Here is a 536,366-nt window from a genome sequence, read left to right on the forward strand (position 1 = left end):
ATGTCCGGGATGCTGGGAAGGTGGGGCTCACAAAACACATTGTTCAACTCAGAATCAGACACCATTGCCCTCAGCCCATATGGCCCAGGTACATACCCATGCACCATGCTCAATGCACAGGGACTGGCAAAGTACTGACAAGGTAGCTGACACTTGGCCCTGCTGTAGGCAGCACAAGGCCCTCCTGTGACCACTGTAAACTCAAACACCAACACCAAAAGCTCAGATATCTAGGACAGGAACTCACACTCACTGTCATGGCAGCATGCTCCATGAGGGGACAGATACATCACCTGGGAGACCCACTGCCAAATCACACTACACCCACCAGCAGGCCCTGTCACACACACCCCTTACACAAGCACACACCCCCGGGGCAGGCAATGGATTTACCCACTCTCACAATGGACATGTGACACAACAAGATCAATCCATAGCCAAAGAAGCATCCAAGCCAAAAATCTACATGTCAAACACTCAGGAGAACATATCAATCTGTCCCCCGCAAAATACCCATCCACAAGTGAACATTGAGGGGAATGCTAGTCACATACAACTACCTGGAGGAACTGTGCCAACTTGAATATGTATGAAACATGGATATCGCATGAAACAGCATTAACATTGTCTCTCTCTCACACACAGGGCAACGTCATGGATCTCCCCCCAACAATGGGGGGGAAGAATCACAGTCCCAGGCTCGGGAGGAACCTGAACCCACCGGCAGCGACGCCTCCCGACACTCCGCGGATGACCCCAACCCACCTGGACCCTCTGGTGTCCAAGCCCCTGCAGCACCTGCTTCAGGTACATCTGTGCCAACCACCACCCCCATTCCTGCCACATCCCAGGAGACACCCAGGAGCCCTGCCCGCACTGAACAACTGTGCCAGTCTGACCTGGAGGGACAAGGTTCGCCGGGCACCCAGGAGGAGGCAGACAACCCCACAACTGCCATCCCTCAGGGGTCCCGTAGACCCGATGTGCCCACAACGGCAGGCCAGGCTCGTGTGGGCAGCGGTGGTGGGAGTGGAGGCAGGCGGAGGCAAGAACCTGACCAGCCAGCTGAAGGGACCGGTATGTCACACATACGCAACATCATGGACGCATACCGGCGTGACACCAGGGCCATCAGCCAGGTAGTGGAGACCCTCACAGAGATTAAGAACCAGCAGGCCGAGCAACACGCCAGTCAACAAGAACACCAAGGACGGATGAAGGCAAGACTGGCTGAGCTCCTGGCGGTGCAAACGGACATAAGCCGTTCACTCCCTCGGATCGCCGACACCATGGCCAACCCTCCCTGTGCCACCAGGCGAAGACCACCACCAGCCACAGGGAGGGAGGAGGAGGAGGATTTGTCCGATGGAGCGTCCCAAACATCGTCAAGGCCTGCATCTGAGGGTCCCGCGAGGAAGGTGGGTCATCCACGGAAAAGACCGTGAGAGGCAGCGGATCATCCACATCTCCCAGGTCACCTGGCCTGGCACCTGGCTTTCATGCGCAACAGCCTCATCTCATTCACTGACATTCTCTGCCACATGGACTTGCTGGTCACAGTCTGACCAATGATGACAAACACTGTGGTCTGGACTCTGATGACTTCAAATGCCAAGGATCCCATCTCCTCCTGTGAACTTTGGATTCTAGGCACACTGTATAGCACATATTTTTTTCCACAAAACACGCCCGCCACCGAGAATAAAACTAAATTTCTTTAATTAGATGTTGCAGTCATTTTGCATGAGTACACAACATACGTGTGGGGAAATGTCAAACTATGCCTGAGTGTTGAACTAACTCCAGCCATCCATACCCTGGGATCTGAATCCGGTACAGGACACACATGGGTCACAATGTATCATCCAATACAGACATGGAGCACAATACTCACCCGTGATGGCCTCAAGCTGCTGAGGGGGGGCTTGCAATACTGTGCGGACAGACCAATTTGGAAGAGTATCATTAAGGCGTAGAGGTCATGGCTCATGTGGAGGTTCCCGGGGAGGGAGTCCCAGTTATGTTTGGCCAGGTGGGAGAACTATCTCCTGCATGCTGGAGTTCAGTGGATGTGAAGAATGTTGGATGTGAAGAATGTTGGCCAGGGCAAGGTTGGATGCATGGAGTTGGCCCAACGGGGTCTTGGATGACAGACGTCCAAGGTTGGTTTGGGGTCTGGGGTTGTGGACTGCCTCCTGAGTGTGGGTGAGGAGTGTGAAGGTCATCCTGCAGCAGACAGTGATCCATTGCAGCTATCTCAGGTGGACGGTGATGTGGCTGGGGCGCGGGATGTTGAAGCTGAGGTGTGCAGATGCACCCTGGATGTGGACAAGTTTTCCGGGAGTTTGGCTGTACTTGCTCCGTAGAGGGCGGGGCTGTAGTTGACACGGCTGCTGTCGTGGACCTGGGGGACGGTCTGTCTTGCCTTGGAGTGGATCTATCTGTGGATCATGTGCATCAAGCGGAGGGTGTTGCAGCATGATGTACAGATGCTGGTGAGTTGCATGGCAATTGTGAGCGTTGAGTCCATGATGCACACCATCTTGTGTGCGTGGCCACTGGGGGCTGGTGCAGTGCCCTGGCGGGTGGGACACAAGGAGTTGACCCAGCTGTAAGGGGACAATCCTCAGATGATTACCTCAATCCTGTACAAGTCCAGCCTCAGGTGGCTGATGTTCAGCCATTCATCAACGGACCTCATGCCTTCTTGAAGGATGGAACTGGCAATGGCTGTGTCTTTGGTGAGGGTGAGGAGCAGCTGGCTGTCAATGGCATACGAGATGATGATGAGGTTGTGTGTGCATGTGATGGTGGAGAGGGGGGTCTTGGACACATTGAAGATTGACACGCTGAGAGATGAGCCCTGGGCCATGTGCCAGATGATGCCACTGTACTACATGCTGAAGGCTTGAGTCCCACTCCCATGGCGTTGCTGGTGAGCTACTTGGTGATTTCATCCTGGTCCATCCCCTGGATACCAGTGGTGGAGATGTGTGAGCTGACAGTGTGTGAGCACATCGTGCATAATGCTGTGGAGAGGTCAAGGGGGGTGGCCTCCCCATTGTTGAGCAGGGCAAAGTTGTCGGTGTTGGTGGCAATGATGATGGTTGCAGTGGGGTGATTACTGTGGAAGACGGTCTTGTGCAGGTTGCCTGGAGCTCTTTGATTGGAGGAAGTTTGTCATTTGCTGGCTAGGGAAGCACATTCATGTTCCTTGAGTGCCAGCGTTCCTGCCGTCCATTGTCTAAGAAGGGCCTGGGTCACTGCATGCCTCTATCTACCATGGAATGTGGCTAACTCCAATGATACATACATGACGTGCTGGACGTGGGCTACAAGGATGGGGAATGATGTGGTTGAGATGCTGTGTGGGAAGGGGCCTGATGGAGATCCCCAGGGGATGTTGCACATGAGCCGGGTGTTGTATCTGCTGATGATGGAAGTCCAAAACCTGAGGGTGGTTGGTCCCGCGTATAATACTGCGTTCTGCCTCTGTGTGCCAAGGCTTGCGTGTATGTCCATGAGCTTGCAGTGGTAGAAAGTTGCAAGGGATTGGGTCAGCCTTGCAAGGGTGTCTTTTGGCTGGAGAGCTGATGTCAGTGCACTCACGATGCTGATGAGCTCCTTGATGTCGTGCTGTTTTTTTGCCTCGTCGCCATCTGAAGGATCTCTAATTGTCCTTGCTGATGATATGGTGATGGCTGTGTGTGCCGTTTTCCAGGGTTGTAAGGCCCCTGATGGTTATTTGTGTTGCAAGCTGTGCACAAGAGTCCTGCTAGACGTGTATGAGTCCAGTAGGTCTGCCTTGTCCCAGGTGGCTTAATTGTTGATGTGCGTCACAGGAAAGTCCGTCAACGTGGCTAGAGTGTTGGATCAGTTGCTGATCCAGTGTGTGAGGTTGCAGGGTGTGGCGGTGGTGTTGGTTCCAGTTTCCCACACAGCATGTCTGTGTTGACTTACATCAAACATCTTTGGGGGATTGGTAGCGGGGTGTGTGGCAGTGTGTTGCTCGTCGGAGACGTGGATGCTAATGTGGATGGACCAATGATGGATGCTGATGTGGTTCTCATCCAGCCAGAAGTTCCTGGCCCACAGCCACATGTATCCTGTGGATGTGAGGGCGTGCGTGACGATGGACGTGTTGATGGCTTTGCGGAATTGTGGATGTAGGCCTGGAGATCTGTAGATGAGTGTTACTCTGAGGGTTTGCAGGGGGTTTGTGCTAAACCGGATTTGTGACCCTGAGTGCATACTTGGGAATAGATATCAATTCATCCTCCGGGATTGTTAGTGCCGTCCCTGCGGGTGCTCTTGTATCCGTCTGAGATGGCAATGAAGAAGTTGTGTGCTGAGGATGCTTTCATCCAGGTCACTGTCATGAAGGTGATGTGTGGGCCTGTTGTGTTGAGGAGGTGACAGAGTCCAATGGCGAGCTGGTGGACGGAGCCGGTGTGGAGTAGGAGGGACATGACCTGGTTGGTGTGACAGGGCCCGGAAGGCGGGACAGCGCTGTGTAGGCAGTTGGAGTTGCACACTCAGCATACGAAGGTGTCGTGTGTGCGCTTAGGGTATGCCTAAGAGCATGCGGTTGATTTTCGGTTGGAAATTGCTTGGAGGGTGGCTGCAACATGAGACTGTTGTGTGATGTGGGTCATGCAAGGACATGAGGGTTGTGCAATGTGCACGTTGCATGCGCTGACGGTCCTGCCTTTGGCACCGCGTGGCCGCAACAGTGGCACAGACAAGCTGATGACAGCCTAATGAATGGGTGGAGGGAGGAAGGGAGGAGCATCTTGGAGGCGTGTGGGTTGCAGAATCCGGAAACTTGGTGGGCCCCTGCTGCAGGGGCCGCAGCAGCAGGCGGCATGTACTGGAAACTAGGCCGAAAGTAGCACACAAAGACAAGGATGTCAGAAAGGACAACTGCAACAGGCGTATGTAAAGGAAGGAGTGTCAGGTTACTCATGGCTCACCCAGAGAAAATGGATGAACAATCACCAAAGATGACTGACACAGGATCAGGAAACAGAAGGCCGAGCTGCGAACAGGAGACACACCCTCAGCAGGCGTTGACGGCCCGTTGGGGGGAGCAACCTGACCATATACATACACAACCATGGACTTCATGCACAATAGAGATTATAAGCCATGAAGAACTGCATGCATGTTGCCAAACTACACATAGACTCATATGCACAATCTTTGACAACTATGCCAGAGATGACGCATGCAAAGTGGCAAGAGACCTGCATTGACAGAGATGAGGCACTTTGGAGGGTGAGGAACACCTTTATTACTCAGGCTCACACTAAGGGAAATGCATCAATATGAACAGACACACAGGTCATTTGACTGAACATGTGGGACCTACGCTGGACACCCCCTTCACAACACGGATGTTGTAAATCCAAATGAACTGGCACACAAGTTAAGGGGATGAGCCAAACACTTCCTGCTGCACACGGAGAGGCTGCAATTCCCCATTGAGCCTGTTATGGGGATGTCCCACACTATGTCCACCCGTAACATCCCGTATGTTTCAGAGGGAAGTTTTTTTTTTTTTTAAAAACACTTTATTAACACATACAAAAACATAAATGCACCTTGCCTCAATACATCATATTCCAACGCAGTATCACCATTAACATAGTGTCCTTTCCAGACAATCCATAAAAATCAGTATCCCTGCACCTCCCACCTGTGATAGCCACCCCCGTCTCCCCCCGCCCTCCCATCCATCCCACATCCCGCCCCTCCTCAGGCCGCGAGAATGGTACGACTTCAGTCTCAGTCACTCAGCTCGGACTCTGAGTCCGCCACCGGGGGTTCACAGATATTGCCTCTAAACGTGTTCCATTTTCCCCAAATTCGTTGCCAGCGCCTGGGACAGCCCACACCACCCTTTCCGCTGTCATAGCACTATCTATGTCGCGGGCCCATCTCCCGTGTGAGGGGGTTGCCTGCGCCCCCCAATATTGTGCTATGGACCTCGTCGCCATCGCTAGCCCTATAGTCACCCAGGTTTGATCCGCCTGGTTAAGGTCAGTAGCATCCCACACATTCAACAAACACATTCGGGGTTCCAGTGCGACCACGTGACTGGTAACCTGCGAGATCGTCCCCATGACCTCCCCCCAGTATGCAGCTATGTTCGGGCATTCCCACAGAGTGTGGTAGAAGGTGCCCAGTAGGCCACACCCCCGTAGACATAGCGGGCTGCCAGCCCTCCCTATTTTGTGGAGTGTAGTTCTGGTGTAGTATATCCGGTGCAGTATTTTCAGCTGCACCAGCTTTAGTTTGGATGGGATGGCCACCTCCCGGGGAGACTCTAGCGCTTCGAACCATTCTAGTTTGTCCATGGGCCCCACTGCCGCCTCCCAGTTTCGCTTGAGGAGCTCCGTGGGATCTTTTTGATGATTCACCAGTTTACGGTAGGTCAATGAGATAGCTTTCTTGGTGAGGTGGTCTGCAAGCAGCCGGTCCTCTAGCGGGGAGGACTCTGGTGGTGTGGTCCCCCTGGGTATAGCTTTCTGTAGTGCATGCCTGATTTGTAGGTATTTAAAGTGCTCAGTCTGTCTCATCTGGTATTCTGTTTGCAAAGTCTCAAACGGTACCACCCCACCCCTCCTCCAGAGATCCCCGACCTTGGAGATGCCTATGCGATCCCACCCCTCGAATTCTTTACGCAGATGACCTACTCCTATCTTAGGGGAGATCCATAGCGGTGTTTGTCTCGTGATCACCCCCTCCCATCCCAGCCGTCGCTGTGCCGCGCGCCAATCCTGCACTGTGTGCGCCGTAGGGCCTTGCAGCCTGCTCGCCTCCGACCTAACATAGAGGGCTGGGAGGACTCCGTGGAGGCCTAGCTGTGCCCTGTCCATTCTCAAAGCGGGTTCATCTTGCGCTGCATGCATCCAGTGATTGACTATGATAAGTTGGGACGCCCAATAATATAGACGGATGTTGGGCAGCGCGATCCCCCCATCGTACCAACTCCGCATGAGCTTGCATAGCGCTATTCTAGGAGGTTTACCCTCCCACAGCAGATAACCCACCTCTGCGTTGATAGATCGAAAGTAGGAGTCTGGGACTAATACGGGCGCATTTTGTAGCGCGTAGAGGAAGCGAGGGAGAGCCATCATTTTAAATAACGCCGCTCTCCCCAGCAATGTCAGCGGAAGGGAGTGCCAATATTTGACATCGCTTTTCAATCGTTTGAGGGGCGGCAGCAAGTTGCGTTCCAGGAACAGCGCTGGGTCCGACGTTATGTGAATACCTAGATATTTGAAACCATCCTCCGCTCGTGGTATTACTACTCCATCTGGGAGTTGCGGTGGAGGCCCTTGTAAGACGTAGAGCACAGACTTTGCCCAGTTAATCGAGTAGCCCGAGAAGCGACCATAGGAATCACAGACATCTAGCAGTGCAGCTATGGACCACTTAGGGTGTGTCAGGTAGACCAAGATATCGTCTGCATAGAGGGAGATACGATCATCCCAGCTCTCTGTCCAGCGAAGCCCGGAGATAACCGGATCTTAGCGGATCCAGGCCACCAAGGGCTCCAGAACCAGAGCAAAGAGTAGTGGGGAGAGAGGACACCCCTGCCTAGTGCCTCGTCCCAGCGCGAAGTCTCTCGACAGTCGGCCATTCACCGTCACCTGTGCTAGAGGGCCTGTGTAGAGGAGCCGCACCCACGCACAGAACCTGGGCCCAAAACCAAAACGCATCAGCACCGCAAACAGGAAGGGCCACTCCACTCGGTCGAAAGCCATAACTGCGTCCAGTGAGAGTATAACTGCATCCTCCTGGATGTGCGGGCCACCGGCCAATATGCCCTGCAACCTTCTGATGTTCATTGCCGTGTTGCGCGCCGGCATAAAGCCGGACTGATCGGGATGGATCAGTGTGTGCAGATGCGACTGGATACGGGTCGCCAATAGCTTCGCCAGTATCTTGGCTTCTACATTCAGGAGTGAGATAGGCCTATAGGAGGTGCACTCGGTGGGGGGCTTACCAGGTTTCAGTATTGCGACCAGCGTCGCCACCCTGACATCTCGCGGAAGCATCTCCTCCGCCAGGCTGGCCTCATACATCCGCAGCAAGTGCGGCACTATCGTGGTTGCCTCCCGTTTGAACAGCTCCACTGGGATCCCATTCGGTCCCATCGCCTTTCCCGACTGCAGGCCGCGAATAGCGAGGGTGATCTCCTCCGCCGAAAGACTCTCTTCCAACGTAAGCGCGTCCTCCGGGGCTAGTGACGGAAGTCGGATGTCTGCAAGGAATTTTAGATTATCCTCTACAGTGGTCGTCACTGCGGAGGTATAGACCTGCTCATAGTGGGCCGCGAAGGCCGTCGCTATGTCGTCCGGGTTTGTCACCTCCTCCCCTGAAGGTAGGCGCAGCCGCGCCACCCAGCGGTTGGCCCTCTCCTTTTTGTCAAGCCACGCGAGCAGGCGACCCACCTTGTCCCCCAGCTCGTATATTGTGTGCTGTGTTTTTGCCAGGTGCAAACTGGCCGCCTCCCACTGATGGTCTCTATACGCTTGTTTCGCTAGATTGAGTGTGTGAGCGTTCGCCTCAGTGGGGTCTTTGGCGTGTTCATCTTCCGCCACCCCCACTGCTACCTCCAGGGCAGCCACCTGCCGCGACGCCTCCCGCTTATGAGCTGTGATTACTGCAATGGCCTGCCCACGCAGCACAGTTTTGTAGGCCTCCCAGAGGACAATCGGCGAGGCGACCGAGTGCAAGTTTTCGGGAAAGTACTGTTTCGTAGTTTTATGCAGTGTCTTTCGGATGCCAGAGACCTTAAGATAGCCAGGCTGTATCGGGAAGGTGCGTCTCCTACCCGAGAGGCCCGAGGAATAAGTTAGCAGCAGTGGGGAATGGTCGGAGATGCCCCTGGGGAGGGGTTTAACCTCCTGTAGGCGGGTGTCTCACATAGGAGAGGTGAGGAGGTAGTCAATACGCGAGAGACTGTTATGCGCGCTAGCATGATGTGTGAATTGACGGTCAGTGGGATGTCGCATGCGCCAACAATCAATCAGCCCCATGGCGTCCAGAAAACCTCGCATGGGTGTAGGGGTCGCGCCAGGCCCTCTTGGGGGGTGCTTATCCCAGTCCGGATCCACTATGGCGTTAAAGTCGCCCCCCACTATTAGTTCGCCCTGGGGTAGGCCCAGTAGGAACCTACCAAGGGCTGGAAAGGCTAGCGAGTGAAGCGCAGGTGGTATGTAAACCGTGACATAATTAAAATTGCAGCCCTCCCATTGGCCCGACAGCGCTGCAAAGCGTCCCTGGTCATCAGCCCAAGTCCCAGTCACTATCAAGGGACAGCTTTTGCGGAGGTGGATCCCCACCCCTCTGGAACCGGAGGTGAATTCGGAGTGTGCTGCCATTTTGAGCCCCCATCGATCCAGTGCCTTCACGGCCGTGCCAGCCAAATGAGTCTCCTGTAGGAGAGCCACCAATGGCGTGTGTCTCTTAATATGCTGTAAGACCAGCCCCCTCTTAATCTTATTACCCAGGCCATTTACATTCCAGGACATCACTGTCAGCGGGGCGCCCGGACCTTGACGATCACTCACTGATATATTCGCCATTATTTCGCTGCGGTGCGCGCCGTGGGTGTGTGCAAATATGTGGCAGGAGTAAAGTCTGTGGTGGACTCTGGAACATCAATACAATGGTAGTACGCAATCGGTCTGCAAGGGGGTGTACCCTCTCCCCAAACCCCAGGTGCATAAGCAAAAACATCAGAGCAGGGAACAATACAACAGCCCCGCAAACCAACAAACCAAACCCCCCCCCCAATCACCACCCCCCTCCCTTCTCCCCTGCTAGACGTAACCCCTTCTACCCGCCTCTCCAGCCGTGCATAGTGTCATCTGTAAAACTGAACCCTGAACGAAAAACACCAACATCTTGCTTCCCTCTTCCCCACCCATCTCCCCAGCTCCCCACTCCTCCAAACCAAACTTTCACCGATATGTAGTTGTCCCTCTGGTGTGGTGCATAGCATAGCCAACAGTAAGTGCAACAAGGACCCCAACCATTGCAACTGTAATTGCATATTCATCATAACGCGGCTACCCCAGAAAAACCAGAGCAAACCTTACACAACCAAACAAGAAAAACATCCCCCCTCATCCACCCCCCTCCCTGCGTCCCTGCCAGACGGACCCCCAACTATCCGCCACCCCAATTTAGCAGAGTGCTTTACTCCCATGAACAGTTCTTGCGTGCGGGGGAAAAAGAAGTCCGTGGAGCACCGCCGCTCATCCCCTCCTCAAACAAAGATTGACAACAAGAGCATGCCACAGCCCCTCCGTCTGTCTCAACGTTGTAGTTGTGTATCCGCCACCGTCAAGTGGGAGGATCATGCTGCCGACAACGGGGCCCTTGTAACGTTTACCTCCTCCATCTTTATGAAGCCATACAACGTCCTTGCGGAGGTGTGACTCAGATAGGCCAGAAGACCTGGGTTTAGTCCTTGGTCATAGTCTGTAGTGAATGGCCGACCCCCGGCTCTCCTACTTGTTCCTGAGTGTCCCCCTCTTCCCTGCGTTGCTGCTGCCTCCGCTCCGTGCCTCCAGGACCTGGCACACGCCGCCACCCCTCGAGCCAATCCTGGGCCTCCTCTGGGCTCTCAAAAAACCAGGTTTTTCCATCCGCCACCACACGCAGTTTTGTCGGGAATAACATAGAATAGGACAGTTCCCTGCGTCTGAGTTCCCTCTTGACGTCAAGAAAGTTCCTGCGACGCTTGGTTACCGCTGCCGTGTAGTCCGGGAAGAAGGGCACCACTGAGTTCTGGATCCGCAGCTGCGGGGCCTCCCTCGCTGTCTGCAGTATAGCATCCCGATCCCGGAAGTTAAAAATGCGAGCTAGGACTGGTCTAGGGGGAGCCCCTGGCTTGGGTCTGCCCCCCAGGACTCTATGCGCCCTCTCCACAGAGAAGAAAGCCGAAAGTCCTCTGGGTTGGAGTTTGCGTTTTATGAGATCTTCAATGTACAAATCCATAGCTGGACTCCCTTCACTTTCGGGAATGCCTATGATACGGACGTTATTGCGCCGAAAGCGCCCTTCCTAGTCGTCCAGTTTTTCCATCATAAGCTTATTGTCTGCTTCCAACTGACCCACCCTTCGAAGCAGTGCGGAGGTGTCCTGCGATAGCGTTTTTGTCACCTCTTCAACCTCCGTTACCCTGGCCGTCATCGTCTGAAAATCTGCCCTCAGGAAAGAGACATCAGTTGAGATGGACCCCACCGTGGATTGCACTTTATCCAGAGCCGCCATATTATCTTCTAGCGTCACTTTCGACGCTCCCTCTTTCTCCGAACTTGTGGCAGGTACGTCTTTGCGCTCGGGTGGAGCGGGAAGGTCTTTATTATAGGCGTATTTATCCAATTTGCCCTGCGAATGCGTCCGAGGACCTCTGCCCCCCATGGTCGCCCACTTGCACCCTGCGCTAGCCGGTAGTCGCCGCCGCCTGCCGCGGGGGTGTAGTCCACGCGTGGCCTGTCGGGTTTCCCGGCACGCTGGCAGCTGTACCTAGGCAGGGCCGCAGACCCTCGACGTGTCTTCAGTAACTGCGGCCAAACACCGCTTCGCGAATCGCAACGGCCAATCAGCCAGTGCTGCTGGTCCCTTAATCGAGGAGCTCGGGTCCACGGACAAAGTTCATCGGCTCACTGACCGCCTGTCCCCTGCATGGGCTGCCAGGGTTCCAGTGCGCGCTCCACACCAGCAATCCAACAGGTATAATGCACACCGTTACCTGCACGAGGCCCGCCTCTAGAAGTCCCCTGCAGCTCGCGAATCAGCCCCTGTGCGTCTCTTACTGGCCAGATACCGGAGCGCTTTTTAGTGCCTGGATCCCGGTCCTCGCCATGTCCATTTCTGCGCGCCCCTCAGCACGGGTCTCGCCTCACCCCGCGTGTGCGGCCATTCGTCTTCCACATTGATGCCACACACATCCGCCACACGGGCAGCAAAGGCGCCGGGTTAGAGGGCGGGGGCCAACAGCCAGCGCCCCCCCGCAGCCTGGATCCTGTGAAGGTTTTTTTGTTTTTTTTTCCTTACGTCTCCACTGGGGCAGCAACGGCCGCCTCCGCCACCGGCCAGCGCCTCCTCCCGAGCGCCCACCACCTCGAAGGTCTTCCTTCCCGCCTCGCGGGCCGAGGCAGGGCCGCACACGCCCCGGGGGGGACAGAGATGACTTCTCAAAGCGGCCGTTACTTGCACTCAGGCACCAGAGCCAGTCACCTCCTCCGAACGGAGCGCCACTCGCACTCCGCGCCGTCTCACCGCACAGCGTCCGCTCCCAAGGGGGTCCACAGCGTACTCCAGTCCCCGGCTGCCGGCATGCACGCAGGCCACAATCTTCGGTGCGCTCCCGCCTGGGCTCCGTCCGTCCGTTCCTTCCGGAGAGCAGCGCTATCGGCGTCCGGCACCTCCGGTTACTGAGTAATGACGTTTGAGGTAAGATTAGTGTGCGGATTTATGCTCGGATTGATCGGGGAGTCGGTGTCACCGCCGGAGCTCCTCTAAGTTGCGGCCATGTTGGTCGGCTGCAGGCCACGCCCCCCCAGAGGGAAGTTTTACACACATTGATGCCTTCATCAGAATCCAAAAACCATTACAGATTACTGTCACGAAGGGTGACTATCAATTCATGGGAGTCATGCTACATGTTATGTGCCCCATGGTGAGTCGACATGTATGCATGGTAACACAACATGTACAGAAGCAGTCCCCACACATTCCAAACACGTACCACACCCAAAATGCTTTGCTGCAATCCTTACCCAAAATGACATTTCCCCATGTCCGTGCATGGAACGCTGATTCAGCAGACGTTGCAATACTCATGAGGAATAGAAGGAGGACAATGATGACACGAGCAGACAACATGCGCAAGTACCTGGGAATGACAGACACACAAGAAGTCAGCTAAAATATTTTTCTCCGCATACATGGTCATTTACTAAACAGGAACAATGTTGTCCCCATGCTAATTTAAAAGAAAGTGTCTCTGCTAAAATGTGTGGAATGACATCATCACTCAAGTGACACATCAGAACACACATCTAAGTCACTTAGCATACATTCAGCTGGACACACACATTGCAACACATGCCACCCAAGGCTCCAAGCGTACACACTCAGACCCAGTGACTCACCATTATGAGAAGAAGTTGCGTATGAGCTGACTTCGGATATCCTCCTCCTCCTCCTCACTTGCCTCGTGACCAAGCCCTTCATCCTCCACGGGTGGATGTTCCTGCTCATCCTGCTCCAGGATGAGTGGCACTGCCTTCTCCACTGCCATGTTGTGCAGCATGCAGCACACGAGGAAGATTTTGCAGACCTTCGCTAGTGCATATGGGAGGGACCCGCCTGTCTTGTGAAGGCACCGGAATCGGCTCTTCAGGAGGCCAAACGTCCTCTCAATCACTCGCCTGGTCTGCCCGTGTGCATTGTTGTACCGGTGATCTGCAGCTAATCTTGGGTTGCGGATAGGCGTCATCAGCCATGGCATGTTGGGATAGCCAGAGTCCCCTACATGGAAACATCATGTAAATAAGTGGGTCAGGAGATGCCGTAAGAGCCAAAGATACCGCAACACACAGGACAAACAGAGTATAGCCACCAACAAGACATGCTCATTCGTTGTGCAGGCGAAGCATCATTTGTGGCACCCTGCTACGCCTCATGATGTAGGCATCGTGTGCTGACCCTGGAAAACTTGCACAGACATGGGAAATCAGCATGTTAGCAAGACACACCACAAGGGCATTTATAGAGTGGTAATGTTTACGGTTGCGATAGGCTACCTCCTGTGCCTGTGGTGGTACCAAAGCCACGTGTCCCATCAATGGACCCAATGACATGGGGCATCCCTCCCAGGGCATAGAAATCACCCTTGACACCTGTCAACTCCTCAGGAGTCGGAAAATGGATGAATTCATCAAGGTGCTCCAACATGGCTGCCAAAACATCACGCAGGACACGGCTGAACATTGTCTGTAACATGCCACCAACATCAGCTATGGTGAATTGAAACGTACCTGTGGCAAAAAAATGTAGGGCTGCCATAACCTTCATCTTGGGGGTCAGCGCACTAGGATACATGTGTCGCGGTTGGAGGTGTGGTGCCAGCTTGGCGGTCAAGTCCTCAATCAACTGTTGAGTGAATCGGTAACGTCGGATGCAGGCGCGTTCCCTCATGGCACCCAAGCCTGGCATTGGTCAGGGGACAGGCGGTGCCCTGCAGAAAATTGTAATGAATAACGAGGATTGAGAGCATAACAACATCAATGTCAATGAACAGAGCACATGCTCAACTGTTGCTACACATCTGCTAAATACAGAGTCTGGTCTGTGCAATACATCCAGGACACGTATGCCAGCTTGGTGATACTCTTACGAAAAGCCAGATACACCCGTTGATTGGCAAGTCTACATGACATGCCCTGAAACGAGCTGGGGACCAGTCTGAGTGAACAGCCAGAGACATCACAGGAGTGACATACATCCACATAGCTGCATTTAAAGGATGTCATCTCATACAGACAGCTGACGGCAAGCTAGACGCACAGGTCACATGGAATGTCAAATGTACAGATCACACACATTGCGATGAAGGGGTACACGTGAAAACAGAAAACACAGACATTGAGACGACGCAGATATGTCCTCATGTCAAAATATCATGTTCGATGCATACAGACCCTGCTTACGTGGGAATCCACATGTGGCATGGTGTGCGTAGATGTGTGCCATGCCCATCTTCACACAGACACATGTTGGATGTAGCAACAGCAGATGTAGTTGACGGAACACTAACAGCAAGCTCATGGGAACACGTGACACACACATGACATAGTCCCATCGGGGCACGCTGATCGTGAAATGTCAGTTGTTTGTGTCCCTGTGCCTGGCATCAGGGGACAGTTGCGGGTGGTGGTGACTGTGCCATACCAGTGATGCTGTGATTGACACGTTTGTACTACAGGCACACATGTGCAAAGTGTGAAGGGGAAGTGTGCCACATAGTGCCCCATCACACATGACATCTGTTCACAGGTCATCACACATCAATTGTGCAACTACATGAGGAGACATGTGCAAGATCACTGCCTGACACACCTAGGCCCTGCACATGAAAGTCTGCAATGACAATGACTTGATGTACAGCCTTATGCGAGTCGTAGACCTCCATTCCTTTTGTGGGCACCTCCTATCACCAGTGTAAGTGTGTGAAACGCACCGTACACACGCTCTGAGAGCGTGTGTACGGTCCGTATCACTATAGTAGTGGTGCCGTAGGAGTACGTGTGTTACGGACCGTACACACGTCGTGTGTACGGTCCGTATCACTATAGTAGTGGTGCGGTGCCGTAGGAGTACGCGTGGTACGGACCGTACACACATCGTGTGTATGGTCCGTATCACTATAGTAGTGGTGCCGTAGGAGTACGCGTGGTACGGACCGTACACACACGCGTACTCCTACGGCACCACTACTATAGTGATACGGACCGTACACACGCTCTGAGGGCGTGTGTACGGTCCGTACCACGCGTACCCCTAAGGCACCACTACAATGGTGATACGGACCGTACACACGCTCTGAGGGCGTGTGTACGGTCCCTACCACGCGTACCCCTACGGCACCACTACAATGGTGATACGGACCGTACACACGCTCTGAGGGCGTGTGTACGGTCCGTACCACTCGTACCCCCACGGCACCACTAATATAGTGCTACGGACCGTACCCACGCTATGGATGTGTGAGTACGGTGCGTATCACTATTGTAGTGTTGCTGTAGGGGTACGCATACACTTCCTTTGTTGCGTGACGCAGGGATTGGTGGACACGACCCCCGGAGTGACCAGACCCTGGAGGTAATGTATGTCCTCAATATTGTAGGTTTTAATTTGGGTAGGGGGTATGTTTCCTGCCCCTCACCCCCCCTTGGCCCCTGGGTGTTGTTCTCACCTTCTGCGGCGTGTGCGTTGGGTTCGGTGCACCAGGTCGTAGGCTAAGAGGGCCGGGATGACACGTAGGATGGGGTCCATGGCTGTCCGTCGCGTACCGGGGTTCCGTTTTCGCGTCGGACTCAGTTTTCCGGCTGTTTTTGGCTGCCGTAAAAAAATTGCAGTGCGGAGGGACGTAGAGACAAATCGTACTTGCTGGTCCGTAATACGCTGCCTGACTCTGTACGGACGTCGCGTATGCGCTGTCCAGGATCAGACTCGTAGGTATTTTTTAGCTGTACGGTGTTTTGTACGAATTGTACGGAAATGCTATTTCTGTACGAATCGTACTTGCTGGATTGTATGATGGATTTCCTGGGTACGAGTCGTATGGAGCATACGCTCCGTACGACGAATCGTACCCGGGTTTTACAGGATTGGAATCGGCACCCAAATGTTGCAATTATACATGAACTTTATTTATTAATATATTGTGGCAGGAGAATTGCACTCCGAGCGGCCAACTAAAGTCTAATATATGTTTAATGGAAAAGTCAAGCAAGTAGCAAACATTTTAATTAGCAATACAACATATCAGTGCTTTGCCATTTGAGGGCACAAATCTAAATTCACTTTGATTTGAACGTTCTATTATATACCTTCTATAATGCCGAAAGAGGAGGGTCGAACAGATGATGCTATACAAAAGTCTAGAAAACAGCTAGCGATTGGGTGCCTAGTCCTTCTCGCAGGAAGAAAGTGAGGAGTCCTTGAAGTTTTGATACAGTGGGGGACGGAAGAAAGCTAACTTATCTCAAATCTGCAGTTTTCGCTTATCTGTGCTAACCTTCAAATCGAGGCTGTCTTACTTGAATACAAGATGGAAGTACATGTAAAATATGTGTTTATGTGAACAATGCAAAGGCTATGATAAAACTTCAAACATGCATTAAAATGGCTTCACAAAATCAATTGATTTGTCTTAACCAGAAATGTATAAAGGTACTGGTCAGCTGCTGAATTTAATCCTAATGTGTAATTCCATGATGAGTTATTATTGAGACTCTAAAGTGTGAGGTGCTCTTAGGGCCGTTTGTAGCACAGCAAACTGAATGTTTCCTGTAGTTGCAAACTGTGTAATGTGCAGTCTGTGCTTGGTGTGCTTTCTTGTCCACAAGGCCATCTTTACTGAAGTATAATGGCATGGCCCACACTCTGATTAGGATTTCACAAAGATTTCCTTTACTCGAATTCTAAAACGTTGCTGTAGAGGCTTGAAGTGAGGTGAGTTGAACATTGTTCAATGGCGTTCTGTTTGTTAAGAACGGACTGGAATGTTTCTCCCACAAAAAACACATTTGTCAGATTTCACAATGGTAGAGAAGTTGAAACTCTTAGAATCTTCCATGAAATACATCACAACTTTTAAAATAAATACAGGAATATATTAAGTAACGAGCAGAGAAGTTAAAATTATGAGTTTTACCAGATCAGGGAGCCAGAGGTAAAAGGTTGTATTGTAATGTCATTGAATTTATGTAGCACTTACTACTCCTGATAAGGCGTTGAAGCACTTTATAGTACATAGCATGCTCCTCCATAATGCAGAGGTGGTGGTTAACCTAGTGGTCATTTGTTATTGGTGTAAATGTGTTGGTTATTGGACTAGTCGTTTTCTCTGAGGAACAGACACATTTCCTCCAGTTTCTAGTAGCGGGGTAAGTTAATAGGAGTTAGGTGTAATCATAAGGGTGAGTTCACACTACTGGAAACAAAAACTGGAAAAGTAAATAGGGCGAAGGTGGTTAGAAATTGCAAGGAGTGGTTACACAGGAGGAGAAATAGCGATTTATGGGAGTGAGGTGAGTAGATAGGTTTGAAAGGGGTTTGGTATTGAAGGAATGGTTCATCCGAAGGAGCCTTTATGATTTGTAAGGAGGGGTATGGTTAGTTTACTGAAGCAGCAGCAGGCATGTTATCGAGCAGGCAGCAGGGGATGGAGTGTAAGGAGAGTAGAGTTAGAGTAGAGGTATGCAGGCAGCAGGGGATGGAGTGTAAGGAGAGTAGAGGTATGCAGGCAGCAGGGGGTGGAGTGTAAGGAGAGTAGAGGTATGCAGGCAGCAGGGGATGGAGTGTAAGGAGAGTAGAGGTATGCAGGCAGCAGGGGATGAGTGTAAGGAGAGTAGAGGTATGCAGGCAGCAGGGGATCGAGTGTAAGGAGAGTAGAGGTATGCAGGCAGTAGGGGATGGAGTGTAAGGAGAGTAGAGGTATGCAGGCAGCAGGGGATGGAGTGTAAGGAGAGTAGAGGTATGCAGGCAGCAGGGGATGGAGTGTAATTAGAGTAGAGGTATGCAGGCAGCAGGGGATGGAGTGTAAGGAGAGTAGAGGTATGCAGGCAGCAGGGGATGGAGTGTAAGGAGAGTAGAGGTATGCAGGCAGCAGGGGAAGGAGTGTAAGGAGAGTAGAGGGAGAGTAGAGGTATGCAGGCAGCAGGGGATGGAGTGTAAGGAGAGTAGAGGTATGCAGGCAGCAGGGGATGGAGTGTAAGGAGAGTAGAGGTATGCAGGCAGCAGGGGGTGGAGTGTAAGGAGAGTAGAGGTATGCAGGCAGCAGGGGATGGAGTGTAAGGAGAGTAGAGGTATGCAGGCAGCAGGGGATGAGTGTAAGGAGAGTAGAGGTATGCAGGCAGCAGGGGATCGAGTGTAAGGAGAGTAGAGGTATGCAGGCAGCAGGGGATGGAGTGTAAGGAGAGTAGAGGTATGCAGGCAGCAGGGGATGGAGTGTAAGGAGAGTAGAGGTATGCAGGCAGCAGGGGATGGAGTGTAATTAGAGTAGAGGTATGCAGGCAGCAGGGGATGGAGTGTAAGGAGAGTAGAGGTATGCAGGCAGCAGGGGATGGAGTGTAAGGAGAGTAGAGGTATGCAGGCAGCAGGGGAAGGAGTGTAAGGAGAGTAGAGGTATGCAGGCAGCAGGGGATGAGTGTAAGGAGAGTAGAGGTATGCAGGCAGCAGGGGATGGAGTGTAAGGAGAGTAGAGGTATGCAGGCAGGAGGGGATGGAGTGTAAGGAGAGTAGAGGTATGCAGGCAGAGAGGATGGAGTGTAAGGAGAGTAGAGGTATGCAGGCAGCAGGGGATGGAGTGTAAGGTGAGTAGAGGTATGCAGGCAGCAGGGGATGGAGTGTAAGGAGAGTAGAGGTATGCAGGCAGCAGGGGATGGAGTGTAAGGTGAGTAGAGGTATGCAGGCAGCAGGGGATGGAGTGTAAGGAGAGTAGAGGTATGCAGGCAGCAGGGGATGGAGTGTAAGGATGGAGTGTAAGGAGAGTAGAGGTATGCAGGCAGCAGGGGATGGAGTGTAAGGAGAGTAGAGGTATGCAGGCAGCAGGGGATGGAGTGTAAGGAGAGCAGAGGTATGCAGGCAGCAGGGGAAGGAGTGTAAGGAGAGTATCATTCAAATAGAAAGGAGGGGAATAACCCCTAGTTGTAAATCAGGTTCATTGCCATGCAGGTTTTTTTCACATTGGGATAGGGTGCAATCTGGGGAAGTAGGACGAGTAGTAAGAAAGGGTGGCATTTGTTTACATGTGGGCAGACGATACAAGTAGTTCCACTTTGGGTTGTTCTGTTTGGCTGTTCACAGAGTGAATTTTAAATTGTGCGACAATTACGAACATGCTGCAGAACTAATAACAGAGCAGTATGATAATTGACAGTATAATCAATATATGGCTGGATTCCTATATGACATAAACTTTCCTTTGGAGCAAAGTTGACGCAGGACACCCAGCAGTCGGAGTGGGAAAATAGTGGGTGTTCAACGGTCTCTCCTGGACATATTTCAAGGATGGCGGCCAAGCCGTTAGCGGTCGCACACAGAAGGGCAAAGCGGATAAGGAGTGGTAGTATTAAAGAAAGTATGACACACTGCTGAATGAAGGCGCAAGGATTCCACTCCCAGGCATCTTTGAGCCACTTTATAATGGTTGCGACCAGTGTTTGAGTGTTTGGATCACAGCACAAGTATTGTCAACACAGATTTTATTCAATTTCAAGCATGTCATTTTCATCAAGTGGTTTCTGGCACACTTTTTCAAACATTAGTGTTGTTGTTTAGATTTGCTAATAAAAAAAAACTAGATTTGTTGTAGAGACTGTTTGGTTACATCTATTTCGTTGACGCACTCAGCATAATTGCTAATTCCTAACGCGTGCCCTGTGTGTAAAAGATATAAACTAAGACGATATCACTGACGCGTCCTTGGATGTTTGGGAGATGGAGGAGATGCTGCAACTAGGATCTGTGGGCACCTGTGTGACAGGAAGATTCTCCAGGGTAAGCAAAGATCCACTGGAATGAGCATCATGGGCTGATCAAGTGCTCATTAAAGTGGCTGGTCAACAAATCCTGTTTGCTCTGTTTTTTATTGGTTTATTGTAAATACATAAAAAGAAAACACACAATTAGTAATGCTAAACCAAGCTCCTAAAAGGAGTAAAAACCTTGTTTGTATAAGAACATACCAGGACTTTGGATGGAATTGTAAAAGAGGTAGTAGCAGTCATATCCTAATCAGCCTGTGCTGCTGCACAGCAGCTTACGCAAGAGGCTGTAGAAATGTTTGGAATTCACAACTCAAATTCAAAGTGCTCCTGCACTTGAACACTACTTAACCAATAGTTGTGATTGCTGAAAATTCACACATCTTTCTTAGGTCCAGACCGTGCACCAACAACTTTCATATTTTACGTACTCAGATTTAAAAACCATGTAATAATAATAATAAAGTCATTTATAAAGCGCGCAGTTACTTCCACCGAAGTGTCCCAGCACTACGGTCTCGCTCCCAGAGGCCAAACCCAGACAGTATACTAGTGAGACAGCACGATTCAGGTCGACCTGAACAGCCAGGTTTTTAGATTTTTGCAGCAGGATAGTTCTGTTTTTTCCTGTCTAATTTGAAGAAGAAGGGAGTTCCACGGCTTCGGTGCTAGGAAACTGAAAGAGCAACCCCCAATGCACACTCTTTTTACAGTGGGGATGCATGCCAACAAGGCCCCAGCGGATCTTAAGTTCCTTGTAGGAGAGTAGGGCTTGAAAAAAGGGTGCAAGTAATGAGAGCCCTTATCCTTGAGGACCCCATAACAGTAGCACATGGCTTTGAAAGCGAGCCTTTTCTTCAGGGGTAGCCAGTGCAGTTTTGAGAGTGCATAACCAAGACCTCTGAAACAAAAGGGGCAACCCAGTAACCCAGGGACCTGGTCCGGATAATTTTTAACCAAAAGGTGGTCCCTATGGGGGAAGTGTAGCCCTTGACTTCCACGGCGAAGAGTCAAGAAGAGGATTCAAACCCCTCTAACACAAATACATTAGCATTACATATTTATATTTTTATTTTATTTTAGCAACTTTTTCTTTGGTTGTTGACAGTGAGAAGTAAAACTTATACTTGCTCTATCGTACACAAGGTGCTGCAATAAAAGGGGGTGATGGTGCAGTGAAAGTGACTGTAAGTGCATAAAGTGTATACGTGCTATATACAGAAATATCTACATGTGGCTGATAGGGATAATAGAGTGTTATAGATCAAACCCCGCTAAGCGAGTGTTAATAGCCACCATCAGTTTCTTGAAAAACAATCTACATGAAATGTTTGTCAATGTTTTGACCCCTGGACTTAGATTATTTATAACGGGGTCATCATCAGGACGCAGAAATATATAGGAGACACCAACTGTTTGGGCAAATTAGTCCACCAATCAAGAGAATCTTTAAACGTCAGTCTTCAAACAGTTTTCAAAACAGGTATTCATACATGCTGTTTTGGATAGAAGGTATATGGGCACTGTGAAATCATGTGTACATCACTGTGTCAGTGCAAAATGGGCCTCAGGGAGGTTGCTCAAGTCAACAAATTCCCTGCAGAAAAGTGCACCATTGTATTGTATGTGACCGGAGTTGCTGAAGTTTGGAAAGGAGGCCTTTCATCATCAATATTAGATCTGTTTTCAAGTGCGCTTTAGTCTTGCACTGCAATTTCTGTTTCCTAACTCTCCAAACTCAGGCATCTCCTTTCTTTGACCCCTCATCAGGCAACCTGGTTTACACATGATGTCGACACTGGGGACAGTCAAGCTGCCAAAAATAAAATCTACAGGCAGTCTGATCAAGTTCAAGAAAGCATCAGAGATTACGTCAGCAAGATGCTGGAGATAGGGGTGATTGAGCACCCTGTAAATCCTTGAGCCAGCCCAGTGCTCTCAGTCCCCAAACCTCATTCCAAGGCTCTTAAGCCCGAGCTGAGGTTTTGTGTGAATTATAGAAGTCTCATTGTTGTCACTAAGACAGATTCACACCCTATCCCAAGAGCTGATGAGCTAATTGACAGGTTAGGTGTTGCCAAGTTACTGATTACCTTTGATCTCACATTAGGGTACCGGAAGATAGGCCTGACTCCAGGAGAAAATTAAAGATCTGCATCTTCAACCTCAGACGGGCTTTATCAGTTCACTGTGATGCCCTTTAGTTTGAAAAATGCACCTGACTCCTTCCAGAGGTTGGTGAATAAAGCCCATGCTGGATTGGAATCCTTCAGTGCAGCTTCTCTGGGCGATATTGCTGTCAATAGTTCCACGTGGCAGGATCACCTGATCCACACAGGGAAGGTCCTGAAGGCACTGCAAGCTGCAGGCCTCACTCTCCAGGTAAGCAGGTGCCAGATGGGGCAATGCTCTGTTCCATACTTGGGTCACCTTAAAGCTGGAGGCCAAGTTCAACCCTTACAGCCCAAGAACCAAACCATTTTGACTGGGTCCTACAGGAGGTTTGGGAAAGGGTATGGCACCATTGTGGCTCCCCTCACTGAACGTACCCTCAAGAAGATGCTAAAGAAGATACACTGGACAGTGAGTTGTCAAAAGACTTTTGAAACTCTGAAGGAAACAATGTTTTCAGCACCCATTCTTAAAGCTCCAGATTATGCCAAGCAGTTCATAGTGCAGACTGATGCCTCTGAGCTAGGGATAGGAGCGGTCCTATCCCAGACCAATGATGAAGGCCAAGACCAACCTGTTGCTTTTATAAGCAGGAGATTACTCCCCAGAGAGCAGCGTTGGAGTTCCATTGAGAGGAGGCCTTTGCTGTGGTTTGGTCCCGAAAAAGCTCAGACCATACCTGTTTGGCTCTCACTTCCTTGTTAAAACTGACCACAGGCCTCTCAGATGGCTAACACAAGTAAAAGGTGAAAACCCCAAACTGTTGAGGTGGTCCATTTCCCTACAAGATATGGACTTTACAATGGAACGCAGACCTGGGACTGACCATGCCAATGCAGATGTCCTTTCCAGTTTCTTCAACTTAGATGATGAAGACTCTCTTGGGAAAGGTTAATCTCATCCTCTTTCGTTTGGGGAGGGGTACAGTAGAGTGGTCCTTTTTGACATGATCACCCCAGCGTTTGCATGGTATTGGATGCAATTTTGATGGAAGTACACTGGGTTCCTGCTATCCAGGTCCCTAGAGCCAGATCTCTTTCCCTAAAACTGTACAATTGTTCCCCCAGTTGGAAATATCTTAAGCACCCAATGTAAGTCCCAAGCAAATGGTACCCATGGGACTAGGGCAAGGATGCTAAAACGGTCCCTAAGGGCTATAGCAGGTATTGTGCCTACCTAAGGGACCCCTCAGCACACTCATGCAGACTGCCATTGCAGGCTGCGTGACATGGTGCAGAGGGAAGTAAAGACACAACATGGCACTTCCTCCAGTGTGTCATGCCAGTAGACATTGAATGTGATATAAGTAAGGCACCCCTACAGCAGGCCTTACAGCCTAAGGCAGGGTGCATTATATTTAGGACTCCTGGTTTTATGGTATTTCTTTTTTTAACATTTCCATCTGCATTTATCCATATATATATATTTGGGCCATCTTATTGTTATTGATCCATATTTATTTTGTGTTTTGAGACTAAACAGAGTAGTAACATGATATATTTCCACATTTATTTAACTGATAAACATGCAATCATACTTTGATGCCTGTCGCGTTTTAGCAAATTAAGCAGCCAAATATAACAAAACACTACACCCACATATAAATACAGCATCATATACAAATATGTGTTAGCTAATGCCTGCACTTAAAGAAATCCTGTTTATTAACTCCCCATGCTTTCTATCCGCTGTTGGCATGGAGTTAATGAAGGACAGCGCGGAGAGTCACTCACAAGAAGCATCATTTTCTATATTTGTCTGCTTTTAAAAATAAATACAGACAGCAAAACATTGCTTTCTGTCTGTATTTATCTGTGAAAATCAGTAAAAACTGGGAGCCTTAATTATATTACATGTGGGGAAATGTGCATGTCGATTCTGGGACATTGCCAGTGAACAGGGAAGCCATCTTTATATGCACTGGGCACTGGTGATTATGAGTTCCCCAGCTTCCTGATGGCTTCACAGAAACAAATGATGTTTGGTATCAAACATATCGTATTACTAAGCTCACACTGATTCCAGAGATGGATATAATAATCCATGCACCCAGAGGGCACCTTAGAGGTGCCCCCCGAAAACCTACCGACTACTAGTGCGCTGGCTGACCGGTGTAGCCCAGGCTGCCACCACAGACAGGTTTATGACCCCCTGCAGGTGAGATCCCACGCTCTCTGAGGGCGGAAACCTGCTCCGCTGGAGGTGTTGTCACCTCCTCCAAGCAGGATGGAATCAGTATATCAAGGCAGGAGGCTTGATATGCCACTCTCTGCCCCTGGCCCATTTGGCACCATGACAGGAGGGAAACTTAGCTATTCAGGAGGCGTGTTTCCCATCAGGGTAGTTCCACCCCTAAGGTGGACCATCTGATATTAACACGAAAACTAGAATTCCACCATCTTGGTTTTTGGTGGAATTAGGCTCACTGAGTCAGGGTTATGCCCACTTCCCACAGGAAGTGGTCATAGGGAGTGTAATCACCCTAAAGGTAAGTAGCCCATTGGCTACTACCTATTACTGCTTTTAACACCCATAAATTGAGTATTTATGAGTCGTCCCTGAAGCCAGGAACTCAGATTCGATGGATCCAGAAGAAGAGGAAAAAGAAGAGACTTGGGACAATGAGAACTGAAGACTGCTGTGGATGTTTGGTGGCAAACGCTGCCTGCTTGCACCAGCCACAACAATCATGCCCAACTGACTCGTCCTACAGCTGTTCTACAGCTGAGCAACTACAAAGAATCCCCGTAGACTGCCAGCTCTTCGCAAATTGCCAGCAAGTTGCCAGCAATCTCCCTTGGAGTAAGAGGAGCTACTACCCGGCAGTCTGCAGACACCAAAGAAGCAGAGCCCAGTTTACCCTGCTGCCGCACCCCAGAAGAGGTACCTGTGCTCTTGAAGGTCAGATCTGTCTCCCCATCAAGTGAGAGGACACCAGGATTGACTGGAGCCACACAACACCAGTACCCGGGGTACTGGACCCTTGCAGTAACCAAGGCATGTTCAAAATCCAGTTGGGACGCTAACAGCACTGAGACAGAGCTGCTGTCAAAGGACGTCAGCACCACAGAGACCCACTTTGAGTAGCTCAGCTGTTCTGATCTCTGCACCCTCAACCAGCGAGACCGACAACAGTGAGGACCTAGGACACACAGACCCCAGCCAACCTATCCCCTCTCTACCTGACAACCCTAGCCAGACTGCTGGCATACTGGCTATGTGTAATGAAGTATCGATCCGCTTGAAGGTAGTAAAATTATGGTTTAATAACAGGTACAGCAGGATCAGTGAAACAGCACCAACCGTTCAGCCGTCGTTTCTCTCTCCCTGGAATGAGCAATACATCACACGATGCATCACTCAATTCCATGACATGGAGAGAATCCCAACAGTGTAAATGAATTCCAACAGTGTAAATCATAACACATCCCCTTCTCAATAAAAGAAAACAAAACAAAAGACATTGACACTAAAACTCATTCCCATAAAAGCATAAAAACAACCTCACAATGAGACAACCTGTAAGGAAAACACAGCATCAAATAACATAGCGAAATAAATATAAACACTAGTGCAACACATAGTCTTTCATTTTAACAGGCACCTTCCTACACCTAGGAGGATAATGATTGGGTTCCCTTCTGTCAAGAATACCCTTTTCATTCGAATGATTTTCATCAGGCAAGGAAGGTCCAGGAACCCCCACATTCTGAAAACCACAAGTGTGTTTGACTAGTCTAGACATACTCCACCAGCAGTCTGTGTTAACCTTAACCACATTCTTCCTGATGGCCACAATGGTAAAGGGACCCAGAAAACCAGATCTACCTTTAAAAGTATGTCTAGGATTCTTCACTAGCACTTGGTCACTAACACACCATTTCTTGTATTTAATATTCATTCTGGAATCATATCTTGACTTGTACTTGTCCTGATAACTAGAAATTCTGGTTCGTCTTGTGACGGCAGACATACCACTTCCAACACTTGGAGGCAGCCAACTAGGGTTCAACTTGGAAGAAGCTTTCCTCCCTCTTAAAACTTCAAAAGGAGACCTTAGAGTAACAGCATTCCGTGTAGTGCGATGAGCCCACCAAGTATCCCTCAAAACAGTGCTGAAGGGTATCTTCAATTCGAGAGCTCGCTGAGCACATCCTTTAACCACACTATTCATCCTTTCGGCTAGCCCATTGGCCTGAGGCGAGTATAAAGCTGTCTTCTGATGAACAATGTTAAAATCCTTAAGAAAATTGCACATTTCATAAGAAACAAACTGGACCCCATTATCAGTGACTAAAAACATAGGAACTCCCTCCGAAACAAAGACATCCTTAAGAAAGTCTATCACTGTTTTTGTGTTAGCCACTGACACACACTTGGTGATCACCCACTTGGAAGTATAATCCACAAGCACCAGAACAAACCTTTCAAAAGAGGGTAACAGTTCAAATGGACCAACTATGTCCAAACCCCACTTCGACCACACTCTATCAGGGACTTCGACAGGGGACAAGGGAGCATTGTTGGGAGTGTGAGATTTGTCATTGGAAGCACAAGATAAACAATCCTTAACTACACACTCAATCATGCGATCCATACCAGGCCACCAGTACCTTTCCCTCACCCGGGCTTTTGTTAGACTCCTGCCCAAATGTCCCTCATGAGCAAGGTTAATTATTCTGTCCCTGAACACACTGGGAGGAATCACTCTATCACCTCTCATGAGATTATCACAGCAAAATGATAATTCCTCCCTCACAGCCCAATAAGGTCTCATGTTTTGATCCAAGTCCTTATAATCAGGCCAACCAAGACTTATCCACTCTTTAAGAAGGACAAAATCCTTGTCACTGCCTACACCCTCCAACCACTCCTCAGGTGAAAAGGCAGACTCAGCAACCCAAAGTACACACTCAACTTCACTGCAGTCTGGGGTATGACCAACCGGCAAGCGAGAAAGGCAATCTGCGGATTTATTACTCAAACCAGGTATATACCGAACAACAAAATTAAACTCTTGGAGACCTTCACTCCAACGTTTGAGCCTGGGTGTAGTGTGCTCATTATGCCGGCACGAGAAAACCTGCACCAAGGGACGATGGTCTGTCCGGACCAAAAAAGGAATTCCCCAGAGATAGAATTTAAAATGTTGTACAGCCCAGAACACACTCAAAGCCTCTCTCTCAATACATGAGTAATTAGCTTCCACATCCTTAAGAGCTCTAGAGGCAAAAGCAATTGCCCTGTCCTCACCATCCACAACCTGAGAGAGCACAGCCCCAAGACCTTTAAGACTAGCATCTATCGTTAGAATAGTCTTGCGATTAACATCAAAATGTCCTAATGTGGGCATCTTACCAATTCCAGCCTTTATGCAATCAAAAGCTTTTTGACACTCATCAGACCAGGCAAACTGTGTTCCTTTTTTAAGCAGAGCCCTGATAGGTTCAGCTACACTCGCAAAACCTTGTATAAATTTAGAATAGAACTCAGCGAGTCCCAAAAACGACCTCACCTGGTCCTTGTCTTGAGGAATGGGAGCTTTCACTACACTCTCAGCTAGTTCCAACTTGGGTTGTATGCCTTCCCCAGAGATCATGTGGCCTAAATATGTTACAGAACTCAACCCCACACGGCATTTTTGTCTCTTCACTGTGAGTCCTGCATCCTTCAACTTCCCTAACACCGTATATAGAGTTGTACAATGTTCTCTTTCGCTTTTCTCATATATCAAGATATCGTTTTGAAAAAACATGACATTAGGTACTTTCCCTAACACCATTTTCATGACCCTCTGGAAACACGCCGCCGCAGACGCCAACCCAAAGGGATCCGCAAGAAGCGGTAAGCCCCCAAAGGTGTCACGAAAGACGTAAGGTGTCTTGAGTCCTTGTGCAACATAACTTGGTGGTAGGCCGAAGATAAATCCAACACACTGAAAATCTTAGCTCCTTTGAGAATGCTGAGAGACTCAGATATATTGGGTAAGGGTTGACGATCTACCCAAATCCACTCATTCAGTCCCCTCAAGTCCACACACATCCTAACACTTGCCCCCCCATCCTTAGGGGCAAGAACAGTGGGGGCAAGCCACTCTGAAGCTTCAATCTCGTCAATAACCCCCAAATCAAGAAATCTCTGCAACTCAGCTTTGAGTGGTTCAACCATCATATTGGGTACTCTCCTCACTTTGTGTACACAAGGAATGGCTCTTTCTTTAAGGACAATGCGATGCTCAAACCCCTTAAGGCAGCCCAAGGCATCCGAAAAGACCTCTGGAAACTTATCAAAGCACTCACCACTCGAATCCAAAGAGTCCACCAACATAACTTGATCTTTGGGATCCTTAGCACAGGGGTTAAGCATGATACCAAGGTCACGTTGATGTCTCCATCCAAGCAAATTGTCCCCTCTTTCAGCCACATAAACTTTACCCATTGTGTGTCTGTCCTTAAATTTTATAGAAGCTTGAACATAACCAAGGACGTTGATCTTAGAACCACCATAGCTAACAGGATTGATATCTGGTGTCGACAAGGCCACATTATCAAGACCCACACACTCATCCCACTGCTTATTACCAATCATGGTAAAAGGCGAACCAGAGTCAGCCAGAACAGAGAAATCATACCCATCAACTGTGATTTTACATTCAGGCATTACTATTTTGTCAGCATCTATTTTCCCATCATCAGCCCTAACACTCAAAAGAATAGTGCGTACTATTTCAATATTTTTTTGTGGATTACGGGCTTTGTCGGAAGCTTTGCAGACTCTAGCATAATGCCCCTTGATACCACACTTGTTACACACCGCCTCTCTAGCAAAACGGTGCGGGTAATCCCATCCTCGTCGCCAGTGTAATGAAGTATCGATCCGCTTGAAGGTAGTAAAATGATGGTTTAATAACAGGTACAGCAGGATCAGTGAAACAGCACCAACCGTTCAGCCGTCGTTTCTCTCTCCCTGGAATGAGCGATACCTCACACGATGTATCACTCAATTCCATGACATGGAGAGAATTCCAACAGTGTAAATGAATTCCAACAGTGTAAATCATAACACAGGTTTTTCCACCTTTTCCAGGAAAGAATTGGATCACCTTCCTCTGATAAAAAGGGTGGTGGTTGTGACATGCTAGAGGACGAAGCTAACGCCATTTTCTGTTGGAGTCAAAATTTGAAAAGAAGCACTTGAAACTTTAATAAAGCCAGTATAAACTGCTATTGAATCTGTCCCAAATGTATTGTCCCAGAAAAATGCACACAGTGTCAGTTGTAAGCACTTCCCACTTTCTGTTAAACATTTGCTCTTAAAATCTGCAAAAATTCATTTGTGTGTTGAGACCGTAGACATTTCAGCACAAAGTTATGTTTAAAAGAAAAAACACATTTCCTTTGTTCCCCCTGTGTTTTCTATCGTTGTCAGGGTAACGCTACGAGATGGCCGCTTAGATGACGAGGCGCGTAGGAACGTGCGTTCCAATACATGCGTTCCAACCCATCCGGACGTAAACAATGAGGCAGACCAGCAGCTCGCGGAGACCAACAGCTCGCGTATCAGCTCGTGAGGCTCATGAGACTAACGGTACGATTAAGTAGCTCGTTAATACCTCAAAAAAAAAAAAATATGTTCCAACTCACAATCAGTGTTGAGCGATCGTCGATTCTCCCGCAAGATTTTAAGGAAATCTCTTAGAAGTCCAAAATCTTAGAAGTCCAAAATCATCATCGTAGGGGAATTGGTGCTTAGCCGTGTTTCCCGTCCCCAATCAGGCAAGGTCTACTCGTCGCCAGTGTAATGAAGTATCGATCCGCTTGAAGGTAGTAAAATGATGGTTTAATAACAGGTACAGCCTCCCTGGAATGAGCGATACATCACACGATGCATCACTCAATTCCATGACATGGAGAGAATTCCAACAGTGTAAATGAATTCCAACAGTGTAAATCATAACACTATGCCCCCTTGGTTCCATGACCCTTGTGACCCGAGCTCCCTTCTGGGCGCTCCCGGACTTATCCCCAAGTCCCCCTGTTTCTAGGTGCCCCCCTTCCTTCCACCGGCATAGCACGCAAAGCGACCAACCTGACCAGCACCTCTGCACCAGGACGGCCCAGGGCAGGAAAGCCTTGCTATGTAATGATGCATTTAAGTGAACTGTTTACTTAACTGTGAAATTCAATATTTAAGTACTTGATAACCAACTTTTTGGTATCAAACTTAATTTAAAAATACAACTTATTTTTCTGAATTAGCCTCGGATTTATTCCTTGAGTTTGTGTCTCATTTATTGCATCTGTGAGTACATCAAATGCTTAGCACTGCCTTCTGATTAGCCTAAACCGCTCGCCCATACTACTACAAAAGAGAGCATTTGGTGTTATCATTTTTGCCTCTCTAAACCAATACGGGTTGCCTGGATTCTTTAGACAGTGTACCTCCCACTATACAAAGAGCTAGCTTACTACAAATTAGATTTTTCTTATGAGACGCTGTCAGCACTCTTTATGATTTTGACTCTCTGGGTTTTGTCTAGACTTAACTAATTTGGAGCTAAGTTTTATAACTTTGTATTTCTGTATTTGGGCCTTCATGGTAATTCATACAATTTTCTCTGTACGGCTTTTAATAATAATTAAGTAATACATTAATTTTTGCTTTATTTTTTAATCTAGAGCTCAGTTTTTGATGCTTCCGTATTTATTTTGTTTTATTCTACTTAAGTATGTATTTTCCTGATAAGGAGTGTAGTGCAGTGGCGGCTGGTGATATTTGAAAGTGGCGATGCATAAACATTGGGAATGACTTTTATATAGCGAGCAACGTGAACAGGTTTAATGGACAAACCTGGGTTCCAGGGTGGGTCCCTCTCCCAAGAAAGAAATGAAAAAAAGAGTACCCTTACCAAATGCTACATTTCAAAGCAAATGAATGTAGCAATAAACCAAGGTTTATAAAGCAGTGGGAAAGTATAGTCTTGAAATATTAAATACATTAAAAACTGCAGTTAATGTAATATGTAAATTGTACAGCGTGACAACTTTTGCACTTTAAAATGTATGCTTTCCCACTGTTTTGCAATTCCTGCAGCATTAACTTTGGAAAAACATGCTCTAACCACCAGGCTTCGGGAAGCACCCACAGCTGCTGGCTGCAACCAGTCATATAGAAATATGTGCAGACAGGTCTTTAAGTGGGATGAAAAAAAGAGGGGCTTCTATAAAGGAACATGTCAAATACATTTCTGCGATTCCCATAGTGTGCCAACCGACCAGTGTTTTGGTTTACTGGTTTCACTCTGAGATGTAATTGTATCCAGATAAATGACGTAACAATTGATCTACACCTAAAACCTTTCATTATGATTGGCTTTGTCCATTGGTGTTAGTTGTTTAAAATACATGAGTAACAACAATGATTTGTTATAAATAACATTAGAAATGTTTCAATTCTGAAATAGTGAGTCTGTGAATTAAATTTCATTGAGGCATGTGGAAAGAGTTTTGACCTTAAGTTATGTGTGCTTTATGCTAGATATGTATCCTATTTTTCTCTGCATATCTTGTGCATCTGCACACTTTCAACACCCTCCCTTTCCTCTTCAACTTCCTCTTTTCACTCTTCCCTGAATGCACTTCTTTGCATCTCTGTCACTTCACTGCCCCCAAGCATACACTGCACTTCCCCAAATGTAAGCACTTTATTTTCTCTGACTTTTGCCTTGCAAATATTTATCTGTGTACCCCCTTTACACACACACATCCACAGAATTTCAGTTACAAATGGAATACACAAACATTGTTCTGTGTGCTCTGCAGAGAGGCCAACCCACTGACACACACTTTGTTTGGCTTCAGCCTTAGTGCCTGTGTGCTCAATCAAAGCCCCTCATAAACACCTGGCATGGCTCAAGCTTCAAAGTATGCACAGAAAAAAATACAGATAAAGAACAACATTTTAAATAGCTAACTCTTGGGGAATGCAAGATTAAGTAAAGTACGAGAAATAAAAGATGAACTAAAGCACTGAAATGTATTGCCTCAATGTTTTTAACATTTGTTGTTTGCAAGTCAATCCATGTTTTTGGCATCAGTGTTAACTTAGGGGCATGAAGCCACGGGCAGTTTTAATGTCACACATCAGAGGGGTGCTTGATGTTGTGCTATTCATGGATTAATGCCAGCTCAGCTCCCAGGTGCTGATCCGGGGATCCAGAAACAAAGCCAACAGCTTCCCAGGAGGTCCCGGGGTTAGCACCTGGGAGCTGTGCTGGTACTAATCCAAGAAAAGCACAGCAGCAAGACCTGCCCCTCAAGGAGGATTAAGCACTGGGCTGCGCTTGACCATGCAAGCAACAGCGTTCTACGGGAAGTAAAACATAGTTTGTGACTACAGCTACCAGCATGCATCGGGGAAGGAAGGGACTGTCTTGCCAGACCAACGTAAAACCCCCCTTTTGTAAATAAATTCAACAGTAATGGAATATATTGAATTTGCATAAATGTGTTCTGTGTTTATGTGAGCATTAATGATGGAAAAATGCTTAATTAAAAATGTTTCATTTTTTTCTCGAAGGTTTAGAGACCGCAGAACAAATGTATCAAGGTTTAAGGAAATCCACAGGTTACACATCTGACCAGTGAAGGTCTGAAGAATTCAAACCTACCGCATGGTGCATATGTTGATGAACAGAAATGGCACTTTGGGCACAGCTGAAGACTACATATTTCCTGGGCAGACTTCACTCATTAATTACGTACAGGCCAGGCTTGACGCACGAGGACTGTGAAGGAACAGGAGTCAATAACTCCTTCCAAGGGCAGAATAATGATGATGAGTCTTAGAGGGAGAACCTCCATGACGCCCATAACTACGACCTATGAAAGCACACTGGATCACTTGAAAACTCTTGGTGATTGGCTGTATTTGAACGTGTGCAACAGTCACTACAGCACCAATGTAGTTATAGACACTGCAAAGTGCTAAAGTGTATGTTTGACAAGCAGATGTCTCGATTTCAGTTTCCCACTGTCCACTGTAAGCACATATTTCTCGCCTTGCTTGACTCAGATATTTGGATCAACTTCACAAGGGAACAAGAACGAACCCTGCTCCTTATATGGATCCGTTTCACGGTGGACCAAATACTGCAGCTCCACTTGTAACGGGGCCAGTAATGTGCAGTCAGGGCCTGGGGTGTCACAATAGGGAAGGTTAGCGTGATGAGGGGTCTCAGCACAATATACATTACACAACTTTAGCTTGCAAAAACTTACCATTACCGAGAACAAGGCATCGGCTCAGACATGCTTGCATCCAGTCTCACGTATGACAAAAGGGTGGGATCCACACCTGGATGAAGTCTCCCATGCCTCAAACCATGATGCCAATTGCATCACTGGCCTACAGAGTGCATGCAACCATAGACCCAATGGCAATGAAGGGCTTTAAAACAGAAAGCCCTGTGTCCTGTATCAGAGTTCTAAAAGTTGATTTACTGCCTGGCTTCCTTCTCATGTTTTAGAGGGAGGAGGGTCGGGCAGCCTGAAACACCCAGCTCAGACTTAAATAGATCGATTTACTTAGAGATACGATTGTATCTCTAAATAAATAGGTCTATTTAAAATGTTGTTATGTAGATGTATAGGAATTCCATTGGGGTGCAGCCCCACGGCCCTAATGGAAAAACCGCCCATGGTGTAGTGTCTAATCAGTAGATCTATTGGAGATTTTGGAGCTGAACTGATTTAGTAATAATTAGGTTATGAGTATATTGAGGTTCTGGTGATTATTGGGGTTCGACTCCCACAAGGGCTTTAAATTACAATTCTTTAGACACCAAACTAGACATTGCTACTTGCTCCCAATTGAAAACTATCAATTGTAATAAAGTAACCCAATGTTATCCTAAAGGAGAGCTAGGCCTTACAATAGTGAAAAAAGAATGTAAGAGTTTTTCACGATCAAGACATGTAAAAGTTAAGAGTCCATGTCCAACGTTTTAAATACACTGCACTCTGCCCTGTGGGCAGTTTAGGGTCTACCCAGGGGTGCCTTATATGTATTAAAAAGGAAGGTTTAGGCCTGGCAAAAAGTTTATTTTGTCAGGTTGAAAAGGCTGTATAAAAGTGCACACACAGGCTGCAAAGGCAGGCCTGAGATATGTTGAAAAGGCTACTTAAAGTGGGTGGCAGAACGAGTGCCGCAGGCCCACTTGTAGTATTTTACAGGTCCTGAGTACATGTAGTACCACCTTACCGGGGACTTACATGTAAATTAAATGTGTCATTTGGGTAAAAGCCAATGTAACCATGTTTAAAGGAGCGAGCACAAGCACTTTAGCACAGGTTAGCCATGATAAAGTGTACATAGTCCTAAAAGCCAAAAAAGAATGGGTTCAGAAAACAGGAGGGGGAAGGCAAAACGTTTGCTGATCACCCTGCAGAGAGGGCCTAGTCCAATAACTTGAGAAGCTTGCTTTGTTGATGTTAGAGCTCTTTTTGATGAGCTCCGCTGGTGCCTTTTTCTTGGTTCCTCTTAGCTGCTCGTGGTATTCTATGAGTGTGGTTTTGAAGGGGGTTCTAACGGAGTCTTCGCATCTGGTTCTCCATTTTCTTTCTCGTTGTTTGCAGTGTCTTTTGGTGTCACAGAGGTCCTTGGTGAACCAACTGACTTGTTTGTTGACTCTTTTCTGTTTGTTTAGTTTAACTGTTGTGAGGGAGTCTGGGCAGTTCTTGATCCAGTTGTTAAGGTTGTCGATGTCCGGGTTGACATTGTCTGTAGGGTTGGGTGGTTCCGCATGGAAGTCGCTGAGCCATTCTGTTCCTGGGATTTTTGTCCAGCTGTGGCTGGGTAGGCTGATGTTGGTGGTTGGGTAGGGCTGTAATGTGTTGAGATAGAAGCAAATTAGGGAGTGGTCAGTCCACGTGAGGGGTGAGGTGGAGTTGAACGTAATATTGTTGACGGTAGTGAAGATGGAGTCCACTGTCTGTCCGGCGAGGTGCGTGGGTTCTGTGACGGTCTGGGTTAGTCCGATGTTGTTTAGGTTTTCTAGGAGTTCTGTGGAGTACGGGTTGGTTGAGTCCTCCAGGTGGAAGATGATGTCTCCGAGGAGTACGAAGGCTTTGGAGTTGATGGTGGGGAAGGTGATGAATTTTGTGATGAGGTTGGCGAAGATGGCTTGTGGTCCCAGAGGTCAGTAGGCGAGGGTTCTATTAAGAGTGAAGCTTCTGGAGAGATTGAAGAGGAGGACAACGAAAGAGCAAAAGGAGCGAGAGCAGAAAAGCGCAAAACGGGCAGAAATCAGGGAAAATAGCAAAAAGCACAAAATGGAGTGAAAGATTTGTGATGAAAAGTAGCTGGAAAGCTTGAGCAAACTAGATGTTTTTAAAAATGTAAAATACTTCATGAATAATATTAACAGCTAGAATTACTATAGCCAATAGTCATTCAATTAATTAAAAAACAATATTTAATGCAACTATATTCAAGTAAACTATATAATATACAATAATGTTTAAACATTCTTGTAGACATTAAAATGGTATTCTCACCTTCCATATTTTGTCACTTGGAATTTTTATAGAGACAATATATATATATTTTTTTTTATTGAGCAGGGCATTAGGTTTAAGAATTACATGGTATACCAAAAAACATTTTCATTAAAACCAGTTTCTACAGACAAAAAACAAATCAAAGTGACAGCCAGACAATACATAAAGAAAATGACAAAGAACTCTAACTAAAGCAGCTAATTATATGCTCATTCATAAAGCACAATGCAAATTTATCTTAGAACACAGCAGCAAAAAGGAAAATTCCTAATACATCTAAAGTGCAATGCCAATAAAGTGCTAGTGCCATCTTATCGCCTAAAGCCAACATAAATACAACAAGGATTTGTGGCTATAGCAGTTCCTCACATCATTAACCAAAATGCAAAAATGCATTCTATAAAGTGCTAAAACTGCTAAAGTGCTAGTGCTGATAAAGTGCAATACGAAAAAGTGCTAATGCATTTTAGTAAAAAGCTGCTACATTCGTTTACCCACCCTAGTACTATAATCTCTCTTTAAATTTTTCTAGTTCATTAAAAAACTTCCAATTTAAAAAAAATAATTTTATAGCTCCAACCCTCCTGGCGTAGGCTTCCTCAAATTTTCGGGTTCTTTTCATTTTGTTGAACCATTTCAGATGAGAAGGTGCTTCCCTGGATTTCCAATTCTGCAAAATTAGGGAGCGAGCCACCATACACGAAATAAATACAAAGGTTTTTTTGGGTTCGGATAGTATCTTTTCATCTTTACTGATACCAAAACAAGGCAGCTTCGGACTCGAGCATAATATTCTTACCGATTGCTTGCCCAATATCCGAGAAAACTGCCTCCCAAAAAAGCCAAAGTCCTGAACATGCAAAAAAAGTATGATGCCACCCGCCCTCCCCATCTATTTGGCAGCGAAAGCACCTATTTTCTGCGCCTGGAAATCTTTTTTTTTTTTTAAATAGAGACAATATTTTTGACATGATATTCATGTCTCACGATATTTTGGAATCAATATTTTTGTCATTCACCTCTATGTTTGTTACTGTTTAAACTTTGTGACAAACTGCTGAGCCAGTCAGCTGTAACTTTATTCAGCAAACTTCTCCATCAAAGATCATAAAAAACAGATGCAAGCACTAGTAAAAAACCAAGAATTAAAAATAACAGACATAAAAACATACTCACACAGTAGTATTTACATTCAAATATTTAGGAATGCATAAGGCTAAAAAGTGTAATCAACACAGTAGCTGCCAGCTGCGGTGCGTTACGGCGTTATTTTAAAGTGATCTTTGCCTGCTACTCCTTATGGCCATCAGTAACCGCGAGACCCCACAAACTACTAATTGCCTGGTGTCAGACTTTATAATTCTCAGAGTTACTCTAAATTCACTGACCCCAAAGTTTCTACATAGTGGTGCAACCTATTTCTTTCTTATTCTATGATAGGTAGGATAAAATAATAGAGCATGCTCAATTGTTTCAATCCATGGGGTGCAGAATGGACAGTGGCCGTTTCTTGGGTTGGCCGATTGTCCCCAGCACCTGTGAAGGTGGCAAGAGGGAGAGTCCCACATCTAAATATAGAGCTTTCTGGCGTTACTGGGCTCATTTCATCCAGGAACTGCTCTGTTTCAAAATCATCTTTTAACATAGGAAAAGCCTGGGTCAAAGGGCCCAAATTGGGCCGACTTTCGAATGAGCCCATTTTGTGAAAATAATAGGCCCCAGAGAAGGCTCCTCCTTAATGGCGAAGGAGCGTCGCCCCACTGGTCAGTCAGTCAGTGGTCAATCGAAAAATGATATGACATCTGACTGACAACCAATGCCAGCAGTGTAGGGAGGGGCAGGGCCGGGCATAGCAGGGAGGGGTGGTAAGTGCACTGTAAGTGTGCATGTCTGTTTGCCCAGATGCCTTTGGCCGGTTAAACAGAAATGCACACTTAGGTTTCTCCAACCCAGCTGCGTTGCACTGCCAAGTTGGAGAAACATCACAGGCTCCTAGGCACTGGCATAGGTCCGGAAATGGAGCAAAATGTTAGCCAATCCTGACCTTAATAATGTAGCTCTAGACCTTAGACCCAATCTAACTGGAGACCCTGCTAGGGACTCACAACATTTTACCGCTTGGATGTCCCTACTCTGTAATACTCTAGCCCCCCCCCCCCCCCCAACCATCTTAAAAAGGAAAAACCCGACCATTAAGACCTTCTCCCCTTGGTTCACACAAAAATTGATAGATCTACAGCTCCGATGTAGGCAGCTCGAGTGCAGGTGGCGAAGAAACTACAAATCAGAAGATCTTTCCCAGTTCAAACAAGCCTTAAAAGCCTGTCATCATATAATTAGACTAGAAAAGAAAGGATATAACTCCAAAGTACTTGCCTCAGCTGACGCCGACCAAAAAACAGTTTTTAAGATAGTGAAATCTTTCACGCACCCTACAGCACTCGAACGAGAAATTCCTCCCTCGCAGTCTCTCTGTAATCAAATAGCCAACTTTTTTTAACAGAAAATTCAAAACATTCACGACGATTTTAAGGGGATATCTTCCCCCGTCACCAAACCAGCCTGCAAAGCCCGGAATAAGGCGCACTATCTACACATGATTTGATGATCAATTATCACATTTATAAGGGAGCAAAACAATGTGGCACAAATTCAGTTGACAGTTATGTTCTACGCGCGTTTCTGCACTGGAGAGCGCCTTCGTCACGTTAACGAACGAGACTCCTCCATGCTAACTAGTTACGCGACCACCAGCCTTTTCCTGATGAAGGCACTGCCCTGTGCCGAAACGCACGTAGAACATAACAGTGGATTGAATTTGTGCCACATTGTTTTGCTCCCTTAATGTGATAATTGATCATCAAATCATTGTTGTTATCAGTGTTATCACAAGGTTTTTAATTGAGTCCATTTTTGGGTGAAGTATGATTGCTGATATGATTGAGATAGTATGAATAGGTTATTTTATTTCTATTGATATCATCAATAAAATCACATTTTGAACTTCTTTGATAAAAACAATATCTGTTGGTTCTTTCTTTAATTTCAATGTCTCTTCTTTTTTTATCTAAATGATATTGTAATGTGATTGCATTATTCGTGTTGCCTTAAGTCTTTACATTGATTTAATGAGCCCTGCCTTAATGAACTCTTACCCTACCAGCAGGGGGCCTCTCTCTTTACACTATATTTGGCCTGGCTCAAATCATTCTTGACAGGCCAGCAGCAAGACACCACGCTTGGGCACTACCAGTCAACCATGAAACCACTGCATATAGGTGTCCTGCGAGGATCTATATTATGCCCAGGACTGTTTAACATCTGCAGGACCCAACTTATAGAACTGATATCTTCATTCAACATCGAAACTACCTCCTATGCAGACGATACCCAGCTGATTCTAACATTAGATAAACATTCAGTCAATGCTGAAGAAAATGTCCGACACTGTCTCACAGCGGTTCTTCACTGGATGAAGCAGAATCACTAGAGGTGTAATTTAGAAAAAACTGAAATCATGCTCCTCGGCAAAGCCAACATCTTCGCCCCTAGTCGCTGGTGGCCGCTAAACACCCCCGCCACCCATCGCGGTGGAGGCAGTAAACAATCTTGGGGTAATATTTGACTCTACCCTATCCTTCTGTAAGCAAGCAGAATCAGTGGCTGGAAAGTGTTTTCAGCTGATCAAATCCCTGATTTTTGTTTACCTTCTCCCAGCCACAGCAGGGAGAACTGTTACAGCAGCCCTAATATCCTCTAGCTTTGAGCACTGCGATAGCCTCTACCCAGGTGCCAACAAAGCAATCACAAAAAAAACTTCGGACCGTTCAACACTCAGCAGCTCACCTGGTACTTAAGCTGCCACGTCGCTCCTCAGCATCCGCGGCTTTAAAGGTGTTGCATTGGCTACCCATTCACACAAAAAAGTGCTATTTAAGATACTCGTCGTCACTTTTAGAGTTTTCAGGGCCTCGGGATCCGTGTATCTAAGGTCTAGATTCACGCCCTATGTCACCACACGCCCTCTTAGATCCTCCTCAGCTAACCTTTTAAAACCCACACCCTTCAAATGTGAAACTAAAGGAGGTAGATCAGTAGCTGTCCTCGGGGCAAAAGCGTGAAATATACTCCCCAGCCATCTTCGTCTCATCCAATCTTAGGCCTGTTTCAGGAAATCTCTAAAGACCTGGATCTTTGGAGCTCCGGACTCTCTATGCTTCTCTATTATTCAATCCTTCATTACTCTCCAAGACATTTCAGACCACCCCATACCTCCCATCGATGTCTGCAATAGTGCCAAGATACTCCCGCGGAGTGAGAGTTGCGCTTCAGAAATAACAGATACAATACAATACAATGCTGTCTGAGCGGCGAACCATGCCGCTCAGGCCAATCCTGGTGCTGCCTTCATGCCAGGTATGGTATGAGAGCAGCGCCAGGATTGGGTGGGGGGCCAATGCCCCACAGGCTGTTGGAAGTTGAGTCGTGCCACCCCAAAGATGTTTTAAATTGTTACGCCCCCCAGTGGTCTGCCTCTCCACAATGAAAAGACCTCCTTACTGAATGACATAAACCCTCAGCCATGCATAAGGCTAGTCAACCAAGTTTCTTGAAATAAACATATGTCATATGCATCGATAAAGGCGCACCACTCGGGGCAAGACAGCTTGGACGGTAGCCCAGCTACATTCCAGATACCAATTCGATGGTTGAGGTGGGATGAGCCCTATCTACACGCGCACTCCCACCATCAATGGTATTAGATAGATCGCGCCCATCCACACACACATTCACCTTATCAACTTCATGATATGGAACAATCCCTGAACACCCCCCCGCCACCCCCGCCTGGGGGCACTTTTGTTATCAGCATCATGGGGCGGGACAAGCTGGGTCCCATCCAGACATCCACTCACATGATTGGCTGTTTGAGATGGGCTAGGCCCCACCCTTTATGTCAATCGATGTCGACCAAGACATCAAAGTGGTTATAGGTCGAAATCCCGCTCTGTAAAACATTATCCCATTGTTGGGCCTTATAATGCACCCAACTGCTATCCTCAATAGCACTTGAACCAGGCTTGTGCCCAAAAAGCAACTGCAGGACCAAATAAGGCAATGTAAAGTTGATAATAATACACTTCCCTTGCCTATCCTTGGGTGCCACACCAAGGCAGCCCACCCTCCTTGTCATCAGTATGTTGCTTCCCATTTCAGTGGCCTGTTGAACAAAGCAGCCTGGGACTCTCTTTGATCCACTCTCAATGGGGGTACACCAGAAAGAAGTTCCATGTAAGGGCACGAAGCTGTGGTAGATTATTGACTGGCTGCATTGTCACTTGTACTGGGCCACTCCAGCCATCACCATCCAAATCCTGGGCTTGGTTGGTAACGTCATCCTTTGCTTGTGAATATCTACTGGGCTTGGAGGTGCAGCAGCCCCTGTTTTGCTTGGAGTTCATAGTATGAGAGACCAGCTTTAGCGAATCAGATGGAACTCCAGGCACTGGGGTCACCGTTGGGCCGGGTTTGTGCCTTGCAGGGTTACTTTGGTGTGCTACCTGACCCTCACCTGTACCTGGGTGGAGGGTTCCCATGTATGTTTCAAGTTCATCAGCGCGGACTCAATGGCATCCAGCCGAAGCAATATAGGAGATCATTCCGCCCGCAACATGGCCATTACTTTACCCAAACAACCCTCAATCGTTCTCCAAGGAAGCAGACGGTGGTGGATTGGGCGAGGCTGCTGTTTCCACTGGCCGTGTCTTGATAAGTCAAGCGCTTTGCCGCTACAGGTTGGAGCGGGCTATCAGGTGGACAAGACGTTGCAATGAGGGAGGGTGGTCATGGGTCACTTGTGGCTAAAAGCAATGAATTACAAACTTGGGCCGTATTACAGAGAGTGCACTGGGAGCTCAACGGGCGTTTATACCCACTTTGCACCCCCCCCTCCCCCTGGGGCATTTTGATATTACAAAGGGGCCGCAGATGCTTCTGTGGCCCTTTCTGTAATACCGATAGCGCTGGCGCACTTAAATGAGGAAACACCTTTGCCTATGCGCCTGCGCCACATTACAAACACAGGCGCCGGGGCAAAGAAGCTGTGAGCTGGCGCACTGACAGTGTGCCCCTGGTGGAAGCCCTCTGGCAGGGAAAAGGGGTCCTTATGGACCCCCCAGACATCCCCTTGCAAGCGTGTGTAGTCATTGACGGCCTGGACAGTGAGAACACGGAGCTGCTTCAAAGCAGCCGCTTCCTTTTTCACAGAAATGCGCTGCCCCCAGGGCAGAGCGAGTTCACGGCTGCCCTGGGGGCAGCACTTTCCATGTAATAGACCACACTTTCCCTGCTTGCACCTGGCGCAAATTCTATTGAGGTGGCTTTGGCTGGTGGCGTAGTAGTGACCGGACCACCTACCAGTTTTGTCTTCTCAATTTTAGTTGTGGTGTCATGAGTTTGGCATCAATTAGCTTGTAAGAGCGGCCGTGCATGGGTAGATCTGTGGCTGTAATCCCTTGAAGCTGCTGGCCTGAAAGGCGGCGTCCCTAGTGGCGGAAGAGAGCACAGCACTTTATAGCGCTCCTACCCTTGCAATTGGCGCCTCTGGCGCGGGTAGATCGGGGGCTGGAAGTTCCTTGAAGCTGCTAGCCCCAAAGACGGCGATATTCATGGCAGACGATATTTTGGTATCAATATTTTGCAATTCACCTCTATATATGTTACTTTTTGGACTTTGTGAGAAGCTGCTGAGCAATAAAGGGAAAATGATGTGCATAATTCTCACTTCCTCTCCTGACATACTATTGGAATGAAGGTATGCCTATGCAGGTATAGATACTAGATGTAGATAGCTGTAGGGAGCTTGAGTTTACTGCATACGAAGGAGTTATTTGTCTCATCCGGAGAGAAGTCACCGTCAGTGAGTAGAATACATGGACCATCCCCACCAATACGATCAAGAGTTGATTGCATGGCCCTGATGCATAGACTAGAGTAAATGTGTGGCCTCTCACAACATGTTTGTGCCACTACAAGAGTCGCCAATAAGCCCGCATCTCTCGTGCAGCCAGCCTTCGTCTGCCCTGACTGTTATATTATGCAGACTTGTAGAGCGCGCTATCACCCGGGAGGGTATCCTGCTGCTCAGCAGTTGTGAGTTTAGGAGTGATGTAGAAGAAGGCTCGACCACCGGATCTGGTTTTCTGTATGTGTGGGATTTGTGCAAGTAGTAACCTTGGGACAAATAAACACGACACATCCTTCACCAGTAGAAGTATAGGAAGCCCCAGGGGCAGGTAGAGCAATCAGGATCATTCAAGCCAGCAGTACTAGAAGAGCCGCAGGAGAAGCCAGCAGTACAAGTAGAGCCACAGGAGAAGCCAGCAGTACTACTAGAGCCGCAGGAGAAGCCAGCAGTACTAGAAGAGCCGCAGGAGAAGCCAGCAGTACTAGACAAGCCACAGGAGAAGCCAGCTGTACTAGAAGAGCCACAGGAGAAGCCAGCAGTACTACTAGAGCCGCAGGAGAAGCCAGCAGTACTAGACGAGCCACAGGAGAAGCCAGCAGTACTACTAGAGCCGCAGGAGAAGCCAGCAGTACTAGAAGAGCCGCAGGAGAAGCCAGCAGTACTAGCAGAGCCGCAGGAGAAGCCAGCAGTACTAGAAGAGACGCAGGAGAAGCCAGCAGTACTAGTAGAGCCACAGGAGAAGCCAGCAGTAGTAGAAGAGCCACAGGAAAAGCCAGCAGTAGTAGAAGAGCCGCAGGAGAAGCCAGCAGTACTAGAAGACCCGCAGGAGAAGCCAGCAGTAGTAGAAGAGCCACATAAGAAGCCAGCAGTACTAGAAGAGCCGCAGGAGAAGCCAGCAGTACTAGTAGAGCCACAGGAGAAGCCAGCAGTACTAGTAGAGCTGCAGGAGAAGCCAGCAGTACTAGAAGAGCCGCAGGAGAAGCCAGCAGTAGTAGAAGAGCCGCAGGAGAAGCCAGCAGTAGTAGAAGAGCCGCAGGAGAAGCCAGCAGTAGTAGAAAAGCCGCAGGAGAAGCGAGCAGTAGTAGAAGAGCCGCAGGAGAAGCCAGCAGTACTAGTAGAGCCGCAGGAGAAGCCAGCAGTTTTAGAAGAGCCGCGGGAGAAGCCAGCAGTACTAGAAGAGCCGCAGGAGAAGCCAGCAGTAGTAGAAGAGCCGCAGGAGAAGCCAGCAGTACTAGAAGAGCCGCAGGAGAAGCCAGCAGTACCAGAAGAGCCGCAGGAGAAGCCAGCAGCACTAGAAGAGCCGCAGGAGAAGCCAGCAGCACTAGAAGAGCCGCAGGAGAAGCCAGCAGTACTAAAAGAGCCGTAGGAGAAGCCAGCAGTACTAGAAGAGCCGCATGAGAAGCCAGCAGTACTAGAAGAGCCGCAGGAGAAGCCAGCAGTACTAGTAGAGCCACAGGAGAAGCCAGCAGTACTAGTAGAGCTGCAGGAGAAGCCAGCAGTACTAGAAGAGCCGCAGGAGAAGCCAGCAGTAGTAGAAGAGCCGCAGGAGAAGCCAGCAGTAGTAGAAGAGCCGCAGGAGAAGCCAGCAGTAGTAGAAAAGCCGCAGGAGAAGCGAGCAGTAGTAGAAGAGCCGCAGGAGAAGCCAGCAGTACTAGTAGAGCCACAGGAGAAGCCAGCAGTAGTAAAAGAGCCACAGGAGAAGCCAGCAGTAGTAGAAGAGCCGCAGGAGAAGCCAGCAGTACTAGTAGAGCCACAGGAGAAGCCAGCAGTACTAGTAGAGCTGCAGGAGAAGCCAGCAGTACTAGAAGAGCCGCAGGAGAAGCCAGCAGTAGTAGAAGAGCCGCAGGGGAATCCAGCAGTAGTAGAAAAGCCGCAGGAGAAGCGATCAGTAGTAGAAGAGCCGCAGGAGAAGCCAGCAGTACTAGTAGAGTCACAGGAGAAGCCAGCAGTAGTAAAAGAGCCACAGGAGAAGCCAGCAGTAGTAGAAGAGCCGCAGGAGAAGCCAGCAGTAGTAGAAGAGCCGCAGGAGAAGCCAGCAGTACTAGTAGAACCGCAGGAGAAACCAGCAGTACCAGAACAGCCGCAGGAGAAGCCAGCAGCACTAGTAGAGCCACAGGAGAAACCAGCAGTACCAGAAGAGCCGCAGGAGAAGCCAGCAGCACTAGAAGAGCCGCAGGAGAAGCCAGCAGTAGTAGAAGAGCCGCATGAGAAGCCAGCAGTACTAGAAGAGCCACAGGAGAAGCCAGCAGTACTAGTAGAGCCACAGGAGAAGCCAGCAGTAGTAGAAGAGCCACAGGAGAAGCCAGCAGTACTAGTAGAGCTGCAGGAGAAGCCAGCAGTACTAGAAGAGCTGCAGGAGAAGCCAGCAGTAGTAGAAGAGCCGCAGGAGAAGCCAGCTGTAGTAGAAGAGCCGCAGGAGAAGCCAGCAGTACTAGTAGAACCGCAGGAGAAACCAGCAGTACGAGAAGAGCCGCAGGAAAAGCTAGCAGCACTAGTAGAGCCACAGGAGAAGCCAGCAGTAGTAGAAGAGCCACAGGAGAAGCCAGCAGTAGTAGAAGAGCCGCAGGAGAAGCCAGCAGTACTAGTAGAGCCGCAGGAGAAGCCAGCAGTACTAGAAGAGCCGCAGGAGAAGCCAGCGGTACTAGAAGAGCCGCAGGAGAAGCCAGCAGTGCTAGAAGACCCACAGGAGAAGCCAGCAGTGCTAGAAGAGCCGCAGGAGAAGCCAGCAGTACTAGAAGAGCCGCAGGAGAAGCCAGCAGTACTAGAAGAGCCGCAGGAGAATCCAGCAATACTAGAAGAGCCGCAGGAGAAGACAGCAGTACTAGTAGACCCGCAGGAGAAGCCAGCAGTACCAGAAGAGCCGCAGGAGGAGCCAGCAGCACTAGAAGAGCCGCAGGAGAAGCCAGCAGCAGTAGAAGAGCCGCAGGAGTAGCCAGCAGTACTAGAAGAGCCGCAGGAGAAGCCAGCAGTACTAGAAGAGCCGCAGGAGAAGCCAGCAGTACTAGAAGAGCCGCAGGAGAAGCCAGCAGTAGTAGAAGAGCCGCAGGAGAAGCCAGCAGTAGTAGTAAAGCCGCAGGAGAAGCGAGCAGTAGTAGAAGAGCCGCAGGAGAAGCCAGCAGTACTAGAAGAGCCACAGGAGAAGCCAGCAGTTTTAGAAGAGCCGCAGGAGAAGCCAGCAGTACTAGAAGAGCCGCAGGAGAAGCCAGCAGTAGTAGAAGAGCCGCAGGAGAAGCCAGCAGTACCAGAAGAGCCGCAGGAGAAGCCAGCAGCACTAGAAGAGCCGCAGGAGAAGCCAGCAGCACTAGAAGAGCCGCAGGAGAAGCCAGCAGTACTAAAAGAGCCGTAGGAGAAGCCAGCAGTACTAGAAGAGCCGCATGAGAAGCCAGCAGTACTAGAAGAGCCGCATGAGAAGCCAGCAGTACTAGAAGAGCCGCAGGAGAAGCCAGCAGTACTAGTAGAGCCACAGGAGAAGCCAGCAGTACTAGTAGAGCTGCAGGAGAAGCCAGCAGTACTAGAAGAGCCGCAGGAGAAGCCAGCAGTAGTAGAAGAGCCGCAGGAGAAGCCAGCAGTAGTAGAAGAGCCGCAGGAGAAGCCAGCAGTAGTAGAAAAGCCGCAGGAGAAGCGAGCAGTAGTAGAAGAGCCGCAGGAGAAGCCAGCAGTACTAGTAGAGCCACAGGAGAAGCCAACAGTAGTAAAAGAGCCACAGGAGAAGCCAGCAGTAGTAGAAGAGCCGCAGGAGAAGCCAGCAGTACTAGTAGAGCCACAGGAGAAGCCAGCAGTACTAGTAGAGCTGCAGGAGAAGCCAGCAGTACTAGAAGAGCCGCAGGAGAAGCCAGCAGTAGTAGAAGAGCCGCAGGGGAAGCCAGCAGTAGTAGAAAAGCCGCAGGAGAAGCGATCAGTAGTAGAAGAGCCGCAGGAGAAGCCAGCAGTACTAGTAGAGTCACAGGAGAAGCCAGCAGTAGTAAAAGAGCCACAGGAGAAGCCAGCAGTAGTAGAAGAGCCGCAGGAGAAGCCAGCAGTAGTAGAAGAGCCGCAGGAGAAGCCAGCAGTACTAGTAGAGCCGCAGGAGAAGCCAGCAGTACTAGAAGAGCCGCAGGAGAAGCCAGCGGTACTAGAAGAGCCGCAGGAGAAGCCAGCAGTGCTAGAAGACCCACAGGAGAAGCCAGCAGTGCTAGAAGAGCCGCAGGAGAAGCCAGCAGTACTAGAAGAGCCGCAGGAGAAGCCAGCAGTACTAGAAGAGCCGCAGGAGAATCCAGCAATACTAGAAGAGCCGCAGGAGAAGCCAGCAGTACTAGTAGACCCGCAGGAGAAGCCAGCAGTACCAGAAGAGCCGCAGGAGGAGCCAGCAGCACTAGAAGAGCCGCAGGAGAAGCCAGCAGCAGTAGAAGAGCCGCAGGAGTAGCCAGCAGTACTAGAAGAGCCGCAGGAGAAGCCAGCAGTACTAGAAGAGCCGCAGGAGAAGCCAGCAGTACTAGAAGAGCCGCAGGAGAAGCCAGCAGTAGTAGAAGAGCCGCAGGAGAAGCCAGCAGTAGTAGTAAAGCCGCAGGAGAAGCGAGCAGTAGTAGAAGAGCCGCAGGAGAAGCCAGCAGTACTAGAAGAGCCACAGGAGAAGCCAGCAGTTTTAGAAGAGCCGCAGGAGAAGCCAGCAGTACTAGAAGAGCCGCAGGAGAAGCCAGCAGTAGTAGAAGAGCCGCAGGAGAAGCCAGCAGTACCAGAAGAGCCGCAGGAGAAGCCAGCAGCACTAGAAGAGCCGCAGGAGAAGCCAGCAGCACTAGAAGAGCCGCAGGAGAAGCCAGCAGTACTAAAAGAGCCGTAGGAGAAGCCAGCAGTACTAGAAGAGCCGCATGAGAAGCCAGCAGTACTAGAAGAGCCGCAGGAGAAGCCAGCAGTACTAGTAGAGCCACAGGAGAAGCCAGCAGTACTAGTAGAGCTGCAGGAGAAGCCAGCAGTACTAGAAGAGCCGCAGGAGAAGCCAGCAGTAGTAGAAGAGCCGCAGGAGAAGCCAGCAGTAGTAGAAGAGCCGCAGGAGAAGCCAGCAGTAGTAGAAAAGCCGCAGGAGAAGCGAGCAGTAGTAGAAGAGCCGCAGGAGAAGCCAGCAGTACTAGTAGAGCCACAGGAGAAGCCAGCAGTAGTAAAAGAGCCACAGGAGAAGCCAGCAGTAGTAGAAGAGCCGCAGGAGAAGCCAGCAGTACTAGTAGAGCCACAGGAGAAGCCAGCAGTACTAGTAGAGCTGCAGGAGAAGCCAGCAGTACTAGAAGAGCCGCAGGAGAAGCCAGCAGTAGTAGAAGAGCCGCAGGGGAAGCCAGCAGTAGTAGAAAAGCCGCAGGAGAAGCGATCAGTAGTAGAAGAGCCGCAGGAGAAGCCAGCAGTACTAGTAGAGTCACAGGAGAAGCCAGCAGTAGTAAAAGAGCCACAGGAGAAGCCAGCAGTAGTAGAAGAGCCGCAGGAGAAGCCAGCAGTAGTAGAAGAGCCGCAGGAGAAGCCAGCAGTACTAGTAGAACCGCAGGAGAAACCAGCAGTACCAGAACAGCCGCAGGAGAAGCCAGCAGCACTAGTAGAGCCACAGGAGAAACCAGCAGTACCAGAAGAGCCGCAGGAGAAGCCAGCAGCACTAGAAGAGCCGCAGGAGAAGCCAGCAGTAGTAGAAGAGCCGCATGAGAAGCCAGCAGTACTAGAAGAGCCACAGGAGAAGCCAGCAGTACTAGTAGAGCCACAGGAGAAGCCAGCAGTAGTAGAAGAGCCACAGGAGAAGCCAGCAGTACTAGTAGAGCTGCAGGAGAAGCCAGCAGTACTAGAAGAGCTGCAGGAGAAGCCAGCAGTAGTAGAAGAGCCGCAGGAGAAGCCAGCTGTAGTAGAAGAGCCGCAGGAGAAGCCAGCAGTACTAGTAGAACCGCAGGAGAAACCAGCAGTACGAGAAGAGCTGCAGGAAAAGCTAGCAGCACTAGTAGAGCCACAGGAGAAGCCAGCAGTAGTAGAAGAGCCACAGGAGAAGCCAGCAGTAGTAGAAGAGCCGCAGGAGAAGCCAGCAGTACTAGTAGAGCCGCAGGAGAAGCCAGCAGTACTAGAAGAGCCGCAGGAGAAGCCAGCGGTACTAGAAGAGCCGCAGGAGAAGCCAGCAGTGCTAGAAGACCCACAGGAGAAGCCAGCAGTGCTAGAAGAGCCGCAGGAGAAGCCAGCAGTACTAGAAGAGCCGCAGGAGAAGCCAGCAGTACTAGAAGAGCCGCAGGAGAATCCAGCAATACTAGAAGAGCCGCAGGAGAAGCCAGCAGTACTAGTAGACCCGCAGGAGAAGCCAGCAGTACCAGAAGAGCCGCAGGAGGAGCCAGCAGCACTAGAAGAGCCGCAGGAGAAGCCAGCAGCAGTAGAAGAGCCGCAGGAGTAGCCAGCAGTACTAGAAGAGCCGCAGGAGAAGCCAGCAGTACTAGAAGAGCCGCAGGAGAAGCCAGCAGTACTAGAAGAGCCGCAGGAGAAGCCAGCAGTAGTAGTAGAACCGCAGGAGAAGCCAGCAGTACCAGAAGAGCCGCAGGAGAAGCCAGCAGTACTAGAAGACCCGCAGGAGAAGCCAGCAGTACTAGTAGAGCCACAGGAGAAGCCAGCAGTACTAGTAGAGCTGCAGGAGAAGCCAGCAGTACTAGAAGAGCCGCAGGAGAAGCCAGCAGTAGTAGAAGAGCCGCAGGAGAAGCCAGCAGTAGTAGTAAAGCCGCAGGAGAAGCGAGCAGTAGTAGAAGAGCCGCAGGAGAAGCCAGCAGTACTAGAAGAGCCACAGGAGAAGCCAGCAGTAGTAAAAGAGCCACAGGAGAAGCCAGCAGTAGTAGAGGAGCCGCAGGAGAAGCCAGCAGTAGTAGAAGAGCCTCAGGAGAAGCCAGCAGTACCAGAAGAGCCGCAGGAGAAGCTAGCAGTAGTAGAAGACCCACAGGAGAAGCCAGCAGTACTAGAAGAGCCGCAGGAGAAGCCAGCAGTAGTAGTAGAGCCGCAGGAGAAGCCAGCAGTAGTAGAAGAGCCGCAGGAGAAGCCAGCAGTACTAGAAGACCCGCAGGAGAAGCCAGCAGTACTAGTAGAGCCACAGGAGAAGCCAGCAGTAGTAGAATAGTAGAAGAGCTGCAGGAGAAACCAGCAGTACTAGTAGGACCGCAGGAGAAACCAGCAGTACCAGAAGAGCCGCAGGAGAAGCCAGCAGCACTAGTAGAGCCACAGGAGAAGCCAGCAGCCTAGAAGAGCTGCAGGAGAAGCCAGCAGTAGTAGAAGAGCCGCAGGAGAAACCAGCAGTACTAGTAGAACCGCAGGAGCAACCAGCAGTACCAGAAGAGCCACAGGAGAAGCCAGCAGTACTAGTAGAACCACAGGAGAAGCCAGCAGCTCTAGAAGAGCCACAGGAGAAGCCAGCAGTAGTAGAAGAGCCGCAGGAGATGCCAGCAGTACTAGTAGGGCCACAGGAGAAGCCAGCAGTATTAGAAGAGCCGCAGGAGAAGCCAGCAGTAGTAGAAGAGCCGCAGGAGAAGCCAGCAGTACTAGAAGAGCCGCAGGGGAAGCCAGCAATACTAGAAGAGCCGCAGGAGAAGCCAGCAGTACTAGTAGAACCGCAGGAGAAGCCAGCAGTACTAGTAGAACCGCAGGAGAAGCCAGCAGTACTAGAAGAGACGCAGGAGAAGCCAGCAGTACTAGTAGAGCCACAGGAGAAGCCAGCAGTACTAGTAGAGCAGCAGGAGAAGCCAGCAGTAGTAGAAGAGCCGCAGGAGAAGCCAGCAGTACTAGTAGAACCGCAGGAGAAGCCAGCAGTACCAGAAGAGCCGCAGGAGAAGCCAGCAGTAGTAGAAGAGCCACAGGAGAAGCCAGCAGTAGTAGAAGTGCCGCAGGAGAAGCCAGCAGTAGTAGAAGAGCCGCAGGAGAAGCCAGCAGTACTAGAAGAGCCGCAGGAGAAGCCAGCAGTACTAGTAGAACTGCAGGAGAAGCCAGCAGTACCAGAAGAGCCGCAGGAGAAGCCAGCAGTACAAGAGCCACAGGAGAAGCCAGCAGTACTAGTAGAGCCGCAGGAGAAGCCAGCAGTACTAGTAGAGCCGCAGGAGAAGCCAGCAGTACTAGTAGAGATGCAGGAGAAGCCAGCAGTAGTAGAAGAGCCGCAGGAGAAGCCAGCAGCAGTAGAAGAGCCGCAGGAGAAGCCAGCAGTAGTAGAAGAGCCGCAGGAGAAGCCAGCAGTACTAGAAGAGCCGCAGAAGAAGCCAGCAGTACTAGTAGAGCCGCAGGAGAAGCCAGCAGTATTAGAAGAGCCGCAGGAGAAGCCAGCAGTAGTAGAAGAGCCGCAGGAGAAGCCAGCAGTAGTAGAAAAGCCGCAGGAGAAGCCAGCAGTACTAGAAGAGCCACAGGAGAAGCCAGCAGTACTAGTAGAGCCACAGGAGAATCCAGCAGTAGTAGAAGAGCCACAGGAGAAGCCAGCAGTAGTAGAAGAGCTGCAGGAGAAGCCAGCAGTAGTAGAAGAGCCACAGGAGAAGCCAGCAGTAGTGGAAGAGCCGCAGGAGAAACCAGCAGTACTAGTAGAACCGCAGGAGAAACCAGCTGTACCAGAAGAGCCGCAGGAGAAGCCAGCAGCACTAGTAGAGCCACAGGAGAAGCCAGCAGCACTAGAGGAGCTGCAGGAGAAGCCAGCAGTAGTAAAAGAACTGCAGGAGAAACCAGCAGTACTAGTAGAACCGCAGGAGAAACCAGCAGTACGAGAAGAGCCGCAGGAAAAGCCAGCAGCACTAGTAGAGCCACAGGAGAAGCCAGCAGTAGTAGAAGAGCCACAGGAGAAGCCAGCAGTACTAGAAGAGCCGCAGGAGAAGCCAGCAGTACTAGAAGAGCCGCAGGAGAAGCCAGCAGTGCTAGAAGGGCCACAGGAGAAGCCCGCAGTGCTAGAAGAGCCACAGGAGAAGCCAGCAGCACTAGAAGAGCCGCAGGAGAAGCCAGCAATACTAGAAGAGCCGCAGGAGAAGCCAGCAGTACTAGTAGAACCGCAGGAGAAGCCAGCAGTACCAGAAGAGCCGCAGGAGAAGCCAGCAGCACTAGAAGAGCCGCAGGAGAAGCCAGCAGCAGTAGAAGAGCTGCAGGAGAAGCCAGCAGTACTAGAAGAGCCGCAGGAGAAGCCAGCAGTACTAGAAGAGCCGCAGGAGAAGCCAGCAGTACTGGAAGAGCCGCAGGAGAAGCCAGCAGTAGTAGTAGAGCCGCAGGAGAAGCCAGCAGTAGTAGAAGAGCCGCAGGAGAAGCCAGCAGTACTAGAAGACCCGCAGGAGAAGCCAGAAGTACAAGAAGACCCGCAGGAGAAGCCAGCAGTAGTAGAAGAGCCGCAGGAGAAACCAGCAGTACTAGTAGAACCGCAGGAGAAACCAGCAGTACCAGAAAAGCCGCAGGAGAAGCCAGCAGCACTAGTAGAGCCACAGGAGAAGGCAGCAGCACTAGAAGAGCTGCAGGAGAAGCCAGCAGTAGTAGAAGAGCCGCAGGAGAAACCAGCAGTACTAGTAGAACCGCAGGAGAAACCAGCAGTACCAGAGGAGCCGCAGGAGAAGCCAGCAGTACTCGTAGAACCACAGGAGAAGCCAGCAGCACTAGAAGAGCCACAGGAGAAGCCAGCAGTAGTATAAGAGCCGCAGGAGAAGCCAGCAGTACTAGTAGGGCCACAGGAGAAGCCAGCAGTATTAGAAGAGCCGCAGGAGAAGCCAGCAGTAGTAGAAGAGCCGCAGGAGAAGCCAGCAGTACTAGAAGAGCCGCAGGGGAAGCCAGCAGTACTAGAAGAGCCGCAGGAGAAGCCAGCAGTACTAGTAGAACCGTAGGAGAAGCCAGCAGTACCAGAAGAGCCGCAGGAGAAGCTAGCAGTAGTAGAAGAGCCACAGGAGAAGCCAGCAGTAGTAGAAGAGCCGCAGGAGAAGCCAGCAGTAGTAGAAGACCCGCAGGAGAAGCCAGCAGCAGTAGAAGAGCCGCAGGAGAAGCCAGCAGTACTAGAAGAGCCACAGGAGAAGCCAGCAGCAGTAGAAGAGCCACGGGAGAAGCCAGCAGCAGTAGAAGAGCCGCAGGAGAAGCCAGCAGTACTAGAAGAGCCGCAGGAGAAGCCAGCAGTACTAGTAGAACCGCAGGAGAAGCCAGCAGTACCAGAAGAGCCACAGGAGAAGCCAGCAGTACCAGAAGAGCCGCAGGAGAAGCCAGCAGTACTAGAAGAGCCACAGGAGAAGCCAGCAGTACTAGTAGAGCCACAGGAGAAGCCAGCAGTACTAGAAGAGCCACAGGAGAAGGGAGGGGTAGAAATGATGTAGCTGCTCAGCGGATCTTATCAGTGGCACGTTGGTTCCACCTTCCCGTTTACGTTTTTTGCCATCACCTGAGTTGTGTTATGCATCCTTTTGATAATTGGCTTCTGATGTTAAAGGGTCATCACCATAATATTAATATGTGTGTTCATTTCCATACATTTATATTAGCTGTAATTCAACTGAAAAGGAGTTTTCAAGTCTGGCCTTCCACAGAGGGCTGCTTTTGGCAACCAGACTTGATGTGGATGAAAAGTAGCTGATGTGCGGCTGAGGTCTTCGGTCACTGCGTTCTAAAGATTTGTTTGATTGTCATACCCAGTCTGCTTGGGTAATTCCACTTCGAGCAAATCATAACCCAGTGACTGTCGGTGGCCCATGTGAAGCAGCACAAAATACAACCACGCTCTGGTTGTTTCAATCTTTGACATCATGGGAATTGACAAATGATATGTAGCCCAGATCACCTGTGTGGACAGCCCTCGGGCACAGGAGTGGGTGCAGTATGTGCGCCGTGTTCTGTTAACAGCCACTATACGTTTAATCAATGGGATACCTACATTTGTATGAATTGCCTGTGGGTCTCACCTTTCCAGGTATTCTGAATACGCACATGGGTTTTACTGATGAGACAATGCTTCCCATCACTTTGAGATGTTTTTAGCTGCACAGACCCCTTTCTGAACCCTTTTCTACTGTGTATGGTTCCCAGTTACCTGCCTGGTGTCCTCGGGATCCATGGTTCTCACCTGGTCTCCTCCACCTCCACGCATATTTAGTTGCGGAATGAAACATGATTTCCAGCCACTTTTTTCTTAAAGGGAGTTTTGAAACCACTAACTGGTATTGAAAGGGTAGCTGAAGCATTACTGGGTTTGTTCCAAGAAATGATGTCTCCCTGATGTTTTTCTTCCAAGGTTCTGATTAGAAATGCTGAATAACACATGTAGGCCCATATGCACAAAGCTAATTAGCATTTCTTAATGGAAGACTCGCTATTTTGGGCCATTAAGAAATGCTAACGAGCCTTACCATATATACAAAAGGAGAAAGGGGCTTGCAAAATGTGATTTCTACCAAGTGCAAATCACATTTTGCGGTTCCCAAAATAGGAAATCACAAATAGGGATTTCCTATTTGTCATTTCCTAACCCCATGTACATAGCATTTCTGGAATGCGAAATAGGTATTTAGGAAATACTATTACCATTGAATTCAATCCGATGGCAAACAGGTGCAATTTGTAAAAATGCACCTCAAATGAAAAGAAATTCCAGTGCCATTGATCGCCCTCCTGCCCGAGGGCATTTGAGCACTCTACGCGAGCACCATATTTTCCCCTTTGATTTAAGGGGGTCCTTAGACTCATAGGTAAGAATGCTATTCTAGTTCCACATTTGCGATATACTATTAGGAATTCGCAAATTTGGGAATGCAAAACCATGCCAAGGCCTAAGGCCCATAGGTACAAATGGTTTTGCATTTCCTACTTTGCGATTTCCAAATAGCTATTGCTACTCCATAGGAATCACTATTAGGAATTCACAAATTTGGCACATTCCAATTTGCATTTCCTAAATAGCGATTTCTTAGGATCCTACTTAGGAAATTCAAAAAGGGAATTTCATAGATATGGCCCCTAGTGTTTAAGTTTGTTGTTCTGTTTCCTCCCGTGACATTGACTGCGGCTTCCATCGCTTCAGACGCACACTGCCCGAGGAATCATCTGGCTTTTTTATTATCCCCTTATGAGTCACTTGATGTGGTCACATCCTCAAGCAAGTGAAGCTTGATTGGACGATGAGTGGTAATTCACTGCCCACTTCCTGAGAGCTGCAACAATCAAGGATGCTGGCCAATGTCCCAGTCTCAACACAAACCACATGGACCCCCAATAATGGTGGCAGTTCAGTTCATGTTGTTGCAGAAACCCTGGGATAAAAACCCCTTTGTAATGAACTCTATCATACCCTATACATGCTCTGAGGAAGGTGGTATTAAAAGTAGGAACTCCACCAGAATGTGCGTCAGCGTGTTTCTGATTGGATGAATGGGCTAAGGCCGTGTGCGTAGATCATGTGACATTTTAAATCCTGGGTTAGACCACGGATCAGGTTTTTGCATGACTGCGAGTGTGTTTGAGTGTTTTCAGGATATGTTTTTTCTCCTTTTTGATCTACATAATGCACTGTATTTTTAGGTCTCGCCTGACCCAGCGCATGCGCTGGTCTGGCGAGACTTATTGCGAGGGCTCCAAAAAGTGCTACCAGGACAGCCTAGAGCTACAGTGCATGTGCGCGGGCGCGATTTACCGCGATTACTTTCACTTTCGCGGCCGCACGGCCGCTTTGATGTTTGATCGTGATCACTTTCACTTTCGGGGCCGCTCGGCCGCTTTGCATAGCCAATAGGTCTCGCTTTTGGGACCTATAAGTATTTAGTTATGCAACTGTTGCATGGCTAAACACTTATAAGGTCCCAAAGGCGAGACCTATTGGCTATGCCAATGCTTGTTATGTATTATATATAATATTTGAATTATGGTCTAAGCATTTTTGCGTATCAAATGATTTTTATAAGTAATCCCCCCAATATTTCTTTACTTGTATCCTGTGGAAAAAGCAACCTTGTTGTGCTATGTTTTTTGCACCTTTAAAAATGATGGCCCATTCTTAGAATCTCTAAACTCTCTGGCAAAATGCAAGCTCAGCCAATTGACCAGCTGGAGCCAGGGAATCCGGTGTATTTGAACCCTTGCAGCACGCGGACCGCCCACGTATTACACGAGGATGACGGTCTCTGGGCAGCGGGCGGTCCTGCGAGGTTACAGGTTTATTTGTTGTATCAGCGAATTCCGAAACTCCTGTCACCACAGAAAGACACACGCAAGAAATCCACACTATAGTTTAAAAACTTTATTAAAATGAAGCTCCTAATCTAGGACAGATAATATAAAATAATAAAAAATAAAAATAAAAAATAATAAAAAATAATAATAATAAACAATAACAACAACAACAATAATAATAATAATAAAAAAATAAAAGATGTCCTAATCAAGGACAGATATAGATGCAACTACACAAATAAACACAACAGTTGCAATAAAAGCAAAATGTTAAGAAAAATTCCTACAAATTCCAGCACTGTGAGGTCATTTCAATCATTCATTGCATGGAGTATGCAGTCCATCTTTGGAAACCCGCCCTCTCTTCTCGGCTAGTCTTTCTTAGCCCCAAAAGGGCCTTTCTGAGTTCCTAAAGGCGCCGTCCGACCCACAAACCTCAGCAGAACAGGCTTCTGATTGGTTCGTTTTTGCCCTGAAGGAAGCCGCTCCCTGTCTCAGTTATGGTGCGCCCAAGCGGATAAGGACCCAGGGTCCGCGGAGCCGGTGGCCCTCCCTATGGATATTCGCAGCGCGCACAAATCTCCTAGAAAAACCCAGGATTCCCCTGTCCCCAATACATGTCTATACCAGACTTAAACACACTCTCTGGATTATATTGAAAAGAATAGACCTCGTGATGCAAAATGCAAGAATTAGAATATAAATTCCGTTGCTTATCACTAAATTCGTATCACACATTATATATCACATTAATGCATTTATATGAATAATTGAAGAACCTTCAAGCTATGATAAAGCAAATGTTATATGTTGTATATTTGCAATTACTACTAAAGGAAGCACATGTGTATACATGAAAAGTAAACACTCAGGTACATGAATTTAGAAATATATGAAATACAATGGGGGACATAAGCAGAGTTGCAAAGATCACGTCATCCCCGGAATGAAAGAGCAACAGTTCTTGCATATCCATATGAATATGCACATTGATAAATGAATAAGCCAGGCAGAATGCCATATATCTAATTCAACTATGCGACATGGTACAAAATAACAAAAAAGTTTTTTTTATGGATTAAAAAGCAAAAAACAAAAAAGCTGTCTTTTTATTGTCTTCCTCTTGTTTTACAGAGTTCATTTAATTCTGAAAGAGATGGAAACTTTCAAATCAGCGGCACTGAAGAGAGAATCTGTAGATGGAGACGATGGTGTTCCACAAGTCTGACTTGCAATTGGAGATGCTGGAAATGATGGCAGTGATACTGGTCCAAGTCCTGGAACGAGCTCCCCCTTCACCTCTGGACGTCATCCTCTCTCCCGGAATCCAGAGAGGGACTCAAGAGCTGGTGTTTCGACTGATTGCAGCAAGAACCTAGCGCATGGATACCCCCACGGTTGGTTAGCCGTGCTCTACAGCTCTGAGTTGATCGATTGACTGGTAGTCGCCAACTGTGGGTGATGGTGATGCCAGGACGCGATTGAAAATTGAAGCTTTGGAGGTTGCGCCTGAATCCGGCCGCGAAGGCAAAGTTGACGGTGTTGCAGCAGCAGTCGGATCACTTTGTTTGGGGTCACTGAATGCATCTGGAAACAGTGAGTGTCCCACCCACTGTAGTAGTGCAGGTCCAGGGTCGCAGTTACCGCAGTGCGAGTAAAGGACACTACGCAGGTTGTACTTTGCTGGGCTACACCGTAGAGACCACGTGCGGTCTCACCCACCTTTATTTATCCCCTCGGGCGAGCCCGCCCCAGGGGTGTGTGGATGCGTGTGCGATGTCGATACAAAGTAGTGGAGAGCCCGAGTGGCTCTCTACATCCCTCCTTTGTTTTAGCTATACAGCCCACACACGATCCATGCTTTGGGAACAAGTCTATACATAGTCTCTTAGTCTCTGGCTAGGCGCCGGATAGGGGCGCAGCCCGTACCTCGGGCATCTGGAGTAAGACTCGGGTGACCTGTCCTGCAAAAGAGTCCCGGACTCACCCGTCCCACTGTCCTGACTCCCGGACCCCTGGTCAAACTCCTCACCTGACTCGGACGATCGTCCACCGGCCACAGGGGAAGCTGTTTGGGTGAGAGACGTTGGATCTCCGGCCAGGGCTCCGCCCTGAGCCAGATCAGGATCTTCGACCTCGCGGCCCGTCTCCGGCACCACCTTGAAGCTGGACACATTTCTCGTGATGGCCTGCTGGCCACGACGGGCCGTGATCATGGTCCCTTGCACCCCCGTCACTGTCCATTTCTCGGGTTCATAGGGTGTTCGGAACTTCCAACCCGGGTGCCGGTCCTTGATGACCACGCTGTCTCCGACCTTGAGCCCGGTGTCCTGGGCTCGGCGTGCTTCACTCGCCTTTTGGTTGGTCACCTCTCTCCTGGCCTGAATGGCGACATCATCTTGCTCTGCGGGGGTCCAGGCGGGATCCGTCGGGATGCTGTCTCTCGGGGCTCTCCTGAACAAGAGATGCGCAGGTGCACATTTGGTGGTGCTATGGGGGGTCTGACGGTATACTCCCAGGAACTGACTTAGGGCTGCCTCCGGATCATCCCCGGCTTCCACGGCAATCCGCAGTGCCCGGTTGAGTGTCCTCATCAGCCGTTCCACCTCTCCCTTGGCTTGTGGCCACAGGGGTGTGATTTTCCGGTGCCGGATGGCTTGACTCGCCAGGTATTCATGAAACTCCCGCCCCTGGAACGGGGGCCCGTTGTCCGACTTGATCTCCTCGGGCAGTCCCAGGGTTGCGAATACGCGATCCAGGGCCCTCTTGACGTGGGGAAACGCGGTGGACGCAATTTCTTCCACTATTGGGAACTTGGAGAAAGAGTCGACCAGAACCATCATATGCCGGCCATCCGGAAAACTTCCAAAGTCTATGCTGAGATGCGTCCATGGCGACGCGCTCACTTCCTCAGTGATCACCGGGGCGGGTGCTGGATCCCCTCCGGTGATGGTGCAGGCATGGCACTGACTGACCATTTCATCGACTTTGGTGTCCATCGCTGGTAACCATACCTTGTCTTGGAGTCGTGCTTTGGTCTTGGCCGTGCCTTGGTGGCCCACGTGCGCAAGGGCTAGAACCTTCTGCTGGAGGCTCTCTGGGACCACTATCAGCCGCCCCCTCAGGATGACATCTTTGTCCCCCACGCTGAGCTCACTCCGGATATGCCACAGCTGCTGACGAGCATGACTGACCTCCGGCCGCAGGGCCCGAATCCCGTCGAGGAAGTGAGTCCAACCTTCGCGATCTAGCGCCTTGCGGACTCTGGTCAGAGTGGAGTCCTCCCGTGTGGCAAGGCCGATTTCATCCAGGGTCATGGCTTTCGGACAGGCGGCTTGGGACACCATCTTCACGAACGCCTCCGTGTTACCGGTGTCTTCCTGCTCTCCAGCCTCGAGACTCGGCTTCGGGTGTCTGGACAGGTTGTCCGCGGGGTTGTGGGCCCCTGGCCGGTACATCACCTTGAACTGGTACCCTTGCAGCTGGACAGCCCACCTTTCGATTCGGGGCGGGGCGAGCCTCGTCGATCCCGTGAACAGGGCGATGAGAGGCTTGTGATCGGTGACCACGGTGAAGTCCTGTCCGCAGAGATACAAATGAAAGTGCTGGCACGCCCATTTGATTGCCAGTGCCTCTCGCTCGATCTGGGCGTACCTCGTCTCCGTGTCCGTCAGCGCCTTGCTGGCATATGCCACCGGCTTCCACACTTCTGCGCTGTGCTCCTGCAGGAGGACAGCCCCCAGGCCCACCGGGCTGGCGTCCACCACCAGTTCCGTTTTCCGTCGCGGGTGGAAGTATGCCATGATGGTCTTATCGAGGAGCCCTTCCTTGATTTCCTGGAACGCTTTGTGAGCTTCCGGGGTCCACTCCCACGGGCGGTCTTGGCGCGTGAGGGCGCGCAGCGGTTCCGACAGCGCGGCCAGTCGGGGAATGAACCGTCCGCAGTACGTCGCCATTCCCAGGAAGCTTCGAACCTCTGTCGGGCTCCGCGGTGTGGGCGCTGCTCGGATGGCTTCCGCTTTCTTCGGATCTACCAGCAGTCCGTCACGCGTGAAGGTGTACCCGAAGAAGTCCACCCGGTCTTGGTAGAACAAGCATTTTGCTTTGTGCAGGGTCAACCCGCACTCCTCCAGCCGTCGAAGCGTGGCCCTCAGGTGAGCATGGTGCTCCTCCAGGGTGGTGGAGTAGACCAGGATGTCGTCACTGAGGTTGATCACCCCTTGCAATCATGACAATGACTCTCGAATGGCGTTCTGGAACACTTCTGCCGCAGAGGAGACGCCAAAACTTAGCCTCTTGTATCTGCGGAGACCAACGTGGGTGGAAAAGGTCGTTATGTAACGGCTGCCAGGGTCCAGTTCCAGCTGGTGGTATCCCGCATTGAGATCCAGCTTCGAGAACCACTTGGCCCCGTTGAGATCAGCCACTATATCGTCCATTGTGGGGGTAATGTGCCTTTCCCTCTTCACCGCGGTGTTGGGCAACCGCATGTCGACACACAGCCGAATGGCTCCGGGCTGCTTTGGCTTGGGTGCCACGACCAGCGGGGACACCCAGGGCGTGGGGCCAGACACCTTCTCGATCACGTCCAGTTCCTCGAGTTTCCTCAGCTCCTCTTCCACCTGCGGGCGCAGGCTGAACGGTACCCTCCGGTGCCTCAACGCTACTGGCCTCACGTTGGAGTCTATATGCAGTTTGAACCTTTTGCCCTTCAGTTTGCCCAGGCCGGTGAAGAGAGCCGGGAACTCTTGAAGGATGTCCTCTGCGTGGGAGTCATGAACTTGATTTGCAAAGAAGACCAGGCCCAGGTCCTCGGCGGTGTGGCAGCTGAGCAGCGTCCCTTTCTTGCCCTCCGTGACATAGAACTGCGTCTGCGTGGAGTATCCTCCGCTGGCGACAGTGGTGGTCATAACGCCACGGAGCGGAAGTGGATCCGTCCCGCCGTATGTGTATATTCTTGCTTTCGACGACGCCAGCGGGGGCTTTGGAGATAGTCGGTCATACTGGTCCGAGTCCATGACGTTCACGGACGCACCGGTGTCGATGAGGGCCTGGATCTCTGCACGGCCCACGGAGACTGAGCACATGGGCGGCGGCCGCCGCCGGGAGCTTATCCTGCCGATGAACGATACCACGAATACCTCGTCGTCTTCGTCCTCATACACCGGGTCGTGCACCTGGCGGTAGGATCGGTCGGTTGGCGGAGGATCCTCGTGTTCGATCTGGCGCACCTGTTGTTGTCTAGACTTCGGCCTCGCAGACTGCTGCCGGAAGCGTCCGCCTCGGCACACCCGGGCGTAGTGGTTCATCCTCCCACAGCGAGAGCACGTCTTGCCTTTTGCTCCGCAGATCGCCGTCGCCGGGTGGTCCTCCCCACAGTAGCCACACAGGCCCGACGTTGCGGGTTTGGGCGTCGCGCGGGGCGCGGGAGGCCTCCGTAGTATCGCTTCAACCCTTTCCTCCTTGATAGGCACGCTTTTGAGCCCTGGTCCCGCCGCCACGGGCGTGTGGAGGGCGGCTTCCATTTCTTCTGCCCGGGCATCGGATAGTTCGTGAGACCGGGCCAGAATGAGGATGTCATCTAGCGAGATTCCTGGTTGCCGGAGGATCAGCTTCCGGAGTAGCTTGGAGCGACAACCTAGAATGATTTGATCCCTTATCTCCGCCCTTTGATCGGCGAACGGGCACGTGCTGGCCAGCCGGCGCAGCCGCGCGTAGAACATGTCCACAGACTCTGCGTCCGTTTGACACGCCCTCCTGAACTTGAATTTTTCGAAGTCCGGGTTCAGTTGGGGATCGAAGTGCTTGTTCAGCGCCGCAACAGCGGCGTCGTATTCGTCATCCTCCCCGGTGTTCGGAAGCGTGTCAAATAGCTCATAGATTTCCGCCCCTCCGTAGTAAATGAGGAGCGATTTCTTCACTACTCCGTCCGTCTCACGGGTCCCTCGGAAGTAGTGGTTCAAACGACCCACCCATGCCTTCCAGCGCGGGGCGGCGGTAGCAGGGTCCGATGCTTCGCTGAAGAGGGGTAACGGCGCTACAGCCGTGTGGTTGACCGCCACCGCGGCGGGTCCGCTCCCCTGCGATGTGCCAGCGCCGGTAGCCGGCGGTGTGGACATGGTGGGGCGTGGGGCAGCCTGAGGAACGCTAGTGCCGGAGCGCAAATCCTGCTGGGGTGTGAGTATTCCTCTCTCTTGGCCCTCAGGAGCAGTAGGCCTGGTTTTGCCACTGCCAATGCTTGTTGGAATGTTGGCCTCCCAGTCCTGGAGATGCAGCAGCCAATGGTAGTGTGCTGGAGCCTGGGCGTCTTCCCTTCGCGCTCACGATCGTCTTCCTCTCCCCTGGGAGACACCACACAGCAGCGAGTCACAAGACGAGCAAATTGCAGGCAGGCAGTACGAAGGGCAGCCTGCCAAGGCCCCCCTGCTGAAAGCAGTCCTCCGGGAAGCTCCGGGAAGCGCGCGATGCCTGCCACTCACCCGGCATCACCGACGAGCACACCAGCGGCTCCAGGCAAGCGGGAATCAGCAAGCGGGTGGGCTCCGCCGACGGCAGGCCTCAGACAGACGCGGGCACCGCAGGCAGCGAGACAGAGGAGGAGGGAGCACGAACAGCGCTGAAGGGCTCCGCTCGCTCCGCAGGCATCAGCAGCAGCGTCGCACGCACAGGTACGACCCTCGTCGCCAGTGTAGTAGTGCAGGCCCAGGGTCGCAGATACCGCAGCGCGAGTAAAGGACACTACGCAGGTTGTACTTTGCTGGGCTACACCGTAGAGACCACGTGTGGTCTCGCCCACCTTTATTTATCCCCTCGGGCGAGCCCGCCCCAGGGGTGTGTGGATGCGTGTGCGATGTCGATACAAAGTAGTGGAGAGCCCGAGTGGCTCTCTACACCCACGTCGGCACGTATGACCCCGACAGAAGACTCAAAGGAAGCAGCCATGATGACGGTCAAAAGCCCGATGCTCTCTGATCGATCGAGTCAGTCCTCACCAATGAACAGACAGGACTGCCTGTTGTTCCACTGAACTATTCAAGATGGCTGTTTGAAAACAGTTCAAGCATTGGAACATGGGTGGTGCACAAGGAAGTGGACCTTGGTGAAAACAGAGTCCAGAGTGCACTTAGCTTAGCAAGCAGGTCTCCTCCGAGACAGACTGCAATACCTTTGCGGCATCGAAATTCAGTTACATTGGGGGAGTTGCTGCTCCTGTCGATCTTGATTGCTCAAACATAACAAAAATTAAAAATGTGCAACTCACAATGAGTATGGTTAATGATATTCCACTAAAGGCTTTAACACCGTGTAATAACCGTCCACCATAAAGGCCTATTGGCTTTAACACAGGCTTTTGACAATAAATAAGTCAGGCTTGCTCCTTTAGTCAAAGCTGTTTGCAGTAAACAGATCACACCTGTGGCCTCTGATCTAACTTTTCCCAATGAACCAATGAGGCCTTTGTTAGTTAACACTGGCTTGTCTCATTAACCCACTCAGGTCTACAGCGTTGAGCACAAGCTTTCCCCCAAGGAAACTATCAGTAAACAGTCGTAAAATGCACAAGTGTGTCCAAACGTGCTCTGGCAAAACAATACACAACCCCCTTCTAACAATGTAGACGGAGGATTCCCAAAGCACCAATCTACCGCCAGGGTTTGTCGCAGCGGTGAACCCAAACAGAAGCATGCTGGGGCGATCTCGGACATTCCATGAAACAAACTGGCTATGGTCTTTAACTCACTGCAATGACAATCCACCCTTAATGGCCTATTGGCTTTAACATACGCTTAGCACAATAAATATGTCAAGCACACTTTAGTATGAGTTTTGAAATAAATATATCAGTCCTCTTCCATCTGACATAACTTTCAAAGGAACCTGTAAACTTTATCGTTGGCTTCTCCCATCACCAGCCCGGGCCTATTATCAACCAAGTTTCCTCCCCAATTATCCCAAGCAAACAGTTGGCAAAATTACAAATATGTAGATAATTACAGTTGGCAAAACAATATAGAACAATGTGTCTGAAGGTTTATCCGAGGAGGTATCCAAAACAAAACCCTTCTTTGCTGTATTAATCTGTGTCATCGCGCTGGTAACATCCACCCCTGGCGGCCCCTTGCCTATAACATCAGAACACCTTTTGGGCTTCTATCTACTATCCTGGCTGCACCTTTTCATGATAAACAGATCAGACCTATGGCATTTGACATAAAGTTTCCCATTGAGCCAATTAAGTTCAACGCCTTCATCACTGGCCTTGTCTCCGTGCAAAGCAATGCCCACAGCGCTGGGCATGAGCAGGTAGCCGTCGCGCATACAGCCCTAAATATGTACAAAGTACAGTCTGCAAATCAATGTACAATCCAAGTGAAAAGGGCCTAAGAAGGATTATCACATTGCAAAGCTTCAAGTGCTTGTCAGAGAGGCAGCAGCGCTAACCCTTGCTGTGGTAATAGGAGAGATTCCATGCATCAGAATACCTGAATTCCGCCTTTAACACGCGGCATTACAATTCTGCTTACGCTTTACCACAAGGCAACCCTTATTCATAAAGACAGAAAATTACAAATATACACAAAAATAAAGATGGTAAAGAATATTCAACCCTCCTAAGAAGGTTCACAAGATTCATCAAAGTGGAAATCTTCTACCCCCCAGTGGTGGCTGGCTTTGTATGGCGGTGGTAGGGCAGGGAGGGGGAGATGAGGAGACATGACATTTTTTTTTTTTAAAAACCTTCCGTCTCTGCCACTGGAAGCACCCAAGCTCTCCCAGCCAATCACGACGCAGCAGGAGCAGCGTCGTGATTGGTCTGAGTGGCCGTTTGGCTGCTAAGGCAGTACCTGAGAGGCTGGGCATGTTGTCCAATGGGCCCAGTGACGAACGTGCCAAGTGCGCATGGCTGTTAGGCCAGCCCCAGAGGACCGCCCAAGCCAACATGCTTATTTAGGGAGGGAGTGCAAACCACTCCTGCTCCCTCTGACGGCGGGGAGCCCCGCCCGACCCGGCTGGAGTCCCGCAAAGAAAAATGAAATGAAAGGAACTTCTTGTTATTCTCATTTTCCTTTGGGGGGGGGGGGGGGGGGGGAAATCCGACAGGAAGCCAACACCAAAACCCCTTCCTACCTCTGTAATCTGAGAGAATCCACGTGACATAATATTAATACCTCTCTCCAGGCTCGGACGCAGTCTAACAGTCACCCCCTAAAGGCCTAACATATGCTTTTCACAATACATTTGTCAGGCCTACTACCTTTGTCCTAACATTTCTTAATGAAACAATTAGATCTGCGGCTGTTGACATAACTTTTTTCAGTGAATCAAAAAAGCCTACCGGGTCCGCCAATGGCTTCTCAGCCGACGGTTTTTGTATAAACTTTCCTATAAGGCAACTACAAAATTATGAAATGTATGTGTAGAACGTCACAGCGGGCAAATAAATATATAACCATTCCTAAAATTACGTAACACGGATACCCAGAGGGCACATATTCCACCCCTAGGGCTAGGCAGCTTTGAAACCCTTCTCTACTGTGGGACCTGTGGGTTTCATGTAACAAAGCGCCTGTTTAGGAGCTATAACAAAGTGTAATGACAATCCACCTATGACAATCCACCTTGGGAGGCTTATCGCCTTTAAAGCTTTTCACAATAACTATTTCAGGCCTACTGCCTTTGTCGTAATTTTTCGTAATAAGCAGATCAGGCCTATAACCTTCATGCCAATATGATCAGTTCAGACCTGGATATTAAGCATGTGGGCGGAGCTAAAGCCCCCGGCCTCTCTCAGTTGGACTCGCTCTGTAGATCACATACAGAAGGACACCTCTGTTAATGTCAAGCCACACCTAATGCGTTTACACGGAAGGCAGACTTCTGTCTGCAGAATAGTGAAACTCTAGCGCCATCAAGTGGTACAATCTCATATAACATGGGTTTGTCGTTTTAACACGGAGTACTTCAGAATAACTACTGACGATGTTAATACATTGACTAGAATAGTGCAGGCAAACAACAGGGAGAGTCACATTCACTTGCATCATAGACAGAGGCGCAACTAGAGCCAAATTTCGGGGGGGGCTGAGCAAAAATTTCGGGGGGGGCTGAACTTTAAGCAATAGGCAGAGTAGAGCTGCAGGGGCTCTTAGAAGGGGTGAAACACCAGCGAGGCCCCATTAACATGCAAATGGTCTTTTAAAGACCTGTGAAGTGCTCGGGTGCGGTTGCTTTTTTGCCCGGGAAGGTGTCTCATCCCGGGCTGCCACACACGACGGGGGGGGCTGAAGCCCTGTGAGTCCAGTGGGTGTTGCGCGCCTGATCATAGACACATGTAACTATGCACAGCAACACACCCAGAGGTATGCATGCACACACAGCAGCATACGTGCATGCACCCATAACACTTCCGGGCACACAGGCACTCACACCATCAGTCACTGACTGGCATGTTACTTTAAGAGAGCGCTGTGCTGCTCTAACGCTGCGTCAAGGCGCTGGAGCTGAAAGAGAGGGTAAGAGTAAGAACAAACGAAGAAACTAGGGGCCGGAGAGGGAAGGATGGAGCAGGAGATGGAAGGAGGGAGTCGAGGAGTAATCATTCTAGACTGTTGCACTAATGACAGACATGCCATGACCAACCTGGTACCTTGGATACAAACAAATACACAGTCTAACAAACACAGAACACACTTACTGACACACACAGTTCCCCACAACACAGCTGGAGGCAGACACACACAAGCAGGCTCTCTTAGAGGGACGGCGATGGGTGGACATGTCAATGGTGGTCGAAATCATGCCGGCTTCGTGTCCTCTTAGAGTCTTAGCCACTCATTTTGCGCGGAGCTGGTGAGAGATTAGCACACCCTGGATGGTCACGCGCAGCGAGGGTTGAAAACTAAGTACATCATGGCAAAAGATGAAATTCACTGAAAAAAATACAGTTAAAAACTGCTCAAATGCTTAAAATCACTGAAACTGGCTAGTTACAGTTTGGAACGCACACAACACATGATATAACGCCCGCCATGCACACAACACCTATTTGCCAAAGGCACAGACGTACAAAAACAGTAAACAGGAGAAAATCATGGCAGAACCTGTGCGTTATGTTGTGTACTGTGTGTGCGTTCCTAACCATAACTGGCCAGTTCCTTTGGGTTTACATATTTGAGCAGACCATAACTGTTTTTATTCATAGGAAATCTCAAAATTCTATTTTGAATAACTTTGGCGCCGGTTGACAAATCCTCGCGAAATTTTCAAAACGAATGGGGTGCTCCGTTCGGCTCCTATCCTGAAAGTCTCGGGGTGATTCGTCAAGCGGGGGCCGAGAAAAAAGGGGGGTCCCAAAACGCGTTTTCCCCATGCATTTTTCCATAGGACCTTTAGACACAGCTACAGCCAGAACGGCTGAACAGAATTACTTGAAATTTGGCAAAGAGGTAGTCCTCAGGTCAGGCATGTGCCTTTTGCATATATGGTGTAAATCCGTTCAGTAGTTCCTGAGAAAATCAAAAGTAAAATCATATACATATCTGGGCGGAGCCTAACCACACATCTCATTGTGAGATCTGATTGGCTGTCAGCACTTCATCCAAGAAGTGTTGGCAGCCATCTTGGGACCAATATACATGATAGCACCTCATTAAAAAGCATTGCAGTTAATAGAAGGTTTTAAGACTTTAGTTACATTATAAATCATTTGTTGATGGTACCATACTCAGTTTAGGAATTGTAGTATGCCCTAAGGTGATTTTACCATGTGAAAAAGCCTTCTGCTGGGATATCATGAATCATGTTTTCAATAGAAGTAAACACTTTGTTATCCACTCCTTCTCATTAAGAGCCCCACTTATGTCCACCAGGCGCGCAACACCCATTGGACTCACAGGGCTTCGCCCCCCCCCCCCCGACCCCCCCCGTGTGTGGCAGCCCGGGATGAGACAGCTTCCCAGGCAAACACACAGCCGCACCCGAGCACTTCACGGGTCTTTAAAAGACCATTCGCATGTTAATGGGGCCTCGCTGGTGTTTCACCCCTTCTAAGAGCCCCTACAGCTCCACTCTGCCTATTGCTTAAAGATTCAGCCCCCCGCGAAATCAGCTCCACTCTCCCTTTTGCTTAAAGATTCAGCCCCCCCCCCGAATTTTTTTCTTAGCCGTCCCCCCCCCCGAAATTTGGCTTTAGTTGCGCCTCTGATGTCCACCTCACAGACTTCCTTGAGACTGGTCGGGGCGACCCCTGCATGACACTGTATGGCCTTCCTAAGTTAAGTTATATGGATGAATGAATGAATGAGGGTATTTGTAAAGCGCAACATTCACTCCAAGGAGCATCTTGGCGCTAGCGAGGCAGAGATCTGATCCTCTGTAATAAGGGAGAACCAAGTTAAAATGCTGGAATCAAGGCATTAAATGAGAGATAAAACAATGTCATCTGGTAAAGTAAAAATCCAGGTCTTTAAAAGCTTCTTAAAAATGGGTTCAATGTGTGTGTGTCTAAGCTGGGTGGGCAGGGAATTCCATGCTTTTGTTCCTAACACCGCCATTGTCTCCCCCCCCCCCCTCGTTTTCAATTTAAAAGATTGTCCCCATCATATATAATTCTGTACTAATGCATGTGTTTGAGGTTCTGTTATTCCCCAATAGGTGTGAAAGTCCCTGCCTCAAGTCAGAAACATCCTATATTTCAATCTGAATGGACACAGGGTTCCATCCTGGAAGAGGTCACCCACCGTCCAGAGACCCACGCCGACCCAAAGTACCGATGAGGGACTAAATCGAGGAATACTTTGTTACTGGAATACATGGGCATCTGGAGTTTGGCGACCATTGAATTGAAGACACCTGTTGTATTAACACATAGCTATGTGTAGCAAACAAGGGAGATTTTTTGGAAAAGAGGCTGTGGGAAGGAACAGGCTTTGCACTTTCACTTCGCTGAGGATGCCGACACAAGTCCCACTTCCATCCGCCAACCAACAGCAAGCCCATTGTAGCTGCACCGCTAAATAGTAGTGTTCAAAATCAGGCGCTCTCAGGCCTCCCTGGTTCGTTTGCAGCTGCAGCGTTGCTAACGACACCCTTATGTCTGCTGACATTCTAAATGAAGTCTCTCAACATCCTGTCACAAGAAGGAAAGACTTTCCTGCAAAGGCAGGTTTGAGAAGTAATATAAGAACTGGGGAGGCATGGTCATTGTGGCCTTGACAATTCTGCCAGTTGTGGACACAGGTAAAGAAGATTCCTAGAAGCAGTTTGTGTTGTAAGTGATGTGATAGTTTTCGTTAGATTACCATCTAGTAAATCTTGGTTGGGATGATAGATGTTAATTCCCAGATAGCGGAATATTTTGGGTTCCCATTTCATTGTTTCCTCTTGCTGTTGAAAGTGTTTCTATTTCTGGGAGAATATGTGACGTTACAACGCAATCAAAATGATTGCGGACCGTTACATCGCAGTTTTTACAACGCAAGTCGTTACAATGACTTGCGTTGGAGGGCGCTGGACTTAGTATGATTTACTATGCCAACACCAGTCTACTTACAGTAGGGAAGGCGTTGGAATAGTAAATCATACTATTCCTAAGGTTAGAGCGTCATCCAGCGCAAGTCGTTGTAACAACTTGCGTTGTATTACCCGCAATGTAAAGGCCTTGCGATGCAATACCCAAGTGGTCACGGATGTTTCCCTTTCCAGGAGGGGCTGAAAAACTGATTGAGGTTCATAATGGACTTGTCACTCTGTGAAACAGTTTTAGGGTTTTTCGAATCGCCGTATTGGGAACCCCTGGACCGCTTCCCCTTCTTCCAGTCTTTTACATTTTCACACTGTCACTTCACATTTAAGCACACATTTTTGCATGAAACTGATTTTTCATATTATCTGCCACAATGTTTATTTATTTACTGCTGACCTATGCTGTCACGAATGCCTTGTAGAAAATACTTTTTTGCTTGAGTCCAACACTCAATGAACAGGAATGGGCAACTCTGTGGGCCTCGGCCATGCGTAATAAGATCTCACCAGTTCTAGCACAAACTAAATTCTGACTGCTACACAAGGCATTCTGGACCCTAGCCCGACTACACACACTAGGACTCAGAGAGGACTCCCTCTGCTGGAACTGTAACAAAGAGAGGGGGGGCCTAGCACACCTTATCTTCCAAAGCCTAACACTCAAGGTATTCTGGAGGAAGATCTTTGATTTCATCAATAATGTGTTTGACTGCAAACTAGCGATGGAATTCCACTCCCTCACCACGGCATTTATACGCACGAATTTGAGCTCTGAGCGAGATAAGGACCTAATAGACCTCTTACTGACAGCAGCTGTTAAATTGGTACTAACCAACTGGAAAGACACAAGCAAAACTAGCTGCAACAGTACTTATGATTGTATACTGTATATAAAAATAATAAAAATAGAAACCTCAAAAGAAAAAATGTAAATGAGATTAAAACATATTCTGTAGCACTTAAAGAAAGCAAACTTTCTGTATAGAATTTGGTGTCTCAAGATGTTTAATATTGCATTCAGACCTCTCTCCATGATTACTGTTTTTTAAGAGAAAAAATGTTTTTAAAGCCTAGGAAAGAACTTTGTAATATCCTTCGTGTATAGCATCCATCTCATCTATGAACATACGTTCTGAGAATATTTATTCACTAATATATTTATCTTAAGCCATGTCTTATGTTGAGGGTGTTTGATGTTGTTTAAATATCCTTGTGAATCACTAACCCTCAAGACTTTGTAAATATCTGATAATTGCACATAAAGATGAAATATTTGCTGACCAAAAAATGATTTAAAAAAAGAAATAATTTAGTACTATACAGTTTTGGAACACAGTGTACAAATGTCTGTAAAAAGTGAAAATACAGTTTTATCAAAGTAAAAAAAAAAAATACTTTCAGGAAATTAGATAAAATGCAGCTCTTGCCGACCAATTTGTGCTGGAATTCCTTTAGGATGAGCGCGGTTTCTTCATACATGTATAATTTTGTGGTGTTATTATTGCAAGAGCCGTTCTAATGCTATGATTACTTACCGGTAATCCCCATTACTCTTAGTCCTACTCGTCCTCGACCCAGTCATCACTAATGAGGTATTCCACAAGACAGGAAACAAAACAGGAAACGCTTTTGTAGGCTCCACCCACCCTCCCGTCAGGGGCTATAAGAAACCAGCCAACCAAAAGCACATCCTGACATACCAAGCAACAAAGGCCTGGATAGGGAGGGCGGGCGGGAAGTATGACTGGGTCGAGGACGAGTAGGACTAAGAGTAATGGGGATTACCGGTAAGTAATCATAGCATTACCTCTACGTCCCTCGTCCTCGACCCAGTCATCACTAATGAGGCATACCAAAGCACCCCTAACAACAGGCCTTTGGCAAACCACACAGAAAACAGAGACCGAACACAAAGAGGCGTGCAGCAAAAATAGTTTAATGAAAAAAACACAGAATCAGGGAGGCGGAACAACCTCCACAGCACGCAACACACCACTACCGAAATTGGGTCGGTCAGACAGAGCACAATTCAAGCGATAGTGCCGCACAAAAGTAGACTCAGAGGCCCACGTCCCAGCCCGACAGATTTCATCAAGGGAAACCCCATGAAAAGCAGCCCAGGAAGCAGAAACACCCCTAGTGGAACGGGCCTGAACACCAGAAGGACAAGGCAAACCAGATCCCTGATAAGCCAAAGAAATAACAGACTTAATCCAGCGACCAAGAGTAAGCCGAGACGCAGCTTTACCCTGACCAGCCAAACCAAAAGTCACAAAAAGGGAGTCCGAGGAACGGAACCCCGCAGACCGTGCAACATAAAGGGACAAAGCACGCCGCACATCCAAAGAGTGAAGCAACAACTCAGCAGGGGAAGAAGGAGAAGGACAGAAAGAAGGAAGAATCAACTCCTGAGAGCAATGAAACTTAGAACGAATCTTGGGAACAAAACCAGGATCCAAAGAAAGGACCACCGCGTCATCCAAGAAACGCAAAAAGGGAGGAGAACAACGCAAAGCAGTGAGTTCACCCAACCGTCTGGCAGAAGTCACAGCAACCAAAAATGCCACTTTAAAAGAGAGAAACTTAAGGTCCACCGACTCCAATGGCTCAAAAGGAGCAGACTGCAGAGCACCCAAGACCAAAGAGAGATCCCAAGGAGGAACCGGAGAGCGAGAAGAAGGAGATGACAGAGAGAAACTCCGGAACAAACGGGAAACCAACAAACCATCCGCAGGAGGAAGAGAAGCCGGATCCCGGAAAGCCCGAAGAGCAGCCCACTGGCCCCTCAGAGTAGACAAGGCATATTTCTTCCGAAACCCATCCAAGAAAAACTGCAGAATGGAAGCGATAGGGCAAGAGACAGGAGAGAGACCAAGCCCCGCACACCAAGAGGAGAAAGAAGCCCAATGTTTAGAGTAGGAGGACAAAGTGGAACCCCTACGAGACCCTTGCATCACAGTGATGAGGTGATCAGGCAAACCCCGGACTCCAAGCGACAGCCGTTCAACCTCCAAACCGCCAAGGTGAGAGGGACCAGGAGAGAAGGGGAGGGGGACCTCAGGGGAGACGGATAACGTGGCAGAATCCAAGGAGGGCCCACCGCCAGGCCCAACAACAAAGGGAACCAGGACCTCCGCGGCCAGTGTGGTAAGACCGCCACCACCTGGGCACCCAACCACTGGACCTTCAGCAAAAAGGCAGGAATCAGGGGGAAGGGGGGGAAGGCGTACAGCAACCAAGGGGGCCACTGAAGAGACAACGCCTCCACCCCCCAAGCACCCAACTCCGGGGTCCGAGAACAAAACAGGGGGAGTTGAGCATTCGCCCGGGATGCAAACAAGTCCAGCAGGGGAGTCCCGAACCTCCGACAGATCAACCGGAACACCCTGGGGGAGAGACACAGGGAGAGGGAAGATGGAAACCTGCGACTCAAGGCGTCCGCCACCACATTGTCCACCCCCCGGATATGCTGAGCCGAGAGAGCCAGAAGATGACGCTCCGCCCAACCTGCAATCGCACAAGCCACCAAATTCAAGGAAGGGCTGCGAGTACTGCCCTGGTGGTTGATGTAAGCCACAGTCACGGTGTTGTCCGACCTCACCAGGACATTGCACCCCAGCAGACGGGAGTGGAAGAAACGAAGAGCCCTGGCCACAGCCGACAGTTCCCTCCAATTGGACGAGCGACGGGATTCCATCCGGAGCCAGCGAGCCTGAACAGACCACTGACCCAACGTGGCCCCCCAACCGGCCGCACTGGCATCCGTCGTCAACACCAAAGGGGGCGGCAGGTGAATCCACATCCCCTTCGAGAGATTCGTGGAATCCAGCCACCACTGGAGATCCGACACCACCCCCAAGGACACAGGCACAGACAGAGCATAGTCCCGAACTGGAAACGGCACCCAACGCTGAACATGCCACAGCAGAGGCCGCAGATGAACCCTGGCCCAGGGCACCGTGAAGACAGTAGCGGCCATATGACCCTGAACCTCGAGCCACTGAAGAAGGGGGGCCGCAGCCTGGGACAACAAGATCCGCAACAGGGACTGAAGACGCTGAATCCGAGAATCCGGTAGGAACACCTTGCCCAGGACGGAGTCGAAGATGGCCCCAATGAAAGTCCGTCGAGTGGCAGGAAGAAGCTGGCATTTTGGAAAGTTCACCAGAAAACCATGACTTTCTAGCGTAAGGATGGTCAATGAAAGGTGCTGAGACATGACCTCTGGGGAGGGAGCCTGGAGCAGCCAATCGTCCAGGTAGGGGAACACAGACACCCCCTGGAGGTGAAGCAGGGCCACCAAAGGAGCAACCACCTTGGTGAACACTCGGGGAGCGGACCGGAGACCAAACGGAAGGACACAGAACTGCCAATGATGACCCTCCAGGCAGAAACGCAGGAACATCTGATCCTCCCGGGCCACCGGCACATGAAGGTAGGCGTCCTGGAGATCCAGAGTAGTAAACACCCATCCGGCCTGAATCAGCGGGACCACTCGTTGCAAGGTCTCCATCTTGAACGGGATCTTCTTCACAAACAGGTTCAGACTCCGGAGATTGATGACAAGCCGGAATCCCCCCGTGACTTTCGGCACCAGGAAAACAATCGAATAGGTCCCCAGACCCCACTCCAATCTGGGAACGGGAACAATAGCGTACTTGAAAAACAGGGCCTGAACACCGTCCCTCAAGGATTGGCGACGGAAGCGGCACAATGGAGTCGGAGTCTGCACTACACCCGAGGGAGGCGGAGGGGACAGGAACTCGATCCGATACCCCCGGTCCAGGACATCCAGCACCCACTGATCCGAGGTCGACAGACGCCAGGCTGGAAGGAACAACCTCAATCTCCCACCAACCACGGGCGTCACTCCAGTGGGATCCACGAACGGAGGGGCATAGTCAGGAACGCTGCGGTCCAGGACCAGCATCTCGAGGAGGCTTCTTCTGGAACTTCCGAGGGAAACCACGACCGGCTCCACGAGAACCCTTAAAGGAGGATTGCTGAAACCGGGAAGGTTGACGAAAAGACTTGGCCTGCGAAGAGGAAAAGTCTTTACGGGAAGGTTGCCTCCTGAAGGAAAGGGAATGTTTACGTTCTTTAAACACTTTATGCAGTTTGTCTTCCAAGGCATCCCCAAAGAGACGAGGGCCAGTAAAAGGTAAACGTAAGGCCATGGACCTCTGGGCGGCATCAGTATTCCAACCCTTCAACAGAAGATTCCTACGGGCAGCGATAGAGGAACCACAAGACAGAGCAGAAGCACGCACAGAATCAAAAGCAATATCCGAAAGGAATTCAGTCTGACGCTCCATAGATTCCAGCAAATCAGGACAGCAGCCACCCTCCTGCATAGTTGAAAACAAAGTCTTAAAGTCAGTCAGGAGTGATTGAGCCACATAAGCACCGTAGATACCGGAACGTATGGCAAGCAACAGTAAGACCAACACGGAGCAGTGAAGACCGAGAAGGAAAAGCAGCCCAGCAGACTACCAACCTCCTTTTCAAGAAAAGGAACCGAGAAAAACCCCGCCCCCAACAACCCGGCAGAGATCTGAAACCGAGGCAAAAGGGGGCGTGGCCAAAAACGGAACCAGAAAACAAGGCAGCGCGCGGCCGCCGAAGGCTGAAAACCCACGAACTGCAACAGCGCAACCGGAGCCCACCCGGGTGTTGCAAAGCCAGGAAAGGAAACAGCGAACCGGAGCCCACCCGGGCGCTGACCACACCGTCTGAAAATGAAGGAGCACTCGGCCCCCAACCCGAGCGCTCCGCTGCTGGAGACGAGCAGCGCAACCGGAGCCCACCCGGGCGCCGTCGACAGTGACTGAAAACTAAGGAGCACTCGGTTCCCCAACCCGAGTGCTCCCAGGACCAGGATGAGCAGCGCCACCGGAGCCTACCCGGGCGCAGCCAGCACCGCAACAGAAAATCGGAGCACTCTGCACCCCAACCCGAGTGCTCCAGAAATGCAGCGGAGAATGGAGCGCCCGGACCCCACCCCGGGCGCCCCACACAGAAGGCAGGGAAGGAAAGCAGATGGAGCGCCCGGTCCCACAAACCCGGGAGCTCCAAACCAACCGCCATGACTGACACAACAGAGGATAGAGCACTCAGGCGAACCGCAAGGGCAAGGAGAAACTCACGTGACCAGCGGAACAGGCACCCAGGAAGCCAGCACAGCCCAGCAGGACCAGCAACCAGGAACCTGCAGAATCCAGGAAGCCCCGCATCCCGACTCAACGAAGTCCCACGGAGGTCCAGCAGCGCCCCCAAAGCCCAGCAGAGGAGGACACCACAGGACAACAGCAACTAGAAGCAGGTAAGTGCCCGGCACCTACCCCAGCGTCCCCGTCAGGTCCACTGACAGGAAACAAAACAGGATGTGCTTTTGGTTGGCTGGTTTCTTATAGCCCCTGACGGGAAGGTGGGTGGAGCCTACAAAAGCGTTTCCTGTTTTGTTTCCTGTCTTGTGGAATACCTCATTAGTGATGACTGGGTCGAGGACGAGGGACGTAGAGGTAATGACCTGTTTCTGCAGCCAAGCTGCTGAAGGAGCTCCCACGTTCCTGCCTTCAGACCTCATTAAAGGTGGATTATAAACAATCTCCTCTCATAGGTTTCATTCCTTAATGCCAAGTTTGGCTTTGGTCAAAGTGCCATGGAGAAGGTCCCAGTGGGGGTGCTCTTCAGAATGAGTATTTATTAGTAGGATTTGGATATGACTTCAGCCAGCCACAGATGCCAGTGAACCTCCTACAATATACAGATTGAATAGAAATTAGAGTTATGCTTAAAAGGTTTCCTGGATGCTATTTTTGCATCATTTGAGAGTTGCATCTTTGGACTACATTCGGGCTGATACTGATCTGCGATTGGCTGAATTTAGGCTTCTACTTGGACGGCTTGTAGGGCTTGGGGCGGATCTTAAAATCTGGCAATGCTAAGCACTGATTCCCTAACTTTATTCTGTTATCTCTCAGCTTCCGCAGTCCTGGAAAGTGTCACTCATCAGAGGTTAGACTAACGCATACAATGTGGTTTTAACTTATTCGTGCATAATCTAATTGTCAAACAAAGTAAACTGCTTTTTTTCTGGCTCAGTTTGATCTCTCAAGATGCTTGTGAGCCGACGCAAGCCCGTCAATGGTTGAATGAATGCTGAGGCTCAGACCGCTAGCATTTACATGCTGCAAGGTACAGGTGAAGTGGTTTTCATGGCTACCATCAGGGGCTCTGACTCATTTCTCAAAACTGAAAACTGGAGGGGCTGGGTGGTGATGTCCCACATGCAGAATACCTCTGTGGCCTTGGGGCTGGGGGGGGGGGGGGTAGTGCCCCACATGCAGAATACCTCTGTAGCCATGGGGCTTGGGGGGTAGTGTCCCACATGCAGAATACCTCTGTAGCAATGGGGCTGGGGGGGGTAGTGTCCCACATGCAGAATACCTCTGTAGCCATGGGGCTGGGGGAGTAGTGTCCCACATGCAGAATACCTCTGTAGCCATGGGGCTGGGGGGGTAGTGTCCCACATGCAGAATACCTCTGTAGCCATGGAGCTGGGGGGGTAGTGTCCCACATGCAGAATAACTCTGTAGCCATGGGGCTGGGGGGGTAGTGTCCCACATGCAGAATACCTCTGTAGCCATGGGGCTGGGGGGGTAGTGTCCCACATGCAGAATACCTCTGTAGCCATGGAGCTGGGGGGGTAGTGTCCCACATGCAGAATACCTCTGTAGCCATGGGGCTGGGGGGGGGGGTAGTGTCCCACATGCAGAATACCTCTGTAGCCATGGGGCTGGGGGGGTAGTGTCCCACATGCAGAATACCTCTGTAGCCATGGAGCTGGGGGGGTAGTGTCCCACATGCAGAATACCTCTGTGGCCATGGGGCTGGGGGGGGGTAGTGCCCCACATGCAGAATACCTCTGTAGCCATGGGGATTGGGGGGTAGTGTCCCACATGCAGAATACCTCTGTAGCAATGGGGCTGGGGGGGGTAGTGTCCCACATGCAGAATACCTCTGTAGCCATGGGGCTGGGGGAGTAGTGTCCCACATGCAGAATACCTCTGTAGCCATGGGGCTGGGGGGTAGTGTCCCACATGCAGAATACCTCTGTAGCCATGGAGCTGGGGGGGTAGTGTCCCACATGCAGAAGAACTCTGTATCCATGGGGCTGGGGGGGTAGTGTCCCACATGCAGAATACCCCTGTAGCCATGGGGCTGGGGGAGTAGTGTCCCACATGCAGAATACCTCTGTAGCCATGGGGCTGGGGGGGTAGTGCCCCACATGCAGAATACCTCTGTGGCCATGGGGCTGGGGGGGTAGTGCCCCACATGCAGAAAACCTCTGTGGCCATGGGGCTGGGGGAGTAGTGTCCCACATGCAGAATACCTCTGTAGCCATGGGGCTGGGGGGTAGTGTCCCACATGCAGAATACCTCTGTAGCCATGCGGATGGGGGGTAGTGTCCCACATGCAGAATACCTCTGTAGCCATGCGGATGGGGGGTAGTGTCCCACATGCAGAATACCTCTGTAGCCAAAGGGCTGGGGGTAGTGTCCCACATGCAGAATAACTGATGCCATGGGCCTTCTGAGACAGTGAGCTTGATTGGGTTGGTGGCTGGCAGCAATGCCTGCACTGCAGACTCCAGACCCTGAACCCAGCAATCAGTGAAGCTATGCTGGTAACCTGCAGGATAACTTGTTGACTCCCAGTGTAACTAGTTCTGCTCTGATAGGTGGCATCTGTGGGCTGCAGAGCACTGGCAAACCCCTGTCCCCCGCACGTCTTTCCTGTGCCAAGCGAGACCACGTAGATGTTGAACAGGCTGGGGCGGGTGCAGTATGTGCCATGCTAGGGGTGGGAACATTTACCTGAGCTTTGGGTCTCTGGCTGGCTTCCCCAATCTGGGAGAAGGGCACATGAATCCTAAGGTCTTATGCATCCGCCCTTTGGCACCCAGCGCCTGTGATCCTGGACAGCTGCAGCACAAGCTGTCGCAGGGAGCCGGACAGATGGCTCTCTTACTCACTGCTCCTGGACTGACACCTGTCATTACATCACCGGTCATTACATGTGCTCCATGCTCCTCCAAGCCCTCACTCATCGCGTTGGTTAGTTGAAGGCTTATATTACAAGAAGAGTGTTGTAATTGAAAGATACCCTCTTGGTAAGCAGGGGTCAGGTAGCCAGCTCATGTAGAATAGCAGATTGTACGTTTATTGAAGAGGATACAGGTTACAAAGTAAAGTACCCCACCAGGAGCAGCTTCCTCTCTGCTCAGCCCACTCTCTCTACCTGACAACCAACCTCCTGTACACACCAACATTCCATGACATCACACACTGCTGAGCGGAGCAGGGAACAATGGAGGTGTGCACAGAATGCATCCCATGCATAGCAGATTATAACAAAGAGCTAAGCCGATCATCACTGTCATCGGTGACATCACACACTGCCTGAGCAGAGAAGGGAACAATGGAGGCGTGCACAGAATGCATCCCAAGCATAGCAGATTATAACAAAGAGATAACTCGAGGATTACACACAGCATCCACACACATGCCATTTGGCTTCCTTGTGCCCATCCATAGGACCCTTCGCTCCTTCTTTGACCTGAGGGCATCTCCTTCCCTTTCGCCTCTAACACACCTCCTCAAACAAGAGGACCTGAATGGCTGCAGTCGCCAGACTCTGAAACACAGAGAGCAGAGAGCCCTGGCTGGATTGATGTCTAGCGCCTGTAATCCCAGGTGTGGCGCTCTTCCATTCGCTACTGTCAAACTTTCAAATCTCCAAAATGATTATTGATGTTATTAGCAGCACTTGGACCCTCTTCCTTGCCTGAGTCAATAATGCACACAAAACAGACCCTGCGTCCATTAGATGGCTCTGTTGTCCTTACGATACATTTCCTTCTGAGGTCGATAAGGTGAGTGCCATGGAGTTGGGTAACAGCAGGCATCTGTCTTCAGTGCCACAAGGCCCGTGGGTGAAGGTGCTGTTTACAGGTACACCTGTTGAGTTATTCTTATACTGCTGCTCAGCCCGGGTCATGAGGGGGCTGCTGGGGTCAGCTCTGCAGGACAGCTCTCCCGCCTGGTCATGCTGCTACACCAGCTACAGTTTCAGCTCCTTGCCACTTACGTAAACTGTAGGTCAAGACCTGAGGTTGGATCATGCTTAGAATTAAAAACTATTTTAATCGGAGGTATGTTATACTCTGCTGTTTGCAGGTAATCCTTTTATTAAAACATTGATTTCAAGTCGCTAGGGTGGTGGCCTGCTGGGCTAGGGCTGCTCCGCTGCCCTTCCTTCACAGAAGCATCACTCAAGGCGAACATGTGTCCAAAGTTGCATTGTGCATTACAGCTTCTCCGCCGCAGCTGGCCCCACTGGCCTTCCTTTAAACGACCATGGCCACTCACAGCATACAGGCCAACATCTTACAGCAAGCAGTGGGTGATTTCATACAAATAGTCGGGAGAATGTATTTTCCCCGCTGACTTGTTTTGAAGCAGAGACAAGCTGTGTGAGTCAGGTCACTTGGTATGTATGGTGAGAGACAATCAGCATTTCACTTTTGGCAGTTTAAAAACTTAGCGCAAACAGAAACAGAGTTCTATGTGGAGGCTTGTCACATGCTCTAATGTCCCCTCCAAGAATTCAGAACACAGTGTCAAAGCATGAACTTCTGATGTTCGAGGCTATCCTTGGAGGGGAGATAGCAGCGCTCGTGACAGGCGTCAGCACTTTAATTCTGGCACTTTCACAAAACTCAGGATCGGGTTTCTGCATGGAGGAATCAGGACGTGGGAGTCTAGCCTTGAAGTCGGTAGCCTCCCAGCTGAATTGGGAGGGTTGGCATGTGTGTCACAGGCACTTCTGTACTTTCTGGACTGTCCCGTGGACTCCAGGCTTTCCCCATCAAACGGTTAAGAATGAGCTGCAAACTTCCAGAATGTATGAGAGGCAGCGTTTTTAGTCCCTAAGTTAGTGACGTTGTAGATGTATGTCGGGGCGTTGTTGTGACATTTATTTGTAGATGATGACGCAGATGAAGTGGTAATAGCTGAAATGGACCCTTTTCATGGATGAGACTGTTGTTCTGCCTCCTGGTTTCACAGTGTGTCACACACAACTGGAATGTCAGACATAAGCACAATGAGAATATGAAAATGCTACACCTAAGCAGACTAACACAAAAGGTTACACATATGCAAAGTAAATACTTATGGGTCTACTGGTTCTCTGGCAGGGCTGGCTCAGCCTTTCATCTTTTTATACTACTGTCTTGTGGGACCCAGACCAGCAGCATCTTATCCGTAGGTAAAACATTCCCTTCTGTAACCCTGGCATACATGCCAACATTTTAGAAGCAGTAAGTGGGAGATTTTGAAAAATAATCAGGGTAATGCATTTCCCCCATTGACTTCTACTGGAAGAAGAGGCAATTTAAGGCAGACGACAACCAAAATAAAGTCATTTTTTGCTTGAAAAATAGGGGGCCTCCCACCTAAATCGGGTCTATTGACGTGCATGCCCTCGCCTTTAAAAGAGAATTTTGTTCCTCCATATATAAACTCGCACAGCAGTACTCACAAAACATTGATGAGGGCCAAAACGTTTGGTTGGTGGTGTGAGCGAGGGCTACACTGATGCCAGTAAAGCGGGGGTCATGTGCGAGTGGTCAAGAGGGTGCAGGGAAAGCAAAGCATGAACATCAAGTAGGTGAATTGATTTGCACAAGGAGGAACCAGAAAACGTGGAATCAATTCCAGCTTCCCTTCTTGACCAAATTGTGTGATCCTAAGCAATTGTTTAATTTCACGTGCCCTCCTTTGTCTTCATTTCCACATATAGGAGGACCTCAAAATACATGACTTCAAGATGTGTGCTGTACACAAGCTTCCTCCTCCTGTGTGTAATTGAATAGACTATAATGTTGTTATAATAGTAACTGAGGCCAATCAAAGGGTGCTCATAACAACTGACTTGCCCCTTAGCTCATTAATGTTGTCAGGGCGGGGGTGGAGTGGAAGCATGAATTTTTGAAAACTATCACTTTAAAAAAAAAACCATTTCCATACATTGGTATAATCCAATTTATTACGGTGAAACGGTCTGCAGGTTAATGAAATGCACTGTTTGGCTCAGGTCAAACTTGGCCAAAATAACGGCTTGACAGACAAAATTTGAATAAAGAGAGGCTTGAAGAAAGGCTGCATCCTGGTGCCAATTCTTTTTAATCTCTTCTTGGTGGATCTAAGTACATACTTAGACGCAGTCAAATCCCATCCTCCAAGCCGGGGTTCTTGAAAAGTGACCTCACTACAATAGGCCAATGACTTAGTCCTGGTGATTACACATCAGTCGAGGCACACATAAACAAAAGTTTAGCCGAGTAAAGATGGTTTCCACTGTGCGTTGATATATATTCAAAGTCCACAAAAAGCTTCACAATTTTCTTTTGGTTTTATTCTTTATTGTTCCTTCTTGTCATGCCCATATGTATGTACAAAAACAGCCGACACGTGTTTCATCCATAAGGACTTTTTCAAGGCTGTAGACAAATATATACAAATAAACAGTCACAATCTTAAAAACAAACACATTTACATGATTTAATAATTAAAAAAACATTGTTTTCGTAACGACCATCAACATATGCTGGTGTCAAGGCATTAAAACTGTATGGCTATTTCTAAGAACAAAGATCAGGCCAAAGGGGCTTGTGTCCAATGATTGTTAAAAAGAAAAATACCTCAGACAGAAGTACCTTATTATTGACCAGTAATAAACTGATCTAGAACCACCACAAAAAAACCACAGTGTCTAGGAAAAAGTGAATCCTATATTGTCACCAACCGAATATCATGTGCAAGAAGTGACACAAACAAATCAAGTGATCTCTAGTTATAAAAATCCGATTGGCCGCACTCTGCTAGTCCTACCAGCGTGTTACCCCAAAGAATTGTGGTCCATGAAGTAGCGTCGGCGGGTACGTGAAGTAATGAGGCAGACCAGGTATGATTGAAAGGCGATGTTTATTGGGATAAACAGAGAGCCGTCCCAAGCACCGTCAAGACACTCAGAGCAACTGTCACCCAACAGATTCCACACTGGTCAGAGATCACATTCTAAGTGACCTCACATAACACGAACATTCCAGAGGCTAGAACACATCACCACACCTCCCCCTTTTTAACAAAATAAGAGAAACATGAGAAGAGAAAAGAAGAAGAACGAAAGAAAGAAGAAAGAGCATAGAATTCAATATAAGCACAAGTTGAATAAACTTTAAACATAATCTTGCAACCTTCGTGGTTTTGCACAAATCCTAGAACTTTTCCTAACACCATCTTTTCCCACATTATCCAGGTTGAATTTGATAACCTCGCTAGGGATACAAGGATCTTTCGCAACACGTGAAGTGCTCCACCAATTCCCATTAGACAATTTAACTGCATTTCTACGTATATCAACAATTTGTGATGAATCCAGATATTTAGAATAACCTTTTCTCACTGGGACTGGATTTTTGATTCTAACCCAGTCTCCTATATTGAGCCTAAGAAAACTTTTAGTGGAGGGTAACTTACAAAACTTTGAAGAAACTTCATCCGAAGTTTTCTTTGCAGAACTCCACATACACCCCATGTCACAACCAAGATGAAATGACTTTACCATCCAAAAAGGATAAACTTGAGAAGAAGCCTTTCTACCTCTCATCATTTCAAAGGGTGAGAAATTAGTAGCCACATGAGGTGAAGTGCGGTAAGACCATACCAAGTCCTTAACAGCTTGAAAAACACATGACTTGGCTCTAAAAGCTGCTTGTACACATTCTACTACCACCCTGTTGAACCTTTCAGTCTTCCCATTGCTTTGCGGATGGTAAAGTGGAGTCCTTGTGTGTTTGATGTTACACGCATCCAGAAATGAAGTCATTTCGTGAGAAACAAATTGGACACCATTATCTGTTAAAATTTCTTCAGGATAACCTTCCCTACGAAAAATAGTATCCAGACAATTGATAACACTTTTAGAGTCCGGAACTGAGATAGGTTCAACCTCTACCCACCTAGACAAGTGGTCAATGAGAACCAAAAAATATTTTGAACTGGTAGGAAGAACGTGAAAAGGTCCAAGAAAATCCATGCCCAGTTTTTGCCAGGCCCTGCTAGGAGAAGATACAGGAGAGTCAACTGTACCTTCAAGCACTAAAACTTTGTCACTGGAGCTGCATCGGGAACATTGCTTCACAATTTCATCAATTTGTGTGTCCATTCTGGGCCACCAAAAATCATTCCTAATTTTCCTTTTAGTAATAGTTGCACCAAGATGACCTGAGTGTGCAGCTAGAATGATTTTTCCTCGGTAGCAGGAAGGAGGAATGAGTCTATCACCTCTGACAATTTTTCCGTCCTCCACTGAGAGTTCATCATGAACCTTCCAGAACATCTGAAGATCGTAAGAGAGACACTTCTCCTTTGGCCAACCCTTCTCAATCAAAGAGATAACTTCCTTGAGAATAGGGTCTTTGCTAATCTGTGCAATCCAGTCAACTTCAGCAAAAGATAAATTGTCCTGATTAATTACAGCAATGAAGCACTCTTCTACTTCAGTTTCCCATTCTTGCTCATCAGTGTCCTGAACCGGAAGTCTCGACAGACAATCCGCTCTGCAGTTCTTTCCTCCAGGAATATATTCTACAGTGAAACTAAACTCTAACAGCTTTGTAGATAGGCGTGCCAGACGAGCTGTAGTGCGTTTTATTTTCTTCCCTGAAAGAATGTCAACCAAAGGACGATGATCCGTTCTGAGAATAAAGGATCTACCCCACACATATTGCTTGAACTTTTCAATACTCCATACACAAGCCAGAAGTTCCTTTTCGATTACCGAATATTTTCTCTCAACAGGACGGAGCGTCCTGGATGCAAATCCAACGGTATCCTCTCTTCCATTAGAACGTTGGGAAAGTACAGCCCCCAAACCATACTCAGAAGCATCCACCGTGACAACCGTTGGTTTTCCTTCAACAAAGGCTTGTAAAGCAGGAGCTTGCACAATGTGATTCTTGATGGTTTGGAAACCTTTTTCACATTCATCAGACCACACAAAAGTTGATCCTTTCTTTAGCAACACCCTAAAACACTCTGTAGTCTTTGCAAAATCCTTCATAAATTTAGAGTAAAACTCACATAGCCCCAGAAAGGACATGAGTTGTTCTTTATTTTGAGGAGGTGGTGCATCGATTATACTTTTTATGAGACCGGGTCTGGGTTTAATGCCATGCTCAGAAATGATATGACCAAGATACTCAATTTCTTTAACTTTTAAAGTACATTTGTTTTTTTGTAAAGTAACTCCTCTATTCTCTAGAACACTGAATACTCGGTCAAGGGCAGAGTCATGCTCAGCCTCGTTTTTGCTGAAAATTAAAATGTCGTCCTGAAACACCACAACATTAGGATTATTTTGGAACATTTCAGTCATCAACCTTTGGAATATAGCAGCAGCTGAAGCAAGTCCAAAAGGAAGCCGACAAAATTGAAAAACCCCGTCTGGAGTAACAAAAGCTGTGAAGTGTCGGGACTGAGGATGTAGTTCGACTTGATGGTAGGCCGCCTTAAGATCAAGTTTGGAGTACCAAGAGGAAGAACCCACTTTACAGATAAGATCTTCAATGCGTGGTAGGGGAAACCCATCAACCCAAATGGCTTCATTAAGGCTCCTCAAGTCCACACACATCCTCAAATCTCCAGACCTCTTCTTAGCTAAAACAATAGGCGAAAGCCAAAGAGTAGACTCGACTTTTTCAATTATGCCTTGGTCGCACAGTGATTCTAGATGTTTTGAAAGATCCCCTCTAATCGACAAAGGGACATTCCTGAGTTTATGTTTGATGGGAGTAACATTCTCTTTTATTTTGATAAAGTGCTGAAAATTTGTGATTTTCCCTAAACGATCTTCAAAAATGTTACTATATTTTTGTTCCCAGTAAGTAACAGATCGTGAGACAGATAGAGAACTTACACCCTTATCAGAATCAGACTGATTAGAATGAACCTGAGGATCAATGAAAACCGGATTAGCCAAACCTGGTTTAATGGTGAGACCAAACTCAGCTTGGTGAATAAGACCAAGAACATTTATCCCACGTTTGGCTACATATACCTTTCCATTAATTGTTTTTCCAAAAACACTTATATCAGCCCAAAAGTACCCAATTAGATCGATTTTGCTACCTTCAAAGGCTACCGTGAGAATGTCAGGGGGAAGTAGACTCTTAGTAGACTTAAATTTCGAGTACTTTTCCTGAGAAATGATTGTAATACGTGCTCCGGTGTCCACCAGAAGTTGTATGTGGTTGCTATCAATTGTTACATCAACATCCGGATCAGGGATGTGTTGCGTAGTACTTTTCTCTGAACAACTTCTGACAACAACCACATATTCTTGGTTAGTGACTTCATCAGAACATTCTTCTACTATTTGTTCACTATAATCATCAAGAACACAACCTACACCTCTTCTGTTTCTACTCATGCAAACTTTTGCGTAATGGCCCATTTTACCACATTGACTACACTGTTGATTCAAGGCAGGACAGTTTCTAAAGGATGAAACATGCATGTTGGACCCACACCTATAGCAATTTACACTGTAGTTGTATTGCCTATTAGGCATAAAAGTTCTCCCCCCTCTAAACGGTCTAAAATTCCTCCCCCCCCTAGACATGACAACCCCTCTTGAAGAATTAGAAGAAAAAGAGGTAGAAGGAGAAGGAGAAGGAGAAGGAGAGGGTTTAGCAGCAGACACAGCACCAGAAACAGAAACATTAGATAAAGCAGACTCAAGTTGTTTAGCATCGTCCATTGATCTTTCGATGCTCTTCGCGATATCAACAGCTTCATCTAAGGTGGGGTCTTTGCAGGTAAGTAATCTTTGTTGTATCTTTTTGCAATGACATCGTGCAACCAGTTGATCACGGACAAGTTGAGATGTGAAATTTTCAAATTCACACTTAGCAGCTAGAACTCTTAGCGCAGTGATGAAAGTGTTTATACTCTCATTGGGTTTTTGTGTTCTAGTAAAGAAATTATATCTGTGTACAACAATGTTTTTGGTTTTAGTGAAATACTTGTCTAACTGTAGAACTGCTGTTTCAAATTCGTCTGGATCTTGACCTTCAGGTGGTTCCAAAGGAGGAAGATGATCAAAAACATTCTGTCCTTCAACACCCAAATGATAGTACATCAAATTCTTTTTCCTTTCTGGTCTGTATCTTTGCGCATCAATGGCACCTAAATATGCTTTAAATGACCTAATCCACAACTTCCATTCGAGTAATGGTTCTCCAGGATCTTGCAAAAAAGGAGCTGGCGGTGTTACACTTTGCATACCTGCGACTAAAGAAGGATCTCGTTGAAAAGAAGAATGAAGCAAAAACAAAAAAAATATGCAGGAAGGTGCAGCACATAAAAGACCAGAATAAATTAAACCACTAGATGGCAGCGTTGGTTTGATTTCCTTCAATCTCATGAAAGTACCAACAAAAAGAAAAAAAAAAACCAAACTTCTTGTAACATATTTTGAGGACTTGCAAGAATAATACTTAAATTGTTCCCTTTAAAACTTTCCTCCTATTTACGAATCCTTAATATTCCTTTTTTTTAAAAATGTTGATTGACACCCAACAGCTGTGCGTGTCAGCGCAAGACGACTTTCTAAACTTTCTAAACTGAACACGTAGCGCTTCTTCTTCGTTGTCATGGAAACTGTAAACACGCCGTCAGCGTAGGACGTGCGAAAGCTGTGCGCGTCAGCGTCATGAACATCGCGCATGCGTTTCAGCCAGATCCAGAAGATGGATTCCACTCGAGCCTCGAGAACAGGTAAGAAGTTCCCTCGCGCTACGTCGCGCGCTTCAAAAGCTGTTGGATTAGTGCTGGTTACTCCCAAGTCCGTCCGTTTTACGTTTTCTAAGAAGATTAGGTCTTTTTCTTTTTTTTTAAGATACCGGACTCGGGGAAAGATTAATTAATTAACAATGGGTACGGCTCTCTGTATGTTTGTTCCCTGTACGTTTCGTAAGCTGTATTGAATCGCCGAAAGTAGGGTATTCCAAAGATGAGGAAAGGAAAAAAAAATTACTCACAGTAGGCTGAAGATAACGGAACAGGAAACCTTAACTCACGAAGCATAGCAGGATGTAAAACGATCTCACAAGTTCACAGTTTCATTAGAGGTTCAGCTTCGTGGTTAACTCCAGGTATACTCGTATCCCATCTTCTGTCGCCAGTGAAGTAATGAGGCAGACCAGGTATGATTGAAAGGCGATGTTTATTGGGATAAACAGAGAGCCGTCCCAAGCACCGTCAAGACACTCAGAGCAACTGTCACCCAACAGATTCCACACTGGTCAGAGATCACATTCTAAGTGACCTCACATAACACGAACATTCCAGAGGCTAGAACACATCACCACAGTACGCCTATGCCAAAAGATTAAAATGAAAATAAGTGTCGCGTTAGCCATCCCTGGACACGTGTTTCGAGGTAGTTGCCTCTCGTCAGCAGGGAGTAGGTATGTGTGTAGGGTTGCTGCATAGGCTGCCAAAAAATATTCTCAGGTAAAGTACCACTCAAGGCGCGCAGGTGCGTAGCCATGGGCTCGTCAGCCCCACCGGCTCAAGGGAGCCTGAATGTAAACAAAAATCCGATTGGCCGCACTCTGCTAGTCCTACCAGCGTGTTACCCCAAAGAATTGTGGTCCATGAAGTAGCGTCGGCGGGTACGCCTATGCCAAAGTTTAAAGTGAAAGTGAGTGTCGCGTTAGCCATCCCTGGACACGTGTTTCGAGGTAGTGAATGATATATTCTCAGACAAAATCACACAAGAACTGTATAAATTAGAGGATGAATATCAGAACAAATTAAAACCTGTTAAACACAACATCAGTAGAGAAGAGAGGGAGGCTCTGTATCGAATTGCTCAAAATCAGAACCTAGTGATAAAAGAAGCTGACAAGGGAGGAAATATAATCCTCATGAACAGGAAGGACTACATTTCAGAAATTGACAGACAATTGTTGGATTGTGCATCATATGAGCAGGTTAATTATAATCCTATGACCATTGTAACCAATCTTATGGATAGGAAATTGGATTTTTGGAAAACGCAAGGTCAACTTTCAGATGCTGAACAAAAATATCTTTTTAACCCTTTGCCAACTGCAGCTTGCATCTACATTTTACCCAAAGTGCATAAAGGTGGGGTGTTTCCCCCTGGCAGGCCTATCATTGCCGGGATTGGGTCCCCCACAGAAAAATTGTCAGAGTACAGTGATCTTTTTTTGCAACCTTTAGTACAGAATCTACCTGCATTTCTTAAAGATACAAAAGATCTACTGTGTAAAGTGGAAGATTTTGAATGGACATATGGTCATTTTTTGGTCACGTTAGATGTAAGTTCCTTATACACTTGCATCCCGAGAGAAAAGGGACTAGAAGCAATCCAACATTTTCTAGACACAAGAAGTGCCAATGCACATGAGCATAACATTATGCTTATGGACCTAATAACCTTTGTCTTGGATAATAATTTTTTCCTACATGAAGGCAAATGGATTAGACAAAAGAGGGGGGTTGCAATGGGCGCAAAATTTTCGCCTTCTTTTGCAAACCTTTATATGGGTCTATACGAAATGGTACATATCTGTAGACATTGTCCAGTCATCTATAGCGAGAACATCATTCTATGGACCAGATATATAGATGATGTTCTTCTATTTTGGTCTGGAACTGAAAAATGTCTACTAGATTTCATCAGTTATCTGAATGACAATACTTTTAATATACACTTAACGTATCAATTTGATACTAAGAGTATTAACTATTTAGATACTACACTGTATGTAGCGGGACAGGTGATTAGATCTAAGATGTTCCGCAAGGAAACAGCGTGCAATTCGGTTCTTCATGCGACCAGTGCCCATCCTCCAACACAGATTAAATCAATCCCCTACAGGGAAATGATTAGAACGAGACGGAACTGCAGTACAGATCAGGATTTTTTCTGCGAACTTGAAAATTTGGAAAGAAGATTCAAAAACAGAGGCTACTCAGGACAAATCTTGGCCTCGGCAAAAGAAAAAATTGTCCGGGTGAAAAGATCAAACTTACTGTATAATGCCCAACATAAACAAAAAATGAAAAAGGAAGATCGGTGTAAGAAACCAGCACTAGTAGTTCCATATAGTGCAGCCACTCCAGACCTATTTTGAATCCTAAATAAGCATTGGTATATTCTGAAGATGGACACCACAATTAAGAGGTCTATTTCTAACAGGGCGAATATCATACACAGTAGGGGGAAGACATTAAAACAAACACTATGTCATAGCTACCTCAAACCAGTGCCTACTAATACTTGGATGCCAGCGCCACCCAGCGGTTTCCATAGATGTGGACAGTGTAGCATTTGTCATCTAGCTAAGAACAAATTAGTGTCCTTCAAATACAATACGTACAAAAACTACAAAATCTATGATTTCATGACCTGTAATTCGAAGTATGTGGTTTATTGTATTGAATGCTGCTGTGGTAAAATATACGTAGGCAGCGCTATACGTCCTTTAAAAGAATGCATTCAGGAACACGTTCGTGCAATTAGGAATAGGAACCAGGATTATCCTTTGGCAGTTAACTATAACGAACAACATATGGTGGAAGGAAAAATTAATATCACGTTCCATGGAATTGAAAGCCTCAAAATATCCAATCGGGGTGGCAATCATACCCTGAGCTTGAGACAGTTGGAAAGCAAGTGGTTGATCAGATTGAGAGCAGTGGATCTGGGTTTAAATGTTGATAGAGAACTGTACACGTTTCTGTAGACAAGTTTATCACATGAAAAAACTATAAAATGTCTGTTTGATAACAACAAGTTTTTTTTTTTTAAATGTGCGAAAGGATAAAAGACTGCTTCTGCTAGCTTTGTTGTTACTTTAGGGGCCAATAACAATCTTAACTACTTTGACTTACTTTCGCCTTTCTCCCTTATACATCTTGACTCCTAAGAGGAGTATTCCTTTAAGGATGCACTGTTGTAAATGAAGGTTTGTCTTTTAATTTTATAGACATGTTCCTTTGGTTTGCTTAAATACTAATGCGGATTTGGTGTCGCATTCCTTTGACATTAAAATGAATTAACACGGTGATATGTGTTTGTATGATTCTGATTCAAATACCGTGGTGGGTTATGGTTACACACGGAGGATCCGCAGCCACTAGCCTAGATAATTGATCAAAGAGTTAAGTTATGGTAAAAATAACCACTCAAGATAAAATCATACATCGACTAGCATACAACACGATACTTATGGTTCTCAAAACTGTGAACTTCACATTTTTTAACGCATTGTCTTTTTCTTTGGAATATCTTATAACCATTCCAAAATAGCATGAAAAGTTTCGGGTATTATAACCCAGTCCGCTCTCTATGTTCACTTTCGCGGTCGCGTGGTTATAATTAGAGACGTTAGAAGCTGTAGATATGTCATTTCTTGGCTCAGGAGTCGAGGCGCCAACACCGGCTTTTTGTACAGGTATGTTAATGAAATCCAGCCACCCTTCGCTATTTTAGTAGGTGGCATGACTGTAGTATTGGGTGTGTTATCTACACTCGGGATAACGTGTGTAGAGGATATAATGATAATATGGGTGGTAATGTGCCGCAATTATAATATAGAAACGTTGTAGTCCCGAATTAGTTTTTCACGGTTTTTGCATAGCCAAAGTTGTTTGATATCAAGGGAAGGGGTAATTATAGCGATTCCACTTTTGTACTAACGTAAAGCTGCCCCTCCGTGTACATAACAATGGGGTAAACACGTTGTTTAGATTGGCATATTATGTTTCTATAGTCAAACTTTTTTAAAGTTAAAATTTTCATATTGCCTATAGGTATATCACGACCTGATGGCCACTCTAAATATGGATAGGATTTAAATTGAGAGTTGCGATTACTTGTCCCATAAAGTAAGGATCAATACAGACTTTCAAAGGACTTAGCTGTCTATATATGGGCAATCGACGAAGGATGTTCATAACTTCCAACTGAATACGTAGTAGGTGAGGAAGTACAACTTGAGCTTTTTTGTTTTCGTTTTGGTGTGTTATTCACACACGGGGAAACGTGTTTTGAGATAATAATGATAATATTGATGGTAATGCGCCTTACTTTTAATATAAAGATGTCGGAGTTTCTAATTAACTCCTTTTGGGTTTTAAATATGTATCTGCGTAACTGAACGTACTTCCTATCAGGGGATGGTATTAATATAGCGATTCCCTTTTCTATTAACATCAAATTGCCCCCTCGTGTATATAAGAATGGGGCTAACACATTGTTTAGACCATTATACCAAAAAAATGTTTTTAAAAATTCAAATCTTTCTATTGCTGATAGGTGTACTATGACCTGATGGCGTCTGTTAATATGGATAAATATTAAACTGGGAAATGCGATTACTTGTTCCATAAAGAAAGGATCGATACAGATTTTCAAAAGAACTAAGTTTTCAATAACTGATTAATCGACTAAGGAGTTTCTTAACTTCCGTCCGAATACGTAGTAGGTGAGAAACTATAACTAGAGATCACTTGATTTGTTTGTGTTACTTCTTGCACATGATATTTGGTCTGTGACAATATAGGATTCACTTTTTCCTAGACACTGTGGTTTTTTTGTGGTGGTTCTAGATCAGTTTATTACTGGTCAATAATAAGGTACTTCTGTCTGAGGTATTTTTCTTTTTAACAATCATTGGACACAAGCCCCTTTGGCCTGATCTTTGTTCTTAGAAATAGCCATACAGTTTTAATGCCTTGACACCAGCATATGTTGATGGTCGTTACGAAAACAATGTTTTTTTAATTATTAAATCATGTAAATGTGTTTGTTTTTAAGATTGTGACTGTTTATTTGTATATATTTGTCTACAGCCTTGAAAAAGTCCTTATGGACGAAACACGTGTCGGCTGTTTTTGTACATAAATGTGGGCATGACAAGAAGGAACAATAAAGAATAAAACCAAAAGAAAATTGTGAAGCTTTTTGTGGACTTTGAATATATATCAACGCACAGTGGAAACCATCTTTACTCGGCTAAACTTTTGTTTATGTGTGCCTCGACTGATGTGTAATTAGTGTTTGGACTCTCTTAGGGCATCCTTTTGGTTTCCCTGCGGGTCTGTTGTATCTTCCAAAGGCAGAGGAAGGTTTCTTGTCTGAGAGCACCTTATATTTAAAAAACAAAAAGAGTTTTTGCTTCAAATAGGAAGGTACCTTTATGATACAATGGATGTGCATGTAAATTTCTTACAAGCTTCTGCTTAGTTTCGTGTGTGCAATGACTTAGTCCTGGTGAACCTGCCTGGGCTCCAAAGGCCACCATACTATCTTAATCTCTACTGCGTCAAAAGTGAAATGACCATAAACCTTACAAAAACTCAGGAAATGGTTTTGGCAGGAAAATCAACAAGAAGGGGAGTTGGTCTTTGGGTGGGCAATCAGTTCTTCGAGGTTAGTCATATAAATATCTTGGCATCTGGTTACAAGATCGGCAATCGCACCAACTCCATTTTAACTCATTGAAACCAAGAATTGCTCCCTTGATCTCAGCAAGGCAATCGATACATCGAAAACTACAAAGTGCAACCTTCTTGCCACTACTCACAGCAATAAAAGTCAAGTTTATACCAACACTTTGCTATGGGACAGAAGCTTTTCTAGGAAAGTTCGGGTCTTTCCTTGATTCTGCACAAAATAAGGTTTTCCGTCTCTTCTTTCATCTTCCGCAGAATGTGTCACCGTCTCAGATTCGACTTGAATTTATCCTGAATATCCAAGATTTAACACAAAAAGGCTCATTACTCAAAGTATGTCGCTTTTATGGTCTTCAGGTGAAGCCACATGACGCGCCCTGATATGGAAAGAAATCCAAACTGGGGCTCAGACAAATTCAAATAACTGGGCCCAGACCCTCGACGAGGCACAGATGGACCTGAAAGCAAAAGAGCTATGGGATCTGTCATTGCCCCACAACTCTTTAAGAACACAATAAATAAGCAAATAAGAAGGTTGTCATGGCACAGAGACAAGGCGGAATTATGCAAAAGAAGCCAAGCATGGGCAGTCATTGACACCAATGAGAAGTTTCGTCCTCAGCCATATTTAACAACATTACTTAGATCTTTCTACAAAAATAAGCTACTTTATCCGCATTTTGTCAAACACTAGAATATACCCCAAAATGGCAGCCCAAACTACAGAATACTAAGTGTAGACTATGACATTTATATGAAGATAGCTAGTCCCACATTTTATCGATCCGTCCCATTCTATTACCCAAGCATAAGACAATACTGCATTTTTTTAAAGTCAGCATAATATTAGAACACGTGGGCATGCCTTACTTTTTTTGTTTTAGATTTCTTTTATTGAGTTTCAAGACATAGAATTCATCAAACAAATCCATATGCTCCGTAGTCCTCGGAATGCAATCCGGCCATGGCAGTATTGCAGTTAGCAAGAAATAAGATAACAACAATACAAAAGGAAACCCTCTCCCTCCCCCCTCCTCCCCCCAGGCGTAAGATTGTCGCTATGAGCTGGGAATGTCGAGTGTAGATGAGTGCACTAGATAGCAGAAGTGTTGGGCCCGTTTGTTTAAGAGGGTCTGTGAGTCGTAATGTAGTGTAGTTCCTATATCCCTGAAAGGCTCTGCGCATTGGAATAACATACACTATAGATTTGACATAGGACTAAGGTCAGTATGTCTCTATCGAGTACATTAAACTTAATTGCTTGTGTGTGTCAGCTAACTCAGAGGTCACTAGAAACTTCTCGAATATACAAGAAGGGATTAGTCTCTGAGAACCTCATAAACATGACCACTTTGTTTCCTTTTAGAATCAGAACAGTCTCAGAATCGTGGAAACAATAGATAACAGTTTCACTCAGTCAATCGTGCATGCTTCGTTTCTACAGAGTTGCACAGAAATAGAGAGACGGGCGTTTTCAATAAAAAGGTTTGTTGAACAGTTTTATTTCTCATGCAAGAGATATGAATTGCTACAATCGTAAGACAGACTGTGAAGTACAATATGTATGAGGTTAGCACTAAGATAAAATAATACTGCAATAGCATAGTTTGTAGCTATGACATATATTAATCAAAATACATACATAAATAGCATAAGCTAAAATGTGATACTCATCTGATGCTTCTAAATTGTTCTACCCCGGTGTACCTAACCTAAGTGCAGTACGAGGTTTGAAGTAGGTGCCATTTCTAAAGTATAGCTAGCTATATTTTAGTTTAGCCAAGAGTTGCCAAAAGTTTCTCTAAGTTCTAGGCAGCTCCATACCTTAGAATGAGAGAGGCTGGAATCTCTTTTTTGGACTCGATAGTCTAAGCCCCCACAAGGGAAGTCAGAGAGCACTGGAGCTGGATTCTCTGCGAGGAGGATGGCAGCGTCAGGTCAGTGCATCAGGCTGGAACTCGATCTCCTTCCGAATTTGCCGTGGCGAACCGCATAGTCTGGGTTGGATTGAATCCTCCGGGAACTGCTATTTGCCAGAGCAAGTGCTGGTATATTTATACTTTGAAGGTGTCTAGGAATGCCAGTATTGACATAAAAGTCGGGCAGAGGAACGTCAGGAATGAACCCCTAAGGAATAGATGTTCATGCATACTTAATGAGTTCTTGGAGAAATCAATATTCACGCTGGGGGAAATTCCTAAAGGCTTAAGGGTCTGGTTTTCCAAGAATTCATTGTGACATGGATGGACGGATGTAGGTGGCCATGCCTGTATTTGGTTTGTATGGACAATGTCTAAATAAGGGCCGGATTTCTATGTCCAAATAAGGGCAATGTGAATTGTACCTATATAACGGCATAAATCTGAAAACCTATATACAGAATCTAAATCTGCACACAACACCCACTCCAGTTTCGTATGAACGACGTTACTAAATCCTAAACGTTCTAAACATATTTTAAAACAGAGTATCGCATGGGTTTGCTAAAATAAGCTAAAAACATATCTAAAACATATGTTCTAAAAATAGATTACAAAACCATTGCTATGCATAAAGTGTTGTACATATTAAAGGCAGTGTTCCATTCTAAGCATAGTGTCACACTGGAATGCTAAATGAATGAACCAAAATATATACATGTGCTGAAATGGCTCGTAAAAACAGAAGAAAAAGGGGACGAAACCATTTCATATCAGGTTACGACAAGTCAAATTGTTATTCATGACAAGGTGGTATACTGTCCCTGGAAGTGTTATCAAAGAATTCCGTTCTCTATGAAAAGTTCTACTATAAGCAGATTACTGTGCCAAAAAATGAAAAATACAATTTTGGGACGGGGAAGAAAAAAATATATATAATCATAGAGAAAGTTCCAAAGTCAGTATTATGTTTGAAAAAGAATGAAGGCCAAATTCAGAGTCTCTCCGGAACACTGTGTGCTTGAATCAAAAGTCAGTGTGTGGGGATGGAGAAAACATAACATTTTCTAATCCTGTAGACAACAAGTCATCTACCATTGTAGGTGAGAGTTGGAATACCTCATGTAGAAGATCAACAGCACATAGATGCGAACTATCGCCTTCAGCATGGGAAGCATCAGCAATGTCCGGATTGGATGTTACCTGTGCGCCTAGTGTTTCCTCTCGTACCTCAGCAGTAGCATGGTGCGTCTGTAAGATCTCAATGAATGCCGCCATCAAGATTGGTAGCCGCTGGGGACAACACATAGCATGGGCCGTTATCGGGTCCAGCAGAGAATCGTTATCCGTAGGCATGACTAATGGGAGTGTCAGACAAATGTCCAGCACGCATTCTTCACTGCATAGCAGGCAGCGTAGAACAGGTAAGATGCAATCTTGCCAAATTGGTGTGAATGACAGAAACCAAGTGGTGTTTAATTCTCGTAGACGAGGTAAACCCAGAATTTGGACGATGCGCTCACGACACTTCATCTCCAATAGAGTTCTTTCCATGGTGAACTGGGTGTCGCTGGTGATTTGGCTTGCCATATCGTAGCAGTAGGAGCAAAAATAGTATCCCTGCAACGAGTGCTAAAAGGAGCGGCAGTCCGCCAAACACAGAGTGCATGAAGCTTGAAAAAATTCCGAGGACTGCTTGAAAAGGTGCTAACAGTCCTGCACACACGTTCTTAAATACATGTGCAATACCGCTCGTATCAGACATGTTTAAGATAGGACCTAACATTTCTGAGAAATGCACAGGGCAGTTTGTATACAAAAGGATATGTATCTCCGCAGAAGTCCTTGCGACTGGAGATCATAGGTTTCTTTGGCAGAGGTCAAAGGCACAGTTTTTTGCAAGAGAATGGCTTTTATTTTGCTTAGAGTATCAACTTGTATAGAAGAGATATTCAGTGAAGGCCATAAAGGCGACTCCCTGACTATGTCTATTTGGGGAAACGAGACTTGCATACAGCAAGTGACCCTGGATGTAACCATTACTAGATATGGGATACCTGGCAGTATGCCACAGCAGCTGTGATCATTCAACATAATGTAACTCCCATTTGAAAGTTGACCAAAGATTGGATTAATCACTGCCGCTGGTGAACCGTGCAGGTTACAGGATAAGTTTGTAGTGGAACCATCACAGGCCCCATGTAAGTTAATACCCTGACAAAGGAGAGAACCGCTTAGTGCGTGTTCACAGTTTTTATCGCTAAGAAACACTTCACGTCCCCCATCTATGTGTGTAAGGTCAATGCCAGGATGTCTTGATGTATTCTTTACCCAACCTTTCATATTTGCCTGCTGGTATAGTTTTTAGGCAATACTGAAAATGGAAAGTGATGACAGGTAGAGTAATCTTACCATGTATGATCCAGTCAGTAGCTGTTTTTTCTGTCACTGTGAATGGTAATTTCTTCAGTTTTTCAATGCTCAGCACTGTATAGTCTGCTCCCTTTTGTGTCAGTTTGATCTGTCTATCAGTGAGATTGAATTCTGCAAACAGTGACGAAGTATTGATTAAACGCCAAAGCACACAGCCAGAATGCAGGTTTTGAAGCGTCCAGCCTAATAGCATGATAGAACGTAGCTGTGACTGACCATGTTGCAACATGACCAAGTCTTGTTCCATGATGTCTATGACAGAGGATACAATGCTGTCCAAAGAATATATCCTGGACGACAGAGTCGTTAACCCATTATCTACTACAGAGAGAGATTTCTCTAGATTAATACTTATCAATTTCTCGTATTTGTTCTGCAGTCTCTGCTTGGGTGACCTTCCATGCTTCATTATAAGCAGCGTAGATACCGGCATATATGAAACGTTTTTAACGCGGTTTTCTCGGTCCTAGCTAGAATTCCCTAAGGTCTACACCTTCTTGAAGTAAAGTTAAGTGTTGTTTTACATCCTATAGTGTAGCTTTCTGTAGCCAATCAAGGCAAAGTTTCCCTACACTGTAAGTTGTTACTAACCCTGGATCCTGTCTTTGGACATAACGTGGGTCTGGCCTATGAAAGGTAAAACCTTGCGTTTTGTTCAGGAATCTTTCTTTTTTTTTTTTTTTTTTTTTTTTTTTTGAAACCGTTTATTGCAGTTTATAGAAGTTACAACCACACGGCCGGCCGCTAGAGCATCAAAAGCATATTACATACATACAGCAAAAAACTTTCTCAGCGGTGCACAGTAGGAAGACAGGAGTGATCAATGGTGCAGGCCTCACAGCTCCATGCCCACAGTACGGTTCCATTTTCTTAAAGCAAAACAACGTAAACAAACCACAACCGCAAGGCAACCCGCGATCCAAAGTGACAACACGTGCTCCATAAGTGGGGGATCCAAACCAGCAGCAAAATTCTGAAGAGGGGGACGGGAGTAGATCAGGGACTGGGGGACCGCACGCCCGCGGCCAAGGGAGGGGCGCCATCTAGGGAGACGGAGCCGGCGAGGCCGCCGGTAGCAGCGGCGGCTCACAAATACCCCCGCGGTAGGCGTTCCAGGGGCCCCAGAGTTTCATCCACGCCCCAGGCTTACCCCTCGCCACATACACCACCTTTTCACGAAACATACACCAATCCATATGCTCTTTCCAGGCCGACACCGCAGGGGGCCTCTGGGATCCCCACAATTGGGCAATATCACGCTTGGCTATCATGTATCCCAAAGTCACCCACCGCGCCTGCGGGACCGAGTAGTCATTTGGTTCCCAGACATTCAGCAAGCATCTCCTCGCTTCAGGCAGCAGCGCGACACGCGTAACCATTCGTAGAACCTCATGCACACCACGCCAGAATCGCTCCACCTTCGGGCACTCCCACAGTATATGCATGAAAGTCGCCAACGCACCACAGCCACGCTTACACATTCCATCACCGGCAAAACCCATACGTAAAAGCCTTGGCCCCGTCACGTAGACCCGGTGAAGGATCTTGAGCTGGACGAAACGAAGGCGAGCCGGGATGGCCACCTCTTTCGGAGAGGCCACCGCGGAGATCCAATCCTCGTCGTCCAGCTCCAGCCCGTCGGCAACCCAAGCCTCGCGGAGACTAGTCAGCAGACACGATCTATCGTTAATCAATTTTTTGTATATGAGGGAGATCGTGCTGTCCGGGACATGGCCATCTAGCACTCTGTCCTCCAGGGGGGAAGACTCCGGAATGGATGCAACATCCGGGAAGACGGAGCCCAGCGCGTGGCGGACCTGTAGGTACCGAAAGTACTCACTGCCCTGCAGCTGAAACTCCGCCTGCAGCGTCTCAAAAGTTTTGAATCCCCCCCTCGTCCAGAGATCTCCCACCGTGCTGATTCCGATCGTGTCCCACTTCTCGAAGCCCTTCGACGTCCACAGGGAGCCCAACCTCTCAGATGCATACAGCGGAGACGCTCGGGTCAAACGGTCCTTCCACCCCATAGCTGCATTAGCCGCGTGCCAGACACGCACCATGACACGCGTCGGTCCCGACAAACGGGAGTCGGGCGCGCCAGAGTAGAGCGCTCGATTATAATCGCCACCGGGCAGAAGCGTCCTGTCCATCTCAAATGCCGGGTTCAAGGCGGGCCCGTAAAGGCCATGATTAATTGCAGCTAGTTGGGAGGCCCAGTAATACCGTTTGATGTCCGGGAGGGCGACCCCTCCATCGTACCACGGGAGCGTCAATTTAGCCAGAGCAATACGCGGCCTCCCGTCCCAGAACAGGCGCCGCTGGAGGCCCTCCACCTCGCGAAAGTAGCGTGCCGGGACCAGGTCCATGGTATTCTGGAGGGCGTAGAGGAAGCGTGGCAGGGACATCATTTTAAATAAGGCCGCTCGGCCGAGCGGCGAGAGCGGCAGACGCCGCCAGCGCACCACGTCCTCCCTCAGACGCTGGAGGGGGGGCAGCAAGTTCCGCTCATAGCGGGCCTCCGGGTCAAGAGTGATATATATACCCAGGTACCGGAAACCCTGGGAGGCAATCTGGATCGGACAGTCCCGTGGCAAGACCGGGGCCTCCCCGGAGAGCACATAGACACAGGATTTCGCCCAGTTGATGACCAGGCCTGAGTTGCGACCGAAGGAGCGCAAAACATCAACCAGGACGATCAGGGACTTGCGCGGGGAGGCGAGATACAAAAGGATATCGTCAGCATAGAGGGACACGCGGTCCTCATGCTCGGGGGTCCAGCGGAGACCACGGATAGAAGGGTGCCACCGCAACCACTCCGCCAGGGGCTCCATGGCCAGGGCGAACAGGAGAGGCGACAGGGGACAACCCTGTCGCGTGCCCCGCCCCAGCGCGAATGGGGCAGATACTCGCCCATTCACCACCACCTGCGCCAACGGGCCCGAATATAGCAATTTGACCCAGCTGACGAAACCCGGGCCGAACCCAAACCTCGCCAGCATCGCCCAAATATATGGCCATTCGAGCGTATCAAACGCCATGGTGGCGTCCAAGGACGCCAAGATGGCCGGCTCCCGCACAAATGGGACACGCGCGAGCACCCCGTGTAAGCGCCGCAGATTAAGTGCCGTGTTGCGGTGTGGTATAAAGCCCGATTGGTCTTGGTGGACCAAATCGCCCACCACGCCAACCAACCGGTTGGCCAACACCTTGGCGAGGATTTTGGGCTCCGCGTTCAGAAGCGAAATCGGCCTATAGGATGTGACCCGCTCACGGGGCTTCCCCTCCTTATGGATCACCACAATTGTAGCCAGACGCTGGTCCGGCGGGAGGGAGCCCTGCGAGTGGGCCGCAAGGAACATCGCGCGCAGGTGGGGCGCCAACACATCCGGGCGTAGCTTGTATAGCTCAATGGGAATACCATTGGGGCCCATGGCCTTGCCGGATGCAACCGAGCGAATAGCCGAGGCAATTTCGTCCGAGGTGGGCGGGGCATCCAGCGAATCCCTGTCCTCCGCCGTAAGGGAGGGCAGTGCGATGTCCCGAAGCAAGGCATGGGAATCTTCCTCCGAGCAGGGAGAAACCGGGGAGTAGACTTCGCGGAAATAATCCGCGAAGCAGGAGACAATGGCTTCCGGCTCAGTGACGCACACACCATCCACGCTCTCAATCAAAGGCACCACGCGGCTCGCTCTTTCCCTCTTGTCCAACCACGCAATCAATTTGCCAGCCTTGTCACCCACATCATACAATCGCCCCTGCTGCTCTCTGCTGAGGCCCCTGGCCGCCTCCGTGACGAGGGCCCGATAGGCCGCCTGCTTTAAGTGCAAAACATGCAACTTGGCGTCTGTTACCCCGCTCCCCAGGTCACCCTCCAGTTCTGCAATCTCGGCCTCAACCCGGGTCACCTCCTCCCGCTCGCGCCGCCGGGCATTGGAAATAAAGGAGAGGGCCTCCCCTCTAAGAACCACCTTGAAAGCCTCCCACAGGGAGATGGCAGACGGGACCGACCCCACATTCTCATCGAAATAGCGCTGTAAGGAGTTGATCAAGTCGGCACGAATGGTGGGGTCGCGCAAATACCATGCATTGATCGGGGCCACTCTGCCATCCCCCCTCGGGAAGACATCGAAATGCAACAACAATGGGGAGTGGTCTGAGATACCCCGTGCCAAATGGCGCACCTCCCCCACCCTCCCTGCCTGGGCCGCCGGGACAAGGATGTAATCAAGCCGCGAGAGGCTACCATGGGCCCCCGAGTGGAAGGTGTACTGTTGCAATACGGGATGCTTTAAGCGCCAGCAATCCACCAGGCCCAGCGTGTCTAAAAGGCCGGGCAGCCACGCCTGTGCCCGGGGGAGGTCCCTAGGGGGATGGCGATCCATAGACCCAGAGGCAACCGCGTTAAAGTCCCCTCCAACCACCAACAGGCCACCCGGAAGGTCCAGAAGGAGGCGCCCCAGGTCCGCAAATGTAGTGGCTTGTAACCCAGGCGGGACGTACACTGATATAAAGATAAACACTCTACCCTCCATTCGTCCCACTAGAACAGTGTAACGTCCCCTCTCATCATGGCGCACCTCGTCGATCTCCAACGGGAGCGAGTTCTTGACCATAATACCCACCCCCCGCGAGCCCGAAGTGAAGCCGGAGTGGGCCACCAAACGATATCCCCGCCGATTCATTGCATGAAAGGTGTTACCTATAAGGTGTGTCTCCTGCAGGAAGACAACATCTGGAGAAATACGTTTTAAATACTGCAGGACCACACCACGCTTAATCCTATCCCCCAGGCCGTTAACATTCCATGACAACACAATCAAATCCCTACCCCCCATCATAAGTCAAAACAATCGGTCGCCCCCCACCGAGCATCTTAAAAACAACAAAACAGTTGCGGGTTTGCCTTGCGGTGCGAACAAACAACACACCCCCCCCACCCCCCGGTCCCAACAGAACTCCCCCCTCCCTGCACCCCTGCATGAGCCCAGACAGCCCCCCCAAAGTGCAGTGTGCCTGTCGCCCCATAGCTAAGTACTAACTAGTCCCCCCGAGGAGGAGGGAAGCCCCCAGCAGACCCCACCCGACCTCCATGGGAGGGGAACATACGAAAGCAATATATGGTAAAGGAACAATATCCAGAGCAAGGCCAATACAGTCACCCCTCAATTCTGATCCGGCGGGCCCTCCCCGCCAGCCGCGCCCCCCCCACCCCGATCTCCAGGCAAAGTATCTAACCAGTCCCCAGCCACCTCGGGCCGGTCGAAGAAGTGCGTACGGCCATCCACCTCCACCCTCAGCTTAGCCGGAAAGAGCATTGAGTACTTGAGGTTTAGGTCCCTTAGGCGACGTTTAATACCAAAAAAGCTCTGTCGCTGCTTCTGGACCGCCGGAGTAAAGTCTGGGTAGAAGTGTACATCCATGTTGTCCAGCCTGACCGGTCCCTGTTGCCTGGAGGTCTGGAGGATGGCGTCTCTGTCCCGGAAATTAAAAATCCGGGCAATAATAGGCCGCGGCGGGGCACCGGTCTTAGGGCGGCCCCCAGGGACCCGGTGGGCACGCTCCACCGCAAAAAGCTTACTCAGCCCCCGGGGCTGGAGATGGGTCAGGATCAGTTCTTCCACGAAGAGATCTGCCGCCTCCGCCTCTCGGCCCTCCGGCACACCAATGATGCGAACATTGTTCCTCCGGGCCCGACCCTCGGAGTCCTCCAGTCGCCGGTCCATCAGGGCGCTCGCCTGGCCAAGCCGGCGCACCTCCTTCTGGAGGGCCACCACGTCCGTAGTGAGGCTCGTTGTGGTGTGGGCCAGGGAGTCAACTCGGTCGTTCGTTTTTGACAAGTCTGCCCTCACAAGGCCCACATCCACCAGGACTGAGTCAATTTTTTGCGCCAAGGTATCGAAACGCTGGTCCACTGAGGCCTTCATCTCTGCGATGGCGCCCATGACGTCCCGGAGGGTCAGATCCACCGGTTGGGCAGGCGCCTCCGTCGGGCCCACCAGGGATGACCGCGATGTCTCCGGAGAACCCTTCTGGAGCGTATAGCGATCCATACTATTGGCCTGGTGCGCCGTGCCACGGCGGGTTGTCTTCATCTTCGCCCGGTCGCCATCTTGTTTGGTGGACATGCTGGCCCTTCCACCGTCGTGCCAAGATCTCCAAACGGGCCGCCACACCAAATCACGGGTGTCAGGGGGGGGGGCGGGGGTGACCACCGGGCCGCGGGTCAACCCACCGCCGGCGGTCAGCCGGGCACCTGGACAAGGCAACACCACCGCACCCCGCTCCGCAGCCCAACCCCGCCTGAGGCAAGGAGGGCGCAAAAGCGAAAGTGAAAGTGCGGGGTACGCGAGTCGCCCAGCCCCACTCGCCGCTGTTATTCACTTCGTCCCCGGATCGCCCCACTACTCCAATCCGGGGGGCCGGCGAGGAGAAGGCCGCAACCTTCAATCGATGCTCCCTCCGGTGTTCGGGGTCCGATTCGAGCCCAAAAAACGGGTGGCGCCTCTGCTCGGGTTCACCGACACAGTCCCCTCAACAAGGACAGGATATCGCCAGGATTAATTCAGGAGGTCGCGGAGGTCCTCGGGAGCCTCGCACCTACGCGGCCATCTTGGTTGCGCGCTAGGCTCCTCAGGAATCTTTCTTGACAGGTGTTTGTGTCTAAGGGCCAGAGCAACCATTTTTTGCATTCATGATCTGATCTGTTAGTTTTTAAAACAGTATGTACGTCGACCTCCCCATGTGTAGTGCTTTCACTTGTAGGTGCAGGTATAGACGGAGTGTTCATGTCTTTTATCTTGGCTATTCCAAGGCATGATGTCTTGGCGCTAGGGACAACAGTAAGCATGCTCAGCGCCTAGTACTGAAACAGCCAGGTCTTTAATTTTCTCCTAAAGCCCGTTAAGGAGCTAGCATTCCTAAGTTCCATTGGAAGAGAGTTCCAAATTTTAGAGGTGCCGTAGTGAAAGCTGCAGCCACCCCAGTGCGCAGTGCGGATTCTGGGCACTAAAAGTAGTCTTGCCCCTGCCGACCGTAGACGTCTGGTCGGTTGGTACCATACAAAAAGGTTCTGGAGAAAAGAGGGGCCTGTGTGATTCAAGGCCTTATAGGCGAGACACAATGCCTTGAATTTAATGCGCTGAGGTACAGGGAGCCAGTGCAGATTGCGGATTTCATTAGATACCGCTTTGTACCTGGGGATATTGAACAATAAACGTGCCGCAGAGTTTTGGACCATCTGAGGCTTCTTTAGACACTGCTTTTGAACATTCAGATATAGCCCATTACAGTAGTCTAATTTGGACTGGATAAGAGCTGTAACTTCCGTTTTTCTGGTATCCGCCGGGATGTACGGAAGTATCTTCCTTATTATCTTTATAAGAAAATATGAAGCAGAGACAATAGTATTAGTCTGTTGACAGTGTTAATCTATTGTCAGTCCATACACCCATTGTTTGTTGGACAGTGTCGTTCAAAAACACAATTTGCTCAGGGATGATACAGGCTCTAAATAAAGCTTCTATTCCCTGTACTTGCCAATCTTTAGCACCCCAGACAGTTTTCGTCTCAATGTTGTCTTTCCAAAAGTCGTAACCCTGTCTAGACAGTAGGTCAATAAAGGCTGTAGAATAAATCTGTTTTGTATTCGTTAACATATTTTCATTCCTGTATTATTGACATTCTTAAAGTAAAATGTATCTGCATTCGAGATATTAAACCCTGAAAAATATGGAAATTTCATTGCAAATGTTTTTGAGCTACCCTTTGGTGGCGTAGGACAATGTTCCCATTGGTTATACATTAATACACTTCTAGGTGTTGCAGATTTATGCAAGAAATGATGACCATAATGGTTATAACAGTATAGTTGTTCATAGTCTGATGAATCTTGTAAATATTCATTATTAGTGAATGCAGTTGACATCTCTAGATCAGATATCATATTATTAACAGTCTCGAAGTCCCAATCATCAGAAAAGGTACTGGAGGTAATAAAGTTACTTAATGAAATTTTAAATAAATATGGAATCTTCAAAAGCTCCGACGGGCCAAAAATGTCATATTCGGTTTTGTCCCAAACTATACCATCTGGTATAGGAATCGTTGTGATGTTCACTGCTGACAAGTCTCTTGCTTCACAATGAGATCATTTGTGTGGCTGGAGAAGTAAGTTCACTCTTTTACTTGCTGTGTTCATTTGAATATATCTTTAATTAATCAGCATACCCAGAGTTATTACCAGAGCTAACCAAAGTAGAAAGAAGAATATTCCCAAAACAATCCATACTTCAATCCATGGTGAAACCAGATACCTTTTTTCCAGTAGATGACAAAAGTCTGTTGCTTGTTCTTTGAAAATTCTTTGTACTGGCGTCGTTTCAGGCTCGCTGGGATCCTCAGAAAACATATCAAAGTTCATGAAACAGCCAGAGGCAATATTGTCAATGGTTGGAATTGCATCAGGATTTGATGAAATTGCTGGAACCAGTTGATCACTTGTTACTTCGTTGTAGACAGGTATATCAGGATGAACTGTTATTTGGGTCTCAAGAGGTACAAGGTCCATAGCATTGTTGCTTAGTCCTCTATTTCTTACTGTTGAATCTTCAAAGGTGATGAGTCTCTCAGTTTGAACCTTTTGGATTGTAGCTAGAGGAGTCGTTTGCTACATTGGCGGAGTCCACTTGGCCTACTGTTCAGTATCGGCCACATAGTGTGGTTTGATCAGGTCGATGGACACAAATCTTTTCTCAATTTAACCAGCAAGGGGCGGCAAAAGTACTGTTCTTGATCCGTGGATTGCTAGGACAGGTACTGGTAGTCTGTAAGAAGGCCCAAATTCATTCTTGTCCGTGATCTTTTCTCTGACTAGATCCCCAAGCTTTGGGATCCAGACAGGCCTTGCTGAGACGGCCGGATTTTTCTCAGTGGTGGTTGGCTTCAGGATCACGTTGCATTATTACGTTCTAAGTTCATTTAAGTCCTATAAAACAACCAAACGATCTTTGATATCAAATTGTTTGTTTTCCACCACTGTGCCTTTCATATCTAAGTCCGGAACCAACATTCTAGTCCCAAACAGGACCTCATATGGAGTTACTCCCCCTAGAGAACTTCTTGGCAAGTTGTTTTTTGCACTCTGGACCTCATATAAATGTTTTACCCACCCATCACCCAAACCTAATACCCTAGCTGTTATAGACTGCTTTATGTCCCGGTTTTTTCTTTCCACAACAGAATTTCCCTCAGGATGGAATGGAGAAGAATACCGCAATGCTACTCCCAGACTGGCCATGGCTTCTTTGTAAGCCCTAGAGCTAAACTCAGGACCCTGGTCAGAATGTAGTGAGCCGATTGCGTATGTGCTGAAAAAGACTCGCAAATCTTTTATAACAGTTTGAGCGTCAGCCGAGCGCTGAGGCCACATCCATAGGAACCTAGAGCACGAATCCACTGTGACCACGATATATTTATAGTTCCCTTCCCTTTGTAAGGGACCGCAGTGGTTCAGGTAAACACAAGGTAATGGTTTATCTGAAATTAACAGGGGCGTCTGCGCAGGACGTTTCACAGTAGAGACTTTCATCTTTTGGCATATTTCACAGTCCAAAACATAATTTCTAGTCTGTTTCCTAATGCCGGGCCACCAGTACCTTTGTTTTAATAATGCTACTGTGGCAGAAACACCTGCATGGGCAGAGGCGAGCTCTTCATGTGCTGCTAGGATTAGCCCTAGTCTATGTTCCATGTTTGGAATTACTCTATCCCCCACTCCAGGGATTCTAGCAAACAGAACATTGTTCGCATCAATTATATATGAGTATTTGAGTGGAAATTTTTTAGGTAATGCCGCACCGCTGCCTTTGCTTAATGCATTGACAGCCAGCATTATTTCGCTGTCTATTTTAGTTTTTGAACGAGTGATTGCAGCTACAGAAGCCGTTTGCACAGCCCCTGTCGCGGCTTCATCAGCCAATGAATTCCCTTCAACGTGAACGCCATCACGTTGGTGACTCAGCGTGTGTATCACGTGAGTGCTCTGTAGTACGTTTCGCAACTGAACTACTTGTTCCCAAAGCAATTTGTGCTTGATTGTGCCACCTTTTGCATCTTTGAACCCATTTTGAATCCAATTCTGTAAATATTCATTGTAAGATTGAACACAGTAAAAAGAATCGCACACTATCAGTGTGGGGAATACGCGATCTGTATTTTCAAGTGCCATCTTAAATGTTTGTAGTTCAGCTCGCTGAGCTGTACAATCTCCTAGAGATTGCATTTTTGTGACCATTAGTCTGAATTTGCCGTCTTGCATGCAAACTTTAACGATAGAACACGCTGCACTGTAAGCTTGTTTACTCCCCGTAGCGGGCTGTGCAGATCTGTCAGTATAAATTATAAATTCGTACTGGTCAAGAGGGAGAATTTCAGTAGGCAGAGGACATTCATGTTCATATTGCAGTGTTGCAGGGATTCTGCTCATGCACAGAACTATGCGCAGGAAACCAGGACCTCAGGGAATTGTGGTGTACAAAAAACTCACCTCCGTACCCAGAACCCCAATCCGACTAGCATCAGTGTCCCATTCGTTATCCGTATCTTCTCGGAGATCCCAATGTATAGACAACCCAGAACAAGCGACTTAGAGTACTCTCAAGAATGGTGGGAATCAGAAATACCTGTTCGTTATTATTCTCATATCAGTCCACAACAAGAGTAATCAGAGACACTGTAAAGTTTAAAAAGTTTATTTTTATAAACTACGTGTCCTCAAATGCAGTACTTTGGCTAACATAAGCAGACAAATGATTAAAATTAAAACTATCAGCATTGTTACAATACCATAGAAAATGAAGGGAGAAATCATATTATAAATGACAGTGGAATACAGCCACCTTCCCTTCACTAATAAGCTAGTATTATTAGACTAATAGAAGGGCTCTAGGTTTGAATGGGGAACCCCATACCGTAAAGATCAGCTTAGGTGAATCACATCACAGGATCAGCTTTGCTCTGCGCCTGGAAAAGTTCTTCTCCAGAATGTGTTTCTAATGCATGCAAACTGCAATATTAAAGGCTCTCGACTTTTAGGTATCTGCAGCTGTGTGCGTGTTATGGCTAGAGAGTGGGCCGATCAACCTGAACTCAAAAACATGCATTGTCTGGCGGCTCAGACTGTTTCTGCACACAATGTTCAGACCAAGGTCGTTGTGCACATCTAGGGATGTGAACAACAGACAGTTCTCATGTGAAGAAAAGGCAAGCAAGCAGTTTTCAAATAATAACATGTATCTGCAGTGTCGTGTGCAAAAGCAGCAAATTTGGCAAGATGGCTTCTCTAACATCTAACGCGCTTATGCTAACATAGCAATGCATGTATCTAAATCGCTGCCTTCACTACACCCCCCCTTGATCGGACCACGAGCAAATATTGATACACATAAGGAACGCAGAGTTCAAGTTCGACAGAACGGAACTAGGTGTACGAATTGGGAATCCATATAAAGGGTAGTGAAAGTTCGAAGAGAAAAAAAAAAACGAGAAAAGAAAAAATCTTCGAAGGGAAATAATAATTGGAAAGCGTAACATCCTGCAAAGGTTCTGCGAGCCCAAAAGTCGAATCAAAAAAATAATAAAAAATAATTTGAGTGTGACGGACAAGGAAAGTTGGACGACATCCAAGTTAATCCATCAACGTATAGGCACAATAAGTAGCAACAGCTTCCAAGAGGAAGTCATTGGAGTGTTCTGTAAAAGTGTCCGCCATCCAGTCTAGCAAGGTAAATGAACATACATGTTCTTTGACAACCGGGGCCTCTAGCACAATCAGAGAACAACTGGTGTATTCTTCAAGATAACTTCCCGCCAGGAAGTCATATGCAGCCGTACCGATGTCCCAATTCCCTAGGACTCCATGTGCCGCTCTACAGGCCATAATCCTGACACCAGAACAGTCCAACTCATGAGCCACTAAGGGACACATTAGTCGATCATAATCCGGGGCAGGAGACACCGAGTTAGATAAGCACAAATCCAGAGCCCATTTGAATGGACAATCTAGGCAATGAAAAACAGGTTGCACGCAAGTAAAGTAGGAAAACCGGAAGGACGATCCATAGGCTATGCTCAGGGTTGCCAGTGGTAATGTTCCATAGTATTCGAGCATCCGGTTACGTAAATGGAGCAGCCGGGACAGGCTGTCACGTGACACAAATTGCGCAGCCATTGCGCAGTAAGCAGAGCAACAACAGCACACCAGCCGCGAGGGCGAGAATCAACGGGAGCCCACCAAAAATAGTTTGGAAGGAGGTCACGAGGCCGGAGAACACAATTTTGAAAAAATGCGCCAAGCCAGTTGTTGATGAGGCATTAAATATAGTCTGAATCAGGGCACCGAAATGCAGTGGGAGATCAGTATTTAAAAGCTCATGCACCTCTGTGCGGGTGTTCGCTACGTGAAGGACAAACGTTTCACGGGACGAAGTCAGAGCGACTTCTTTTTGAAGCAATAGAGCCCTTATTCTGCTCATCTTGTTGAACTCTGCTTTCAAGATCGGAATGGAAGGCCAGATGGATACATCCAGCCGCCCATGCGGAGGTGGGAAAAGGACATTTTTACAGCAGACTACTCTCTGCGATACAGTCACAATGTAGGGAATTCCCACTAGCATTCCGCAGCAAGCCTCGTTATTTAAAAGCAAATAACTACCGTTAGCTAGCAACGTGAAGGAGGGTGTAATTGCCGGCACTGGAATCCCTTTCAGGACGCTTGCTAAATTAGGAGCTAGCACATTGCACGCGCCATGCAATTGGATGTGCCTACAGACTACAGAGTGATCAGGTGTGGAAGTGCATTCCTCACCTTTCAAATAAACTTCTTTACCGTCTCTCATGCACCTGTATGTAAATGGGAGTGACGAAACTTCATGCAGGAAAGCAGTACCCAATTGTTCATATCTGCCTAGGGCATAATGTTTCATGCACGAACTGAACTTAAACAAAGGAAATGGTAATGTTATTAACCTGTAGATAAGCCACACAGCGGAGTTCAATTCGGCCACAGAGAAAGGCAAAGGTTCTAACTTTTCAATGTGCAGTAATGAGTAAGTAGCATCTTTCATGGACATGAATTGTTGTTTTGCACTTAGATTAAAGGGAAGGAATAAAGATGATGCATTCATGTAGTCCCAGGGAACTTTCCCAGCCTTTACCGTTTGCAACGTCCATGGAAACTGCATTATAGAACGCAATTGATTTTGACCATGATACAAAACAGACGTGTCATCATGCACGATTTCAACAACAGATGAAACAATATTATCTAACGTGTAAATTCTGGAAGAAAGGGTGTTAATGCTATTATCGATAACAGCTAGTACTTTTTCCAAATTTGCTTGATCAATAGTTCTCAATCTGGAAGCTGCTTCAATTTGTGATAACATCCAAACCTCGTTATAAATAGCATACACCCATCTTTTGGACCTGCCACCCACAGAACCCTTAACAAAATCATTCAAATCTATTTTGTAATGTAATTTAGATAAATGAAGTTTAACAGATGCCAAGGTGGAATGTTGCAGCCAAGACTGGCATAACTTCCCTACAGAGTAGGTAGTAACAGAATGAGAAGCTTCAAAGCGGGGGTCTACGCGAACCTGCGTATACCCAGGTTTCAGACACAGAAAACGATGTTGACAGGAATCTGAGCTCGTCTGCCATGTTAACCATCCTTCCGGATCTAATTGTGAAATATTGAATGATGTATTAGAGATATATAACTGCAACGCACCAAGGGACAGATCTGTATGATTATCCCAATTTGGATAAGCACCCAGATCTGGAGTAGAGGGGGATTTCCGTTTTTTAGAAGTAGCCAATTCAAAACAGGTGGTCTGAAAAATAGTAGAATTCAAAAATAATATGTGGTTCGGGATGAGACAGGCACAATGCACAGCTTCTGTTCCTTGTACCTGCCACGGTTTCGAACCCCAAACTGACTTCAGATCAATAGTATCTTTCCACAGATCATAACCCTTGATGGCCAAATCGTCCAGAAAGGATATGGAATACGACAATTTGGTGTGTGTCAGCCTAACCTTCGAGGCAGACTCTGCTGCCACTTTAAAATAAAAGGCGGCAGGTTTTGAAACACTGAAATCAGAAAAATACGTGTATTTGTTCACTAATGTGCTGGAGCTGCCCAGCATTGGCGTTGGACAATGTTCCCATTGCGTATAATTTACAAAATTTCGATACGTATTGGCTTTATGTAGGAAATGATGGCCATAATGTTGATAGCAAAACAGCTCCCCGTAATTAGCAGGGTCTAAATACAAATCTTCAGCATCAAAGGCGTCATAATATTTTAAATCAGAAAACAATGCCTCTATGGCCTGAACGTCCCAATCATCAGAGCGGATGTTTTGTTTAACAACATCACCCATAGAAACACGAAATACATTCGGAAGATTGATAATCTCAGTGGGTCCATGAATTTGAAATTTAACAGCATCCCACGCAATCCCATCTAACACAGGCCAGGCAGTAATATTCACAAAAGTCTGGTCTCTCTTCATGATGTGTGATGAGGAGTGGGGGGCCAAAGTTCCATCAATTAGTCTAATTGGCGATCTTTCTTTTAGGTAGTGTCCATTCACAAGACGAAAAAATACCACCACAAATCCGATGGACATAAACAAAAAAATACATATGAGCATAATCCAAATGTAAGTCCAAGGGGGAATCAAAAAATGTCTTTTAAACCAAACAGCAAAAATAGAAACTTTTGATGTGGCACTGGAAGTCATAGAGTTAGTATCAAAGGAGAAACGTGACTGGGTAACTGCGGTTGATTGTAAAACAGGCAATGTTACATCTGCAGGATAAGCATACTCAGTATCTTCAGGTAGACCACCAGCCGGTGGTAGCAACAAAGGATCAGTAACTGTATGCATCTCGATGGCAACGTCAGGCATGGTGGTAGAAGCCGGAGCCAAAACAGAATTTCTCAGCATCGCAGGGCAAGAGACCGCTGGAGTCATACTAAGAAGAATCGTCCACTCGCTGTAGTTTGACATTGTCAATGGAGATGTACCTGTTATCCTTGCGACCAGGAAATGGAGGTAAAATCACTGTTCTTGTACCCTGCACGCCAAGCACTGGAACCAGGGCACGATAAGTCCTTCTTGTTCTCCACCTTCTCACAGACCAGATCTCCAACTCGAGGTAGCCAGCCGACTACCGGAATCTGAAGCGCAGCATCTGATGTGGAGGGCAAGTGTTCCTTCGCGTGACTGTCTCTGGTCTCTTGTAGACTCTGTAACACAGCACAGTGATCATCTACGTCAAAGGGTGTGGCAGACGCCGCCATATCTAGACCATCAAGGTCCGGGACAAACATTTTTATGGCAAAGAGCATCATGTATGGGGTCCGCCCACCCAGAGTCCTTCTAGGGAGATTATTAAGTGCACGTTGAACGTTATACAGATGGGCTAACCAGTTCCGGCCAGTGCCTAAAACCCTGGCTGTCAAGGATTGCTTTAAGTCACGGCTCATTCGCTCCACTACACTATTACCCTCAGGTCGGTATGGAGACGAAAATTTGACCAAGGATCTCATGGCTTCTTTGTACGCCTTAGAGGCGAACGCAGGGCCCTCATCAGAATGAAAGGTACCACTCGCAAAAATTCCCACAAAGACACTCAAATCCCTGGTGACAGTACGGGCATCAGTACTCCTTTGTGGCCATACCCACAGAAAATGTGTGCACGAATCCACTGCAACTAAGATATACTTGTACGCAGTATCAGAGGAGAAATGACCGCAGTGATCTAAATAAACACACCCAAGTGGTTTATTAGATATGTACAACTGAGTTTGTGGTGGGCGCGAAGCAGTTGAAGGTTTAATCTGCTGGCAAATGTCACAATCAAGAACATAAGTGCGAGCCTGTTTATATAACCCGCGCCACCAGTAACGTTGTTGTAACAGAGTAACAGTTGCTGCACCGCCGGCATGGGCAGAGGCCATACCCTCGTGAGCCGCTGTTATCAAGGCTAGTCTGCAGTCCGCGTTGGGAATCAATCTGTCACCAACGTCGTTAATTCTCACTAATGGGACGTTATCAGGACTTAAGTGATAATGGTACCGAGAAGGGAAACCTCTCGGGTAATTACTTCCCTTCTCCGTAGCAGCAATAGCTGCCAAGATGTCATCGTCAATCTTACTTTTGGATCTTGTAACTGCTGATACTAGATATGTCACCACTGCTGTTTTCGCTGCCTCGTCAGCTAAGCTGTTGCCGACAGCGTGGACGCCAACTCGCTGGTGTCCACGAGTGTGAATTACATTCACGAGAGGCAGATGCTGTTTAAGTTCTGCCACTCGAACCCAAAGCATTTTATGCTTGATTGTGCTACCCTTGGAATCACGATATTCATTTTGAGACCAAAAGAAGAGATTGTCGTTAAAGGACTGAACACAGTAAAACGAGTCACTCACTATAAGAGTAGTAACCCGAGGATCAGCAAACTCCAGTGCAAGCACAAGAGCACGGAGCTCTGCCAACTGTGCGGTACAATCACCCAATGACTGCCTATGCACGACATCAGACTGGAATTCACCATTCACAAAAGTACCTGCCACAATTGCGCAGGCTACTGAATAGGCATGCTTCGATCCCGTCGCCGGTTGCGCTGAACCGTCAGTGTAAATGACACAATGGTAATCTTCGAGCGGGCGCAAAGACAGAGGAGCCAGATGAACAAATTCATACTGCAAAAACTCCTGAGTCTGCAATGAGGCATCAAAGATATAGGTGACATCTGGCGATGTCAAAGAAGTGGCCCATTGTATCCAACGCGGATGCAAAGCTTTAGAATTAGGTACACTGGCTTTCGTCACTGCCTCTAGAGAAGGATATGGTGTAACCACCAACATGCGCTTTCCTTGCGACAGCGCCTGTTCTTTAAGAATCACCATCTGCACCGCAGTCAAAACTTTTTCGACTGTGGAAAAGCGCAGTTCAGCCGAAGTGTACACGTGTGATTTGTAGGCTATGGGGATGGTGTCGCCCTCATTGAACGTTAAGTACGTGAAACCCACTGCGCCCGGCACAATTCTTATTACCAGGTTAGTGTGGTTATCACGTGTAAGTAAGTATTTTGAAGCAAGAAGATCAGCCTGCAAAGATTGAAAAATAGCTGAATGCTCTGGCAGCCAGCTTGATTTGGAAAAAGTAGGTTGTACCAAGGCATAAAGCGGCTTGATACGCTGGGCATAATCGGGAATGTACGTACGACCAAAATTCAGAAAGCCCAGCAAAAATTGCTATTTTTTCAGTGTTGTTAGAGCACGCAAGCATGCACACTTCTCCAGAAAGTGAGGAGCCAACCCTCGACTCTCATTGTTCGTAGCCCAAAAACAACACTGTATACTCTGCAATGTGAGACTTCGCAAAGTTGAATTTGTAACCGAAGTCTGCAAACATGACAATGATGCGATCAACGTGACACAGATGCGGCCACAACTCGTCGTCCGTGAGATAGATATCATCAACATACGAGAACGCATCAGGGTCAATGCTCTCTAACAGAGAGACAACACGTGCGGCAAAGACGCCAGGGCTGTTTTTATAGCCCATGGCTAATCTCTTAAACTGCTTTTGTTTGCCGCCAGAAGTAAACGCTGTCTACTGACTACTAATAGAGGACAGGTTATGGCTGTAAAAGCCACTGGATATGTCAAGTGTGGTCTTAAACCTTTTTCTCACGAGACTATCAACGAGGGCAGAACTGTGGGTATTCTGTACCGCACACGTCCGGCAATGGGAGTTCAAATGCCGGTAATCCAAAACTAGGCGGTACGACCCATCAGGTTTCGTTACAGTGAATAAAGGATTATTCATTGGTGACACACACGTTTCAATAACACCCTGATATTCCAATTGCTCAAGGATTTCCGCGACGTGAGATCTAGCTTCGCGGCGCATGGGATATTGGGGCTGTGGTTGAGGCATAGACCGCAAGGGAATTTCATGGCTTGGAGACAATTTATCCCATCCAACTTGAGTACGGTACAATGCCGGAGCAAGCACCTGAGCCCACTCCTCGGCAAAACTTTCAGCATGCTCCTTTGGCACTGGGTGCGCAAAGGACGGGAGGATTACCTCCTCCCCTCTAGGAGCATCTAAAATGAAAGCCGGGGGCCAGTCCGCATCTGCCAAGAGAATGTCATAGGAAGAGGTCAGATTATCCCAAAAAATCCCTTGTATTGTACGTTGTATGTCACCTTCAATTAAGAGGACTATATCATATAGTCTGTCGGGGGAGCCCCTCTAGTGTCAGCAGTTTCTACAGTAATGAACGTGTCAGTTGCTGTCACCTCCAGATATGGACGCAGTGCTTGCCGCACTACTGTAACCTCCGCTGCGTTGTCGAGCAGCTTTAGTGCCCATGTCAGGTTCCGAAGCTGCGTTCTCACTATCTGTAGCTTTCCTCGCTGTTAGTGCAGCAACCTTCTTCTTCTGAAACGGGGACGGTCACGTGCAAACTCGTCCTGCTTGCCTTTACCGGCTGACGGGGTTGCTCACAACCTTGTTGGGCACCCCGACCTTTGCCACGTTCTCCGCCACCGGACTGCGAGGCCGATGTTTTCTGTGAAGAACGAGGAGAACTTTGTTCAGTAACCTGAAATCTATCAGGTGACCTAATACCAGTGCGATCGCGCAAATCATATGTGCGTTCACCAGTCGCCTGAACAGGAGACGCAGGACAAGACCCCTGTTTCTGTTGCTGCTTTCCCTGTTTCTTTGTTCGCCAATTTTGTTTAGGAAAAGTTGGACGATCGTCTTTACCAGACGAGCTCACATTAGTTTGCTGTATCAAGTCAGGAATGACTATAGTTGGCTTAATCCCTAAGCTACTGCGGCCAATCGTTCTATAAGCTTCCGCAATCATTTTAGGTAACTCTCGGGGCTTATCGAGCTCATCGACACGGGCTAAACCATTAGCCACTTAGAACTGTACCGCATCTCCCTTGAGATTACCAAGGACGAGAGAGGCAACTACGTCGAACACACCGACAAGCCGCATTCCCAACTCGACGGCCGCCTCCGGACCATGGTTATCTTGAACACGTTTAATGATGGAGGGAAGTACAGCCATAGACAGGGTGCCAAAGCACTTCGAGTAGACCGTGGCAAAAACCTTACCCCAGTTGTCACAATCGGACACCTCTGGGACTAAGTCTTTCTGCAAACTAATGGTGAGGATCCTGTGTTTCTCCACAGGAGTAGAGTGTGGAAAAACTGCTTCCAGCTGGTCAAATTTCTCAGCAAGCCAATAAGGCAAATCGTCCTTATTCTGGGGGCGCTTGCCCATTACCGAATTAACTATGACGGGAGGAAAAAACAACCGCAGGTTGACCAGCTGGTTGTCCCGCAACAGCAGGTGCCCCCATCTGCACGTTGCGCAAAACGTATTGCACTAAAGCCCTATATACCGAAATGAGGGCTGTATGTAGTCAGGCAACAGTCAGGTAGCGGGGATGAGGCATAAATCCAGCCAGCACCGGCCAAGTGGCCCCTGGAATTGACAAAGGGCCCATTCTAACCGGTGTAACCGCATGGGGAAGGGCACCATTAAACCAAATGTGATGCTGCCAAGCAGAAATAGGAATTTCTTGCGTCCTATATGGCGTATAGTTTGCCGGGAGCCGCGTGGGAGTATAGGAGTGAAACGTATCATCATCCGCATTTACTTCCGGTATCGTCACCCAAGAGTAAAACAACTCGTAGGGGTAGGACGCATCGGCACTCACCACAAAAATAACAGCCATCCCATCATCCGGCACCCCAAACTGCGTCAAATGACGCTGCAGAGGTGTACGGCTATGCGCTGCAATTTCGACTGCCATAAGGACACAGAGAAGAACAACAATGGATATTACAGTAGCACAGGGGTTCAGAAATATAAAAAAAACCTTTTTAACAAGCTTGAGAGAACCTATCGTACCAATAGGTAGGTTAAATCCGTCACTCCCGCTATCTGGAAACAAGAGTGAGGGTGTCGTGGACTAATATAAGCACTACTAAGGCGTTCCAAATCAAAAGACCAAACGTTAGGTGCGCCATGTTGCAGGGATTCTGCTCATGCACAGAACTATGCGCAGGAAACCAGGACCTCAGTGAATTGTGGTGTACCAAAAACTCACCTCCGTACCCAGAACCCCAATCCGACTAGCATCAGTGTCCCATTCGTTATCCGTATCTTCTCGGAGATCCCAATGTATAGACAACCCAGAACAAGCGACTTAGAGTACTCTCAAGAATGGTGGGAATCAGAAATACCTGTTCGTTATTATTCTCATATCAGTCCACAACAAGAGTAATCAGAGACACTGTAAAGTTTAAAATGTTTATTTTATAAACTACGTGTCCTCAAATGCAGTACTTTGGCTAACATAAGCAGACAAATGATTAAAATTAAAACCATCAGCATTGTTACAATGCCATAGAAAATGAAGGGAGAAATCATATTATAAATGACAGTGGAATACAGCCACCTTCCCTTCACTAATAAGCTAGTATTATTAGACTAATAGAAGGTCTCTAGGATAGAATGGGGAACCCCATACCGTAAAGATCAGCTTAGGTGAATCACATCACAGGATCAGCTTTGCTCTGCGCCTGGAAAAGTTTTTCTCCAGAATGTGTTTCTAATGCATGAAAACTGCAATATTAAAGGCTCTCGACTTTCAGGAATCTGCAGCTGTGTGCGTGTTATGGCTAGAGAGTGGGCCGATCAATCTGAACTCTAAAACATGCATTGTCAGGCGGCTCAGACTGTTTCTGCACACAATGTTCAGACCAAGGTCATCGTGCACGTCTAGGGATGTGAACAACAGACAGTTCTCATGTGAAGAAAAGGCAAGCAAGCAGTTTTCAAATAATAACATGTATCTGCATTGTCGTGTGCAAAAGCAGCAAATTTGGCAAGATGGCTTCTCTAACATCTAACGCTCTTATGCTAACATAGCAATGCATGTATCTAAATCGCTGCCTTCACTACAGTGCCATCTTAAATGCTTGTAGTTCAGCTCGCTGAGCTGTACAATCTCCTAGAGATTGGGTTTTTGTGACCATTGGTCTGAATTTGCCATCTCGCATGAGACCTTTAACAATAGCACACGCTGCACTGTAAGCTTGTTTACTCCCCGTAGCGGGCTGTGCAGATCCATCAGTATAAATTATAAATTCGCACTGGTCAAGAGGGAGAATTTCATTGGGCAGAGGACATTCATGTTCATATTGCAGGAATGCTTGTGTTTTTAAATATGGATCAAAAACGTATTCAACATCAGTTGCAGCAAGAGAATTAACCCATTGTATCCATCTCAGATGTAAAGCTTTTGCATTTGGAATGCTAGCCTTTGTAACTGCCTCTAGGGCTGGTACAGGAGTCACAACCATAATGTGTTTCCCCTGTGCTAGGGCTCTTTCTTTTGCTACAGCGGTTTGAACTGCTGTCAGAATTTTTTCTGTAGAAGTGAATTTCATTTCTGCTTGTGTATACAAGTGGAATTTGTATGCAATTGGTACTTTTTCACCTTCGTTAAAAGTTAAGTAGGTGAATCCGCATTGACTGAGAATTATTCGGATCACTAAGTTGCATACGTTTACGCGTGTTTGCAAGTATTTCGTTGCTAACATGTCTGTTTGGCGTGAACGCAAACTTTCTGTGTGTTTTTGTGTCCAATGTGTGATTTTAAAATCAGGTTTGATTAATTCGTAGAGAGGTTTAACCCTTTCTGAGTAATTTAAAATGTAAGTTCATCCAAAATTTAGGAAACCTAGAATCAACTGTACATTTTTCAGCGTTTTTGGTGGTTGCAGCAGCGCACACTTTTCTAAAAAGTTGGCTGCCAGACTTTTGCCTTCACTTGATAGTTCATATCCTAGGAACAGGACATTGAGGTGGGCAATTCATGACTTTTTAAAGTTGAATTTGTAACCCTCTGAGGCGAAGCCCAATATTATGGTGCTCACCCTGTTCAAATGCCTATCCAAGTCATCGTCTGTCAGATATATCTCATCGACATACGACAATGCCTCATCATCATAAGTTTGTAGTAACTCTGTTATCCTTGCTGAGAATAACCCAGGGCTGTTTTTGAATCCCTGGGGCAGTCGACAAAATGGACGCTGAGCCCCCATTATTAAGAAAGCGGTCAAATATCTGCTTTCTGGTACAATCTTTTGACGAAAGAAACCATTTGAAATGTCTAATGTGGTTTTATATTTTTTACGCACAATGTTATTCATTAATGCTGTATCATGTGCATTTTGCACTGCTAATGTTTTGCAACAAGAATTTAAGTGTCTGTAATCCAAAACTAGATGATATGTATTGTCTGGTTTGGAGACAGGAGACAAAGGATTGTTCATTGATGAGGTGCATATTTCAATCACCCCCTGATATTCAAGTTGATCTAAAATCTCCCTAACCTGTTTTTTAGCTTCTTGCTTAACTGGATACTGCCTTTGTGCAGTCTGTTGATTTTTTAACTGGATTTTATGGTGAGGTGAGTCCTCATCCCATCCTACATGATTTTTGAACAGGGCTGGGGCTTGGGCTACTGCCCATTTCCTGGCTAATGAATATTTTAAATGAACTGGAACATGGTTGGAGAAGCCAGGCATAATGATGGCCTCACCATGTGGGCACTCCCTGAAAAATTCTGGTGGCCAGTCCGGTTCTGCTAGAAGTATATCATAACTAGGCTTTCCTGTTTTCAGTTTCTATTTTTGGTAAATTCTGGTGGTGTTTTTTCAGTGTTTTCCAGTGATTTCAATACCTCAAAAAAACAGTGCTTTTCAGTGGTTACTCATTTTCGCGCCATAAAAAACAACTGAGACAGTGTTTTACCGGTGTTTATGGAACGCTTTGCTGTTATTATTGCTTGCTTTCTTCGTCAGGCCCCAGCCATGGTAAGGACCACACTGTATGACATTTAAAGTGGATAAGAGGGCGATCAGGATGTGTGCTGAAGAGAAGAATGCCAGAATATCACCATCTGACCAGACCAAGCAGTGTATATAGGGATATAGGTGCAAACTACGCTATTTGGTACTTCATTTGGTGTCTTTCAAACTAATGGCTCACAGCGCATATATTGCATTTTCTGCGTTGTTTACGCGTGGGTACCATTGGCCATCTGTCCCTTTGGCTGGCTGTCTTGTGACGGCCACTCAGACATGCACAATTTGAAACCGCTAAGTCAGCAGTCTTAAGACAGCTGGGTTAGAGTGCAGGGTGCAGGGGAACACTGAGTGAGGCCACTCACCCCAGTCATGGCTCTGCAATCACAGCAGGAGACCGGGGCCAGGACTGGTGCCCTCATTGCAGTATCCAGTTCCTCAGAAGAGATCTGGAACTGAGGTCGTCGGTTCAGGTAAGTTTTATTTTTAATATTAATATTTGCACACGCACACCTGCCTGCCTGCCTCATCCGCTCCATAAATGACGGCCACCACTGCCTTCACCCGCGAGAGGATTCCAACTGCCACAGTCCCCAGAAATAAGTCAAGGTGCTCACCAGTACAAATTATCCACCGCCTAAAGAGCATACACAACAGAGTGTATTTATCAAAACTTTATGTTGGTTCACAACGAGTACACATTTTCTCTTCCTGATAAAATGGTTTTATTTATATCCAAAACAAGCACTATTTGGCTGCATCAACCTTCTTGAAAATAATTGGTTACCGACTCGCAAATTAGGGGTTGTACATACCACAACCCTTTTTAACAGACGCAAACAGCCCAATTTTTCATTTGTGACTGCAAAAAAGGGTCATACATCTGGCCGGATATTCTTTACAATTGATCCTAGAATCCTTTTCCAAATTGGCACTCTAAAAGAAAAGTGTGCCTGCATCCAGGGATTGTCTAAAGCTTCCATGTGATGCAGTGTAATTTAGTGCTTCACGCATGTTTTCCCTTTGAATGATAACCATATTAATCTTCATGCACCATATTAATCAAAGGATAGTTTATGGCTATATTTACTTTAGTGAGAGCCACATATAAATATAACGGCATTATAATCAATGTATTCACTCATGCTAACTGTACTCATGTAGTCGCCATCTTTTTACCCTCTTAACATTGACTTGACCTGTACTTAGACCTCAGCCACTCAATCTATTTCTTAAATACATGCAATGCAAGTTTCAAGTTCTCTCTTCTCTACAGGTGCAGTCTACAAGAAGCTCTCGTTAGTTGTATAAAAAAGCTTTGTTTATTGTTGGGAAATGTTAGATTAGCTAGCATAATTGAAAGTTGGTGGAGGATGTGCAGTGCATGGGGATGGGAAAGAGCCTCCTGTACCAGGCTGACCGGTCTGTTGCTAACTTCAAGGCAATGCAACTGTGTACCACTTTGTTCGACTCTGGGGATCTGGGGAGTCTACTTGTCCCAAAAGAACATTGTCTCCTGATTGGCCATCTAAAGGGAGTTGTTGGGAAGAAGTTTACAGAACCTTTTACTGTGTATTAATATTGTATTCCTAAAAATAGTTTAGTGAATCCTGTCCTGACTTCGTTGAGAGAAAGCCTTTCTCAACTTTGCTGATTTCTCTTGCCCCAGGTGTTGACGTCATGCTTCAATTCCCATTTGATTCCCTTACAACCTTCATTTTATTCTTCTGGCACTTATTTAGAATATGGAAATTCCTTTGTGTGACAAATTTGCATAATAGTTTGTGCTCTTCACCTTGTTATTTTTAGCATATTATTCTTTTTAATATACAAATTGACATAGCCATTCATATTTTTTCGCACCAGCCAAATGGTGCCACCGTGTGTCACACGATTTCAGCTCCCTTCACATGGTCACATGGCGAGGAACCTTACCCACAGAATGGCAGAAAGGACAGCTGGAAAGCACTGCAAAAGGCGGCTTGCCAGCTCTATTTTGGAGGCTGTAGCCAGCTGATGCCCATTAAGGGGTGTAAAAACACCCTAGGACGTCATAGACAGCCTCGGCGACGCTTTGTGTTTTTTGGGTGGGGAAAGGGGGAGTGGGCGGTTTGTGGCGTGCCTATCTCCTCTCGGGTAGTTCTAGGCACGAGGCCCCGTCGATCAGTTTTTGGGATTAAATTATTTGCTAATTAATCAATTTCTAACTTTTACTAAAGTTCCTTATTGTGCAGCTATTGGCTTCACTGTTATTGAAATGCGTTGCTAATGCCAGCTTCGTTCATACGATTTCAGTCAACACCAAAGGTCCATAAGACCATTGCAGGCTCCAGGCGCGCAACACCCATCAGCCCCCCCCCCCCCGTCGTGTGTGGCAGCCCGGGATGAGACACCTTCCTGGGCAAAAAAGCAGCCGCACCCGAGCACTTCACAGGTCTTTAAAAGACCATTTGCATGTTAATGAAGTCTTGCGGTTGTTTCACCCCTTCTAAGAGCCCCTGCAGCGCCACTCTGCCTATTGCTTAAAGTTCAGCCCACCCCGAAATTTTTGCTCAGCCCCCCCCGAAATTTGGCTCTAGTTGCGCCTCTGATGCACTGTCTATGCAAATTCCTTCAAAGGGTAATTTATGCATGCAACTTTTATGTCGAAAGAGGCCGTTAAAAAGTTTAATTGTATTCATCTGAAAAATATAAATGCTAATTTTGAACAATGTCCCCGGTGCCGTGGGTACATCGGGTAACCTTACACTAAGGCGAGGCCCTGTCAGCCACGTGCTGTGAACACTGTGTGCGCTAGGACCGAGGAGATTGTAAGCGACCGGAAAAAATAAAGTGAGAAGCTGTTTCCATAGTTGCAAAAGCGAGGAAGAAGAAAGCACCTGCCATAGTATGTATACAGCAGAAACCCACAAGAAGCCGAAGGTGTGCTGCTTGCACTGAAGCCGCAGCTGGGGGCACTTACTTCTCCCTGCTGAATCCGCTGCCAGGAACGCAGCTCACAAGACACTAGTGTGGGCTCTGGAGGGACGTCCCGGCGCCGAGAAGTCACCCCCGTCCCGTTCATCGCCTGGCTCGTTTACTCCTACCTGGCCGTCGTTGGCTTCGGGATATGCATACCTCTGCTGTCATTCAAAACCTTCACTGCTCGGATGCTGGATTGTACTGCTTTGGCTCCCTCAAGTGGCCAAAAGGTGTAAATGGCCAAGTGGTGAATCACATTGGAAAAATTCAGCGATACTCGGTTTAAACCGGGTCAGCTGATTTGCAATCGGTAGGGTAATCTCGGGGAGAGTCGGTTAAAACCGAAATCCGGACAGCCTAATCATAACCCTTTGGAAGATGCTCCCAAAAGAGTGCTTTCACTTTTCTTGGTATGTCTCCCTCCATCCGGAGTGTTATTTCATATAACATATGTGGAGAACTAACCCTGGTGTCTACAGTCTCAACTTGTATGTCTTCATTCAAGTCCACTGTCTCCAAAAGTCCCTTCAGGTTCTGGCGAGCTATTGTAACTTCTGCTGCACTGTCCAGCATGGTTTGGGCCCGTTCTCCGTTCCTGAGTTGGGTTTGCAGTATTCTCTACATGTCTGATCTTCAGACCTGCTACCTTTTTATTGGAGAATTGAGGTTTTGCTTTATTTTTCTGAACGTGTTGATCGTCTTTGGACTTCACGCGTTCTTTCTTGTTTTCTGACCGTCCTCTTCTTTCGGATGTCTATGATGATATCTGAACATACGAGAGGGACGTGTATCATTATCTTGATAGCTGTTAGGTTTTCTCAAATTATCCCTATTCCTGAGATTGTACCTCCTTTCAGAGGGCTCCTTCTGTGGAGGAGACCTGCCTCGGAAATGAGAACGCTTCTCTTTGGAATTCTGTTTGCTATTTTCCCTCTTCTTTTTAGAAGAGGTAGGAGTGTTTTTAGAAAAGACCTTATCAGGACTTTCAGACAGATGTGGTTTAACTGGTTTCCCTCCCAAACTGTCTCTGCTTAATTCCTCATAGGATTTTTCAGTTATTTTGGCTAGTTCTTGAGGTTGTTCTATTACATCAAATTCCCTTAGTTTCTGGCGGATCGCCACCGATGCTGCTTCTCCTTTAATATTAGATAATATTATTGCTGACACCTGATCGAAATTTTTAAGTAACTTCATACCGAAATTCAGAGCAGGCTCTGCCCCGTATTTGTTTTGAATCTGTTTCAGGACATCAGGTATTACCGCCATTGACGGAACACCATGTGTTTTTGTGTAGATAGCAGCAAAGACTGTGCCACAAGAGGTGCAGTCTTCCAGATGTGGTGTGATCCCCATTGATAAACAAATTGTTAAAATTCTGTGTTTTTGACAAAAGGGGTAGTATTAGGAAATACTGCTTCGATTTGAGTAATTTTTTGTGCTAACCAGAATGGAATTTGTTCGCGTTTTGTGGGTAATTTACACATGACTGAGTGTAAAGTCTGTGGAGTGATTTTATATGTATTCCCCTGATGAGGGGCTGGATTTTGAATGGTTAATAGTGGTCGGACTGGGAAAGTCCTCATGACATATTAAACCAATTGTCTATAAATGTTGAATAGCTCCTTTAGTTGAGCAAGAAATTCAACATCTGACATTTCTTCAATATCAGGATGATGTGTGTAGCCGGCTAAAATGGGCCATGTTGCTCCTGGTCTACCCAGTGGACCGAGTCTGGTAATGTGATTGTAATGTTTTAGGGCACCTCTAAACCAGAGCTCATGCTCCTGGTATGTGAGTGGAATTTTAATATCCTCGAAAGGAATATATTCCTCAGGTGGTTCATCTTCTTTGTAGAAGTGAAACAAATGTGTTACTGGATTTGATTCTGGGAATACTATCCATGAATAGAATACCTCTGTCTGGTGAGATTCATGTGCCTCTATCACAAAAACTGCTCTACCACCTCTTGGTGTCAGACCATGTTTTATAAGTTTTAGAGTGATTGCTCTCCTTAAATTTGGTGGGATGTGTATAACACCAGCTTCGTTTTCATTAAAACCTGTAACGTCAGCCACAGCTGTACTGTTTTCAAAGACAACATCACCGTGGTCGAACATTGTTTAATGAAAAATGCAGAGCAAGTTTCAAGGGAACAAAGATAAGGTGCACAATATTTTGGAACACTGTATCCTTCAACGTTGAACAAAACCAAACAGCTAATACATAGGACTTTCGTCCTACTCAGCTATGGCGGATATTATCCCTACGCAATCCAGATGTCTTATGGAGTTTTATGAGTAGGGGTCTCTGAGAAAAGCACGACTGAGTTACTTCAGTATCTAGCGTTAAATTAGTTCCTTACCAAACCGTTGGGAGCCATGTAGTGTAGTTCCTATATCCCTGATAGGCTCTGCGCATTGGAATAACATTCACTATAGATTTGACATAGGACTAAGGTCAGTATGTCTCTATCGAGTACATTAAACTTAATTGCTTGTGTGTGCCAGCTAACTCAGAGGTCACTAGAAACTTCTTGAATATACAAGAAGGGATTCGTCTCTGACAACCGCATAAACATGACAACTTTGTTTCCTTTTAGAATCGGATTAGTCTCAGAATCGTGGAAACAATAGATAACAGTTTCACTCAGTCAATCGTGCATGCTTCATTTCTACAGAGTTTCACAGAAATAGAGAGACGGGCGTTTCAATAAAAGGGTTTATTGAACAGTCTTATTTCTCATGCAAGAGATATGAATTGCTATAATCGTAAGACAGACTGCGAAGTACAATATGTACGAGGTTAGCAGTAAGATAAAATAATATTGCAATAGCATGGTTTGTAGCTATGACATATATTAATCAAAATACATACATAAATAACACAAGCTAAAATGTGATACTCATCTGATGTTTCCAAATTGTTCTACCCCAGTGTACCTAACCTAAGTGAAGTACGAGGTTTGAAGTAGGTGCCATTTCTAAAGTATAGCTAGCTATATTTTAGCTTAGCCAAGAGTTGCCAAAAGTTTCTCTAAGTTCTAGTCAGCTCCATACCTTAGAATGAGAGAGGTTGGAATCTCTTTTTTGGACTCAATAGTCTAACCCCCCGCAAGGGAAGTCAGAGAGCACTGGAGCTGGATTCTCTGCGAGGAGGATGACAGCATCTGGTCAGTGCATCAGGCTGGAACTCGATCTCCTTCAGAACTTGCCGTGGCGAACCGCGTAGTCTGGGTTGGATCGAATCCTCCGGAAACCGTAATTTGCCAGGGCAAGTGCGGGTATATTTATACCTTGAAGGTGTCTAGGAATGCCAGTATTGACGTAAAAGTCGGGCAGAGGAACGTCATGAATGAACCCCTAAGGAATAGATGTTCATGCATACTTAATGAGTTCTTGGAGAAATCAATATTCAAGCTGGGGGAAATTCCTAAAGGCTGACGGGTCTGGATTTCCAAGAATTCGTTGTGACATGGATGGACGGATGTAGGTGGCCATGCCTGTATTTGGTTTATACGGACAATGTCTAAATAAGGGCTGGATTTCTATGTCCAAATAAGGGCAATGTGAATTGTACCTATATAAGGGCATAAATCTGGAAACCTATATACGGAATCTAAATCTGCACACAACACCCACTCCAGTTTCATATGAACAACGTTACTAAATCCTAAACGTTCTGAACATATCTTAAAACAGAGTATCGCATGGGTTTGCTAAAATAAGCTAAAAACATATCTAAAACATATGTTCTAAAAATACATTACCAAACCATTGCAATGCTTATTAAAGGCAATGTTCCATTCTAAGCATAGGATCACGCTGGAATGCTAAATGAATGAACCAAAATATATACATGTGATGAAATGGCTCGTAAATACAGAAGAAAAAGGGGACGAAACCATTTCATATCAGGTTACACAAGTCAAATTGTTATTCATGACAAGGTGGCATACTGTCCCTGGAAGTGTTATCAAAGAATTCTGTTCTCTATGAATAGTTCTACTATAGGCAGATTACTGTGCCAAAAAATGACAAATACAATTTTGGGACGAGGAAGAAAAAAGGTGTCTAGGAATGCCAGTATTGACGTAAAAGTCGGGCAGAGGAACGTCATGAATGAACCCCTAAGGAATAGATGTTCATGCATACCTAATGAGTTCTTGGAGAAATCAATATTTAAGCTGGGGGAAATTCCTAAAGGCTTAAGGGTCTGGTTTTCCAAGAATTCGTTGTGACGTGGATGGATGTATGTAGTAGGCCATGCCTGTATTTGGTTTGTATGGACAATGTCTAAATAAGGGCAATGTGAATTGTACCGATATAAGGGCATAAATCTGGAAACCTATATATGGAATCTAAATCTGCACACAACAGTAAGAGCTGCAGGTACTTTGGACAGGTAAGCTCTGTGAACTCTGACATCAGTAGGGTGAGGAAAGTCTCCTACAGGTCGTGGAAAGAGGCCCCGGGATGTGTCAATGATATCTTCTCCATCCCCAATATGCCCCACAGTCAATGGAGCCACCCCAGGCGAGTTGGGACAGTCTTAGTACCCAAGTGGGCTAGTATGTTTTGTACTGCCCCCAGGGCTAACGCCATCTGTTTGCACATGCAAGATTTAAGGGGGAACGTAATAGCGTTGGGAAGGCCCAGGAGAACATATGCTGGAAAACGGGGAATTTGGGTGTCAAAGTGAGAGCCCACGTCGTCTAGGATCTGCTGCTACTATGTCCCTAGAGAGGGGTAGTCCCATAGCAAATGAGTGAGGGTACCCGGCGAGCCGCAGGCTCTCCAACATTGTGGACTGCGAGAAGGGTTGCCCCTATGGAGGCGAACAGGGGTCAGGTACCAATAGGTGGCCACCTTTGTGGTTGTCTCAGTGGAGGTCACATTGCGAGCTGTGTGTCGAGCCTTGTAGTATATATCATGCCATTATTTTTGTGTCATGGTCCTGCCTAACTCCCCTTTCCATCGTAGCTGGCCCGGAGTATTCACAGGGTCCGGAGTAAGTTTGACAAAGTTATATAAATCCGAAGTTAAATGGGCGTTTGAGCAACCACTTCTCGAACAAAGTGAGGTGTCTTTATGCGCCCCCCTGTACGTCCCTACCCAGCATCCAGTGCTGGACCTGAAGATAGTGATAACGCTCCGCTTCCGGTATGCTCAGTTCTCTGCGAAGATCGGTAAAAGATCGAGGTCCCGAGAGATCGAAGAGGTGACCGACAGACCGGCAACCCTCCTTAGTCCAGTGGGAGAACTCTGCGGCATCTAGGCCCGGTGTGAATTCAGGATTATGGACTTTGGGAGTGATCAGGGACGGGAAAGTCGTGAGTCTTCTAGAGGTAGCGACCCTGTCCCAGGCCAGTAAAGTAGGGTGCGTCACCTTGGAGAGATATTGATTCTGAGGCCTGTTTGCACGTGCAAGAAGGGGAACCCCCCACAGAGATCGGCCAGCAAGAGAGCTATCCATAAATAACCAATGCTTCTCGGATTCTGGGCGGGACCACTCCACCAGTGCTCTCAGCCGGGCTGCTTGCCAGGAAGCCTGTAGGTCAGGGGCCCCCAGGCCCTCGCAGGATCCCTGTAAGTGAGCTCCCTACGGAGCCGAGCCCGCTGGTCTCTCAAGATGAAACGTTCTATGTCCCTTTGTAGTGAACTTATGGTTCCTTTCGGGGGTACTAGTGGGAGTGAGTGGAACAGATAAAGGAGCTGGGGAAGAATCACCATTTTCACCGCTGCGATGTGGCCCAGCCAAGATAGCGAGTGTGGTCTCCACCTCCGGAGGGAGTCCCGGACTTGCCGCAGTATTGCCGCATAGTTCAGCTCATTGATGGCCTGTATTGTGGCTGAGACTTGCAGACCAAAGTAAGGGATCAAGGCCCGAGCCTACTGGACTGGGTAGGATCGCTGTAGGAGCCCCAAAGTTTCAGGCACCAGGGAGAGATCTAAGGCCTGTGACTTGTGTACATTAGTTTTAAAGCCCAAAATGCCAGTGCAAATCTGTCCAGTTCAGCCAGAAGTGCGGGCAGAGATTCCCGGGGATGTGCTAGCATGGCCACCACGTCGTCCGCATATAGGCAGAGTTTGTGCTCCGTCCCCCCAAAGCACGCCCCCTGATGCTAGGATCATCCCGAACCCTTTGGACCATGGGCTCTATATACAGGGTGAACAGAAGCGGTGACAGGGGGCAGCCCTGCCTCGTCCCCCTGCATATAGGAAAAGCCGACGAAGCGATCCCGTTCACCCGCACCGTGGCTGTGGGATTCGCATAGCTGCCAAAGACCCAGTTAATGAAATGGCTAGGAAGACCGAAGTGAAGCAGAGTCGACTTTAGGTACGGCCAATGGACCCTCTTGAACCCCTTCTCGGCGTCGACCAAGAAGATCATACGCTCTGCCAGGAAGCGCTCAGATCTGTCCACCAGGTGCTGGAGCCGCTTAGTGTTATCAAAGCATTGACGTCCAGGAACAAACCCAGACTGATCCCGATCGATTAGGCCAGGGAGGTGACGGGAAAGTCTCCGCGCCAATATTCCGGTAAAGATCTTCAAATCTACATTAAGAAGGGATATAGGGCGGAAGGAACCACACAGACGCTTGCCCTTACCCAGCTTAGGGATCACCGAAATCAACGCCTCCAGCATAGAGGAGGAGAGGGAAGCGTCAGGGGTGGCCCCAATCAAGTTGTAAATCCTCACTAGTAGTGGGGTCAGGACCGCACAGAACTTCTTATAGAAAATGGAGGAGAATCCATCTGGACCCGGAGATTTACTGGGTTTTAAGCGAGAGATGGCAGAGATAACCTCATCTAGCCGAATAGGAGCTTCTAGCTACCTCGCCTGGTTTGGGGAAAGTTTAGCCGTAGGGACTCCCTGCAGGTATTGTGCCGGGCTGTCAGCGGGTAGCGCTTGAGCCGCTTAGAGGGTCTCATAGAATTGCCAGAACGTATCCACAATCTCGTGGGCCGTGTCATGTTCTCACCCCTGCTGGTCCAGGATCCTAGTGCTACGGGACGCCTGGCGCTGTGCCCATAGCCTATTAGCAAGGAGCTTCCCGCATCTATCCCCCCCACATAGAATGCATGTTCGAGGCGAATGGCAGAGTATTCAGCCCGATCTATATCCAGTCCCGCTAATTGTGCCCTGGCCGCTTTTAGTTGCTTCCAGACTCTGGGTATCCCCATCCGTTGGTGAATGCATTCCAGCTCAACAACTTCCCCAGATAGTCGCTCCCTTTTCTTCCTCCTCTCCTTATTATCGGCTGCCGCAATGCCCAGAAACTCCCCCCTGACTACCGCCTTTAGGGCCTCTCACAGAGTCATTGTAGGAATGGTGGGGGAATCGTTAAGGTCCAGATAGTTGGTAATGCATTTATGAATTTGTTGTACCACCGAGGGCCGCTGCAGCATCGTTTCACGGAGGTGCCAGAACCTACGGGAAGGCCGGTGGTGAATCAGGGACAGTGAGATCCATACCGCTGAATGGTCAGATAAGGAACAGGGGAGGATCTCCACCTCAAGCGTCTGCTGTGCCAGCGGGTCAGAGGCGGGCAGGTAGTCTATCCTGGCGTATGTCTTACGAGGGTGTGACTAAAAGGTTTATTCCCGGGACCCCGGATGTTGCAGTCGCCAGATGTCAGTGAGCCCAGCTTCCGCTAGCAGTCGCCTCCCATCCCCAGAAAGGGCCCCGTCTGCCCCCATTACTGTCCCGATCGGTCCACTGTGCCATCGAAGGCCAAGTTAAAGTCCCTCCCCCGCAAGCAGTAAGGCCCTGTCTGGAAGGCCAATCAGCTCATGCACCACATCTCAGATTAATCCCTCTTGGCCCTCGTTGGGAACATATACTATGGCTACTGTAAGTGTATGTGTGCCAGAAGTCTTCCCTTGATCTCGGCCCATTTGCTGGCCACCTGCCTTGGAAATTTATCAGTATCGCTTCTCCCGCTGTTTTCGGTGGTGTGAGCTGAGCCGGAACGGATGGCCCCAGGAGTAGGAGATGTCTTTGGAGCGCAGGAATGCCGTGACGGGCCTGAACTCCCGACGTTTCTGCAAAGTGGAGGCTGCCAGGAGCGGAAGTCTATGGGGTGCTTGGCCTGCGCCTCCCTCAAAATGAGTTTCTTGAATTGAAAATCGTGCACGCACGTCAGGAGGAGGGGCAGTCGCCGGCCTTTTAGGACCCACCCCGTGCGTCCGGTCCATTTTGATCCGCTGCTCTGGGGAGTCTCCCAAGATGTGATGAAACAATTCCGCGACAAAGGCCTTGATGTCTTGCCCCTCTGACCCCTGTGGCACCGCCCGAATCCGGATATTATTTCGGTGGGAATGATTCTCCAGGTCCTCCGCGTGGGCCTAAAGGTCCAATTGCTGGTCCTGGAGACATAGAATCTCCTGCTGAAGCTGTGCCATTTCCTCTTCTCTCGCTGCTGTTTGCATCTCCATGTCATCTACCCTCTCACCCACTGAGTCAATGTCTCTGCGTATCTCCTGTATCTCAGCGGTCAGATCTTTTTTCATGGTATGAAACTCCTTCGTAAGGGTGACAAAAAGAGATTCCAGGATGCTACGGGTGACTGGCCTATCCGGATCGACCTGCCCATGTTTCGTTGAGGGACCCTCCTGTGGTGGCAATGCTTCGCCCCTCCAGCTCCAGGCTTAAGGAGAAGGTCCTTTACAGAGTGGTCGATCCTGGATTTATTGGTGGCCATCTTAAGCGGTGGGCCCCCCTCCCGGCAATGTGCAATCAGCGCTATGGTGAGGAAGAAAGGGCAGAGTGTTCGGAACCAGGTGTGCCCCCTCTAGGCTACTCAGGCTGACATCGCCTCCGGGCGAGTTCCCAATGGACTGTAAGTGATGGTGCGCTATGTAGGTATCCACGCGTGGGTTCCTGGCTTAGCCCTTCCCCAAAGCCACTCCACAGCGTCGCTGCAGCTCTCCACCTCTAGCCGCGCACTGAGGCCCCAATGCACACTTCCCTAAAGTCCTCTTCTTGCCCCAGGTCCGTAGCCTGAGCAACGTCGCAGTGGGACCCGGTAGTGCCGCTTCCTGGCCAGAGCAGCCGCTCTGCTGGTGCTCACCTCCGAGGGGGGGCCGCGCACATTCCCCTATAGTGCTACTCAGGGGGGCTCTGCAGGATGATCGACAAAGGCACCCCTATCAACGGGGGAGAGGAGGCCTCCAAGGTGTCAGGTGCGTAATCGAGTCTCTGTGGCCTCCAGCCTATTGCAGTGTGTGCCCGAGCCCGGGCCCAAGTCCATCCAGCTCCCACCCCTCCCGAAGGTTGGAGGGCGAGAGAGGAGAGGCGAGAAATGTAGCTGTCGGGCACCCTCCGTAGCCCCCAGCCGCTCAGGCGGGCTCACCTTCGCTGGCCCCACAGGCGCGTCCACTGGCCCCAGGCAGAGGGCCACGCCGCCTACGCCATCTGCCGTCAGCTTCTGCGCAGGGAAACACCTGCACCCTCGGCAGTCAGTGGGGTCCCCACGCCTCTCCGTCGCCCCAACAGCGCCACTAAGGTCCACACGGCAAGGGGGGGATTACCGCCAGGCGCTATCTCCAGCACGGCCATCCATGCATTCCTCCCACCGTGGCCTTCTGGCGCGGGCTGCGTGGCTCTGTCCTGGGTGCCGTTCGTCGGCATGTGGCAACGGGACCGCTCCACTCCCGGGGGTCAGGCTCAGCACAGCTGTAGCTTGCGTGGGCAGGGACCAAGACGCTATGTGGAGATCTGCTTTAGGCTGCTTTGGGGCTAGGGCCCAGGCCAGGGGTCGGAGCGACGGGTAGGCACATCCTACACGGTCGCCATCTTGGCCACGCCCCATGCCTTACTTTTTTATATGGAAGGAGAAACTCCACAAATAATAGCAGCCTTTATAAAAGGATTTCCCAAAGCGTACAAGCTACTGTCTGCAAAAGGCCTGATGACTGCCGCGTAATTTTTCAACTAAATAATCTGAATTGATATGCCTGCATTTCCGGTCGTACCTTGGGAATGGAACAGCACAGTGACATTTTAATACATTTGTAACATTATTGATTACATCTGGCCGCGGGATAACAAGATTATAACACATCGACGCTAAGGCATTCATTTCCTAAATCAATCTAATTGGAATATTCACTGGACAAGTTTTAGGCTATAAGCCTATAACCCTTATGCACATTAGGCAAATTTGCACGAACATGCCTGCACTTTAATCTGGAAACAAGGCGGAAAAGGATGGGCAGAGTGTCACTTTAAACAAACCTACAACTCTGTTGACTTTAGGCGATTTTGCACTGACACGCCAGCATTTAACCTGGAAACAAGGCAGAAATGGATGGGCACAGCGTCACTTTAAATGAGCCTATAACTCCGAAGACTTTGTTTGCTATACTGTTTTCTTTGCTCGTGAGACTTGCTGAGGAGCACTAAACAAAAGCTAATGTGAGCTCGATGATCTTAGATTACATTTTAATTCTTACTGTATTCTTCTATGAATTCTGTATGCAATTCTTTTGTGGAGCCATCCGTATATTAATATACATTTTTCAATTTAAAGAAATAAGAGAATGCTAGCGCTCAAGCTGTTATTAGTATTTATATATAAATGTTTGTTTTCTAAATAGAAATTTGCTCAAAATTATACCATTTATTATCAGTTTGAAAGAAGTCTTTTAGGTCTCGCCTAGAGCTGCAGTGCGCATGCGCTGCACGCTTTGCGAGGCATATGGTATATGCTATAGCGGGCAACCTTCGCGTAAGCTCCACCCATTTTTTTGTTTGGCTTCCATCCTAAATGCTGCCTTCGGATTGGTTTTTACCTTCTTAGTCCCTGCTCCTAACGTCCATGGCGTAATTTGTACAAATCCGAGGCTATTGGCCTCTTTACTCAACACTATTTTTTTCCCTGTGTCCCCTCCGCCCCCTTGCGCAGTCCGTGATTTTTTGCCAACCCCTCACTCCCCCACTCCCGTTCATGCCTTCTTTCACCCCTGCACTCCCATTTTTAATGCAATACATCTTGCGTAAATGCGAGTCGTATTGCATTGCAAATGCTTGTTTTAAAGTAGTTCGGGCAGGGCTGACAAAGCCGGAAGTGACATCCCTGGGGTGCACCGGAAAAGAACCCCTGTTGTATGTGTGTGCTTTGGATCATGAGGGCTCTGATCTGGAAGTCACCGATGCTGTCCTGGCAGAGACAGCACCTGTTCTGCTTTTCGGGCCATCCCGAGGCTCCGACAGCCCAGGAAGCCGCAAAGGAAGAGTTTGGCGTCATTCCGTAGTGGCTGGAGTATTTAGTGTTGTACCAAAATCGCACAGCAAAAATACCGTTTTGGGATATAGACTCGGCCACAGCATTGGCTGTGCGTCTCGGAGACAGTGTTGGTGACCTCAGATACGTCCAGAGGAATTGCCTTTGGATTGTTTTCCTTCTTTGAAGTGCAGCACATTCTTGATGCCGCGGCATAGAGGCAAGGTGTGCTGTGTTGAGGGAGTGTTTTTGAGGGTCGTAGTCTTAGTTTTAGTCTTGTGTGGGACGGATTGTCCCGACCTTGTCACGATGGAATGTGAAGGACTGCCGCTGTGTCTGCTTTGTGGCCATCATGGGATGAGCATTTGGGTGAATGGGAGACAACGTGTGGAGACTTTGTTGTTATTTAGAAATATGGTTGCAGCTTGTGGCTGCGTCAGGTGCCGGACAATGCATGGTCCAGACAGTGGAGTTCTGCACACGCGGGCTGTGGAGACTGTTGTGTTGTGAGAATTTGGAGTGTGGTGCCCTGGATTGGCAACATATGTTCTGGAGGGTCCGGGTTCCGCTGTTTATTTTCAGTGGTTCGGTTGCACAGGACTAGCCTGCCCTGAAGGACGGAGGGTATTGAGTCTCAAGGATGAGGACTTGAGTGGTTGAGAGCTGTGTTTGAAAAGTAGGCGAATACATCGGACTGTTTGTTGTTTTGAAATTCAACTCACAGGATGAATTTTGTTGAGTGTGGCTCATTTGCATCTCCCTTGCTTTGGTGTGTACATCCAACATTCCATTGTGGACCGTGTGGGGTAGCAGGAGTCCACGCTGTTGTCTCTTGTTCTCGAGCCTGGGGGGATACGAAAAGGGCTCACGCTGCTGTAGGAAGGGGAGAGAAGGCAGGTTATAGTCGTGCAGGAAGAAGCAGGGAGGAAGGGGAGCGAAGGTGCAGGAACAAGGGGTGGCCTGGGGGTTAGGGCGGACGATCTCCAAAATGGGATCCGGGGAATTGGGTTGAGTTACAGCGGTAACGGTTAACACCTAGTGATTCTGGGCAAATCTCTTAATACCCCACTCTATATATATATTTAATAAATAAATGTGGCTGTTAGTAACGCAATTCGTGCTCATGTAAAGCACGCTGATACTTGGGGCAAAAATTTGTGTTAAATGGTACACCAGTAATAAACGGTGTTGCACACACGACGATTTCCCTTCAGTGACGGTGGGGCGAAAACGCCCCAATAGCGTGGATACAGGTTGTCAAACATATAGCACAAGCATGCCAGGGCTGTGAGTGAGCTGGAAAAGCTGGGGGGGGTCTCTCAAAGGGGCGTGGCTAGTATAATGAAGGGCATGGTGTAAATCACGTAAGCTAAAAAATCGGTGCTTAGTATAGTGTGCCACCGACTGGTATTTTACTGTTTCTGTCAATGGATGCAGATATATAATACAACAAGTAACATCATACTTGCAACAGGTCAGGTCTATTGGCTTTGTCAAGGGTTGTTGGTTGCGTAAGATGAATGGGCAGCAACTGTTGCTTGTATAGGAGGTGCTGCAGAGGGTTCGGCGAGCGAGGTTAGCGGGTGGGGTTTAGGGAGTTTGGGCGCGAATTCATTCGTGACAAGAATTTTCAATTCTATTAAGGACACGGAGGCGAGGATTATGCTTCTCATTTCTTTACTGAAAATTGTCAGCAGCCAATCAGAAAAGTAAAAACAAAAATACACACTACAATACCCATAAACCCTAGTGGGTATCACATGACAACCATAGAGTAGACCCCTATATAAGGAGCATAAGAGAATACTACATCCTCTTTCTTTGTGTGAAATAACAGTTAAGTCCAAAAATAAACACAGTCTGATATCTGGGAACAACTGGAAAGAAGAATCCATTCTTCAGAAGGAAATCCACAGGCCAACGGGCAGCAACGAAACAAATGTGAAGCCAGCATGCACGAAACAGCATTCCTGGGAGATGACGTACATCCTCCTCAAAGGTGAAAGTCAGAAAACTTTACTTGAGATCAGAACCTGAAATAGAAAGATAAAGCCATAATACCACACTCCCAGGAAGAGATATAGCAGTAGGGAAGGGTGAAACAGCATAAATATACATTGCAGTATAAAACAATTCAAATCAGACATTACAGTACTGAATTATGGGTGGGATAATCCTCGCCTCCGTGTCCTTAATAGAATTGAAAATTCTTGTCACGAATGTTCGCAAATTTTGAATTCAATGTCAGGACTGGAGGCTCCGATTATGCTTGTTCAAAGCTGCGCCACCACCACAGATGCAACATTCACAATAGGCTTATAATAAAATGTTTTAAATGTAGAGTCAGAAGACCAATCAGCTGCATTCATAATGTCTAATAAACTGACTCCCACAGAAAAGGCCTTGGATGCCATAGCACCACGAGCAGAGTGAGCACCAAATTTGGAGACATCAATACCAGCTTCGCTCATGAGCCAACGCACCCATTGTGCCAGTGTAGCTGGGGTCACGGGACGAAAAGGTTTCTGTAGAGCAATCAACAATTGACCCGCCATATCTTGACGAAAACCTGCAGTACTCACCTCATAATCCCGGGTACATTGTACCACACACAATTTTGGATTGTCAGGAAATGCAGGATAAGTGACAGCAGTGGTGTTACTTTTTTGGTCACCAGACGCACTAAATGTAACACCCTCTGGAGAGAATCTGCGACCTGCTAGATCGAGGGCGCGAATATCAGAAACACGTTTGCAGGAGACTAGACAAAGTAGCATAGCTAGTTTGACAGAAAGCTGTTTACGAGACAAACACTGATTTACAGGCCAGGAGTCCAAGAAACGTAAAACAATGGAGACATCCCAAAGCTCCGAATTATTAGAACATGGTGGCTTCACCAACCGGATACCTCTGAGTAATTTACAAACTAATGGATGGTCACCATGTGGTTTGCCTTCAATGACCACGTGACCTGCCGAGATGGCTGACCGGAAATTGTTGACAGCGCGATAAGCAAGGCCTGAAGCGGCTAAGAACGCAAGAAAATTCACTACCAAGGAGACATCTGCCGCAGCGGGATCCACCACCCGTTGAGAGCACCAATCACACCATTGTTTGCATGCTGTAGCATAACGTTTGTGTGTGTTGGGCGACCAAGCCTCACTGATAAATCTGGTAGCATCTCTCGAAAGGCCTGGGACTTTCCAACGATCCCCGAAATTCACCAAGCGACCAGCAGGAGTTGACCTGATGTTATCAACAGATGTGGAGATTGGAGAGGGTCTAACAACAGATTCCACCGCCGAGGAAGAAGAACCGGAACCGCACATAACATTTCCAGAAGAACTGAGAACCACGCTTGAGCCCTCCACAGAGGAGTGATCAGAATCATTTCCGAGCGATAACATTTGGTTCGGGCCAGGACCCTTGGAATCATTACAAACGGAGGGAACGCATAACAAAGCGCTGGAGGCCACACTTGCAGAAAAGCATCCGTGGCTAGAGCCTCCGGATCCGGACGCCAGCTGAAGAACTCCGGAATCTGTTTGTTGAGTCTGGAGGCAAACAGATCGATCCGACAGGGGCCCCACATTTTGTTCAACAATCGGAACACTCGAGGGTGAAGCCTCCAATCGCTGAAATCCCGAAGATGCCGGGAATTCCATTCGGCAACTTGGTTGCTGCACCCTGGAAGGTACTCCGCCACTACAAAAAGTTTGTTCTGAAGGCAAAAGTGCCTGGCAATCTCCGCTAGAAGACGGGACCGGGTCCCGCCCAACTTGTTGACATAACGAACCGCCGACACGTTGCCCATGCGGAGAAGGATGCAACAATTTGTCTGACTGGGCAAGAGGCATCGAATTGCAAAGGAGCCCGCCAGAAGTTCCAGGCAATTGATGTGGAGATTCAATTCCTCCGGAGACCAACGGCCGCCAGTGGACACTTGACTGCACCGGGCTCCCCAACCTCATCGACTAGCATCGGACTCGATCAACACCTCCGGGGTGTTGTCGAATAGGGCTCAACCGTTCTACGACTCCATATGTTCTAGCCACCACAACATCTCCCACCTCGCCTCCTCAGAGAGAGGAATCTGATCGGAATATTTTAGGCCTTTCCGGAGATGACGTATCTTGAGCCGTTGAAGTGCTCGGTAATGAAGGGGACCCGGGAAGATCGCTTGGTTAGAAGAAGCTAACAACCCGACGACCCAGGCTACAGACCTCAAGGACACAGTCTGCTTGTTCAAAATCAACCTCAACTCTCTCTTGATCGATCTGATCTTCTGATGTGGCAAGAGGAGCTGACAAGTGATGGAGTTGACTAGAAAACCCAGGAACTCGATAGACTGAGATGGCATCAACACAGATTTCTGAGGGTTGACCAAGAAACCCAGATTCTGTAACAGATCTATGGTCCAGGCAAGATGCTGCATTACTAGGCGAGGACACTGGCCCATGATGAGGATGTCGTCCAGGTAAATTATGAGCCGAACGCCCTGGGCTCGAAGAACTTCGACTACAGGCCTCAGAAGTTTAGTGAAGCACCAAGGTGCTGCTGAGAGGCCGAAAGGAAGGACTTTGTGCTCGTACCAGATTCCCTGCCATTGGAACTGCAGAAAACGTCGATGTGATTTGTAAAGGGGCACCGACAGATAGGCATCTTTCAGATCGAGGCGGACCATCCAGTCCCCTTCCTGAAGAAGATCGCGAAGCAGATGGATCCCCTCCATCTTGAAGTGACGATATACAACCCATCCAATGAACTCCTTGAGATTTAAAACAAGCCTGGATCCACCCCCTTCTTCTGAACTAGGAAGATGTTGCTGACAAAACCCTGAGGGTGACGAGACGTCTGCACTATGGCTCCTTTCTGAAGCAGAGACTCAATCTCGCTGGAAATGAACAGCCGATCTTGAAGGGAAAAAAGCATGGTACGAGGAGGGAGAGTTTGAGAGGGGGAATGAAAAAACTCTATCTTGTAACCCTGCACCGAATCCAGGATCCCCGCATCTTGCGAGATCCCTTGCCAATTGGCGAGAAAAAACTGGATGCGGCCCCCCAACTGAACCTCTGAAAAAGGAATCAGGCTCACCTGAAGGTGCGCCATCACGGTGACCTCCCTGGTTGCCTCCATAGCGTCCATTCCTGTTGTTAATGCGGGACCCACGGGTGGGATAGAAGGAGGAGGAGGAGTTGGAGTCCTGATATTTTCCACGATTGGAGTTATAACCCCACTGGGAGCCTTGCTGGTAACCGCGGCCGAACGACCGCCCCCGATGTCGTCCGGCCCAGCCAAAAACCAGGCGGAAAGCCCGTTTCAGGGAACCTTGTGCCATGTCAAGGCCACTGAAAGTAGCAACAAATTTTGGCAGCTCCTTCAGAAAAGGCTGCCCAAAGAGAAGACCTTGCGCTAAGGGGCCTGACTCCGAGGTAGATAACTCCGCCAACTTAGGGTCAAGTGTCAAAAGAATAGAGCAGCGACGCTCGCAGGACATGGCACAATTAGCATTGCCTAATTGACAGATGGCACGCTGAGCCCATCCGATCAGATCATCAGGATCAATGATTTGCCTCGAGGCTTTAGATTTGAAACCTAAGTCCAACATTTTTGTAAGGGGACCAGTTAAATCCAGGAGCTTATCCTGACAGGAACTCCATGCACGATCTTTTCCTTTTTTAAGATCCTTCGTGTATTTCTTTAAATAACTAAGCATGGATGGATCCACCTCTGGGGTGTCCGCCACTTTGTCTGCCAAATCTGGTCTGGGACATTCTGAGCGCAACCGTGCTCTGACATCTTTATCAAAGGCTTGACGCAGATGTGATTGCACATACTCTGCAACCTCGGTAGAGGGAAGCCAGGAGGAGCAGTTAGGGTGGACAATGGCAGTGGGTTCAAAATTAAGTAAATTGGAATGGGAAGGTGCATCAACAAAACGTTCCTTGCGTTGCTTCTTAGCTGGGGGAGGAGAAACCTCCGGCTCAGACGCCGTATCAGAGGAGGTATTACCATCATCCCTGTGAGGCAAGCTAGAACAAGTATCGCTGGTGGAAGATCCATAAGAATGGTCCGCAGCGAATGTCTTGGCCAATTTTGCAAAATCTGAAAAATTTGGGTTTTTGGAACCTTTCCCTCCAGATGGAGAACAGGAGGAAGACCCAGGAAACCAGCCCTGCTGCCGGGCATAATTACACAGATGACGTTTTAAGGGTTCAATAGCCCTGACCATGGCCTTATTTTCAGAGTGCTGGACTCCCACATCAAGAGCCTCAACCAGCTCATGCTGCAAAGACCCAGAGGGGTCCTCCTCAAAGTAGTCCTCTTCATCGTAGTATTCAGACATAATGTCACGTATACGTGACTGATAAACCCAACAGAGGAAAAAAGTTGGAGCAAAATATGCACTGCCTGCACAGAAAAAGACACTGTAAACTGTGTGTACTGACAGTGATATAATAAGGGGGAGTGGCGAAACCCCAGGCAAGCCACAGCAACACAAGGATGCAAGACCCACTGTGTGCAGTTATATTTAAATGTGGAGGGAGGGGTTGCCTAATAACACCACTCTAGGCAAAGCCTATGCAGTAGTATACAGCCCAAGTTCTTAAATTGTGAACCTGAGCGTCATGAGAGGGAGGCATACACTGGTGGGTAAAGAGCAAAAGTCAGCGCTGCCCCTGCGCTCTTTGAATCCCGAAAAACTGCAGAAATCGGGAATAAACAAACAAAATGGCCACCGCGCATGCGTGGAACGGCCAGGTAGTGATGCCAGAAAGAGGACTACGCGTCGGAACGACGCATGTCCTCACCCTCGTCTCCCGCTCCACTGGTAAATGAAACGGGCACTCAGAGCCCGGGCAGGGAGGCGAAGAGCGCTCCCAACGAGATCACAAGTCACCAAAACGAAAATAAAGAAACAAACGCCGCAGTAGCGGAACACGCAGGCGAGCGCACAAAAGCGCTAGGGGCACAAAGGAAATGAAGCAGCAGAGCGGAATAAAGCCGCAAACTAAAGCAAGCACCCCTGCTAAGAGGGACAGCTGCGTGACGGGGAAGACCATACAAACGCGCGAACAGCCCCTGCACCTGCCTTCCCCTGGTCCCACCAGGAACTGCTCACCCCTCTGATACTGATCTTCTTTGGGAGCCAGTGAGCAGGACCTCATAAACCCGGCTCCCGTCCCTTCTTTGTTTATAATCTACTCTATGGTTGTCATGTGATACCCACTAGGGTTTATGGGTATTGTAGTGTGTATTTTTGTTTTTACTTTTCTGATTGGCTGCTGAGAATTTTCAGTAAAGAAATGAGAAGCATAATCGGAGTCTCCGGTCCTGACATAGAATTTGGATGGGTGGGTAATGTGTGGGGAGTCACGTGCTGCAGATCAGGGCATACAAATTCTCCCTACTTCCACGGATAGAGTAATTTCACAGATACACGCACATGCACTCATCATACGCTTGGGCCCATTTCACTCGCATACGCTCAATTACTCTATCAGCACTAAACATGGAGAGAGAAAACTCCAGAAACACCCTCTATCTACAGTAAGGCCAATGCGACCAGTTTGTTACTGTCCTGAGTCATGATTTATACACCAATAATCACATTAGAATACCCAATAATCGACAAGAAATAACCACCAACACTGTAATTCATAAATTATATTTTATCTAAAATGAGTTCGAATGAAAGTCAAACATTAGCAAAAATCATTATTCTCATAGTTACCTATTCTAGCTAAATGTCATAAATGGGTCAGGACAGGTCTCTCAGTAAAGTCTCCCGAGTCGCCGTCCTCACAGCATCGATCCTCACCAACGCGGGTTTGGGAAGAAGTGGCCTTAGACCCTCCCTAGTCTAACAATATTTATAATAAAAATTGCAAAATAAAGTAACATAAAAAATTCTAAATGTTCATTGAATCACCAAGCGAAACGAGCAGGAAAGGATGTTGCATCACAACATTTGTAAGAACCTCCGCTCAGAAAAATCACAAAAATAAAAAGACGGAAGAAGGAAACTCGAGTTTTGCAAAAGTTACTTTCGTGAACGCATTTCCTCGGAACCATAGCGAAGCCACCGCTGTAATCACAAAGTTCATTGTGGCTTTCTTTTCCTCCAAGGACATTTGGATGCCTGCCTGGAGTCGCTGTCATCACGGAAACTTTCAAAACCCAGGCAAAGGCTGTGGTCAGGTGACTCTCGACCATGTTCAGCAAGGCCCTCTCATCAAAATTCGATCACTCGAGTGCAGGCTGTAAAAGGCAGCCATCTTTTCTAGGCCAAAACGGACCATCTTAATTAAAAGAGACAAAAACAACGTTACCACAGCATAATGATAAAACAGTGTTAACCCCACTAATACCCTTATGTGTATGTAATTATCTAGCCTTTTGCAACACAATAAAGCATTAGTACACGTTATTTCAAAAGCGTTTTGTGCTTTAAAACAAACAGCACTTAGCAACATTCATTTAATTAAACCTGCACATTATTATTAAGCAACATATATGCATTCCCACGTGTAGTTTCTCTAGTTAGTCATGTTAGTTAGTCAAAGTTTTCGCACAAAACCAATAATTATCGATTATAGATTAATAATTTTAGTCTCGACTTATAGACAAAACTGGAGCTTAAAACCCGATAAATTTTCAACAGAAAACCCTGCTCCAGCAATCCCCCCTTTGGTGATATAATCACCAAATAAACAACCCAAAAAAAAAAAATTTAGTCCCATTTTAGGAGAAATTGGAAATGTCTTTTTTCTACTCCACAACACTACACACCAGACTCCCTTTCATCATCCCTCTTCGTCTCCAAGTACACACTCTCCCTCAATTCTTCTAATTCTATCTCTTGTGGATCTCTCCTTGACCTCTTTTGTTTCTTTTCAGCATTACTTCTAATTATTCTCTTTTTCCCTCCCCTGTTTTTACAACACAAACACACCAATCTTAGTATCAATAAAGCAACAATTACACAGGTCAAAGGAAACAATATCTTACCTATAATAGTACTACCTATCTTAGCAATAAAACTCTTAACAGCTATCACTTTATTAGCTAATTTAGTCCAGATACTTTCAGCTTCCAGTGGTACTAATTCTTCATGCAAATCAGTAATATTTTTGATATAGACCTTCAGGTCTTTGCTTTCGTCAGGAATGTAAGTGCAACAATGTTGAACTTTCAGCATTCCACAGACCCCACCCTCCTTGGCCAATAGAATATCAAGGGCAAGTCGATTTTGCATAGACATGGCACGTACGGCAATCATCTCCGTATTCACCAAAAGAAACCCTCCAGTGGTACTTGTCGATAAGCGATCCACCACTGTTGACAGTTTCCGAATTCCATATGCATTTAAAGATATTCCCACTGCTGGAATTAAAGCTCCAAAAATATCACCTACAATTTCTGACCAAGTTTCTCTCTTAAAACGTGTTAGTAAATTAATATGTTCTACATCTTCTATCCTATCTATATGAAAGATCTTTGGAAAGACCAGGCCCACATAACACGTGCCATACCAATGGTCAGGCAACTTGTAGTAAGCCTTGTTCCCACAAACATAATACACTCCTGGGAAAACTGGATCCTCTCCTCCCTTGAAACCCCATCCTGTCGCAATGAAGTATGTATCATGACACTCACTAGTCCCAACAAAATATGTATCATATTGGGATTTCCTTCTTGTAATGCACAGTTTACCCTTCTGTGGTGCATCTAGAGCTAAAGTTGGACTAGCCCCATTCTTCAACTCTTTTCCCATCTCAATGTCCCAAATTGTCTCACTCACTTTATATTTCCCTGCCTTTTCATGCATGCTCATTCTCCTTTCCTCCACCATATTTAGGAAAGCCTTCTCTTCTTCTTTCAAACTGCAAGTTAAATTATTCTTAAAAATGTAATCTAATGTTAATTCTCCTTTCTCAATAAAAATTTCACCAAAAATGTTAGCTTCTTTAGCTGGATTCAGCCTTTTGTTCATAGGCAATTGCCCAAAAATGTTATCTTTGTTAGACATCTCCTAATCTATTTTCCCTAGCAAATAAAAAACATTACTCAGCACACTACAAGAAATTCCATACGTAGCTGGTAAATGGTGATAAGTAACACCCTCTGAAACGGATGCAGGTAATTGCATACATACGTAGCAATCCCTAACTTCCATCGTCTTCACATATTCGTACAACAACTTTGAAAAAACATTGCTAGAAAAATCATTAATTGACCTATCTTTATGTACGTAAGTGTTACTAATTCTAGTTGGAACTACTTTATGCAAACTCTTCTCTGCATTAGTCACATTCTCAGTATGTATTTCAAATGTACCTATTGTAACTCTAAAAGTAACTAATAAAGCTAGCACACCCCACAATAACATTAATAATCCAGTACAGCAGCAGCACATTCTACACCATCTTTTTAAGAAGGCACATCTACATTGATTATTCTCTATGTTAGCCATTTTACTACTTTGACCGTGTCTTTTGACTTAGCCTCTATTATTTCACTACTGGCACTTCTAGAACTTTGGATTACTTCAAAACAGCTTAATTTCAGACTTTTCTTTCTTCACTTTTCTCCAAGTGACTCCTTTAGTTCACTCAATTTGGATATTCATCACTCTTCACTTCAACTTCTTCGACATCAAATTGTATTAGATCATCAACAACATCCTCAGTATCTGACTTTTCTTCAATGTCAGTCAAGATAACTTTCAGGATTTCACCTGTATCTTCCTCAACCACTTCTCGTACGGTCTCCTCTGGATTTCCTCGACTATCTGCCTCTTCACCTTCAGACAGTGCCACGTACGTCCATTCCGGCGACCTATACTTCTGGTTAGGTTTTCTGATTCTCTTGATCTCCTCTGGTTCTTTTGAAACCTTTTATTTTTCACCTTTTGCTTGATTCTGACTCGACACCTCGTTCACTTGTTCAGCTTTTGATGTATTTGCTCGTGTCAGTCTGTATCTCAGCCTCTTTATCCTGTTGTTAGGCCAAAGATCTCCTCTCACAACCTTTTTCGGTCTAACTTCTTTATTATTTCTCTCTCCAATCCAAGTCCTTTTTCTCAGAACTCGACCCTCTGATTTCTCATTCTCACTTTCATCTGATTCTGTCTCAATTGCCTCTTGTTCTTCAGCAGTTTTCTCTAGCACCACAGTTTTTCCCACCACCGATTGAGATTTCCCTAACTCTTTCCCTCCTCGGGTCTCCGACACGCAATCTTCTTGCTGTCTACTTGTCCCTTCACCTAACTTATCAGGAATGTTCCCTACACCTCCTCGGGGGTCTTCCGCAATCTGTCCCTCTCTAACTTCTACTGACCCTGCTTCTTCAGGTGTAATCTCAAGTGGATTCTCGACTTCTTCATCTGATTCAGGAGTAGTCACTGTGGAGTTGTTCTTTTCTCTTCTGTTTTCTCCACTGCTCGTTGGAACTTCAGGCACTCTTACAGAATCTGATCTCTCTTCTGAGACTTCCAATGGTTCTCTTGAAGCCTCCCCTGACTCTCTTCCAGAATTCCGATTCCTTCTCACTGACTCAGTTTCTTCATCATCACTGGAATCTGACTCTTCAAAATACTCCTTACCAGTCCCATCCTTTGGATTTGGAACTCTCAGAGTATGACTTGCATGCACCCAGTTTTTCACACCGGCACACTTTACTGCAGTTGTCGTAGTTAGAATAACTTGTCTTGGCCTTCCCCACCTTGGAACCAAGCAATTTCTTCTTCTGTGCACTTTAATCATCACCCAGTCCCCTGGACTCAGATCATGAGCTTGCTTCTTCTCAAGTGTTGTAGCGTCTTCTCCAACCTGGTGAAACACAGAATGAACTGCGTCAGCCAGGCCTTTACAGTAATCCAAAATCATGTCATCAGTTATTGTCATCAACTTATTGACAGGCACAAATGCATGTCGCATTGCGCGTCCCATCAAAATCTCATGTGGACTCAAACCAGTAGTTCTATCTGGAGTAGATCTGATAGTCATTAGCACTAGAGGCAAGACATCAGGCCATTTCATTCCAGTGGCTAAACACATCTTACCAATCCGGTTTTTGATTGTGCCATTCATCTGCTCCACCACGCCAGAAGCCTCTGGTCTGTAAGCACAATGTAACTTCTGCTGTATGCTCAATGCTTCACAAATTAAACTCATGAGCTCATTATAGAAGTGTCCACCTCTATCAGACTCAATCGTTACTGGAAACCCGTACCTAGGAATCAACTCTCTTAACAGTAACTTTGCAACTGTTATTCCATCATTTCTCCTAGTCGGATAGGCCTCCACCCATCTCGAGAACAAACAGACTACCACTAGAACATACCTCAATCTGTTCACTTGGGGCATTTCAATGAAATCAATCTGCATTCTCGTAAAAGGACCACCTTCTCTGGCTATCGTTCCCAGACTCACCACTGTCTTTTTCCCAGTGTTAAATTGCTGGCAAATCAAACATCTTTGGCAGGTGCTTTCTGCAATCATCCTGAACTTTGCATTATACCAAGTCTGCTTAAAAGACCTGCTCATCGCATCCCTTCCCAAATGTCCCTGGCCATGATACATTCTTGCCATTGTCGACAGCATAGAGTTGGGCATGACTGGTCTACCATCTCTATAGATCCAGACATGATCTGTTTCTCTTGGGGCACAACCTGCCTTGATCCAATCTTTCTTTTCTTCTTTTCCTGCCTCATCCTGCAACTGTTTCACTTCATCCCACGTTTCTAGGACATTAGTAAACATCACAGAACACAAAGACATTTCCTTTTCTCGTTCCCTGTTAATCGAGTGATTATTTTTAGCACAATACTGTGCAATGTCGTTTGCAAAGCGATTTCCTACGGTAACAAAATCATCTCCTTGTCCATGTGCAGCACATTTTACAACTGCTTATTCTTTAGGCAGCTGTATCGCCTCAAGTAATTTCCCAATCACTTCAGCATTCTTTATTGGAGTCCCACTCGACGTCAAGAAACCTCTCTCTAGCCAAAGCTGGCCAAAATCATGCACGACTCCAAATCCGTACTGACTATCAGTCATTACAGTCACTCTCAGATTCTTTCCAATCTTGCAAGCTTTCGTCAATGCCACCAATTCAGCAACTTGAGCAGACTTCATTCCTTTCAATGGTGATGCTTCCATAACCTCTGAAACTTTGCACACTGCATATGCTGCACACAGTACACCATCATCATTCCTCAGACATGATCCATCCACAAACAGCACATGGTCACTTTCAGGCAATGGAAGATCTCTTATGTCTGGTCTCGGCTTTGTACAGAAATCAAGCACATCCAAACAATTATGATCATCTTCGTTCTTTACACCCACATTTTCAGTATCTGGCAATAATGTTGCTGGATTCACATTCACACATCTCTCAAGAGTCACATTTGATGCTCCCAGAATGACTTTCTCATATTTAGTCAGCCGACTATGTGACATATATTGAGTTCTGCTTCTCGTCAAAAGAATTGCCACATTGTGAGGTACGAATACCCTTACAGGATATCCCATTATTATACCCTCACTCTGTTCCAAGCTTCTACATGTAGCAGCTACTGATTTCAGACAACCTGGCAAACCCACAGCTACAGGGTCAAGTGTCGATGAGAAGTACGCAATAGGCCTTCTCAGTTGTCCATGCTTCTGGATTAACACTGAAAGTGCACATCCATTTCTCTCACTACAGTACAACTCAAACTCTTTTTCATAGTCTGGCATTCCCAAAGCAGGGCTTCACACATTCTGCTCTTCAACTCCTCAAATGCTGCCCTTTGTTCTCCATCCAGTTCTAATGGATCTTTCACCTCATTTTTTGTCAACTTAATCAGTGGCTTTGCTATCAGGGAGAAGTTACTAATCCACTGACGACAATAACCCACCATCCCCAGAAACATCCTCACTTCTCTCTGAGTCCTTGGGGCTCTCATTCCCCTGATAATTTTGATCCTGTCATCAGTCACCTTTCTCAGACCCTTCTCAATATTGTGTCCAAGATAATGCACCTCTTTCTTGCAAAATTGCAGTTTGGCTGGAGACACTTTTAATCCTCCATCTGCCAGATGATTCAGTAAAGCTATGGTATCTACTTCACAAGCTTCACGTGTATTTGATGCCACAAGCAAGTCATCAATATATTGCACTAGCACTGAGCTCTCAGGCATGATCAAACTCTCCAAGGACTTTTTCAACAACTGATTGAATATCGAAGGACTCTCTGTATACCCCTGTGGGATACGACACCATGCTAAAATACGCTGGCCAAACCGGAATGCAAAAATCGGCTGGCTGTCATGATGCAATGGAATTGAAAAGAAAGCATGACACAAATCAATCACTGTGTACCACTCAGCATCATGTGGAATCTGATACAAAATCACTGACGGATTTGGCACAATAGGACAACATGCCACCACAATTTTGTTAATCTTTCTCAAATCTTGTACAATCCTGAACTTCCCATTCGGCTTCTTTAGCCCCATTATCGGTGAGTTACACGGGCTACTCAGTAGTTCTCTCAAAACTCCTTGCTGAATCATTTTCTCAATAATAGGAGTTATTCCTTCAATTATTTCTGGTGTCATTTTGTACTGAGGGATATTAGGATAAGTAATTCCCTCTTTCACTGTAATTTTCACAGGATCTACATTATTCATCAATCCCACATCCTCTCCAGTAAAATCCCAAACTGTCGTTTTCACTGTGTCTCTGAGCTCTTGAGGCAAGTCCTCTGGATTAAACACAGCATATGTACCAACTATCTCACTCTCTCTATTATCCAGAGTCATCCGGTACAAAACATCCTCATCTGGTGTTTCAAAAGCTATTCCATCCGGTGTACAGAAAATTGTACAATTCATCTTGCACAACAGGTCCCTACCTAACAAGTTCACTGGACTAGTGTCACAGACCACAAATCTGTGCATGTCTGAAAATTTCCCTATTCTTACCCTCACTGGTTCAGTAAGTCGTGTCTTGATTTGTGTATTTGCTACACCAACTACTTGGATTGCTTCATCCGAGAGAGGAAGATTTCTAATATCTGCTGACCTGACAGTTGATCTCGTCGCTCCTGTGTCTACTAAAAAAGTAACACCTTCTTCATTTATTTTCCCATCTACAAATGGTCCTGCCTGGTCTATTTCTAGAGTTGCACCAAGTATGCACTCTTCCTCCTCTCTTCGGCACCGTCAATAATCACCTTCAGACTCACTCCCTTCATTCTTTAACAAATACTGTTGTATCGGGTTAGAACGCCTTGGTTTGTTTACCTGCTCATCATTGTAGAATCTCGAATCCTGATTGTAATTTTGGGACCCTCTATTCTGCGGCAAGGGCGGTCTTGGCTCTTGACTCTGCTGTTTAATAACCTTCTGCTGTTGCTGCTGTTGATTACACCCCTCAGTCTGCACCTGTTGATTTAAGGGTTTACTTTCATTATTCACTAATGATGGATTGGTACACTCGGATCTCCAATGTCCCAGTTGACCACAGTTGTGGCAAGGGAACTTTTTCTTTCCTCTTCTAAATTTCCCTTTCCTTTCCACACATATCTGGGCCTATTCCCTGGATTATTTGCCTGTTCCACCAACTGTGCTTCTTGTCTTTCCGCAACTTTCACCTGTGCCCACATTGCCTTTTCTTTCAGCTTTCTCTGTTTTGCTTCAATTTCATCACTGAAGTATTTCGCATGTCTCAGGATCTCATCTATTTTCTTACTCTGCCAGTCCACTGTATGCTCACGAATTCTCTCACTAATCTCAGGTCTCAGGCCATATACAAATCTGTATACAAAATGACTCAAATCCTTGTCACCCAGGTGTTCATCCCCACTGAATTGTTTGAAAGCCAGTATCAGCCTCTCATAAAAAGCATGAACTGATTCTTTTGCTTCCTGATGTGTTCGGTCTATCTTAACCCAGTCTGTCTCTTTTGGAGGTACTTTATTTTTCAGGAATACAATTACCTGATCGTATTTTTTCATTACTTCTGGATCTGGTGCTCCTGTTTTCTGATCTCTTGGATATTCCTCAGTAGGCCAACTTACAACTATTTTACACTCAGCCCACAAGTCTGCTGGAACAATTATATCAAACAGACTATTCAGATCAATCCACAGCACCTTCGACAATTTCACAAATCTGTCTACCTGCCTATACCACTCGACAGGCTTTTCTCTCAGTCGAGGGAAATCATTCGTAAATGATAAAATATCCTGTCTGGTCCATGGAACATGTACATATCCTCCTCCAGGTATTTCTCTCATAGGATAAGCATCCACTGTTTTCTCTTTTTCTCTCACAGGAAACGCTGAATAAGTCCTGTCCACTGATTCTTCCCTTTTCTTGTACCACCTATCCTTCCATCTTTCTACATCACCCCATTTTCGCAATAAGGCAATCATCTCTTTAATCTGTCCTGTTCTTCCAGCACCATTCAGATTTTCAATATCCTTATCCGTGAAATCCACCCTGTAAGGCTTCTGCAAAACTTTCACCTTATCCCTGTCAACTCCCTGTTCACTCGCTATTGTTCTTAACCTTTCATGTGTATTCTTAACCCTCCAAGTGATGCTTTTGCACATGAATAACAATTCTCCATCATGATGGTTTTTGAGTATGTCTGTAGAAATTGTCCCTGCAACAAGCTCCTCCAATTCAATGCGTAACCTGGCTACATCAATTGCCTGGGAATCTTTATCCTTCTTTTGAAGGGCTTTCAACCAATCATTCAAATCCTCAGCTGTTATTTCTGTAGACTTTTTCACTGCACCCACTTTCTCTGGCTTTCTTTGTGGTTCCAAAATCGGCATCCCTAAACTACTAGTATCACTAGTATCCAATCTCGAATTAGACTGCACCTCTAATCCTCCACTACATGTGTCACGTCTTGATTGTCTCAAATCATTACTTTCTGTCCTTGTTCCTGACTCTCCTGAAGGACCAGCCAAACTTGTTAATTTACTTCCAACATATGGAACCATCAAACCACTCTCACCCGTCCTCTGCTTATCAAAAATAGGCATAACCGGACCTATGGTTACAGGCACCGTAACAGCTTCCAAATTCTTCGTCAGCTCTCTAATCTTTTCAGTCAGTTCAGATGTAGTTCTGGCTAATTCTCTCGTATTCTCGTCACCACATCGATTCTCTCTCTCTTTTTCTCTGAAAGAGCTACCACTTTTCAATTCAGCTGTCACAACTTCTGTCTCAATGATACGCAAAGTATCTCTTATTGGAGTAGCAACTGGTGTGCTCTCTTCTGGTTCTGGTCTATATGGAGGTGGTCTCTTGTAAATCATGTCATCCAAGACCTCATCCTCATAATCATTAACTCTATACCTTTTCACTTCTGCTTCAGGTACCCCTCTTGTTTCCTTTCTTTCTTCCTTCTCTTCAATCGCCCTCATAGGATATAATCCTTCTGTCATGCTAGCATCTCGCCATCTCCTCATTCGATCATGATGAGTTTCACGATCATATTTCCTCCCAAACATATACCTATAGTTGCCTCCAGACCTCTGTTTTTCTCGCTCATGTACTTCATCCTCCCATTCCACCAGCGCCTCAAACTGTGTCGTAAATTTCTCAACACGGCCATATTAAATGAACCATGTTCCGGGAAAGCCAAAACACCATCCTCTCTAGTGTACCTAACCCAATTGTCTAACCATACACAGGTATGATACCCATATTTCGCAACCATGAAGGATGCAGGCGTTTTCGCTGGAGGTAACAATTCACCTTCTCTTGTTTTAATGTCCTTATCCTTGTCGAACCATCTTTTTAATTTACCGAACAAGGATTTCTTTTTTTTCTCTTCTTGGTAATACATTTTAACTTTTACCAAAATCTTCTAATTCCTTCCGTAACGCAACTGTATGGTACAATCTTTTCGTCCAATAACAGCGCGACTCACACCAACGCACCAATCCTGGAGCGTCTACGTCACCCTGTACTCCTTCCAATCCCTGTGCGGCTCACACCAACGCACCAATCCCAGCGCGAACACTGTTCTGATTCACTACCCAATCAGAGCGCGGTCTCTTTGACGTCACCAGTCGCTGACTGCAGCTTCTGCTCTGTCTCCTGTCACTCGTCTACCCCTCCTTTACAAAATCTCCTCAGTAGACTTCGTTTTAAATTTTTACAAAATCTATTAGTTACAACATATAAACATCTCCATTGTCTGCTTCGCTAACCACAGAATAGTAAAGAAAATCTTTTTCACAAGAATCCCGTCTTTCCCTGAAACAGCACTCACTTCTGCTCCACTACGGAATTAATACTCTCGTTGACACAGTAGCACATCCCTCTACTCTGCCCTTCTAACATGCATTCATTAACTGTTTCCTCTAGGACTGCTCCAAAGAGTCTTACAATCAATTAAATGCTCATACATTCACGCACTTTCATACAAGGAAAAATGTAGTACATACACACAGAATCCTGCTTTTTCCGAGAACAGCAAACAGTCTGCCCTACTACAGAATTACAATCATACGTTAACCAAGCAGTGTTTACCTCTGCCTAGTCCTTCAAACAAGCTCAGAGAATACCTATTACTTCTCCAGCGGTAAGCTTTAACGGCAAACCTTACGGATCCCTGGGACTTAAGACCAGAGTTTCACAGATAACCTTCGCTACCATACGCACTCCTTTTATACCGGAAATATGTCCCTAATAGTAACACACGACGATGTCACTGATTCCGAACCCAGACAATGTGACGCGCAACTTCAATTGTCACACGTTTCTCCTGCATACGTACAGGACCAACAATCCCGTCTTTCCCGAGAGCAGCATATACTTCCCACTGCCCTACTACGGAACTGCCATCAGCTCCCTAGTTCCAGAAGCACTACATAGAACTCAACACGACGACTTCAACATATAGTATTAGTACATATACCAACATCAATCAATAAATCAATGAATAAAAAAGCCAATATACAAGCAATCTAATCAGATCAAGACAATAATCAAAACCATTACTCTGCTACCAGGAAATTGCTGCAGATCAGGGCATACAAATTCTCCCTACTTCCACGGATAGAGTAATTTCACAGATACACGCACATGCACTCATCATACGCTTGGGCCCATTTCACTCGCATACGCTCGATTACTCTATCAGCACTAAACATGGAGAGAGAAAACTCCCGAAACACCCTCTATCTACAGTAAGGCCAATGCGACCAGTTTGTTACTGTCCTGAGTCATGATTTATACAACAATAATCACATTAGAATACCCAATAATCGACAAGAAATAACCACCAACACTGTAATTCATAAATGATATTTTATCTAAAATTAGTTCAAATGAAAGTCAAACATTAGCAAAAATCATTATTCTCATAGTTACCTATTCTAGCTAAATGTCATAAATGGGTCAGGACAGGTCTCTCAGTAAAGTCTCCCGAGTCGCCGTCCTCACAGCATCGATCCTCACCAACGCGGGTTTGGGAAGAAGTGGCCTTAGACCCTCCCTAGTCTAACAATATTTATAATAAAAATTGCAAAATAAAGTAACATAAAAAATTCTAAATGGTTATTGAATCACCAAGCGAAACGAGCAGGAAAGGATGTTGCATCGCAACATTTGTAAGAACCTCCGCTCAGAAAAATCACAAAAATAAAAAGACGGAAGAAGGAAACTCGAGTTTTGCAAAAGTTACTTTCGTGAACGCATTTCCTCGGAACCATAGCGAAGCCACCGCTGTAATCACAAAGTTCATTGTGGCTTTCTTTTCCTCCAAGGACATTTGGATGCCTGCCTGGAGTCGCTGTCATCACGGAAACTTTCAAAACCCAGGCAAAGGCTGTGGTCAGGTGACTCTCGACCATGTTCAGCAAGGCCCTCTCATCAAAATTCGATCACTCGAGTGCAGGCTGTAAAAGGCAGCCATCTTTTCTAGGCCAAAACGGACCATCTTAATTAAAAGAGACAAAAACAACGTTACCACAGCATAATGATAAAACAGTGCTAACCCCACTAATACCCTTATGTGTATGTAATTATGTAGCCTTTTGCAACACAATAAAGCATTAGTACACGTTATTTCAAAAGCGTTTTGTGCTTTAAAACAAACAGCACTTAGCAACATTCATTTAATTAAACCTGCACATTATTATTAAGCAACATATATGCATTCCCACGTGTAGTTTCTCTAGTTAGTCATGTTAGTTAGTCAAAGTTTTCGCACAAAACCAATAATTATCGATTATAGATTAATAATTTTAGTCTCGACTTATAGACAAAACTGGAGCTTAAAACCCGATAAATTTTCAACAGAAAACCCTGCTCCAGCACACGCAGCCCAGAGGAGATGTGGGGGGGGGGTGGGTGCAGGGGTGGCGCTTGTAGGGTGAGACTGGGGAATTGCTGCTAGCAGGGCAGAAAAGATGTCTGGGAGGTATGTTGCTCATCTGCCCGTGATCACCGCATTCCTACTGGCACGGTCAATGTTTAGCTCGTTCTGTGTGGCACGTGGGGATGGACTGCTGGTGGCGATCCAGGTTTTGGAGGAGAGCAGCAGACGCCTCTGGCCAATAAAAGACATGATTCATCTGGAGTGGGCACGAAGGTGCATGAACATTCCAAAGACTGCTTTACATCCAATGCTTGATGTCCGTCCTTGTGCACTTCGAGATTGGGAAAGCCTTGAATAATGCGCGGGTGACATTCTATTTTCCTTTTATATTATAGGTGCCTTGATAAGTACGGAACATGAACATTTGTCATACTGGTTAATGCTCTGACCTCATCCATCCCCTCCCCATCCCCCTCTAACGCTTTTAGGAAGTGCCTGGTTAACCTAAGCAGATGCGTTAGCCAATAGCTCTGGCTAAACACCTCTAAGGTTCCAAAGGCGAGACCAATAGGCATTGCCAATGCTTGTTTAGTATCTACTTACATTGCGATTTTAACATTTTATCTGTCTCTCTAAATAACATTATGATTTTTATTAACTGAAATAAATTTACTGACACTTTTTGAATTTAGAAGAGACTTTATAATATTTTTACACGTTTTCTGCAAAATGTTTTTTATAATTGAAGGTGTCCCTAAAGTTAAGTAGTGAAGGCCACCGTATTTACTTTTAACTGCAGACAATCTGTAAATAAATATATAAATGTTTGCCTGTTTACATTGTAATGGTAGTGTTGAGTCAATAAACAGCAGCCCAGTGCTGTTGACTGGGGGCCATGCTTTGAACATTACTGGTAGCACTACCAGCCCAACATGGCCGCTACGTAGGTCAAAGTTCCCAGCTAGCCCTTTCTCTCTTTCTATCGCAATGACATTTTTCCGCCAATGACGCGCGACGCAGGGAGTCCTTCGTTGTTGCCTAGCAACGGAATGCTAAACGCTCCACCGCCAGCCTGCTGCACTGCAGAGACAAGCCGAGCTCGCGCCAGTGTTGGAACCCTCGGGGAAAAATACTGCAGCCATGAGCGGCCCGCAACCCCGTGCCAGGCCGCAGCGCGAGGACACCTCGGCCGGCGATCCATCCATCGATTCCGAGGACCAGCAGGAAAGGCTGAGGGCCAGGCGCATGCGCATCGCGGCTCGGGTGGAAACTAAAAGACGGTGAGCGCATGCAGTCAGAACATGGGGAGCGGGCGACCAATCACAACGCACAGGTGCGTCCGTGGCAGCCAATGGGCGATGGCGGAGAGGGATCCTCTCTCATTCCTAAAATAGGATGTCGTATACATATGTATTCAAATAAAGGCAGTAGATCGGGCATTTAATAAATATGCGGAGCAGGACCATGTGTGGTGTCATTAGTGTTTGAGGAATTCGTACTTGTAGAGGCATGTGGAAGTCTCAGCAGAGACCGCACCGCATATTATTATTTACTGATTTGTGCAGCGCATAGCTGCCCCAGTGACGGGGCGTCCCAGCGCTACCCAAAAGAACAAGTGCAAAGACTACTCCAACTAACACAAACCAGAATTACTCCGGGAAAAGCCAGGTCTGCAAGGCCTTGCGAAATATCAGATGATTCTAGCTGCCAAGTTTTCAGTTTGCCTATGTGTGACGTTCCCATGTGTGTGGTGTGTTTACGTGTGACATCTAAAGCCTTTTAAGCAACACTATTGGGAGTGAAATTGGACCGTTGCATCCATGTCAAGGGATCACTTTGAGAGATAGCGCCCTTTTCTCGTATGTGACGCTCCTTATGCATGAATTGATCAATAGCGCTTCACGTGTTATGTTACGATAACTTGGATGTAGCACAACGACGACCTCGGAGGGGCATTTCGGCGCTTGGATAGCAAGTCAGGTAGGAATTAGCCATTAATAGAGCCAGGCCTTAAGATGTCTTTGAAAGCCTGAAAACTCAGTGCATGCCCGATATATAGGGGGAACTTATTCCAATGATGGGGAGCAAGATACGAAAAAGATCGACCGCCATACTTTGGAGTTCGAATATATCGTATGTGGAGGAGAAACTGGTTACTTGATCTGAGGTCTTTTCTTTACGGGTAGCCAATGAAGGTTCCTGAGCAGGGGACTGACGATGAGCCTGGTGGCTGGTTATTAACCCGTCAGGCAGCAGTATTTTGCACCACCTGTAATTTCGATAGAAGGGATTCGTTGGATGCTACGAGTAGCACATTTCCATAGTCCAGACGACTGATTATCAGCACCTGGACACCAGAAGCCACAGGAATACCTTCTTAAGGAAGCGCGTTACCCCAAAGCATGCGCCACAAGCAGCTATCACCTGCTCTTTCATAGATAGTTTGTTGTCTATCAAAATGCCTAGATTTCTTGCTGTATTTTCAGGAAAGAGAGCAGGGCCGAGCTCGGTGGGCCACCAATCAGTTGTCTAAAGGGAATGTGCCTTTCCAAACAGTAAAATCTCAGATTTGTCCCCGTTCAACTGAAGGCAGTTTAGGGACATCCACGTAGCAATGATTCTCATGCATGTAGTGACATGTATTGTGGCATTCTCTAGCTCTGGTCCAAGGGCGATGACCAGCTGTGTGTCTTCCGCATATGAAAGTATTTCAAAGCCGAAGGACTTAATCAGCTGAGGATAAGGGAAGACGTTAACATTAAAGAGTGTGGGACTCGGGCCGTGCCTGAGGCACTCCCCTTCCTAGGACAGAGCCTTGGATTGGAAGGGACCAAGCATAATTCTTTGAGTCCTGTCCTTGAGAAAGTCAGTTAGCCAATTCAGTGCCGTGCCATGAATTCTCAGCTTATGCAGACGCTGAATCAGGATGGGATGCGACACGGTATCGAATGCCGCTGACAAGTCGAGAAGAACCAGCATCGCAGGTGTGCCTGCATCCAAGGAAAGGCTGAGCGAGTCAACTACAGCTACAAGAGTGGTTTCTGTGCTATGAGTGGGATGAAAGTCCGATTGAGAGGAATCCAGCAAGTGATGGGTCTCTAAATATGAGGAAAATTGTCTGCTGACATGAGATTCCATGCAACTTGCTAATCGAGGGCAAAAAGGGAAATTGGATGGAAGCTTGCCACGTCCATGGAATTGGCCAATGTTTTTTTTAAATAAGTGGAAAAAAGGCGGCTTTCCATTCCTTGGGCACCGTCGCTGATGACAAAGATAGGTTGCATAAAGATGCAACCATTGGTTCAAGAGAATTTGATAGCATAGCTGTGATATGGGGGGGGGCAAAGGTCTGATGGAGAGACAGATTTTGTTTTAACTAAGAGATCCCATACTTGGGTATATGTGATCAATTCAAATCTTTCTAATATAGCATGGGAGTTATTACCTGAAGAATTATCGAGTTCTGCGTATATTGTCGCCAACAATTTATTATGAAAATCACGATAAATATTATCTATTTTTGTTTCAAAGTGCGAAGCCAAGGAGTCACAGAGTGTTTGGGAAGCTATTGTAGCTGAACTGCAGGCAAGGTGGTTAGAGTGCTCGTTTAAGACTTTAAAAATCTCATTTGCAGAATCTCCTTCTAGTTCAATTCTGCATATAGTATAGAGTCTTCTGGCTGATTTGATTTTTGCGTAATAAGCCCCTTGCGCTTTTTTGTATTGGTGTCTGTGGCGGGTGTCTTTCGAAGACCTCCGTTATGTTCTAATTTTTTACTGTTTAATTTGTCCATTTTTAATTCTGCTGTGTACCAAAGGGCATTGGGTCTGGACAATTTAGTCATTTGGGTTTTGTAGGAGGCGACTATGTCAAGAGCCCTGGAAAAGCACTCTGAGAACTTATCCCAGGCAGCATTGATTTTTTTCGGTGTATTTTCTAAGTCTAATGTTCCAAACACAGCTTGAAAGCTGGCTACAGATAGCTGCTTCCAGGATCTTGTTCTAAACTTTTTTCCTGTTTTAGATTTTGTAGGGGAATATTTTAAAGAGATTTTAAATTTGAATAAAAAGTGATCCGTCCAAGTGAGAGCTCCTGATTTGTTGATATGTATGCACAGGGAGTTGGAGAATAGGAGGTCTAAAGTGTGGCTAGCAGAGTGCATGGGGCCTGTTTTTTTCAAATGGAGATCGAGCATTTTAAGGTTAGACAGTAAGTTAGAAACGTCTGGATCGGATGCTAGCTCAGCATGATGATTAAAATCTCCAATTAGGAGGAAATCAAGCAAAGATAACACATAGGGACCCAGGGCTTTAAGTGGGCCGGGTCTCACCGGGTCTGAGCACCGGCAGTTTTTTAAGGGGGGACCTCGAAGCGGTCTCAATTGAGCTCTGTTTTGTGCCCTGGCATAGGCACCCTGTTTTTTTTCCGGACTGCAATGACTGCACTACTCACTAGTGTAGAAGTTATGACATGACGTCATGCCAGGTGAGCGTTGTAGGGGAAGGGAAATCCTCCAAAGGGAGTCATATTCTCTCTGGATTTGACTTCTCTTTTTTAAACCCTGGAGCTTTACCATTGTCGGGGTGTCACCAGGGCTTTAAGTGGAAGCTTTTTCAATTATATTAAAGTCATAGTTGCTGCTTATGTATCTTATGCAATTAACAACCATTGACAAAGCCAATAGTCCTGACTTGTTGTAGGTATGATGTTACTAGTTGTATCATATATCTAGATGCAATGACAGAAACAGCAAAATACCGGTCCCGCGGCACACTGTGCTAAACACAGATTTTTAGCTTACGTGTTTTTAAGCCACACCCTTAATTACATTGGCCATACCCCTTTGCAAGACCCCCAGTTTTTTTTTATCCCACTTAAAGTCCTGTAGGGAACCATTAATTCTGTTAACTTAAGACTGAAGTCTTTCTTAGGACCCTGGGGACGATATACCATGGCACCTTTCCACATTCAACTTTGAATATTGCTATTTCTACCCACTCCGAGAGTACTGTGTCAATTAGAAGTTGTTTATGAGTATCTTGGAAAATGTTGGCTACTCCACCACTAGGTCTTACTTCCCTGTCCAAACTGACCAGTTTGTAGTTGTCAGGAAGTGTGATGGGGACACAAGAGAGGGCTGAAGTGTGAAGCCAGGTTTCTGTAATGAAACATATATCTAGGTGCTGATTAGTAAGTCCCATATCTCTATGGTTATGTTTTGGGATAGACTTGGGATTAAAATAGAGACAGTTTAGCATAGAGACGTTTGCAGGTGGTGTCCTAAAAGAGTGATCACTGTCTATAGGGGGACTATTTGAAGGCTTAGACTGTATCATGGGGGAATTACAATTACCATTTTTTAAAAATAGAAGTAGAAGTTAGATTGGGGGTACCTACAAATTCACATTTGGGCAGGAGAGTGGTCCCTTTAAGTGATGGGGAGGCTGGGAAAGAAAAACCTGCTCGGAGGGCCTGAGGTGTTTTAAATCATTATCTGTTTAATAAATCCTATGAGGAATGGTTAATTCTGGGTCAAGAGATGCAGGGTCCTGGCGACGTTCCGGCATGAATGGGTGTAGATAGGCTTGCCTTTGGTGCGTCCACTGCGCGTCGGCGCCATAGTCTGCTTAAATATACAGGAGGGAAAAAAAAACGAGACCACTGCCCATCAAGATAGCTGCCGCGAGGGGGGAAATAGGACTCTATGCTCCCTCCGCTCAAACAGCAATTAAAATGCTGTAGCGGACTGGGGAGCAAGGGATGAGCCACACAGAGTGAGCGATACACGTAGAAAAGCTGATATTGCTAGAGTAAGTGCCCAAATCAAGAAAATGTGTGCTTTAAAAAATATTAAAATGGAAGCTAAAATATCTCACAATGATTATAAATCAGAACCTGCTGCTCGTGATGGCTGTGCCCATCGATTATGCCTCAGATACATCTTTATTTAGCAGGAGTAAGTTAGAGGGTTTGCTCAGAATCACAGTATGTTGAGCCAAGGCTGGGATCCAAGCCCTCTTCTACGGTTTTAAGACAGACAGCTCTAGTCGCTAGGCCACGTCTTGTCCCGCCTTCTCCTTCTTTTCCCTGTACCGTACTCCAATTAGTCCCCTCTTTTGCTGCAGTTTAGACTGGCCCAGTTTTTGGAATATATTTAGAAGTTTCGTTGTGCAGCTAGACAACACAACTGTCTGATACTATAGTTTGTACAGGGGGTGCCTTTTTATATTAAATATGCAGGTGTGTAGCTTTGCGTTTCGGTCTTCAAATGTTTGTAGTTTGCTTGGCTTGGATAGGAGTTTCTATGAAAGTGGGATATTTCCATGTAGTAGATGTCGAGAAGCCTATACCTCCCGTTGTACACTAGTGCCATCTTGTGGCCTTTGAAAAACAATACTCAGAGCTAAGCTTTTATGCGTTCCAGCAAAGTGAGAAACTGGAAGTACATGGTTTTATCACGCTTCAGGACACGGTTCGTTTGCGTGACAATCTCAGGCATTTTGATAATGCGGGAAAATGACAGAAAATGCAATATTCTAACGCGAGATGCGTGGCACTTGGCAGGGTTGAGAGAGGCTAGGGATTCTGAATGGGCCTACACAATGTCCACAATATGAACCGGCCCCTTAAAGTGAGGGTGACCTGCAGCCCATTTTTAGTTTTCAGCTTACTGCATTGAGCTTAAGTTTTGTTTTCTCTATATGCTTGTAAATAATACAGGCGTGTAGTAGTATGAAAATCCATCTGAAGGTGTTACATATTCAATTCTTATCTTATTTCATGCTTTCACTTGAGATATCCTTCAATGTATCAGAGCAGTATAGGGGAGACTGACCCGTTGGGTTCTATTGGAGAGGAAGGACACAATCAGTCTGAGTACAGGGCCTTTGATTCCGGAGTCGGGAAGTCTTGAAACGAGGGTGGCATGAAATACGGTTTTGAATGCTGTTGAGGGGTTGAGGAGGAAGGTGGTGGGTGGTGGTCTCTCTTGTGTTCATGATGGTCCTGATGATGTCAGTAGCTGCTATTATAGTGGTTTCTGTGCTGTGTTTGCTATAAAAACCAGAGTGAGTGATGTCTAGGAGGTGGTTCTCTTTGAGGTGGGTGGAGAGTTGTGTGTTGATCTCCATGACTTTAGATGGGAAAGGCAGGAGAAAGTTGGGTCTGTAGTTGCGGAGTTCAGCTAGAGGTTTCTTCAGGACTCTGACTTCGGCATGTTCCCAGTTGTCGGGGAAGGGGCTACTGTGGATAGATGTATTGGTGATGGAGGTGAGGAAGTTGTTGATTGGGGCTCTTCCCAGGTTGTAGAGGTGGTGTGGGCAAGAGTCGGTGGGTGCTCCAGAGTGGATGGTTTTCATGATTTTGTCAGTGTCTTCCATCTTGAGGGGGTTCCATTCCATGAGTAGGTGTGTTGTAATGGTGGTGAATGGTTGCTGTTTGAAGTAGTCTTGTGTGGAGAGTTGGAGTTTGCTGTTGATCCTGAGTATTTTGTTGTGGAAGAAATTGGAGAGGTTGTCGCAGAGGTTCTGTGATGGGGTGATGATGTTGGTGACAGCGGTGGGGGGAAAAATACTCTCATGATGTTGAAGAGTTCTCTGGCAGTGTTGGAGCAGGATTTCTGTCTCTGAGCAGGGCCTGCTTTCCTGGCTTTTTAAGCTGGGCTTAGTATTGCCTGAGAGCTGCCTTGTAGGTGTCCCTCGTGGTGTTGTCACAGCTGGTTTCCATCTTCTCTCAAGCTGTTTGCAGTTACGTCTGGAGTTTCTCAGGTCGTCCGTGTACCAGCGAGCTTGAGCATTTGTTCTTACTTGTCTTACAATCCTGGGGAAAGCAAGTGTGTTGGCACAGTAAGGTATCCAGTTGTTGAAGGCTCTTATATTGGTGTGTAGGTGGCCGGTGGGATTGGGCTGGTAGGATCTGAGCGGGAGGGTCTAGTCTTCTTTCGCTGTCTTGTTCCACTAACGTCTGAGGTTGTCAGTGTATTTGGGTGTTCTGGGGTGGCGTGCTTTGATGTGGAAGTGTTCGATTGAGTGGTCAGTCCAGCTGATCGGAGTGAGGTGGCCAAAAGTGACTTTGCCACTGGCAGTGAAAATGGCATCAAGAGTGTCCTACATTGTGAGTAGGATATTTGACAATTTGGTTTAGTCTGATGTTGGCAAGACTTTCTAGGTGGGCTGTCGAGATACGGTCAGTTGAGTTGTCAAGATGAAAGTTGAGGTCGCCGAGCAGAAGGAAGTTGTTGGATTTGACGGCCATACGGGCTATAAAGTCACAAAGGAGGTTGCTGAAGGTGGTGCGTGGTCTCAGTGTTCAACTTCAAAGATACTTTATTCGGCAATTCAATGCGACAAAAGTAAACATGTTAAAAAAGAAAAATACATTTCATCGACAAACTTTAAAACCTTAAAAAAGATTAAAATGGGAACATTCTTAACATCAATCAAGAGACAGCGTTCGAATTAAAAGGTGAGGCGAAGGGCATCCTATAAAGTGCAATGTGCTAGAATCAAGTACAAAGACAGTGCATCATAAAAATACCAATATTATCGAAAAATGGGCCCTTAAATCAAAGCAGGTAAAAACTAATGACTGCTAAAATGACAACTTTTTCCTGTACCTAATGGCTCCTGTTAGAAAACTTTCAACCCCAAAACAGACCATAGGGGAAGATAGCATTTGGAGATACAACAAAGCAGGCCTGACTTGAGTAAAATGACAATATCTGAGCAATGGAAGTATTTTACGCAATAAAACATAAAAATCACAACAGAAGATAAAATGTAAGGTATCTTGCTCAGAGAAATTTTCGCAAGGACAAGGTTTTAGGGTGCCAGGTTTTGTAAAACCTTGAGGATCAGCCAAAAAAAGCCAGGGAACCAAATGTAATTGGGATCTGGTGAGCACAAAGCGATTAAAGGCGTTATCAACGACGAGTAGATATGCTTGGACTTGATTGCACAGAGATAATGCAACATATCCTCTCACCGCTGGTTTTGCTAGCTCCTTTTCTTCCCTAAGCCCCTGGCACTTGTCTAGGAACTGTTGTTTAATGGTTCTAATTTTGGATTTGCCCAAAGGTTTATGGCTGCAGTATAGATCTGGGCAACTGAGCCATTTTGTCACATCCATTAAATAGTTTAGCCAAGGGATGTGCACAGCTCTATCCAGCGCAACACAATCAATAATTATTAGTTGATTTAAATTAATAGTGGGACTGGCCCAAACTCTCAGCCAGCACAGCAAGGGGGCTACCGCTATCAGATCCGATATATAACCCACCCCTACTTCTTTGTGTAATATAAATGCTGGGGTGGTAGGCGAGACTGCCAAAAGCTTACGTAAAAACTTATCTTCAGCTCCCTGAATATCCTTCCCTTCCTTGTAGCCCCAAATATCACAGCTGTAGGTTGACATGGGGATGCACTTTTCTTTGTATATCTTCTTCGGGGCAGGGAAAGGTTTAGACCCTAGTCCTAGTCTTTTATCAAAATTTAGTGTAGCCCCCGTCACTCCGGTTACAGTGTTCTTTTTTTTGCATAATTTGTGCACGCCAAGACCTGCGCTCATCAAAAAGTACCCCCAAATAGGGGAATGTTGGGACTTTGGTTAATTCGACTTCTTTACAATAAAATTTGGTCTTTAGGGGCTTTCGCGGGCCAATAGACATTTTATGTGATTTCGTAAAATTTGTGGACCTGTCTAAAGAGTCCATAAAAACTATAAAAACCATCTAGAAGTAATTGGAGGCCCACTCTTGACCTTGTTTGCTCCTCCCTGCCGCTGATGAAAATCCTAGAAGTCAGCCCTTGCGTCTGGTCAGATCATTATCTGATCAAATGTTGGGTTCCGGGAGATCTCTTATTAGCGGCCCCTCCACAAACAAGGAGGAAGGTCCGCCCTTGGAAAAAGATTGAGGCTGATTCCTTAGTCTCAACTCTACTCTCCTCCCCCCCTCCTAAGATGAAGCAGGGAAATTTGGATGTATATACCACGACCATGATGACCTGGATTCGCTCTGCTTTAGATAAGCTTGTCCCAGAACAATTAGAGCTTACTCGAAAAAAAGGGAAAGGTGCTCCCTGGTTTGACGCATCCCTTAGGAAAAAGAAGCAAGCTCTCCGGAAGGCGGAGCGTAGGTGGAGACTGGATTATGGGATTGCAGAGTCATTAACGTATAAATCTCTTTTAGCCAGCTATAAACTTACTATCTTGGCTAGGAAATCCGCCTTTTATGAGTGTCGAATCAGGGAGGCCACGAATAAACAAAGGGAAACCTTTGTTATTTTAAGGGAACTCATGTAGCTGAATGATAAAAGTTGCGGGCTGGGTCAGCCTGATTGTGACACCTTTCAAGGATTCTTCCTCCAGAAGGTACAGGATATCCTGAGGGATATCACCACACTGTCAGATAGTTTGCCACCGCAACCTTGTTTAGACAACTTGCAGCCTGCCGGGGGTTTGTATAGCTTCCCTGATATTGATGGTAAGCACCTGACAGAACTGGTTAGTCACATAAATCGGGATCCTCTATAGATCCCTGCCCCCCGAAAATCTTCAAACTGGCTCTGCCAGGTATTCAACCCCAGCTACTGCATCTATTGAATGCCTCTCTGGAAGCGGGTTACCTCCCAGCATCTCTGAAGGAAGCCAGAGTCTCCCCACTCCTGAAGAAAGCGGGTACTGACCTTAAGGCATTGAAAAATTACAGGCCTATTTCACAACTGCCTTTTCTAAGTAAGATCTTGGAAAAACATGTCCTGAACGCCTTAGCCAGCTATCTGGAAGAACACCATCTACTGCATGCCAGGCAGGCAGGCTTCAGGCCACAGCACAGTACAGAACTGGTCATGGCCATGGTCACCGATGAGTTAAGAATCAGAGCAGACAATAAACAACCATGCGCTCTGATTCTGCTCGACCTGTCGGCAGCCTTCGATACGGTCAGCCATAACATCTTGCTGGACCGCATCGCGAAGCTGGGGACGCGAAGCTGGGGATCGCTGGCCAGGCGTTCAAGTGGTTAGAGTCCTTCTTATCAGGCCGCACTCAGAGGGTTCAGATGGGGGACCAGTTATCCGGGATTAAGGATGTGACATGGGGGGTGCCTCAAGGGTCCGCACTTTCTCCCTTATTGTTTAAGATCTATCTGCAACCCCTGATGGAAGAACTCACGTGTAGGAACTGTGAGATCTTTAACTACGCGGATAACACGCAGTTACTGGTGCGGCTGGGAGAAACATCAGAAGCCCATGAATCAGTTAGGAATCTTCTTAGATTCACGGTTAACTGGATGACCAACAACTTCCTCAAGGTAAATGCCGAGAAAACGGAGGTGTTGGTACTCACCAACAAGGCCAACCCCTGGGATGATTTGTACTGGCCCCCAGAACTCGGCAAAACCCCCATCCCCTCCACAGTAGTGAAGAGTCTAGGCCTGAAGATCGATGCGGATCTTACCATAGCCCCTCAAGTGTCGGTTGTGGTGGGTTCTTGCACGGCCGTGATGCGGCAGTTACGTAAGCTTACCACCATTCTTTCAGCCTCTACGCTGCAAACCATCGTCTCAGCGACTGTTATCTCGAGGCTTGATTATGGTAATGCTTTGTACCTGGGCTTATCACAGAAGCTGATGAGGAAACTGCAGGTCGTGCAGAATGACGCAGTCAGACTGATCTTCTCTCTTCCTAGAAGCTCGCAAGCAACTATACTCCTTCGTAAACTGCATTGCCTGCCTGGGAAGCTGAGGGTTCATTTTAAATGCCTCTGCATGGCCCACAAGGCGCTCTTTGGCAATGCCCAGAGTATGTCAAACAGCGCCTGAGGAAGTATGTTCCCGGTAGACCCTTACGCTCTGGGTCCGCCTCCAATCTGGCTCAACCCAGATTTAATCTAAAAACCAAAGGAGGCTGTGCCTTCTCAGTACTCATTCCCCAACTCTGGAATGACCTTCCGTCCAGTCTGAAGGAAGACTCTCACTTACTCTCCTTCAGGAAAAAACTGAAGACACATCTGTTCGGAAAAGCAACACCTTCAGCCTAATTGGAGCAGGCAGATGGCTCTGAGGCGTCATTATGTTTGTGGTCTTGTGTTTAGCGCTTAGAGACCGGTGGTGATAGGCTCTATATAAGAACCTTATAACATTAACATTAACACTGCGGTTCTGGCTAACAAGAACGCATTGTCTGCATATAAGAGTGCAGGGATCATCCTGTCACCAACCCTAGGGATTGTTTTGGGCTGTGTTTGCTAAATGTATACCCGGGCTTATTTTATCCTCTCACCTTAGTCAGTCATTTTCATCCAAGCTCTGAAGACTGGCTAGGGGTTGGAATCGATTGGTAGAATTTTGTCTATGTTGGTTATGTTGTCAGGCCTACCTGGGTTTGAAGGTAGCTGCCATTGAATAGGCCGTGTGCACTGACTGGGGGGTAGAAATGTTGTAACGGGGCTACTCTAATTGTAGAACTCAAGCTACTCTTATAAGCACAGCCTTTTAGCTACGTAGCTTTCGCAACGTTCTTAAAATTGACTACTATACAATCCCCCACACCAACCTTTTTTGTTCGATGGCCTATCCACCCCATCTCTTCTGGCCATAATGATATCGGGGGATATGTTCAGGCTATTACAACATTTTTACTACACCGGTGAGTAACTTTATGTATTAGGTCCAGGAAGGTTTCTCTAGATTCTTGAGGGAGAGAAGGGACCCCTAGTAAAACTGCTACTAGTGGGGCAGATGAGGGGGACAGATCGAGAAAACATTTATTTTCATCTTTGGGCGGAGCAAGTTGGAGTGGGGTACATATAGGAGGCAGGCCTTTCTCAGAATTTGGAGGCCTACTCGTCTGGGCTAACTGGGCGCTCTGGGCTGCACATTCAGTTCCTCGGTCGGGTTAGACTGTCTAATGCCGCTATGCGTTCCCTCAGTCGCTGGGGCATGTAGGCTTTGACCAGGTAAGGTTAGAGTCAGGTTCAAAGACATTAGACACGGAGCCTCCACTACCCCCGCGCTAGCTTTTGCTCTGCTATCATAATACATTCATTACATGTAACACAAGAGTCCTGCATCAGTTTCTCAACCTCTTCCACCTTCGATATTATTGGGGCTCGAAGGGTTTTCGTCTCTGACTCCAGTCTTAAGAATAGAGCATCCAATAACTGTTCAAGATTCAAGCCAACCGGTGATGAGGTTTGTGTACGTGGAGACTTCCTCGTGATCTTATTACCAACTGTTCGTTTTCTCTTGGGCGGAGGGAAGTCTGAATACCAAATCATCTCCTTCTGTTAGTGTAGCTGTTAGAGTATTAGAGGACATTGCAGAATCACCGGGGGGCGTCGGGGATATGAGCACAGGTTCAATGGTGCTTAATAAACCCTCTGAGGATCCCACAGTCTCCACTGATGTTACTTGTGCCTCCCCTCTGTCCGTGGCACACTCCTGGGCACGCTTTACTGCCTCCAATGATAACCTTCTCTCTGTCAGGGCTATCTCCTGCGTAATCACGTGTGCAGCTTTAGTTAAAAAAGATAATTGTACCCGCCATACAGCCCCCCGGGGGGCCCCCTGAGAAGCGGGCGTTTTCCTTTTGCCCATGTTGCAGATGTTGAGGTAAATGCCCTTTTGTACCCTTAGTAATTTAAAATCAGTAATTTTAGTCATAACATATAGACAAAACTGGAGCTTAAAACTCGATAAATTTTCAACAGAAAACTCTGCTCCAGCAATCCCCCCTTTGGTGATATCTTATCACCACAAAAACCACCCAAAAAGAAAAATTTTGTCCCAATTTTTAGGAGAAATTGAAAATGTCTTTTATGACACAACATTAAACACCAGACTCTCTCACATCATCCCTCCTTGATTCCAAGTACACACTCTCCCTCAATTCTTCTAATTCTATTTCTTGTGGGTCTCTCCTTGACCTCTTTTGTTTCTTTTCAGCATTCCCTCTGATTATTCTCTTTTTCCCTCCCCTGTTTTTACAACACAAATACCCCAATCTTAGTATCAATAAAGCAACAATTATGCATGTCAAAGGAAACAATATTTTACCAATAATGGTACTACCTATCTTAGCAATAAAACTCTTAACAGCAACTATCTTATTAGCTATTTTAGTCCAGACACTTTCAGCTTCTAGTGGTACTAATTCTTCATGTAAATCAGTAATATTTTTGATATAGATCTTTAGATCTCTGCTTTCATCAGGAATGTAAGTGCAACAATGTTGAACTTTCAGCATTCCACAAACCCCACCCTCTTTAGCCAATAGAATATCAAGGGCAAGTCGATTTTGCATAGACATGGCTCGTACGGCAATCATCTCCGTATTTACCAAAAGAAACCCTCCAGCGGTACTTGTCGATAAGCGATCCACCACTGTTGACAGCTTCCGAATTCCATATGCATTTAATGAAATTCCCACTGCTGGAATCAACGCTCCAAAAATATCTCCTACAATTTCTGACCAAGTTTCTCTCTTAAAGCGTGTTAGTAAATTAATTTGTTCTACATCTTCTATCTTATCTATATGAAAAATCTTTGGAAAGACCAGGCCAACATAACACGTGCCATACCAATGGTCAGGCAACCTGTAATAAGCCTTATTCCCACAAATATAATACACTCCCGGGAAAACTGGATCCTCTCCTCCCTTAAATCCCCATCCTGTTGCAATAAAGTATGTATCATGACACTCACTAGTCCCAACGAAATAATTATCATATTAGGATTTCCTTCTGGTAATGCATAGTTTACCCTTCTGTGGTGCATCTAAAGCCAAAGTTGGACTGGCCCCATTCTTCAACTCCTTTCCCATCTCAATGTCCCACACTGTCTTACTCATCTTATATTCTCCTGCCTTTTCATGCATGCTCACTCTCCTTTTCTCTACCATATCCAGGAAAGCTTTTTCTTCTTCTTTCAAACTGCAAGTTAAATTGTTTTTAAAAATATAATCTAATGTTAATTCCTCTGTTTCAATAAAAATCTCACCAAAAATGTTAGCTTCTTTTGCAGGATTTAGTTTCTTATCCATAGGCAATTGCCCAAAAATGTTATCTTTGTTAGACATCTCATAATCTATTTTCCCTAGTAAATAAAAAACACTACTTAGCACACTACATGAAATCCCATACGTAGCTGGAAGATGATGATAAGTAACTCCCTCTGAAACGGATGCAGGCAATTGCATACAAACGTAGCAATCCCTTACTTCCATTGTCTTTACGTATTCGTACAACAACTTTGAAAAAACATTTCTAGAAAAATCATTAATCGATCTATCTTTATGAATGTAAATGTTACTAATTCTAGTTAGCACTATTTTCTGTGAACTCTTCCCTATGTCAGTCATATTCTCAGTATGTATTCCAAAAGTGTCTATTGTAACCATAAAAGTAACTAGTAAAGCAAGTACACTCCATAGCAGCATTAATAATCCTGTACAGCAGCAGCACATTCTACACCATCTTTTCAAGAAGGTACATCTACTTTGATTATTTTCTGTGTTAGCCATTTTACTACTTTGGCTGTGTCTTTTGACTTAGTCTCTTCTACTCCACTACTGAATCTCTAGAACACTGGATTATTTCAAACAGCTAAATTTAGATTTCTTCTTTTCACTCTTCTCCAAGTGACTCCTTCAATTCACTCAATTTGGATTTTCATCACTTTTTACTTCTTCTTCAGCAACATCAAATTGTATCAGATCTTCAATATCCTGAGCATCTGACTCTTCTCCAATATCAGTCAAGATAACTTTCAGGACTCCGACAGTTTTCTCCTCCTCAACCACTTCACGTAAGGTCCCCTCTGGATTTCCTTGACTCTCTACCTCTTCTTCTTCAGACAGTGCCACATACGTCCATTCCGGTGACCTATACTTCTGGTTAGGCTTTCTGATTCTCTTGATCTCCTCTGGCTCTTTGAATTCTTTTTGTTTCTCACCCTTTGCTTGATTCTGACTCGACACCTCGTTCACCTGTTCAGCTTTCGATGAACTTGAACTTGCTCGTGTCAGTCTGTACCTCAGCCTCTTTATCTTGTTAGGCCAAAGATCTCCTTTTACACTCCTTTTCGGTCTCACTTCTTTATTATTCCTTTCTCCGATCCAAGTTCTCTTTCTCAGAACTCGACCCTCAGATTTTCCATTCTCACGCTCATCCGATTCTGTCTCATTTGCCTCTTGTTCATCAACAATTTTCTTTTGCTCCACAGACTTCTTCTCCACCAATTGAGATTTCCCTACTACTGTCCCTCCTCGGGTCTCCGACACGCAATCTTCTTGCTGTCTACTTGTCCCTTCACCTAGCTTATCAGGAATGTTCCCTACACCTCCTCGGGGGTCTTCCGCAATCTGTCCCTCTCTATCTCCTTCTGACCCTACTTCTTCAGAAATAATCTCAGGTGGATCTTCAACCTCTTCATCTGACTCAGGTATAGTCTCTGTGGAACTGCTCTTTTCTTTCCTTTTTCCTCCTTTATTTTCGACACTGCTTGTTGGAACAACTTCAGGCACTCTTACAGAATCTGAACTCTCCTCTGAAGCTCTCAATGTTTCTCTTGAAGCATCTCTTGGTAAGAAAAAAGAATCACCTGACTCTCTTTCCAACTCTTCCCCCCTTTCAGGATTCTTTTTTCTTCTCACTGTTTCAGTGTATGCATCATCACTGGAATCCGACTCTTCAAAATACTCTTTCCCAGTCCCATCCTTTGGATTTGGAACTCTCAGAGTATGACTCGCATCAACCCAGTTCTTCACACCAGCACACTTCACAGCAGTCGTAGTAGTCAGAATGACTTGTCTTGGCCTTCCCCACCTTGGAACCAAGCAATTACTTCTTCTGTGCACCTTTATTCTCACCCAGTCCCCTGGACTCAGATCATGGGCTTGCTTCTTTTCAAGTGTGGTGGCGTCTCCTCCAACCTGGTGAAACACAGAATGAACGGCGTCAGCCAGGCCTTTACAGTAATCCAAAATCATGTCATCAGTTATTGTCATCAATTTGTTGACAGGCACGAATGCATGTCTCATTGCTCGTCCCATTAATATTTCATGTGGACTCAACCCTGTAGTTCTATCTGGAGTAGATCTAATAGTCATTAGCACTAGAGGCAAGACATCAGGCCATTTCATTCCAGTGGCTAAACACATCTTACCAATTCGGTTCTTTATTGTGCCATTCATCTGTTCAACAACACCAGAAGCCTCTGGCCTGTATGCACAATGTAACTTCTGCTGTATGCTCAATGCTTCACAAATCAAACCCATGAGCTCATTGTAGAAGTGTCCCCCTCTGTCTGACTCAATTGTCACAGGGAACCCGTACCTAGGAATCAACTCTCTTAGCAGCAACTTTGCCACTATTATTCCATCATTTCTCCTAGTCGGATAGGCTTCTACCCATCTTGAGAACAAACAGACTACCACTAGAACATACCTCAATCTATTGACCTGAGGCATTTCAATGAAATCTATTTGCATTCTGGTAAAAGGACCTCCTTCTCTGCCTATTGTTCCTAGGCTCACCACTGTTTTCTTTCCAGTATTGAACTGCTGACAAATCAAACATCTCTGACAGATGCTCTCTGCAATCAACCTGAACTTTGCATTGTACCAGGTTTGTTTAAAGGACCTAATCATAGCGTCCCTCCCCAGATGTCCCTGGCCATGATACATTCTTGCCATTGTGGACAGCATCGAGTTAGGCATAACTGGTCTTCCATCTCTATAGATCCAAACATGATCTTTCTCTCTTGGAGCACAACCTGCCTTAATCCAATCCCTCATTTCCTCATCTCCTGCTTCATCCTGTAACTGTTTCACCACATCCCATGTTTCCAGGACATTAGTAAACATCACAGAACAAAAAGACATTTCCCTTTCTCGTCCCTTGTTAATTGAATGATCGTTCTTTGCACAATACTGTGCTATGTCATTTGCAAAACGATTACCAAGAGTAACAAAATCATCTCCTTGTCCATGAGCAGCACATTTCACAGCTGCTAGTTCTTTAGGCAGCTGTATCGCCTCAAGCAACTTTCCAATCACCTCAGCATTCTTTATTGGAGTCCCACTCGACGTCAAGAAACCTCTCTGTAGCCAAAGTTGGCCAAAATCATGAACCACTCCAAATCCATACTGACTATCAGTCATCACAGTCACTCTCAAATTCTTCCCAATCTTGCAAGCTTTTGTCAATGCCACCAATTCAGCCACTTGAGCAGATCTCACTCCTTTCAAAGACGAGGCTTCCATAACCTCTGAAACCTTGCACACTGCATATGCTGCACTCAGCACACCATCATCAGTTCTCAGACATGATCCATCCACAAACAACACATGATCACTCTCAGGTAGTGGCAAGTCTCTTATGTCTGGTCTGGGTTTTGTGCAGTAATCAAGCACATCCAAACAATCATGATCAACATCATTTCTCACACTCACATTTTCAGCATCTGGCAAGAGTGTTGCTGGATTCACATTCACACATCTCTCAAGAGTCACATTTGATGCTCCCAGAATGATTTTCTCATATTTAGTCAGCCGACTATGTGACATATATTGAGTCCTGATTCTTGTCAAAAGAATTGCCACATCATGAGGTACGAACACCCTTACAGGATATCCCATTATTATACCCTCACTCTGTTCTAAGCTTCTGCATGTAGCAGCTACTGCTTTCAGGCAACCTGGCAAACCCGCAGCCACAGGGTCAAGTGTCGATGAGAAGTACGCAATCGGCCTTCTCAGTCGTCCATGTTTCTGGATTAACACTGAAAGTGCACATCCATTTCTCTCACTACAGTACAACTCAAACTCCTTCTTCTCATAATCTGGCATTCCCAAAGCAGGAGCTTCACACATTCTGCTCTTCAATTCTTCAAATGCTGCCATTTGTTCTGCATTCAGTTCCAATGGGTCTTTCACTTCACTTTTGGTCAATTTAATCAGTGGCTTTGCTATCAGGGAGAAATTACTTATCCACTGACGACAATAACCCACCATTCCCAGAAACATCCTCACTTCTCTCTGGGTCATTGGGGCTCTCATTCCTCTGATAATTTTGATTCTGTCATTGGTCACTTTTCTCAGACCCTTCTCAATATTGTGTCCAAGATAATGTACTTCTTTCTTGCAAAACTGCAATTTGGCTGGAGATACCTTTAACCCTCCATCTGCCAGATGATTCAGTAAAGCTATGGTATCGGAGGAGGAGCCTAGCGCGCAACCAAGATGGCCGCGTAGGCTTGTGGCTCCCGAGGGCCTCCGCAACCTCCCACGTCTATCTTGTCATAATCCTGATTTTCTCGACGGGCTTTTGTCTATGATCTTGCGCTAAGGAGCAACTCGTTTTCCGAATCGAAATTGGACTCCGGGAACCGGTTTTTTGGCGATCTGAAGTTTGCGGCCTTCTCCGGCCTTGGTCCCGGACTCGGGTTGGTGAGGTGCCCGGCTGCGAAGTGAACAACAGCGGCATGCCAGGCTGGGCCTGCCCCGGACCCCGCACTTTCACTTTCGGTTTCGAGTTGGTCTACTGACACTGATGAGGAGACATTGGGAGAGCTGCGCCGAGTACGGAGTGCAAAGCCTAGTCTTGACCTGTAAACGGGCCTACTTCAGCTAGCGGCCCGGATCTCCTAGCCTTCCTCCGGGTGCTGGAGGGTGCTGACCTTACTGATCGCTGACGATGACGACAAGAGTGGATGGTGACAAACTGAAACCCAAATTTACCCGGAGGGGAGCCTATTCCCAGGCCAACAATATGGACCGCTATGCGCAGCCAAAGGGATCCCCTAGTGGATCACGTAAATCGCCTGAGCCGCCCAAGGAGGCCTCGGGCGCATCACCCGAATTGACTCTGCTGGATGTCATGGGGGCCATTGAGGAGATGAAGGTGACTGTGAACCAACAACTGGATACTCTGGCCAACAAATTGGACTCGGTGCTGATTGATGTCACCTTGGTCAGAGCGGACCTGTCGAAAACCAATGACCGGGTCGACTCGTTGGCCCAAGCGTCGTCGAGCCTAACGGTAGATGTGGCCGCTTTGCAGACGACGGTGCGGAGGCTACAGCTCACTAGTGACCTGACTGAGCGTCGGCTCGAGGACTCTGAAGGCAGGGCCAGGCGGAACAACGTCCGCATTATCGGCGTGCCCGAACGATCGGAGGAGTCTGCTGTGGATCTCTTTGTGGAGGATCTAGTGGTGACTCATCTAGCACCCAAAGGGCTGAGCAAGTTCTTCGCTGTTGAACGGGCCCACAGGGTTCCAGGGGGTGCGCCTAAGGTGGGGGCCCCCCCCGCGGCCGATCATTGCCCGACTTTTTAATTTTCGGGATAGAGACGCTATCCTGCAGGCGTCGAGGGTGGCTGGGCCATTACGATTTGAGAACTCTAATGTTAGCTTTTACCCAGACTTTACGCAAGCGGTTCAAAAGCAACGGATGGGTTTCTCGGCCATCAAACGGCGCTTGAGAGACATGGACTTCAAGTATGCGATGCTATTCCCGGCTAGGCTGCGGGTCGAGCTAGATGGTCGCTCACACTTCTTCGACCGGCCGGAGGCGGTGGGAGAGTGGCTGGATGCCCTGCCCAAGAGTCGGGAGCCGGAGGGTCGGATGACGGAGAGCGGAGAGGGTCTGACGGAGTAGGAATGGAACAGTGATTTTGGCGCTGGACTGCACTGGTAACGTTTTGCACCTGTGGCTGCACTGGACTCCAGTTTGTGACACTTTGCCCCGTGGTGTTTGGAGGTTGCGTGGGGCTTGCTGGGGCCCTTTCCTCCTTCTGGGGGTTCTTTTTTTGTCCTTTCTGTAGTGAATTTTATATTGGGGCGACAGGCACACTGCAGGTTGGGGGGGCTGTTCGGGCTCACGCAGGGGTGCAGGGAGGGGGGAGTTTTGTTGGGGTTGATGGGGTGGGGTTGGGGGTTGTTTGTTTGTTTCACAAGGCAGGGTAATATTTCATGTTGTGCTACTATGATTGTGCTCCCCGGGAGAGGGATGTTTTGTGTTGGGAGGGATGGGGGGTAGGGGCCTGAAACTTCTTTCCTGGAATGTGAATGGGCTGGGGGACAGGATAAAGCGGGGGGTAGTCCTGCAGTTCTTGAAACGTATTTCGCCTGACATTGTGTTCCTGCAGGAAACGCACCTCATAGGGAACTCTTTCCATGCCATGAACAGACGAGGGTATCGCCTTCTGGCCCATTCTGGTTTCACCTCTGGCTCGAGGGGAGTGGGCATTTTAGTCAGGACCTCTCTCCCGTTGGTGGTGGATGAGGTGCTCCACGACGACAGAGGGCGCTACACTGCGCTGGTGGGGAGGTGGGAGGGTAGGTTGATTACGCTGGTCACGGTCTATGTGCCGCCGGGCCTGCAGACGGCCACCTATGCCGATTTGGGACGCCTGCTGCTTGGGCTTCCAGGGGGGGTGTTGGTCCTGGGGGGGGGACTTTAACGCTGTGGTTTCCGGAGTTGAGGATCGATACCCCCCTAGGGACCTCCCTCGGGCCCAGAACTGGCTGGGGGGCTTTCTGGATACCCTGGGACTGATAGATTGCTGGCGGTTGAAACACCCTGGACAGGCGCAGTATACCTTCCATTCGGGGGCCCATGGTAGTCTTTCGAGGCTTGACTATATGCTAGTGCCTGCGGCCCAAGCTGGGATGATCGGGGAGATGCGACATTTGGCACGCGGTATATCAGATCACTCCCCCCTCTTGTTACACCTGGATATCGCCCTGGGGGCGGAGGGGAGGGTGGCGCCGATCAACCCCTGGTACCTACGAAACCCCATGATTCGTGCAGACCTGGTTAAGTCTCTGGAACACTACTTTAATGACAACGTGGGGTCGGTGTCTTCCGCCATCTCCCTTTGGGAGGCCTTTAAGACGGTGCTCCGGGGCCAGGCCCTATCTCTCATTTCCTACACCAAAAAATGCGCTGCGCAGGAGGTTGTTCGGCTAGAAGATGGGATCACTGAGTTGGAGAGTGAGTTGGAGCAAGGTGTTACGGATGATAGATTGCATGTGTTGGAGCTTAAGCAGGCCGACTATAAGGCACTGGTTACTGAATCTGCTAGGAGTATGAGTAGGGAGCAACAGGGGCGTTTGTATGATATGGGTGATAAGGCCGGGAAGTTGATTTCTTGGTTGGATAAGAAGGAGAGAGCGAGTCGAGTGGTACCGGAGGTTGAGAGGGTGGACGGTGTGTGTGTGAGACGGACCCCGGTGATATAGTTGATTGCTTCGCGGAGTATTTTCACTGGGGTCTACTCTCCGGTCTCAGAGCGCTCGGAGGAAGACTCTCGACTGCTGCTTCGAGACATTACTCTGCCTTCCCTATCTGATGAGGATAAAGTATTGATGGATGCGGCCCTGTCGGCAGATGAGATTGCTTTGGCCATTCGCTCTATTGCCTCGGGTAAGGCCATGGGTCCTAACGGACTTCCCATCGAATTATACAAGTTGCGCCCAGATGTGATTGCGCCTTATCTCCGAGACATGTTCCTTGAGGCTAGGGCGGCGGGCTCCCTCCCCCCTGACCAACGTCTTGCTACTATTGTGGTTATCCATAAGGAGGGGAAGCCGCGGGATCGGTGTGCTTCTTACAGGCCCATCTCCTTGTTAAACGCGGAGCCCAAAATCCTCGCCAAGGTACTGGCCAATCGTCTGATCCGGGTTGTGGGCGACCTGATTCATCAGGATCAATCCGGCTTTATACCCCATCGCAATACCGCTTTGAATCTGCGGCGATTGCATGGCGTCCTTGCTCGCGCTCCATTCATTCGTGAGCCGGCCATTTTGGCGTCCTTGGACGCTACCATGGCGTTTGATACCTTGGAATGGCCGTACATCTGGGCAGCATTGGCGAAGTTTGGTTTTGGCCCGGGTTTTATCGGTTGGGTGAAATTGCTTTATGACAATCCACTGGCACAGGTGGTGGTCAACGGACGTGTCTCGGCACCCTTTGCTTTGGGTAGGGGCACCCGACAGGGATGTCCACTGTCGCCTCTTCTTTTTGCGCTTTGTCTGGAGCCCCTTGCGGAGTGGTTGCGGTGGGAACCCTCGATGCGTGGCCTTAGATGGACGTCGGAATACGAGGATCGGGTCTCCCTATACGCGGACGATATCCTTTTGTATCTTGCATCACCGCGCAAATCGCTCATTGTGTTGGTGGATGTTTTGAGCTCCTTTGGTCGCAATTCCGGATTGGTCATCAACTGGGCTAAGTCCTGTGTATACGTTCTTTCCGGGGAGGCCCCCCCCCTTCCGCGGGGGTGCCCTATCCAGATTGCGCCATCGGGATTTACGTATCTGGGAATTTTTATAACACTGGACCCGGTGGCCCGCTACGAACGGAATCTCCTCCCCCCCCTTCAGTGCCTAAGGGCGGATGTGGCGGGTTGGCGGCGGTTGCCGCTCTCGCCGCTTGGCCGGGCAGCACTGTTCAAAATGATGTCGCTGCCACGCTTTTTGTACGCCCTGCAGAACACCATGGACGTAGTGCCGGCCCGTTATTTTCGTGAGGTGGAGTGTCTCCAGCGTCGATTGTTTTGGGATGGGCGGCCGCGGATTGCTCTTGCCAAACTAACTCTACCGTGGTATGATGGGGGGGTCGCCCTCCCTGACATTAAGCGATACTACTGGGCCTCCCAGTTGGCTGCCGTCAATCACGGTATGTATGGCCCTGCTTTGAACCCGGCCTTTGAGATGGACAAATTGCTATTGCTGGGCGGAGACTATAATCGAGCGCTATACTCGGGGTCCCTTGATGCGCGGTTGACGGGCCCGACGTGGGTCGCGGTACAGGTGTGGCATGCAGCAAATGCGGCGATGGGGTGGAGGGATCGTTTGACTCGGGCTACGCCATTGTATGCGTCCCAGCGTTTGGGTTATCTGTATACAACAAAAGGCTTTGATAAGTGGGATACGATTGGTATCAGCACGGTAGGGGATCTCTGGACGAAAGGGAAATTTAAGACGTTCGACATGCTGAAAACTGAATACCAGTTGAATGATAGGGAATACTATCGGTATGCTCAGGTCCATCATGCCTTGTGTTCCGTGTTTTCGGACGTGGCGGCTATTCCGGAGCATTCCCCGTTGGAGGACAGGATATTGGACGGCTATGTGCCGGATAGCACCATTTCGCTGATTTATAAGAAGCTTATTAATGATCGGATGGGTTTGCTGACTTCATTGCGGGAGACATGGATTGCCGACGGTTTAGAACTGGACGACGAGGATTGGGTGTCGGCGGTGTCCTCTCCGAAAGAGGTGGCTATCCCGGCCCGGTTGCGGTTCGTCCAGCTTAAAATACTCCATAGAGTGTACGTCACGGGGCCTGCTCTGATGCGTATGGGGTATTCGGTGGATGGTTTGTGTAAGCGAGGCTGTGGACTCCTGGGGAGTTTCCTCCATATCCTGTGGGAGTGTCCGGAGGTGACTCGGTTTTGGTGCAGAGTGCATGCAGTGTTAGAAGAAGTCACGCATGTTGCCTTGTTGTCGGAGGCACGAAGATGTTTGCTGAATGTCTGGGAGCCGACTGATTACAATGTGACGCAGACGCAATGGGTGACTCTGGGCTATATGGTAGTGAAGCGTGACATTGCACAATTGTGGGGCTCCCAGAGGCCACCCACGGTCTCCGAGTGGAAAGAACACATGGACTGGTGTATGTTCAGAGAGAAAACGGTGTATGTGGCGAGAGGCAAGCCTGGGAAGTGGATTAAGGTGTGGGGTCCCTGGAACTCCTATCGTGGAGGTATATGCGCCCCGCCTCAGCTGTGTGAGATAGATGCCGCTCTGTCTCCCTAGCCCGCGCATTCCTGTATGCTCCTGCGACGTGCGAATTTGGTTTCTTCGGCCTTGCCCCCCCCCCCCCTCTGTCTACCCGGGTTGGATTACTCCCTCGATACGAGGGGCACATGCTACTGCTATTAATTTCCTCTGCCTTGTGTGTTTGCTGTTTTTCGTTTCCTAAAAATATGAAACCTTTCTTGTTTGTTTATGGTCTGCGGTTGCGGCCGACTGCGATGATTACCTCTCCAGTGACCCCTTTTTTGTTGCTTCATCGATGTGAATGTTCAGCTGTGCCTAGGGTTACACTGCATTTTAGCGGCCGGCCTGTTGGTTGTAGGCCCATACTTGTATTTCTCTGAAATTGTAATAAAGGTTTTAAAAAAAAAAAAAAAAAATGAAAAGCTATGGTATCTACTTCACAAGCCTCACGTGTCTTCGATGCCACAAGTAGGTCATCGATATACTGTACTAGTATTGAACTCTCAGGCATGATCAAACTTTCCAAAGACTTCTTTAACAACTGATTGAATATTGATGGACTCTCTGTATACCCCTGTGGGATACGGCACCATGCCAAAATACGCTGTCCAAACCGAAATGCAAAAATCGGCTGGCTGTCATGATGCAATGGAATTGAAAAGAAAGCATGACACAAATCAATCACTGTGTACCACTCAGCATCATGTGGAATCTGATACAAAATCACTGACGGATTTGGCACAATAGGACAACATGCCACCACAATTTGGTTAACTTTTCTCAAATCCTGTACAATCCTGAACTTCCCATTAGGTTTCTTCAGCCCCATTATCGGTGAATTACATGGGCTACTCAGTAACTCTCTCAAAACACCCTGTTGAATCATCTTGTCAATTATAGGGGTTATTCCCTCAATTATCTCTGGTGTCAATCTGTACTGTGGGATATTAGGATAAGTAATTCCCTCTTTCACTGAAATCTTGACTGGATCTACATTATTCATCAATCCCACATCTTCTCCAGTAAAATCCCAAACTGCTGCTTTTACTGTATTCCTCAACTCTTGTGGCAAGTCATCTGGATTAAATACAGCATATGTCCAAACAATCTCACTTTCTCTATTATCTAGAGTCATCCTGTACAAGACATCCTCATCTGGTGTCTCAAAAGCTATTCCATCCGGAGTACAAAAAATTGTGCAATTCATTTTACACAATAAGTCCCTACCTAACAAGTTCACTGGACTAGTGTCACAGACTACAAATCTGTGCATATCTGAAAATTTCCCTATTCTTACCCTTACTGGTTCAGTAAAACGAGACTTAATCTGTGTATTAGTTACACCAACCACTTGGATTGCTTCGCCCGAGAGAGGAAGATTTCTTATATCTGCTGACCTGACAGTTGATCTCGTCGCTCCTGTGTCTACTAAAAAAGTAACACTTTCCCCATTTATTTTCCCATCTACAAATGGTCCTGCCTGGTCTATTTCTAGAGTTGCACCAAGTATGCACTCTTCCTCCTCTCTTCGGCACCGTCAGTAGTCCCCTTCAGACTCACTCCCCTCATTCTTTAACCAGTACTGCTGTACCGGGTTAGTACGTCTCGGTTTGTTTACCTGCTCATCATTGTAGAATCCTGAGTCCTGGTTATATTTCTGGGACCCTCTATTCTGCGGCAAGGGCGGTTTTGGCTCTTGACTCTGCTGTCTGACAACCTTCTGCTGTTGCTGCTGATGATTACACCCCTCGTTCTGCACCTGTTGATTCAATGATTTATTCTCATTACTCACTAATGGTGGATTGGTACACTCGGATCTTCAATGCCCCAATTGTCCACAGTTGTGACATGGGAACTTCTTTTTGGCCTCTTCTAAATTCCCCTTTCCTTTTCCTGCACCATATCTGGGCCTATTTCCTGGATTATTTGCTTGTTCCACCATCTGTGCTTCTTGTCTTTCAGCAACTTTCACCTGTGCCCACATTGCTTTCTCTTTCAGCTTTCTTTGTTTTGCCTCAATCTCATCACTGAAGTACTTTGCATTTCTCAAGATTTCATCAATCTTTTTACTCTGCCAATCAACTGTGTGCTCTCGAATCCTTTCACTGATTTCAGGTCTCAAGCCATATACAAATCTGTATACAAAATGACTCAAATCCTTATCACCCAGGTGTTCATCCCCACTAAACTGTTTAAAAGCCAGTATCAGCCTTTCATAAAAAGCATGAACTGGTTCTTTTGCTTCCTGATGTGTCCGATCTATCTTAACCCAGTCTGTTTCTTTAGGTGGTACCTTATTCTTCAGAAACACTATAACCTGCTCGTACTTCTTCATGACCTCCGGGTCTGGTGCTCCTGTTTTCTGATCTCTTGGATACTCCTTAGCAGGCCAATCTACAACTATTTTGCACTCTGCCCACAAGTCTGCTGGAACAATTATATCAAACAGACTATTCAGGTCAATCCACAGTATTTTTGACAATTTCACAAACCTGTCTACCTGCCTATACCACTCGACGGGCTTCTCTCTCAATCGAGGAAAATCATTCGTAAATGACAAAATATCCTGTCTAGTTCATGGGACATGTACATATCCTCCTCCATGAATCTCTCTCATAGGATAAGCATCCACTGTTTTTTCCTTTTCTCTCATGGGAAATGCTGAGTAAGTCCTGTCCACTGAATCTTCCCTTTTCTTGTACCACCTATCTTTCCATTTTTCCACATCACCCCATTTTCGCAATAAGGAAATCATCTCCTTAATCTGCCCTGTTCTGCCAATATCATTTAGATTCTCAATGTCTTTGTCGGAGAAATCCACCCTGTAAGGCTTCTGCAAAGCTTTCACCTTATCCATATCAACTCCCATTTCACTCGCTATTCCTCTTAACCTGTCATGTGTACTCTTAGCCCTCCAGGTGATACTCTTGCACATAAATAACAACTCTCCATCATGATGATTTTTCAACATCTCTGTAGGAATTGTCCCTGCTATGAGTTCCTCCAGTTCTATGCGCAACCTGGCTACATCCACTGCCTGTGAATCTTTATCTTTCTTTTGGAGAACTTTCAACCAATCATTCAAATCCTCAGCTGTTATTTCTGTAGATCTTTTCACTGTAGTCACTCGTTCTGCCATCCTCTGTGGTTCCAAAATTGATCTTTCCAAACAACCAGTATTCAATCCTGAATTAGGCTGTACATCTGACCCTCCACCACATGTGTCATGTCTCAGCTGTCTCAAATTCAATTCAATTCAATTCAAAACAGCTTTATTCGATTTTAAAAGCAAAACCATAAAAGCATACATATATAATAGTTCATTTTTAAAAAGAAACAGTACAAATTTATACCAATTAAAAAATATCCTAATTCATGGAGATCCTAAATCTTATGATGGTTTTGAGAAACGTTGAAACAGAAAAAATGAGAAATTCATCATCCAACATTTGCAGTTTGACCAACGCCACTCTACATTGCCTCAACCCTAGTTTATTTAAAACGGGTCGGAGCAACCTTTTCCTTGGTTCTGAGTAATATTTGCACAAAAGGATACAATGCAAAGACGATTGAACAGAAACCTCGTCACAAGGGCAGGGAATAAGGTCCTTTGACCAGCAATTCATCACAGGAAAAGTCACTAGTCTAAAAAAGGCATCAACCCTAAATCGGGTTAAAAGCATTCGGGAATAGCAGCTAGGGACAAGATTCAAGTATGGCTGTATGCCTTGATTTTGAATAAGTAAATGGTTAGCCATAACAGAGCTCTTACATTTCTCCAGCAACCAGCGTTTCTCTGACAGAAAGTCCAGACAGAGTTTCTTGAGTTTTTTTCTTGACAGATCTGCCATGGTGTCTGGAGAATCAAAGAATTCCGAGTGGCCCATCTCAGCAAAAAAGCATTTAAGATATTTAAACCAGGAAATTTTTGGGGACCCATCTAAGCCGAGACAGTCCCTGATTATGTCCCTATTCAAACCTGTCTCAATTCCCGACCATACTTTATGCCACAGCAAAATGGGCTCTAAGTTGATGAGGTCTGAGATATAAGGTACGCCCAGCTCTTGATGGCAGACATAAGAGGAGGTGGACCCAGGGACTGCCAATAGGAGACGAAGGAAAACATTTTGACAGATCTGGATACTCGAGGCGTTTCCTGTACCCCAAATTCCTGCACCGTACAGTGCGGTAGATACACATTTAGCTCTATAAATGTCTAACAGCACTGATACAGGGCGGCCCCCTACCTTGTTAGAGAAATGTTTGACGGCCCCTATAGCTCGTGAAAAAGCTAGTTTTCTTGATTCCCTTGCTGCTGACCAAGTGCCCTTTTTGTCAAAATTAATACCCAGAAAGGAAAAAGTATTAACAGTCGTAAGTTTTGTGTCGGATAAAAAGGAATTGTAGTGAAGGTTCTTCTTTTTTGTGCAGCACATATTAAAAGTTTTGCTGATATTGATCTTTAGACCCCTATTGCCCATGTACTCTGAGAATTTGCTAATCGATCTTTGAAGACCGATTTGAGTCCGGGCCATAATTACAGCATCGTCTGCATATAAGAGGATGGGGATGTGGGAGTTGCCAATTTTTGGATAATCCTGCTTATCTTCCAGGAGGTGAGATGCAACTGAATTAATATATAAGTTAAACAAAAAAGGAGCTAAAATACAGCCTTGTCTCACACCCTTTCCTATAGGGAATTTGGAAGTGCACTCCCCCTTATCTCCAAAACGCACCCTAGCACCCGCATCTCGATATAGTTCTCTGATAAAAATTAGAAGGTTTGGGTCCACTCCCATGTCCTGCATTGTTAGCCAAAGTTTGTTGTGATTAATGCAGTTAAAAGCCGAGCTTAAATCCACAAAGGTGAGGAATAAGTTCTCGTTTTTTGCCTCGACATATTTGGCTACTAACAGAGCTAGGTTCAATCCTTGCTCAATAGTTCCCAAACCTTCCCTAAAACCATATTGGAACTGGGAGAGAATACCTCTTTCGTCGGCCCATGTTTGCAGTTTGTTGAGTATAACTCTCCCCGCGATCTTCATGAGTGAGTCAAGTAAGGAGATCGGTCTATAGCACTTCGGTGTATTACGATCTCCTTTCTTGAAAATGGGCACCACGATGGCTTCCTGCCAAGTCCGCGGAAAACCCACTTTAGTGAAGCTGTTAAGAACGTTAGTTAAAAGAGGAGCCCATAACTTATTGTTAGCCTTGTAAATATCCACGGGTATTCCGTCCGGGCCCGGAGCCTTTCCCGCTGGGCTCTTGTCAATGGCTGTCAAGACTTCTTCGATGGAAAAGGCAACGTTAATTGGGTAATGCAATCTGTCCTGTGAACTTAAATTTTGCCCCCCTTCTATAGCTACCTGAGGGTCTTCTTGATAAAGCTCCCGAAAATAAGTCACCCAGGACTCTTCAGTGATGGCTATTTCGATAAAATCTGATTCATTATTAGTAAAAAAAGGAGCATTCACTGCTTTCCAAAAAGCAGTATTATTTTTAGATAGGCAGGCTTCTCAAAGGTTAAGCCAGGCATCCTGTTTAATTTGATTCTTTCTTTTTTTGACTGCCTGTTGATAGGCGGATCTGGCCGATCTTACTTCCACCATTTCTCTGGGATCTCGCTTTAGTTGGGTCATTAGGTGGGCGTGAGTCCTGCTACACTCTCTATCAAACCACCTCTGACTTTTCTTAGCCCCAAGATGCAGAGGTTTTGTAAGTAAATTCCCAATTTGCTCAGTAATACTAAGGAAAGCATCGGTCACTTTTAAGGAATCGACGCTCTCAGTTAGACAGGTATTAAATTCCACTTCCCTGGAGCGGATTAAAGTGCCAAGGAAGGCCACTGGTTCTACTTTGTCCCATTTTAAGGTGTAACCATTCTTCCTGGCAAGCCGTAATCTATAGTTGTATAGATTCTGAACCGTGGAATCAATGTTACTTTTGCCCTTCGGAACGGCGAGGGACAAACTAAGGGGTAGATGATCACTCATTGCTACCTCGCATAATTCAAACGAGCAAATATAGTGGGAATAGCGTTTGGATATAAGCAGGAAGTCAATGACGGATTTACAGCCTCTACCTATAAAAGTGGGGCTAAATGGGACTAGTGGGGAGCAGAGTTCATTAGCAAAGCCCAGGTCCAGAGAGAAGAGTATGTCATTTAAATATTTTCCCAAAGGAGTATGAGAAAAATGTGCAGAGGGAGCGCCCTCCCTCTCCCCAAAGTCACACATGTTTTGCTCACTAAATGAACATAAAGTGTGATTGAAATCGCCAATCCAAATGACACAAGTGTCAGAAGAATCCTTATCGTCCATATTTTTTAAGGATTCAATTAGTTCCTTAAGTGTTGGGGCCCATAAATCTTTCGGTATATTATTGTAAAAATTTATCAGATCTATATGTAATTTTCCCCCAAGCGGTAAATTCAAAATTTGGTAAAAAGCAGAAACTGGTGAAAAGGAGATATTTATGTCTTTTAGACAGTTGGAAACATAGGTGCATAAACCCCCTTTGTTTCTCCCTCTAGTGGTGTATATTGCAGGAGTATGATAGGTACGGTAACCCGTTATGTGAATAGGATCAACTGTCCAGCATTCCTGGAGGCAGATAAACGAAAACGTTTTCAAAAAAGTAATACAATTCGTTTCTCCTAATCTGGAGGACAGACCTGCAATGTTCCAAGACAAAAAGGTGAGGGCAGAACATGTGTCAGCCTCTTGCAGAGAAGGAGGAATAGTAGTTTCACGGGAAACAACGTTGTCAAGTGGACCTCTGTTTAGACTTAAGGGATAGTTTGGGGTCTCTACCATCGTGAAGTTAATGAAAGTAGTTTCAGGGTTGTCCCAAGGGGAGGCTATCAATTGTGCTGGCTGTTGATCGAACAATATTGACGCGTCCTCATTTACAACCTTCCCTGCAGGTTCTGAGGCGGGAGGATTTTTTGGGGGTAGTCAATCAACCGCATCTAGGCAACTGTACCTATTTGCACATGAAAAAGACTCCAGCCAACCCTGGTCAGTTGTAACCATCCCACCTCTTACAGAATTACTGTTAGTTTTACCTCGCCCTACCTGAACCCACAAGTTATTATTAGCTTGGGAAGGGTAGAAATAAGCAAGTGGTAGTGGAGTAATGCTAGTGAAATGTAAAGAGGGTCGTGTCTGTTGGACGTATTTTACAGCCTGGGTGTTACTGAAATTGATCACGATACAGTCCCCTGGTATATCTTTGTTTCTTCTACCCACCCAACTAACTCTCCGCACAAACAAGATCTTGGCGTGGGTACCAGGAGGGAGTGGTCGGTTGTTATTGAGCCAGTGCATTGTTTTGTTCTTTAGCTCATAATATGACTCAGTAATGTTTGCTCCAATACAAGGTACACCCGTCAATACAATAGCATATGGTGCGGATTCTGGTGGAAGATCTAGAGTAGGTAAATTATGTGCATTTTCGTTGGGCAAGGCCCTACTATTAACTTTCGCATTTGTATTCTGTGCCGTGTCATTTGTTACTATTATATTGACATCTGGGGATTTCTGCTGAGGCATTTCTCCTATAAATGGGTCTTTGGTGGCACTAATGCTAGTAGAGTTTTCAATGCAAGCAGCGTCCTCACCATTTCTCCGAGATGTACCTAATGGCCGGGCCAAGTGAGGGTTAGTCAAGAGAGGAGAAGTTTTCTCTTTAGGATTACTTGCAATATTAGCTGGTACGAGAGGTTTACAATGCTCTCTGAGTAGATCTATCTTCATTAGTTGATTAAGTTCAAGATTTGTTAGAGCGGTTTGTTCTAATTTTTTAAGGCGCTCTTCTATCTTGGTAAGCCTATCTAGAAGCGGTCTGGTTGAATGTTCCAAAACTTCCCTTATTTTTAGGAGAAAACCCTCATCTATTTGCGTGGATTTATTTGGGGTTGCTTCAAGCAAAGATTGTTCATCAGTCCCCAGAGTTTGATTGGATGGGAGTTTATCAGTTTTGGATTTGTTCGATGTTGATTTATTCCCCTTTTTACCACGCAGGGCAGCCTTTTGTTTTGGTTTGTCCCCTGGAGTTAAGGCAGAAAAGGGGGAAATGACATCGGAACTGACATGTGATTGAGCTCGGGTAGAAACACCATCAGATTGGGTAGTCACAGCATCGGACGGGATGATGTCAGATCTGTTGGTGTTTCTAACAAAGTTAGCCCTTTTCCTTTCCAAACTTGAAGCCATAGTTAAATCAATACTGCCCCCCTCACTAATCGTACCATTATTTGTAATAAGATTTGTATTAATAGGCGCAGGTGAGACAGCTGAAGCAATGGTCCCCAAGGAAGAACGTTTAGCAGTAAGCGGGTCCAACGAGAGACGACGCTCTGTTAAGTCAATTTCACGTTCTAAAAGGTTGGCTGCTCTTACGATAAAATTGTCCAGAGTTCCAGCCAGGGTGGTATTAACAGCGGTGCCCTTGGCCCTGGGCATTCTTTCTTTCTGCAATTTCAAATATAATTATCTCTCTCAATGATAAGGTCGAATTTCAAGGGGGGGTGGCCCAGCCCAGTGTCTCCAGTCTCGAACGGCCTCAAACGGCCCGCTCTTTGCCCGGTCTTAGCCCCGTGCTGAGACCCGCGCGCGTCCCGCTAGCGCGTGAGGGCAAGGAAATGTTTATAAGGGAAAGGGAAACGGTGTTGGGGGAGGAGTCGGGAAGAGGACCAGGTGCGGCTGTTCAGCTTCACGCGCAGCACCCTGGTCCTCGCAGTCCCGATTACGCCGGGCGCTCACCGCAAAACGAGCATCCAGCGACGTCCCCTCACCAGAGTAAAGCACAACGCAGCGGGGCCAACAGCGTGGAGTCAGGGCACCAACAATGTTCCAGGCAGTAAACAACGGAGTCCCGGTCCCTCGAGCGGCCCCCGCGCAGCGGGGGCCGCGAGTCGCGGTAGAAAATCAAGAAGCTGAGGTAGGAGTTCAGGCAATCCCGGCAGTGACAAACAGCAGAGACCAGTGTCTCAAATTATTTTCTTCCATCCTTATTCCTGACTCTCCCGAAGAATTAACCAAACCATTTCCTAGATATGGAACTGTCAAACCATTTTCACCCATTCTTTGTTTATCAAAAATAGGCATAACCGGACCTATGGTTACAGGCACTGTAACAGCTTCTAGATTCTTTGTTAATTCCCTGATCTTTTCTGTCAACTCAGATGTTGTTCTTGCTAACTCTCTTGTTTTCTCATCCCCAATTGCACTCTCTCTCTCTCGCTCTCTCTCTCTCTCTCTTTCCGTGAAAGAGCTATCACTTTTCAAATCAGGTGTCACAACTTCTGTTTTAATGATCTGCAAAGTATCTCTTATTGGAGTAGCAACTGGTGTTCTCACTTCTGGTTCTGGTCTATATGGAGGTGGTCTCTTGTAAATCATGTCATCCAAGACTTCATCCTCATAATCATTAGCCCCATACCTCCTCAATTCTGTATTAGGTACCTTTTCTGCACCTTTCCTCCCTTCTGCTTCTTCAACAGTTCTCATAGGATATAATCCCTCTGACATACTAGCATCTCGCCATCTTCTCATTCGATCATGATGAGTTTCACGATCATATTTCCTCCCAAAAATATAACTATAATTGCCTCCGCTCCTCTGCTTTTCTCGCTCATGCACCTCATCTTCCCATTCCACCAATGCCTCAAACTGTGTCGGCCTTGGTCTAGGCTCTAGACACATCATCTTTTCCCGTAACTTTCTCAACACGGCCAGATTAAATGAACCATGTTCCGGGAACGCTAAAACACCATCCTCTTTAGTGTACTTAGCCCAATTGTCTAACCAAATACAGGTATGATACCCATATTTCGCAACCATGAAGGATGCAGGAGTTCTTGTCGGAGGTAGCAATTCGCCCTCTCTAGTTATTATGTCCTTATCCTTGTCGAACCACCTTTTAATTTTACCGAACAAGGATTTCTTTTTCTTTTCCTCCGTTTGATAATACATTTTCGCGTTTACTACAACCCTCTAGTCCTTTCCGCAACTGTATGATCTTTTGTCCAATAACAGCGCGACTCACACCAATGCACCAATCCTGAAGCGTCTACGTCACCCTGTACTCCTTCCAATCCCTGCGCGGCTCACACCAACGCACCAATAACAGCGCGAGCACTGTTCCAATCCACTGCCCAATCACAGCGCGGTCTGTCTGACGTCAGTAGTCGCTGCAGTCGCTTCTACTCTGTCTTCTGTCACTCGTCTACCCCTCCTTTACAAAGTCTTCTCAGTAGACTCTGTTTCAGATTCCACAAAATCTATTAGTTACAACATATAAACATCTCCATTGTCTGCTTCGCTAACCACAGAATAGTAAAGAAAATTCTTCCTCACAAGAATCCCGCTTCTCTCTAGAACAGCGCTTACCTCTGCTCCACCACGGAATTATTACTCTCGTTGACACAGTAGCACATCCCTCTACTCTGCCCTTCTAACATGCATCCAATAACTGTTTCCTCCAGGAATGCTCCAAAGAGTCTCACAATTGACTAAATGCTCATACATTCACGCACTTTCACACCAGAAAATGTAGCACATCCACACAGAATCCTGCCTTTCCCGAGAACAGCGAACAGTCTGTCCCACTACAGAATTATAACACACGTTAACCAAGCAGCGCTTGCCTCTGCCCAGTCCTTCAAACAAGCTCAGAGAATACCTATTACTTCTCCAGCGATAAGCTTTAACGGCAAACCTTACGGATCCCTGGGACTTAAGACCAGAGTCTCACAGATAACCCTCGCTACCATACACACTCCTCTTATACAGAAAATATGTCTCTAGTAGTAACACACGACGATGTCACTGATTCCGAACCCAGACAATGCGACGCGCAACTTCAATTGTCACACGCTTTTCCCTGCATACATACAGGGCCAACAATCCCGTCTTTCCCGAGAGCAGCACTCACTTCCCTCTGCCCTACTACGGAACCGTCACCAGCTCCCCACGTTCCAGAAGCCGTACACACTACATAGAACTCAATACGACGACTTCAACATATAATATTAGTACATGAATCAACATCAATCAATAAATCAATAAATCCAAAAGCCTATGTACAAGCAATCTATCAGATCAAGACAATAATCAAAACCATCATACTGCTACCAGGAAACTGCTGCAGATCGGAGCTTATAAATTCTCCCTACTTCCACGGACAGAGTAATTCCACAGTCACACGCACATACACTCATCATACGCTAGGGCCCATCACACTAATATTCATTCTATTACTCTATCCACACTGGATATACGAGAGAACTCCTAAATCAATCTGCATCTAAACTGAGGTCAATGCGACCTAACTGTTATGTCTTGAGTCATGATTTAAACAATAAGAACATATTCGAAAATTCAATAAATGACAAAGAAATAACCACCCGACACTGTGATTCAAACAAAAGGTTATTTTATCTAAATTAGTTCAAATGAAAGTCAATCAATAGCAAAATCATTTTCTCATAGTTACCTATTCTAGCTAAATGTCATTTAGGTCAGGACAGGTCTCTCAGTAAAGTCTCCCGAGTCGCCGTCCTCTCAATCAGCGTCGATCCTCTCGAGCATAGGTTCGGGAAGAAGTGGCCTAAGACCCTCTCTAGTCTAACAATATTTATAGGAAAACTAACATATTAAAAGTTACAAACAAACTCTAAACATCCGTTGAGCCGTTGAGCAGAGCGAGCAGGAAAGGATGTTGACTCGCAACATTAGGAAAACCTCCGCTCTCGAAAATCTCAAAAATAAAAACACGGAAGAAGGAAGCTCAAACTAAAAAATGTAACATCCATGAATACTCTTCCTCGGAATCATAGTGAAGCCATCGCAAGTTTATCAAAGTTCATTGTGGCCTTTTACTCTTCCAAGGATATCTGGTGACAACTGGCAACAAGCCCGGAGCTGCTGTCCTCACGGAAACTTTTAATACAGACAGAGGCCGAAGTCAGGATTTCATCCATATTCAGCGAGGCCTCTCTTCGTATTTCAGCTACTCAAATGCAGGCTGTAAATATCGGCCATCTTTGACTAGGCCAGAATGGACAATCTTAATTAAAAGAAACACAAAACAACGTTACTACATCGTAATGATTATACAGTGTTAATTCCCACTAATACCCTTATGTGTATGTAATTATCTAGCCATCTGCGATATAAAGAAGCATTAAAGCACGTTATTTTAAAGCGCAAACACGAAACAAATAGCACTTTAGCAACACTTATTTTATTAATTTGCTCACCAACTTAGTTCACATATTAATTAAGCAACACAAATGCATCCCCACGTGTAATTCTTTCATTAGTAAGGTTGATTAGTCAGAACCTTCAACAAAATTAATATCCAGTAATTATTTATTAGTAATTTTAATTATGACATATGCTGATGTTCGGGTTTTGACAGAAAACCCTGCCCCAGCAGTAGCAGGTCGGAGGAGTGTAGCAGTGGAGTTCAGACGGACCAGGGTCCGCGACGAAGGGCGCGGTTCGGTTCGGGCGCATGCAGCCTTGCCTTTGGTGCCGCAGGGAGGCGCCTGCTGTGCGGTTCATCCGTGTGTCTTGTTTTCATCTGTCAGATTCCATCTGACAGTGGTGAGTTTTTGGATACCGAGGCGATAGCCTCATTACTACACATTCACTTTTTTTAGTCGCTGTTTGGGTTGTCTTATTGATGTGTGACGCTTTGTCACAGTTGAGGTTGGATCACAAGGTCAGCGCTGTGTGCGGTTGCGCAGCCGCTTCTATTAAATAGGTCCTGGGAAGGGAGGAGCTTGGGGGGCTGGGCTTGGGAGGGGCAGGAAGCGGAGGGTGGGAGAATCATTAGTAAGATGCGGGTGAAACAGGTAAGGAGCGGGGGGAGGAGGGTAGAAAAAGCACAGAAAAGGCAGAGATGCAGAAAGTCGCAATAAGGAGGCAGAAAAAGTGGCAGAGGCACAAAATGGCAATAAAAAAGCCGGAGAAAACGAGGCAAAGGCACAAACAGACAACACGGCAACGTTAAAAGAGGCTCACATGGCAGAAGAGAGAGGGGAAAAGCAAAAAAGGCTGTGAGACAAAAAGGCAAACAGAGAGGCAGAAAAACGATAAGAAAAGGCAGAAAGAGAAGGTAAAAGCGTAATGGCGAGAGAGGCAGAGAGAGAGGCTGGGAGCCTGAAGAAGAGGCATGAGAGGGTGAGAGAGAGCTAGAGGAAGAGGGATGAGGAGGAAGAGCGCGAGGACGTGGGGCATTCGGAGCAAGGCCAGGTCCAGGAGGGCCTTAGACTGGTCGCAGGACCGGTCCAGGTGAGTGGGAGCCGTGGCCTAGGCATACACCTGTCGGGCTGGCTTCGAGGTGAAGGCGTGGCCATAGATACCTAACCCAAAAATCTATTTGATGTATATTTCTATTTTCTAGTGCAGGCCTGCTACTGAGCAGCGACTATCACCTCCCTAAACATATTAGCTAGCCTCTAATGCTCCAAGTGTGTGTAAGCGATTACAATGGTGATAGACCTTCTGGGATTTGAGGGTCCCCTGCAGAAAGGGCACCACTGATTTGCATACGATGTGACACCGCAGGAAATGCCATCAGTTGACTATCAATCCTCTGACATTGCTGAAACCACTTTGCAAGAAGCAGCTGTCCTGGTGTGCTTATCAGTAAAACAATAAAAGCATGAATAATAAATAAATAATAACCCTAATAAAATGAGTACATATATTGTAAAGCTCTATTAAGTGTATATATATTATATTAGTCTCACTCCGTGTGAAAGGTTGCTCCATGTTTTTCCAAACGTTATGTACTTCCTCTAATGTTAAGGGTTTTTCCAGACTAGCATGTTATGTGGTATTTATATGGAGCATCAAGGCCTGGCCAAAGGCGACTCACGGCTATGACTCATGATCTGGTGCTGTGGGACCGAGAGGACCCCCCTCCCCCTTTCTGGCTCCCACAGCTATGAACCAACTCTGTGGGGCCTAGTGCCAGCCTTGGGCCTCCTAGCCATGACCCAGCTTTGCAAGGCTCAATGGAAGGGGTGCTGCTCCCCTGTGACTTGCAGCTCTGACCCAGTGCTCTGAGGCCAGAGCCAACTCTGGGAGGCACAGGGGAAGGGTGCTTCCTACCCTGGGCCTCACAGCCATGATCTACGCTGTAAAGCCCAGGGGAAGGAACCCTCCACCACCCTGAGCCTCGCAGCCATGATCTACGCTGTAAAGCCCAGGGGAAGGAACCCTCCACCACCCTGAGCCTCACAGCTATGATCTACGCTGTAAAGCCCAGGGGAAGGAACCCTCCACCACCCTGGGCCTCACAGCCATGATCTACGCTGTAAAGCCCAGGTGAAGGAACCCTCCACCACCCTGAGCCTCACAGCTATGGGCTAATGCTGTGTGGCCCAGGGGAAGGAACCCTCCACCACCCTGGGCCTCACAGCTATGATCTACGCTGTAAAGCCCAGGGGAAGGAACCCTCCACCACCCTGAGCCTTGCAGCCATGATCTATGCTGTAAAGCCCAGGGGAAGGAACCCTCCACCACCCTGAGCCTCACAGCTATGGGCTAATGCTGTGTGGCCCATGGGAAGGGACTCTCCACCACCCTGAGCCTCGCAGCCATGATCTACGCTGTAAAGCCCAGGGGAAGGAACCCTCCACCACCCTGAGCCTCGCAGCCATGATCTACGCTGTAAAGCCCAGGGGAAGGAACCCTCCACCACCCTGAGCCTCACAGCCATGATCTACGCTGTAAAGCCCAGGGGAAGGAACCCTCCACCACCCTGAGCCTCACAGCTATGATCTACGCTGTAAAGCCCAGTGGAAGGAACCCTCCACCACCCTGAGCCTCACAGCCATGATCTATGGTGTAAAGCCCAGTGGAAGGAACCCTCCACCACCCTGAGTCTCACAGCTATGATCTACGCTGTAAAGCCCAGTGGAAGGAACCCTCCACCACCCTGAGCCTCACAGCTATGATCTACGCTGTAAAGCCCAGGGGAAGGAACCCTCCACCACCCTGAGCATCACAGCCATGATCTACGCTGTAAAGCCCAGGGAAAGGGTGCTTCCTACCCTGGGCCTCACAGGTATGATCTACGCTGTAAAGCCCAGGGGAAGGAACCCTCTACCACCCTGAGCCTCACAGCCATGATCTACGCTGTAAAGCCCAGGGAAAGGGTGCTTCCTACCCTGGGCTTCACAGGTATGATCTACGCTGTAAAGCCCAGGGGAAGGAACCCTCCACCACCCTGAGCCTCACAGCTATGGGCTAATGCTGTGTGGCCCAGGGGAAGGAACCCTCCACCACCCTGGGCCTCACAGCCATGATCTACGCTGTAAAGCCCAGGGGAAGGAACCCTCCACCACCCTGAGCCTCGCAGCCATGATCTACGCTGTAAAGCCCAGGGGAAGGAACCCTCCACCACCCTGAGCCTCGCAGCCATGATCTACGCTGTAAAGCCCAGGGGAAGAACCCTCCACCACCCTGAGCCTCGCAGCCATGATCTACGCTGTAAAGCCCAGGGGAAGGAACCCTCCACCACCCTGAGCCTCGCAGCCATGATCTATGCTGTAAAGCCCAGGGGAAGGAACCCTCAACCACCCTGAGCCTCGCAGCCATGATCTACGCTGTAAAGCCCAGGGGAAGGAACCCTCCACCACCCTGAGCCTCGCAGCCATGATCTACGCTGTAAAGCCCAGGGGAAGGAACCCTCCACCACCCTGAGCCTCGCAGCCATGTTCTACGCTGTAAAGCCAAGGGGAAGGAACCCTCCACCACCCTGAGCCTCGCAGCCATGATCTACGCTGTAAAGCCCAGGGGAAGGAACCCTCCACCACCCTGAGCCTCGCAGCCATGATCTATGCTGTAAAGCCCAGGGGAAGGAACCCTCCACCACCCTGAGCCTCGCAGCCATGATCTACGCTGTAAAGCCCAGGGGAAGGAACCCTCCACCACCCTGAGCCTCACAGCTATGATCTACGCTGTAAAGCCCAGTGGAAGGAACCCTCCACCACCCTGAGCCTCACAGCCATGATCTACGCTGTAAAGCCCAGTGGAAGGAACCCTCCACCACCCTCAGCCTCGCAGCCATGATCTACGCTGTAAAGCCCAGGGGAAGGAACCCTCCACCACCCTGAGCCTCGCAGCCATGATCTACGTCGTAAAGCCCAGGGGAAGGAACCCTCCACCACCCTGAGCCTCACAGCCATGATCTACGTTGTAAAGCCCAGTGGAAGGAACCCTCCACCACCCTGATCCTCACAGCCTTGATCTACGCTGTAAAGCCCAGGGTAAGGAACCCTCCACCACCCTGAGCCTTGCAGCCATGATCTACGTCGTAAAGCCCAGGGGAAGGAACCCTCCACCACCCTGAGCCTCGCAGCCATGATCTACGCTGTAAAGCCCAGGGGAAGGAACCCTCCACCACCCTGAGCCTCACAGCTATGATCTACGCTGTAAAGCCCAGGGGAAGGAACCCTCCACCACCCTGAGCCTCACAGCTATGATCTACGCTGTAAAGCCCAGTGGAAGGAACCCTCCACCACCCTGATCCTCACAGCCTTGATCTACGCTGTAAAGCCCAGGGGAAGGAACCCTCCACCACCCTGAGCCTCACAGCTATGGGCTAATGCTGTGTGGCCCAGGGGAAGAGAGCCCCTTTCCCAGGGCATCACAGCTATAGGCAAGTGCTGTCAGGCTTAGCGGGAGGGGCGGCCCCAGCCATGGCTCAGCACTTGAAGGCTCAGAGGAGGGGACCATATCCCCCTGGCCTTGTTGCCACAACTTAATGCTGCGAGGTCCATGGAGGAGGGGCATTTTCACTCAGTTGGGCCTCACAATGTTTGGTCATAGCTCCGAGGCCTAGGGAAGTGATAGGTCACAGTTGAGAGGACAGGGGGATGGGGTTTCTCTCCTCTGGGCCTTGCAGCTGTGAGGCCTGGGAGAGAGCCACCCTTCCTTTGGGCCTGGCAGCCAGGACCCAGCTTTGTGAGACCCAGGGGAGGGTGCCTTTGTCTTTCTTTCTCTGCTGGGCCTCGCAGCGCTGGTTCATAGGGGCCATCCCCAGGAGAGGGGGGCTCCCCTGCACTATGACCCAGTGCTGCACATTTCCATTTTAACTCTAAGATAATAAAAAGTAAAGGCATTCCACCACCATGCACTCCGAGAATCTGTTTAGAGTTCATGGGAACTATTCTGATTTACAAAGGAAGTGCTCAATGGAGTGTTCTCCAGAGGAGCATGTTGGCTTTACTTTCCCTGCGAGAGAAGTCATTCCGTTTATGGAATCTGTACTTTAAGAGAACCCTAAGCTGTGGGGTTAATTCCACCTCCCAACCTTGTAACTTTTCCATTCTTTTTTTTTTTTTAATTAGTTTTTATTAATCTTACAGAGAAGTGAGCCAGTCATCGTAATGCAGTATATAAAGACATATAACACATAACATAATATGACATTGTGACAACCAGTGTAGGATAATATACTTTAACAATGTCAGACATCCATAATCGTCCTCGAATGGCAACATACAATGAGCCGGTATCATTATAAAGTCACTAACAGTATATCAAAGCAGGTCATTCTCAGTATTTCCGTGTACACCAAAAGTGTGGCGAAACGGATGGCAAGTTGTTAAATCTATCTGGATGTAATATAGGTGAAAACATGTAACTTTTCCATTCTCACCCAACTTTGAATCCAACTGTAGTTGTTTTTCTACTAAATTTCTTAAGGTGGAAAACGCAAACCTTGTGCATGAGCTCACAGAACGAATGCAGAAAGAGGTCTGATTAATGATGGTTGAATTTCTCTTTTACCATTAATGCCTCCTAGTTGTATAAAGTCTGGAGCGCCACCCTAGTCTCTCAAATTGAACGCATGTCTTGGATGAGGCTAAAGATGATGGCCGGTTTTCGCAAGCTTGATGTTCATCAATGCTCAGACTTACGATTCGTCTTGTCGCACTTAGCTAACAGTAAGGAGACACTAACTGTATTTAATGCTCTTAAGATGGCAGGTGTACTTCAAAGACTAAGGAACAACACAGTGGTAAGGCATTGTGAAACAGTGAGGTGAAATATATGGGTTTTTAGAAATAATTGAATACAGATGTTTGTGGTGGCCTTCACAAGAAGCTTTATATTTCAAAGGATGAAAAGCAGATTTGCTCTGCATACAGAATCGCTGCACGCCTTTTCCACTTGTGTAGGAATAAATGTTGAATCTGTAGTAATGATTGTGTGATAAGAAACTATATCTATCACCCTTCCCTCCCAACCCCCAGGATAGCGCTTGGAGAAGATCCGAATGCAAGGAAAGATGAGAAGGAAGACCTCACGCGGACTCATCAGCAGATAGAGGACAGCAGACTGGTGAGGACAAGGCTGTATGACTAGTTCATCGCGGGCATGTGTAGTTCATCGTAGGAGAGCCTCCACAGGTTTATGAAAGCTGTAGGAATGTCCAAGTGGTCAGGTACAATCTGTAAATCTCTCATCAAATGTGAAGCTTGCTTACATTTTACTGACAATTTAAGATGAAAAATGTTGTGTGAGGCGTTCCTACAGCTTGTTTGCATTTGGAACACGCCTCTTTGAGTGATCACAAAACAGTTTCTCATAAATGCTGAACGTTTCAATAATTTTCACACACAAACTCATTTGCCTGCAATTTGACAGTGTAATTAGACCGCATTGATCATGCGATATCTAAAGAATGGACATTGACGTCATGGATGAAAGTGAATATTTGTCAATGTAAGGTAATGAAATGTCGCAGGGCAGTTTCAAAGTTATTGTTTCAACACTTGGTCGGATTTGCTAAGGGCCCTGAGCCAGAGGTACTGTATGTGGGGTCCCAGCTCAGTTATGAGATGTCGAAACGTATTGTTGCCCTGACATATCACCTTGTGGATGCATGCATGTGTATAATATGCCTGTTTTGGGCAGTTACGTACATGTAAACCCGTTAAAACCTCTCCTATTGTTAGTTCATGTAGGTCGGCTTCCTCATTTCATTAGTAACCAGTATTAAATGTGTCCCGTGCCGCTATTGATTGAACCCAGACAAATCTGAAGCAACTCCTCAGCTGGTTTTTATCACCATTTCTCCCCGAGGAACTGTGTGTGGTGCGGTTTTTGTGTTCATCTTTCTGCAGTTGACTCTCTTGTCTTGTATTTCCGAGAACGAGGCGGCCAGTGAAGGTGTCACTTCTCTCTTCCCTAATCTTTCATTGGAGAGTTTCAGAGTTTATGTTGCACCTGTCTTTGAATCACTCCCCTTCCCTTTCTCTTGTAGTGCCTCTCTGAATTGTTTGGCACCCCCAACCTTCATCCTTCTACCTCCAGCCATAGTGGAATTCCCCAAAGGAGAGGACACCACTCTTAAAAAATGTAAACGCCTCCCTGAACCGAGGAACCTTTCAGGCACCCTCACCTCAGGGCAGATATTCCCCTTGGTGAAGAAATCTTCTCTGGAATCTGACGAGCTCACTACACTTTTGTGTGTGAGGTGTGGTTGTCAGAGGAGAAGCAGGCTTGATGTCGATGTGTTGAGGGATCGTCTGTATTTTGTCGTTGAAGAAGTTGCTGATAGCACTGTAGTTGTCCTTGGAGCGTGGGATCGGAGGGTGAGTCAGGGAGCTGATGCGCTGCTTGACTGTCTTCAAAAGCCTTCTGCTCTGTTGGAAAATTCCTTGATGGTTCTGACATAGTCATTGGCTTTGGTGTCGTGTTGAGGTCTCTGCATGTTATGCGGGGGGCTCCAGTAGCATTTGGTCACCATACGTTCTGCTTATCTTTCATTTTGTTTGTGATTCAGAGTGTTTGGTCTTGGCATAACAGGGCGCAGAAGGGCTTGGCTTGCACTTGCTTGTTTTAGTTGAAGCATTGGCATTCACATAATTTTCCAGAAATATATTGAAACCTTTTAGATTTTAACATCAGACGTGGAGATGGAAAGGCGAGAGATGAGTTCGATCTTTAGGGTGTCGATGGAGAAGCCTTTCAAGATCTAAATGTTTGTTGTTCTCTTTTGAGTTGGCCTTGATGAGTTGGTTAGATGCTGAGAATAGTAATATGGTTGGTCCATTTGAGGGGTGTAAGTGGTTTGCATTGGATGGATGGTGATGTCGGGAAGACAAGGTCAAGGATGTGCCCTTTGCAGTGTGTTGAATGAGTGACATGCTAAGTGTGGTGATAAAGTTGCGGTGGATGACTCTTCTTTAAATGCTTTAGTTTGGGAGCTTGACGTTGGTGAGGATGGTGGAGTGGTGTGCTGAATGGTGAGGTGATAAGGATGTCCAAGAGTTTTTCTATGAAGTCTTTGATCTGTCCAGGAGTCTGTAGATGAGGTGGAAGGACTTTTACTGAGTTGCCGAGAGTGTGACGTGTCAAGTGAGGAGCTTTATAGAATTACTCATTGCTTGTTTGCCTACAGGATGACAGTGAGGCTTCGTTCTGAAAGCTTGTGGGAACATGGATGTCTAGGATTTGTGGGGTTGAGCCATGTTTCTGTGATTCAGATATTTCGGTAGGTGATGAGGAATGCGATGTCTGGATCATGGAGTACTGCAGAGCATGCAATGATGCGCATTGGATGGATGGTGCACATATTTGGTAGTATGAAGGTATGTGGAGGTCAGTGGGGTGTGTATGAGGTTGGGTCTGTGGTTGTGAGGAGGCTTTGTGGTCTGAATGTACATGTGGGGGTGTAGCATTGGGTGCTGGATGAGGCACAGGATGAGATCTTGCCTTGAAGGCTGCAGGGGAGCAGGCTTTTGAACCAGATACTTCCTGGCTCTAACAGGTTCAAATAAGTAATGCCTTTGTGAGTGCCTGACCTTTGCAGGTATGCCCTGTGGAGTTGTTATGAAATAGTGGGGAAGCAGGAAGTGATCCCTTCCAGTCAACATGGATACTGAAAAATCATTGATGTCACTTCCTCTGGAGATGGACGTTGGTGAATGAGGTCTATGTGTCTGACTTCTTGTTAAGATACGCTTTGGCAGGAATCCAGTGCAGTCACTTACTGTAGAGAAAGCTGATGGGCAATGTATAGATATCATTTGTTGTGGAGATGGATGTCACAGACCAATCTGCTTGTGCTGAAAGTTACTTAACTCTGCTCTCCTTGGCTTTGGGGCACTAATGTAGACCAAGACATGGTTTTGTTAGACTGTATGTGATGAGCCGCCGCTAGAAGCATCATTTGGAAGAGCGTTGTACATCCAACTAAAAGCCTTAGTGGAAGTGCAGTCTGGAGTGGGGAGAGTGCTCACTAGTGAAGTTGTTGCCTTTGAGAACGTTTGGCCAGGATTTGTTGTGAATTTCAATCAAGACAACCTCACGATTTTCACACCTTGGTAACAGAGTAGACATAGGAATGCAGGACACTCCACGCATAGTTCTTCTCCAAACTCCTGGTTTTCTATTGGTTTCCAAGGGTGAGGTGGAGATCTACCAGTTACTGTCTGTCCTCCGGGCAATACATTGTGGCAGTGGCCAAGAACAAATCGGATTACCTTGGCACAGCTGGCACAAAGAGCTGCACAAGACTCTTCCCAGATGGTACGGTGTTGGTGAAACGACCTGTTTCAGCTGCTGGTCCTTAAATGGTTGGTTACTTGAGGATACGAATGGCAAAGAGGACTTGCAGTCAAAAGGAAGGCTCTCAGTCGGGGTCTGAGCTTCTTAGCGTTTTGAATCATGCACGTTTCCATCCCGTAAATGCTAGAAAGATGGTTCAAACTATTCCAGAATGAGGGTGGCTTGGGACAAATAAATAGAACACACCCCAAGACCTTGGGTAAAGAGGAAAAGCTTGTGTGTTTTTCTGAGGCTGGGGGTGGGTAGATGTGTGTCCCTGGGGTACTGTGGAAGTTGGGGTTGATACAGTCTCGCCAGAGATATTGTCCTGAACTCCTCCACCACTGGCAATGCTTGTTTAATTGGGACTCTGGCTGCTGGGCTGCAAAGATCCTCTGCCTCCTTGGTAACTAAGTGCCTCAATGCAGAGCTTTGGTCCTCTATACTCCTCTTAGTCAGGAGGCTTACTCCTCTCCTCACTCGCAAGTACAGCTTCTTCCTTGTCTTGTAGAGGTCACATGAGCAAGGTTTCTCATGATTCTAAATGAAGAGTGTGCACACGCTTGGCTGATAGGACCTTTACTTTAGAGTCCTGGAGGTATCCACTCATGCCCTCTCATTCCAGGTTTTTTAATCTGTCTGACTTCCTATTTTTGTCTCCTCCCCCCCCTCTTCTCTTTCTCTTTCTCTCCCTCTCTCCCTTTCCATCTTCCTCCTCACTCTCTCTCTGTATATCATTCTCCTGAAGTGAACGGTGTGAAGCTGAGATGAAGCTCTAAAGATATTTATGTATGCATTGCTGTACATTAGGCTCTTTCCCGTTTACGTCAGAACGATTATTACATCAGGGCTCAGACCTATGAATCCATCTGGGATGTTAAATTTTCTTTTGTTATCTCTTGATATTCTGACCCTAGAGATTGAGAAAACTGGTCAGTGATGGCGTCCAGTTAGTGACCAACATCCAGGTAGCTGCAGATGGGAGGGAGGACCATCGGAGAGCGGAAGAAGAGGAGCTGAAGCGGCAGCGGTAAGATGTGCATTAGGACTCAGCATCTCGAGGGCTTTCTGAAGACCAGCTCTTCCTTTACACTTACAGGGAAAGTCAGGGCTCTTCAACCAACGAGCCCTAGACCTCAGGTCAGCGGCTCATATTCCCCACTCTATAAGAGGTGGCTGATCGCTACACCTTCTGCTCATGATGCTAGGGACAGTGACCAGACTGCCCGAGGAAGACTTCCTGAGCTTTCAATGGCTGTAGACATCTGAAGGCACTCATGACTGACAGGAGATCCTCTCCCGCTCTCCATCTGCTCTGAGTGTTCTCCAGTCCTGCACCCAGCACTCCACAGACTTGTCTATTGACTCAGACCTGCCTCACTGCCTGCACCCAACCTGCAAAGGAATTCCATCAGTGGAATTCTGGCTAGTCCGAGGCTGATATAGCAAGTATTTTAAAGCATGCACATCTGGGAAAGATCTAATACAGGAGAAGAAAATGTTGCTTGCCCAAGTGCTTGAACTATCCAAAATGTCCTGACGACATGGTGCTCACTGCCCATCCATTCAATGGCTCCTGTAAACAAAATGTAAAAAGGTGTGAAAGGACTGAATGTTACGGTAAAGTGCACCAAAAATGATAACTTATGATAGGAAATAGTCAAATGCATGTGTGTCTACCAGGACGGGGGAACGGTGTTTGCACGTAACGAACGGCTCTGGCTTCACGCGGATTATCATTTGATTTTAGACTCGATAAACTGGAACATGAGGCCAAGGTGAGTTTGGAGACATTTGAGGACATCACCAACAAATGGGTTTCTGCCAAGAACAGAGAGATCCCTCAAGATATTTGGGAAGTACTCAACATGCAACAGCAGCAATGTGCCCGGCTTATCGAGGAGAAAAACAAGCTTATTGGTGAACTGCAGCAGGTAAGGTGCAAAACCCTGGTGTTCTGGTGACGGGAGCAGCCCTTGATGCTGCTACAAGATAGTATGGATCCCTCAGAGCCTGCTCTATTCATTACATACCCAGCGGAGCGCAATCTAGTGCACTTGTAAGTCTGTTTAGCATACATTAGAAATAAGCAATGCTTACCTCATACCTGTGCCCATAGGTCTAGAGAAGGAAGTCTTTGGGTCATGTCCTCAACCAGCATGTGACATTCTATGTGATAGGGGGTGCACTTTTGTATGTTCTAGGCATGTAAATTCCTTTCTCAGCAACTTTTTGGACAACTGTGCGGACTCCAGACTTCCAGGTAGCCATTGTCAAAGCGTTTTACATGATGAATACATTTGAAATAGCAATGTTTGTACTAATGTGTGTGAAACAATTATGTCAAAATACGATAACATGTGTGGAAGGTGACTATATGTATCATAAGTGAACAACTTTTCCAAAACGTTTCTGAAATCAGTTTGTGGATTGGAGACAAGAAGCCTTTCGTGAACCTCTGTGCTGTCACGTAACGCGAATCCCGCCATTTCTTCCTTCAAAGGAGCTGAAGAGCAAGGACGACCAGTACGTGAAGGACCTGAAGAAGCAAGCAGAAGACATCGACCTGCTGATAGAGCGCATGGAAGAACAGATACGGAACCTGACCAAGACCTACCGGGAGGAGCTTCTGCAGACCGAGGTACTCTTGGTGCAGGAAGGATTTAGAGTTTTCACGCATTACTTCTAATATATTACTTTTCTCAATATACAAATTCTAAAGTTTTCCTTCTGAAGTACTAAGTTGAAATGCTTAAAATGTCAACTATAGAGGAAGTTAAAAATTGGGGTGGCTATTGACCTAACATATCAGGAAAGTATTTAAACCGTGGTGTGACTTCTGCTACAGAAACTCACACTGAGAGTCAACAGACCGTTACTTTACGTGGCCAAACTTCTTGGAAAATTGACCATGCATTAGCCATTAGCTTCAGAAATTTTCAGAATCTAACATAATGGATGGCCAACAAGTGTGTTTCTGTTCCGGTCAAGCTCATATCGCTGTTGGCACGCAATGATGCCAACAGATGAAGGAGAAACTGGCGTGCTAGTCCTCTTGGACTTGCAGACTGCATTTGATACCGTTGACCACAACAACCTGCTTAAGCCCCCAGCAGTAGTGGGTATCACCAAAATGGCCGTCAAGGGGCCAAAATCTTTCATTTCAGGGAAGTCACAAATAATCACTCTTCCGCTGTACTCTTTAGGGGTATCTGACATTGACTTTGAGGTCGCACAAGTGTCAAACCTTTCTCTGTCACGCATATACCCGTAGTCCCTTGCCCAATTTCTCCTCCAAGCAGGGCTACATTTTTACATGTATGCTAATCATACTTTGCTTATCTTTTTTTTTCTTTTAATTTGTTTATTTTTCAATTTCACATTCATTGACATAGAAAGTGTTATACTGTATAAACTTTACAAACATGATATAAACTTTATAGCCATTCCACCCTTTTCCAACTTTGCTTATCTTTAGTGTGCAAGAGTCTCTCAAAAGTCTACACCGTTAACGAAGCCCCTCGCTGTGATCGAGGAATGAATGGATGGCCATCAAGAACCCATGGAAAAACCCTACCAAAACTAAGATCCTAATTTCATCTGCTTTATCAGCCATGGAATGAGACATGACCATATGGGCAAATATATAGGGCAGCGCCCCAGATCCTACGACTGAGGTGCAGAATTTAGGAGTTCCATTGAACAGATTCCTGGAAGTCCAATGCATTAAATGTGACCCACACCTTTTTCACCCATCTTCATCTTCTAAAAAAGACCCTCCCCTTTCTCGATCCCTGTTTGCAGACACAAATAGTCAACGCTATTATTCAGTCTCATCGTGATGACACTCATTCAATCTAGCTTGAATCTCCAGGTAATATCGTATGTCGACTGCAACTTGCTCAGAAGGCTATGGCGTGAATGCTTACAAAAACTATCCCATCATTGCATATGTGGCCAGTACTGCACTCTCTACTTGGCTATGCATTCGATCTTGGGTAGTCCTTTATGTTATGTTATGTTACGTTACGTGAATTTGTAGAGCATGGCTAATCTCGCATGAAGGTATCCAGGTGCTGAGTAGGGCATGTCTGAAGGGGGAGTAGGAGAAAATGACCTAACAGTTGTTGCTAAAGCCCTACACCTCATTTTTCCGTCAATACATCTTCTCTCTATTAACCATCATGCTCCCTTTTATGGGCGAACTGATTCTTGTTTGCACCTCTAGGGCCACAGTAGTCACTCTTAGAGGCTTTTCTATTGCAGCGGACAAACTGCAGACACCTTTCCCTTTGAGTTTTGGGACCAAAACAAATCTTCTGTGTTTTAGATGTCCGCTGAAAACCTGGCTTTTTAATAAATAAGCGTTTACCTTATGACCTTGTCCCCATCACTGCTAGGTTTTAAAGTTCTGTCTTCCTAAAACATCAAGCATCTGGTACAAGCCTGTAGGTCTGGCTTGCATCTTCAATATACATCAAAAAATCCTGCTGCATTCAAAAAACAAAATAAAACAATTGCTCTCTGTACCTATGAGATAAAGAATTTAGGGCTAGATGTAAAAAACTTTTTTGAGGTCCAAAAACGTCCGTTTGCGACCTCAAAAAGGCATTTCCAAATGTACAAATCCCAAATTGTGATTCGGTAACCTGTTACCGAATCACAATTTGGGTTGCAAATTAGTATTTGGAAGGAAAATATTTAGGGCGTCCAAATACCGATTTGCATTGGTATGTACAAATGTTTTGCGAACGAAATTCGGTTGCAAAACATTCACAATTTACCGCCAATTCAAAGTTAGTGGTAACCCATTCGCACATGGGAAGGGGTCTCCCCTTTGAGAATGGTTGAAAACATATATTTTGTAAGAGCAGGCAGTGGTCCAAGGAACCACTGCCTATTCTTAAAAAATGAAACATAAAATGTAATCTTTTTCCTTTTTAAACGCATCCCATTTTCCTTTAAGGAAAACAGGCTGCGTTTACAAAACAGAATGTATCTTTATTTAAAAGCAATCACAGACATGGTGGTCGACTGACACCAGCAGGCCACCGTCCCTTTGGCAGCGAATCGCAGTGGGCCACAAATGACAACCTACCTCATTATTATTCATGAGGTAGGTCTGTTCGCTACCCACTACTAATCGCTAAATGAAACTTGATGAGTTTCATACGTTAGGAATAGCGATTTCCTAACTGTGATTTGCAAAAAATCTCAATTCCTTAAATTCGTACATCTAGCCCTAAATGTGTAATGATTCTGCATACTTTGAAATGTGAAATAGTTCTTCGTGCATTGTAATGCAAGAAAGATTCTTGCTGTGGAAGAAGTAAAGTACTCCACCGTCCTGAGGGCGTACCTGCCCAGCGCACCTCTCTTGCATTTACACACCATGGCAGTTCCTGTAAAGGCTTTAGAAATTTGACATTAATAACGGAAACTGTATGTCAAACTTTCAATAGTTTTTCTGCTTTCAAAAAGAAAGTCCCAAAGCAGGATTTTGTCTTGGAAAATAAAATAATCAATGACCCCTCTCGCGTTAGGAGTTTTCTTTCATGGCGTGGGGGTCATTTTCCAGTTTTCACTGTCCCTTACCGCCAGGTTTTACCTGGCATTGATGGACAGTGAAAGCCTGCCATTTATCTGCCCATTCTAAATGTATCCATCCACTCTAAATAGAGCGGGCAGACAAATGGCAGCATCTCTGACGGCCATTATGCGTTTGGGCCGTTGGAGGTGTATGAGGGCAGCAGAGACGGGGTAGTCTCCACTGTTGACATACTAGATGTCCACTCAACTCTAAATGAGGCAGGCGGACCTTCAGTTTGGCAGAGAACATGCTGTTGCAATGAAGTACCCCAGCTGGCAAACTCTTAAAGCGGGCCCTAAGAGGCAAACAGAAATACAAAATGCAGCAAAAAAGCGAAACAATTGGGAGTAATTTGAAGTAAGAAGGTACATTCAGCATTTGCATAATTATAGAATCTACTTCTTCTCCTCCCTCGAACGTGCCGCCTCGCCATCCACCATCTTGTCGTGTATCTCAGAATGGTTGATTCCGCGTCATTCCCTGAGAAATACCCTGTTCTGTCTAAACCTGCATCCATAGACTGGTTGCAAGGGTTAGGGGAAAGTACGAATGTGGCCTCCAACATATTGAAGACAACCTTGGGGTAATATTTAGCGGTCAGTGGGTCCGGACGGTCTGTAACCGTGAAAGTGCTTCAACACTTAAAGCAAGTTACTGCTTCACAAGTGTTTCATGAGCCAAGGCATGGACTAGAGGAAGTAAAGGCAAGTGGAGTTACTGTGTTTTTTCTCAGTAAGTTCATAGGGAGTAAGCAGTTTTGAAAGCATGCCTTTGTTTTATGTAAATGAATATACTTATATATTTTCAGGTGGAAATGTTGCAGCTGTAAAGGGTATCCTGGAAGCCTTCAGTGGCTTCCATTGTAGGTTTGAGAAGCTCTTCCTGTGGGACCTGTTGAGCACTTAGACTCCATAAGTGCAGCCTACATCGGCACATCAGGCCCAATTCACAAACAACAGAAGTCTGTACATTGTACATCTCTGCCGACATTGGGCAAGTTTCTTCTTCTTTCTAGATTTACAGATTCAAATATCCAGGCACATCCTAATGCACAGCGCTTCGAAGAGCATTCCTTATTAGTAAGACTCATTCATTTGCATTTGCACAGTTGAATTTTTTTTACCTCAAGGGCTTTCTTTTTCCCCATGAAAAGCTTCTCCTAATTGAACCCTCTGAAAATATGAGCATGTTTGGGGCATTTGCAGACCCAAGCTGCAGCGGTGAGATCTGTCGTCCTTTCACTGCACGGTCTGGCTCTAAAGCCTGCAGCACCAGAGCCACTGAGTCACGTCCACGCACATCTGCGATAGGAGGAAGCACTAGGCTTAGGCGGCAGGTTTAGGTGATGGGGGTAGCCCTAATGACTTTAGTGCAGGGGTGTCCAGCGTAGATCTACAAAGCCCAGCTTTCCGCCTTGCAACTGAGGGTGCAAATGATTCCTGTTTAGGTTCATTGTATATGCATGTATTTTATGTGACTGTCCTGAAACCCTGGCATGCATGGATCCAGCCCTCCAGGACCCACGCTGGGCACCTCTGCCTTGGTGGCACTGCTGCATGCATGACTAGTGGTTTGAAGCACAGATAAGGGCGAGGAGCCAGGACTGCTTGCATGCTCTCAAACATAAATAACTTGGATATTATTTTCTTTCCGGCAGAAATCTTTTGAATTGGAGCGGCGAGAACTCCTGGCTGAGAATAGAAATAACTGGGAGAAAGGAATGCAGACTCGTAGGAGCCAAGAGGTATTGTAACTGCAGTGATTTTCTGCGTCCGTGCTTTTGTAGAGCGTGTGGTGTGTGCTGTATAAGCTTCAGCTCAAGCACTGCTCTGGTTGGAACTTACATGGTCATTAATACATGCCTATCTGGGATCCCCAGCCAGTGATGGTTCCATCCACAAGGTCTCCAATCAGAACAAATGCTCAGCCTTCCACCTGGTACCTGGATCCACCTTTTACTCATTCCAGCCAGCCTTCTCAATGAGCGGGAATTATATCTTGCTTCTCACATCAGTGTGTGTTTGTGATCTGCAGGGCATTAGTACTAATACTTTCAAAGCCAACCCAGCCCTTTATCCTTCCAAGTCCTATATGCATTAAGCAACATTAAATTGGGTTACAATAACAACTACTTGTTAAAGTGAAATAAATTGATGATTCTGCAGCGTTGGGCACTACATACAAAAACAAGGCATTATGTTTACTACTAATTGTGATCCATGCCCCATTTATTCTAGCCCAATTTCAGTTACACGGGGTACTGGCGCGGAGGTTGTAACCAGCGCTGGCAGGCCGGTTGTGTAGTCATTCACTATATAAACCTATGTGAATAGAATAGGCAATGCCTTGGTCACCTTCAAAACAGACCGAAGAAACTGCATTGTAATTCATGTACCTGCTTCCAATCCGGTTGTACTCAAGACTGTGCTCTGTGCGTGCAGCAACTTGGCTGATTTTTGACACCACAAAATTCAACCACCTCGTTTGTTACAGTGCTTGTGCCTTCCATTGCCCATGCCTTGATACCAAAATAAAACTCAAAATCCAGTACCCAACATACAAGGCTTTACAACCTAACATTCATAAGAATGCTGCCAAAGATGCAATACAAGGCTCAGATCACAGATGCCCATGTAGGTGGTTGGAGGGTGTTTGTTAGAAATGGCCCTCTCTGGGGGGGTCAACCTCAGCCTTTTTGCCTTCACTCCTCCAGTTTTGCTGGATACGTTTCTGCTAGCCTTAGGGCCCTGCACACTGTTGCCAATGCTAATGTGCTTGTGCTCTCTCCTCCAAACATGGTTGTTGGAAGGTGGTTTATTAGTAGGTGCAGGTAGGTACCTACAACTAGTAGTAACACCACAATCACAAATAAGGTCCAGTCAAGTTCTCAATAAATTAATCCTTGGCCAACCCTTGGCCTCGTGGCTGCAAGCAAACAGGCTTAACTTAGGAGACAGGTGTGTAAAGCATTTAGAAACACCAATAAATTAAATAAGTGTGACAATAAAAATCCCACACCAATTTATAAAAATGGGAAATGGAAATGTTATGATTAAAATGATACCAAAATAGCAAAATTCAAATTTAGAGAACTGGAGACAAGAATTTTTGAAGATGAAATATTTTCTAGTGCTTAAAAGCCAAAAGTTCAAACTTGGGACATCTGGTCACACTTGACCGGGACAAAGTTACACTTTCAGGCCGACCGTGATGGAGCGCTGGTCGTGCGGTAGGACCCGGTCAAGTTTTTACCTTCTGACTTAATCACTTCTTTGGAGTTTTTTCTCTCGAAGTTGTGTAGGTATCCTTGTCAGGCTGACTTGCAGTTCGACGACGGTGGCCTGGCTCAGCGCAATGCCTCGCTCAACTCCTGGAAGACTCGTCGACGACGAAAAGCTTCGGAGCTCCAGAGGGGCAAACCTGGATCTCAGGCAGAGTTGTGGTTTGACGTCGTCGGCTTGACTCTCGACGACGGGTCGGTCAACTTATGGAGCTTTTTGACAAAAATTCTCTAAATGATTCCAAACTTCTGGGTCTTCTTTTGGAAGATCGAAAATAAGATCCACAAGTTTTTCTAAGGTCCCTGAAGTGTCCACAACACCAATCCAAGGTGCCAGAATCTTTGAGTTGCTCCTTGGAAATGAGGGACTACAAGGCCCATAATGCACCTGGCCAAATCCTTAAAAGTCCACTGAGCACTGCCCAGCTGGGTTGTTCTTGGTGGAGATGATGCAGGTGGGTCTCCTTTAACCTGTTGCTTTAAGGGAGTCCACTGCTCAAACATTTAGAGTCAGGCAAAGTCCTTCTTTTGCTGAAGCCAAAAGTGTGCAGCAGGTGCAGTCCTTATAAGTGCAGCCCTCTTGATGCAGGCCAGGGGTTCAGTAGGACAGTCCTTCTTCTTCTTTCTTCCAGGGCGGGATCTGAGTTGCTGGGCAACTCTCTCAGATTTATCCAGGCTTCTGGGCTGGCTAGCCGGAGGGTACCTCTGACCAACGGGTGCAACCCTAAATGATAAATCCTTAATTGTCACAAAATATTGTCCCAGAATGCACTGTTACATAAAATCGAAATGGAGAAAATTTCTCCTGGCGCTTAAGGTCCAGCCAACCCACCCCACAGGTGTGGCTAACTTTCCTTAACACTCCCTTTCTAGCCCTTTGATGAGATTTAATTCTACATCTAACCATTGGGGTTTGTAATCAAGTTTATCCATAAATCATGTTGTCCCTTGTTTGCAAAGGTATGCTATTTGGAAGTTCATGAAATTTGGCAAGCCCACCCCTCCATTATTTTTGGCGAGTCTAAGCTTACTTAGAGAAATCCTCACTTTTTTCCCTTTGCCATAGAAATTTACTGATAGTTTCTTAAATAAGGTAGATAATGCTATCAAAGAGCATCATAGGGAGCCTACTAACAAGGTAGTTTATGAGAGGCGAAATCGTCATCTTAACTGTTTCTACTCTCCCCCACCATGATAAGAATTTGGGTGACCATCCTTCCAAAAGGTCCTTTTTTTTTTATAAGTAATAGTTTCATTTTCCTCTAGTGTGGAGATAAGGTTGTTCGAGAATACGAGACCTAGGTACTTAATTGTGCCTGACTGCCACGTCAGTCCTGACTCTCCGAGGATCTCCTTGGAACTGCATAAATTCAGTAATTTAACCTCAGTCTTATCTTTATTGAGTGTATAGCCCGAAACTTCTGCATAGTCATGATTTGATTTCATAAGGGCCGGGATAGCTAGGGCCGCTTCTTTGGATACCACCAGTATATCGTCTGCATACACTGCGACTTTGAATGAGTTTTCGCCTAAGTCTATGCCATGCATATCCTGATTTGCCCATAGATGCTGGAGGAATGGTTCAATGGCTAAGAGAAATAGAGATCGGGATAGTGGGCAACCTTGCCTGATACCTTGTTGTAACGAAAAGAAACCCCGCTCTCACTCTAGCCCTCGGACTATGATATAGTGCCATGATCATCTGAATCAAATTCTCTCCTAGGTTTTATTTCCTGAGTGACGAGCTTAGGAATGACCAATCAACTTGATCAAATGCTTTCTCTGCGTAAAGCGTTATTGCAACTGTAGGGGAGTTAAGTAATTTTGCTTTTTCGATTGCGTGACAAAAAATCCTGGTATTACCACTGGACAAACTATGTTTTAGGAATCCTGTTTGCGACGTATGTATGAGTTTAGCAATGTGTTTTTGAATTCGATTGGATAAAATCATGGCATATATTTTGCAGTCCAGGTTTATGAGTGAAATTGGTCTATAATTCTTTGTCAGTGAAGCCTCTTTTCCCTCTTTTGGGATAACGGTAATTATAGCTTCCGCAGGGGTGCCCGTTATTTGTCCAGAGGAAGCGAACTGATGATACAGGAGTAGTAGTGGGTCACATAGATGTTCTTCAAATGATTTATATTAAAAGATGCATTATACCCGTCAGGACCCATAGCTTTACCTGTTTTGAGTTTCCTAATAGCCACTTTAAGTTCTTCCATCATAATTATCCCATTGATAGTTTCCTGTTTCATCCTTGATCGCATTGATTGCGTATCTCGGCATTTGAACTTTAAATAAGAAGCCAGTGATTTGCCGGCTTTATTCGCTTCACACAGTTGAAGACTTTTTTGTTTATTTATCCAGATACCCGCTCTTGTGCTAATTATTTTATTGTATTCGGATTTCTTATTTAGGATTTCCGTCAGAGTCCCTGGGTCATTATTGTCTAATTTCTGTAATTGTCAGTTCGCCTCTTTATTCATTTTGGCCTTGATTTTTTATAATTACTCCTCTCACTGTGGACTTTAAGGCCTCCCATCTTGTGAGGTGAATGTCATTCTCTTTGTTATCAATTAGGTAGTTTTTGATTGTGTCTTCAATTGCTTTTTTATTTTCAGGGGTGGCTACAACGTCATCATTGAATCTCCAGAGAGGTTCCTTGCTCCGTATGGTTGTGTCTGTGAGAGTCAGCGTGATACTGGAGCGGTCGGAAGCCACTCTTGTGTCAATCGTTGATTGGTCAACCCTACTTATGTCTTTCCCTGAAACCAAAAAGTAATCTATACGTGAGTAAGAGTTATGGGGAAAAGAGTAAAAGGTGTAATCCCTTTCAGTTGGATTCTGCAGCTTCCAAGCATCCAGCCTATTAAATCTGTTACAGAGGTGTGTAAGTGCTTTGTGTGATTTGTTCACTTGGAATTTGCAGGACGAATTCCTGTCTAAACATGGGTCCAGTGGTAGGTTGGAGTCACCTGCGATTATAGAGGGGGCAGGGTCTGGAATGTTGTGAATGTTTTCTTCTAGATCATCCGTAGGAGCTTAAATGTTAGTTACAAAAAGGACCGAGTTCTCTTTCTGTAGTTTAGAGATAATCCATCTCTCTTGTTTACCTGTTGAGTGTGAAATTAAGTCTAATCTGGATCTCTTTGAGATCATGGTTATTACCCCATTCTTTTTTCCTACGGCACGAGAGCATAGAACCTCTGTGTATTGGCCGCTTCTCAGCGAATCTGCTAGTTTATTGTCCAGTGTTGTCTCCTGCAGGAGAATTATGTCCGCCTTCTGCTAATAAGTATAATCCATAATTTTCTTTCTTTTGACAGGGTGGTTCAGGCCCTTAACATTTAGAGAGACAATTTTAATATGTCTCAGTCAAGAATTCATTATTGTGTCTATAAAGTTTTGTTGCCTAACTCATGAGATTCCAAAACAGGGTACAGAGTGACATGATTGAGTCTCGATTCACGTCACAGGCTAATTGTAATTCTCAAGTTATGGGATACAAGAGTAACCACCGAGAGTTCTGAGATATTCCAAACCTTCGGAGAGCTATGGTTAAAAAAGGAGTGAGGCCCCTTTGGTGTGGTTTAGCTTTGAGGGTAGATAGGAACCTTAGGACCCTTTAACCACCGAGCAGAGAAAGAAAGAAGGAAATAAAGAAGAAAAATGGAAGAGCAAAGGAAAATGAGGAAGAAAGAAAAATATCTTACAAAAGAGCAGAAGTTAGCAGAAACAGATATAAACATCATCAAACCATCCCCCCCCGCTCCCTTCCCCTCCCAACCCTCCCACCCCTCCCCCAAAAAGAACAGCAAAAGACGTGGCGATTGCAAGAAAATGTCAACTCCATCACAGAACAGCTATAACCTTATACTGAATATCAAACCCTTTTACATTGTGTAAGATGTAACATGTGTGTTTATGCGAAACACAGGACCGGGATGTAGGTGGGAGCGACATAGTGTCTAGGCAAACTGACTCCAAACAGTTGAACCAGGTAGGTGGGTGAGATCTGTAGAACCTTGATAAGGTATGTCCCCCTGTCATAATGGACTCCATAGCTCCTCGACTTGTATGATTGAATGGTCATGGTTATTTCATTCAATATCTGGAGATAGGTGTGATCAAGAATATACGTCTCACCGGTGGGTATAGTATTGTGAATTGTGTGTCCAATATCATAGAGACTATAAAAAGGAAAAACCATCATATTGGACCACCTATCTGTAGGGTCGTAGTGGTGAGACGGATATCAGAAGTGCAGGGTGAGTGATTGGTAGAAGTTTGGTGAACCATAGGCTTGTGTACTGTTTGAACAGCAGAAACTGGTACGTGTTCTAAGGCTGTGTGTGTAGCATGGAGAACGTTGGAGGAGAATAAAACCATCTTAAAAATCTTTATAACCTTGCGAATTAGCTCCCACACTTTACTCTAGTTGAGGTGTGGTGCAGCGGCCAGCGCAGCTGACTTCAGAGCACAGGGTTCACGGTTCGATCCCCGGCTCTGGCGGCATGTCAGCTCAGCACCATGTGACTCTGGGCAATAGCTCACTTAATTTCCATGACGGCCCCTAGCGCCTTGAGACCCGTAAGGGTGAGTAGTTTGCGCTTTACAAATGCAGATTTTTTATTATTATTATTACTCAACTATAAAACAACAGAGTATATAGAACATGTATGTATACGACCGTAGTTCAAGCCTCAACGTTAATTCCTCGTCTCAGGCTCCGGAATTTTAGATGTGTCCATTGAGAGTTCATCGAAACTGTCCAAAAACGTTTTGAGAGTTGCACCGTCATTGAAAAGGTGAGAGGAGCCATGAGCCACTAACCAATATCTTGCTGGGCCAGCAAAGGAATATTGGAAGCCCATCTCTTTCATTCTGGGTCGGCGAGCTAGGAAACATTTCCTTGTATCAACTGTGACCTTGGAGTAGTCTTGTGAGATGAGAATTTTTTTCGTGTTCCAAAGCAAATAATTTTGTTTCCTCATGAATGCCAATATTAGCTTTGCGTGTTGGAATTGTAATGGTTTGCAAACAATGGGTCTGGGCTGAGAATGGTTTGGTTTTTTCCTTTTTAATAAATAAAAGTCACCCCTAGAGTAGGCCCTGGACATCTCCAAGGGCGCAAGGTGCAGTGTATTTAAAAAGTTGGACATGTACCTTTATGTTTTCCATTTCCCAGTAGGGAAAAACTCTTAAATTTGTTTTTCACTACTGTAAGACCTTTCTCTCCCACAGGATATCATTGGAGTTCCCTTATTATATTTTAGAAGTGTAATTTCCAAATGGGAATAGAGTTTATGTTTAGTGTCTATTTTAAAATCCTAACATATGGTAAAGTTGCAATTCTGAAAATGTCTCTTTTAGAAAGTTTATGTTACAAAATGGGCAGCCCGGGTGCCCAGTGGTCAGTGTGCAGTGAAAGGCGCGTCTGGGGAGAACATGGCGGCCAGCTAGGAAGCCGGTCGCGAGCCGTTCTCCACTAACCTTCTGACATGGACTCCCACTCATGCTCTGATGTGACTCCGTTGACACTCTCTGGGCTGTGGTTGACAGCTCTTTCTTGTCTGCTTTCTCCTTTTCGTCGCGGCCGTGTTCCTGCAGTGTACTCTGCTTTTGTGGATCTTGGCGGCTTTCAGGACCCTCCGACCGCCGACTCCCTTCTATGTTTGAGCTTCGTCGCCGCCGTAATCCAGAGGCAATCCTGAGGCAGGGAAGCGGAGTGCGCCGTGAGCTCCTCTCGTAGCCGTAAGCCCAGGACATTCATTTTGGCCGAGAGAACAGTGAGTAGCTGGAGAGAGGGCGAGGCGCGGGGGGAAGCTGCCATTGTGGTGCAAGGGGAAGCTGCACCATTGGTGAGCTTGCACTTTACGGAGGGGTCAGTCAATGCCACATTCAAGAATCAATACAGATTTCTATAGTGAAAGATCACAAGGAACAGTAGACAAAATTAAAGCTGCCAGTACAGCTTCGAAGTCCCTGAAAACAAAGCAGAGGTTTGGCTTAACTAGCAGCACACAAATATTTATTGAAGTGACTCGCAGCAGAATATAGTGCACAATTCAGTAGATCTGCCCAGAGCACTCCCGACAGAGAAGCTCCAGCTTGCACTCCTGTTGCACTCCTGTTGGGATTGGCAGGGGCTTTGATCCTGGATGTGTGGTGGATCGGTCTTTGCGTTCCTGAGGTCAGCCGGAGCGCTTGGTGAGTCTCGCCGCACCCGGTGTCGTTCCTTTGAGCTGTCCCTTGCCATTGGGTCGGCTCTGGCAGAGCCAGCACCCGTTACATACGTTGCTCCTTAGTGAGAGCTCAGAGTGCTTGTTGGTCCCAATTGGAGGTGTGTTATCCACCCTTGGGTACCGGTGGAAGAGGGCTTCTTAACAGTCTGCCTTGTTAAGGATTTAGGCCAGATAAAAAGGGATAAGGCAAGGCATGATACGGACTCTAAGTTCATGGAGTTAGCTCTTCAGCAAGGTGGGGCAAAAACATTTTTCTAAGGGGGGGGGTCTCCCGACACTACACAAATCACTATCTGCCTCCCCTACCAGCCTTATTCCGGATAGCGAGGCATTATTAGGCAAAAGGTAAAAAAACTAAGATCCAGCACATTCCTCAGGAGAGATCCTCCTCAACAAGATACGCAGCTCAGCCAATCTCCAGGGGCCCTACTGAATATACATAAATATAGGAAGCTGGCAGTTAAACCAGGGAAAGTCACCCCTGCAAAGGAGAGAAAGAAAAAAACTATTCTAGCGCCTGCAAAGGTGACTCTTTCATGCAGATCCTATTTTAAACTTAACACGCAGGGTGGTATGGAAAACACTAAGCAGGGTGTATCTGTACCAGGGGACTCTCTGCCATAAAATCCAGCCATCACTTTGTGAAAAAAGATTCTCTCCTTTAAGTGAGTCAGTTGCTACATCGGGGGTGGCATTCAGAAGGAAGGTGACCGGATAGGAGGTGCGTCCCCAGAGCTGGCCCCTGTGGTAGCACAGGGCTCGGATCCAATACAAGGGATGTTGAGCCAATTAACTGTGGAGATCAAAGAGCGCTTTTCTACCTCAGAAATAAATCAAAAGAAGATCCAAGACACTTGCACCAGCTTAGAGGAAAACCTGTCTGTGCTAGCACATCGTATGGAGGATCTAGAAAACAAGGTGGGGGAGTTGAGGCTGGAGGTGAAGGATAACACTCAGGAAGTCGTCAGTTTCAAGGAAAGGGAAAAGGATCTATCGGAAAGACTGGAGAGACTTGAAAACAATTCCAGAAGGAATAATATCAGGATTCTGGACTTGAGAGAATAACTGGAAGGAGACAGTATTAAAACTTTTGTCATAAAGATTTTGACTAAAGCTTTTCCACAGGTTGCCTCAGCGTCTGTCTGGGAAACTGAGATCCAACAAGTTCATAGGAATCCCTTTAAATTGAACCCTGGACGGAAGAACCCTAGGAAAATCTTGGTATATATTCAATCATACCTTCTTAAGGAACAACTACTTGGAGCTGCTCTTAAACTTAAGAGTACACCGGTTCAAGACGAATCTTTTAGAGTAAGGTCAGACATCTCTCATATCACAGAGGATAAAAGGTGGGAGCTGGATAAGCGGATGGACACGCTGAGAGAGCTTGGATCTCAAGTACAGTTAAGGTTCCCTGCCTTCCTGAAAGTAATGTGGGCCAATAAGATGTACAATTTTAGATCTCTTGAGGACGTGGATAGTTTTCTGGCACATAATAAACCTTAGCTAGCTGAGGTTTTATTTAAACGTTTGAAGGAAGTCCAGTTTTTACGATGATGATACAGTGGTTTTTTTCTTAGAGGTTAATGGGTTTCGGCTCAAAGTGGCAATTGTGAATTGCCAATGAGTGGTCAGGGAGGGTCCCCATGGGAGGGCTGGGAGGGTAGGGGGGGTGCTGCACGTGTGTTGGTGGGGAGCATTGGGAAAAAATAACGATGGGGGATAGTTCTAGCCCTGGGGAGGTGGACGCCTTGAAGTTTTATGTTGGAATGTGAATGGACTAAGAGTTAGGAGAAGACAGCGCCTGGTCTTGCAATATCTCAAAGACAGTCCAGACAGGATCCTCCTGCTCCAAGAGACACTCCTGTTACAATCGGGGTGCAAGGCATTGTTTGATAAGCAAAGATGGGATGCTAGGATGACCAACAATGCTGTTCAAAGGGGTGGCCATAATTCTTAAAGTAAATTCAGGAGTTGAGCTTATTAAGACGCAGGTGGATGATAGAGGACGTTGGGTAATAGCTGAGGTTAGGTGTCAGGGTGCCAAATACTCTTTAGCCAGCTATTATGGCCCCAACGAGGATGATATTACTCCTCTAAATAATCTTTGTCTTGCTCTGGCAGATTTTGAGGCCCCCCTGATATTAGGTGGAGACTTCAATTTTCTTTTAAACAATACGTTAGATAGATCCTCCCCTAGAACCCAGATAGTAGCTCCACAGGTTAAAGCCCATCTCTCTGCAATATTAAAAAATCTTACTCTTTGTGACGTTTGGCGGAAAAAAATGGGAGATGCTAGGGAGTACTCTTTCTACAGTAATAAAAATGGCCATTACTCCAGAATTGATTACATATTCATAGAACTCCCAGAATTAGGTAAAGTAAGCCTAATTGAATATCTTTCTATCCACCTCTCCGATCACAGGGCTATAACCCTAAATCTGGAACTCCCTCTAGAGCTCACTCTAAAGAGATGGATGCTGAATAGGAAACTTGTCCTACAACCAATTATCCCAGGCTTGATAAAGAGGGAAAGAGCCATCTTTTTTCAGCATAATCTGGGGTCCGCCCCCTTATATATAGTGTGGATGCCTATAGGGCCTGGTTGAGAGGGACTCTAAAGGGTGCAGCCGTGGGTTGGGCTAGATCTGAAAAAGAAGAATTGGCTAATTTGGAGGTGCAGCTAGCAGAGGCCGAGGCAGCTTTAAAGGCAGGGCAGGCCTCGGGCGCAGAGAAAGAAAGCCTACTAGGGAGGGTTGAAGATCTCCAGCTGAAGTTTAGACTCAAAACTGAAGAGATAATGCTTCAGAAGTGGGAGGTAAGGTTGAGAATTGTGGCAAACTTCTCGCCATGAAGAGCAGAGCAGATAGATCATGCAATTATATTAGCAAGATTAAAGTGGGTAGCCAAGTTATGGAGGACAAAGGGGATATTGAGCAGGCTTTTATGGAAAAAAAATTCAAGGTCTATATTGTGAGGATGTATCAGTGGAGAAAGAGGCTATAGATCGTTGACTTACTGGGAAACAGCTCCCAAAGCTGAATCAGGATAGCCAAAAAACTCTTACCCAAGATATACCCGGGAGTGAGATATTGGCTGTCCTAAACAAAGCTAAGAAAGGGAAAGCAGTAGGACCCGATGTGATCCCAATTGAGGTCTATCTCTTAATGATCGAAGAAGTTATCCCGGTTTGGCTGAAACTGTTTAATGAAATTCTAAGAGGCGTTTCCCTCTACCTGACTCGTGGAATGAGGCTGTCATCACACGGATTCTGAAGCCCGGGAAGGATCCAACTCAGTGCCAGTCTTACCGGCCAATATCTCTACTAAGTTGAGACTACAAGATCTTTGCAGGGATTTTGAATGCCCGGCTCTGTAAGATCGTGGGGCCGATAATCCAAGAAGATAAAAAGAGATTCACTTGAGTCTCCAAGGAGGTGGATGTCTTATTAAAAAGGTGGCAGAATATCCTGTTATCCCATTATGGGTGGGTTAATCTAATTAAAATGTGTGTTCTCCCTAAATATGCCTATCTTTTTAATAACGTCCCCCTGGAGTTTGGTAAAGGTGATCTGCTTAAAATACAGGGCAAGATTTCTTCTTTCATCTGGGCAGGTAAAGGAATCCGGTTGTCCTGGAAGAAATTAAGATGTAAACTCTCACACGGTGGTATGAGCTGACCGGATCTCCAGTTGTACTGTTGATTGTATCAATTAAAAAATTGTAGGATGCTACTTCTCAGGCCAGACAGCTCGCTGATTGACAGCATGTTTAAAGCCATGCTGTTGGATGTAGAGGAGGTAGGATATATATATAAATTTGGCGCTCCTAAATTCTTTAAAAAGGTCCGGCTGAAGACGTATGCGGCGGCCAAACTTTGGACGGACTATCGGGCCTGTTTGGGATTGTCCTATTATAGTGAATGGGCCCCAGTGTGGGACTCCCCAGGGACACCGGAGTGTCTTCTGGACGCTTTAGTTCAGCCACTAAAAGACGCAGGTGTCACACACTGGAAGGACATTGTGGTTGGCAACAAATGTTTCCCCTGGGACTTCTGGAGGAATTTTACCAGCGGAGTTCTCTCCAGATTTAAGTATTTCCAAATTTCATCATGGAGTAAGAGCCAATCCTAGCCATCCTTAGATGACAATTCCATGGAGGATGAGTTACAAGACCCGACTTCAAAAAAGAAGGAGGTAGCCCAGTGGTACAATCATCTCCTTGCTGCTGCGGATAGGAAGCTAGATCATCCATACTTGGTCTGGAAGATGTGCTTGCTGAGTAAGGAGCTGAAAAATCTTTGGCCAGTATCTGTAGACACACTTTATCCAGTGATTAAATCTGCCTCACTAAGGAGAAACCACCGTTTTTACGCTCCACAGGATATATTGGTCCCCACTCAAACCATCCAAAGTAAAGGGCAGTGGAGAAGCTAGATGCATGAGATGTGGTGCTCAGAAGGCAGACGATATCCATGTGTTTGCTTCCTGCCCCATGAATGTGAATGAATGATGATGTGTTTGCTACCTGCCCCATGATTCAAGAATTCTGGGGTAACGAGGGTAAGACTCTGTCCGATGCCTTGGACATTGAGGGTGAGGTAAGCCCTTCACTTATCTTGTTTGTATTGGTGCCTAAAGGGGTGTTGGGCCTTACAGGGATACAGAATAAATTGGTGTTTTATTTGATCCTTTTGGCAAGGAGGGAGATCTGTAAGTTATGGCGTCAGGCGGCACCCCCAACATGGAGAGCCTGGTGAAACTCCGTAAGATACTATAGTGATTTAAACCAGAAGGTAAATGTATATAGAGAAAGATCGGAACTTGGGTTATTTTGGAATTTGCTATAGCTACGGAGGTCATATGAGGACTGAAAGAAAAAAAATGGGCAGCCCAATAAACCCTTGTGGGCTTGGGTACATAAGCATCGGGTAATGTTGCCAACAGGTGATATATATATATTTGGTATTCTCTAGGCGTCCCTAAATGTTATCCACAATAAATGAGAGGTACAGTAGTTAATTGCGTTCAAAAATAAAGAATAAATCAACAAAAACCGGGTGTATTGTTAAAATCAATTACATTGTATTTAGAACACAATGATTACAAAAAGGGTTTCCAAAAGAAAAAAGGTACTTCAAAGACACTGCCGAGAAGCTTCTCCCACCTTCCAGAACCAGGGCACCTGTGTATAAAAGAAGGACCTCAGACACCACCACTGCAGTGCACTTCTGGACCTGTGGATACTCTGCCAGGAAGAAGGACTGCTGTGCCTCTGAAAGGACTGCCACTCTGCTGGACTGTTACTCTCAGGGAGCTGCTGCCTTGTTGTGCCGAACTGCTGCCCTTTTGCCTATGCTGGGCCTGCAGCCCATTTTGAAGCCAGGAACCCAGAGTGACTCAAAGGGCACTGGAACTGCGCCGCTCGCAAGAAAAATCCGCACGAGCCACCGCAAGTCCATCTCTTAACCCTACAAGCATCAATGGCCTGTGGAGGACCGCCAACGCGAAGTACTAAACTGCCCATCTGCGAAGGGTGGCCTTCACCTCTGCCAGACCGAACACTGCCACCGACGCTATCCTTGGTCCCGGTGTCTTTCTTTCATGTGAACAGGACTCTTGGCACAAAACTTGAGAAGGTAAACCTTCAGCGGAACTAATCTGGGACTGTATCCGGCCTGCGCTGCATCGCGGTTGGCAGGAACTTTTGACTTCTGCGACCAGATATCCCTGGTTGGCGCTTTATGCTTTTAGATTCTAATTTACAGTTTATTCTTTAAAAAACCATAACATCAGTTATACTGATTGGATTTTTGTTGTTTTGGTTTTGTTTTATTATATTTTGCTCTATGTTTCTAGCCTGGCGTGGGACTTTTGTGTGTGGTGTTTTCACTGTTTTTCTGTTTGAAATGTTGCACAAATACTTTACACATTCCCTCTAAGTTAAGCCTGACTGCTATGCCAAGCTACCAGGGGGCTGACCACAGGTTAATTTTGGGGTTTGCTTGTGGCTTAATCTGACTAGGATTGTGGTTGCTGCTTGACCAGGGCTCACACCCCAGTCAACAAGTAAACCAATTTCTAACTGTGTTTATATAATATTAAAATGAGCAGTACATCTATAATCAACAATGTATTAAAGTATAATTTCAAACCTACCCAGAAATGTTGGTCCACAAGGTTTCAACCTTTTCATTCCCAAGGCCTTCATCATGACGTATCACACAGCGAGCATGTATTTCCACTATTGCAAGTGTTTAGTGGTGTAAACATTTTATGGACTGCATAAGTTTGCAGCTTGAGACCCTACACTTTGAGTCAGACATAAAGACCATTCTGTCGCTTAGAGGTGAGGTACCTTTTGGAATGGGGTTATTTGTCCTAGAATCACAACTCTGTTCTTTCTTAGGCATCTCAACAGTGTTGTAGTTATGGTAGCCAGTGTAGGCAGTAAGGATTTTTAAAGAACGGGTTCATATTGTTTAGGTACAAAAGCTCGAAATGTGAAGGCCACAAAACAGCGTAGTAGCGCCAGTAGTTGTAAACTCCAAAAGTTGGCGCTAGAATGGATGGTTGAGCGAATAGTAGAATGCCTAAGACGATGGATAACATGAAGCAGCCACATCCTGGATGCCATGAAAGCTGCCTGTACACTCTGAGAATAGAGCACATGTATCTTGCCTACTGTGATGGGTGGGTCTGTTCAACTCCTGGTAGCATGCACATCGCCAGTGACTTCTTGTGTAGTCAGGGTCTGCCTCAGGATCTCAAGGAAATGTGACATAGAGGCAGAACTTGGAGCATCCCTTGAAGCTTCAGCTCCTCCTTTTATTCCGGGGTATAATCATTGGATGAAGACCCACACTGATGCTGCTTTGTTGGTAAACAACCCCATGAAAAAAATGTTTTCTACTGCAAGGTGGCACACACACAGCAAGACACCAAAGATATTTTAAACAACAAAAAAACTGTAATCCATTTTCACTTGTTTAATGATTTGTAATGCATGAACAACAAAGAGCAAATTCTATTAATCTTTTAACTGGTTTGGAGAAGGGCTCTGGGTTAGACTGATGTGTGATCTTGGACACATGTCCGTCCATGGTGATAATAGCAGTGATGCTTGTAAGGGATCCGCTTGTGATTATTGTCGTCCTGTCTTCTCAGCTGGAGTACCTACTGAGCCGCCTGAGGAAATTGGAGGAGTACGAAGAGCAGCTCAGGCACATGCATGTGCAGGACGCCGAAGAGTACAACATCATCAAGATCAAGCTGGAGACCGATGTGCAGGTCTGTGAGAAGGGTCTTGTCATGGGCCGGTGCAAGCTGTGCAGGTCTGTGAGAAGGGTCTTGTCATGGGCCGGTGCAAGCTGTGCAGGTCTGTGAGAAGGGTCTTGTCATGTGCCGGTGCACACTGTGCAGGTCTGTGAGCAGGGTCGTGTCATGGGCTGGTGCACACTGTGCAGGTCTGTGAGAAGGGTCGTGTCATGTGCCGGTGCAAGCTGTGCAGGTCTGTGAGAAGGGTCTTGTCATGTGCCGGTGCAAGCTGTGCAGGTCTGTGAGAAGGGTCTTGTCATGTGCCGGTGCACACTGTGCAGGTCTGTGAGCAGGGTCGTGTCATGGGCTGGTGCACACTGTGCAGGTCTGTGAGAAGGGTCTTGTCATGTGCCGGTGCAAGCTGTGCAGGTCTGTGAGAAGGGTCTTGTCATGTGCCGGTGCACACTGTGCAGGTCTGTGAGAAGGGTCGTGTCATGGGCCGGTGCAAGCTGTGCAGGTCTGTGAGAAGGGTCTTGTCATGTGCCGGTGCACACTGTGCAGGTCTGTGAGCAGGGTCTTGTCATGGGCTGGTGCACGCTGTGCAGGTCTGTGAGAAGGGTCGTGTCATGGGCCGGTGCAAGCTGTGCAGGTCTGTGAGAAGGGTCTTGTCATGTGCCGGTGCATGCTGTGCAGGTCTGTGAGCAGGGTCGTGTCATGGGCTAGTGCACACTGTGCAGGTCTGTGAGTAGGGTCGTGTCATGGGCCGGTGCAAGCTGTGCAAGTCTGTGAGCAGGGTCGTGTCATGGGCCGGTGCATGCTGTGCAGGTCTGTGTGCAGGCTCGTGTCATGGGCTGATGAAAGCTCTGCAGGTCTGTGGGTAGGGTCATGTCATGGGCTGGTGCAAGCTGTGCAGGTCTGTGAGCAGGGGCATGTCATGGGCCAATGAAAGCTCTGCAGGTCTGTGAGCAGGGTCATGTCATGGGCTGGTTCAAGCTGTGCAGGTCTGTGAGCAGGGGCATGTCATGGGCCAATGAAAGCTCTGCATGTCTGTGAGCAGGGTCATGTTATGGGCTGGTGCACACTGTGCAGGTCTGTGAGAAGGGTCGTGTCATGGGCCGGTGCAAGCTGTGCAGGTCTGTGAGAAGGGTCTTGTCATGTGCCGGTGCATGCTGTGCAGGTCTGTGAGCAGGGTCGTGTCATGGGCTGGTGCACACTGTGCAGGTCTGTGAGTAGGGTCGTGTCATGGGCCGGTGCAAGCTGTGCAAGTCTGTGAGCAGGGTCGTGTCATGGGCCGGTGCATGCTGTGCAGGTCTGTGTGCAGGGTCGTGTCATGGGCAGATGAAAGTTCTGCAGGTCTGTGAGCAGGGTCATGTCATGGTCTGGTGCAAGCTCTGCAGGTCTGGGAGCAGGGGCATGTCATGGGCCAATGAAAGCTCTGCAGGTCTGTGAGCAGGGTCATGTCATGGGCTGGTGCACACTGTGCAGGTCTGTGAGAAGGGTCGTGTCATGGGCCGGTGCAAGCTGTGCAGGTCTGTGAGAAGGGTCTTGTCATGTGCCGGTGCATGCTGTGCAGGTCTGTGAGCAGGGTCGTGTCATGGGCTGGTGCACACTGTGCAGGTCTGTGAGTAGGGTCGTGTCATGGGCCGGTGCAAGCTGTGCAAGTCTGTGAGCAGGGTCGTGTCATGGGCCGGTGCATGCTGTGCAGGTCTGTGTGCAGGGTCGTGTCATGGGCCGATGAAAGCTCTGCAGGTCTGTGAGCAGGGTTATGTCATGGGCTGGTGCAAGCTCTGCAGGTCTGTGAGCAGGGGCATGTCATGGGCCAATGAAAGCTCTGCAGGTCTGTGAGTAGGGTCATGTCATGGGCTGGTTCAAGCTGTGCAGGTCTGTGAGCTGGGTCATGTAACGGGCCGATGCAAGTTGTGCAGGTCTGTGAACAGGGTTGTGTCATGGGCCGATGCAAGCTGTGCAGGTCTGTGAGCAGGGTCGTGTCATGGGCCGGTGCAAGCTGTGTAGGTCTGTGAGCAGGGTTGTGTCATGGGCCGGTGCATGCTGTGCAGGGTCGTGTCATGGGCCGATGAAAGCTCTGCAGGTCTGTGAGCAGGGTCATGTCATGGGCCGGTGCAAGCTGTGCAAGTCTGTGAGCAGGGTCGTGTCATGGGCCGGTGCAAGCTCTGCAGGTCTGTGAGCAGGGGCATGTCATGGGCCAATGAAAGCTCTGCAGGTCTGTGAGCAGGGTCATGTCATGGGCTGGTTCAAGCTGTGCAGGTCTGTGAGCTGGGTCATGTAACGGGCCGATGCAAGTTGTGCAGGTCTGTGAACAGGGTTGTGTCATGGGCCGATGCAAGCTCTGCAGGTCTGTGAGCAAGGTCGTGTCATGGGCCGGTGCATGCTGTGCGGGTCTGTGAGCAGGATTATGTGACGTGATATGGTGCAGTCCTCGCATGGCTAGGTTGACATCTGTGTTGCAGGTCTGAGAGTGGGGTCGTGCATGCACTGGTGCAAGCTGTGAACTGTGAGTTTGACATAGATGTGCAGGACTGTGAACAGGATCATGTCATGGGTCGGTGGAAGCTGTGATGGACTTTATTGACATCAATGTGCAGGTCTGTGATTGGGGTCAAACACTGGCCGGTGCAAGATGTGCTGGTCTGTGAGCAGAGTCATGTCATGGGCTGGTGCAAGCTGTGTGGGTCTGTGAGCAGGGTCATGTCTTGGGCAGGTGCAGGCATTGCAGGGTTAGGGCGACATCGATGCGCTGGTTTGTGTGCGAGGTCATGCATGGGATGATGCAAGCTGTTCTTGGCTAGGGTAACATTGACAGGCAGGTCTGTGAGCATGGTCACGTCATGGGCCAGTCCAAGCTCTGCAGGTCTGTGAGCATGGTCACGTCATGGGCCGGTGCAAGCTCTGCAGGTCTGTGAGCATGGTCACGTCATGGGCCAGTGCAAGCTCTGCAGGCCTGTGAGCAGAGTCATGTCATATGCCGGTGCAAGGTCTGCAGGTCTGAGAGCAGGGTCGTGCCATGTGCCGGTGCAAGCTCTGCAGGTCTGAGAGCATGATTGTGTCATGAGACGGTGCAGTGGCTAGGTTGACATCAGTGTTGCAGGTCTGAGAGTGATGTCGTGTATGCACTGGTGCAAGCTGTGAACTGTGAGTTTGACATTGATGTGCAGGACTGTGAACAGGATTATGCCATGGGTCGGTGGAAGATGTGATGGACTTTGTTGACATTGATGTGCAGGTCTGTGGAGAGGATGGTGTAATGGGCCAGTGAGGTTTCTTTGGGCTGGATAGTTTATAATAATATAATAAATGCTGTTCCTAAGCACAGTAGATAACCGTTGTTACTATTACCTAGTTATGGTACTCAATATCCCACCTTCGGGAGTATGGAAGGCTGATTCGGCTTTGCTGGGATTTGAACGTGTGACATGCTGCTCACCCCACTGTTGAGCTATGCCTCCTGGGTAAAAACAATGTTGCGGTGTAGAACAGTGAAGTTCCACGTCCTGATGCAGGCTTCTGTTGGTGGAGTCCTTTGTGAGTGGGGTGTTTTCATTGGCTAGTGCAGGTTGTTCTTGGCTGTGGGGGTTTGGTTGAGAACAGTGTGCATGCCTGTAGACAGAGCAGTGTCATGGACTGGGGCATGCTGCTCCAGGAGGTTATGGGGTGGGGGGATTGGAGGTTGGGTGAAGCTGATGTGCATGTTTGGTAAAAGCAGTGGTCGTCCAGGTTACTCTGGGCTGGGTAGTCTGGTTGAACGTGAGGTGCAGGTCTGTGAGGGGAGGAGATGGGCCAGTGCAGGCCTCTCCAGCAAGTAGTAGGCAGGTCTCCGCTATCCAGATAGGCGGGTTGACACGGATGTGGAGGTTTGTGAGTTGGGTGGTGTGAAGGACTGGTGCAGACTGTCCCAGGAGTTATTGTTTATGGGTTGGGAGGTTGAGGAGGGACTGATATGCAGAGTTTTGCATGATAGGACAGTAGAGGCTGCTACAAGGGGTCTTTTTGCAGGTCTGTGAGTGGTGTGTTTTGATGAGCTGCTGCAGGAGGCATCGTAAGTGGGTTGGGTTGAGGCTGCAGGGCTATGAGGAGGGTAGTGATATAGGCTGGGGCATGCATCCTTAGACAGTATTGTTAGTAGGCCGGGTGGTTGGTTGACTGATCTGCAGGCCTGTGACTAGAGAAGTGTTATGGGTGGCTGTTATTTGCCCCAGAGGTCCTTGTGAGTGGGGTGGGTGGTTGGGTTCACACAGATGTGCAGGCCTGAAAGACGTGTGGCACTATAGGCTTTGGTCTGACTGCCCCAAGAGTTACTGTATGTGGTTTGGATAGTGGAGGTCTGTGAACAGGTTAGAGCTATGAACTGGTGCAGGCTGCCCCAGGTGGTATTGTATGTAGTGCTGGTGTGTCAAGTTGCCTCCGGAGGTACTGTGAGTGGGACTTGTCGTTTGGTGGACACGGATGTGAATGTCTGTGAAGAGTAGTGGTGATACAGACTACTGCAAGTATTCCTGGAGGTCTTTAGAGTGGGTTGGGTGACTGGGTTGGAACTAATGTGCAGGTCTGTGAAGAGGGCGGTGCCATAAACTGGTGCAGGCTGCCACACAATGTATTGTTCTGGGTTGCGTGGTGTATGCCTGTGAGCGGGGGTGCTCTGTACTGGTGCAGACTGCACCAGGATGCATCATGAGTGGGCCAGGTGGTTGGGTTGTCATACTGTTGTCTAGTCATTCATGACTGCTCACAGAAGCACGTTTGTTATACTCCTCGTGCAGGCACAAGTTGCAGCGCAGGCCCATGGTCAGAATGTTAGGCTTGTTCGGAGAGTCAAGGGTTAGAATGCATGCCTTGTTCTTCTCCTCCGCCAAGTTATGCGGTGAAGGCTGCAGGAACTGACTGCAATAAATACAGTGCTTTAGGCTGCATACTGTTGCCTCTGGTGGTGATTTAACTGGAATAACATTCCAATGGTGCTGGGACAAATTTCAGAGTGGGGGTGCTGCCAACAATGTTACATCACTGAACTCATTGGGATTGTAAACAGTCCAAGAATCACACCAAGGAAAAGGTGAGCAAATGACCACGCCTATACAGAGTGGTGTGAGTGTGGTTTGTAGCTGGTGGTGCATTTTGGAACACACTGTTGCAAATATATTACTAAAGCATGATGGTGTGGTAGTGTGCTGTCATTTTCAAACTACACGTTTTCCATTGAAATGGTCACAAAATATGCACTGTAATGCAAACAGTACATAGTTCACAAGCGATAATGGGTTGGAATCAGGTTTCCTTAAATACTCATCGTTTCATATCACTGAGTAAAGTGTCTTAGTTTGTTGTGAGCCCTTTTAAAATCTTTAATTTGTGCTTTCCTAACTGATATATTTTGAAATTGTTGTACAGTTAATTTACAGATATTTAAATGTGTGTTAGAAAAAACCGACCTCCTACAGTCTTACATCTTACACCCCCTGTACCCCAGGAAGATTGTCAGATAGTTCAGTTTACAAAGTCCCCCGCCTTTGTAGTCCGAGAAAGAAAAGTAAACACCAATCTCCATGTTTAACCCCTTGAGTGCCCCGCCCTTTCCACGCCCTGTGCCGGGCTTTTCATTAGCGGGCGGGGCTCATGACGAGATAGTCTCGTCATGGGCACAGCGCAACCGCGGCCCATGACGAGACCATCTCGTCATGGGCACTCAAGGGGTTTGAAGAATAAGCAGCCATGTGTCAGAAGACAGTTCACCTCTGTTTTTGAACACACAGCAAATGGGACAAGATAAAAACAAAATGTAAAGTCGTCTTTATTGCTCATTCTCCTTCTGAACTCCAGCATGGTTATTTTGGGGTGCTGCAGCTCCAGCGCCTATGGAACATTCTAAGTTCCTGAGTTTAGGATCATTGCGTATGAGGGGAGCTCCGAGGTTAAGTGTCAGGGTTCAAACGCTAGCACCCAGTGTTGGCAAAACGCATCAAGGGGTGAAAGAGGCACTACAATACTGACATGTTTCACATGGATACTAACACAACTCGCTGAATTTCATCTTCGAATCACAGATCATGGAGCAGCAGCTGCAGCAAATGAAGGCGACGTACCAGCTGAACCAGGAGAAACTGGAGTACAACTTCCAGGTGCTGAAGAAACGCGATGAGGAGAACACGGTCACCAAATCCCAGCAGAAGAGGAAGATCACTCGGTAAGACCAGTGTCTTCTTCCCTTTCCATCAGCTTCCTTCATGCATGTCAACGGAGGCCTGAGATACTTTTAGGGAACCTGAGCTCAATTGAAGGGACCCTGAGATCTTTTAAAGGGACCTTGAGCTCATTTAAAGGGACCCTGAAATCTCTTAAAGGAACCCTGAGATCTTTTAAATGGACCCTGAGAACTTTTAAAGGGACCCTGAGATCTTTTTTTGTGTAAATCTGTTTTTATTTTCTATAGAAAGAACAACTGAAGGGTCTAAGTGTACACAGCATCAGGCCCACAACCCTACACAGGGCCGGCCACGTAGTTCTAGAGAGCCTCGAGGGGATTCGGGGAGGGTTAATGGAACATTAAAGACACAGCATGTCACCTACAACCCTTATTGGGCCGGCCGCGTGACACATGTAGCATAGCAGTGGGATACGATCATGGGTAAATTCAAGACCCTTAAAAAACAAACATAGTACCATAGCAGAGAGGGGAGCAGAGAGTGTAGGCAAGAAGCCTACAGAAAGATTGTAGTGATGAGGTGACATAGAAATATCTAGAAAGAGAGGTGGAGGAAGGGGGAAGGAGAGCCCCTGCGTCAGAGAGGCTATGCAGCAGCAACAATGCTGGGGGACGTGCGGACGAACAGGGGGGGGGGGTGGTAGCCAGAAGAATCAATGCTATATGGTAGCTAGTCCAGGAGTCTGAGTATGTATTATGTGGGATTGTGGGCAAGGTTAGTGTGATTCTGTAAGTAATTTGTTCGGATCAGCCAGGATCAACGCATCTTCAAATAGGCGTAAGGCCCTGAGTTTCGTGGGGAGGTAGCGTGCGTGTTCTACTTTACAAAGATATGTGACAAGTGGCTTCCAGATTGTGGTGAAGCGAGTGTCTCGAGACTGCAGTCGTGCTGTGAAAAGTTCCCTAGTCACTACATACCGTAAGCGCACAAACCAGGCAGCAATTGGGGGAGTTTCAGCTTTCTTCCACTATAACGCCATGAGTTGCTTAGCAGCGCCAAGCATGTGAAGGGCTACGTTCCAATCGCTACGGGTAAGTGCTTTTAAGTTGTCGGGCTTAAGACCCAAAAGGACCGTGGCTGTGGATTCAGACAGAGGGAAGCCTAGCACCTCCTTTATGTGGCTAAGAACTTCCTTCCAGAGCAGGGTCAGAAGAGGACATGCCCACCAAATGTGAATGAAGTCTCCAGGCGCATTGGAACATCTCCAGCACAATGGAGAGGTTGCAGGGAACATTTTATGCAATCGAGAGGGCGTGTAGTACCACTGGGTCATGATCTTGTATGCAGTTTCTCTTTGCAATATACTGTGATAAACCTTTGGGATGTCTCGCCACAGGCTATTCCACTGCACAGGCGTGATTTCAGTGGGGGACGTCAACTGCCATTGACGCTGATACGAATGAGTGGTTACTAGCGGTGGGTGCTGCAAAATCTGGTATGTCCGGGAAATAAGGCCCTTTGATTCATCAAAGGAACAAACCAATCGTTCAGAGGGGGTGAATGGACGAGTGGCCGCCTGCTGCATCTCTATTGAGGATAACCAGTGTCGCAGCTGTGCATATTGGAACCCTGCTTCTGCCGGAAGTTGGAACTCCTCTCTGCAATGAGTAAACGTTTTGAACGTGCCCCCCTTGTAGAGATTACTGATCGTTCTGCACCCACCTTCCAGCCATTTTGAAAATGCCTAGGAGTTAAAGGCTGGGGGAAGAGCGGGTTGCCCGCAATAGGAGTGTGGGGGGAGGGGAAGGTCGTGAGTCCCTTGTGCATGTCCACTTTGTCCCATATATCCAGCACCGTCTTTGTGGGCACTGCAATATAGGCGCTGCGAGAGCGCGCAGCCCGGTGCAGCCAAGCAAGATCCCAAATGGTTCGCCCTGTTACCGTCCTATTCATATGGAACCAGATCTTTTCACTCGCTGTCCACTCCGAGACAACACGGAGATGGGCGGCCCAATAGTACTCCAGAAGGTTGGGGCATTCCAATCCTCCTCTGTCCCGCGGGAGCATGAGGATTTTATGGGAGAAGCGTGGTCTACGTCCGCCCCATATGAAGCTTGTGAGATCCCGTTGAAGGCTCTGAATCTGATGCTGCGGAATAGGGTTGGGAAAACATTGAAACAAATACAGTACCTTTGGAAGTATCAACATTTTTATAGCATGGAGGCGAACCAGCCAGGAAAGAGTCAGAGATTTCCATCCCCTCAGATCCTCCAAGACTGTCTTTCTTCACTCCCGCCAATTTATTTGGGTCCATGTGTCAAGGGAGGGAGTCAGCTGAAGTCCTAGATATCGAATATGATTAGCGGCCCACTGATAGGGAGCGAGTGTTTTAAGAACTGGTATCTCTTCTTCGGAAATTGTAAGATTCAAAGCCCAAGACTTTCCGTGATTAATTTTGAGGCCTGACGCCCGCTCAAAGGACTGCAATAGGGAGTGGAGCACTGGGAGAAATACATGTGGTAGTGACAGTGTAAGGATGAGGTAATCCGCAAAAAAGTGCCACCTTATTCTGCCGCCCCAGAGGGAAAGACCATGTATGTCCGCTGCTTGCCTAATCAACACTGCTAGAGGCTCTACCACGAGGGCAAACAGCAGAGGGGACAGGGGGCAGCCCAGCCGTGTACCTCTGTAAATGAGGAAAGGGTCCGTAAGCTGTCCATTGACCCGTACCCTGGCCTGCAGAGAGAGATAGGGGGCCATGATCATAGCTATCATGTGCCAGCCCAGTCCGATTTTCTGCAGCACTGCCTGGAGGAATGACCAATCCACCCAGTCGAACGCCTTCTCCGCGTCGAGCGATAGAAGGCACGCTGGTATCTTCGAGTGCTGTGCCTTCCCCACAAGGTGTGCAATTCTACGTACGTTGTCCGCTCCTTGCCAGCCTCGAATGAAGCCGACCTGGTCAGACTCTACAAGGCCAGGCATGTGGGGGTCCAGGTGTTTGGCCAGCATTTTAGTGTAAATTTTTAGGTCCGCATTTAACAGAGCTATAGGGCGATAGGATACGCACAACATTGGGTCTTTTCCCGGCTTGGGGATAAGGGCTATTTCGGCCATGCCCATGGAGGGTGTTGGTCCTTCCGTGTCGGAAAAAGAGTTGTACAACCACAGGAGGTGAGGTTGAAGCTGCACCAGAAACAGGTGATAAAAGACCAGTGGAAGGCCGTCCGGTCCCAGCGATTTCCCAAGGGGAAGGTCCTTCAGCGCTGCTGCCAGCTCCTCCGTAGTGAGTTGTTTGGCGTGATAGGTGTGTAGTGGAGTCCAGGGGCATTGACTCAGAATATCACTGATTTGGTCATGGGACGGCTCATCTGCCGTGTAGAGGGCTGAATAATAGGCCCGGAAAGCCTCACCCTTGGCCGTTTCTGTGGTGGCCCTGTGGGCTTTTGCAGTGCGCGCTCGAAGGTGTTTTGCCAACAGTCTGTCCACCTTGCTTCCCCCCCCCCCTCGAAATGCTGTTGTTTGAGCGCTAACAAGGTTCTCTCTGCCTTATTGGTGCGGAGGGAGTGGAGTTGTCCTCTAAGATTCGCGATACGTCACTTACATACGAGCGTGGGACGTTCCTGATCCTGCCTTTCCAAGTTTTTAATATCGTTGATGAGATTATCCTTCAAAATACGAGCCTCAAGCGCCCGTGCAATCAACAGAGATGTGATGTGTCCGCGGATTGTAGCCTTAAAGGCATCCCACACTACAGGGAAGGGTGTTTCAGGGGTATCGTTACTTGCGAAGTAAGAGTCTATGGCAGTCCGTATGCTCTCCACATCTACTGGATCCCGCAGGACGTGCGGCGGCAGACGCCACCGCGTAGTGTGGGTGGGGCAAGTGGCTGAATCCTGAAGGAGAAGTTCAACATGGGCATGGCCGGAGAGCGATATGGTGGACATAGATACCGCCAACGTATCCTTTATCAGGGCGTGAGAGATAAAAATGTAGTCAATGGGCAAGTACGAACGATGGACGTGTGAATAATACGAATAATCCCGCACCTCAGGGGAATGGTAGCGCCAGGAGTCCAGCAGACCGAGGTTTGCTATTTGTCTCTGGAGTGCAGAGGACATAGCCCCCGTTCTGTGCGAGGAGACTTCACTACGGTCCTTCTTAGGGTCCCACGCCAAGTTAAAGTCCCCCCCCACCCCAGATCAGCGAAGACCCATCCTGTGGCACATGTTCCCACAACGTCGTCTGGAGGTAGGAGTCCTGCATCTGGTTAGGTGCATACACATTACACAGTGTGAAGAAGTGTTGTCCAATCCGTACCCCTGCCCTGATGAAGCAGCCATCCGAGCTACGGAATACCCTGGATTCCCCCTGCCTGATACCAGCTCTGCAAAGGAAGAGCCATTCCGGTCGGTTTAGTGGGTGTTGTAGCCCAGAATTGGAGAGGATATTTAGGGTGCGCCATGCGAGGAGTATCTGATTTTAAAAGGTGGGTTTCTTGAAGGAGAATAATGTCAGGGTTGTGTTGTAAGAGATAACGCCATGTTTGTTGTCGTTTGTTGGGAGAATTAAGCCCCTTAACATTAAGGGATATAATCTTTAAGGGGCCGGGAACAGCCATATTTGTATCCAGACCCATATTAGTCCATCATGCCACCATAGAGAGCAAGCTGAGGTAAGGGGAAGGAGGCACAGGAGCTTGCCGCTCCCGTCTAAGGAAGGGCACTGTCGAGTAGGGGTTCCCCGTCCACCGCAGTCAGAGGAAGAAAACAAGTGGGAAAAGAAGGACAGATAAGAAAAGAGATGTATAGGCAAAGAACAAGTAATCAACATTGGCCAACCGGGCCACAGTGTTCTGTTCTAATCACGGGTCAGTCTACACCTCAGTGCCCGGGTGATCCCAGAGATGTTACTTTCTCAAGATCAGACTGGGGGTCGGTTGTCAGCTGCTCCCGAAGTCGTCCGGATGGGAGATCCAACTCGAGCAACACTGCATGTAGGGAGCTGGGGTGCAAAGGAAACCTTGGGGTGATCACCGGCCCCGACAGGCCAGGGACACATTCCGAGAACAGCACTTGCAGTCAGTTGCATATGGGTGGGTCAAGCCATCAAGGAGTTGGAGATCATGAGCTTGCTGCCAACTGTTCCCCTTCCAAGGACCTGATGTGTTGTATGAGTGATCATCGAGAGGCGGTGAATGTCCGTGACGGAGCACAGTAGACCAGGATGGCTTGGTAGGCGCCCTTGTGGGAGGCAGGAGCCATGCGGGGCTGACAGGCGGCGTCAAGGAGAGGCGAAGTAGTTGCGCTGCTTCTTTAAAGGACCGTATCACCCGACGCTTGGAGTCCCACTGAAAGATGAGGGCGATTAGGTGACCCCACTGACAGGAGATGTCCATGCTTCGCAATTTGTCTGTCACAGGTTTAAAATCTCTGCGTCTTCGTAAGGTTCTGGGTGCGAGATCTTGAAAAATCTGTATCTTTATGCTGCCGTAGACGAGATCTGGCTTGGCGCGCGCCGCCCTGATTATAGCCTCCTTTTCCGTAAAGAAATGGACCCTTGTTAAATGTCCTGGAGGACTCCCGGCTTGCCTGCGGGGTCAGAGACCCGGTAAGCCCTGTCCAGGGCCGGTGGAGATGCATCATTGTCCCCCCAGACCTCATGCAGAAGCTGTGCCACGTAGATCATAATGTTCTTCCCCTCCGCCCCGAGAGGAACCCCCCGGATGCGGAGGTTATTCCGGCGGCTCCGATTTTCCAGGTCCTCCTGCTTCAGTTGCAACTCTATGTGCTGCTCTTCCAGGGTGGCCAGGCGCTGCCAGAGTTTTTCCTGGTCCTCAGTTCGAGCATCTACAGTCTTTTCCAACCCGTCTACACGTTCTCCAAGGTCTGTGACCTCTTTCTTAAGCTCCTGGACACAGGAGTGGACCTCAGTGCGTAGAGAGCCTATCTCAGTTTTGACCTCTGACATGAATGTGGCCATAAAAGCTTGCTTGATAGGTGGCGAGGACCCTCCCATCTGCGAAGCCACCTCCGTAGGGGCCGATGCGCCCGCCTTGCCCAACATAGCGGCTACAGGGTTGTCCTTGGGGGCCGTCGGCAAGTCTTTTCCTACTCTGGTGCGTGTCATCCTCTAATGAGGTATGTCCTTCAACAGTGCCTGGGTGCCAAGTGTACTTGCCTTGCGGCAGTGGTGGGGCAGCAGGGCGAGCCGCCTCAGGGTCAGCAGCAACACTGCGGTGTCTGTCCAACGAGATGAGTCAGAACACTTCTCGCTTGTGTAGCCTCGTCAGCGCTCCTCACCCTTTCGAGAGGTGCACTGTCACGCAGGTCGGTGGAGACCAAGAAGGTCAGAGCCGAGATTAGTGTGGAGTCGTATGCAACTGTTCCAATGCTTAGGCGGGAGGCGATAGTCTCAGGGGACAGGGCCCACATGCATCAGCCCGTTCCCACCCAAGGCTGACAGCTCACAGTTGCCCCCTCTAGCCCGTTGCATGTCCCCGTACAGTGCGCTGTGCGCTGTCAAGATGCTGTCTGGTCAGGGCATCCAGAGACCACAATGGCCAAATAGATGGGGTGGCACAGCGGGGATTGTCCAGCAAGGGCCCTAGGGCGTGTGTATCCCGTGTCCTCGCTCCCAGGGCAAGATTAGGCGTGCATTGCAGCTTCCCCCCCGCAGCCCACGAGCAGATGAATACGCAAATGTCTCAGGGGAGATCACAGGTTGCCAGCCCCACCAAGGCCCCCTGGGAAAACACCAGCGGCAGGACCGCCAGTCGTCGGGTCCCCCAATGTCTGCTCACTCGTACCTTCAATACATCAGCCCAGGGCCGCGGCAGGTGCAGAGCGTATGTGCTGTATGGTGCAGCAGGATGCGGAATCCAAGAGTGGAGGTGCACATGGGCAAGCCAGCAGCAAGAGCCCCCGCCCTCCACACTCCCCCTGTGTTGTATTTCCGCGTTACAGGCGCACAGCTGCAGGTCAGTCAGGGAAGATGCCACTTCAAAGCCCCTGTGTTGCCAGTGCCTTCACACTCCCCACCCGCCCCCCACCAGTTCCATAGAGGCCAGCAGGGCCCAAGGCGATGGTCCCAATCACGCAGGGGGCGAAGCGCTATACCGGACAGTGGGGGTGCTTGCTGCCAGGAACCCCCACAGGGCCCACAGCGTCTCCAAAGGGCCGCGCGCCACACCCCACGTCAGCTACTAACAGGGTCCTCCTGATCATCCCAGGCAAAACTGACGGCCACTACCACGGCAGGGCCCGGAGAGACGTGTCCCGCACTCACTGATGAATTCCTCAACACTGTCTCCTGCCGGCATCCGAGCGCCTCCGTCGCCTGCTAGTTCCGATGAGAGCCCCGCCGGTCCAGGGGAGACAGCCTGTGTTATCCTGGCCCGGGAGTCGTCGCCGGCGCAATATGTATAAAATGGCGCCTCAGAGTCAGCTACTAGGCCAGGCGCCTTCCCTGGGCCAGTCGCGTGTGGTCCACTCTTCCGGGGCAGATGCCCCCACCGCTCCGCCGTCTGCTCTGCTGCCGTCCATGACCGGAGATTCCCTGAACGCACAGGGAAAGCTCTTACTGCAGGACAGGAGACCCCCGGTCTGATTACCGGGAGACAACGGGCGCTCCCACCGGCAGGCCAATGCACTGCGGCGCCCTCACCTCCGCCACTGCCTCTCAACGGACCCCGCTCTGCAGGGGTGCCATCTGCTGACCACCACTTCCTCGTCGTCCCCCTCCTGGATCCGAGCGCCGCTGGCTCCTGATAACTTCAAAGAGATGCCCCCCAGGCCGATGGAGGCAGCCTGAGGTGTCTCGGTCCGGGAGGCGTCTCCAGTGCGGCTTAGAAAATGGCGGGTCGGGACTTACTGCAGGGCCATTTGCCCGCCCTGGGCAGATTGCACGTGCCCCTCTCTCTGGGGCAGAAGCCCCCGCTGTTCCGCCGCCTACTCAGGAGCAGTATATGTCCAGGGGGTCCCCGAAAGGGCAGGAGCAGCCCCCACCGCACACCGGGAGACCCCTGATTCAGGCACCGTAAAATGGCAGGCGCTCCTACTGGCAAGCCGATGTGCGGCGGCGTTTTCACCTCTGCATGGGATCTTTTACAGGGACCCTGAGATCTTTTAAAGGGACTCTGAGATCATTTCTTTGGAACAAAGCGGGAGTAATAGAGTAAGCGGGACACACACTGCCGGCAAGTCAGCACCAGCTCTCCAGTTGCATTACAGCAGCTCCAGTTTTTTTGTTTTTTTTAATTACTTGCAAATAGAAAGTGTGGATGCATCCAGTGCTTGCATGTCTGGACACACGTTGTTGGGTTATTGCCCATTTTTAGAAGAAAGTAGCAAATAGGTTCCGGGGTGCTCGGGTGCCGCTTGTAGTAACAGCCAAAATACCACTCCAAAGTACGCAGGTGAATCTCATGGTTCATCATCTTCCATAAGGGAGAGGTGTGGCGCAGCGGCCAGAGCGACTGACTCCAGAGCGCGGAGCTCAAGGTTCAATCCCCGGCGCGGGCGGCAGTTCAGCTCAGCAGCCTGTGATTTTGGGCAATAGCTCATTTAATCTTCCCAACGGCTCCCAGCGCCTTGAGAGCTTAAGAGGTGAAATGTTCGCGCTTTACAAATATAGATTATTATATGTCAGTGGGAGAGCTGGTGCTGATGTTCTGGCAGTATTACCCCCCCCCCCTCTTAATTGTTGGGGTCCTTCGGGAGTCATTTGGTAAACACCTGGGGCCATATGTAGGTAGCATCACATTTACCGACTCATAAATACCGAATTTTACCGATTCGGTATTTATGAATCGGTAAATGCGATGTAGGTAATAATTCGGTAAAATTTAGCGATTCGGAAAAAATCGGTAATTTAGAATCGGTATTTACCGATTCGGTAATGTGGCATACCTTCCCATTGATTGAATCAATGGGATGGTATGCCTCATTACCGATTCGGTAAATACCGATTCGGTAATGGGGGGAGCATATACAAGGGTGGCAGGGTGTCACATTGACACCCTGTTGCACCCCTGAATCTTGCATGTGTGCACATGTGGCGCACATACATGCCCTAAGGGCATGTATGTCTGCCACATGGCACTTGTACATCTGCTTAATATCACGTTTTGCAATGTATTCGGTATTTTCCACCAACCTATATTTGGTGGTAAATACCGAATTCTTATTCCTAAACATCACTCCTTAGAGTGCGCCCTACATATGGATTAAGGATTTGATATTTACCGAATCGGTATTTCTACCGATTCAGTAAATACCGAATCCTGACATATGCCTCCTACATCTCAAATAGCTAAATACCGGTCCGTAACGGGATATTTACCGAATTTCGGCCGTTACCGACCGGTATTTAGCTACCTACATGAGGCCCCAAATGCTCGATAACATAACATGATACTGCGTTTTAATGAATACTAATTGCAGAGCAGGCCTTGCAGCAGCACCAGTTACCTTGCGGCCTGATACTACAGCAGCACCAATTTTAATTAGGGAAAAAACAATATTTGTGTCGCAGGGAGGGGGGGTAGGGGCGGGTCGCCCAAGAAACAAAAAGACTGCTGGTAGAGGTTTCACTTTGGCTCTCCACCCTTCACCTCTGCAACAGTTCCTAATCGTTTACCCTTGATTGTTGGGTATTGAATTTATTTTCATTTTTCAATTCTTCTCTTATTAGAAGATTTTCTGTTTGTGATGAAAAGCCCGTCAGCATAGTGTTTTGGGAAATATCACTCTAATGGGCCTCTGTAGGTTTTCTCACATAGACATATTTTTTTATTAAGGTTTCAAAGTACATAGAAAATAAAAGAAAAGTAGGATTACGGGACACAATTTGGTGTTATAGAAATAGGATGAACTATAATCGGGTCAATTCAACAAGAGGAGTGTTTTCTCAACAGGGTAAGAATGATAAATGCATTTATAAGTGAAATATAGTGAGGGACATATATGATAGAGACTTCGAACTGCACATCCCACACCTTAGAATATTCCTCAGGTGTCAGACTGGATCCAGAAAATCTTGAACAGTACTTCTGCATGCTGGTAGGTGGCATTAACGGCTCCGCTTCGACATCAACCAAGTCAGAAGTGGTGTGCAGTGCCTATATAGACCCCACCCTTCCTTTCTTTGCAGGCCAACAGTGCAGATCCGGAGAGCTACCTTGGTTACTTTTTGACCAGCTGTTTTGACCTTTTTGTCAACCTCCTGTCGATACCGTGTGCAGGCCTGCCCTCTTGATCTGCCTTCGGCCTTGACACTGAGCCCTGGTGCCACCTGATGATGCCCAGCACATTGTCCTTTGTGACTCCGTGATGGCACAGCCACATTGCCTTACAACATCGACTAGATCTCAGCCTTTAGGTTCAGACCTGCTGCCTCTGTCCTTTGACAGAACCAGGGCGGGCTTGAACTCTGGGGTAATGATGACAACGGCTATGGATCCCCTGACCCAACTGATGGTCTGGGCCAGTCCTACTAAGAGGATAACTGGTATGAGGAGGTGGGAGATGCCAAGAGACGGAACACGTGTCCAGATTCTGGCCTGGTCTCGCCTTTGGGACCTGTTATGGAGAAAGGCACATCTTTCGCATGGTGGTGAGGAGGGCGGTGGAGGTCACGACCAATGTCTTGACAGAGGTGCTCCAACGGGCCTATCATCTGTGGAGCCCCTGCTGCCCTTAATGAAGCCCTCATGGCCATCCTCCTGGGGGTCTCCACCCACACATGGACAACCAGCTTTCCTCACCCGGCACAACACCCCTGAGAGCCTGGTTGTGCAGACCTCAGCCACCAAAGTCAACTATAGCTCTTTTCCTACCACTTCACCAGACAGGGAATCCAACAGGCTGCCACCTCCGGAAAGATACTTTTCTCTTCTACCAGCCTAGCATTGCTGTCGGCGAACACCTCATACCTCTTGGGCTGGTACTCCCACATCTTGTGGGACTTGTTAAGCAAGTGCTCCCTACAGTCTCAGATGAGGCCTGGGCCATCCTGAGCCAGTCCATACTTGATGGAAGGGATGCAGCAGAGTGACCATCCTGTTGTGGATTTGACACCATTGTCTTGCTTGGCAGGACCATCGCCTTGAGATCAACTGGCTTCTCAGGGAAAGTCTTGCCGGCACTGATAGACATGTGCCTTGATGGCTCCCGCCTGTTCAGCGACAAGATCGATATATTGTAATGGAAGTTGTTTGATACCTTGACATGCCAACTTTGGTAGTCCCATTCAGATGTTTGCACAGCTGAGGCGCCAGTGTGTAACTAGGGAATCGGCAATAGGGCTACCAGTCTCTCTCCCAGTAAAAACAACAATTGTGGGTTCTTGCTGCTAGAACATGTTAAACACATGTTCTACCTTAGTAATATGTTGTACCCTGCCTTAGGACTCAGTAGGTCTGCTGCTGGGGTGTCTTACACACATTAGACAGGGAGTTTTGCGCTTTGTAGAAAAACCAGCAGCATCAGGCCAAGACATTGGCAGTGACCTTACAAAAAGAGGCATCTCCTTACAAATAAGACCTCCCTCATAGTGGGATATACTTTTTTAAAGATTGTGGGTATGGAAATTAATCAGAAATTTGTGTTACTTGCCCATAACAGGTTCTTCTTCATCTTTGAAAGTGGAATTAGCAGTTAAAAATGTATTATAAAAGGTGTTTTACTTTTAGTGCATACATATTTACTGAGTGAACTAGTTCTCCTTAATTTGCTCCTCTTTAATTATACTTTGTGTCCTCAGAACCCAAGATGTCCTTAACAAACTAAGAATAAAATTTGACAAGCAAGTGAAGCAATATCGTGAGGAGAATCAGAGCTTAACCGACGACTACAGAAGAATAGTCGACCAGTACAACCAGCTGCAGAAGAAAATGAGGTAGGCTGAGTGTTCCAGCTCAACCTTTGGCAAGTGTGCAACTCTTGTAAACTATCCTTTGTTACGTCTGCTACTTGTTACAAAAATGAAACAAAAAAACCAGAGATGCATGTTGTGCTGTACGCTGCCATCCTAATTCAGATCTTTCTGACTAACATGAAAGAAAGTCCATGATCTCTCGGAGACAGTGGTGAGTATTATGCAATTCGTAATTCTTTACTAGAAACTCTAGAAGCAAAGAACAATTTATAAAAACACATTTTCTTAGAAATTCTGCAAAATAAGAGTCAACAGAAGTGCAAGCCTCCCACCAATGAGGTTGTTTTTGGGACTCCAAGAGGGTTGCTCTTTGGCTGGTGTGTGCTGAGATCGAGTGGATGGTTGATTGCATCCCTCTGCCCCTCACATTATTCTCATTTCCATCAGAGTCCTTGAGACACTGGCTGTTCTCGCTGCCGGTAAAGGAATGTTTAGCAGCATTTGTGTTCCACAAGTATGCAGCGGTGTCCTCCCCACCCCTCCCCCCCGCTAGCACTTTAGCAAAATCTAAAAATAAAACGGGTTTAAAACTCTTTTTATTATCGTTTTATTTTTCTTGGGGCGGGGCCAGGGTTATGATAGGCAGGAGGGAGAGTGGTGGGCTCCACCTACACTGCGCATGTGTTTTTTGGCCCGCGGTCTCATGCGCAGTGACCCCTTTCCAAACCCCGCTGCTTTGCTGGGGCTGCAGAGAGCAGGCAGAGACTCCCAGTCTGTCCTGGGGCACGCATCATCCGCCCTCAGGCCAGTCCTGAAGCTGCTCTCATTTGAGAACAGCTTCCGGATTGGCCGCAGGGCAAGCTGGGAGCCTGTGTCTACTGCAGCATCAGAGAGGAGCGGACGAGCGAGACGCGATGCTGGAGGGCAGCAGGTAAGTTTAATTTTGTATTCCTTGTTACCCGTTCCCCTCCTTTGTAAAAAATGTTTTCATCTCCGTGTGTCCTCCGCTCCCACACTCACCTCTTTTCCCCAATGCGAGCCGCTCCTGCAAGTATGCCCCCTTGTACTTAAGAAACCTCAGTCCCACAGCTCAAAGTGGCCTTTGCTAAGCAAAGAGTGCTGTAGACTGACTCCTCATTGTAGGTTTGCAATATCTAGGCGCTGCTGTTGTGTCACCAAACATATAGGACTTGATTATGATCTTGGCGGATGGGTTACTCCGTCACAACGGTGACAGATATCCCATCCACTGAAATATAAATCCCATTATATCCTACGAAATTTAGATTTCGACAGACGGGATATCTGTCACCGTTGTGAAGGAGTAACCTGTCCGCCAAGATCATAATTATGCTCTTAATCGGAACTGCACTCTTTTGGGATCTAAATAATTGTTATCAAGTAACAATAGAGACATCCTGGGACAAACCATGCACTCCAGGCCATTGTCTTCTGCAATCTCCCTCAACACTTCTCCTGCTTCAGCTGCGTTCTCTTCCCAGTGTAGAAAGGTAGGATAAGGGGGAGAAAAAGGATGAAAAGGGGTCAGTACAACTCTAAATCATTCGCTTTGTTGGTTGCTCAGTTATTTGTTGACCCTCCCGCCCTGGTAACCAAGGGCTCCCTCAGACCAGTGCTGGCTGGTCACACCCAAGCTCACTTTTCATTTTTTTTACCTCTGTGATGTTCTTGAACTCAATGTGCCTTCTTGCTGGGGCACACGTCCTTCGCTGACCATGTGGCTTCTCTCAGTGCCATTCACAAGCATCACCACAGAAAGAATGCGCCTTTTTATTTCCAGACTCTTTTCAGCGCGTTACTGGGTCCAGCTTGTTTTGTTTGTGAAAGGCTGATCAGCAGTCAAACTAGAACTGGGAATGCATATTGGAGTATTCCTCACGCAAAGTGTGTTAGACCTGAATAAAAACCATGGGGTTGTTCAAAGAGATAACATACACTATCCATTTAAGAACACAGACATGACTACATAGTTCACCACACGCAGACACCACACCCCTCCTATATTTTAAATCCAAATTCTCCTTCAGGGGAGCTCCATTGAAAGTCAAGCATTGAATAGCTATCCCCAGAGACTGGATCCTGGAGTAATTTTCTCTAGCAAAGACTTTTTTGAGACAGAAAACATATTTTTGGTAGCCTTTCTGAAGGCTGCCCAGTTCTTGTTTTATTTATTTTTCTGAAAGAAGCCAAATCATAATTTTAAAATGTCAGTAAATAATACAAACTTTTTGTTAAAAACAAATGCTCACACCAGTTGCATAGGATGTGTTGCCACCCACAAGAATATTTTCAAAGGAGTAAACTCTGGTCGCAGGAGCTAGAAGCGTTGAAAGGCACGGTCAGCTGGACAATGAGGTCTGGTGTCTGCTAACAGCCAATGACCCTGTCCCCGCCTTACTCTAGACTGAAGAAGCATGGAAGGTTCTTGAACTTTCAAAGAGCGTGTTGGGTGGAGTGGATCTTTGTTTTGGACATTTGCTTTGACATTTTAAAGGAATTTTTTATTGAGGATCTTTTAGAGTTTTTGTTTTTATGAATTGATTTATTCTAGCGGCACATTCATTCAGAGCTGCGTGATTTCACGTTGTTCTACATAGACGGAGCATTAACGTCAGATTTTGGTGATGTAGGTCTGCAGAATATTGTTTCCATTGCAGGAAGGCCAGCCTATATAGGTTCATTTTTTCTTTTAACATTAGCATCAAAGATACATTATACACAATGGAAAAGGAAGTGTTGTACTCAGTAATCCTAGTGTTCGTTCTACCGTTCAGAAACAAATATGTATTGGTATTTCCCATCAATTGCACCTCAGTCATGACCCACCCGCTTTCATTTGTCAGCAGAGTTCTTTAAAGGTAGAGCGCTCCAATGTTGTTGACCAGTAATCGAAGGATATTAACTTTTAAGGTACCTTCTACCCCAGTGGCGTGGTGGTGGGCTTGTTGGTGAGACCCAATGCCGCTGCTACAGGGTCTCCACTGAACACATTATATTGGTGTTTGGGGGACCAGTGATACTAACCTCACCCCTTGCCTCCTTCTCTCCTGTTGATGTGTTGCACCTCCAGAAGTAGGAAAGCTCTGTAAACTTTAAGCAAGCGGATCAGACAATCACTGATTTACAAGCAGAGGGTCAAGTTTCAAAACCTGTCATCTACGTTGGCTAACTTAAGTCTGTATAGTTCTCAACTTTGTTCACCTTTGCTTTCGCAAGAAGATATTTACACAAAATATTTTTGGAGAGAATTTTCTCACAAACATGTTTTTGCTCCTATGTTTTCCCTCAAAGTGGAGTTTTGATGTTTTTGTCCCACAGTCATGCTTAGTAGTAATTTTTCTTGATTTTGTTTAACTTCACTAACATGTCAAAGACTATGAAGTGCGAAAACAAGTTGTGGAAAAACAGCATTGTGTGTATTCAGCTTTTAAGTTCCCAGGTTTGTTGTAACAGCACAACAAACTGTATACAATATTTTACATTACTGTAGGACTAACTGTGACTCTGTATGGTGACATTAAAGGAAACAAGTGACTGTTCAAGGAGCAATGATTTGTAATCCTAACACTACAAATAATATTTCTTTCTCCAGTGATTGTGTGACCCTGAGCACATGCAGTAGTTGCCCGGATTCTGTTTTTGTGTGCACTAAAATCTGCATCATATGTGCAATAAGTGTGCAGCCATCATTGGTTGCCCATTGTTTGATGCCAACTGCACCTGGCTTTGCCCTTTCCGTCGTTGCCATGCTTCAGTGATGCTGATCTGATCAATTGAAGCAATGTTTATGTAAAGAATGCTGTTTCAAATCCTTTTTCAAGTTCATGTTTATCTCAGGACAAAGCTCATTATACAGAAGAGACATAAGAATCAGCAATGCACTATGCAAATTAAAAAGTTAAATATTAAAGAGTACAACATTACCTGATTTTCAATACTTAAAAAAACCTCATGCATATGATCCAGCGTGGGAAAAAGGGGGGTAAAATTTACAGATCCTCCCTGTGTCACAGACCCGATGTCACGCTAACTCATTCACACATGCATTCATTGGTGGGGCCCATGACACCAACTCTCATACGTTTCTCTCACAGGTCTGCACACAGGAGGAATGATGCGCTGGACATGTGGGGGGGGGGGTACCTTATTACCTATAGGGAAGAAAAGTTATATTACAGAATATACATATTTGCATCACCACCTATAGGATCCTAACCTTAACATCAAGGCAGTCCACCACTTGGTCGACGGACCAATTAGTTGGACTGGTTGATGGTGATTTAGAACCAGCTAAAACACATTTAAGCTTCAGAATCCTCTAATCCCTTAATGGAAAACCACAAACTCATAATTTCTGTTAATCAAATTATTGTTTATCTAAATCTTGTTTGCAATTATATGATTAGCATTTTGGTCAATCAAATTTTAAAATGTTGTCAATACAACACAAATCGCATGACATTTTATATTTACCTATTCTTGCTATCGGGTCTTTTCTAATTCAATTGGCTCTGCATACACCGAATGTTCTGCTCAATTGTCCCAATAAAAGCAGGCCAAGACTCAAAGTCCGGAAAAGCTCTTTGCTCAGCACGTCACAGTCCAAAAGATCTCCAAATGACCAGGAATCGTGCAATCATTTAGCTCATCTGTCATCGCCTGTGGGGTCGGTAGGGGTGTGTGGTCATCGATCTAACTCCTCCCTATTCTACTACCCTTTTTATAATAAATTTCTGGGTAACATGAAACATTTCTTTGGCAATACTATATTCTGATTGGTCCATTTGAAGAAAATTTTAACATCGTCCAACTTTCCCAGAGACTTTCGTTCCCAAAGTAGTGCTGGGTCACTTCCTCGGTTTGTGTCATCACCATGCAACATTGTTGTTCCCTGGTTGTGGAAGTTTATTGTTTCATGCAATGGTTTTCTTTTACTGACGTTTGGCAGTCCTCCATGTTCCTGTCCTTGACCAGGAGCACTGTGCTCTAACTTGAGGGTGCCTGAAGATCTACGGAGCCATCCGAGTCTGCGCAGTAGACATCGCACTGACGAGACGGTGGCCACATCTGAACCCCATTTTGAATGTTATGGTTTAGTAGGCCCAAATGCCAACTTAAGCAAAACAAACACAAAAGAATAATTAATACACCAAAATGAAGATTCTAATGTTAAACCCTTACTAATCCCTTTATATATTAGTATTTTTCTAGCTTATAGCGACATTTAAAACTCACCATTCGGTCCTAACAGGAACGCAAACGTCACCAAAGCAACATAAATCATGCAATATTCTATCACAACACGTACTACTGTTAATAGGCATACCACAATTAGTTATTAGAGTTATTCTGCCAAGCAAATAGCAATGAGTCCCGCGTGTAATTGGTGTTTACCAAATGCAAATGGTTGGTTAGTATAACACTGCAAACAGTTAATTCAAATTATAATATAAGTCGATTACGTAATTAGTATTTTCATGCAAAATAGAGAAGGTATACAAAACTTTGCTTTACCTGCTCCATCAATCCCCTCTTTTGTGATTTTTAATATCACCACAAATTCCCTTAAATTTTATAAATTTTGTAATAGAAATGAATTCAGTTCTATTAAGTTTTGTTAGATCACGATTGTTTCCCCTGTTTCTTCTTCTCTTGTCTTTTTATACACATTCTCTTTCCATTCTTCTAATTCTATATCTTCCATTTCCCTTTCCTTTCTTTCTTTCTCTCTTTTCTTGGTAGCTTCTCTTTTCATATGATTTTGTAAATTTCTCCTTTTTCTACATAAACATCTTAGTCTCAGAATTAATACTAAAAATATCACACATGTTACTGGAATTAAAATCTTACCAATAAATGTACTACCTAATTTTAGTAAAAAGTTGTTAATAGTAGAAAACCCTTTTCCAATCTTTTCCCAAACACTTTCAACCTCCAGTGGAACAATCTCCTCAGGCAAATCAGTTATATTCTTTATGTACGTCTTCAAATCTTGACTTTCGTCAGGAATATAAGTACAACAATGTTGAACCTTCAGCATTCCGCAGACTCCACCCTCTTTGGTCAATATAATATCAAGGGCAAGTCGATTTTGCATCACCATGGCTTGCATGGCAACCATCTCTGTATTTACTAATAAAAATCCTCCAGCAGTGCTTGTTGATAAAAGATCCACTACTGTAGACAATTTTCTAATTTTGTGTGCATTCAGAGATATTCCAACGGCTGGTTTCAGTGCTCCAAAAATATCCCCTACAATTTCTGCCCAACTCTCTCTCCTTCTATGTTAGGTGTCTACCTATCTCATGTGCACCCTCTTTTCCCCTTCCCACATGGAATATCTTTGGGAAAACCAGGTCTAGGTAACATGTGCCATATCAATGGTCAGGTAATCGATAATAAGCTTTGTTCCCGCAGATAAAATATAATCCAGGGAATACCGGATCATTTCCTCCTTCAAATCCCCATCCACCCATGATTCTATAAGTATCATGGCAATCACTCGCATAAAGTAATTATCATACACAGTTTGATTTCTTCTAATACACAATTTCCCTTTCTGAGGCCAATCTAAAGCCATAGCTGGACTAGTTTCTCCTTTGAAATGTTTTTCTCTTTCAACATCCCAGACTTCTTTTCTCTCAGGTATCTTCTTTTTCTTATTTATTCTCCTTTCTTCTACCATATCTAGAAAAGTCTTTTCTTCCTTTTTCAAACTACAAGTGAGATTATTTCTAAATACTGATTCTAAAGGGGACACCTTGACAAACCTGCCTTGCTGTTTGGATTGCCCGTGGATTCCTTGCATTTGCACCAACGCCTCGCGGAACCCGCTGCGCGGGTCCCGCTTCGCAGAGGGGCGCTCTCCTTCGTGGGCTGTTAGCTGCTGCTGGGGTAAGACAGGGGCTGAGGGCTGCGAGCAAGAGGGCTGGGAACTACATTTCCCAGGAGTCCCAGTAACCCCGCCCGTTCCACCTGGGCTGCTCTCCCTCCCCGCCCCGCCCCCAACGACCGGGTGATCAAATACCGGCTTGCCCTGCACTTCGTGGGACACCTTGACAAACCTGCCTTGCTGTTTGGATTGCCCGTGGATTCCTTGCATCTGCACCAACGCCTCGCGGAACCCGCTGCGCGGGTCCCGCTTCGCAGAGGGGCGCTCTCCTTCGTGGGCTGTTAGCTGCTGCTGGGGTAAGACAGGGGCTGAGGGCTGCGAGCAAGAGGGCTGGGAACTACATTTCCCAGGAGTCCCAGTAACCCCGCCCGTTCCACCTGGGCTGCTCTCCCTCCCCGCCCCGCCCCCAACGACCGGGTGATCAAATACCGGCTTGCCCTGCACTTCGTGGGACACCTTGACAAACCTGCCTTGCTGTTTGGATTGCCCGTGGATTCCTTGCATCTGCACCAACGCCTCGCGGAACCCGCTGCGCGGGTCCCGCTTCGCAGAGGGGCGCTCTCCTTCGTGGGCTGTTAGCTGCTGCTGGGGTAAGACAGGGGCTGAGGGCTGCGAGCAAGAGGGCTGGGAACTACATTTCCCAGGAGTCCCAGTAACCCCGCCCGTTCCACCTGGGCTGCTCTCCCTCCCCGCCCCGCCCCCAACGACCGGGTGATCAAATACCGGCTTGCCCTGCACTTCGTGGGACACCTTGACAAACCTGCCTTGCTGTTTGGATTGCCCGTGGATTCCTTGCATCTGCACCAACGCCTCGCGGAACCCGCTGCGCGGGTCCCGCTTCGCAGAGGGGCGCTCTCCTTCGTGGGCTGTTAGCTGCTGCTGGGGTAAGACAGGGGCTGAGGGCTGCGAGCAAGAGGGCTGGGAACTCAATTTCCCAGGAGTCCCAGTAACCCCGCCCGTTCCACCTGGGCTGCTCTCCCTCCCCGCCCCGCCCCCAACGACCGGGTGATCAAATACCGGCTTGCCCTGCACTTCGTGGGACACCTTGACAAACCTGCCTTGCTGTTTGGATTGCCCGTGGATTCCTTGCATCTGCACCAACGCCTCGCGGAACCCGCTGCGCGGGTCCCGCTTCGCAGAGGGGCGCTCTCCTTCGTGGGCTGTTAGCTGCTGCTGGGGTAAGACAGGGGCTGAGGGCTGCGAGCAAGAGGGCTGGGAACTACATTTCCCAGGAGTCCCAGTAACCCCGCCCGTTCCACCTGGGCTGCTCTCCCTCCCCGCCCCGCCCCCAACGACCGGGTGATCACCGTAAGAGCCATATATTAACGTGTGAATACCGCTGCGCGGGAGCTCGCCGGGAGAAGGCCGGGACAAGGGCGGGACCGTCTGTGGCCGTCAGAGGCCGTGTGAGGCCGGGCCGGGCCACCTTCCTAACATTTACCACTCAATATTTATAACATCTCATGGTATCACCTAACAGACGTTTTAAATGTTTATTTTGTAAACATTGCATCTGACCATAACCAGGCTTGTGTCCTCATTGTTAGTATAACCGCTTTGACCTAACTTTGCCCATTATTGTACATAATTTGAGGTCTGAGGTTGGTGTTAATTTGGTTATTTGTATATCTAAAGATGACCCTAAGATCTGGCAAAGAGAGGCAAGTCCAGGTCTCCACCTCTAATGGCACTTTTACGGGTACAATTGACCAGTTTTTTAAACGCTCTACTGCCATACTGGAGAAAGAAATCGCTCTAGTTGAAAAACGTCTTTCACTAGATATAATTACAGGCAAGCGATCCTCTCTTGGGAAAATTAATGAGGCAGTCTCCCCCATTCCGCTTTCCCTTTTAGACACTGAAAGCAATGATGTTAATACAGATTTAGTGCTTGTAACTGTTCCTGAGACCCAAACTGTGGAGTTAGCGGGGATGGGTCAAGATAGCTCATATACCACTGCACATGATAATATGCTAAATGGAGGGACTACTATTTTTTTAGACCAGCCTGGAGAGAAATCAGGTCTCTCGGACTCACCTAATCTTAATATCAGTAAGGAGCAAGTGACTTCCCCTCCCCTTTCACAACTTCTACCCTCACAGAACCCTGGGAAACGTAAAAGGTTAGACTCTCCCGACTTAGTTGAACATATTGAGGGGGCGGGAAGTACTATTGATTCACCTATACAGTTGCCTAATACTAATGTGGTGGTTCAACTTGAAGACCATAATACCACAGTTAGTATTGCAGAAGGCATACTTCTGGCTAAGATAGAGTTACTAATGAAATCCCTGCTCTTACCACTATTCGAAAGGACAAGACTATTGAATACAAAAATGGATTCCTTGGATAGGTTGGTTAAAGATAATATAGCATCTACAAACAGAACTCTTGCCAGATTAGCCCCCAAAGGCTTGCCCCCCACTGCCCTGTCATCATCGAAGTCTACTCTGGTGAATAACAAAGCAGGGGCCTCAAGTTCAAAAGTGGGACCCACTACTTTAAAAGCCCCGCAGCCAACAACTGTATCGGCCCCCAAGAAAACAGTTAGCTCTGAGGGCGCACCTAGACAGAAGGCCGCAAAGCAACCCCAGGCCAAGAAAACTCTTAGTAGTCACGACCAAAACATCCGGCCCTATATCAAACCTATCCCGAGGAAACAATGTGTTAATCTCCCCCCAGAGTCACAGCCTTACACCATCATCTTAACTGGCGTGGCTCCTTTAGTAGATGGTAAAAGAGAAACACACAAGGACCTCTACAATAAAGTAACATTCTGGCTTAATAAAAATCGCCCGCTCCCACCCAACATGAATCCTGAAATACTTAATGTAAGAAGGGTGGATTGGATAGGTTATGGTAAGAAAGATCTTGAGGGGGACTGTGTGGTGATAAGTTTCAGAGAGCCATGGGTGGCTGAATTTATCAGCAGGGAACCTAGATTCGGAAGAGTTGGGGATGTGCAAACATTATTGTTGAATTATTTCTATCCTGCTTTATATACAAGTAGACCCCAAACCCCATTTCAACATTCTAGAAGAGACAGGCCAAGAGGGAGATTTCACTTTGATACCCCAGTCTACCCTTTGTTTCACCCGCACCTCACAAACCGGTTCGCTCCGCTATCCGGCTTGGAAGGTGTGGATTGACTTGACAATCTACTACCGATTCCCGGGCCGAGTGAAGTTGTACTGAGTTCCCCTAACCCTACTCCATCTCCCAGGGCTGAGATTGTAACAGGGCTGAGTGGTAATTCCCAAGGGGAGGTAGAAAGGGTAAAACTTCCAAATCCCACATATAGACCCCTGGTCCCTGAGGAGACTGTGAATCCATTTAACAACTTGCCGAAAGAAACAAGTAATACCCTCACAGTTTTGTCTTGGAATATAGCGGGATTAAAAGGGAAAATGTCTGAGGATGACTGGGGCTCTTATGTGGACTCTTTTGATGTTATCATATTACAGGAAAGCTGGTCAACTGATGCTATCTTTCGGGTTGGCTATCTTAACTACTATAAACCAGCCTGTAAAGGACCTAAAGGTCGTCCTTCAGGTGGTCTGGTTATTTGGATCAGACAATCCCTAGCCTTTAAAATTATAGACATTCCTACCTTAAGTAGTGATATTCTTGCCTTGAAATTGTCTGGTAAAAATAACGAGGACTTTTTTCTGATTAACATATATGCAAGAGGGCAACCTGGTGGGAAGCCTGCGAGAGCAGCTAGCGATTTAGATTCCCTATTAAACAATATTACTAGCGACAAATGTATAATGGTGGCAGGTGATTTTAATTGTTCTTTTGAACCTTTTCCTAGTCTTGACAAAGAAGGATATGGGGAAATCGATCAAATTTGGAATATTCCACCATTATCCATCCCTCCAATTAAAAAAGTTACCGAGGCCGCAATGCAGTGGTTAGGCCTCTGCCTTGAATGGGATCTGCGCGCAGCTAACGGTAGAACTAAATCAGATTCGATGGGAAAGGTCACTTTTGACAATTCCCAGCATTCGAGCCGTATTGACTACTTCTTAATAAAGATAGAGTTTTGGAAAATCCTAGAGGATATGGAAGTAGTCCAAAGACCTGAAAGTGACCATAATCCCCTGGCAATTAAATTACTACTGAATGAGGGTCTCAGATTGGATTCTGCATCCACTACCGTTACAGCCGAGGCTGTTCTCACGAATGACTGTAGAAGGGTACGCTGGACTAGGCTTATAGACAACCCTACCGTATTAGAAAGGGTTGCGGTGGAGGTCTCAGCAGCCACCAATTCGATGGTACCCATAGTTAATGAAGGCACTTCCCTGGAAGAAATAGGGTCGATCCATGAGTCTCTGTTTAATAAGATTAAAAATTTTTTTAATGAACCCACAAAAGGAAGGAATAATGGTCCAGTACCAACTAGGACCAAATGGTATGATAAATCTTGTCGTCTTGCCCATAGCACCCTAATAGCTGCTATTAAATCCAAGTCAGCCAATGATATTAGGCTAGCTAGGGTTAATTACAAGAAAGTACTTAAAGAGGCAAAAACCAACTGGGACGAACAGCGCTGGTTAGATTTATACCAAGCAAGCACCTCATCTAACCAACAAAAATTCTGGGAGGTTGTGAGGTGGGGTGGGACTGGGGACTCGAAAGTCCCTGTTACCCATGTGCCTGCAGAACAATGGGTCAAGCACTACGCGACGCAGTTTAGTAACACGGTACGGATCTCCCACACTTGGGAAGATGCCAGTGTACAGACTGCGGTGCCCATAGTTGACCACATTGTCTTCACAGAAACAGAAACTGTAGTTGCTCTTAAACGAGTCCAGAACGGTAAGGCCCCCGGTATGGACTGTGTCCCAGCGGACCTTTTTAAGTATGACCAGGTGCATTGGGTTCCGTACATAACTACCCTAGCAAATGCGATAGCTAGAGGGACCAGGATCCCAAATTCATGGAAAGGGGCAGAGATCCTGCCCGTGTATAAAAAAGGGGACAAAACTGATGCAGGAAACTACCGACCCATCAGTCTTATTGATGCCCTACAAAAGGTAGTGGCTAGAATGCTTTTAGGAAAAATCGACACCTGGATGACCGAAGCTGACATTCTCTCTCCATTACAAGCTGGCTTTAGGGCTCACATTAGTACTGTAGATCAGATCTTAAGATTTGTTATGATCTACTGGAAAACTGTGTTTTTGAGAGGTGGCACGATATACGCTGCATTTGTGGACCTCAAATCAGCGTTTGATTTGGTCCCCAGAGGAAAGATGTGGGCTGCATTAAGAAAGATGGGAGTTCCTTCTGCGCTCCTAGAATTTACCATCAGGATGCATGAGGGAAATTTTGCTAGAGTTAGGTGGGGCCGCCAGGGCCAGGTCACAGAACCCTTCCCTGTGACTCGTGGAGTGAGACAGGGCTGCGTGCTGGCCCCTACCCTTTTCATACTTTTTATTAATCAAGTGGTTAAGTTTCTCTCAGAAACCCCTACCGATGCCCCATCACTGGGTGGGACTAAATTCCCCCTTTTAATTTTTGCTGATGACACGCTCATATTGGCTAAAACACAGAAGGGTCTGCAGGTAGCTATAGACAAATTTGTGGATTTCTGCAATGAGAACGATTTAGAAATTAACATCAACAAAACCAAATTTATGGTCTTCACAAAGAAAAAACCACAGAGGGGCAATGTTACGATGAACGGGTCTAGTCTGGAACAGGTTGAAGTTATGACCTATCTTGGTGTGACAATGGACTATAGATTACGCTGGAAAGAGCAAATAGCGGCGCTTAGCTTGAAATTTACGCGTCTGTCCGGTTGTCTGGTGAAGGAGCAGCGGAGTTCTCTGACCAAAAGGGTATTGCCCGCTCTTAAAATATATAGTGCAAAAATCAGCTCTGCCATATTATACGGAGCTGATATATGGGGTTGTGTGGACCTGGCTGTCCTTGATAGGATACAGAACACATTTTTCCGAAACCTAGTCAGTCTTCCTCCATCAACACCCGCTCTACCACTATTGATGGATATGGGGTTCCATTCAATTAAACATCAAGCCCAGTACAGGATGGTGGCGTTATGGAGACGAATATGGTCCACACCGGAACTTGCCATGTTTGCCCAAGAGCTTCAGGATGTTAGATCACAACAGGGGGCAGGTGAAATTCCATGGTTTAAGTCAATTAGAAACACTCTTATCGGAATGGGCCTCCCCCAGTTGTGGTTTGAGCCGGGCTCTCACATCTTTCCCTCTAAGAAAGATTTTAAATCTCTCTTCTGGTCTATGGTTAAAGATGAACACGTTGCTCTTTCAGAGAAACCGAACCTGACCGGTCTGTTCCTGCTACATAAAATAGTCCCTCATACCGAGTGCTTTTGGGATGTAATTGTCAAAACCTTAGATAGGAAACTTTACTTTCAGTTCCGTCTAGGTACATTGCCATTACGGGCCTTCACCAGTGGTTGGCAGAAGCCGGCGACTTCACTTTGTCCATGTTGTACTGACCATAAAGAAACAATAGGTCATTTCTTGTTTGTTTGTAATGCTTACCGTGAACCACGCCACAAGTGGCTAAAGCCTATATGCTATAGATTAAAGACCCGGTCGAGCAGTGAAGCCTTGCTCATGCTAAGAACTAACACCTCTGAATGTCTTTCCATTGGATTGGCCAAATTCCTTGGATGGGCTTGGTTATTAAGGTCTAAGACAGTTTGTAACATACCGTCATGAAAAACCCATATAGTACGTTACTTTACTAGATTGTGTCTCCGACCAGTATTGATGTTGTGTCTTTTAATATGCATTTGTTCAATAATAATCTTCTCTTGTCGTCTTTATGCACATATTTAATTTAATTGAGGTTTTAATCAATTCTTAATTCTTTTTGTTCTATTGTTCTTTATGCTTAATTTTCATATAATATCATTGATTATGTAATATTGTTATTATTTATATGTATGTAAATATTTTGTCTTTTATGAAGAATATTCGAAATAAAGACGTTAAAAACTGAAACTGAAAACTGATTCTAAAGTTAATTCTCTAGTTTCTAGAAAAAAATCACCTAAAACTTTACCAGGTTTTACTCTATTTAATTCAGGAACTACGGGTACTTGTGATTTTTTTTTATCTACATCAGAAAAATATTATTCTAGTTTCCCTGTTTTATAAAACAAACTTGCTAATAAGCTACATGTTATTCCGTATGTTACTGGAAGGTGATGGTACGTCACTCCCTCAGACACTGATGCAGGCAACTGCATGCATACATAGCAGTCTCTCACATCCATAGTTTTTACATATTCATACAATAACTTTGAGAAAACATTGTTAGAAAAATCAGTTATGGACCTATCTTCATGTAAGTAATTTCTATCTATTTCTTTAATCGAATGAATATCATGAATCTTTTCTGCATCAGTCTTATTCTCACTATGACCTTCTATTATTTCAAACGTTACTTTAAATGAAACTACTAAAGCTAACGCACTCCACAGAAGCAGTAGTAATCCTGTACAACAGCAACACACCTTGCACCATCTCCGAAGGAACACACATGTAGATTTTCTACTTTCTGTGTTTGCCATTTCAGAAAATGATCAGAATCTTTTGACTTAGCCTCGTCTACACACAACTAGTTCTGTCTAAACCCAAGGCTCTAGGCGCCTACTTGGTTCTTTTCAGATATGTCTCTTGCTCGGTATTTTCAAAATTTCTCTTCTGGAACACCTTTGTTTCCTCAATTTGGCATTTGATTGTCTTTCGCTTTGCTCTCACAATCTTGATTCAGAATTTCCTGAACATCCGTGTCAGGAATCCCCTCCCGCACATGGATTCCCTCCCACGATGCCACTTCCGTGAACCTGGTGCGCTTGGAGGAGAGCGGACTACAACTCCCAGAATTCCCTCCGGCAACAATTGCCTTTTGCTACTCAAGAGTTCTGGTTACATAACACCAAGGGAAACGCCTAGTTTTCATGTTATGCAACTCAAGAGTTCTGGTTGCATAACACCAAGGGGAACGCCTAGTTTTCATGTTATGCAACTCAAGAGTTCTGGTTACATAACACCAAGGGTAACGCCTAGTTTTCCTGTTATGCAACTCAAAAGTCATGGTTATGCAACGCCGAGAGTACTACTTAAGGAGAAGATCACTGGGACTCGGCGTCGGATATTCTGATCTTTGCCGGAGTACCTGGTTGAGGTACACGGACCCGTTGGTGAGTTGAGCGGCGGAAGGAACATTCTAAGGAGCGGAGGAGAGGTGCTGGCGTGTGCTTCCTGCCCGTGTCCTGTCCCGTTCTGAGAGCCGTATTCAACGTCATTGGGCACAAGTCCCGTTGGTAGAGCCGAAGCTCCCAACGGCCTGACAATTTGGAGAAAACGAGGTTGGTGCGAGCCGAAGCTCCCAACCCTCGTTCCTTGGGTAAACACACGCTTAGAGCTAAGACGCTATCCAGGAGGTGTTTCCGCGTCTTAGCCATCGACACTCGTAGGAGAACTGGGATAGGTAGAGCGGCTGCTCCCATCCATTCTCTGCGCCACCTTGGGTATCATCACTTAAACCCGGATACAAGAGACGCACACTAGGAGGTGTTCCCAGCGTCTTTGTGTTGTGGCAGCACTCTGGGGGATACTGGTAGAGCGGCTGTTCCCAGGTGGTAGAGAGCCCGGCCGGGTGACTCCCACGTGCCCCCCGTAGATTCCACAACCTTGGAACTACCCTTCACAGCGGTCGAGTGGCATTGTCGGCCACTGCTTAGCACTGTGCCCTCCGTTGGAGCATACCGGGTCCGGTGTGCATGCGGAGGACGGTTAGACGAGCTGTGAATGGGTATCGTACTTTAACTGGTGATTCCAGTACCGGTATTCTTTGTTGTCTGTAGTTGTTTATCTGTTTATTAAATCATCCTTAAACCTCCATTTCTCTGGTCCGTCGTCTGTTTGTCCCAACCCCGAGAAAGCCAGGACGTTACATAATATCCGACCTCTTCCATAACTATCTCCTGGTTGGGCGAACGACATGGCCACGATTGAGGATGTGTTGGCCGTCTTAGCCGCGATGCAAATCGAGCTCACCGCTTCCAGACAGGAAACAGCAGACGTTAAGGCTAGAATGGACGCTCGGCAGAACGATCCGCTACAGGCAGGTGCCTCTCACACGGCCACGGCTCCTGCGGTTGTGGTAGAGATGCCCGTAGCCATTCCTTTGGCGACACCAGAGAGGTACAGCGGAGACCCCAACACAGTGCAGGTATTCCTCACTCAAGTAGCACTGCATCTGTCCTGCAAACCAAAGGCCTTTCCTACCAGCCAAGCCAGAGTGGCCTTTCTGATCTCGTATCTTGCTGGGAACGCGGCGCAATGGGCAGTCCCACTGGTGAGCAGGGACGACCCTATCCTATGTGATTGGGGAGCCTTCCGCGAGGAATTCTTGAAGGTGTTTGATCGAAGGGCGGACTCGTATACTGCCGATCGAGAGATGTTGGAGCTGAGGCAAGGCAACAATGATCTGGTGCAGTACCTTAATGCTTTTCGAAGGTTAGTGGCCGAAACCAAGTGGCCCATAGCCAAACAAACCGCGCTGTTTCACCAGGGCTTGAGCGAAGAGCTCAAAGATGTGGTAGCACAAATCGACCCCCAACCCAAGACATGTGAAGGCTTGATCAACCTGGTGCTACGGCTGGACCATAGATTGAACGAAAGAAAGGGCGATCACAAGAGGAAAGGGAAAGCGCTGCCATCGTATTTTTCGATGGGTGGCCCTGAGACCAACTCCTCCACCAGGACGGAACCCATGGACATAGGAGCTATAAGGGCGAGCCTTACAGCCACTGAAAAAGAATCACGCCGCAAGCAAGGCCTTTGCCTTTACTGCGGGAAAAAGGGGCACTATGTACGCGAGTGTCCAGCCAAGCCAAAAACCTCACGATACCGAGCGAACAAAACGGTGACAGCAGTGGTGGACGCACCGGCGGAAAACTGAGGGACTCCGGGTCTAGGGAAGGGGCATCTTGGAGTCACACCCACATCCCTTCCATGTTGAGCCCGAATCAAAAAGGGCGAAGACATTTGTTTATTACCTTACACGTAGGAGTGCAGGACCAGTGGATACCTGTGGTAGCCATGATTGATTCAGGAGCCACGGGCATGTTCATGGACTACAATGAAGCACGGAGACTGGGTCTCACTCTCCTTCCCAAACAGATACCAGAGGAGGTGTATGCAGTGGATGGGAGAAGTCTGGTGACCGGACCTATCGGACAGCACACAGGAGAAATACCGGTGAGGTTCGGAAAACTGCATAACGAACGTATCGATTTTAGCATAATTAGAGCCCCGCAGTACGGGGTCATATTGGGTCTACCCTGGCTCCAAGAACATAACCCAACGGTGGATTGGCCTACGCATCACATTGAGATGACTTCCCCGTTTTGTGAACAATGGTGCGGCATGCAGCAGGACCCCCACGAAGGTGAGGTAGGCGAAGGTCACACGGTCGCCACGGCAGCAGAAAAGGACGTAAAGCTGCCCAGAGTGTATCACAGTTTCGGGGACGTCTTCGATGAAATCCGAGCGGAGGTGCTCCCTCCACATAGACCGTTCGACTGCCAAATCGACCTGGTTCCGGGGGCTAGCGTTCCCAGCGGCAGACTGTATGCGCTCACAGAACCCGAAAACGTACATCTACGGGGATATTTGGATAAGTTACTAGGGCTGGGGCTCATCAGGCCGTCGAAATCCCCTGCCGCATCGCCTCTCTTTTTCATTCCGAAAGCGAATGGCGAATTGAGGGCCTGCGTGGACTTTAGGGCCTTGAACGCGATAACCATAAAAAACCGGTACCCCCTGCCTCTCATAAGCGTTCTCCTGGAACAGGTAAAAAAGGCCCAAATATACACAAAGCTTGATCTCAAGGGGGCATACCATCTTGTGCGCATGAGGGACGGCGACGAATGGAAAACCGCCTTTAAGACCAGGTTCGGGCTCTTTGAGTACCTCGTCATGCCGTTCGGACTATGCAATGCCCCTGCCGCCTTCCAATACTTCCTCAATGAGGTGTTCCGGGAGGTATTGGATATCTACGTGGTCGTTTACATAGACGACATACTCATCTACTCCAACTCAGAGGAAGAACACGTACAGCACGTATCCGCGGTTCTCAAAAAACTGAGGGAAAACATGCTATACTGCAAACTCAGCAAATGTGACTTCCACGTCACAACAGTGGAATTCCTTGGGGTGATGCTGAGCCCCAACGGACAGGAGATGGCGGAACGCAAGATCAGAGCGGTGGAGGAGTGGCCGGTGCCCCGAGGAGTAAAGGAAGTCCAGAGCTTCATAGGCTTCGCCAACTTTTATAGGCGTTTTATTGAGGGGTTTTCTGGCTTGGTTGCCCCGATCACGCAACTACTAAGGAAGTCTCAGGAGTTCGTGTGGGGACCGGAAGCCCAAAAAGCATTTGTGGCCCTCAAGAAGGCCTTCAGCACCGCCCCGGTGCTAGCTCACTCGAATCCGGAATTACCCTATGTGGTAGAAGCGGACGCCTCTGATGTGGCGCTGGGTGCCATTCTATCTCAGAGGAATGAGGTGTCGGGTTTGCTCCATCCTGTGGCGTATATGTCTCGTAAATTGAACGACGCGGAATGCAATTACCATATTGCGGAGAAGGAACTACTCGCAATAAAGGACACATTTGCTGAGTGGAGGCATTTGTTAATGGGGGCCAGACAAGTAGTTACAGTGTATACGGACCACAGAAACCTCCAGTTTCTGACGGCGGCGCGGCATTTGTTTCCTCGTCAAATGAGGTAGATGATCTTTTTCTCCGGTTTCAATTTCCACATCACATACCGACCCGGTACGGAGAACAGGAAAGCAGACGCGCTTTCGAGGCAATCGAATGGCAGGGATCCGCAGCCGGTTGCCGAACATTCCATCATCCCTCCAGGAGTTGTGATAGGGGTGATTCAACCACAGACGTTCCTCAGGGGGGTCCAGAAGGGGACCCATACCTTCATGTGGCGGAGGTGGCTTCGCAGTCACAAGGAGTGGCAGATGAAGGACGGGATTCCGGTGAAAGGACGATGTATGTTGTTACCCACGCCTAGGCTTCGAAAACAGGCCTTCACCTGGTGCCACGTGTCTCCCTGTGCCGGCCATCTGGGTGTCGAAAAGACGGTAGCGAGCCTAGGACGGCAGTTCTGGTGGCCTGCCATGAGAACAGACGTCCGGAATTGGTGTTCATCATGTACCGTTTGCGCATCCATGAAATCGGACCACAGAAGATCGCAAGGACTCCTCCAACCCCTTCCTACACCTACCAAACCCTGGGAAAACATATCCTTAGACTTCATTGTCGGGCTACCAAAGGATCAAGGAAAGACGGCCATACTGGTGGTGGTGGACTATCTCACGAAGATGGGGCACTTCCTCGCTTGCAAACAGGTACCTTCGGCAGGAGAGCTGGCGTCGTTGTTATTGAAGAATGTAGTGAGACTACATGGCCTACCCAACGTGATCGTGTCGGACAGGGGGTCTCAGTTCACGTCGCACTTCTGGAAAACTTGGTGTTCGGCGTTACACGTCAAGTCTGCCATGTCCACGAGTTATCACCCGCAGACGGACGGCCAGACGGAGCGCCTGAACCAGTCGCTCAAACAATATCTACGTTGTTTTGTAGAGCAAGGGAAGGATGAGTGGGTGGACCTACTTTGGATCGCGGAAATCGCGTACAACAACGCCACACATTGTTCCACCAAGGCTTCCCCTTTTTATAGTAACTATGGCCATCATCCCCGGTTCTTGCCGTTTCTGCACCCGGTCAGGGAAGACAGATTGCCGACAACAGCCAAGAGGGTGACCCGCATCAAGGAGGCCTTGATGAGTTCTCGAGTTGCCCTGGAGGGGGCTAAGGCCACATATAAAGCCTTTTCTGATAGGAGGAGAAGGCCTGGACCGGTCTACAAACCTGGAGATTACGTCTGGGTCTCTACACGGCACATGAGATTCAAGAAAAGTAGCGTGTTCCATCCCCGCTTCATGGGCCCATATAGGATCCTTCGATGCATCAGCTCGGTGAATGTGAAAGTGTGCCTGCCCCAGTCCCTGCGGATCCATCCCGTGTTCCACGTTTCCCTCTTGAAACCCGCGAACGCGGTGAGGCCTCGTACGCCGGTGTCGGTGACTGTGGATTCGGAGGTGGAGTACGAGGTGGCTGGTATCTTGGATTCCAAGTGGCGCAGGGGCAAACTATGGTATCTGGTGGCATGGAAGGGGTACGGACCCGAGGAGCAGTCATGGGAACCTGCGGCGGGGGTTCACGCTCCTCGTCTGGTATCGTCGTTCCATCGTCGATATCCTTCCTGTGCTGGTCCTGATGGGGGGCGCTGATGGGAGGGGGATGTACTGTCAGGAATCCCCTCCCGCACATGGATTCCCTCCCACGATGCCACTTCCGTGAACCTGGTGCGCTTGGAGGAGAGCGGACTACATCTCCCAGAATTCCCTCCGGCAACAATTGCCTTTTGCCACTCAAGAGTTCTGGTTACATAACACCAAGGGAAACGCCTAGTTTTCATGTTATGCAACTCAAGAGTTCTGGTTGCATAACACCAAGGGGAACGCCTAGTTTTCATGTTATGCAACTCAAGAGTTCTGGTTACATAACACCAAGGGTAACGCCTAGTTTTCCTGTTATGCAACTCAAAAGTCATGGTTATACAACGCCGAGAGTACTACTTAAGGAGAAGATCACTGGGACTCGGCGTCGGATATTCTGATCTTTGCCGGAGTACCTGGTTGAGGTACACGGACCCGTTGGTGAGTTGAGCGGCGGAAGGAACATTCTAAGGAGCGGAGGAGAGGTGCTGGCGTGTGCTTCCTGCCCGTGTCCTGTCCCGTTCTGAGAGCCGTATTCAACGTCATTGGGCACAAGTCCCGTTGGTAGAGCCGAAGCTCCCAACGGCCTGACAATTTGGAGAAAACGAGGTTGGTGCGAGCCGAAGCTCCCAACCCTCGTTCCTTGGGTAAACACACGCTTAGAGCTAAGACGCTATCCAGGAGGTGTTTCCGCGTCTTAGCCATCGACACTCGTAGGAGAACTGGGATAGGTAGAGCGGCTGCTCCCATCCATTCTCTGCGCCACCTTGGGTATCATCACTTAAACCCGGATACAAGAGACGCACACTAGGAGGTGTTCCCAGCGTCTTTGTGTTGTGGCAGCACTCTGGGGGATACTGGTAGAGCGGCTGTTCCCAGGTGGTAGAGAGCCCGGCCGGGTGACTCCCACGTGCCCCCCGTAGATTCCACAACCTTGGAACTACCCTTCACAGCGGTCGAGTGGCATTGTCGGCCACTGCTTAGCACTGTGCCCTCCGTTGGAGCATACCGGGTCCGGTGTGCATGCGGAGGACGGTTAGACGAGCTGTGAATGGGTATCGTACTTTAACTGGTGATTCCAGTACCGGTATTCTTTGTTGTCTGTAGTTGTTTATCTGTTTATTAAATCATCCTTAAACCTCCATTTCTCTGGTCCGTCGTCTGTTTGTCCCAACCCCAAGAAAGCCAGGACGTTACAATCCGTCTCTTCTCCGATGTCGGATAAGATGACTTTCAGGATTTCCGATTCTTCATCTTCCTCAACCACTTCTGGTATAGTCACCCCTAGATTTCCTTGTCTGTCTGATTCCTCTTGTTCTTTAGGAAGTGCCACGTATGACCATTTTGGTGACTTATACTTCTGGTTAGGCTTTCTAGTCCGTTTTCTTTCCTCTGACGGTGTCTGTTCAGCGTCATTTGATTTCTCTTGGCTAGACACCTCATTCACTTGTTCAGGTCTGGACGTCTTTACCCGTGTCAATCGGTATCTCAATCTCTTTATCTTGTTTGGCCAAACTTCTTCCTTTGCTGGTCTTTTCAACTTATTTCCTTTTTCACTTCTCTCAGTTCTCCATGCTCTTTTTCTCAGAACTCGACCTTCCTGTACTTCGTCGTCACTGTCCTCAGATTCAGTTCCACCTTGACTCTTAATTTCAGTAGTCTTTCTTTCCACCACTTCCTTTTTCTTATCTACTTCTGTCCCTCCTCGTGTTTCTTCCACACAATCTTCCTGCTGACTAACTGTCCCTTCTTCTACCTGGATGTATGGTTTCCCTACACCTCCTCGGGGGTCTTCCCTTCTTCTACCTGGATGTATGGTTTCCCTACACCTCCTCGGGGGTCTTCCGCAACAATTTTTCAAGAATTTCTTTGACAGTCTCTTCACTATTTTCGTTTACTTTTTCATGTACTTGTATTGGTTCAGTATCTGACTCTGAGCTAGTGTCAGAAATTTGCAATCTCCTTCTTAATGGTAGATTCTCTGGTGCTATAACTGGACTTGTTTCTAACTCCCCCCTTTCAGGAGTTAGTCTTGTTCTTGTTTCTTCTGAATCTGACTCGAAACTGGTATCGGATTCTTCAAAGTATTCTTCTTCACTGTTATCCACTGGATTTGGAATTCGCAAGGTATGACTAGCATGAATCCAATTCTTCACTCCTGCACATTTCACAGCTGTCGTCGTGGTCAGGATTACTTGACATGGTTTACCCCACCGTGGGACCAGACAATTTTTTCTTCTATGCACTTTTATTCTCACCCAGTCACCTCGGCTTAGATCTTGAGCTGGCTTCTTTTCAAGAGTGGTTGCATCCGATCCAACCTGATGAAACACATAATGAATGGAATCAGACAATCCCTTGCAATAATCCAACACCAAGTCATCAGATATAGGCAATAGCTTGTTGACAGGAATGAAAACATGTCTCATTGCCCTCCTCCTAAAAGTCATGAGTACTAGAGGCAAGACATCAGGCCATTTCAAACCTGTGGCTAAACACATTTTTCCCAATCTGTTTTTAATGGTGCCATTTACTTGCTCCACCACACCAGAAGTCTCTGGGCGATAAGCACAATGTAGTTTCTGTTGTACATTCAATGCTTCACAAATCAGTTTCATGATTTCATTATGAAAATGTTTTCCTCAATCTGATTCAATGGTGACTGGAAAACCAAATCTGGGAATGAACTCTCTCAATAGTAGCTTTGCTACTGTAATTCCATCACTTCTTCTAGTTGGGTATGCTTCCACCCATCGATAAAACAGGCAAACTACCACTAGAACATACCTCAGTCTATTGCAGGGGGGCATTTCAATGAAGTCAATTTGCATTCTTGTGAAAGGCCCTCCTTCTCGTCCTATTGTTCGTAGACTTACCACTGTTTTTCTTCCAGGATTGTATTGCTGACGTATAAGGCATCTCTGACATAGGCTTTCAGCTACAAGTCTAAACTTGGCATTATACCATGTCTGCTTGAAAAGTCTGATCATAGCATCTCTTCCTACATGTGCTTGTCCATGATACATCCGTGCCATGGTAGAAACCATGCTCTCAGGCATGACTGGTCTTCCATCCCGATAAACCCACACATGATCTGTCTCTCGTGGTGCACATCCTGCTTTTATCCACTGTTTCCTTTCCTCATCTCCTGCTTCTTCTTGTAACTGTCTTACTTCTCCCATGTGTTTCCAGTGTTAGTCAAACGTAAGGGACATGAATTCATTTCCTTTTCCCTACCACGATTTACAGAATTCTGATTTTGTGCACAATATTGTGCCATGTCATTAGCAAACTCATTCCCCGCTGATATATAATCAGCAGACTTCGAGTGTGCAGCACATTGTACTACTGCCAATTGCTTAGGCAGCTGTTTCGCCTCAAGCAACTTTCCAACCACTTCAGCGTTCCTTATAGGAGTTCCACTCGATGTCAAAAATCCTCTTTGGGACCAAATTTGCCCAAAGTCATGCACCACACCAAAGCCATACTGACTATCGGTAATCACAGTCACTCTCAGATTCTTTCCCAACTTGCATGCTCTTGTTAATGGAAATAGTTCAGCAACCTGGGCCGATTTCACTCCTTTCAGACAAGATGCTTCCAGTACCGCTGCTACAGTACACACCGCGTATGCTGCACTCAAAATTCCCTCGTCTGTTCTCAAGCATACCCATCCACAAACATCACATAGTCACTTTCTGTCAAAGGTACATCTTTTATATCAGGGCATGGCTTGGTACAAAAATCAAGCACTTCCAAACCGTCATGATCCACATCATCCCTGACTTCCACATTCTCAGCATCAGGTAACAGTGTTTAGGGGTTCACATTCAGACACCTCACAAGGCTCACATTTGTTGCACCTAATATGACTTTCTCATATTTAAGACTATGTGTCATAAACTGAGTGCGGCTCCTAGTTAAAAGGATCGCCACATCATGAGGCACAAACACTCTCACAGGATATCCCATCACAATTCCTTCACTCTGTTCCAGACGCTTACAAGTAGCTGCTACAGCTTTCAAACAACCAGGCAATTCCACAGCTACAGGATCTAGCATAGCTGAAAAATATGCAATTGGTCTTCTCAATTTTCCATGTTTCTATACTAGTACGGAAAGTGCACATCCATTTCTTTCGCTGCAATAGAGTTCAAATTCTTTCTCATAGTCAGGCATGCCAAGAGCTGGGGCTTCACACAAACCATCTCTCAATTGTTTAAAAGCCTTCAACTCCTCTTTGTTTAATTCAATGGGGTCTTTTACATCACTTTTTGTCAAGCGTACTAGAGGTTTTGCAATCCATGAAAAATTACTAATCCACTGACAGCAATATCCAACCATTCCAAGAAACATTCTCACCTCTCTCTGAGTCATTGGGGCTCTCATTCCTCTTATTATCCTGATTCTATCTGCAGTCACTTTTCTTAGCCCTTTTTCAATTTTATAGCCTAAATACTGTACTTCTTTTTGACAGAGTTGTAATTTTGATGGGGATACTGTAAGTCCTCCATCTGCTAAATGATTTAGCAATGCAACAGTATCCACTACACAAGCTTCTCGAGTCCTCGATGCCACCAATAGGTCATCGATATATTGGACTAGTACCGAACTTTCGGGCATTTCTAAATCTTCTAGGGATTTCTTAAAAATCTGATTAAATATCGATGGACTTTCTGTATATCCCTGTGGGATTTGGCACCATGCCAAAGTACGTTCACCAAACCGAAATGCAAAAATCTGTTGGCTGCCAGGGTGCAATGGAATGGAGAAGAAAGCATGACACAAGTCAATCACTGTGTACCATTCTGCATCATGAGGAATCTGATATAGAATCACAGAAGGATTTGGTACAATGGGACAACATGATACAATAATTCCGTTAGGGTTTTTCAGACCCATAATTGGCAAATTACATGGACTACTCATTATTTCTCTCAAAATACCTTGTTCAATCATTCTGTCTATTATAGGAGCAACTCCTGCAAGTATCTCGGGTGTCAATTTGTACTGTGGAATATTTGGATAACTTACTCCTTCCTTTACAGTAATTTTTATGGGATCTCCATTTTTCATTAATCCCACATCTTCTCCCGTGAAATCCCATACTTCCATTTTCACTGTTTTCTTCAATTCTTGAGGCACTTCCTCAGGGTCAAATACAGCAAATGCCTCAGTAATTTCAGGGTCCATATTAGCTATAGTCATTTTGTACAGTACATCCTCATCAGGAGTCTCAAAAGCTATTCCATCAGGAGTACAGAAAATTGTGCAGTTCATCTTGCACAGCAAGTTCCTTCCTAACAAATTTACAGGGCTGGTATCGCACACGACAAAACAGTGCATTTCGGAAAATGTCCCTATTTTGACCTTAATTGGTTCAGTAAGATATGTTTTTATCTGTCTGTTGGATACTCCAACTACTTGGATTGTTTCATCCGAGAGAGGAAGATTTTTAACATCAGCTGATCTAACAGTTGAACGAGTAGCATCAGTATCTACTAGGAAAGTAATGTTTTCGTCATTTATCTTTCCATCCACAAAAGTGCCTGTCTGGTCTACTTCCAGAGTTGTGCCAAGTACGCACTGTTCTTCCGCTCCTCGGCACCGTCAATAACTCTCTTCTGACTCACTCTCATCGCGTTGTAGCCAATACTGCGAAACAGCACTAGCGCGCGGCAGGTTAGTTACCTGTTCTTCGTTGTAGAATCCTGTCACATTACTGTATCTCTGAGGATTTACGCTCTGTGGAAAAGGCGGTTTTGGCACCTGACACTGTTGGGCAACAACCTGCTGCTGTCGCTGCGGTTGACAACTCAGCTCATTCTGCACCTGTGGATTCAATTATGCATTATCGCCATTAGCACTTGGGGGAAATTTACACTCGGTTTTCCAATGCCCTATCTTTCCGCAGTTAGGACATGGCCACTTCTTTTTGGCTTCTTCTATACTAATCTGTCCTTTTCCTTTCCCAATATTGGGTTTTTGTTTCATGCTCATGCCATTTGCTTGTTCAATCAGTTGGGCTTCCTGTCTTTCTGCCACTTTTACTTGAGCCCACATGGCTTTTTCTTTTAACTTACGTTGTTTGGCTTCAATCTCATCGCTAAAAAATTTTGCATGCCTCAATACTTCATCTATCTTTTTATTTTGCCAATCCACTGTATGCTGTTTAATCATTTCACTTACTTCAGGACGTAACCCATACACAAATCGATATACAAAATGACTCAAATCTTTCTCACTCAAATTTTCATCACCACTATATTGTTTAAAAGCCAATAATAATCTTTCATAATAGGCATGTACAGATTATTTTACTTCTTGGTGAGTTCTATCAATCTTTACCCAATCAGTTTCTTTTGGAGGCACTTTATTTTTCAGGAAGGTAACTACCTGTTCGTATTTTCTCATTACTTCCGGATCAGGGGCACCTGTTTTTGGATCCCTAGTGTATTCTTGAGTAGGCCAACCTATTGTAATTTTACATTCTGCCCATAGATCTGCTGGCACAATTATGTCAAATAAACTATTCAAATCGATCCACAGTACTTTTGATAATTTGACAAACCTGTCTACCTGCCTGTACCACTCAACTGGCTTCTTGCGCAAGCGAGTTAAATCATTTGTAAATGATAAAATGTCCTGTCTAGTCCAGGGGACATGCACATATCCTCCTCCTGGAATCTCCCATATGGGACACTCAGTTACCACCTTTTCTTTTTCTCTTACTGGGAAAGCTGCAAATATTTTGTCTGTTGCATCATCCCTTTTTTGAAACCATCTACTTTTCCATTTATCTACATTGCCCCATTATCTCAGTAAAACAATTAACTCTTTAATTTGAGTTATTCTTCCTGCAGTATTCAGATTCTCAATGTCTTTTTCAGCAAAGTCTACTCTGTATGGTTTCTGTAATGACTTTATTTTTTCAAAATCAATATCCATTTCACTTGCTACTTCTTCCAATTTTTCATGTAAATTTCTCGCTCTCCGTGTTATACTTTTACATAGAAACATTAGTTCTTCATCCCGATATGCTTTTAATTTTTCTGTGGGAATAGTTCCTACTATTAATTCTTCTAAAACTATTTTTAATTTGGCCACATCTAAAGGTCGAGGTTCAGCATCTTTTTGCTGTAAGCTCCTTAACCATTCGCTTAGTTCATTATAAGTAGGACCTACAGGATTTGGTTAATTTCGTGTTTGTTCTAAACTATTTGGTGTCCCTGGTACTGATTCTGTCGTCATAATTGCTTTATTCGCTAGGCTCTGGTTCACTGTCAAATTTTTAGGAGTGCTTAATCCAGAAGTTCCTACCACTTGTCCCCATGGATTTTCTCTTGAATCTCTTTTTTCCATTTCGGTTTGTTTATTACTGTTGTAAGGGATCGTTAGACAATGTTCACTATCCTTTTGCTTATCAAAAATAGGCATCACTGGTCTTATTGTTACAGGAACAGTTCCAGCTTCCATATTTTTAGTCAATTCCCTAATCTTTTCAGTTAACTCTAAAGTAGTTTGGGCTAATTCAGCTGAATTTTCATTTGTCATTTTACCAGTTTGTGTATTTTCTCATTCTCTAAAGGGATTATTTCTCCCTACCTCAGGTGGTATTGACTCAAATTTTATATTTTGTGGAGTCTCTTTTACTGGGGCATTTGGTGTCAACAACGTGGAATTTGGTTGATACAGGGGAGGATTTTTATAAAACATGTCCTCAAGTACATCATCCTCCGACTCATGCACACCATACTTATAACCTTCTGACCCTGTATTGTTTTTCTTCTCTGTACATTTTCTACCACCAGTCTCTTCAGTATTTCTCATAGGGAACATCCTATCAGCCATATTTGCACTTCGCCATCTCCTCATCCTGTCATCATGATTCTCTTGTCCACACGGTCTACCAAACATGTATTTATACCTTCCGCCACTCCGCTGTTGCTCTCTTTCATACATCTCATCTTCCCATTCTGTCAATGCTTCAAACTGAGTAGGTCTAGGTCTCGGTTCTAATCTCATCATTCTTTCTCCTAAATTCCTTTATACCACTAAATTAAATGAACCATGTTCTGAAAATACTAAAACTCCATCATCTTTTGTATACTTTGCCCAATTATCTAGCCAAATACACGTATGATACCCATATTTTGCAACCATAAAGGATGCTGGCGATTTCGGTGGAGGAAGCAGCTGTCCCTCTCTAGTCACAATCGGTTTATCCTTTTTGAATAAGTTCTTAATCTTTCCAAATCAGGACTTTTTCTCCTTTTCTGGTGGGTCGTAATACATCATTTTCTCTTCTCAGTATCGCTAAATTTCTTCTACGACTATTCTGTTGTCTTATCCAATCGTAGCGCGACTCACACTAACGCACCAATCAGGGGCGTCTATGTCACCTTTGCAATTCTCCAATCCCAGCGCGGCTCACACTAATGCACCAATCCGGAGCGTCTACGTCACCCTGTAATTCTCCACTCCTAGCGTGGTGTTCACTAACTCACCAATCCGGAGCATCTACGTCTCTTAATGGCTGACCAATCCCAGCGCGGTCTTTCCTGACGTCAGCTTTTCTCACTACTCTTGCTTCTGCTGACCCCTCCTTTACAAAATTTATCGGCAAAATTTCTCTTACGTTCTCTTCAATCAAACATCTGTTAGTAACGACATAAAAACATCACCATTGTCCGCTTCGCTAAATCAAAGAGATAGTTTTGACCTTTTACACAAGAATTCCGTATTTCTCGAGAACAGCGCTTACCTCTGCCCTACCACGGAATTATTTAATTCGCCGATAAAGTAGCACTTCCCTCTACCTTACCCTTCTAACAAGAATTAGCTAACCGTTTCTCTGGAGATAAAACACCTGTTGGAGACTACACTGCTCCTGAGAATTAAGACCAGAGTTTCACAATTAAGCCGAATGCTATTTCACTTATACACATTCATACGGAAAATGTAGTTCATTTACACAGAATCCTGTATTTCTGGAGAGCAGCGCTTACCTCTGACCTTCCACAGAATTATTTCATTCATTGATAAAGTAGCACTTCCCTCTACTTTACCCTTCTAACAAGCATAGGGGAGACCTATTATCTTTCCAGTGACAAGCGTAATCAGAGCTCACAATTGACTCCTGTTACTTAAGACCGAAATTTCACAGGTGGCCTTCGCTATCCATACACCTCTTTCACACAGAAATATCCCTAACGATAACACACGACGATGTTACCAATTCGAACCCAGACAATGCGTTGTGCGACTCCAATCGTCACGCGTTTTCTCCGTGTACCTACAGGGCAACAAACAATACACCATGTGACTTCACTTGCCACACGTTTTCCCCGTGTACCTACAGGGCATCCGACTTCCTACATCTCAGAAGTCTTCAAAAACAACATAGAACGCGACGCGACTCAACATAGAATGTTAGTACATAAATCAATACTCATCCAGACATCCGCAATCAATAATCAAAAATCAATAAGCAATAATCACCAAACCAATGCAATAAAACCATCAATCTGCTACCAGAAAAACTGATCCAGCATGGGAAAAGGGGGGGGGGGGAGGGAAACATTTTTTGTTAAAAAGAAATGCCCACACCAGTTGCATAGGATGTGTTGCCACCCACAAGAATATTTTCAAAGGAGTAAACTCTGGTCGCAGGAGCTAGAAGCGTTGAAAGGCGCGGTCAGCTGGACAATGAGGTTGGGTGTCTGCTAACAGCCAATGACCCTGTCCCCGCTTTACTCTAGACTGAAGAAGCATGGAAGGTTCATGAACCTTCAAAGAGCGTGTTGGGTGGAGTGGATCTTTGTTTTGGACATTTGGTTTGACATTTTAAAGGAATTTTTTATTGAGGATCTTTTAGAGTTTTTGTTTTTATGAATTGATTTATTCTAGTGGCACATTCATTCAGAGCTGCGTGATTTCACGTTGTTCTACATAGACGGAGCAATAACGTCAGATTTTGGTGAAGTAGGTCTGCAGAATATAGTTTCCATTGCAGGAAGCCCAGCGTATAGAGGTTAATTTTTTCTTTTAACATTAGCATCAAAGATAAACACATTATACACAATGGAACAGGAAGTGTTGTACTCAGTAATCCTAGTGTTCGTTCTACCGTTCAGAAACAAATATGTATTGGTATTTCCCATCAATTGCACCTCAGTCATGACCCACCCGCTTTCATTTGTCAGCCGAGTTCTTTAAAGGTAGAGCGCTCCAATGTTGTTGACCAGTAATCGAAGGATATTATCTTTTAAGGTACCTTCTAGCCTAGTGGCGTGGTGGTGGGCTTGTGGGTGAGACCCAATGCCGCTGCTACAGGGTCTCCACTGAACACATTATATTGGTGTTTGGGGGACCAGTGGTACTAACCTCACCCCATGCCTCCTTCTCTCCTGTTGATGTGTTGCACCTCCAGAAGTAGGAAAGCTCTGTAAACTTTAAGCAAGCGGATCAGACAATCACTGATTTACAAGCAGAGGGTCAAGTTTCAAAACCTGTCCTCTACGTTGGCTAACCTAAGTCTGCATAGTTCTCAACTTTGCTCACCTTTGCTTTCCCAAGAAGTTATTTACACAAAAATATTTTTGGAGAGAATTTTCTCACAAACATGTTTTTGCTCCTATGTTTTCCCTCAAAGTGGAGTTTTGATGTTTTTGTCCCACAGTCATGCTTAGTAGTAATTTTTCTTGATTTTTTTAAACTTCACTAACATGTCAAAGACTATGAAGTGCGAAAACAATTACAAGTTGTGGAAAAACAGCATTGTGTGTATTCAGCTTTTAAGTTCCCAGGTTTGTTGTAACAGCACAACAAACTGTATACAATATTTTACATTACTGTAGGACTAACTGTGGCTCTGTATGGTGACATTAAAGGAAACAAGTGACTGTTCAAGGAGCAACGATTTATAATCCTAACACTACAAATAATATTTATTTCTCCAGTGATTGTGTGACCCTGAGCACATGCAGTAGTTGCCCGGATTCTGTTTTTGTGTGCACTAAAATCTGCATCATATGTGCAATAAGTGTGCAGCCATCATTGGTTGAAAAAACCAAAGGAAATGATGGACGGGGTGTTGAACATTGCAAGCACTCACCCCCAGTCAACTGATCTGGGTTTAATCCATCACCGTTCTTTAGCCCACTCTGCCACCCCAGTTCAGACATGGCCATATGCAAATCAGTCTGACCCTGTGCCTCATGGGAACAGTCCAGCCCAAACTGCCAAGCCATGTCTTCCCTGGACCGGAAACAAGCTTCCCAGGACCGGTTTCTGGCATTTCAGCCGTCTTCAGCCAGGCTTGCTTGAATCCAGTGGCAAAGTGAGCAAGGGACTCACGTCTGAGCATACACTGCCAACTTATGGCGAACAAAGCAAAAACCAAAGGAAATGATGGACGGAGTGTTGAACATTACAAGCACTCACCCCCAGTCAACTGATCTGGGTTTAATCCATCACCGTTCTTTAGCCCACTCTGCCACCCCAGTTCAGACATGGCCATATGCAAATCAGTCTAACCCTGTGCCTCATGGGAACAGTCCAGCCCAAACTGCCAAGCCATGTCTTCCCTGGACCGGAAACAAGCTTCCCAGGACCGGTTTCTGGCTTTTCAGCCGTCTTCAGCCAGGCTTGCTTGAATCCAGTGGCAAAGTGAGCAAGGGACTCACGTCTGAGCATACCCTGCCAACTTATGGCGAACAAAGCAAAAACCAAAGGAAATGATGGACGGAGTGTTGAACATTGCAAGCACTCACCCCCAGTCAACTGATCTGGGTTTAATCCATCACCGTTCTTTAGCCCACTCTGCCACCCCAGTTCAGACATGGCCATATGCAAATCAGTCTGACCCTGTGCCTCATGGGAACAGTCCAGCCCGAACTGCCAAGCCATGTCTTCCCTGGACCGGAAACAAGCTTCCCAGGACTGGTTTCTGGCATTTCAGCCGTCTTCAGCCAGGCTTGCTTGAATCCAGTGGCAAAGTGAGCAAGGGACTCACGTCTGAGCATACCCTGCCAACTTATGGCGAACAAAGCAAAAACCAAAGGAAATGATGGACGGAGTGTTGAACATTGCAAGCACTCACCCCCAGTCAACTGATCTGGGTTTAATCCATCACCGTTCTTTAGCCCACTCTGCCACCCCAGTTCAGACATGGCCATATGCAAATCAGTCTGACCCTGTGCCTCATGGGAACAGTCCAGCCCGAACTGCCAAGCCATGTCTTCCCTGGACCGGAAACAAGCTTCCCAGGACCGGTTTCTGGCATTTCAGCCGTCTTCAGCCAGGCTTGCTTGAATCCAGTGGCAAAGTGAGCAAGGGACTCACGTCTGAGCATACCCTGCCAACTTATGGCGAACAAAGCAAAAACCAAAGGAAATGATGGACGGAGTGTTGAACATTGCAAGCACTCACCCCCAGTCAACTGATCTGGGTTTAATCCATCACCGTTCTTTAGCCCACTCTGCCACCCCAGTTCAGACATGGCCATATGCAAATCAGTCTGACCCTGTGCCTCATGGGAACAGTCTAGCCCGAACTGCCAAGCCATGTCTTCCCTGGACCGGAAACAAGCTTCCCAGGACTGGTTTCTGGCATTTCAGCCGTCTTCAGCCAGGCTTGCTTGAATCCAGTGGCAACGTGAGCAAGGGACTCACGTCTGAGCATATCCTGCCAACTTATGGCGAACAAAGCAAAAACCAAAGGAAATGATGGACGGAGTGTTGAACATTGCAAGCACTCACCCCCAGTCAACTGATCTGGGTTTAATCCATCACCGTTCTTTAGCCCACTCTGCCACCCCAGTTCAGACATGGCCATATGCAAATCAGTCTGACCCTGTGCCTCATGGGAACAGTCCAGCCCGAACTGCCAAGCCATGTCTTCCCTGGACCGGAAACAAGCTTCCCAGGACCGGTTTCTGGCATTTCAGCCGTCTTCAGCCAGGCTTGCTTGAGTCCAGTGGCAAAGTGAGCAAGGGACTCACGTCTGAGCATACCCTGCCAACTTATGGCGAACAAAGCAAAAACCAAAGGAAATGATGGACGGAGTGTTGAACATTGCAAGCACTCACCCCCAATCAACTGATCTGGGTTTAATCCATCACCGTTCTTTAGCCCACTCTGCCACCCCAGTTCAGACATGGCCATATGCAAATCAGTCTGACCCTGTGCCTCATGGGAACAGTCCAGCCCGAACTGCCAAGCCATGTCTTCTCTGGACCGGAAACAAGCTTCCCAGTACCGGTTTCTGGCATTTCAGCCGTCTTCAGCCAGGCTTGCTTGAATCCAGTGGCAAAGTGAGCAAGGGACTCACGTCTGAGCATACCCTGCCAACTTATGGCGAACAAAGCAAAAACCAAAGGAAATGATGGACGGAGTGTTGAACATTGCAAGCACTCACCCCCAGTCAACTGATCTGGGTTTAATCCATCACCGTTCTTTAGCCCACTCTGCCACCCCAGTTCAGACATGGCCATATGCAAATCAGTCTGACCCTGCGCCTCATGGGAACAGTCCAGCCCGAACTGCCAAGCCATGTCTTCCCTGGACCGGAAACAAGCTTCCCAGGACCGGTTTCTGGCATTTCAGCTGTCTTCAGCCAGGCTTGCTTGAATCCAGTGGCAAAGTGAGCAAGGGACTCACGTCTGAGCATACCCTGCCAACTTATGGCGAACAAAGCAAAAACCAAAGGAAATTATGGACGGAGTGTTGAACATTGCAAGCACTCACCCCCAGTCAACTGATCTGGGTTTAATCCATCACCGTTCTTTAGCCCACTCTGCCACCCCCAGTTCAGACATGGCCATATGCAAATCAGTCTGACCCTGTGCCTCATGGGAACAGTCCAGCCCGAACTGCCAAGCCAGGGGAACAACCTTTACAACACAACTTTTACAACGCACTACACTTACAACGCATTTTTTACAACGCAAAATCCATTACAACGCATTCCATTACAACGCATGACACTACAACGCATTTTTAAAAACTACCTTTACAACGCATTCCATTACAGCGCATACTACCTTTACAGCGCATACCATTACAACGCATAATATTACACTACACTATCCAACACTTACCCTACTGTTGCACCCCCTGGAGTTAGAATAGTAATTTTTACCCCTATACTATCCAACACTTACCCTACTGTTGCACCCCCTGGAGTTAGAATAGTAATTTTTACCCCTATACTATCCAACACTTACCCTACTGTTGCACCCCCTGGAGTTAGAATAGCAATTTACCCCTATACTATCCAACACTTACCCTACTGTGTCACCCCCTGGAGTTAGAATAGTAATTTTTACCCCTATACTATCCAACACTTACCCTACTGTTGCACCCCCTGGAGTTAGAATAGTAATTTTTACCCCTATACTATCCAACACTTACCCTACTGTTGCACCCCCTGGAGTTAGAATAGTAATTTTTACCCCTATACTATCCAACACTTACCCTACTGTTGCACCCCCTGGAGTTAGAATAGCAATTTTTACCCCTATACTATCCAACACTTACCCTACTGTTGCACCCCCTGGAGGTAGAATAGTAATTTTTACCCCTATACTATCCAACACTTACCCTACTGTTGCACCCTCTGGAGTTAGAATAGTAATTTTTACCCCTATACTATCCAACACTTACCCTACTGTTGCACCCCCTGGAGTTAGAATAGTAATTTTTACCCCTATACTCTCCAACACTTACCCTACTGTTGCACCCCCTGGAGTTAGAATAGCAATTTTTACCCCTATACTATCCAACACTTACCCTACTGTGTCACCCCTGGAGTTAGAATAGTAATTTTTACCCCTATACTATCCAACACTTACCCTACTGTTGCACCCCCTGGAGTTAGAATAGTAATTTTCACCCCTATACTATCCAACACTTACCCTACTGTTGCACCCCCTGGAGTTAGAATAGTAATTTTTACCCCTATACTATCCAACACTTACCCTACTGTTGCACCCCCTGGAGTTAGAATAGCAATTTTTACCCCTATACTATCCAACACTTACCCTACTGTTGCACCCCCCTGGAGTTAGAATAGTAATTTTTACCCCTATACTATCCAACACTTACCCTACTGTTGCACCCCCTGGAGTTAGAATAGTAATTTTTACCCCTATACTATCCAACACTTACCCTACTGTTGCACCCCCTGGAGTTAGAATAGTAATTTTTACCCCTATACTATCCAACACTTACCCTACTGTTACACCCCCTGGAGTTAGAATAGTAATTTTTACCCCTATACTATCCAACACTTACCCTACTGTTGCACCCCCTGGAGTTAGAATAGTAATTTTTACCCCTATACTACCCAACACTTACCCTACTGTTGCACCCCCTGGAGTTAGAATAGTAATTTTTACCCCTATACTATCCAACACTTACCCTACTGTTGCACCCCCTGGAGTTAGAATAGCAATTTTTACCCCTATACTATCCAACACTTACCCTACTGTTGCACCCCCTGGAGTTAGAATAGTAATTTTTACCCCTATGCTATCCAACACTTACCCTACTGTTGCACCCCCTGGAGTTAGAATAGTAATTTTTACCCCTATACTATCCAACACTTACCCTACTGTTGCACCCCCTGGAGTTAGAATAGTAATTTTTACCCCTATACTATCCAACACTTACCCTACTGTTGCACCCCCTGGAGTTAGAAAAGTAATTTTTACCCCTATACTATCTAATACTTACCTTAAATGCAATTTAATATTATGCGTTGTAATGGTATGCGTTGTAAAGGTAGTATGCGTTGTAATGGAATGCGTTGTAAAGGTAGTTTTTAAAAATGCGTTGTAGTGTCATGCGTTGTAATGCAATGCGTTGTAATGGATTTTGCGTTGTAAAAAATGCGTTGTAAGTGCATGCCTTGTAAAAGTGTGCGTTGTAACGACATACATCCGCCAAGCCATGTCTTCCCTGGACCGGAAACAAGCTTCCCAGGACCGGTTTCTGGCATTTCAGCCGTCTTCAGCCAGGCTGGTTGAATCCAGTGGCAAAGTGAGCAATGGACTCACGTCTGAGCATACCCTGCCAACTTATGGCGAACAAAGCAAAAACCAAAGGAAATGATGGACGGAGTGTTGAACATTGCAAGCACTCACCCCCAGTCAACTGATCTGGGTTTAATCCATCACCGTTCTTTAGCCCACTCTTCCACCCCAGTTCAGACATGGCCATATGCAAATCAGTCTGACCCTGTGCCTCATGGGAACAGTCCAGCCCGAACTGCCAAGCCATGTCTTCCCTGGACCGGAAACATGCTTCCCAGGACCGGTTTCTGGCATTTCAGCCGTCTTCAGCCAGGCTTGCTTGAATCCAGTGGCAAAGTGAGCAAGGGACTCACGTCTGAGCATACCCTGCCAACTTATGGCGAACAAAGCAAAAACCAAAGGAAATGATGGACGGAGTGTTGAACATTGCAAGCACTCACCCCCAGTCAACTGATCTGGGTTTAATCCATCACCGTTCTTTAGCCCACTCTGCCACCCCAGTTCAGACATGGCCATATGCAAATCAGTCTGACCCTGTGCCTCATGGGAACAGTCCAGCCCGAACTGCCAAGCCATGTCTTCCCTCGACCGGAAACAAGCTACCCAGGACCGGTTTCTGGCATTTCAGCCGTCTTCAGCCAGGCTGGTTGAATCCTGTGGCAAAGTGAGCAATGGACTCACGTGTGAGCATACCCTGCCAACTTATGGCGAACAAAGCAAAAACCAAAGGAAATGATGGACGGAGTGTTGAACATTGCAAGCACTCACCCCCAGTCAACTGATCTGGGTTTAATCCATCACCGGTCTTTAGCCCACTCTGCCACCCCAGTTCAGACATGGCCATATGCAAATCAGTCTGACGCTGTGCCTCATGGGAACAGTCCATCCCGAACTGTTCCCAAGCCATGTCTTCCCTGGACCGGAAACAAGCTTCCCAGGACCGGTTTCTGGCATTTCAGCTGTCTTCAGCCAGGCTTGCTTGAATCCAGTGGCAAAGTGAGCAAGGGACTCACGTCTGAGCATACCCTGCCAACTTATGGCGAACAAAGCAAAAACCAAAGGAAATGATGGACGGAGTGTTGAACATTGCAAGCACTCACCCCCAGTCAACTGATCTGGGTTTAATCCATCACCGTGCTTTAGCCCACTCTGCCACCCCAGTTCAGACATGGCCATATGCAAATCAGTCTGACCCTGTGCCTCATGGGAACAGCCCAGCCCAAACTGCCAAGCCATGTCTTCCCTGGACCGGAAACAAGCTTCCCAGGACTGGTTTCTGGCATTTCAGCCGTCTTCAGCCAGGCTTGCTTGAATCCAGTGGCACAGTGAGCAAGGGACTCACGTCTGAGCATACCCTGCCAACTTATGGCGAACAAAGCAAAAACCAAAGGAAATGATGGACGGAGTGTTGAACATTGCAAGCACTCACCCCCAGTCAACTGATCTGGGTTTAATCCATCACCGTTCTTTAGCCCACTCTGCCACCCCAGTTCAGACATAGCCATATGCAAATCAGTCTGACCCTGTGCCTCATGGGAACAGTCCAGCCCGAACTGCCAAGCCATGTCTTCCCTGGACCGGAAACAAGCTTCCCAGGACCGGTTTCTGGCATTTCAGCCGTCTTCAGCCAGGCTTGCTTGAATCCAGTGGCAAAGTGAGCAAGGGACTCACATCTGAGCATACCCTGCCAACTTATGGCGAACAAAGCAAAAACCAAAGGAAATGATGGACGGAGTGTTGAACATTGCAAGCACTCACCCCCAGTCAACTGATCTGGGTTTAATCCATCACCGTTCTTTAGCCCACTCTGCCACCCCAGTTCAGACATGGCCATATGCAAATCAGTCTGACCCTGTGCCTCATGGGAACAGTCCAGCCCGAACTGCCAAGCCATGTCTTCCCTGGACCGGAAACAAGCTTCCCAGGACCGGTTTCTGGCATTTCAGCCGTCTTCAGCCAGGCTTGCTTGAATCCAGTGGCAAAGTGAGCAAGGGACTCACGTCTGAGCATACCCTGCCAACTTATGGCGAACAAAGCAAAAACCAAAGGAAATGATGGACGGAGTGTTGAACATTGCAAGCACTCACCCCCATTCAACTGATCTGGGTTTAATCCATTACCGTTCTTTAGCCCATTCTGCCACCCCAGTTCAGACATGGCCATATGCAAATCAGTCTGACCCTGTGCCTCATGGGAACAGTCCAGCCCGAACTGCCAAGCCATGTCTTCCCTGGACCGGAAACAAGCTTCCCAGGACCGGTTTCTGGCATTTCAGCCAGGCTTGCTTGAATCCAGTGACAAAGTGAGCAAGGGACTCACGTCTGAGCATACCCTGCCAACTTATGGCGAACAAAGCAAAAACCAAAGGAAATGATGGACGGAGTGTTGAACATTGCAAGCACTCACCCCCAGTCAACTGATCTGGGTTTAATCCATCACCGTTCTTTAGCCCACTCTGCCACCCCAGTTCAGACATGGCCATATGCAAATCAGTCTGACCCTGTGCCTCATGGGAACAGTCCAGCCCGAACTGCAAAGCCATGTCTTCCCTGGACCGGAAACAAGCTTCCCAGGACCAGTTTCTGGCATTTCAGTCGTCTTCAGCCAGGCTGGTTGAATCCAGTGGCAAAGTGAGCAAGGGACTCACGTCTGAGCATACCCTGCCAACTTATGGCGAACAAAGCAAAAACCAAAGGAAATGATGGACGGAGTGTTGAACATTGCAAGCACTCACCCCCAGTCAACTGATCTGGGTTTAATCCATCACCGTTCTTTAGCCCACTCTGCCACCCCAGTTCAGACATGGCCATATGCAAATCAGTCTGACCCTGTGCCTCATGGGAACAGTCCAGCCCGAACTGCCAAGCCATGTCTTCCCTGGACCGGAAACAAGCTTCCCAGGACCGGTTTCTGGCATTTCAGCCGTCTTCAGCCAGGCTTGCTTGAATCCAGTGGCAAAGTGAGCAAGGGACTCACGTCTGAGCATACCCTGCCAACTAATGGCGAACAAAGCAAAAACCAAAGGAAATGATGGACGGAGTGTTGAACATTGCAAGCACTCACCCCCAGTCAACTGATCTGGGTTTAATCCATCACCGTTCTTTAGCCCACTCTGCCACCCCAGTTCAGACATGGCCATATGCAAATCAGTCTGACCCTGTGCCTCATGGGAACAGTCCAGCCCGAACTGCCAAGCCATGTCTTCCCTGGGCCGGAAACAAGCTTCCCAGTACCGGTTTCTGGAATTTCAGCCGTCTTCAGCCAGGCTTGCTTGAATCCAGTGGCAAAGTGAGCAAGGGACTCACGTCTGAGCATACCCTGCCAACTTATGGCGAACAAAGCAAAAACCAAAGGAAATGATGGACGGAGTGTTGAACATTGCAAGCACTCACCCCCAGTCAACTGATCTGGGTTTAATCCATCACCGTTCTTTAGCCCACTCTGCCACCCCAGTTCAGACATGGCCATATGCAAATCAGTCTGACCCTGTGCCTCATGGGAACAGTCCAGCCCGAACTGCCAAGCCATGTCTTCCCTGGACCGGAAACAAGCTTCCCAGGACCGGTTTCTGGCATTTCAGCCGTCTTCAGCCAGGCTTGCTTGAATCCAGTGGCAAAGTGAGCAAGGGACTCACGTCTGAGCATACCCTGCCAACTTATGGCGAACAAAGCAAAAACCAAAGGAAATGATGGACGGAGTGTTGAACATTGCAAGCACTCACCCCCAGTCAACTGATCTGGGTTTAATCCATCACCGTTCTATAGCCCACTCTGCCACCCCAGTTCAGACATGGCCATATGCAAATCAGTCTGACCCTGTGCCTCATGGGAACAGTCCAGCCCGAACTGCCAAGCCATGTCTTCCCTGGACCGGAAACAAGCTTCCCAGGACCGGTTTCTGGCATTTCAGCCGTCTTCAGCCAGGCTGGTTGAATCCAGTGGCAAAGTGAGCAATGGACTCACGTGTGAGCATACCCTGCCAACTTATGGCGAACAAAGCAAAAACCAAAGGAAATGATGGACGGAGTGTTGAACATTGCAAGCACTCACCCCCAGTCAAATGATCTGGGTTTAATCCATCACCGTTCTTTAGCCCACTCTTCCACCCTAGTTCAGACATGGCCATATGCAAATCAGTCTGACCCTGTGCCTCATGGGAACAGTCCAGCCCGAACTGCCAAGCCATGTCTTCCCTGGACCGGAAACAAGCTTCCCAGGACCGGTTTCTGGCATTTCAGCCGTCTTCAGCCAGGCTTGCTTGAATCCAGTGGCAAAGTGAGCAAGGGACTCACGTCTGAGCATACCCTGCCAACTTATGGCGAACAAAGCAAAAACCAAAGGAAATGATGGACGGAGTGTTGAACATTGCAAGCACTCACCCCCAGTCAACTGATCTGGGTTTAATCCATCACCGTTCTTTAGCCCACTCTGCCACCCCAGTTCAGACATGGCCATATGCAAATTAGTCTGACCCTGTGCCTATTGGGAACAGTCCAGCCCGAACTGCCAAGCCATGTCTTCCCTGGACCGGAAACAAGCTTCCCAGGAACGGTTTCTGGCATTTCAGCCAGGCTTGCTTGAATCCAGTGACAAAGTGAGCAAGGGACTCACGTCTGAGCATACCCTGCCAACTTATGGCGAACAAAGCAAAAACCAAAGGAAATGATGGACGGAGTGTTGAACATTGCAAGCACTCACCCCCAGTCAACTGATCTGGGTTTAATCCATCACCGTTCTTTAGCCCACTCTGCCACCCCAGTTCAGACATGGCCATATGCAAATCAGTCTGACCCTGTGCCTAATGGGAACAGTCCAGCCCAAACTGCCAAGCCATGTCTTCCCTGGACCGGAAACAAGCTTCCCAGGACCAGTTTCTGGCATTTCAGCCGTCTTCAGCCAGGCTGGTTGAATCCAGTGGCAAAGTGAGCAAGGGACTCACGTCTGAGCATACCCTGCCAACTTATGGCGAACAAAGCAAAAACCAAAGGAAATGATGGACGGAGTGTTGAACATTGCAAGCACTCACCCCCAGTCAACTGATCTGGGTTTAATCCATCACCGTTCTTTAGCCCACTCTGCCACCCCAGTTCAGACATGGCCATATGCAAATCAGTCTGACCCTGTGCCTCATGGGAACAGTCCAGCCCGAACTGCCAAGCCATGTCTTCCCTGGACCGGAAACAAGCTTCCCAGGACCGGTTTCTGGCATTTCAGCCGTCTTCAGCCAGGCTTGCTTGAATCCAGTGGCAAAGTGAGCAAGGGACTCACGTCTGAGCATACCCTGCCAACTAATGGCGAACAAAGCAAAAACCAAAGGAAATGATGGACGGAGTGTTGAACATTGCAAGCACTCACCCCCAGTCAACTGATCTGGGTTTAATCCATCACCGTTCTTTAGCCCACTCTGCCACCCCAGTTCAGACATGGCCATATGCAAATCAGTCTGACCCTGTGCCTCATGGGAACAGTCCAGCCCGAACTGCCAAGCCATGTCTTCCCTGGGCCGGAAACAAGCTTCCCAGTACCGGTTTCTGGAATTTCAGCCGTCTTCAGCCAGGCTTGCTTGAATCCAGTGGCAAAGTGAGCAAGGGACTCACGTCTGAGCATACCCTGCCAACTTATGGCGAACAAAGCAAAAACCAAAGGAAATGATGGACGGAGTGTTGAACATTGCAAACACTCACCCCCAGTCAACTGATCTGGGTTTAATCCATCACCGTTCTTTAGCCCACTCTGCCACCCCAGTTCAGACATGGCCATATGCAAATCAGTCTGACCCTGTGCCTCATGGGAACAGTCCAGCCCGAACTGCCAAGCCATGTCTTCCCTGGACCGGAAACAAGCTTCCCAGGACCGGTTTCTGGCATTTCAGCCGTCTTCAGCCAGGCTTGCTTGAATCCAGTGGCAAAGTGAGCAAGGGACTCACCTCTGAGCATACCCTGCCAACTTATGGCGAACAAAGCAAAAACCAAAGGAAATGATGGACGGAGTGTTGAACATTGCAAGCACTCACCCCCAGTCAACTGATCTGGGTTTAATCCATCACCGTTCTTTAGCCCACTCTGCCACCCCAGTTCAGACATGGCCATTTGCAAATCAGTCTGACCCTGTGCCTCATGGGAACAGTCCAGCCCGAACTGCCAAGCCATGTCTTCCCTGGACCGGAAACAAGCTTCCCAGGACCGGTTTCTGGCATTTCAGCCGTCTTCAGCCAGGCTGGTTGAATCCAGTGGCAAAGTGAGCAATGGACTCACGTGTGAGCATACCCTGCCAACTTATGGCGAACAAAGCAAAAACCAAAGGAAATGATGGACGGAGTGTTGAACATTGCAAACACTCACCCCCAGTCAACTGATCTGGGTTTAATCCATCACCGTTCTTTAGCCCACTCTTCCACCCTAGTTCAGACATGGCCATATGCAAATCAGTCTGACCCTGTGCCTCATGGGAACAGTCCAGCCCGAACTGCCAAGCCATGTCTTCCCTGGACCGGAAACAAGCTTCCCAGGACCGGTTTCTGGCATTTCAGCCGTCTTCAGCCAGGCTTGCTTGAATCCAGTGGCAAAGTGAGCAAGGGACTCACGTCTGAGCATACCCTGCCAACTTATGGCGAACAAAGCAAAAACCAAAGGAAATGATGGACGGAGTGTTGAACATTGCAAGCACTCACCCCCAGTCAACTGATCTGGGTTTAATCCATCACCGTTCTTTAGCCCACTCTGCCACCCCAGTTCAGACATGGCCATATGCAAATTAGTCTGACCCTGTGCCTATTGGGAACAGTCCAGCCCGAACTGCCAAGCCATGTCTTCCCTGGACCGGAAACAAGCTTCCCAGGACCGGTTTCTGGCATTTCAGCCGTCTTCAGCCAGGCTTGCTTGAATCCAGTGGCAAAGTGAGCAAGGGACTCACGTCTGAGCATACCCTGCCAACTTATGGCGAACAAAGCAAAAACCAAAGGAAATGATGGACCGAGTGTTGAACATTGCAAGCACTCACTCCCAGTCAACTGATCTGGGTTTAATCCATCACCGTTCTTTAGCCCACTCTGCGACCCCAGTTCAGACATGGCCATATGCAAATCAGTCTGACCCTGTGCCTCATGGGAACAGTCCAGTCCGAACTGCCAAGCCATGTCTTCCCTGGACCGGAAAAAAGCTTCCCAGGACCGGTTTCTGGCATTTCAGCCGTCTTCAGCCAGGCCTGCTTGAATCCAGTGGCAAAGTGAGCAAGGGACTCGCGTCTGAGCATACCCTGCCAACTTATGGCGAACAAAGCAAAAACCAAAGGAAATGATGGACGGAGTGTTGAACATTGCAAGCACTCACCCCCAGTCAACTGATCTGGGTTTAATCCATCACCGTTCTATAGCCCACTCTGCCACCCCAGTTCAGACATGGCCATATGCAAATCAGTCTGACCCTGTGCCTCATGGGAACAGTCCAGCCCGAACTGCCAAGCCATGTCTTCCCTGGACCGGAAACATGCTTCCCAGGACCGGTTTCTGGCATTTCAGCCGTCTTCAGCCAGGCTTGCTTGAATCCAGTGGCAAAGTGAGCAAGGGACTCACGTCTGAGCATACCCTGCCAACTTATGGCGAACAAAGCAAAAACCAAAGGAAATGATGGACGGAGTGTTGAACATTGCAAGCACTCACCCCCAGTCAACTGATCTGGGTTTAATCCATCACCGTTCTTTAGCCCACTCTGCCACCCCAGTTCAGACATGGCCATATGCAAATCAGTCTGACCCTGTGCCTCATGGGAACAGTCCAGCCCGAACTGCCAAGCCATGTCTTCCCTGGACCGGAAACAAGCTTCCCAGGACTGGTTTCTGGCATTTCAGCCGTCTTCAGCCAGGCTTGCTTGAATCCAGTGGCAACGTGAGCAAGGGACTCACGTCTGAGCATATCCTGCCAACTTATGGCGAACAAAGCAAAAACCAAAGGAAATGATGGACGGAGTGTTGAACATTGCAAGCACTCACCCCCAGTCAACTGATCTGGGTTTAATCCATCACCGTTCTTTAGCCCACTCTGCCACCCCAGTTCAGACATGGCCATATGCAAATCAGTCTGACCCTGTGCCTCATGGGAACAGTCCAGCCCGAACTGCCAAGCCATGTCTTCCCTGGACCGGAAACAAGCTTCCCAGGACCGGTTTCTGGGATTTCAGCCGTCTTCAGCCAGGCTTGCTTGAGTCCAGTGGCAAAGTGAGCAAGGGACTCACGTCTGAGCATACCCTGCCAACTTATGGCGAACAAAGCAAAAACCAAAGGAAATGATGGACGGAGTGTTGAACATTGCAAGCACTCACCCCCAATCAACTGATCTGGGTTTAATCCATCACCGTTCTTTAGCCCACTCTGCCACCCCAGTTCAGACATGGCCATATGCAAATCAGTCTGACCCTGTGCCTCATGGGAACAGTCCAGCCCGAACTGCCAAGCCATGTCTTCTCTGGACCGGAAACAAGCTTCCCAGTACCGGTTTCTGGCATTTCAGCCGTCTTCAGCCAGGCTTGCTTGAATCCAGTGGCAAAGTGAGCAAGGGACTCACGTCTGAGCATACCCTGCCAACTTATGGCGAACAAAGCAAAAACCAAAGGAAATGATGGACGGAGTGTTGAACATTGCAAGCACTCACCCCCAGTCAACTGATCTGGGTTTAATCCATCAACGTTCTTTAGCCCACTCTGCCACCCCAGTTCAGACATGGCCATATGCAAATCAGTCTGACCCTGCGCCTCATGGGAACAGTCCAGCCCGAACTGCCAAGCCATGTCTTCCCTGGACCGGAAACAAGCTTCCCAGGACCGGTTTCTGGCATTTCAGCTGTCTTCAGCCAGGCTTGCTTGAATCCAGTGGCAAAGTGAGCAAGGGACTCACGTCTGAGCATACCCTGCCAACTTATGGCGAACAAAGCAAAAACCAAAGGAAATGATGGACGGAGTGTTGAACATTGCAAGCACTCACCCCCAGTCAACTGATCTGGGTTTAATCCATCACCGTTCTTTAGCCCACTCTGCCACCCCAGTTCAGACATGGCCATATGCAAATCAGTCTGACCCTGTGCCTCATGGGAACAGTCCAGCCCGAACTGCAAATCCATGTCTTCCCTGGACCGGAAACAAGCTTCCCAGGACCAGTTTCTGGCATTTCAGCCGTCTTCAGCCAGGCTGGTTGAATCCAGTGGCAAAGTGAGCAAGGGACTCACGTCTGAGCATACCCTGCCAACTTATGGCGAACAAAGCAAAAACCAAAGGAAATGATGGACGGAGTGTTGAACATTGCAAGCACTCACCCCCAGTCAACTGATCTGGGTTTAATCCATCACCGTTCTTTAGCCCACTCTGCCACCCCAGTTCAGACATGGCCATATGCAAATCAGTCTGACCCTGTGCCTCATGGGAACAGTCCAGCCCGAACTGCCAAGCCATGTCTTCCCTGGACCGGAAACAAGCTTCCCAGGACCGGTTTCTGGCATTTCAGCCGTCTTCAGCCAGGCTTGCTTGAATCCAGTGGCAAAGTGAGCAAGGGACTCACGTCTGAGCATACCCTGCCAACTAATGGCGAACAAAGCAAAAACCAAAGGAAATGATGGACGGAGTGTTGAACATTGCAAGCACTCACCCCCAGTCAACTGATCTGGGTTTAATCCATCACCGTTCTTTAGCCCACTCTGCCACCCCAGTTCAGACATGGCCATATGCAAATCAGTCTGACCCTGTGCCTCATGGGAACAGTCCAGCCCGAACTGCCAAGCCATGTCTTCCCTGGGCCGGAAACAAGCTTCCCAGTACCGGTTTCTGGAATTTCAGCCGTCTTCAGCCAGGCTTGCTTGAATCCAGTGGCAAAGTGAGCAAGGGACTCACGTCTGAGCATACCCTGCCAACTTATGGCGAACAAAGCAAAAACCAAAGGAAATGATGGACGGAGTGTTGAACATTGCAAGCACTCACCCCCAGTCAACTGATCTGGGTTTAATCCATCACCGTTCTTTAGCCCACTCTGCCACCCCAGTTCAGACATGGCCATATGCAAATCCGTCTGACCCTGTGCCTCATGGGAACAGTCCAGCCCGAACTGCCAAGCCATGTCTTCCCTGGACCGGAAACAAGCTTCCCAGGACCGGTTTCTGGCATTTCAGCCGTCTTCAGCCAGGCTTGCTTGAATCCAGTGGCAAAGTGAGCAAGGGACTCACGTCTGAGCATACCCTGCCAATTTATGGCGAACAAAGCAAAAACCAAAGGAAATGATGGACGGAGTGTTGAACATTGCAAGCACTCACCCCCAGTCAACTGATCTGGGTTTAATCCATCACCGTTCTTTAGCCCACTCTGCCACCCCAGTTCAGACATGGCCATATGCAAATCAGTCTGACCCTGTGCCTAATGGGAACAGTCCAGCCCAAACTGCCAAGCCATGTCTTCCCTGGACCGGAAACAAGCTTCCCAGGACCGGTTTCTGGCATTTCAGCCGTCTTTAGCCAGGCTTGCTTGAATCCAGTGGCAAAGTGAGCAAGGGACTCACGTCTGAGCATACCCTGCCAACTTATGGCGAACAAAGCAAAAACCAAAGGAAATGATGGACTGAGTGTTGAACATTGCAAGCACTCACCCCCAGTCAACTGATCTGGGTTTAATCCATCACCGTTCTTTAGCCCACTCTGCCACCCCAGTTCAGACATGGCCATATGCAAATCAGTCTGACCCTGTGCCTCATGGGAACAGTCCAGCCCGAACTGCAAAGCCATGTCTTCCCTGGACCGGAAACAAGCTTCCCAGGACCAGTTTCTGGCATTTCAGCCGTCTTCAGCCAGGCTGGTTGAATCCAGTGGCAAAGTGAGCAAGGGACTCACGTCTGAGCATACCCTGCCAACTTATGGCGAACAAAGCAAAAACCAAAGGAAATGATGGACGGAGTGTTGAACATTGCAAGCACTCACCCCCAGTCAACTGATCTGGGTTTAATCCATCACCGTTCTTTAGCCCACTCTGCCACCCCAGTTCAGACATGGCCATATGCAAATCAGTCTGACCCTGTGCCTCATGGGAACAGTCCAGCCCGAACTGCCAAGCCATGTCTTCCCTGGACCGGAAACAAGCTTCCCAGGACCGGTTTCTGGCATTTCAGCCGTCTTCAGCCAGGCTTGCTTGAATCCAGTGGCAAAGTGAGCAAGGGACTCACGTCTGAGCATACCCTGCCAACTAATGGCGAACAAAGCAAAAACCAAAGGAAATGATGGACGGAGTGTTGAACATTGCAAGCACTCACCCCCAGTCAACTGATCTGGGTTTAATCCATCACCGTTCTTTAGCCCACTCTGCCACCCCAGTTCAGACATGGCCATATGCAAATCAGTCTGACCCTGTGCCTCATGGGAACAGTCCAGCCCGAACTGCCAAGCCATGTCTTCCCTGGGCCGGAAACAAGCTTCCCAGTACCGGTTTCTGGAATTTCAGCCATCTTCAGCCAGGCTTGCTTGAATCCAGTGGCAAAGTGAGCAAGGGACTCACGTCTGAGCATACCCTGCCAACTTATGGCGAACAAAGCAAAAAACCAAAGGAAATGATGGACGGAGTGTTGAACATTGCAAGCACTCACCCCCAGTCAACTGATCTGGGTTTAATCCATCACCGTTCTTTAGCCCACTCTGCCACCCCAGTTCAGACATGGCCATATGCAAATCCGTCTGACCCTGTGCCTCATGGGAACAGTCCAGCCCGAACTGCCAAGCCATGTCTTCCCTGGACCGGAAACAAGCTTCCCAGGACCGGTTTCTGGCATTTCAGCCGTCTTCAGCCAGGCTTGCTTGAATCCAGTGGCAAAGTGAGCAAGGGACTCACGTCTGAGCGTACCCTGCCAACTTATGGCGAACAAAGCAAAAACCAAAGGAAATGATGGACGGAGTGTTGAACATTGCAAGCACTCACCCCCAGTCAACTGATCTGGGTTTAATCCATCACCGTTCTTTAGCCCACTCTGCCACCCCAGTTCAGACATGGCCATATGCAAATCAGTCTGACCCTGTGCCTCATGGGAACAGTCCAGCCCGAACTGCCAAGCCATGTCTTCCCTGGACCGGAAACAAGCTTCCCAGGACCGGTTTCTGGCATTTCAGCCGTCTTCAGCCAGGCTGGTTGAATCCAGTGGCAAAGTGAGCAATGGACTCACGTGTGAGCATACCCTGCCAACTTATGGCGAACAAAGCAAAAACCAAAGGAAATGATGGACGGAGTGTTGAACATTGCAAGCACTCACCCCCAGTCAACTGATCTGGGTTTAATCCATCACCGTTCTTTAGCCCACTCTTCCACCCTAGTTCAGACATGGCCATATGCAAATCAGTCTGACCCTGTGCCTCATGGGAACAGTCCAGCCCGAACTGCCAAGCCATGTCTTCCCTGGACCGGAAACAAGCTTCCCAGGACCGGTTTCTGGCATTTCAGCCGTCTTCAGCCAGGCTTGCTTGAATCCAGTGGCAAAGTGAGCAAGGGACTCACGTCTGAGCATACCCTGCCAACTTATGGCGAACAAAGCAAAAACCAAAGGAAATGATGGACGGAGTGTTGAACATTGCAAGCACTCACCCCCAGTCAACTGATCTGGGTTTAATCCATCACCGTTCTTTAGCCCACTCTTCCACCCTAGTTCAGACATGGCCATATGCAAATCAGTCTGACCCTGTGCCTCATGGGAACAGTCCAGCCCGAACTGCCAAGCCATGTCTTCCCTGGACCGGAAACAAGCTTCCCAGGACCGGTTTCTGGCATTTCAGCCGTCTTCAGCCAGGCTTGCTTGAATCCAGTGGCAAAGTGAGCAATGGACTCACGTGTGAGCATACCCTGCCAACTTATGGCGAACAAAGCAAAAACCAAAGGAAATGATGGACGGAGTGTTGAACATTGCAAGCACTCACCCCCAGTCAACTGATCTGGGTTTAATCCATCACCGTTCTTTAGCCCACTCTGCCACCCCAGTTCAGACATGGCCATATGCAAATTAGTCTGACCCTGTGCCTATTGGGAACAGTCCAGCCCGAACTGCCAAGCCATGTCTTCCCTGGACCGGAAACAAGCTTCCCAGGACCGGTTTCTGGCATTTCAGCCGTCTTCAGCCAGGCTTGCTTGAATCCAGTGGCAAAGTGAGCAAGGGACTCACGTCTGAGCATACCCTGCCAACTTATGGCGAACAAAGCAAAAACCAAAGGAAATGATGGACCGAGTGTTGAACATTGCAAGCACTCACCCCCAGTCAACTGATCTGGGTTTAATCCATCACCGTTCTTTAGCCCACTCTGCGACCCCAGTTCAGACATGGCCATATGCAAATCAGTCTGACCCTGTGCCTCATGGGAACAGTCCAGTCCGAACTGCCAAGCCATGTCTTCCCTGGACCGGAAAAAAGCTTCCCAGGACCGGTTTCTGGCATTTCAGCCGTCTTCAGCCAGGCCTGCTTGAATCCAGTGGCAAAGTGAGCAAGGGACTCGCGTCTGAGCATACCCTGCCAACTTATGGCGAACAAAGCAAAAACCAAAGGAAATGATGGACGGAGTGTTGAACATTGCAAGCACTCACCCCCAGTCAACTGATCTGGGTTTAATCCATCACCGTTCTTTAGCCCACTCTGCCACCCCAGTTCAGACATGGCCATATGCAAATCAGTCTGACCCTGTGCCTCATGGGAACAGTCCAGCCCGAACTGCCAAGCCATGTCTTCCCTGGACCGGAAACATGCTTCCCAGGACCGGTTTCTGGCATTTCAGCCGTCTTCAGCCAGGCTTGCTTGAATCCAGTGGCAAAGTGAGCAAGGGACTCACGTCTGAGCATACCCTGCCAACTTATGGCGAACAAAGCAAAAACCAAAGGAAATGATGGACGGAGTGTTGAACATTGCAAGCACTCACCCCCAGTCAACTGATCTGGGTTTAATCCATCACCGTTCTTTAGCCCACTCTGCCACCCCAGTTCAGACATGGCCATATGCAAATCAGTCTGACCCTGTGCCTCATGGGAACAGTCCAGCCCGAACTGCCAAGCCATGTCTTCCCTGGACCGGAAATAAGCTTCCCAGGACCGGTTTCTGGCATTTCAGCCGTCTTCAGCCAGGCTTGCTTGAATCCAGTGGCAAAGTGAGGAAGGGACTCACGTCTGAGCATACCCTGCCAACTTATGGCGAACAAAGCAAAAACCAAAGGAAATGATGGACGGAGTGTTGAACATTGCAAGCACTCACCCCCAGTCAACTGATCTGGGTTTAATCCATCACCGTTCTTTAGCCCACTCTGCCACCCCAGTTCAGACATGGCCATATGCAAATCAGTCTGACCCTGTGCCTCATGGGAACAGTCCAGCCCGAACTGCCAAGCCATGTCTTCCCTGGACCGGAAACAAGCTTCCCAGGACCAGTTTCTGGCATTTCAGCCGTCTTCAGCCAGGCTGGTTGAATCCAGTGGCAAAGTGAGCAAGGGACTCACGTCTGAGCATACCCTGCCAACTTATGGCGAACAAAGCAAAAACCAAAGGAAATGATGGACGGAGTGTTGAACATTGCAAGCACTCACCCCCAGTCAACTGATCTGGGTTTAATCCATCACCGTTCTTTAGCCCACTCTGCCACCCCAGTTCAGACATGGCCATATGCAAATCAGTCTGACGCTGTGCCTCATGGGAACAGTCCAGCTCGAACTGCCAAGCCATGTCTTCCCTGGACCGGAAACATGCTTCCCAGGACCGGTTTCTGGCATTTCAGCCGTCTTCAGCCAGGCTTGCTTGAATCCAGTGGCAAAGTGAGGAAGGGACTCACGTCTGAGCATACCCTGCCAACTTATGGCAAACAAAGCAAAAACCAAAGGAAATGATGGACGGAGTGTTGAACATTGCAAGCACTCACCCCCAGTCAACTGATCTGGGTTTAATCCATCACCGTTCTTTAGCCCACTCTGCCACCCCAGTTCAGACATGGCCATATGCAAATCAGTCTGACCCTGTGCCTCATGGGAACAGTCCAGCCCGAACTGCCAAGCCATGTCTTCCCTGGACCAGAAACAAGCTTCCCAGGACTGGTTTCTGGCATTTCAGCCGTCTTCAGCCAGGTTTGCTTGAATCCAGTGGCAAAGTGAGCAAGGGACTCACGTCTGAGCATACCCTGCCAACTTATGGCGAACAAAGCAAAAACCAAAGGAAATGATGGACGGAGTGTTGAACATTGCAAGCACTCACCCACAGTCAACTGATCTGGGTTTAATCCATCACCGTTCTTTAGCCCACTCTGCCACCCCAGTTCAGACATAGCCATATGCAAATCAGTCTGACCCTGTGCCTCATGGGAACAGTCCAACCCAACTGCCAAGCCATGTCTTCCCAGGACCGGTTTCTGGCATTTCAGCCGTCTTCAGCCATGCTTGCTTGAATCCAGTGGCAAAGTGAGTAAGGGACTCACGTCTGAGCATACCCTGCCAACTTATGGCGAACAAAGCAAAAACCAAAGGAAATGATGGACGGAGTGTTGAACATTGCAAGCACTCACCCCCAGTCAACTGATCTGGGTTTAATCCATCACCGTTCTTTAGCCCACTCTGCCACCCCAGTTCAGACATGGCCATATGCAAATCAGTCTGACCCTGTGCCTCATGGGAACAGTCCAGCCCGAACTGCCAAGCCATGTCTTCCCTGGACCGGAAACAAGCTTCCCAGGACTGGTTTCTGGCATTTCAGCCGTCTTCAGCCAGGCTTGCTTGAATCCAGTGGCAAAGTGAGCAAGGGACTCACATCTGAGCATACCCTGCCAACTTATGGCGAACAAAGCAAAAACCAAAGGAAATGATGGACGGAGTGTTGAACATTGCAAGCACTCACCCCCAGTCAACTGATCTGGGTTTAATCCATCACCATTCTTTAGCCCACTCTGCCACCCCAGTTCAGACATAGCCATATGCAAATCAGTCTGACCCTGTGCCTCATGGGAACAGTCCAGCCCGAACTGCCAAGCCATGTCTTCCCTGGACCGGAAACAAGCTTCCCAGGACCGGTTTCGGGCATTTCAGCCGTCTTCAGCCAGGCTTGCTTGAATCCAGTGGCAAAGTGAGCAAGGGACTCACATCTGAGCATACCCTGCCAACTTATGGCGAACAAAGCAAAAACCAAAGGAAATGATGGACGGAGTGTTGAACATTGCAAGCACTCACCCCCAGTCAACTGATCTGGGTTTAATCCATCACCGTTCTTTAGCCCACTCTGCCACCCCAGTTCAGACATGGCCATATGCAAATCAGTCTGACCCTGTGCCTCATGGGAACAGTCCAGCCCGAACTGCCAAGCCATGTCTTCCCTGGACCGGAAACAAGCTTCCCAGGACCGGTTTCTGGCATTTCAGCCGTCTTCAGCCAGGCTTGCTTGAATCCAGTGGCAAAGTGAGGAAGGGACTCACGTCTGAGCATACCCTGCCAGCTTATGGCGAACAAAGCAAAAACCAAAGGAAATGATGGACGGAGTGTTGAACATTGCAAGCACTCACCCCCAGTCAACTGATCTGGGTTTAATCCATTACCGTTCTTTAGCCCACTCTGCCACCCCAGTTCAGACAAGGCCATATGCAAATCAGTCTGACCCTGTGCCTCATGGGAACAGTCCAGCCCGAACTGCCAAGCCATGTCTTCTCTGGACCGGAAACAAGCTTCCCAGGACCGGTTTCTGGCATTTCAGCCAGGCTTGCTTGAATCCAGTGACAAAGTGAGCAAGGGACTCACGTCTGAGCATACCCTGCCAACTTATTGCGAACAAAGCAAAAACCAAAGGAAATGATGGACGGAGTGTTGAACATTGCAAGCACTCACCCCCAGTCAACTGATCTGGGTTTAATCCATCACCGTTCTTTAGCCCACTCTGCCACCCCAGTTCAGACATGGCCATATGCAAATCAGTCTGACCCTGTGCCTCATGGGAACAGTCCAGCCCGAACTGCCAAGCCATGTCTTCCCTGGACCGGAAACAAGCTTCCCAGGACCGGTTTCTGGCATTTCAGCTGTCTTTAGCCAGGCTTGCTTGAATCCAGTGGCAAAGTGAGCAAGGGACTCACGTCTGAGCATACCCTGCCAACTTATGGCGAACAAAGCAAAAACCAAAGGAAATGATGGACGGAGTGTTGAACATTGCAAGCACTCACCCCCAGTCAACTGATCTGGGTTTAATCCATCACCGTTCTTTAGCCCACTCTGCCACCCCAGTTCAGACATGGCCATATGCAAATCAGTCTGACGCTGTGCCTCATGGGAACAGTCCAGCCCGAACTGCCAAGCCATTTCTTCCCTGGACCGGAAACATGCTTCCCAGGACCGGTTTCTGGCATTTCAGCCGTCTTCAGCCAGGCTTGCTTGAATCCAGTGGCAAAGTGAGGAAGGGACTCACGTCTGAGCATACCCTGACAACTTATGGCGAACAAAGGAAAAACCAAAGGAAATGATGGACGGAGTGTTGAACATTGCAAGCACTCACCCCCAGTCAACTGATCTGGGTTTAATCCATCACCGTTCTTTAGCCCACTCTGCCACCCCAGTTCAGACATGGCCATATGCAAATCAGTCTGACCCTGTGCCTCATGGGAACAGTCCAGCCCGAACTGCCAAGCCATGTCTTCTCTGGACCGGAAACAAGCTTCCCAGGACCGGTTTCTGGCATTTCAGCCAGGCTTGCTTGAATCCAGTGACAAAGTGAGCAAGGGACTCACGTCTGAGCATACCCTGCCAACTTATTGCGAACAAAGCAAAAACCAAAGGAAATGATGGACGGAGTGTTGAACATTGCAAGCACTCACCCCCAGTCAACTGATCTGGGTTTAATCCATTACCGTTCTTTAGCCCACTCTGCCACCCCAGTTCAGACATGGCCATATGCAAATCAGTCTGACCCTGTGCCTCATGGGAACAGTCCAGCCCGAACTGCCAAGCCATGTCTTCCCTGGACCGGAAACAAGCTTCCCAGGACCGGTTTCTGGCATTTCAGCCGTCTTTAGCCAGGCTTGCTTGAATCCAGTGGCAAAGTGAGCAAGGGACTCACGTCTGAGCATACCCTGCCAACTTATGGCGAACAAAGCAAAAACAAAATGAAATGATGGACGGAGTGTTGAACATTGCAAGCACTCACCCCCAGTCAACTGATCTAGGTTTAATCCATCACCGTTCTTTAGCCCACTCTGCCACCCCAGTTCAGACATGGCCATATGCAAATCAGTCTGACCCTGTGCCTCATGGGAACAGTCCAGCCCGAACTGCCAAGCCATGTCTTCCCTGGACCGGAAACACGCTTCCCAGGACCGGTTTCTGGCATTTCAGCCGTCTTCAGCCAGGCTTGCTTGAATCCAGTGGCAAAGTGAGCAAGGGACTCACGTCTGAGCATACCCTGCCAACTTATGGCGAACAAAGCAAAAACCAAAGGAAATGATGGACGGAGTGTTGAACATTGCAAGCACTCACCCCCAGTCAACTGATCTGGGTTTAATCCATCACCGTTCTTTAGCCCACTCTGCCACCCCAGTTCAGACATGGCCATATGCAAATCAGTCTGACCCTGTGCCTCATGGGAACAGTCCAGCCCGAACTGCCAAGCCATGTCTTCCCTGGACCGGAAACAAGCTTCCCAGGACCGGTTTCTGGCATTTCAGCCGTCTTCAGCCAGGCTTGCTTGAATCCAGTGGCAAAGTGAGCAAGGGACTCACGTCTGAGCATACCCTGCCAACTTATGGCGAACAAAGCAAAAACCAAAGGAAATGATGGACGGAGTGTTGAACATTGCAAGCACTCACCCCCAGTCAACTGATCTGGGTTTAATCCATCACCGTTCTTTAGCCCACTCTGCCACCCCAGTTCAGACATGGCCATATGCAAATCAGTCTGACCCTGTGCCTCATGGGAACAGTCCAGCCCGAACTGCCAAGCCATGTCTTCCCTGGACCGGAAACAAGCTTCCCAGGACCGGTTTCTGGCATTTCAGCCGTCTTCAGCCAGGCTTGCTTGAATCCAGTGGCAAAGTGAGCAAGGGACTCACGTCTGAGCATACCCTGCCAACTTATGGCAGACAAAGCAAAAACCAAAGGAAATGATGGACGCAGTGTTGAACATTGCAAGCACTCACCCCCAGTCAACTGATCTGGGTTTAATCCATCACCGTTCTTTACCCCACTCTGCCACCCCAGTTCAGAGATGGCCATATGCAAATCAGTCTGACCCTGTGCCTCATGGGAACAGTCCAGCCCGAACTGCCAAGCCATGTCTTCCCTGGACCATTGTTTGATGCCAACTGCACCTGGCTTTGCCCTTTCCGTCGTTGCCATGCTTCAGTGATGCTGATCTGATCAATTGAAGCAATGTTTATGTAAAGAATGCTGTTTCAAATCCTTTTTCAAGTTCATGTTTATCTCAGGACAAAGCTCATTATACAGAAGAGACATAAGAATCAGCAATGCACTATGCAAATTAAAAAGTTAAATATTAAAGAGTACAACATTACCTGATTTTCAATACTTAAAAAAACCTCATGCATATGATCCAGCGTGGGAAAAAGGGGGGTAAAATTTACAGATCCTCCCTGCGTCACAGACCCGACGTCACGCTAACTCATTCACACATGCATTCATTGGTTGGGCCCATGACACCAACTCTCATACGTTTCTCTCACAGGTCTGCACACAGGAGGAATGATGCGCTGGACATGTGGGGGGGGGGGGTACCTTATTACCTATAGGGAAGAAAAGTTATATTGCAGAATATACATATTTGCATCACCACCTATAGGATCCAAACATTAACATCAAGGCACTCCACCACTTGGTCGACGGACCAATTAGTTGGACTGGTTGATGGTGATTTAGAACCAGCTAAAACACATTTAAGCTTCAGAATCCTCTAATCCCTTAATGGAAAACCACAAACTCATAATTTCTGTTAATCAAATTATTGTTTATCTAAATCCTGTTTGCAATCATATGATTAGCATTTTGGTCAATCAAATTTTAAAATGTTGTCAATACAACACAAATCGCATGACATTTTATATTTACCTATTCTTGCTATCGGGTCTTTTCTAATTCAATTGGCTCTGCATACACCGATTGTCCTGCTCAATTGTCCCAATAAAAGCAGGCCAAGACTCAAAGTCCGGAAAAGCTCTTTGCTCAGCACGTCACAGTCCAAAAGATCTCCAAAGGACCAGGAATCGTGCAAGCATCTAGCTCATCTGTGGGGTCGGTAGGGGTGTGCGGTCATCGATCTAACTCCTCCCTATTCTACTTCCCTTTTTATAATACATTTCTGGGTAACATGAAACATTTCTTTGGCAATACTATATTCTGATTGGTCCATTTGAAGAAAAATTTAACATCGTCCAATTTTCCCCAGAGACTTTGGTTCCCAAAGTAGTGCTGGGTCACTTCCTCGGTTCGTGTCATCACCATGCAACATTGTTGTTCCCTGGTTGTGGAAGTTCATTGTTTCCTGCGTTGATTTTCACTAACTGAAGTTTGGTAGTCCTCCATGTTCCTATCCTTGACCAGGAACACTGTGCTCTGACGTGAGGGTGTTTGGAGATCTGCGAAGCCATCCGCGTCTGCGCAGTCGACATCGCGCTCACGAGACGGTGGCCACTTCCGAACTCCATTTTGAATGTTATGGTTTAGTAGGCCCAAATGCCAACTTAAGCAAAACAAACACAAAAGAATAATGAATACACTGAAATGAAGATTCTAATGTTAAACCCTCACTAATCCCTTTATGTATTAGTATTTTCCTAGCTTATAGTGACATTTAAAGCGATAAAAACTCACCATTCGGTCCTAACAGGAACGCAAACGTCACCAAAGCAACATAAATCATGCAATATTCTATCACCACACGTACTACTGTTAATAGGCGTACCACAATTGTTATTAGAGTTATTCTGCCAAGCAAATAGCAATAAGTCCCGCGTGTAATTGGTGTTTACCAAATGCAAATGGTTGGTTAGTATAACACTGCAAACAGTTAATTCAAATTATAATATAAGTCGATTACGTAATTAGTATTTTCATGCAAAATAGAGAAGGTATACACAATTTTGCTTTACCTACTCCATCACATACACTACAATTTAAAGAACGTGTTCATTCCAGAATAAAACATTGCCTGACTCTCCAGGCAGCCAGTAGAAACCATGAAGTGGAAAACACAATTGGTCTTGAATGATCAGACTTTATCAGGTCTGTCAGGGCCCCTACCCTCCGTATCGCCAAATTTCTCCACGGCTTGTTTAGCCTTCTTGTCCTCACAGTGGCATACTTAGGGGAGAAATGTTAACCCTAAGCTCGAGGTATAGAACTCTGGCCAGCACTGGTTCCACTTCAGCCAGGTCTGGCCCAGGTTGGGTGTACACGTATGGATTACGTCAGGCTCCTTTGGTTGGTAGCTAAAGATATCATCCCCAGAAGCCATGTTCTATATACAGGTTTGGCCTGCTATGCTGTCCTATGGTAAGGACCCCAGCTGAGATCAGAGCCTGGCAGACCTACCTGCCCCAACACACAACAGACATTTCCAAGCCAACCAAGTCGTTGGTGTGGACGGATGGATGGAGGGCGGAGGGATCCCTCTAGACGTGGAACTCCTTGGCTGCCTCGCATTTGAACAGCTATTGTTGCACTTCGTTGGTTTGACTCTGATGTCCGCACTGACAGTATCTGATTACCCATTTGTTTTTATTTGCTCCCCCCTCCTCTGCCGCACTATGTAAGCTGTGATAGTATTCTCATTGTCGTGTCCTCTGATTCCTGATGTCTGTCTGCACAAATTTTGAAAATAAAAATTTTAAAAAAAAATTAAAAAAAAAAAACCAAGTGCTTGGCTACTGAGGAGGGATAAGGCATTGAATAAGGCCGCCCTGGAGTCTAATCCAGTCCAGAGTGGTGTTAGCTTTGCAAGTGAAGAGATGTCCATCATCCCAAGGTCCACAAGCAGGGGTACTGTCGGGGTGCTTGAAGGTAAACTTCCTATGGTCTTAGGTGCAACTCCTTTCTTTGCTGTTTCTAGCTCTTTTTACTTTTTCTAGTGTCTTAGGTTCAAAGCTTTTCTTTGTGCTACTTTGAGATGAGTGTGACTTACCTGCCATCTCCTTTGGCCCACTGCTTCCAGGCACTTTGAGGCGGTGGATTCCAAGAAGTTCCATGACATCTGGCTGATGAACGAGGAGGAGATAAAAGAATTGGTGAAACGAGCACTGGAAGCTGACCGCGCTCTCCATGAGCAGCAGCTGGGTGTTCCGTGGGCTCCACCAGACCTGTGGTTTATGCAAAGCGTTGGACCATTGTCGCGGCAGCAGCAGAAGAAGAAGTCTGCCGGTCAGCTGGCAGAAGAGGTGATGCGATCAGGAGGTAATGACTGGCGCGATCATTGGTCTTACCAATGTTTTTTTATATAAAGGCCATCCCTCCCCTCATCGCTTTCCTGACCTCAGCAATTACACAGAAGCCTCTACTAGGAGACATAGTTGACAGATTTGCACAATGCTATTGATGCATATATTTTCTCAGTTTACAAGAAGGCTGCAATAATACATGTATGTTCCAGTTTCATCAATGCCAGGGTAATGCAAAATGTTCCCCTCTTCCACCGTAAGCACACCTTTATATTTTATACTTAAGCACAGCCTCAGATAGGAGTGTGTACCACAACACATCACACTCTCTCTCTCTCTCTTTTTATCTCCCTCTCTCTCTTTCTGTCTCTCCCTTCCTCTCTCTCCCTCTCTCTCTCAGTTCCGTCCTCATCACAGACCCCCAGGCTTGCTGAGCTGTGTTGTGTGGGTTCCTGGCTCCTGCTTAGTCTCTTTGCTCGCTTAAGTCTCTCTATGACGGCACTGGCATGTCCAGGCCAGGCGTGAGACAGGCCACAGAGGTCTAGTACAGGCAATCAGCAGCGCAGTAGGAGTAACTTCATCCTTGAGTGCATGCAGCTGGCAGCCACGTATGTGCACTGTAGGCTGGGTCAGGCTTTTTGCGGTGTTTGTGAGTGTGTCTCTGCATGGTCCTCCTCCTCTGCAGACTCTGCTAGCAGCCTGCATGCCCCTCCAGTTACTACCGTCTGCTGCTGCCTCCAGTATGGACCATGATGCTAGCTGAGGCATACACACTCTTCTGTTCTGCTAAAAGCTTTGGGGGTTGCCAGTTGCCCAAGAGGTCACTTGAAAGCAGCTACTGAAGCTGCATTCTCACTGTGTTACTGCTTATAAGATGTTATTAGAGTTCACTGGGGTAAAATAAACACCTATAAATACATGTTTGTGCACTTGCACACCTTTTCACGCTTCACTTTTCTGTTGTGCTCTCTTTAAAAGGCACAGATGCTTCTGATGATGACAACAGATGGGGCTCAACCAGAGGTGGCCAGCATCAGTTTTCAGCGCAGACTGTGAAACGGATTCTGGAGCTCCTCAGTGATGAATCGGTGAGTGACTGTGGCCTCCACACTTTGCTGCCACTTTTTGATGTAAGTAAATGTATGTTAAGCTCCCTGGCCATCTGCTGCTACAGGCTGCCTAGAAGTGATGGAAGGTCAGTGGAGACAACAGACCCATGGAGCAGTGTGGAGTAAATCTTAGTACTTCAGTCACCTCCTTATAGTCTATCTCCTTGTACTTCAGTCACCTCCTTATGGTCTATCTCCTTGTACTTCAGTCACCTCCTTATAGTCTAGCTCCGTGTACTTCAGTCACCTCTACATGATCTATCTCCTTGCACTTCAGTCACCTCCTTATAGTGTATCTCCTTGTACCTCAGTCACCTCCTTGGTGCTTCAGTCACCTCCTCATGGTCAGTCTGCTTGTACTTCAGTCACCTCCTTATGGTCTATCTCCTATTACTTTAGCCACCTCCTTATGGTCTACCTCCTTTTACTTTAGTCACCTCCTTCTGGTCTATCTCCTTTTACTTTAGTCAACTCCTTATGGTCTAGCTCCTTTTACTTCATTCACCTCCTTATGGTCTATCTCCTTGCACTTCAGTCACCTCCTTATGGTCTATCTCATTATACTTCAGTCACCACCTTAAGGTCTATCTCCTTGTACTTCAGTCACCTCCTTATAGTCTATCTCTGTGTACTTCAGTCACCTCTACATGGTCTATCTCCTTGTACTTCAGTCACCTCCTTATAGTCTATCTCTGTGTACTTCAGTCACCTCCTTATAGTCTATCTCCATGTACTTCAGTCACCTCTACATGGTCTATCTCCGCGTACTTCAGTCACCTCTACATGGTCTATCTCCGCATACTTCAGTCACCTCTACATAGTCTATCTCCTTGTACTTCAGTCACCTCTACATGGTCTATCTCTGTGTACTTCAGTCACCTCTACATGGTCTATCTCCTTGTACTTCAGTCACCTCCTTATTGTCAATCTCCTGGTACATCAGTCACCTCCTTATAGTCTATCTCCTTGTACTTCAGTCACCTCCTTATAGTCTATCTCCGTGTACTTCAGTCACCTCTACATTAACTATCTCCGCGTACTTCAGTCACCTCTACATGGTCTATCTCCTTGTACTTCAGTCACCTCTACATGGTCTATCTCCTTGTACTTCAGTCACCTCTATATGGTCTATCTCCTTGTACTTCAGTCACCTCCTTATAGTCTATCTCCTTGTTCTTCAGTCACCTCCTTATGGTCTATCTCCTTTTACTTCAGTCTCATCCTTAAGGTCTATCTCCTTGTACTTCAGTCACCTCCTTATAGTCTATCTCCTTGTACTTCAGTCACCTCATTATTGTCTATCTCCTTGTACTTCAGTCACATCTTTATGATCTATCTCCTAGTGCTTCAGTCACCTCTGCATGGTCAGTCTGCTTGTACTTCAGTCACCTCCTTATAGTCTATCTCCTTGTACTTCAGTCACCTCCTTATGGTCTTTCTCCTATTACTTCAGTCACCTCCTTATGGTCTATCTCCTTGTGCTTCAGTCACCTCCTTATGGTCTATCTCCTAGTACTTCAGTCACCTCCTTATAGTCTATCTCCTTGTACTTCAGTCACCTCCTTATGGTCTATCTACTTGTACTTCAGTCACCTCCTTATGGTCTATCTCCTTGTACTTCAGTCACCTCCTTATGCTCTACCTTACCTTTGATGCCAGTTCACAAAGTGAAGGTGTTGTCACCTTTGTTCGCCATAAGTTGGCAGGGTATGCTCAGACGTGAGTCCCTTGTTCACTTTGCCACTGGATTCAAGCAAGCCTGGCTGAAGACGGCTGAAATGCCAGAAACCGGTCCTAGGAAGCTTGTTTCCGGTCCAGGGAAGGCATGGCTTGGCAGTTCGGGCTGGACTGTTCCCATGAGGCACAGGGTCAGACTGATTTGCATATGGCCATGTCTGAACTGGGGTGGCAAAGTGGGCTAAAGAACGGTGATGGATCAAACCCAGATCTGTTGACTGGGTGTGAGTGTTTGATTGGTTCTGATACTCCGTCCATCACCACCCCCTTTTGTACCTCTTTGTTCGCCATACGTTGGCAGGGTAGGCTCAGACGTGAGTCCCTTGCTCACTTTGCCACTGGATTCAAGCAAGCCTGGCTGAAGACGGCTGAAATGCCAGAAACCGGTCCTAGGAAGCTTGTTTCCGGTCCAGGGAAGGCATGGCTTGGCAGTTCGGGCTGGACTGTTCCCATGAGGCACAGGGTCAGACTGATTTGCATATGGCCATGTCTGAACTGGGGTGGCAAAGTGGGCTAAAGAACGGTGATGGATCAAACCCAGATCTGCTGACTGGGTGTGAGTGTTTGATTGGTTCTGATACTCCGTCCATCACCACCCCTTTTTGTACCACCTACATGCACTAGGCGTTAGTAAATGACTCGTTAGAATCACTGACCATCTCTTGCTACAGACAAGATCCAATGGAAGTTCAGTGGGAACAATGGATCTAGAAAGAAGACAAAGGAAATGTTTATAGCTCAATGACCTATTTATGGTCCATCTGCTGCTTTGCTTCAAAGCGTTTAAAGGCTGTATTGTCCTCACTTAACTGTTTCCTAAGGGAAGATGTTGTGTCTTCAGCCACAACCTTCAACAAAACAAACAAATAATTCAGTCAGTTTTCACTTGTGTTTCGAAAACAAAACCACTCCTGATGTAGGAATCGCTGTTCCTCTCATCAGACTAACAGAATTTTAAAGGAGCAGGTTTGCCACTTGCCATGAGATACTTGCCCCTTCCCCAGCCACCATTTTCTTTGACCATCCCACCTAGTTTCAGTGTTGATAGCTAGGAGCAATGGTACTGGTCACCTGTGGTACTGGTCACCTGTGGTTCTCACCGCTGTTTAGTGGGTCTGTATGTGGAATGAGGCAGGAGACTCTGCATGAAAGGTAACTGAGCGCTCGCTGGCTGGCTCTGTCAGGAATCTAGCAACATTTCACCTTTTGATCCTTTGCAGGCCAGGGCAATAGTGCTCAAGGTCCCACCATAATTAGAGGCTAACTGGCCACCAGACACAGCTGTATGGGTGGAGCTTAACCACCAGCTAGATCTGCATGGCCGGGCCTCCACCACCCCATCACATTAATTAACACCACCACCAGACACAGCTGCAGGAGTGGAACTTCACCATCAGCTAGAGCTGCGTGGCCAGGCCTCCACCACCCCATCACATTAATTAACACCACCACCAGACGCAGCTGCAGGAGTGGAACTTCAGCACCATCCAGAGCTGCGTGGCCAGGTCTCCACCACCCAATCAGATTAATTAACACCACCACCAGACACAGCTGCAGGCGTGGAACATCAGCACAAGCTAGAACTGTGTGGGCGGCCCTCTCCCTCCACCATCACCTTCATCAGTAACACTAGTACCACCAGGTACAGCTGCACGGGTGGAACTTCACCACCAGCTAGAACTGCGTGGCCAGGCCTCTCCCCCCATCACATTAACACCACCACCAGACACAGCTGCAGCGGTGGAACATCAGCACTAGCTAGAGCTGTGTGGGCGGCCCTGTCCCTCCACCATCACCTTCATGAACACCACCACCTGACACAGGTGCAGGGTTGGAACTTCACCACCAGCTACATCCGCGTGGACAGCCCTCTCCCTCGTACCATCACCTTCATCATTAACACTAGTACCATCCGGTACAGCTGCAGGGTTAGAACTTCACCACCAGCTAGTGCTGTATAGCCGGGCCTCTACCACCACCAGCACTTTCATCAACACCACCACCACCATCAGGCACAGCTGCAGGGTTAAAACCTCATCACCAGCTAGAGATGTGTGGTCAGGCCTCCACCACCATCACCTTCATCAACACCACCACCAGACACAGCTGAAGGGGTGGAGCTTCACCACCAACTAGAGTTGCGTGGCTGGGTCTTCCACCACTATCATCACCTTCATCAACACCACGACCAGACAGAGCTGCAGGGTTGGAACTTCACCACCAGCTAGAGCTGCATGGACAGGCCTCCACCTCCACCATCACCTTCATCAACACCACCTCCACCATCATCAGACTCTGGTGCTAGGTCAGGCCTCCACCCCCACAGGCATAAGGCTGAATCTTCAACACCACCAGGTACAGCTGCAAAGCTGTGCCTCCACCGCCACCACCTCAGTAATGGCAGTTTAGGGAGGTGCTTAGGGCACCCCAGGAATGAGTCTGCCTTCCCCGTGCTGAGTATGCTGGCGGACCCCACCATTGGTAGCACTTCAGATTTCTTCCCTGGAGGAGGAGCTTGCAGTTTGGTAAAGTGGCGGCCTAGGAGGGTTGCGGCACTGATATGGAACTTCCTCAATGGCTGGCCTTGTGTGAGAAAGTGCCATCTTTCTTGCATGGTATGCCCCCACTTTTTGCTGAATTGCTGAATGTACTTTGACTGCGTGTGCCCTGGACTCCTGCCAATCAGGTGCCAAGGGCCTATGTTCCTTCCCTAAACAAAAACCTCAAAACCAAATTGGCAAACCCTGGCCACATGTCAGCCCCTGGTAAGTGGTACCCTAGGTACCCAGGGCCTTGTGACCAGGGAAGGCCTTTAGGGCTGCAGCACTCATTGTGCCACCCTTAGAGGCCCTGTACCCTAACACCCACACACTGCCCTGGCAGGCTGAGGGTCTGGGTACAAGACAAAACAGAGAGTCGACATGGCACACATTCCTGTGTGCCATGCCCACAACCTACACTGCCCTGGCATACATCAGCCACCCCTCTAGCTGGGTGCCCTATGCCAGTGGTGTGGGCACAGAGGCAGGAGCCCTGTGCCCCTACAGTACCCAGGTCCATTCCTGGGCCCTGTAAGTGCAGTGCTGCCATTTAAGAGTACATGGTGCTGGGAGCTTGTCAAATACAAACTCCACAGCACCATAATGGCAGCACTGAAGCCTGAGAAGTTTGGTATCAAACTGCTCAGTACATTAAATCCACACTGATGCCAGTGTGGGATTTAATGTACCAAGTACCACAGAGGGCTCCTTAGAGAGGCCCCCTGAAACCTAACCTACAATCCACGTCTGTTCTGAGGCTGCGTAGGCTGCCACACAGCAGACATGTTGCTGGACCCCTGGGTCGGAGAGCCCCTGCTCTCCTGGGCCTGCAACAATGCACATCCTGGGCGAGGTGCTAAATCTCCTCCCCCAGGATGGGCAGGGGGAAGCTTCAAAGGCATGCCGCCTCTGTGAGCTTCCCCAGGCCACTGCAACCCCCCACTCTGGCGGGAAGCTTGGCCGGAAACACCAAATAAGGACAGGGGATGTGCCAGCCTGCCAACCCCACCCCTCAGGTGGGGGAGGCGAGGTGAAGCACATCCCCGGGCTCTCGCCATCTTGAAGATGGGAAGCCCTACCCAATCAGGACTAGGCTACTGCCCCCCTCCCACAGGAGCGAGGCAGTATAGGGGGTGTACCCACCCCAGGACAGGGACCCATTGGTCCCTGCCCTTCACCTACCTGTAACGCCCCTAAATCTAGTATTTAGGGGCACCTTGAACCTTCCTTCCCCAGATTCCAAAATCCGAAGAAGAGCTAGAAGAAAGAAGACCTGCCCTGCAGCTGCTAAGAAGAGGAAGACACAAACTGCTTTGGTCCCAGCCCTACCGGCCTGTCGACCCTCGAACCTGCTCCTGCTCCAACCCGGCATCTCTTGTGGCCAGCAACCTCACAAACCCCGGAGGACCTGGCTACCTTTTGACTCTAAGCCCCTGGGACTCCCATGAGTAGAGGCTCTACTCAAAATCTACTTCTAATCCCTGGCAGCAGCCCGGAACCGCGAACCCAGCAAACTCTGCACTAGCCAAGCCTGGCCTCTGCCGGAGTGAACAAAGACCACGAGGACGACCCCACGGCGACTGTGACCCTGAGTCCGGCACCCAAGGACCTCCCTCGACACTCCTGAAGAAGCCTGCAGCCTCAGAACAAGGTGCCCCCCCAACCTCGATCAACAGAGGGTAAGATATCCCGACACCAAATGGCACCCCGGCGCCCCGCGGCCCCCTGTGCCCAATCCCGGGGTGCCTACCGATCCTCCAACTTACCTTTCGAAGTGGTGGTGGCACCTGAAGAATCCTCGTCCCCAAGCTTGCAGTCTTTTTCTAAACCGGAGATTTGCCATTGAAATCAATTGAGCGCCCGAAGGCTCAAAAGCACCCTGCACCCAGCCGCCCGAGTGGCCCTGGCAGTGCAACCTCTACAATATATGAAAGTCACACTTCTATTCTTTTGTCTTATAACAATTTTCTGTTAGTAATTGTTTAAATCCATAGTTCACTTAGACTTCATTGCCTGACAACAATGTAGGAATCTCAAACACTATTAATTGTGTTAAATATGTAAATGTGTGCTAAAAGTTTATCAGATGTGTTTTAACATTGATTAACTCTAGATAATTAAGAGTTTTTTTACAAATAAACTAATTTGTTTCTATTCAGTTAACCACAATGAGCGGACACCTGATGAAGGCTTAGCCGAAACGCGTTGTGAAGAAAGTCATCATAAACAGGGTTTTGTTTTGTCCTATGGAAATATATGTATGTGAAGAAAGTCATCATAAACAGGGTTTTGTTTTGTCCTATGGAAATATATGTATGTGGTGATGCTCCATGCAAGTACATGTATCTAGTCATGTATATCATTTAGATAATTTAGTCATTGTGAAAACCATCTTTGTGTATTATTAATTTTTGTATCAACGAAGAATTAGATAATAAGAATATTTATTTATTTAAAGAAAATACAAAAAAGAAAAAGTATTTTGTAAATTAAAATTGTCAGTTTTTTTCCCCCATATTTCTTAATGTATTTCTAATTCAAATAATGTAATATCAGTTGATAATCTAGAGTTGATCTATCCACTTCAATTCTTTGTACTCACTGCACACTTTGTTTTAACTTATCTTCCCACCCCTTTTCCCATAGTGCAACCTCTACACCCATCTACTTCCCCACTTGCCCTGAGTAAGTGACCAGGAGCCCAGCTCCCACAGCCGCGTGGCCTGCTAGTCAGCAGCCACCAACCAAGGCCCCCCTATCCCTCATAGGATAACATTGGGCCTAACTCTCTCTGCACCCGGCCGCCCTAGTGCCGCTGAGGGTGAACCAACTGTACCCTGACCCTGGGGGACCCCTGAGTCTATGCCCAGAACCTCAACTCTGCCAGTCGAGTACTTACCTTTAAACCGATAACTCAATGTTCTTCATAGGGTAACATTGACTGGATTTTTCCTGAAATTTCTTCTAAGTGTGGACTTTTCAAATCTTAAAATATTCACCAAAAATCAGCCGAGTAACGAAAACGAAAATACTCACCTGCTCTTAGGTGAGCTCCCAGTGCTGGATCTTGGTGCCCAGCACTGACTCTGAAAAATACTTACAACTGTACTTACCAGTAACCCAATTTTCTCCCATAGGAAATCATTGACTGTTTTTCTGTGAAATTTCTTGTGTCAATTTCTGCAAACTTTAAATATTCTTTAAAAATCGTATAACTTCTGAAAACGTAATTGCTTACCTGTTTTGGATAAAGGTCCCAGTACTGAGTCTAGGAGCCCAGTACTGGATTACAAAAGTAACGAGAACATACTATACCTGCAACTTGAATTTTCTTCCATAGGGAATCATTGACTGTTTTCTATGAAATATTTTCTAAGTATCAACTTTTAAAATAGCTAAATATTGTCTAAAAATCATCACAGTGATTAAGTCGACTTTTATCACTTGATTCTAAGTACTGACCCAGGACTGAATCTAGGATCCAGTCCTGGAATTCCAAAAGTAATCCCAAAAGTAATCTGTTGCAAATAACTTGAAACTTACATTGAACTCAATGCATTATTGTGTTTAAAATTGTGTTGCCTATTGCAACCACTTATAACTGTTTACAAAAGTCAATTGCATATTGCAAAAGTATTTATATAAAGCATCTCATTCTGAGAAAGTACATTTTAATAACTATTGTTGGTTCTAAAATAAAACAAGCATATATTTCCTATATATAAACCATTGGCCTAGAGTTCAGTTATTGAGTGTGTGAGACCATTTGCTGACTGAGTGTGTACAACAAATGCTTTACACTGTCCTCTGATACTGCCTTACTTCTCAACCAAGCTACCACTTTAGAGAGTAAGGTTATAACTAACTTTAGCCTCTGCCAAACCTCTGGGGACTGTGGACTCTGTACACCCTGTACCTATTTGGGAACAGTATATACAGAGCCACTTTCTCACATTGGTGGATCAGCGGTGGGATACAAACTTGCATTTATTGGACTACTTGGTTACCATCTGATCACACGACAGAACTCTTAAAATTGCCTTTAGAATTCTGATTGGTCTTTTCCAAAATTACTAAAAGTCTTGCTAGGGCATTGCTTAAGTCCCATTAGAAGTTTAGAAAAATATAAGTCACTATAGTCAGGGTAGAGGATTAGAACTGTCAGGTTAGAATGACTCAAACAAACTCAGCTATTAGTGAAAATAATAACATGGACCTGGTGGAGGAGCTCGACCTCACACCTTACTTACACTTGTCTTTCAAGGAATTGAGGTCCCTATGCAAACTTAAAAATTTACCAATGGGCCTGCATCCAACCAAACTAGGGCTCCAGGAGCTCTTGGCTGAGTATGCTAAGGACCACCCATCTGAACATGGTGATGGCCAAAAGATTAGAGCTAGAGTCCAGACTCCTGGCTCTAGAAAAAGAAAGGAGAGAGATGGGGTTAGCACCCATCAATGGTAGCAGCAATAATAAAAATAAGGATAGGGAGGAAACTTCTGACCTTAAAATCCCCAAGGGGATGGTCCCTAAATTTGAGGAAGGTGATGATATCACCAAATGGTTCACAGCCTTTGAGAGGGCTTGTGACATCAGAAAAGTAAAGAAACCTCTCTGGGGTGCACTCCTTTGGGAACTGTTCTCTGGTAACTGCAGAGACAGGCTTCTGACCCTCTCTGGGCCAGAAGCAGGATCCTATGACCTCATGAAGAAAGCTCTGATTGAGGGATTTGGTTTCACTACTGAGGAGCATAGAATTAGATTCAGGGGGGCTCACAAAACCCCGACCCAGTCCTGGATTGATTTTGAAGACTTCTCAGTAAATACACTGGGTGGTTGGTTAGCTGGACATGGTGTGCAGGATTTTACTGGATTGTACAATTTACTCATGAAGGAACATATATTGAGTAACTGCACAAATGAAAAGTTGCATCAGCATTTGGTAGACCTAGGTCTAATTTCTCCCCAAGAATTGGGAAAGAAGGCAGACCACTGGGTCAAGACTAGGGTGACAAGGACAACCACTGGGGGTGACCAAAAGAAAAGTGGTCACAAAACCTCCCCAGGGGAAAGGTGGTGAGAATCCCCAAGATAAAAAGTCTGAGTCTTCCAAAGGGCCCCAAAAACCTGTTCAGGTGGGTGGGACCCAGACTACTCCCTATGTGCCTCAACCCTATAGGGGGAAGAACTTTGATCCCTTAAAGGCCTGGTGTAATAACTGTAAGAGGTCAGGACACCTAACTGTAGATAAATCTTGCCCCCACAACAAAGCCCCTAAGGCACCCAGTACAGCTACTCCTGGGGCAGCAAGTATACAAATGGGATCAGAGGTGTACCCTGAGCAAATCTGGGAACACACTGAAGCAAGTCTAGTCTCCCTGGGAGAAGTGGAGTTTGCCACTGTAGCTGTGTGGCCACCCAACTTGAAGAAATATTTACAGTACCCCTGGGTGAATGGAACTAGGGTAGAAGCTCTGAGGGATACAGGTGCCAGTGTCACTATGGTGAAACACATACTGGTTTCCCCTGAGCAATACTTGATTGGGAAGTCTTACCCAGTCACCAACACTGACAGTGTCACCACTAGTCATCCCATGGCCATGGTGACATTAGGCTGGGGGGGGGGGGGGGGGGGTTACTGGCCTGAAACAGGTAGTGGTCTCTCCAAAGTTGCCAGCTGCATATCTGCCAGGAAATGATCTGGAAACCTCAGCCTGGGCTGAGGTTGAGCTAAAGGCCCATGCAGCCATGCTGGGCATCCCTGAATTGGTGTGTGTGCAAACCAGAGCACAGAGCAAGAGGTAGGGTGAAAAGGTAGGTCTGGAGCCTGAAATAATGGCCCAACCAACCAAGAGAAAAGGTAAGAAGACTGGGGAACTAGCTTCTGTACAGCAACACATTCAGGACCCCTCTTCACAGGGAGAGGATTTGGATACCCCTGAGGGAACTGAGTCCATGGAGCTTGACCCTTACCAGGTTGAACTCTTGGGCCCAGGGGGACCCTCTAGGGAAGAGCTGTGCCAGGGTCAGCGAGACTGTCCCACTCTTGAAAGCCTGAGGCAGCAAGTTGTTTCAGAAGCAAAGGGAGATGTCAATGGTACCCACAGAGCTTATTGGGAAGAGGGATTACTGTATGCTGAGGCAAGAAACACCACTCCTGGAGCCACCAGGAGGGTAGTAGTGCCACAGAAATACAGGGAGTTCCTCCTAACTTTGGTTCATGACATCCCCCTAGCTGGACATCTGGGGCAATCCAAAACTTGGGAAAGGCTAGTGAGTCACTTTTACTGGCCCCAGATGCATCAAAAGGTGAAGGAGTTTGTCAGCTCCTGTCAAGCCAGTGGCAAGACAGGTGGCCACCCAAAGGCCCCTCTCATCCCACTACCAGTGGTGGGGGTACACTTTGAAAGGGTAGGAGTGGACATTGTGGGTCCACTCGAACCTCCCACAGCCTCAGGGAACAAATTTATTCTAGTAGTAGTGGATCATGCTACTAGGTACCCTGATGCAATCCCACTTAGGACTACTACAGCTCCTTTAGTAGCCAAGGCCCTCCTGGGTGTCTTCACCAGGGTAGGGTTTCCTAAGGAGGTGGTTTCAGACAGAGGTTCCAACTTCATGTCTGCTTACCTGACACACATGTGGAAGCAGTGTGGAGTGCAGTACAAGTTTACTACACCCTACCATCCACAGACCAATGGCCTTATTGAGAGATTCAAGACATTGAAAGGTATGATCATGGGTCTCCCAGAAAAACTCAAAAGGAGATGGGATGTCCTGTTACCATGCCTGCTTTTCGCTTACAGGGAAGTGCCGCAGAAGGGAGTAGGTTTCTCACCCTTTGAACTTCTGTTTGGTCATCCTGTAAGAGGACCACTTTGTCTTGTAAAAGAGGGCTGGGAGAGGCCTCTTCAAGAGCCCAAACAAGACATAGTGGACTATGTGCTTGACCTAAGGTCCAGAATGGCTGAGTACATGGAAAAAGCATCCAAGAACCTTGAGGCCAGCCAGGAGCTCCAGAAGCACTGGTATGACCAAAAAGCTGCACTGGTTGAATTTCAACCTGGGCAACAGGTATGTGTTTTGGAGCCAGTGGCACCAAGGGCCGTCCAAGATAAATGGAGTGGCCCTTACCCTATCCTAGAAAGAAAGAGTGAGGTCACCTATTTAGTTGACCTGGGCACTAGCAGGACACCCAAAAGGGTTATCCATGAGAACCGCCTTAAACTCTACAATGACGGGGCTGACATCACCATGCTGATGGTGACTGATGAGGAACAGGAAGCAGAGAGTGAACCTCTCCCTGACCTCCTGTCCTACAGCCCACAAGATGGGTCAGTAGATGGAGTGATCTTTTCAGACACCCTCTCTGCCCAACAGCAGACTGACTGCAAGCAAGTCTTGCAAAATATGCTAGCCTCTTTTCCCTGACCCCTGGTCTGACAAACTGGTGTACCCATGATGTGGACACTGGTGACAGTGCACCTGTCAAGAACAAAATCTATCGACAGTCAGACCAAGTCAAGGAAAGCATCAAAGCTAAGGTCAACAAGATGCTGGAGTTAGGGGTCATTGAACCCTCTGAGAGCCCCTGGGCTAGCCCAGTGGTTCTGGTCCCCAAGCCTCATCAACAAGGTGAAAAGAGAGAGATGAGGTTCTGTGTGGATTATAGAGGGCTCAACTCTGTCACCAAGACAGATTCTCACCCTATTCCAAGAGCAGATGAGCTAATAGATATATTAGGGGCAGCCTAATTCCTCAATACCTTTGACTTAACTGCAGGGTACTGGCAGATTGGCATGGCCGCAGGAGCAAAGGAAAATACAGCATTCTCCACCCCTGATGGGCATTATCAGTTTACCTTTGGGCTAAAGAATGCCCCTGCCACCTTCCAGAGGTTGGTGAACCATGTCCTGGCTGGGCTGGAATCCTTTAGTGCAGCTTATCTTGGTGATATTGCTGTCTTTAGCTCCACCTGGCAGAATCACCTGATCCACCTTGGGAAGGTTTTAGAGGCTCTGCAAAATGCAGGTCTCACTATCAAGGCATCCAAATGCCAGATAGGGCAGGGCACTGTGGGGTACTTGGGCCACCTTGTAGGTGAAAGCCAAGTACAACCCGTACAACCCAAGATCCAGGCCATCATGGACTGGATAGCTCCAACAACCCAGACCCAAGTCAGGGCATTCCTTGGCTTGACTGGGTACTACAGGAGGTTTGTGAAGGGATATGGGTCCATTGTGACCCCCCTCACAGAACTCACCTCCAAGAAGATGCCCAAGAAGGTTAACTGGACAGTTAGTTGCCAAAAGGCTTTGACACCCTAAAAGAAGCAATGTGCTCAGCACCAATTCTAAAAGCTCCAGATTATGCCAAGCAGTTCATAGTGCAGACTGATGCCTCTGAGCTAGGGATAGGAGCGGTCCTATCCCAGACCAATGATGAAGGCCAAGACCAACCTGTTGCTTTTATAAGCAGGAGGCTACTCCCCAGAGAGCAGCGTTGGAGTGCCATTGAGAGAGAGGCCTTTGCTGTGGTTTGGTCCCTGAAGAAGTTGATGCCATACTTGTTTGGTACTCACTTCCTGGTTCAAACTGACCACAGACCTCTCAGATGGCTAATGCAGATGAAAGGGGAAAATCCAAAACTACGAAGATGGTCAATCTCCCTACAGGGAAGGGACTTTGCAGTGGAACACAGACCAGGGACTGCCCATGCCAATGCAGATGGACTTTCCAGGTGCTTCCACTTAGACAATGAAGACTCCATAGGGCAAGGTTAGTCTCATCACCTTTCGTTTGGGGGGTGGGGGGGTTGTGTGAGAAAGTGCCATCTTTCTTGCATGGTATGCCCCCACTTTTTGCTGAATTGCTGAATGTACTTTGACTGAGTGTGCACTGGACTTCTGCCAATCAGGTGCCCAGGGCCTATGTTCCTTCCCTAAACAAAAACCTCAAAACCAAATTGGCAACCCTGGCCACATGTCAGCCCCTGGTAAGTGGTACCCAGGACCTTGTGACCAGGGAAGGCCTCTAAGGGCTGCAGCACTCATTGTGCCACCCTTAGAGGCCCTGTACCCTAACACCCACACACTGCCCTGGCAGGCTGAGTGTCTGGGTACAAGACAAAACAGAGAGTCGACATGGCACATATCCCTGTGTGCCATGCACACAACCTACTCTGCCCTGGCATACATCAGCCACCCCTCTAGCTGGGTGCCCTATGCCAGTGGTGTGGGCACAGAGGCAGGAGCCCTGTGCCCCTACAGTACCCAGGTCCATTCCTGGGCCCTGTAAATGCAGTGCTGCCATTTAAGAGTACATGGTGCTGGGAGCTTGTCAAACACGAACTCCACAGCACCATAATGGCAGCACTGAAGCCTGAGAAGTTTGGTATCAAACTGCTCAGCACATTAAATCCACACTGATGCCAGTGTGTGATTTAATGTACCAAGCACCACAGAGGGCATCTTAGAGAGGCCCCCTGAAACCTAACCTACAATCCACGTCTGTTCTGAGGCTGCCTAGGCTGCCACACAGCAGACATGTTGCTGGACCCCTGGGTAGGAGAGCCCCTGCTCTCCTGGGCCTGCAACAATGCACATCCTGGGCGAGGTGCTAAATCTCCTCCCCCAGGATGGGCAGGGGGAAGCTTCAAAGGCATGCCGCCTCTGTGAGCTTCCCCAGGCCACTGCAACCCCCCACTCTGGCGGGAAGCTTGGCCGGAAACCCCAAATAAGGACAGGGGATGTGCCAGCCTGCCAACCCCACCCCTCAGGTGGGGGAGGCGAGGTGAAGCACATCCCCGGGCTCTCGCCATCTTGAAGATGGGAAGCCCTATCCAATCAGGACTAGGATACTGCCTCCCTCCCATAGGAGAGAGGCAGGATAGGGGGTGTACCCACCCCAGGACAGGGACCCATTGATCCCTTCCCTTCACCTACCTGTAACGCCCCTAAATCTAGTATTCAGGGGCACCCTGAACCTTCCTTCCCCAGATTCTAGATTCCAAAATCCAAAGAAGAGCTAGAAGAAAGAAGACCTGCCCTGCAGTTGCTAAGAAGAGGAAGACACAAACTGCTTTGGCCCCAGCCCTACCGGCCTGTCGACCCTCGAACCTGCTCCTGCTCCAACCAGGCTCTACTCAAAATCAACTTCTAATCCCTGGCAGCAGCCCGGGACCGCGAACCCAGCACACTCTGCATCAGCCAAGCCAGGCCTCTGCCGGAGTGAACAAAGACCACGAGGACGACCCCGCGGCGACTGTGACCCCGAGTCCGGCACCCAAGGACCTCCCTCGACACTCCTGAAGAAGCCTGCAGCCTCAGAACAAGGTGCCCCCCGAACCGCGATCAAAAGAGGGTAAGATTTCCCGACACAAAAAGGCACCACTGCACCCGGCCCGCGGCCCCCTGTGCCCAATCCCGGGGTACCTACCGATCCTCCAACTACCCAACTTACCTCTCGAAGTGGTGGTGGCACCTGAAGAATCCTCGTCCCCGAGCTTGCAGTCTTTTTCTAAACCGGAGATTTCCCATTGAAATCAATTGAGCGCCCGAAGGCTCAAAAGCACCCTGCACCCAGCCGCCCGAGTGGCCCTGGCAGTGAAACCTATACACCCATCTACTTCCCCACTTGCCCTGAGTAAGTGACCAGGAGCCCAGCTCCCACAGCCGCGTGGCCTGCTAGTCAGCAGCCACCAACCAAGGCCCCCCTATCCCTCATAGGATAACATTGGGCCTAACTCTCTCTGCACCCGGCCGCCCTAGAGCCGCTGAGGGTGAACCAACTGTACCTACCTGACCCTGGGGGACCCCTGAGTCTATGCCCAGAGCCTCAACTCTGCCAGTTGAGTACTTACCTTTAAACTCAATTTTCTTCATAGGGTAACATTGACTGTTTTTTTCCTGAAATTTCTTCTAAATGTGGACTTTTTCAATCTTAAAATATTCACCAAAAATCAGCCGAGTAACGAAAATACTCACCTGCTCTTAGGTGAGCTCCCAGTGCTGGATCTTGGTGCCCAGCACTGACTCTGAAAAATACTTACAACTGTACTTACCAGTAACCACATTTTCTCCCTTAGGAAATCATTGACTGTTTTTGTGAAATTTCTTCTGTGTCAATTTCTGCAAACTTTAAATATTCTTTAAAAATCGTATAACTTCTGAAAACGTAATTGCTTACCTGTTTTGGATAAAGGTCCCAGTACTGAGTCTAGGAGCCCAGTACTGGATTACAAAAGTAACAAGAACATACTATACCTGCAACTTGAAATCTCTTCCGTAGGGAATCATTGACTGTTTTCTATGAAATATTTTCTGTCTACTTTTAAAATAGCAAAATATTGTCTAAAAATCATCACAGTGATTAAGTCGACTTTTATCACTTGATTCTAAGTACTGACCCAGGACTGAATCTAGGATCCAGTCCTGGAATTCCAAAAGTAATCCTAAAAGTAATCTGTTGCAAATAACTTGAAACTTCCATTGAACTCAATGCATTATTGTGTTTAAAATTGTGTTGCCTATTGCAACCACTTGTAACTTTCTACAAAAGCCAATTGCATATTGCAAAAGTATTTATATAAAGCATCTCATTCTGAGAAAGTATATTTTAATAACTATTGTTGGTTCTAAAATAAAACAAGCATACATTTTTTTATATATAAACCATTGGCCTAGAGTTCAGTTCTTGAGTGTGTGAGACCATTTGCTGGCTGAGTGTGTGCAACAAATGCTTTACACTGTCCTCTGATAATGCCTTACTGCTCGACCAAGCTACCACTTTAGAGAGTAAGGTTATATCTAACTTTAGCCTCTGCCAAACCTCTGGGGACTGTGGACTCTGTACACCCTGTACCTATTTGGGAACAGTATATACAGAGCCACTTTCTCACACCTTGGTACTTTAATTATCGAAAGGGAAAGAGGACACAATCCCAGGCTGTGATTAGTCGCCTTCATGACAAATTAAAAGGATGCAGCCCCTCTGTGGGACTGCATAGGGTGAGTGTAACAAACTGAGGCCGGAATTCCATTTACAGTTTTAAATTCATTTGTTAATCTATTTCAAAACATTTTCTTTTATAGTTCAAATCAGTTTTATTGCTTTCATAGGGATGAGAAAAGTACAGAAAGTGTAGTGCTACAAAGCAAACTTCAGAGTAGAAACAATTTAATCAACTGGTAAATAAATCCCCAACTTCCTCCTTCCGTGTCTGCATACCTGCCAACTTGAAGGACAATCTGACTGTATGAGGAGGGGTCGGGGCCTTGATGAGGGCGAGGCCTCTTGCGGATCAGGACCTCCGAGGCCCTGTTATACCCCACTCCCACCCGACCCCCCCTCCTATAACAAGAAAACAAAACAAAAAAAACTTGCTGAGGCTGGTGCCGAAGTCCTGGGGTGTTTTCACACCCTTCAATGGCTGTCTTCAGTTCAAAGCCTCTGAAAACGAGTTGGAAAGCCACGATTTACCGGGAGACCGTGTGATGGGAGCCGATCCCCTGTGTCACCCTGTGGCACAGCGTGAGTTGGCGGGTCTGTCCTCAACCTCGTACTCATTCTTTGTAAGTGTGCTCTGGACAATCCAATCCCTTGGCAGTCCTCTTGCCAATGCCTAAAGTATCCCATCCTCAGTGTCAGCTCTCGCACTCTGAGGGTACCCCGGCGGGTTCGTCTCTCATGGTAAGCAGGCGCAGCAATGTCAGGTATTTGCGGTTGCCCTGGCGCCCGCAGGGTGCCCTAGAAGGGCGGGCCTCTAGTGCTAGCAAGGCACCAGCCCACTCCCCTTCTTCTAGGGGACCCCTCGGTACCCCATCCTCAGTGTCAGCTCTCGTACCCTGAGAAGCCTGGCTCCCGGCGGGTTCGTCTCTCATGGTAAGCAGGCGTAGCAGTCTCAGGTATTTGCGGCATGTCCGTTCGTTAAACTATGGACAGAGTAACACGATGTATGTATGGAGCCCACATATCCCAGTACACCCCAGGGTTGTAGGTCACCACCAATGTCAGTTTCTGCATGCTCAATCTATGCAACATAGTACCCCCAGGGGCACCCCACTGTCCCCCCTCCCCCATAGTAGGTTACCCAAATGTAACACACAAGACAGTTGGTGTTGGGTAACAATACTGCAGGTTTATTACATAATTCCAGAATATGTAATGGGCGGGTTATCTTACGGGCGATCCAAGGGCAGGCAACCAAATGGGTCGCCTGCCCGCCTGATGAGCCGGGCAGCGCGGGAGCGATGCCCGCCGTTGCTGCCATCCAGGTGATTCTGTCTACGATCACGTGCCGTTGGTAACTTCTACTCACGCCCCCCCTCTCGGGGCGGAGCGTCGCTTAGCAAGCCCCCGGTTGTTCAGGCCCACAACCGCCCGCAGGACTAGCGGGGCGCCGACGCGGCTTCCGGGACCCTCCCCTGAGGCTCCTCAGTTTTGGCTCAGGCACCCCCTATGGTGCCGCGCAGAGGTACCCTTTATACCGGCCTGCTTCCAGATCGCCCTGTAACTCCGCCTGCAACGAAAAGAGAAAACATTACAACGCTCAGAAACACCCCCCACCCAACGCCTACGCCGGGTAAGCGGTAGGGAGGGAAATGGCGAGGTGGGCGACAAAGAGGTCGCCAGGAGGGTGGGGGAAGGCCAAATAGCCTCCCCCTCACACCAGGGCCAGGAAGTGACACTCATTGCGTGTCACTTCCGGCCAGCCCGAGGAGGGGGGCTCCGGTCGGTGTCCCTGCCCCCCCCCTGTGGGAGGGGGTGGGGAGGGGTGACCAGTGCCCCGGGGGCACTAAGGCGCCTACCGCCAATTGGCCCCCTGTGGGGGCCGCGGTCAGCGGCATAGTACCCCCAGGGGCACCCCGCTGTCCCCCCTCCCCCATAGTAGGTTACCCAAATGACTCACACAAGACAGTTGGTGTTGGGTAACAATGCTGCAGGTTTATTACATAATTCCAGAATATGTAATGGGTGGGTTATCTTACGGGCGATCCAAGGGCAGGCAACCAACTGGGTCGCCTGCCCGCCTGATGAGCCGGGCAGCGCGGGAGCGATGCCCGCCGTTGCTGCCATCCAGGTGATTCTTTCTACGATCACGTGCCGTTGGTAACTTCTACTCACGCCCCCCCCTCTCGGGGCGGAGCGTCGCTTAGCAAGTCCCCGGTTGTTCAGGCCCACAACCCCCCGCAGGACTAGCGGGGTGCCGACACGGCTTCCGGGACCCTCCCCTGAGGCTCCTCGGTTTTGGCTCAGGCACCCCCTATGGTGCCGCGCAGAGGTACCCTTTGTACCGGCCTGCTTCCAGATCGCCCTGTAACTCTGCCACAGCCCTGGAGGCGGCTCACCGTCGCAGCCAGGGCCCCCCACCAACCCGCTATAGTCTTACGTGCAACCTCTCCTATCTAGGGCTTCCTGCAACTAGCTGGAAGGGAACCATCCTAGCAGAAAGAAGAGTTTGAAATTCTGCCACCTCATGACAGTGTGACAGCGCTAGCGGGACTCAAACCCTGTGAGATCCCTTGTATCCACAGGCCCAAGACTTACCAGTGAGCTATAGCTCCTGGTGTTGTAGATGGCCCCATCTATGTCCCCAAAGCCCGAGACGCCATCCCAATCGGATAGGGTCTGCTGAATAAAGGACCCGTTGGGCCTGCGAAGATGAGCCAAGAACTATTCGTCCCCCTGCGGGAAGGTTACACCTCTTCACAATTCTGGGCCTGCCCTCTTTGGCTATTAAGGCGAGAAGGGTTTTACTTAACCTTTGGCAAGTCCCCTCTGATTGCTAAACCTGGAGCACAGGAGTGCTCCTAGCTGCCCGCGCGTGACCATGGGCAAGGGGCGACGCTTGCCCCTGCCCACCATCCCTTATTCCTTATGGGAGTTATGCCCCTACAGATCCCTCAGTGATGAAACCCCCTAGGCATACCCGCTTCGGGAATCTGTCTGGCTTAAGCATTGCGCACTGTCTGTAAAGTTCGAGCATTGAGGATTGACTAAGTCCTACTTCGCCTCTCCCATCATGCTCCCTAGTACTAGGGTGGCAGGGGGGGTGCCCCCCCCCCACAAACCCAGAGCATCCCCAGCGGTGCCAAATTCCTGCTCCGTTGAAGTAGAGATTTAGTGCACCCTGGGCGTGACAAATGTTCTATTGACATAATGTCCCCTTGTGTTTGCCCCGCTGACACCCCAGTTATTGGGACATCAGCACCATATGTAGGCTGGCAGCACTCCCTGAGCGCGGTAAAAGTGTCCATAAACCAGGATCCCATTCTCCTGCAGCTGCAGTACGCGACCAGTGATTCCGTTGGGGGATACCCCCAACCGCAATGGTCCTCTAGACATGAAGAAACCCTATTTTGCCTGGGCCTGTCTCCAATGATGGTGGTTTCACCCAGGTAGTAAGATCTTTAGAGGTGCGACGGTATCATTCAGCTCCGGTGGGCTATGCGAAATCAGCAATTAAACGTGCAGGCAATTGAACGCAAACCCCACTTCTGGTACCAATTGTAGTATTGGGGCAGCGTCAGTCATACCAGGAAACAAGCTGTTTAATTCCGCTGAGTTTAATCCATAGTATGAACGAAGGATAAAGTACAAATGAAAAGCCCACAGAGAAAGTAGCTGATCAGTCATAGACATCCACCCGATAGCAACTGAACTCAGAGAACACAATGACATATGAGGAATCTACAGAAAAGGTTCTAACCACTTAAAGCTACAGTGAATAAATACACTAACAGTATACCACACCCCCTATGGGTAGGCCTCAGAGTTAGGGCAACGCGCGTGCTCCCAGGGCACGGTGCTGCTGGAGAGCAGATGTCTGTTACCTACACGCTGATACTTTATCTGTTGCTAAATGCCCTACCGCTGGAAGTTTCCCAAGACCGTAGACTTCGTGTTCCCACTTAGATTGATCCCATCACCTGGGGGAAACCCAGTGGTGGCAGGACCTGCATGGTAACTCCACCCCAGCGTAGCTGTCGCTTATTTGTGACGCCGAAGCAGGAGATGCCCCCTTAGTCTCGAGTTCTAACCCCTAGAGGATTACCTTGGGGGCAGAAGTCTGTGGGAACCAACCGTAAACTTTGGTGCAACTACCGGCCCTATTCTGAATGTTGCGAATGCTGCATGGTCAATAATGCCCTGACGCCATGAGGCTCTACGTGGTGTTTACCACTACTTTCAGGCTTAGTGCTGGTACAGCATCGCCACGGTGCCAACCGGTGGCGTACCATTTGCAACATGGGCAATCCTGAAACTAGTGTCTGTCATGTGTACTAGGAGCGACACCTTCTAGATTCGACATTCAGTCCGCAAAGCATGCGGACTCGACCCGAAGGTATTGGAGAGCTGTACATGAGAACTGCCTTTACATTGCATACTCAGGCACAGGGGGAGATTAAGTGATTTGCCCAAAATCACAGGACACGACCTCGAGGCTCGAACCCTGGTTTCTTGCGCCAGAGTAGACGGCTGCACATGAGTACCGTATTTATAATACATATGCAGGCACGGGAAGATAAGAGATTTCCCCAGGATCACAGGACGCGACCTCGAGGCCCTAACCCTGGTATCCTGCACTAAAGTCGGCGACTGCACATGGTCAGTATTTTCATTTCCTATCCAGGCACGGGGAGATTAAGCGATTTTCTCAAAATCACAGGACGCAACCCCGAGGCTCTACCCTGGTTACCAGCACCAAAGCCACGCTTGCTAGGCAAAGATGTGGCGGTGGCGCGAATATATAATGAATAAATATTTGTTATTTGCTTGCCGCACAATCGGCCGGGATATTCCGCATAAGCACCAGTTCAATTACTCCCACATAATTATCTCCCGGCCACCAAGCATCCTCGGGCTCTGCCTGCACATGCCAATGGAGGAGACATGCAGGCGCGCCGCCCCGGGCCTCGAGTCGGCTGAGCGAGGGGGGGACCAGGGCAAAATAAATAAGGACGAGGCTTAACACATGTGCTTGCTTACTTAGTTTAGAGTGGTGGGCCTCCCGACCTGTATGTCGCTGTTCCTTCCGACCTCCGGATAGAACCAGTAACATGCCTACGCGCTTTTCCCACTACCCCATTAGGCCCCAAACCATAGGGAGCCGGCCGCCTTGCATAATGCTGTTTCTGACATTGCATCCAGCCATATGAAAAACGTAACGTCGGACCTACGTCAATTAGCACTCTTGGATTGTCAATGATTGTCAATGGTTGCATGAGCTGAAAAGGCAGAAACTATGCATGCACACACTCACCGTGTGCAGTTCCTGTGGTGGGGGGGGATCGAGATGCAGGTTACAAAACGTCACTTGTGGTCAGGATCGGACTGGGCGACCATTGCTGTAAATAGTACTTTTATATCGCGCAAACTCGACCCGAAGGTATAGCAGCGCTGTGCATGAGCACCATATTTACACACATATTCGGGCACGGTAGTGATATCATGAGCCGCCAGGTCCGTGACCCTCGGGAACCCGTGTGCGCACACCGGCGATGCCTTCTTGAGACACCGGTTGAGGGGGGAAGAAGCATCTGTCCATAGCGCAAGTGCGCGCCAAAGTAACTGAGCACCGGACACGAGCACCGTACCACATTAATCAGTTCAGGTGCGGGAGATGTAGTCATGCCCGGGATCACGTAATGAGCGCGCATGCATTTGAGCGCCGGACACGAGCAACGTGTCACACATTCATGCGCGTGGAATGTCGAAATTCCTTTAAACCGTAATGCGCGCGAAAGTATTAGAGCGGCGGACACGAGCACCGACCAAATAACCCATTCAGGTGTAAGGGGTGCCGTAATGGCCAGAATCACATAATGCGCGCGAATGGACACCCTTCACTACAACGTAACCTCATTTATCAGGCCCAGTTCGCTAACTGGGCATGGGCTGTCAGTATGTGCATCGCCGTGATACCGACCAATCAACCAAGGAGCCATGCACTGGGGCTCTTCCTGCCAGCTTGCATGACGTGAACAGACCCACGCAGCCACCGGTGTCCTTTCCGCGACGCAGCTGATCCCCGGTCTGTCCCAGCGTGTGTCTGTCCGCCTCGCGTGGCAGAGAGCGCCCCCCAGCCATTCGTAGTCGGCGACTCGGACTTAAGATGTGTAACAGAGAGATTTGTTCAGCCCTACGCCAGTCAGCCCTACGCCAACCAGACGCAGCCGGAAGGACCAGACCTGGCCGGGTGGGGTGATGGGGTGCTAGCCGCCCAATCCGTCCCCGGCGCCATTGACATCAGAGACACATACTCGGGGAGAGCAGGGTACGCGGCGCAAAGGCGAGGGGCGGAGTCAGACCCGCATATGTGGGAGCGCACTGGTTTTAAAGATTTTCGTAGTCGTCAGGATCCGAAACTGCGCGGGGAAACCCCAATAGATTTCTAGTCTATCGCCTTAACCGCTCGGCCACGACATTAAAACATTAATGCGCACTAACGTATTGGAGCGCCGGACACGAGCGCCGTGCCAAATTCACATTGAGGTGCAGGGGGGTGTCGTAATGTCCGGAATCGTCTAATGCGCGCAAATATGGGCACGAGCGAAATCTTGTGAACAATGCATACACATGTATCATGTATCCGCATTCTTCGGCAGCCAGCAATTACAGCTTGCATATTTATATAACGCAAATTTGACTCGAAGGTATTGGCGCAAAATTCATGTGAACAATGCAATCCCTGCATCAGCATCTGCCCATATAGGCAGCCAGCCAATGCATGTTGCATATTATATAGCGCAAAATCGACCCGAAGGTATTGGAGCGCTCTACATGAGCACCGTATTTACATTCCACATCCAGGCACGGGGAGCTTAGTACAATATTACATGCTAGACTGTCCCAGATCTTGAGCACCGTATTTACATTACACATCAGGCACGAGGAGCTCAAGTACAACATTACATGCTCGAATGTCCCAGATCTCACAAGCTCTGCACCCGCGAATGCGGACGCGACCTCGCGGGCCGGTACCTGATTCCTCCAAACCCGCGTCCCGCTCGCAGGTTACACCGCCCCGCCCCGTTCCTCTCAGCACTCCCACGACAACGCACTCGCTGCCCCTGAGCACGCAGCCCAATGCATGCCCCCCCAACGCCCTCACTGCATCGATGCCACTGGGGGGGAGGGGGGGCGACTGATCCCGGGAGCGCCACGGGTTTGCACCGCCCGCGATCCGCGGGAACCCAGGCAGCTCCCAACCTTGTAGTGCTGGTCGGGGGGGGGGGAAGGGTCCGAGTACCCACGCACACTCCTAACGGCTCCCACCGGGCGCCGGGTGTGCGGCTTATTGGCCGCCATTGAGAAATACACCCCAGGGGACGAAAGGCCGACGGACACCTGATTGATTTAGTGTGTGCCCGACAGGACCTTAATGGAGCTTTACCCCACACTGAATCATGCTGCGGTGGGCAGGGGATAGCTTAGACCGAGCCCGCGAAACCCCCCGAAGCCCAGATCGGTGTGGCGGGGGTGGGATGAAGGGATGGCCCCGGCTGGCAAGAGTTCCATTCCCATAACTTGCAAGCCACCGTAGCTTTGAAGCTCCCACATTCAAAACACGCCACAAATTTCGCGCCCTTTCCCACGCGCCAAGTGCCCCCTTAATCGCGCCACGTCCCTACTCAACCGACACTAACGCTCATTACGACAGGACGCAGCATCCTATCGAGCCACCATGGCCCAACTTGCGCCCCCCCTGCCCGTGGCCATCCGAGCCACAGGGCCCTGTCGACCTGGTACTGCCCAGGGACAGGGCCGGGGCGGGGTGGGTAGGGCAAGACTCACCGTTGTTCCTGAGAACCGTAAGTTGACGGTGGGGCCGGGATCGCAGCGACGCGGCGAGGACAACGACCGATGATGCCGGAGACTGCGACCGATCAAATGGCGAGGTGGGCGACAAAGAGGTCGCCAGGAGGGTGGGGGAAGGTTAAATAGCCTCCCCCTCACACCAGGGCCAGGAAGTGACACGCATTGCGCGTCACTTCCGGCCAGCCTGAGGAGGGGGGTTCCAGTCGGCGTCCCCGCCCCCCCCCCCCCTGTGGGAGGGGGTGGGGAGGGGTGTCCGGTGCCCCGGGAGCACAAAGGCGCTGACTGCAAATTGGCCCCCTGCGGGGACCGCTGGGCAGCGGCAAAGCTGTATATGTGGGCACCCTGTCTGTGCCCCAGTGGCAGAGTATCGCCTGCAGCGCTGCGCCTGGCGCTAAGCCAATTTGTCGATTCCTACCAGATCTTAAAGGAAAGGTCAGAGGCTTGGGGAGCGCTTGGATAATGTAAGCCGGGAAGTGTAAGTATCTGTGTCTGTTAGGACGTCGTCCCAGTACAGGGTTAGTTTTGGACATGTCCACAAGAGGTGCAGAAGTGTACCCATTGCTCCGCAGCCTCACCAGCAGTTCTCACCGAAAGTCAGGTTTTCTTTAAGTAACCTAGAGGGTGTTAGATACCAATATGTTGCTATCTTGTTTGCGGTTTCCACGCACGCTTGTTGCATGCCATATGACATGCCCTATAGTATACTCCCTCCATTCTTTATGTGTGAGAGATTACCCCAGTTCTTTTTCCCGTCGCCTCTGTGCCAGGGTCTTCTCTTCCATGTGGAGCTGTTTCAGAAAGGTGGAGAGGTCAGGATAATAGGTTTGTCTTCATCTTTCGTTAGAAGCCATCTTTCAAAACGAGCGCGCAGCCTCTGTTCTCCCTTCCTAATGTTGGCATGTGTTACCAAGTATGGGCGTCATTGGCGAGAGGCCACTCTGTCCCAGACCATGAGAGTGGCTCCAGAGACAGGAGAGGAACGTGGGTCAAAAACCCCTTTGTTTCAGGGGCTTAACACATGCCCCCGCATCCCCCGCGCTGCGGGGGCCCCCAACCTCCAGGGGGCCCCCTTAGCACTGCACTTCGGCTGGAGAGCTCCAGATTAAGTTCAGAGGGGGCCCCTCCACGTACCCTGCAGGGGGGCCCCCTCAAGTTTCATTACGCCACTGCTTTGTTTCTGGTGCATCCAGAGGCATTCTCATGCTTTTGCACAGTCCATAAAGCACAAGTGTTTTTAGGTCTCGCCTGACCCAGCGCATGCGCTGGTCTGGCGAGACATTTTGTGAGGGCTCCAAAAAGTGCTACCAGGCCAGCCTAGAGCCACAGTGCATGTGCGCGGGCGCGCGCCCGCAATTACTTTCACTTTCGCGGCCGCGCGGCCGCTTTGATGCTTGATCTCGATCACTTTCGGAGCCGCAGGGCCGCTTTGATGTTCTCCGTGAGGCTTCAATAGAGTGCAGCAGTTAAAACAAGCATTGGCATAGCCAATAGGTCTCGCTTTTGGGACCTTATACGTGTTTAGTTATGCAACTGGTGCATGGCTAAACACTTATAAGGTCCCAAAGGAGAGACCTATTGTCTATGCCAATGCTTGTTGGCACGAAACAGGGATGGATTGGGATCACAATATGCCCAGGCACGCTAAGAAAAAGTGCCCCATATGTGCGGATTTCGCCTTCTCTCAAAACACTGCTGCAATATTTTAAGTATTATGAAATGAGGGGAAGTGGTTCTCTAAAAGAGGCACGCTTTCTTAACTCCACTGAGATAAAAAAAAAATGCAAATGTGGCCAGGACTCTGTGCACGGACTAGTTCACAATGATGAACCACACCTGAATATAAGTGAGCTCACTTCTGCACGGGGCCACTGGCCCTGCTCATTCTGCATACATTAATGGGCCGTCACGGGGAGATACTGGGAGTGACACCCCTGGGCCTTGGTGGTAGCAGAGGCCCATCTGCTTTCAGAAAGGCCGCTCAGGCCCCGACTTCGCCGTTGGTGGCATCTGAACAGACAGTCACAGCCCAAATCAGCCACCACGCTGGCCTAAAAAGCGACCCACAGCTGCAAATGAAATACCAGCCCATTGCCTGAGTGTCCGCCTTACCAATCTGACCCTGCACCTCAGAGCCCACAGATAGAACTGGCGGGGCTCTCTACAATCGGCAATCATGAAAAGTGTGTGCGTGTGTGCATGCATATGTGTGTGTGTGTATGTGTGTGTGTGTGTGTATTACCAGTGGTAGTAGCCACTGGGTAGCTAAAGTTAGGACTACCTTTCCATTGGAATTTTTAGGTCTCGCTGAGCCCAGCGCATGCGCTGGCTCGGAGAGACATTTTGTATGTGCGCTTTTTTAAATGCTGCTTGCTGGCCTAGCGCTTGCGTGCATGTGAGTGTGCACGCGCGCAGCCGCCATGCGCTAGGCCAGCCAGCAGCACTCAGGAGAGCGTCATCGCGATCACTTTCGCTTTCACAGCGATCGTGATCGCGATGACGTTATAATCACTGCACCCGCGCTTTACTGTTAACATTAAAAGTAAAGCGCGGGTGCCGCGATTATACCAAAAGTAAAGTAATAGAAAAAACATCTATTTCTTTACTTTTGGTATAATCGCGGCACCCGCGCTTTACTTTTAACGTTGAAAATAAAGCGCGGGTGCGGCGATTATACCAAAAGTAAAGAAATAGATGTTTTTTCTATTACTTTACTTTTGGTATAATCGCGGCACCCGCGCTTTACTTTTAATGTTAAAAGTAAAGCGCGGGTGCCGCGGCTGCCTGTTTTTTTTCTTGTTGCAGCGCCTTGAAGCAGGGCCCCTCGCTTTTCGGTGTATTGTGGTTTCCACCGTTACACTTGATTTCACATTGATCGTTTACAGAGCTTACTGGCTTCCAAATGTTGCAATAACCACCCTTCACATGTGGACAGGACCGACTGATTATTTTGCATGAAGAGGTGTATTGCTGGTGTTTTGATTACTTACTGCGACGACTCACCATGGTTTCGTCTTTCTGACTGAAGGTTCCTGCTAGACTTCGCCATCTTGTATGCCATTACTCATTTTAAGACAATATTTCTTTAATGCAGCTTTTTCATATTTCAATAGTTGAGATTCGAGGTTTCTTTCCGCCAACAGCTGACAGATTGCAGGATACGTTCCAGAATACATATACTTAACGGATACCATTGCCTTCCCATTGTGTTCAGATATGGGCAATAAGAAAAAGGACTTTACACTAGTGTAGAAATAATAAGACTATTACAATTTAAATTTTCTTACGCAATTCACATTTTTAAGTTGATAAAGCTTAGTAATTCCACTTGTGGGAGGCAATGCATTAAGTGAAACACTCCTGGATGTTCATTAATTACAACAGCGCATTCTCGGAGTTTCCGTCTTTGGTAGCTTTACATCAACCAATTAGACCAAGGCATTTGGTGACAATGATTTACAAAAGGAAAGTCCAGTAACAGAATTACATATTTTTCTAAAACTTTTTTTTATTAAAATGTTTCACAACCATAAACTACGTCTGGGACCTGTACGTAATATGATACAATTAAGCTATAGCAGTCAAGATCGGACTGCGGTTTCACATCGTCGGTCATGCAGATACAATTTGGAACATAAGTGAAGTAAAGAAGTTAATACCCAAATTGGGGTTCGCCGTCCCGGTTAAACATTAGACATCTCCCCCTAAAACAGTGTGGCCTAGCTTCGAAAGAGCAACCTCGCTGTCCATGCACCATGGACTTATCAGACAGGTTAATAGAATTAGACTTTAAAGTATGACCGCATGTTGCTGTCCCGGCAAAAATGACAAAAGTCATAAGACAACCCTCGCCCCCACCTGACTTCAACCAGTATGAAAACCTAATATATTAGAGGGAGTTGAAGAGACCCGCCTCATTCGTTCCGAATGCTACCGGTGTTTGCTAGAAATTGTGGATAGATTTTAAATAATGCATTTTTTTCCGTTTAAGCCACACAGCCTTCTTGTTCCTTTCTCTTATGAAGACAGTGCTGACACTTTAGTCTGGAGGGCTTTTCTGTACTGGCAGACACGTGAGCAACAAAGCATGGATTTTTGACGTTTTCCCAACAGCCAGAGCTGCCAACTTTGGAGCTGGGGAACCGGATTCGAGTCTCGGCGTCGGCTCAACATCCTGTAATTCTGGGCACCTCACTTAATCTCCCCGTGCCTACCGAAACAAGCATTGGCATAGCCAATAGGTCTCGCCTTTGGGACCTTATAAGTGGTTAGCCATGCAATAGTTGATGTTGTTGCACCGAGGATATTGTGCTGCATAACTAAATACTAATAAGGTCCCAAAAGCGAGACCTATTGGCTGTGCCAATGCTTGTTCTGATTCTCAGCGGTTCCACTCCACCAAGAGGCGGAGCAGTGCTGCCTGATGATAGTGGGTAAGGCTTGGAACTCCCCAAACCCCCTCTGCTGCTTGGCAGTGGATTAAGTTGTGAGGCATTTGCAAGCACTTTCCTTCCCAGGCAAAGCGGTTGAGCTTGGCCTGGTGTGAATTGACTGTACCCAGAGGAGGAGTAAGTGGGAAGTCTTGGAACAGGAATACGGCTGTGGAAGAGTAGTCATTTTCAGGGCAGCTCTTTGCCCCAGCCAGGAAAGGCGGTATTGCCTCCACTGGGCAAGATCTCTCTTGACGTGGCGTAATATGGCACAGTAGTTGATTGTTGCAGTGTCAGTGGTCATGGCAGCATTCTGTGCCCCGATGTAGGAGATGGAAAACTCAGTCCACGTTAGTGGGTATCAGGCAACCAGCTGCTCCTTAAGGGAAGCTGCGACAGAAAGATTAAGGGCCTGTAACTTTTTGTAGATTGATTCTGAAGCCTGACACTTTCTCAAACAGCTCTAGCTCTTCTATGAAGGCCGGTAGTGAATGCAAAAGGGTCCCCGAGTGCCACCAGGACATCTCCCGCACACAGGCTTATAGTGTGCGTGTTTCCCCTGAAGCGCACTCTGGTGATGCGCAAGTCATCCTGGACTCTTTGTGCCATGAGTTCCATATAAAGAGCAAACAACAGGGGAGACAGCGCACACCCCTGTTGTGTCTCCCTGCATACGGAGAAGGAGTCAGAGAGTGTTCCGTTGACCCGCACCGCTGCCCTCAACCATCTCTGTATTATTCTCAGTATCCAGCTTCAGAATCTATTCCTGAAGCAAAGTGGCCCAGGGAATTATCTAGATATGGCAAGAGTACTCTGTTGAACGCCTTTCCTGCATCAATGGACAAGAGCATCACCTCCCACCTCAACCCCTTGGCCTTGTCAACGAAGTGTAGAATCCTTTTGGTGTTGTCTCCACACTGTCCGAGGGGGATGAACTATGTTTGGTCAGGATCCACCAGCAAAGGCATAAAGGGATTTAAACAGGCTGCTAAAATGCCTGTGAAGAGTTTTGCATCAGCTTTTATTAGTGAGATATGGTGGAGTGAGCCACAGAGGGGCGTGTCTTTCCTGGGCTTGGGCATTGCTGATGTTCTTGCCTTCATCATCGTTCAGGGAAGAGTCCCTTTATCAGCGAACAAGTTAAAAAGTTTAGTGAGGACTGGGGTGAGGGCCTGGCAAAAGGTTTTATAAAATAGGGGGTGAAAGCCGTCAGGACCGGGGGACTGTTGTGCAATTGCTCAGATGGCTTTCTCAGTGTGAATGGGTGTATCAAGGGAGCCTGGCACCAATCCAGTGGTACGTGCACCTTGGAGCTGTGTGTGGCAGTCTGCTTCCTGTAGGTCCTGTGCCTCATAAAGTGATGTTTAAAAATCCCTGAAGCTTGATGCTATGTGGGGGTCTCGCATGGCCTCGAAGCGGTCAGAGTTCAGGAGAGCACTGACCCTCTCAGTCTTTTGCTTAGCTCAAAGTTTATGGGCAAGCAACTTGCCAAATTTGTCTCCTCATATATACATTTGTAGGTGTCGCAGTGCGTACTCTGCCCTGTCTAGCTCTAGGTCGCATAGTTGATTCTGTGGGGACTCTTGCTGTTGCCAGATCCTTGGGGCTCATGTTCGTTTGTGAATGACCTCTAGTTTTCTTACCCGCCCCTCCAGCTCGCCTCTCTTACCTTCACGCAGTTTGTTTTCAGCTGTTGAGGTAACAATAAGCTCCCCCGTCACCACCACCTTCAGTGTCTCCTATAGCATGGCTATTGAAATGTCTCTAGTGTCGTTGGACACCAGGACGTCGGAGATGGTTTGTGCAAGCTTTTGGATGCCATGTCATCTCCATGGACTGGTCACCGCTGTGGTGCCTTGACCCTTAGGGTAAGGGCCAAGGGAGCTTACTTACTTGGACAGGGCTCTGGGTTCGATGGTGATCTCCCTGGTCCCAGCCTGTACGGTCTGTGTGCCCAGGAAGTAGTCGATGCGAGCGTAGGTGTCATGAGCAGGAGAGTAGTGTGTGTAATCTCTAGTGTGTGGATGGGATATCCTCCATATGTATCCCAACCCCACCTCCTGTAATCACTCCACCGTCCCTCCGGCGAGGGTCTCTGCCTGTCCAAAGCGCTGTCCTGACCTATCATCACTAAGTTGAGGCCTCCCCCTATCAGGATAGCTTGGTCAGGGGATCCTAAGGACTCCATCACCACTCATTTCAGAAATTACTCCTGGCTGTCATTTGGGGCATAGACGGGTGCTTTGCAAGTGGAAGCCCTCCTACTTGGATGCGGTACACTAGTAGTCTGCCCTTGATCTCGGCTTCTTTACTCCAAGTCGTTCCTCGGGAGGAATGTGAGAAAAGGATGGCCACTCCCCCTTTCTTCGTTGGGTTTGAGTTTTGGTAGGGCTAACAGCGGGATTTCAACCTAAGCCAGTCTCAGGGCATCAGAAGCATCTCTCGGAGAAGGCAGATATCCACCCCATTCTAAAAAGGACAGCACAATCGCCCGCTTGACAGGGCTGCTAAGACCTCGCACATTGAGGCTGTTACCTTCAAGTTAGTGTGTGTGGGTGGGTATATCGTGCTGTTCTTTCCCCGATATGGAATCGAGGTTCATGACCAGGCCGGCGAGTGAGTGCATGTATCAGTGAATATTAGAAGAGAGGCGTCAGAGCCCTCAAATGTCTTTCTGTGGTAGAGTGAGTTCTAGCCCTTCGGCAGCCCAAAACAGAAACAATCAAACAACAGAAAAGTCCTGGAAACACTGTCAACAGCCAAGGTGGTCCTGTGGATGGTGCCAGGACTGGGGAAGGGGGAGTAGTTCACATCAACAACTGTGTCGTGAAACACCGGGCTCCTCCGCCGCCCACAAATCTCTAGAACACGAAGCGCTGCAGAGAGGCCTCCATATACAATACTACTCAGAGTCCCAGACGAGAGTGCGACGAAGGGGCAGGGAGTGTCCGGTGGTGGATTAAAGAGCCCGGAGGTGGATTCCTTGACCAGTAGCCTTGGAATCAACGAGCTGACTTTTAATGCCGCTGCCAGAGCAGAGCTTTGAGCAGCGCCACTCATCCTTTTACTATTTAAGCACTGATAGGGACAGGTGTATCTTTGAATTTCTGGGTGGTAGCAATGAGCTCTGACCGAGCTCGCAGTTTTGAAGACAATCAGTTATTTTTTTTTGGCCCAGCTACGGAACTGAATTCTAAATTTTCTTAATCTTTAAAATGTTATTTAAAAATGTTCTTGGGTCTTATGTTCAGCAAGATATTCTAAGGAATAAAATACTTCTGGGGAACTAGTGTTACAGGTTTGTAACTTGTACATCCTTCATGCTACGTATTCCTCAACCACTGAGTCGATCACCTACCTCCAACCCCACATTAAGGCTTTTATACCTGAACGAAGTAAACACAGGTTTTGTGTTGTCAGCTTTTGCAGGTAAGACTTTGCTTTTACCTAGAGTGAAATCATTTTCACAAAATTAGCAAAGACTTAAATGAACTTTAAAGGAACTTTAGAAATGTCTTCTCTTTCTATAGGGACACACATTGAGGGTTTGCTTAGTTGCTACCCGCAGTGGTGCTGCAGGATTCAAGCTCATTGGAGCTGGTGTGGTGTTCCTTAGACTGAGTTATTTTTTTTTCTTTTCCAGGGATTTCTGATCGAGAGCAAACTATTGAAACTCCTAGCGCCCTTGAAGAAAGACGAGCGCTCCCTGATGGGGCTCGACGCGATCTTTGTGGTAAGTTCCTGGAGCTCGACGTGATCTTTGTGGTAAGTTCCTGGAGCTCGACGTGATCTTTGTGGTAAGTTCCTGGAGCTCGACGTGATCTTTGTGGTAAGTTCTTGGAACTCGACGCGATCTTTGTGGTAAGTTCTTGTTCTCTCGGATTCAATGACGGGATTGAAAGGCAGAGCCGTCTCAAGGGGGAAGCAAGAGTGACATTGAAAGGCATAATCGGATTACATATCTTCTTTTCCTGTGATCGGATCTAATCTATGAGAGCTTCCAAAAGCACAGTAATGACCTCATTGTTTCAGATCAGGAATTCCATGAATAGAGCCCACAGCTTCCTATAGAACGTATAGAACTTTCCAATTTAATTCTCACTTGTATTTCAACATTCAACCTTACAGATAATATTCAAGTCCTTTATGCAGTTTAGCTCAATTTTTTCCACTTTAATATTTGTTTCAAAACAAAGAATTATATTTGTCCAACTATAGAAGGGAAAAAGTCCTCCGTAATGAAACTTCAGCTACTGAGACAGATGTTGTTTTTCCATTTTAAGATTCTCGTGTAAATAAATATTGCTTCAAGTGATAGAAGTGCTTGAAAGGTTTAACTTGATGATGAACAAGCAGCAGTTTTTGCTTCATCTGCTGGGATGTGACCAAAGGACCAGTGCATCTGACAGAGACCGTCCCAGACCCCATCCGACCCAACACTGCCATAGTGCACACGATTAGAGCTCTCCGCCTCAATCGTGCTCGGGATTAGAGCCCCTGGTCTCACACAGGTGGACAGGATTAATGCCCCAGGGCTCAAACATTTGCCCAGAATTAGAGCCCCTGGTCTCAATCCTATGCCTAGGATTATAGTCCCAAGCTGTAAGCAGTGGCCTAGAATTAAAACCATCCACCTCAGACAGTGCCTAGGAGTAGAGCCCCCAGCCTCAATCATGTGCTCATGATTTGATACCCCCCCCCCCCCCCAAACCCAGTCGTGTCTAAGATTAGGGACCCAAGGATTGGAATCCCTGGCCATTCACATATGCCCAGGGTTCAGGCACCAAGTTTTAACCATGTGCCCAGGATTAAGACCACTCCGCCCGCCTGATCTCACACATATGAATAGGATTTCTGCACCCAGCCTCAAACACATGCCCAGGATTAGGGGACCCTTTTCTCGAAGATGCCAGTTCAGGAGCTTGATCTCTTGTGGAGGCAGACAACAGCCGTGGAACGCTCTGTAATATGAACATTTATGCAAGAACCCATATCTGGTGTCTCTTGAGTGATCCTAGCACTCACACCCCAAGTAACTTCTCTGCTTCTCCCCAGGCCTTGGGCATCGACAGCGAAGATGATGTCTATAAGCTGGTGAATTTCTTCCTCAAGTACCGAGCGGAGCCACCGCCATCCGACAAGGTAAGATGAACAATGTCTTCAAGGAAAGGTGTAACATCCAATGTATCATGCGGTAAATTTGAGGAGCATTTAATAATCCTCTGCAACAATACAAGAAGTGCACAGTATTAGATTCTCACAACGCTGTGTCTTGAACCGTGCCGCCAGCGTACAAACTTGTAATCAGCGGAGTACATTACATATACCATAAGTGGCAGCTATAATATATACTAGACCAAGTCACAGCAAGGATCACATGCATTTCAGCAGTTCTAAACCAATGAGGTATACAAATGTAAGATTGAGAACATTACTTAAAGTGTCCCTTGAAGAACTCCTGGGGGATTTTACAAATTATGCACCTGAGATGAAGGACTGACCACTACTCTTGAAGGGAGTACAGTAATAAATATGAATACATTTTTAATTGTTTAAAATTGATATGAACAATAGCATTTTTAAACTTTGCTATGAAAGTGCTTGATAATACATGGGATTCTGCCATCCCTGTATAAGTGCCCGTCTCTCATCTCTTTATTATCGTCAACTTGAAACCCACCCAGCCGCAGATTATTAAGGAGAGATGTCAGAACTTGACTATTATAAGTTATTATGGTTGAGTTCTAACGTCACAAGGCCGGCAGCCAGAGCCAGCAGCCGTGGTGAGAGGCAGGTCAGGACACAGAGCATAATTGAAGCAGCTGTTTGGAGCACCTAAATGAAAAAGGTACTTTTCTTTCTTCTGCTCTATTTTTCTAGTTTACAGTGAAAAGCAGAAATTACATTTTTATTTTTCGCTCTTTTTAGAAAATTATCGAAAAGTTAGAATCTTTCTGCTTGTTTCTACACATTCCGAGCTACTGTAGCTTTAAAAAAAACTAACTTGTATTAAGCTGTTTCTAATATCTTTCTGCCAGAAATATCTAACACATTTTTGATGTGTTTAATTTTGCACGAGAAGTACTATTTTTATTCTTCACATTGCCAAAGATATGCTCTCATGTGAAAGAGCTCCGCAGCAAGGTTCTAAATGGTTCGTGGGGAAGGAGATGGTGTGCCCTACTTCAGGTCAATGTGACCTGACCACTGTGCACATTAGCGAATGCCGTTGCAATAACGTTTACAACATTACACAAACTTAAACTGTTTCTAAATCAATATATCCACCACTTTGAACAAAATCATAGCTCAAAATCCATTTAATGTTCAAATATTCAAATTTTCATATTGAACAAACCACATATACATAGTCATTTTCTCTTTATCTTTACATTGCCCACATTGCCCAATGCATTTCGGGCTGATGGCCCTTCTTCAGGGGCTCCAATCTGAAAAATACCAAAACATTGAATATATGAAATGCAAAACACTGTCTGTACAGGGAAATATGAGATTTTCTTAGTTGCCAGAAAAAATCAACAGTGATTATCTGAAAAAACTTAAGAGCTTAGCTCACCTAATAGGACTGTTCCATGCAATAACATAATCTGTTTAAACGAAAGAGTAAACTAAAACTAATAAAAAGAGAAGAAAGAATCTGGCCCTTTATCCCTTAAGACTGCATTTGTTGTCACAACAATTTAGTTTTTTTAACAATTAAAGGCTAATCTCCTCCATATGCCCTTAAACTCCCAATAAAGTAAAAGCAAGGGACAGGCAGGAAGGTGCAAACACACTAATAAAAAAGAAGAAAACGGATCTCACGTGTCTGTCCACAAAAAAATATGCTTACTATAAACACTAGACGTCAAGAAAACAGAATCTCTGTACTTCCTCAGCAACATCTCTCAAGCTGTCCTTATCTCATGATGTCTATTGGTAAATTCCCCATAATTATTTCTTGAACCAAAAAAGAATAATGCGGCTGGAAGCTGAGAACTCCAGCCTAAGCAAATCGGACTGAAACAGCTCGTCACTACGCCTACCCACAAGGCAGGACACATCGTCGACCCCATCTTCGCAGGTGAGAATAACATCTGCTTCAGCCACACCATGCTAACCCCATGGACAGACCACCACTGCGTACACTTCCTTGTCAACAAACCCACGCCGCCCAAACCTGCACCCCGCCCTCCATGAAGAAACTGGAGCAAAATCACTGAGGAGCAGCTCAAATCCACCCTCAACCGCAATGCCCCCACCAGCTCGACCGACGCCAACCTCGCAGCCAAAGAACTCCACAGATGGATCTCCAACTGCGCAAACGAGCTTGTCGCCTACGTAACCCTGACAGACAGTGCCCCAGCAACTCCAAGGAACTCTTCAGTGTCATCCAGGAATTCACCAAGCCCCCCAGCTTAACCACAGACATCACCCCTTCCCAGGACCTCTGCACCAAACTCGGCTCCTTCTTCAACCTGAAAATCAAGGGCCTCTACGACAACTTTCCCGCCCAGACACCTGACTCCTAAACCACTTTTTAGCCCAGCAATGCCAGCCAGCCCACCATCTCCTCTTGGACCCCAGTCACCACCGAAGACACCACATCGACCATGAAAGGCATCCACTCAGGAGACCCCACGGATCCCTGCCCCCGCACATCTTCTATAGCCACCACCGCTCCAAAACTACAACTCACCATCAATGCCACCTTTGAAACTGGCATCTTTCCCGATGACTGGAAATGTGGAGAAGTCAGACCCCTGCTCAGGAATCACTTAGTAGATCCCACGGACCTCAAGAACTACAGACCCATCTCCTTCCTTCCCTTCGCGGCCAAAGTCACAGAGAAGATCGTCCATGCCCAACTAACAAAATTCATCGAAGGAAACTCCATCCTCGACCCCTCCTAATCCGGATTCCAAAGCAACCACAGCACAAGACCGCACTACTCTCTGCCAGAGACGACATCCGCAGCCTCCTCAACCAAAGACACACCACGGCCCTGATCCTACTCGACCTCTCGGCAGCCTTCGGCACCGTCTCCCACAGCACACTCACCGCCAGACTCCACGACGCCAGCATACAGGGAACCGCCCTCGACTGCCTCCGTTCCTTCCTCACCGGCAGAACCCAAAGAATCAGACTGCAACCCTTCCTCTCTGAACCAACAGAAATCAATTGCGGAGTGCCCCAAGGATCGTCGCTCAGCCCCACGCTCTTCAACATCTACATGGCCGCCCTCGCTGCCATCGTCAGAAAGCACGGACTCAGCATAGAATCCTACACCGACGACAGTCAGCTCATCCTTACCCTCACCAAGGACCCTATCACCACCAAACTCAACTTCCCGGAAGGAATGAAGGACGTGCTCATCCTGGATGAGCAGCAGCTGCCTGAAACTCAACTCGGAGAAGACAGAGGTCCTTGTCGTCGGACCCTCCCCCTCTGCATGGGACAACACCAGGTGGCCCACTACCCTTGGCAGCCCTCCCACCCCCACGGACCACGCCGGAAACCTTGGCATCGTACTCGACTTCTCCCTCTCCATGACCTGACAGGTCAACGCCGTCGCCTCCAGCTGCCACAACACCTCTGCATCCTCTGAAAGACCTTCAAATGGATCCCCCCAAATCAAGGAAAACCTTCACCCACGCACTCATAACCAGCAGACTGGACTATGGAAATGCCCTATACACCAGGATCAACAAATCTCTACTCCATAAACTGCAGACCATACAGAACACCGCTGCCATACTGGTCCTCGGTATCCCTCGACAAGCACACATCACCCAACACCTGTGGAACCTCCACTGGCTCCCCGTTGAGAAGAGAGTAACGTTCAAGATACTCACCCACGTCTACAATTGCCTCCACAACACCGGACCCAAATATCTCAACAATAGGATCTCCTTCCACGTTCCCAAGAGAAACCTCCGATCCGCTGACCTCGCCCTTGCCGAACCACTGCGCATCTGCAGAGCACAAACAGGCGGAAGAATCTTCTTCTACATCGCGGCCAAGACCTAGAACGAGCTCCCAATCAACAGCAGATGCGCCCCCACCCTGCACGTCTTCTGGAAGACCCTCAAGACCTGGCTCTTCGACTGACCGGAGCTGCGCCACCCCCCCCAAAGCTCCTTGAGACCATCACGGGTAAGTAGCGCACTTAATAAACCCCTGATGGACTGATTGATTGAAGCAATATCTATGATTTGAACTTCAAATCAATAAACAAAATGCAGAAACAAGTACAGATCAAATAAATATATAAAGTTTGAAATATAGTATTTGATTTACAAACCAAAAATATACACAAATCGAAATTTAAATTTGAATGGGAAGGTTTCAGCTTTTCAGATTTTGGCATTATTTCTAAAAGACGAAGCAATATGCTGGACTCTAGCCTATCACTTTTTAGTTCTTGGTCCCAATGGCATGCTCTCTTTCTGTCACCTCATTCCCGGAGCTTGTATTGAGGCCACCAATTGTCCTTACTAGACTCTGTTTACCTTACTTGCGCTTCTCCCACGAAACAAGCTAAGGATACCAGGAACATTTTAACGTTAAATTTCACATTTTTTCACAGTTTTATATTTTTCAGTTTTGCTTTTTGATTTTTTTCTGCCTATATTATTTGTTAATCCTATAATAGTGTCTAATTTTCTAAACATTTGCGCACATCCTGATTAGGTGACACAGACCCCAGGATAAGAGCCACTGCTATAGCAGACAAAACAGCCTTGCACACAATGACACCCTCCTACACAGAGATGCTCCTATATGGTAAGTCTTTCAGCCACAGGCTCTTGAAGATGCCAACAACACCACCCAACCTCTCAATCAGGAAAGTGCTCTCCACTGAGGCTCTGAAGCCCATCCTGCAACTTGTTAACTCCTTTCTAGCAATCCAACGTCCTGTTAATGAAGATGCTGTCAGGGGTTTGTCAATTGAAAACCTGCACTGGACATGCTAAAGGGTCACCTAACAATCATTACAGGTGCGTTAGGCTTTGATCTTTAAAACCCAGATTTGACCTTTTCAGCCTCAGACCGGTTCAGATTCCCACAAATAACATCAGGCAAGTGAATGTCGTGTGTGAAGTCCTGGTTAAGAGACAGCCTGCTAAGATCCACTCGTCACATGTGAGGGTGACAACAGAAGGGTAGCTGCAAAGAATTAAAAGGGTAAAGTACTCACAAGATTCAATCAGTGAGGCTGTAGAGCAAGAAAAATGACTGGACGTACCCTCGCACCTCCGCATTAATGGTGATTTTTGTAATGCACCCACACCAAGGGCCTTATTACAAAGAGGCTTGAAAACCCTTTCCGAGCTTCTTCGCAGTTTCAGTTCTGACCGCTGCATAACAATGCGTGCAGTCGAAACTAAAACCGGCCGGTCATTCCGGCTGGCTTCAGATGGGCTCAAGGAGCCCGTTGCCCAGTCGGCGTCCGGCATGTATTCCCAATGGACAGCGTTTCCACCTTTGGGTTTGCGATGCTTGGTTTCCGACAGGCTTTCCAAACCGGGCTTCCTGACATGGAAGGCCTGTCGGAAAGCGTGTTTGGGGGCCCCTAGCAGGGCCCCATTCTCCCTGCAGCCTCCAGTTGGGGGCCGAGAGGCATCTGTGGTGCCCCCTGTTAATCCCTGCACCATGTGGCAGACACCTTCAGGTGCCTGCCACGCGGTGCAGGGATTAACAGAATCTCCCATTTCTCAATGGGAGCTTGTGCTACAGCCGGTTTACGACTGCAGCACAAGCTCCCATTGGGAAATGGGAGTAAGCAACCCTACCATATACGGTCGCATTGTGATTGCGGTGTTGGGACTGCCGACCAGAGGTTGTTGGTCCCTAGTCCGCGACAGTGTTGGTAGAAGGCAACTCCGATCGACATAGTAATCGAGCCCTCTAAGTGTCAATTCTACTATGTGAATCTATTTTTAGGTTGCATGCTGCTGTCAGATCCCGTGTTTCTGAATGGTTACTCGCAAGCATGACCCAAGCTGAAGGGCTACACTTGTGCAGTGAAAGAAGTCATATCGCACAAAAGCAAGTTTGCCACAGCAAAGCACTGATCCACTAACCACGCCACCAGAGCCATGGTTGTATGAAGCATACCTGCAACTTTCTACAACATCATTGCTAAACGACACTTTACCTGTCGATGTGTGCTAGCAGAAGTGGAGGTCACGGCTTCAGTGTTAGAAGGAAAACGCATTATGCACATGACATGGGGTAGTTATGGGGATGGTAGCGTAGAAGGATGTGGGGAGGGGGAGTGAGTGATTACTGGACACGAGTTCTCCATTAGGAGATGTTGGGACTCACAACATTACGTGTTTTAACATTTTTGGGTGCAATATTTGGGGTAAAAGTTCTTATATTGCCATTTTTTTTATCATCTTTACTTTTACAAACACCTCATCAAACCAGACCAAGTGGTTGTTTGGTTTTTCATTGTATTGTCTTCATATTTCACTTACGAGCATTGTCCACAAAACAATCGCCCGAACGTTTGGGCCATCTTTGACGAAGCGGATGAATATTCCATTGCATGTCCATCCTGGATACCCATTCCTGGAAGACACACCATGTTTCTCATGTTTTATAAGCTGTGGATAACTCTCTATCTTCAAAAGGATGACTCCTTCCTTTCTGTTCCATTTATGGCTGAGATTTTCCATGTTGTAAGCAGGTGAGTGCATCTTTTTGCATCTTCTGGTTGAAACTTCTGGGGAAGAGCGTTTCTCAAACTCAACATGCAACTGTATTCGAAGCCGGTAACTTATCTAGACTAGACTTCAGCAATTCTTGCCATCGGGGATTGACTAGCTCCATCATTGAGATGTTTCAGCTAATTCACTACATGCAGCTGCCGTTTGAACGAATTGTGAAACTGTGATCGCGCTTCGACGTCGGAGGGGAGTTTCGTCGGCTTACTGCTCACAATGGATTATGTCCACACCACTATGTTGTGTCCATCAGGCAATTGGCAAATTGGGACCAAATGTCTTTGTGATTATCTTTGTCCTTGTCCCACTTTTAGACCTATTTGTGCTGCTCCCTTAATCCTAAGAGAATCCCAGTCCAGTTGTGCCACAAGTGAAAGGATTGGGAATGGCTTGCCGCTTCATCTTTGGCAAGCGTAATGTTGTTTAGCCTTCAGCGAGGCATTAAAAACGTAGCTGTTTTAAAAAAATGTGTGTTATTTCTTTCCTTGTGCCTTGAATCCTCTTTGGCATTTGTGAGCTTTATAAATTACTATTCCATTCGATTGTATTCTGCTCTCTTCTATCCTTCCCCATTAAGTTTCTTCATGGTCTGCTTTCTAACCTTTTTGTTTGGAAAGGTAATGGCCCTATCCCTTGAGTGTCTGTATCCTTTAGGGCCATGTTGGCCTGGCAGTTGTGCTTCACCCAGAGTGCCCCTTGTCTCTTTCGATTCCTTGCCTTTTGAATAATCCCCAGACTTCAGACTGGATCCACAAACTTTTCAGCAGTACCTCTGTGCACCAGAAGGTGGTGCCATTCTGCTCCTCACTGATGGTGTTCTGCTCCAGAAAAGACATATGGGGCCTATATAGACGTCACTCCCACGGCTGACGTCTGTTCCTTTCTTTCCCTGCCACCAGGCATGGATCCGGAGCTGCTCCTCGTCTCTCAGAGACTCTTACCGCAATATTTTCCACACATTGTTTCCAGTGTGCAAGGGAGGCCTCCTGCCTACAGGCTGCAAGCCCCGTAGGGACCGTAGCAAACAAATGACTGTGATGGATCCTCATCAGGTGTGTCTGTGGTGCCCTGGGTCGAGCCATGACTCCAATGCCTGCAGCAACTGCACATCGATGAACCTGAAGGCCATCAGGGAACGGGAGGCAAAACGTTATGTTGCGATGCATAAGACCCCATGCTGGGACCGTTCCAGGTCACACTCTGTGTCAAACGTTCCATCTTGGTCCTGTTCCTGGAGTCGACTGAACGGCTGCAGAAGTCGGTCTTCATCACAATCCAAGTCCTCTGGTTAGCATAAGCATCACAAGAAATCAAGGTGGGACTTCGTTCCCTCATGCCACTCACATTCGTCTTAACAAGCGCGTGGGTGGAGCAAACCCTCTTCAATCCCGCTCCCGAAGTCGGACGGCTTTTGAGCCGATCTGGCAGCTGGTTCTAGCACAACCCGAGTTTCTGGGGTCTTCAGCCATGCCATGTCAGATCAAAGAGTTCCAGGCAGCCATGCTCCAGCTCTGTTCATCCCTGCTGACTCCCTCTGGCATGCGTTCAGGCCCCAAGGAGCCGAGAGGCCTCCCTCCTGGGATACCGCCGGTGGGTGCTCCCTCGACGTCAGCTGGGTCCTCTGAGTTTATCTTGCTTACAGCTCTTGTTACAACTCCACTTCTGGCGACTATACCCACACCAGCCCTGAGTACGTAGACCCTGATGCCGACTTTGGCACCTGAAGAGACAGCTTGATTGTACTCTCCGATGCCAAATCGACGCTGGTCCAACGTTGACCGACCTGGCGCACAATCTGACCAAAGCAAAGCTTTCCCTTCTTGATTTACCACAAGACTGATTCTGATAATGACCCCAGGTGATGAGTGCGCTCAGTCCAACCAGGATGACAGCTGGCATGAGGACTTACAGGAGGTCAGTGACTTCAATTCCTCCCCGAAGACAGACCTGTTTTCCCCCGGGACCAGCCACAGAGGAATTTGCTTCCTACTCCATGTGATACATAAGGCAGCCAAAGTACTTGACGTCCACATTCCCACCTTGGAGGTAAACCAAATGCATTGACAGAAATCCTCTAATCGTACAGGTGAGCCCCTTCTTCGATTTAACAAAGCACTGATGGATACCTTTTTGGAGCCTTGGGCCGCTCAGTCAATCAGCAAATTACCAGGCACTATTGCCCTGCTCCTGGCCACACAGCTTTTCTTTCACAGCACACGTCACCAGAAAGTTTAGTAGCAGGCTTCCACCAGCCACTCTAATCCCAACACTTTTCCCACCATTCCTTCTGATAGGGAATCTGAGCGAGTGGAAACATCCGCCAAACTTGTCTTTTCTTCTACCAGCTTGGTCCTCTGATCTGTTAACACCAGCTGTTTATTGGGACGCTACTCCCATGCCCTTTGAGATTCGGTGGCACGAGTCCTCCCTGATGTGTCTAAAGACCTTTGCTCTGTGCTCTCCTATGCAATTCAAGATGGTTGTGATGAAGCCAAGTTCACAATTGGTTGTGGCTTGGACAGCACTGATTCCATCCGACGGGCCATAGGCACCAGCGTTGACATTCGTGGCTGTGATCAACTAGGCTCTTCAGCGATGTCCAGTCCTCCTGATGGATATGCTCTTTAATCGAACTTGCCTGTTCAGGGACAAAGCTGATTCAGCTTAGAACGTTTGTGAGAAGTTGGCCTGGCCTATGCTGGTCACTAGTTATAGTGGCCACCTTGCACCAGTCCAATTCGACTCGTATGGTAGATAGGTTTAAGACAACCTTTAAAGAAAGCTATCCTAGTGTGTGTATGCACAGAGGAGCCTACTGCTCCCCCAGTGCAGGACTTCAAAGCACTCTAGGAGTGCACCCATCCAACCCCAATACACTAAACCTTGTCTGGGAGGTGGTCACACCTCCCTGTGACAGGATGCCTATTGTTGGGCCTCCTCCACCGCGAGTTTCGGTCAGCAGCAGGAGGGCAGCCCAGTGTCTGTGACTGGTGGCATCCATTTTGTGATGCCAGGGCTCTTCAGGATTCTACCGTGTTTCCACAGTGGGTACATGTCTATCCCTCTAGAAGGGTGGGATCATACTCACACACCAGTTACTGGTGTGGGGGTATGATTCCAAAGCGTTTGACACCAAACACAACATGTTTTGATGCAGCCATTCCAAAGTTAGCATTTACTTCGAGGTTATAATGCACTTAAGAGTATATGGTTTGACCGCATTCACAACCAGCCCCAGAGAATGGACTCTGAGAGCTGCAGAGGGCCCCTGCTCAGGCAGAGGCACCCCCTCACATGGAAACCAAGCACCCTGCCCTCAGGATTGATAGGGCCTGCCTTAGTGGTGACTGATAGGCTTATATGTGTGTGTAAGGTGAGAGATAGGGAACCTATATCTCAGTGAGGAGTGCTAACACTACCTCACCCAGGCTGCAGTAGCAGGCCTGTGGTGTCAGATTTAGTCTGCTTCCCAGGGGTGGCATAATACATGCTTCAACCCCTAGTAGGCCTGTGAAGTACCTATGCCCTTGGCACCTAATGTACCATATATTAGGGGCTCACAAGGGACCACAGTATCCAATCACTAGTGCACCTAATATGCACCCCATGTTGTTTAGAGAGAACAGAGAGGCTGGGGCCCTGATTAGGAGGGTCCCAGCCAGACTATAGCCAGAAACCAGTGTTACCATTAGAAAAAAGTGGGGGCAACATAAGAGGCAGATCCTACTCTCCTACAGCGTTTAATGAGAGTAGGGCTACCGTTTGCTCTCTGGGCCTTTCCACCCCCCACCTCGCCAACCGCAACAGTCCCATCGCTCCATTCATGGATTTGGCTGAAGCCCCTTACATCCTACATGTTCAGCCCTCACATGGAACCTGGCAGTTTTGCTGTAGATGCCGAGGTACCCAATGCCCCCTGCGGTCTACGTTAGTGTGCCGCCCAGCCCACCGCTCCTCTGCCGCCCCACCTGCTAAGCCTCTTTAGCGTGCCCTTGCACAATAGGATTGCTATTCCCTCTACTTTCTAATGCCCAAGGTGGACAGAGGTATCGACCTAAGCCCTCCCAAAGCCTTCCACCAGAAGGAGAAATTCAGAATGCCCACCCTGGCCAAGGTTCTGTCTGCCATTGACCCTAGAGAGTGGACCTGCAGGATGCCTATTTCTATTCATCCAGACTTACAGGATGCTTAGTTCCGTATACCTCTCCATCAGCGCTACCCTTGGTTCATGGTGGAACAGCAGTATTTTGAGTTCACTGTGCTCCTTTTTGGTCTCTCCAATGCCCCCTGAGTGTTCACAAAATTGATGGTGTTGGTGTCAGCACACCACCTGAGGTCAGGGGTGCAAGTCTCCCCCTATCTCGACGACTGGTTGTTGAAGGTTTTGTGCCTTCTCCCCTAGGAAAGAGAGTCCAGGACATTACGGCTATGATCCCAGTCTTTCAGCCTTGGTTCTGGATTTCAGTGAGGTCGACTCTGAGGCTGCTGGCGCTGATGACCTCCGGCATCCTGCTGCTCGAGCACGCCAGGTGGCATATGCAGTCTTTGCATTGGGGATCTGAAGTTCCAGTGGGTCCCACATAAAGGGGACCCCTCCGACCACATTCAGATTACGGGGAATACTGCAAAAGATCTACAGTGGTGGTTGCTGAACTGCAGTTGGATCAGTGGCTGACCTCTCTCCCTTCCCCACCCAAAGATGCTCTCTCATGTGAAAGAGCTCCGCAGCAAGGTTCTAAATGGTTCGTGGGGAAGGAGATGGTGTGCCCTACTTCAGGTCAATGTGTCCTGACCACTGTGCACATTAGCGAATGCCGTTGCAATAACGTTTACAACATTACACAAACTTAAACTGTTTCTAAATCAATATATCCACCACTTTGAACAAAATCATAGCTCAAAATCCATTTAATGTTCAAATATTCAAATTTTCATATTGAACAAACCACATATACATAGTCATTTTCTCTTTATCTTTACATTGCCCACATTGCCCAATGCATTTCGGGCTGATGGCCCTTCTTCAGGGGATCCAATATGAAAAATACCAAAACATTAAATATATGAAATGCAAAACACTGTCTATACAGGGAAATATGAGATTTTCTTAGTTGCCAGAAAAAATCAACAGTGATTATCTGAAAAAACTTAAGAGCTTAGCTCACCTAATAGGACTGTTCCATGCAATAACATAATCTGTTTAAACGAAAGAGTAAACTAAAACTAATAAAAAGAGAAGAAAGAATCTGGCCCTTTATCCCTTAAGACTGCATTTGTTGTCACAACAATTTAGTTTTTTTTACAATTACATGCTAATCTCCTCCATATGCCCTTAAACTCCCAATAAAGTAAAAGCAAGGGACAGGCAGGAAGGTGCAAACACACTAATAAAAAAGAAGAAAACGGATCTCACGTGTCTGTCCACAAAAAAATATGCTTACTATAAACACTAGACGTCAAGAAAACAAAATCTCTGTACTTCCTCAGCGACATCTCTCAAGCTGTCCTTATCTCTCGATGTCTATTGGTAAATTCCCCATAATTATTTCTTGAACCAAAAAAGAATAATGCGGCTGGAAGTTGGGAACTCCAGCCTAAGCAAATCGGACTGAAACAGCTCGTCACTACGCCTACCCACAAGGCAGGACACATCGTCGACCCCATCTTCGCAGGTGAGAATAACATCTGCTTCAGCCACACCATGCTAACCCCATGGACAGACCACCACTGCGTACACTTCCTTGTCAACAAACCCACGCCGCCCAAACCTGCACCCCGCCCTCCATGAAGAAACTGGAGCAAAATCACTGAGGAGCAGCTCAAATCCACCCTCAACCGCAATGCCCCCACCAGCTCGACCGACGCCAACCTCGCAGCCAAAGAACTCCACAGATGGATCTCCAACTGCGCAAACGAGCTTGTCGCCTACGTAACCCTGACAGACAGTGCCCCAGCAACTCCAAGGAACTCTTCAGTGTCATCCAGGAATTCACCAAGCCCCCCAGCTTAACCACAGACATCACCCCTTCCCAGGACCTCTGCACCAAACTCGGCTCCTTCTTCAACCTGAAAATCAAGGGCCTCTACGACAACTTTCCCGCCCAGACACCTGACTCCTAAACCACTTTTTAGCCCAGCAATGCCAGCCAGCCCACCATCTCCTCTTGGACCCCAGTCACCACCGAAGACACCACATCGACCATGAAAGGCATCCACTCAGGAGACCCCACGGATCCCTGCCCCCGCACATCTTCTATAGCCACCACCGCTCCAAAACTACAACTCACCATCAATGCCACCTTTGAAACTGGCATCTTTCCCGATGACTGGAAATGTGGAGAAGTCAGACCCCTGCTCAGGAATCCCTTAGTAGATCCCACGGACCTCAAGAACTACAGACCCATCTCCTTCCTTCCCTTCGCGGCCAAAGTCACAGAGAAGATCGTCCATGCCAAACTAACAAAATTCATCGAAGGAAACTCCATCCTCGACCCCTCCTAATCCGGATTCCAAAGCAACCACAGCACAAGACCGCACTACTCGCTGCCAGAGACGACATCCGCAGCCTCCTCAACCAAAGACACACCACGGCCCTGATCCTACTCGACCTCTTGGCAGCCTTCGACACCGTCTCCCACAGCACACTCACCGCCAGACTCCACGACGCCAGCATACAGGGACCGCCCTCGACTGCCTCCGTTCCTTCCTCACCGGCAGAACCCAAAGAATCAGACTGCAACCCTTCCTCTCTGAACCAACGGAAATCAATTGCGGAGTGCCCCAAGGATCGTCGCTCAGCCCCACGCTCTTCAACATGTACATGGCCGCCCTCGCTGCCATCGTCAGAAAGCACGGACTCAGCATAGTATCCTACGCCGACGACAGTCAGCTCATCCTTACCCTCACCAAGGACCCTATCACCACCAAACTCAACTTCCCGGAAGGAATGAAGGACGTCGCATCCTGGATGAGCAGCAGCTGCCTGAAACTCAACTCGGAGAAGACAGAGGTCCTTGTCGTCGGACCCTCCCCCTCTGCATGGGACAACACCAGGTGGCCCACCGCCCTTGGCAGCCCTCCCACCCCCACGGACCACGCCGGAAACCTTGGCATCGTACTCGACTTCTCCCTCTCCATGGCCTGACAGGTCAACGCCGTCGCCTCCAGCTACCACAACACCTCTGCATCCTCTGAAAGACCTTCAAATGGATCCCCCCAAATCAAGGAAAACCTTCACCCACGCACTCATAACCAGCAGACTGGACTATGGAAATGCCCTATACACCAGGATCAACAAATCTCTACTCCACAAACTGCAGACCATACAGAACACCGCTGCCATACTGGTCCTCGGTATCCCTCGACAAGCACACATCACCCAACACCTGTGGAACCTCCACTGGCTCCCCGTTGAGAAGAGAGTAACGTTCAAGATACTCACCCACGTCTACAATTGCCTCCACAACACCGGACCCAAATATCTCAACAATAGGATCTCCTTCCACGTTCCCAAGAGAAACCTCCGATCCGCTGACCTCGCCCTTGCCGAACCACTGCGCATCTGCAGAGCACAAACAGGCGGAAGAATCTTCTTCTACATCGCGGCCAAGACCTAGAACGAGCTCCCAATCAACAGCAGATGCGCCCCCACCCTGCACGTCTTCTGGAAGACCCTCAAGACCTGGCTCTTCGACTGACCGGAGCTGCGCCACCCCCCCCAAAGCTCCTTGAGACCATCACGGGTAAGTAGCGCACTTAATAAACCCCTGATGGACTGATTGATTGAAGCAATATCTATGATTTGAACTTCAAATCAATAAACAAAATGCAGAAACAAGTACAGATCAAATAAATATATAAAGTTTGAAATATAGTATTTGATTTACAAACCAAAAATATACACAAATCGAAATTTAAATTTGAATGGGAAGGTTTCAGCTTTTCAGATTTTGGCATTATTTCTAAAAGACGAAGCAATATGCTGGACTCTAGCCTATCACTTTTTAGTTCTTGGTCCCAATGGCATGCTCTCTTTCTGTCACCTCATTCCCGGAGCTTGTATTGAGGCCACCAATTGTCCTTACTAGACTCTGTTTACCTTACTTGCGCTTCTCCCACGAAACAAGCTAAGGATACCAGGAACATTTTAACGTTAAATTTCACATTTTTTCACAGTTTTATATTTTTCAGTTTTGCTTTTTGATTTTTTTCTGCCTATATTATTTGTTAATCCTATAATAGTGTCTAATTTTCTAAACATTTGCGCACATCCTGATTAGGTGACACAGACCCCAGGATAAGAGCCACTGCTATAGCAGACAAAACAGCCTTGCACACAATGACACCCTCCTACACAGAGATGCTCCTATATGGTAAGTCTTTCAGCCACAGGCTCTTGAAGATGCCAACAACACCACCCAACCTCTCAATCAGGAAAGTGCTCTCCACTGAGGCTCTGAAGCCCATCCTGCAACTTTTTATTTATTTATTTATTCATTTGTAAAGCGCATGGTTATACCTATCGGTGTGTCCCCGCGCTGAGACATCAGAAAGAGGAAGACATAAGGAGACTGGCTGATCGCTTAGAGGTTTTTATTTAGAAATAGCCATGTCTTCAGTTGCCTGCGAAAAATAACTTCGCTGGATTCAGTTCTCATGGTTATAGGTAGTGTGTTCCATACCTGAAGGAGCGAGCTCCCATTCTGGCTCTGAAAATTCTTGGAATCGTTAGTAAGGCCATGTCCCTAGATCGTAGATCCCGGCCAGGGGTGTATCTGGATACCAATGACTTGAGGTACGAAGGGCTTTTTCCTGTCAGAATGCGGTGAACATAACACATAGCCTTAAACAGAATTCTTTTTTCTATAGGTAGCCAGTGTAAAGTGGCCAGAGCTTTTCTAGTATTAGTTCTCCTCGGGAGGCTGAGAACCAGGCGGGCTGCCGCATTCTGTATTCTCTGTAGTTTTATGAGTCCTCTCTTAGAGGCTCCTAAATACAATACATTTCCATAATCTAATTGCGATGTAACTACGGCATGAACTACCGTTCTCCTGGCTTTTACAGGGAGCAGGTCAATGACTTTCCTCAAAGTTTTCATTGCTCCATAGCACTTTCCCGCAATTTTCCGTATCTGGCTATCAAATGACAGCTTAGAGTCGACCCAGATACCGAGGTTCTTCACTTCTTCCTTAGGGATCGGGACCTGTCCTAATGTGTCTGGCCACCAGGCCGAGGACCAGATGTTCGGTGATTTGCCTACCACTAAGACCTCTGTTTTGTTTCCATTTAGTATGAGGCAGTGGTCATTCATCCAAACTGCCACTTCTTCCAGGCATTCGGAAAACCGGATAGCAGCTTGGTCTTTGTTTTGAGATAGTAGTACAATTAGTTGGGTATCATCGGTGTAGGATACAATCGATACCTCGTATTTTTGGACATATTCAGCCAACGGTCCTACATATATGTTAAACAGGGTTGGGCTAAGAGTAGAGCCTTGAGGAACTCCCTGTTTTAAAGCATAGCTATCCGATGTATGTGAGAGTTGCGCTACTTGAAAACTTCGTTGGGCTAGGAAAGAAGTTAGGCACATCTCCGTATGCCACAACTCTCTAATCTTTGTAATAGTAGGGGATGTGAGACCGTGTCAAAAGCTGCGCTCAAATCCAACAGGATGAGCGCAGCTGTTTTCCCCTCGTCCGCCAGTTTTCTTAGGGTCTCGGTGACCATCAATAAGGCAGATTCAGTGAAATGTGCCTTTCTGAAGCCAGACTGTGAGGGATGAAGGATCGCATTAGCATCCAGATGATTCACTAGTTGTTTGTTTACTATTTTTTCTGCTATCTTAGCTGTCAGTGGTAGCAGTGAAATAGGACGCAGGTTCTCCAGTACGGAGAAGTCCAGAGAGGGTTTCTTTCTCAAAGGTTTAACAATGGCCCTTTTCCAGTTCAGAGGGACTGTCCCAGTTTTAAGGGAGCAGTTGATGAGTTCAGAAATATATGGTAGTATAGTATCAATACCCATCATTATTCTGTCAGGCTTTGCTGGGTCACGAGGGGATCCTGATTTTATACCTCTGATCGTGACTATCAATTCATCTCTTTGCGGTATGGTGAATTCATTGAGTACTGTTCCTCTAAATTCCTCCTGACTGCAGAGGTACTGATTGCCACCCATTTGGGCCTCAGTCGGGAACGACTCATAAATCTTAGTAACTTTGTCCGCAAAGAAACCTGCTATTTTATTGCATATCTCTTTGGAGGAGGTTATTACTTCTTCCTCCTCCTTGTTTTTGAGGGATTTTAGTATGGCAAATAGTTTCTTATGGGAGTTTTCTGCCCTGGCAATTGTGTCTGTGTAGAAATCACGCCTAACTTACTTTATTAACGCGTGATAAGCTTTCATTTCCTTATTGTATTTATTCTTGGATATCGTACAATAGGTTTTCCTCCAGGTGCGTTCTGCTTTTTTGCACCCTTTTTTTGCCATCTGTATTTCTTCATTGAACCAGGTTGCTGTGATTTTTATCCTCTGAGGGGTCCTGGTACTCCAAGGAGCAGTTTTGTCCTGAGATCCAGGTCTCAAACTGCTCGTTAGCTTGGTCTATATTCTTATCTAATATTGGCATCATTTCTTTTAGTGCGTGTTCAAAGGATGGGGAGTCAAAGTTTTTCCATTTTCTGGTAGTGATAGTCTTCTTCACGGCTGGTGCTGTTGTTCTGTATGCTGTTATCGTGAATGGGACCACGAAGTGATCCGACCAAGCTACTGGCCAGGGTGTTCCTATTTCAATCTCCTTTGAATTGGTGAAAATGGGGTCTAATATGTGGCCTCCTTGGTGGGTGTGGGATTTTACTCTCTGAGTTAAGTTCAAAGTCGACATGTCTTTACAGATATCATTTATTTCTTTGTTCTCCGTGTCGTCGAAATGTAAATTTAGGTCCCCAAGAACCAAGAATTTATTGTGTCTCAGTGCTGGATGAACTATCTTTTCTTCCAAACTGGCCACAAACTGATTTGATTGGCCCGGGGGATGATATATGAGGAATCACGTCAGTGTGTTACCCGTTTCAGTATATAGGGTGAAAAAGAGAGCTTCGCATTTTTCTAGGCCAGCTGGTCTAATTTCACAGGATATATTTTCTCTGTGAATAATGGCAATCCCTCCTCCTCTTTGGCCCTCTCTATCCTGTCTGACTATCCGATAATGCTTTGGGACCGCATCTTTAATGTCTGGTATTGCATGTTCATTGAGCCATGTCTCTGTTAAAAATAGAACATCAATGCGTTTATCCGTAATGAGATCTCCTATCTCATATTTATGTTTGGTTAGCGATCTGCAGTTTAATAGCGCAAGTTGAATTGTGGCTTTTTTATTTAGCAGCATTCTATATAACAGCTTTTCATTACAATGAATGCAAACGGGCTCCATTTTTTCTACATTCATAATGTGCCTACACCCATTATTACCCCTAGGTCGTAGCGCCATTAATGCGGTTTTGGAGTATTGTACCCTTGTAATGGATGTCGGTGTTTCAGGGTTTCTGGCCCTAGATCCCGGCCGGTCGCTGACGGGGGCAGACGGGCTTGCCTTTGGCGCGCCTTCGGCGCGCCAGCGGCGCGCCCGCTGCGTGCGTCCGCTGCGCGGTCGCGAGCACATTGATTTTTAAAAGGCAGTCCGGTGTAGGCCCCGCCTCTGCCACCCAGCCCGGAAATGATGTTCCCTAATCCGTTCTGCCACGCCCTCCACAACAAACGGCACACAGCCGGGGTGGACCGGGGCAGGCGAAAAGAACGGTAAGCTTGCGATTTTACTAACACCTTTAATGTGCAAATACGCAGAAACTCATTAAAAGGGTCACAGTATTAAAAACAGTTTAAAAAGGATGTTTCCTACTGTTTAAAACGAAATTTAAAAGCAATTCAAATAAAACATACAGCAAGTTCGTAGCGATCCTTGCGCTCTCAATGCCTCCCTTCTAGCGTCTCAGCGCGGTCGCGAGCACATTGATTTTTAAAAGGCAGTCCGGTGTAGGCCCCTCCTTTCTAGCAATCCAACGTCCTGTTAATGAAGATGCTGTCAGGGGTTTGTCAATTGAAAACCTGCACTGGACATGCTAAAGGGTCACCTAACAATCATTACAGGTGCGTTAGGCTTTGATCTTTAAAACCCAGATTTGACCTTTTCAGTCTCAGATTCCCACAAATAACATCAGGCAAGTGAATGTGGTGTGTGAAGTCCTGGTTAAGAGACAGCCTGCTAAGATCCACTCGTCACATGTGAGGGTGACAACAGAAGGGTAGCTGCAAAGAATTAAAAGGGTAAAGTACTCACAAGATTCAATCAGTGAGGCTGTAGAGCAAGAAAAATGACTGGACGTACCCTCGCACCTCCGCATTAATGGTGATTTTTGTAATGCACCCGCACCAAAGGCCTTATTACAATGAGGCTCGAAAACCCTTTCCGAGCTTCTTTGCAGTTTCAGTTCTGACCGCTGCATAACAATGCGTGCAGTCGAAACTGAAACCGGCCGGTCATTCCGGTTGGCTTCAGATGGGCTCAAGGAGCCCGTTGCCCAGTCGGCGTCCGGCATGTATTCCCAATGGACAGCGTTTCCACCTTTGGGATTGCGATGCTTGGTTTCCGACAGGCTTTCCAAACCGGGCTTCCTGACATGGAAGGCCTGTCGGAAAGCGTGTTTGGGGGCCCCTAGCAGGGCCCCATTCTCCCTGCAGCCTCCAGTTGGGGGCCGAGAGGCATCTGTGGTGCCCCCTGTTAATCCCTGCACCATGTGGCAGACACCTTCAGGTGCCTGCCACGCGGTGCAGGGATTAACAGAATCTCCCATTTCTCAATGGGAGCTTGTGCTACAGCCGGTTTACGACTGCAGCACAAGCTCCCATTGAGAAATGGGAGTAAGCAACCCCACCATGTACGGTCGCATTGTGATTGCGGTGTTGGGACTGCCGACCAGAGGTTGTTGGTCCCTAGTCCGCGACAGTGTTGGTCGAAGGCAACTCCGATCGACATAGTAATCGAGCCCTCTAAGTGTCAATTCTACTATGTGAATCTATTTTTAGGTTGCATGCTGCTGTCAGATCCCGTGTTTCTGAATGGTTACTCGCAAGCATGACCCAAGCTGAAGGGCTACACTTGTGCAGTGAAAGAAGTCATATCGCACAAAAGCAAGTTTGCCACAGCAAAGCACTGATCCACTAACCACGCCACCAGAGCCATGGTTGTATGAAGCATACATGCAACTTTCTACAACATCATTGCTAAACGACACTTTACCTGTCGATGTGTGCTAGCAGAAGTGGAGGTCACGTCTTCAGTGTTAGAAGGAAAACGCATTATGCACATGACATGGGGTAGTTATTGGGATGGTAGCGTCGAAGGATGTGGGGAGGGGGAGTGAGTGATTACTGGACACGAGTTCTCCATTAGGAGATGTTGGGACTCACAACATTACGTGTTTTAACATTTTTGGGTGCAATATTTGGGGTAAAAGATCTTACATTGCCATTTTTTATATTCTTTACTTTTACAAACACCTCATCAAACCAGACCAAGTGGTTGTTTGGTTTTTCATTATATTGTCATCTTATTTCACTTACGAGCATTGTCCACAAAACAATCGCCCGAACGTTTGGGCCATCTTTGACGAAGCGGATGATTATTCCATTGCATGTCCATCCTGGAAACCCATTCCTGGAAGACACACCATGTTTCTCATGTTTTATAAGCTGTGGATAACTCTCTATATTCAAAAGGATGACTCCTTCCTTTCTATTCCATTTATGGCTGAGATTTTCCATGTTGTAAGCAGGTGAGTGCATCTTTTTGCATCTTCTGGTTGAAACTTCTGGGGAAGAGCGTTTCTCAAACTCAACATGCAGCTGTATTCGAAGCCGGTAACTTATCTAGACTAGAGGTCAGCAATTCTTGCCATCGGGGATTGACTAGCTCCATCATTGAGATGTTTCAGCTAATTCACTACATGCAGCTGCCGTTTGAACGAATTGTGAAACTGTGATCGCGCTTCGACGTCGGAGGGGAGTTTCGTCGGCTTACTGCTCACAATGGATTATGTCCACACCACTATGTTGTGTCCATCAGGCAATTGGCAAATTGGGACCAAATGTCTTTGTGATTATCTTTGTCCTTGTCCCACTTTTAGACCTATTTGTGCTGCTCCCTTATTCCTAAGAGAATCCCAGTCCAGTTGTGCCACAAGTGAAAGGATTGGGAATGGCTTGCCGCTTCATCTTTGGCAAGCGGAATGTTGTTTAGCCTTCAGCGAGGCATTAAAAACTTAGCTGTTTTTTAAAAATGTGTGTTATTTCTTTCCTTGTGCCTTGAATCCTCTTTGGCATTTGTGAGCTTTATAAATTACTATTCCATTCGATTGTATTCTGCTCTCTTCTATCCTTCCCCATTAAGTTTCTTCATGGTCTGCTTTCTAACCTTTTTGTTTGGAAAGGTAATGGCCCTATCCCTTGAGTGTCTGTATCCTTTAGGGCCATGTTGGCCTGGCAGTTGTGCATCACCCAGAGTGCCCCTTGTCTCTTTCGATTCCTTGCCTTTTGAATAATCCCCAGACTTCAGACTGGATCCACAAACTTTTCAGCAGTACCTCTGTGCACCAGAAGGTGGTGCCATTCTGCTCCTCACTGATGGTGTTCTGCTCCAGAAATGTCATATGGGGCCTATATAGACGTCACTCCCAGGGCTGACGTCTGTTCCTTTCTTTCCCCACCACCAGACATGGATCCGGAGCTCCTTCTCGTCTCTCAGAGACTCTTACCGCAATATTTTCCACACATTGTTTCCAGTGTGCAAGGGAGGCCTCCTGCCTACAGGTTGCAAGCCCCGTGGGGACTGTAGCCAACAAATGACTGTGATGGATCCTCATCAGGTGTGTCTGTGGTGCCCTGGGTCGAGCCATGACTCCAATGCCTGCAGCAACTGCACGTCGATGAACCTGAAGGCCATCAGGGAACGGGAGGCAAAACGTTATGTTGCCATGCATAAGACCCCATGCTGGGACCGTTCCAGGTCACACTCTGTGTCAAACGTTCCATCTTGGTCCTGTTCCTGGAGTCGTCTGAACTGCTCCAGAAGTCGGTCTTCATCACAATCCAAGTCCTCTGGTAAGCATAAGCATCACAAGACATCAAGGTGGGACTTCGTTCCCTCATGCCACTCACATTCGTCTTAACAAGCGCGTGGGTGGAGCAAACCCTCTTCAATCCCGCTCCCGAAGTCGGACGGCTTTGGAGCCTATCTGGCAGCTGGTTCTAGCACAACCCGAGTTTCTGGGGTCTTCAGCCATGCCATGTCAGATCAAAGAGCTCCAGGCAGCCATGCTCCAGCTCTGTTCATCCCTGCTGACTCCCTCTGGCATGCGTTCAGGCCCCAAGGAGCCAAGAGGCCTCCCTCCTGGGATACCGCCGGTGGGTGCTCCCTCGACGTCAGCTGGGTCCTCTGAGTTTATCTTGCTTACAGCTCTTGTTACAACTCCACTTCTGGCCACCATACCCACACCAGCCCCGAGTACGTAGACCCTGATGCCGACTTTGGCACTTGAAGAGACAGCTTGATTGTACTCTCCGATGCCAAATCGACGCTGGTCCAACGTTGACCGACCTGGCGCACAACCTGACCGAAGCAAAGCTTTCCCTTCTTGATTTACCACAAGACTGATTCTGATAATGACCCCAGGTGATGAGTTCGCTCAGTCCAACCAGGATGACAGCTGGCATGAGGACTTACAGGAGGTCAGTGACTTCAATTCCTCCCCGAAGGCAGACCTTTTTTTCCCCCGGGACCAGCCACAGAGGGATTTGCTTCCTACTCCATGTGATACATAAGGCAGCTAAAGTACTTGACGTCCACATTCCCACCTTGGAGGTAAACCAAATGCATTGACAGAAATCCTCTAATCGTACAGGTGAGCCCCTTCTTCGATTTAACAAAGCACTGATGGATACCTTTTTGGAGGCTTGGGCCGCTCAGTCAATCAGCAAATTACCAGGCACTATTGCCCTGCTCCTGGCCACACAGCTTTTCTTTCACAGCACACGTCACCAGAAAGTTTAGTAGCAGGCTTCCACCAGCCACTCTAATGCCAACACTTTTCCCACCATTCCTTCTGATAGGGAATCTGAGCGAGTGGAAACATCCGCCAAACTTGTCTTTTCTTCTACCAGCTTGGTCCTCTGATCTGTTAACACCAGCTGTTTATTGGGATGCTACTCCCATGCCCTTTGAGATTCGGTGGCACGAGTCCTCCCTGATGTGTCTAAAGACCTTTGCTCTGTGCTCTCCTATGCAATTCAAGATGGTTGTGATGAAGCCAAGTTCACAGTTGGTTGTGGCTTGGACAGCACTGATTCCATCCGACGGGCCATAGGCACCAGCGTTGACATTCGTGGCTGTGATCAACTAGGCTCTTCAGCGATGGCCAGTCCTCCTGATGGATAAGCTCTTTAATCGAACTTGCCTGTTCAGGGACAAAGCTGATTCAGCTTAGAACGTTTGTGAGAAGTTGGCCTGGTATATGCTGGTCACTAGTTATAGTGGCCACCTTGCACCAGTCCAATTCGACTCTTGGTAGATAGGTTTAAGACAACCTTTGAAAGAAAGCTATCCTAGTAGTAGCTGTGGAGAGCAGCCTTCAGGCTAAGCCTCAGAGGAATGTAAAGCAGCTTGTTTTACCTTATAATCTCTTGAATTACTAAATGAAAGGACACCACACAGGTATATATATAACATATATATGTATTTATTACTAACAACGCCCTGCTAATCTCTTTATAAGATTAGAAGTCAGGAACATATGCACAAATCAACATTTCACAACAAGTTAAGCACAAATATGGCTGGGGCCCTAGGGGCGTACCAGACCATATACTAAAAAAGAGACTTAAGAATATCGACTTGCGAGGGGACAAGGCCTAGGGCCTTCAGAAGCGCTGGGGCCTCACTAAACAACCCACGGCAGGTAAGTAAAGGACCCACAGGAGACGCGTGCAGTGTGGGAACACACCCGCGGATCCAATTGGCTTCAATGGAGCAAGTCGCGATTGGAAATTTAGAGTTTAAGGATACTTCGGGAGAGTCTACAAGCAAGTCACTTACAGGGTAAGTAGTTCTAGAGCCAACACCCACAGGAGCACCGTAGTGCTGGAGTTACCTCACCCAGGGAAGCCGGGTGCATAGATGTCTTTTGGTGTCGGGTCGCAGCGTCGTTTTCAATGGGAGCCAAAGAAGACTTGCTGCTTGTGAAGACAGGAGAAGTGTCCGGTGGAAACCAAGGCTGGATTCAGAAGAAGGAAGACCTGAAAGCAGAGGGGACAGTGTTCAAAGTCACTTGGCAGTGACCCGGGTCAAGGAAGATATATGCCCACAGTCGTCGGGTGATTTCAGGTGATCCACGGGTGTCTTGACTCTTCAGCCACGAGGTCCAGGAGGCGTCGACGATGACCAGGAGCTGGATTCGGCGTGTCCCACGAAGTCTGCAGCTTACTGCGGTGTCGGTGACCAGATTGGAGCCAACAAGCCTGGTAACAGCAAGTCTCGTGGAAAGGATAAAAAGTCAGCGGTGCAGACCAGCAAGGTCTGAGGTACTCACCCAGCGAGGGTAAGTCAGGGCAGGCCTGGAGCAACCAGGGGAGCCCTTGGGAACTGTAGGAAAGTCTTCTGGGGACCCACAAGCCAACCGGCAAGGGATCGCAAAGACGCCTCGGGAGGATTCACTCAACAGGGGCCCATGGTCACTCGGGACGGGGTAGGCCTCTGATCTTCGGTGGGAATCCTGCTGGAGGCTTGAACCACACGTAGTCCAATGCACAAGTTCATAGAACGTCGTGAAGGGGTTGCACTCGAAAATAGTGCACGGTACCCAGGTATTGCGGTTCCTCGTCACTCGTGGGGTCCACTTGCCTCAGCGTCGCTGGGGACTCACGATGGCCTTGGAGAAGTCAGGAAATCCTCTTCCTGGGCTGCAGGGACTTCGGACTCCGGCAGGAGCGGGAAAGTTTGCGACCGTTGATTGCAAGATTTGGTGCCTGCCAAGCAAGGGAGTCACTCCTTGACTCCAAGGGAGATTCTTCCGTCTTCCAGAGGTAATGGAACGTCGAAGGTCCAGGATTCTTCTTCCGAGCGTCGTCCAGGGATATCTAGTTTGCGATGGCAAGGGTTCCCTAACTTATACTGAAAGGAAGGGAGGGACTAGCTCTATGACCCCACCTATGGGAGGGTCATGGGAGTGGGTGGCTACACCCACTTCCCTTTGTCCAGTTTCGCGCCAGAGCAGGGGCAGGTAACCCCTGAGCCGGTTTGAACTGGTGTATGCACAGAGGAGCCTACTGCTCCCCCAGTGCAGGACTTCAAAGCACTCTAGGAGTGCACCCACCCAGCCCCAATACACTAAACTCTGTCTGGGAGGTGGTCACACCTCCCTGTGACAGGATGCCTATTGTTGGGCCTCCTCCTCCGCGAGTTTCGGTCAGCAGCAGGAGGGCAGCCCAGTGTCTGTGACTGGTGGTATCCATTTTGTGATGCCAGGGCTCTTCAGGATTCTACCGTGTTTCCACAGTGGGTACATGTCTATCCCTCTAGAAGGGTAGGATCATACTCACACACCAGTTACTGGTGTGGGGGTATGATTTCAAAGCGTTTGACACCAAACACAACATGTTTTGATGCAGCCATTCCAAAGTTAGCATTTACTTCGAGGTTATAATGCACTGAAGAGTATATGGTTTGACCGCATTCACAACCAGCCCCAGAGAATGTACTCTGAGAGCTGCAGAGGGGCCCTGCTCAGGCAGAGGCACCCCCTCACATGGAAACCAAGCACCCTGCCCTCAGGATTGATAGGGCCTGCCTTAGGGGTGACTGATAGGTTTATATGTGTGTGTAGGGAGAGATATAGTGAACCTATATCTCAGTGAGGAGTGCTAACACTACCTCACCCAGGCTGCAGTAGAAGGCCTGTGGTGTCAGATTTAGTCTGCTTCCCAGGGGTGGCATAATACATGCTTCAACCCCTGTTAGGCCTGTGAAGTACCTATGCCCTTGGTACCTAATGTACCATATACTAGGGGCTCACAAGGGACCACAGTATCCAATCACTAGTGCACCTAATATGCACTCCATGTCGTTTAGAGAGAACAGAGAGGCTGGGGCCCTGATTAGCAGGGTCCCAGCCAGACTATAGCCAGAAACCAGTGTTAACATCAGAAAAAAGTGGGGGCAACATAAGAGGCAGATCCTACTCTCCTACAGCGTTTAATGAGAGTAGGGCTACCGCTTGCTCTCTGGGCCTTTCCACCCCCCACCTCGCCAACCGCAACAGTCCCATCGCTCCATTCATGGATTTGGCTGAAGCCCCTAACATCCTACATGTTCAGCCCTCACATGGAACCTGGCAGTTTTGCTGTAGATGCCGAGGTACCCAATGCCCCCTGCGGTCTACGTTAGTGTGCCGCCCAGCCCACCGCTCCTCTGCCGCCCCACCTGCTAAGCCTCTTTAGCGTGCCCTTGCACAATAGGATTGCTATTCCCTCTACTTTCTAATGCCCAAGGTGGACAGAGGTATCGACCTAAGCCCTCCCAAAGCCTTCCACCAGAAGGAGAAATTCAGAATGCCCACCCTGGCCAAGGTTCTGTCTGCCATTGACCCTAGAGAGTGGACCTGCAGGATGCCTATTTCTATTCATCCAGACTTACAGGATGCTTATTTCCGTATACCTCTCCATCAGCGCTACCCTTGGTTCATGGTGGAACAGCAGTATTTTGAGTTCACTGTGCTCCTTTTTGGTCTCTCCAATGCCCCCTGAGTGTTCACAAAAGTGATGGTGTTGGTGTCAGCACACCACCTGAGGTCAGGGGTGCCAGTCTCCCCCTATCTCGATGACTGGTTGTTGAAGGTTTTGTGCCTTCTCCCCTAGGAAAGAGAGTCCAGGACATTACGGCTATGATCGCAGTCTTTCAGCCTTGGTTCTGGATTTCAGTGAGGTCGACCCTGAGGCTGCTGGCGCTGATGACCTCCGGCATCCTGCTGCTCGAGCACGCCAGGTGGCATATGCGGCCTTTGCATTGGGGATCTGAAGTTCCAGTGGGTCCCACATAAAGGGGACCCCTCCGACCACATTCAGATTACGGGGAATACTGCAAAAGATCTACAGTGGTGGTGGCTGAACTGCAGTTGGATCAGTGGCTGACCTCTCTCCCTTCCCCGCCCAGAGCTGACAGTGTGACCCATGTATCGCTTCTGGGTTAGGGTGGCCATCTGGAAGAAGTGTATATCAGAGGCCTCTGGTCTCCAACAGAGTCCTTGACGTCTCCTGGGGTGCCCACAAACAACACTAAAGCCACGTGGTACTGCAACAAACATGGTAGGATGAGGTCACAAACCCTGTGCCAGGCAGCCTTGTGCTTCTGGAAATGGCTGGACCACCAAGGAATTTTCCTGGTGACCCACCTGCCAGGGCGGGCGAGCTCAGCTAGCAGATCTCAATGTGGAGAACCTTGGCTCAATCTGTTTGCCACCACGAGAACGCCCAATGTCAAATCTTTTCCGCGTTGAAGTTTCCAAGGCGTCTCTTGCTCAGAGACTCGTTCCGCCTCAAGTCGAACTCAGGACTCCTATATGCGTTTCCAACTCTATCAATCCTGCCCGAGTTCTAAAGAAGATCAGGATCGACTGGGACCAAGTCATCCTAATAGCTCCAGATTGGGCATGGAAAGTTTGGTATCCAGAACTCGTGGGCCTGAACATATATGCTTCGATCAGGCTGCCCCGCCGGGAGGACCTGCTGCTGCAGCACCAGGGCAGGGTTCTGCACTCAGGCCTTTGCACTCTTCAAGTTCATGCTTGAAGATTGAGCGGCACCAGCTGAACACCTTTGACCTTCCGCAGGAGGTGGGTGATGTCATCTTGGCAGTCAGGCAGCCCTCAATGAAAAGTTTATAACCTCCCTGTCATTGGGACAAATGTGTGGCTTGGTGTGGCACACGGCAAATTGACCCCCTTCAGGCCAAGTTATCTGATGTTCTATAGTTTGTTCTGTGTCTTGCCCGCAAGGCTTTGCTTTGGGCACCGTTAAGAGTTACCTTTCGGCTTTATAACAGTGGCCAAATCAGCCCTCATTGTTTAAGTCACCAGTTATGATGAGATTTTTGCACGGGCTGCAACATGTTTCCCCCTTCTCCCTTTGGCATGCCCCAATGGGACCTTATTCAGGTCCTGACTTATCTGATGTACACTCTGAGTCGCTTCACAAATTATCTTTACTGCTCCTTACTATCAAGACTGTGTACCTCATCCCATCACTTCAGCCTGGCGTGTGAGTGAGCTTCAAGCTCTTCGTGGCACTCTACTGTGCACTTCTTTCTTCGTAGACAAACCATTTCTGTGGACTCAGGCATCCTTCATGCTGAAAGTTGTGATGCTGTTCCACGTCAGTCAAACCTTCACCCTGCTGGCATTTTATGCCCCGCCTCACCCCTTTAAGGAAGAGGAGAGACTCCATTGTTTGGAACCTGAGAGAGCACTCCGCTTTTACATTGATTACACCAAAGTACACCAGGTGGACAATCAGCTGTTTGTAGGGCTCTCTGTAGCGAGAAAAGCCAAGGCTGTGCTAAAGAGAACCACCCCTGCTGGATTGTGCTCTGCATTGAGATCTGCATTGCATTAGCTAATAAGCACCCTCCAAAAGGACAGCATGCTGATTCTACCAGGGCCAATGCTGCTACCACCGTGTTAGCACATGGGTTCCTTGTCCTAGGTGTCTGCCAGGCAGTTACCTTGGCGTCCCTCCATACATTCACAAAGAACCTTTGTCTGAACAGGTAGGCGCACCAAGAGGGGCATTTTGCATGCTTGGTCCTGCAGGATTTTCTGCCTTAAGTCCATTCACAGACGCGCCGCCTAATAGGTACTGCTTTGGTAGCTATTCAAAGGTGAAAAATCTGTGGCTAGAAGTCTCTAACAGAAGGACAATTTAGTTACCTTTGGTAACCCTATTTCTAGTAGAGAATCTAGTCACAAATTTCCCACCGAGCCTCCTCTCAATTTGCTTTGGGACTCGGCGTCTGGGGCCGCGGACCGTCTCGAAAGCAAGTGATGTCAACGCACGGGAGTGGCACATAGGCCTGCAAGTAATTTCTGGAGTGGAACGGCGTCAGTGCAGAGCCACATGGCACCACTTTCAGGCTCAGAGAGGTACTGTTGAAAAGCTTCCAGATCCAGTTTGATGCCTGGGGATTATTCAAAAGGTGAGGAATTTTCGGCTAGATAGTCTCTTGCAGAAAGAGCGTTACCGAAGGTAAGTAAGTTCTTCTCGAGTCTCTTGGTAACCGTGGCGCTTTTGGTTTTTCTGCACCCAGGACTCCTGGGACCCAGGGGCTTTTGTAGGCAGCCGCATTGAAGGAATCGGTTTCATTGCCTGGGTGACACCTCTATCTGTGTTTATTTAACTGTGGGATTTTCTCTGAGTTGAACGATTTATGGGAGTAGGAGGGGCTGGTTGCCAGCTCCTAAGTGGTGTAACATCACAATGTTTTTCCTTGTGCCTGTGTCTTGGTCTGTGCCTTAAGGTGTTTACATAGGTGCCACTTCCTGGTGTCAGCGTGTTTGGGAGGTTACTAACAACGATGCATCAGGAGATACAATGAGAAGGGGAGGCCGTGGGATGAATGCCTTGTAAAACTCAGGTCTTCATGATCTCGGGCAAGGCTTCTGGTTTGTTCCTGCCATAGTTGCTTCTTGTCCTGCCTCCTGCTTTCTGTCCAGTATCACATCTGTTTCTGTCCTTGTTTTTGTAGTGTTGTGTATCATAGTACTGAAGTAGGACATCCCAGCTCAATAGTGTGCCATAGGACCTTGGTACCACACATTACACATCCTTCTACAGCCCACTTCTGACATCACAGTATCAATGCAAGAATTAGAATTTGGATCCAGAAGTTTAAAAGTTTGTATAGTAAAGACGCTCTGTAGTAGTTAACCACGAGTACAGCAAGCAGCATCTGATGTATTAATGTAAGCGCTAGGTGCTGTGTGCTGTGGTAGATGAACGCCATGAGTCAGTGTTTGAGAAGTTCTGACTATGTGGAGTAACTTTTTTATGTTGAAATATTGATCACTTTTGTCAATTCTGGTTTTGAAAAGTCACAGATTCTGTAACATCCAGTTCCATTCATGGTCATTTATCTCTGATTCATCTTTTTGATATTTTGTAGGGCGCCGAAGACGATCGTCGCGCTGTTAAAGAAAGTAAATCTTCAAAATTGCACGGATCAAGTACCAGCGAACGTATCCACCCAAACGACGTGTTGCGTGCACTTCGAGAGTTTGTCAAGAGTCACCGGATTGCAAGGTTTGAAAAAGAATGGCTTAGGCCTGGGGATGACCGCGTCCATGGGGTTCTGTGCGGGCTCTCGCAGATTGGACAGCGGGAGTAAAAAAGTAAAGTTGGTAATACATGCTAGACTGGAATACAAGCCCGCTGCCTGCACACGATGACTGAAGCAATTGAATAGGAAAGCGAAATCACTGTGTATGATTCCAAGAACATTTTGAAGTGCTAAGTTTAACTCGGGTGTGCAAAATATCCATCTGCCTAGGTAAATATCCAGCACTCAGGCACAAAATTAAGGTTTGTAAAATGTTTCCCTCACAAATGGGACGCCTCGGCATTCGAGCGCTTTAGAAACATATAAACATAAACATAAATGAGGAAATTCCCCCAATACTGTGGATATTGTACATTTGCAAATGAGGGCTAGTCACATATCCCTTTCACCCTGGAAACGCTCACATATTTAGTCCTGTCATGGATGCGTCTTGATAGAAATTTGTAAGTCTAATCTTAGAAGGTTTCGCAATGGGGACAATTTCTGCCATACCTGCTGAAATTGACTGAGTCTGGTTTATTCTTCACATCCATCAAGGTTCTCTGAATGAATCAACCTTTTACTCTGAGGGGATAGTAAATGAATTAGAGTAAAAATGATAAGGTTGATGCACAGGATCAGGACTGTCTGAGTCTTTGTAAGACCTAGAATGTTTTCATAAGTCTAAGTCCTAGGACCAAGTAATATATCTTCACCAGACGGGATTCAAGTAAAAACCATAAAGGTTTATTCAATATTATGATCATTACAGAAGGCAGAAAGTCGTTAGTCAAATCATTGTGAATTAGCATTTATAATCAAAAATAAATAATACAAGAAGCTCAACATAAGGTCTATCTCCAAAGTGAACAAACAACTGAAAGCAAAATATAGTTCAGCAAGAGAACTGACATAGAATCGGCCTCAAAAGGCAAAGAAAGTCTCAATGTAATAATTAAATGACAGACTAGGGCAGAGTCTGCACAGTTAGGAAGGCAGGAAAAGTCTAAATATAAAGTGAGTAAATAGGCTAGCATAGAGGTTGCTCCTTAAAAATTAAGCCAAAAGACTGGCACATTTTCCAAAAACATATTCTTTTTTATGTGAAATGGCATAAAAGGGCTGGATTAAGAAAGATACGTGTGATTCAACCAATTACTGTTCATATACACAAGATACATCAAATAAGTTACATCTAGTAAACACCTACTTTGCTGCATATTAATATGTTTTATGCACATAGGAAATAAAGAAAAAGTGAGTGCATTTAAGTATCTTAAACAATAATACATTACGAGAATGAATGGATCTTTAGATCGAGCCTTGGTAAAAGGCCTTGAATATTGCAATATACTGGCACATCCTGGGCATGGATTCCTAGTGAGGCGGTACATTAATGCATCCGTATCTCACCAGTACACCGACACCGCGAAGAGAGCTTCGGTTTCACTAATTTTTCTCAAATGGAAAAGCACTCAGAGACATGGCTTGTTCATGTAAAATAAAAGTGCACATTTCTTTCAGAATGGCTGTGAGTGCAGGTTGGCTTTGTCCTTGTCATTTCGACTGCGGCCTAGTCATGCTAACTTAAACCCATCTGAATTAAGCATTCATTTCTAGTTATTAAAAACACTTCTACACCCCCAAATGTAAAAATTGTCACCAGAACTGGAGGTGAATAGTGTTTTATTAGCTTTGGTGCACAAAAATGAAAGATATCCCGCCTGCCGTATTACAAGTGCATTATATACAGTGGCACTTGTAATGCAGCGGACAGGTATGTGATGGAGTAATCCGTCCACTAAACTCTAAATCAGGTCCCTAGTCTCCAGTCTGATGGTCTCCTGGCTGTGGCTGTGATGAAAACCACCAGAGAGGGTGAACTTGTCCGCAAGATGAGCAGGGCTGATGGTCGTAATGGCTTCCTAAAAGATGCAGCTGGTTTTGAAGATACTACGGGCTGGCAAAGGGAGCCAAATCAGGATGAGGGCGGTGTGATCATATGTCTTCGGGCAGTGGATGAGAATGCTGCAGTGTGTAGGACACCTCTATGGGGCACCAATGAGGAGTCTTGGAGGAGATGTAGCGGGGCATTACCACATTCCAGATGCAAGAGTTTGAGGGCTTAAATACCAGTTCTGAAGTCGTTTTCTTGTTGAAATGGTTTCACCTTCTTTTAGAAGAGAGAGCTGGTACTGGACTGTCTTTGTTTTTTAACACATTGTGCCATGAGGGTGAGGTTGGTGTCCAGAGTGAATCCAAGTCACTTGGCATTTGGTGAAAGCTGGGGTTCAAAGCTGTTAAGCTTCAAGTCACCGAGCCAGCTCTGTACTATTTCCTTCTTGTTGTTCATGGCAAATAACAGGAATTCTGTCTTGTAATGGTGCTGTCATGGGAGGACAGTGCAATATTAATTAATTTAAAACCTCCTCAGTGCCACAAGACATTGCCTTTAGCAGCAGAATATATTTCAAGTAAGCAAGTAGAAAGGACAGCATATTGTTTAACATCCTCTAAGCTCCTCAATAATGTTTGTACCAAAATGGACGTCATTGGATTTCTGAATCTGGTGTCTTCTGTCACCTTAAAACAGGGATCTGTTGACCGTACCTGAAGAGGATGGAGATCGCTGGCTGTGACATCACCACAGTAGCATCATACCAGTGACTTGGAGGAGCTACTAACATGAGATATTGTTCTTATCTGCACCCACTTTAGTAAGGACATATCCGATTCAGGACAGTAAAATACTAAAACACGCCATATCTGACAAAAGGAAATGGCAATAAGATGACCACTTGTAAATAGGGTCTTAGCAGAACAAGAGTTTCTAATCGTTGATTAAAAAAACAATTATGTACTCAATAATAAAATACAAGTTGCAATACACTGCACCATCCAGAGAATGCATTGGAACCTTTGCATTCTTTATTGGTATGTGGGTGTGCAAAAAGTCTATTTTTTGATTGTAAAATCCGCATCCTGATTGAAGGATTTGTGGAAGTTTATGATCTTAAGTGTAAGGGTAGGGGTGGAACAATGGGTGCTTTCATGTTGGGACAACCTGCGGATGTGGGTTGAACACCTACAAACTTGTAGGATGGTGTATGTTTGCATACCTCTTGTGGATAGTTTCCTAACCAGGAAAAATATGCTGGCTTATTCCTGTGACCGACGGGAGTAAATTCCTTTTCAGAGGCAATGGTATAAGATATCAAAGCCCAATTGTTGGCGGACATATATATTGTGTCCTAAAGATTTCACCCCATTGCAGTTAATAATAGGAAATCTGCACCCAGAGGGTGATATTTTTAACTGTATTTAGGCCATGATATTTATGTCACAGGGTATTTTTGATTGTCTGACATACGACCAGTCTAGGGTAGGAAAGAAAACACCGCTGTGTTCAACTTGGTATAGAAGAGGTTTCGCTTCAGAGGAAAATGTGTCCTCTTTTGAGATAAAAAAAGTGAAATATTCTAAAACATAATTCTGCATAATGTACCTATTGAAAGAGCTGTCTGAGTACATAATACCATTTGGAGCACCCCTGAAAATCTACACCTGTCATTGATTCTGGGATTCTGTGTGCTGTGTGTGGGGTATTTACTCCAAATTGTTTCTCACTGTTCAAGGCCAGCCCTGTGCATCAGGCCTTTCGTTTCTATAAATCGTAGCTGCACTTGATACATGCTGCTTGTGCGTGTCTCTCCATTCTGATGGCTACTTCTAACCGCAGATTCCTCACCTTTAGAATATCCCCAGGTGCCACATTAATTCCGGACATTTTCATAGTAGTTCTCCCACACACTGCTAGGAGAGAGTCCCATGCGGCTCTGTGTTGGCTTCGTTACGCCCCAGAAGTGATGGAGTGGAGACACTTATCAGTGCCACTCACCCTGCACGCTGATGCTTGATACTGCCACTGATACAGGGTTGAGTCTCCAGTGGAGGAGAGTGCTACGATTGCTATAGGAATCAGACGTGCTGTTGAGGTCCTGGACCTACAGCTACCTTCTAATGAAGTTAAGACAAGCATCCTTACGTAATGTCTCAAACCTGGGCCTGCTTGCTCTAAGCCCATTCTCCCATTCAACAAAGCCCTAAGTGACACTCTTATGGGCACTAGGTCTAAACCCCAATATTCTTACACTGCACCCTACCACTCTTGAGAGTTTAGTGGTCCAAGCTACCAGCAGCAAGGTAAATTCTACTTCTTTCTCCATAACCCACTCTACCCGACAGGGAGTCATAAAGGATTGAAGTGTTTGGGAAACAAATGTCCCCTTTGACCAGCCTAGCCCTAAGGTCGATCAATGCAGTTTGCGTACTATGCCGTTACATGCACATTCTCTTGGACACAGCCAACTAGATCTTGCCAGCAGTCCTGGAAGAGTTTAGGGCCTCCTTGGTTGAAACCATTCAGGATGGTCAGGATGTCGCCAACGATGTGATTTGGGCTAGTCTGGATACTACAGATTGTTTGGGGTGAGCTGTCAGAACTAGAGTGGGCTCCGTCGCCAAATGTGGATGCGATCCACAGATTCTTTTTATAGATGTGCCAAGCTAATTTCACCCTGGTGTGCTATAGGGAAAGCTAGACCACAGTAGTTTATTTGGGCCTTTCGACCCATGCGCAATCGTTTCCTCATCAGTTTCAGTCCTTCCAAGGCTACTCCAGAGGTGTAGTGTATAATAAATACCAGTCCCTCCCAAACCCTGCTGCAGTCACCTCAACCTTTTGTGGCTGGGATGAGTATCAGACAGAGAACATGCAGGTCACCGGGGGCACCGATCTTCTCAGCCCCCCCTCCCTTGCGGCATGAGCCTTAGCTTGCCCTTCGTGGAGCACAACCACCCTGTGGGAGGCCGAATACAACATTTTCTCTCGGGGTGGCAGTCCATCACATCCGTCAGGTGAGTCCTCCAGACGTCAAGCAGCGCTGTGCCCTTCTGTTTCTGCCCCATCACACTTTCTGCCCACTTCAGAGCAGCTTATAGAGGAACACATATCCACCTTACGGAAGAGGTGTGTGATCTACTGTTTAAAGGGGCCATCAGAGAGTGACAGCCTTGAAAATATGGGCCAGTTGTTACTCCCACTCTTTCGTTGTGCTGAAAAAGGATGGAGGCTATCGTCCTATTTTAAATCTTCGCCCTCAGATTGCCTTCCTCCTGAAGGAAAAATTCAGAATGCTCACACTGAACCAGGCTCCTTTCCACATTGGGCAACCCATCACTCCTGACCCTCAAAAGAAGAGGATAGACTCCATCGGCAGAACCCAAAAGAGCTTCAAGCTTTTACATCGATTGCACCAAGGATCATTGGGTTGAGGGTCAGCATTTTGTGGAGGTTCTCTGTAGCCAAGAAAAGTATGGTGGAAAAGAAAAAAGCTTTGTCAAGGTGTTGCAGTGATTTCCTCAGGAACAGAACTATGCTTGGGACCATACACCATTGGCATGTAAGGACTGAGTGACCATACCACCTCCTTATCTATGAGCTCAAGTCCGACTGGCTATAGTGCCTCACTTGCCCTCTTAATCTTTCCAGAGAAACAAGTGAGTTAGCACACCAGAACACAACACTCTTGACCCTATCTGGCATCGCGGTAACAGGACACACCCTCCCGCTCTCTCACTCGTACTTGTCCACAATAAGATAAACAAGAGACACAAAGGAAGTTTAGAATATTCATTCAAACTATTGTGTCCTGAAATGCAGTATTTGGGCCACAATTAGAAAACAAATGCATACTATAAATACTGTTAGCATGGGCAATAACCCATATATCATAAAAAGCCCTGTCATGTTATAAAACAGAATATCCTAAACCCCCCTCCCTTTCTACTGAAGCTGAATGATTATATATCAAAGATCTCTGGGATGAGCGGCGTACCCCGTATGTTAGCATTCATAGATGGATGTTCTTTATCTTGGTTGACTTAGCAGTCTTGCCCTAGAACCTTAGCTCCGTGTGTTAGCATAAACTCGTGTGCTCAGTTATATGACAAGACATGTGCTTACCAACAGCAGCTGCCATCTCGTGTTGTGTTTAGGTGCTAGTGCCTGGCCAGAAAGAATAGCAAGGGGCATTGTTGTTTGAACTTGTCTTTGGTGTTCAGACTAAATCCCAGGAAAAGAACCGAACACGAAACATATGCAGGTTCTTTGTGAAAGTACAGTGTCACACAAAAGAAAGCATGTTTAAATAGTAAAGTGTGCAAAAGAAAATGCGGTCAACAGAGTGCACAATTAGGCTAATATAGGGAAGACTGCAATGGGCCATGCAGGAAACACATGACAATGATAAATAGTCCTTTCTATTAAGATCTGGTTGCATTGGCCAAAATGCAGCTTCCGGAAGGACTGACGGCCCATTCCACTAGCTCCAAGGCTGCCACCACTTCAATGGCACGTGGAGTGTTTGTTCTTGACATCTGTCAGGCCTCAACGTGTGCATCAGTGCACATGTTCACGAAGCACCACTGCCTTGACAGCTAGATGCAATAGGAAGGCATTTTTGCCTGTTGGGTCTTGCAGGACATTTTAGTCTGAGCCCACTCCACAGACCCCCACCTTGGGCAGTACTGCTTTGCTATCTATTCTAAAGGTGAGGAATCTGCGATAGTTAGTATCACTCAGAAGAGGGGAGAGGATGTGGCCTAATGGCTAGGGCAGTCGACCTCAAATCTGGGGGCCGGGTTTGAGTCTCGGCAACGACGCTCTACATCCCGTGGTTCTGGGCAAATCACGTAATCTCCCCGTGCCTATCAAAAATGAATGTATCCTTATGTAACGCAACTGGTGCTCATGTAGAGCACTCTGATACCTTCGGGTCAAGGTCACGATATATAAAACTCTGAGGGAAAAAAAACATTTTACTTACCTTTAGAGCTTTCTGGTAGATACTCTAACCCCAGATTCCTTAATGCCTTCCCACCTCCCTGTTCTGTTGAGGGGTCTTGTTTTACTATCTAAATAGTCACAAATTAAAGATATGCACACTGATTCCTGATTCATCCAAGGGCGTGGAAAGAGTCCAGCACAGTGGAGGCTCTTATATGAGGCTGGGCTCTCTGACTTCTGTGGTGGAATAAACTCAATGGGGAGCCGCTCGACACCACCTAGCAGCGGCAGGGAGCCCTACACCTAGCAGCGTGAGGAAGCCCTACACCTAGCACTGTGAGGGAGCCCTACACCTAGCAGCTGGAGGGAGCCCTACTATGAAAACGTCCGGCTCTAGTCTGGCACCTGGGGATGTTTCAAAGGTGAGGGATCTGTGGTCAGATAGAAAGAGCGATGCCAAAGGTAAGTAACTTGTTCTTTTTCTTGTTCATGGCTGTTGCTGGCTACACTGTGGTCTAATGTTTAGATTCCTAGACAGGTCAGTCTATTTTCTTGAAGCTGGAGTCTTTCCTTTTAAAATAGGTTTTTGTAGTTGATTAAGTTTTCTCTGGGGCTTTTATTGTCTGGTGTTGTGTTAAAAGATATTAATTTTTTTCACCTTTTCCTGGCTAGTGATGCCCATTCCCGCTCAAGGATGCAGGCACGGGATTGCAGTGGAGACGCAGAATTCTGGCACGCAATGGCCCATGTCATTCCAGAGTCACGGCTGAAGGTTTGGGATGCACTGGAGTCTGCAATGCTCAAGTACTAGTAAGTTCTCTGAACATTTGCTTAATCACGTAACATGTTAATCTTCTGTATTTTATTTAGGGTGTATACAATAATTAGTTTTGTTGTAGAAATGTTTGATGCCTGTGGTATCACCCAAAACCTTTATTGTTAAAAGTACCCACAGCTCAGACCTTCACATTAAGTAATAAATATTTGTCACTCAATAATCAAGATCCCAGGAGCAATGCTCTCTAGGGCCACCATCAGGCATTCTTTGTCTGTCACAGGATTCGAAACTGAAAAAGCCTCCTTGCACCCGCCTCTCATTCCATAACATGGTAAACCGTGAGGCGAAATCTACTCTGAAGGGAACAAAATCCCACCTGTGTGTATGTGCTCTAACTTTGCACCACATTTGTCTTAATTGTGGCAGCCAACAGCCAATGTGCTTCCTCTAAGGCATAAACTATGGACCGCCCTCAGTTGTTGTTTTTCACCAATCACTGTGGAGGAAACGTTTCAGAGGCGGTCTTTAAACAGGCCATTTCCTCCACATGTTACGCCCGGTGGATCCATGAGGATGTGGGCGAATGTTTGTTTTCAGTGAGGAGCCTCTGATCCTCCTGCATTCGTTGTTTTAAATCCCACAGTCCATTTCAAACAGCGCCATCTTTGTGGCCCGGCTGTTCCCTGGGTGCACTGGTAACCGTGGCCCAAGTGGCACACATTGGTGCAGTGAACAGCTACAGTAACTGCAGCTTTTGCATCTGTCTTTTCAGGGGGCTTGTCTGTAGCTCTGCTATTAGTCGGGCCTGCTCTGTAGGGATATTATTCATTTATGAGGTGGTAACTCCTAAACTCTCCAAGGTTTGTGAGTAGAATTTTCATAAATATTTGTAGGACCAGAAGCAGAAAAGAACATTTCACTTCTCTCTTAATAAAAAATGCTACAGTTTGGGTACTCATTCCCAGTACCTGTTTCATCCATAGAGACTCTTCAGGGCTTGCAGAAGGTGCCCACCTCGCACGCCCTTTCATTGGGTGCCCTCCTGGAGTTTTGTGAGCATGTGGATGTGTGATAGCGGAGGAGGGCACAGGGTTTTGGCCATTGAAATATCAGTTCATCCAGTTGTGAATTTTCTATGTAGAGGTCTCCCAGCTCCCGTTGTTTCGGCGACTTAGCCTGAACTTGATCCCTTGAGGTCTTTTCTAAAGGCAGACGCAGGAGAGCTCTGTACGGTAGCATGGAAGACCCTTTCTTTAGAGAGGCTCCATTTCCACTAGGAGCCGTCATAGACTTAGGGACTGATTTAGATCTTGGTGAGACTACTGTCGTTCCGCCGCGGTGGCGGTTTGAAGTACTCCGTTGAGCTGATGGCGTTCCACCCACGTATTTAGATGTGGCATCAACAAACTGTTTCCCTTCGTGCCGGCAGTCTCCTCTGCTGGCTAATAGTACTCCATCACTCTCAAGCTGGCAGGTTTACGCTGATCCAATTTACATTTACCTGTTGTGCGGGTGTTGTCCTGGCAGATGATTCCTGATGGAGTGAGTCCCTGCTAGTGTGGAGACAGGTAAGTACTACTTATTTTTGCCTCGCTACACATGTATGTTATGAGTGGGTCAAAATGTATATGTAGTCAATGTGAAATGTCCTTTATTTTACATATAGCACAGTACACCAACAGCATACACACAGCATTGAATGTACACCCACAGGCAACACAAGCACAACACCCACAACCACCACCACCACCAAATAAATATATTTTTAAGTGTCAATACAGGTGTGTACATTTTACCACGATAAGTTGTAAGATGAACACTTATGCATAACACACAAAAAATTGCATGTAAGGGCAATGTAAAAATGCACGAGACTAAAGCAAATGTTATCACATGATTCATTGTGAGACAATGACACAAAAGTCTACCTTAGATTCCGGCGACGTCGGGTTTGATTAGTCTCGCGGTCAAGTAGCAGCAGCACAGGAAGGACCTGGACAAAGATGGGAATGGAAGTGGGAAGCTGAAAAAAAGCAATTTTTCACCTCTTTTTCTTTGATTCCACCAACTCGAGTTTGGAGGTTTCCCCACCACAGTTGCCTTGGCGGAAAGGCACATCGTAATCAGCACAGCTGTCATCTTGGGGGGCCTACCTCCGACAGCTGCTTTTGCCTATGACGACGTTAATGTGGGCGGAAGATTCTGGCGGAGACTGCAGGATTATCAATCAACCAGGGAGTTATAAGTGCGCTACTCACCCGTGAGGGTCTCAAGTCGCTGAAGGGAGGGGGGATCCGCAGGTCTGTTCAGCCGAAGAGCCAGGTCTCGAGGGTACTTCCTGAAGATGTTCAGGGAAGGGGTGTGTCTGATGTCTGCCGGTAGTTTGTTCCAGGTCTTAGCTGCAATGTGAGAGAAGGATCTTCCACCTGCTCTGGCTCTGTGGATGCGTGGGGGTTCAGCAAGTGCGAGGTTGAAGGATCGGAGGTTTCTTTTGGGTACGTGGAAGTTGATTCTGTCATTGAGGTATTTGGGTCTGTTGTTGTGTAGGCATTTGTAGTTGTGAGTGAGGATTTTGAAAGTGACTCTTTTCTCCACTGGGAGCCAGTGGAAACTTCATAGGTGTTGGCTGATGTGTTCGTGTCGGGGGATGCCAAGGACGAGTCTGGCGACGGTGTTCTGTATTGTCTGGAGTTTGCAGAGTGGGGACTTGTTGATGCCGGTGTAGAGTGCGTTTCCATAGTCTAGTCTGCTGGTGATGAGTGCATGGGTGACTGTCTTCCTTGACTCAGGGGGGATCCACTTGAAGGTCTTACCTAGGATGCAGTGGGTGTTGAAGCAGCTGGAGGTGACGGCGTTGACCTGTCGGTTCATGGTGAGTGATGAGTCGAGTACAATGCCGTGGTTTTTGGCGTGGTCTGAGGGGGTCGGTGGGCTTCCAAGGGCGGTCGGCCATAGACCTCCATAGGTCTTTCCTCCATAGACCCTCCAACATCAAAATACAGCGGTCTTACTGGCAAGATGGCAGGTGGGGAAATTGTCAGAAAAACGCTGGTAGGACCAGATCCGCCACAATCAAAATAAGGCTCTAAAGCTTCTGAGGCCCAGAGATGTCGACCTGAGGCAGAAGATATAAAGAAAGTCGGGCAAAGATCTTAATCCTCTCCTGCAACACCATGAGCTCCTGCCAGCCCCAGAGCTAGGCCACTCTGCACCCATGGTGTGGGTGGAGCAGAGAACAAGGAGAAACCTGAAGAGGAGCTGGAAACTGTACCACATCGTCCTGGGAATGAGAGCTGCTGAGAATGTTGGTGGAGATGCTGAGATCATGGACACATTCTTTCCTATTAGTTCTGTCCTAGTAATTACTTTCTCAGCTCCTACAGTCCATGCTTTCAACCGTATCACCTTAATATACATCTCTCAGCATTGCACCCCCAGATTCTCAGCACCTGCTCTCAATCCTGGTCATCTATACCAATAAATGGTGTCTTCCTTGACCCCCATCAGATGGGTGTCACAGACTACTGTAGCCAACATGCTCCATATATCTCTGCCCCGATGTTTGTCTATACAGAAGCCAACCTGCCATAAACCCCAGAGCTGAGGCTGCCACCTCATAGAAACAATACCTGCAGCAGCCCTGCCCCAGGACAACACTGGGTGGAAATTTGATTCAACGCTCAATCAGAGCTTGGAAAAGTAACCGATGCTGCAGTCTGTGCCTGAAAATAACCCTGAAGAGCAGGAAAATCTCTCACCTAGTTGAGGCTGAGTTCTTTATTTATAATGTGGCCCGCTGTCCTTTGCAGCATGACTCACATACCACATAAACCACATCTTAAAAAGAGATCAGGGGGGGAGATGGTGGAAGGTACCGGTATATAGAGAGTACTGTGTTTGCTTTTCTTTTTCAATAAAATGCAGTAACGTTTTTTAGAAAAGCTTTAAAAGAAGGAGTTTATTTATGTTCATTCACTTTATATACCATGACTAGGAAACAAATAGCCCTGGTGTGCTTGCATGATGTGGCTAATTAAGAATATTCAGTAAAACAATAAACCAAGATACACAGTATAAACTGCGCTTAACACAAGAGGCGCAGTGAAATCACGAACATCTTGAGGACGTTTAGCTTCACCACCATGACTGATCGGAGCTGGTTCTCAGAAACCGCTGAAAAAGCTTGTTTCCAGGCTCTTCCGAACTTTCAGCTGGCACATGACAGGGCTAACTTATTCTACAAAATAAGTGCCAGTAGAGATAAGCATATCTAGCCTTTACCAAGCGTTGGCCCCCAAACCAGGAGCAGCTTCAGAGCTGCCGAGCGCAGGGATCTCCAGAGCGGCGTGTAAAGGATTGGCTTAGTTTAGTCTAGTAGTGAGGACTCACCTGACCACCATCACTTTCAGGATAAATGGGTGAATTTTGTTGAGCATTTAAAGATGAGGTGTCATTTGGACCCCATGACTGAATCCAAGGAGATAACGGCAGGTTCGCAACAGCGTCCTTTTCACGAAATGTAATCCATCAAATATAGTCTTCAGGACACTGAGACCTTCGGCGTAACAATTGAACTTCAACCTGTTTTCACTCATTGGAAGGATGGGCAGAGCTAAGGAGCCTCAGTCAGCAATGGTCTGCAGGTCATTCCATGGGGAGAACAGAAGTATGACTGAAACACATACAGGTGATGGTGATAGTGAAATTTAACAGGAAACGAAAGCCAGTGGATTTTGCTTCTAAAGAAGGACTCCTAGTCAACAATCAAAACGGAGAGCTGGAAGAAACAGCAAAGGCTGCATGTCCAGGATCAGAAAATGGTCCATTTTAAAACATGATAAGTAATGCATCTACAGATGGTGCGTCATTTCTAATCAGGGTCTGGCAGTGCCACTGGAATATTGTGCAGAAGGGGAAGGTGCATTTCCAGATCCCTCTTGATGGACAGATGGACCCGCTCTATGAACACCTCAGTTTGAATCATGGCCCTGATGTTTGGTACTGAGAACCCCAGTACAATGCTTGCCGTCACAGAACCAGGGTTGACACCAATGGACGTCACAGCGGCACTTTCGAAATCTGCCGTGTTGAGTGTCAGGCTTTGGGTTGCTGGTCCAATTGAAGCTTGAACAAATGTCATGTGAGGGCCATGTTCGTCTTGGGGAAGAGCTCGACTTAACTCTCAAGAATCCCAAAAACAACAGGCCAGGCAAGATCAATGGGCCAGTAATGACATTACGTAAGGATTCTTCTGTCTCACCCAGAAAAGACAAAGGAATGGATCAATGATGGTAATATCCCGATCTTTTCATCTCACCTGGACAAATCCCAAGCAGCATCAACAGCCAGAGCAAAAGTAATATCTCAATCTTTCTATCTCACTGAGATAACTCCCTAGCGAGGTCATTGACGGCCTGAGCATCATTAATATCCCGCTACTTCTGGTTCACTGAGATAAGACCCTAGCGAGATCAACGAGGACGTGAGCATCAGTAATATCCTGATCTTTCTGAGTTACCGAGATAAGACCCTAGCGAGATCATTGAATGTCTGAGCATCAGTAGTATCCTGATCTTTCTGAGTTACCGAGATAAGACCCTAGCGAGATCATTGAATGTCTGAGCATCAGTAATATCCTGATTCTTCTATCTCGCGAGATAAGACCCTAGCGCGATTATTGAAGGCCTGAGCATCAGTAATATCCAAATCCTTCTATCTCACCAGGATGAGACCCTAACGAGATCATCCAGGGTCTGAGCATCAGTAATATCCTGATCTTTCTGAGTTACCGAGATAAGACCCTAGCGAGATCATTGAATGTCTGAGCATCAGTATTATCCTGATCTTTCTGAGTTACCGAGATAAGACCCTAGCGAGATCAACGAGGACGTGAGCATCAGTAATATCCTGATCTTTCTGAGTTACCGAGATAAGACCCTAGTGAGATCAACGAGGACGTGAGCATCAGTAATATCCTGATCTTTCTGAGTTACCGAGATAAGACCCTAGCGAGATCAACGAGGACGTGAGCATCAGTAATATCCTGATCTTTCTGAGTTACCGAGATAAGACCCTAGCGAGATCATTGAATGTCTGAGCATCAGTATTATCCTGATCTTTCTGAGTTACCGAAATAAGACCCTAGCGAGATCATTGAATGTCTGAGCATCAGTATTATCCTGATCTTTCTGAGTTACCGAGATAAGACCCTAGCGAGATCATTGAATGTCTGAGCATCAGTAATATCCTGATCTTTCTGAGTTACCGAAATAAGACCCTGGCGAGATCATTGAATGTCTGAGCATCAGTATTATCCTGTTCTTTCTGAGTTACCGAGATAAGACCCTGGCGAGATCATTGAATGTCTGAGCATCAGTAATATCCTGATTCTTCTATCTCGCAAGATAAGACCCTAGCGGGATCATCGAGGGCCTAAGCATCAGTAATATACTGATTTTTCTATCTCGCAAGATAAGACCCTAGCGAGATCATTGAATGTCTGAGTATCAGTAAACTTCTGTCTCACCGGGATGAGACCCTAGCGAGATCATCGAAAGGCTGAGCATCAGTAATATCCTGATTCTTCTATCTCGCATGATAAGACCCTAGCGAGATCATCGAGGGCCTGAGCAGCAGTAATATCCCGATCCTTGTATCTCACCGGTATATGACCCTAGCGAGATCATTGAATGTCTGAGCATCAGTAATATCCTGATTCTTCTATCTCGCAAGATAAGACCCTAGAGAGATCATTGAGCATCTGAGAATCATAAATATCACGATCCTTCTATCTCACCATGACAAGACCCTAGCGAGATCGTGGAGGGCCTGAGCAACAGTAATATCCCGATCCTTGTATCTCACCGGTATATGACCCTAGTGAGATCATTGAAGGCCTGAGCATCAGTAATATCCAAATCCTTCTAGCTCACCAGGATGAGACCCTAGCGAGATCATCGAGGGTCTGAGCATCAGTAATATCCTGATCCTTCAACCTGATTCAGGAAATAACCCCGGCAGGATCTACGAGAGCCTTAACAACAGTAACATCCTGATCCTTAGAATCAGTGTGAACAGTGACCTAGATTGAGTGTTGTTGGCTCATGCCACACTATCTGAGCAAATAACCTATTGCCAGGGCCACTGGAATTATGCAATTGTGCGGCTACAGCATTTTTTTACATAATTTTGGATCCCCCACATTTGCCACATAATCCATCACCTGCTGCATAATCGGCAGATTTTACCAAAAAAATAGTTTCTAGCGTAAATGGTTCAAAAGTTACTGAAAATGCAGCGACACATGTTACCGAGCAGTGGAAGGCCCTTTGTAAAGGTTGACTGGTAACCGTTCTGTTGTTTATGGGTATGTTTGTGTTAAACTGGTACTGATTAGGTGCAAGCTATGCCTAGACAGTGTTAACAAGTGGACAAAAATAGTGAAGTAATACTATCAGAACAGCATTATTTGCATTTTCTTGCCACATAATTTGGTCAACCCTGCCGCATAATTTGGCACTCTTCCTGCCGCATAATTCCAGTGGCCCTGCCTATAGCTGCCAAGAATAACCCTTAATAGGTTCAACTCACCCCCTCAAGCGAGAGGAGTCTTTGGCACTCTTGATCATTGCACTAGTGTCGGAGCGCTAGTAAAGGACAGATACTCACATGATATCTGCTCAGGACCCACAGGAATTCCTGGACTTGGGCAAAAGTCATCACGTTGCCCCTTTCCCTAACGTGTTACATCCCACACATATAAACATACAGAAAGACTCATTTTCTTTCATCTGTCTATGTTCATTGTATTAGTTGTACAACTCCCCCTATTAAAGATGGTGAAACTCTTATTTGCCCTTTTTGTTTTTGAAAGTGATGTCTTGTCGGCACGGGCGCAGCTGGGGAATGAAACGGCAAGCCTGGCGCAGCAGAACTCCGAACTTCGTGTTCTGCTCCATCAGTATCTCAACTCCAAGGTGAGGACCAGGGCATGCCACTCTTGTGAGACTCCTGATACTTCTGAAATACCCCATTCAATTATAATATCTGTTGTCATAGAGCTGTGAGTAGGCAACATTATTTTAACCACTGCTAAAGAACAGAAGAGAGCTTGAATGTTTGCAATTTAAAAGTGAGGTCTTGCCTCGTTTTGTGTACAAGTACCTGTTCTGGAGGTTTAGGGGAGGGTTGTGCAACCAAGCTATGCAGGATTGTTCCTGTTATTGTAACTGAACCTCAGTAGAATTCATATTTCGTTCTCCTTTTAAGGCATTGTTCTCTGTCTATTGTGTGCTGGCAATCCAAAACCTAAATTCAGGACCGTTTATATATGAAATCATGTCCTTTAAACAGAAATGTGAATAGAACTGTTACATAGAAGCTCTTCATGACCTCTCGCTACAGAGCATTACCTTTACAGAGAAGCCAGTTTAGAAAACATTATGGAGAAACACATTTACGGAGAAACCTTGGCTACAGGTAACGTCATTAAAGAAAAATACCATTACACAGAGACTGTTGCAAGAAAAGGCATTACAGAGAAATAGATCTAGAGAGAATCTATATAAGAAAGAAATCATTGTAGAGAAAAACCTTTACAGATACATTAGTACAAGAAAATGCTTTACAAACAAATAACATTACAAATAAACTGTGAAAAAAGTTTATTAAAAAACCATCTACAGAGAATCCGCAATAAGAAAATTAACTATATAGAAACGCGTTTATAGAGAGACGACTATCAGAAAAAACATTGTAGAGAACTACATTTACAGATAAACTTCAAGAAGAAAAAACATTATAAGAAATACCTCTACAGAGAAATTAATGTCATTACAGAGAGATGGCTTTACAAACAAACCACTACTGAAAACAACTATAGCAAAATACCTTTAAACATTATGGAAAAATACAGCGAAATAACTATACAAAGAAATACCTCCAAGAAAAGTTGTAACAGAGAAATCCCTCGAAGTAGAGACCACTGTAAGCACAGTCATTACAGCCAAGTATCTTTACAGTGCACCACTGTAAGAAAAACATTACAGAGAAACCAGTACCTGTTGCCCTAAGTGTGCGGGTATGCCCAGACATGGGTCCCGTGCTCACTGTGCCACTGGAACCAAGCTACACCCGACTGACGAGCCCCAGTCGGGATGCCACTGGTCCCGGGTTGCTTGTGTTCTGGTTCAGAGAAGGCCCGGCAGATCAGGATGGGGTGTCCCTTTTGGAGAAGGGTCAAGACTGATTTGCAACTGTTTGGGTTCAAACTGAGGTGGCACAGTGGGCATAAATCGTGGACTGGAGTGCAGCCCGAGCAATTGCCCGTGGCTAGTATAAATTCAGGTATTCCATCCATCACGTTGTTGTTGCAGTTGAGTTCAACGTGCCATCCATGGAAGGAGGCGACATCAAATTGTGAAAGTGAGCAACGGGCTAGCTGAAGGGATCCATATCAACTTCGATGCAAAGCAGCACGGGGCCAGGGAGGGATGGGCATAGAGTGACTTTTATTTGTATCTCTACTACATTAGGATCATGGTAATACGGCTGTGCATATCCTTGTCAAGTGTCCTTGCTGGTGCCAGTGCTGCGCCAGGAGTTAGTAAAAGGCAACACATGCACTAGGTGTGCACTGTATGGGCCTGCTAATGGGATACTTACAGACAATACAGCCCCTCCTCAGAGGCAGATTTACAAGTGTTTGCCAAACTCTCCTTTACTCATCACACATTCCATTTTAAGACACTTGAAGGTTTTCCTGCTTTTTTAATCAATCACTTTGTCCAATTTTGAGACCCCAGCTGTGTCCCATTTCTTAAAGCCTTCTAACCAAGATACTTCCTCTCGTCAGTTCGCAGTCCGCAGAAGAGTTCTCCTCGATTTACTGGTCTCTGCGCCCAATGAGATTGGTAGCCTGTTTCTACATCTCAGTAGCCAAGCTACTGTTGCGGACGTTGAGGTGCCAGCTTTACATCGCCCATATTCAGTCAGTCAGTCAATAATTTTATTCTACTTTTCTCTATAAAAGTACACATCATACATAATACGAAAATTCTAAATTCATTATAAAAATTACAGGCAAAAATTCATAGTAAAGTGTCTTGTCAAATATTGTTGGACAAAAACAGCGGTATTAAAATACAAACCGTAAAGAAAAACGATAAAATTCAATACAATTTCCTAATTATCATGGTATTTTGTATAATATTAAAGGCTGCAAAGGAAGTTATAAATCCTTAAGACCTTATTTGTAACTTCTAATGCCTTCTGACTGACAAATCAGGAGTAAAAACCTTAGGTGTGCTGACTTATATAGTGTACAAAATAACATAAAGCGCATAGCGCTTCAAGCAGAAATATTGTCACACAAGCATTTTGGAAGTTTGGAAAACCAGCTGCCCTGTTGTGGGAAAGCCACCAGAAAATGCCCGATGCCTAATCGATGACGAGTGAGATCAAGGGCCTCATGTAGGAAGCCAAATACCGGTCGGTAGCGGCCGAAATTCGGTAAATATCCCGTTACCGACCAGTATTTAGGCATTTGCGATGTAGGGGGCTGATTTTCTGGATTCGGTACTTACCGAATCGGAAATTAAGAAACCGAATCCAGAAATCATATGTAGGGAGCACTCTAAAGAGTGAAAATCAGTATTAAGAATTTGTTATTTACCACCAAATACAGGTTAGTGATAAATAACGAATACCTTGCAAAAAGTAATATTTTGCAGATTTAAGAGTGCCATGTGGCAGACATACATGCCCTTAGGGCATGTATGTGCGCCACATGTGCACACATGCAAGATTCAGGGGTGCAACAGGGTGTCAATGTGACACCCTGCCACCCTTGAATATGCTCCCCCCATTACCGAATCGGTATTTACCGAATCGGTAATGAGGCATACCTTCCCATTGATTCCTATGGGCCTCCAGGCCCATAGGAATCAATGGGAAGGTATGCCTCATTACCGAATCGGTAAATACCGATTCATAATTACCGAATTTTTCCGATTCGGTAACATTTACCGAATTATTATCTACATCACATTTACCGATTCATAAATACCGAATCGGTAAAATTCGGTATTTATGAATCGGTAAATGTGATGCTACCTACATATGGCCCCAAATCTCTGCTGGGGTGAGCAGGTCCAAGTGAAGCGCAGTTCCGTTCTTAGAGTGGTGAGTAGGGCATTATGATGTACGTTTGTCGTCATGGACTCTGACTGCAATTAACGTTATCCCTAAAATCGAAGAAAAGTAACAGAGCCTGGGGTACTCAAACATTTGGTGACTCCTCTGCCGTTGAAGGTGTTTCACATAGTAAAGCCATGGGATGCTATCGATATTTTCAAAGGCAATGCAACCCTCCAGAATAAGCCTAGAAAAGGATGTGTCTGGTGCATAACAGACCTTAAGCCAAACCAATAAACAGGTCATTTTTAAGGTGTCCTCAATATAATTCAACCCTAGTTCTTTCTGGCAAATGTGGGTTGCGGTGCTCGTAAGTACAGAAAAAAGCCTACTTAAAAAGCTATTTTCAATCCTCTGTATTTTATGTGAATTTGTGTGTCCCAAGACTCCTGCCCCCATAAGTGCCCATTGGGATACTTTTGCATTTGTATAATCGCAACATTTCCTATATAGGTTTATGGCATAGTTTTGTAGCAAACCTAATGATTGCATAATTTGCACGTTCAGGCGATTGAGAGCTCTGATTTATTAGAAACCCCCATCTCATATTGGAGTCAAAAGGGACACCTAAGTAATTAAAAGTATTCATCTTAACTAGTTTTTTCCCATCTATGGTGTGTACACCCTTGTTTTTGAATTTTTTGGGCCACTAATCATTACAGCAATTTAGACAAATAAACTTTTAAACCATGTTCCTTCATAAAATCATTAAAAGCATCTAATGTTTGCAAGCCATTTATAGTTCTTGTCAGAAGAACGGCGTCATCTGCATTTAAAAGAACAGGTACTGAAAGTTTCCCGACCCGTGGCAAGTCTTACCCTCTGTTCAAGAGGTATTTTTCTAAATCGTTTATATAAAGCATAAACAAGAATGGAGCTAGTGTGTCACCTTGTCTACCCCTTCTGTTAGAAGGTGTCGGGAAAAACACTCCCCACGTGGTGTATGGCATCCTTCTACTGTTGTGTCTTGGTACAAGCGTCTCAATAAGTCCACCAATGCAACTTCAATTCCCATTTTCTCCAGCAAAGAACATAGCTTTGCACGGTTTAGTGTCAAAGGCACAGTCGAGGTACATGAAGGCCACATACAACAAGCCACTCCAGGGTTTGACATATTTTCCCACCAACAGGGCACATTTAACCACTACCCTACTGCAGCCAGGCTGGGTCTAAAACCATATTGTACATCAGTTAAAATACTGGTTTGTTCTGCATAGACCTCCAATCTGTAAAAGAGGATACAGTCTAGTCTATTCATGGTTGAATCGATCGATGAAACTGGCCGATAACAATTTGGCAAGTTTCTATTGCGTTTTTTATAAATCGGGACTATTATTGCCTCACGCCAAGAAACAGGCACTTGCTCCCTAATCGCTGGTCGGAAGACTTTTGGAAGCAGTGGGGCCCACAAAGTTACATTATGGTTAAAAACATCCACCGGCAACACCGTCTGGACCTGGAGCTTCACCTACAACACTCTCGTTAAGAACGTTTGCAACATCATCAATTTCAATAGAATAACTTAGCCCTTAACCTCGTTGTTTAGTTGAAAATGCTCTTCATCCCAAAAAAATCAAAATTTTTATCTGAGGCAAATACTTTTTCAAAGTTTGCTACTCATGAATCTGCTGTAATATGGCATTCACCCTTCTGGATCCTATCTTCTGTGACAAAGAGATGGTTTATGACTTCGCAGAACTTTCTGCAGCCCCTGGAGATGGCAGGTAATTGCAGGCCGTCCCAGGCAGTTCTTCTAATCTCTTCTTTCCTATACTCAAGGGCTGACTTATGTGCCGGTCAAGCTTCTCTAATAGCCACAGGATCTCTGGGAGCTGCTTTAAGGTGCTAATGAGATTTTGAACCTGCATTAAACCATCTCTGTAAAGAGAAAGTGTTCACTCGATTCCTTGCTAGTAACTTCTTTGACGTATATCTACAAATAACTCAATAACCATCCAAAATAGATCCAGGATTGGCTTCCAGTGAAAGGCATGTCCTAATGCCTTTTCCATTTTGCATAATTAAATCATTGATAACATTTGCTGTGTCAACCTTATCCCATTTAGTTCTCCAGGCACTATTTTTGGAGTAACCATGTCCAATCTTGCACAGTGGTTAGTTTTCCCCAATATGTTTAGATCTAAAACAGGTAATAATGGGTTATGATCACTTATGCAGTTTGACATAACTTTAAAATCCACAATCCGGGAGTGCAAAGCAAGAGATATTAAAATGTAATGTATAGCTGTGCCTTGACCAAAACCTGTAAAAGGTGAGAAGTGCATGTTTTCACCTGACGAAAAATCACTGACAAAAAACCAATTAAACTATTTAGAGCACCTCCATATGGGGAGTGTTTAAAGTGCGAAATGTCCTCTCCACGTCCTTCCGCTAGACCACAAACAGGTTGTCCATTAAAACAACATTTTGAAATAATAAAATCCCTAACCCCGACAATAAAAGTGTCAGCCTTACATTTGTCATAGATATTTGATAACACATTATTCAAAGAATCCATAATATCAGTGGACGGCTGGTCTAAAATTTTATTATAATGGTTTGTATGAATTATATCTGAAAGATATACGAAGTATCTGGTAACAGGCAGAGTTACACATCGCATCAGTCTTAAAGCAGGTAATGCTCACGGACAATAATCCCTTCACAATGAAGTCCAGTGATTCCGCTGCAGGGAAAGTTAAGATCATTTCATTATCCATTACTGGCGGATCCCACAGGGGCTTCCACTACCAGGGAGTCTGACGTTGATCCTCTCAGGGGTATGACCTCTGGGTTATTAGTGATGGAAAATGGGCAGACCTCATTGTATTGCCATTATTGCAACCTGTAGTTATTGCCAAGTTATTAATGACCATGTTATTATTACTTTCTGGACCTTTAAAGGTGGTCATGTTGGTCAAAGCAACTGTTTTAAAAATGCCTATGGAAGAACTGGGAACATCCTTCGGAAGTGAGATATTCCCTCTCCTCCACAGTTTTGATATTTATCCCCCAGTCTTCATAGTGTCTCTACTTTGCTGATTATTGTTTTGTAGAGATGTTAGTTAGAGCAGCCCACCACTACCTCCCTGAGAAGCCTGTGAGAGCTCGTCCTCGGAAGACTGTTGTGAGCAGTGGGGCCCACAAGGTTGCGCTTGGTACTGGGGCTCCCCTTCAATTCATTTCTCTCTCTCTCTCCCATTTTCCACGGTTCAAATTCTATCTGGGCAGGTATTGAGCAGATGTGCAAATTGCCCTTTTTACTAGTTTGTGTGCTCAGTTCATTTAGCAGTTCCCACATATTCTTTACACACCACAACATAGTGGGTCAGTTCTTCTCACGTGGCCGGCAGAGACCTGTAGCATCCACCTTGCTCACTCCCTCTTCTGAGAGGAGACATGCTGGCCACATTTTCAGGGGTCATGGGGCCTGCTGGATGCAGTCTTCTTACAGTAGTACAACCCCACCTGGACACAGTCCGCTCATGCACATCTCATAGATGCTGCGATTTCCAACTAGAACTGCTTGTCTGGACAGACGCACTCACATTCCCTTGAGCACGCAGATCTCCCTCCTGTATGGATGGACCCTCACGTTCCAATGTTAATCGCTTCTGGCTCTCCCTTGGCAACAACACCTCCTGCAGGGTTGGCAGGCTCCTTCACTCTCACAGCTTACAGGATGACTACCCGGTCCTTCAGGGCAGGGGCACAGCTTCCAATAAGACTCCAGGTGATGTCTCCTCTTGGAAGCTGACTGTGAGGCAGATACCAGCTCTAGTTGCACAAAAGTTTCTGTGGAACAGGAACTACAAGTGGGTCAACGGCTCCCCCACTTATACAGTCAAAAAAGGCCGGGGATGTGGCTTCTCTCTCTTTACTATCCAGATTTGTTTGGCGTGGTGTCCTCTCCAGGCTGTTCTCCAGACAAAGCCTTTGAGTAGAGTGATGCTCCTGACAGCAGGGTAGTCTCCGGTGTAGAGTACCCATAACAGAGGCACAAGGAGGGGTGAGCTTCCTGCACCTGGATATTAGCAGCCACACTGCACAGTTGTCAGGAAACAGATTGAACCCCCAGCATCTTCCAAAGAAAGACTCATCAACAGCTCCTTTGAGCAAAAGGACCTAACATAATTTCTAGAGAAGCCTTGTCTACTCTTTCCCTACTTCAGTGTCTATGTCTCCTCCCTCAGGCTTCAGGAATGACAGCAATACACACAATGCATGTACAACACAGGTCATATACAGGCACATTTGTAACCTGCCCTCTGGGTGTTAGCGCTAGGATCTGTGTTAGTGTATAGAGGCTGAATTTTACATGAGTAGACATGTAGGCTCCCACACCGGTAATACATATAAAAAAGCCTGTTCAGAACTACTGACTCGAAAAACACAATTGCTGCCTGCACTCTGTGAGAAGTTGGCCTGGTATATGCTGTCCACTAGTTGTAGTGGGCACCCTATACCGGTCCAACAACCCCTTATTGGTTATAGGTTAAAGACAATCTTTATTGAAAGCTATCCTAGTGGTAGCTATGGAAAGCAGCCTTCAGGCTAAGTCTTGAAGGAATGTAAAGTAGCTTATTTTACCAGTCTATAATCTCTTGAGTGGCTAAATGAAAGACAACCACACCAGGTATATAAATATATGTATTTATTTCTAAACACACCCTGCTAGTCTCTTTATGAGACTAGAGGTCAAAACACATAAGTTACACTTCAAAAATAGCACAAATACACGTCAGGCCCTAGGGGCGAGCCAAACCATATACTAAAATAGTGGTATAAGAACCACAACTTAACTAGACATAAGGCCTAGAGCCTGTAGAATCGCTGGACCCCAAGGAACCACCCAAGGTAGTGACACAGGGAACCCACGGGGCCCGTGTGCAGTGTGAGAACACAGCCGTGGGCTCCCGTTAGCTTCTATGGGGAAAGTCGCGGTTAGATTTTTAAAGATTAGGAACACTTGGAAACGAGTCAGGACCAAACCCTTTGGAACTTAGGAAGTTCTAGGGCCAACACCCATGGGAGCACCGGAGTACTCCTGTTACCTCACCCAGGGAACCCGGGTGCATAGGTGTCAAATGGTGTCGGGTTGCGTCGTCGATTTCAATGGGAGCTGGCAAAGAAGTGCTGCTGCCGGGAAGATGTGAAGTGTTCGAAGAGATCCAAGCCTGGATCGAAGTTGAGAAGAACCTGAAAGCAGAGGGGACAGAGTCTGGGTCACTTGCCAGTGACCAGGAAGGTGATAGGCGGATGCCCACCGATGTCGGGTGATTTCAGGTGAGGAAGGTGAAGCTTGACTCTTCAGCCACGAGGATCAGGAGGCGTCGAGGACGGCCAGGAGCTGGATTCGAGCTGTCCCACGAAGGATGTCGAGTGCTGCAGCATCGGTGCCCGGATTGGACACAACAAGCCTTGGCAACAGCAACCCACGCAGAAAGGGGACAGATGCTTCGGTGCAGACCAGCAAGGTCTGAGGGACTCACCACTTGGTTGGGAGCCAGGGCACGTCTGGAGCAACCAGGGAAGCCGAAGGAAATTCAAAGTTACCCCCTCAGGGACACACCAGTCGACGGTCGAGGGATCACGAAGGGACTTCAAGAGGAAACACAAAACGGCAGCCCACGAGTCTCTCGGGGTGACTATGCCGACAATCTTCGGTGGATCTTCTGCTCGAGGTGGGGGCTACAAGCAACCCCAAGCACGACTTCAAGAGACGTTGAGAAGTCAATGCACTTGCAAAAGTGCACGGTGACCAGGAGTTTCGGTTCCACGCTACTCACGAGGACTGCGGGTCTCAGCTTTGCTGGGAACTCGGGTCGGCATCTGAGATGTCTGGAAATCCTCCTCCTGGGCTGCAAATACTTCGGAGTCCGGCGAGAGCTTCGGAGATGCAGACCGGCAAATTGCTTCGTTGGAGCCTGCCAAGCAGGGGAGTCACTCCTTGACCCCAAGGGAGATTTCTTCAGTCCTCCAGTCTTGAGTAGAGCGTCGAAGTTCCAGGATTCAGCGTCAGAGTTTCGTCCAGGGATATCTAAAGTTCTGGTTACAGAGGTTCCTTACTTATACCTAAGGAAGGGGTTGGACTAGCTCTAGGGACCCACCTATGGGAGGGTTTGGAAAGAGGGGTACACCCATTTCCTTTATCCAGTTTCGCGCCAGAACCGGTTTGAGCTGGACTATGCGACGGTGACCCTGAGAGGTGCCGGGTTGTTGCAAGGAGCAGCTCCTTGTGTGTGCAAGGAGCCACTATCTGTGCTGTATGCAATCTGAACAAAAAAGACCCAAAATGGTACTTTACATATGAACAGTTACTACTCCATACAAGCAGTTTACAAAAGAACAGTCACAAATGTTTTGTTGCATAAGAACAGTTGAAAAGGTTACACAATTTTAACCATGCAAGATATGACTGGGCAGGAGCCCGCCTCTCCTATGGGTGGGTGTACACTTCAGATGCACCCTAGATTATCAGAGTAACAAAAAAACATAAGGAGCTCCATCTGGAGGGGCACAGAGGAGGCTCCCTGCAGAGAGAAACCCCAGGGTTAGGGTGAAAGATGAACAGAATGGCCTGCTAGCTCCTCTGTCTGTCCTGCCTGTGGACCTTTGTCCATTCACCACATTTGGAGTATTGTGCCCAGCCCTGTGGGCCTCATCAGAAGTGCTGTCCATCTGTCGGGGCTGGAGTACGGAAGGACTCGAAGATTAGAGGCAGTTAGGTGACCTGCATCTCCTAAAGAGGTCTTGTGAACAGGGACTGTAAGGGTTAAGTGAGTGCATGCTCGAAGATAGGTTGGATGGCAGGTGAGACGAGGTATTAACATTTTCGGAATTATAAACACAGCCCAAGTTTTAAGTGTAGCCCTTGCATGGAGTACATGCCAGCTCCATCCGCTGGACTGGAGACAAACACAGGAAAGTGTGCATTGCTTGTAATGAGAGAGCATAAGTGAAGCCGGAGACATTGTAGGGTCTGAGAGCACAAGCCAGGAACAAGAATGTGCTCGCTGCCTGGGTCTTGTGCTAGTTCATGGCAATCCCCTCATTTGACTTCCTGTACTACCAAAACTCAATCTTCTATGGTACGATCTGGGCGTTGACGTCTCAAAGAGACTTTAAATGTTTGTTTCTTATCTTCTGCTTTTCAGGTTAATTCGGAACTGGAGGTTCCCCCCACCCGGGTGTTGAAGATGGACTCGTCCCAGTCTTGAGGGTCACTGTCTGAAGGTGCATCAATATCAACCATTCCCCCTCTCTAACGATCTTCGTCCAGGAGCTGCAGATGAGCTCACCCAGCCTACAGGGTCACCGTCAGCAGGTGCATCGATATCTACCATTCACCCCTCTCCAAAGATCCCACCTATCCAGGTGCTGCAGATGGACTCTCCCCAGCCTTCAGGGTCGCCGTCAGTAGGTCCACAAAATCCACCATTCCTTCTCCCCAAAGATCTCACCCCCCTGTCCAGGTGCTGCAGTTGGACTCACCCCAGCATTCAAGGTCGCCGTCAGCAGGTCCATCGATATCCACCATTCCCCCTCCCCAAAGATCTCCCCCCTGTCCAGGTATTGCAGTTGGACTCACCCCAGCTTTCAGGGTCCCCGTCAGCAGGTCCATCGATATCCACCATTCCCCCTCCCCAAAGATCTTCCCCCGTCCAGGTGCTGCAGATGGACTCCCCCAGCCTTCAGGGTCGCCGTCAGTAGGTCCACGAAATCCACCATTCCCCCTCCCCAAAGATCTCCCCCCGTCCAGGTGCTGCAGATGGACTCCCCCAGCCTTCAGGGTCGCCGTCAGCAGGTCCATCGATATCCACCATTCCTCCTCCCCAAAGATCTCACCCCCCTGTCCAGGTGCTGCAGTTGGACTCACCCCAGCATTCAAGGTCGCCGTCAGCAGGTCCATCGATATCCTTCATTCCTCCTCTCCAAAGACCTCACCCCCCTGTCCAGGTACCGCAGTTGGACTCACCCCAGCATTCAGGGTCGCCGTCAGCAGGTCCATCGATATCCACCATTCCTCCTCTCCAAAGACCTCACCTCCCTGTCCAGGTGCTGCAGATGTACTTGTGCCAGCACTCAGGGTTGCCATCGGCAGGTCCATCAATATCTTGGCCCTACTCCATATAGTCCTACTTGACTTCGACGCTCAGCACTCCCTAATAACTCATGTTTATAGCAGATACTGTAATCCAGTGGCCTTTTGACTTTTGTGGACCCCCGCATAATCATTACTGGAACCTGGGGACCCCCAAAGAATCATTATTGGAATCCAGGGAACCCCACAAAGTCATTACTGGAAGTTGTAAACCCCGGCCTAAGCACTGTTGATGATTAGAAGAGCAAAACAGAACAAAAAAATACAGAATACACAAGTGATGAAATATTTTATTTACTTCACCATATGCAAGAAAAATCAAATTTTTAATTTTAATGGGAAGAATGGAGCTTCCCTTAATTCCATTTAGGCCTCTAATTGTCCATTCTATAATCTGTATGATGCACTTGCGGTGCTCCCACGATTTAATCTGCGGATACTAACTTTTTTAGCCTTCAATTTCAAATTCCTTCACATTTACAGAACATTTTACAATTTTAACACTATATTTTGCTTCTTTATTTTTTTATATGCTATCAATCTGTTCATATAATTAAATTTTCTGAGCAGTCGCGGACCCCCTGAGTTGGCGTCCCTAGACCACCGGTTAAGAACCACTGCTCTAAACTATCTTTGAATCAGCTTTCCTTCCTGCTCGCGTACAGTGCCCCAACGCCCGCAAGGGCCTGGTCCACGCTGTAAAACATAACACATTATCAGTTGTAACTACCGAGGACCCTAATGTGCCTTGCTCCCAGATTAATAAAGTTTGTTTCATGCTTGAGATGTACTCTCATCCTTCCTAATGACTCATGTTCATATGAGATACTGTCTGTAATCCATTCCTTGAATCTGCTCTCTTCCTCTTCGTGTACACTGCTCTGGCGCCAGCAAGGGACGGGCCTATGCTGTAAAAAAGAATAAATGATCCAGTGTTACCGCCAAGGACCTAAGAGGTTTCTGCCCTGCGGGAATAAGGTTTGTTAATGTCTAATCCATCTTGACGTTGGGTGTTTATTTTAGAAAAATCGCACGCGCCCAGAAATCCTTAAACGCTGTCCACGTTAACCTACAAGTAAGTGTTGATACGATAAGGGATTGCGGTATACCCACCTTAATAAACTCACGTTGGTCATATACCAAGAAAGCACTTGAGCACAGTAACGTTAGTAAACCAGTTCCTTCACTTGGAAGTGTAAACATCCATCACGTACGAGACCGCATAAGTTTCCTTTCACCCATTAAGGCACGCAGGGTATAATTTCTCCCACCCCCTTTATCACATCTAATAAGCACGAAATAGAGGACGTATGTAAGCGGCACAACACCCGATTTCCCCACCATTCGGATACACTATTCACCCATATTCCCGACACACCCATACAGCTATAACTAAGACAGCATACATATCTCGTTTTTTTTCAGAAAAAACCCCTGACGAAGGCTAATACTTAGCCGAAATGCATTGGGATTTGTAATATCGTGGCACTTGTTTAAAACTGCATCTTCGATTTTTAAAAAAAAGAAACAAATGAATACCAACGTCGTGATGAAATAAACGAACGTTTATCCAATTGAAAGTCTAAGCAACTTTATTAAAACTTTAAAGACACACTCTACACCAGTGCCTTGGGGACTCACCCTATTCAGGGTTAGCTACCAAAGATTTTCGTATGCACTTCTACTCAGAGAAGCGACACCCAGGAGCACGGATCAAATTGCGCATAATTCAACAACCTCAACACACACCCAGCTGTGCACGCGCTTAAAACATTGGATCTATTTTAGAAAAATCTCACAAATACTGCTTTTCTTTATGAGTCTTTATTGATTTGCTCATTACCAATTGCTTAATAGTCTTCAAATTTCTATTTTGTTAATTCAAATACAATCACAAATGAGATCCTCGTCGTTAAATTGTAATCCATGCCATAACACATACAAATCAAAATAGCAATCCCTAATTTATATCAAGAATTTTTATTTACATACCTGTGAGCAATAACCATTTTAAAATCTTTTCTTTTATCACTTCATAATAAAGGAAATTGTGAATATAGCGAACCGTTAACTCCTTTTAAACCATCTTAATTACTGCATAATCCTATTCAGTTTTATTGCCATTATTCACAACTGAAGAATATTGATTGTTTTGTTTCCATTACTTTGTCTAGAATCTTTCATTCTATATCAACATATATTTATATGTGCTGTATTTTGTCAACCAACCAGCAATCACATTTAAGACCCAATAACATAGTCTCAATAACCTTAATTAACATATAATCCTTCGCTTGATGAGCTAGATAACAGATCTACAGAAACTCTCTCCAAAATATCTCTCACTCACTGTACCACTGTTTTGGATTTGGTATGATTGAAGAATCTTTCCAACAAATACATATCCTTATTTCTAATTCTCTTCTCCCACATACATAGTATAAAAGTGAGCAGTTGGGGAAGGACAGTTCCAAACAAAGACATGTATTTGTAGAAAAGATTGAATTATATCAAATCTAAAATAATTTTATGTAAAGTGATTGCAGGATTGTATATCTTGGAGCTGTTTTATCTAGATAGTAATAATATTGAAGTATTATAGCAAAAGAGTTGGTTTATTGAGCTCAAGTAGGGCTCTGCACTTAAGTAAATTCACACGTGAGTAAATATACACATATAAATTTACTCTTACAATTTGTAGTAAATTTACTACTTTTGAATACTCACCATTTACAAGTGTAAGTTTACTGTCAAGTGTAGACTTGCATGTCTCCACTGCCTGAATTCAAGAGGTGGAGCAACATTTACGTTTGTAAACCTAGTACCAGTAACTTCTCACACATAGGTGGAGATCTTGCCATCAGGGCAAAGATCTCTCCATTGTAAAGTATAGCGAAAAATATTAAAGTATATTAAACTTTTAAAAAATAGCCAAAATAATTTTATATTAAATATTAGGTTACATTATTAAATATCTTTTATTCAATTTAGAATAAAATTAAAACATGCATCAGCACTGTTAGCCAAATTTTGCTATGAGCATGAAATTAATTGAAATGTATTTTAATACAATCATTTGTGAAAGATGTATTATTTAAAAAAATCCTGCCTAAGGTTTTAAGGTTTATTTTATGTATTCTCTACTAAAAATTACAAGATTTATTTATGGAGGTAAATTAAAATAAGTTAGTTATTTACAAACAGTTGCGGCGTAAAAACGGACTTGCTGGTGTGGCGCAAAAGGTGTAGGTCCACGCGAGTGCCCAGGCGCTTCTTAGTAAATCTAGGCCTGCATATGTCAAATACTTGCTTTCCAAACATTTAGGAATGTGGAAATTAAATATATACGAGTGCAGCTCGGCATAATTTGCTTCACTATTTTTAGTATTAAATAATTAATATATGATTTACATGGGTATCAGTGTAGACTTCTGAAGTTCTCACTCCAGTTGTTACCTTTCTTTCCACCAGGAATGAGAACACATCTCTGCGTATTCTGATTTCAGTTTCTGATTTGACCCGTTCTACAGATGTCTCTCCCTATCTTACCTACTAATATATCCACGACCCTTCTGAATCTAAATGATTGACTAACCTTTCCACACTTTAAATCACTTTCATATTTCACTATACTAATTCAACACTAATCCTTTATGAGTTCCGGAGTAGCGTGCTACTCGCTAAAAAAGTGCTACGACGCCTCGTCGGGAGTAGTAAGCACTATATAAATTCAATTACAATACAATAGAATAATAGGGCACCCTGTTTAGTAAAATGTAGTCTGTTCCGGAGGGTTTTGTAACTTTGCCCACCAGTCAGCCAGCAAGCTGTTAATTACACTTTTCAATCAGCTGTGCCGTGAATTAAGCAGAGGTTGTGTCCAGACCCGCGGGTCAGAGGTCACTGATCAGAAGCATTTATTTTAGAGGTGTTGAGGAGGATTGGTGACAGATTCTGCTAACAATTGATTTCCAATAAAGGTCATTCAGACCCGCGTTGTTATCGAAAACCCCGGATAAGGTCACGGATAGGGTCATACTTCGCATACAGACGATTAGCCATTCTCACAGAGGTAAATTTAGATGTGAACTTAATGCAGGTTTACAACCAAATTTACCTTTTTTACGTCTGCCAGGAAATCGGTGGCGGATTACTTGCAGGCGTAAACCCATTTAATGAACAGGCCATCTGTGTCAGGAGCGCAGAGTTCTCCGCAGCCGTACATCCACTCATGGAGGGAGAAACTTGCACTCTGCAAGGCACGGTTTTCCCCGGAATAGCTGGAATGCCACAGATTTGTGCAATTGTAGGCACCTCCCAAGCCCTTCCCCCTCCCCTCTCTATCTTGGGAAGAGTCTTAAACATACTTCTGCCCATCAGACCTGAGCTTCCTTACATTTTTAATCCACCCCATCTTGTTGCCTGTTTCCAGGCGGGCTACCTTCATCAGGGCTTCGGCATAAGACCGAAGTTCTGGCTTCCTCAAAATTCTGGCCCAGAACAACAAGGGGCGTAGCTTGGCAATGCCATTTATAGGATGTTGTCCAATACCTAGCAAAAGAGGGGATAATGCGGTATTTTGGGGCAGCATCACTAGGTTCCTGAGGAACCTGTGCTCTGATCTACTTAATTCTAAAGTGTTGTTAAAACCCCATAGTTCGGCCCCATGCAGAGCTGAGCTGGCTGCTTTTAAATTGGAGACCTGCAAAGCAGCAGCAACAGGTCTGCTGTGGGAGGAGCGGTGCCCCTGTGACACGCTTATGAGACAGAACCATTTTGGTAAGGTGGGACATCCAGGTACTTTTTTTAAAAACTCTGCCTCCAAGGTAGTCAAAAGTACTCACTCGCTCTAGGGGAGCCCCTCCTGACGTGAGTTTACCTTTATATGATTTGTGGGGATGTATTTGGCTTTTGTGGTCTTTATTACCAGACTCCAAGTATCACAAAAAAGTTTAAACCTGTTGAGGAATATCTGGAACCCTGCAGGAGTTTTAACACCAACAAGGTGTCATCTGCAAATAAAAGGGTTACAACCTTATCCCCTCCCAGTGATGGTGCATCAGCGGGTTCCTATGATAAAAAACTCACCACCCCATTCATATACAGGAGTGAAACAGCTTTAACAACGCTGTAAACACAACACAGTAGTTTACAACGCAGTTGTTACAACGACCACGTTGTTACCACGCGTGCTATTACATCGCAAGTCGTAACGACGACTTGATGTAGGGGGCTTGCAACACTAGGGAATGTGTTCGATTTTAAATCCAATACCTTCCTTGCTGTTGCACAAACTGGAGTAGGAATAGTAATTAATACTATTCCTAAGTCCAGCGCGTCCCCTACAGCAAGTCGTTGATACAACTTGCGATGTAATGGCACGCGCGGTATAAACGCGGTCGTTGTAACGACCGCGTTGTAAACTACCACATTGTGAATGCACGGGCTGTAAAATGCTATATTCTATACAGGGAGAAGATGGTGGGGGGCCAAGACACAGCCTTGGCGAACTCCCCTACTGACTGGGATGCGGTCTGTGAGTTGTCCCTGTGAGCCCCATCTTATCCGTGCAAATTTACCTTCATGCAACCGAATAACCAGGTTGAGAATAGGAGGTAGGATACCCATGTCTGCGAGTACCTTCCATAGTATCTTCCTAGGTAATAAATCGAAAGCTGTCTTTAGACTAATGACCGCTAGATATAGGCTACCTCGGCCAATCACTACACCCTTCCAGAAGAGGAGTAGGAGGCGAAAAACCTGATCGATGGTCCCTATTTTTCACCAAAAACCAGCTTGATATTGTGAGAGAATTTTGTTGGATTCCGTCCATTCCTGGATCTTGGAGAGGAGAGCTCTGCAGAACACCTTTTGTAGTGCATATATTAAACTGATAGGCCTATAATTGCAGGGTTCTCTTTCTCCCCTTTTGAATATAGGGACCACCTCGGCCCCCTTCCAGGACCCGGGACGGGTGCGCCACTCGCTATGGCGTTGGCAAGAAGGAGGACATAACGTGCCCCGTTGGCGGTGTCGTAAAGAAAAAGGTCCTCCAGAATGCCATCAGACCCTGGGGCTTTGGACTGTACTATTTGGTTAATGGAACCCTCAATCTCACTTCAGGTTAAGAAACTGTTACCCTGGAGATGAATGGGACATGAAGCGCTCTCCGTCTGAGGTGGAGAGTCAGCATCTGAGTAGAGCATAAAGAAGTCGTCATACCAAGCTTGTGCTGTAATATTGGTTGGGGGGATTGAGCCCCTGCTTCATCGCCCCAAGTAAATAAAGACCAAAAGGACTTAGAATCTTTGTCGGCACAAGCTTCTTTAAGCAGCTGCCAACGAGACATGTCCCACTCCCTTTTTGCGTGGAGCATAGTTATCTTGTATCGCCTTCTAGAATCTCTAATTAAGTTGCTGTCCTTTGATTTGATTGCCAGTACGAAGTTGGAGCGTTCGATTCTGCATTCCCTCGTAAACCAGGAAGCTGGCCCTGCTTTAGGTTTTCGAAGCCTTGAATTGCTACTGGGTGCAAGGAAGTGTGAGCTTATTCGATCGAAGACACATGAGTGGATTGAATCCACTTCTGCTAACCTTCCTGCACTTTGAACAAGGCTCTGTAATTCAAGCGTGCCCATTACCAGGTCTTTCTGTATGTCCTTAATTGCTCCTTCACGTAAGGCTATCTTCAATCAATCAATCAATCCGAACATTTGTAAAGCGCACTACTCACCCGTCGGGGCCTCAAGGTGCTGAGGGGGGGTGATGCTGCTACTGCTCGAATAGCCAGGTCTTGAGTAGTCTTCTGAAGGTTAGCAGGTCCTGGGTCTGCCGTAGGAGGATGGGGAGGGTGTTCCAGGTCTTGGCGGTGAGGTGGGAGAAAGATCTGCTGCCGGAGGTCGCTCTTAGGATGAAAGGGACGGTGGCGAGGTCGGCGGAGCGGAGCTGGCGGTTGGGGGTGTAGAAGGTGAGTCGTCTGTTGAGGTATGGTGGTCCGGTGTTGTGGAGTGCCTTGTATGCGTGGGTGAGGAGCTTGAAGGTGATCCTCTTGTTGATGGGGAGCCAGTGCAAGTCTCTCAGGTGGGGTGTGATGTGGCTGTGGCGAGGGATGTCGAGGATCAGGCGTGCAGAGGCGTTCTGAATACATTGTAGTCGTTTCAGGAGTTTGGTCGAGGTTCCTGCATAGAGGGCGTTTCCGTAGTCCAGCCTGGGTGACCGTTCTTGTTTCGGTGGGGATCCACCTGTGGATCTTGTGGAGCATGCGGAGGGTGTTGAAGCATGAGGACGAGACGGCGTTGACCTGCTTTGTCATGGAGAGAGTAGAGTCGAGGATGAACCTCAGGTTGCGTGCGTGGTCGGTGGGTGTTGGTGCTGTTTCCAGTGCAGTCGGCCACCAGGAGTCGTCCCAGGTCGAGGATGAGGACTTCTGTCTTGTCCGAGTTTAGCTTCAGACGGCTGTTCTTCATCCACTCGGCGATGGCTTTCATTCCTTCGTGGAGGTTTGTTTTGGTGGTGAGGGGGTCCTTGGTGAGGGATAAGATCAGCTGGGTGTCGTCGGCATAGGAGATGATGTTGAGGTCATGTAGTTGGGCGACGTGGGCGAGTGGTGCCATTTAGATGTTGAACAATGTCGAGCTGAGGGATGAGCCCTGGGGTACGACGCAGATGATCTCGGTGGCTTTGGAGTGGAAAGTGAGGAGGCGGACGCTCTGGGTTCTGCCGGAGAGGAAGGCGGGGGCGTAACACAGGCCCCCGCAGCCCCCGTGGTGCGGGGGCCCCCAAGCTCCAGGGGGGCCCCCTTAGCACAGCACTCGGGCTGCAGAGCTCCTGATTGAACCCAGAGGGGGCCCCTGCACATGCCTTGCAGGTTGGCCCCCTCGAGTTTCGTTACTCCAGTGGAGGAAGGAGGTGGTCCAGTCCAGAGCCTTGTCTCGGATCCCGGCGTCGTGGAGGTGTGTGTGTAGGTTGCGTAAGCAGACAGTGTTGAAGGTGTCCGACAGGTCCAGGAGGATGAGGGCCGCGGTTTCGTCGCTGTCTAGCAGTGCCCTGATGTCGTCGGTGGCGGCGATGAGGGCAGTTTCGGTGCTGTGGTTGCTGCGGAACCCAGACTGGGACGGGTACAGGATGTTGTTCTCCTCGAGATAGCGGGTCAGTTGTCTGTTGATGGTCTTCTCGAGGACCTTCGCCGGGAACAGGAGCAGGGAGATGGGCCGGAAGTTCTTGAGGTCCTTAGGGTCAGTCTTGGGTTTTTTGAGTAAGGCATTGATCTCGGCGTGCTTCCAGCTCTCCGGGAAGGTTGCTGTCTCGGAGATGTTGATGGCTTTCCGGGGATGGGGTGCGATGGTGGTGCTGGTTTTGTTGAAGATGTGGTGTGGGCATGGGTCTGACAGAGATCCGGAGTGGATGGTGTTCATGATTTTGATGATGTCATTGTCGCTTATGTTGGTCCAGGAGAGCAGTCCCGCCAGTTCAACCTGCGACAATCATTAGATGGAAAGACTTCCTTCGAAATCGTCATGGGTAGAGTGCTGATTGCAAAGGGCCTACAACTGCAAGGCTAGACATGTGGCAGTGCTTTTAATAATTTTTAATAGATTATAAATAGAAAGTATTTTATTCAAATGTGTAAACGGTGCTGCGGGTGTGGAATTATGTGCCACATTTTTTATTAAGTAGAAAATGCTGCAGCATCATGTAAATATAGTGCCTCTGACCACAACTATCATATCATACTATGCATGGCACCCAAAGTAAGGAGCACCTCCCAGATCACTCCTACATAACACCAAAACATTTTGCATACAGCAGCAATAGAAATAGAACACTATCCCAGCCTCAATGCATGTTGCACTGTTTCAGCATTTGCCGTGTTAATTTACAATAGTATTTTTTTTAATCTGAGATTTGAAATCGTGCATGATCACCTTGCAAACTGTTGCCTCACTCACCTGAAACTGGTCTTCTATAGAGAAATCATGTGGTTTGTTAAGAGTGAAATTCTTTTACAATTCTAAGAAAATATTTATAGCACCTACTTTACTTGCCTCTAGGCTCTGCATCATACTAATTCACCGCAATTTGTAACATTTAGCGTCATTCCAATTCTCGGTGGTAAACACGGCGCTGCATGAAACCAGGCGCCATTCTAAAACAAAGCAAAGCGCCCGTGTATATCAAACGTTATGCGCATGACGGCAGATAAAGTGTGCACCAAGGTGAAAAAAATGAAAGCGGGCGCTGTGCTATACCATGAAGTGCGACGTCCGTGTACAAAAAAGTTATGTGCAGAGCGGGGGGAATTACCAACAGGAAATAAAACAAGTAGTCCCTAAAGAAACAGATAACCTCTTATAGCGTTAGTAAGTTGTAGTTGGCTGGTGCTCCTCGGCATTAAACTGTAAATGTTGTTTCAGGGACACCAATCAACAGGCAGACAGGAAAGAAGAGCAACGCAGGAATTAACCAATGGAAAGCAGCACGCAGAAATAAATACAGTAGAGTGATTACAGCAGGTCTCACAGACAGCGCATGCGCCGCCTAGGCTCGACCTAAAAAAAGCACTATGATTCGGCCAGCAATGGCCATGAAATGATATTTTTTTTCCCTTTGAGCCATGTATCAGAGCTGCCCGCATTGCTGTGCAATATATACAAAAACAGCCCGGGGTTTGGGGGAGGTCAAGCAACACAAGGGAGGAGATTGGGAAACTGATTGGAGACAAGGGTGAGACAGAGGGGTTTGTTTGAAACAACAGCCAACGTAATGTGTGAGACATGGGGAAAGGTGACACCACGGAGAGTGGGGGACGTCAGGGTTGAAACAACAGCCAGTGGGAGGTGACACAGGGGAGGCTGACACCACAGAGGACGGGTATGGGGGAGGTGTCTGAAACAATGGTGAGCTGGAGGTGACACGGGAAGGGTGATGCCATCGAGGGTGCGGGGAGGCTGGCACCATGGATGGCGAGGAGGGTGACACCACAGAGAGGGTCAGGAGGGTGGGGTGATGGAGCCGGACTGCAGACTCATGCACTCTAAGTTCAAAGAGAGAACCTGCAGGAACCTGCCGCCAGTGGAAGGACACTGGCCACAGGAATTTGTACTTGGTCCATGCTCCATGGCTGGGACAAAGACTTGAAGTCCAAGAGGAAGCCGGAGGTGAGGAGGCGGAGCTGACTAATAGGAAGCAAGGAAAAGAGAGTGACATCAGTAAAGGTAAATCATGGTTGGGTCTAAGCCCTTTGAAAAAATTATTTATAATAGCTGTCCCAAGCACAGCACAAGTTGTGTGCAGGCAAACTCTAACCATTCCTACAGCAAACAGCCCATAACACACCACACACAATACAGTCACACAGTGAAAACCATCGTGAAGAAAAAGGTCTGGTTGTTCGATATTGTGAAAATTACATAAGAGCCTCAGTAGAAATGTCTCCCAGCGTAGAGTCATGAGTTCCACATTTGGCTCCCACTTATTGGGAAATTAGATCCATTAAGACAGAGAGATCCCTGAAGCAGACTACCAAACTTTCATTCAGTGAGCTGGGAATGGATGAGGGAGGCGATCCAGGGCCTAGGGCTGAATTGCAGATGAGGTGGATGCAAGACAACAGTGTTGAAGCCTCATGCAAGATCCCTGCCAGGGTGCTCCATTTCAACATATGGAGAATGATGAGAACCCAGGCCCAGATTGGAAGGTCTTCCTGAAGGACTTTGCCTGGGGAGCCCCTCTGACAGCTGAGGGTAGGTGAGCTTGAAAGTACTCGCCTGTCGACTAGAGAAACCAAAGACCAGTCGGGAAGGCTGAGACGCCATATCGATGTATCACTATATAAGGGAGGTCCAAGCTCCAATACACAAAGAACACAGGAGATATAGATGCCCTCCTGTGTCTCCAAAGAGGTGCGGTCAGAAAACTTTACTAAACCTCCTTGCAAACTCGACAGACCTAAAAGCACCAGAATTGCAGCCAGCCTTGGCAATGGGTGGAAAGACAATGGCACTCACGAAAACAGACCTACTGTACAACTTGGAAACGCTTATAATTGAACTAAGCGAAGCCTTGAAAAGTGAATTGTACAAGGGACTACAGACATTGAGGGAAGACCTGATTCCTAAGCTTCACTCCCTGCGGACGGACCTCTGCTGCTTAGGGACAAAAACAGTGGACCTGGAGGTCAAAATAGAGCAGTACAACTAAGAAGGGAACGCTACAGCATGTTCATTAAAGCAGCTCCAAACATCCTCAAGGACAGTCATGGATAGATGGGAAGAACTTGAAAACTGTACCAGCTGAAATAATATATGAATCAAGGGGCTGCAGGAGGAGGTGGAGGCCCTGTAGTGGTGGGTCTGATTTCCACCTTATTGGTCAACACCAATGAGCCGATCAAAATGGACAGAGTCCATAGAGTGGGTCCACAAAGAGCTGCACCTGACAAGCGACCCATAGATGTAGTGGCTAAACTGCATGACTTTTAAACAAAAGAACCAATAATGAGTGTGTCACAGTACGCAGGATAAAGAAACAGAAAACCAAAACGCCAGTCTGGAAAGCAACAAAACCAGCATTCTTTTTTCATTACAGAGCAGAAAGGATGCAGACAAAACAGGAAGTCAGGCAGGACAAGAAGAGACAGTGGTACTCCTGAGCATTTGCGAGGAGAAAGTAGAAGAGGCGGAGTCGTGGGACATCGAGAGACACACTGTCAGAGCAAAGAATCAAATTGTTGAATTCAAGACGTTCACTAGGGCCAATCAGGAAATCCTGGTAGCGAAGTGGAAAGAGAGTTTTCCGGACCTGTCTTCTCCTGCCGAGGTACCGCCACGAAGAAGGAATGGAAGCCCGGAGAGTCAAGTAACCGAAATACAGAGTGGACCATGGCAAAACCTCCAGTTCAGCCACGCTTCAGGAAGAGCGTCACTATGCCAGGTGTGTGGCCACGTACTGAATAGAAGAGGGGGATTGAAAGGAAATAGAAGGGTATTGGAGAATAGGAAACGAACAGGTTTTTTTCACGGTTTAGGTGAAGAACTAAATTTAGAGAATTTGGCTTCCTATTTCTAATGGATATTACTTTGAGTAAACAAGGGCACTTTCAATAGAGTGGATGCAAACTCTATAACTCTGTTCTGTTGGAGAAAGTAGTAGTCGTTTTTTTTTCTTTCTCTCTTGATAATTCTTATTTGGCACACCAACTAATATCACCTTAGGAAAGGAAAGAGGCACATTAAGTATAACACCACAGGGTGGATATCATAATATTAATAGTCACTTACTTGAGATATCTCTTCTGTCGAGGGTGTCGGCGACAGGGAACGCTGGAAGACCTGAAACAAAGAAGAATAGGGAATCTCAAAATCACTTCAGAATCCCAACCATATAAATAGCTAAATAAAGAAGTCACGTTACTTAAAGGAATACTTCTTTGAATTAATTATTCATTGGATGACAGAGAGTCAAAGAAGAGGTCGAAGATGTCTTTCCAGGGCCTCTCCTGCTAGCTGTTCTATGACGTCGCCTCTGACTCGCTACAAAGAAGGCAGCTCTCTTGCCCCATTACTGACAAGGTAACAAATTAGAACACTATATATAGGCTGAGCTTCCTATTTTGAATTTTATTAGAAACAGACAATAAGATGGTCCACTTTGGTTGTTTGGAACGCACACAGTTGCATAGACCATTAGGATGGGGGCGTGGGGTGAGCTAAAAGGATTTAGCAGTAGGGGTGCTCTACCTCCAAGTGCCTACATGGCCTCAGTTCCCCCAAATAAGCAATCTTGGTCTGGTCAATCTCTATTGAGGAATCAACCCAAGATAATTTTCCTTCAGAAAACACACTTGACAAGACATGATAAACTTCGAATGAGGCACAAATCCTACCTGATTGTACTCTATTCTTCGGCAAATTCCATACACAATGGGGTGCCTATTTTCATCCATTAAAATTCCTAATTTCGAATCTCTACAATGACTGATGCTGTAATAATAGTAATTGCCAAACCCAGCAACGCCCTTCAGAGTTGTAAATCATACAAGCCAGTTGCACCATTAAACATCAAACTTTACACAAACATTTTGGCCAATAGACTGGAGCGACTCCTTACTGAGCTGATCCACCCAGACCACTCAGGCTTCATCAAGCAGAGGCAAGCTCATGACAATATCCGGAGAGCAGTCCACCCAGTCAAAAAACCTCTCTGCAGTTCTTGGCTCCTTGGATGTGGGAAGGGCCTTCAACGGGGTGGAGTGGCCCTCTATGGAGTGGGTCTTATGAACTATGGGCTCGGGTTACAGATGTATATATCCATGATATTGGCTTCCTATCCTAATCCTACAGCTCGCATTACACATAAGGGTCACATGTTTCGCCGTTTTCAGTTAGAAAGAGGTACAAGGCAAAGGTACCCCCTCTTGTCCATTTCTATTTGCCCTGAGTATTGAGGATGATATTATTCTCACTCTGGAAGACCAGGACTGCTGTCTGGAGAGCCTGGTTAAACGATTGGAGGAATTCAAACAAATCGCAGGATATAAAATTAACATGGAGAAATCAGAGATTGTAAACCTAGCTCTGTCCCAAAGTATGCAATATTTCCATGAAATAAGTTCCCATTTAGATGGGCCTCCAATCATGTTAAGTATTTAGAGGTTAGAATGACACCATCCATACAAGATCTTTTTAAAATGATGGTCCTCCTCTTTAAGCAGATATACGTAGAGATTCTCAAATATGGCCATCACGGCTCTTATAGTGGATAGGACGAATTGATGCTATTGAGATGAATGCTCTCCTGAGGAGCCTCGACTTGTTCCAAACCCCTCCCAAGCAAGTACATGGGGACTTTTTGAGATTTTCACCAAGAGCATGTGAGACATTTGATGGGCTTGTCCAAAGTTGCCCAGTTCTGGCAGGAGATCGCATTAGCACTCCAAGAGGTCCTTGGGTACCACCTTGCTCACTCGCCCGAGAGGTTCATGCTAGGAATACGACGAACTCGCGTCAAGATAGGACTTTGGGTAGCTAAACTAGCAACAGCGCATTGGTGGAAAAGAAAGGAAGCTCCTTCAATTTCCCCACAGCTTGGCAGGTTATTGGAAGTAGTTACCAAGGCACGATCAACTGGCAATGAATGTGAGGAACACGCAAGGTTTGAGGGGTTCTGGCGTCCATTATTAAAATATTTGTCGCAAGGCCTCCCACCTTCAGCATACCCCATGCCTTACAACTATTTCGCTGAGGCTTGTGAGAGATTCCTCCAGAACATGAAAGTGTCTGTGTCTGGTTTCAACTACAGAGGCTGGACAAAGGGTGCAGGTCCGAGTAGTGGTGGGAGTCAGTTTCATCTCCTTGGAAGTTAACAAGGATAACGAGGGGGCGGAGGCTGTGAGGAGTCTCTTCTGTTGTACTCGGGTTATTCTTCTTCTGCAGATTTTTATTTTCATGGCAATAGAACATTGCTTTTCTGGACTCCACAGAGCACCCAATAAAAAACTTTATTGCTATTTTTTTTAATGTATTATATGCTTTTTTAGCTTCTGCTTTTATGGTCAGTTATGATCTAAATAAAACTTGGAAATTGGAAAATTGGCTATTTTGTAAGCTATATCAAGTGTGAAAGTCAATACAATTTCGTTTTACAATAAAAAGAACCCTCAGAACAGCGGTTTTCGTTTCAGTTATATCTGTATTATTATGTTTGCCTCTCGTTAGCAGACACTTTAGGGCTTTGAAAAAGAGGTTTCAAACTCTCCATAGAAACCCTTCCCTCATCCCTCACGCGAGGGATGTTAACACCATCCAAGACAAGCATTGGCATAGCCAATAGGTCTCGCCTTTGGGACTTTATAAGTGTTTAGCCATGCAACAGTTGCATTACTAAATACTTATAAGGTCCCAAAAGTGAGACCTATTGGCTATGCAAAGCGGCCGCGAAAGTGAAAGTAACCGCGGTAAAGCACGGCGCGCGCGCACATGCACTGTAGCTCTAGGCTGGCCTGGTAGCACTTTTTGGAGCCCTCTCAATAAGTCTCGCCAGACCAGCGCATGCGCTGCGTCAGGCGAGACCTACAAAACTGTCCCCTTTATGAATACAGCAGGGAAGAGGTGAGAGTTAAAGTGACAGGCAGGCCAGCACCCTCTGAAGAGGACCGCAGTGCCAGGTCTGGACGTGTACCTACTGTCCAGCTGTTAACTAACTTGTGATCCTTTGAACTACAGACATTTTTGTTAAAATCCGCAACTTGTGCACCAGATGCTAGGTTATAGCAGATTCATACGTATGCATAAAAAGCTCCGATACCTTGTTTGCTGTGTCTATGACAACAGATATTCGTCACTTAATGTAATTGGCGTGCCTTTGGCAAATGCATTCGTTGGGATCTCCCTGGGTACCTTCGGATACATTTTGTGCCAGCATGACTAGAAGCGTACAATAGTGCCTAGAAGCTTGGTTTCGAATGTTCTTGTAAGTTAGCTTTTTGCCACAGATAAAGGCCCAGTCAGGACGCATGGCAACCTGCACATACAGTAGAAAGTGTCTGTAATAAATGCAGCGCGGGGCTCTCAAGCCCCTCCCAAGAAGCCACTTCTTAAAACAGCTCACAGAGTTTTCAAAGCGCCTCTGTCCTAATCGGAAGGGCTTTTTTTTTTTTTCTTTTTTTTTTTTTTTTTGAAAAAGTTTTATTAAGCAATAATTCGGTTACAAGTACGGGCCTACAACCACCCGGGCCGGCCGCTAGGTACAGAAGGAAATCTACACTTATCAAGGCTACAATCAGTTCCCAGGGCACTGCCCTGCAGTGGCTCCAGATAGTGCTCGAGGAACACGGAAGGGCTTTTTAACGCTGTTAACAGGATGAGTTGGAGTGGATTCAATCGATGCATGGCGCACAGAATTCAAGTCGAGTCCCAATTAACTTTAAAAAAAAACGTCTTTCACTATTAATAAAAACGTTTTGTTCCTTTTTCCTGGAGGTACTTTTACCAGCCTCATTTTCTATGAAGATGTTGCTTGTTATAGGAGAACGACTGACCCCGTCTCGTCTCCGGCCAGACCCTACAACCAATCCCAGGCTGCACGTGGCCTTTGTCGGTGGGCAGCAGGGGGTGAGTGCCACGAGCCCTGCCGTGGGCAGCCATCCCATCGCTGTGCACAGCCATAGGCCGCCCCTGCGGATCCACAACCCCACATTTCGTCAGTAACACAGTACCCCCGGGGTACCAGTGTTCAAGCTTCACTGGCTTGCTACGGTAGCACCGTAGGGATGAAGTTTGACGGCTAGTACCGTGGGAGTACCACCGTAATACACAGAGGGCCATGCTGGGTCCCGTGGGAGGACTGCAGACCCTGCACAGAAAAGAAAATGTTTTTGATCCCTGGGGGGGGGGGGGGGGTCCCTCTGTGTCCCCCCACAAATGCCAGAGGGTCGGGGTGTCTCTACCATGCCCACTTATGCTACTTTTTAAAAAGAAATTAAGGACTGGGGGCTGAGTCCCTGAGTTCTGTAATGACGTTCGCAACCTTTTTAGGTCTCGCCTGACCCAGCGGTTGGTCGCTGGTCTGGCGAGACCTTAAGTGAGGGCTTCAAAAAATGCTACCGCTGGCTACAGCTTGCAGTGCATGTGCGCGGGCGCGCGCAAGCTGTGGCCGGCGGCAGCATTTTTCCCTTGCGTGTTTTAGCGCGTCATCGCGATCAATCAATCAATCAATCAATCAATCATTCGCATTTATAAAGCGCGCTACTCACCCATAAAGGGTCTCAAGGCGCTGGGGAGGGGGGGTGGGGGGGGGTCAGTGCTCGAAGAGCCAGGTCTTGAGCTGCCTTCTGAAGGAGAGGTGTTCAGGTATGGCGCGAAGGTGGCTGGGCAGAGAGTTCAAGGTCTTCGCTGCCAGGAAAGAGAAGGATCTTCCTCCGGCGGTGGCTTTGCGGATGCGGGGTACGGCTGCCAGGGCCTGTCCGGCGGATCGTAGAGTGCGCGGAGGAGTGTAGAAGGAGACGCGGTTGTTGATGAGTTTGGGTCCGAGGTTGTGAAGGGCTTTGTGTGCGTGGGTGAGAAGTCGGAAGGTGATCCTCTTGTTGACAGGGAGCCAATGGAGTTTTTTCATGTGTCCTGAGATGTAGTGGTGGCGAGGGATGTCCAGGATGAGTCTTGCGGCAGCGTTCTGGATCCGTTGGAGTTTCCTCCGCAGCTTGGTGGTGATGCCCGCGTACAAGGTGTTCCCGTAGTCCAAGCGACTGGTGACGAGGGCGTGGGTGACGGTCTTTCTGGTGTCGGTGGGGATCCAGCGGAAGATCCTGCGGAGCATGCGGAGGATGTTGAAGCATGCTGAGGTCACCGAGTTCACCTGTCTGGTCATGGTGAGGGATGAGTCCAGGATGAAGCCGAGGTTGCATGCGTGGTCGGTGGGTTGGGGAGTGCTGCCTAGGGCGGGGGGCCACCAGGAGTCGTCCCATGCGGTGGGGGTGGGGCCGAGGATGAGGACCTCCGTCTTGTCGGCGTTCAGTTTCAGGCGGCTGTCTGTCATCCAGTTCGCCACTTCCTTCATTCCTTCATGAAGTCTGGTCCTAGCTGAGGTGGGGTTGTTTGTGAGTGATAAGATGAGCTGGGTGTCGTCGGCGTATGATATAAGGTGCAGTCCGTGTTTGCGTGCGATGTTCGCCAGGGGGGTCATGTAGATGTTGAAGAGAGTGGGGCTGAGGGAGGATCCTTGAGGTACGCAGCAGATGATCTCCGTGGCTGTGGATCTGAAGGGGGGCAGGCGGACTCTCTGAGTCCTTCCGGAGAGGAAGGAGATGATCCATTCGAGGGCCTTGCCTCTGATGCCGGCGTTGCTGAGGCGTCGTATCAGGGTGCGGTGGCAGACCGTGTCGAAGGCTGCGGAGAGGTCCAGGAGTATGAGGGCCACGGTCTCACCCTTGTCGGTCAGGGCTCTGATGTCGTCCGTGGCTGCGATGAGGGCGGTTTCGGTGCTGTGGTTGGTCCTGAAACCGAACTGTGTGGGGTCGAGGGAGTCGTTGGTTTCCAGGGCGTTGGAGAGTTGAGTGTTGACAATTTTTTCAATCACTTTGGCGGGGAACGGCAGGAGAGAGATGGGCCGGAAGTTTTTGAGTTCGGTGGGGTCTGCTGTGGGTTTCTTTAAGAGGGCGTTGAGCTCTGCGTGTTTCCAGCTCTCCGGGAAGGTGGCGGTGGTGAGGGAGGCGTTGATGACATCTCGGAGGTGCGGTGCGATGATGTCGTCGGCTTTGTTGTAGATGTGGTGCGGGCAGGGGTCCGATGGGGATCCGGAGTGGATCGAGTTCATGACGCGGGTGGTCTCCTCGGTGGTGGTTGGGCTCCAGGTGAGGATGGTGGCGATGTCGGTAGCGGGTTCCGGGGGGGGTTCGTGTCGGTGGTCGGGAAGCTGTTGTATATGTCGGTGATCTTGTGGTGGAAGAAGGTCGCGAGGGAGTCGCAGAGGTCCTGTGATGGGGGGATGGAGTTGTTTTCTGCGTCCGGGTTGGAGAGCTCTTTGACGATGCCAAATAGTTCCTTGCTGTTGTGGGCGTTTTTGTCAAGTCTGTTCCGGTAGGCTGTTTTTCGTGCGGCGCGGAGGTGTTGGTGGTGTTGGCGGGTGGCGTCCTTGAGAGCTGACATGTTCTCTTCGGTCTGGTTGAGGCGCCACGTCTTCTCGCGGGCGCGGCATTCTTTCTTGGAGTCCTTGAGGTCGGGGGTGAACCAGGAGTTTTTCTTGTGGTTGTTGGTGCTGGCTTGAGTTTTCAGGGGGGCCAGGAGGTCGGCGCAGTCGGAGATCCAGTTGGCGATCACTTTAGCTTTCACAGCGATCGTGATCGCGATGACTTTCATGGCCAATGCTTGTTTCCTCCAGTTTCCTCCTTTTTAGTTTTATTTATTCCAGTTCGCGTGTCGCCTCTTTCTTCCTTTGCCCATCCAACCTCTGTTTTTGTTCTTCCTTTTTCGTTATATCTCCTGCCCCCTTTCTACCTAGTGTGCTTCCTTCCCCTCCCTTGTTCCTCCCCTCCTTCCCGCGTGCACCATGCAGTCCTTCCGCGTCTCATCTCTTTCCCCACATTTCTACCTGCGCCGCCTCTAATCCTATAACCATCCTCCCCACTTTGCTGTCTCTTTCTACACGTGGTCTGTCTCGTTTCCCTCGTTCTCTGACTGCCTTTGTCCCAGTACCTCCTGATGCACACCACCACACGTCCCTCTCTTAACCTCTCTCTCACGCTCCATTTCACCTACGTCACTCCCTCATTATACCATGCCATTGCACCTACTCCTCTACCCCCATCTCAGCCTACGTCTCACTTCTTCCACATCCTTACTTCCCCAGCCCTCCCTTTGCTCCCTGTTGGAGCCGGCCTCGTAGCGTGGTCCTGTTCCCCCTTGCCAAGCCGCACGAGGTCCCCTACACCTCGGGGCTCTTCCATTTTGGATTGTACGTGACTCTGCGCACCAGCCTACGTGACCCCGCTCAACCCGGCCTCGGCCCCAGCAAGCCCCGACATCAAGGCACCAACAACTGGCCAGGGGGTACCACGTGAACACTTCCCCACTCCCGGCGGAGGGCAGTATCGATGGGACCCCCAACCGTCCTCCCACACCTAGGTGCGATTGCCCCACAGCTCTCCTGGGCCTGGCGCCTCTCCTGCTGAGCGTCTGGCCGCTCCCGATCCGGCCTCTCCGCCCCCCCGGGCGCAAGGGTCCGGACATCAAAGGGCTCCAGACCTATATCTGGGGCGACCGTGCAACAGGACAGCAGTTGTATCCCGGAGTCAAGAGCCCTGCTGATCGGATCGCGGCTGACCCTACGGAGAAAGACTCATCCTGGAACCACGCTCTGAGCCCTGCTGACTACGTCGCGGCTCCACCGTGCTTAAAGACCTTCACGAACCTTTGGGGCCCTGCTGACGCTGTCGCGGCCCGACCTTGTTGAACTTGCCATCAGAGCCCAGCTGACCTCGTCGCGGCTCGACCGAAGCGGACCTACCACCGGAGCCCTGCTGAGTGTGTCGCGGCTCGACCCAAGCGGAACTACCACCCGAGCCCTGCAGACACCGTCGCGGCTCTCCACGTCCGAGCTGCTTTGAGACCAGCACCTGCCGCTCCGGTCCCCGGAGCCACCTTCGGCCTAACGCAAGGGCTGGCGCAGAGCATTCCCCGTACCAGGCTGGTACTAAGACTGTCCTGCTACCCTGTCCCTACAAAGACATTGAGACTCTTTCTGGATCTCTCGATCCCCCTGTAAATATTTTGAATGTGCTACTATTGATAAAATACCTAGATAAGCAACTGACACGGAGTCCTGTGTGGTGGTGTTACTGGGCCTAGTACGATCATAGGAGAAAGACCTCCCCTAGGAGGCTTCTCAGCGGCGCTCGGCTGTAACTTTGCGGTAGGAAGGTGCCCTGGAGTGGTCCCCCTGACTCCCCGGTGGTCCTCCCTCCAACATTTGGTGGCCAGCGACGGGATCCGAGCCAGACGCAATCGTACAGGCAAGTAACGCACCCGCTGCCTAACCAGACGAAAAAAGAAAGAGAACCATGAGCAGCCAAGAAACAACCGTGGCCGCAACCTTCCAGCAAGAAAGGTTGGAAGAATACACCCACAAAGAATTGAAACAATTCTGCAAGGACAAAGGGATCCCAACCACAGGATTGGGCACCAAGGAAGAAATGTAGAAAGCCCTGAAAGCCTGGGCAGAATCCGAGGCCACTCCACCCCAAGGCGAAGGGACCTCGGCCCGGGACGAAAACCTGCCGCCGACCATGACCCCGGCAGATGGGGGACGAAGCATCCCAGAAGCCGGCCTATCCCACGAAGAAATGCGAGAACGGGAGAGGGTCCGGACACACGAATTGGAACTCGCACGACTCCGGCTGGACGGTGAACTCCTGCTGGCGGAGAAAAAGTTGGCCTTGGAGCAACTACGGCTGCAGGAGGAAATCGAAGAAAAGAAACGGCATCGAGAACTAGAAGAGAAACGGCTAACCCTCGAGCACGAGAGGGGCCTCAAGGAACTCGAACTGAAATCCAAAACGGGGGAGACCAGCACCCCCGGATCCCGGGACGCTCTGCCACTGACCGAGCCAAAGGTTCATATCCCCAAGGATGTCGTCAAGGAGTACTATAAAAACGACGACATCCAGCAATGGTTCCGAGCATACGAGGTAGCCATGACCTCCCATCGGGTACCCCGGAAGGATTGGGGTGCCGGCCTATGGGGGAGGTTCCTCAGCGAGGGCCGGGATACCCTGCTGCAACTCCCCGACGCGGTGATGACCTCGTACGACCACATGAAAGAGGCCCTACTCACCCGCTACAGACTATCAGCCGAGATGTACCCGCAGCGCTTCCGGGACTGCAAAAAGCTCCCCGGTACCACATGGGTCGAATACGTGGACTTCTTCAGCAGAGCCTTTGAAGGGTGGATAAGAGGGAGCAAGGTCACCTCGTACAACAAACTGTTCGACCTCATTGTCTGGGAGCACCTCGCCAACAACTGCTTTGTCGAACTAAGGCAACACCTCCTTGACAGCAAACTGACCGAGCCCCGGAAGCTCGCCGCCGAAGCCGACCGATGGGTCAACACCCGGGTCCCCCGGAACCCCGTGGGGGACTACCAACGGAGTACCACGGGACCTCCTCGCCAGCGGGGCGGAGGAGGAGGGTCCCACCGCAGTCGAAAATTCCCGGCCGGGTCGCCCCGAAGCCCGCCACGAGGCCAAGCCGCCAACTACACGTCCCCGACCCTGGTCCGTAGGGGGACCCCCATCGCCAGGCCTGGACCCCGACCAACAGTGACCTGCTTCGGTTGCCAACAGACAGGCCACTATGCGAGCGACCCGGCCTGCCCCGTGAACCGACGAAACGGGACCGCTGGGCCCCCTCCCCGACAAATAGCCGCCGCAGCCCTGGGGGAAGGGGAAGAAGAGGAGGAAAACCGCGACGTCGGGTCCCCCGAGTGGGAACCGGCTGCCATGTCACTCGTATGCCTGGGCACCCGAGAAATGGTGCCCCGAGCCCCCATCCCGAGCAACACCCAGAAGTACCAGCAGTGGGTCACCATCAATGGGCAACGGGCCGAAGCCCTCCGTGACAATGGGGCCAGTGTGACCGCTGTCCGCTGCCACCTGGTGACCCTCGAACAGATCCTGCCGCATGTCCTATGCCCTGTCCGGACCGCGGACAACACCGAAAGCATGTGCCGGATGGCCCGGATCCCCTTCGAGTGGGGAGGAGTGTCAGGCACCCTGAAAGTAACTGTCCGCGACGACGCTCCAGTGGACTGCCTCCTGGGGAACGACCTGGAGAGCTCCCCCTGGGCCCAGGTGGAGCGCCGAGAGCATCTGGGGATGCTAGGGCTGCCCGAATGGGCCTGCGCCACAACCCGGTCCATGACTGCCCAACCAGCCGCTGCAGCGGCCCCCGTCGAGCCTGCGGGTCCAGAACTGCCACCCTCCTCCGGCACGGAGGAGCCTGACGAGGAGGCCGGGCCATCTGAACTTTCCCCCGACGAGGCCGCCTCCCTCAGCGAGATCCCCGAGCTGGCCCAGTGGCGCCACGACGGGGGCCCCACCAGCGAACAGTTCCAACAAGAACAGAAGGCCTGCCCGTCCCTCGAGGGGGCCCGACAGCAAGCGGCCGCCCAGGCCACGGGGGACCCCACGGGAACCCACTGGATCTATTGGGACAATGACTTGTTATATAGCGAACAGAAAGTCGCCGAACTAGGAGCCGGCCGTGTGTTGGTGGTTCCCCTCCGATTCCGAGAGTTCCTCCTGAACCTGGCGCATGACGTGCCCCTCGCCGGACACCTCGGTCGAGACAAGACCTACAGCCGCTTGGTGACCCATTTTTATTGTCCCCGAATGCGGAGAGACGTGGACCACCACTGCCGGTCCTGCTAGACCTGCCAAGCCAGCGGGAAAACTGGGGGTCGAGTCAAGGCCCCCCTCCAACCATTTCCAGCCGTCCACACCCCGTTCGAACGGGTAGGGATCGACATCGTGGGGCCCCTCGACCCCCAAACCGCCCTGGGCCACCGCATCATCCTGGTACTGGTCGACCACACCACCCGATACCCAGAGGCCATCCCCCTCCGAACTGTGACCGCTCCAGTAGTGGGCCGGGCCCTGATGGGCATCTTCTCCAGGGTGGGGTTCCCCCGAGAAGTGGTGAGCGACAGGGGTACGAACTTCATCTCGAAATACATGAGATCCCTCTGGCAACAATGTGGGGTCACCTACAAGTTCACCACCCCTTACCACCCCCAGGGGAACGGACTGGTCGAGCGGTTCAACAGAACCTTGAAAGGAATGATCAAGGGCCTGGAAGAGCCCCTGAGGAGGAGATGGGACGTCCTGCTGCCATGCCTCCTGTTCGCCTATCGAGAAGTTCCACAGAAATCCCTGGGCTTCAGCCCCTTCGAACTGTTGTATTGGCACCCCGTCCGAGGGCCCCTCAGCCTGGTCAAAGAGGGCTGGGAGGCGAGCGTCCAAGATGCCCCCCCCCGACGTCTACAGGTACCTCTTGACCCTGCGGAACCAGACTCGGAAGTTCCGGGCCCTGGCAGAAGCCAACCTCGAAGCCAGCCAAGAAGACATGAAACGCTGGTATGACGAAAATGCCTCGACCATCGAGTTTGAGCCGGGCCAGCAAGTCTGGGTCATGTCGCCCGTGGACCCCTGCGCCCTTCAGGACAAATGGACCGGGCCCTTCAAGGTGGTTGAGAAGAAGAGCCCCATCACCTACTTGGTCGACATGGAGTCCCCAAGGAACCCCCTCCGGGTCCTGCACGCCAACCGGCTCAAGCCCCACTTTGCCCGAACCGAATTAAGCCTGCTGCTGGCTACCGACGATGGGGGCGAAAGCGACTCCGAGCCCCTACCCGACCCCCTGGGGTCCTCGGACCAAGACGGCTCCATGGAGGGCGTCAAACTCTCCACCACCCTGACCCCAGAACAGCGCTATGACTGCCGGCAGCTGCTGCAACCCTTCGCAGCCCTCTTCTCTCTCACGCCCGGGGTGACCCCCTGGTGCGTCCACGACGTGGATACCGGGGACAGCCCCCCTGTGCGACACCGCGCCTACAGAGTGCCCGACCGGGTCCGAGCCTGCATACAAACGGAGGTCTCCAAGATGCTCGCCCTCGGAGTCATCGAGCCATCCGACAGCCCGTGTGCCAGCCCTGTGGTCTTGGTGCCGAAGGCCGCCGCCCCCGGCACCCCCCCGGGGCTCAGATTTTGTGGGGACTACAGGGGCCTAAACGCAGTCACCAAGACCGATGCCCACCCCCTGCCACGGGCAGACGAGCTGATCGACCGCTTAGGGGCCGCCCGCTACCTAAGCACTTTTGATCTCACCGCTGGGTACTGGCAGATCAGGCTAACCCCCGGCGCCCAGGAACGATCCGCCCTCTCCACCCCCGATGGGCACTACCACTTTCGGGTGATGCCCTTCGGTATGAAGAACGCCCCAGCGACCTTCCAGAGACTGGTGAATAAGGTCCTGGCCGGACTAGAAGCCTTCAGCGCGGCCTACTTAGACGACATTGCAGTCTTCAGCAACCACTGGGCCGCGCACCTAGGACACCTCAGAGAAGTCCTGGCCGCTCTCCAAAGGGCCGGGCTCACGATTAAGGCCAGCAAGTGCCAGATCGGTCAAGGATCAGTGACCTATCTGGGCCATCAGGTGGGGAGTGGCCAGGTGGCGCCCCTCCAGTTGAAGGTCGATGCCATCCAGGCGTGGGAGCCCCCCGCCACCCAAACAGCTGTCCGGGCCTTCTTAGGCCTCACAGGCTACTACCGGCGATTTATCAAAGACTATGGCAGTATTGTGGGCCCCCTCACGGAGCTCACTTCCAAAAAGCAGCCCAAGACGGTGCACTGGACACCCCGCTGTCAGACCACTTTTGAAACCCTCAAGGCTGCAATGTGCGCTGCCCCTGTACTACAAGCCCCTGACTACGGCAAGGAATTCATGGTTCAGACAGATGCCTCGGAGTACGGGGTTGGGGCGGTCCTCTCCCAGATGGACACCGAGGGCCTCGACAGACCTGTGGCCTTCATCAGCCGCCGACTGCTGCCCCGAGAACAGAGGTGGAGCACCATCGAGCAGGAGGCCTTCGCCGTGGTATGGGCTCTCAAAAATCTCCGGCCCTACCTTTTCGGCACCCACTTCCGAGTCCAGACTGACCACCGGCCCCTGCGGTGGCTAATGCAGATGCGGGGCGAGAACCCCAAATTGTTGCGATGGTCCATCTCGCTGCAAGGGATGGACTTCACCGTAGAGCACCGGCCCGGCAACGACCACGCCAATGCCGACGGCCTATCCAGATTCTTCCGCCTCGGTGAGGAGAACCCCCAAGGAGATGGGTGACTCTCCCTGCCTTCAGCTGGGGGGGACGCTTGTTGGAGCCGGCCTCGTGGCGTGGTCCTGTTCCCCCTCGCCAAGCCGCACGAGGTCCCCTACACCTCGGGGCTCCTCCATTTTGGATTGTACGTGACTCTGCGCACCAGCCTACGTGACCCCGCTCAACCCGGCCTCGGCCCCAGCAAGCCCCGACATCAAGGCACCAACAACTGGCTAGGGGGTACCACGTGAACACTTCCCCACTCCCGGCGGAGGGCAGTATCGATGATCCTCCCACACCTAGGTGCGATCGCCCCACAGCTCTCCTGGGCCTGGCGCCTCTCCTGCTGAGCGTCTGGCCGCTCCCGACCCGGCCTCTCCGCCCCCCCAGGCGCAAGGGTCCGGACATCAAAGGGCTCCAGACCTATATCTGGGGCGACCCTGCAACAGGACAGCAGTTGTATCCCGGAGTCAAGAGCCCTGCTGATCGGATCGCGGCTGACCCTACGGAGAAAGACTCATCCTGGAACCACGCTCTGAGCCCTGCTGACTACGTTGCGGCTCCACCGTGCTTAAAGACCTTCAAGAACCTTTGGGGCCCTGCTGACGCTGTCGCGGGCCGACCTTGTTGAACTTGCCATCAGAACCCAGCTGACCTCGTCGCGGCTCGACCGAAGCGGACCTACCACCGGAGCCCTGCTGACTGTGTCGCGGCTCGACCCAAGCGGAACTACCACCCGAGCCCTGCAGACACCGTCGCGGCTCTCCACGTCCGAGCTGCTTTGAGACCAGCACCTGCCGCTCCGGTCCCCGGAGCCACCTTCGGCCTAACGCAAGGTCTGGCGCAGAGCATTCCCCGTACCAGGCTGGTACTAAGACTGTCCCGCTACCCTGTCCCTACAAAGACATTGAGACTCTTTCTGGATCTCTCGATCCCCTGTAAATATTTCGAATGTGCTACTATTGATAAAATACCTAGATAAACAACTGATACGGAGTCCTGTGTGGTGGTGTTACTGGGCCTAGTACGATCATAGGAGAAAGACCTCTCCTAGGAGGCTTCTCAGCGGCGCTCGGCTATAACTTTGCAGTAGGAAGGTGCCCCGGAGTGGTCCCCCTGACTCCCCGGTGGTCCTCCCTCCAACACTCCCTCTCACCACCTTTACGCATCTTCAGGTGCACACTCTTAAGTGTGCACACACCCTTTTCATGCCCTGTACTCCCTTTCCTCGTGTCCCCTCTAGAGCAGCACTCTCTTTTAATGTTCTCTCCTCCACTTTCTTCCTTCCCATCACTTCTCTTTGCCACCCATTTCTTACAATATCCCACCCTTGAGCCCCCTCCCTCACTTTCTTTTCTTCCCTTATTAAGCTTCCACATTTCATTCTTTCACCTCTTCCCTCTGCGCCTCAGGGCCTTCCTCTTCTCCTCTCCACTATTCCCTCAGAAGCCTTTTCTCTCCCTTTTCTTATGCTCGCTCCCCCACCCTTCTCCCGCCCTCCACGCCCTTCACTTCTCCAGCCTCCGTCTCATCCTCTCATCCGTATCTCATTGTTTTCGTCCCCACCGCCATCGTCTCATCTGTATCTCGTTATCTTCTCCACTCTCGCCTCATTGTCCTTATTTTCTCTCCCTGTGCTTATCCGTCCTCATCTCCTTCTATTCTCCCTCACCCCTCTTTCTCATCTTCCGATGTTCTTTTCTCACCTTGTAGCGTCCTTCTACCCCTATACCTGCGTAAAACCCTTCTCTTCTCCACACCTCTTTTATTCTCCCCCTGCTCGCTTCTAGCACGTTTTCCGTCCCCACCGCCACATATTCATCTACTCTCCCCCTCTCCATCCTCCCTTCTCAACTCTTTCTGGCCTCACCCCGACCTCGCACCTTATTTCCTTCAGGACAGTCTGGATGCTACACAGCTCATCTGACCTCGCTAACCTCCCACCCAACCTCCTCATCTCTTTCTTGCCCCCTCTCCAGCCTCCCTCCCCTCCCTGCCCTCCACATCTCTTTCTTGCCTCCCTCCTCTCCAGCCCCCCTCCCCTCTGGCCTCACCCCCTCACCATCTCTTTCTTGTCCCTCTCCTCTCCAGTCTCCCTCCCCTCTGGCCTCGCTGCCCCCCCACCCTCCTCATGTCTTTCTTGCCCCCTCTCCAGCCTCCCTCTCCTCTGGCCTCGCTTCCCCCCCATCTCTCTTTCTTGCCCCTCTCCTCTCCAGCCTCCCTCCCCTCTGGCCTCCCACCCATCTCTTTCTTGCCCCCTCTCCAGCCTACCTCTCCTCTGGCCTCGCCCCCCCCCCATCTCTCTTTCTTGCCCCTCTCCTCTCCAGCCTCCCTCCCCTCTGGCCTCCCCTCCTCCCCATCTCTTTCTTTCCCCCTCTACAGCCTCCCTCTACTCTGGCCTCGCTTCCCTCCACATCTCTTTCTTGCCTCCCTCCTCTCCAGTCTCCCTCTCCTCTGGCCTCGCTACCCTCCCCCACCCTCCTCATCTCTTTCTTGCCCCCTCTCTAGCCTCCCTCTCCTCTGGCCTCGCTTCCCCCGCCCTCCTTATCTATTTCTTGCCCCTCTCTTCTCCAGCCTCCCTCTCCTCTAGTCTCATTCCACTCCCATCTCTTTTTAGTTTCTTTCTTCCACCTGCATCCTCACCCTTATCTCAGACACTCCCCCCTCTTCTCTCCACCTTCCATCCTTTTCTCCTGCTCCTTCTCTCCCACTCTTTATTCTCTCACCTCCTCATCTCTTTCCTGCCCCCTCCCCATGCTTCTCCATTTCTATTTTCTTTTCTCTCCTTCCACAGCTTCTGCTCTTTCTGTACTCACCCCTCCCGATCCTGCCTCATCTTATCACCTTTTAGGTCTCCACCCTCCATCTTCCTCCTTTTCCATCGATGTTCACTCGTCTCCCCCCGCCTTTCTATCATTTTTAGATCCAATTTCATCTCCTCTAGTATGCCCTGTGAGAAAGTGCCATCTTTCTTGCATGGTATGCCCCCACTTTTTGCTGAATTGCTGAATGTACTTTGACTGAGTGTGCCCTGGACTCCTGCCAACCAGGTGCCCAGGGCCTATGTTCCTTCCCTAAAACACAAAACACAAATTGGCAAACCCTGGCCACATGTCAGCCCCTGGTAAATGGTACCCTAGGTACCCAGGGCCTTGTGACCCGGGAAGGCCTCTAAGGGCTGCAGCACTCATTGTGCCACCCTTAGAGGCCCTGTACCCTTACACACACACACACTGCCCTTGCAGGCTGGGTGTCTGGGTACAAGACAAAACAAGGAGTCGACATGGCACACATTCCTGTGTGCCATGCCCACCACCTACACTGCCATGGCATACATCAGCCATCCCTCTAGCTGGGTGCCCTATGCCAGTGGTGTGGGCACAGGAGCATGAGCCCTGTGCCCCTACAGTACCCAGGTCCATTCCTGGGCACTGTAAGTGCAGTGCTGCCATTTAAGAGTACATGGTGCTGAGAGCTCGTCAAACACGAACTCCACAGCGCCATAATGGCAACACTGAAGACTGAGAAGTTTGGTAACAAACTTCTTAGCACATTAAACCCACACTGATGCCAGTGTGGGATTTAAGGTACCAAGCACCCCAGAGGGCATCTTAGAGATGCCCCCTAAAAACCTAACCTACAATCCACGTCTGTTCTGAGGCAGCCTAGGCTGCCACACAGCAGGCATGTTGCTGGACCCCTGGGTAGGAGAGCCCCTGCTTTCCTGGGCCTGCAACAATGCACATCCTGGGCGAGGTGCTAAATCTCCTCCCCCAGGATGGGCAGGAGGAAGCTTCAAAGGCATGCCGCTTCTGTGAGCTTCCCCAGCCCACTGCAACACCCCACTCTGGTGGGAAGCTTGGCCGGAAACCCCAAATAAGGACAGGGGATGTGCCAGCCTGCCAACCCCACCCCTCAGGTGGGGGAGGCGAGGTGAAGCACATCTCCGGGCTCTCGCCATCTTGAAAATGGGAAGCCTTGCCCAATCAGGACTAGGCTACTGCCCCCCTCCCACAGGAGAGAGGCATGATAGGGGGTGTACCCACACCAAGACAGGGACCCATTGGTCCCTGCCCTTCACCTACCTGTAACGCCCCTAAATCTAGTATTTAGGGGCACCCTGAACCTTCCTTCTCCAGATTCCAGATTCCGAAATCCGAAGAAGAGCTAGAAGATAGAAGACCTGCCCTGCAGCTGCTAAGAAGAGGAAGACATCAACTGCTTTGTCCCCAGCCCTACCGGCCTGTCGACCGTCGAACCTGCTCCTGCTCCAACCCGGCATCTCTTGTGGCCAGCAACCTCACAAACCCCGGAGGACCCGGCTACCTTTTGACTCTAAGCCCCCTGGGACTCCCATGAGTAGAGGCTCTACTCAAAATCTACTTCTAATCCCTGGCAGCAGCCCGGAACCGGGAACCCAGCTCACTCTGCACCAGCCAAGCCTGGCCAGTGCCAGAGTGAACAAAGACCCCGAGGACAACCCCACGGCGACTGTGACCCCGAGTCCGGCACCCAAGGACCTCCCTCGACACTCCTGAAGAAGCCTGCAGCCTCAGAACCAGGTGCCCCACCAACCGCGATCAACAGAGGGTAAGATTTCCTGACACCAAAAGGCACCCCTGCACCCGGCGCCCCGCGGCCCCCTGTGCCCAATCCCGTGTTACCTACCTATCCTCCAACTACCCAACTTACCTCTCGAAGTGGTGGTGGCACCTGAAGAATCTTCGTCCCCGAGCTTGCAGTCTTTTTCTAAACCGGAGCTTTCCCATTGAAATCAATTGAGTGCCCGAAGGCTCAAAAGCACCCTGCACCCAGCCGCCTGAGTGGCCCTGGCAGTGCAACCTCTACACCTATCTACTTCCCCACTTGCCCTGAGTAAGTGACCAGGAGCCCAGCTCCCACAGCCGCGTGGCCTGCTAGTCAGCAGCCACCAACCAAGGCCCCCCTATCTCTCATAGGATAACATTGGGCCTAACTCTCTCTGCACCCGGCCACCCCTGTGCCGCTGAGGGTGAACCAACTATACCTACCTGACCCTGGGAGACCCCTGAGTCTATGCCCAGAACCTTAACTCTGCCAGTTGAGTACTTACCTTTAAATCGATAACTCAATTTTCTCCATAGGGTAACATTGTCTGTTTTTTCCTGAAATTTCTTCTAAGTGCTGACTTTTCAAATCTTAAAATATTCACCAAATATCAGCCGAGTAACGAAAACGAAAATACTCACCTGCTCTTAGGTGATCTCCCAGTGCTGGATCTTGGTGCCCAGCACTGAAAAATACTTACAACTGTACTTACCTGTAACCCAATTTTCTCCCATAGGAAACCATTGACTGTTTTTCTGTGAAATTTCTTCTAAGTGTCAATTTCTACAAACTAAATATTCTTTAAAAATCGTAAAATTTCTGAAAACGTAATTACTTACTGTGAGAAGTTGGCCTGGCATATGCTGGTCACTAGTTATAGTGGCCACCTTGCACCAGTCCAATTCGACTCTTATTGATGATAGGTTTAACCCCTTGAGTGCCCTGCCCTTTCCACGCCCTGTGCCGGGCGTTTCATTAGCGGGCGGGGTTTATGACGAGCTGGACTCGTCATGGGCACAGCGCAACCGCGGCCCATGACGAGTCCAGCTCGTCATGGGCACTCAAGAGGTTAAGACTTCCTTTAAAGAAAGCTATCCTAGTTGTAGCTGTGGAGAACAGCCTTCAGGCTAAGTCTTGAAGGAGTGTTAAGCTTATTGTTTTACCATAGATAACCTCTTGAATGACCAAATGAAAGAGTAATCCACACAGGTATATATATAAAATATATGTATTTATTCTAAACAGAATCCCACAAGTCTCTTTATGAGGCTAGAGGTAAAGTTACAATTCAAACAAGCATTTATAGATACAATAAATAGCACTGGAATCACAGGGCCCCACGGGGGGACCAAACCATATATTAAAAAAGTGGTATAAGAACCACGACAATTCTACAGACAATGCCTAGGGCATTTAGGATCGCTGGCCCCTTGAGAATCCACCCCAGGTTATGAGGAAGGGGACCCACGGGAGGCACGTGCAGTGGAAATAGCTGCTATCGGGATCTCTATTAAAGCCTATGGAGAATGTCGCGGTTTGATTTAAACAGATTAAAGACACTTCTAGCAGGAGTTCAAAGTTAAAAACTTAGAGGTAAGCTTTTTAGGAGCCCACTACCACGGGAGTACCGAGGTACCACTGTTACCTACCCCAGGGAAGCCGGGTGCATAGGTCGTTTTCGATGTTGGGTCGCGGGCTGATTTTCAATGGGAAAATGTACAAAACTGCTGCTAGCCAAAAGCGTTGATGATGCCGTGAAGAATGAAGTTGTAGATCTTGTAGAGAAGAACCTGAAAGCAGAGGTGACAGAGTCTGGGTCACGGCAAAGTGACCAAGGAGCTCAAGGAAAAGAGCCCTTCAATGTCGGGTGCTTCAAGTGGAAAAGGCGTAGCTTGGATCTGCAGCCACGGGCTCCGGGAGGCTTCAAGGAAGGCCAGCTTCTGGAGGGCGACTGTCCCACGAAGGATGAGGGTCGCTGCGGTGTTAGTGTCCGGATTGGATCCACTAAGCCTTGGCAACCGCAACCCACGCAAGATGAACAAATCAGCTACTGGTGCAGACCCACTGTGGAGAAGTGTGGCTCAATGGTTACAGCAGCAGACCTTGATGCAGAGCTCTGGTCCAGGACCAGGGTTCGATTCCCGCCTCGGCGGGGTCTCGGGCTAAATAAGTCCTCGGACCTGATATTCTCGCCTCAGTGCCTATTCTAATCATGGGTCCCACGCTGCAACTCTGGGCAAAAGCTTGCTTAATCTCCACACCGGCCCCAACAGCGCTGGGATGCCTGGCTTCACCTTGGGGGTGCCCAGGAGTGGACACTTCACAGGGAAAGCCAGGAAGGGTTCCTACAGCGGTATGAGTACAGCGCTGAGATGCCCCAGTGGTGAGTCGTGTGCTATACAAGTACCAAGTTTACCCACGAGTACCAAGTTTACCCACGAGGTCTGTGAGAGGTCTCCTTCGAGGAGACTGTAGAGCAGGCCTGGAGCAACCAGGGGAACTCTTAAAAGTAAAGATTGTCCTCCGCCAGGGCCCACAAGTTGAGAGACAAGGGACCGCGGAAGGCAGCAATTTGGAGTGCGTAAAAGGGTGCTGATCTTTGGCACAGTTGCTGCTGAGAGGTTGGCTCAATATTGGGCCAAAGCACAACATTCCCACTGGTCAGGGTCGTGTGCTACGCAAGAGGTGGCCGGTGTCCTGGGGTATTGGGGATCTCGGCACCCACGCGGTCCACGGTGCTCAGACTTGCTGGGCACGCTCACTGGCCTCTGGGATGCTAGGAAACCCACCTCAAGGTTGAGAGGAGTCGTCGATGTCCGAAGGAGCAGCGAAGTTCCAACCGGGTCACTTGCAGTGTTTCAGGTGCCTGCCAAGCAGGGGGGTAACTCCTTTACCCCAAGGGAGATTTCTTCAGTCAGCTGGGCAGCAGCTCGTCGAAGGTCAAGTCTGTGAAGTCCAAGATTAATCTGCATCTCCGGGGACACGTTATTCACATTTATCCACAAGATTAGGGGAGTGTCCAGATCAGTGTCCACCAATGGGAGTTGAGGCGGGAAAGGGTGGCTACACCCTCTCCCCTTTGTGTGTTTCCCGCCTGGGCGAGGGGCAGGATGCCCCTGAACCGGTTCCAGGTGGTGTATGCAGAATGTAGGCGCTGTAGCAGCCTACGTGCAACTCTGAAAGGCACTCTATGGTGCACCCACCCAGTTCCAATCCACATAGCCTCTCTGGGAAGGTGCTGGCACCTCCCTGCAACAGGATACCTATTTTCCAGCTGCCGAGGCTGGGGTTTTGCCCGGCAACAGGCAGCCAGAGTCGTGTGGGTGGCGAGTAGCATCCATTTTGTGATACGTGTGCACTTTTAAATTGGTGTCTCAATTCTGCCGCTTTTCCCATATCGCCCCTCTAGCAGGGGGGAATCATGCCCTCATGCCCATGACTGGACTGGGGGTATGATTCCTACATGTTTGACACCAAACACGATATGGTTCTGTGTAGCCATTCTCAAGTTATCACGCTATCGCGATATACTTATAATGCGGTTAAGAGTATATTGTATGGCTACACTACAAACAACCCAGCAACGGTTTAACGAGGGTAGCAGAGGGGCCCTACTCAGGCAGGGGTCCCCCCTCACACATATCCCAGCACCCTGCCTTGTAGGATTAGCAAGGCCTGCTTGAGGGGTGACCAATGAGAATACATGTGTTGTACAAAGGTGGGATACAAGGTACCTGTATCCCTGTAAGGGGCTGCAAGCACCACCTTACCCAGACTACAGTAGTGGTCTGGTGGTGTCATTTGGTTTGGCTGTCCCAGGGTGGCACAATAAGTGCTGCAGCCCTGGTAGGCCTCTGAGGGACCCATGCCCTGGGTACCTAGGGTACCATCTACAAGGGGCTGGTAGAAAGTCCTCAGTATCCAATTGGAATGTACCTAGGGTACATCAGTTTTTAGGGAGGAAGCAGATAGACTGGGGTCCTGGATATCAGGATCCCAGCCAGACTAGTCAAAAACCATCCAAATACCAGGCAGAAAGTTGGGGGCAACCATATAGTCAGATTCCACCTTCCTACACTTACCTGTTTTGGATAAAGGTCCCAGTACTGAGTCTAGGCACCCAGTACTGGATTACAAAAGTAACAAGAACATACTATACCTGCAACTTAAATTTTCTGCCATAGGGAATCATTGACTGTTTTCTATGAAATATTTTCTGTCAACTTTTAAAATAGCAAGATATTGTCTAAAAATCATCACAGTAATTAAGTCGACTTTTATCACTTGTTTCTAAGTACTGTCCCAGGACTGAATCTAGGATCCAGTCCCGGAATTCCAAAAGTAATCCTAAAAGTAATCTGTTGCAAATAACTTGAAACTTCCATTGAACTCAATGCATTATTGTGTTTAAAATCGTGTTGCTTATTGCAACCACTTGTAACTTTCTTCAAAAGTCAATTGCATATTGCAAAAGTATCTACCTAAAGCATCTCATTCTGAGAAAGTCTATTTTAATACCTATTGTGGTTCTAAAATAAAACAAGCATATATTTTTTTATATAAACCATTGGCCTAGAGTTCAGTTATTGAGTGTGTGAAACCATTTGCTGACTGAGTGTGTACAACAAAATGCTTTACACTGTCCTCTGATACTGCCTTACTGCTCGACCAAGCTACCACTTTAGAGAATAAGGTTATATCTAACTTTAGCCTCTGCCAAACCTCTGGGGACTGTGGACTCTGTACACACTGTACCTATTTGGGAACAGTATATACAGAGCCACTTTCTCACATGCCCCCCCTCTCCTTCCCCCTATCTAGTCCCCTCCTAAATCCGACACCTTCCTACTGCTGTCCTCACTTCACTTCCCCTTCACTTTCTCTTCTCTCACATTCTTTTTTTTTTTTATTTCAAATCGTTTTTATTGAAATAACAAAGACAATACAGTAACTCTTCCGTACAAAAAGGTTCGAGTCAGTCAATGCCTCATCAATACACAGATACATATATATATATATACAATGCTCAATGTGTGGGTGCGGCGCTTCCGGGCTCAAGAGGGTAATCGCAAACGTACTCTCAAACAACCCCGATCAAAGAGACCAATCCGCAATATAATATCTCAAGGCGGCTCATAATGAAAGGAGGTTGCGTCCAATGATTTCCAAAGCTTTCTATTGGATGGGCTCCAAGTAGAAGCTTGTAGAGCCGGATTATTAGAACCTCTCAGGAATGATAACCACTCCTGCCAAATTTTAAAGCTCACCTCACTCGCATTTTTCCATTTGCATAGAACCACTTTACACGCCATTGTTAGCATTAAGTCCAAAAGCTGACGATCTTGAACCGTTGATATTTGTGGGTCCAGCGCCCCTAAAATGACATATACAAAGTCCTGTACAGGCCTTATCTTGAACACGTGATAAATGCAGTCAAATATTTTCCCCCAGTAATCCCCTAAAGAAGGGCAGTTAAATAGCATGTGTGCAAGATCACGAGAGCTTGATTGACAGTTCCAACATGTAGGGGAGTCCCTTAATTTACATTTGAAAAGCTTATCCGGCGTCCAAAATGCTCTGTTGAGTAGCATATATTTTGTTTGGAATAGGATGGGTGAGACTTTGTGTGTTAGGGCCAACTTATGGATCACATCCCAGTCAAAAGTTATGCCTGTTAGATTTGGCTCAGCCTCCCATTTTGATTCCACCATTTTGTGTTTTGTCGTGGGTAAGGGCAATAATAGTTTGTACACCCTCGAAACGAAGTGGCCCGCGTACATAAGACGTGGGAGATGAATTATTAACCATGGTGTATATGGAGAGAAGTTACGAGCGGATAGCATCGCTTTGATTTTCAAGAAGTCATAAAAATCCATCGGAGTAAGGTCATACCTCCGCTGCAAAATCGAGAACGGAAGTGGAGTCTTATCATCATACAGGTCCTTCACCAAGTTAATGCCCTTCGTGGACCAAGACTCCCAGAATAGTCCACTACCATTATATTTGAGATGGGAATTTCTCCACAAGGACATAAACGATGACCTAGGGAATGTCAACTTTGTTTTATGTGTTTGGTCGAGTCTGACTCTTCTCTCACATTCTATCCCCAATAAACCTCCTGTTCTCTTTATCTCTCTCTTTGCCTTCCTGGCACACGTCTCACTATTTTTACATCCCCTTTCCTCTTCTTTCCTCCTTCCATTCTCCTTCCCTACCTCTGCCCTCCCCAATCCCCCTAACCACAACCACACACACACAACCACAACCACACACACAATAACACAAACACACAACCACACGCACCACCACACACAATCACAACTACACACACAGCCACAACACACAACCACAACCACACACACAACCACAACAACACACAACCACAACCACACACACACACAGAACCACACACAGAACCACACACACAACCACAAACACACACAAAACCACAAACACAACCACAACCACTCACACACACACAAAACCACAAACAACCACAACCACTCACACACACAACCACACACACACACAACCATACACACGCACACGTACACAACCACAACCACACATACACAACCACACACACAGCCACACAACCACACACAACCACACACAACCACACACACACAACCACACAACCACAACCACACACACACAACCACACACACACAACCCCCCCACACACACAACCACACACACACAACCACACACACACACAACCACACACACAATAACACAAACACACAACCACACACACACAACCACACACACGCAACCACCCACACACAACCAAACCCACACACACAACACACACACAACCACAAACAGTTTTTTTGGCTGTCAGCATAAATACGCTGTCACCAAACACGATGAACACCGCGGGAAAGTTTGGGAAGTCACCCCCAACTTTGAAACCACTTGCTGTTGCAGAGTGTGTGCTGTACACATGGCAATACCTTGACACAGCGGACTGTTGCAAGGAATGTTTTGAGCCTCGGAGGCTGACAGACCTCAGTCTGTGCATTAGTTCACCCCGTCTTGGCGCTGCATAAAAACAGGGTGCCCACTGTCCAGCATGAAGTTAGACATTGGGATCGGGGCTGGAGATGCTGTTTAGCAATCTGCTTAGAAGATTGTGTTTCATTTAGGGCATTAAACAAAGGAGCACTCGCAACGCTGATAAAATGGATTTCATTTTGAGTAGTGACTAAAACTTTAAAAAAGCCTGCAGTACTGAAACAAGCATTTGCAATGCAATAGGTCTCGCATTTGCAAAAGTTTCAGCTATTGTCATTGTTCATGACAATGCCTTTTTTATCTATTTTATAAAACAAACACATAAATAAATGTCATCATTTACAATGCCAATAGCTAGTGTTGCATTATTATTAGCAATGCTAACTGCTCACACTTTTATAATGCGAGACCTATTGCATTGCAAATGCTCGTTATCTGAGTTGTGGCCAGTCAATCAGATCGTTTGGTACCCTGGTACCACTCCTGTGGTACCAAAATGGTAAACAGGGGAGGGGGTAGGGGGAAAGTCTGCCAGCCAATCAGAAGCCCCTATTTTTTTATTTTCAGTACGGCTGGACTCCTTAAGCACCAACGGTCCAGGTATACCAATTTGTTTTACCCCTTCATGTTCCAGGCAGGTCGCTCCCCTCGCCGCAACAGCACCACCTGCTGTGCCTGTTCCCCGCTCGCTGTTGCTGCCTCTGACGCCCACACCTTAGGTTTCTCCCTGTTTTGCTCGGTTTTGTTGTAACTGTTTTGCCTTTAATTCCTTGTTTTCCCCTCCTGTTTTGCCTTGTTTCTGCCTTAATCTCCTTGTTTTCCATCCTATTATTGTCTGTGCTCTGTTCTGCCTTCTGTTCTCTCTGCCGTTCTCCACCCATTTTTTCCCACCACTGCTTCCCTGCGGCCCCGCCCCCCTGCTTGCCCATTTGCCGCCCGCTCCCGCCTCCCAGCTGCTCCTCCTTCCCACATCCCCTTATATGGCGGCCGCGCGCAGCAGGCGCGCCGCTGGCACGCTGAAGGCACGCCCAAGGAAAGCCCGTCTGCACCCGTCTGCGCCTGGACCGTGCCCAGCACCAGAACCCCTGGCCCCCACGAACACCACGACGCCCGTCTCCGCTACAATACCAGCACCCTCCATGCACTCAACGCCGGACTAACTCACACCTGCTTCCAGGCCGCCCCGAAGCGCACCCATGGACCCTTCACCTGCCGGAACTGCAGCTTCAACAGCATCCAACCCGCCACGACAGGACGCAACCACCTCAGATGCATACTCCTGAACACCCGCTCCGCACGCAAACACGCCGTAGAACTCTGGGACCTGCTCGACACAGCCTCCCCGCACCTCGCCTTCCTGACTGAGACTGGATGAACGACTCCTCGGCACCCGACATCGCCATAGCCATCCCGGACGGATACAAGATCACCCGCAGAGACCGCACCAACGGAGTGGGAGGAGGGATCGCCATCATCCACAAGTCCACCGTCACGGTCTCGACCAACTCCAACGACTCTCTCAGCACCGCCAAACACCTGCACTTCCAGATCCACACTGATCCCAACACCACCCTCAGAGGAACTCTGATCTACAGACCCCCCGGACCCTGGCCACAGTTTAGCGACTCCATTGCTGACTTCGTCAGCACGCACGCCCTCGCCTCCATGGACTACATCCTCCTCGGAGACCTGAACTTCCACCTTGAGAACAACAACGACACCAACTCCACCACCCTGATCGACAACCTCGCCAACCTCGGACTCAGACAGCTTGTGACTACGCCCACCCACTCTGCCGGCCACAAGCTTGATCCCATCTTCTCCGCAAGCTCCCACGTCTTCTTCAGCCACACCACCGAACTCCACTGGAGCGATCACCGCTGCATCCACTTCACCTTCCAGAAACCCACCACGCACAACCGCACCCAACAGATCCCCTGCCGCAGATGGAGCAAAATCACCGAAGACCAGCTAAACACCTCCCTCGCCAGAAGGATGAAGAACAGCAGTCTGTAGCTGAACTTGGACAAAATGGAGGTTCTCATCCTCCGCTCCATCCCCTCAGCCTGGGACGACTCCTGGTGGCCGACTGCTCTGGGAGCCGCACCAACACCCACCAACCATGCCCGCAACCTGGGATTCATCCTCGGCTCAACACTCTCCATGACCAAGCAAGTCAGCGCCATCTCATCCTCCTGCTTCAACACCCTCCGCATGCTCCGAAAGATCTACAGGTGGATCCCCACCGACACAAGAAGAACGGTCATCCAGGCCCTCGTCAGCAGCAGGCTGGACTACGGAAACGCTCTCTACGCGGGAGCACCGACCAAACTGCTGAAACGGATACAACGCATACAGAACGCCTCTACACACCTGATCCTCAACATCCCTCGCCACAGCCACATCACACCCACCTGAGAGACCTCCACTGGCTTTCCATCAACAAGAGGATCTCCTTCAAGCTCCTCACCCACGCACACAAGGCACCACCCACAACACCGGACCAGCATACCTCAACAGACGACTCTCCTTCTACACCCAGAACCGCCAGCTCCGCTCCGCCGACCTCACCCTCGCCACCATCCCCCGCATCCGAAGAGTGACCACAGGCGGCAGATCTTTCTCCGACCTCGCCGCCAAGTCCTGGAACACCCTCCGCATCCTACTACGGCAGACCAAAGACCTACTAACCTTCAGGAGGTTACTCAAGACCTGGTTTTTCGAGCAGTAGCAGCACCCCCCTCCCCCAGCGCCTTGAGACCCTCACGGGTGAGTAGCGCACTCTACAAATGTACTGATTGATTGATTGATTGTTCAGCTGTTTTTTTTCTGTATCTCCAACAGAAGTTTCATTTGGGAATCAACGAGGGAAATCTGCGTTTTGAGACCCCCCTCTCTTTTTTTGACCACTGGATGGATCACTCTGAAACTTTCCAGGAAAAAGCTGAAGTGGATGACATTTTTGGGGAACTTTTTGTGCAGATTTGTCAAACTGCATCAAAGTTTTTAGCAAAACAGAAAATGCTCTTCCTATGAAAAGTCTGACATAACTATAACTACACAGTGGCGACCGGCGCTATCTAATATTGATATATTTGAACCTGAGAACATGTTCTCACAAACAGTATGGCGGTACTCTTATCGGAGAAGAGGGTGAGAGAATTCCAAATCTCTCATGATTCCGATTACATAGATGCTTCCAAGAAGGTCAAAGTTCCACTAGAATACAGAGAGTGTGAGATGTAGAGATAGTCTAGAGGTATCTCAGTTGTTGCAGCAAGTTTTAGACAATGCAATACATTGAAAAAGTATAAAAATATTAACCTTGTCTTTAGATAGCCGCTATGATCCAGTAGACGTCAGTGCCCAGCAGAGGGATGGAATGAGTTGGAGTGGCAATTTCTAGTGTCTCATTTTTAGGTCTCGTCTGCGACAGCGTATTTGCTGCATGCGCTCTTGCTCGCAAATGAGATATTTTATACAACAAGGGACTTGTAGCCCGCCCATTACTTACCAGTTATTAGTTTCATTGTCACTCATCTTTTCTGCCTCTTAATTGGGCAGCGGTGAAGGCTTCACTTCCTCTTCTTTCCTCAGGAGCATGGACCAAGTACAGATTGCTTATTATTACACGGCACTGCTGGTGAACTGCACAGGAGGTGTTACCTGAGCTTGTATCTACTGCTTTGCACGGTGTGCTCCGGTCACTCACCCACAGCTCAGAGTCATTGCATTTCCCTTTGACCTCCGAGCTGCTACAGAGGAAGGAAACTGACCTCACTTCGGCTGTGCCAGAATCGTGTCTGCTATTTTTCTTTCACAATCTGTAACTTGTGTGCGTGTTTTTGAAGGTGGTGCAATACGAAGAGACTGCAAAGCATAAAATGTCTGGAGTACACGCAGGTAGTGGCCGGAGGGCGCATCCCCCTGTGACCAGCAGTTCTTCTACTCTAAGATACAGAGCAGCGCATCCCCATCATCTGAGCGCCCCTATAGCGCTTCCGCTGCACACAGTATCATTACCGTGTTAACTCAAGTAGATGGACCTCTAACCTGGTATACATAACCAAATGAATGTAAGAGAAGGGCACTCAGATTCATCCCATGCTTTATTATGTTTGTATCCTACAAGGGATTGTGTCCTGTTTACACAGTGGGGAAAAATATGATAAATTACTTTCATTACTTTCAGAATGTGTTGCCTGTTTTGTGGTTATTTGCCTTTTCAACGTTTTGCTCCTACTGTTACCACCTGCTAAAAGTTATCTCAGAAAAGTAAGTGGTAAAATGTGTGTAAAGTATGAGCCAGCGCTATTTGCAGTCAGCTTTTGTGTGGTGCCAGAGCTAAACAGGCTTTGGCAAAGCCAACAGGTCTCACCTATGCAGGATCTATTGGCTTTGTCAAGGTTTTTCTTTGCCATGTTGTACAACAGCGTATGGCTGGAAAAAAGTGAAATGACGCAGCCAGCGGTGACCGCTTAATAGTACTTTTTTATTTTGCTTTCAGCCACGCTGCTTACAACATGGCTAAAAAACATTGAAAAAGCAATTAGATCTAGCATAGGCGAGACCTGCTGCCTTTCGCAACGCTTGTTCTCTTTTACCGCATTCCCATTTCCCTGAGTCCACTGCCAACAAACATATTCCTATTGCTTATAGTTGGCTGCGGATGTGGAGACATGCAGAATAGTCCATCGCTCCGGTTGGATCCAGAATTCAAGTCAGTGCATTCTGACATTCCTCCTGGCTCACGTCCTCATGTTTTGTACCCTGTGATGTGTTTGCGGGTGGCTCATGTCCTCATGTGTTGGCCCCTGTGATGTGTTAGCGGGTGGCTCATGTCCTCATGTTTTGGCCCCTGTGATGTGTTTGCAGGTGGATCACGTCCTCTGGTTTTGGCCCCTGTGATGTGTTCGCGGGTGGCTCACGTCCTCATGTTTTGGCCCCTGTGATGTGTTTGCGGGTGGCTAACGTCCTCTCGTTTTGGCCCCTGTGATGTGTTAGCGGGTGGCTCACGTCCTCATGTTTGTACCCTGTAATGTGTTTGAGGGTAGCTCATGTCCTCATGTGTTGGCCCCTGTGATGTGTTAGCGGGTGGCTCATGTCCTCATGTTTTGGCCCTGGTGATGTGTTCGCGGGTGGCTCACGTCCTCATGTTTTGTACCCTGTAATGTGTTTGCGGGTGGCTCATGTCCTCATGTTTTGGCCCCTGTGATGTGTTTGCGGGTGGCTCACGTCCTCATGTTTTGGCCCCTGTGATGTGTTTGCAGGTGGATCACGTCCTCTGGTTTTGGCCCCTGTGATGTGTTCGCGGGTGGCTCACGTCCTCATGTTTTGGCCCCTGTGATGTGTTCGCGGGTGGCTCATGTCCTCATGTTTTGGCCCCTGTGATGTGTTCGCGGGTGGCTCACGTCCTCATGTTTTGGCCCCTGTGATGTGTTTGCGGGTGGCTAACGTCCTCTCGTTTTGGCCCCTGTGATGTGTTAGCGGGTGGCTCACGTCCTCATGTTTTGTACCCTGTAATGTGTTTGAGGGTAGCTCATGTCCTCATGTGTTGGCCCCTGTGATGTGTTAGCGGGTGGCTCATGTCCTCATGTTTTGGCCCTGGTGATGTGTTCGCGGGTGGCTCACGTCCTCATGTTTTGTACCCTGTGATGTGTATGCGGGTGGCTCACATCCTCATGTTTTGTACCCTGTAATGTGTTTGCGGGTGGCTCATGTCCTCATGTGTTGGCCCCTGTGATGTGTTAGCGGGTGGCTCATGTCCTCATGTTTTGGCCCTGGTGATGTGTTCGCGGGTGGCTCACATCCTCACGTTTTGGCCCCTGTAATGTGTTAGCGGGTGGCTCACGTCCTCATGTTTTGGCCCCTGTGATATGTTTGCGGGTGGCTCACGTCCTCATGTTTTGGCCCCTGTGATGTGTTCGCGGGTGGCTCACGTCCTCATGTTTTGGCCCTGGTGATGTGTTTGCAGGTGGATCACGTCCTCATGTTTTGGCCCCTGTGATGTGTTTGCAGGTGGATCACGTCCTCATGTTTTGGCCCCTGTGATGTGTTCGCGGATGGCTCACGTCCTCATGTTTTGGCCCCTGTGATGTGTTTGCGGGTGGCTAACGTCCTCTCGTTTTGTCCCCTGTAATGTGTTTGCGGGTGGCTCATGTCCTCATGTTTTCGCCCCTGTGATGTGTTAGCGGGTGGCTCACGTCCTCATGTTTTGTACCCTGTAATGTGTTTGAGGGTAGCTCATGTCCTCTTGTTTTGGCCCCTGTGATGTGTTAGCGCGTGGCTCACGTCCTCATGTTTTGTACCCTGTAATGTGTTTGAGGGTAGCTCATGTCCTCATGTGTTGGCCCCTGTGATGTGTTAGCGGGTGGCTCATGTCCTCATGTTTTGGCCCTGGTGATGTGTTCGCGGGTGGCTCACGTCCTCATGTTTTGTACCCTGTGATGTGTATGCGGGTGGCTCACATCCTCATGTTTTGTACCCTGTAATGTGTTTGCGGGTGGCTCATGTCCTCATGTTTTGGCCCTGGTGATGTGTTCGCGGGTGGCTCACGTCCTCATGTTTTGGCCCCTGTGATGTGTTTGCAGGTGGATCACGTCCTCACGTTTTGGCCCCTGTGATGTGTTCGCGGGTGGCTCATGTCCTCATGTTTTGTCCCCTGTGATGTGTTTGCAGGTGGATCACGTCCTCATGTTTTGGCCCCTGTGATGTGTTTGCGGGTGGCTCACGTCCTCATGTTTTGGCCCCTGTGATGTGTTTGCAGGTGGATCACGTCCTCTGGTTTTGGCCCCTGTGATGTGTTCGCGGGTGGCTCACGTCCTCATGTTTTGGCCCCTGTGATGTGTTCGCGGGTGGCTCATGTCCTCATGTTTTGGCCCCTGTGATGTGTTAGCGGGTGGCTCATGTCCTCATGTTTTGGCCCTGGTGATGTGTTCGCGGGTGGCTCACGTCCTCATGTTTTGTACCCTGTGATGTGTATGCGGGTGGCTCACATCCTCATGTTTTGTACCCTGTAATGTGTTTGCGGGTGGCTCATGTCCTCATGTGTTGGCCCCTGTGATGTGTTAGCGGGTGGCTCATGTCCTCATGTTTTGGCCCTGGTGATGTGTTCGCGGGTGGCTCACATCCTCACGTTTTGGCCCCTGTAATGTGTTAGCGGGTGGCTCACGTCCTCATGTTTTGGCCCCTGTGATATGTTTGCGGGTGGCTCACGTCCTCATGTTTTGGCCCCTGTGATGTGTTCGCGGGTGGCTCACGTCCTCATGTTTTGGCCCCTGTGATGTGTTCGCGGGTGGCTCACGTCCTCATGTTTTGGCCCCTGTGATGTGTTCGCGGGTGGCTCACGTCCTCATGTTTTGGCCCCTGTGATGTGTTTGCGGGTGGCTCATGTCCTCATGTTTTGGCCCCTGTGATGTGTTTGCAGGTGGATCACGTCCTCATGTTTTGGCCCCTGTGATGTGTTCGCGGATGGCTCACGTCCTCATGTTTTGGCCCCTGTGATGTGTTTGCGGGTGGCTAACGTCCTCTCGTTTTGTCCCCTGTAATGTGTTTGCGGGTGGCTCATGTCCTCATGTTTTCGCCCCTGTGATGTGTTAGCGGGTGGCTCACGTCCTCATGTTTTGTACCCTGTAATGTGTTTGAGGGTAGCTCATGTCCTCTTGTTTTGGCCCCTGTGATGTGTTAGCGCGTGGCTCACGTCCTCATGTTTTGTACCCTGTAATGTGTTTGAGGGTAGCTCATGTCCTCATGTGTTGGCCCCTGTGATGTGTTAGCGGGTGGCTCATGTCCTCATGTTTTGGCCCTGGTGATGTGTTCGCGGGTGGCTCACGTCCTCATGTTTTGTACCCTGTGATGTGTATGCGGGTGGCTCACATCCTCATGTTTTGTACCCTGTAATGTGTTTGCGGGTGGCTCATGTCCTCATGTTTTGGCCCTGGTGATGTGTTCGCGGGTGGCTCACGTCCTCATGTTTTGTACCCTGTGATGTGTTCGCGGGTGGCTCATGTCCTCATGTTTTGTACCCTGTGATGTGTATGCGGGTGGCTCACATCCTCATGTTTTGTCCCCTGTAATGTGTTAGCGGGTGGCTCATGTCCTCATGTTTTGGCCCTGGTGATGTGTTTGCGGGTGGCTCATGTCCTCATGTTTTCGCCCCTGGTGATGTGTTCGCGGGTGGCTCACGTCCTCATGTTTTGTACCCTGTGATGTGTTCGCGGGTGGCTCATGTCCTCATGTTTTGTACCCTGTGATGTGTATGCGGGTGGCTCACATCCTCATGTTTTGTCCCCTGTAATGTGTTTGCGGGTGGCTCATGTCCTCATGTTTTGGCCCTGGTGATGTGTTCGCGGGTGGCTCACGTCCTCATGTTTTGTACCCTGTGATGTGTTCGCGGGTGGCTCATGTCCTCATGTTTTGGCCCTGGTGATGTGTTCGCGGGTGGCTCACATCCTCATGTTTTGTACCCTGTAATGTGTTTGCGGGTGGCTCATGTCCTCATGTTTTGGCCCTGGTGATGTGTTCGCGGGTGGCTCACGTCCTCATGTTTGTACCCTGTGATGTGTTCGCAGGTGGCTCACGTCCTCATGTTTTGTACCCTGTAATGTGTTTGCGGGTGGCTCATGTCCTCATGTTTTGGCCCTGGTGATGTGTTTGCGGGTGGCTCACGTCCTCATGTTTGTACCCTGTGATGTGTTCGCAGGTGGCTCACGTCCTCATGTTTTGTACCCTGTAATGTGTTTGAGGGTAGCTCATGTCCTCATGTGTTGGCCCCTGTGATGTGTTCGCAGGTGGCTCATGTCCTCATGTTTTGGCCCTGGAGATGTGTTTGCAGGTGGCTCACGTCCTCATGTTTTGCCCCCTGAGATGTGTTCGCAGGTGGCTCACGTCCTCATTTTTTTTTAACTTATTTTTATTGGTTTTTCACAATAACACGATTATCTTGTCCTTCAAGCCTTATCATGAACATTGCTTTTGTACATGAACAAAACAATTGAAAATTTCGCCCACCCATACACCCCCAAATCTGGCTCAAACTACCATTTGTATGCATGACAGTAATTTATCACCCATGCGGACTCAGTGATACATATCTATGCAGATCCATTTTAGTATATTAGTAATACATATACAATTGACAGCGTTCTACCTTGTACAGTTCCTACACCATCCGACAGTATTTGCATTTCCGGTCTATACATTCCGTTGCTATTCGTGTAGGTCTTTGGCCACAAACTCCTCCACTATTGCATTCTAGTCAAGCAATATTGGTACCCTTCTCATCCCTTTCTGTTCCTCTCTTTGTAGCTCCGCTCCCTCTGCCCTCCCCCATCGCACTACCTCACATACCAGTCTAACAATTTGGGCGGCCTGGTAGCTTTCCACCTCATGGTTATATTTCTTTTTGCCAAGATCAGTGCAAGGTTCACAAATCTACGTGTAGCATCTCCCTTCTTCCCCTTGGGACATAGACCTAATATGCAACAGTCAAGTGACCTGATGTTCCCTGTTGGTGCCACGCTATTAACTAGTTCCTGCACAGTTGACCAATAGTTCAGTAGTCTCGGGCAGTCCCACAACATATGCAATAAACCCGCATTTGGGAAATGGCAGCAGGGACAATCACCTGATACCTCTGGGAACATTCTGCTGAGATTGTGGGAGGTTAAATGTGCACGGTGCACAATCATGAGCTGGATAAATTTAAACTTCGGGTTTCTAGAGATCTTACACGGGTGATCTAACAGTAACCCCCATTTTTTATCTGTGAGTGTGCAGCCGACATCCATGTCCCACCTATCTCTAGTCAATTGCAGTGATGGCTCACGTCCTCATGTTTTGTCCCCTGTGATGTGTTCGCAGGTGGCTCACGTTCTCATGTTTTGTCCCCTGTGATGTGTTCACAGGTGGCTCACATCCTCATGTTTTGTCCCCTGTGATGTGTTTGCGGGTGGCTCACGTCCTCATGTTTTGGCCCTAGTGATGTGTTCGCGGGTGGCTCACGTCCTCATGTTTTGTACCCTGTGATGTGTTCGCAGGTGGCTCCCGTCCTCATGTTTTGTCCCCTGTGATGTGTATGCGGGTGGCACACATCCTCATGTTTTGTCCCTCAGGATGTGTTTTCGGGTGGCTTACATCCTCATGTTTTGTCCCCTGTGGTGTGTTTGGGGGTGGCTCATATTCTCATGTTTTGGCAACTGTAACGTGTTTGCAGGTGGCTCACGACCTCATGTTTTTTTTTCCTCTGTGATGTGTTTGAGGGTGGCTCATGTCCTCATGTTTTGGCCCCTGTGATGTGTTAGCGGGTGGCTCAAGTCCTCATGTTTTGTTCCCTGTAATGTGTTTGCGGGTGGCTCATGGCCTCATGTTTTGGCCCCTGTGATGTGTTAGCGGGTGGCTCACGTCCTCAATGTTTTGGCTTCTGTGATGTGTTTGCGGGTGGCTCACGTCCTCATGTTTTGGCCCTGGTGATTTGTTTGTGGGTGGCTTACGTCCTCATGTTTTACCCCGGGTGATATGTTTGTGGGTGGCTCATGTCCTCATGTTTTTGGCCCTGTGATGTGTTTGCGGTTGGCTCCCATCCTTATGTCTTGTCCCTTGTGATGTGCTTGCAGGTGGCTCACGACCTCATGTTTTGGCCCTGGTGATGTTTTTGCAGGTGGCTCACTTCGTCATGTGATTTTTTGTCCTCTGTGATGTGTTTGCGGGTGGGTCACGTCCTCATGTTTTATCCCCGGTGATGTGTTTGTGGGTGGCTCATGTCCTCATGTTTTTGGCCCTGTGATGTCCTTGCCGGTGGCTCGCACCCTCATGTTTTAGCCCCTGTGATGTGTTTGCAGATGGTTCATGACCTCATGTTTTGGCCCCGGTGATGTGTTTGCAGGTGGCTCACGTCCTCATGTTTTTTGTCCTCTGTGATGTGTTTGCGGGTGACTCATATCCTCATGTTTTGGCTCTGGAGATGTGTTTGTAGGTGGCTCACATCCTCATGTTTTGGCCCTGGTGATGTGTCTGCAGGTGGCTCACATCCTTATGTTTTTTCCCCTGTGATGTGTTTGTGGGTGGCTCACGTCCTCATGTTTTGTCCCCTGTGATGTGTTTGCAGGTGGCTCACATCCTCATGTTTTGGCACCTCCAATGTGTTTGCGGGTGGCTCACGTACTCATGTTTTGTCCCCTGCTATGTGTTTTTGGGTGGCTCACGTCCTCATGTTTTGGCCCTGGTGATGTGTTTGCAGGTGGCTCATGTCCTCATTTTTTTTTGTCCTCTGTGATGTGTTTGTGGGTGGCTCACGTCCTCATGTTTGGTCCCCTGTTATGTGTTTACAGGTGGGTCATGTCCTCATGTTTTATCCCCAGTGATGTGTTTGTGGGTGGCTCACGTCCTCATTTTTTTTTGTCCTCTGTGATATGTTTGCGGGTGGCTCACGTCCTCATGTTTTGGCCCTGGTGATTCGTTTGCAGGTGACACACATCCTCATGTTTTGGCACCTCCAATGTGTTTGCGGGTGGCTCACGTACTCATGTTTTGTCCCCTGCTATGTGTTTGTGGGTGGCTCACGTCCTCATTTGTTTTTGTCCTCTGTGATATGTTTGCGGGTGGCTCACGTCCTCATGTTTTGGCCCTGGTGATTCGTTTGCAGGTGACACACATCCTCATGTTTTGGCACCTCCAATGTGTTTGCGGGTGGCTCACGTACTCATGTTTTGTCCCCTGCTATGTGTTTTTGGGTGGCTCACGTCCTCATGTTTTGGCCCTGGTGATGTGTTTGCAGGTGGCTCATGTCCTCATTTTTTTTTGTCCTCTGTGATGTGTTTGTGGGTGGCTCACGTCCTCATGTTTGGTCCCCTGTTATGTGTTTACAGGTGGGTCACGTCCTCATGTTTTATCCCCAGTGATGTGTTTGTGGGTGGCTCACGTCCTCATTTTTTTTTGTCCTCTGTGATATGTTTGCGGGTGGCTCACGTCCTCATGTTTTGTCCCCTGTGGTGTGTTTGCGGGTGGCTCACGTCCTCATGTTTTGGCCCCTGTCATGTGTTTGAGGGTTGCACATGTCCCCATGTTTTGGCTCTGGTGATGTTTTTGAAAGTGGCTCACATCCTCATGTTTTGGCCCCTGTAATGTGTTTGCTGGTGGCTCACGTCCTCATGTTTTGGCCCTGGTAATTTGTTTGTGGGTGGCTCACATCCTCATGTTTTATCCCTGGTGATGTGTTTGCGGGTGGCTCATGTCCTCATGTTTTTGGCCCTGTGATGTGTTTGCGGGTGGCTCACCTCCTCATGTTTTGGCCCTGGTGATTTGTTTGTGGGTGGCTTACGTCCTCATGTTTTATCCCGGGTGATATGTTTGCGGGTGGCTCATGTCTTCATGTTTTTGGCCCTGTGATGTGTTTGCGGGTGGCTCACATCCTTATGTCTTGTCCCTTGTGATGTGCTTGCAGGTGGCTCACGACCTCATGTTTTGGCCCTGGTGATGTATTTGCAGGTGGCTCACTTTGTCATGTTTTTTTTGTCCTCTGTGATGTGTTTGCGGGTGGGTCACATTCTCATGTTTTATCCCTGGTGATGGGTTTGTGGTTGGCTCATGTCCTCATGTTTCTGGCCCTTTGATGTCTTTGCGGGTGGCTCACATTTCCATGTTTTATCCCCTGTGAAGTGTTTTCGGGTGGCTCATGTCCTCATGTTTTTGGCCCTGTGATGTCTTTGCCCTTGGCTCACATCCTCATGTTTTGTGCCCTGTGATGGGTTTGCGGTTGGCTCACGTCCTCATGTTTTGACCCCTGTGACGTGTTTCCTGGTGGCTCACTTCCTTATGTTTTAGTCCCTGTGATGTGTTTGCAGGTGGCTCACGTCCTCATGTTTTGGCCCTTGTGATGTGTTTGCAGGTGGCTCACGTCCTCATGTTTTTTTGTCCTCTGTGATGTGTTTGCGGGTGACTCATATCCTCATGTTTTGGCTCTGGAGATGTGTTTGCAGGTGGCTCACGTCCTCATGTTTTGGCCCTGGTGATGTGTTTGCAGGTGGATCATGTCCTCATGTTTTTTTGTCCTCTGTGATGTGTTTACGGGTGACTCATGTCCTCATGTTTTGGCCCTGGAGATGTGTTTGCAGGTGGCTCACGTCCTCATGTTTTGTCCCCTGTGATGTGTTCGCGGGTGGCTCACGTCCTCATGTTTTGGCACCTCCAATGTGTTTGCGGGTGGCTCACATCCTCATGTTTGTCCCCTGTTAAGTGTTTGTGGGTGGCTCACGTCCTCACGTTTTGGCCCCTGTAATGTGTTTGCGGGTGGCTCACGTCCTCATGTTTTATCCCCAGTGATGTGTTTGTGGGTGTCTCACGTCCTCACGTTTTGGCCCCTGTAATGTGTTTGAGGGTTGCACATGTCCCCATGTTTTGGCTCTGGTGATGTTTTTGAAAGTGGCTCACATCCTCATGTTTTGGCCCCTGTAATGTGTTTGCTGGTGGCTCACGTCCTCATGTTTTGGCCCTGGTAATTTGTTTGTGGGTGGCTCACATCCTCATGTTTTATCCCTGGTGATGTGTTTGCGGGTGGCTCATGTCCTCATGTTTTTGGCCCTGTGATGTGTTTGCGGGTGGCTCACCTCCTCATGTTTTGGCCCTGGTGATTTGTTTGTGGGTGGCTTACGTCCTCATGTTTTATCCCGGGTGATATGTTTGCGGGTGGCTCATGTCTTCATGTTTTTGGCCCTGTGATGTGTTTGCGGGTGGCTCACATCCTTATGTCTTGTCCCTTGTGATGTGCTTGCAGGTGGCTCACGACCTCATGTTTTGGCCCTGGTGATGTATTTGCAGGTGGCTCACTTTGTCATGTTTTTTTTGTCCTCTGTGATGTGTTTGCGGGTGGGTCACATTCTCATGTTTTATCCCTGGTGATGGGTTTGTGGTTGGCTCATGTCCTCATGTTTCTGGCCCTTTGATGTCTTTGCGGGTGGCTCACATTTCCATGTTTTATCCCCTGTGAAGTGTTTTCGGGTGGCTCATGTCCTCATGTTTTTGGCCCTGTGATGTCTTTGCCCTTGGCTCACATCCTCATGTTTTGTGCCCTGTGATGGGTTTGCGGTTGGCTCACGTCCTCATGTTTTGACCCCTGTGACGTGTTTCCTGGTGGCTCACTTCCTTATGTTTTAGTCCCTGTGATGTGTTTGCAGGTGGCTCACGTCCTCATGTTTTGGCCCTTGTGATGTGTTTGCAGGTGGCTCACGTCCTCATGTTTTTTTGTCCTCTGTGATGTGTTTGCGGGTGACTCATATCCTCATGTTTTGGCTCTGGAGATGTGTTTGCAGGTGGCTCACGTCCTCATGTTTTGGCCCTGGTGATGTGTTTGCAGGTGGATCATGTCCTCATGTTTTTTTGTCCTCTGTGATGTGTTTACGGGTGACTCATGTCCTCATGTTTTGGCCCTGGAGATGTGTTTGCAGGTGGCTCACGTCCTCATGTTTTGTCCCCTGTGATGTGTTCGCGGGTGGCTCACGTCCTCATGTTTTGGCACCTCCAATGTGTTTGCGGGTGGCTCACATCCTCATGTTTGTCCCCTGTTAAGTGTTTGTGGGTGGCTCACGTCCTCACGTTTTGGCCCCTGTAATGTGTTTGCGGGTGGCTCACGTCCTCATGTTTTATCCCCAGTGATGTGTTTGTGGGTGTCTCACGTCCTCACGTTTTGGCCCCTGTAATGTGTTTGCAGGTGGCTCACGTCCTCATGTTTTGTCCCCTGTGATGAGTTTGCAGGTGGCTCAGGTCCTCATGTTTTGGCCACTGTGATGTGTCTTTATGTTTTGGGCTTGTGTGATGATGTTTCACCTGTTCATGGTTTGGGCTCAGTGATGTGTGTCCAGGTGGCTCATATGGTCAAGTTGTGGGTTTGCAGGTGTTTCACGTGTTCATGTTTTAGGCTCTATGATACTTGTGCAGGTGGCTCACCTGTTCATATTTTGGGCTTGGTGATGTGTTTGCAGTTGACTCATGTCTTTGTTTTGGGCTTGTGTGGAGATGCATCACATGGTCATGGTTTCTGTGTTCAGTGATGTGATCATGTTTTGCTGATCGTGAAGTGTTTTCAGGGGTACATCTGTTCAAGTTTTGGGTTCGCAGGTGTTGGAAGGCGGACCCCGAGGAGTCGGTGCGACCACCAAGGGGGGGCCCTCACACTGCACGAAGTAGCCGAGCGCTGCCGAGAAGTCTCCTGAGAGATCCTTCTCCTATCACGTACTAGCACAGTAACACCACCACACAGGACTCAAGGAGGTTGTCTTGTGACAAGCAATTCTTTATCAGCAATAAAAAGGGTTACGAGGGCAATATTTACACGAAGGGATCGAGGGATCCACCAAAAGTCTCAGTGTCTCTTTGGAAGGGTCGGGGTAGCGGGACAGTCTTTGGCAGGAATGCGGTACGAGGGTACCTGGGGCCCAGTTCTTATCCTCAAGCTGGAGGGCCTCCGGATCTCGGAGGGGTCGAGCCGCGACGGCGTCAGCAGGGCTCTGGCGTACAGTTCGTGGAGAGCCGCGATCCAATCAGCAGGGCTCTCAAGATGGTTTCTGCTCAGCTCGAGCCGCGACGTCGTCAGCAGGGCTCCGAGGGAGGCTTCAGCGAGGTTGGGCCGCGACAGCGTCAGCAGGGCTCCGATGTTTCAGGTGGTTCAGAAAGGGTTCACAGGAAGGAGCCGCGACGCAGTCAGCAGGGCTCGTGATGGTTCCGACAAGAGTTCTTCTCCGTAGGGTCAGCCGCGATTCAATCAGCAGGGCTCTCGACTCCGGGATACAACTGCCGAGCTGTGGTGGGGTCGCCCCAGATATAGGTCTGGAGCCCTTTGATGTCCGGACCTATGCGCCCGAGGGGGCGGAGTGGCCGGGTGGAGGTGGCCAGACGCCCAGCAGGAGAGGCGCCAGGCCCATGGGAGTTGCCGGGCGATCACACCTCGAGAGGGGAGGACAGTTGGGGGTCCCATCGATACTGTCCTCCGCCGGGGGCGATGAATGGTTCCTGCGGCACCCCCTGGCTAGTTCGTGGTGCCTCGATGGCGGGGCTTCGCTGGGGTCGAGGCTGGGTTGAGCGGGGTCGCGCCGGCTGGGGCACGGTGTGACGTGGATGCCAACAAGATGGCGGAGCCACGAGGAGTATGCGACCACGTGCAGCTCCGGGTGAAGGGTCTTGGTGCAGTTCAGACGGGTGGCCCGCGAAGGCCGGGGCGGGGAACGGGCACAATCCAGGGGGTTAAGGACCACGCCACGAGGCCGGGTCCAACAGGCGTCCCCCCCAGCCGAAGGCATGGAGAGTCACCCATCTCCTTGGGGATTCTCCTCGTCAAGGCGGAAGAAGCGGGACAGGCCGTCGGCGTTGGCGTGGTCATTGCCGGGCCGGTGTTCGACGTCAAAGTCCATTCCTTGTAGCGAGATGGACCACCGCAGCAGCTTGGGGTTTTCGCCCCGCATTTGCATTAGCCATTGCAAGGGCCGGTGGTCGGTCTGGACCCGGAAGTGGGTGCCAAAGAGGTAGGGCCGGAGCTTCTTGAGGGCCCACACCACAGCGAAGGCCTCACGCTCAATAGTGCTCCAGCGTTGCTCTCGGGGCAGTAGTCGTCGGCTGAGGAAGGCCACTGGTCGGTCGAGCCCCTTTTCGTCGGCTTGGGATAGGACGGCCCCGATCCCATACTCGGAGGCGTCCGTCTGTACCACGAACTCCTTCTGGTAGTCCGGGGCCTGCAGCACCGGAGCAGTACACATGGCTGTTTTTAGGGTGTCGAAGGCTGTTTGGCAGCGGGGTGTCCAGTGTACCTTCTTGGGCTGCTTTTTGGACGTTAACTCTGTGAGGGGGCCAACAATGCTCCCATAGTCCCTGATAAACCGCCGGTAGTATCCGGTGAGGCCCAGGAAGGCCCGGACAGCGGTCTGGGTAGTGGGGGGTTCCCAGGTCTGGATGGCATCTATCTTCGCTTGGAGGGGGGCCACCTGCCCGCTCCCCACTTGATGGCCCAGGTAGGTCACGGATCCGTGGCCGATTTGGCATTTGCTGGCCTTGATTGTGAGCCCGGCCCGCTGAAGGGCGGCCAGGACGGCCTTCAGGTGGAGAAGGTGCTCGGCCCAGTGGTTGCTGTACACGGCAATGTCATCTAAGTAGGCCGCGCTGAAGGCCTCAAGCCCGGCCAAAACCTTGTTCACTAGTCTTTGGAAGGTGGCCGGGGCGTTCTTCATTCCGAAGGGCATCACCCGAAAGTGGTAATGCCCATCCGGGGTCGAAAAGGCGGATCTTTCTTGGGCGCCGGGGGTGAGCTGGATCTGCCAGTACCCGGCGGTGAGGTCCAGCGTGCTCAAGTAGCGAGCGGCCCCTAGGCGGTCGATGAGTTCGTCGGCCCGGGGTATCGGGTGTGCGTCTGTCTTGGTTACTGCATTCAGGGCTCGGTAGTCCACGCAGAATCGCAACTCCGGGGGGTGACCGGGAGCTGCGGCCTTGGGCACCAGGACGACAGGGCTGGCCCACGGGCTGTCGGAAGGCTCGATGACTCCCAGGGCCAGCATCTTTGCTACTTCAGCCTGGATGCAGGCCCGCACTCGGTCAGGCACCCGGTAGGCTCTGTGCCGTATGGGGGGGCTCTCCCCGGTGTCGACAGCGTGGACGCACCAGTGGGTCACCCCCGGGGTGAGAGAGAAGAGGGCTGCGTAGTCCCGCAGTAATTGCTGGCAGTCGTTGCGCTGTTCCGGGGTCAGGGACGAGGCGAGTTGGACCCCTTCGATCGATCCATCGTGAATGTCGGATTGCAAGAGGTCGGGCAAGGGCTCGGAGTCGACCTCGCCCCCTTCGTCAGTCGCCAGCAGCAGGCTCAGTTCGGTCCGGGCGAAGTGGGGTTTTAGCCTGTTAGCATGTAGGACCCGGAGGGGGTTCCGGGGGGACTCCAGATCGACCAGGTAGGTGACGGGACTTTTCTTCTCCACCACCTTGAAGGGCCCGGTCCACTTGTCCTGGAGGGCGCCGGGTTCGACCGGGGCCATGACCCATACTTTCTGTCCTGGCTCGAATTCTATAGTAGAGGTGTTGCGATCGTACCACCGCTTCATGTCCTCCTGGCTGGCCTCGAGGTTGGCTTCGGCCATGGCTCGGAACTTGCGGGTCTGGTTTCGGAGGGTCAGGAGGTATCGGTAGACGTCAGGAGGGGCGCCTCGGGGTTTCATCTCCCAGCCCTCCTTGACCAGGCTGAGCGGTCCGCGGACCGGGTGCCCATACAATAGTTCAAACGGGCTGAACCCCAGGGACTTCTGCGGGACCTCCCGATAGGCAAACAGGAGGCAGGGCAGCAGGACATCCCATTTCCGCCTGAGGGGTTCTTCCAGGCCCTGGATCATCCCTTTTAATGTTCGGTTGAACCGCTCAACCAGGCCGTTCCCCTGAGGGTGATAGGGGGTCGTGAACTTGTATGTGACCCCGCACTGTTGCCACAGAGACCGCATGTACCTGGAGATAAAGTTCGTGCCGCGGTCGCTCACCACTTCGCTGGGGAATCCCACTCGGGAGAAGATCCCCATCAAGGCCCGGCCTACCACAGGGGCCGTTATAGTTCTTAGCGGGACCGCCTCCGGGTATCTGGTGGCGTGGTCCACGAGGACCAGGATGAAGCGGTGGCCCAGGGCGGTTTGGGGGTCCAGGGGTCCCACAATATCGATTCCGACCCGTTCGAACGGGGTGCTGACGGCGGGAAAGGGCTGGAGGGGGGCCTTGACCCGACCCCCCGTCTTTCCGCTGGCTTGGCAGGTCTGGCAGGACCGGCAGTGGTTGTCCACATCTCTCCGCATCCGGGGCCAGTAGAAGTGGGTCACCAGACGACTGTACGTTTTGTCTTGCCCCAAGTGTCCGGCGAGGGGTACATCATGGGCCAGGTGGAGAAGGAACTCCCGGAAGCGGAGGGGGACCACCAACACGCGGCTGGCCCCGAGTTCTGCTACTTTCTGTTCACTGTACAACAGGCCCTCGGTCCAGTAGATCCAGTGGGTGCCGGTCTGGTCACCGTTGGCTTGCGCGGTCGCCTGTTGTCGGACCCCTTCGAGAGAGGGACAGGACTGTTGTTCTTGCTGGAACTGCTCTCGGGTGGGGCCCCCTTCGTGTCGCCATTGTGTCAGCTCTGGGAGGGCGCTCGGAGAAGCCATCTCTTCGGGGGAGGATTCGCTGGGTCCAGGGTCGGTGTCCGCCTCCTCCTCGCTGCTGGCGGGAGGGGGTGTGAGCCCCTCGGGCTGGGCGGTCCCGGAGGTCGAGGATGAGCGGGGGGCCTGGGCGGTCATGGACCGGGTGATGGCGCAGGCCCAATCAGCCAGTCCCAACATTCGGAGGTGTTCTCGTCGCTCTACTTGAGCCCAGGGGGAACTTTCCAAGTCGTTCCCCAGGAGGCAGTCGACCGGGGCGTCGTCGCGCACTGTCACCTTTAGCAGGCCCGTCACCCCTCCCCACTCGAAGGGGACCAGGGCCATCTGGCATAGGCTTTCACTGTTGTCGGCCGTCCGTACGGGGCACAGCACATTCGGTAGAATCTGCCCAGGGGTCACCAGGTGGCAGCGGACAGCGGTGATACTGGCGCCTGTGTCACGAAGGGCTTCGGCCCGTTGTCCATTGACCGTGACCTGCTGCCGGTACTTCTGGGTGTTGGTTGGGATGGGGGTGCAGGGTACCATCTCTCGGCTACCCAGGCAGACCAGGGACATGGCTGCCGGCTCCCACTCAGTGTTCTCTCGGTCGAGGGCCTCCTCTTCCTCTTCTTCTCCCCCCAAGGCGGCGGCTGTCAGCTGCCGGGGCGGGTGCCCGCCGGCCCCGTTTCTTCGGTTCAGAGGGCAGGCCGGATCGCTGGCAAAGTGTCCGGTTTGTTGGCAGCCGTAGCAGGTCACTGGCGGCCGTGGTCCGGGTCGGGCCGGGCCCACCTTTCGGGCTAGGCTCGGGGAGAGATGTGGCTGCGGTGGCCCTCGAGGGGGGCTCCTGGGGGCCCCGGCGGGAGGGTCTCGGTTCCTGTTCGGCCCTCCCCCCCCACCGCGCTGGCGGGGTGGCCCGTTGGGGTTCCTCTGGTACTCCCCCATTGAGTTCCGGGGGACCCGGGAGTTGACCCATCGATCGGCTTCGACGGCAAGTTTTCGCGGGTCGGTCATTTTGCTGTCGAGGAGGTGCTGCCTCAGTTCCACGAAGCAATTGTTGGAAAGGTGTTCCCATACGATGAGGTCGACCAGCTGCCCGTAGGTGGTTGCTTTGCTCCCTTTGATCCACCCTTCTAGGGCCCGACTGAAAAAGTCCACATATTCCACCCATGTGGTACCCGGGATTTTCTTGCAGTCTCTGAACCGCTGGCGGTACATTTCCGCTGTTAGCCCGTAGCGGGTGAGCAGGGCCTCCTTCATGTGATCGTAGGAGGTCATCACCTCCTCCGGTAGCTGGAGCAGCGTGTCCCGCCCCTCACTCAGGAACCGCCCCCACAGGCCCGCGCCCCAGTCCTTTCGGGGCACCCGATGAGAGGACATGGCCACCTCGTAGGCCTTGAACCATTGTTGGATGTCGTCATTCTTGTAATACTCCTTGACGACTTCTTTCGGGATATGCACCTTGGCCTCGGAAGGCGGTAGAGTGTCTCTGGGGGTGTCAGTCCCTCCGTTCTTGGCCTTGATCTCGAGCTCCTTGAGACTGCGCTCGTGCTCAAGAGTTAGTTTCTTTTCCTCCAACTCCCGGTGTCGTCTCTTCTCCTCTATCTCTTCTTGAAGGCGCAGCTGCTCTAGGGCCAGTTTCTTCTCTGCCAGCTGGAGTTCACCGTCCAGCCGCAGTCGGGCGAGCTCTAGCTCGTGGCTCCGGACTTTTTCCCGCTCTCGTATTTCTTCTTCGGAGAGGCCGGTTTCTAGGCTCTTTCTTCCTCCGGTTGCCGGAGTCCGTGCGGTTGCTGCGGTCTCAGTCAGGGGCAAGGGCCCTTCCTCCTGGGAGGGGCCTGCCCCGGCCTCCAGCCATGCCCTCAGAGCTTTCTGCATCTCCTCTTTGGTACCCAGGCTGGTGGTTGCAATGCCTTTGTCTTTGCAGAACTGTTTCAATTCTTTGTGCGTATATTCTTCCAGCCGTTCGGGCTGGAACTCCATTGTCGCGTTGTTTTCCTGGCTGCTCATGATGCTGTTCGTTTGGATGGGTAGCTAGTGGGTACTGGCTGGTACGTACTGCGTTCGGCTCGGATCCCGTCGCTGGCCACCAAATGTTGGAAGGCGGACCCCGAGGAGTCGGTGCGACCACCAAGGGGGGGCCCTCACACTGCACGAAGTAGCCGAGCGCTGCCGAGAAGTCTCCTGAGAGATCCTTCTCCTATCACGTACTAGCACAGTAACACCACCACACAGGACTCAAGGAGGTTGTCTTGTGACAAGCAATTCTTTATCAGCAATAAAAAGGGTTACGAGGGCAATATTTACACGAAGGGATCGAGGGATCCACCAAAAGTCTCAGTGTCTCTTTGGAAGGGTCGGGGTAGCGGGACAGTCTTTGGCAGGAATGCGGTACGAGGGTACCTGGGGCCCAGTTCTTATCCTCAAGCTGGAGGGCCTCCGGATCTCGGAGGGGTCGAGCCGCGACGGCGTCAGCAGGGCTCTGGCGTACAGTTCGTGGAGAGCCGCGATCCAATCAGCAGGGCTCTCAAGATGGTTTCTGCTCAGCTCGAGCCGCGACGTCGTCAGCAGGGCTCCGAGGGAGGCTTCAGCGAGGTTGGGCCGCGACAGCGTCAGCAGGGCTCCGATGTTTCAGGTGGTTCAGAAAGGGTTCACAGGAAGGAGCCGCGACGCAGTCAGCAGGGCTCGTGATGGTTCCGACAAGAGTTCTTCTCCGTAGGGTCAGCCGCGATTCAATCAGCAGGGCTCTCGACTCCGGGATACAACTGCCGAGCTGTGGTGGGGTCGCCCCAGATATAGGTCTGGAGCCCTTTGATGTCCGGACCTATGCGCCCGAGGGGGCGGAGTGGCCGGGTGGAGGTGGCCAGACGCCCAGCAGGAGAGGCGCCAGGCCCATGGGAGTTGCCGGGCGATCACACCTCGAGAGGGGAGGACAGTTGGGGGTCCCATCGATACTGTCCTCCGCCGGGGGCGATGAATGGTTCCTGCGGCACCCCCTGGCTAGTTCGTGGTGCCTCGATGGCGGGGCTTCGCTGGGGTCGAGGCTGGGTTGAGCGGGGTCGCGCCGGCTGGGGCACGGTGTGACGTGGATGCCAACAAGATGGCGGAGCCACGAGGAGTATGCGACCACGTGCAGCTCCGGGTGAAGGGTCTTGGTGCAGTTCAGACGGGTGGCCCGCGAAGGCCGGGGCGGGGAACGGGCACAATCCAGGGGGTTAAGGACCACGCTACGAGGCCGGGTCCAACAGCAGGTGTGTTTTCAGGTGGCTCAAATGTTCATGTTTTAGGCTCTGTGATACGTTTTCAGGTGGCTCACTTGTTCATGTTTTGGGCCCGGTGGTGTGTTTTCAGGTGGCTCACATGTTCATGGTTTGCTGAATTTGAAGTATTTTCAGATGGCTCACCTGTTCATGTTTTGGGCTCGGTGGTGTGTTTTCAGGTGGCTCACATGTTCATGGTTTGCTGAATTTGAAGTATTTTCAGATGGCTCACCTGTTCGTGTTTTGGGCTCGGTGGTGTGTTTTCAGATGGCTCACCTGTTCATGTTTTGGGCTCGGTGGTGTGTTTGGAGGTGGTTCACTTCTTCATGTTTTGGCCTCTGTGATGTGTTCGCAGATGGCTCATGTCTTCTTGTTTTGGGCTTGGGTGCAGATGTTTCACATGTTCATAGTTTTTGTAATCAGTGATGTGTGTGCAGCTGGCTTACATACTCAAGTTTTGGGCTCAGTGATGTGTTTACATGTGCCTCACGTGTTCATGTTTTGGACTGGTAGATATGTTTTCATTTGACTCACCTGTTCATGTTTTCCTGATGGTGAAGTGTTTTCAGGCGGCTCACACGTTCATGTTCTAGGCTCAGTGATGTGTTTGCAGGTGTTTAAATGTTCATATTTTGTGCGCTGTTTACAAGTCCCTACTGTGAATGTTTTTGCCACCGTTGGTACGGTAATAGGTAACTATCCTGCAGGTTGGACATGCCCATGTCAGACAGGAGGGAGCACTGCAGGCTGGGGGCTCAGTCACATGTATATAAGTGGAACTTATATTTCTGTGTTGTTGTTCAAGTGTCTCCTATGAATGGTTTCTGCTCATGGTTAGTCACCTTTAGGGTAGAGATGCTCATGGGAGAGACGCAGGAGTGCTGTGGGATGGGGCTCAGCTACATGCATGTATGGGTCATATAACTTCATGTGTGGCGCACAGTGAGGTGCTTACAAGTGTCTCCTGTGCATGGTTTGTGCTCATTGGCTAGTCACCTTTGGGGTAGAGATGGTCATAGGAGAGAGACAGGAGCACTGTGGGATGGGGCTCAGCTACATGCATGTATGGGTCATATAACTTCATGTGTTGAGCACAATGAGGTGCTTACAAGTGTCTCCTATGCATGGTTTGTGCTCATTGGCTAGTCACCTTTAGGGTAGAGATGGTCATAGGAGAGACACAGGAGCGCTGTGGGATGGGGCTCAGCTACAAGCATGTATGGGTCATATAACTTCATGTGTTGAGCACAGTGAGGTGCTTACAAGTGTCTCCTGTGCATGGTTTGTGCTCATGGTTAGTCATCTTTAGGGTAGAGATGCTCATGGGAGAGATGCAGGAGCGCTGTGGGATGGGGCTCAGCTACATGCATGTATGTGTCATATACATTCATGTGTTGAGCATAGTGAGGTGCTTACAAGTGTCTCCTGTGCATGGTTTGTGCTCATTGATTAGTCACCTTTAGCTTAGAGATGCTCATAGGAGTTGCTGGAGCGCTGTGGGACGGGGCTCAGAAACATGCATGTATGTGTCACATACGTTCATGTGTTGAGCAGAGTAAGGTGCTCACAAGTGTCTCCTGTGTATGTTTTGTGCTCATTGGTTAGTCACCTCTAGCTTAGAGATGCTCATAGGAGTCACTGGAGCGCTGTGGGACGGGGCTCAGCAACATGCATGTATGTGTCATATACGTTAATGTTTTGAGCACAGTGAGGTGATTACAAGTGTCTCATGTGAATGTTTTGTGCTCATTGGTTAGTCATCTTTAGCTTAGAGATGCTTATAAGAGTCGCAGGAGCACTGTGGGATGGGGCTCAGCAACAAACATGTATGTGTCACATACGTTCATGTGTTGAGCACAGTGAGGTGTTTACAAGTGTCTCCTGTGTATGTTTTGTGCTCATTGGTTAGTCACCTTTAGCTTAGAGATGCTCATAGGAGTCGCAGGAGCACTGTGGGACGGGGCTCAGCAACATGCATGTATGTGTCACATACGTTCATGTGTTGAGCACAGTGAGGTGTTTACAAGTGTCTCCTGTGTATGTTTTGTGCTCATTGGTTAGTCACCTTTAGCTTAGAGATGCTCATAGGAGTCGCAGGAGCACTGTGGGACGAGGCTCAGCTCCATGCATGTATGTGTCATATACGTTCATGTGTTGAGGACAGTGAGGTGGTTACAAGTGTCTCCTGTGCATGGTTTGTGCTCACTGGTTAGTCATCTTTAGCTTAGAGATGCTTATAAGAGTCGCAGGAGCACTGTGGGATGGGGCTCAGCAACAAACATGTATGTGTCACATACGTTCATGTGTTGAGCACAGTGAGGTGTTTACAAGTGTCTCCTGTGTATGGTTGTGCTCATTGGTTAGTCATCTTTAGCTTAGAGATGCTTATAAGAGTCGCAGGAGCACTGTGGGACGGGGCTCAGCAACAAACATGTATGTGTCACATACGTTCATGTGTTGAGCACAGTGAGGTGTTTACAAGTGTCTCCTGTGTATGTTTTGTGCTCATTGGTTAGTCACCTTTAGCTTAGAGATGCTCATAGGAGTCGCAGGAACGCTGTGGGACGGGGCTCAGCTACAATCAATCAGGGAATTTGTATAGCGCACTACTTACCCGTGAGGGTCTCAAGGCGCTGAAGGGAGGGGGGAAGCGCTACTGCTCGAAGAGCCAGGTCTTGAGATGTCTTCTGAAGGTGAGCAGGTCCTGGGTCTGCCGTAGGTGGGTGGGGAGGGTGTTCCATGTCTTGGCGGCGAGGTAGGAGAATGATCTACCGCCGGTGGTCTTTCGTTGGATTCGGGGGACAGCAGCTAGGGCGAGGTTTGCTGAGTGGAGCTGGCGGGTGGGGGTGTAGAAGTTGAGTCTGTCGTTCAGGTAGGCTGGTCCGGTGTTGTGGAGTGCTTTGTGTGCGTGGGTGAGGAGTTTGAAGGTGATCCTCTTGTCGACGGGGAGCCAGTGCAGGTCTTTCAGGTGGGGGGTGATGTGGCTGCGTCGGGGTACGTCGAGGATCAGACGTGCAGAGGCATTTTGGATGCGTTGTTGTCGATGCAGGTGTTTGGCTGGGATTCCTGCATAGAGTGCGTTGCCGTAGTCCATCTGCTACTGATGAGGGCCTGTGTAACAGTTCTCCTTGTTTCGGACGGGATCCCCTTGTAGATCCTGCGGAGCATGTGGAGGGTGTTGTAGCAGTAGGAGGAGGAGACGGCGTTGATCTGCTTCGACATGGAGAGGGAGGAGTCGAGGACGAATCCGAGGTTGCGTGCGTGGTCGGTAGGTGTGGGTGCTGTTCCCAGTGTTGTAGGCCACCACGAGTCATCCCAGGCCGAGGGGGTGGAACCGAGGATGAGGACCTCCGTCTTGTCCGAGTTCAGTTTCAGACGGCTGCTCTGCATCCATTCGGCGACGGCCTTCATTCCCTCGTGGAGGTTCGTTTTGGCGGTGTGTGGGTCCTTGGTGAGGGAGAGGATGAGCTGGGTGTCGTCGGCGTGGGAGATGATGTTGAGGTTGTGCTGGCGAGTTACTTGTGCGAGGTGGGCCATGTAGATGTTGAACAGCGTTGGGCTGAGTGATGATCCCTGGGGTACGCCGCAGAGGATGTTGGTGGCTTCGGATAGGAAGGGTGGGAGTCGGACTCTCTGGGTTCTGTCGGAGAGGAAGGATGTGGTCCAGCTGAGGGCTTTCTCATGGATCCCGGCTTCTTGAAGCCGAGTTTTTAGGGTGCGATGGCAGACCTTGTCGAAGGCAGCCGAAAGGTCCAGGAGGATGAGGGCTTAAGTTTCGCCGTTGTTGAGTTGTCGCCTGATGTCATCTGTGGCGGCGATGAGGGCTGTTTCCGTGCTGTGGTTTCGTCTGAACCTGGACTTGGACGGGTCCAGGATGTTGTTGTCTTCGAGGTGGCGGGTTAGTTGCGCGTTGACGATTTTCTCGATGACCTTCGTCGGGAACGGGAGGAGGGAGATGGGTCGGAAGTTCTTGAGGTCCTTGGGGTCCGCCTTGGGCTTCTTGAGGAGGGTGTTCATTTCGGCATGCTTCCAGCTATCCGGGAATGTGGCTGTCTCGAAGGAGGCGTTGATGACCTTCCGTAGTTGGGGTGCGATGGTTGCGTCGGCTTTGTTGAACACGTGGTGAGGGCAAGGGTCTAACGGTGATCCAGAGTGGATGGAGTTCATGACCTTGCGTGTTTCTTCGTCGTTGACGTTGGTCCAGGAGGTCAGGTGGTTGGTCCAGGTGGTGTTCGCGGGGGAGGAGTCTGGCGCGGTCGGGTTGATCGGGATGTTGAAGCTATGGTGGATGTCTGCTATCTTCTGGTGGAAGAAGGTTGTCAGAGCGTTGCACAGTTCTTGTGAGGGCGGGACGTCGTTGGCGTTGGCATTGGCATTGGGGTTGGAGAGTTTCTTCACGATGCTGAAGAGCTCTTTGCTGTCGTGTGCGTTGTTGTCCAGTCTGATTTTGAAGGAGGATCTTTTGGCCATTCTGATGAGGTGGTAGTGTCTACGAGTGGCGTCCTTGTGAGCTGCGTGACTGTCAGGTGTGCGATCGTGGAGCCATTTCTTCTCCAGTTTCCGGCAGGCGCGTTTGGAGGTCTGTAGCTCATCGGTGAACCAGGTGGCTTTCTTGCTGGCGTGATTGATGGGGGGTTTCCTGAGTGGTGCGAGGGTGTTGGTGCAGTCTTCAATCCACTGTCTGAGGTTGCGGGCTGCTGTGTCTGGGTCGGTGGAGGCCTCTGGTGGGTTCTGGGCGAGGGTGGAGGTCAGTTGGTATTCGGTAACTTTGCTCCAGCAGCGACGTGGGACTTGTTGGGTGCGGTGGTGCGTGGTTGGCTTCTTGAAGGTGAAGTGGATGCAGCGGTGGTCGGTCCAGTGGAGTTCGGTGGTGTGGTTGAAGGTGACGTGGGTGCCTGTGGAGAAGATGGGGTCCAGCGTGTGGCCGGTGGCGTGGGTGGGTGCGGTGACGAGCTGTCCGAGGCCGAGGTTTGCCAGGTTGTCGATCAGGGTGGCAGAGTTGGCATCGTTCTTGTTCTCGAGGTGGAAGTTCAGGTCCCCGAGGAGGATGTAGTTCGTGGAGGCGAGTGCGTGGGTGCTGGCGAGGTCGGCGATGGAGTTGCTGAACGGCGCCCTGGGTCCCGGGGGTCTGTAGATGAGCGTTACTCTGAGGGTGGTGTTGGGGTCGGTGTGGATTTGGAAGTGCAGGTGTTCGGCGGTCTTGAGGGTGTCCTCTACGTGGGTGGAGACCTTGAGGGTGGACTTGTGGACGATGGCTATTCCTCCTCCGATTCCGTTGGTGCGGTCTCTGCGGGTGATCTTGTAGCTGTCCGGGATGGCTATGGCGATGTCGGGCGCCGAGGAGTCGTTTCACCAGGTCTCGGTCAGGAAGGCCACGTCGGGGGCGGCGGTGTCGAGCAGGTCCCAGAGCTCGACGGTGTGTTTGCGTGCAGAGCGGGTGTTGAGGAGAATGCAGCGGAGGTGGTCGGGTCTGGTCTTTGAAGGCTTGGTAGCTCTGTCACAGGTGAAGCTGCAGCTGCGGCAGGAGAAAGGTATGTGGGTGCCTTTCGGGGCGGCCTGGAAGCAGCTGTGGTTTCTGCCGGTGTTGAGTGTGTGGAGGGTGCTGGCATCATAGCGAAGTCTGGCGTAGTGGCGTTCGCGGAGTCCAGGGGTTCTGGCGCTGGGCACGGGCCAGGCGCGGACGGGCGCAGACGGGCTTGCCTCTGGCGCGCCAGCGGCGCACCCGCTGTGCGGCCGCGCTGCGGCCTGCATTATGAGGGGGGACGAGGGAGGGAGGAGCGGCTGGGAGGGGGGAGCGGGACGAATCAGGACACGGGGGCGGGGCCGCAGGGGAGGCAGCGGTGGGAAACGCGGGGCGGCGGGAGGGGGGAATCGCAGTAAACAAGCGGACGGGGCACAGGGGGCAGAGAGAGCAGGGTAACAGAGCAAGAGGGGGCACAGGGGCAACAAAGGGGGTACAGTGAGCAGAATAACAAATAAAGAAACGGAATGGACGGAACCTAAATAATAGCAAAAACGCACGCAAACAGAGTCAGACAACAGGGGCAACACAAGGGGGTACAGTCAGCAGAGTAACAAATAAAGAAACGGAATAGATGGAACCTAAATGAAAGCAAAAACGCACGCAAACAGAGTCAGACAACAGTCAGGGGCAGACAGGAATACTCACAAGCCCACCACTGGGCCACCAGGGATGAGGCGCAGGCGGGAGCCTGCGGGTGGAGGAGGGCCTCGAACTCGCGGCAGTAGCGTCCAAGGACACGGCACTAGCAGCGTGAGCTAGCGCGGTGGGGGAGCGGCCTGACCTGAAATCAGGGTCTAGGGTCACATACATGCATGTATGTGTCACATACGTTCATGTGTTGAGCACAGTGAGGTGCTTACAAGTGTCTCCTGTGTATGTTTTGTGCTCATTAGTTAGTCAATTTTAACTTAGAGATCCTCATAGGAGTTGCTAGAGCACTGTGGAATGGGGCTCAGCTACATGCATGTATGTGTCACATACGTTCATGTGTTGAGCACAGTGAGGTGCTCACAAGTATCTCCTGTGTATGTTTTGTGCTCATTGGTTAGTCACCTTTAGCTTAGAGATGTTCATAAGAGAGACGCGGGAGCACTGCCGGATAGAGTTCAGCGGCATCAATCATAGTATTTATAAAGCACACTACATACAAGGAGCTGGTGGGAGAGGGGGGAGGGGGGGACACTGCTACTGTCCGAAGACCCAGGTCTTGAGAAGTCTCCTGAAGGTTAGCAGGTCTTTCGTCTGCCGCAGGCGGCTGGGAAGGGTGTTCCATGTCTTGGTGGCGAGGTGGGAGAATGATCTGCCGCCGGCGGTCACTCTTCGGATGCGGGGGACGGTGGCGAGGGAGCGGTCTGCGGAGCAGAGCTGGCGGGTGGGGGTGTAGAGGCGACTGTTGTGGTATGCTGGTCCGGTGTTGTGGAGTGCCTTGTGTGTGTGGGTGAGGAGTTTGAAGGTTATTCTCTTGTTGATGGGGAGCCAGTGCAGGTCTCTCAGGTGGGGTGTGATGTGGCTGTGGCGAGGGATGTCGAGGATCAGGCGTGCGGAGGTGTTCTGGATGCGTTGGAGCCGTTTCAGGAGTTTGGCCGGGGCTCCTACGTACAGTGCATTGCTGTAGTGCAGTCTACTGGATGTATGTATGTGGTACATACGTTCATGTGTTGAGCCTAGGGAGGTGGTTTCAATTTTCTCCTGTGTATGCTTTCTGCTCATTGATGTTACTATCACCCGGTCTTCTGTAGTTTACAGATGTTCATAGGAGAGGGGTGGGAGCCCTGTGGGACGGGGCTCAGTGACACTATGTAAATGGCACATATGTTTCATGTTCTGAGTACAGTATTGTAGTACCTGACTCCTACTCATGGTTTGTGCAAATTGGTCTGACTATAGCCTGGTCACCTTTAGTTTAGAGATGTCCTCAGGAGAGAGGTCGGAGCACAGTGGGGTGGGGTTTCAGGGACATGTATGGAAGTGGTACATATGCTTCATGCTCTGAGAACAGTGTTGTAGTACATGTGCCTCCTACTCATGGCGTGCGCACATTGGTGTGACCATAGCCTGGCCACCTGTTGTTTAGAAAGCTCATAGGAGAGAGGTGGGAGCACTACAGGACAGGGCTCAGTGACATGTATGTAGGTGGCACATATGTTCATGTGTTGAGTACATGCCTCCTATTCATTGATAGCACTTATTGGTGTGATCCTAGGCTGGTCAGATGTAGTTCAAAGATGTTCATACGAGAGACGTGGGAGCACTGTGGGATGGGACTCAGTGACATATATGCAAGTGGCACGGTGGCACATATGTTCATGTGCTGAGTACAGTGTTGTAGTTACAGGTCCCCTGGGCGTGGTTTGTGCTCATTGGTGTGCCTATAGGCTCATCACCTGAAGTTAAGAGATGTTCGTCGGTGGGGACTCAGTGACATGTATGTCCGTGGCACATATGTTCACATGCTGGGTACAGCCTTGAGGTTACAGGTGTCCCTGGCTATGGTGTGTGCTTATTGGCGTGGCTACAGGCTGGTCACCTGTAGTTAAGAGATGATTATAGGCGGGGGCTCAGTGACATGTATGTCAGTGGCACATATGTTCACGTGCTAAGTACAGTGTTGTAGGTACAGGTGCCTCGTGCATGGTTTGTGCAGTTTAAAGGTGCTCATAGGAGCAGAGGGCACTCTGGGGGGTAGGGCTCCGCCCACAGGCGGGGACGGGCGGGAACGCGTCCAGGCCCGCTCTGTCACGCCGCCCTGGCAGGCCGGGGTCAGGGGCGCTGACAAGGCCAACTGCAGGGCACGGATAATGGCAGTACAAAGCGGCCGCTGGCGACGAGAGAGGCCCAGGTGAGGGGGCGGGCTGTGCCGGTGCCAGGCCGCAGTCACTGGCCCCTCTGTTGTGCGGCCTCTGGAGCGGGGCGCCCCGGCCCCTGGCGCATCCCCTGATGGGCCCTAATGGAGGGGTGCGCAGGGGATGACAAAGGGCCTTTCAGTGCCATCAGAGCAACAAAGAGGGCCTTGTGCGCCTGAGGAGGAGGAAGGGGGACTACTGCCTGCACGGTGGGCGGATAGCGCTCCGAGGCCGCTGCTGCCTGCACCCTGGACGAATGGCGCTCACTGCCTGGATGATGGACGGATAGCGCCCCGAGGTACTGCCTGCACGGTGGAAGGATAGCGCTCCGAGGCCGGTGCTGCCTGGATGGTGGACGGATAGCGCTCCGATGTGGTGCGTGCACGGTGGAAGGATAGCGCTCCGAGGCATGTGTTTCAGCGCCCTGAAGCCAGCCTACTGTCAGAACTAAGGGGTGTCAGTCGGATGGACTGCTGCAAATGGTGTCACACTGTTGGTCTGATGTGAGGCATCGCTGAACTTTGTCAACTGCAGCGGGTGCTGACAGCTAGCAGCTCGCCCAGGCCTGCAGCGGGAGCTGATAGCGCTCCGAGGCCTGCCTCGAGCGCTGATACCGCCCGGGGGCCATCAGTTAGGCCTAATATCACTCCAGGCATGCAGGGAGAGCTGAATGTTTTCTGAGGAATGAGCTAAAGCGCTCTGATTCGTGTTCTGAGAGCGGAGAACGCCAGGCGCTCTAGGGGCACCGGGCCCTCTTCACAAAAGTAACTAACACTTTTGAGTAAGTTTACACTTTTTAGTAAGTTTACACTTTTGAGTAAGCTTACTACTTTTCAGTGTTCAAGGTAGTAAGTTCAGCAGTACACATGTTCAACCAGCGGTACTACAACATCCGCCCATAGAAAATAAGGGATGCAGGGAATTAAAACCCGTTAATACTGTTGAATAACATTATTTAAAATAGTAAAAAATAAATAAATATAAATTAGCATTAAAAAAGATTTTACAAATAGTGTATTTTCATTATTTAATTAGAAAATAATGTAATCACCTATTTTGAATTTAAAAACTTTCAATCATTGTTAATGCACATTAACATATTTTTTCTTTAGGTTAGCAGCGATGCTATCAGTACTGACGAAGTCCTGAGACCTGAATGGGCTATAGAAGTAGGCCGAAACATGTTGGCATTTTACAAGGGTGGTGGAGCCATTGTTACTCATGAACACCCTGGACAGTTTTTAACTATGTCTTTGTTACTCAATCAAATAAAAATAAAATTACCTTGGGTATTACCTAAGACATTTTTATATATTCCCCTTGGATCCCTGCTACAAATCCAGTAGTGATTTTGCTAAGAACTCCTATAAGTGGTTGAGTCCTCCAGGGTGGTATCTACCTACCATGGTGTGGATAGGCACCTATGATGAAGCATGCCACGATAAGTTGTGGGTGAGATGGTCTACTCCAAAATCTTTTAGATTCTACTCATGGGACTAACCACATGTATAGAAATTTGACCTGGCTGCTTGTGTGTGTTTAGTGTCTTTTTAACATACCTCTGTTGAGAGATCGCTTAGCTGCTCTCTCCCTAATACGGGTCCTTTGCTTTCTACTCTGTGGAACATGTATGAAGGGTGTGTCTGTGCGCCCGCGTGCATGTACGTGTGTGTGTGGTTCACAGATGGTCTTGTGAATTATTTGGGTCCATTTGGACCCCAGTGCGTGTTGCACAAGATGGTGATGTCGCATGTGTAAGCAGGCGGTGTCAGTCTCAGATATAACATCCTGTAAATACACCCTTCCTTCTCCCTTCCCTGAAACCTGTAGGACCTAATACCTGGTGGGAGGTCCACATATGCCCTCTTCCATAGATACTCCTGGCAATCAGAAATACTTGACCGTGACCAGTGATTTTTTTAAATATGGGCCCTGTAGCAAAAAGGCACATTACTACCAACCTAGTGATCACAGGTTTACAAGTTCATCTGAACTACAGGACTACCAGTTTGGTCCTGCACATTCTAGTTGGACTGCAAGGTGTGGTCTGTGCCGATCAGCAGGCACTGGTGACTAGATACCAGGGTCAGTAGGACATCACCACCAGGACACAGGCAGAGCACCAGTGACTTTGTTGCAGTGGGCACTTTATTGTTTAGGTGGTGGGCGTTGGGGTAGTCAGTTTTTGGGTAACACCTTTTATTCTGGTCATCGCAGCTTTTTAGGGCTAACACCTTGTGCTCCAACCTACAAATAAAAACAATACAAAATATATATAAAACTTACTGTTGGACTTGGCCCTTTTTCCCTAAATTTTTCGCTTTTCTGGGAAATCGCATGATGTGTAAATGCGAAGATTGAATGCTGTGCGATAAAGTACGCAGACTGAGTTTCCCCATTTTAAACATATAACTTTTAAAAAAATGGATGCCATGGCTGTGTGGTTGTGCCAATTGACTGAGCTGAGTTAACAGTCTAGTTATTATTTCCCAGCAACCCCAGCTTTTGGTGGGAAGCCTGGCACCCAGGGTGCTCTATCCCTCCCCCTAGGCCAGTTAGAGCCAGTCTCCCCAGACGCTTCTAGAAGCTTCTGGCACTGTCTGGAAGGTGGGGTGAGGGGCGTATAAAGGGCGGAGCTGGGCTGCCATGTGCTCAGTCAGAGGGTGGACCTGAGAGAGAGGGGACCTGCTGCCAGGGGTTACCGCCACATGGGCCTGTGTGCTGGGCCCTGAGCCTACCTACCCCCATCTACTGTCCCCAGGGCTAGGGAAAGCTATAGTTGGGGCAATGCAGACCTGGAGAAGCCTACGCAGGAGTTTTAGGCGGTAGGGTTTAGTCAGGGACCTATGCCTCTGAAAGTGACAGGGCTTAGGTGCTGCCTTTTAAGTGAGTGAGGGATCCTGAACTAACCCACTGATCTGGCCCGGCGAGAGGAGAACCCAGGGACGACAGGCAGAGACTAATTAGTCCGCCTTCAGCCACCAACGCCACTCCCCCCCCTCAAGAAACTCTCAACCAAGGGGCAGGAACCAGAAAGCGCCTCGTGGGACCCGGACTGCAGTCCCTGCAGAGAGAGAGTGCTATTTACAAGCCGCCTGCAGGGAGAGAGCGCTATATTCAAGCTGCCCGTGGAAGGAGAGCGCGATAGCTGGTGAGCGCTACCTTTCTAATTGACTGTGCCCGGCTTGTGAGTGTGGGAGAACTGCCTTAGTCAAAGCTGGAGCCCACCCCGCATCATTGCCGCTGGTGTGCCTATGTTTATCATGGGTGCCCACCCCGTGGTATGGCGGCACTTCTCATGCTCCTGCAACATCGGGAGCCCACCCCGTGTGTGTGCCGCCATGCGGTGTTTGTATTTATACTAGCGGGTGCCCACCCCGCACGTTGTCGCCGCCGGAATCACCGCCGCAGCCCCCTGAGTGAGGAAAGGGCTGACGAGGCTGGAATCAAGGCCGCGCGGGCCTGAAGGACGCTGGGAGGCATTGCCTGGCAACAGGAGCCCCGGCCGCGTCATCAGCCGCGCCCCCGCGATAGCCGCGCACGGATTGGTTGCCGGCCGGCAAGAAACCAGGAAGCCGACTGGGACGAAGAATCCAGGCGGGAGCCTACCCCGCGCTGGACGGCGACCCGGAGGGGGAAGGAGAGATCAGGGGATCCAGGCGGGAGCCTACCCCGCGCTGGTTCAGCCGCCACCGAGGACGTCCGCAGCCTTGCTGAGGCTGCCTCGAAGTCCCGGGTCCCAGGAGGGGGCCCGGGTGAAGCCAGAAGAAGGCGTTGCTGTTAGCGGGGCTCCCGTGTGGGAAGGGGAAGCCCCGCGCCTGCCAGCGCTGAGAGGGCCGGAGCAGAAAGGAGCCAGTCCATCGGTAACCTCAGGAGGCACGGAGTTGAGCTCCCGGTGGGGCCCTAACTTTCACAGTAACTGGTAGGCCTAATTCTGCACGGTCACAACGTTGGGGGGGGGGGGGACCTGTATAAGGTGTTCCCTGCTCATGGGGTTGTGGCCGCTGCTGTGGTTGTCACGTTCAAGGGAAAGCCATGTTCCATGCTCTGAGTGCTATTGCCTTGTGTGTCGCCTGTGTGTACTGCGTGAATGCTTTGCACATTTCCTCCAGAGTTTGGCCCACCCGCTCTGCACCACGCTACCCGTTTCCAACATTGGTGTTCAGCGGTGGGATAGGACTTGTGTTTGCGCAGTACCGCAGTGACAACGGGTTGCACTGCAAATTGAGCGTTTAAAGTAATCTCAGGTTGTGGGGAATTATTGTTTTTCCTGATTGTGATTTCCTCCTGGAAGTGTTTTTTTAAATTGTGTTCCCCTGTTGCACTGTGGGTGGTGTGTCCCGGGTGTACCCCACCAGGATGGGGTTAACCTACAACGAGGATGACCTTGGGGGGTAGACGGAGCAAGAATTGATTTATTTCTGCAGAGAGTGAGGGATACCCCCAGTAGGCAACACACGCAGGAAGTTATTTCTCTATGAGGCCCTCAAGAGGGGGGAACCCTTAGAGATCGGTGGGGACCTGTCAGATTACCCCTCCGCATATTTAAAGGGTGGATTTAGTGGAGACCCGGAGGAGGACCTCCAGTGTAGGGAGGACTCCGAGAGTAAGGGGGCCCAGTCCATAACCCAGAAGGGGGGTGACACTGACGAGGAGGAGGAAGATGACCAGGGGGAGACGCCAGTAGCGAGGGAGGACACCAGAGTTAGGGAGTCCCGTGCTGGGTCCAGTCCCGGGGGCACTGCCCCGTCCCTTTCCCTGTCCCCAGAAGAGTGGGTAGATAGGAGGGAAGAAAGGGAGCATCAGCTGGCGCTGGAAAGGCTCTAGGTGGAGCTAGCGCGGCTGAGTGTGGAGGAGAGGAGGCTAGAGACGGAGAAGGTCCTAGCGCAGGAAAGGATGGCAGAGGCAGAGAGGGCCTTTGCCAGGGAGAGACCAGCTCGGGAGGGTAGATTGTCCCCTGAGAGTGGTTTCTGCAGTCTGGATTCACCAGTGAGGGTGGGATCCAGTGGTGGCAGCGAGAGTGGATCCAATGTAGGGTGTCCCACTCCCTGAGCCCAGGAGACGGTGCCTGATTCCCAGAAGGAGGGGGACAGGTTAGAGTTTAGGGGCAGGGGAAAAACTGTCCCACCAGTCCTGGGGGGAGTTTGCGGAGATGTGTTGGACTGCATTGGAGGATTGGGTGGTGAGGAGTGCAGTGAGTGATTGGGAAGGGCTGTGCCAGGTAGTCATCCAGGAGCACATGCTCAGGAATTGTTTCCCAAGGTTGCGTCACCACCTGTTACAGTGCGGGTTCTCCGACCCCAGGGAGCTTGCACGGGAGGCAGACCTCTGGGTGAGTGCCAGGGTGTCTGAGGAGGCATTGGGGAGTGACCCTGAAGGGGGTGGTGCAGGGATCTTCCAACCCAGCGAGGTGGGAGAGGTGGCGAATAGCCCAGCTAGGTCCCCGGGAAGAGAGAGGTTTGTAGGGCCTCACGTCCTATCTACAGGAAGGAGTGAGACGGGGAGGTGTCCCGAAGTGCCCCAGCCGCAGTCTCAGGGCCTGGAGAGTTCCATAAGGGAGCCCCAGGTTGGGGGCCTAGGCTGTCCTGATGTGCCGTCCAGGGAAGGGGAGCCCCTAGTGTCAGGAGAACCAGGGGCGACTGTAATCAGAGCTCCTGAGGTTCTGGGGTCGGCCCAGTCGCAGGGTTTAGATCCTGGGCTGGGATGCCAGGTTCAGGGGTTGCCTGACCTGGCGGGTAGAGCATCTGTTAACAGTGTCCCACCAGAAGTGACTTTCAGGGGTACTTTTCCAGGTGGGAGGGTGCGGAACTCTGGAAGGGGGTGCAGAGGGAGGAAGGTCTCACTTTGGGCACCGGCTCAGCCACAGGGCCTAGATCCTGGGTTAGGAGGCCAGGGATGGGTACTGCCTGGCCTGTCGGGTGGGGCATCTGTTAGCAGTGTCCCCCCAGAATTGTCTTCCAGGGGTAATAGTCCCGTTGGGAGGGTGCGGAACTCTGGGAGGGGGTGCAGGGGGAGGGAGGACTCGCCCCTGGCACCGGTGCAGCCTAAGGGTTTAGACCCTAGGCTGGGGAACCAGTTGAAGGGTCAAGGTCCTGGACTGGGGAGAGAGTGGTGGTCTGAGGTTGCCTCGCATGGGAGGGTGAGGAACCCCAGAAGGAGAGGTAGGGGGAGGAGAGCCTCGCCCCTGATGGCTGGTCAGCCTGAGGGTGCGGACCCCAGGTGGGTGGACCAGTGGCAGTTTGGAACTGCAAGGAGGAGGAGGAGAGTGGTCAACGGGTACTACGGGCCTGGGGTTACTGCCCCCAACTCTGTGTGACCGCAAGGGCCAGAGACATCTGGGTGGCCTAGGGGCCAATCTTGGCCACAACCAGCTAGGGAACCCCTAGGTGGTGGCTTAGTCGGTCGAGGAAGGTTGGAGAGAGGGAACCTTCGGGTTCCAGAGTGGAGGAGAACCTGCGGGTGCTCCTGCAGTTGCGGACCTGCGTCCACCTTTTCCCGCCCTAAGCAGGGAAGCCCATCAAGGCATTGATCGGTCTACCCTGGCTTTTGGCTGGAAGGGGGTTGTGTTGGACTTGGCCCTTTTTCCCTAAATGTTTCGCTTTTCTGGGAAATCGCATGATGTGTAAATGCGAAGATTGAATGCTGTGCGATAAAGTACGCAGACTGAGTTTCCCCATTTTAAACATATAACTTTTAAAATGGATGCCATGGCTGTTTGGTTGTGCCAATTGACTGAGCTGGGTTAACAGTCTAGTTATTATTTCCCAGGAACCCCAGCTTTTGGAGGGAAGCCTGGCACCCAGGGTGCTCTACCCCTCCCCCTAGGCCAGTTAGAGCCAGTCTCCCCAGACGCTTCTAGAAGCTTCTGGCACTGTCTGGAAGGTGGGGTGAGGGGCGTATAAAGGGCGGAGCTGGGCTGCCATGTGCTCAGTCAGAGGGTGGACCTGAGAGAGAGGGGACCTGCTGCCAGGGGTTACCGCCACATGGGCCTGTGTGCTGGGCCCTGAGCCTACCTACCCCCTCTACTGTCCCCAGGGCTAGGGAAAGCTATAGTTGGGGCAACGCAGACCTGGAGAAGCCTACGCAGGAGTTTTAGGTGGTAGGGTTTAGTCAGGGACCTATGCCTCTGAAAGTGACAGGGCTTAGGTGCTGCCTTTTAAGTGAGTGAGGGATCCTGAACTAACCCACTGATCTGGCCCGGCGACAGGAGAACCCAGGGACGACAGGCAGAGACTAATTAGTCCGCCTTCAGCCACCAACGCCACTCCCCCCCTCAAGAAACCCTCAACCAAGGGGCAGGAACCAGAAAGCGCATCGTGGGACCCGAACTGCAGTCCCTGCAGAGAGAGAGCGCTATTTACAAGCCGCCTGCAGGGAGAGAGCGCTATATTCAAGCTGCCCGTGGAAGGAGAGCGCGATAGCTGGTGAGCGCTACCTTTCTAATTGACTGTGCCCGGCTGGTGAGTGTGGGAGAACTGCCTTAGTCAAAGCGGGAGCCCACCCCGCATCATTGCCGCTGGTGTGCCTATGTTTATCACGGGTGCCCACCTCGTGTTATGGCGACACTTCTCATGCTCCTGCAACATCGGGAGCCCACCCCGTGTGTGTGCCGCCACGCGGTGTTTGTATTTATACTAGCGGGTGCCCACCCCGCACGTTGTCGCTGCCGCGGCCCCCTGAGTGAGGAAAGGGCTGACGAGGCTGGAATCAAGGCCGCGCGGGCCTGAAGGACGCTGGGAGGCATTGCCCGGCAACAGGAGCCCCGGCTGCGTCATCGGCCGCGCCCCCGCGATAGCCGCCCACGGATTGGTCGCCGGCCGGCAAGAAACCAGGAAGCGACCAGGACGAAGAATCCAGGCGGGAGCTTACCCCGCACTGGATGGCGACCCGGAGGGGGAAGGAGAGATCAGGGAATCCAGGTGGGAGCCTACCCCGTGCTGGTTCAGCCACCACGAGGACGTCCGCAGCCTTGCTGAGGCTGCCTCGAAGTCCCGGGTCCCAGGAGGGGGCCCGGGTGAAGCCAGAAGGAGGCGTTGCTGTTGGCGGGGCTCCCGTGTGGGAAGGGGAAGCCCCGCGCCTGCCAGCGCTGAGAGGGCCGGAGCAGAAAGGAGCCACTCCCCTGAGATCCCGGTGAGTTGGGCCCCGTGAGGAATCGAGGGGTGGAGAGGGCAACAGGGTACATTGCCGGTGCCCGCCCCCGGTACCAGGAGTGCCGCATCGGTTCCCTGCACAGCTGCCCCACCTGACAGCGGGCAGCTGCAATGAAGGGGCCGGCATGACTCTGGAGCCCCAGAGTGTGGAACCTCAACGTGCCCCGTTCTGGTTACTGTTCTTTTCGGACGCCACGTATGGGCCATCGGTAACCTCAGGAGGCCTGGAGTTGAGCTCCCGGTGGGGCCCTAACTTTCACAGTAACTGGTGGGCCTAATTCTGCACGGTCACAACGTTGGGGGGGGGGAACCTGTATAAGGTGTTCCCTGCTCATGGGGTTGTGGCCGCTGCTGTGGTTGTCACGTTCAAGGGAAAGCCACGTTCCATGCTCTGAGTGCTATTGCCTTGTGTGTCGCCTGTGTGTACTGCGTGAATGCTTTGGACATTTCTTCCAGAGTTTGGCTCACCCGCTCTGCACCACGCTACCCGTTTCCAACACTTACTGTGGTACCAGTGCAGTCCCCAAGGTAGGCCCGGGCGTTAAGTCTGTAAGTGCTTTTCCTTTGTTTGGAATTCACAAACATTCTCAGAAGCACACCTGGATATCTGTACCAGGCCCGAGTTTGTAGGTGTTTATCTGGGAATGTCATGTGACCTTATTGGGAAGTCCCATTTCCTCCATACCAGAGAACTCTGGACAAGTGGGGCCTCCTGTTCAAATGCACTTTTTTCCTCCATGGAGAAAGCCCTTTGCAGACACAGCTACCAAAATCAGGGGTTGAGCCTCACCTTCCCTTCCTGGAAGGGAAGGTCAAAGATTTGCTCCAGCCCATTGCTGGAGTTATTCTTTGACCATTTCCATTGTGGAAAGAGGACAGATAGAATTTTGGTATTGCCCACAACATACGTTTGTACGTGTTCACAAACCACACCTTGGAATGCCAACTTCACACACCTTGAGTACTGATTTCTTGATACTTATGGCTGAGAAATGTGTATGGTAGCTGTAGGGCCTGATACTCATCTGGTAGCGTTTCCCTGAACTTTTTTGCTTTTCCACCTGGGTTTTGCTTATGGGGCCTATGGGATTTGGGTAATTTTCCTCTGTAAATATGGTGTGAAAGTGCGTGCACCCTTCCTCTCCGTTTTCGAGGAGTGGCGCTGATTCACTGTTCTGAAACATTGACCGATCTGTCACTGCAAATCGGTGGGTGCACACTGGCATCAATCGTGAGTAAACTCTTGAGCAGCTTGCAATTGTAGGCCGCTGTGAGTGCGCTCCTGCACCTATGGTGCTCGCGATTGAGTGTGCCTCCTGCCAACACAGGCTAGTGTGTGCACACAGACCCATGTATTAGTTAAGCCCGTGTCCAGTCTGCTGTGCAGACTTGGGCGGGTGCACTGACACCACTGGTGCTGGGAACTATGTGTCCCTTCTGCCATCGCAGGTCGGTGTGTGCAATAGCGCAGGTGCTCCCAGGTAGTGAGGAATACCGCTGTGTGGTTTCACTCCCTCTGAGGCCCGCTCTTCCCATAGATTAACATGGCGAAGTGGCTGACATTACTTCACACTGAAATAGTAGAGTTCAGTGGAGCAGCCTCATGGTGCTTCATATCAATGGATCTACAGTGACAAACCTTTTCCATAGGTAAAGGGGGTTTTGACATTACTCACTTAGAAATGCCACTTACAGAATATGGACATTTCTATGCTGCAAGTGTCTTGGGCACCATGTGTCTGGCTCCAGTGGACACCAGGGGTCGTGGGAGCACATCTGTGCATTCACCAATTGACCATAAACACGGGCTTCCCACGGTAACTTTGAGGGCCGAATGGGATAATTGAAGATAGAGGTAGTGACACTTAGCCTCTAGGGGCCCGATCATGGTCCCACTAAAGATTACGATCTGCATTCCAAGGCCCCATGGCAAACAGGCCTATAATTTAGGGGTGACATCTGCTGTTCCAAGGGAAAACCCACTAAACCACCACAACTTCAAAGACACAACAGAATAACTACGGGTGCCATCCTTCAGCAAGGAGTGAGATATACTTGTGGGGACGTGGGACCGGAGAACCCGAACTGCGTGGTACACACTGACAGAGGATTCTGTTGTGCACATGGAGGATAACTGTCCGAATAGAGACTGACCTGGGCCGAGGACCAGCTGAAGTGTAGCACCCTGAAGTGTGCTCTCCAAGAGCCTGACGCGGGCTGCTAAAAAGTGTTCTGTTTTCATGTATGTACATAATTGTGATATCAAGCACCGCATAAGGGTGCTCTCTAACAATTGGGTAGGGTTGGATTAGGAATTGTCCGCAGTGTGCATACTATTGATATCATAACAATACGAGTGGGCGTAGTACTGCTAGCAATATTTCGAATGTGTTTTATGCCCAAAAGTATATGATGGTCATGTTAGAATGATTGAAAATGTGAATTGAATATGAAAATATTTACATACATCCTGTGTGAAGTCTCTTTTGTGACATTCAGTGTATTTATCGAATGTGGCTACCGTGCCTTTGCTTTACACATTTCTTCTGTGATAAGCCTGACTGCTCAGTGCCAAGCTACCCAAGGGTGAGCACAGGTTATACAGCGAGTGTAATCAACTACACTTGAAGGGAGGGGTAGTTCTGCCTGCGGGGGGAGGGGGGGGAATCCCTTCAGCCAACCTGACACTGCCAAGTCCAACAGTGGGTTTACGACCAAATGTACTTTTGTGAATAGCCCCTCCCTCTGAATCTGTTCAAATTGCCCACTTTTTAGACCCTCTGTGGGAAGTAATTTCTCGCTAAATATGAACTACCCCATGCTTCCGAAGATCCCTGAGCGGATCTGAACTATACCCCATGGGATATCATTGGCTGTAGGGGAAAACAATGCAACAACCTTATTTAATTGTTAAATAATGGGAAAAATGTAACAACCTTTTTTAATTGTTAAATAACCAGGAAAACAATATAACAACAGTTTTTTAATTGTTAAATAGGAAAACAATATAACAAACTTTTAAAATTGTTAAATAACAAGGAAAACAATATAACAACCGTTTGTACTTGTTATATAATGAGAAAAATAATATAACAACCTTTTTAAATTGTTTAATAACTGAAAAACAATAAAACAACTTTTTTAAATTGTTAAATGGGAAAATAATATAGCAACATTTTTCAATTGTTAAGTAACGTTGAAAACAATATACCAACATATTTTTATTGTTAAATAACAGGAAAATCTTATAACAACATTTTTAATCGTTAAGTCATGGGGGAAAGGGTCTAACAACTTATTTTAATTGGTACATAATAAACAAAACAATATGAAAACCTTTTTTAATTCTTAAATTATGGGGTATAACCTTTTTTAATTTTTAAATAATGGGTAAAGACAATATAACAACCTTTTTGATTGTTAAGTAACAGGAAAACAATATAACAACCTTTTTTAATTGTTAAATTATGGGGTATAACAAAGTTTTATAATTGTTACTTAATGGGCAAAACAATATAACAACCTTTTTTAATTGTTAAATTATGGGACATACCAACCTTTTTTAATTGTTAAATAACAGGGAAAACAATATAATAACCATTCAATTTCAATCTTTATTCGATCAGGTTAAAATGATCATAAAAGCACAAATAAATACATAATCATAAAATTTTCTTAAAAACAGCAAATAATTCATCATAGATTCTGGAATAAAGACCCTAATACAATAAAATAATTTCATGTGTTAAAACTATACAATTGGGTTATCGCGTAACAAGCTCACAGATCTTAGCGCCGCCCCCCCTTCCTCTTTCTCATGCAGGCCCATAGGAATGTCGCTACCGAATAGCAAACCAGGGGGTCGGGTAACAATTAAAAAAAATATAATGCCACCCGACACTGATTAAAATTCCTTTGTTTTAAAATTGGTTTAAGGTAGTCATTCCTTTCTTTCTCGTAAAGCCTTCATAATAAAACTAGATGCAATTCGGTTTGTGGTGAGAGGTTATCGCATGGACACACACTTAGATCCGAGTGGCTATATGTTTTTTCTGGATACCCTAACATCAGAGGGATCATGTTCATGCAGAACCTCAATAATATAAATCTGTGTTGCGGCCAGGTGACATTTACTAAATAGGAGTACCTCCCCTCTGTTAATGGAGGATTTTGGCGGTATATGCAAACCGCGTTTCTCGTTTCTCTAAAACGTTTTTATGCTTGCTACATTGTTGCTGCTATTTTTGTCATTTTAAATTGAATTGTACTCTGACTCCCTGGTCCACCGCAGCGTTAGGCTGATTGATGTGGAGGGAGTACAGAGCGCGTTCACTTCCTGGTGGTGCCATTATAGGGCGGCCATCTTAGGGGGTTGACGCTCCAGTCTCCTCTGAGCCTTGATTATTTAAGTTCCCAGCACCTGTGCGCTCGAGAAACCTTGATACGAGTCATTTTTGCACTAGAGCTTCAGCTAACAACATCGTGGGTGCTTTGCTATTGGTGTTTTATCTAAAAAACGTTTTTATGCTTGCTACATTGTTGCTGCTATTTTTGTCATTTTAAATTGAATTGTACTCTGACTCCCCGGTCCACCGCAGCGTTAGGCTGATTGATGTGGAGGGAGTACAGAGCGCGTTCACTTCCTGGTGGTGCCATTATAGGGCGGCCATCTTAGGGGGGTGACGCTCCAGTCTCCTCTGAGCCTTGATTATTTAAGTTGCCAGCACCTGTGCGCTCGAGAAACCTTGATACGAGTCATTTTTGCACTAGCGCTTCAGCTAACAACATCGTGGGTGCTTTGCTATTGGTGTTTTATCTAAAAAAACGTTTTTATGCTTGCTACATTGTTGCTTATATTTTTGTCATTTTAAACTAAATTGTACTCTGACTCCCCGGTCCACCGCAGTGTTAGGCTGATTGATGTGGAGGGAGTACAGAGCGCGTTCACTTCCTGGTGGTGCCATTATAGGGCGGCCATCTTAGGGGGTTGACGCTCCAGTCTCCTCTGAGCCTTGATTATTTAAGTTCCCAGCACCTGTGCGCTCGAGAAACCTTGATACGAGTCATTTTTGCACTAGAGCTTCAGCTAACAACATCGTGGGTGCTTTGCTATTGGTGTTTTATCTAAAAAACGTTTTTATGCTTGCTACATTGTTGCTGCTATTTTTGTCATTTTAAATTGAATTGTACTCTGACTCCCCGGTCCACCGCAGCGTTAGGCTGATTGATGTGGAGGGAGTACAGAGCGCGTTCACTTCCTGGTGGTGCCATTATAGGGCGGCCATCTTAGGGGGTTGACGTTCCAGTCTCCTCTGAGCCTAATCTATTTAATCCACTGTTGCACCGCGCAGCGGCACGCGCAGCGGGAGCGCCATAGACGCGCCGAAGAGGCGCCAAAGAGAAGCCAGTCTGCGCCAGTCCGCGACCGGTCGCTCCAGCTCCAGTCCCCATCCCCAGTTCCGCAGACATGGTAGGCAACCGTGTTATTTACAGTGCTCCTTTGCTGCATGCACTTCGTTCTACTACTAAAGCTGCCTGCCTACATTCGGTCTTGCCTATAAACCGTAAGGCCCGCTGCAAAACCTGTGACTGGAGTGTTTCACCTCCAGACTCAGGGAATCATTCCTTTACGCGCAAATGGAAGATGTGTCTCCTCAATTGCCGATCCCTGCCAAAACATCATATTGAACTAGCTATGTTGATAGAAGATCTTAAACCTGATGCCCTTTTTTTAACGGAGACTTGGCTTCAGCTAGATATCGATCCTACAATTGTATGGGCCACCCCCCAAGGCTATACCTGTAAACGTTTGGATCGTAAGACAGGTAGAGGGGGAGGACTGGCCATTATTTACAGGGACAATTTTAGATGTCGTGTCACCCCACCCTCTACGCCAGCCTGTGAGACTTTACACTTTACTCTTGAATTCTCCCCCTTAAACACTTTTTCTGGTATGTTAGTCTATCGACCACCTGGCGCCCTCAGCAATTTTATCACCAATATAACGGACACAGTTGCCGACTTAGTGTTGTCTTCAGCAAATTTTACTCTGCTAGGAGACCTGAACCTGCATTTGGATGTCCCACTTGACGCAGATGCCAATAGCCTTCGATCTAATCTGCAGGCTATGGACCTGCTACAGAAAGGCTTTCAACCGACGCATATCAGGGGCCATCTTCTAGATCACATTTACAGTAATCTAGAGAGCCTAACCGTGGAGACACCTATACCACTACCCTGGACCGATCACTTTTTGGTACCTTTTTCTTGGTCTACCGGCAGCTTTTCTATGTCACACTCCCACAATAAGCGCTGGGGAAGAAAATGGGCTTCACTTCCACTTGCTAAATGGAAACTAGCTCTCATTGATCAGCCAGCCCCGGAGGTGACTAACCCCGACACAGCCACTGTCAATTTTGACAATTGGATCTCCAGCACCCAGGACTCTAGTCCTTCCAAAGGAATCTTTGCATCTAATAAATAGACCCAAAGTTGCTCCCTGGTACTCGCCTGCTCTCAGGTCTAGGAAACAACTCTGTCGCAAACTAGAGAGAGCCTGGAGACAAGAATATTCTCAATCTAAAAAAGTGGAGTACCGAGCTGCTATAAAGCTCTACAAAAGTGAAATTAAATCTGCCCAAGCTCAGTTTTATGAATCAAAAATTTGTTTAGCTGCCAATTCTCCTAAGGAAATTTTTAAAATTGCTAAATCCTTAATCACTCCCCCTCCCCCTGAGCGTCAGTCACTTGACGGCGCAAAAACCCGTTGCAATAACTTAGCAATTTTCTTCTCCCAGAAGATTTCAACTATCTATTCCTCTTTCTCCATAGCTGGTGGGAACTTGGAGCCTACCACCACAATGGACCCCGACACGATGACTTCTTGCCTGTTGGACAAATTCCCCCTTCTAGACTCCTCCTTATTGGATGGAATAATCCCTAAAGTCACCTCGGGTTCCCCTAACGACCCAGCACCTCCTCAGACTCTTATCAAAGTAATCGACGTCATCCGTCCTGCCATCCTGGATGTCCTCAATGCTTCCATTGCTTCGAATTCTGTCCCAGTCCAATGGAAGTGTGCGATGGTTAGGGCACTTCTGAAAAAACCCACCTTAGATCATAACAATTTGGCCAACTTTCGCCCTATCTCCCTACTTCCTTGGATGAGCAAACTTCTTGAGAGACACATTAATAACATCTTAGTGGACTATTTAGAATCTAATAGCCTACTATGTGTCTCTCAGACGGGTTTCCGCCCTCAGCATGGAACTGAAACTGCCCTTATAGCAGTAACAGAAGAGACTAGAGCGGTGCTGGACCAGGGAGGAAAAGCAGCCATCATACTACTCGACCTCAGTGCCGCGTTCGACACTGTCAACCATGCCATCCTATTACATCGTTTGAAAGGCATGGGTGTGTCGGGCGCGCCCCTGGAATGGCTGACTTCCTTCCTGGATGAGCGTTTTTTTCAGGTGTTCGAGGGTGAGACGATCTCGGCCAAGCAACCACTCAGTTGTGGGGTTCCGCAGGGTTCGTCCCTGAGCCCCACTCTTTTTAATGTTTATATGCAACCTCTAGCAAATATAGTTCAGCCCTTTGGTGTGCGTATCGTCACCTACGCAGACGACACCCAACTGGTGGTCTCTTTGGACCACTCGGAGGGGTCATCTAACACCCTGGGTCTGTGTCTAGAGGCTGTTGCTGAGTGGATGCATGCGTCTTGTCTTAAACTTAACGGGGAGAAGACGGAGATCATGTTATTAGGTAATTCCTTACCGAACACTTTGGCCTCTATTTGGCCTACATGCCTTGGCACTCCTCCCCTCCCTAAGCCCCAGATAAAGAGCCTTGGAATCTGGCTTGACAGGGCGCTTGATTTCTCGGTCCAAGCCACCAAGACTGCCTCAACTTGTGCTGGGTTAATGAAAATGCTCCGCAAGGTCCTTCCTCTGCTCCCTTTCCAGGCGAGGAGAGTCATGGTTCAGGCCCTGATTCTCTCTCGCCTGGATTACGGGAACGCCTTATATTTGGGCGCCCCTGTAGCGGTGACCAAAAGGCTCCAAGTCACCCAAAACTGTGCCGCCCGGCTATTGTTTAATATTCCTCGTTGGCAATCAGCTAAGAAAGCCCTTAAGGAGCTTCATTGGCTCCCAATGACTGCAAGAGCTCAGTTTAAGGCGATGTGCATAGTGCACAAATCTTTTCATCGAACAGGCCCTGCCATCTTGTTCCCCTTTGTAGTGCCTTACGTCCCTTCCAGAGCCCTTCGTTCCGGCTCACTGCACTTAGCAACTCCAACAAAGGTTATCAAAGCCCGTTGGGGCGGTCGCTCTTTCTCACACTCTGCCGCCAAACTATGGAATTCCCTTCCTGTGAGTATTAGACAGATCAACAATAGGATGGCATTCAGGAAAGTCCTAAAAACCCATTTGTTTGCGAAAGCGTGCTAATGTACCTTGGAGCTTGTCATAGTAATTGCTGAAGCGCGACGAGGCCTCCGGGTAGTTACGCGCTATATAAATATAATTTTTCATTTCATTTCATTTCTTTGTGGTATTCATTTTGCTTGTACTCAGACATCAGTAAGAACATGTTGGTGACCTATTGTTTAGAAACCTTTCTACAAGCCACTTGTTCCTTAAACAATTCAGGTAGACCAATCTCCTTTAGTGCTGACTCCAGGTAGCTGAGCCACCTAGACATCTTTTACTTGTCCATGCTTAAGCAACTGTTTTTTATTGTTTGTGTAAGTGACACTGTGTTTCTCCGCTAGATTGAATGCCAAAGGAGAATTGGGGCTAGCTGTATTTAATCTAAAATGTAAGGCAAGCCCAATTCCAAGTGTAAAATATAATTTGAAGAGGAGAGAGGAAGACCCACTATAGATTTAAAAAAACTGTTCTAAGTGGTTTGTAGAGGTGTTGGCGCTACCACACCCCACACATCAGACCCATAAATTGCTGCTGCCTTACCGTAGCCTGGTAGATATTATTTATAGGTAGTAGAGATTTAGCGCCCAATTTCCGGGCAAAGGATTTAACAGCAGTGATACCTCTCTCCATTACCAGCTTCCTTCCTTCTACCAACTTTGACCACGATAGGTCTTTATCAAAGAGGACCCTCAAATAGGGGAAGGAGTCCACCACCTCTATTCTTTCAGCATCCGCGTACAGATACGGCATTTTGTCTCCTTTTTTCGCCCACTCTATTATTACAAAGGACTTAGTTTGGTTTGCCTTCAATTGTAATTAATCTATAAAGGAAACATACGCGGTTATCAAACGTTGTAAACCAAGCCCTGTTTTAGCAATTAACACCGCGTCATCCGCGTAAGCCAATATTGATAGCGGTTGTGAGTCAAAGACAGGGACATCCCGGGAAGCCACGGTAAGTGCTTTTTCAACTCCATGTGTGTATATGGAGAAGAGGAATGGGGCAAGGACGCAGCCCTGCCTTACTTCCCTGGTAATTTTAAAAGGGAGCGTACAGTCTCCATCCTTGGTATAGCGGACTGATGCCGCAGCATTTAAATACAATTGTCTAATGAAATTTATTATGGTTTGATCAACCCCCATCGCCTCCATTATATTCCATAGCTTAACATGGACCAAGCAGTCGAATGCGGCCGTCAGGTCCATGAATGCCATGTAGATCTTTTCGTCCTTCATTCTGGTGTATTTTTTTATGGTCGGTGCTAAATTCAAGCACTGATCCACAGTACCCCTGCCCTGCTGGAATCCATATTGGGCCTGGATTAAGATGTTATTTTCCTTAGCCCACCCCTCTAATCTAGAAAGGAGGAGGCGGATGATGTTGTATCCAGCAAGGAAATCGGTCTATAATTCTTTGGGTTAGCCATGTCTCCTTTTTTAGGTCTCGCCTGGCGAACGCAGCGCGAAGCGCTGTTGTCAGCCAGCGAGAGCTATTGTTGCTGACTTGCCTCGGCAGTGGGACAGGAGATGGGCATGCGCAGGCTCTTGGCGGATTTGAGTTGGTGTACGCGCTTGTTTGCATGTCCCGTGTTAATTAGGCTCTAGGCAGTAGTTTGCTTGTGAACGCGCTGTAAGACGCTCTAGCGTTTACTGTTGTAGAACAGCACGAGTTTATCTGGCGCCTGGCGCCAGGTATGTTAATTAGCTTCCTGTTTTGTTGTTTGCCAATTGTGGTTCTACAGTTCCAACAGAGGGCATAAGCGGCCGCCTTGTGGCGCCATGTGTGCTTCTATTATTGACAAGCACTGTAGAAATGCATGCTGCTTTAGTGTTCGTTACCTTGGAAATGTGTTTACGTTTCGATCTTTGCTGCTTTATTCATATTTTTGGTGTAGTATCATTTATCGCTAATTTGTGTTTCTAGTGGTGCCATGTGTGCTTCTATTATTGACATGCACTGTAGAAATGCATGCCGCTTTAGTGTTCGTTGCTTGGAAATGTGTTTACGTTTCGATCTTTGCTGCTTTATTCATATTTTTGGCGAAGTATCATTTATCGCTAATTTGTGTTTCTAGTGGTGCCTTGTGTGCTTCTATTATTGACAAGCACTGTAGAAATGCATGCCGCTTGCAATGTTTGCAGCTTTATTCATATTTATGGCGGGCTTCCATTTATCGCCAATTTGTGTTTTTAGTGAACAGTTTCCTGGGCTTAGAGTCTTCGTCGGAAATTTTTTATTTGAAAGGCTTTTTCAAACTTGCGATCTAGATTCTTAATTTTAGCACTTTTGCGTTATAATGATCGCGCTGCATTTCATATCGCTGTTAGATTAGTAACGTGCTCGATGTTTTACTGAGTGTCTGATGCAGTGTTACCTGCTGCCTTATGTTGTTTTATTGTTATAAGAGCCTTTTCTTATAAGGCAAGGCAACATTGCCTATTGCAGGGCGCTCGCTCGTGCTTTTATGATTGTTGTCTTATGGCGGGCTTCCATTTGTCGCTAATTTGTGTTTTTAGTGTACAATTTGCCGGGCTTACAGTCTTCGTCAGAAATTTTTTATTTGAAAAGCAAATATGCTAAAAACATTTAATTAGTAGATACATGGTTTTGCCTATGCTGTTATAGAACCAAAACATAATACACATAAAAAACTGCATGCTGTGTCTTTAGGAATGCGTGCTCAGTAGTTTTTCATTGCGACTACCGCTGTTGTATTATGTGCATGCTGTAGTCTATGCTACGTTAACAAGCATCTGTTACTGTTACAGTATAAATACATTTTCCAAAAAGAGTACGCCAGTTTTAGTAAATATTATAAACAAAATGCATTTCATTTTCCCAGTTTCCCGTATGTTTTTTTGCTGTCCGCTTTACTTCTATCTTTGGGTTTTCCTGCACGTTTCTGACTCTGTGTACGCTGCCTTTTTTGTAGCCACTGATTAAGCGTATATAGGTAACCGCATAAAACTTCCTTTTACTGCTGCCTATACCGAGGGTTCGTTTCGTCAGTCCACCTTGCTTTTCCACTACAGACACAAACCACATACAACTATTATTGTGCATCATGCTACAATTCCTATTGTGCTGTGAAACTACTACCCCTGCATCCCCCGCTTTACTCGCTATAAAACCGTCTATCTCACTACTAGTTTCACTTTCATTTGCTATTCTCGCCAGGATGCCTTTATTAAACTGCATGCCCCAGTACCTCCACATGACCCCTGTCACAACTCCGACCACACTGTCATCCTTGCCCCTTTGCTCTCCCCCACTAACACTACTATCAAACTACGGCCCCTAGCCCCTGCGGTCTATCTCCTTCTCTCCCTGCAATACATATACACCCCAGTGCCACCGCCCTTTCCCCACCATACCTTTCATCCCACTAAAACACCAAACTCCTTCGCTTTATCCCCGCCACAACTGCTGCGTCACACTAACACTACGCGCCTTTCTGCTCTACTCCCATTATGCCACTTACCGCGTTAGCGATACACGTCTTTTCCCTAGACCTCTGCCATCACTCTTCTAACATACTCAAACATCTAACCACCGAGTTCTACTCCTACAAATCTTTCTAATAATCATGTCAGTGTATACACGTGCTATATTTGTTGAGCGGTGTCTTCTTATACTTCATCTACTTTGCATCATTTGCCAAAACCATTTCGCATATAATGCTATGCAAAGTTGACAAACATTTCCCACATATCATATTATATATTATATGAAATTTTATATTTTGCTACTAATATTTACTGCGGCACAATTGAAAACCATTTCTTAAAACTTATACCCTGAAAACCACGCTACTGCAGTTTTCACTGTTGCTATTTTAACCATCGCTATTACATTAGCTTAATCGCGCTATTGCAATGCGTATTTGAAAATTACGCTACATAACAATAGCAATTAAAACATACAATATAATATAAACTACGTAATAATATATTAAGGTACTTACAGTTAGCAGCATTAAAAAAAGCATCGCTAGGGAACTTCCATGTGCGCATCCGGCTAACATTCAAATCGTAAACGTGTATGGCGTCCAAAGCAAAACGCTCTCAGCAGCAATGTGCACGAGCACGCCAGCCAAGTACTACCCCGTAATATATTTTTTTTTGTCCAGCATACGTTCAGCGGTGGCAAACAGCTTTGAAATTAATGCTCGTTCTTTTAGCAAAAATAGTCTACAGATAAAGATGTGTTTTAAATGTTTGCTTATAAAATGTTGCTCTTTCGGTGACACACTAAATAGATGCATGTCTAAAGACATAATGTAAACACGTGTAAACGTGTTTAAAAGCCTTCGCCTAAAAAACAAAAAGTGTAACAGCAAAAACATATAAAAACATGCAGGGCGTTTCATTTTAGGAAACTATTTATTGCTTCCATGCTTCACAAAAACACACTTAAAAGTCTTTTGCATACATTGCACACGAACAAGCACATTGCCTCGTAGTTATAGACACACACAAACCTGTTGTGCAGTATAATCGGCATTTTGGCAGCAGTGCGTTATAAAGCTATATTGATTACACGGTAATATAAATCTATCCAGATCAATACATTGTTGTACTTTTTTATCTGAAAAATTTCGATTACCAATGTTAAAATACAGTACTTACCTTAACTGCTACACCAATGCCACATAACAAATAACTAGCAGAAAAATACCACAAGTGCAAAGTAAGCCATTACAAACCTATTTTGCAGTTTCATTAACACACATTAAAAAAGTTGCAACTATTATACTTGCATTTTTATTTGCAATACCGATAGCTCCAACTTTCATAATGCGAGACCTATTGCATTGCAAATGCTTGTTATAAATTGGGACAATGACGCCCTTTGACCATGATGGAGGGGGACCTACCAGAGCTATACTATTCAGGACGTTCGTTAGAAGCGGTACCCATAAGTCTGGATTTTCTTGAAAGAAATCGATTGGAACGCCGTCCTGTCCTGGGGCCTTTCCCATACTACATGAGTCTAGTCCTACTTTGACTTCAGGGCACTTTTGCTCTGCAGTCATGAGGGGGACTGGGGTGTGAGAATTTAGGTCAAAAATATTCTCAAAGTAGGAGACCCATGGCTCCTCATCTACAATTGTATCAGTTGTAGGGTAGCCAGAATTTCTAAAATATGGTGCATTTACTAGCTTCTAAAAATGACGGCTGTTTCTCAAACTGGCTGCCTTATCAAGATCCGCCCATAAGTCCTCCTTAATGACTTTTTCTCTATTTTTCCGTGCTAGTTTATATGAAGTCCGCAGTGTTTTTATTTGTTTCGGGAATCTAGGCCTATTTTTCAAGGCGTGGATCAGGGCCTTCCTTGTTTTAGTGCACAGTGAGTCAAACCAGCCCCTACCTTTTACTTTATTTGGCACTTTTGTTCATGTAAGTGCCGATTTTACCTTCTCTAAAATGTCACAAAAAGCTTGCACCACTTCTCCTGCATCAGCCTCTGGATCTAAACACAATTGTATGTTATCTCGTGTGTTTAGTATAATATCAGGGATCATCTTTATTTTATCGATGTGGGCCCATGTCAATTGGACTCCGTTTTTCCTTCCCCCAATTGGAGTTTCAACTTGCTTGTGGTTATGTGTGTCCCATATAGATACCTTCAGCTCTATGGATAAAATGGCATGGTCACTAAAAATCGAAAAAGAGTTTCCTACCATGGAAGCCCTTGAGCTAAGGGGAGTTGTTAAAAGTATGTAATCAATCGTTGACTCCACCCCGTTTCGGTGGAAAGTTCCCACTGAATATTCTGTAACGGGGTCTGGATCACAAATTACTTCCATGTTTAGGGAGGCTAACTACCTATTTAGGCAATTGCGATACTCATTGTGTGTGAAATGGCATATTGGGTTTCCCCCATGTCCTCTAGTCCACAGACGGGCAATGCGTTATAGTTACAAAGATGTATGTTGAATTCGCCCATCCAAATAACATTGACGTTCGCGTTCTTAATGTTACGTGCAATATTATCTACTGCCTTGCAGACCTCACCCACAATTAAGGGCATGTTTGGGTAAAATCTATTGTTATAAAAGTTTATTAATAGCCATATCCCTTCCTGTTGTACCTCCATCATAAGAATGTGGAAATTAAAATTTGTGCGATCACACTTTTTTACCCCTTGGCCTTCCCCGAAATAGACAGTATTGCTTCGGTCCGAAAGGAGCGGTATCCGTTTATGAACACTGGCCCCACAGCCCACGATTCCTAGAAGCATACAATTTTGTGATCTTGCCATACGTTTAGCCAGTTATTGTCACTCAATTTGGGAACAATGCCAGCCACGTTCGATGAGGCTATTTTTTGTGCCGCTATTTGTGTTCCCTGTTGTAATATGGGTGACTCTGGTCTCTCACCAATAGCAGGGGCCAAGATGGGCTGACTCTCACAGGTCTCTGGGGAGTTTGATTTCACTGACTGTAGTCAGTCGCAGGCTTCTAGGTCAGATAGAGGTGCAAATCTATTCTCAAGCCTCAAATCTGTTAGCCTACAGATCCACCGTACTGGCCCCCGTGTCTGTCCCTCCCTGTGCTGAAAATAGCCCCCTGTTGTCTGTGGGAAAGGAGGTCTGTAGAAAAAAACCCAGTGGTAACACGGTAATATGCAAATTTCCCCGAAAATCATTACCTACATTTTCTAGAAGAAATCTGACAACAAATTCATTTTTGAAGTTTAGGACCACACAGTCTCCCCGCAATTCTTTCCTTGCAGGACCTACCCAGGGTACTCTTCTATCCATAATCATTTGACCTGGTAGATTCCTGCCTATGCCGCCCCCATTCAAGTTCTGGGCAATCCAGTGCAGGGCCTTCGACATTAATTGAGCTGTTGATTCTGCCTGGCCCTCCCGCAGCTGAGGTACATTACCCAATACCATAACCAGGGGAGCGGCCGCTGGGCGGAGATATAGGGCCCGATTCACAGAACTAACTTAAGACAAAATCCTAAACTTACTACCATTTTGGTATTCACAGAAGGCACTTACTCATTTTGGTATTCACAGAAGGCACTTACTCATTTCGGTATTCACAGAAGTTAGGAGTCCTAACTTTAGGACTCCTAAATGCCTTCTGTGAATACTTTCGGTATTCACAGAAGGCATTTATGAGTCCTAAAGTTAGGAGTCCTAAACTTAGGACTACTAAATTGAGAAAAATCCTAATTTTAAGACTTTCGGTATTCACAGAAGGCATTTAGGAGTCCTAAAGTTAGGAGTCCTAACTATACTACTACTAAACTGAGAAAAATCCTAATTTTAAGACTTTCGGTATTCACAGAAGGCATTTAGGAGTCCTAAAGTTAGGACTCCTAACTTCTGTGAATACCGAAATGAGTAAGTGCCTTCTGTGAATACCAAAATGAGTAAGTGCCTTCTGTGAATACCAAAATGGTAGTAAGTTTAGGATTTTGTCTTAAGTTAGCTCTGTGAATCGGGCCCATAAAGTCTGAATTCCAGTCATCGATGGCCCCGAAACCGATCTTTCAACCTTCTGGTGGTCGCCTTGGCTGCCCTTCCGTGGCAGGATTCTGCCTAGACCAATAGTTGCTCTGTTAAGATTATCAGTTTTTTGGTTTATTTTATCCCCCACTTTGTTAAAGTCATTAGCGCTGGGTTGACTTGGATGGCTTTGGGTAACTTCACTAGATATGCCAGCTGTTATACTACGGGTCGTGCCGATACAAATATCAGAATTAGTGCATGTGGGGTGTGCCAGATTATGGCGAACAGACATCGTCTTTGTGGGCTTTTCGGTTGGGTCTATTCTGCATGACTCTTGGTGACTTTGGGGCTCAATCAATCAATCAATCAATCAAGGAATTTGTAAAGCGCACTACTTACCCATGAGGGTCTCAAGGCGCTGAAGGGAGGGGGGAACCGCTACTGCTCCAAGAGCCAGGTCTTTTGATGTCTTCTGAAGGTGAGCAGGTCCTGGGTCTGCCGTAGGTGGGTGGGGAGGGTGTTCCAGGTCTTGGCGGCGAGGTAGGAGAATGATCTGCTGCCGGTGGTCTTTCGTGGATGCAGGGGACGGCCACGAGGGCGAGGTTTGCTGAGCGGAGCTGGCGGGTGGGGGTGTAGAAGTTGAGTCTGTCGTTCAGGTAGGCTGGTCCGGTGTTGTGGAGTGCTTTGTGTGCGTGGGTGAGGAGTTTGAAGGTGATCCTCTTGTCGCACGGGGAGCCAGTGCAGGTCTTTCAGGTGGGGGGTGATGTGACTGCGTCGGGGTACGTCAAGGATCAGACGTGCGGAGGCGTTTTGGATGCGTTGTAGTTGATGCAGGTGTTTGGCTGGGATTCCTGCGCAGAGTGCATTGCCATAGTCCAGCCTGCTGCTGACGAGGGCCTGTGTAACAGTTCTCCTTGTTTCGGACGGGATCCACTTGTAGATCCTGCGGAGCATGCAAAGGGTGTTGTAGCAGGAGGAGGAGACGGCATTGATCTGCTTCGACATGGAGAGGGAGGAGTCGAGGACGAATCCGAGGTTGCGTGCGTGGTCGGTAGGTGTGGGTGCCGTTCCCAGCGTTGTAGGCCACCACGAGTCGTCCCAGGCCGAGGGGGTGGATCGAAGGATGAGGACCTCCGTCTTGTCCGAGTTCAGTTTCAGACGGCTGCTCTGCATCCATTCGGCGACTGCCTTCATTCCCTCGTGGAGGTTCGTTTTGGCGGTGTGCGGGTCCTCGGTGAGGGAGAGGATGAGCTGGGTGTCGTCGGCGTAAGAGATGATGTTGAGGTTGTGCTGACGGGCTACGTGTGCGAGGGGGGCCATGTAGATGTTGTACAGTGTCGGGCTGAGTGATGATCCCTGGGGTACGCTGCAGATGATGTCAGTGGCTTCGGGTTGGAAGGGTGGGAGTCGGACTCTCTGGGTTCTGCTGGAGAGGAAGGATGTGGTCCAGCTGAGGGCTTTCTCATGGATCCCGGCTTCTTGAAGGCGTGTTTTTAGGATGCAATGGCAGACCGTGTCGAAGGCGGCCGAAAGGTCCAGGAGGATGAGGGCTGAAGTTTCCCTGTTGTCGAGTTGTCGCCTGATGTCGTCTGTGGCGGCGATGAGGGCTGTTTCAGTGCTGTGGTTTCGTCTGAACCCGGACTGGGACGGGTCCAGGATGTTGTTGTCTTCGAGGTGGCGTGTTAGTTGCGCGTTGACGATTTTCTCGATGTCCTTTGTCGGGAACGGGAGGAGGGAGATGGGTCGGAAGTTCTTGAGGTCCTTGGGGTCTGCCTTGGGCTTCTTGATTTCGGCGTGCTTCCAGCTTTCCGGGAATGTGGCTGTCTCGAAGGAGGCGTTGATGACCTTCCGTAGTTGGGGTGCGATGGTTGCGTCGGCTTTGTTGAACACGTGGTGAGGGTAAGGGTCTGACGGTGATCCAGAGTGGATGGATTTCATGACCTTGCGTGTTTCTTCGTTGTTGACGTTGGTCCAGGAGGTCAGGTGGTTGGTCCAGGTGGTGTTCGCGGGGGAGGAGTCTGGCGCGGTCAGGTTGATCGGGATGATGAAGCTGTTGTGGATGTCTGCTATCTTCTGGTGGAAGAAGGTTGCCAGAGCATTGCACAGTTCTTGTGAAGGCGGGACGCCGTTGGTATTGGGGTTGGAAAGTTCCTTCACGATGCTGAAGAGCTCTTTGCTGTCGTGTGCGTTGTTGTCCAGTCTGTTTTTGAAGGAGGATCTTTTGGCCATTCTGATGAGGTGGTGGTGTCTACGAGTGGCGTCCTTGTGGGCTGCATGGCTGTCAGGTGTGCGATCATGGAGCCATTTCTTCTCCAGTTTCCGGCAGGCGCGTTTGGAGGTCTGTAGCTCGTCGGTGAACCAGGTGGCTTTCTTGCTGGGGTGGTTGATGGGGGGTTTCCTGAGCGGTGCGAGGGTGTTGGCGCAGTCTTCAATCCACTGTCTGAGGTTGCGGGCTGCTGTGTCTGGGTTGGTGGAGGCCGCAGGTGGGTTCTGGGCGAGGGTGGAGGTCAGTTGGTGTTTGGTGACTTTGCTCCAGCAGCGACGTGGGAGTTGTTGGGTGCGGAGGTGCGTGGTTGGCTTCTTGAAGGTGAAGTGGATGCAGCGGTGGTCGGTCCAGTGGAGTTCGGTGGTGTGGTTGAAGGCGACATCGGTGCCTGTGGAGAAGATGGGGTCCAGCGTGTGGCCGGCGGCGTGGGTGGGTGTGGTGACGAGCTGTCTGAGGCCGAGGTTTGCCAGGTTGTCGATCAGGGTGGTAGAGTTGGCATCGTTGTTGTTCTCGAGGTGGAAGTTCAGGTCCCCATCTTAGTAGAGGGACCCAGTGCTGTGTTGTCATACGAGGTATTAATGCCGAAGACACAGAGTTACTGTACCTTGGATTGTCACAGATCTCGGGGGGGGGGGGAACAGCCTTCCTTTCGGGCTCCAACGGGCGTGGACGGGCCCGCCCTTGGCCCAGGCTTCGCCCGGGCACGGCCCGTGCACGTCCCTGCGCCGCAGGCCGGTGTCTGATTGTTGTGGTTCCCCTGGACCTTGCAGGAATCCATGTGGCAGACTGCGGGATACAGGAAACACCAGAAAACAGTTTGGGCAGCTACCAGGGGTCGCGGGCTGTCGTCTGATTTAAATAGCACGTCCGCGCTAAGGCTGCTGGATGTTGTGGCCCCCTGGACCTTGCAGGAATTAATTGATAAATAACGGGAAAAGCAATATAGCAACTGGAGAAAACAATACAATAATTTTTTATATGTCAAATAACAGGGGAAAACAACACACCAACCTTTTTAAATAACAGAAAAACAATATAACAACCTTTTCTAGTTGTTAAACAATGGGAAAAGTAATATAACAATCTTTTTAAATCATTAGATAATGTCCCTTTCTTTTACAAAAGTAAAGAACTGACTGTACGTAAAGTTATTGATTGTTACTTCATGTGTTGTACTGTATTTGAGTTCGTTTCTATTCCCTCAGCTTCCTAGAGAAAGTGTTCATTAGATGCCATCTGACAGGCCCCCCTATTGTACTGCCCAGGAACCCCTGACTGCCCCAGGACTCCAAGAAAAGGCCGTGCAGGGTGCCACGAGGATCAAATGTTGGCACTTGATCTGCGGCCCCCTTCTTTCCAGGAAACACGGGCTTCTTGGCGCGGGCGCTGATACAGGTCATGGCTGGCAGCGCCCTGTGCTGGGTTGCTGTAGCAGAAAAGCCTGACAGGGGTTGTACCAGCTGGGAGGAGTGCAGCCAGGGGGCATTAGACAGATCAGGTGGGAGTAAAGTGCACCTGATAGCGGATATGAACACAAGTGGCCCATGTTACCGTCGCAGCTCACCGGGTCCCCCCACTTCTCTGTGGGCATCTATCCAAGGCCCACTGCCGGTAGTGTCTTTTCAACAGAGGGGCACTGTGCACGCGAGGCGCTGGGAGGAATTCCACAAAGCACGTTATGGGTTACGTACATCAGTGTATGGAATCGCGGATACCCCTTTCCTGCCTGAAAGTGGGCTTTGTGTCAGCTCATAATGGCTCCAGTGTGCGCCATCTTGGGGCTGCACAGTATGGTGCGCGTGCCCTGCTCCTCGTGTAATCCATCGCCTGGTTACCCGTTTCATGGGAGAATCGGAGCCTGCCTGGGAAATGATTTCTGTAGCTCGCAAGATCTGTTCACATTTGACGGTACCTGTGCGCCTTCCAAGGTCAGACTCGGGTGCAGGGGAGGGGGGAGACTTTAGGGTGGTCTGTTGCAATGGGGGAGGATCTTAAAAACAGGCATTGGAAAGGCCAATATGTATGGCTTGAAAAGAATGTATGGTAATATGAAGCACTGCATGCAGATAGCATGGGAATAGATATGTATTTGTGTGGAAGCAAAGAACTGTTGAATAATATTCGCGCAGGTTAAAAGGTCAGCTGACAGTAGCATTGTCAAGCCAGGCCTAAAAATCCATGTAGGGTAATAACTGCCCTCCTGCCATCAGTGCTGTTGCCAGAAAGCAGCGCTATCAATTATCTAGTTATCTAAGACACTTTACCAGCATTACTATTTCATTTGTGTCCCCCTGAAAGTTCATATCAGGCAGCTGGATAAATAAACAAAATTATCACAACTGAGTGGAGGGCGAGCACTTTTTGTGGAAGCACACAACTTCTGTCCAATCAAAACATGTATTCCTGCTCCAAACATCTGGGTGGAGCCAAAGCCCCTCGCCTCGTGATTCCCACATAATTGTCTGGCAGCAGCGGCGCTGTCGAGGCGGACCATATGGATTGCTACATATTTTCTGTAGCATCCTTTTTTAGATACATTTGTCAGCGGTCACTACATTTGGCAACAAAGCCGATCCCTAGGCCGTAAAATAGTTCCTCATTCATTAAAGTGGATGTCGCTGGACACACTGAACCACCAAACAGAAAGCTGTGCATTAAAACACTGCAGTGTGCTGATCATAGAAGTGATTCAAAATGTCACAAACCAATGGATGAAGGTTCCAAGGCAAAAGAAACCAATGACTTCAGGATGCTAATCCAAAGCCCCTTACGGTAAATAAGTATTGATTACAATATGTTCGCAGGAGTGAAGCATGCGCCATAAACGTTAAACCCAAAATGGAGTGCTTCCTTTCAAATTTCTGTACTTCTTGGGACCCACTCCATGCTGCCGAGAGACAGTGCCCACAAAAATTTTCAAATCCTAAAAGTAACATCCAGGGATGTAGCAATGTGTGATGTAATAGGAAGGTGTTGTCAGTGTAATGCTGCATGCTGGAATGTGTAGCCTGTTTTTCCAGCTACCGAGGAGGGGGTAGACAACAAACCCCAGCAGCCTTCATGGCCCTCGCCGCAACTCGCCAGCGCCTGTGGGCGCATATTATCTGTGCACGGGCCCCGCAGCGCGGGACGCGCTAAGGCCTGCCATGGCTGTGCCCAGGGAAAGCCCGGGCCAAGGACGGGCCCGTCTGCTGTCGCATGAGTCTGGGCTGGGCCCCGCCTCTTGGCTTGCTGACACAGCATCGTCCCCTGGTGGGCTATCTGAGACCACAGGTAAGAAGATGGGGAAACGTAAACTAACGGTGCCTCCTACCAAGGACTGTCCACTAACTTCCACCATTACCAGCTTCCTTACCACCGCCATGGGGGCCATTAATAGTGAGATCGAATGTGTGGAGGAGAGACTGGGGGCCACAAAGTGGGCACTACATACAAGCTATGTATGTAGCTGCAGATAGTTATATACACACATATAAGTCATTTAAACATTGTTCGTATACTGTGAATTTAACATTAGAGGTCTATGGAAGGGGTAGTGGTTTTGGTAGTGTTTAAAACATTCCAGTTCTCTTCACACCCCTTTCTTCAGGGGTCAGACACTTAGGCTCATACGTCTCACACCTGATCTCTTTCCTCTTCAGCACCCTCTTTTAACTCTCTCATTCACATACTTTTTTGCATCTCTTCCCTTCACCTCCCCCACACACAGCGCACACACTCACCGGTAGGCACTGCCTTCTCTTTGTCTTTCACCATATCAATATTTTGACCTCTGTGTTCCTCCTCAACACATTTTCGTGTACAATCACATTTACAATTGGCACACCTGACCATTGCTCTGTGCACTCTGCTGAGAGGCCAAGAATTGATGACCATGTATTCTAAACCCTTTAATAGCCACTGACAGGCACTGTGAGAAGTTCACAATGCCTTCATTGAGAACTGCACAGCTCTTAATCATTGCCAGTGGCAGCTGGCATCTCCAGGGAGCGAGTGGCGCGCGCGCGAGTGAAATAAAATTAAAATGTTTAACTTACCTGAACGCGATGCAATGTCCTCCTTCAGTCCTCTTCTCTCCCACGGAACCGGCAGCAACAACTCCATTGACTAATCAGGGCTCTGCTCTTGAGAGCAAAGCCCTGATTGAAGGAAGCAGCCTCCCTCGGTGCTCCACAGTGCTGTCCAGGCTATGGCTTGCTCGTTAGAGCTGTTTGAAGTGCGCATGTGTGGCTGGCCATCTCAAGACATCCGGCCAAAAAGACATGCGCACTTTAAAACAGTGCCATCCAAGCTTACCTTCCTCCCTTCTGAGTGACATGCTGCTGTAACTCAGTAGCGGCCGCACCCCTGTCATGACGGTCTGTTTGGGAGGGGGAAGAAAAATAAAATGGTGATAAGTAACATTTTATTTTTCAGACGTTTGGGGGGATTCTAAGTGGGGCAACGCTCCTCCGCTCCAACGGAGGAGCTGCCCCTGATCATTGGCCATTGTAAACACCCATCCACAACCTGAACACTCATATAGAGGCGACCCTTTTCACAGCACGCATAATACAGGAGAAAAATGCTACATGAATAAACTACAGAAACCCATCTTGGCAAATTCAAATACTCTTAAGGAATGCAAGTGCAAGGTGAAATGCAAACAGGAAGAACATATCTTCCCAGACTGAGAGGCCAGTGTCTGTGTAGGTTTCGCCTCAACAGCGTATGGGCTGTCGCTGTGAGGCATGTTGTTTACAGCCCACCCATATCTTACCATTCGTAAGCTTCGGCGTCACTCTCATTTTCTTCATCACCGTTTGCCACGGCATGCGGGCATCATGTTCTCTTCTTGTGTTTGGTCCTCCCCTAGAGCATAGACCAAGTACTTCTATCCATCCACTGCTTCAGTTTTTGTATCCAAGCACTCGGTATAACTGCTTGTGTTTTCCGCCTGTCTCTCATACGCCCCTCCATTTTACTACTTTTCCCTCCCCCACCTTACTCTTTACTGTATGCCACTGCACTCTACTCTATGCCACTGTACTCTAAGCTGCACCCCTCTACTCTATTCAACTGCACTCTACGCCACTGTACTCCAGGCCACTGCACTCTAATCTGCAGCAGTCTAATGTTCACTACTACTCTCTATCCTGCTCTCTTCTCTATCTCTACACCATTCTATGTTACGCTACTGAATTCTTTGCCACTGCACTCTGCTCAACTCTACGCCACTGCACTTTATGCCACTTTACTTTACTCTGCACCGCTCTATGCCACTGCACTTTATGCCACTGCACTCTGACACTTTACTCTGCACCACTCTACTCTACGCCACTGCACTCTATGCCACACCAATTTACTCTATGCCACTTCACTCAACGCCACTCTACACAACTCTATTCTACCCCACTCCACTCCACTTTATCCCATTGCACTCTTCGCCTCTCTAATCCATACAACTGCAATCTACTCTATGCTACTGCACTCAACACCGCAGCACTCTACCCTACGCCACTGCACTCTATGCCAATGCACTCTATGCCACTCTACTCTACTCTGCACCACTGCACCCTATGCCACTCTACTCTGCATCACTAACGCCACTGCACTTTACACCACTGAACTTAATGCAATTGCACTCTAGAATACTCTGCTCTGCACCACTCTATGCCACTGCAATCTACAACACTGCACTCTACTCTAGGCCACTGCAGTCTACACCACTGCACTATACGCCACGCTATTCTGCACCACACCATGACACTACACTTTATGCCATTGCACCTTATGCCATGATACTCTACAACACTCTACTCTACACCACTGCACTTTATGCCACAACACTCTACTCTACACCACTGCACTCTATGCCTCTGTACTCTATGACACTCAAATCTACTCTACTCTATGCCACTGCACACAATGCTACTCTACTCTACTCTGCACCACTCTACTTTATGCCACAGCACTCTATGCCACTGCACTCAACTCTGCAGCACTGCAGTCTACGCTACTGCACTCTAAAACAATGCACTCTTCTCTGCACTTTACGCCACTCTAATCTACTCTGCACTCTACACTACTGAACACTATGCCACTCTACTCTACTCTGCACCACTGCACTCTACGCCACTCTACTCTGCAGAACTCTACACTCCTGCACTCTATTGCACTGCACTCTAATCTGCACAACTCCTCTATAGACCACTGCACTCTGCACCACTCCACCCACACTCCATTCTCCACCACTATAGTCTACCTGCTCCACTCTATGCCACTCTACTCTATGCCAATCCACTCTACACCACTGCACTGTACACCACTCTACTCTACTCCACTCCAAGCAAGACCTCTCCACTCTGCTGTACGTCCCTCCACTCTACTATGTGCCCTCCACTCTATGCCACTCCACTGTATGCCACTCGATGCCACTCCACTGTACACCACTCTCCTCTACTCCACTCCACTCTACACCACTTCACTCTACTCTACACCATTCCAAGCCACTCTATGCCACTCTATTCCACTCTACGCCAATTCATTCTATGCCACTCCAAACCACTCTACACCATGCCATTTCACTCCGTGCTGCTGTACAACATAGCTAAAAGATATTGGCAAAGCCAATAGCTCTTGCTTTAGGAGAAAACTATTGGGTTTGCCAATGCTTGTTTTATCGAGCTGCAGCTTTCACCTAATTGTGGGGCACAAGAGGGGGAGCAGGACATTTACAGATAGGGCACCGCCCTGCCACCCCCACCCAGCGATGCCACTAGATAGCCCAATCAGCGCCCCTCTCCATTTCCTCTTCTGAATGCAGTGGGAAACTCGTCCCACATGCTTTGCCTGACTCATCAATGTGGAACCCAAGAAGGCAGGTCAGGGTCACACCCCTGGTGGAGCAGGTAAAACAACATTTTATATACCTCCTCTATTTTGCATGAAAATACAAATTATTTAATCATTTAACCACTAACCTGTACTAATTGTGTGGAGAGTGGGTATTAATCAACAGTGCATCTTAATAAACACGAATTACACGCGGGACTAAATGCAAATTGCATGGCAAATAACCCTAATGAATAACTGTGGTACGCATATTAACGGTAGATTGTGTTGATATAGAAAATTGCATGGTTTGTATTGCTTTTGTGATGTTTTGCGTTCCTGATGGGACGAAATGGTGAGTATTATTGCTTTAAATGTTGCTATAAGCTAGGAAAATGCTAATATATAAAGGGATTAGTGTGGGTTTAAACATTAGAATCTTCATTTCCGTATATTCATTATTCTTTATGTTTGTTTCGCTTAAGTTGGCATTCGGGCCTACAGCGCCGCACTATCCAAAATGGAGTTCGGAGGTGGCCACCGTCGTGCGAGCGCGATGTCTACCGCGCAGACTCGAATGTCTCTGAAGATCTCCAGGCGTCCTCGGACCAAGTCACAGTGTTCCTCGTCAAGGATAGGAATGTGGAGGACTGCCAAAACTCAACTAGTATGACTGATTTAAAGGACAAAGGATACCTGTCCTTAGCAGCAAATATGTTGTTACTTTGGACCTTTTCGCATGAGAACTGCCCAAACTAGGACATGACATCTTTAGTCTCATGAGAACCAAAGGACTATAGGAATTTCATCTGAAATTGCAAACTTCATGGCTTAACCAATCACAGTCCTTCTCCCATTGAGCAAATTTGGCTTGTTACCCACATTTTGTTATAAAAGGGGGGTTAATAGGAGGGTGTTAGGTTGTTGCGTTCCAGGAGTGTGATTCGAATCCCCGTTGACCGATTTGCTTGCACGATTGACGGGTCCCCGGAGATCTGTGGGACTGGGTCGTGCCGAGCGAAAATAACTTTTTCCCCGGACTGATTTGGATCGTAGCCTGCATTCGATAGAAGGGTTAACACCGGAAGGAATTTGATTTGTGCTGGGTTACTGGGTTGCGGGAGAATAGTACCCGAAATCAGAAATTAGGTAAATATAATTGTCACCCTGAATTATGACAATGTTATGCAGATTCTGTCTGATTTGATGCTGATTAAGCCAATGAGAGTGAATTTAATTAGATAAACTAAACATTTATTGACAGAAAAATGAGTTTGTGATTCTTTGAAGCTTTTGAAGAGTATTGATTAAGGATTCCAAGACTTTAAATGTGTTTTAGCTGGTTCTAAATCACCATCAACCAGTTCAACTAATTGGTCCATCCACCAAGTGGTGGAGTGCCTTGATGTTAAAGTTAGGATTCTATAAGTGCCAATGTATAATATGTAGATAACGTAAATATTTCCTTCTATAGGTAATAAGGTACCCCCACATTGTCCAGCGCTTCATTCCTCCTGTGGGCAGACTCGAGTGAAAATCGTATGGTGTTGGTGTTATGGATGCGTGTATAATGAGTTAGTGTGATGACGGGTCTGTGACGCAGGAAGGATATGTGAATTTGCCCTTTCCCGCTGGAGCACCCCTTAGTCTGGCCCACACCCTCCCCTTCCCGTTGAACCCAGGCCAGACTGATCCCTATTTGGCCTCATTGCAACTGACTCCTGACCTAGCCCCCTACCCCATCCTCACCGTCTTCCTTCCCCCCCACCCGTGCATCAATCTGCCGTGTACCTAGGTTCTCACTTTATTAATCCACCTGCGTAGAGCCACGTGTGCCCTGTTTGTTTCACCATTGGCCACTGACACAAGAGACCATGATATCAAAGGCAGCAGTGAGGCTCAGAGGCCACGGCTTGATGGCTTCCATCCTTTCTGGCCAAGAAAAGCCAAAAAACAAATGGTGAATTGACCTCACCCATTGCTAATTACAGGCCTGAGCTGAGGAACCAGAAGCAGCTCTGGCAAAAATGCTCAAAGCAGCCCTATTTCCTTTGTCTCCTCGCGCAATCTCTCTTTCCATCCATCTATTCTCTCGCTTTCAGCCTGCCCCGCCCTCTTGTCTCTCTCTCTGATCACTTTCTGTCTCCCTTCCTCCTACCTCACTCTTTCTCTCTCTTGAAGCTTCCTGGTGCCTGAGGAGCCGAGAAAGGAACTGAGGCACCAGCAGTGGCCCTGGGCTTTCAGAACCGCTTCCAAAGCCCCCAGCCCCCGCGGGAGATGCCCAGTGGAATAAAAGGCCTGTCCGGCCCTGGCTAATTACACTACCTCCGTTTCATCAATTCTTTGATCACTGTGCGGTGCAAATGAGCCTTAGTTCTGCTCCATTGGCAACAGTCCAGCCCAAACAGGCCACACCCATTCTGAATGGGAGCACACGCAACACCAACGCTGGTTCACCCCTGCTGGCCTGGCTGGTGAGGTGCAACTAGAGCTCTATGGCGCAGTGAACTACAGGGGTCATCTCTGCAGCTTGTGATCTGGTGGTACTAAGGGTGCATTGCCATCTGAAGATGGGTGGGTGGGTGGGCTGGTGGTGGTGCATAAGGATCTTCAGATAGAGGTTGCTAATGTAGTGTTGGCTCACTGACACCTCAATTTATCAGCATCATTCAGCAGTGCCAGCTGCCCCCTTCTGTCTTAGTGCCTGTCTGGCTCTGTGGTCCAGGGTGTAGGCTTAGGGTGGATCTAACTTCTGCTGCCCACCCAAGCTCAGACTGTGCATTGCCATGTTAGGAGGCCATGCCATGCCAGCAAAGTGTACTTTACTGGGCCCACAGTCACTCACACTCTTTAATTATTGGCAAATGACCAGCATACATCAACAAACGAATGAGCTTCCAGCAACCGACCTGACACCTAAGATCCATCTCCCTCTTCCTAGGAGACACCCTCCAGATCCGCTGAGACAACAGCAGAGGACGCTCATTCTCACACCTAGTGACCAAAGCTTGGAACAACCTTCCCCTGCACCGTAGGAAGGCTGCATCGCTAAGAGAATTCAGGAAAGTACTCAAGACCTGGCTGTTCGAATGAGCAGATCGCCACGAGGCAGCCAGCAACCCCAGCGGCTTGAAACCCTCATGGGTGATTTGCGGCACTATACAAATCCTTGAATGATTGATTGATAGGTACCGTGCATGCTGACCACACTCAAGCCACCATCATCTCCAGGCCATCATCTGGGGGCAGTCAGTGGTTACTGGCCAGTGTCTGTGTCCTCCACTACTGTTCATGGCCAGTGGTCCAGGGCCTTGGCTACTGCTGCTCTCCACGAGGTCAGCCAAGGCCCCCTCTGGACACTTGACTCTCCAGTGATTACTCTACAAGGTGGTGCAGATCTGTGCCAGGTACAGTCTGACACAGAGACCACAAGCCTGTGTCCACTCAGGGATATTTCTTACAAGAGAAAGGAGCTTTACTTGCAATCAAACATTAAACAAAACAAAAGAAACCTGAAGGCCCAAGCCCCGTCAAGGGCTGAGATACGAACCCCAGATGCCTTTCTAGCGCTTAGAAGTAACTATAAAAATACTGTCATATGCTTGCTGCGATGTAAGTCTATGGACATTGGTTGATGCCACTTGAATCACTTGTGGCCTAAAAGGCTTGCTGTGTCTTTGAGGAATAACATATATTTAGACCCCGGGTTTTCAGGCAATGGACAAGACAATGTGTCTGTCCAATCTGTCTGTCTGGCTGGGTCCCCGGAGAGAGGAGCTGGGGTTCAAGGAGGCAACTCAGAGGGCTCAGCACAAGCTGCAGAGATCAGCCAAAAACCGAAGAGAGGCAAAGAGAGGCAAAGTGTGGCAGAGTGAGAGAGTTGCAGCGTGGGTGCTGGGGCACTGTTGGTGCAAAAAGAACTATTGATGGACAGAATGCAGAACAATGTCATACATTCACCCAATACAGAGATCTGGGCCTAAATCCATCGTTTTTCTGCTCACCATGCCATTCCAGTTTGGACCCAGCCATATGCAAATCAGTCTTGACCCTGTGCCCAATGGGAACAGTCCAGCCCGAACTGCCAAGCCACGTCCTCCCTGGACTGGAACCAAGCATCCTAGGACCGGTTTCGGGGTTTCACCCCTCTTTGGCCAGGATAGCTTGATTCCAGTGCATGGAGAGCACGGGACTCACGTCTGAGCATACCCGTCCCACTTGGGGTGACAAATGCAAAAAGAACTATTGATGGAAAGAATGCAGAACAATGTCATACATTCACCCCAGTACAGAGATCTGGGCCTAAATCCATTGTTTTTCTGCTCACCATGCCATTCCTGTTTGGACCCAGCCATATGCAAATCAGTCTCGACCCTGTGCCCAATGGGAACAGTCCAGCCCGAAATACCAGGCCAGGTCCTCCCTGGACTGGAAACAAGAATCCTACGACCGGTTTCAGGGTTTCACCCCTCTTCAGCCAGGATAGCTTGATTCCAGTGGCATGGAGAGCACGGGACTCACGTCTGAGCATACCCGTCCCACTCGGGGTGACAAATGCAAAAATAACTATTGATGGACAGAACAATGTCATACATTCACCCCAGTACAGAGATCTGGGACTAAATCCATCGTTTTTCTGTTGGTGGGCACCCCTTGTCTAGTGCCGGTCCAGGCCCTGTCCATGTGTTCTCAGGAATCAGATAGAACTGGTAAAAAAACATATGAGGGAGCTAGAAACACAACAGAGGTCTGAATCTTAGAACTATCCATCCAGTGCATGGACCTGCCACTGAGCCACCAGCTTCTCTGAGCCCTGCCTGGCCAGGGTAAGAAGGGGTATGTCTGGGCATCTTCCTCCAGCAAGGAGAGTGTGAAGAAGTACAGGAGGCAGGAAGGCATCAAGATGAACATCTTTTATTTGAGTTTCAGGTACAGCAACGTCCTACCCACAGGGCACCCAGCAGCAACTGACTCTGAGCACTTGGCCACAGAGACCAAGCACTCTCAACATTCTACAGTCATATGGGTAGGATGTTCCAAATGAAAGCTGCTAGCTAGCAAAAGGCAACACATAGGCAATTACCAGACACCTTCCCCCAACACTAAATTGCAGGTTGTGAGAACAAGGAAGAATATTCAATTCAAAACATAGTTGCGTAGTTTCTCTGGAGCCTTACAAGTGCGAGTGCTCCTACGCAGAGGAGGAACAACATTGGAAGGAGCAAGTTGATCGTTTAAACTGGAGGGAACAAAGGGACGTACAGGAGCGATCCTACCCAAATTCCAAATACGCCCATCATCAAGTTTCACAGAATTATGAAACAGCTTTGTCACCTTATGAGGAGGGGAGAATCTTGCACCACCAGACTTCTGGTGAAAGCATACCCTCACACAGTCACCCACACTAACCAAGGTGCGAGAAACCGGATGTCTAACATTGAAGTTGGCCTTTCTTTTGGCTGACTTGAGATCCTGTAGCGTCCGCCATTGAGCATCTTCACGAATCTCAATGTCAGCACCTTTCCCTCTAATCCAAGTCTGGAACATATAAGTGTTGGACGTGCGCCCCCTAAACACCTCAACAGGAACTTTCTCAGTAGTGGAATGAGGAGTCAAGCGATAAGCCATAACTCTCTCAAGTATCACAGACCTCCAGTCACGGCTTTGTTATTTGGCTAGTTGAATCGATTTTTTCAGAACCCGGTTGAAACTCTCCATCATTCCGTTGCATTCGGGGTGGTAGAGAGAACAACGCTTGTGTTCAATTCCTTTCCTGGACAAGAATATTTCTCTTGACACAAGCTGAACCTCATTGTCGGTCAGGAAGGATTCTGGGAGACCTTCCCTGCAGGAAATGTTCTCTAAGAATTTTATAACATCTCTGGTTCCTATGCTCTGTGTTACTTTGACCTCAAGCCATCTGGAGTACATGCCAATTAAGACAAGAACATAGGATTGGCCCACCTTACAGGAGACAGGCCCCAATTTGGTCCAAGGCTACATGTTGCCAACACCTTGTGGGAGCCTCTCGTATTATAATTGGTTGAATCCTAGTTTTACAAACCTTATCGCAGACATTGCAGTCCGTGCAGTCTCTCACCATGCGCTCCACAAGAATATTAATGCCGGGCCACCAGAAGTGCAGCCGCACCCCTCTCTTTTGTTTAAGAGATGTCTTGGTGTCCCTGGTGGGCCAAGTGAACTATTTTCTCTCTGAGAGATGTTGGAGGGAGAAGGCGTGTTCCCCTCCAAAGTAAGTCACCACTCACTGAAAGTTCATTCCGTACAGTCCAGAATTTCCGGACACCTTCACTCAAGGTCTTGATGCCCGTCCACCCTCCAGACACCAATCTGCACGCTTCAAGCAAGTCAACATCACTGTTCATAGAGTCTCTTCACTCTGTCCCAGAAACAACACTTTCAACAGCTTCACATAATTTGAAGTCATCAATTTCCCAAGTATCTTCAGGGTCAAGGAAGGCTTTGTCACTCTGTTTGGGCACTAAGCGAGAGAGACAGTCAGCGACTTTGTTGTCCACCCCAGGAATGAGACAAAATCCTGCAGACCACAGAGAGGTTCTGGTGTTGATGCTCGGTCCAATCTCGTGGACTTTTCTGCTGCCTTGAGGAATGCTTGGACTCTGGTCCTGAATCTGCTAGATAGTGAGAGGAGTGAATGAATGAATGAATGAATGAATGAATGAATGAATATAAACTTTATTCGGATTGTTTACGATCCATAAAAGCATTACAATTACAATTTAAAAAGTCTTTCAAGGAGATCTAGTTTTAAAAGTTAAAAAAGCAGAAAATAAATTACGGTACTGTTTAAAGGTTTTTCCGATGTCTATAAATACATTTCAGAAAATTAAGGACATGATAACATGTGGCTTCGGTGTCCAAAAGCTGCAAACTTAACATGGCTGCTCTGCATTGTCTGAGACCCCAGGATTTTAAAAGGGTCAGTAGCCAGAGTTTACGGTGTTCCTGATAAAATTTACAAAATAGGACTGTGTGAATAGAAGATTGACTTGATGTCCCATCACATGGGCATGGGGGTGGATTTAAATCCCACACATTTGGCGTTGGAAAGGCCACCAGTTTATGAAATATGTTCAATCTAAATCTTATCAGGAGAAAACGTTCAAAGGTGCCAATGTCAAGTTTTAAATACGGCTGCATTGAAAGAGTAGCTTGGACCAGCGTAGCATGCTGCACCGACTGTTTTCCAGCTTCTGCCTGAAGTCTCATATTTGTCAGATGGTCCAACGCTCGCTTCTTTAAATTGTCGTTTGTGATTTCCCCGAGTTTTTCGGGATTACAATAATATTTTTCCAGTCCGAGATCGCCAAGAAAGGTCCGGATATAGGCCAGCCATTTGATTTTAAAAGCATAGTGCAGAGACATTGCATCCGCCAGTATTGTTTTTGTGACGTCGTTTGTGTCTGCCACCCAAATTCGTCGCCAGAGTAGAAGAGGTTGGATTTTGGCAAGATCTTCAATATATGATGCCCCTAATTCTAAGTGGCAGGCGTAAACGGAAGATGTTTTGGGGGCAGACAGGATAAATCTGAAGAACTTATTTTCTGCAGTTTGCAGAGAAGTAACGTCCGTGTATCCCCATAGTCCTGCTCCATATAGGGCTGTAGATTGGCACTTGGCTCTATATATGGTTAGCAGTTCTCTGGGTGGACGTTTTCCTAATTTTTGAGAAAACGACATCAAAGCTGCTAGAGCTCTTTTAAAACAATGCTTTCTAGCTTCTATTGCTGGTTTCCAGGAAAGTTTATTGTCTATCGTGACCCCCAGATAACAATAATCGTTTGTTGAGGCAATTTTTTGGCTGTCGAGGTAGATGGATGTTTGCTGTTTTTTCCCGACCCCAGCCTTCATTACGAAAGTTTTTTTCACATTTATGTGGAGGTCAAGAGTTTTCATATACCGGGAATATCTGTTTAGGGACCTTTGGAGTTCACGGGGAGTTTGTGCAAGGAGGACGGCGTCATCCGCATACAGCAGGGCGGGGATCGGGCGATGATTGGCCCTTGGGAGGTCACAGGCACCCTTTAGTAACTCAACCTCCAAGTTGTTGGTGTAGAGGGAGAAAAGAAAGGGTGCCAGGACGCATCCCTGTCTGACCCCCCGCTCTACTGTGAAAGTCTCCGTCAGTTCTCCCTTTGTCCCGAAGCGAACTCTTGCGGATGGATTGGAGTAGAGTTCCCTTAAAAAGTTCAAAAGTGGTTGGTCTACCCCGATCTGAGCTAGAAGGGACCACAATTTTGTGTGGGAGACGCAGTCAAAGGCCGCGGACAGATCTACGTAAGTCATATAAAGTTTTGCCTTCTTTGCGTGCACATATTTTCCGACAATTATTGATAGATTTAAGGCTTGCTCGACCGTGCCTAATCCTTTTCTGAATCCGAATTGGAGATCGGATAGGATACCTTTTTCTTCCGCCCAGTCCTGTAATCTTTCTAGTATCACTCTTCCTGCTATTTTCCCCAGTGAGTCCAACAGGGAGATTGGGCGATAGCAGGCGGGGTCCATACGATTACCTTTTTTAAAAATCGGGACCATTATAGATTTGGTCCAGGACTCTAAAATTCCTACTTTTGCCGTGGCGCTACAAACCCTTGTTAAAATTGGTGCCCAGAGGTCTATCTGGTATTTAAAAAAGTCTGCTGGGACGCCGTCCGGCCCTGGAGCCTTGCCTTTTTTGGTGGAGTTCAATGCCGCAAGAATTTCAGAAATTTCGAATTTAATATCTATTGGGTAAGGTGGGAGTATTTTTTCTCCTACTTCTAGCTCTAGATCGTAAGTTGGTTTTTGGAAGATGCTAGTGAAGTGTGATACCCAGGTTGCAGCATCTATGGCGACTTCGATTTTTGGGCCCGATTCGGCCGCCAGGAAAGGGGTTCTGATGATTCTCCAGAAGGCTGTTGAATTTTTTTCTTGAGCACTAGTATGGAGTTCGTGCCACAGCGCTTGCTTCAGTTCCTCTTTCCTCTTTTTCCTTATTTTTAGGTATTCGCTCCTGAGAATGGCTATTGCACTGAAGTCCCTATCATTTTTATTTAAGGCTAATTTTAGTCTTGTATGTGCCTTGGTGCACTCTTGATTGAACCATCCTGTGGTCCGCGATGAGTCAGTTTTTTGTTTTCTTGTAAGTAACAATTTTATTTTATCCATGATTTTGGCGAAGTTAGTTAAAAGCTCCATGTCGTTAGTATCTGGGTCCAAACAGGTTTCAATTTGTGGGTGAACTGACCTTATTAATTCTTTAGTGAGTTCTTCAGGGTTGATCCTCACCCACTTTGTAGTATACCCATTTAGTTTGTCCACGTTGATGTTTTCCTGGGTCAGGGCATTTGCTATTATTGCTGGGGAGCATTTTTGATGAATTAATAAGACTTTCAGAGTTAGTATTGCGTGGTCACTCTGCGAGTTCGGTAGCACTTCGAAGTTCTTTACTCTTGTTTGCAGAGAGGCTGATATGATTATAAAGTCTACCGTGGTTTGATGACCTCGTCCTATGTAGGTAGGTGCAAGTGAGTTTTCCCCATGTTCCGAGGTGTTTACTATCTGGAGATCCAGATCGGATAGGAGATCATTCATTTGCCTTCCCATTTTGGTGTGCGAAAAATGTGTGAGTAAGAGGCCATCTTCTGTTACCATGCCTGGGCATTTACTTCTTGGTTGGGTACAGGCGTGAAGATTAAAATCGCCTGCCCATACTATTGATGCCGGGCCTCCTACTCCTTGCTGCATTATAAGGGTGGTTAATGTTCCGTGGAGATTGGCCAAAACTCTCTCTAAGTCCAGTTCCCCCAGATTATTATAAAAGTTAATAATGATCATCGTCTCTCTTTTCTGAAAATAAAGACCTAGGATCTGCAGGTTTGGTGTCAATTCAATAACCTTTATTCTAACATTTTGAATAGTGTTAGCTAGGTAAATACACAGACCTCCCTTTGGTCTACCTAGGTGTCCCGACTGCGCGAGGGATGAGTACGTCTTGAACCCCTGCAGGTGATATTCTTGTAGTGACCATGTCTCCTGTATACATAGTGCTTGGTGATTGAGCGTATGATGCAGGATTGTCCCATCCTCTATTTTTGTCCTTAAACCAGCAATGTTCCATGAAATCAGGCTCAGGTTTGCTGAGCTGTCATCTGAGCTTTGTGTTCTTTTTAGTTTCACGGGGGCAGGTGGAATCTCTCGGTCTGGAGAGACTGATGGGAGATCAATGGTTTCCGTGCGGTCTGTATGGTTTTGGGAATATGCCTGTAATTGTGGTGGTCAATCGACGCCGTCCAGGGGACTATATCTGTTTGTTAAGTGGAGGCCGTTCCAACTGTCCCAGCGGGTAGGGTCGTTGTTCTTTAACCGATGGTCCTGTCCACTCCATTCATTCATGTCTCTATCTTGGCGATTTGGACCTAGTGATTTGAATGGGGGAAGCCATCCTTGCCGCGGCTGTTGCCATAAGTGGTTGTTATAGTGCGTAGATTGCTGAGGTTGCCACCATTGTTGGGTATTATGATGTGACCATGGAGGTGGGTTTACCGGGGGTGGGGTAACAAAAGGAGTGGTTTGGGGAAATGCAGCAGGTGGATGCCACTGAAAGGCTGGATACTGTAAGTTATGCAGGGGTCTAAACCTCTCTGAGTGGTGTTGGGGGTGGTAGATATTGTGGTCAGAGGGGTTTATAAAGTTGGGGTTTATTGGGTGTGCGAACGAGGAGAAATTTTGCCTTGTGGATGGAGGTAGGAAGTAAGAGAGAGGAAAGGGGTTTATTTGTGTGGCAGGTCCTCTATTGGACGAGTTACAAATGTAGTTTGCTGCCCCTATCTCCCTGAATTTGATACTGATGACATCCCCCGTGATTGTCTTCGTGCTTCTACCAACCCAATCTCCTCTACGTGCAGAGAAGATGTCGCCCCTGATGTGGGCGGGTAGTGGTCTGTGGATGTGGAGCCATTGGGCACATTTATTCCTCAGCTCTGCGAAGGTTTCTTTTACGCCCTCCTTCAGTGGGGGAACTGCTGTTAACACCACCACGAAGGGAGAAGCTTCCGGGGGTAAGTTGATTATTTTGGGCCGAGGTTGCTTGGTCTTCAGATCTGGTGGATTTTCTTGGGAGGGGGTCTCTGCTGTGATGGTGAGATTTCCTTTCGTTTGCCTGTTATTTGTTTTTGATTTTGCTTGAGCTTCTGGGCCTGTTTGGGTAGTGGTCGAAAGATCTACCGCGCCCAGGGTGTTTTTGGGGACATCCAGATTGGTCGCTTTTTTGTCTAGTGGATGAGGTACTGCCGCTTTTTTGGTTAGTGATAAGTTAGTCTTGTTTATTGTGCTGGTTACTTGTTTAGTGTTGGATGGTTTTTTTTGGGGTATTTCCTGTATGCCCTGCGTTGGGGCGAAACCATTCCTGCTTGATTTACAACTACATTTGGTGTTGATTAATGACGTGAGTCTGTCCAATTTTGAAATGAGTGGTTTAATCTGCGCTGTAATTTTTGCCTCAAGGTCGGATTTTAAGTCCATAACCATATTTTCCACCCAGCAGGGTATACCTGCCGAGGTATTAGGGGTTGGTGTAGTCAAATTATGGTTCTTTCCTTTTGTCTTTGGTTTTTCCTTGCTGGTTGGCATTGCCATGAGATTGGTGGAGACGATTTCCCTTATTTTTGTTGTATCTCGGATCGTTTCTGGGTCAGGTGGTACAGGATTATTAGCGTCACTCTGGTCTAATTTCTCGACCGATGATTGGCAGGCTTCTAGGTCTGGGGTTGCATCGAGATCGACGTATGATAAATCAGAGTCCGATTGGGTTACGGACAAATCGACAGAATTTGGAACAGTCAGCGTTGGAGCGGTATTTGTTGGTAGTGGCAATGAGCAGTTGTTGGCTACCGGGTGAACGGGGGAATTTGCAGTTGCAAGTGAACCGAGCGATGATCGTTTTGCCTGCATGAGGTCCAAGGAGACTCTTTTCTCCAGTAAGATGATGCTTTTGTCAATGGTATCATTGACCCTGGATATAAAGAGATCTATTGGGCCGGTTACTTGTGTGACCAGAGCCACTTTCTTAGTAGCGCTTCTTGTTTTGGGACGCATCTTAAGTCCCAAAAATGTGCGTTTGGCTTCAAGAGGGGCTAGGGGGATCGTCGTAGGGCTCAGGGTGACAGGGCCGTGGCCGTCCTCTAACGGCCCTGTCTTTGCCCTGTCTTTGCCCTGTCTTCGCCCAAGCTGCGTCCCGCGCTGCGGGAGAGGGGTGTTGTTATGTGGGAGGCGTAAAGGGCGGGAGGCGGGCCCAGCAGGGAGAGCGGACCGGAAGCTCTTCCGTGGTCTTGCAGGGACTTCTGGGAAATGAAGTCCCCGCACGCTCGCAGCCCCGCTGGTCCCTCGCGCCCCTTACCGCCTTGCTGTCTTAGTGAGAGGAGTGGCAATCTTGATGGCTACCGAGATGGAGCGTCTTTAGAGCCACTCGTGCAACTTCAACCCGCTATGTGCGCCTTATTGTACCTTTCACCCTTTCAGCATGTGCGCCGCCCAACCTATCACCTTTTCCTCATGTGAGCTGCCCAACCTGTCACCTTTTCACCATGAGCGCCGCCCAGTCTAAACGGAATTATGGAAGTAGTGTATATTTGGGACCCTCGGTCTAACAAAGGGCTGGTGCAACATTAAGACAATTATGGCATCTGCCCTATAGTGATACCATGAATGGCCACAAGAGGGACCAGACAATAACAAAAGGTATGAAAAGGCCCCTTTTCCGTGGGGAGCGCGAGAGTTAGTATGGCAAAAATGTAATTTTGCCTGAGTATCTGAAAATCCTTGTATCAGGGCGGAACAAATGAATGTCCGGATGACAGCTAATTCAAAATGCTTTTCACTAATCGAAGACTTCAAACTCCAGATCCCTTAACGCCTCCTGGTTTTTTTTTTTTTTAAAACAATTTTTATTATTTTCTTTTAACACAGTACAGTGCAGCAATTGTCGATCATTTAGTCGTTGTCCAGCATATAACAAAGTCTGAAACGGTTCAGCCCCCCACCTCCCAGCAATCCCCCCACACAGGCGCCCATCCCCAACAGTCACACCCCAAATGTGTACCATAGATGTCAGCACCTCAGTCCGCATCAAGGGTTTCATCATCAAGCGTTGGTGGTGGCTCGCATATATCTCCCCGATATGTGTTCCATGCCCCCCATATTTTAGACCATTTTTGGGGACACCCCCTCCCTATGTACACTGAGCGCTCGGCTATCATAGCCCTATCCATGTCACGCCCCCATACAGACAGCAGCGGCACCTCTCCCACCCCCCACTTCTGCGCTATGTTCCGTTTAGCTAGCACGATTCCCACTGTGGCCCAACACTGAGCCTGCCTGCCCAGGTCGTTAGGCTCCCATACATTTAGCAGGCAGCGCCTGGGTTCCGGTGCAAGCGACACACCCCCCGCCTGGGACAGCGTACGCATCACTCGCCTCCAGTATTCTTGGATTTTAGGACACTCCCAGATGGTGTGGTAGAAGGTGCCCTCCTCCCCGCAGCCGCGCAGGCAGAATGGGTGGGGTGCTCTTCCTATTTTGTGGAGTGTGTACCTGGTGTAGTAGGACCTATGCAGAATCCGGAGCTGTACCAATCGAAGCCTGGAAGGTATCCCTGCCTCCCGGGGGGACGCCAACGCCTCCCTCCAGTCTGGGTCATCAAAGTCCCCGACATCACTGGACTACCTCTCCCGCAGGGTGCCCATAGGGTCCGGGAGATTATTTATCAGCTTCCGGTACGTGAATGATGTTGCCCGCTGGGGCATATAATCTGTGAGCAGCCTATCCTCCAGTGGCGACGCCTCCGGAACTGAGGCTCCAGGCCCCAAAGCGGCGAGCAGCGCGTGTTTGATTTGTGTGTATCGGAACCATTCCGTAGGCGCGTGAAGGTGATCACTGCACCCTTGTGCCACATGTCGCCCACCGTGGAGATCCCAATGTCATCCCATTTATCGAATCCCCTGCTATGCCTAAGTCTCCCGAGCCGTTTCGCATCCCACAGGGGGGTGAGCTGGGTCAAAACTCCTCTCCATCCCAGCCGGGCCTGGGCCGCGTGCCACACGGCCACTGTTTGTCGCAGGGGGCCAATGAGTTCTGGACCGAGCCTCCCATCGTACAGGGGCGACAACATACCTCTCGTGCCCAATATGGCTCTATCCGCTTTAAACGCCGGATCCGAGTGCGGGGCATGGAGCCAATAATTGATGACCTTGAGTTGCGTCGCCCAGTAGTAAAGTTGGATGTCGGGCAGCGCTATCCCCCCGTCGTACCTGCCGCGGGTAAGCTTGGACTGTGCAATACGCGCCGGTCGGTTGTGCCACAGAAGACTAGACACCTGCGCCGCAATTGAGCGGAAGTACGCCGGGGGCACTGGATATGGCGTGTTTTCGAGCACGTATATGAAGCGAGGCAGGGACATCATCTTAAAGAGCGCTGCCCTCCCCAGTAGGGTCAGCGGCAGCGCCCCCCAGTGACGGACGTCCCGACGAAGACGGTCCAACGGGGGCTGAAGATTCTTCTGATAGAATACTACCGGGTCCGCAGTGATGTGGATACCCAAATACTTGAACGACCCTTCCGCCACCCTGAGGGGGCAATCCGCTGGTAATTGCGGTGGAGGGCCACACAGCACGTACATGACGGATTTGGACCAATTTATCGTGTACCCCGACGCCTTGCCAAAGACCCTGCATATATTGAGCAGCGTGAGGATGGAGCGCCGCGGGGAGGCCAAGTACAATAGGACGTCATCTGCGTAGAGAGAAACCCTGTTCTCCCAGCCATCTGACCATCGGAGTCCCCTTATCGAGGGTTCCCAGCGTATCCACACCGCCAGCGGCTCCAACACAAGGGCAAACAATAGGGGCGACAGGGGGCAACCTTGGCGCGTGCCCCGCGACAGGGGGGCGTCGCCGGACATATGCCCGTTGGCCGCAACATGAGCCAACGGCTTAGTGTACAGGAGACGAATCCAGGCGCAGAATTTGGGCCCGAATCCCAGATGGCGAAGGACCGCGAACAGGAAGGGCCATTCGACAATGTCGAACGCCATTTGCGCGTCCAACGACAGAAGCACCGCCGGCTCACCCACCCGACCCGTCCGGGCCAACACACCATGCAGACGCCGCAGGTTATGGGACGTACTTCTGCCGGGCATAAAGCCAGACTGGTCCGGATGTATAATGTCGGCGAGGTGCGGCGTCAGCCTAGCCGCCAGCAGATTGGCCAGAATCTTGGCCTCTGCGTTAAGGAGCGAGATGGGGCGGTAGGAGGTGCACTCCTCCGCCGGCTTGCCAGGCTTTGGGATGACCACAATGGTTGCCGTGCGCTGATCCGGCGGGAGTTCGCCACGTCGCAGACTATCGGTAAACATAGTGAGCAGGTGAGGAGCTAGCGTCCCTATCAACCTCTTGTATAGCTCAACCGGGATGCCGTTGGGACCCAACGCCTTACCCGACTGAAGCGCTCCCACCGCAGCTTGTATTTCGTCTACCGTCAGATCGGCCTCCAGGGCCGTCACCGTGGCAGGGGCTAATCTGGGCATATCCAGATCTCGAACATACGACATCGCCTCCTCCTCTGACATGGAAGAAGCGGAGGAGTAGACCGCAGCGAAGTGGCCCGCCAGGGTGTTCACTATATCACGCGGGTCAGTTGCCTTCTGACCCTCCCCCGAAATGAGCTGCGCAATCCACCTGGAGCCACCCTCCCTTCTATGTAACCATGCCAACAGCTTCCCTGTCTTGTCCCCGACATCGTAGATTCTGTGTCGTGTGGTCACTAACCGTCGCCTGGTACAGTCCGCCAGGTGCTCCTTATATTTCACCTGCGCCACCTGTAATCCCCGGGAGGTCGCAGGCGATGGATGTGTGGCCTGGCGTGCCTCTGCCGCGGCAAGATCCGCTTCTAGCGACTGTAGCTCAAGATGCCGCGCGCGCCGGTGCGCCGCAATGGAGGCGACCGCGTGTCCCCTCAGGACCGCCTTGTACGCCTCCCAGAGGGTAGCCGGAGAGTCTACCGATGAGGTGTTTTCTTGGAAATAGAGACTAGTAGCCTTCCCGAGTGTTTTGCAGATGTCGGGAACCTGGAGATAACACGGGTGCAAGGGGGGGACACGGCGCCTAGTCAGGTGGTAGCGCGTGTATTGTAGAAGTATCGGTGAGTGATCCAATATGCCCCTGGGCCTGATTTCCACGCTGTCTTCATACTGGAGACTGCCCTGCGAACCCAGGAAGTAGTCTATTCTGGTCAAACTTTTATGCACCCCCGAGTAGTATGTGTAGTGGCGTTGTGTTGGGTGGTGAAGCCTCCATATATCTGTCAGTCCGAGTGCCTCGAAGAAACTCCCGAGGCGAGACGCTCCCCCTCCATCAGCCCGCTCCGGGTGGCGGTCAAGCAGGCCGTCCACCACCGCGTTAAAGTCGCCGCCCACTATGAGCTCTCCCTCCGGTAGATCAAGCAAGAAGCTGCTCAGCGCGGGAAGAGTCGCAGCATGCAGGGCAGGAGGAATGTAAACCGAAACAATATTCAGGGGGCGTCCCTCCCATTGGGCATGCAGCGCCGCAAACCTCCCCGATCCGTCGGCCCGAGTGCCTTGCATGATTAATGGGGACTGTTTCTTTACCATTATACCCACCCCGCGGGAACCAGAGGAGAAGTCAGAGTGTATCACCATCTTGTACCCCCATCTATCCATCGCTTTACTAGCAGTGCCCATTAGGTGGGTCTCCTGCAACAGGACCACCGCAGGGGAGCATCTCTTGAGACTCTGGAGGACCAAACCCCTCTTAATCTTATCGCCTAAGCCGCGCACGTTCCACGTAAGGAGGGAGAGAGGCTGCGCCGGAATGAGGGGGACCCCAGCGGACCGCCCTAGCGTTGTGTCAGCCATTCCCGCGGCAGGAGCAGCGCAGAGCTGATGCTATGAACGGAGCGGCACAGGCCGTGCCTGCATTGCATGGTGCGTGTACTGTGTGTTGAAACATATGTGACATTATAAACAAAAACTGTAAAACAAAACTTGCGAACATTCCCTTACCCCCCCACCCCCTCCCTGCCTCCCTGCCATACGGACTCCAAACTGCCCGCCACCCCAACTCAGCAGAGTGCTCAGATCCCAAGTCCCAAAACAGTACTTGCGTGTAGTGGAGCGGGCGGTCCGAGGAAGACCAAATACTCCCCTTTGGACGAAGTTCAACTGATCACCCCTTGAAATATCGTTGAGCCGGCGCCGTCTAGTCCCACAAGGCCTCCAGTTCGAGGCACCCCCGAAGGCAGTAACGAGCATTCAGCACGGAGTCTCACTGCCTACTAGGGTCGGTCCGAAGTCTCCCCTCCCGGATCCAGGTCGCCGGCGTCCGCCGTCCCCTCTGTTCGCTGCCTCCGCCTTTCCGATCTCCCAGGGCCGCCCGCCGGCCTCCAGCCCTCGAGCCAGTCGTGCGCCTCCTCCGGCGTTTCGAAGAACAGGGTCTTGCCCTCCGCCACCACCCGGAGGCGCGCCGGAAAGACCATGGAGTAAGGCAGTTCGCGGGCCCTCAGCGTCTTCTTGACCTCCAGGAAGCTTCTCCGCCGCGCCGCCACCGCCGCCGTGAAGTCCGGGAAGAACGACACCATCGAGTTCTGGATCCGTAACGGTGGCGCCACCCGGGCCGTCTGGAGGATGACATCCCTGTCGCGGTAGTTGAAGATGCGGGCCAGCACCGGTCGAGGGGGCGCCCCAACCTTGGGCTTACCCCCAGGTACCCTGTGGGCGCGCTCCACCGAGAAGAACGACGAGAGACCCCGAGGCTGCAGTCTGGTTTTTATTAAGTCCTCTATGTACAAGTCCATGGCGGATTTCCCTTCACTCTCGGGAATTCCCGTTATTCGGACGTTATTACGCCGGGAGCGCCCTTCCTGATCGTCCATCTTCGCCGCCATTTGTTTCGTTTCAGCCTCCAACTGGGACACCCTTTGGAGCAGGAGGGTAGTGTCGCTCGTCAAAGCCGCCGTGGTGCGTTCCACGTCCGTGACCCTGGACGACATTTTTTGGAAGTCCGCCCTGAGCAAGGACACATCCGTGGAGATGGATCCCACCGTGGTCTGCACTTTGTTAAGGGCAAGCATTATGTCCTCCAGTGTTACCTTAGGCGCTTCTGCCTCTGCAGCAGCCCCGTCCGTCCTCCCGGCCCCCGCGGCCGCGTCTTTATTGTAGGCAAATTTGTCCAGCTTGCTCTGCTGGTGCGTGCGATTCCCCTTCCCGGACATCTTGGGGCCGGCGGGAGCCGTCCCGGGACGTTTCTTCTCGTCACCCAGCCGGCCGGGGGGGGCAAGGTCACCACACAGCTCGGGAGCGGCAATCAAGCCGCCAAAACAACCGGACGGCCACCGGCCCACCACAGCAACCCGGAGGCCACGCCGCAGCCCTCCTCTTCAGGCCCTCACACACCTTTTCCACGGGGCCGCGCCGGGGCAGCCGCACAGCAGATGACGGGGCAGCCCCCCCGGGGATCACAGCGTCGGCCCCAGCCTCGCAAGGCGAGCCTCCCTCTTGCGGATCACGGCAGCGAGACTCCCACCGCAGGGACCGCCGCAGACTGCACCCAATGCGGGGCGCTCCCACCAGGCCACAGGGCGCGGATAATCGCGGTCTGCCCCAGCGCTGCCTCCCTCAGTCCGGCGACACACCTCGGTCGTCTTCAGGAGCGGCCACAGTCCCCGGCTCACTGCAGCAGCCCGGGGGCCACTACACAGCGTTCCTCTGCAGGCCCCCACTTACGCCTTCCACGGGGGCTGCGCTGGTGACGGCGCCGGACACAGTTCCTCAGGGCGAGCCCCCCCCACGCTGGAGCACGGGGACAATATTCCCCCCCGCACAGTCCGGGGCGCTTCCACTTGGCCGCAGGGCGCGGGCGATCCCGGCCCCAGCGCCGCCGTCGTCAGTCGTTCCGGTCGTTTCTGGGTACAGCCACTGCCCAGGCTCCCTCACACCGCGGTCGGCCCTCAGTATAATCCAGGCCCCGGTCGCGGCCGGCGGGCAGGCCGCCACTAGCGGGTCGACGCCGATCAGGCTCACGAGCACGTAGGAGCCCCGGAGGCGGCTCAGTCGGCGCCGCTTCTTGCAGGCTACCAGCCCAGCGCAGTTGGGGATAGTTGAAGAGGCGGATCAGTGTACGGATGGCAGGGGAGTCGGCCTCACCCTCGGAGCTCCGTTAGGCTGCGGCCATCTTGCTTGGCTGCTAGCCACGCCCCCCTACGCCTCCTGGTTTTTGGTGAATTTTATACATATGGCTCTTTTGCTAAGGTGCATACCCCTTTGGAATTTCAAAGATGGTGACATGGTTGGGGTTCCCTCCTCCAGAAAACGCTACAAATCTATATTTTGTAGTTACCGAAACTACTTGTGTCTTAGTGCCTAGAAGCAATAATCTTTTGCATTTTGCGCTATATAAGCAAAGTATACAAAATATTCATATTTCAAGTCACGTTAATTAGTTATTAATTAGGCAAGTTTAGTCGCCCCTTATTTACAAATAATGAAATTTCAGCTCTAACGTGCTTTACCTAGAGGCCTTTTTTAAGGCTAGCTCTAAAGACAATATGGTAAATCAGCCTTGTCTCACCTGTACAGGTAGAGAGCGTGTGCGCGTGCTGATAGCGGGTTGAAACCTCCCCCCCCCCTGCTTCAAATGCGGGGCCTTTGCCAGCACATTTGCCCATTACACAATGAATGCCCGGATTTCAGATTTCACGGTTTCATAGCACTGTAAACACAAGGTAGGGTGACCAACCGTCCGTAAATTTCACGGACAGTCCGTAATTTCGGCCGTCTGTCCGTTGTCCGTGAAGGATTCTTTAACGGACGCCATTTGTCCGTAATTTTAACCGGGCACCGATCGCACCACCCTAAAGCCGGCACAGCTTCCACCCACCTCCCTGCTGGACTCCGATGCTGTTGAGGCCGGTGTAACAGACTCCGATGCAGCACCAAAGCTCAGATCCCCAGCAGCATTGTAGAGGCACAGCGGGATGGCAACCCTCACACCTTCAGCCCTTGATGAGCTGTGAAGAGGTGCTTGAAGGTGACTGAGAGGGAGGGGCTGCAGCTTCAGGCACAGGGGGATGAATTAGTGAAAGGGTGAATGGGTGAATGAAAGATTGAATAGATGGAGAATGAGAGAGGATGGATTGATGAGTGAGTGGAAGGATGGATGAGAGAAATGGTAAATAGCTGGATGTATGAGTGGAAGGGTAGCTGGATGGGTAAAAGGGTGGATGGATGAGTGAAAGGATGGATGGATTGATTAATTGATAAGTGCAAGGGTGAATGGATGGACGGATGATTGAAAGGGTGGATGTAAGGATGGATGAGTGAGTGAAAGGGAGGGTAGGTGGACAAAAGGATGAATAGATGAGTGAAGGAGTGAAAGGATAAATGGATGAGAGAAAGGATGGATGAGTGATAGGGTCAATGGATGAAGTCATGTGTGGATGAGTAGATGGGTGGGTGGATGAATGGATGGAAGGAAGGATGGCTAAGTGAAAGGGTCGATGGAGAGAAAGGGAGGATGGATGGATGACTGAAAGGGTGGATGGGTGGAAGGATAAGTGACTGGGTGGATGGATGAGTAAGTGAAAGGATGGCTCGATGGGTGAAAGGGTAAATGGCTGGATGGATAGGGTGAAAGGGTGGATGGATGGATAATGGATGGATGAGTGAAAGGATGGATGAAGGGATGGATGAGTGAAATGATAGATGGAAGGATACATGATGGATAGGTTTGCAAATGGTTGAATATGTTTGGATATGGCTGGGCTTACTTATATACTATTGCGCGACCGCCTCTGATGTGTCTGTAAAACTTACCTATTGTCCTGAAGTTTTGACCTCCTGTCCTGAATTTGTGTCCTGAATTTTGACCCTTTGTCCTGAATTTTTACACTCACCGTCCTGAATTTGCACCAATGCCAGTTGGTCACCCTAACACAAGGGGTCACTTAATGCACCTCCCTGGTAGCCATAGGTCTGACGTCACAAGGAGGAAGGTTGAGGCCGGCCTCGAACCTGGGACCTGCGGGTGTATTCACAGGGCGCCGCCGCAGGCCCGCAACCCTCCCAGCTGGAGCGCTCGTTAATATTACCTCATAACACGCAGTCACTTCCGCGTTGAGCGAGGGAGCTGCAGAGAGGGGGAGCTGCTGAGATAATGAGAGAGTGGCGCCACAGGCTGGAATTAGGAGGTCAGAGGTCAGGGGCCCCATAAGAGGGCTGTGCAGAGTGATGGCTTCTGAGGCCCCTCCAGGGTCAGGGTGATTAAAATGATTTTAGCTTCCTTTGGAGATGCGACTGAAAAGAATAAACATTAAGAGACAGTACTTACGAGAGATGGAATAGTTACACAGTGTGGACCTCTGAACCCGGAGGAGGGGCTGGGAAGGGGGCGCCCAAGCAGAAGACATTCTGGGGTGGTGTGTTTGACTGGAAAGGGTCAGAGGTGAGATACCCCAAACTCCGCACAGGTGACAATAGTACCGTGACCGTTTATCAAGCACACCTATAAACGTCCGAGAGGTGCAGTGCGCATTCCCCATACTGAATATCTACACGCACAGCTGTATTTATGATGCCTGTCCACAGACCTCGTTAGAAACATTTAGGTCTAGTTCAATTAACTGCCTAATGTGTTTCACCTTGCAGCTGCTTTTTGGAGCCTTCTTCAGGACACACACGTTTCTTGGTGGCTCCATAGTTGTGATTCTTCATTCCTATCCCTATGCATGGAGTGACTTCTTCTGTAAAGTCTGTCCAGCCAGTACTCACCGGAGTGAGTCCACCTCCACCCGTACTCTGTTACCCCAGGCATGCCTGCTCCTGTCATGGCGTTGCATATCCCTGCGCAGCATGGGGATGCTGTTACTATTGTCAGCACTGGATTGACTGCTCTTTCTTTCGTACTGACTGCCTGACGTGCCCTCTGACCCTGCATGGTGCGTGGCTGTCGAGGTGTTCTCCAGGACCTGCACTCCAAAGCCACTAGGATTTGTTTTCAACTTGACAGCGCTTAGATTTCTGCTCTGTAGGGGTCAGAGTTAGAAGTGGGTAGTGTGAGGAAACAGGCTCTTTGCAGTTTCACCCCCACTTTCCCCCCCATTTTGACTTCTGGGCACTGGTGTGATGGCTCTGAAGTCTCCTGAGCCTGCTAGGCAGGACTCGGTGCGTGTGCTCCCACCCATACAAATGTACATGGTTGATTGGCTTATGCCCAATTGGCATAGCCTAACTTATTTATGTATGGCACCAGGGGTACACAGGGTCTGTAATTTAGTGTGTCCTGCCAGGAACTGTAGCACTTGTGCCACCCTGAGGGAGACAAGGTAAACATGACTCCCAGCCCGCCACTGCCGACTGGAAGGGCAGTTTTAAACTGCTAACTCGACTTTGCTATTTTAAGCAATGACAGAGCACAAAATCCCTTTCTAATGTGTGTAAATCAACCCTACATCAGGTCTAATGAGTTCTAAGGTAGGGTGCAGCACATTCAAAAGTAGAATATGTGTTTAACATGTTCTAGCAGTAAAAACCTGCAATTGTTGTTTTTACTGGGAGAGAGACTAGTAGCCCCATTGGCAAGTACAGAGTTACCCGCTGACAACTCAGGTCAGTGGCATAACACTAGCAGGGCGTGGACTGGGGCATGCCCCTGGGTGACTGTACCCACTCCATCTCCCCTTACGCCGATGATCTGCTCCTTCACCTCAGAGATGTACACTCGATCCCCGATACGATCGCTCTGATGCTCAATCGATTTGCTGATCTCTTTGGCTTTAGGGTCAACTGGGCTAAATTTTGCCTGTTACCCTTCACATATACACTGCCACACCCAGACTATACTAATAACGGGCAGCACACTACATTTCAGTATTTAGGTGTACGGGTATATCACTCACCAACTGATCTATTTGATGGCAATCTCACACATGCTGTCACAGCCCTAAGATCTGCCGCTAGTGGGCCTGCAGCGCTGATTGTGCCACCCATACAAGAGGCCTTTCAAAGGGTTCTTAGGCCTGCCACTTCAGTGTCTATGCACAATTTACACTGCCATGTCGAACTGGAAAGTGCACCCACTTGCCAGGCCATAACCCTCCTTTTTCCTACAAATTAGTCACCCCTAAGGCAGGCCCAATGTACACCCATGGACAGGGTGCAGTGTATGTGAAAGGTAGGATATGTACTGTGTGTGTGACTTGTCTTGGTAGTGAAATACTGTGTAATTCGTTTTTCACTATTGAAAGGCTATCTGTCCTACAGTGTAACATGGGAGTTTATTTGTAACATCTTACAAGTATAACTTTCCAGTGGGGCAAGATGGGGGAATAGAGTTTAGGCTCTCTAAACTCAGAATTTAATAACACATCTTTTAGTAAACATGGTTTTAAAATTTTGTTTTTGAAAATGCCACTTTTAGAAAGTGGACATTTTCTTGCTTAGCCATTGTATGTGCCTCTGCCAAGTTGTGGATTGACGGTCTGTGTTTGGAGTGACAGTGGCTGGGGGTGTGCATTCACTTCAGACAGCCGCTGGGAGTGTGTTGAGGTGCGACCTGCCTTCCCTGAGTTGAATAGACCTGGGCTGCATTTAGATTAGGGGGGAGGATATTTCCTTGCACCTGAATGAGCCCTGTCTTCTGTGCACAATGCTGTCTCCACCTCCTGCCAGAAAGCTGGGACCAGAGAGTATAGTACTGGTTTGGGCTGAGCTAAGAGACTCTCTGCCACAAGAGAATAAAGGAAAATGTGGTATAAATATAGGGGCCCAGACCCCAAAACTTTAGACTACTTCTGAGCTCAAGTGGAACCTCTGCCACGGAAAAAAGCTGGAAAAGCTGAAGGAAAAGTACTGCAATTGTGCTGTGTGGGGTTGGCCTGGAGTGGCTGTTTCTATCAAGGAGAGGACAAAGACTGAACTGTGCTGTGTATCCTGCTTGAAGAAGATCTCCAAGGGCTTGGTGTAGAGCTTGCCTCCTGTTCTGAAGTCTCAGGGACACAAAGACTTCATCTCCACCGTCCTCCTGCTCTTGGAACTGCTCTTTCAGCTGCCGCAGAAGGAAATAGAAATACCAACGTTGGCGAGCGATGCCGCGACTTGCAGCGAAGCCGTGGGCACCGCTCGTGAAGTGCATGATGCACTGCCTCGACTTGCACCGCAGCCCCGGCACCTGCCGCTGCTGCACCGTATTGACTCTGATGTCATTGAGTCCGCTGCCTGCACCGGAGCAGAGGGCACCGCTCGTGATGCTCACGATGCACCGCCCTGACTCACACCGAAGCCCCGACCTCACCGACAGAGGTGCTTCATCATCGCGGAGCCGATACCTGATGTAGGTGACCTCCTGTAGGAGAGCATGATCAACTTCTAAGGTTAACCCCACTTTTTGCTGATGTATCATTGTTTTCGACTTAGTCTGACTGGGATCCTGCTATCCAGGACCCCAGTCTAGCTTCTTTCTCCTCTAAATTGATTGCATGTACTTTAGGTACACTCCAGATTGGATTTTGGGGTACCCTAATCTGTCCCTAGTATATGGTATACTATGTACCCAGGGCATAGGTACCCCAGAGGCCTCCCAGTGGCTGCAGCATGTATTATGCCACCCTTGGGAGACCATTCAAAATGACACCACAGGTCTGCTACTGCAGCCTGTGTAAGGCGGTGCATGCACACCTTACTTATATCTAGGTTCACTATATCTATTCTATATCACTGCACATATAAACCTATCAGTCATCAATTAAATTAAATTCAATTCAAGAATACTTTATTCGACAACTTAATGCCTTAAAAGCGATCATATTATACAACAGTACATTTCAGTTACACAGTTTAAAAAAGAAGCTAAAGTATTCCTGATGTCAGTCCCTATGACCATAATCTAAAAATACAGCGATATAAAACAAAAACATTATAAAAAACGATGTGCAAAAGAGCAAAGTCCCTATAAGAGTGATTCTGGTCTCAAACCAATAAGCTAGGACCTAATATGTTATAAGGGGCATTCCCAAAAACGGGCCAGGAGGTCACGATCTAAAGTGCATGTAGTGCATGGAAATAAAGTGCAGAGTACAAGGGAATGAACTCATAGTTCCAAGGACTTTGCATATATACATGCATATAGTTTTAGACACGCGGAAATACAATCCTGGAAAAGACCTTGACTTGATGATCATCACCCTCCTTCTTTTTCACGAATTGGCCAGGACCAACTCAGAAACTTGGCGACCCCTATTGTAGTAGTGGAGTCGCCACCGTTTTTCAGTAGACTTTTAGCAATCATTGCTGAGTTCGTACCCACATTTCTACACAGGGGTTTAAGCCACACGCTTCTGGGTAAACGGTAAGCAGGGCAAACATATAGAAGGTGGTCAATATCTTCAACAAGGTCTGGGCAGAATGGACACTTGTCTCCTTTACCGGTTGACCAGTTGCGGGTGAACTTCCTAAGCGGGATAGTTTCTACTCGAAACTGGTGAAACAACCTGCGATCTCTAGGTTTCATGATCAAATCACAGTAGCATTCCATCCGGGGGACATCTTTAAAGTCCAAAAAAGCTCGTGTCAGTGGGAAACCACCCGTGGTGGAGTGCCTCCGATTTTTGATCAAGTCCCAGAAGGCTGCTTTATATGATACTTTCATTGGAAATACAGCCGACTCAGAGTCAGGAGACACCCATAGGTCCCTCATCCCCATCTCATAAAGAAGGATTTTAATTCTGGAGAGCCATAAAATCTTGTTTGAACGGTCCAGGCCCCTTATTTCAAGTAAAGCGTTGGCAAAAGGGAGTAATTCTGGGACCGTCCAAAGCCTTCTCCAGAAAGCCAGCATTCTAAAATGAACAATGTCCTCGATTGCATTGCAAAACAGGTCAAGAAGGAGGGGAATACGTGGGGTCGATCGGGGAAGGCCCACAATAGATCTTAAAATCGTATTTTGGGCCAGTCTTAAATCGGATAAATTACTATAACCCCATATCTCAGCGCCATAGAGAATAGCTGGTATGATTTTCAGGTTGTACATTTTAACGACAGGGGCTATGGGCTTGGTCTGGGAGAGCCTGTGTTCCTTTATCAGCGCCCCAGCTAGCTGGGAATGTTTCAGTGCAAGTAACTTCACCTGAGGGGACCAACTCAAATTTTTCTCCTATGGTGATACCCAAATAGGTGAATACGTTGGCCTGTTCCAGGAGCTTCCCGCTCATGTAGACTCTTGCAGTAACAGGCCTCGCCCCATGGAGTACCATAAATTTGGTCTTACCCACATTAATCGCTAGCTCATGGTCGCTACAAAACTCCTCAAAACGAGACAGTGCCAACTGAAGGCCCTGCCTCGTTTTTGATAAAATCAGATGTCGTCAGCGAACATGAGCAAAGGTACCCTTTGGCCATCCAGCATGGGCGTCTGTGGGGAAAGTATCAAAGTACTGTACCACCCCATTAATAAACAGTGAGAAAAGTGTTGGGGCCAGGACGCACCCCTGACGAATGCCCTTCCCTACACTTAATTTCTCGGTGACCTCACCTGGTTTTCCCCACCTAACCTTTGCATAGTTAGAGTTGTGGAGTTTAACCACAAAATCCACCAATTCCCGGGGCATCCCCAGTCCCAACAAAACATCCCACTGTTTAGATCTAGGGACAAGATCAAACGCAGATTTTAAATCTACGAAAGCTGCGAAAATCAGGCCCTTTCCTAAAATGACCTCCCTCCAGTAGAGCATGACAAATCTAAAAACTTGGTCTAGAGTCCCCATGTGAGCCCGGAACCCTACTTGTAAGGGAGATAAAATGTTTTCATTAGTCATCCAATTTTGAATCCTACCCTGTAGGACCCGGGCAATGACTTTTGTAGAGCATCAATAAGGCTGATGGGCCTATAATTGGCCGGAGCGGAACGGTCCCCCTTCTTGTAAATCGGGATGATTTCCGCCCCGGACCAAGAAGATAGAAAAGGAGTTCCCCCCGCCAGAGAATTGATCAAGGTCGTAATGTAGGGAACCCAGAGATCACCATGCTGTTTAAATAAATCTGGGGGAATACAATCGGGCCCAGGTGCCTTACCGCTTGGGATGTTCCTTAGTACCACCTCAATCTCCTTGGTACTTAACGTCAAGGGAGTATCTATACTTATAGCTGGGGAGGTGATTTCCCTCTCTGTACCCTGGCGATATTGAGCTTCAAAAAAGGCAACCCAGTGGTGTGGTTCCACGTTATTGTTTGGGGTGATCAACCTTTGCCCGTTCCCCCATTTTATCAAGTCCCAAAACTGGGTCATATTCCTCCCTTTACATGCCAACAACAGATCCTTCCAAAGCTCCTCGTCCCAGCCTCTTTTTGCAGTTTTTAAGGTTGATTTGTAAAGTGCCCTGGACTGCTGGATGGAAGAGTGGTTTCTAGATTTAATGGCTTTCACAAGGGCCTTGTGAGTAGACCTACATAGGTCGTTATACCAAGAGATGGGTTCCAACTTACGATTCGCTCTAGACGGCTTGGTATTTATAAAATACTTTTTCAGCCTACTAAAAAGCTCAGTATGGATTGTTGGCAATAAAGCTTTGAGTGTCTCCTGCGAGCCGCAGTCGTTAATTTTCCTCATTGATCCTGTCACTAATGCCCTAATTTCAAGCACACTCTTTTCATTGAGAGCCACCTAATCCCAACGAACCCTTCTCAGATCATTTCCCAGTATTACATGGTTAGAACTGCTGTCTGACTCCAAAGTGGCAGTAGGGCCAAAGCTCAAGCCTTTTAGAGTTAGTACCAGGGGATTATGGTCGCTTTCGGGGCGAGATTGTACTTCCATGTCTAGGACATGGTGCCAAAATTCAACTTTTACAAGGATGTAATCTATCCTGCTTTTGTGGCGGCCGTTGTCAAAGGTCGCCATCCCCAAGGCATCAGACTTGGTCCTGCCGTTGGCTGCCCTAAGACCCCATTCCAGGCACAACACTTTAACCTGGAGGGCAGCCTCGGTCCATTTTTTAATGGGTTGGAGATCCAGCTGAGGCACACCCCAAAGAGAATCCACCTCCTCGCTAAGCCTTCCATCGTCACAGTCCAACGGCTCAACATATGTATTAAAATCTCCAGTGATAATCGAGTTGGTTTTATGAGCACCCACCGCTAAGAGGATCTCGAGGGCTGCAATGACCTGAGAACTCCTGCCCCCCGGTTGACCTCTAACGTAAATGTTAAACAGGAGTAGATCAAGGCCTCCTGAAGATCTTACTCTTAAAGCAAGGATATCGGGATTGTCGGAGGGAATCTCAACCACGGTTATTCCCTCGGTTTGCCTTACCCAACATGTTAGGCCGCCTACCGGTCTCCCCCTTACACCCTTAATAGCCGATTTCGAAAAATGTAAGTAACCCGCGTGGAACACGTTGTCCACTGACCAGGTTTCCTGGAACGCCCATATGTCCTCTCTGTTAATAAAGGATGAACAATCTAATGACCCAACTTTTGATTCCAGACCCGCTATATTCCACAAAGAAATAGTCATAAGTTCTTTCTGTGGAATAGGAAACAGGCACCCAGTAACAACATCTGGGGCCAAAAAACGACTAGCCGGGATCGTTACAGCAGTGGAGGGAGCCAAGGTTTGGACCATAAGGTCTACTGGATAAGGATGGCTGATAGTAGGTAGCGCTCCTCCTGTCCCAGGACCTCCTATCACTGCTCCCCCAAGGACACCCACCCGCTGTCAATCTATATCTTCAAGTGAAGAGATGGCATCAAAGCGGTTATTGAGCTGGATAGAGAAGTCTGGCCTAGGATAATTACGTTGGGCTGATCGAGTATCCCCGTGTCTCTGTTGATAAAAGAAACTAAGGGGGAGTATACCAATAGGTGCCCCCTCAACTGGCGCATGACCAACCATCTCTAGAATATGACGGACCAAACCCGGGGACCTGAAACTCAAAACTACACAATCCCCTTGTAACGTTTTAGCGGATTGCCCAACCCATTCAATCCGCCTAGCCATTTTGAAGTCCTCAAATAAGCCGTCCCCAATGTCTGTCACTTTATTCAGATAGTGTAGGGCCTTATTTTTAAGAGAGGACCAGTGTTCTTGTGTGCCCAGGGGAAGGGGGGGGAACATTCGCCAAGATGATCGTATAGGGCATCGCTTCAGGGGGCAGGTGAAGTTAAGAATGCCTCGATTTATGACCAACGGCACTATTAATATTCGGCCTCCGAGGGCACTTTGGTGCAGAAGGACCTTGGCTAGAGGATGTCTCAACATTGCTTAGCCCAATTGGGAGGATGGACCTTACACTTCCAACTGTATCTACCCCAGCCACGTGTGGTTTAGCTTGTACCTTGGCACCACTCTGGTCCTTATGGGTATCCCCCACCGAGGCCTGGATGTAACCAGTAGTGACTGCCCTAGAGTACAGAGCCTGGTCCTCATGTGGTAAACGTGCCAAGGCATCCTCGATCCTAGCTAGCCTATGGTCTACAGAGTCTAGTCTTTTAATGAGTGGCTCAAGTAAAGCGACTAATTGCTCCTTAAAAGCAAGAGAAGGGTCATTTTCACTCACGGGTAATTTGGGTCTGTAGGAGCTTTAGGAGGGTTGTCAGGAGATACAGAACTTGAACTACCAAAAACAAATACCCCATTCGTGGCAGTAGGTGGAAAAAGAGGTTTTTGTTTTGTAATACTACGCCCCTTCCTTGCTTTTTTCTGTGGCGCTTTATTAGAACTCCCCACCACTTTCATCCCTCTAGTTGTTACTCCAGCGGGGAGGCACGGGAGGCTTGGTGGAGGCGGTGAGTGGTGCTCAATATTAGTAGTAACTGGACTAGGCAGCCTAGACAGAGTACAAGTGGCCGGAGGAGCTGCTTCAGGTGATGACCGGATGGTGTGCAAAAGCGCACATGACGTGGCCCCCCCTAGAATCCTGGGGTCTAAAGAAAGTCTTCGTTCAGTGGCCTCAATTTCATGGATTAGGACGGATTCCGCTCTTTTTAGGAAAGTGTCCAGGGTACCGACCACCCTGTCGCCCGTTTTTCGTTTGTTCATTGTAGGGGTGCTTTACAACCCGCAACGCACCAACGCAAGAAGCAGGGCAAACAAAAGTCGAAACTAAAGCACTTCTACCTCAGGTGCCAACCAAACACAAAAATAGAAAAAGTAAATGATGTGGCCCAGCCCAGCCACAAACGGCCCCGCCCTTGTCCCGGGCTTCTCCCGGCGCGTCCCGCGCGCGTCCTCGCGGGGTGAGGGACCAGGCTGGCCTTTATGCGCCTCCTGGCGCGTGATCAGCTGGCGACCTGGCCCAGGGGATCCTGGGTGTAGTAGTTCCAAGGACCGGCGGAGCCAAGCCAGGCCGGTCCCTCGTCCCGCTGACGGTGCTGGCAGGAGAGGGCGGAGCCAAGCCCGGCCACAGGAGCAGCGAGGCAGCAGGAGAGCAAGCAAAAACCAGGTAGGCAGGCGGGGAAAACAGGGGGCTCTGCACCAGGCTGGCCTTTATGCGCCTCCTGGCGCGTGATCAGCTGGCGACCTGGCCCAGGGGATCCTGGGTGTAGTAGTTCCAAGGACCGGCGGAGCCAAGCCCGGCCGGTCCCTCGTCCCGCTGATGGTGCTGGCAGGAGAGGGCGGAGCCAAGCCCGGCCACAGGAGCAGCGAGGCAGCAGGAGAGCAAGCAAAAACCAGGTAGGCAGGCGGGGAAAACAGGGGGCTCTGCACCAGGCTGGCCTTTATGCGCCTCCTGGCACGTGATCAGCTGGCAACCTGGCCCAGGGGATCTTGGGTGTAGTAGTTCCAAGGACCGGCGGAGCCAAGCCCGGCCGGTCCCTCGTCCAGCTGACGGTGCTGGCAGGAGAGGGCGGAGCCAAGCCCGGCCACAGGAGCAGCGAGGCAGCAGGAGAGCAAGCAAAAACCAGGTAGGCAGGCGGGGAAAACAGGGGGCTCTGCACCAGGCTGGCCTTTATGCGCCTCCTGGCGCGTGATCAGCTGGCGACCTGGCCCAGGGGATCCTGGGTGTAGTAGTTCCAAGGACCGGCGGAGCCAAGCCCGGCCGGTCCCTCGTCCCGCTGACGGTGCTGGCAGGAGAGGGCGGAGCCAAGCCCGGCCACAGGAGCAGCGAGGCAGCAGGAGAGCAAGCAAAAACCAGGTAGGCAGGCGGGGAAAACAGGGGGCTCTGCACCAGGCTGGCCTTTATGCGCCTCCTGGCGCGTGATCAGCTGGCGACCTGGCCCAGGGGATCCTGGGTGTAGTAGTTCCAAGGACCGGCGGAGCCAAGCCCGGCCGGTCCCTCGTCCCGCTGACGGTGCTGGCAGGAGAGGGCGGAGCCAAGTCCGGCCACAGGAGCAGCGAGGCAGCAGGAAAGCAAGCAAAAACCAGGTAGGCAGGCGGGGAAAACAGGGGGCTCTGCACCAGGCTGGCCTTTATGCGCCTCCTGGCGCGTGATCAGCTGGCGACCTGGCCCAGGGGATCCTGGGTGTAGTAGTTCCAAGGACCGGGCGGAGCCAAGCCTGGCCGGTCCCTCGTCCCGCTGACGGTGCTGGCAGGAGAGGGCAGAGCCAAGCCCGGCCACAGGAGCAGCGAGGCAGCAGGAGAGCAAGCAAAAACCAGGTAGGCAGGCGGGGAAAGCAGGGGGCTCTGCACCAGGCTGGCCTTTATGCGCCTCCTGGCGCGTGATCAGCTGGCGACCTGGCCCAGGGGATCCTGGGTGTAGTAGTTCCAGGGACCGGCGGAGCCAAGCCCGGCCGGTCGCTCGTCCCGCTGACGGTGCTGGCAGGAGAGGGCGGAGCCAAGCCCGGCCACAGGAGCAGCGAGGCAGCAGGAGAGCAAGCAAAAACCAGGTAGGCAGGCGGGGAAAACCTATCAGTCATACCTATGGCAGGCCTTATCAATCCTGAAGGCAGAGTGCTGGGTTTTATGTGAGAGGGTGCACCTGCATGAGCAGAGCCCCTCTGCAGCCTTCGGGACCTATTTTCCGGGGTTGTTTGTGATGCAGCCAACCATATATATTTAAGTGCATTATAACCTCGCGGTAAATGCTAACTTTATACCGGCTGCAAAGAAACATGTTGTGTTTGGTATCAAACACCTTGGAATCATATCACCCCATCAGTAACTGGCGGGGGAGGTATGATTCCACCCTCCTAAAGCGACATATGCGACACACCAGTACATCCGGTACCAGCTTGCTCGACCTGGGCATCACAAAATGGATGCTGCCAGCCACAGACACGAGTCTGCCCTCCTGCTGCTGGACAAAACTCGAGCAGAGGACGGCCTGACAACAGGTTTCCACCTCCCAGGCAGGCTTTAGTGTATTGGGGCTGGGTGGGTGCACTCAGAGAGTGCTTTGATGTCTGCACTGGGGGCACATTTGGTGTCCCTACGCATAGTCCAGCTCAAACCGGTTGCAGGAGCCATTTGCTCCTGCTCTGACGCGAAACTGACAAAGGACACGGGTGTAGCCACCCCTCTGTCTAGACCCTCCCATAGGTGGGTCCCCAGAGTTGTACCACCCCTTTCTTGGGTATAAAGTAGGAACCTCTGACTACAGGACTTTAGATTTTACCTGGACTAAACTCTGCTACAGAAACCAAGTACTTTGACGATCTGGACGATGGTGGATGACTGAAGAATCTCCCTTGGTGTTAAGGAGTTACTCCCCTGCAAGGCATGCGCCTAAACGCATCTGACCGGTTTGCATCTCCCAAGCTCCTGAGGACTCAGAAGATTTCTGCAACACAGGAGGTGGGTTCCCGAGGTCTCTGAGGTTGATCTGTGCTCTCAGCAATTCTGAGGCCCGTATCCCTAGTAGGGACCGTGCAACCCGAACCCCTCTGCACAGCGTTCTTTTGCAGCAGCGTATGCTTTTTGGCAATCGCTGAGGCTGTGCTTTGGGCTACTTGTAGTCCTGACCCGAGCAGTAATTCCACTGAATATTTCCGGCCTACACTCCACGAGTGTTCCGTGGGCTGGTATTTTGTGATTCAGCTCAAGGTCCCTTCGCGATCCCTGGTCCGTCGGCATGTGGGTCCCTGTGAAGGTAACTTTGACTTTCTGTGGGCTTTCCTGGTTGCTCCAGATGTGCCCAGATTCTCCATAGCTTGGACAGTCTCCAGGACCTTGCTGGTCTTCACCGAAGCATCTTTCCTCTGCCCGTGTGGGTTGCAGTTGCCAAGGCTTGTTGGTGTTCAATCCGGACACTGACCCCCCAGCACTCGACATCCTTCGTGGGACAGCTCACCTCCGGACTTGGGTTGTCGTCGACGTCTCCTGGTCCCCGGGGCTGCAGAGTCAAGCTTCACCTCTTCTCACCTGTAACACCCGACATCGGTGGGCATTCGTCTACCGTGCCCCTGGTCACTGTGAAGTGACCCAGACTCTGTCCCCTCTGCTTTCAGGTTCTTCTCATCTCTGATCCAGGCTTGGATCACACCGGACACTTTTCATCTTCCCGGCAGCAGCACTTTTTCGCATCACGCCATTGAAAACAACAAAGGTTTCCGACATCACTTGACCCCTATGCACCCGGTTCCTCTGGGATAGGTAACACGGGTATCTGTGTACTCTCAAGGGTGCTGGCCTTAGAACCTTCTATGTTTAACTGGGTTTGCTTAAAGTCCTCTCTGAACTGTCCTTAATCTTTAAAATTCCAACCGCAACTTTCCCATAGAGTTGTACGGAGCTCACGCCTGTGTTCACAAACTGCACCCGTCCTCCGTGGGTCCCCTGTGTCACTACCTTGGGTGGTTCCTTGGGGTCCCAGCGATTCTACATGCTCTAGGCACTGTGTCTAATCAAGTCATGGTTGTTATACCACTTTCTTAGTATATGGTTCGGTCTCCCCCTGGAGCCCGCTGTGTATTGTGCTATTTACTGTCGTTCTAGTGATTTCATGTTGTGTGCTTTGTTCTCTAATCTCAAAGAGGTTAGTAGAAAGTGTTTATAATAAATACATATATTTTATATATTCCTTGTGTGGTTCTCCTTTCATTTGGTCCTCAGGAGGTTCTAATCTGGTAAAACACGCTGCTTTACATACCTTCGAGACTTAGCCTGAAGGCTGCTCTCCATAGCTACCACTAGGATAGCTTTCAATAAAGGTTGTCTTTAACCTAATCATCAAAAAGCGTTGTTTGGACTGGTACAAGGTGCCCACTATAACTCGTGAACAGCATATACCAGGCCAACTTCTCACACCTCCCGAATCCACTGACTCCACCTCTTCGTAAGGAACCAACACCTTAATGCCAACGCGACATCACCTCCCCGGCAACAGTAAGGAATCGATGTCTCACCTCCCCTGCATCGCAGTAAGGATCTGACGCCTCATATGCCCTGTGATTATAAGGAACAGATGCTGCCTGGCGCCAACAAAGCAGCACCTCCCCAACGCTGTGCACTGTCTTTGTTTTCATCATTTGCCAAGGTACTGTTCTTTGGGGTCCGTGTGACCCCAGGCCCGACGCTGCGCACCACGTGGTCAGCGCCGTACTTTGGGATTTTTTTATCTGTCACAACGTCGTAATAGCCCCAGGTGGAGCTATTTGTTGTTACAAGCTTTATTTTTGTGAATAATCTATTTTTGGTGATATCTTGATATATGTATGGTGAATGTTTGTTGTTTTGGTCTTGTTTGGTTTAGATAAAGATTTCCTATTTTTCTAAACTGGTGTGGTGTCCATTTGTAGTATTTTCACTGTGTTACTGTATATGTGCACAAATGCTTTACATACTGCCTCTGGATAAGCCTGTCTGCTCGTGCCAAATTACCAAGCGGGTGAGCAGGGGTTTTCTAAGGGTGTAACTCCCTTACCCTGACAAGAAGCAAGGGTCCCTACTTGGGCAAGGGTGCAAAACATTGCCAACTTGAAGCCCCCATTTCTAACACTGGGAACCCAACTTCTGTACAGCATAAAGTTCAGGGCCCCTCTCCTCTGGGATAGAACTAGTTGAACCAAGAGGGAACTGAGCCTATGGAACTTGAATCTTACCTGGTTGAGCTTCTTGGCTCAGGGGGACCCTCTGGAGAACAGCTGTGCCCTGGAAAGAGGACATGTCTAACTCTTGAAAGCCTGCGACAGCAAGCTGATGCACAGGAAAAGGGCGATGTCAGTGGTTCCCACAGGACCTACTGGGAGGAGGGACTCATTTACACTGAGGCCAGAGACCCCAAACTTGGTGCCACTAGAAGAGTGTTAGTGTCTCAGCAGTTTAGATAATTCCTCCTCACATTGGCTCATGACACCCCCCTAGCTTGGCTTCCTGGCCAGAGAGAAAACCTGCAATAAGCTTGTCAGACGTATCTACTGGTCAAACATGTCCCAGAAAGTAAAGGAGTTTTGCAGCTCCTGTGTCACCTGCCAAGTCAGTAGCAAGACAGATGGACACCCAAAGGCCCCCTTAATTCCACTCCCAGTGGCTGGGGTTTCCTTTGAAAGGTAGGTGTGGGCATAGTGGGTCCACTTGAACATCCCACTGCATCAGGAAATAAATGTATGCTGGTACTAGTGGATCATGTCACCAGGTATCCTGAGGCAACTCCCCTTAGGACTACTACAGCCCCTGCAGTGGCCAAAGCCCTCATTTGTATCTTTACTAGGGTAGGGTTTCCTAAGGAGGTGGTATCAGACAGAAGTTCCAACTTCATGTCTGCATGACACATATTTGTAATGAGTGTGGGGTGACCTATACGTTCACCACACCTTATCATCAAATATAAGTTCACCAAACCAATGGCCTTGTTGAAAGGTTCAACAAGACATTGAAAGATATGATCATGGGACTCCCTGAAAAACTCAAAAGCAGATGGGATGTCCTTTTGCCTTCACTGCTTTTCTCCTACAGGAAGGTGCCTCGGAAGAGAGTAGGGTTTTCCCCCTTTGAACTTTTCTTTGCCATCCTGTTAGGGGACACTTTGACTTGTGAAGGAAGGTTGGGAGAAGCCTCTCCTAGAACCTAAACAGGATATTGTGGACTATGTATTAGGCCTAAGATCCAGAATGACAGAGTGAAAGGAGAGAGCATCCAAAGACCTTGAGGCCAGCCAGGAGCTCCAGAAGCTCTGGTATGACTAAAAGGATGCACTTGTGGAGTTCCAGAAGGTATGGGTTTTAGATCCTGTAGCACCAAGGGCCCTCCAAGACAAAATAAGTGGTCATTACCCTATCCTTGAGAAGAAAAGTGAGGTCACCTACCAGGTAGACCTGTGCACTAACAGGACCCCCCAAGAGGGTGATCCATGTGGCTCAAACTTTTCTATGACAGGGCTGACGTAACCATGCTGATGGTGACTGATGAGGATCAGGAGACAGAGAGTGAACCTCTCCCTGATCTCCTCTCCTACAGCCCAAAAGATGGGCCAGTAGATGGTGTAGCCTTTTCAGACACCCTCACTGCCCAAAAGCAGACTGACTGCAAGCAAGTCTTGCAGCAGTATGCTAGCCTCTTTAACCTGACCCCTGGTCTGACAAACTGGTGTACCCATGATGTGGACACTGGTGACAGTGCCTCTGTCAAAAACAAAATCTATCGACAGTCAGGCCAAGTCAAGGAAAGCATCAAAATTGAAATCAGCAAGATGCTGGAGTTAGGGGTTATTGAACCCTCTGAGAGCCCCTGGGCCAGCCCTGTGGTTCTAGTCCCCAAACCTCATCCACAGGGTAGGAAAAGAGAAATTAGGTTTTATGTGGATTACAGAGGGCTCAACTCTGTCACCAAGACAGATGCTCACTCTATCCCAAGAGCAGATGAGTTGATAGATAAATTGGGTACAGCCACATTTCCAAGTACCTTTGACTTAACTGCAGGGTACTGGCAGATTGGCATGGCCCAGGAGCAAAAGAGAAAACAGCATTCTCCACCCCTGATGAGCATTATCAGTTCACTGTTATGCCCTTTGGTTTAAGGAATGCCCCTGCCACCTTCCAAAGATTGGTGAAACAAGTCCTTGCTCGGTTGGAGTCCTTTAGTGAAGCTTATCTTGATGATATTGCTGTCTTTAGTTCCACCTGGCAGGATCATCTGATCCACCCTGGGAAGGTTTTAAAAGCCCTGCAAATGGCAGGCCTAACTATCAAGGCATCCAAATGCCAGATAGGGCAGGGAACTGTGTTGTACTTGGGCCACCTTGTGGGTGGAGGCCAGGTATAGTCCTTACAGCCCAAGAGCCAGGCCATCCTGGACTGGGAAGCTCCAACCACCCAGACCCAAGTCAGGGCATTCCTTGGCTTGACTGGGTACTACAGGAGGCTTGTGAAGCGATATGGGTCCATTGTGACTCCCCTCACAGAACTCACATCCAAGAAAATGCCCAAGAAGGTAAACTGGACAGTTAGTTGCTGAAAGGCTTTAGACACCCTGAAAGAAGCAATGTGCTCAGCACAACATTCTGAAGGCCCCAGATTATGCCAAGCAGTTCATAGTGCAGAATGATGCCACTGAGCTACAGATTGGAGCAGTCCTATCCCAGACAAATGATGAAAGCCAGGGCCAACCTGTTGCTTTTATAAGCAGAAGGCTGACTGCAGGCAAGTCCTACAGCAGTATGCTGAGCTCTTCTCCTTAACCCCTGGACAGACAGAGATACTGGTATACCCATGATGTGGACACTGGAGACAGCTTGCCTGTCAAAACAAAGAACTATCAGCAGTCTGACCAAGTTAAGGAGAGCATTAAGGCTGAAGTAAGCAAGATGCTGGAGGTAGGGGTTATTGAACACTCTGAGATTCGCTGGGCCAGCCCAGTGGTGTAAGTCCCCAAGCCTCATCCATAGGGTGGAAAGAGAGAAATTAGGTGTTGTGTGGATTACAGAGGTCTAAATGCTGGGACTAAGACAGCTGCTCACCCTATACGCAGGGCAAATGAGCTGATTGGGTGCAGCAAAATTTCTCAGTACTTCTGACTTAACTGCAGGGTACTGGCAGATTGGCATGGCCCCAGGAGCCAAAGAAAAGACAGCATTCTCCACACCAGATGGACATTATCAGTTCACTGTTAGGCTCTTTGGCTTACAAAGTGCCCCTGCCACCTTCCAAAAGTTGGTGAATCAAGTCCTTGCTGGGTTGGAGGCCTTTAGTGCAGCATATCTTGATGATATTACTGTCTTTAGCTCCTCCTGGCGATATCACTTGATCTACCTGGGGAAGGTTTTGCAGGTCCTGCAATTTGCAGGCCTAACTCTCAAGGTATCCAAATGCGAGATAGAGCAGGGCACTGTTGTATACTTGGGCCACCTTGTAGGTGGAAGCCAAGTCCAACACTTAAAGCCCAAGAATCAGGCAATTCAGGACTGGGAAGCTCTAATAACCCAGACCCAATTAAGCACATTCCTTGGCTTGATTGGGTATTAAAGGAGGGTTTTGAAGGAGTATGGATCCATTGTGACACCCCCTCACCTCCAAGAAAATGCCCATGAAAGTAAACAGAACAATTAGTTGTCAAAAGGCTTTTGACACCCTGAAAGAGGCAATGTGCTCAGCACCTGTTCTCAAGACTCCAGACTACTCTAAGCAGTTCATGGTACAGACTGATGCCTCTGATCTAGGAATAGGAGCGGTCCTATCCCAGACCAATGATAATGGTCAAGACCAACCTGTTGCTTTAATAAGCAGAAGGATTCTACCCAGGGAGCAGCGTTGGAGTGCCATTGAGAGGGAAGCCTTTGCTGTGGTTTGGTCCGCGAAGAAACTGAGACCATACTTGTTTGGTACTCACCTCCTTATTCAAACTGACCACATACCTCTCAGATGGCTTATGCAGATGAAAGGTGGGAACCCAAAATGTTTGAGGTGGTCCATCTCCCTACAGGGAGGGCCCATGCCAATGCAGATGGACTTTCAAGGTTCTTCCACTAAAACAATGGGAAAGGTTAGTCTCATTCTCTTTCGTTTGGGGGGGGGGTGTAGGAAAGTGCCCCCTTTTTCATGGTTTGCCCCCCCACCCCCCCTTATTGCTTGGTTTCTTATGCACCGTGACTGAATGTGCACTGGGTACCTGCTAATCTGATTCCCACTGCCTGTGTTCTTTACAAAACTGTACCTTTGTTTCCATAATTGGCACATCTCTAGCACACCTATAAGTACCTTGTCAAATGTACCAGTGGTACAAAGGGCCTTGTGACCATAAAGGATCTCCAAGGGCTGCAGCATGTATTGTGCCATCCTCAGAGACCCCTCACCTAACACATACCCCCTGCCATTGCAGCCAGTGAGTTTTGAGGCAGAAAAACCTAAGAGTCGACATGGCACACATCCCTGTGTGCCATGCACACCAACCACTGCCTGTGGTATAGGTAAGTCACTCCTCTAGCAGGCCTCACAGCACTAAGGTAGGGTGCTCTACACTACAGTCGAGGGCACAGCTGCATGAGCAATATGCCCCTGCAGTGTCTAAGTCCATTCTTTTTTTTTTTTTTTTTTTGGAAAACCTTTATTCTTGAAAACATGGACACAGCTATTTAGCCGACATCCCGGAGGTTCGGCAGCTTTGAGAAAGCAGAACAAAGAAACGTCCACAGTGCATAGAGGAGAAGCAAAAAAGGTTCTATTTAAATAAACACAAACTCACACAAAACCCCAGCAAGGCGAAGGACACTGAATACCACTGGTGATTGCCCCTCAGGGGAGAGCAGACCCCCCTCGTCTAACAGTCACAACACTGTGTTGAGAGGAAAAAGGGGGGAAAAGCAGAGGCCCAAAAAGTCAATTAACAATCAGATACATATACAAAAGCTGGAAAGAATGTTAAGGAGAGAGCTGTTCATCGGGGGGATCCAAATCAGGGGCAAGACATATGCCCCCCCTATACTGGTTCCACCTCCCCCAAATGGCATGCCACTTCCGGGGGCGCCCTCTAGCACAATATACTGTCTTTTCCCTCAGCATACTCCAGTCCATGTTTTCTTTCCACGCAGTCAATGTGGGGGGACCCGCTGAGCCCCACAGGCGCGCGATGTCTCGCTTAGCCACCATATTACCCAGGGTCACCCACTGGGTCTGTCCCTCATCGTGATCGGTAGGCCCCCAAACATTCAGGAGACAGCACCGCGCCTCCGGCTGCATAGCAATGCCCGTCACCTCCCCCATCACCGTATGGACTCTCCTCCAGAATTCCATGATAACGCCACATTCCCAAATGATATGCATAAAGGTACCCCCCATACCGCAGCCCCTCCTACATAAACCCTCCTCAGAGAATCCCATATGAACCAGCCTAGGCCCTGTAACATAGGTTCTGTGGAGTATTTTGAGCTGCACCAGCCTCAGACGTGATGGGATCGCGACCTCCTTAGGAGAGGAGACCGCAGACTGCCAATCCTCGTCATCCAGTTCGAGCCCGTCCCTAGTCCACTGGTCCCTCAGCCCCAACAGCAGGTCCGCACGAACATTTATCAATTTCTTATATATGAGAGAAATCGTACTCTCCGGCATATGGCCGTCGAGGATCCGATCCTCCAATGGAGAGGACTCAGGCACCTTCTCACCGTCTACGAGAACTGATCGCAGGGCATGACGCACTTGAACATAGCGGAAGAACTCGGATTTCCCCAATTCATACTCCTGCTGCAGCTCTTCAAAGGACTTCACCCTCCCCTTAATCAGCAAATCTCCAACCCTGGAGATTCCAATCAAGTCCCATTTATCAAAACCTTTCGTATGCCAGAGCCTCCCCAATATTTCAGATTCAAACAACGGGGTAGCTAGGGTGAGCCTATCCTTCCAGCCCAACGAGTCAGTCGCCAACCTCCACACGCGCACCGCCACCCCAGTGGGCCCCGTGAGGGACGAGTCCAGCGCCCGAGAGTACAACGCTCTATGATAATTACCGCCGCGCAGCAACCATCGGTCCATGGCATAGCCGGGGCTTAGAGCCGGACCATAGAAACCATGATTAATCGCGCTCAACTGGGTGGGCCAATAATAGCGTTGAATGTCCGGGAGCGCAATACCCCCGTCGTACCACGGAAGCGTCAACTTAGCAATCGCTATGCGCGGCCTTCCATCCCACAACAACGATCGTTGGAGGCTTTCAACCTCCCGAAAGTAACTGGCCGGTACCCAATCAAGGGTATTCTGCAAGACATAGAGGAACCGGGGGAGAGACATCATTTTAAACAAGGCGGCGCGCCCAACGAGGGAGAGCGGCAGCTTCCGCCAGCCCGCAACATCCCGCCGCAAGCGCGCCAGTGGGGGGAGCAGGTTTCTCTCATACCGCAGGGTGGAGTCAGTGGAGATAAAAATCCCCAGGTACACAAAGCCCTGCTGGGCGATCTGGATCGAACACGTTCGCGGGACAGGCGGAACCTCGCCGCTCAGAACATACAAATACGATTTACTCCAATTGATGACGAGACCCGAGTTCCTGCCAAAGGACGTCAGAACGTCACAAACCACTATAAGCGAGTTCTTGGGCGAGGCGAGATATAACAGGATGTCATCGGCATAGAGCGATATACGGTCCTCGTGCTCGGGCGACCACCTAAGTCCACGTATATCCGGATGCCAGCGTATCCACGCCGCCAGCGGCTCGAGGGCAAGGGCGAACAACAAAGGCGACAAGGGGCACCCCTGCCGAGTTCCCCTCCCAAGCTGGAACGGAGTCGACGCCCGCCCGTTTACCACAACACTCGCAAGGGGACCCTCATACAGCAACCTCACCCAGCTCAAAAAAACAGGGCCAAAGCCGAACTTGGCAAGCACTGCCCACAGATATGCCCATTCCACCGTATCAAAAGCCATCGTGGCATCGAGAGATGCCACAATAGCTGGTTCTCGGATCGTGCCCGCCCTGGCAATCACTCCATGGAGGCGCCGAAGGTTCAACGCAGTGTTACGGTGCGGGATAAAGCCGGATTGATCCGGATGGATCAAGTCTCCGAGCACCCTGACCAAGCGGCCTGCCAGAATTTTAGCCAGAATTTTCGGCTCAGCATTAAGGAGTGATATTGGCCGATAGGAGGAACACTTATCTCGGGGTTTACCCTCCTTGTGTATTACAACAATCGTCGCCAGTCTCTGGTCCAACGGAAGGGACCCACCCCCCGCGCCTCCACAAACATGGCGCGCAGGTGAGGGGCAACCCTATCCGGGAACAGCTTATACAAGTCAATCGGCAAACCATTAGGGCCTGAGGCCTTACCCGAGTTCAGCGCACGGATGGCACCCGCCACCTCATCGACCGTTATGTCTCCATCGAGGTCGTCCCTATCTACGTCAGACAGGCAGGGCAGATCGATGTCCCGCAGGAGGTCAAGCGAGTCCTCGGTCGGCCTATCCGAAACTGAGGCATAAACCATACGGAAATAATCCGAAAAACACTGTACTATCCCCTCAGGGTCAACCACTACCTCTCCCCCCTCTCTCGTCAGTTCCGGCACCACTCTATTAACCCGTTCTTTTTTGTCCAGCCAAGCTAGGAGCTTCCCGGCCTTATCCCCAACATCATACAAGCGGCCCTGCTGTTCCCTACTGAGGGTCTTGGCGGCATTCGTCACCAGGTCCTTATATTCGGCTTGCTTCAGGCTCAGCTCATGCAGTGAGGCCTCTGTAACCTCCTCCTCCAGGGCCACCTCTAAAGCCGTGATCTCCTCCTCAACCTGCATAACCTCGCCATCTCTCCGCCGCTTGGCTGCCACTACCAAGGAGAGGGCCTCTCCCCTCAGCACGGTCTTAAATGCTTCCCACAACGACACGGCCGAGTCAACGGACCCCTGGTTGTCCTTAAAAAAGTGATCAACTGTCTTCAACAGCGCACTGCGCATCTTGGGGTCCCGAAAGTACTAGGGGTTAATAGGAGCAACCCTGCCCCCTCCTTCGCGCCCGACATCCAGCCGGACCCACACTGGCGAATGATCCGATATGCCCCGCGCCATATGCCTGGCCTCAGATACCAAAGAGGCATGCGCAGCCAGAGTGAGTAGGTAATCAATCCTAGAGAGGCTACCATGCGCCCCGGAGTGGAAGGTGTATTGGCTCTGTGTGGGGTGCCGGAGCCTCCAGCAGTCTACCAGGCCGAGTGTGTCTAGAAAGTCTGGAAGCCACTTCTGAGCCCCCCCGGTGTCCCTGGGCGGGTACCTATCCAGCAGCCCAGAGCCGACAGCATTGAAATCACCCCCCACCACTAGCATACCCTCCGGGAGGTCCAACAAGGCCCTACCCAGATCTGTAAACGTGG

At 48.4% G+C, this 536,366-nt stretch overlaps 1 protein-coding gene across 2 annotated transcripts; it reads left to right on the plus strand.

Moving 5' to 3' along the window:
- Positions 1-156,201: 156,201 nt before the first annotated feature.
- LOC146830123 (dynein regulatory complex protein 1-like) lies at positions 156,202-393,082 on the plus strand. Of its 2 annotated transcripts, XM_085604350.1 has the most exons (17): positions 156,202-156,409; positions 198,199-198,286; positions 202,417-202,529; positions 203,250-203,433; positions 204,003-204,140; positions 208,747-208,833; positions 223,781-223,903; positions 229,927-230,066; positions 241,789-241,923; positions 300,378-300,616; positions 301,579-301,688; positions 333,878-333,967; positions 335,290-335,376; positions 365,224-365,360; positions 372,896-373,033; positions 380,875-380,977; positions 391,352-393,082. In XM_085604350.1, exons 1-17 carry the CDS (start codon positions 156,270-156,272, stop codon positions 391,412-391,414), a joined length of 2,115 nt encoding a protein of 704 aa, XP_085460476.1. In that variant the 5' UTR covers positions 156,202-156,269; the 3' UTR covers positions 391,415-393,082. The 2 variants fall into 2 exon arrangements, with proteins under 2 accessions (XP_085460476.1, XP_085460477.1); XM_085604351.1 differs by lacking the exon at positions 380,875-380,977.
- The last annotated feature ends 143,284 nt before the right edge of the window (positions 393,083-536,366 follow it).

This window comes from Triturus cristatus, chromosome 5_1 (genome assembly GCF_964204655.1).
Source record: "Triturus cristatus chromosome 5_1, aTriCri1.1, whole genome shotgun sequence".
In the NCBI taxonomy this organism is placed as follows: domain Eukaryota; kingdom Metazoa; phylum Chordata; class Amphibia; order Caudata; family Salamandridae; genus Triturus; species Triturus cristatus.

Coding starts and splice junctions, on each gene's coding strand:
- LOC146830123 (XM_085604350.1), top strand. CDS start 156,270: ATGAGCGGCCCGCAACCCCGTGCCAGGCCGCAGCGCGAGGACACCTCG. Junction 203,434..204,002: donor TTATTGGTGAACTGCAGCAG/GTAAGGTGCAAA, acceptor CTTCCTTCAAAG/GAGCTGAAGAGCAAGGACGA. Junction 300,617..301,578: donor AGAGGTGATGCGATCAGGAG/GTAATGACTGGC, acceptor TCTCTTTAAAAG/GCACAGATGCTTCTGATGAT.